The 487,587-nt window shown below is 42.0% G+C and overlaps 5 protein-coding genes, 1 long non-coding RNA gene and 1 other non-coding gene across 13 annotated transcripts; 2 read left to right on the top strand and 5 right to left on the bottom strand.

Moving 5' to 3' along the window:
- Positions 1-265: 265 nt before the first annotated feature.
- On the bottom strand, positions 266-9,949 carry ARPC5 (actin related protein 2/3 complex subunit 5). The gene is made up of 4 exons (XM_086343429.1): positions 9,530-9,949; positions 7,220-7,292; positions 4,770-4,946; positions 266-1,658 (listed from the first exon to the last, which is right to left on the bottom strand). Exons 1-4 carry the CDS (start codon positions 9,670-9,672, stop codon positions 1,596-1,598), a joined length of 456 nt encoding a protein of 151 aa, XP_086199555.1. The 5' UTR covers positions 9,673-9,949; the 3' UTR covers positions 266-1,595.
- Positions 9,950-10,086: 137 nt separating this feature from the next.
- On the top strand, positions 10,087-287,708 carry RGL1 (ral guanine nucleotide dissociation stimulator like 1). Of its 6 annotated transcripts, none has more exons than XM_086343419.1 (19): positions 10,087-10,542; positions 120,416-120,579; positions 158,880-158,990; positions 201,202-201,410; positions 217,399-217,476; positions 236,811-236,995; positions 241,320-241,444; positions 243,103-243,318; positions 246,998-247,101; positions 250,793-250,877; positions 257,946-258,035; positions 261,062-261,148; positions 262,862-262,894; positions 265,100-265,221; positions 268,231-268,320; positions 273,022-273,208; positions 276,984-277,238; positions 282,253-282,367; positions 285,249-287,708. In XM_086343419.1, the coding sequence occupies exons 2-19, from the start codon at positions 120,448-120,450 to the stop codon at positions 285,434-285,436; spliced, it is 2,412 nt and encodes an 803-aa protein (XP_086199545.1). In that variant the 5' UTR covers positions 10,087-10,542; positions 120,416-120,447; the 3' UTR covers positions 285,437-287,708. The 6 variants fall into 6 exon arrangements, with proteins under 6 accessions (XP_086199545.1, XP_086199549.1, XP_086199550.1 ...); XM_086343420.1 differs by lacking the exon at positions 10,087-10,542 and adding an exon at positions 90,609-90,733; XM_086343423.1 differs by lacking the exon at positions 201,202-201,410 and having other exon boundaries at positions 10,120-10,542.
- On the bottom strand, positions 20,637-29,474 carry APOBEC4 (apolipoprotein B mRNA editing enzyme catalytic polypeptide like 4). Its single transcript, XM_086343428.1, has 2 exons — positions 29,220-29,474; positions 20,637-23,178 (listed from the first exon to the last, which is right to left on the bottom strand). The coding sequence occupies exon 2, from the start codon at positions 23,146-23,148 to the stop codon at positions 22,039-22,041; it is 1,110 nt and encodes a 369-aa protein (XP_086199554.1). The 5' UTR covers positions 23,149-23,178; positions 29,220-29,474; the 3' UTR covers positions 20,637-22,038.
- Positions 139,440-145,079, bottom strand: LOC147356226 (uncharacterized). The gene is made up of 3 exons (XR_015142693.1): positions 144,719-145,079; positions 140,638-140,705; positions 139,440-140,524 (listed from the first exon to the last, which is right to left on the bottom strand). It is a non-coding gene; the product is annotated as an uncharacterized LOC147356226 (long non-coding RNA).
- LOC147356225 (U6 spliceosomal RNA) lies at positions 220,497-220,599 on the bottom strand. Its single transcript, XR_015143888.1, has one exon. It is a non-coding gene; the product is annotated as a U6 spliceosomal RNA (small nuclear RNA).
- A 7,891-nt stretch (positions 287,709-295,599) lies between the features above and the next one.
- On the bottom strand, positions 295,600-417,119 carry COLGALT2 (collagen beta(1-O)galactosyltransferase 2). Of its 2 annotated transcripts, none has more exons than XM_086343425.1 (12): positions 416,490-417,119; positions 343,559-343,669; positions 340,538-340,655; positions 338,501-338,635; positions 333,513-333,717; positions 326,810-326,929; positions 317,204-317,280; positions 313,657-313,763; positions 306,039-306,171; positions 305,706-305,833; positions 300,374-300,580; positions 295,600-298,509 (listed from the first exon to the last, which is right to left on the bottom strand). In XM_086343425.1, the coding sequence occupies exons 1-12, from the start codon at positions 416,750-416,752 to the stop codon at positions 298,233-298,235; spliced, it is 1,881 nt and encodes a 626-aa protein (XP_086199551.1). In that variant the 5' UTR covers positions 416,753-417,119; the 3' UTR covers positions 295,600-298,232. The 2 variants fall into 2 exon arrangements, with proteins under 2 accessions (XP_086199551.1, XP_086199552.1); XM_086343426.1 differs by having other exon boundaries at positions 340,355-340,655; positions 416,490-416,622.
- A 9,319-nt stretch (positions 417,120-426,438) lies between these two features.
- On the top strand, positions 426,439-455,927 carry TSEN15 (tRNA splicing endonuclease subunit 15). The gene is made up of 5 exons (XM_086343418.1): positions 426,439-426,576; positions 429,960-430,041; positions 430,311-430,446; positions 453,998-454,139; positions 454,674-455,927. Exons 1-5 carry the CDS (start codon positions 426,451-426,453, stop codon positions 454,692-454,694), a joined length of 507 nt encoding a protein of 168 aa, XP_086199544.1. The 5' UTR covers positions 426,439-426,450; the 3' UTR covers positions 454,695-455,927.
- Positions 455,928-487,587: the final 31,660 nt, after the last annotated feature.

Raw genomic sequence — 487,587 nt, 5'->3', positions numbered from 1 at the left:
ATGGCAACCCACTCCAGTGTTCTTGCCTGGAGAATCCCAGGGATGGGGGAGCCTGGTGGGCTGCTGTCCACTGGGTCGAACAGAGTCGGACAAGACTGAAGTGACTTAGCAGCAGCAGTTTCTCTACTATATTTGAATAAAGTAGTCATATAAACCTTCTATGCAAAATTAGTTCTTGTCAAAGAGTATAATAACCTGGTAGTAAAGAAGGAAATCCTTCCTCTTCATTAACTATGCCTTCATAAGTATTAAATTAAGACAAAAATAAATTATTCAACACTGACGATTTATTTTTTCAAGATTATCATTTTTACAAAACAGAACAAAAAGCAGGTATCAAAAACAGCAAAGAGTTTACAGAATTTCTACACCAGTTTTCACACAAGTCAGTGATTACAAAACTGGTGTCGGATGTAAATACTAGATACGTTGATTTCCCGCTTGGTCATAAGCATTCAGGTGGTTTGTTTTAGAGCTACTGAACAATAATAATTTTTCATAAGCACCGGTCATTTTTTGAGAACACATTTGGTTTGTCCAACAAAGTAAACACTTTTTGATGTGTGGTATTTTCTTTTTTTAAAAAAACACTGACCTAAAATACAGAATGTGTATGTATTTGGATCCGAACCAAATCCTTTGAGGTCCCAATTACCCTGAAGAACACTGAAGAAGACATTTATAGGACATATTAAATACTAGTTATACATCTCATGATGTTGAAGGCAGCTACCATCAGTCTGAAGAAAATGCCTCTTCATTCAGAGGCTGCCCCGAGTTTGCACTACATCATAGTTGCCACATCTTTTCTGATTTGGAGTAGTTTCCCCAAATAGGGTCATACTATTGGAAAACAAAGTTTACGCTCGTGCCAAACAGGCTCCGGCCTTTTATAGATACGTTTGTGTAGAGCAAAATCTGTTGCTCTGTACCCTGGGTGACCACACAGAAATTAAGGGCCACAATTACTGGATGCGGAGAGGAGGAAGCAGACTTAAACTCATATCATCTGGAGGGAAGCAGAAACAGAGCTGGACTTGGTCATGGTGTTCAGCCACCACTTGTTCCAGAAATGCATTTCGTTTAAATAAGGTAAGTTTGGTCCAGTTTTGCAATGTTAACAGCTGACAGTCTCTCAAACATTTTTCTTTTAAATATATATAGATCATTTCCTGGCTAGCAATGAGTTAAGAAACTGGCCTCCAATTCTGATCAAATTTCTCACTATTAGTCAAAGCCAAAAAACCCCTCCCCAAAAAACAAACAACAAACAAAGGAAAACCCAGCCAATAGGGGAACAATTGCACAATTGAAGCTGAGTGTAAATTATGCTATGTACAGACTGGTATCCACATCACTGAAATCATTCTGAGATCATGACACACTCTCGTTGAAATATTTCTTTTATCTTATCCCAATTTTCATTTAGGGAAAACTGATATGTATGTAATTTTCTTCTGTATAGATATGAAAGGAAGCAAGAAGGCAAAGCTGAGAGGAACAGATGCTACCCGTGGGGCAGCGGTGGCATTTGGTTGTTTTGGTCTTGGTACCAGCAACTCCCATCCCATGGGAGAAATCCAGTTCCCACCGGACTACACGGTTTTCCTTGCAGTCAAGACTCGAACGATGGACCCCACTCCTCCAGCAGCAAGCGCCTAAACACAAACCAAAATGTCAGTATTGACAGAATCGTAAAGGCTCAGTTCTCACACCAAGTAAAATACTCTTCTTCAAGGAAGAGCGTGTGCAGGAACTAATTTTGGATTCGCTAATTTTTTTAACAACTTTTCTCAAGCACCTATTATGGGCCAGGCACTGGGGACACAGTAACAGCAACAACCAAAAATCCTCCCGAGTGCCTGCTCTCAGGCACTCACATTCTACTGAGATGCTAGCTGATACTCTCGTGTGTTGTTCTCAAATAACAGTATGGTCTTCGAGATCTGCAGCATGATGTTCTTGCCGAAAACAGGTTAGGGCTGGGGTTAGGGTATAAATTTAAATATAACCATGAATTTAAATTTAGGACATTTCATTCTGCTCTTATTCTCAGCAGTGCCAGGAAGAAATTCAAACTGGGTTCGACCATACTAAGCTCCAGTTTAAAGCACTCAGAGTTTGTCAGATTTTTCTTTTCTCAAGCTAAGAAAATACTACTTAATAGCTAAGAACTTAGGAGCTTTGACATTACCTGGAAAAATTGGAAGTTGTGATTAAGTATTAGGAATCTGAAGCTCTGGTTTACTTGTGCTCAAAAACACTTACTAAAACACCTGTGTGTATTGGGTACTGCGCTAGAGGCTGGGGGTACCAATGTGAACAAACACATCAAGACAGGGAAGAGACAGACATATCCACAGGCTATTTAGAGCTATGCTCTGGGTGCTAGAAAAGCACAGAGGAGGGGCGTATACACACCCTGAGGGTGCAGAGGAAAGTGGAATGGTGAGCTTACGGCTTCCTCGAGAAAATGACACATCAGATGGATGAGGAGGTGACAGACTGACGTAAAAGGTAAGGAGGCTCGGGGGCAGAGTGAAAAGCATAAGCAAAGCTATAGAGTGGAATATTATGGTATGTCCAGCTCCCATAACACATTTCTATGCTTACTGCTACAGCATATGGGGAAGAACAACATGGAAGAGGAGGCTGGACCTGCGAATTTGGACTCAGTTCTGCAGGGGACTTACAAGGGTAGATTTGGACACTAGAGAGATCATTCTGCCAACTGGGTGGAGAACAGATTTGAGGGAGGAAAAACTGATAGCCCACAGACCATTTTAGGAAACCCTGGCAACAAACTGTGAGAGAGGCTGAGAACAGCTGCATTAGAGATGGTTGAGTGGATGATCTAAGAAGTATTTAGGAGATAAGGCTGGCAAAAACTGGTGACTATTAGGAAGAAAAGAAGACTTAACACATGCCTCAGTTCCCCATGTAAAAAAGGGAAGTAATTAGCATTCCTCCCTAGTATTTTCATGAGGATTAATTGAGTTAACATTCATAAAGTGCTTGGAATACAAGAAGTACTCAGTCAATGTTTGGTATGATCCCGAAACTATACTGAAACTAGGCTGATAGGTTTCAAAGCTGGCTCTTTCATCTGTAAACTGAGGACAATAAAGATATTTATATATCTCATAGGGTTGCTGTAAGGATCACGTGAAACAGAAACTAGAAGTGTAGTGTCTGTGCAAAGCAATTATACTTCAATTAAAAAAGAATACAGTGGCTGATGAACAGGAAGTATTCCATGAACAGGATGACTGTATGAATTATTCTCCAAATTGATACACCATAGAGTGACAGGGAACTATTCATAATTATGTTGGAAACAGGCATAAACTGGGGCTGTCTTGGGAAAAGTGAGTTATAATAATCCTAACCACAAAGGTTAGGATTTTTATTTGACAGTGTATGAAGAATGAAGTGACTTGATCCAGGTTAAACAGCAAGTTTTGTTACCTGTTCACACATTATAAGTGTTTTCACTCAGATATCCAGACAATAGATTCTAAAAAACAGAGTTTTTGGTAACTGTAAGATGTTAAGAGAATATACACCTTATCTGTGCTTGGTTTTATTCAAATATTATCAATATAATGTAAGAGCTGGGTATTAAAAATTACCTTACCAATTTTTCATCTAAAGCTAAAAATCCTCCATAGCCATTTTATTTGGGAGAGGAGGGGCTGGGGGGATGGATAGTGTACCAGCATCTGCTTATACTGCAAAGCAAAATGCATGAAAACAGAAAAAAAAAATTAAGAATTCTTGATCCTACTCCTGATTTCATTTTTTAAAACTGTGATAAAATATGTAACATAAAATTTGCCACATTAGCCATCTTTAAATATAAAATTCAGTGGCATTAATTACATTCAAATACTGTATAGCCATCACCACTATTTACAATACTTTCCCATCTCTCCAAACAGAAACTCTGTACCCATTACGCAATAACTCTCCAGTCTCCCTTCTCCCCAGGCACTGGTAATTTCTAATCCATTTTCTGTCTCTATGAATCTGCCTATTCTAGATATTTCATGTAAGTGGAATCACAGTATTTTGTGTCTTTTTGTATCTGGTTTATTTCACTTTGCATAATGTTTTCAAGGTTCATTCATGCTGTACCATGTATATAAACATTTTCTGGTCAAGTAATATTCCCTGTATGTCTGTGTCAGATGCTGTTCATCTGTTTGGGCATCCCTGATGGCTCAGTGGTAAAGAATCCACTTGCAATGCAGGAGATGTGGGCTAATACCCTGGAGGAGAAAATGGCAACGCACTCCAGTATTCTTGCCTGAAAAATCTGATGGAGAGGAGCCTGGTGGGCTATAGTCCATGGGGTTGCAAAGTCGGACACGAATGAGCAGGGTGACTGAGCATGCATGCGTGCACGTTCGTCTGTTCATGGGTGCTTGGCCTGAAAAATCTGATGGAGAGGAGCCTGGTGGGCTACAGTCCATGGGGTTGCAAAGTCGGACACGAATGAGCAGGGTGACTGAGCACGCATGCGTGCACGTTCGTCTGTTCATGGGTGCTTGGGTTTTCTACCTTTTGGCAGTTGTTAAAGAATTCAAATCAGCATCTCAAGATCAAGGCTAGTAAGCATAAATCTAAACTTTCATTTTCATGCATTTATTTGTAGTAACAACCAATGTATAACCAAAGAGTCAAAACAGGTATTTAGGCTAGAGGTTGTCAATGTTTTTTCCATCACAAAGGAACCAGTCATACAGACTGCATAATTCATGACTTACCTTTTCATGCCACTGCAATAACACAGCACTGCTATTGTCAGAGGGGCTCTCAAAGCCTTTATAAATATACTTCATTAGGAGATCCACACCATTCTTGTCCAGGGATTGAACTGCCTTTTCAATATCGTTAGCTTTAAAAGAGATGAGCACCTTCAAGACAATGCTGCCTGCGCGATCCTGAGGGTAAATAAATAAGATCATTCAGACTCATTTTTGTGTTGGGGAGTTTCAGTTTTTAGAAAGGCTGCACTGCGAATGTGACATTTGGGCAGAGATCTGAAGAAAGGAAGAGGAAACCTTGGGTGTATCTGAGGCAAATATTTCAGAAGAGAAAAGAGTAACTGCTGTTAGTGTGTGTTCAGTGTGCTCAAGGAACAGCAAGAAGATGAAGGGGGGCTGGAGCGGAGCGCAGGGCAGGAAGTCAGAGAGGCAGTCGGAAGACACAACACGTAAACCCTGCAGGCCCTTATGAGAACTCTGGCCTCCACTCACAGAAATGAGATGTTGGGAGGTTCTAAGAAGAGTGATGCAATTGGACTTACATTTTAACAGGACCAGTTGGCTGTCATACTGAAAATAAGCCCGGGGCAGCAGAAGTGGGGAGGGTGGGGAGAGCAGGAGACAGAAGAGTGGAGACCAGTTTGGAAGTTACTGCACCAAGACAGGCTGGTTTTGGCTAGCATGGTAGCAGCGGAGGTGGTCAGAAGTAGACAGATTCTTGATGTATTTGAAGGTACAGCTGAAAGGGTTTGCTTACAGATAGATGTAACAAATTACCAACTTATTAAATCAATACATTTCACTTAATAAAAAAAAAAAAAGACTCCAAAAAAGGAAACTGAATTATAGTTCTACCCTGAAGCATCCTTCAGAAATGTCATTAATAAATAAAAATTTAAGTTTCTAAAACTTATTTTCATTTCATATCTATAGTCAAGTGACTATAAACATTAGAGTGGTCTTCATTTATAATGATCTTTTTCTTTGATGAAAGACTGCTCCAACAGCAGTTACTTTTCACCCAGCAAGCCAAGTACAGGGAACACTTAATTTCCCCTTTCAACAATGTTTCTCTTTCTATTCAACACAAGTGATACCTTCCGCATTCCTGTCCCGCCATGATCTTACAGTATGCTTCTACCACCTGCTGCTGTCTTCAATTTAAAGACTATGCAATTATCCTGTTTAGAAAAATATCCTTGTATGGAGAGCTATAACCTCCCACCCACACGCTCTGATTAAAAAGAAAACACCCACAAAAAAGCAGAAGGTGGTAAAACTGAAATTTCAATGACATTACTCACTTTTAAAAACCAAAGAAATATTTCCTCTTATAAAAGATTATGTTGCCTAGATAATAGTTATGCATTTACCTAAGTTATTATTTACTAGTGTTTAACTAAGGAGATACTTGGGGCTCGTAGGATGCGTGAATGGCTATGGACAGTGGGGGTCAATGCTCTGGGTGTGGGATTATGGACGATTACATTTTTATTCCCCCTTATTTCTGACTTTTCTACAATAGTTAACAGAATTAAACATCAGAATTTAATCTGGGCTTTAAACAATTAAGTAAATAGGTTCTTAAGAATTACTGAAAGACGGTTAAGAGGCAATGTAATTTTACAACTTTTCTGAAAGGTAGTATGGCAATACCATATGTAGCCTTAAAAAATGTGCAGTCTAAAATCTAGCCATTCACTTCCAGAAATTTATTCAAAGGAAACAATTCAGACTTTACCAAGAATTGTTCATTTCAGTACTATTTATAACAGGAAAAAAAGTCAATAAATATATGATGAAAGGTTATCTATAACTAAACTGCAGGATTATCAATATACAGATGTTAAAAATTATAGAAATAAACTTATTACCAAGTAAAGCTGTTCATGTATGCTGCTATACAGATGAAAAGCAGTTTATAAAATTCCATTTTAATTAAAAGAAAAACTCATAGAAAAACTCTATAAGCATATAGCAACAACAAAAAGTAATAATTATCAATGGGTGTGGGATTACAATTACTTTTTTATTCCCCCACATTTCTGAGTTTTCAATAATATTTAACAGAATTAAATATTAGGATTTAATTTTATGAGAATGGTAGAATTTTAAAAAATCTTTCAAAAGCAAGTAGCATGTGTTTATTTTGTGAAAGTTTCACTTGTTCTTCAAGTCTTTGCTCAAATTCAACCTGAGTGGCCTCCTCTGCAAACACACAGATCTCTCGGTCATTAGAACTCAAGTCTACCTACCATGCAGTGTTATCACAACTCAATGTTGGAGCACTAATTTTTTATATAGGTTTTCCACTTATCAAACTACATTCTAAGCTCTTCTACGTCAAAGATGGCAAACAGTTAAGACATTTGCTGCTTGTGTGACACTTTGGAGGGTTCTGGTAAGAAGACTGAGATACCAGCAGAGATCGCGTGTCGTCTGTGACTCACCTTCACTGCCTGGCTCTTGGTATTGATGGGGGGGTTTTTCAGAGCTGCCTGTAGGGCAGCTGTCATGTTTCCTGTGATGGAGGTTAAGGGGATAGCAGCAAAGGGGAGCCCTCAGGAAAGCACTGTAACTCCCAGGAACCACTGGTTCTTAAGATTTGATGTTATGCATAGAAAGAAAAATTACTATGGTTGCTGCGTTCAATACTGGAAAATTCAACATGTTTGTTTCAAGGATGCCAATCAAAGATAAAATACTGAAAACGAAAGAGAGCATTAAATTTTTAAAAAATAAGGCAAAAACTGTTTCACCCTTGGCTCTAATTATTAACTGAGCACCTTAATAACCTTTCATTTTCCAGTAAAAGACATGTGCAAACATTATCCAGAGTGATATTTTAAAATATATATCAGAATTATTTAGGCCCCCAAATCAAACAGCCTGTCCGCCTATTCTTTGATTAGAATTATATTCTATATTAACTGAAATGCTGGTAGAAAAGTGCTGGCAGACTACTCTAGCAATCTGAATGATATACATTAGCAATCTCTCAATATTGATGATAAGAGGCATTACAGAAGATAAAATAATGACCTGTAGGTGGCAGCTTAATTTTTCTGTTTTTTAATATTTTTTCTCATATTTCATAAAGGTCATTCAAACTGCTTTAGGCCACATCTATTAAATTTAGTCTTGCTTTGAAAGCACCAGTGAGTTAGCAAGAATGAGGAACAGAAGGCCAATCACACTGTCAGAACGTACAGTCATTGCCCTAAAAGGAAAACCTCACAGAGTTCACTTGTTCCTCCATCTCTAGTGCCTGATCAGGGCTTGTCTCTTCTTGTTGAAACAAGAAGAGACAGCATCTTTATATTTCATGATGAATTGATTAAAGAGCAGATCCACTATACACATACAGCAGTACCATTGAGGAGTCATCACAGGTCACCTAAAAAAAGTTAGTCTCACAAAACATTATTTATGCATCACGAAGAATGTTTTTACACAGAATAATCTTCACCACTTATGTTCTAAAGAAAAAGGTCTGACTAAAAAAACTATGGTTGGTGGCGGGCTGTTATTTTCAAGGCTTAATGGACTTCTAGAGGAGCATGCCCTTTGCAGATTGGCTCACTTATGAGACCGCTCCCCTCCACCCCAAACACTTAAGTATTTTAAATAATGCAAAACAGCAACAGCTCATTGTGAGAGTCACGGAAATCAAAGAAACATCTGTATGTTGATAAATGTTTAGTGCTGTATTTTAGGTGCCTGTAAGACCAGCTGTGGCTGCTACCAAATATTTTCACTCATGTATTTTCCCATTTAATTTAATAGGCCACTGATGAGGAAAGTCTAAAGAGCCTTCCTAATCTTATGAATACACCCAAGAAGAATTAGAAATGAGTGAATTCAGTAATTGAGAATCTCTAAAACGACAGCCTTGGTTATTGCAACATTCACATTTTTCCGAAAAAAGATCTGATGCAAATACTCCCTCAAAGTTATGAATATTCAAATATGCAAAACCCAAACCAGGAACTGACAGCCTCATTTTAACTTAACGGAAACGATTCCAGCATTACAAAATGATTCGGTTTTGTACAAATGATTCACCTTTTCCTATGTTATTCTTTGGGGTTTATTTAAAATATTTCCAGGGATTCTCTACATGCATTTTCCGTCTAGCAGGTAAAACGCTTCCAGCTTCTTTCTGGGCAGTTTTGTACTCATTCCCTTTCCCCTGGTTAACCAACTCTGTGCAACCTGTATTTTGTCAAATCCCTTCCTCTTTAAAAAAAAAAAAAAAAAGGCGCCCACAGGCTTAAAAAGACAGAAGGGCCTCAATTCTGCAAGCCGCCCCATGTCTCCCGGCGTGAAATAACGCTGCCACAACAAAACCACCACCACAATAAAAACAAAATCACTGAAGAAAACTGCCCGCTCCTCCCGATCGGACGTGGGTGCTAATGAAAACCCGGTAAATACGATCTGAGAGGACCACTTAAGCGCCCTGCAGCTCCCCGACTGATCGGCACCAGAGCTGCGAGGGCGCGGCTGTCCCCGCCGGTCCCCGGGAGGCGAGAACTCCCGGCGCAACCTGAGGAATCGGGGGCGTGGACGGCGCGCGGAAGGCAAGTTTCCGAGGGCGGGACCTGGGGGTCTCGGGAGAAATGGAAGAGCCCTCCTGCCCACTCACGACAGGGAGCCCACGGATGCGGGGGTCCCCGCCCTCACGCCCTGCCCGCAGCGGGGTCCCGGAAGAGGGGCCGGGTCGGGTGGGGCTCGAAGGCCGGCGAACTGAAGGATATTGCCGCAGGCAGGAGTCCACCTCGCCCTCATCGGGCCCGGCCTGCCCGTCGCCCCCGTCTTCCTCGTCCACGAACTTGTTCTCGTCGTACTCATCCACGTCCACCTTCCGGAACCGGGCCGACGACACCGTGTTCTTCGACATCCCCGCTCCGGACCGGCGGCCGAGGCCTCCTCTAGACGCTGCCTCGACCTTAGCAAGCCCAGCCCCAGCTGGAAGCCGCAGACTGGCGCCTCCACTTCCCTCTTCCGCTCAGAGGCGTAGCCGGCAGCCGCGTCTCGGGTGGTTCTGGGCCTGCGCGCTGGCCGCGCTCCTTCCTCCTCAGGCTCGCGCCTTCCTCGACCCTCCTACGCCGCCCCCACGCGCCCCACAGCGGGGCGCGCCGGGGCGGTAGCGCGCTGGACGCAGCGCGCATGTGCGGACTCTCTGCGGGAAAGGGGCGGGGCGGGGCGACAGAGGCGTGGGCAGGAGGGGGCGGGGCAGGAGGGAGGGCCGAAAGCGGAGCCGCCGGCAGAGGTAAGAGGCGATTGGTCCTCCGGGTGCGTCACGTGATCCCTAGGGGGTTTCCATAGAAACGCTTCTCTGCGGTCCAGTCTTGGGAGGGGGGGGGTCTTAGGTTGGCGGCGATGGGCGCTGGGGGCAGGTGGCCTTGGCTTTGCTGCCGCCGCCGCCGTCAACAGCCTGTCATCGGGGTCCCGCTTAAGGTCCGGCTGGCACGGACTTACCCGTGAACTGGGATGGATTGGTTGCCGGACCAAGTCTCCTGCAGTTGGCAGGAGTATGGGGCGGAGTGATGCACGCCCAGTCGCTCAGCCTCGTTCGAATTGTCAGAGACCTCGCTTCGGACAGTGTACTCCCCGTGGCTTCGTTCCCGAGCCGGGAGGCCCCTTTCTCGGGTGTGGAACTACGCTGCGCGGCCAGCTTGAGGTCCCCAAGGACGGAGTCGAAAGGTCACATCTTATGTGTCAGTGCTGTGTAATGGCAAGCGACTGCACCTGCAGAACTCGAACCTAGGTATCATAAATTGGGGAGAAGCGAGAGGTTTGGGTCCGGTGGCAGGACTGGGATGAACCTGTGGAATTTGGGGTAGGGTCAGCCATTGACATCTTAAAATAAGTGGTTATTTGGAGTAAGAATGCTAGAAAAGGGTAGGGGCGAGTTACACTCTGGCTCTGAGGCGAAACAAAATGTGTAAGGATTAGTTGAAACCAGATCTTTAAGATTTATTTTTATGGCTTAAGATTTATATGATCCTCCTAGGCCAGATTTTTATTGTATTTGACACCCCCGTTTCTGCGAGCAAAGCTCTCACTGGGCAGGTAAGACCACTAAAGCACTAAATTTGAGGAAATGGTACTTGGGTGGTGTGTCTAACACTGAAGTACAAATATTTGCATAATAAAATTAATTTGGATATTTATCAGGTTTAGTTTAATTCCACCTCTACCGGAAGGCTGGCTGCTGCCCTGTTAAATACCTCAATCCTTGGTTTCCTGTGCTGTAATTGAAAATAGCACTAGGCTTAGAATCAGAAAACCTTGGCTTGAGTCTTGATTCTTCCTTTCACTCATAACCTATTGATTGAGGCAGGCCACTTAAAATTCTGAATGTCAAGTTCCTCATTGCTAAAGTGGGGCTAATAATGTGTACTTAACAATATTGTTCGGAGGGTTAAACACAAGAAAGTGTTTGAAACTTTAAAATTCTGCATCAATGCAAATTGCATGTTATCTGTACCATTGATTTTGGCACTAGTCTTATGAATTGCTTAATGATATATTGTGTTATATCTTGCCCCTGGAGGAGATAGAAAAATTCCGGAGGGCAGAGACTGTCTTATTTCTTTTCTTTTTTTTTGAATTGAAGTACAGTTGATTTACAGTGTTGTGTTAGTTTCTGGTGTAGCAAAGTGATTCAGTTATACATACATATTGTATCTTCCTTTACATCTGACATAAAACTAAGCATGCAGAAGGTACTCAATATATTCAGATACTCAATTATTCATTTCTGAATGAATAAACGTGAAAGGCAGTACAGTTTGAGGGTCACACAGAATAATGATTTATAAAGAAGAGGAAGAGAGATCTCAAAGTCAAACCTTTGTTGGACATATATACATATGTGTATATATAGCTGTATCTATATCAATTTGTATCTATATAGATATGTATGCAGAGATAGATAGACAGTTAGATGGTAGGTAGATACTTCCAGAATGGAATGCACCCCTTTTTCTTGGGAGGAAGAAGCAACACGGCATTTTCTTTTCCCAGTTAAATTACCCTCAATAAGATTATCATTAAGTGATAGAAGTGACATTTATTTAAATCACCACTCAATTTATGAGCCAATACACTGCTAAAAACTCCTTCAAGGGCTGTCTTAAGACAGCCAAGGAAAATTTTCTACCTGTTGGCAATATTTATTTTAAAAAGTCTTATACCAAAGTATCAGATTATTACTATGGTGAATGGCATTACATAACCTAGAATAAAGATTTTTTAAATGTTTTTTCTGAGTTTCAATCTTTGGTGACTTTAGTAAGAACTGAATAATATACTTGTTTAAATGTTAAGGATGGTTGTACTTTTTGTAAATCACGATTTTCTTTGAAGAGAAAATTGAACATTAGAAGCACATTTGAGAGCAAATGGAAACAAGAATTCAAGAACTAATACATCCCTTCTCTTCCATTTCTATTCTAAAGAAGTAGGGCTTATTTAAGAAATTTCTTTATTCTCTTTTTTTAGAACTGGGAAAGAACACCAGAGTGGAAATCAACTTAAGGGAATAGTGAGGGGAATTTTAAAACTCAAGTTGTTCAAGGGTATAATTGTTTTGAATTTTGCTCTTTGTGTTAAATGTGTTAAATATAATTAATTAGTTCTCAGTCACATAATGCATATTACATTTCAGATATAACCGTGTTAAAAATGTCCTTTTCCAGTGCGTATTTTTTGTCTCACAATGATAAATACCTAGTCTACTGTGGGTGCTCAACAGCTTTCTATCCAGTGAATTAATCTGACAAGTTAATTTTGGAATCATATTTAGAGGTTGAGATTTTTAATTCTCTTCCCACCTTCATTAGCTAATAGTTAACTCTATATAAAGCTTTAGAGAAATTTCTTTGTGTGTATATGAGTGTATGTAAAGAAACCAATCCTTCATAATCTTTTAATTGGAAAATACATTCTTCTATTTTCTTGCAAATCCCAAATTTTTATTGTTGATTGTGGCACTTAATTCATTTTAAGCAATATTATTTTTCCTACTTTAACTTTTCAAGTGAGTGCTTATTCCTGAAATAAAGGATCCATATGGTTGTAAGACATTTTATTTATTGTGCACATAGTCTGGTTTGGTTCAGTGCTAAAGTAATACTGAATCTGAATTTCCCCAAGATTAATGCTGCAATGGTAGTATATACCTCTTTCTGATTTTCTGTGACAAAGGATCTTTTTAGTTAGAAAGGATTTTGATAAAACTATCCAGTAACAGATCTCTCTTTTCAGATATTTTAAACCAAGTACTTTGCCTACTATGTGCTTCTTCCCCCCAGAAATGTCAATATTATTAATTTACAAACTAAAACATTGAATCCTGTACACTATTTTTTTAATTTGAAGTGGAAGGGAATTCAAAGTTAATCAAGTATGTTGAAAGTATTATAAATAGAAACTAAATAATTTTCAGTTCTGGTAATGATAGTTTAATACCACTGTTCTCTAGCAGCGTAATTATTACAATGTAAAAAGATTTTTAGCATGTTATCCTTAGATTATGTTATGTTTTAACACTTGTGCTTAATATATATCCAAATGAGCTTGTTCAGTGTTGAAATACCAACCTTCAAATCTTTAGGTTTTTGTGATTAATTTTAGCTTTACATAACCTTATGATTACACACTGAGGTAGAGTAGATAGGGTGAACTATTTTATGATAGGATTTTTATTCTTCAAAGATTAAAAACATTTTAAAATCTGTACTCTTGTCTCAGGCAAAAAGTTTAGTGCTAAATCAAAGATTAAACCTTGTTTGTTAAACATCCTTGTGAATGGGCCTTTTTCTGTTAACATTTTTTTTTTTTTACCTCTTTATGATAAAATAAAGGAAAGCTATCAGTTTTTTGCCTGGGGAATCTCATGGACAGAGGAGCCTGGCAGGCTATAGTCCATGGAGTTGCAAAGAGTCAAACACAACTGAAGTGACTGAGCATGCACATGGGTTTAAAAATTTACTTATTCTATATTCCTTCCCATTACTGAGGTCTCTTATTAATGCTATTGTTTTAAGTCCACATTTACTGTCACAATATAAATCATAGTATTTGAAGCAATCATAATTTACCTATTTTCCAATATTTATATTACTTTTATTTTTCTTATCTTATTATACTAGCTAGACTCTCAAAATCAGAGTTGAAAAACTGAATAGTAGGCTTCTTTGTTTCTATTTTCAATGGAAATGTCTTTGGCATTTCACCAGTTTTTATTTCCCATTTCTTTATGATTTTTAGGAATCACAGCTGAAATTATCAAATGCTTTTTTGAGGGATCTAATGGTAAAATCTTATAGGTTTTGTTCTTTTAATTTATGAATATGATTAATTGTATTTATATTTTTTTCTGTGTTAAATCATTCCTATTAGGTTGGTGCAAAAGTAATTGCAGTTTTTGCATTGTTGAAATTTGCCATTTGATATTAGAATACATTCTAAATAAATGTGATTATGTTATACATCATTTTAATGTGTGTTTCTCTCTGTGTTTTTTTGCTAATGACTTATTACTTGCTGTTTATTTTATATTTATTTTAGACTATGGAAATGATGTTAGACAAAAAGCAAATTTGAGCCATTTTCTTATTTAAGTTCAAAGTGGGTTGTAAAGCAGCAGAGACAACGTGCAACATCAACAATGCATTTGGCCCATGAACTGCTATGAACCCACAGGGCAGTGGTGGTTCAAGAAGTTTTGCAAAGGAGATGAGAGGCTTGAAGATGAGCATAGTGGCTGGGCATCAGAAGTTGACAGCAACCAACTGAGAGCATATCGAAGCTGATCCTCTTTCTACTACTTGAGAAGTTGCCAAAGAACTGAACCTTGATCATTCTACAGTCATTTGGCATTAGAAGCAAATTGGAAAGGTGAAAAAGCTTGATAGTGGGTGCCTCATGAGCTGACCGAAAGTCAAAAAAATCGTTTCGAAGTGTTGTCTTTTCTTATTCTACGCAACAACAGCAAATCATTTCTTGATCAGACTGTGACAGGCGACAAAAAGTGGATTTTATATGATAATCAGCAATGACTCAGTGGTTGGACTGAGAAGAAGCTCCAAAGCACTTTCCAGAGCCAAACTTGCAGCCAAAAAATGTAATGGTCACTATTTGGTGGTCTGCTGCTGGTCTGATCCACCAAAGCTTTCTGAATCCTGGCAAAACCATTACATTTGAAAAGTATGCTCAGCAAATTGATGAGTTGCACCGAAAACTGCAGTGCCTGCAGCTGGCACTGGTCAACAGAAAGGGCCCAGTTCTCCTCTTTGACAATGCCTGCACACATGTTGCACAACCAGCGCTTCAAAAGTTGGGCTGCGAAGTTTTGCCTCACCCGCCAGTCACCTGACCTCTTGCCAACAGATTACCACTTCTTCAAGCATCTTGACAACTTTGCAGGGAAAGTGCTTCCCCAACCAGCAGGAGGCAGAAAATGCCTTTCAAGAGTTCATCAAATCCTGAAGCACAGATTTTATGCTACGGGAATAAGCAAACTTATTTCTCATTGGCAAAAATATATTGATTGTAATGGTTCCTATTTTGATTAATAAAGATATGTTTGAGCCTAGTTATAATGATTTAAAATCCATGGTCTGAAACTGCCATTAAATTTGCACCAACCTAATATATTTCAAGAATAAACTATTTCATTACTGTTTTAATTACTTTTTAGATTTGATTTGTTTATATATATATTTTTTAACATGATTTAAGAGTCAACCAGTCCATTCTGAAGGAGATCAGCCCTGGGATTTCTTTGGAAGGAATGATGCTAAAGCTGAAACTCCAGTACTTTGGCCACCTCATGTGAAGAGTTGACTCGTTGGAAAAGACTCTGATGCTGGGAGGGATTGGGGGCAGGAGGAGAAAGGGATGACAGAGGATGAGATGGCTGGATGGCATCACTGACTCGATGGACGTGAGTCTGGGTGAACTCCGGGAGTTGGTGATGGACAGGGAGGCCTGGCATGCTGCGATTCATGGGGTCGCAAAGAGTCGGACACGACTGAGCGACTGATCTGATCTGATCTGATGTATAAGATTGGTCCACAGTTTTATTTCTTTGTTTTACCTTTATCCACTTTTGGTATTAGGATTAGTCTAGCTTTGTAAGGTGATTTGAGAAGATTTCACCATTTTTTCTGTGCTCTGGAATACTTTGAATAATAGAAAATTACCATACTGTTTTTTTTTCTTTGAAAGTTGTAGAATGTGCTTGCAAAATTATTTGGGCTTGCTCAGTTTTATGTTCTGTGGTTATTGACTTGTTTGGTTTTTATTTTCTTAGTAAATCATGCATTTCATCTAGATTGGCAATTTATTGGCAAGAAGTTCCACAAAATATTTTCATACAATTATTTTAATGTCTTCCATGACCACAGACATACTGCTTTTCTCATTGCTACTATTTACTATTTAAGCAAAATATTAAAATCAATCAGCATAGTTTTCTTTTCCTCCGAAACCTGATTGTCACAAATTCTAGTAACATATCTTTACTGTGTATAGAAAGTTGCTATCTCACACTTGGAGGGCTGATAAAATTTGAAAGATTCTACAATTTCTATCCCTTTCTACTGTCTATTCTTACTGTGTTAATATTTTATGAACAATAACAATGACTTAATGAGTATTTACTGTGTTTTAGACACCTGGTCAATAAGCTCTTTACTTATATTATTTAATCTAGGGCCAGGAGTTAGTGTTCCCATATTATAGATGAAGAAACTTAAGGCTCAGAGAGGTTTTGTAACTCAGCCAGTTATTTTCAGCTGCTGCTGCTGCTGCTAAGTCGCTTCAGTCGTGTTCGACTCTGTGCGACCCCAAAGACAGCGGCCTACCAGGTTCCTCTGTCTCTGGGATTCTCCAGGCAAGAATACTGGAGTGGGTTGCCATTTCCTTCTCCATATGCTCAGCTAGCAAGTGGAAGATAGATATGGGAATTAGGTATACTTTTAGTAAGTCTTAATTCTCAATTCTACTACTTACCTTTGTGCTAAAAATAAGGATATAGTTAAGTATCAAGAGTCTAAATAAACCCACACAGTAGCTTGAAATTAACTACTACAAATTGTGAGCTTTAAAAAACCTGTTATTATAATGAATTTTTTGAAAGATATTTGATTTTCAGATATTCCTGTGAGCCTTCAATAGCTTATCTCAGTATTTTGAGACTAGGCATAGAGACTATTACCTAATATTTTGTCTGTACAAGTACAAAAGATGATCTTTTTTTTTTTTGTATATGGAGAGATCAGTACATGTCAATTAGTAATTCCACTTAATTTTTTAAAAATTGTGGCAAAATACATATAACATACAATTTATCATCTTAACCATTTTCAAGTATACCGTAAAGTAGTATTAAGTGCATTCCTACTGTTATATAACCATCACTACTATCCATCTCCAGACCTCTTTTTATCTTGCAAAACTGAGACTCTTCTAAACAATATTTCTTCATTCCACCCTTTCTCTAGCCCCTGGCAACCATCCTCTTACTTTTTAAGGTGGTAAATTTGGTGACTCTAGGTATGCCACATAATTGGAATAATGCAGCGTTTTTCTTTTTGTGACTGGCTTATTTCACTTAGCTTGATGTCCTCAAGATTTCTTTATGTTGTAGTATGTATCAGAATAGCCTTCCTTTTTAAGGCTGAATAATATTACATTATATGTATACACCACACTTCATTCATTCATTCATCTGCTGGTGGACACTTGGGTTACTTCCACTTTTTAAAAAATATTTATGTATTTATTTTTGGTTGCACCAGGTCTTCGTTGCTGCGCTCAGGCTTTCTTTCGTTGCAGCAAGCAGGAGCTACCCTTCATCGCGGTGCATGGGCTTCTCGTGGTGGCTTCTCTTGTTGCAGAGCACAGGCTCTAGGCACACAGGCTTCAGTAATTGTGGCATATGGGCTTAGTTGTTCCGAGGCACGTGGAATCTTCCTAGACTGGGGATCCAACCTGTATGCCCTGAATTGACAGGTAGATTCTTATCCACTTTACCACCAGGGAAATCCTACTTCCACCTTTTGACTAATGTGACTAATGGTGCTTTGAATACATGTCATGTATTTTTTTTTGAGACCCATTTTTCAATTCTTTTGGGTTTATACCCAGAACTGAAATCATTAGATCGTATACACGCACACACACACATATGTATATATAAAACCAGTTCTACTTAATTCAAAAGGGTAATAAAGCAATGTTCCACAGCCTCAGGCCTTTAATTTGGTACATTCCTGAGAATCAAGGACATCCAATGTAAGGTAATCTCAGGACTTAACATCTGTTAAGAGGTCCTGGAGAACAAGGAATGAGGGTGAGGAGAATACCAAACTCTGGGGTCTAGAACCTACTGAAGTTCTCCACCTTAGCCCACCCAGCCTACCTAGCTCCCAGAGTCTAGAGGATGCTCATTGGTACACTAATTTGAGCAGGAAAGCCATAGGACCGGTACTAAATAGATACTGATTTTTCCAGCCTTTATGGTGCGTCCACATTGTTTTTATTTTGAGAGGCATTAAAGCATAGTGATTAAGAACATGGGTTCTGGAGCTGGATCTTCTAGGTTTGACTCTCAGCTCAACCTTTACTGTTTCAGCAATTACTTAAGCTTTCCTTGTCTGTAGAATAGGTACTATAATAATAACTACCTCATAGGATTATTGGGAAGATTAAATGAGTTAATAATTTAAGTATTTAGAAAAGTGCCTGACAGATAGCTCTCACCAAATGTTAAGTAGTAATAATATTATTTTTAATTAGTATAGGTTACCACGTGGCTTTCCTTAAAACCTTTGGAAATAAGATAAATAACATTCCATTCTGTAAGTTAAGCTTTTTGGACTGTATGCACTATGAATCAAGAAAAGATATCTAATAGCATTTTAAAGAGGTAATATTGCTCCCAGGCTAGCAGGATTAGATTGTAGCCTGATGAAATATTAACATCTATAGAACATCAATACTAGTTGTGATAAGAATATAGAGGTTTATGTTTTCTCTCATAGCCTTGACCCACCTAAAGTCTATCCATGGGGTAGATGTCCTTGTGCATATCCCATCATTTCATTCCAGGTGGCAGATGTCTGTCCCTGGCAAGCAAAGTCTGACAGCACTAAATATTTGAATCACATTATGAATTCCTCTAATCTACCTTCTGATTATAGTTTGGCTTCTCATGTAGCTTATATACATGGAGAGGCTATATAGGCTGCAAAGCTTGGATAGCTGGTTGCATATCCAGTTGTAAATCTCACTGGAAATCAATTAGCTTTCTGCTTTTATATGTAAATCTTGGAAGTTTTGTTAACCTAGGTTTGCCACTAATTTATAAATCCATTTTCTCTATAGTGACTGAGTACATGGTTGAGCCTGCAATGGTGAGACCCAAGCCCTCAACCATGTTAAATTCACGGAGGAAATGCTCCCCTCCCCTTCCTGTGCCGCCCCCACCCCCTCCAACCTGACTCTCATCAGTTTCTTGGGATCTACTCCCCTGCCTTTTTTAGATCACCACACCACTAGTTCCTTTAATTCATTGACTTGAATTTTCCTTATTGGGATTACCATAGATGGGGTGGCAGTTATAATTCTTTGCTATCACCTTTGCCAGTTTGCTGAGGAAAGGTGGAGCATTCTGATCTACTCTCCACAAATAAGAATCCATTGTGTGGTGAGCAGGAAGACTTGATCATCACACTGTAAAAGCTCACTGCATGGAGCTATTGCTGTGATATGTGCCCTCATAGAACAAAAATAGCTCACGGGGAACTTTAGAGCTAGCTCATGTCTCTTGTTTTACAGATGAGGAAATAGAGACTACTTGCCTAGGGTCTTATGTCTTTGTTGTTGTTGTTGTTCAGTCGCTAAATTGTGTCCAACTGTTTGTGACTCGATGGACTATAGCATGCCAGGCTTCCCTGTCCTTCACTATCTCCCTGAGTTTGCTCAAACTCATGTTCATTGAGTCAGTGATGCCATCCAACCATCTCATCCTTGGCCACCGCCTTCTCCTCTTGCCCTCAATCTTTCCCAGCAACAGGGTCTTTTCCAATGAATTGATTCTTTGCATCAGGTGGCCGAAGTATTAGAGCTTCAGCTTCAGTACCAGTCCTTCCAATGAATATTCGGTGGCTGATTTCCTTTGGAATTGACTGGTTTGATCTCCTTGCTGTCCAAGAGACTCTCCAGAGTCTCCCTTATGCAGTCTTAACAGTTCCTTGTCTAAAGCTTGACTCTTGGCCTGGACTCATGATCTGTCAGTAACATTCTTCTTTCTACCCCCCAGTCTTATCTAACCAGTACAAAAATTTAACTGTCGAGTGCTCCTTTCTTTTCTATGGCAGCATTTCCCCCTTTGTTACATACTGTGATAGCCAGGCTCACATTTGAAATACAAATCCATTATAGATTTCACTCTATGTTTCTAACTGGATCCTTTGTATCCTGACTGATGCTGTAGTCTTCTTGACCACTTTGGAGACAGATTTCATAGTAATTAATTGAATCTATTTTTTTTTTTTGGAGGATCCCATAAGGCAGGAAGATTCAGAGCTGGGTCCCCAGGTCCTTCAGACTTGCTGATGTTATTAGCTGAGTCACCTACCTGATCTATCTTTTTTATAATGATCAGAGCTCTTGAATTTCTCATATGCTGGGGTCTTTTTTATTTAAACTCTACATCCCAGACTGTAGACATATGTAAACTAATAATAAACTTCAACAGTACCTCTTTAAATAATAATTACTGTATACCCAAAATATAATTATATTCTAATAAGTCTATTAAAAATTTCAAGTTAACAGTACAAATTCCTTTTAAAATTTTGTGTTTATTTTAATTGCAATAGAGATTTCTTCTCTAAACATTTTTCTTTTCTTTCTCCCCTTAACTTCTACTTTCCCTTCCTCCTTCTGCATGGGGTATTATGTGCTTTAAGTTTTTTCTTCCAGTGGCAAAACTGTCTTACTAGCTTAGAATTAATTTTTACACATATTAAGAACATACTGAGTAGTAAGTTACAAATGAATGCACATTTTTCTTGTAATGCATTTCTAAGAGGGAAGTGAGGCAGCAAATATAATTAAACATAAACAAAGCACTTTAATGTACATGCTCAGAGGATTAGTCAAGGAGCACTTCTTAGAAGTGTGTTTGGAACAAGATTTTAAGAGAAGGGGTCAGAAAAGGGGAAGTAAAACAAATTATGCTTTGGGAAGCTATATTAGAAAAAGGGAGAATGGATCCTAACAACAAAAAAAAGATATTCATTGCAGTATGGCTAAGCAGTTGCTTGGCTGGAATGGAAAAGGAATGTTGGGGAGTGGTAATTGGTTAAGTTACTGAAGCGGAGATTCACGGACTTCCTCTCCACCTTTTGTCTGAATACTGTGCTAAACACTAAGGGAAAACCAAAGAGGAGAGACAGTGTATGACCTCCAGGAACTGATACTCTTGCTGATGCGACAGGGTGGCAGGAAGGTAGAGGAGGAACCTTGAAAGCCAGTAAGAGTGGCTTGGATTTTATGTGGTGTGTGATGGAAGGCCTTTTGGAGACTCTCATGTATTATCCCACCTTTATCATCTGCTCTGGAAAGAAAGATCAAACTGAGCAGGTGACTGGTTTCAAAAGTCAATTTTGGTAGCTATAGCTAATCAATTAGCAAAAGAACTTTTCTCCCCACAAACTATTTTGAACCGCTTTATATAAAAAAGGAAATGAGCTGCCGAAAATCTTCTGTCCACAGTTAACAATTAATGGAAAATCACTGGTTTGCTTTTGCAAGCAGCACTTAATGTCAGTAACTCAGGCTGTTTTCCAATTTTGCAGTAAATTTTTTATACCAAAACAAATTTAGGAAGCTAAAAGTCCATGGGCTTTTTTAGTGGAAAGATGATGTGGGTAGTGTAGAATAATGACATTTTCTTATCCACATCAGAATATTAGCAAGTTACTAATGGCTCCATTTTGATACTGTCACTTTCAAAGGAAAGGAGAGAGAACAAGTTGTTTATGGAAACATCTTGGATTATTTTAGAAATAATGTAGCCTTGTAATAGTCGAGATAATAAATAATTCATGTTTTGCTTTGAGTGTGTTGGTTTATCGCTGTCTTGAATCAGACCTGAGAGAGAAAGTTTCCAGATTTCTGCTGCCTATCAAAGTCCTCTGGTAGTAGTTTGGTCTCCTGACCAGTTGTCAGAATGCAAATTTTAGTTTTTTGCTTTCTTCTTCTTCTTCTTCTTTTCATCTGCTTCTTTGCTACTTGCAAACTGTCCTGTGATTTCTACTCTCTCCACTGGCATGCCAATGGGAGACTTTCTGAGATCACCGGTTTCCTGGAATGATATTTGAGGCACATTTAAATGCCTTATGATATTCCTGGGCTTATGTGGGCTTGGTCCTACATGGATTGGTGGTAGGTCTCTATAAGGCACCAGCACGAATACGACAGGAACCCTGGGGTCAAGGGTCAGATTGGGTTGCAGCTGTCCGCTTGTCAGTTGAAAAGACTGCCTGGGAAAGACACTGTTTAGGGGGTGGCCCTCCAAAGCTGCCTGAACTTTTATGTCCAGATTCTCTTCTGCCTGGAGAAGAACATCGGTGAAGTACGGTTTCACCCCCGTTATGGCATTGATTTCATGCGCGTTGTGCCTGTCCGCCAGAGCTCTCCCGGTTAAAATGGGCTGGAAAACACTTGCTCCCTGGACACCACTCACAAAGTTGCTGAGGAGAGAATACCATATCCCACCACTTATCGGGCTCAAAGTGACCTGTGGCCATAAACTGGCCAGGCTCCGGAGAGCTTCGCGGTTCCACGGCGAGGCAGGAAATTCAGCCTCTGTGTGATAGAGCTGAGAAAAGTAAACACTAAGAGTGATGTCTGGATACTTTGCCAGGAAGTTATACATTTTGCTGATGCAGCAGTGGTTAGCTTCATTGCACGGGGAGTTGCTGGAGTACAGAATAATATGCCGGATGCAGTCGTTATTGTGTATGGCCGAGTCAAAGTAACCGTTCACCTCAAATAACATTGATTCCGGGTGGGTATCATTCCCAGTGCAGCTGCTAGCATGACCCTTTTGCACCAGGCTTCCAGAAGAAGTTTTTAGCTCATAGAACGTGAGGTGTTTCGTTGGAGGATATGTTGGCCCATAAGGGAATCCAAAAATCTGATAAAATTCTGTGTAGGGAACTCTTGCTTCTTCACCTGTCCGAATATGGTAAGGACAATTAGAGCAATCGAGAGAGAAACTCAGCCAGTAATAAGGTTTTACTATCGTTCCGTGATTGGCCAAGTATTCCTCATATAAGGGCTCCATTGTTAGTTTTATTGTCTTCTAGCTGCAACCCTAAACAAAGAAGAGAAATGACATATAAAACCAGTGCAGGAAAAATGAAACACAGCGCTTTAATTTGCCGAGTCATATTTTTCTTTAGAGGAAGTAGCACAATAATCATGGTAACATCTTTTGACTCTAAAAGATAGTGATTTACTGTATACCCATAGTGAAAGTTCAAGATACTAATCCTGAGAATTAGACAAATGCTGGGGGAGGAGACAGAAGGGAAAGACACAAGAACATCTTTGTCTGTTTGATAGAATCTGAGGCAGAAGAACAAATGGGTTAACAGTGCAAGTTCTAGAAACAGATTGCCTTATTTCAAATCTGGGCTCTGCCGATTACCAGCTTTGTTACTTTTGGCAAGTTACAGAACATCTGGGAGCCACAGCTTCTTTTTTTTTTCTTTTTTTTTGTGAAATGAGGATAAGAATAGAACCTGCCTCGCAAGATTATCTTGTGGATTGAATGATGGAATAAATAAAAAATGCTTTATTATGTGCCTGATACATATTAAGTACTCAGTACATATTAGAGATGGCAAGAGTGAATGTCGACATTTTAGGAATCAGTGAACTAAAATGGACTGGAATGGGTGAATTTAGCTCAGATGATCATTATATCTACTACTAGAAATGGAGTAGCCATCATAGTCAACACAAGAGTCTGAAATGCAGTACTTGGATGCAATCTCAAAATGACAGAATGATTTCTGTTTGTTTCCAAGGCAAACCATTCAATAGCATGGTAATCCAAGTCTATGCCCCTACCAGTAATGCTGAAGAAGCTGAACAGTTCTATGAAGACCTACAACACCTTTTAAAACTAACACCCAAAAAAGATGTCCTTTCCATTATAGGGGACTGGAATGCAAAAGTTAGGAAGTCAAGAAACACCTGAAGTAACAGGCAAATTTGGCCTTGGAGTACAGAATGAAGAAGGGCAAAGGCTCATAGAGTTTTGCCAAGAGAACACACTGGTTATAGCAAACACCCTCTTCCAACAACACAAGAGAAGACTCTACATATGGACTTCACCAGATGGTCAACACCAAAATCAGATTGATTGTATTCTTTGCACCCAAAGTTGGAGAAGCTTTATACAGTCAGAAAATACAATACCAGGAGCTGGCTGTGGCTCAGATCATGACATCCTTATTGCAAAATTCAGACTTAAATTGAAGAAAGTAGGGAAAACCACGACCTTTCAGAAATCCCTTACGATTATACAGTGGAAGTGAGAAATAGATTTAAGGAACTAGATCATATAGAGTGCCTGAGGAACTATGGATAGAGGTTTGTGACATTGTACAGGAGACAGGGATCAAGACCATCCTGAAGAAAAAGAAATGCAAGAAAGCAAAATGGCTGTCTGAGGAGGCCTTACAAATAGCTGTGAAAAGAAGAGAAGCAAAAAGCAAAGGAGAAAAGGAACGATATACCCATCTGAATGCAGAGTTCCAAAGAACAGCAGTGGAAGATAAGACAGCCTTGTCAGCGATCAGTGCAAAGAAATAGAGGAAAACAACAGAATGGGAAAGACTAGAGATCTCTTCAAGAAGATTAGAGCTACCAAGGGAACATTTCATGCAAAGATGGGCTCAATAAAGTACAGAAATGGTATGGACCTAACAGAAGCAGAAGATATTAAGAAGAGGTGGCAAGAATACAAAGAAGAACTGTACAAAAAAATCTTCATGACCAAGATAATCACAAGGGTGTGATCACTCCACACTAGAGCCAGACATCCTGGAATGTGAAGTCAAGTGGGCCTTAGAAAGCATCACTATGAACAAAGCTAGTGGAGGTGATGGAATTCCAGTTGAGCTATTTCAAATCCTGAAAGATGATGCTGTGAAAGTGCTGCACTCAATATGCCAGCAAGTTTGGAAAACTCATCAGTGGCCACAGGACTGGAAAAGGTCAGTTTTCATTTCAGTCCCTAAGAAAGGCAATGCCAAAGAATGTTCAAACTACTGCACAATTGCAGTCATCTCACACGCTAGCAAAGTAATGCTCAAAATTCTCCAAGCAAGGCTTCAACAGTATGTGAACTGTGAACTTCCAGATGTTTAACCTGGTTTTCGAAAAGGCAGAGGAACCAGAGATCAAATTGCCAACATCCACTGGATCATCAAAAAAGCAAGGGAGTTCCAGAAAAACATCTACTTCTGCTTCACTGACGATGCCAAAGTCTTTGACTGTGTGGATCACAATAAACTGTGGAAAATTCTGAAAGAGATGGGAATACCAGACCACCTGACCTGCCTCTTGAGAAATCTGTATGCAGGTCAGGAAGCAACAGTTAGAACTGGACATGGAACAACAGACTGGTTCCAAATTGGGAAAGGAGTATGTCAAGGCTGTATATTGTCACCCCGCTTATTTAACTTACATGCAGAGTACTTCATGAGAAACGCTGGGCTGGAAGAAGCACAAGCTGGAATCAAGATTGCCGGGAGAAATATCAATAACCTCAGATATGCAGATGACACCACCCTTATGGCAGAAAGTGAAGAAGAACTAAAGAGTCTCTTGATGAAAGTGAAAGAGGAGAGTGAAAAAGTTGACTTAAAGCTCAACATTCAGAAAACTAAGATCATGGCATCCAGTCCTATCACTTCATGGGAAATAGATGGGGAAACAGTGGAAACAGTGGCAGACTTTATTTTCTGGGGCTCCAAAATCACTGCAGATGGTGACTGTAGCCATGAAATTAAAAGACGCTTACTCCTTGGAAGTAAAGTTATGACCAACCTAGACAGCATATTAAAAAGCAGAGACATTACTTTGTCAACAAAGGTCCATCTAGTCAAAGCTATGGTTTTTCCAGGAGTCGTGTATGGATGTGAGAGTTGGAAAGCTGAGTGCCGAAGAATTGATGCTTTTTGAACTGTGGTGTTGGAGAAGACTCTTGAGAGTCCCTTGGACTGCAAGGAGATCCAACCAGTCCATCCTAAAGGAGATCAGTCCTGAGTGTTTATATGTTGAAGCTGAAACTCCATTACTTTGGCCACCTGATGCGAAGAGCTGACTCATTGGAAAAGACCCTGATACTGGGAAAGATTGAAGGTGGGAGAAGAAGGGGATGACAGAGGGTGAGATGGTTGGATGGCATCACTGACTCAATGGAATCAGTTTTGGTAAACTCCAGGAGTTGGTGATGGACAGGGAGGCCTTGCGTGCTGCAGTCCATGGGGTCGAGAAGAGTTGGACACGACTGAGCGACTGAACTGAACTGAAGTGACATTTTAGCTCAGTAGTAATAGTATGAATCCCCCAGGTTGTATAGTTGGTTCTGATTTATTAGAGTCCAAAGACACAGCAAGGGTTTTACATTTTGTTCATAATATTGTTCTTCTTTGTTTCTTGCTGACTATGAAAGTATCTAATATACTGTATGGAGGTTTTGAGTGTGCTTGCATGTAAAATCACCTATTTCTTCAAATCATTGGCCATAAGTAGGAGGTGGTTATCCTTTGGCAGGGACTAAGACCTTGGGATCTATTTTATTTAGTGGTAGAGACTTCTTGGAGAAGGAATGCTTGAGTGTTCTATGGGCTGTGGACCCTAATTCATTGACATTTGAGAGTTTTATCTCCAGTAGGTGGGTCTTGTTAGAGCATTTTGGAAACTTTCCTGTTCTAGAGAGCAAATATGATCCTTCAGGATATTGCAAATAAATAATGTCGTGGATGTAAAGCCCTCAAAGTTGAAATTTTAAGTAATGATTTTTCCTTTACAAAAATATTCCTTCAGTATTATTGTTCTCAAGCAGCAACCAAGGGCATTATAACATAGAAACATTTTAAAGTAACTTTATTTTGCAACTATTATGTGTTTGTACAAAAGAAACTCTCCCAGTTTTATTATTAATATGCCCTTTGTCAGTTTAAGAAGTGAACATCAGTATCTCTTTATGGTTATGTTTTGTACCTTTTCATTCCTGGTGAAAACGTAGTACCTTTTTACATGCTTATTGATCTGTAGTATTTATTCTTCTGTGAAAGATGTATGATTCTTTACCACTTTTTGTTTGAGGTTTGTTTGCAGTAACTTATGTATCAAGAGCATTAGCTGTCATATTTTTTGTTAATATTTTACCTGCTTTATAGAGCCTTTTAATTATGCTGATGGTATTTTTAATTGAACCAAATTTTACATTTTATGTGGTCTAATTAATATTATGATTTTTTTTTTTTTACTATTGTATTTAGGAAAGACTTCTGCATCAAAGAGGAGTTTAAGGATTCCCCATAGTTTCTTCTACTATGTATGTTTTTTACATTTACCACTTTGTCCAGGCAGCAAAATAGATAAAGCAGAAAATTTGAAAAGGACAAACTGACCATTGCAACAAAGTTAATTTCTCACTTTTCGAAATTTATCACTTCAAAAGTGTTTATTCCAGCCTCTCCTATAGAAGCAGTCTGATCAACTTCTGTCTTCTCAACCCAGGTCCCCTCAGTCATTGCTGTATTTGAAACGGCCTGATCTCCAGGCCGAAACCTGCAGAGGTCCTTTACTAATCCCTTCCTGGGCAGAAAATACTTTAGGAGCATCCGTCCAGCTGTTGGTGGGATGTGACTTTACTCATGTCACCATTAGCCTAATGGCTGATGTCTCTGCACTGACTCTGGGCACCACATATGCATCAAATTCCAGATTTCTCCTGACCTCTGACACTTGGTCCATAGGATTAGGTGTTTGCCTCAGATGGCTCCTTAGTGCTATATTTTCCTGCTCCAAGGCTTCTTACACCGTGCGAAGGTTTTCCTTGGGATCCTGACTCTTCCCCTGATTAACCCTTGGCAATGGACCGATCACCTAGAACCTGACACCGTCTCCTGCTTGATCCTGAGCATTGTTTTCTCCTTGGGTCTGTGCCTCTCTCAGCCTTACACATGAGACTGGACCTAAGAATATCAAAACTTGCCAAAACCAAGCCCAAAGTCTCACTTTCTTTTGAATATTGTGCGCTGAGTGTGGTCTGCCGTTGGGTGGTACACCCGATATCCAGGTTATAACTCAAATTACAATGTCTACTCACCCACAGAAAATTTACGGATTGATTTGGCTAAAACGTTACGGAAGCAGTACCAAGAGGCCCTTTTCTGCCTTTACTTTTTTGGGGCGGAAGAGGGTATGGAGATCTGCGTATGTAATAATCCCAGAATTACCCTTCTGGTAAGGAGGAATCTTTGGGTTTTCAAGATAAAGGTGGTATGGAAAGTCCTGATTGCTTTTTTAAGCATCCTTCCTTTGCATCCCTCCGCTAGGCTATCTTAGCCACGAATGATGCATCATTACTGTCTTAAAGGGGATCTTGAAGACTAGTGGCTTTTATAGGTAATGATGGGAGTTTGGAGCCTCATTGTTGCTGATGGCTTTCAGGGCCAGCCAACCGTGGCTCCCTATTGGCACGTCTTCACTTTTTCAGAAGATCTTTAATCACCCTTATCTGAAGGGGAAGCAGGAAAGAATTCCCCCCGCTTTGAACTCTTACAGGATTTGTGGTTTATATCAGCCATTTGCTGCTGAGGACAGACTGTCTTGTGTTAACTTTTGGTATCTGGCCTTTCCTTTTCCCCTAACCAGCTTGAGACCTGCCCTGTTCAGCCCCTGGACTACCTCAGGAACCTTGATTGGTTCACAGGCCGAGTTGGCTAAGACTTGTTTCCCCACCATCCTGTGTCCCCATCCCCCAGTTCTCTTCCTTCTGCTTTGTCCGCACTTGAGAAATAAATGCATGCCGCCCTCAGCTGAGCAGATCTCCTGGCGGTAGGAAGTGGAGAGCTGCAGAACCCAGCTCCCGGTCTCCACTCCTTGTGAGTGGCCCCCTGGGCTACGGCTGTGGGAGGATAGCCTTCCTTAGTTTAACACCGATGATCCATACACGAGGACAGTCTGCTTTCCCTTCACTGAGCCAGGATTTAGTGAGTACTGGTAAAGCACAGTTTGCACCGGAGTAGTTGGAAAATGGAGTCTGCCCTTCCCAATCTGTGCGCAATCTGTTAGCAGCTAAAAACAAGTGTTAGCAGTTATAATTACCATCATTTTGTCTCCACGCTCGGATCACATTCCAGGTGTTCTAGGAGTTGGTCCGTTTCCTCTCTTTCCCCCTTCAAGTCTCATGCCCTGTTTCAAGTAGTCGTTTCAGAGGCCAACTGTGTTGTTAAGATTCACCTCCTGTATCGGTTCAGAACTCTTTTTGCAGTTTGCGTCCGTTAGTTCCTTTGAACTTGGCTGTCCTGAGTTAGAAAGACCTTGCCGAGGTGTGGCTGCGTCTAAAAACACTGTTGAATTGGTGCCATGGTAACGTTTGCAAAGTAGCTACTGCTAGGATACGGCTCTGACACTTATTACTTTATTTGCATTTCAAACCACCTGTTCCGAAGATGAAAATATACATGAATGCATATTCCATTCTGGATAAAAGCGTAATATCTTACTGTTTAAGTGAACATGCTGGGTTTTTTTCTCCTTCTGGCTGTGAGCATCAAATTCTGAGCTCAGAGCCTTTGTTCTGATCTAAAATAGGAGCCGGTCTTGGGATGTGGACAACGTCTGTTGGTTTCTTTACCTGTGGTGGTGCCAGAGCCCCTCCTTGGGAGGCTCTGCCTTCTGTGAGAGGGAGGCCCCTGCGAAGGGAGCAGAGACTTGACTTCCCCAAAGGGAGGCGCTTTCTACTAATAGCCCCGCTGCCCCTGGAGCAGGGAGGAGCTCTATACTTCTGTCAAACCTGGGTTACTACGTGCTAGCAGTTTCCCTCCTCTTACACATTCCCTGGGATACTCTTGCTATTGATACGTTTGTGGTCGCCTCCAGTGTTAAGACAAGCTTTGCCCCCTGGATCAGCTGCAAGAGCACCTCGTCCCTCTCCTTGCTTCCCCTCCACCCCCTCCATCTCCACACCGTCTCCTAGGACACTTTATGTGTTGACAGTCATGAGTCACTGTGCTCACTCTCATTATTCTCACAATCCTCTTCCTCAGCCCGCTTGAAGGACTGTGTGGTGATCACTGTTACGTATTTCCATTAGTTGCCACCCAAAGTCCTTCAGCATGTATCAGTTCAGTCGCTCAGTCATGTCCGACTCTTTGCGACCCCATGGACTGCAGCACGCCAGGCTTCCCTGTCTGTCACCAACTCCTGGAGTTTGCTCAAACTCATGTGCATTGAGTCGGTGATGCCATCCAACCATCTCATCCTCAGTTGTTCCCTTCTTCTTCAGCCTTCAGTCTTTCCCAGCATCAGGGTCTTTCCCTGTGAGTCAGTTCTTCATATTAGGTGACCAAAGCATGTATACTATGTTAAAATATATGTATGTATACACTGTGCTAAAAATAACTGTCAGGGATGATGGAAGCACCCAGAAGACTTCCTGCAGCAGCATCACCACCCAGTTTTGTTTTTTATGGTCAAGCTTCCAGTCTCCACAACAGCAACAGTCCTTTCCCTTCTTCTCCTCTTGAGAGCTCCTTCTAGCTTAAATATTTCATGTTGATTTTTGTGCCTTTTATGGGTCTCAAGCGTATTCATTGCCTCCTCAGCTAGCTAATTTTCAGTGAGAGTTTCTTTCGTTGATGCTTGTTCACTCTATTGAATCCCATTCCTTCCACATCATTGGCCACTGGTCTTGCCTTTGTGTCCCTACTTCCTGCCTCTATTTTCACCTCCTAACTCAATGAACTGGTAAATATAAAACCAAAAGTTGATCCTCTAAGTTTACCTTTTATTTGGTCTCAATAAATGATATTCCATTTAAAAATATTACCGTAAAAATGAGCCTCTATCCACTAGTATATTTATCAATTGCATTTTAGGGTAATTTGAGAAATAGGCAATCCCAATTAGGCAGTCAGTTTTTAAGACAGGTCTAGTGAGGTGTAACTGACAAATAAAATTGTGTATATTTAGTATATATAACTTGATCTTTTGATGTTCTTGTACATTGTGAAATAATCATAATAAAGAATATTAACATATCAGTCATCTCACATGTGTAAGCAGTGTTTGTCTTTCTGTATTTGGTTCATTTCTTTTAACATAATGCCCTCCAGATTCATCCATGTTCTGGCAGATGGCAGGGTTTCCTTTTTAAAGGCTGAATAATATTCCATTGCATGTATATACCACATTCTTTAACCATTCATTTGCCGATGGACATTTAGGTTATTTCCATATCATCACTGTTGTGATGATAATTCTGCAATGAATGTAAGGGAGTACAGGTATCGCTTTGAAATCCTGACTCTGATACTTTTGGATGAATATCCAGAGGTGGGATTGCTGGATCATGTGGTAGTTCTATTTTTAATTTTTTGAGGAACCACTGTACTGCCTTCTTATAATGGCTGTATCAGATTGCATTCCCTCCAACAGCAGATGATGTTTCTCTTTTCCCCATTTTCATCAACATTTGTTATCTTTTGCCATTTTGATAGCCATCCTAACAGGTGTGAGGTGATATCTCACTGTGGTTTTGATTTGCATTTCCATGATGATGAATAATGCTTGAGCACCTTTTCATATACGTGTTGATCATTTGTATGTCTTTTGAGAAAAGTCTCTTCAGGTCTTTTGCCCCCCCTCCTTTTTTTAAGTCAGAATGTTTTGTTTTAGTTTTTGCTGTCAAGTTGTATAAGTTCCGTATACATTTTGGACATTAATCCCTTATCAGATATGTTGTTTGCAAATATTTCTTGCCATCCTGTAGGTTGTTTTTTTACCCTTTTTCTTTTGTTGTGCTCCTGTTTGATACAGGTCCACTTGTCTATTTTTGATGCCTGCACTTTTGGTGTCACAAACATAAAATTATAGCCAAGATTAATGTCAAGAAGCTTTCCCCCTGTGTTTTCTTCTAGTAGTTTTACAGTTTAAGCTTTCACACGTAAGTCTTTAATCCATTGTGAGTTGATTTTTTGTTAATACGATGATACAAGTATCCAATTTTGTTCTTTTGCATGAATCACCATTTTTAAATTACAGTTTTTAAAATACCTGTTTGGAAAACTCTTAAAGGAGATTGACTTTGCAAAACTTCATTTAGATTGCACAGAATGACTTTTAAAACTGAATTTAATCACAGAGAAACAAAATCCTTGATCATTGGGTCTCTGCTCACAATTATTATTGCTGAGTTGAGATTTATAGGAAGGAAGGAGGGTTGTAGAAACATCTAGATTCCCAGATAGACTTCTTTCTTCTGTCTTTGTTAACTTGCAATGTTTCATCTTTAGTCAGATGAATTATGCTATGTGTTATCTATATAAAGTAATATGAAATTATGATGAAAATGCTTACAAAAGCTGAATTCTTCTACACTGATATATGTAATAATACACTTTACTTAGTTTAGTTGTAAACAAAGATTTGTTTCTAATCTGTATTCTGGCATCCTAGTTTGGGATATATCCAAGATGGCTTATGTGTTGCTAGCTGCTGCTTATAAGGTGACATTTTCTTTGGATGGCAAGAAGTAAAGTAATCTCTATTTTATTGCTAAAATATTTTACTTTAATTTGAATGTACTGTGCCCAATTAATTCATTGCTTTCATTGCAGTTTGGCTGACACTGAATAATAATGCCCACATTCATATAGCAGTACAGACTACTTAAAACTACTTTAAAAAGAAACTGAAGAAAAAGAGTAAGCTTGAAATAAATAAGAGCGGCGTATTCAGTGGATTTAATGAAGTTCAGTATAGAATTAGTTGGAAAGAGAGAAATGTTAGGGTTGAGAGGAAAGGGATATATATATATATATCCCATATATATGTTTGTACATATTTATACATACACATATATGGGTTTCCCTGGTGGCTCAGATGGTAAAGAACCTGTCTGCAATGCAGGAGACCCTGGTTCAGTCCCTGGGTTGGGAAGATCCCCTGGAGAAGGGAATGGCAACCCATTCCAGTATTCTTGCCTGGAGAATTCCATGGACAGAGGAGCCTCGCAGGCGATAGTCCACAGGGTCACAAAGAACTGGACTGACTCTTGCACGGAGCATCCCATGGATGGAGGAGCCTGGTGGACTGAGCTGTGGTCTACAGAGTCACAAAGAGCTGGACACCACTGAAGCGACTTAGCACACTGTAGCAAAGGATGAATCTTCTAGTTTGGGGTCGTGAGAAGAATGGCCACAGGGTGGCAGCACAGTCTAAAGAGCAGGAAACTTCCTGCTGGACCCGTGGTTACTTTGCTAAAACCACACTTTGTGTGCACGTGTCCCAACAGTTCCCCCCCCAACCCACCCCACCTTGTTGAAAACTTTTAATTTTATATTGGCATATAGTTGATTAATAATGTTGTGTTAGTTTCAGCTGTACAGCATAGTGTGTGTGCGCACGGGCCTAGTTGTGTCTGACTCTTTGCAACCCCATGGACTATATCCACTGTCTATGGGATTTTCCAGGCAAGAATACTGGAGTGGATTGCCGTTTCCTACTCCAGGGGTCTTCCTGACCCGGGGGTCAAATCAACACCTCCTGCATTGCAGGAGGATTCTTTATCGCTGAGCCACTGGGGAAGCCCATGTGCTACACAGTAGGTCCTTGTAAAACCACACTTTTTTTTCTCAGAATTCCTCCATGTTGCTTTCCCCATTATCCTAGATAAACATCAGCAAATGTTCAGAATCAAAGGTCACTCCTAAAACTTAAACTGAGGAAAAGTGCAGGATGAAGCACTAGCTTTACTCCTGGAGTCTGTAAGCTATTTTTGCCTAAGCTTTTGATGTCATATCCAAGATATTATTGCCAAGACTAATGTCATAAGCGTTTCCTTCTAGAGATTAAATTTAAGCATTATACTGGAGTGGGTAGCCTTTCCCTTCTCCAGGGGATCTTCCTAACCCAGAGGTTGAACCCAGGTCTCCCGCATTGCGGGTGGATTCTTTACCAGCTGAACCACCAGGGGGGCCCAAGAATACTGCAGTGGGGTAGCCTATCCCTCCTCAGGAGATCTTCCCAGTCCAGGTGGATTCTTTACCGACTAAGCTATCAGGGAAGCCCCTTTATTTACAGAGTCTATACAGAGACTCTAAAAAAGTTTCAAACTATCTGTGAGGAAGGTCCAACTTAAGTTACTAAATCATCATACACATAATTTTGTAAAATTTGATGAAAATTATTGTATTAAAAATGAACAAAAAACATTGAAATCAGAAGATTATTTTAAAAATAAGTAGTTCAACAGATATAACCAGATCAACAAATACAAATTTAAATGTTTTTAAAATAAATATAAACAGAACACTTGTCTCTTTTTGCTATTTTTGCCTGAGCTTGTGATGTCATATCCAAGAAATTATTGCCAAGACTAATATCATAAAGCTTTTCCTTCTAGAGATTTTATAGTTTCAGGCTTTAAATTTAAGTCTTTATAATCTATTTTGAAGATTTTGTATGTGTGTATGTGTATGGTTTAAGGGTCCAGTTTCATTGTTTTGCTTGTAGATATCCAGTTTTCCTAACATTATTTGTTGACGAGATTATCTCCTCCCTATTGTATAATCTTGGGCATGCTTGTCAAAGATCACTTTTTTTTTTTTTGGCCACCCCATGCGGCATGTGGAATCTTAGTTCCCTGACCAGGAATCGAACCTGTACCTCTTGAATTGGGAGTGCAAGTCTTAACCCCTAGACCATCAGGGAAGTCCCCAAGATCATTTGACTGTGTTTGCGTGATTTGTTTCTGGGCTTTCTAGTCTTTTCCATTGGTCTATGTGTCTATGTAAATATAAACAGAACAAACATCACACAGAATAAAAAGAAAAACAGAGTTACCAAAACTACATATGTTGTTTATTGAAAGCATATGTGTATATGATTAATGTATATAGATGGTTAATATAGAGATTGCTATTACTGTATCCTACAATTGTGTTAAAACATTTATGAAGGATACAGTGAATCTCTATATTCAACGTCCTATACATGTACATTTTATTTCCACTATGTATATCCATTTAAAAGGTTTTTACTATGACCAACTTGCTTCTTGCTTGCTACTTTATCCCATCTAGGTTGAACAGCTTGCTCAAACTTAATGTTTGTTTTAATAGCATCGTAATAGAGAAAGCCAGTTTCTAGAGGTATGCTAATAGGAATAGGGGAAGAGGTTTTAAAGCACTTTCACCACCTGAAGATACTCACTTTTTAAAAGAGTTAATTAATTAATTAATTTTATTTTTGGCTGTGCTGGGTCTTCATTGCTGGGTGGGCCCCTCTCTAGTTGGGGCGAGTGGGGCTGCTCTGTAGATATGTGCGTGGGCTTCTTACCCTGGTGGCTTCTCCTGCTGTGGAGCACGGGCTCTGGGGCGTGTGGGCTTCAGTAGCTGCAGCACATGGGCCAGTAGTTGTGCCCTCTGGGCTTTAGAGCACAGGCTCAACAGTTTTGATACATGGGCTTAGTTACTGCTCTGCGGCTTGTGGGATCTTCCTGGACCGGGATTGAACCCATGTCTCTTGCATTGGTAGGTGGATTCTTTCCCACTGAGCCACCAGTGAAGGTCTAAAGATATTCATTTTTAATGCTTTTTAAAAACAAAGCAAGTGATGTAATATTTTAAAAATTCACCGTCAATTCTTCATTAGTGGCCAGTTCCAACAATTTATCCTGTAAAAATGAAAAGTGAAAGTGTTATTTGCTCAGTCGTGTCTGACTCTTTTTGACCCCATGGACTGGAGCCTGTCAGGCTCTTCTGTCCTTGGGATTTCCCAGGCAAGAATACTGGGGTGGGTTGCCATTTCCTCCTCCAGGAAGTCTTCCTGACCCAGGGATCAATCCTAGGTCTCCTGCATTGCAGGCAGACTCTTTACCGTCCGAGCCACCAGGGAAGCCCTGTAAAATAATATTAAATTTAAACTATCTTTCAATGAATGGTTTCTGGTTCCATGAATTTCCTATGCATGGATCTTTTTTTAAATTTTATTTTATTTAATTTTACAATATTGTATTGGTTTTGCCATATATCAAAATGAATCTGCCACAGGTATACATGTGTTCCCCATCTTGAACCCTCCTCCCTCCCCATACCATCCCTCTGGGTCGTCCCAGTGCTCCAGCCCCAAGCATCCAGTATCGTGCATTGAACCTGAACTGGCGACTCATTTCATACATGATATTATACATGTTTCAATGCCATTCTCCCAAATCATCCCACCCTCTCCCTCTCCCACAGAGTCCAAAAGACTGTTCTATACATCAGTGTCTCTTTTGCTGTCTTGTATACAGGGTTATTGTTACCATCTTTCTAAATTCCATATATACTATGCATGGATCTTGATGGAGTATAAAAATTTTAAGCATTCTATCAGTTCCATCAGGTGTTTGGTAATCATTTTGAGCAGATGAGCAATAATTACCTGCTGCGTGGATAATAGTTGTTAAATTATGAAACATGACATAATCTGTGAAAACTGTCCTTTTATGCTTCTAATGTTTATTTTGACTTTTCAGTCATCTACTACTGGAAAATATGGTGTGTTGCTTCCTTGTTTGGAAATACTAAGATTATTAACTTGACAAATATATTTCAGAAAAATAGGCAAGTCTGGCTGTCTAATACATATCTTTACAAAACTGAGCCCAAACATGTTTCTTTTCTATTAGTAACTCTTGAGTTTCTTCAATGTGCAGACATTCTCTGCAGAACTTTCCCCTAGATAACCAGTGTACCTAGTATACCGTTGCAGTTGTTTGTGATCAGCTTCCATATTATCACATAAAGAGAATACTCTCAAATGGAATGCATTAGTTTTTATGTAATTCATAATTTTTATTGTATCACTAAACACATTGTTGAGTTTGGCTGACTTTTCATAGTAAGATTTTTTTTTGCAGTGCAATTTTTTATTTTACTGGAGGATAATTTCTTTACAGTGCTTCGGTGGTCTCTGCCGTACATCAGCTGGAAATCAGTTATAATTATATATCCCCTCCTCTTGAACCTCTTTCCCACCCGTATCCCATCCACTTAAGGTATCAGTGGGTGCCAGGCTGGGCTCCCTGTGTTATACAGCAGCTTCCATCTATTTCAGACTGTTTAACTAATGCTTAAAATAACATAGCTAATAATCGGTAAATCTGGGATTTGAGCACTCTAAAATTCTTCTTTATACCACAATCTCTCCATCATATCCTACTTTTTAGAGCAAAAAGAAAATAACCTCAATTTAATGACCTAGCCTTAAGATAGGGAAAAGTCATATTTCAAAAGTGAGACAATGATAAAGTCAACAAAGAGAAGAAAGTGTAGGAAGAGCATGTCATGAGAAAATGATAAGTATGTGTGGGAAAACAGCTGAAAATGTTTTTGGCAAGAGGAAATAAATTTTAAAAATCAGCTTTATTGAGGTGTAATTTACATATAATGCACCCATCTCAAGTGTACAGTTTTATGAGTTTTGACAAATGTATGTACTCATGTTACCATCATTACACTAAAAATGGAGAACATTTCCATCAGTCCCAAATTTCCTCCGTGTCCCTCCCTTCCCCATCAACCACCCTCCCGCATGGCTCTAGGGAAGTATCATCTCTTTGCCCTTACTATAGGCTAGATTTGTTTTTTCCAAAGTTTCACATAAAAGGACTCATGAAGTATGAACTATGGGCCTTTTGCTTATTCCTTAGCATGATGTTTTTGAGACTCACCCTCACAATTATGTATATCAGTAGTTTGTTCCTTTTTAATACCTAGTAATATTCCATTGTATAGATATACTATATAATTCACTTATCTGTTGATGAACATTTGTATTGTTTCTAGTTTTGGATGATTATGAAAAAAGTTTCTATGAACATTCATGTCCAAGTCTTCATGTGGATGTGTGCTTCCTTCTTTTGGACAAATACTTAAAAAGTAGAATTGCCAGGTTGTATGACAAATGCATCTCAAGTTTCTAAGAACTGCCAAACTGTTGTCCAGAGTGGTTTGTTATCTGATATTCCCACTGGCAACACATGAGCATTCCAGTTATGCCACATTCTTGCCAACACTAGATCTTGTCAGTGAAAGGAAATGTTTAACATATCAATTTAGAAAGACACGTTTCTTTTTTAAAAAGTATTTATTTGTTTATTTGGCTGTGTAAGGTCTTAGTGGTGGCTCACAGGATCTTTGTTGCATCGTGTGGAGCCTTTTATTGTGGCTCATGGGCTCTGGTGGAGGCACACACGCTCGAGAGCTCATGGGCTCGGTAGTCACAGTGCACATGCTGAGCTGCTCCACAGCACGTGGGATCTTAGTTCCCCGACCAGGGACTGAACCTGAGTCCCCTGCATTGCAAGGAGAATTATTAACCACTGGACTATCAGGGAAGTCCCGTAGAAAAACGAGTTTCTTTTAAGCTTGTCCTTGGATAAGAAGGGAATGAATAGTGGATGAGATTCTGTAGTACTTCTGTTTCTTCATCTGGATAGTTAATGCCCAACGAATTTCCAAGGGCACCATAATTAGCAAGAAATTTGATGCCACTGCTTCCATCTGCTGTTGTCCTGGTCTCTTCCAAATGAAGTCATTGATAGTGCTGAGCTCAGTTCAGTCTTCTCCCTCAATTAGGACAGAGTATGTGGCAGCTGAGAAAAAGTATTATGATCTTAGACTCAGTAGAAGATAAGGTGAGCTCTGAAAATGCTCCAAGCGGTTGCTGTTGAGAAACCTGTCGAGTCTAATTGTTGTTTCATTATCAATATACTTGTCTTTATAATATTGTTTTGATTGTTGTATAAGTTTCAGGTATATAGCATTGTAACTCGACATAGTGTATATACACTATGAAATGATCACTATCACAGGTCTATTTACTATCCATTACCATTCGCAGTTGACGTCTTTCACCCATTTCTTCCACCCCCCCAAGCTCCTTCCCCTCTGGTAACCACTAATCTGATCTCTAGTGGGCTAATCTTCTATCAGTAAAAGGCTCCACATGATGCAACAAAGATCCTGTATGCCACCACTAAGACCTTATACAGCCAAATAAACAAACAAATATTTTTTAAAAAAGAAACGTGTCTTTCTAAATTGATATGTTAAACATTTCCTTTCACTGACAGTATCAAGTGTTGGCAAGAATGTGGCATAACTGGAATGCTCATGTGTTGCCAGTGGGAATATCAGGTAACAAACCACTCTGGACAACAGTTTGGCAGTTCTTAGAAACTTGAGATGCATTTGTCATACAACCTGAGTTTGTTTTTATTTTATTTTGTTTGTTCATTTGTTTTGGGTTTTTGGGTTTCACATAGAATTGAAATCGTATTTGACTTATTTCACTTAGTATAATACCTTCAAGGTCCATTCATGTTGTCACAAGCGGCAGAATTTCATTCTTTTTTATGACTGAGTTATATTCTAATGTGTATATATGCTACATCTTCTTTATCCATTTATAGATATTTAGGTTGTTCCCATATCCTGGCTATTATATGTAAACCTACACTGAACATAGAGGTGCATATACCTTTTTGAATTAGCTTTTTGGTGCTCTTTAGATACCCAGAATGGAATGGCTGAGTTATATAATAGTTCTAGTTCTTTGAGGGACCTGCATACTGTTTTCCATGGTGGCCTCACCAATTTATAGTCCTACCAATACTGTAGGCTTCCCTTTTCTTCATATTCTCTCCAACACTTGCTATTCTTTGTCTTTTCAATAATAACCATTCTAACAGGTGTGAGACAATATCTCATTATGGCTTTGATTTGTTTTTTATAGGTAATTTATCTTTTCTTTGATAACTTTTAAAACACTTTCTTTGCCTTTCATATTTTATAGTTTCCAGTGTGATGTATTTAAGGTATAGGTTTAATTTTACTTATCCTGCTTGAAACTCAAATTTGCTAATTTTTGCTTCCCATTAATTCTGGAAAATAGCCATAATTTCATAAAAAATTTAATACATACTTTATTTGGAAATAGTTTCAAACTTAGAAAAAAGCTGCATAACTAAAGATAGTAACAAGGAGCTCTCCTAGACCTTTTATCCAGATTCACCTATTGTTAATGTTTACGTCATTTTACGTCATTTGCTTTGTGCTCCTTGGTATCGCTTTTGTTCTCTCTCTCCATCTCTGTCTCTCTCTGTATTGTTTGAAGTATTTTAGTTTGTTCATTATTTTTAAAAATATTCTTGTCTTCTCTTTTCTCTTCTTTTGGAACATGAATTAGGAACATGTTGATCTTATTATTTATCTGCATGATTCAGTTTGTCTGTTGTAATTCCAATCATTCATCTTTTAGTGCCACATTTTAGGTATTTTCTCCATAACAGCCACCTAGATCTCCACTTTTCTCTTTGTTGTTATCGTTTAGTCACTCAGTCATGGCTGACTCTTATTTTAATCCCACGGATTGTAGCCCACCACGCTCCTCTGTCTATGGGTTTTTCCAGGTTTAAGAATACTGGAGTGGGTTGCCATTTCCTTCTCCAGGAGATCTTCCTGACCCAGGAATCAACCCACAGATTCTGCACTGCAGGCAGATTCTTTCCCACTGAGCCACCAGGGAGGCCTTCCACTTTTCTCTACAGGTCTGTTAATCTGCTGTTTAACTCACTGATCGAGTTTCTAAAATCAATGAATGTATCCTTTCTAATTTTATTTTTTCCTTGTATTTTCCTCCATTATATATTTTTGGATTTTTCATCTTTAATTATTTTAATATTATATAGTCTATAACAAATAATTCTTTTATCTTTAAAGTTCTTGGGGCGTTAACTCTGTTTTTTGTTATTTCTGCCTGTTCTTGGTGGATTGTTCCTTTGGATGTTGTCAAATTTTGTTTTCTCAGTCATGCTTGGTGGGGATCCTGGGTGGCCCATGTTGAAGCTATATCTCTCCAGACAGTGGTTCTCAATCTTTGCTACTCACTGGGATCACCAAGTGAGCCTTTAAAATTAAGATGGCAGATTGGACCCCAGTCCAGTGAATGCAGATACTCTGAATGTGAGGCATCATTGTTTTTAAAGCTCCACAATCAAAGTTGAGAACCACTGCTTTGGACAGTGTTTGCTTTCCATTTTTACAGGAATTATAAATGTGTTTCCCAACCTTGATCACTTTAATTTCTCAGCTCTGGGTTCCTGAACACATAGGTTGAATAATTTTTTTTTAATGGTAGGAAGACATTTTTAATAAAGAATATCAGCATACCAGTTTGATTGTTTTGTTTTCTAATTTCATTGAAAAGTAACTGACAAATGTATATATTTGAAGTGTAAAAGGTGATGATTTTATGTATATATACATTGTAGAACAATTACACAAGATCAAGCTAATTAATATATCTATTGCTTCCTGTATTAAAGTTGACTCTTCTTTATTTCTTATGGTGAAAATGCTTAAGATCTGCTCTCAGCACCTTTCAAGCATGCAAGTATACAATAGCATATTATTAACTATAATCACCTTGCTGTACATTATTAGATCCTCAAGACTTATCTAATAACTGAAAGTTTGGCCCTTTGACCTGCATCTTCCCATTTGCTTCTCCTCCTAACTTGGTAATGTAACAGAGCAGGACAAGCACAGTCCTTAGCAGCCAGTCACTGCGATGCCTCATTAGTCAGGTACCCTGTTACTAGGCAACAAGTCTTGCTCAGCCATTGGTCAGTGCCTCGGTGGTCCCTGCCCACAAACAGCCAGTTGTCAATGAGCGACCATTAGTTGTCCTGCTCAGCTATTGGTCAGCACCACAGAAGGTCATGCCCACAAGTAACTGTCAATGAGGAACTAGTCCAGAAGCAATTCATCCAGCTGTCAGTGGTGTGGTGGTCATCAGGTGGAGAGTGAGGTAAGAGACAGATTTAGGACTTCTCTTGCGGGTCCTCCAAGAGAAGGAGGAGGGCCAGCCTTGTGCCAGTGGGTGAGCTGGAGGGCCCGGGGAACAGACTGGGGATTACGTCCTGTGGGGCTCCACAGCCCTCACTGACGCCCTCCATTAGCCTTGGTCCAGGCCTTGAGGCAGCGGGGAACCTCTCCCTCATATCTGTCTCTGTAACCTGATAGCAGTGGCTGTCTGTCTGGTAACAGTCTGTGAGACCTGGTCTTCCCTATTTGGGCGGCCACAGGAGACTGAGGGCCAGTTGGGTTGGATGCCTGGCTCCCTCAGGGATGACAGCTGGGCAGGGTGTGGGAGCCTGGCCCTGAAGTAGCTGCCAATTGAGATCTGCCTCCTCTTAACCAGGAACTGGGACCTTGGAGAGTGAAAGTTGTGCCTTGGGACCTTGCCCTTTCTTGTCAGGCAGAGAATAACTTTCGTTTGGTAGAGATTTACAGGAACATCGTTAACCTGACCATGTCCTGCCTGAAGAACAAAAGATCTGACACCAAGAAGTTTGCAACAACTAACCACCCTTGCTCCCTCACTTTTTGCTTTTAAAGGGGTTTGCTGACAACTTTCAGTAACTTGGGATTATTGGGGCATGAGCCACCCATCTCCTTGTTCAGTTCAGTTCAGTTGCTCAGTTGTGTCTGACTCTTTGTGACCCCATGAATCACAGCACACCAGGCCTCCCTGTCCACCACCAACTCCTGGAGTTCACTCAGACTCATGTCCATCGAGTCAGTGATGCCATCCAGCCATCTCATCCTCTGTCATCCCCTTCTCCTCCTGCCCCGAATCCCTCCCAGCATCAGAGTCTTTTCCAATGAGTCAACTCTTCCCATGAGGTGGCCAAAGTACTGGAGTTTAAGCTTTAGCATCATTCCTTCCAAAGAAATCCCAGGGTTGATCTCCTTCAGAATGGACTGGTTGGATCTCCTTGCAGTCCAAGGGACTCTCAAGAGTCTTCTCCAACACCACAGTTCAAAAGCATCAATTCTTCGGCACTCAGCTTTCTTCATAGTCCAACTCTCACATTCATACATGACCACTGGAAAAACCATAGCCTTGAGTAGAAGGACCTTTGTTGGCAAAGTAATGTCTCTGCTTTTGAATATGCTATCTGGGTTGGTCATAACTTTCCTTCCAAGGAGTAAGCATCTTTTAAGTTCATGGCTGCAGTCACCATCTGCAGTGATTTTGGAGCCCCCAAAAATAAAGTCTGACACTGTTTTAACTGTTTCCCCATCTATTTCCCATGAAGTGATGGGGCCAGATGCCATGATCTTCGTTTTCTGAATGTTGAGCTTTAAGCCAACTTTTTCACTCTCCTCTTTCACTTTCATCAAGAGGCTTTTGTGTTCCTCTTCACTTTCTGCCATAAGGGTGATGTCAACTGCATATCTGATGTTATTGGTATTTCTCCCAGCAATCTTGTTTTCAGCTTGTGCTTCTTCCAGCCCAGCGTTTCTCATGACGTACTCTGCATAGAAATTAAATAAGCAGGGTGACAATATACAGCCTTGACGTACTCCTTTTCGTATTTGGAACCAGTCTGTTGTTCCATGTCCAGTTCTAACTGTTGCTTCCTGACCTGCATACAGATTTCTCAAGAGGCAGGTCAGGTGGTCTGGTATTCCCATCTCTTTCAGAATTTTCCACAGTTTATTGTGATCCACACAGTCAAAGGCTTTGGCATAGTCAATAAAGCAGAAATAGATGTTTTTCTGGAACTCTCTTGCTTTTTCGATGATCCAGCAGATGTTGGCAATTTGATCTCTTGTTCCTCTGCCTTTTCTAAAACCAACTTGAACATCAGGAAGTTCACAGTTCACGTATTGCTGAAGCCTGGCTTGGAGAATTTTGAGCATTACTTTACTAGTGTGTGAGATGAGTGCAATTGTGCGGTAGTTTGAGCATTCTTTGGCATTGCCTTTCTTTGGGATTGGAATAACAACTGACGTTTTCCAGTCCTGTGGCCACTGCTGAGTTTTCCAAATTTGTTGGCATATTGAGTACAGCACTTCCACAGCATCATCTTTCAGGATTTGAAATAGCCCAACTCGAATTCCATCACCTCCACTAGCTTTGTTCGTAGTGATGCTTTCTAAGGCCCACTTGACTTCACATTCCAGGATGTCTGGCTCTAGGTCAGTGATCACACCATCGTGATTATCTGGGTCATGAAGATCTTTTTTGTACAGTTCTGTGTATTCTTGCCACCTCTTCTTAATATCTTCTGCTTCTGTTAGGTCTATACCATTTCTGTCCTTTATCGAGCCATCTTTGCATTAAATGTTCCCTTGGTATCTCTAATTTTCATGAAGAGATCTCTAGTCTTTCCCATTCTCTTGTTTTCCTCTATTTCTTTGCATTGATCACTGAGGAAGGCTTTCTTATCTCTTCTTGCTATTCTTTGTAACTCTGCGTTCAGATGCTTATATCTTTCCTTTTCTCCTTTGCTTTTCACTTCTCTTCTTTTCACAGCTATTTGTAAGGCCTCCCCAGACAGCCATTTTGCTTTTTTGCATTTGTTTTCCATGGGGATGGTCTTGATCCCTGTCTCCTGTACAATGTCATGAACCTCAGTCCATAATTCATCAGGCACTCTATCTATCAGATCTAGTCCCTTAAATCTATTTCTCACTTCCACTGTATAATCATAAGGGATTTGATTTAGGTCATACCTGAATGGTCTAGTGGTTTTCCCTACTTTCTTCAATTTAAGTCTGAATTTGGCAATAAGGAGTTCATGATCTGAGCCACAGTCAGCTCCTGGTCTTGTTTTTGCTGACTGTATAGAGCTTCTCCATCTTTGGCTGCAAAGAATATAATCAATCTGATTTTGGTGTTGACCATCTGGTGATGTCCATGTGTAGAGTCTTCTCTTGTGTTGTTGGAAGAGGGTGTTTGCTATGACCAGTGCATTTTCTTGACAAAACTCTATTAGTCTTTGCCCTGCTTCGTTCTGTATTCCAAGGCCAAATTTGCTTGTTACTCCAGGTGTTTCTTGACTTCTTGTATGAACTGTAACTTCATCTCCTTGTATGAACCTGTAATAAATCTCTCTGTTCCAAACTCTAATGTTTTAGTATTGATTGGCCTCACTGTGCATCAGGCACATGGATTTGCGATTTGCAATTCAGTAACAGTAGTTGCCATTTTATTCTGTTTCTATGAAATCAGGTTTGTTTTGTTTAGGTCCCACTTATAAGTAATACCATACAGTATTTGTTTTTCTCTGCTGTCTAGATGATTTCACCTAGCATAATGCCTTCCAAATTCATCCATGTTGTTGCAGATGGCAGGATTTCCTTTTTATCACTGAATTACTATTCCATTGTGTAGATATACCACATTTTCTTTATCCATTCATCTGTTGGTGGACGTTTAGGTGGTTTATATCTTGGGTGTTGTGAATAGTGCTACAGCGATCACAGGGATGCAGATTTCTCTTCCAGTCACTGATTTCATTTCCCTTGGCTATATACCTAGAAGTAGTATTGTTGGATCATATGGCAGTTCTATTTTTTATTTTTTGAGGAACCACTCTCCTGTTTTGATAGTGGTTGTGCCACCAATAGTGTGTAATGGTTCACTTTTCTCCACATTCTCACCAATTCTGGTTAACTTTTGTCTTTCTGGTAATTGCTATCAAAACAGATGTGAGATGATATCTCACTGTGGTTTTAATTCCCGTTTCCCTAATGACTAGTGATGTTGAACACCTTTTCATGTGCCTTTTGGCCATTTGGAAAAATGTCTATTCAGTCCTTTACCCATTTTTAGTTGTATTATTTGCTTTTTTCTGTCATTAAATGTGTGAGATCTTTATAGTACTTAGATATTAACCTTTTATCAGATATATGGTTTGCAAACATTTTTTGTCTTTCTGTAGGTTGCTATTTCAATTAATTGATTGTTGCTTTTGCTGTTCAGAAGCTTTTTAGTTTGATGTAGTCCCACTTGTTTATTTTTGGCTTTTGTGCTCTTGGTTTCTTACCCCCCAAAAATCATGGCAAAGATCAATGTCCCGGAGCTTTCCCTCTATGTTTCCTTGTAGGAGTTTTATGGTTTCAGGCTTTATTCATTTAAGTCTCTGATATTCTGTACTAACTATGAGTGGTGTAAGATGAGAGGGGTTCAGTCATTCTTTTGCATGTGAATATCCAGTTTTCTCAGCACTATTTGTTGAAGAGAATGCCGCCCTTCATGCCCTTACCATTATGTGTTCTTGGTGTCCTTTTCTAAGGATGTATGCATAGGTTTATTTCTGGGCTTCCTAATATGTGCCAATGCCACACTCTTTTGGTTACTGTAACTTTGTAGTATAGTTTGAAATCAGAATGTGTGATGTCTCCAGCTTTATTTGTTCAAAAGTTTGCTTTGGCTACTCAAGGTCTTTTGTGATTCCATACAAATTTTAGTATAGATTTTCTATTTCTGTGAAAAACACCAGTAGAATTTTGGTACGGATTGCATTGAATTCGTAGATGACTTTGGATGGTATAGACATTTTAACAATATTAATTCTTCCTATCCAAGAACACTGTTTCCAGTATTCATGTGTGTTTTCAATTTCTTTCATCAGTGTCTTATGGTTTTCAGTGTACAGATATTTTGCCTCTTTGGTTAAAGTTATTTGTAAGTATTTTGTTATTTTTGATGTTATTGTAAATGGAATTGCTTTTTAAATTTCCTTCAGATAGCTCATTTTTTATGTGTAGAAGCACAAATGATTTTTCTATGTTGGGTTTTAATCCTGCTACTTTGTTGATTTCATTTCTTAGTTGAAACAGGTTTTTTGGGTGGATTTAGCATTTTTAATATATAAGATCATCTCGTCTGCAAACAGGGATAATTTTACTTCTTAATTTCTAATTTGGATGCCTTTGGGTTATTTTTCTTATCTAATTGTGGCCATGACAGAGTAGTACTGTGTTGAAAAGAAGTGGTGAGAGTGGGCATACTTTATTTTTTTAATTTTTTCTTGACCTTAGAGAAAAGGCTTTTAACTTTTCACCATTGAGTAGGAAGTTAGCTGTGGGCTTGTCACATATGGCTTTTATTATGTTGGGGTGTATTCCGTTTATAACTAATTTGTTGAGAGTTTTATCATGAAAGAACAAGAATTTTGTCAAATACTTTTCCTGCATCTATTGAAATAAGCATAGGATTTTTACCCTTCAGTCAGTTCAGTTCCGTCACTCAGTCGTGTCTGACTCTTTGTGACCCCATGGACTGCAGCACACAAGGCTTCCCTGTCCATCACCAACTCCTGGAGCTTGTTCAAACTCATGTCCATTGAGTCACTGATGCCATCCAACCATCTCATCCTCTGTCATCTCCTCCTCCTGCCTTCAATCTTTCCCAACATCAGGGTCTTTTCTAGTGGGTCAGTTCTTCTCATCAGGTGGCCAAAGTATTGGAGTTTCAGCCTCAGCATCAGTTCTTCCAATGAATATTCAGGACTGATTTCCTTTAGGATTGACTGGTTGTATCTCCTTGCAGTCCAAGGGACTCTCAAGAGTCTTCTCCAACACCACAGTTCAAAAGCATCAATTCTTCGGCACTCAGCTTTCTTTACAGTCCAACTCTCACATCCACACATGACCACTGGAAAAACCAGGGCTTTGACTAGACAGACCTTTGTTCAGTTCAGTTCAGTTCAGTTCAGTCACTCAGTCATGTCCGACTCTTTGCAACCCCATGAATTGCAGCACGCCAGGCCTCCCTGTCCATCACCAACTCCTGGAGTTCACTCAAACTCACGTCCGTCGAGTCGGTGATGCCATCCAGCCATCTCATCCTCTGTTGTCCCCTTTTCCTCCTGCCCCCAATCCCTCCCAGCATCACAGTCTTTTCCAGTGAGTCATCTCTTCTCATAAAGTGGCCAAAGTACTGGAGTTTCAGCTTTAGCATCATTCCTTCCAAAGAACACCCAGGGCTGATCTCCTTTAAAATGGACTGGTTGGATCTCCTTGCAGTCCAAGGGACTCTCAAGAGTCTTAAGTTTAATACACTGTCTAGGTTTGTCACAGCTTTTCTTCCAAGGAGCAAGTGTCTTTTAATTTAATGGCTGCAGTCACTCTCTGCAGTGATTTTGGAAGCCAAAAAAATAAACTCTCTTAATTCTGTTAATATGGTTGTAGTGCATTTATTGATCTGCATGTGTTGAACCATCCTAGCATCCCAGGGGTAAATCCCACTTGATCATGATATATGATCCTTTTACTGTGTCCCTGAATTCAGTTGCTAGTATTTTGTTGAGAATATTCACATCTACATTCATCAGGGACCATGGCCTGTAACTTCCTTTTCTTGTAGCATCTTCACCTGACTTTAGTACCAGGATAATGCCAACATCCTAAAATGAGCTTGGAAGTGTTCCTTCCGTTCAGTTAGGTAATATAAAATTGATCCTTGTGTTTGGGGAGACTCTCCCTGGCCTAGGCATCTCTGCTGAGATAGACAGATTCCTTGTCATCTCTTTTTACTGAGAAAGGAGCTGTTTAAGGGCTTACAGAGATAAGCAGGGACTCTGATGCACTTTTTCATATTGAACAAAGCTGAATCTTCATCATCTACTTCCATATGACTGTGAAAACCCAAGCTTCCTACTTATTCATATCAACAAGTACTTTCTTGATAGACTAAATGTCAGTGCCAATATAACATATCCTCGTTTATGTTCTTCCCTGGAGGTCTGGGGAAATTTCTAGAATTTCCTCACTTCCCTGGACTCATATTTTATTCAACAGTTGTAGGTTTTGCATGTGAGTGTGTGTACTTAGATCACAACATTGCTGGAAATAGAAGTCTTGCCCTGTGAGTCTGTACTTCAGCGTCATGCCCTCCCTATCCTTGAATTCATTCTCCTGTTACCAGGTCTGCCTGAACCAAGTGTGAATTTGCTTTGTCTTTGAGCATCATTCATTGGGTTTGCAAGCATCTACCTGGCAGCCAAACTGCTGGAGCATGTATGCGTTTCTCTAGACTGTGCCTGGCCTAGTCTTGGCTTCATCTTGATCCAGTTGGTCTGTGTTGCCAAGATCCCATCGTGCTTTGAATTCCAGCCTACCTGAATCATGTCAACCTTTATTCTTTTTCTTCTGTTTCCAAGTCTCTGTCTTCATTGACTTGTCAAAGTTAAGTCGCTTTCAGTTTATTTCCTGGATTCGTCTTTCCACAAAGGGCTCTGTCTCTGATTTGAGAGTTTGTAGTGTGGTTTACAGCAATGTGGGAATGGGTCCAACTCAGGATTCGGGTTTTTAGGATGCCCAGATGGGCTTAGCAGAAAGCCTCTAACTTTCTACTTCATTTCAAAACCACTTAACCTGAGTGTGTAAATTTCAAAGACTTTCTATTACATGTTGGTAATATGTATACTTATAGTATTGAGAACAAATGCTGAATTACTCGTTTTGTCAGAAAGAGGAGTTTACAGTTAAGGATATCCTTTTGTTTACTTTTGTTTGCTTAATTCACAAGCAGCCATATCCCTGTATTACCAAGTGCAGCCAGCTGTGGCTGGATTGTGACTCTTGTGGTCCCTGCGCCCTTTTCCTCCGAGACCTTCTGAGGAAATCGATTTGGTGTAAAGCATCCACTGAGCTCTTGGTAGTATTGGATAGATCATTTGCCCCAGTTGGATTTCCTTATTTCTTTTAGGAAGTCCTGTGGAAACCTCTTACTCAGAGAACAACGCCTAGCCCTGTACCGATGGTGTTAGCATTCAATTATGAATGTGGCTCTAAGGTTTAAACAAAGTATCTGGTGATGAGAGAGCACTCTCTGCTAGTAATAACCCCATGTAATCGTGGGTTGTATGGTCAATGAAGTCTAATAGAATTTTTAATCTTTTGCACCTTTGGGGTTCACGTGACTGTCTTCCTTTCCATTGTTTTGTTCTTATGTAGATTTCTCTTCTTACTTTTTCTCTTTCCTTTCTTGGCAGCATCATCAAAAGGAGTTAGGAGGGTCTCCCAGAAGTGACCTTTGAAGATTGTTGCAGTGTGTATACCTGTCAGAAAGGATTGACCAAACCCTGCTGAGAGCTATTTTATACATCAAGTCCTGAGGCAGTCTCTGCTCTTCTCTTCCGATCTGGTCATCCAGAATGATCTGAAAGAAAACCAGGAGAGCTCATTATAGAGTCCAGAGTAATTTTCAGATGTAATTTTTCTTTTTTTTCTCAATGCAAGGCATTTAGGAATCTTGCACTCTTGGTGCAAGATTTTTTTGTTGGGATTGGGAAAGTTGGGTTTTAGACTTTTTTTTTGAGGGGGGGAGGTAAAATTCTTTAATTTACTTAGGAAACACTTAAATTCTATTTAGTTTTATTTTTCTTCTCCCTCTTTCTGTTCTCTCTCTCTCTCTTTTATTCTTTCTTCCCTTTGCCTTACTTCCTTACTGCCTCCCTCAGGGAAAGAAGAAGAACAAGGAGAAGGAGAAGGGGGAGGAGGAAAAGAAATGGAATAGAATAGAAAGTATCAGAGTGTATCACAAGTAGTAAAGTTTTCATGAAACTTTTGTCTTGATTGCATAATTTTTTAATTATATAATTAACTACATATCTGAACTAGATCTCAATGGCTAAAAAAGTTTGAAAGCTGATGAACAGAATGTGTGTTAAAAAAAAAAATAGAATGTATTTAACCTTTGTTCCCTATGATCATTGCATGGCTGAGCCACTCTCATGGCCTACCAAGTCTTTCTTAGCTAAGTATTTCTTATACTCATCCATGTGTATCTCACCCCATGTCTCTTTGCCATCTTTAATACGCCCTAATGTACCCAGTTTGTATAAAAAACATGCATGTGGAATCACAACAATGTCCTTAGACGTGCTCTGACTGAAACAGGAGCAAGCAGGACTGTCCATTGCCTGGTTCAGTGCATTTCAGCGCAGTCCGAGGTTATCTGAGCGCGGCACAAACCCAGAGGCCACCAGCTTTGGTGTCCATCCCTTCAGTTAGTGTAAATCTTAGGGTAAGCTAAACGGTAATCTTGAGCAAGTTATTTAACCTCTCTGTGACTCAGTTTCTTTTTCTTCCTACCTAATAAACTGTTGCCTAACCCAACACCACAGAGATTTTATGGAAATAAAGTTTTCATCTAGAAATGTTACAGTTTGGGCTCTTATGTTTATATCTATGATGTATTTCAAGTAAATTCTTATAAAAGATGTGAGGTAAAGTTCAAGGTTTTTTTTTAATATCTATTTATATTCGTGTTGACTTAGCATCCTGATGGCTGTTCCTTCCTGCACTGAACCTTGGCACCTTTGTTAGAGATCAGTGGCCATATATGTGTGGATCTGTTCCTGCACTTGATACTCTATTCAACTGCTGTCATTTAACAAGTATTACACTGCAGGTGTATTGTAAGCCTTAAAATCAGGAAGTACAAGTCCTCTGAATTTTCAGCTTTTTCAAGTTTACTTTGGCTCTTCTAGGTCCCTTGCATTTCTATATAAATTTGAGAATCAACTGATTATTGTCTATAAAAAAGTTGTGGGAACTTGCTTCCCTGGTGGCTCAGATGGTAAAGCGTCTGCCTGCAGTGCGGGAGACCCAGGTTCGATCCCTGGGTTGGGAACATCCCCTGGAGAAGGAAATGGCAACCCACTCCAGTACTCTTACCTGGAAAATTCCATGGACTGAGGAGCCTGGTAGGGTACAGTCCATGGGGTTGCAAAGAGTTGGACATGACTGAGCGACTTCACTTCTTCACTCAATCCACAGATAATTTGAGGGGGTGAGATTACTATTTTAAGAATATGTGACTCAGTTTCTTCACCTGCATCCTTATTATCTAGTCTGTGAAGTAGGATAATGATACTTCATATTTCTGTAAGTCTTAAAGGAGTCAGTATATGTAAAGGACTTAAGCCAGGTATATAGTAAGCACTTAGTGAACTAACATTCTTAACCCAATTACAGCAAATTGTTGATGTTTAACTTTTCCACAACTCAGATGTCCAGAGCTTTTGGCGTGTGCTATAAACAGTGTGACTGTGTGTCCTGGTTTGCCGAGGGCAGCCCCAATTTGCACCTGGTGTCTTAGTGCATAGTTAACAGTGACCCCTTTTACTCTTAAAAGTGGCCCAGGTAGAATCTCATGTCTGATTATTCCTAACTATCTATTTTTATAGTATGAATTAATATTTTCCCTAGTTACATGCCAGTCTATCATCATCTCTAAGTACTTGATTAATTTTGGATTTATGTTGAACACCTTACTCTTTTTTTCCATTGAAACTGCACCTCAGTTCTCTGCCCTCTACCCCTCTTTACTTTTCTGACAAGTGGCAGAACAGAGATTGGAACCACAGTGCACCTACCTACAAGGACTATGCTTTTTCTTCCGGGTGCAGTTACCTGGGTCTGATTTGGGCCATTGTTCTGTTCCATGAAGACCTTTTGGTTTCTGATTATGTCATTCCAAATATTTATTAGTCCCCTTAACTTTGTATTAGTCACACACTTTTAATTCATTCACACAAGTATTTAATGAATTCCCACAGGGTGCCAGGCCCTGTTCTAGGAGCCAGGGACGGAGCAAGGGGCCAGCTGACAAGTCCCTTCTCCTGGGGATGTGCCATACCGTAAAGGCTGCTTTGTGGCCCAATCCAGGTGAACTGGGGTTACCAGAACAGGACTGACCAGTCTAGAGACTGCTCAGGAGACACTTCCTTCTGTATTAAAACTATGTATCCAGCAAAACTAGCATTTGGCACTCATTTAGTAGATAATGAGTCTGTTTGTATTACCACTCAATTTGATTTTTTCTTCTTATCCAAAGGATAATATAAACCTACTGCCAAAGGCTTTTTCTTGCTGTGTAATATCTGTCGTATGTCCTAGATGTATTAGTCTGCTGTGAAAGAAGGAAATGGTGTTGTTTGGACTAACTCAATCTTAATGGTGGCCCCATGGTATTCTTTAAGTAACCACATGTTTTAATAGTCTGTTTAGAGTCCTGTTGTGTCTGCATAACTTGCATTCTCTGTCATTTTGAAAATTGGGACTCCCCTTCTTTCTGCTAGTTTCTTCCCTTGTTTGCTAAGATTCCTTACAGATGCTTGCTGTTGGCATAGTGATCTCACGCGCTAAGTTTTTCCATATCCTAGAATATAATATCGGAGAGGGCAATGGCACCCCACTCCAGTACTCTTGCCTGGAAAATCCCATGGACGGAGGAGCCTGGTGGGCTGCAGTCCATGGGGTCGCTAAAAGTCGGACACGACTGAGTGGCTTCACTTTCACTTTTCACTTTCATGCACTGGAGAAGGAAATGGCAACCCATGCCGGTGTTCTTGCCTGGAGAATCCCAGGAACGGGGGAGCCTGGTGGGTTGCCGTCTATGGGGTCACACAGAGTCGGACACCACTGAAGTGACTTAGCAGCAGCAGCAGAATATAATATGGCCAGGCCAGGAGACTTAAGCTTCTTTCCAGAAGCTCGATGCTCTTTTCTCTTAAAATCTTACTTATCATTGGTTTCTATTCTTGCTGTGAATACATTAATGAAATTCTTCACTGAAATTTAGACACTGTGACAGTTGCTGTTTATAAAGCCCTCATTATGTGCAAAGCACTATTGCAAGCATTTTACACACCTATCTCCCTTAGTCATATTGTATCACCATGACATAGGGACTATCTCCATTTGAGAGATGAGAAATACAGGGCCACATAGGGAGTGAGGTATAGAGCAGAAACTTGAACGCAGTCTGTCGTGTCAGGGTGACTGAAGAATCAGGTACTCTTAGGGCTAAAATTTGGACAGAGGTTCTTGATAAAATAGCCTTCTAAAATGGAAACTTTATATATACACTAATATATATAAAACAAATAACAAATAAGAACTTACTGCATAGCACAGGGTACTCTACTCTATAATGGCCTATATGGGAATAGAATCTAAAAAAGAGTGGATATGTGTATATGTATAACTGACTCACTTTGCCATACAGCAGAAACCAACACAACATTGTAATTAGCTATACTTCAATAAAAATTAATTAAAAGTAAGGTGGAAGCCTTTATTCTAATGTGATAAAATTGTCTGTAATTTATCATTTTGTTGTTGATTCATAGTCCTTATTTAGAATATTATTTTGCTTGCATAGAGATGAAGCTATTAAAGCAGATGTAGATGAGGTGGAACTTTGGGGGGAGGGGAGTAATAATTTGAGGAAGATCATCCAATTTATTTTCTTATAAAGCACACACAGTGTCTATTTGCTTGTTTTCATAAAAATGAAGTGAAGAACTGCCCTGCAGATGCCGGATTTGCCGGCACCACGGGTGCGGCCAAAAAAAAAAAAAAATGAAGTGAAGAGTATGCATAGCTGTCACATGGCCATCTAGGCAGTGAAACGTAGTTTGCTTTCTATGGATCAGATTGGGGCACCAAAGACCAAAGTGCTTTCTTTTAAATTATTTGTTTACTCTCTATAGATTCATGTTCTTTTCTGCCATGATACCATGATCAGTGAGTTAAATTTTCATTGGTTTATATCAGACTTATTTCCAGAAAGGATATAAGGTGATATCAGGGTCTATTGACATATTAGCGATATTAAAAATACAGATTTAATTTTCTGTATTACTGACGTTGTTTAGTTCCTAAGTCGTGTCTGACTCTTTGTGACCCTATGGACTGAAGCCCACCAGGCTCCTCTGTCCATGGGATTCCCCAGGCAAGAATACTGGAGTGGGTTGCCATTTCCTTCTCCAGGGGATCTTCCTGACCCAAGGATCTAACCTGCATCTCCTGCATTGGCAGACAGATTCTTTACCACTGAGCCACCAGGGAAGCCCTGTTACTGACATTTTCTATACTAAATAGTAGGCCCTGTGTAGATTGGGACCCACATCTCTTCTGTGCACTGACACATTATTACCTCTGAGCGCTCTTCGTGGCTTATGACCCACAGGAATGAACTGGTGAGTGGTAGTCTGCATGTCACCTTTAAGAGATTTTTAGTATCACTTGTATTACTTTTGTTGATGGTAAATTCAGAAGCTACTTTGTATCTCTTTGTAAAAGAGTAACTTTCTTAAGAAAAAAGAAAAGTTGTGATGTTTCAAAGGTCAAGATTACTTCCTAAGACTTTTGAGTTTTGAAAAGTTTTCTTATCTTGGTAAAAAGATCTAGTCCTGGCCCTGGCTGTTTATCTGAACCACAGAAGGAGTTGAGAGCGTTTGCAAGGGTGAGGCAAGAGCCTCCCACTGTCACCATCAGCCCTCCCTTTCATGCCCAGAATAGGCACGGACGTTGCAGGACTGGAACACTGGCCATACTGACACTTCAAGTTTTTAAGTGGAAAGACCAGGAGACTTCAGTCCCAAGGTGGACAGAAGAGCCTTTATACAAATATCCTGAGAACATCATAGAGGTGAAAGGCTAAACCCATAATTTGCTCCCTGCCCCTCCTGCTCTTAGCATGTTAGTGGCAAGTTGTTTTAGCAAAGCTGAAAACTTGAGTCTTTCCTTTGGAGAGCCTTATTTCTTTCCACTTAAACTATAATTATCATCTGAAAGTACACCAATATTTGATTTAAATATTTACATTTATAGTTATTTATATGAAGTTTTATATTTAAACCTCATCTGGAGAACTTGATTTAGAGTAATAGCAATTTGGGAAAGGTTTAGAGTAGAGAACATCCTAAATTGGCTAAAAGTGTTTTTTTTTTTCCCCCTCTTTGATATGTTTAACATTTCTTTAATTACTCCAGAACTTGAATGTTGTTAATAAGAGTCTTAAGTTTAGCCTAAAACCTGGAAAATCAACGGCCTGGTTATGAATCAGCAGTGCCATCTAGTGCTTACTACCTTGAATTATAGTCAGAAGTGCCAGCAAGGGATATGGGAGACCAAGAAATTCTGCTCTATGTTCAGTGATGGACATAGAATGTGAAAATTTCTCAGCTTGCTAAGACTTTAGGTTTATCTCATTAGAAGAGGTCTTCCTTTGAATTCAAACTAGCAGAGACTACAGTTTTCTTTAAGGCCCCCTTAGTGCTGAATTTTTAAAAACTTAGAGTGACATTACACTCAGACATGATTGAGTGACTGAACAATAGGAACAAAAGTGACTTTAAAATTGATTTTTTCTTTTACTAAATTTTTAAAATTAATTTTTTTTGGAGTATAGTTAATTACAGTGTTGTGTTAGTTTCTGCTGTACAGCAAAGTGAATCAGCTATATGTATACACATATCCCTCTTTTTTTTTTTTGGATTTCTTTCTCATTTGGGTTACCACAGAGTATTGAATCGAGTTCCCTGTGCTATATAATAGATTCTAATTAGTTATCCATTTTATACTTAGAATCCCTGGGATGGGGGAGCCTGGTGGGCTGCCGTCTATGGGGTTGCACAGAGTCGGATACGACTGAAGCGACTTAGCAGCAGCAGCAGCAGCAGTGTATATATGTCAATCCCAATCTCTCAATTCATTCCACCTTCTCCTCCCCCTTGGTATCTGTATGTTTCTTTCCTATGTCTGTGTCTCTCTTTCTGTTTAGCAAATAACTTCATCAGTGTAATTTTTCTAGATTTCACAAATAAGTAATATTATACAGCATTTGTTTTTCTATTTCTGACTTATTTTACTATGTATGACAATCTCTAGGTCCATCCACATCTTTGCGAATGGCATAGTTTTGTTGCTTTTTATGGTTAAGTAGTATACCATTATATATATGTACTGCATCTTCTTTATCCGTTCCTTTGTTGATGGACATTTAGGTTGCTTCCATGTCCTGGCTATTGTAAATAGTGCTGCAGTAAGCATTGAGGTGCATGCATCTTTCCGAATTATGTTTTTCTCTGGGTGTCTAGCTAAACCTAGCAGTTATAATTTTGTACATAATATATGAAATCTTTTCTGAATAGCAGCTCTCTAAGGTGTTCTAATAAAACCATGGATTATAGGTTAAGTTGAAAAAAATCTATAACATAAATAGGGTAAGCAGATAAGCAAAAGCATGGCAGGAATATAATCAAAATAATCTTGCTTCCTCCATAATTATTGTATGGTAGTACAGTAATTTTGTCTGCTACTTTAAAAAATGCTTTCCAATAGTTAACAAATACTAATGGGTTCAGTCAGAAGAAAGTACTTGTTCATTATTATGTTTATAATAGGTGAATGTTAGGGATCTTTTATATTTCCTGAATAATTATGTTTTAAGACCTTAGCACTTGTAAGAGTATTCATTTGATTCTTGTTTTGCTTTACCAGCACACATTAATTTACAGTTTAGCAAGAATTACCTTTGAGACCAGTTTTAACAGTCCTTTGGTAATCCCTGTTTTCTTATTAGAAGTGTCTCACATTGGAAGCTTTTTGAAAATAGCTCACGAGTTGCTATTTTTTCCCATTACTTGTATATGTCATACCAATGACTAAAATACGTGTTCATGATAAAATTTCAGGTATTAACCATGCTCTATAAACTCAACCCCTGGAAATATTCACTGTTAATAGCTTGGAGTACTATTTTCAATTGCTGTATTTTTAATTAAAATCTTTTCTCTTTCTGGTGGATCAGAGGTAGGGGCACCCTATTTCTACTTTGCTTGGTGGTACTTTCTTCTAGGGAATTTGCTGGCATTTTTTTCTGCTGAGGTAACTGGTGATTTATTACTACGGTCAGGATTTTTGTTCCTGGTTTTGGTGTTTCTACCTTTTAATGTCTTTCAATTTCTTAAGAGCTTGACAACATCATGTATTTGTTTAGTGCTGTGCAGATTTTTTTGGTCTGTTCAAAGGTATATCAACCCTGCATGAAAAGGTTGTAGAAAGGTTGAAGACTTTGCCCAAGTTGGCTAATGTGTGGCAAAGGCATAATTTGAATGCCTTCTGATTACTCATGTCCTGAGGTGAACTCATCTGGTCCTATAACTTTAAATACTGTCTGAATTCTGATGATTCTCAGATTTGTATTTCCAGCCCTGACTTCTCCCCTGAGATTCAGACTTGTATATCCAACTGCTCTCTCTTCCTCCTCACCCTTCCCTTACTTCTCTCCTCCCCCTTCCTGCTCCCCTTCCCCCTGCCTTCTCTACTTCCTCTTCCCGCCCCCCGCTTCTCCTCCTTCCTGTCCATTTTGATGATATCTCAAACTTGACTTCACAGTAAAGAGGATCCTTGCTGGCCCTAGGCCTATCTTGTTTCTCTCAAGGTCTTTTCCATCTTAGCTGATGGCATCTGCTGCTGCTGCTGCTGCTAAGTCGCTTCAGTCGTGCCCGACTGTGCGACCCCATAGACGGCAGCCCACCAGGCTCCCCCGTCCCTGGGATTCTCCAGGCAAGAACACTGGAGTGGGTTGCCATTTCCTTCTCTATCATTAGCCACTTATTTGCTCAAGCAAAATCTTGAAATAATCCTGTTTGTCTCTTTATCAAGCTTGGCATTGAAACTGAGCCGGACCTGTGGGGTTCCTGGGCATGGAAACCTATTGGTGTCCTTCAGTTCTTGTTTGTTAGGAACAGACTCCAGCTTCCATGACCTTCCCTGAGTTCCAAAGGGCAGGTCCAAACAGCTGCTAATCAGGGCAGAGAGGGGATGTGGAGACAAAGGAGGAGCAGTCAGGAAACAGTAGTGAACCTTGGGGCAGGGCCCTGGTTCCACCTTGCAAGATACGCATAACAACATCTTTGTGCCTTTAAACTCAAAAAACCCCCAACAAATGAAAAGCTTTAGTATTCTTCATTCCAGATTGAAGGAACCAGAGAAGCTCATCAAGAAAAAGGAGACCACTTGGGACCAGATTAAAGCGTGCAGGCCCTGCACACACCCTAATCTTATCAGCAACTCCACTCTCGAACCATTGCTATAAAACTCCTCACCCAAGTCTCCCAGGTGTGGACACACAGTTTTCAAGGGCAGGAGCCCACTGTGTTCCCCTTTGCCTGGCAAAGCAATAGAACTATTCTTTTCTACCTTCACCCCAAACTCTGTCTCTGAGATTCAATTTGGCACCAGAGTCCAGAGACCGAGTTCTTAGCATCAATATCAAATACATCAGTAAGTGCGAGATCTGGGCTTCCCAGGTGGCGCTAGTGGTGAAGAATCCGGCTGCCCATGCAGGAGACACAGGAGATGTGGACTCGATCCCTGGGTTGGGAAGATTCCCTGGAGGAGGGCATGGCAACCCACTCCAGTATTCTTGCCTGGAGCATCCTATGGTCGGCGGAGCCTGACCAGCTCCCTCCATAGGGTTGCAGAGTTGAGCACAACTGAAGCAACTTGGCATACAGGCAAACCTATTTTTTCATCAGCTTGCCTTTGTCTCTTTCCTAGGCTATCACAAGTCACTTGTTCCAACTGGTTTCCCTGCTTCCAGTCTGTTCTCCATTACCTTTTCCATTTTTTCACTGTGCCTAACAGTATAAGATTATTATTTGTTATGGATTTGTTGCCTGTCTCGCTTTCTCTAGACTGTAAGCATCACAAGGCAGAAACCTGTTTTGTTAACCACCGCATCTCCAAGGCCTAGAAAGAACGCTGCTGGCAATAGTGAATTTCATGTTGAATGAATGGGCAAATATGTCAATGAAAGGAAGAAATCTGGTGCTTTTCAGTGGTTGAGGATTCAGGAAAAATTACTCCTTTGCTAGTTTTATCAGGGCTTTTTGGTAAAGTGTTAAGAGACTTTAATACTGTGTTCTTGAGCTTTATATTAGAATCTTTTAATCTCAAATATTTGATTTCATTTGAGCCTTGGTGCATGCATCTTTTGCTCCCTGAGGTATCTGAGAGGTTTTCTGTGGAAACCTAAAAATGAAACCGATTATACTATTTTCTGGAAAAGGCCTGGCCGAATAAATGAAGGGGAAGAAACTATTGCTAGTTGAGAGAAGCACTCAGTTTGCCCTTCAATAGAGAATTAAAAGAGAAAAGAGAAAAGTGAATGCAGAGCATCTTTATTTGCTTTGGACTGCCCTTCTTCCAGTAAGGTTAACTTTGAATCAACAGGAAATTGAGTTGGGCTGATTAATACGTTTTTAAAGTTGGAAACTTAAAGGTCTAAAGATCCTGAAATGTTATATTAAGGAAAAAACAATGACTCTATTAAGAAATGCAAAGCAAAATGAGGAAAAGGTGGGGAGAGATTGATTGGTTATTCTATATTTGGTGTAATGGAAAATATTTTTTTGAAGCAGCAAGATCTGGGCTTTGATTCTAATCTTGCTGCTAGCTGGCCACATATACTTGGGCACATGGCTTCTGGAATCTAGGTTTGTTATCTCTGTTAGAGGTTTAGTATGATTATATGTGCTGAATCTTGGGAAAGAATTCTTAGAAGTAAAAGTATGATATAAATGAAATGCATTGGTATTATTTTTAATGCTAAAATACTTTAATTAAAGATATAATTATTAAGTATAAAGGGTACAAATTTTTAAAAACTTGTTTTTCCTTTTTTCCCCTTCCAGTTTTAGTGAGATATAATTGATACACCTGTGACTCAGTGGTAAAGAATCCACCTGCAATGCAGGAGATGCAATGCAGGAGACACAGATTTGATCTTGTTGGGTTGGGGACGTCCCCTGGAGAAGGAAGTGATAACCCACTCCAGTATTCTTGCCTGGAAAATCCTATGGACAGAGGATCCTGGTGGGCTACAGTCCATGGGGTTGCAGAAGAGTCAGGCACAACTTAGCGACTAAACAGGAACTGTGTAAGTTTAAGGTATACAGCAAATTATTGTTGCACACATCATCAAATTATTACCATAGAAGTTTAGTGAACATCCGTCATCTCATATGGATATAAAATTAAATAAAGAGAAAAAAGAAAAAAATCTTCCTTCTGATGAGAACTCTTAGGATTTGCTCTCTTAATAACTTTCATGTATAACATAAAACAATGTTAATTGTATTTATCATGTTATACCTCCCTAGTACTCATTTATCTTGTAACTTGTAAAAGGAGTTTGCACCTTTTGACGCCTTCATCCAGTGCCCACTCCAGCCCTCTCTACCTCCTCCACCTACCCCCCAACCCCCACCCCCTTCTAGTAATCACAGATATAATCTATTTAGCACGAGTTTGTTTGTTTTTGAGGTATAATTGACCTACAATGCTATCATTGCACAACATGACCACATAATAAGTTTAGCTATGATATGTCACCATAAAAATATTCCATGGTTGTTGGCTGTATTCCCCCACGCTGTATATTTCATCGCCATGACTCATTTATTTTGCAACTGGAAGTTTGTACCTCTTAATCTGCCTCATTGATTTCTTTCTTCCCTTTACTTTTTCCCCCTCTGGTGAGCCCTCTGTATCGATAGCTGTGTTTCTGTTTTGTTGTGTTTGTTCATTTGTTTTGCTTTTTAGATTCCACATATAAGTGAAATGATATGGTATTTATCTCTGTCTGAATTGTTTCACTTGGTGTAATATCCTCTAGGTCCATCTGCATTATTGCAAATGACAAGATTTAATTCTTTTTTATGGCTGAGTAATATTCCACTGCATAATATCTACCATATCTCCTTTATCCATTCATCTATGATAGCACTTGGGTTGCTTCCATTTTTTGGCTATTGTAAAAAGTTCTGCAATGAACTTAGGGGTCATATGTCTTTTTTAATCAGTGTTTTTGTTTCCTTAAGATAAATACTTAAGTTAGGAGCGGAATTGCTGGATCATATGGTAGTTCTGTTTTTTATTATTATTATCAGTATTTCACCCTTCTAGTATGATATCCAAGTTTTCTCTTGCTGTTTTCAGCTCTGGGGCCCTAGAACTCAAATGGCTATGAAGATGCCAAGATCTGGACTCAGGGTTTTCATGAAACAATTTAAAATCGTTTAAAATGATGTTTCTGGGAAATTTTTGCTTGCTTGTTTAACTGATTGTTTATGTGCATCTGAGATTAACAACAGCAACAACAAAAGCACATCTTATGTAGCACCATCAGTGAGGTGTTCTATCCTTATTATAAATTTCTGAGTATCCTCTAAGATATCAGCTATGCAGTGTTCTTTGGGTAGATCAGGGGAGAAAGAATGGAGGTTTTCATGTCTTTAAAAGCAATTATAGGCTCAGGTCTCTGAAAAAGTATTGTGCGCCAGGAATGGCACCTCTGCTACCGTTTAGTCTTGACTTAAAACTTTTTAAAGGCCAGACTGTTGATGCATTTGAATACTGTTAGTATCTATTTCTTAAATAAAATTAGCTTGACAGTGTTATTAATTTTTCTTCTTAAAAATGGCAGGAAAATGAGCTTGAAGCAGTATTATTGCGTGTGCTTAAGTGAGTCTCATTTCCAGATATCAGAAAGCATGTTTCTAAGTGTTTTGGAGAAAAGTAATTCTTTTCAGTCCAAGCAGATTGTTTTGTTTTAGAAATACTGAGGATGCAATATGTGAATCATATTTGGATTTTAAAACAGGATATTAAACTTCACAGTAAAAGTGATTCCATGGTTGTTAAAGCCCAGGGAGAGGTTTATAAAGCCAGCCGACAGAGAAACTGAACTCACTTGGAGAAGTGAATGATGCAGGAATGGAAATATTGAATAAATGACTTTAAAACCATTTTTAAATGTTCTTTTATCCCTTGAAGACAGACAGACCATTAAAATTAAAATGGTATTAAAACTTTTCTCTATAAAACTATGTAACCTAATAGTATGAATGTTGAGTCAGTCACATGTATTTTTTTCCAAATCCATAATTTGAATTGGATTTCCAAGTCCAAATTTCTGAGCTTATTTAGTATTTTGAAATTTGTATTTGCTAGGTATTGCACCTTAGTCAGTCTTTCAAAATAAATCCCCATTAAGTTCAAGTAAATAATCCTGAAGGTAAAGTGAGCTGGCCTTATTGAAATGTGAGTGAATGTGAAAATTGAGTTGACTGACTAAGGAAGTGAGGAGGGGATTAAAAAAGGCGTGTGATTTCCATGTGTTTGTCACTTTGCATTCGCTCTTAGTCTCCCGGGAGGCTTTTATCATTCTACCGCATCTGTTAAATCCATACTAATTCTTTCAACGTCCATTTCTAGCATCCTGTTCTCAGTGATGACTATATTAATAGCCTACTCCATTTCTCCTGCTGCCTGTGTGAACCTCTGTTACTGCATGTAGCATGCCATAAGTCATTTGCTTACATTTCCGTCATTTTTTTTGTATCTCCAGTGCCTTGCTTAGTGCCTGACACATACTACGAACTTAGTACATGTTCGCAATGTAGATTAAAACGAAGTGAACAACGTGGTGAGAAATAGCCCCTGAACCCTGCATAACCTAGATACTGTTCAAAAAGATGTGGCTCTTGGCCCTGTCCTTCTCCTTGGGCAGAGTAGTGGTGGTAGGACAGAGGCCACCTGAAGGATAAGCAGATAGGTGGGTTGATTTTTCAATAAATATTCATTGGGCTTCTGGCACTATTTCAGGTGCTTCAGGGGAAATTGCAGAGATGTAGGATACGTTGTAACTACTCTCAGGAGTTTACCAGTTAGCTTTAGAGGTATGGCTTACCTATGTGAATCATTTAGAAGGAAACTGAATGCTGAATTATAAGGAAGCCAGAAAAGGTAGAAAGTCTTGTGAGTTGGAAGAGCTGGGAAAGTTAGGGGAGACACAGGTTAATTTGAGCTCAGTAGTATTGACTGAAGGAGGGGCTTTGAGGTGTTGTCAAGCCTTGGGCCAGGGGAGAGCTGAATGGTTGACTTTGTGGGAGCGAGCTGGTGGAGGAGGGTTTACTCTGGGGACTACAGACCCTTTATACATCCATGGGTAGGCTTCAGAGGGGCTTTGAACCCCTGGAAAAATTTGCAAAATGTTGTTTTTATGTGTACAGGCAGTTTAACAGTTTAACAGTGGTAAGGTTCAGCTTTTAAAGATGTGGGTGTAGAATTTTTAAATAATGCTAAATTTTGTAATTTGCATTGGAAATGCATTTGAACAATTTGTATTTTTGTGAGGTCATAAAGAGAGGGGGAAGGGCTTCCATGGTGCCTCAGATGGTAAAGAATCTGCCTGCAATGTGGGAGACCTGGGTTCGATCCCTGGGTCGGGAAGATCCCCTGGAGGAGGGCATGGCAACCCAGCCCAGTTTTCTTGCCTGGAGAATCCCATGGACAGAGAGGAGCCTGGCAGACTACAGTCCATGGGGTCACAAAGAGTTGGACACGACTGAGTGACTAAGCATAGTACATAGCACAAAGAGAGGGGGAGAGGGAAGTATTCAGGAACAAGGAAGAGGATGGAGAGAGAGAGGAAGGAGATTTAGTCTAATGCTTGAAGAGGCAAAATAACAATATAGATGTTATTATTTATTTATGATATTTCCCTGAAAGTGTATCAGTATCTATGCATCATCTTTAGCTGATTATTAAAAGAAATCATCTAAGTAATGAAAGCTAAACTTCTGGGGCCAACACTGTATTTGAGAAGAATCAAATACTGAACTAAAAGTGAATGAAAATTTATACTGTTGTTGCCCAAATGAAAATATATGAAATTCAGAGGTAGACAATGTCATAAACTTGGTCAAGATTTTTTGGTTTTATTTGCCAGGGTCTTTAATCAGCTATTTTTTTCAAAAAGGTTATTCTATTTAACTTTTTCCCCAGTTATACTGGGAAATTATTGACACTTATCACTATAAATAAAAGGTATACAGCATGATGGTTTGATTTACATATATTGTGAAATGATTACCAAGTAGATTCATCTAACACCCATTTTCTCATACAGATACGTTAAAAAGAAAAGAAAAAAAACTCTCTTGTTATGGGAACTCAAGAATTACTCTATTAACAACTTGCCTAGATATCATACAGCAGCGTTAGCTCTATTCATTGTGGTGTTCATTACATCCCTAGTACTTACTTATCTTGTAGCTAGAAATTTGTGCTCTTTGACCACCTTCCTCTAATCCCCCTCTCCCAGGCTTTGTCTTTGATCTCTCTTTTATGAGTTTGTAGTTTTTTTTTTTTTTAAGATTTCACATATTAGTGAAAGTGAAACAATATAGCATCTGTCTTTCTCTGTCTGACTTGTTTTACAAGTGTACTGCCTTCAAGGTACATCCATGTCGTTGCATATGGTAAGATTTCCTCTTTTTTTTCTGGATGAATTATATATGTGTGTATGTATGTGTGTATATATGTATACATGTATAAATATATATACATATGTATACATATATACATATATATGTGTGTGTGGTACTATTTTTTCTCCATTCACACATTGATGGACACTTAGGTTGTTTCCGTGTCTTGGCTATTGTAAATAATGCTGCTATGAACACGGGATGCAGATTTCTTTTTGAGTTAGTGTTTTCATTTCCTTTGGATATATTCTCAGAAGTAGAATTGTTGGATCACTTGGTAGTTCAATTTAAAAAATTTTGAGGATCCTCCATACTATTTTCCATATTGGCTACACCAATTTACAATCCTATCAACAGTGCACAAGGGTTCCCTTTTCTCTGTATCCATGTCAGTATTTGTTATCTTTTGTCTTTCTGATGATGGCTATTCTGACAGGCATGAAATGATATCTCATTGTGGGTTTAATTTGTATTTCTCTAGTCACTACTGATGTTGAGCAGCTTTTCCTATATCTGTTGTTCTTTCATGTATCTGAAATGTCTTTTCAGGTCTGTTGAGGTCACCTCATCAGATGTATGGTTTACAAATATTTTTCCCATTCTATAGATTATCTTTGCACTTTGTTGATGATGTCTTTTTCTGTGCAGAAACTTTGTAGGTTGATATAGTTCCACTTATTTATTCTTGACTTTGTTGCTTGTACTTTAGGTGTCATATCCAAAAATTCATCACCAAGACCTATGTCAAGGAGTTTTATTTCTATGTTTTCTTCTAAGAGTTTCATGGTTTTAAGTCTTACATTAAAGGCTTTAATCCATTTTGAGTTAATTTTTGAGTGGTGTAAGTTATGGGCCCAGTTTCATTCTTTCCCTTGTGAATATTCTATTATTCCAGCACCATTTATTGAAGAGACAATCTTCTCTTGTCAAATGCTAGTTGATCACATATGTTTAGCTTTATTTCTGGGATACTGATTCAGTTCTTGAATTATTTATTCTGTTCTTTTCATCTATTTGTCTCTTTTTAAGCTAGTACCATACTGTTCTGATGACTATAGCTTTACAGTACAGTTTAAAATCAAGTATGGGTTTACAGTATAGCTTAAAATCAAGATATGTAATTTGTCTTGATTAGAGCCCCTAATCCTAATCCTCCTGATTTTTTTTCTTTTGGATAAAAAAGAATTTTCTTTGGCTATCTGAAGTCTTTGCGGTTCCATATAAATTTTAGGAGTGTTTTGTCTACTTGTATACAAAATGCCATTGAAATTTTGATAGGGATTGCGTTGAATCTACAGATGACTTTGATAGTATTGACATTTTAACAATATCAAACCAATTCATGCGCATGGGATACCTTTCCATTTATTTGTGTTTTTTTCAATTTCTTTTATCAATGTCTTATAGTTTTCAGTATAGAGATCTATCACCTCCTTAGTTAAGCTTATTCATGAATATTTTATTCTGTTTGATGCCATTGTCAATGGAATCTGTTCTCTTTTCTTCAGAAAATTTGTTGTTAATGAGTAGAAACTTATTTTTGCAAGTTAATTTTGTATTGCATTTAAACTTTTAAATTTAAGGATTTTTTTCTTAATGCAAAAATCTGCATTTCTTCATAAAAATTGAATATAATGAACCTGGTTACTTGCCATAGATAGAGATTCTTTTAATAGTTCAGTTCAGTTCAGTCACTCAGTCGTGTCCAACTCTTTGCCACCCCATGAATTGCAGCACGCCAGGCCTCCCTGTCCATCACCAACTCCCAGAGTTCACTCAAACTCATGTCCATTGAGTCGGTGATGCTATCCAGCCATCTCATCCTCTGTCATCCCCTTCTCCTCCTGCCCCCAATCCCTCCCAGCATCAGAGTCTTTTCCAGTGAATCAACTCTTCGCATCAGGTGGCCAAAGTACTGGAGTTTCAGCTTTAGCATCATTCCTTCCAAAGAACACCCAGGACCGATCTCCTTTAGAATGGACTGGTTGGATCTCCTTGCAGTCCAAGGGATTCTCAAGAGTCTTCTCCAACACCACAGTTCAAAAGCATCAATTCTTTGGTGCTCAGCTTTCTTCACAATTTAATAGTAGATGCTCAATATATAGAGAAAACATTGAGATTGGAGCTCTCTTTCAATTCTCTTTCAATTCAAGGTTAACATACTGACCATGTCAGGCACAGAAATGATGGATTTACACTTTGGGTTTAGTGAGCTTTTCACTATCAGAAACATGCTTTGAAATGATAGCTCTGTCATGTTACAAGTGTGAGTTAATGAGGAAGGAAAGAGGTGAAAAAAAATCTGTTCATTTGTTCTTTGGGTTATTCCCAAAAGAATTGCAGTGAAGAAGTGTTTCATAATTATTGGTTTATAGGATTGATAAGCGGAGAAGGCAATGGCACCCCACTCCAGTACTCTTGCCTGGAAAATCCCATGGATGGAGGAGCCTGGTGGGCTGCAGTCCATGGGGTTGCAAAAGAGTCAGACACAACTGAGCGATTTCACTTTCACTTTTCACTTTCATGCATTGGAGAAGGAAATGGCAACCCACTCCAGCATTCTTGCCTCGAGAATCCCAGGGACGGGGAGGCCTGGTGAGCTGCTGTCTATGGGGTCGCACAGAGTCAGACACGACTGAAGCGACTTAGCAGCAGGATTGATAAGAGGTTAGTAATTGAGGAACAAAGAAGCTATAAGTTTATGTAAATAAATAATGCAACAGGACATTTTTCTCTAGTTGTCATTACAAAATTAACTAATTTGAAAAAGATAGTGCTGTTGAGAGAGGAAATAGACATATAAATCTCAATTATATCTAAATCATCAGTAAGCCATATTTTTACATAGAATCAGTTTAATTGGAAGAGCTGAGCAATTTGATGATGCTAAGAACTTGATTCTGGAGAAGGCAGTGGCACCCAACTCCAAAACTCTTGCCTGGAGAATCCCAGGGTTGGGGGAGCCTTGTGGGCTGCCGTCTATGGGGTCGCACAGAGTCGGACACGACCGAAGCAACTTAGCAGCAGCAGCAGCAGCAACGGGAACTTGATTCAGATTTATAAATCTAAAAAATGCACAACTAATGTTAATTTAATAATGTTGGACTTTAATAGCCCTAAAGTATTAAGAAAGATATATAAATTAACAGATCATACAGTTTTATAAGCAATTGTTCAACCCATGAAGATTCAACATAAAGGGCCACTTCAGCAAATATTCAAAATGTACTATCATTTCTATTATAGTCTAAACCCATTAAAAAAGATCTAGTAATAATATATTTGTATATATATTATATATATTATATAATTGGAGAGGGAAATGGCAACCCACTCCAGTGTTCTTGCCTAGAGAATCCCAGAGACGGGGGAGCCTGGTGGGCTGCCGTCTATGGGGTCGCACAGAGTCGGACACGACTGAAGCGACTTAGCATAGCATAGCATAGCATATATATTATATATGATGTTAAAATAATAACATAGTATATATATATTTAATACTATATCATGTATTATGGATTATAATATAGTGATGTATAATATACTTTTGATTTCTTAATATCTTGTACTTTCAGAAAAGTTGTATATGTAATAGATGCATGGATGTGGACATTTCAGATAACTGTACAGCGAGCTGGGGATGTAGTAACTTCAGAACTTGCCTCTTGCTGGAGATCAGGTTGGATCAAGAAAGTGTATCCGTCTAATGGGCCACTTCCAGGCTTGGGGCTTGAAGGCTGGAAGTTGGCCCAGGTGAAATAATTAGAGTATCCCCAAGGACACAGTGTGCAGAGTGGATGCAGCCAGTGTCCAAGAAGGAGCAGCAGGTCAGAACTAGATAAACTATATACATTATCAGTTATGAATGTCAGGCTGATTAAGAGGAGGCATTCAAGAGGAGAATGAATGAAAGTTCACAGGAGAATGAGAGAAGGTCCGGGCCTTTGTGAGCAGGGGTGGGTTTTCTGGGCTGCCTTATCCCAGGTCGATGGAGGCTGGAATTAAAGATAGTTTCAAATGGTTCATCTTTTATGATTTCATGCTTATTAATATAACTTTACATTTTATTTTAAGTACATTTTAATATGAGTTAAAATAACTGCTGCAGCAAGATGCGCAACTTTCAAGTAATAAATAATAGCATTTCTAGTTTGGGAATGTGCAACAAAGAAAATATTAACGATCTATTTACAAAGAATGGGTCAGCGGTTGCTGGGTTAGGAGTCTGGGAAGTGTGTTACTGCAGAGGAATAGCACAGGAAGTTTCCTCATGATACTGTTCTGTATCCTGACAGTGGTGGTGTTTCAGCAGCCCCATCTATGTGTTACAATTCATACAACTGTACACCAAAAAAGCCCGCTTTACTGCATGATAATTAAAAAGAAAATGAAGCAAATCACAAAATGCTAATGGAGAAATCAAAAGATCTTTTCAGTATACAAGAGTCAAACGATGAAGCTCAGTACACCAAGATAGTCCTAGAAAGCCATGGAAGCAAGGTTCCTGAAAGTGTATGGTTTGCATGTTTCTTAGGTCTTTAGGTTGATGAAGGTTACTCATCAAAGTTGGAACATTGAAGCTGAAAATTATTTGACCCTCTAGGTTTTCTTTTATCTCTGTCTCTTTTAATAGACTGTCCTCCCTCGCTCCATCTCCTTTCTTTACTTCCTTCCTTCTTTCATCTCCTTCTTTCTTGAGTTAAACTCATGCTATCTGACATGGTAAAGAGGTGCCCCAGATTACATGGCAGAGAAGGAAATGGCAACCCATTCCAGTACTCTTTCCTGGGAGATTCCAGGACAGAGGAGCCTGGCCGGCTACAGTCTATGGGGTCACAAGAGCTGGACATGACTGAGCGACTGAACCAACTGCTGCAGAGGACATGAAAGTGATATGAAATGAAGTGGGCTGAGAAGCTGGTCTAGTTCTGCTCCAAACATCAGGGTGGCAGTTGGGCCAGGAACAAATCAAACTAGAAGTGCTGCTGCTCACCAGAATGCACCTGTGGTACCCAACCTGACCTCCTTAGTTCAGACAGTAATACGTGTTGTTCTGGAGCTGAGCATGTGGTTTGAGTTAGAATTGCTTCACACTCCACAAGTTGGCTGCAGCCCAGAACTGACCAGAGGGCCCTTGGAGCAGGTCTTAAGTTGATCTTGACCTGATAGTGTTCTTTGGGTTGGACCTCCCAGGATTACTCTTGGCCAAAGCTCTCTTTCTATCCCTTTGAAGTAATAAATTTGGTGTCTTGGGTCTGGAACAAATTGAAACCAGTCTTCTAGAATTTTGAAGGGCTATTGAGGCCAGGAACAGGACTACATGGGCTCTTTCCTCAGTATTATCTCTTTAACTTCTCATTTGCCTGGCAACTTGAGTTCTGATTTTCTGAATGGGTGTTCCTCTGGTCACTTGCCCAGGAAACAGCTCTGGATGAGGGACCATAGGAGAGTGTTTTATATCTCTTGGGAAGGGAAAGGTTAAATTTTGTTTCCAAGAGCACTGGCTGCATGAATTCTTGGACGCAGCCTTCCCCAGGAGAGTGCAGTGGGGGAAGTTTGGCAGGAGCGTATAGCTACACAGAGGAGGCAGGAGTGAGCTATTCGTGCCGACTGTTTACAACAGCTTCCGGAGTCTGCTAATACCAGACTGATGGAGTAAAAGATTAGTTGGAAATTCTCGACTTACAGTCTTTACATTAAACACTGGTAACCACTTTTTTTTCTCCACCTTTCCTCTTAAGTTATTCTGGATTTTAAAGTTCTAGTTATGAGATAAAGTCAACTGAAATTCTTGACATTTTCTAGCCTGAGTCACAGCCCTTGCTTAAGATTATTTCAACATAAAATTGTGTCTTTTAAGTAGTTTGAAAATATATGGTAGTACGTTGCTAGTAATAGATTTCTTGGAGCTGAATATTTTGGTACAGGATTTGTGATTTGAGTTTACCATCTGATTTATGTATTCTAGGGTCTTTTCATAATTCAGATTTGCCAATCTGGGTAGTTCTGGCACTGTGGGGGCTGTTGTGCCTGACTTAATTACATATTTAAATAGAAGGCTAGAGCTAAAGCTAAAAAAACAGATGGATTTGGAAGAGGAGATTGTCCTGTTTGGAGGTCAAGTGTAAAGCCAAAAAATCGCTGGAGCTGCTCTGACAGGGATTTCAGGAAAATAGGCTTGTAATATTTCCATTTCTCTCGGTTTGCAGTCTGGCGCCAAATGTAGTAAGATCAGCCCTTTTTCCAAAGGTCTTGATATTTCTGCAGTTGTTTTCAGAAAGTCTCAAAAATGAAAATCAAGGCACAGGATCTCAAATATCTGTACCCTAAACACCAAGGCTTTTGGATGATCTGGGAGGGAAAAGAGTCGATGCCATGGAAGTGAAGGTGTGGGGACACAGTGCGTGCGTGGAGGCTGCTCTTTCAGATGCGACATCGTGCTGATGGCCCCGAAAGCTGCAGAGTGTGTCGGCTCTGTAGCAAGCATGCTGGAGAGCCCTTTCAGAGTCTGCACATGATATGTGTACCTTCTGTTACTTTTGATCCTTTTTGTTCTATTCAGCGGAGTCAGCTAGGCCATCTTTCAAGGTCAGGAGACATTTCAAACTTTCTAATTGGGCCAGTTAGTCTAATGTTAGTATGTCACTTAACCTTCGTTACTGAGAAACTGTACTTAAAAGCATTTTTAGTGAATCCTTCCAGGGTTACCCGTTTTTGGCCTATAGAAACAGAAACTAGGGTTTAGAGAATTTATGTGATTTGTAAAAATCACATAAACAGACATAAGAACTATAGAAGAGTGTATTTTATATTATTAGCTGCCAACTTTCCAGTGGTTGAAGCTCTCCATACATGTAGGTGGTGTATCTAAGGAAGTTTGAAACAGTAGCAATGACCAATGTATTGTATCAGTGACTTATAAATATCTTTGGCAAATGAAACTTATGTAGAAACCCAGTATGTTAAGCTATAGGTTTTATTCTGTTAGCATGAATTTTTCTGAAGAGTTGAGTTTTCTAATAACTACTTTCAACTTAAAACTATAACAGACTATTATGAACACAAATACTTAAAATATGAATTTATGTAGTCACTTGGAGCCTCAGTAGCTGATATATTATTTTGTCTTATTGAGTTTCCAGCATTGAGAAAAATCTTTAAGAGTTAAATTCCTTCAAATGGATGTGATTTTCTAAACAGTTAAGAATAATTTTCAATCAGATTGATGTAAAAGCTTGAAAAATTATTAATAGGAAATTTTGATCCACTTCAAATCACTGTATAACTCTAACCTAAGGCAGACTCACTCTTTCCAGTCTCTCTTCAATCCAGTCCAAACCTATCTACTGAAGCTATACTTGTGAAGGTCCCTAGACCTCTGTATCGCCAAATCTATCCATAAATTCCTGGTGCTTGCCTTGTGGAACGCATCAGCTGTATTTGATAACCTGATCGCTCCCTCCACTCACCTTCCAGATCTGCAGTCTCCTGGGTTTCCTCCTACCTCACTGGCCACTTATCAGTTTTCTTTCTGCTCCCTCCTCTTTTCTGCCGTGTAGTTTTGTGTGTGCTGTCCAGGCTCCTCTGTCCATGGGACACTCCAGGCAAGAATATTGGAGTGGGTTGCCATGCCCTCTTCCAGGGATCTTCCTGACCCAGGGACTGAACCTGTGTCTTCTGTGCCTCCTGTGTTTTAGGTGGATTCTTTGTCCACTGAGCCACCTGGGGAGCCCGCCCTGTAGCTTAGAGACCCCTAACCAGCCTTTCCCAACAATGGTTTCTCATCTGAACCACACAACACAGCAAACAATGTGAAAGACTTTTTTCTCAGTTTTCTCAGCTAGTATTGTTCTAGATGCATAGAAGGGAAGTTAATTTGTTACGTACAGTAGGTGCCTTAGGGAATTGTCTTAAATTTTTCACAACCTCAGGTCAGAGGGTTTGCCAGGCTCAGTCTACACATGTTAGGTATCTGATCCATTTCCATGGCCTTAAATTCCATCTACATGTTGGTGACTCCCAAATTTGTACCTCCAGCCTAGACCTCTACCTAAACACTGAAGGACAGAGTCTTTGATCCAACATCTATTAAACATCTTGTCTTAAATATCTATTGATGAAAAAACTAATCAGTAGTCAATTCAAGAAAGAAATGGAAAATCGTATTTGCACCAACCTGAAAGAGGAGAGTGAAAAAGTTGGCTTAAAGCTCAACGTTCAGAAAACTAAGATCATGGCATCTGGTCCCATCACTTCATGGCAAACAAATGTGGAATCAGTGGCTGACTTTATTTTTTTGGGCTCCAAAATCACTGCAGGTGGTGACTACAGCCATGAAATTAAAAGACGCTTACTCTTTGGAAGGAAAGTTATGACCAACCTAGATAGCATATTCAAAAGCAGAGACATTGCTTTGCCAACAAAGGTCTGTCTAGTCAAGGCTATGGTTTTTCCTGTGGTCATGTATGGATGTGAGAGTTGGACTGTAAAGAAAGCTGAGCACAGAAGAATTGATGCTTTTGAACTGTGGTGCTGGAGAAGACTCTTGAGAGTCTCTTGGACTGCAAGGAGATCCAGCCAGTCCATCCTAAAGGAAATCAGTCCTGGGTGTGCATTGGAAGGACTGATGTTGAAGCTGAAACTCCAGTACTTTGGCCACCTGATGCGAAGAGCTGACTCATTTGGAAAGACCCTGATAGTGGGAAAGATTGAGGGCAGGAGAGAAGGGGACGACAGAGGATGAGATGGCTGGATGGCATCACTGACTCAATTGACATGAGTTTGGGTGGACTATGGGAGTTGGTGATGGACAGGGAGGCCTGGCGTGCTGCAGTCCATGGGGTCGCAAAGAGTCGGGCACAACTGAGTGACTAAACTGAACTGAATGGAGGGTTATAATCTGGGAGACAGTCTTTCAGAAAGCTCTGAGGACTGTTCCACCAGTTGGACATCAAAGCACAGTTATATATGTTTTTGAGACAAAGAGCTGTACGTCAAGGCAACATACTATTTACATAATCCAACAAGAGTAGCAGGGCCTTGTGACTCCCTACAGGATCAAGAAAGGAATGTTATCTCCTAAGGAGTTACCTTGCTGGTGCCAGGAGAAAACTGCCTCCCCCCACCCCAGCCCCCCCCCCCCCCCCCCGCCCTGGCAAGTAGGCATTCCAGTATCTTCTAAAAGAATATAGTTTATGTATAGTGTAGAAGCACAATGCACACTAAAACGGGAGTGGGTACTGGCTTAGATGGCAGAGAAACTTTTATGGTAAATTACTCTTGTCTTGCCTTAAAAATGATTTTACAGAACCTCAATTCAGAAGGGCTTCCAGACTCAGTCCACAGAGGTCAGGTATCATGACCTTAGATTCCATCTTCCTGTTGAGAAACTCCAAATTTATACCTCCAGCCTAGACCCTTACCTGAACGCAAGGTAGAGCGTTCTGTCCAACATCTATTTAATACCTTGCCTTTTTAAAAATTAAATACTTTCATTTGGCTGCACTGGGTCTTAGGTGTGGCACATGGGATCTTTCATTGTGGCATGGCGGTGATCTCGTTCCTTGACCAGGGATCAAACCCAGCCTCTCTGCACTGGGAATGCAGAGTAGTCTTAGCCACTGGGCCACCAGAGAAGTCCCTTAACACCTTGTCATAAATATCTAACTGACACCCCAAACTTAGCATGTCCAAACACAAAATCTCATTTTTCTCTCTAAAGCTAATCCATTTATAGTTATCATTTATCAGGCCCCAAATTTTAGTCATCCCTGAACTTCTTTCTGACTCTTCCACCTTCCAGCCAATCATTCTGCATATCCTCTTGTATCTTCCTTCCAACTACATTCCCAGTCTGACCAATTTGTCCAGCTTTTACTTCGGCTACCTGGACCTAAGCCACATCATGTCGCAAGAGCTGGAAATATTTCAGTAGTCTCCTGCCTGGTCTCCCTGCTTTTGCCATGAGATGGTTGGTGAGATGGTTGGATGGCATCATTGATTCAATGGACATGAGAACAAATAAAATAGTTTATTCTAAACATAGCAGCCAGAATGATCCTTGTGATGTCAGTCTTCTGCTCAGAACCCTGCAGATGCTTCCCCTTTAACTCATGCCAAAAAGTTAAAGACTTTTTAGTGGAGTACATGATCTGTATTGCTGCTTCCCTCAACTCTGCCCCAATCTTTTTGCTGTTCCTATAATATATTAGGCAACTTCCACCCTGGGGACACTTCCGTCTTTCTGGAAGGCTCTTCACCCCACCCCCTCTCATATCCTTGGCTTATTCTCTTGCTTCTTTCAAATCTTTGCTCAGATGACACCTTCCTGGTGAGGCCTTTCCTGACTAGTCTTTTAAAAGTTGTGAACCGCCTCATCACTCCCTATCCCTGTTTTATTGCTTTTTCCCTCACCATTGTGTTTACCACTTTATAATATTCTGTATGGTCTGTTTGTTTATTTTTATTGTCTAGTTACTCTACTAGTGTGTAGGCTCCTTGAAGGGAGGGATTTTATTTGTTCTGTCCATTGCTGTATGCTGAATGTCTTGAACAGAGTCTTCACAGAGTGGATGCTCAAGAAATGGTTGTTGAATGAATGATATGAATGATGGCGAGTGTTTAATGAGAAAATATATGGTATATGGAATTTTAATCACTCTAAATTCTCCTCAAAGTACACAAAACACTCCTTGGTGTTAAATAGAGCTTATTATGAGATGTTCAATAGTATTATTAAAAAATCTCAAACCTCAAAGCCATCTTTTAAATATATTCAGAGACTCAGAACAGTCACTGGTTTTGTATGTTGAGGCCAAAATTGAACTGTTAATTGCATGCTGATGCTTCATCTGCAGTCCTAAGCAACCATGCATTTCAACCCTGCATTGCCAAATGCATCTAATCAAGTATATGAAAAATATCAGCAAAAATTACAAGTATTCCTGTTTCATTCTCTCCTTTCTCCACTCCGCTCTGTGTTGTAGGGGGATTCTACTTGGGCATCTTTCCGGCTGGGTTGTGTCAGTAGGAAGCACTAGAGGATGATGTGGTGTACTCCCCCTTCCTCTCTGCTTCTTTGTCTGCACGGTTAGCATCCAATTCCACTGGGTCTGCAGCTTCCATCAAGTGGCTTGAGCCTAGGATTGCGCTGGAACCAGCTCACACTTGCTCGTGAGGGATGGTTTTGTTCATTTCCCATACCTCTGTGTTCAGCGATATCACATTGATGACTTAAGCTTTGGTGGGTGCATCCACACCTCAGATATTGCAACCTTTATTCCAATAGGACAGTGAAAGTGAAAAGTTGCTCAGTTGTGTCCAGCTCTTTGCGACCCCATGGACTGCAGGATCCTCTGTCCATGGAATTCTCCAGGCAAGACTACTGGGGCAAGAATACTGGAGTAGGTTGCCATTTTCTTTTCCAGGGGATCTTCTGGACCCAGGGATCGAACCTGTGTCTCCTGCATTGCAGGCAGATTCTTTACCATCTGAGCCACCAGGGAAGCCTCTTCCAACAGAGAGCTACGATAAACATTCACCAGCACATTTCTGTGGCCTCGTTGGGGGTGGGGGTGGGGCTCTGGTGGCAGCCCCTCCTCCTTTTTTTCCTCCAGTCTAGCAGTGGGCAACGTTCCAGCTGTTGCTGATCTCTAGATCACACTCTTCTGTAAGAAACTGTTTAGGACTCAGTTCCTTGATCACTTTTATAAGGAATTCCCTGCACTAAATTGCTCCCTTTGTAGAAAGAGGAAATTGTTTTCTTGTACTTGGACTGATAAAATATCTAGCATAACCATGTTAGGTTTGTGTGAACTCATAGAATCTTTGGCAGCAATACAAAACCAAAATGGTCTCCTCTGAAATACTTGTATGGATGCTTTGCTTCGGAACAGGAAAAGATTTGACATTCATACTCTCATTTAGTTGAATAGTAAAGATTTTAGCCTTCTTATTCATTACATATGTTGTGTGCCCATTTTTGGATACTGTGCACTGTGATATCTGGCCAATAGTACTGTTATTTCTGAGGCAAGGCAACCTGGTCCTCTAATACCTCACTTCTGGGTCAATAGCCCAGGATTATAGGGTTCATTGACTGTTTTTTCCTCACATATGCTGCTGTGATTTGCCCTGAATGATTTTTTTTAATGTATTCTTTTATATGGGTCATTTTAAAGTCTTTATTGAATTTGTTACAATGTTGCTTCTGTTGTTTGCTAAGTCGCGTCAGTCGTGTCCGACTCTGTGCGACCCCACAGACAGCAGCCCACCAGGCTCCCCCGTCCCTGGGATTCTCCAGGCAAGAACACTGGAGTGGGTTGCCATTTCCTTCTCCAATGCATGAAAGTGAAAAGTGAAAGTGAAGTCGCTCAGTCGTAGATCAGCATATTTTATTGTGAGTGGAGCAAGTAAAGAACTGCCATGGGGAAGTTACCCTGATTTTAGTATTATCATCTGCAGATTCTGCTCAAGAGTGACATAAACTGTGTTAGGTGGAACCTGGTTTTCCCTATCCAGGGGTCCTCCTCTCCCCAGCTGGAGCCATGGGATCTCATGTGTAGGCTTCCTCTGCTTCATCTCCCTCACTGCTGGTGGTCTGCCTCTGCTGTTAGCCCTGGTTTGAATGTTCGAGCATTTACTTTGTTCTCATGAGCAGTCACTGTACTCTGTTTTATAACTGACCTTATGACTGTCTTGATTCTTCCCTCTTGGTTCTCATTTATCTGCCCACTCATTTGTTCCTTCCTTGTTTTTACTTCTCCTGTTACCAGAGCCTAAGGATCTGCCCCAAATTCCAACCTGAAGTCTGGGTTCTACTGTCTGTTGACAGCCTCCTTGAAGCTTATGGTGTGCATTCCAGATCTTCTCAGGAGTGTATGCCAATTCTCTGCCATTATGTTGTGCCCACCTGTTGAGTCAGTACCAGTTCGTCTCCTCTGCCTTCACCACTACTGGCTGGACCATTATATGTCAGTTGGATGTGGTGCTTTGCCTGCCAGACTGAACCTCCTCCTGTTACATGGGATGATACCCGTTCTCCCAGTGGCTGTGACCAGACTAGTTCTACATTCTGACCCCTCCTCCCACTCCCATCCCTCACCTGCTCAGATCTGAACAGAGTAATAGGAAACTGCCCAGGTAGTTATGCCCCAGTGATAAAGCAGACTGCATCACTAATCACTGGCCTTTTTAATTATGAGGGGTGGCGATATGAGAAGAAAGGAATTGCAAGCCTCCTGTGGTGGCTTTGTCAAGTAGTACCACTGGGTCCAGCCCCTGAGAGAAGAAGCATGACCAGCAGTCAACTTTGCTGTATTACTTTGGGAGCATCTGGATAATACTGTTAACACAGGTCTCATATGAAGCCTTTCTATGTCTTTGGAAGGTGGACAGAAAGTTGGTTTTAAGAATCTTATAACAGATGGGGAAACTGAGATGTGGATTAATCAAATGTTACTCCTGAAATCACACAGGGATTTGTTGAACAGATTCTAGGTTTTGGTTTTGAGGACCACCAATCCACTAAACGAGGGGCTCCCAACCTTTTGACCAAGAAAGGATGAGTTTTTGTTCTCTGAAGCCTTAACATTACTTATACTAGAGCTGGTCCAGAACTGACCTTGGATCGCCTGGTTATTTGTGTGAACCCTCAGTTTTGAGGTGCTCACGATGAAGTTCATGAGAGAGTAGAAGGTGTGCTCCATCCTACTTTTCTTTCTCACCCCATGGCACGTGGTTGGAAGAAATGCAGTGACAGCAGGACTGGGTCTGATCTATCAGGGAGGAGGGACCTTAAGATCTGCCTTCATCTGTTGTCCAACCAAGTTTAGTAAATGGACACACAGCAGTGGGCGTAAGCTAGGGGACAGTTTCCTGCCCCCTCCACACTATTGCCTTCAATAATATTATGTTCTTGCTCTTTATTTTTTTTTCTAGAATCAGTGATAGTGGTAGGTGACTAGAAGGAAAACAAAATCCTTTTGCTTGTCTGAGTGCTGCTTATCTGGCTCTCTCTTGGTCCTTGCTGCACTCCATGTGACATGCTTACACAAGTCTTCTGTCTTGTGTGGGTTGCACTTCTGGCTCCTTCTGGAAGCCTTCCCCTGGAGACCTCTCTGCTTTAGTGTTCTTTGACTCCTCCCTGGGCTCCCGTTTCTGGAGGTCAACCCCACAACCTGTTAGGGAGTCAGCCGTTTTAGACAAGGTCCCCTCAAGATGTCTCGATTCTGGCTACCCGTTGTGATGCTCACTTGAATCCTAGGAAACTGCAGCATCTTCATATTGAGAGTGTGGCTTGCCGCCTATCCCCTGCACTCTGCTTTTGCCCATTGGCTCTAATCAGCCTCTACGATGGGGCGCGAGCCCAGGCTCTGTGTCTGCAGACACTCGGATTCCAGGGGACATCCATCAGTTTCTCCCATGAACTATCCCTGGAATCAGTTCAGTGACGATTTGTTAGTGGAGTCTGCAGTCACTCCCAGCCTCAGTGAGCAATTTTCTGGGAGTCCTCCGGCTATGCCCCCATCCGCCCTTGCACTTAATGGACGGTCGGGGTGTGTGTGGCAGTGACAGGGGAGCACCAGAGAGAGGAGTCAAGTGTTGTCCAGTCTTCCTGGGTCTCTCCGGCTCCCTCCTGTGGTTACTAAGGCTGAATGGTGAAAAGCTAGGGGCCCCTCAGGCTTCTTCTTGGCAAGACTTGGAACGGAATCCATTCCACATCCTATTATAATTATCTGGGGAATCCTGCTCTTTATTCAGTTGAACCCATGGTGCTCAGTGGATTCAACAACCATCTTTGCTGCCGGGTGCTATGGCAGGTATGTCATTAAGTGTCTCTCAAGTGCCCACCATGTTCCCGTAACTCTGGGAATCAGGGGGAGGGGAGGGAACAGTGGGAGGAGGCAGAAAAGAAACAGAGGCCATTCATAGTGGATATCTCTGATAGCAAATAGATGTACCATTCCAAATCACTTTATCTACCCAAGAACCGAATGGTTGGTCTCAGATGTGAACTGCTGTGTGGTCTGGTATACGTCTCTCGATTTTCCTGTCTGTCAAACCAGAGTAGAAGCATAGATTTACATGGCAGAGCTGTTCTGAGAATTAAAGTACCCAAAGGCATGTAATTAAAATGACCTTAAAGTAATTTTCAAATTTGAAGAGTTGTGGAAATGGGAAAAATACCAAGAGAGTCAGAGAGGGACTGTACTTGAACTGTCAGCCATTCCTGGGGCAGTGGTCATTTTTTGGCAGGAACTGGCCTGGGAGGGGCCTTGATAGACCCTGCACAGAGCTAGTTTAAGAAAGCCTAATTGACACATTAGTTATTATTTTATCTTTGTAAAGCTGTGGTGTGCGGCCTGGGACAGCAGGGAGGAGGCTGTGAGGTAGTTCCTTGACAGCCTGCCACTGTCAACTCTTTTGGGAGGAAGATGTCAGTGCCTCGAAGGACAGGCTTAGGTTGTAAGTGGTTCATTTTTAGTTCAGCTGCAATAACTCCTGCTGGTGGTATAATACTTTGATTTTGGAATTCTCCACATAGGGCTTAGTGACGGTGTATGTGTATGTGTGTGGGCATTTACCTGAACAGTTCCCATTCACTTACCTCATGATTACTGGTGGGTCACCTTCTTCATAGGATTCTGGGGGTTGTTACTACACAAATTTTGCTAGGATGACCTGGTTTTTGGACAAAGAAGTTAACACAGTAAGTCATATAATAACTTCCATGCCTCATATTGCAAGGGTTAATTGGTAGCAAGGGCAAGAATGTTCAAGCTACCATACAACTGTGCTCATTTCACATGCTAGCAAGGTTATGCTCAAAGTCCTTCAAGCTAGACTTCAGCAGTACGTGAACTGGGAGTTTCCAGATGTATAAGCTGGGTTTAGAAAAGGCAGATGAACCAGAGAACAAGTTGCTTGCATTCACTGGATCATGGAGAAAGCAAAGGAATTTTAGAAAAATAACTACTTTTGTTTCATTGACTATACTAAAGCCTTTGACTGTGTGAATCACAACAAACTGGAAAATTCTTAAAGAGATGGGAGTACCAGACCACATTACCTGTCCCCTGAGAAACCTGTATGCAGGTCAAGAAGCAACAGTTAGAACTGGACATGGAACAACAGACTGGTTCAGAATTGGGAAAGGAGTATGACAGGCTGTATATTGTCACCCTGCTTATTTAACTTACGAGCAGAGTACATCACGCAAAATCCTGAGTTGGATGAATCACAAGCTGGAGTCAAGATTGGCAGGAGAAATATCAACAACCTCAGATATGCCATTCTAATGGTAGAAAGTGAAGAGGAACTAAAGAGGCTCTTGATGATGGTGAAAGAAGAGAGTGAAAAAGCTGGCTTGAAACTCAGCATTAAAAAAACTAAGATCATGGCATCTGGTCCCATCACTTCATGGCAAACAAATAGAAGGGGAAAAAATGGAAGCAGTGACAGAGTTTATTTTCTTGGGCTCCCAAATTACTGTTGATGGTGACTGCAGTCATGAAATTAAAAGACACTTGCTTCTTGGAAGAAAAGCTATGACAAACCTAGACAGAGTATTAAAAAGCAGAGATATCACTTTGCCTACAAAGGTCCGTATAGTCAAAGCTGAGGTTTTTCCAGTAGTCATGTATGGATGGTTGAATGGCATCTCTGAATCAGTGGACGTGGTTTGAGCAAACTCCAGGAGATAATGAAGGACTAGGAAGCCCGGTGTGCTGCAGTTCATGGGGTCACAAAGAGTCAGACACGACTTAGTGATTAAACAACAACAAGGGCAATGAAGGATGGGATTCTGGTATGGACCTTCATCTCAATTCCTACAGTAGAATGAAGATGTAAAAATCAAGATTTTGGTTCTGCAACAAATATTTTGTGTCATTCTTGGAAGAGGAACAAATTGGGCCATCCCTGTTTAGCTTTAATTCTGCCACTATAAATTATGAAGATCCCAGGTTTCAAGCCTTAGAGATGTTTTCTCCTGTTTAACAAACCCGCCCGCTGTCAGTCCCAACTATCAGTTGGCACTGAATAGTCTGCAGTGCAGCCCTGACCTGTGTGGCCTTCCTCTGCCTTGGATAATTGGATACCAACGGAATAGATGGAGGTTTTTAAAAGAAACTTTATTGCTTTTTTTAAAATCTAAAAATGTAGTGCCCCATTTTTTTTACTCCCCCATTTAAAAATGACCTTTTATACTGAAATTCAAGGACAAGAGGTAAATTAGCCACTAGAATGTGATTTCCATGAATGCAAAGATTTTGCACATTTTATTCACACTGTGTCCTCAGGCCCTGGAACTGAGCCTGGTATATAGAAAGTTTCTCTCCTTGTAGTCCCATTCAGTAGGAATGGTCTTTTCTGGCTTCCTCTGTCTCCCCCTGACCTGCCAATCCAATCTGCCCTCATTGTGTTAGTCTCTTCGATTTGCACATTTCTTAACTCTTTTCTCTCATTCCCATTTCAACTGCCACTGTTTTACAGATGCTCATTTTACCCCTGCTATTTTAATAACTTCAAACTTGTTTCCCTGACACTAAGTTCCTCTGTTTCATCTGCGGCCACCAGATGAAATCTTTCAAAGGCTGCTCGCCAACACTAACTTTAACTTTTAACCTCCGCAGTGTGTCAGAAAATGCTCTTCCCCGTCTGGCCTCTGCGTATCAGCATATATCAGGCTTATCTTCTTCCTTCCACCCGCTCAGCTCTTCCACCACTTCTGATAACCTGCTTTTATCCAAATGTGTGATAAGTGCTAACTTCTGTAGCCTTACACACTTTGTGTAAAAGCCTATCTTCAGAATGAACCTTTTCCACCTCAGGCCACCTGGCACGGTCTTTTCTCAGCTTGGAACATGTCCCTCCATTTTGTTCTTTGGTCAGCTTAACCTGACCTTCTCATAGAAACCTCCAGTGTGCTTGCAGTTTAGTTGAGCTCCCCTGCTTTCACTCAAAAAGAGTCGTCTTCTCCTTCAAGGCACTTATCACAGTGGCAGTGATATTATGCATGTGATTATTCACTTAAAGACTAGGACAAGCCTGTTTACTATTGTGATTTCAGCATCTGTGGTTGCAGCTGAAAGAATGAATATAGATGAAATCACTCAGAGAGAATTTAGAGTAAGAAAAGACAGCCAAGACAGAACCCTGGGGAACAGCAGTGTTCAAGGAACTGGACATGAAAGCAGATCCCATGAAAAAGTCTGTGAGGGGGCACTGCAGAAGATTAGAGAACAGGGAAGAACAGTGTCATGGAAGCCAGTGATGAAGAAAATTTCATGAAAGATGAATGGGGAAGGGCCAAATGCTGCAAAAATTCACAAAAATAAATACGCAAAAGCATTAATTAGATTTGTTATCTGGAAAGTCATAGGAGATCGTAATGGAATAATTTTGATGGAGCGGTGGCACTGGAACCAGATTTCAGGGAGTCGACTTATGAGAGATGGAAAATGGAGTAAATGAAATGCATATTGTTGTTTTTAAAAGCTTTTCTCTGAATTGAAGGAGAAAGATTCATGGAGATCGTTAGAAGAAAATATAGAATTGAAAAGGGATTTAAAAAAATGCTTGTGAATTGCAGGAAGGAGTAAGTAAAGATGGATGAGTGGAATATATAAGCAAGAAATAGTAAACTTGGAGATGGAGAGTTTCACAGAGGTCATGGAGTGTTTTGAGCACATTTACAGAAATAAGCTTTGAATAAGAGGAGGAATGTCTTTGCTCATGAGGGTAGGGTATGCAATAAATGAATTAAAAAATTCGAAAGATTAGAGTAATATGCAAGTAGATGTGTTTGTAGGTTGGGAAGCAGATAAGATGCCAAGGGAATTATTGCACAGTGATTTCTGTGTTATGAAGGAAGGAGCAAGCTTAACCTTTCTTTTCTATAGAAAGATGATTAACACCATGATCAAGTGGAATTTATTCCAAGGGTACAAGAATGGCTCAACATCCACAAATCAATCAGTGTGACATACCACATCAACAATATTAATGTTAAAAAGAATATGATTATTTCAATAGATAGCAAAAAAACATTTGACAGAATTTAACATCCATTTATAATAAAAACTCTCAGCAAAATGGGCATAGAAGGAATGTAATCAAGGCCATATATAACAAGCCCACAGCTATTAATAATACCCTGTTCAATGGTGAAAAGCTGAAAATCTTTTCTGTAAGATCAGGAACAAGCAAAGATGCCCATCTTGCCACTTTTATTTAACATAGTAGTGGAAGTCTTGGCCTGAGCAATTAGGCAAGAAAAAGGAATAAAGAGGATCTAAAGACCCTGTATAATCAAAGAATCTTGAGAAAGAACAAAGCTTGGGTTATCATGCCCTTTGATTTCAAACTGTATCAAAAACCTATAGTAATCAAGACAGTATGGTAGTGGTATTAAATCAGGTGAATAGATCAATGGGACAGAATAGAGTCTAGAAATAAACCCAGACAATCTATGACGAAGGAACCAGGAATATATGATGGGGTAAGGACAATCTCTTCAATAAATGGTATTGAGAACACTGGACAGCTTCTTGCAAAATAATGACACTGGACCACTGTCTTACATCACACATAAAAAGTAACTCAAAAATGGGTTAAAGACTTGAATAGTAACCCAAAACTATAAAATTCCCAGAAGAAAACATAGGTAATAAGACATTGGTCTTGGTGATAATTTTTAAAATCTGAAACCAAAACGAAAGGCAACAAAAGCAAAATTAAACAAGTGGGACTACGTGAAACTATAAAGCTTCCAAACAGCAGAGGAAACCATCAATACCATGAAAAGGCAACCTACTAAGTGGGAGACAATATTTGCAAATCATGTATTTGGTAAAGACTTTTAATATCTGAAATACCAAAGCAATTAAATAGCAAAAAAAAAAAAGATTAAAAAATGGGCAGAGAATCTGAATAGACATTTTCCCAAAGAAGACATACTGATTGTCAGCAGGTACATGAGAAGATGCTCTCCACCATTAATCATCAGGGGAATCCAAGTCAAAACCACAGTGAGATATCACCTCACACTTTAGAAGGGCTGTTATGAAAAAGAAGGGTTGGCAAGGATGTGGAGAAAGGGAACCACTGTGCACTCTTGTTGGGGATGTAAATTGGTACAGCCACTATGGAAAACAGCATGGAGGTTCCACGGGCAAAAGCAGAACTACCGTATGATCCAGCAGTTCCACCTCTGGGTATTTGAAGAAAATGAAAACACTAACTTGAAAAGATATATACATTTTCATGTTCATTGTAGCATTATTTACAATAGCCAACATATGGAAACAACCCAAGTGTTCCTTGATGGATGAATATGTATTACTCAGCAATAAAAGAGAAGGAAATCTTACCATTTGCAACACCATGGATGGATCTTGAGGGCATTATGCTAAGAGAATAAGTCATACACAGAGAGAAATACCATATGATCTCACTAATATGTGGAATCTAAAAACAAAACAAAACCAAGCTCATGATACAGATAACAGCTTGGTGGTTGCCATAAGTGGGGGTTGGGGGTGGAAGAGGGTAAGGGGTTAGGGGTTAGGGTTAGGGTTAGGTGAAATTAAGGATCAAAAGCTACAAACTTCCAGTTGTGAAAGAAAGAAGCCATGGGGATGTAATGTACAGCATGGTGAGTAATACTGTATTGCATCTTTGACAGTTGTAAGAGAATATATCTTAGAAATTCTAATCACTAGAGAAAAAAATGTGTAACTGTGTGGTGATAGATGTTAACTAGACTTACTGTGATCAGTTTGCAGTATATACAAATATCAGATCATTATGATGTTGAAACTAATATAATGTTGTGTGTCAATTATAGTTGAGAAAAAGGAAGAAGGAAGGAAGGAAAGAAAAAGAAAGAAAGAGTTCATGAACCCAGAACGAACTTAGATTGCAGGGTTAGTTTTATTCCTGTTTTATCCAATCTCACATCCATTCTCCTTTGAGAGTTTATGGTTTCACTTGAAAGGATTGTGGATGTTGGAGAGTTGTACCCGTGAAAAGACAAACTTGGACTTGCAAAGTAAGTGCGATTAAGAACACAGTTTTGGCTGTTAAATGAATCTGGGTTTGGATTTTGGCCCTACCTCTATAACTTCTTATGTGACCTTGTACACCGTATTTAACCTTTCTAAGGCTTACAATTCAATGGACATGAATTTGAGCAAACTCTGGGAGACAGTGAAGGACAGGAAGTCCTGGCATGCTGCAGTTCATGGGGCCACAAAGAGTTGGACACAACTTAGCAACTGAACACCACCACCAACAAAGGTTTACTTTCCTTATCCTAAAAGTAGGAATACAGATACCTGTCTTGCAGATTCGTGAGAATTACATAGGGTAACATAGAGTCAATAATCAATAATGAGATTTTTAAATTAGAAACTTGACAAGGGTTTTGGCTCCTTCATGTTATCCACTTCTTTCCTTTTTTTCAGTTTTATATTTGGCTGCACTAGGTCTTGGTTGCTGCACACGGGCTTTCTCTAGTTGCAGTGAGTGGGGACGACTCTCCAGTTGTGGGGTGCGGGTTTCTCATTGTGGTGGCTTCTCTTGTTGCAGAGCATGGGCTCTAGGGTCAGCAGGCTTCAGAAGTTGCGGCACGTGGGCTCAGCAGTTGTGGTGCACAGGCTTAGTAGCTCCAAGGCATGTGGAACCTTCCCAGACCAGGGATGGAACCAGTGTCCCCTGTAGTGGCAGGCAGATTCACGAGGCAGTACTTCAGTATTTGTGGGAAACGGAGGATAGATAGACTCCATAATCATTAAGTTATATTGTGAACGGGCTTAGTTGTTTTCTCTCTAAAAAAGATTTCTCTCTGAGTTGGTCTGGATCCTGTACAGAACCTGTAACATATACCAAAGCATCTCAAAAAAGTCTCTAACCTGTCTAAAAATGCATTCCAAGTTCTAAGCAACTAGTGTTATAAAAAAAGAGTTTGTAAATTAACCTATGTGCAAGCGGGGACTAGTTGTATGGTAGTGATGGTATTGGTTTTGTTGAAGGATTGCGGGGCAAAGAGGACTGGGGAGAAGAATCTCAATCTCCAATAAAAATAAAGACGTAGCGTAGAATGTTTTTTCTTAACTATTGTGAGTCTTGAAGTTTGGAGGACTCTTATATTTTCTAGAAAGACATCCAGTGTCATAGGCAATCCTATGTTTGGTACCTTAGTGTGAAATTCATCTTTACATTTCAGAGAAGTGAAAACAAGTAAACAGAGCAGAGGTTATTTGGTCAGAAAAACTTCCCAAGAGCAGAAAACATTAGGTCATTGAATACTATCAAATGAAGTGCTGAAAAAAAAACTGCTTATTTCCTTAAAACTAGTTATTGTATTATTCAGATACAAATGACTTTTAGATTTCTTGACAGGTTTCATTATATTTTGGCAGTAAAGTACCAACTCCACGTTCATTTATTACATGTGCAAAGATTTTTTACAATTTCTTCAAATATTAGTTGATTTATATCATTTGATTTACAGGTGAGCAGTTGTATTTTTGGTCCCATCTTATGCTATATGGAATTACTATACAAATAATTGATTTAAAATATATAGTGTTTTTTTTCAAACAAAAACATTTACATACCTCTCACTCCCAGTCATGGAGGTTATTAGGATCCCTGCTTAATCTACCACTCAAAACAACTAGAAAGTTGGACAAAATATATGTTTTCAAACATCCGGCTATATAGGCAGCATGCTACTCTGATTTCTGAGAAGGAAAGCAAATGATGTGCATCCAGTGACTGTGGTGGTCTTCTCCTTCCAGGTTATTTCTGGACAAGGGTGCATGGAGTGAGAACAAAACAGAACCCTACATTTGATGAGTTGAGACGACAGAGGTTAGAATTTAGGTGGGTTGATGCAGATAGAATTTGTGAGACACAGACTATAGGAAGGGAAGGACTTATGCTAAGAAAGAGCTCCGGAAATGTGCATATGGGTTCCCTGGAGTCGTTGGTTGAATACAAATCTGCATAACTGTAGGGTGAGATTTCTGGCAAAAGAAGAGTTTTTCTGTACATGTAGATTGAACAATTCCTAGAGATCACATAGGACCAGGAATAATTTAAGTTTTTACCAGTCAGAGCAGAAAGACCCCATTCCACACATGGAACATTTAGTAGGAACCTAAAGACCTTGTAAGACTTGGAATCTTGTAAGACTTGGGTGTTAATGGTGGGGCTAAAATAGCCATAAAGGATAATCTAGACTCATAGCAAAAGGTTTAAAAATAAGCATCAAGCAAATGAAACTAATCTGCAAGAGACTTAATTTTCTGTCAGAGCAGTGGTCAACATTTTTAAAAGGAATTAAACAAAATCTAACTCTTAACAAAGAAAAATACAATATTTCAATTCAGTTCAGTTGCTCAGTTGTGTTCGATTCTTTGCAACCCCATGGACTGCAGCATGCCAGGCTTCCCTGTCCATCACCAACTCTCAGAGTTTACCCAAATTCATGTCCATCAAGTTGGTGATGGCATCCAACCATCCCATCCTCTGTCATCCCCTTCTTCTCCTGCTTTCAATCTTTCCCAGCATCAGGGTCTTTTCCAATGAATCAGTTCTTTGCAGCAGGTGGCCAAAGTATTGGAGTTTCAGCTTCAGCATCAGTCCTTACAATGAATATTCAGGACTGATTTCCTTTAAGATTGACTGGTTTGATCTCCTTGCAGTCCAAGAGACTCTCAAGAGTCTTCTCTAATACCACAGTTCAAAAGCATCAGTTCTTCAGCACTCAGCTTTCTTCATAGTCCAACTCTCACATGCATACATGACAACTGGAAAAACCATAGCTTTGACTAGATGGAACTTTGTTGGCACAGTAACATCTTTGCTTTTTAATATGCTGTCTAGGTTGGTCATAGCTTTTCTTCCAAGGAGCAAGTGTCTTTTAATTTCATGGCTGCAGTCATGATCTGCAGTGATTTTGGAGCCCCCCCAAAATAAAGTCTCTCTCTGTTTCCATTGTTTCCCCATCTATTTGTCATGAAGTGATGGGACTAGATGCCATGATCTTAGTTTTCTGAATACTGAGTTTTAAGCCAAACTTTTTCACTTTCCTCTTTCACTTTCATCAAGAGGCTCTTCACTTCTTCTTTGCCTTCTGCCACAAGGATGGTGTCATCTCCATATCTGAGGTTATTGATATTTCTCCTGTCAATTTTGATTCTAACTTATGCTTCATCCAGCCCAGCATTTTGCATGATGTACTCTGCATAGAAGTTAAATAAGCAGGGTGACAATATACAGCCTTGATGTACTCCCTTCATAATATTTGGCATCTGATAAAAAGTGACTGGACATGCAAAAAAGCAGGAAAATGTGATCTAAAGCCTGGAGAACAATCAGTCAACATGAACAAGCCCCCAAATGACAGAGGTTATAAAGCTAGTAGACAAAGACATGGAAACAGGTATTATAAATGCACTCAATACAATCAGTTATTGGGGCTTCTCTGGTGGCTCAGATGGTAAAAAATCCATCTACAATGCAAGAGACCTGGATTCGATCCCTGGGTTGGGAAGATCCCCTGGAGAAGGGAATGGCAATTCACTTCAGTATTCTTGCCTGGAAAATTCCATGGATAGAGGAGCTTGGCGGATTATACAGTCCATGGGGTCGCAGAATCGAACATGACTGAGCAACTTAACACAGCAATCAGTTATTAAATGGAAAATACAGACATGATGAGAAAAGGGAAATATAAAGAGAAAGTAAAGGGAACTTTTATCTGAAATGAAAAATTTGCTTGATAAAGGAATTAACAGCAGAATACTTGAAATAAAAAATAAAGTTGAAGATAAAGCAATATAACCTCTTGAAGGCATTGCAGTAAAACCTAACTGCAATGAAGCTTACACAGAGAGATTTTAAAAAGAACAGCAGGGAATTCCTTGACAGTCCAGTGGTTAGTACTCCATGCTTTCACTGCCATGGACCAGGGTTTGATCCCTGATTGGGGAAATAAGACCCCACAAGGTGTGTGGCCAAAGAATTTTTTTTTTAAATTAAAAAACAGACTTGTGGGGAACTAGCATATCGACTAACATGCAAACTGGAGTCTTTAGAAGAGAAAGAGAGAGAGGAAAAAAGAACAAAAATAATATATGAAAGCATAATGACCAAATATTTTCCAAATTTTATGAAAAATATCAACTAAGATCTGAGGGGGTCTATGAATACACAAAAGCAGGATACATACTAAGAAAGCTGCACCAAGGACCTCCTAATCAAACCACAGACAGCAACTGATTCTGAGGAAAGTCTTAAAAAGTAGATACAGGGGGGAGATGGCACATTATGTACAAAAGAACAAAAGAATTACGGCTGACTTTTCTTCAGAAACTTGCAAGTCAAAGATGGTAGTGTATCTTTTAAGTGTGGGGAAAAAGTAAGTTTGTCAATATAGAATTCTAGACCTTTCAAACATGAAATATACAATAAAAATTTTTTCAGACAAAGAAAACCTGTGGGATTTTGTGGCCGACAAACCGGAACTACAAGATGCGTAGTTCTTCAGGCAGAAGGAAAGTGATACCAGATGAAAATATGGATCTATACAAAGGAATGAAGAGCTCTAAAAATGGTAAATATGTGGATAGATATTAAGAACATTTTTATCATTTAAAAATTTCTTAAAACATAATTGATCACTTAAAGCAAAAACAATAAGAATATGTTGCGGGAATTTTAACGTGAAAAAGCAAACTGTGTGACAACATTAGCACAAAGAACGGGATAAGAGATAAAAGTACATTATTGCAATAGTCTTACATTACATATGAGATAGTATAGGATGTTATTTCAAGGTAAACATAAATAAGGATGCATATTGTAAACCCTAGATGAGCCTTGAAAAATAAAAATATAGCCAACAAACCAATAGAGGTGATAAAATAGAATTAAAAGACACTGAGCCAATCCAGAAGAAAGAAAACTGGAGGAAAACACAAAGAATAGATGAGACAAATAGCAAAATGATGGCAAAATGACAGATTTAAATAAAATCATATCATTAATTTCATCAAATATAAATGGTCTCAATTCTATAGTAAAAAATTAGACATTGTTAGGATAGTAAAGTGAAGTCGCTCGTGTCCAACTCTTTGTGACCCCATGGACTGTAGCCTACCAGGCTCCTCCGTCCATGGGATTTTCCAGGCAAGAATACTGGAGTGGGGTGCCATTTCCTTCTCCAGGGCATCTTCCCCACCCAGGGATTGAAACCCGGTCTCCTGCATTGTAGGCAGACGCTTTACTGTCTGAGCCACCAGGGAAGTCCTAGGATAGTAAAAACCCCTACTATATGTGATCTATAAGAATTATATTTAAGTATAAAGACACAAAAGGAAAAGGTTGGGAAAACATAAGGCTGTTTTAGCTATATTAGTTATCTAGAAAAAATAGGCTTCAGAATAAGAAATATTATGAAGGATTAACAGGGATATTTCACAATGATTAAAGGGATCAATTAATTAAGAAGGCATAATAATATTAAGTGTGTAAACACAGGATAACTGACTTCAAAATGCATGAAGAAACAGACAAATCTGCAAAGAGAAAAAACAAATCTATTATTATAGTTGCAGATATCAGCATGCCTTTTCATAATTGACAAATCAGTCAGAGAATAATGAGAGACATGGATTTTTAAACATTCTAAACAACTTGGACTAACTGACATTTATTGGACACTCCACTCAACAAATGCAAAATACACATTCTTTTCTAGTACACAAGGAACATTTACCAAGATAGACCATATGTCCAGCTGTTAAATAATTCTCTAGAAATTTAAAATGATTGAAATCATATGTAGTATGTCCTCTGATCACAAGGAATTAAATTAGAAATAAGTAATGGAAAAATATCTGAAAAATCCCCAAATGTTTGGAAATTAAGCAGCATACTTCTAAATAATACATGATTCAAAGAAGAAATCATATGGAAGTTAGAAAATATTTTGGACTAAATAAAAAGAAAATTGATATTATCGTGTAAAATCTGTGAAATGTAATAAAGGCAAATATATAGGTTTAAAAGCTTACATTCAGTTCAGTCACTCAGTTGTGTCTAACTCTTTGTGACCCCATGGACTGTAGCACACCAGGCCTCCCTGTCCATCACCAGCTCCCAGAGCTTACTCAAGCCATGTCCATCGAGTCGGTGATGCCATCCAACCATCTCATCCTCTGTCATCCCCTTCTCCCACCTTCAAAATTTCCTAGCATCAAGAGTCTTTTTCAATGAGTCAGTTCTTCATTGGTGGTCAAAGTATTGGAGGTGGCCAAAGTATTGGAGTTTCAGCTTCAGCATCAGTCCTTACAATGAATATTCAGGACTGATCTCCTTTAGGATGGACTGGTTGGATCTCCTTGCAGTCCAAGGGACTCTCAAGAGTCTTCTCCAACACCACAGTTCAAAAGCATCAGTTCTTCAGCACTCAGCTTTCTTCATAGTCCAACTCTCACATGCATACATGACTACTGGAAAAACCATAGCTTTGACTAGATGGACCTTTATCAGCAAAGTAATGTCTCTGCTATTTAATATGCTGTCTTTTTAATATGCTTGGTCATAGCTTTTCCGGAGAAGGCAATGGCAACCCACTCCAGTACTCTTGCCTGGAAAATCCCATGGACAGAGAAGCCTGGTAGGCTGCAGTCCATGGGGTTGTGAAGAGTTGGACACGACTGAGCGACTTCACTCTCACTTTTCACTTTCATGCATTGGAGAAGGAAATGGCAACCCACTTCATTGTTCTTGCCTGGAAAATCCCAGGGATGGCGGAGCCTGGTGGGCTGCTGTCTATGGGGTCACACAGAGTTGGACACGACTGAAGTGACTTAGCAACAGCAGCAGCAGCAGCATAGCTTTTCTTCCAAGGAGCAAGCGTCTTTTAATTTCATGGCTGAGGTCACCATCTGCAGTGATTTTGGAGCCCAAGAAAATAAAATCTCTCACTGTTTCCATTGTTTCCTCATCTATTTGCCATGAAGTGATGGGACTGGATGCCATGATCTTAGTTTTCCGAATGTTGAGTTTTAACCCAAAGTTTTCACTCTCCTCTTTCACTTTCAAGAGGCTCTTTAGTTCTTCTTTGCCTTCTGCCATAAGGGTGGTGTCATCTGCATATCTGAGGTTATTGATATTTCTCCCAGCAATCTTGATTCCAGCTTGTGCTTCATCCAGTCCAACATTTCTCATGATGTGTACTCTGCATATAAGCTAAATAAACAGGGTGACAATATACAGCCTTAACATACTCCTTTCCCAATTTGGAGCCAGTCTGTTGTTCCATGTCTGGTTCTAACTGTTGCTTCTTGACCTACATACAGATTTCTCAAGAGACAGGTCAGGTGGTTTGATATTCCCATCTCTTTAAGAACTTTCCACAATTTATTGTGATCCACACAGTCAAAGGCTTTGGCATAGTCAATAAAGCAGAAGTGGCATGCTGCTGTCCATGGGGTTGCAAAGAGTCAGACAGGACTGAGTGACTGAACTGAACTGACTGAGATGTTCTTCTGTCACTCTCTTGCTTTTTTGATGGTCCAATGGATGTTGGCAATTTGATTTCTGGTTCCTCTGCCTTTTCTAAATCCAGCTTGAACATCTGGAAGTCCACGGTTCACATATTGTTGAAGCCCGGCTTGGAGAATTTTGAACATTACTTTGCTGCTGCTGCTAAGTCGCTTCAGTCATGTCCGACTATGTGCGACCCCATAGACGGCAGCCCACCAGGCTCCCCTGTCCCTGGGATTCTCCAGGCAAGAACACTGGAGTGGGTTGCCATTGCCTTCTCCAATGCATGAAAGTGTGAGATGAGTGCAATTCTGCAGTAGTTTGAACATTCTTTGACATTGCCTTTTTTTGGGGTTGGAACGAAAACTGACCTTTTCCAGTCTTGTGGCCACTGCTGAGTTTTCAAAATTTGCTGGCATATTGAGTGCAGCACTTTCACAGCATCATTTTTTAGGATTTGAAATAGCTCCACTGGAATTCCATCACCTTCACTAGCTTTGTTCCTAATGATGCTTCCTAAGGCCCACTTGACTTCACATTCCAGGATGTCTGGCTCTAGGTGAGTGATCACACTACTGTGGTTTTCTGGGTCATGAAGATCTTTTTTGTATAGTTCTTCTGTGTGTTCTTAATATCTTACATTAGAAAAGGTTAAAACTCTATGACAAGTAATAATGTAAGCTTCTACCTTAAGCTAGAAACATAAGAACAAATTAAACACGTACTCAGTAGAAAACAAATAATGAATCAATGATGTAAAAAACAGAAAAAATAATGAACATCAATTAAAACAAAGGTGATTATTTGAAAAGATTAATATAATATTGGAAAAGACTGTGATGCTGGGAAAGATTGAGGGCAGGAGAAGAAGGGGTGACAGAGGATGAGATGGTTGAATGGCTTCATCGACTCAATGGACATGAGTTTGAGGAAACTCTGGGAGATAGTGAAGAGCAGGGAAGCCTGACATGCTGCAGTCTATTGGGTGGCAAAGAATTAGACATAACTTAATGACTGAACAACAATATTGATGAAGGAACCAAAAGGATATAAATATTACCAATATCAATAATGAAAAAGGAAATATCTCGAAGATCTTACACACATTATAAGGGTAACTAACAGAGTATTATAAACAACTTGATATTAATGAACTTGACAATCTGTATGAAATGGACAAACCCCTTGAAAGACAATAAAAATTATTTCAAAAATTGATAGAGAACCTGAATATCAATCAAAGACATTAATTCATAGTAAACTTCCTGCAGATAAACTTGTGCAGTGAGATGGTTTAAATGGTGAATTGTATGAAACATTCAAGGCAGAAATACCACCAACCCAACATAAACTCACTTTGAAAATATAGCAGAAGAAACACATCTAATTTTACAGGGAAGCAGTATCCTGATATTAAAGCCAGACAAGATATTATAAGAAAAGAAAGCCAAGACCAATATCCTTCATGAGCATGGGTCAAAACATTTTAGCAAAATATTAGCAAACCAAAAATGATACATATATAAAAAGCATAATACACTATGACTAAGTGGTATTTATTCCAGAACTAGAAGATTGATTAATATTAAAAATCAGTTAATGTAGTTAACTTTATTACAATGGAGGAAAAATACTATTTGGTCCTTTAATTGATGCAAGAAAAACATGTGAAAAAATTCAACATCTATCCATTATAATAATCTCCCAGAAAATGAAAAATTGAAGGGAACCTCCTCAATCTGATAGGCCAATGATTTCACATCTCTACAAATATACTAAAGTCACTAAATTATGTACTTTATATGGCTTAATTTTGTAGCATGTGAATTATATCTCAATAAAGCTATTTTAAAATATATCACTTAATGGTGAAACCTGAATCCTTTTTGCTCCAAGATTATGATGAGTACAGAACCAGTATGGACTTAACAGAAATAGAAGATATTAAGAAAAGGTGGCAAGAATACACAGAAGAGCTATACAAAAAAGATTTTCATGACTCAGATAACCATGATGGTGTTATCACTCACCTAGAGCCAGGCATCCTGGAATGTGAAGTTAAGTAGGTCTTAGAAAGGATCATTATGAACAAAACTAGTGGAGGTGATGGAATTCCAGCTGAGCTATTTCAAGTCCTAAAGTATGATGCTGTTAAAGTGCTGCATTCAATATGGCAGCAAATTTGGAAAACTCAGCAGTGGCCACAGGACTGGAAAAGGTCAGTTTTCATTCCAATCCAAAGAAAGGCAATACCAAACAATGCTCAAATTACTGCACAATTGTACTCATCTCGCATGCTAGCAAAGTAACACTCAAAATTCTCCAAGCCAGGCTTCAACAGTATGTGAACTGAGAACTTCTAGATGTTCAAACTCGATTTAGAAAAGGCAGAGGAACCAGAAATCAAGTTGCCAACATCTGTTGGATCATGGAATAAGCAAGAGAGTTCCAGAAAAACAGCTACTTCTGCTTTATTGACTACATGAAAAACTTTGACTGTGTGGATGACAACAAACTGTGGAAAATTCTTGAAAAGATGGGAATACCAGACCACCTTACCCACCTCCTGAGAAATGTGTGTGCAGATCAAGAAGAAACAGCTAGAACCGGACATGGAAAACGGACTGTTTCAAATTGGGAAAGGACTATGTCAAGGCTGTATATTGTCATCCTGTTTATTTAATTTACATGCAGAGTACACATCATGAGAAATGCTGGACTGGATGAAGCACAAGCTGGAATCAAGATTGCTGGGATAAATAACCTCAGATATGCAGATGACACCACCCTTATGGCAGAAAGTGAAGAGGAACTGAAGAGCCTCTTGATGAAAGTGAAAGAAGAGAATGAAAAAGTTGGGTTAAAACTCAACATTCAGAAAACTAAGATCATGGCATCTAGTCCCATTGCTTCATGGCAAATAGATGGGGAAGCAATGGAAACAGTGAGAGACTTTATTTTCTTGGGCTCCAAAATCACTGAAGATAGTGACTACAGCCAGGAAATTAAAAGACACTTGCTTCTTGGAAAAGCTGTGACCAACCTAGACAGCATATTAAAAAGCTGTTTTACCAGCAAAGTTCCGTCTAGTCAAAGCTATGGTTTTTCCAGTAGTCATGTATGGATGTGAGAGTTGAACCATAAAGAAAGCTGAGTGCTGAAGAACTGATGCTTTTGAACTGTGGTGTTGGAGAAGACTCTTGAGAGTCCCTTGGACTGCAAGGAGATCCAACCAGTCCATCCTAAAGGAGATCAGTCCTGAATGTTCATTGTAAGGACTGATGCTGAAGCTGAAACTCCAATACTTTTGCCACCTGATGCAAAGAACTGATTCATTGGAAAAGACCCTGATGCTGGGAAAGATTGAAAGCAGGAGGAGAAGGGGATGACAGAGGATGAGATGATTGGATGGCATCTCTGACTCGATGGACATGAGTTTGAGCAAGCTCTGGGAGTTGGTGATGGACAGGGAAGCCTGGCGTGCTGTAGTCCATGGGGCCACAAGGAGTCAGACACAACTGAGCAACTGAATTGAACTGAGCTAAGATGAGGATGTTTACTCTTTCCACTTACTCAACGGTCTAGTAGAAACTCTTACCAGTCAGTGCAATAAGGAAAAGAAATAAAAAGTTATCCAAATTAGCTATAAGTAAAACCACCTTTTTTTTTTCATAGATGACGTGATCAAACATGTTGCAAATCCTCACAAATCTACCAAAGGGGAAAAAAACCTGGTAGAACTAGTAAGTTATTTTAGTAAGACTTCAGGATACAAAAGTAATGTGTAAAAATCAATTGTATTTATTTGCATATTATTACTAATTTGTATATTAGCAATAAGCAAATAGAATAATAACTAAGACACCATTTGCAATAGCATCCCCAAACATAAAATACATGAAACCTCTACTATGAAAAATACAAATATTTTTATGAGAAATTAATGAACAAATGGATTGATTTACCTTGTTTAGAGCTTCCCTTGTGGCTCAACTTGTAAAGAATCTGCCTGCAATGCGGGAAACCTGGGTTTGGTACCTGGGTTGGAAAGATCCCCTGGAGAAGGGAACAGCTACCCAGTCCAGTATTCTGGCCTGGAGGATTCCATGGACTGTATAGTCCATGGGGTTGCAAAAGTTGGGCATGACTGACTGACTTTCAAAAGGAATCCACCTTGTTTATAGTTTGAAAGACTGAATATTGTTACAATTTCAACTCTCTCCAAATCTATTTCTAGAGTCAATGAAATCTCAGCATAATCAATATTGTTTTTGAGTCAATATTATTAAAATGTCACTTCTCTCTAAAATGATTTATAGATTCAATTAAATCCTAATAAAAATCCCAGAAGGCTTTCTTGTAGCAAATTTCAAGCTGATTCTAAAATTTATATGGATATCTAAGTGCCTGGAATGGCCAAAAAAATTTTGAAAAAGAAAAGTAAAGTTAGAAAACTTACTGATCTCAACATTTACCGTAAAGCTGTAGTAATCAAGACAGTGTGTACTGGCATAAGTTTAGACACATAGATCAATGAAACATAATAGAGAGTCCAAAAATAGGCCCACGTATGTAAGGTCAATTGATTTTCAATAAGGATGCCAGGGTAATTCAATATGGAAAGGATTACTTTTTCAACAAATGGTCTGGAACAACTTATCGACATAGAGAAAAAATGAACCTCAACCCTCTATCACACACTAAAATTAACATGAGATGGATCATAGCCCTAAATGCTAAAACTGTAAAGCTTTTAGAATAAATTTTGTAACCTTCAGGTAGAAAAAAATTTCTTAAGACACAAAAGCATGAATATAAAATGTTTGAATTGGGCTACGTTAGAATTTAAAGCTTCTGTTCATCATAATATACTAGTAAGCAGATGAAAATGCAAAGGCAAACCCCAGACTGGCAGAAAATATCAATATATATCTGACAAAGGATAGCTTTCCAGAATTTTTTTTTTTAAAAACCTCTTGTGACTCACTAGTAGAACCAATAAAAAGTCTGCACAAAAATGGACAAATCTGAACAAACTCTTCACCAAAGATGATAGACAGCCAATATATTCATGAAAAGATCTCCCCTGTCATTCACCATTAAGGACATGAAAATTAAAACCATCACATGATCTCACTACACATCCATTAGAACATTGAGGAGGTGTAGTTATAATGAGAGACAATATCAGCGGTTGGCACACGATGCTCCTGGCACTCTGGTACACTGCTGATGGGAATGTAAAATTTTACGGCCACTTTGGAAAAGAGTTTTGGCAGTTTCTCATACAGTAAAACATATATTTACCATATGATCAAGCAGTTCAGTCTTAGGTATTTATCCAAGAGAAATGAAGGCATATGTGCACGTACAGAATTGTTCGTGAATCTTTCTCTCACTTTTAATTGATGGAATCCAAACAGAACAACACAAATGCCTATCAACAGATGAATGTACAAGTGAAAGCTGTAACAATGGGATGCTATTCATTACAGTTAGTAAACTACTAAGACACGACAACACGGATCAGTCTCAAAACAAGTATAGTAAGTGAAAGAGGTCAGACACAAAGGTGGAGGTATTGTATGGCTCTCAGCGTAATGAAACTCTAGAAAAGAAAAAAAGTGTCCCATGTATTTACAGAAAGCAGATCCCTGGCCCCCTGAATACAGTGATGGGGTGAGATCAACTGGGGAGAAGACTGAGGCAATAACCTTTTGGAATGATGGCAATGCTCATTATTTTGATTTTAGTGTTGATAGCCTGAGTGAATACCTTTGTCTAAAGTCATTGAACGCACCCTTAAGGTGAGAAAAGTAAATTCTACCCCATTAAAATTGTCATCATGTGTAGTATTTGCTCTGTTTTTGAGGGCCAGGGTCTGGGACTCAGTGTAGGGAAGCTTCATAGGTGTTGACAGTTTCTCCATTGTATGAAGCCTTTTCTGTACTGGGTACCGTGTCAGGCATTCTTGTGCCAAAAGCATTTATATTAAAACTGTGATGGAACATAGTGGGTTGAGGGAAAAAATAAGAAATGAGGAAGGACAGGATATCTGTGAGTTGATTTAGTCAACAAATATTTACTGACCAACTTATATGTGCCAGCATGGCCTAGGTGGGGCTCCCCAGGTAGTTCAGTGGTAAAAAATCCACCTGCCAATGAAGGAGATGCAGGAGACACAGATTCAATATCTGGGTCAGGAAGATCCCCTGGAGGAGGAAATGGCAACCCACCCCAGTATTCTTGCCTGGAAAAATCCCATGGACAGGGCTCCAGTCCATGGGGTCACAAAGAGTCAGACATGACCGAGCAACTGAGCACGAACATGCATGTCCTAGGACCCAGCATATAAAGGTGACTATAAGTGGTCCTTGACCTGTAAGAACTCACAGTCTACCACAATGCAAACTAAAGTACAGTCTTATAAATGCTATAATAGAAATACAACCAACTTACATGGGATGAGCAATCAACTTCCCAATGGGTTTATCACCAGGAGGTGACATTTGCATTTGTTTTTTAAATTTAACCCCCAGTTCAGTTCAGTCGCTCAGTCGTGTCTGACTCTCTGCGACCCCATGAATCACAGCATGCCAGGCCTCCCTGTCCATCACCAACTCCCAGAGTTCACTCAAACTCATGTCCATCGAGTTGGTGATGCCATCCAGCTATCTCATCCTCTGTCATCTCCTTCTCCTCCTGCCCTCAATCCCTCCCAGCATCAGAGTCTTTTCCAATAAGTCAATTCTTCGCATGAGGTGGCCAAAGTACTGGAGTTTCAGCTTTAGAATCATTCCTTCCAAAGAAATCCCAGGGCTGATCTCCTTCAGAATGGACTGGTTGGATCTCCTTGCAGTCCAAGGGACTCTCAAGAGTCTTCTCCAACACCACAGTTCAAAGGCATCAATTCTTCGGTGCTCAGCCTTCTTCACAGTCCAACTTTCACATCCATACATGAACACGGGAAAAACCATAGCCTTGACTAGACGGACCTTTGTTGGCAAAGTAATGTCTCTGCTTTTTAATATGCTATCTAGGTTGGTCATAACTTTCCTTCCAAGGAGTAAGCGCCTTTTAATTTCATGGCTGCAATCACCATCTGCAGTGATTTTGGAGCCCCCCCAAAATAAAGTCTGATACTGTTTCCATTGTTTCCCCATCTATTCCCATGAAGTGATGGGACCAGATGCCATGATCTTCGTTTTCTGAATGTTGAGCTTTAAGTCAACTTTTTCACTCTCCTCTTTCACTTTCATCAAGAGGCTTTTTAGTTCTTCACTTTCTGCCATAAGGGTGGTGTCATCTGCATATCTGAGGTTATTGGTATTTCTCCCGGCAATCTTGATTCCAGCTTGTGCTTCCTCCAGCTCAGCGTTTCTCATGAAGTACTCTGCATAGAAGTTAAATAAGCAGGGTGACAATATACAGCCTTGACATACTTTTTTTCGTATTTGGAACCAGTCTGTTGTTCCATGTCCAGTTCTAACTGTTGCTTCCTGACCTGCATATAGGTTTCTCAAGAGGCAGGTCAGGTGGTCTGGTATTCCCATCTCTTTCAGAATTTTCCATAGTTTATTGTGATCCACACAGTCAAAGGCTTTGGCATAGTCAATAAAGCAGAAATAGATGTTTTTCTGGAACTTTCTTGCTTTTTCGATGATCCAGCAGATGTTGGCAATTTAATCTCCGGTTCCTCTGCCTTTTCTAAAACCACCTTGAACATCTGGAAGTTCACGGTTCATGTATTGCTGATGCCTGGTTTGGAGAATTTTGAGCATTACCTTACTAGCGTGTGAGATGAGTGCAATTGTGCGGTAGTTTGAGCATTCTTTGGCATTGCCTTTCTTTGGGATTGGAATGAAAACTGACCTTTTCCAGTGGCCTTTTCCTGTGGCCACTGCTGAGTTTTCCAAATTTGCTGGCATATTGAGTGCAGCACTTTCACAGCATCATCTTTCAGGATTTGAAATAGCTCAACTGGAATTCCATCACCTCCACTAGCTTTGTTCGTAGTGATGCTTCCTAAGGCCCACTTGACCTCACATTCCAGGATGTCTGGCTCTAGGTGAGTGATCATACCATCGTGATTATCTGGGTCATGAAGATCTTTTTTGTACAGTTCTTCTGTGTATTCTTGCCACCTCTTCTTAATATCTTCTGCTTCTGTTAGGTCCATAGCATTGCTGTCCTTTATTGAGCCCATCTTTGCATGAAATGTTCCCTTGGTATCTCTAATCTTCTTGAAGAGATCTCTAGTCTTTCCCATTCTGTTGTTTTCCTCTATTTCTTTGCATTGATCGCTGAAGAAGGCTTTCTTATCTCTTCTTGCTATTCTTTGGAACTCTGCATTCAGATGCTTATAATCTTTCCTTTTCTCCTTTGCTTTTCACTTCTCTTCTTTTCACAGCTATTTGTAAGGCCTCCCCAGACAGCCATTTTGCTTTTTTGCATTTGTTTTCCATGGGGATGGTCTTGATCCCTGTCTCCTGTACAATGTCACAAACCTCTGTCCATAGTTCATCAGGCACTCCGTCTATCAGATCTAGTCCCTTAAATCTATTTCTCACTTCCACTGTATAATCATAAGGGATTTGATTTAGGTCATACCTGAATGGTCTAGTGGTTTTCCCTACTTTCTTCACTTTAAGTCTGAATTTGGCAGTAAGGAGTTCATGATCTGAGCCACAGTCAGCTCCCGGTCTTGTTTTTGCTGACTGTATAGAGCTTCTCCATCTTTGGCTGCAAAAAATATAATCAATCTGATTTTGGTGTTGACCATCTGGTGCTGTCCATGTGTAGAGTCTTCTTGTGTTGTGGGAAGAGGGTGTTTGCTATGACCCGTGAGTTTTCTTGGCAAAACTCTATTAGTCTTTGCCCTGCTTCATTCTGTATTCCAAGGCCAAATTTGCCTGTTACTCCAGGTGTTTATGAAGAAGGCAATGGCACCCCACTCCAGTACTCTTGCCTGGAAAATCCCATGGGCGGAGGACCCTGGTAGGCTGCAGTCCATGGGGTCATGAAGAGTCGGACATGACTGAGCGACTTCACTTTCACTTTTCACTTTCATACATTGGAGAAGGAAATGGCAACCCACTCCAGTGTTCTTGCCTGGAGAATCCCAGGGATGGGGGAGCCTGGTGGGCTGCCGTCCACGGGGTTGCACAGAGTCAGACACGACTGAAGCGACTTTGCAGCAGCAGCAGCAACAGCAGCAGCAGCGGTCAGGTGTTTCTTGACTTCCTATTTTTGCATTCCAGTCCCCTGTAAATTAAAAGGACATCTTTTTTTGGGTGTTAGTTCTAAAAGGTCTTGTAGGTCTTCATAGTACCCTTCAACTTCAGCTTCTTCAGCATTACTGATTGGGGCATAGACCTGGATTACTGTGATATTGAATGTTTGGAAACGAACAGAGATCATTCTGTCATTTTTGAGATTGCTTCCAAGTACTGCATTTTGGACTCTTTTGTTGACCATGATGGCTACTCCATTTCTTCTAAGGGATTCCTGCCCACAGTAGTAGATATAATGGTCATCTGAGTTAAACTCACCCATTCTAGTCCATTTTAGTTCGCTGATTCCTAGAATGTTGACATTCACTCTTGCCATCTCCTGTTTGACCACTTCCAGTTTGCCTTGATTCATGGACCTGACATTCCAGGTTCCTATGCAGTATCGCTCTTTATAGCATCGGACCTTGCTTCTATCACCAGTCATATCCACAACTGGATATTGTTTTTGCTTTGGCTCCATCCCTTCATTCTTTCTGGATTTATTTCTCCACTGATCTCCAGTAGCATATTGGGCACCTACCGACCTGGGGAGTTCCTCTTTCAGTATCCTATCATTTTGCCTTTTCATACTGTTCATGGGGTTCTCAAGGCAAGAATACTGAAGTGGTTTGCCATTCCCTTCTCCAGTGGACCACATTCTGTCAGACCTCTCCACCATGACCCGTCCATCTTGGGTGGCCCCATACAGCATGTCTTAGTTTCATTGAGTTAGACAAGGCTGTGGTCTGTGTGATTAGATTGACTAGTTTTCTGTGATTATGGTTTCAGTGTGTCTGCCCTCTGATGCCCTCTCACAACACCTACCATCTTACTTGGGTTTCTCTTACCTTGGACGTGGGGTATCTCTTCACGGTTGGTCCAGAGAAGTGCAGCCATTGCTCCTTACCTTGGACAATGTGTATCTCCTCACTGCCGCCCCTCCTGACCTTGAACATGGAGTAGCTCCTCTTGGCCGTCCTGCGCCTGTGCAGCCACTGCTCCTTGGACATGGGGTTGCCACTGTGAGTCCGGGTGGACAGATGCAGATGTAACTAGAGGCTTCGTGGCGGCAGGATGCAGACAGCAGACGGGCCAGGTGTTCACGCCCCATCTCCAAGGACAGCTCCACTCACTGCCCGCCGGCCTGGCAGGGGCCGCTCCTGCATCCGTCGAGGCTGGTCTCATACTGTGCGCCCGTGTATACTGCAGGATAAACGGCCAGTGGTTAAGGTCAAATGCTTTGGAACCATACAGATATAGATGGGAATCCTGGCCCTGCTGCTTACTCCTTCCATTATGGCTCATTCACATAGTTATACAGCAGAAACCCACACAGCAAATCAACTATCCTCCAATTAAAAACAAATTTAAAAGGTAATAACAAAAACAGACTTACAGATATAGAGAACAGACTTGTGGTTGCCAAGGGAGAGGGGGGAGAGGAGGACTGGGAGTTTGGGATTAGCAGATGCAAACAATCACGTATAAGATGGATAAACAGCAAGGTTCTACTGCATAGCACAGGGGACTGTACACAGTATCCTGGGATAGGCCGTATGCAAAAGAGTATGAAAATGAATAACTATATGTATTACCGAGTCACCTGCTGTACAGCAAAAAATAAACAACATTATAAATCAATTATATGCCAATGAAATTTAAATAAAATAATGAAAACATGCAAATAAGTGAGAATCAAAGTAGGGGGCCATGAGGTGATGGTGCATATCGGGTGTGATAATTATAGTATCAGGCATGTATACGCTCCTGTAGGTGATTGGTGTTGTATTAGGGAGGGTGTAGCCTAAGCTGCTCTAACAGAGACAAAGAAAAGGTGAGGGGAAGAAGAGTATTTTGGGCAGGAGTTGTCCATACACAAAAGCATGAAAGCACTGTTGGAGAATGTGAGAAGTCCAGCCATGTGAGAGAGTTGGGGACTTGGAGCAGGGCAGAGGGGAATATATAACTTGTAGGTCAGGGTACAGTTGGACCATGATGTACGGTGTTAAGGACCTTGAACTCTATGTTGTAATGGTGCATTCTTATTGCAGGTTCCTAAGAAGGCCAGTGATCTCATTAGGAAGGCTAGTCTGGTGATGGTATGGAGGATGACTAGCAAGACTTAAGGGCAGAGAGTCTAGCAACTTGGTTATTGCAGTCATTCAGCCAAGAGATTGTGAAAGTATGTTTCAGGGTGGTGGCTGGCGCATAGACGGTTCTGGTCTGAGGTGTCTTTAAAGAAATAGTTGGTAGGACTTGGTGACTCCTTGAAGAAGGAGCTTAGTGACAGGGACCAGTTGAGGATGAGTCTGAGATTGCTAGCTTGGGTGTCTGGATGGATGGTGTTGAAATAAATCTCTAGACCCAAGATGGAGTCTCTCCTGCCTGGGGTGCCATGTCATCAAACCAAACGTTAGATAACTTTGCGTCTTTGTAAATGCTCTGCTTGAACAGAGGTGCAGTATAACTGTATTCAGTCATCGAGTCCCCAGACACTAAACACCAAGCTCACTCTGGGCTTTCTCACCCCAAACATGGCTGGCTATATTTTCTATTTGTCTCTTCCTTGTTTCTTATTCTTTATCCTGTAAAAGTTTCTTGCCTTCTGCCTTACTTTGCAGTTCTCTGAGATTTTCCACTCCCACGATGTATTAAAGTTTGTTTGTATCCCCTAAATGAAGTTTGTATCTTGCCATTAGTGGATACAGGAAACCCACGAGCAAGAGAAGGATTCTGTAGTGAGTTAAGAAGTATGAACAGTGGATGCTGTTTTTATGGAAAGCAGTTATTTTGAAAGTGTTTTGGTTGAATTTAAGGGGAGTGTCCTCCAGTACATTTATTTATCAATTGTATACATGCAGCATTATTCTAACATTTATGTGTATTATAAAACATAACAGATGAGATGAAATAAACATGTAAATTGAAGTTGTAATCTACAGTCTTGGGTACCAGGTCAGGGGTGTGCAATTCATTTTAGACCCACTGGGGTATAAGAGCCATTGTCAGGCTTGTTTGAAAGATTATGATCCTTCCTTTCTTCTCCCCCTTTCTTTCTGTTTTTTTTTTTTTTCCTGAAATAGGTATGCAAGTCATTACCCACTCTGAGCAATATTTGTAAAACTTTCTTTGCATCTGCAGTGCATTGCCCTAGAAGTTCCTCATAGTCTAAATGAAGCAGATTTAACTATTTTGACACAAACTTTTGCTATGTTACAAAGCATTTCCTCCCTAAAAACTGGATAAGACCAAGAGACAGAGGTTCTGGTAAAAGTCCCAAACTGGGCCTAGAGCATGGTCCTTGCCTGGTTTGTCCCAGCAGAGGACCAAGCGAGGACTTTTCGTCTCACCTCACTACCTCTTCTCCCTAAGATGATGGAGAAAAGGAGAGTGAGGGAATTTGGCTCAGTAGCTCAAACTAAGCACTGGGGACACTTACATTTAAGACTAATGTCACTGCCAAAGTGCTACTCAAAGGTATTGAAAGTCCTGCCTTTCTATTTCAAGTTCCTTTTTCGTCTGTGTGAGACCAGTCTGTTGCACATGGAAGGCGAGTGTTGCCAGATTCTAATTTGAAGAATAAAGAACTTATTTTTGACTAATTGGTCCAGTAGGAACTGGAGTAAACCTAAACAGCTCTGGAGGTCTGTGGCAAGGAAACAGAGAGGGGAGAGGGATTTAATCAGCCTTCACCTAGGCAGCCTATTGATAGACTTGGGCTTCCCTGGTGGCTCAGAGGTTAAAGCGTCTGCCTCCAATGCAGGAGACCCAAGTTCGATCCCTGGGTTGGGAAGATCCCCTGGAGAAGGAAATGGTAACCCACTCCAGTATTCTTGCCTGGAGAATCCCATGGATGGAGAAGCCTGGTAGGCTACAGTCGAGAAGCCTGGTAGGCTACAGTCCACGGGGTCGCAAAGAATCAGACACGACTGAGTGACTTCACTTCACTTAAGGTGACTTAATGTACTTATTTCCCAGGTAAGACTTTAAAATTATTGATACTTGGACCTGATTTCATGATATTTCATTCCCTGGATGATGTTGTACTTACAAAAGCAACTAGCCTGGAATTCCTTTTTAGGGCGCACAAGTGGATAAAAAATAAAACCCCACACTTTGTGTGCAGACTAAACTGGAGAAATGAAGTAGGTGTATAGAAGCTGTGACTCTAAGCCCACTAAAGCTGCACTAGCGTTTAAGTCATTTTTCAGCCCACGATGACGTTAGTAATCATTAAAAATCTCTGGTATCCCGAGTCACTGTCAGTTATAATCGAATTGGAGCAATGAGCCTGAGCTCTGCATTCACTTGAGCTATAAATCATAAACCCATCACCCTCCTGAGCAGAGGCAGAGAGAAATCAGTGAGTACCCTAATAAGGTCCATATGTCGTTGTAAAGAAAGTCTTAAAAAATAATTAGGCTTACAGATCACCATACTTTTGTAGCAAAAATGTACATATGTGACTAAGAAGTGAGAGAACTGACAACGTCAGTGTTTGGCTTCTGTTTTCTGCCATTTTTTAGAAAGAGTGGAATAATTGTTTACTTAGCTCTGGAAGGGCAGGCCTGGGAACGTTGTGACAGGCACCTGGGATTGGAGGGGAGCTGCCAGAGTGGGACATGAGGGGTGGTAGGAAGAAACAGGCTCTCAGCTTTGTAGATAAGGAAGCGCACATTTCAGATAACCCTCTTGGCTTCCTGTCTTCTACCTGAGTGCAAAGAGTTAGTGTTTCTCTTTGAACATTAACGTTACAAAGCCAATTAACATGGCCACAATTCTGTGAAAATTGTCATAGGCCATTGTTCAGTCGCTAAGTGGTGTCCGGCTCTTTGCAACCACATGGACTGCAGCATGCCAGGCTTCCCTGGTCTTCACTGTCTCTGGGAGTTTGTTCAAACTCATATGCCTTGAGTTGGTGATGCCATCCAACCATCTCATACCCTGTCGCCCCCTTCTCCTCCTGCCCTCAATCTTTCTCAGCTTCAGGGTCTTTTCCCAATGATTCAGCTCTTCCCATCACGTGACCAAAGGTTATTATAGTATGGAAAATGATGCTTTGCTCTCAATCAGACAGATCTGTTTTCAAATTCTGCTTTCTGACCTTGGGTGATTCACTTCACTTCTCTGAGCTTCAGTGAATAGGGGATTCATACTTGACTCACAGAGCTCTCAATGTAATGCCCTTCTATGTATCTATCTTCTAATGCTTAACCTATTGTTTTGAAATATAACTCTTTCTCTTCAAATTATTGTGAACTTCCCAGTGGTTCAGATTAAGAACGCTCAGCATGGAGCCGCTTAGAGGACACATGCTTATTTACCTTTATTTCTCCCTGCCTCACCCACACCTGGCACAATGAGTTGGCTAAATAATTAAAATGTCAGGGACTTCCCCATCCCTCCTGTGCATTGTATCTTGCGGGGTGAGGTTTAAGCAACTTAACTGTCATGTCCCTGGACATTTGCCATCTAGTGCAGTTAAGTCAGTTTGGCCCATGGACTCCCTTAGCTAAGAAGTCAGGGATGCTAAATTGAATATTGGCACAATTGCTCTTTGGACTAAGAGGTCTGAATCTGAGTCGGACTTTCATTCAGTCTCCACTTCGGTTTATTGGAAATGCCGAGGTCAAGCTGTGGCAATGAAAAGAATGGAGAAAGTGAAAAGTCCTGTAAAAAGCTGAAGCAGGAAAAAATAAAAGACAGATTAAAAAAAAAACAATTGCAACCCAGTTGGAATGAAATGGTGACCTAGTATGAAATAATCCTTCTTCCCCTCAGACAGATGCCTTGGTGGAGTTCCAAAACTAAAACTGAAACCTAGCTGAGTGTTCAAACCTGCATTCCTTCCACCCCTCATTTCTTGGTATCAAAGTTGAGACATTTCACGAGTTCTGCTACCACGAACTGTATGTGTGTGGGAAAGGGGCAGAGAAAATGGGCCAATTAGACTGCAGCCACATCTGTCAAAACTCTAACCCTTCACCTTAGTGAGAATATAACCTAGGATCAAACACAGAAGCCCTGCAGATGTACACAAGCCACGTGATGCAGCCTTTGGAAAGACTGTGATGGACGGCCGCTGCTTTCTGAAGGCCTAATGAGAAATCCAGGCTTGGCCCCGCTAGGAATCTTTGCAATCTTAAAGAAAAAAGTAGGTTCTAATTCAGTAACTATTTCATATATCCCAGCAAGATCCTCCCTCCAGACCGAGTCGAAAACATTCCTGACTCTGTTGCTATGCGAAGCAGTTTTCCAATACGTCTTGGAAACCTGTTTGAGATTTGAGAGTGGAATTTGGTTTTCAGTGGCCTCATTTAGGCTTGAGATCTTTTGGTTCACTCCAAAATAATGTGAGAGTTCTATTCTTCTTGGACTATGGAGGGTAAATTCTCATCTAAGATACATGTGAATGCAGGATGCATCCTCTATGACACACCCTTATATAACTGATATGAAAAGCAAAAAAAATAAATAAATAAAAACTGAAGAAATAAAAAAAGTTGGAGTGTCTTTATAAAAAAGTTCACTAAGAGACTCTGAGGGCTTCCCAGGTGGCACTAGTGGCAAAGAGCCCATCTGCCAGTGCAGGATAGGTCGGGCATGTTGCATCACAGGTGCAGGCCCAAGAAAGCTGAGAAGAAAGTAAAAAACGTGGGCACTGGTAGAAGTCATCCTAACACAGGGTACACAGGTCCTTCCCTCTCCCATGCTGGATGAATATTTGTTGTTGCTGTTCAGTCACTCAGTCGTGTCCGACTCTTTGCGACCCCATGGACTGCAGCACGCCAGGCCTCCCTGTCCTTCACCATCTCCTGGAGTTTGCTCAAATTCATGTCCGTTGAGTTGGTGATGCCATCCAACCATCACATCCTCTGTCGTCCCCTTCTCCTCCTGCCTTCAATATTTTCCAGCATCTTTTCTATTAAGTCAGCTCTTCACATCAGGTGGCCAAAGTATTGGCGCTTCAGTTTCAGCATCAGTTGCAGCATTGGGATGAATACTGAACCTGTTCATTTGGCCCTAGCCCCATTATGGGCGTTTGTTTCTATTTCACGGGACAAGATCAAGGAAGGAAGAAAATAGTTAGATGGAAATGAAGATGCTACTCTGAATATAAAGTCTAGCACTTAGTCTAGCGAATTGGTGTCTGGGGTATTCAGCAGGACTAACTGGATTTAATCATTGCTTTGTGAAACTAATCAGAGTGGGGCAAGGTTATCTGATCTAATGGAAGAAGGCTTGTAATTAAGAATACGTGTTATATGTAAAACTCATGGTGGCCTTTCTGCTTAGAGATTGAGAAGGAAGATAAGTATTGGTCTGGTGCCAACTCACTGTACATGCCTCTCCCAGAAGCGTTTTCTTGAAAGAGATTTCCCTCCATCGGGACCTGCCATTATCCTATGGTCTAGTGAAAGTGACTGTAATTAAATAGATTAGACTTCTGTTTTTGGTAAAGTAAAGATTGGGAACAGATCACTCTTTAACCTGAGATGTGGAAAGGCCAATCTATTTGGAAGTTAAATGATTTTTTGCATTAACTGATACACTCCATGGATTTCCTTTCCTGAATCTAACGTTTCAAAATTTAACATTCCTCCTGTGAGAGCTCTGTTCTGAATCTTTTCAAGAGCTGCGATTCCTGGGATTTCAGATTTTTCAGCATTTATATGGTGTTATTTTGTAAATGGGCTTCCTTTGTGGCTCAGCTGGTAAAGAATCCACCTGCAATATGGGAGACCTGTGTTCGATCCCTGGGTTGGGAAGATCCCCTGGAGAAGGAAAGGCTCCCCACTCCAGTATTCTGGCCTGGAGGATTCCATGGACTGAGTGGAGCATTGACTATTAAGGGGCAGCAGTAGTGTAGTTGGTGTTCCCAGGTAGCTTAGTGGTAAAGAATCCGCTTGCCAAGGCAGGAGACCCACGTTTGATCCCTAGGTCGGGAAGATCCCCTGGAGGAGGAAATGGCAATCCACTCCAGTATTCTTGCCTGGGATATCCCAGGAACAGAGGAGCCTGGCTGGTTGCAGACCACCGGCTTGCAAGAGTCAGACACCACAGAGCGACTGAACACCAACAGAGCAGCGTAGTGCAGTGGTGAGGATACAGCTCTGGGGTCAGGACGGCTTAGAGAAACTCCAAGACTAGTTCCTTCATCTCTCACGATCTGAGCTTCTCCGGAGTCTGGTCTGAGGATGAGCTGATGCTGATAAAGTGCAGACCCAGTGCCTGGCAGGGTGAATGCTGACTTCGGTGTGATAGTGGTGGTGGGGGGGCTTGTTAGCCCTGTTGTCGTTATTGTTGGGACTTAAAAGATAGCTCTGACATGAATCAGCTCAACTTTCTTCAACTTGAAGATAAAAATTAGCCCGGGACTGTTGAACTGGGTGATGCTCCCTTCATGGTTTTTGTATTTTGCCCTCATTCAGCCAGTTGAAGCTGGAGTCCACAGAACTGTGAAACATGGAGCCTGGGACAGTCACGTGACTTACAGTTTTATCTCATTTTCAGCTTTCAGGCGACATCATGGCTGAGCTTTTTATTGTTATAAAAATGCAGGCCATAAACAATTCAGTCCCTTAGATTTCTCTCTCTCCCCCCCTTGGAATGCTGGAGGGTTCTTTGTGATCTGAACCTCCCTTCTGTCTAGGTGTCCCTCCCTCCCCCACGTCTGTCTTTGCAGATTTGTTTCCAGACTGGCCGTGCTGAATGGGGACCAGGAAGGGAGCCCAGCTGCTTTCCTTGTGTTTTCTCTCCGTGCTGAGCAGGAATTGCTGAGCAAAGAGCAGCATTTCTCAAGGGAAGTTCATAAGGGTAGTACAAACTCGGTCTGGGTTTTCTTTCTTTTTTTTTTTTTTTTTTTGAATTATTATTAAAAACTTCTGCCAAATACTATCAGTGAGAGGGGAAAAGTGCAAAAAAATCTGAAATGCAGTTGAACCAGCCTTTAAAAAAAATATCAGTCTGAATGAAGAAGGAAGGCCTTGCACTTCTTTAATTTTCTGCATTTAACAAGAGACAGTTGCTTTCAGAGAAAGTCACTCCTGACTCCACAGACGATTGTGCAACTTTGCCCAGTATTCAGTGAGACGGTCCATAATTAAAATTCCTTTGGAAATGGTTGCCCAATGATTGACATTTGTCCCAAAATACATCGTAATGGTTAATGTGTAATCTTGGACTCCAGTGAATTTTTTTTTTATGGAAAGAAAAGAAAATGAGCTTTTTTTTTTTTAATATGATTGAGCTTTTTTTTTAAAAACAAGTTGAAGCAGCATAACAAATTTATGTCCAGTCTTGCTGTCAAAGAACTGGCAGTCCAGCAGGGGAGACCAACAGCAGGAGATTAAACTGAGGAAAGCAAAAGAAAGCAATATGCAGAATATAAGTGAGTTGCCTTATACAGACTAGAATGCTGTTAAGATTCCAAGGAAGAGATAATGAAGATCTGTTTATCTCCTAATACATGGGCATACACTGTCACTTCAAACACAAATAACTTTGAGGATTGCTATGAAATGTTTTGACATGCCCCCTTTCCCAGCCCTAGAGAGCTCTCCCTATGCCAGGGCTTCCTGGAGGCCTTTCCGTCTGATGTCTGTCTGTGCCCCAGTCTCTATTCCCCACAGAAATCCCTGATTCCAGACAGCTGCTGCTTTCTCTCTTTTCAAATGGCATAAGGCTGGTGAGACCACTGTGATGCACCCCCACAATTGGGAAGGCTGTATGTTAATACTTTCTTGTATCCCCCCAATTGGTAAATACCTCAATAGCAATCATGATTAGAAAAATCTACCACCAAGCCATCCTTAGATTTGGGTGCTAAGCATTGGTGAGCACCCCCAAACACCAGCTTTACAAAGCCTCAGTAAACTTAGAGTTGACTACATGACTGAAAATTTGGGGTTGTTCCCAGGTAGTCAAGATTCAGATGTTCTATCTGTCAATGCCAGGGGGCTCTTCACGCTCTTTTTGACTTCTGAATAGCGAATGCATACCTAATGTGGGAATAGTGACAACATGTGAATGACCTGCAGAAATCACAACTTTTCGCTGTTTTGTGTAGATCGCTCAGCTGTACTGGAAAAGCAATTCAATGCATATTAGTTTTGCTGTAAGCAGTCTCAGCAACCTTGTAGTCTGTCTATTCACTTTATTTTTATTTTATTTGGCTGCCTCGGTTTTCCGTTGCATCACGCGGGATCTTTCATTTGCTGTGCATGCACTCTCTAGTTGTGGCACGTAGCATCAGAAGTTGTGGCGCGCAGACTCCAGAGCACGTGGGTCAGGATCTTAGTTTCTAAGGATCTTAGTTTCCTGATCAGGGATCAACCTCATGTCCCCTGCATTGCAAAGCAGATTCTTAACCACTGGACCACGAGGGAAGTCTCTATCTATTTATTTTAAAGAGGAGGAAACTGAGGCTAAGGAGTGAAATTTTTGGTCAAGGTTCATGTAGAGAATTACTGTGGCTGCATGATTTGAACCCAGATCTCCTGACTGGAATTTCAGTGCTGTTTGTATGATGCTATTCTAGATCTCTGATTAAAACTAAGAGGCAGACTCTTATTGATAGATAAACTTTTTAGGTGGAAGAGTTGTAAACAGTGGGAGATAAAGATAAACTTGTCTTATCTGAACAGGACCTCAGCTCTTTAGGAAGGGGAATAAGGATGAGAGAAGGTAGGAGGAAAGACATGGAAGAAAGACAAGTGATCGTGGAAGAGACTGGAACAGGGCAAATGCCACACTTTTTCAAGATTAGAAGAAATTTGAGCTGAGTTAACAAATCAAAATTCTTCAGGGAGAAGTCAGAGTTTAAGTGTATAAAGGGAGTAAAACAGAAATACTGTATTATTGATATGAATGATGGAATCTGCAGGGGCAGAAGAAAAGCATGGCCCTAATAGGTAAAGACCAGAAACACCACACCATCCCAGTAAGGTGCTGAATATTAAACACTTTTTGTCCTTCCAAAAATATGTGAAGAGGAGAGGTGGGAGGAAAAAGATAATGATTTAGAGAGATCTCATACATTATTTACTATCATAGTAGGATGTCAAATAATGAAGTACTGATTGATTTATCAAACTCCAGCATAGGGATTAATAAAGTAAATATAGATTTCAGTAAACTTGTTCCCTAGCACTTACTTGAAACTCAGTGTTAAAAAAAAAAGATCGTGGTGTCTGGTCCCATCACTTCATGGCAAATAGAAGGGGGAAAATTGGAAGCAGTGAAAGATTTTATATTCTTGGTCTCCAAAATCATGCGGACAGTAAATGCAGCCATGAGATTAAAAGATGTTTGCTCCTTGAATGGAGAGCTATGACAAACCTAGATAGCCTGTTAAAAAGCAGACATATCACTGCTGACAAAGGTCCATATAGTCAAAGCTATGGTTTTCCCAGTAGTCAATGTGCCGATGTGACAGTTGGACCATAAAGATGGTTGAAAGGGAAGATTATGTGCTCAGTCATGTCCTACTCTTTGTGACCCCATGGACTGTAGACCGCCAAGCTCCTCTGTCCATGGGATTCTCCAGGCAAGAATACTGGAGTGGGTTGCCATTTCCTACTCCAAGGGATCTTCTTGACTCAGGAACTGAACCCATGTCTCTTGTGTCTCCCGCATTGGCAGGCAGATTGTTTACCACTAGTGCCACCTGGGAAGAGAACTGATGCTTTCCAACTGTGGTGCTGGACAAGATTCTTGAGAGTCCCTTGGACTGCAAGGAGATCAAACTAGTCAATTGTAAAGGAAATCAATCCCGAATGTTCATTAGAAGGACTGATGCTGAAACCAAAGCTCCAATACTTTGGCCACCTGATGCGAAGAGTCGACTTAACTGGAAAAGACCCTGATGCTAGGAAAAATTGAGGACAAGAGAAGGGGGCAGCAGAGGATGAGATGGTTAGATAACATCAATGGACATGAGTATGAGTAAACTCTGGGAGATAGTGAAGGACAGATGGGGAATCCTGGTGTGTTGCAGTCCATGGGGCTGCAAAGAGTTGGACACAGCTCAGTGACAGAACAACAGCAGCAGAGCATTCAACCAAGCTTAGAGTCATTCTGAGCAAAGGCTGTGTGTGACTGTATAGGTCATACCTATAAAGCCTGCCCTAGTCAGAAGTTAAGATGGGAGTAAAAAGGGGACTGCTGCTGCTGTTGCTGCTAAGTCGCTTCAGTCGTGTCGGACTCTGTGCAACCCCATAGACAGCAGCCCAACAGGCTCCCCTGTCCCTGGGATTCTCCAGGCAAGAACACTGGACTGGTTTGCCATTTCCTTCTCCAATGCATGAAAGTGAAACTCGAAAGTGAAATTGCTCAGTCTTATCCGACTCTTAGCGACCCCATGGACTGTAGCCCACAAGGCTCCTCCACTCATGGGATTTTCCAGGCAAGAGTACTGGAGTGGGTTGCCATTGCCTTCTTCAAAAAGGGGACAGAATGGTCTATTTTTTCATAGTTGCCCTCCCTCTATCTATTCCACTGTTAGCCATGATTCATCAGACGTGACCACCTCTCAAGGAACACTGTTGTGCCAATTGCCTAAGACAGTGACACTTCAACTCTAGTCCATGGGGAAGGGGCATGAGGTCTCATTCCACCAGTGAAGGGTAGGGGCCAGGGGCTGAAGCCCTTCTGAACTGACCTAGGAGAGAGTGCGTGAACAACTTTCTAGCAGTGACTTAATCTCTCTGAGTCAAATGTTTCATTGCTGTGAAATGGTGATGTTTACCCTGAGGCATTATTGTGTGGATTTGAGATACAGTAAGTCCCCAACATGTGAACGAGTTCTGTTCTGAGAATGCATTCGTTAAGTTCAATTTGTTTATAAGTCCAACAAGATTAGCCTAGGTAACCAACTAACACATTTAACACATTAGCTATATAGTATTGTACTGTAATAGGTTTATAATACATTTCACACAAATAATATATAAAAAGCAAGCACAAAAAGTAAAGAAAACATTTTTAATCTTATAGTATGGTACCTTGAAAAGTATAGACAGTACCAGCTACATCACCACGGCTTTTACACTTGCTTCTGGACATTCTGGACTTGAAAATAAAGTTACTGTACTACTGTTCTCTATAAAGTACATTCTTTGTACAGGAAAGTACACAAAAGCACAGATGCCTGCAGAGGATGCACGCACATGACAATTGGACATGTGAATGCAGGTTTGCATCTTTGCAAGTTCACAGCTTGAAGATTTGTATGTAGGGGACATACTGTAATTTGAAAAATGCCTAGCACAGTGACCGGGAGGCAATGAGAGTGCCAATCTGTGTTATTCATATGGTCGTTTTGTGTGTGTGAGCGAGGAAATATACTGAGCATGGTGGAAAGACCTCACGTCTCAGAGAGGGTGGAGGATCTCAGAGTGCTTGAAGAGCCTCATAAGAGCTGGCTGCTTCTCTGCACCCATCCTCAGTTCCCAAGTAACTTGGAATGGTTTAAAACTCAGAATTGCAGCTTCTTCCCAAACAGGGTAAGGGACGGTCTGTAGGAAGTCAGTATGCAATAGTCAGTTCAGTCTCCCATACGGAAAACTTGCCAACTTTCACCCACACTGTGGGGATGAGAAAACAGCTGTGGGCAGACAGTAGGGTGAGAGCCTTGGGGTCACTGGGCTATGTTACATCTCCAGATGTTCCATTGTGCCCCCTGAGATCCTGCAGTCTGTCTAGCTTATCCAGGTACCTTTCCATGATATACAAATGGTACAGCCACAAAACCATCTGATGTAGTTTTTCCACTTTGTTCTGATTTATTATTTGTTGTTTACAGTATTATCTCCAATAACAACAATGGAATTTCCTTCCTTACTAATTTGGCCTGTTTCCATTTTGCCTGTTTATTTTCATTTCCTTTTTTTGGAACTGAAACCCCACATGAATCTTCTTTGTTTATTCCCTTGCAGGTATGTGTCAGCATCATTTATGTCCATTCAGAAGAAATTTGCTTGTTAATTGTCAAGGTTCTGTTTCCTGGTTCCTATTGGGAGTGTATCGAGTGCTGCATGCTTCTAATTACTGCACGATGGTTTTAGTTAAGTGTTCCTCATCACTGCTCTCTGCCAGAATATTGCTTGCTCTCCATGGCTTACAGATGGAGCATGTGAGGCAGAAAAGTAACTTGGCTGTAGAAGACCCTTCTCTCGAACCTTCCGACCTATCACCCCTGCCCAGCTTATCAATGCCATTTCCATTTGCTTTTATTTTAAATTCAGTTTTTGACTGGAGGATAATTGCTTTACAATGTTGTGTGGGTTTCTGCTGATTTATGAATCAGTCATAATTATATATATATGTCTCCCCTCCCCCTTCAGCCTCCGTCGTCTCTGCCATCCCACCTTTCTAGGTCCTGGCAGGGCACAGGCTGGGCTCCCTGTGCTGCAGAGGAGCTTCCCGCTAGCCAGCTAGTTCACACATGATCGTGTGTCAATGCTGTTCTCTCGATTCGTCCCACTCTCTCCTTCCCCCACTGTGTCCACAGGTTCGTTCTCATCTGTGTCTCCGTTCCTTCCCTGCAAATAGCTTCATCAGTACTATTTTTCATTTGCTTTTATTTGGGCAGTAGGTTATGTGAGCTTAAGACCTGGTTTTTGCAGGCATGCTCAATTCCTTGAAGACATTTCCGAGAAAATGACTCTGTGGTAGCTAATGAGCAATTGCTGCTTGCAGAGTTGCTGCCTAGGGGTGCAGGATGAATGTTAGATTTAACTCTTTCTTATGAAGAGCTTACAGCCCACTAAGTCAACAGAAGTTAAAGAGAAGAGGTGACTTGACTCGTAATCTGTTAGTTGAATATATTAGATATGCTGCCTTAATTTTACTGGATTCTCATGATTTACTGAATTAATAAATCCATCAAACATAGATTTAGTACTTACTCTGTACATGACGTCATCTCTAGTGTTTAGATGCTTAAAAGACCAAAACGTAGAAATAGAATTGAAAGCAAATAATTTAAAGTGCTGTAAGTGACATGGTAGGATTCTGTCCAGAGCATATACAGAGAGATACAAAGGAGAAAGGGTCTTTATTCTCTTGGCATAGTGGGTGGAGGGGAGGTGACACAAACAAAGGCTGAAAGATCCGGGATGTTTTTGAGATCCGTAAGCACTTTATTCAGGGCTTCTCAGGTGGCTCAGTGGTTAAGAATCCGCCTGCCAATGCAGAAGACATGGGTTTGGTCCCTGGATCAGGAAGCTCCCCTGGAGTAGGATGGCAACTGACACCAGTACTCCTGCTTGGAGAATTCCATAAACAGAGGTGGTTGGCGGGCTACAGTCCAGTTCAGTTCAGTCGCTCAGTCGTGTCCGACTCTTTGCGACCCCATGAATCGCAGCACACCAGGCCTCCCTGTCCATCACCATCTCCCGGAGTTCACTCAAACTCACGTCCATCGAGTCGGTGATGCCATCCAGCCATCTCATCCTCTGTTGTCCCCTTCTCCTCCTGCCCCCAATCCCTCCCAGCGTCAGAGTCTTTTCCAATGAGTCAACTCTTCACAGGAGGTGGCCAAAGTACTGGAGTTTCAGCTTTAGCATCATTTCTTCCAAAGAACACCCAGGACTGATCTCCTTTAGAATGGACTGGTTAGATCTCCTTGCAGTCCAAGGGACTCTCAAGAGTCTTCTCCAACACCACAGTTCAAAAGCATCAATTCTTCGGCACTCAGCCTTCTTCACAGTCCAACTCTCACATCCATACATGACCACTGGAAAAACCATAGCCTTGACTAGATGGACCTTTGTTGGCAACGTAATGTCTCTGCATTTGAATATGCTATCTAGGTTGGTCATAACTTTTCTTCCAAGGAGCAAGTGTCTTTTAATTTCATGGCTGCAGTCACCATTTGCAGTGATTTTGGAGCCCCCCAAAATAAAGTCTGACACATTTCCACTGTTTCCCCATCTATTTCCCATGAAGTGATGGGACTAGATGCCATGATCCTCGTTTTCTGAATGTTGAGCTTTAAGTCAACTTTTTCGGTTGTAAAAGAGTCAGACGCCTGCAACCTCTTTATTTCCTTGGCTGTGCCTTAGTTGCAGCATGCAGGATCTTCATTGTCTCACGTGGGATCTTCCTGATTGTGACCCACAGGCTCAGCAGTTGCGGCACATGGCCTTAGTTGCTCTGTGGCATGTGGAATCTTCCAGGACCAAGGATCAAACTTGTGTCCCCTGCATTGCAAAGCAGGTTATTTACCACTGAGCCACCGGGAAAGTCCCTTTAAGCAGTTTAAACAACAGAGACAGTGTGGTTGAGGAGGCTGCTGGGCATGGTAGGAGGAAGAAGGTAGAGAAGTCTTGGATGCTGTGTTATAAAATTTGGACTTTAATCTCTGGGAAAAGATTTTGGTAGGTGGAACATCATTATCAGACTTGCTTTTTAGAACAATTACTCTCAGAAGGATGGGCTCGGGAATGTGAATAAAGGCAAGGAGATTTCTTAGGGCAGTGTGGTGCTGGGCAGGTATAATGTGATTCTGAACAAACCAGTGGCAGGTGGAAAGCTGTCAAGGAAATAGACTTTATAGAACTGGTGTCAATGTTTAAATATTGTCTCTAGAGTGACTGCTGATGAAACTGAGGCTCAAGAAGTTAACACAGCTAATAAATGTGAAAAGAGAACCTTCCTCTTTGCTTCTGCTGCAGTTTAGAAGCATGATTACTGTGGCATTTCACACACGGTGCTGTAAGACACTGTGTGGTGATTACTTGTTTACAACCCTTTCTGTCCGGAGACAGCAAACTTCTTAAGGTTAAGAACCAAACTGCGGAATTATTTGTGTCTGCCTCACATGGAGACTCGAACAAACAAGTATCTAATAGATGTTTAAAGAGTAAAACTCCTGACCCCAGAGCCAGTGCTTTTCCCACATGCCCCGCATGGCATGGAAATGCGAAAACATCTTTCAGGCTCGTTTTGAGTGCTCAGTTTGACTCCTTGCGACCCCATAGACTATAGCCCACCAGACCCCTTGTCCATGGGATTCTCTAGGCAAGATTACTGAAGTAGGTTGTCATTTCCTCTTTCAGGGGATCTTCCCAACCCAGGGCTAGAACCCTCCTCTCTTATCTCCTGCATTGGCAGGTGGATACTGAGCCACCTGGGAAGCCCAGGTGTGTCTTACATCCACCCATTTTCATGTCTTCTACTGAGGGACCAGAGCACAGTGACAAGCAGATAGAACAGGCGAAGGATGCTTTTTACTTTGCTTTAAAATTTTATCACTTTGTCCATTATCAAAATGCATCCCTTTCTCCAGAAGCCTGCATTAAAATGCCAATCATGAATAACTATAAAAAGTGTCCGTAAAATTTAGTGTCTATTATGATACTATTTTTGATGGTCTCACTATCCGCGAATCAGGCATGATAATTTGCTCTGCCATCTCATTGTTATGTAATGTTTTAACCTGGATTCCACTTTATTCTTCCACACAGATCCGTAATGCCTCCTGCCCGGCTCTTTCAAGATGGAGGAGAAGCCCTTGGGAGAGCCTGCATATGTGGTGTCTAAACTCAAACTTTCCACCAAGGTAGAAAGCACAGGACACTGGCTGGTGGAAGATCATGCTCGGATATGGGAAGTTTTAAAGACAGAGGAGGTGAGACAACGCTAAGCGACACAGTTGGTGCAATGATGGGTTTTCTTAGATTTGAGATGCTCATTCTTAGTGCAGCTTGGCAATTTTTTATTCAGGGGCCATAGGCACAACCACAGCTAGAGAATAAGAAGTCAGGCCTATGTTCCTTGGACATTAATAACTCCACAGCGATTCATTCAGCCAAGGGAGGTAGCCCTGACAGATAGGACTTAAAACATGCAAGTAGGCATTTGTCCTTGTAGACTCCTACCAAACATACATGGGAAATCAAATTGTGGTGAGAAAATTGATTCCTCAGGATTGACTAACACATGTGGAATTATATAAATTCATTCTTTGACAGCGTGAGATTAAGTATTAGTTAGGGCTCCTTGGTTGCAAGCAATAGGAATTGACTCTAATTTAAAGAAACTGGCAAATTATTGGAGGATATTGGGAGGTTCGCAGAACTGATGGGAATTTGGAGAACTATGTTTGGAAATAGGACAAGAACCAAGTCAGCAGAAACTAGTCAGAGCCCTACCCCTGGTATAACTTCCAAACTGGTCTCTCCTCTCTCATTCTCACATTTCTTTGCTCAAAATGCAAAACAATGGGAGAGGGGGCCTCACTTCCAAGCTTGGTCACATGTGTTTCTGTTGGTTATTCTGTTAAAAGGAAAATAATCTTTCACGAGCGGTCATTATATCAAGGCCTCACAGCACTTGCGGTGGGTGTCCAAATCTCTAATATCTGCATGTCGTCATGATCCCAATCCAAGAAAGTAGTAAAATAACTATAGTCTTAAATATGTGAGATCCAGATGAAGAAACTATAAATTCTTTCTATAGAAATACTAGCACAACAGAGTTTAGTTTTTTGTTTTTTAAAGCAGTAAAACTCTGCAGAAAGCTGTTTGAAGTCTCTGTGTGTGTCACTTAATAGGCTCAAGACTAGGATCAGAAAGGGAGGTGCTGAGGGCACAGAATTTAAGGAGGTGCCCACTCTCACGTTTATGTCCTGCACTTGCACAAACTTGGAAGTTAATCTGTCCTTGTATTTTGCATGCTAGGTGCCTTGCTTACTCACCCTAGTCCTGGCCCTGGCACCCAATTCTATTTGCTTTTCTCCTTCCCCAAAGGTAATCACTATCCTAAATTTGGAGTTTATCATCCTTATGCATATTTCAGGGCTTCCCAGGTGGCACTAGTGGTAAAGAACTTGGCTGCCACTGCAGGAGACACAAGGGACTTGGGTTCGATCCCTGGGTCGAGAAGATCCCCTGGAGGAGGGCATGGCAACCCACTCCAGTATTCTTGCCTGGATAATTCCATGGACAGAGGAGCCTGGCAGTCTACAGTCCATGGGTCGCAAAGAGTTGGACACGACTGAGTGACTGAGCATGCATGCAAAGTTGATACTAAAGAATGGGAACTAGGTGGGCGAACGGCATTAAATCAATCAATAATTGCAATGCAGTGTGATGAGTGTTGTATGTAATAAATACGTCCCTAGGCATTTTCAGAGCCTACAGCAGGGAACATTAATCCCCCATGGGTGTGAGTATGCTCATGGAAGTGTGGGTGTCAGGGAAAGAAAACTTCTCGGCGAAGAAGTAAGGCTTGAGTTCATTCTTAAAGGAAAAGTAGAAGTTAACCCAACATAAGGGATTTTAGAAGAGGAATCTGAGCAAATATTCCCAGAAGAGGGAAAATTGCGTAAAGGGCAGTATTATTAATAGAACGTCCTACAGTTGGGAGCGTCTGCAGCAGAAGAGAAATGGCAAGAGATGAAGCTGAGAAGCACCAAATAATGAAAAGACTTATACGCTTCACTCAGAAATTCAGGAATTGTCTTGTGGGCCTTGGGCAGTCAGTAAAGGGTTTTAGGCAGGGGTAGTGACACAGATTTGTTTTCTAGAAATCCTGCTCTGTCAGACATGTGAAGGATGGCCTGGAACACTTCAAAACCTTTTTCGGGCACTTTGATCTCCTTCTTCTCTGTATACACTCGGCTAGTCAGTGCTCAACTGGGAATTATTTGAGGGTATTGTTTTTTCATGATGGTGATTCTCTCTTTCAAGCTAGGCTGTCTGTCTTATAGACCATCTCCATTAGTTTTAATTAGACTTCACTTAGAAACCCTAAAGCACTCACATACTGCTGTACACAGTTGAAATAAATACCTGATGGTTGATTGATGAATCATTTTCATAGCAATTATGTGACCATGTGATCATGATTTCATAGTAACATGTTGTTTCTATAAAGGTTAACAGCAACCAAAATACTGCCATCTCTGGTACAAAGGTGATTTATTTCATTGGCCGTTGGGTCGTGGTCAGTGGTGGGGTTTTGTTTGTTTGTTTGGGTCTTTACTGATTGCAATTGCACTGACTCATTCATCACGCACTGCTTATCTGGGCTCAGTGTCTTGCATTTGTGAGGAGCCTGCCAAGATAAGCAATATTCTCTGTGGCTGTGAAACAGAGATGTTCTCTGTGTGAAATTCAACTAGTGAATGCCTGTATGGAGACTGGACATATGACCTCTCCCTCTCAATCCAGTTCTGGAATGGGGCCTCACATTGTAACATCACATTCTTGGAGGAAGAAATAGTATGTGTCATCATGCATAGTTTGGAGATTAAATCATTCTCATCTGAGAGACAGGAAGAGAGAGAATTAAAAAAAAAAGAGAGAGAGAGAGAAACTGGATGACTATTTGGACAAGCAGTGGGTGTGCATTTTATTCCTCTCTGAAGAGCCAGCTCTTTGCTGACCTTAAAGAATGTGGTTCAAAGATAGTGCTAGGCTTCTTCTTTGTGATTCTGAATGACTTTCTTTTTCTCTCTGCCGCAAACTTTAATATGAGGCAAAGGGATAGACGTGTCCTGCCTGGGAACTCATTAACATATAAACATGCTTTGAAATATTTTTACTGAGATCAACAGGGTAGACATTATCATCAGTAGTGAGAAATGGAATATTAAAACCAAATATTAATAATATTCAACTGGAGTCTATAAGGGAGGGAGAGAAAGTATCATTTATGAAGCACCTACTCTGTGTCAGAACTGTCCTTGGCACTTTTATATTCCGCAGTATATTCAGTTGTCACAACCATAGGGATATTTTTAACTAGGAGCTTACTTACTTATTATTCTTTTCTTTTTGGCTGCACTGGGTCTCCTTGCTGTGCCTGGGCTTTCTCTGGTTGCGGTGAGCAGGGTCCACTCTCATGTATGTATGGGCTTCTCACTGTGGTGGCTTCTCTCGTTGCTGAGCACGGGCTTAGTTGCCCTGAGGCATATGGAATCTTCCCGGACCCGGGATTGAACCGGTGTCCCCTGCACTGGCGGGTGGATTCTTCACCCCTGGACCAGGGAAGTCCCATAGGAATATTTTGCGTAAGGATTTTGAAGATTAGAAGTTAGGGCACATGCTCAAAGATACATAACTGGTAAGTGGCAGAGTAAGATTCAAACTCAAGCTTGTGTCTCTTCATTTATACCCTTATCTTCTCATGAAACTGTCTACCAAAATTATGTACATCACCCTGATTCTACATTTGGTTTCCCTTCTCAGACTTCATCTCATTCTGGTCAGGTCGGCATCTTCAGTGTAATAAATGGTTCCAGGCTTGCTCTCTGCCTGGCTCGGCAGTATCTCATGGGAATAAGCAACAACGTGCCCATCGAGTCATAACTTTATTTTATTCCTCGAAATGTTTTTCCCAGTGTGTGTGGCTGGGTTTCCATCTCAGTTTTCCCACATAGTATCACAACATCTCATGGAGACTGCACCCTGCCCTTAATTCCATTCCGTTTGAGTGAAGCCCTAAACCTCTGCTAAGTTTGTCCTAGCTCTTTTTTTCCCTGCATAACTGAATTCTGCTCCACATATTCCAAGCCATTGATAGGGGCCCAACTGTGTAAACAGTCTGATTGTTTGGAACCTGGGTATTTTCACCCATTCCCTGAATTGTTGTTGTGTCCTTGGACAGTAAGCCCACCAGAATCACCTCAAAGTTTCCCTCCGCCCTTGAGATGCTGTTCACCAAACAGTCTGCTATCACCACGGAACACAGACCTACCACTGGGGAAGTCTCTTCAGCTCCAATCTTCCCACCTTGTATCTTCTTATTTTTAACCCTTGGCTCTTGTTGCCAGAGCAAGGTGCATGCAAAGAGCTTAGAACAGTGCCTCGTACATAATAAGCAATAGATGTAGACTTTTCTTATTATTGAATGAATCAGTGAAGGACAGAGGAGTATAAAATGTCACACCCTATCAGCCTGCCAGTTTTACAGCAGTCACTTTTTGACCTCTGCCATCTGAATTCAGGATTGCTCCCACGTTCTGGAAGGCCCATACTCCAGGATTCCTTCAGTATTTTTTTTAAACAACTAGGGGATTTGAACTGGTAGACACAGCTGCCTGACTCCAATGAGACTGCCCCCACTGAGGTTCCTGTGGGTGATTTTCCCAGGAGGAAAATAATCAACCTCAACTAAACAGCACTGTGTTGATATATGCAAATGATTCTGGGCAGCGTCCACCCACTCAGCTCCTCCTTCTCAGCCCCGAGAGTGTGGGAGGGGCGACGGCAGTTGGCAGTGTGCTCCTCAGGGACGTCTTCCTGGAAAGGTGTGGGCGGGCTGGGTTCTCAACCTTCTGTTATCCTACCTGCTGACTTGGGTCAGGTGACCATTTGCAGGGGGAAAGGCCAGGGCCTTTTAGGAGGATAAAAGTGATAGGTAGAGAGCTTTCTCCAGTAAAACTCTGTTAGACATTTGCAACCACTTTAGCCTGTTCTCTTTGGCTCCGGGCTTCCCAGGTGGCGCTAGTGGTAAAGAATCCGCCTGCCAAGGCAGGAGATGCAGGTTCAATCCCTGGGTCAGGAAGATCCCTTGGAGGAGGAAATGGCAACCCATTGCAGTGTTCTTGCCTGGGAAATCCCAGGGACAGAAGAGCCTGGGTGGGCTGCAGCCCATGGGGTCGCAGAGTCTGACACGACTGAGCCTCCACAGGCCTTTGGCTCCCAGTCCTAGAACAAACCCTGCCTTCGCCATGTTAGATGTGAACACTTCTTTGTACCTTACTACAGAGAGTAAAGAAAACTCCAGGTGAATTTAGGAAGGGAGGGAGGGAGGAAAAAAAAGAGGGAGGGAAGGAGGAAGAAAGAAAAAGACCAGTTTCTTGAGGGCTTGGAAACCATTCCTTCATGGGGCTTGTGTTCATGTGAGTCTAAGATCCCAAGAAAAAGTGTGCGAAGCAGTTCTATTTCAGCTCGTTGTTTTCCAAAATGTGCTCACTGTAAACCTCAGGGTCCTTTTTTATTCGCTTGAAAACTCCATTATTGCCAGGACAAGCTTGGCATGAAGTAATAAAGAGGCAGGGGGTTGGGGGAGAGGAGCTCACAAACTGAAACAGTGCCCATGAAAGGGAAAGAATTGTCTTCTGTCCTTTAGGCTTATCTCCCCTTCGAGGGCACAAAATGAAGAAGAAACGGTATTTATTTAAATTTGTCCTTGGATTACAAATGTAGGCTATCTGGGGAGAAGCTGTACTGCTTCGCACAGCACTGAGTAGCTAGTCCAAAGGCCTGTCCTCTTTCAGGGGCCCAGGAGAGGAAATAGTGGAAAACTTTTACTATAAATTCTTCTCCTGTGACCCGACATTTGAGAAATTTACCTGCTTTACTTGGTGAGAAACCCTTGTCTAGGAATCTCAAGACACATTATAATCTTTTGTAATCTTTTTTTTTGGGGGGGGTGGGGCGTGGGGGGGTGGGCTGCACTGCCTGGATTGTGGGATCTTAGTTCAACCCCAAGCAGGGGTTGAACCTGGGCCCTCTGCAGTGAGAGTGCAGAATCCTAACCACTGGACCACCAGGGAACCCCCCTGGAACCTTTATAGATGGAGAAAATTTCAGAAAGGTAGAGATTTACAGGAGGTCGCTGGTAGGAAAAGGTTGTCGTTGTTTAATCACCAAATCACGTCTGACTCTGTGTGACCCCATGGACTGTAGACCGCCAGGCTCCTCTGACCATGGGGTTCTCCAGGCAAGAATACTGGAGTGGGTTGCCATTCCCTTCTCCAAGGAAAGGGTTAGCATGCTTTAAAAACTTGGACTCTGATAAGGGGATATTGGTGGCCCCAGTGCCTTTGCACATGACGTTCTAGTCTCTGTTTAGGGTGCCCTTCCTTCCCCTTTGCCCAGCTAACTCCTATTCATCCTTCAGACTCTGGAAGTTTCCCTTGACCTCTATAGTCTGTGTTATATGCCCTTGTCATTTTTTTTTCTTAATTTTCTAAAAAGTACTCTGTGTTTCCTTCATGTCCATTTATCACATTATATGGCAATCATTTATTTTATATTCTTTTCCAGTGTACTATGAGCTCCTAATCTGAGAAACTATGTCTGTTTTATTCAGAGTTATTTCACTACACTCTTGAGACATTTGTTGAATGAATAAATGAATGAACAAAGGAACGGACAGAAAACCAACTGTCTCACCTGTTGGTGCTTACTCTGAGAAGAGCACCCAAGTGACAGAACTTCTGGCAGTTAGTGGTGTTTCCTCTGCTGTCATGGAAGGATGGACCCAAGGCCCAGAACCATGTGATTGACTCTGTGGCTTGTACTTGCCAAGAATGGGAACCATTAGGATTTTACTGGATTTCTGAGAAATCAACGCCATATGTGTGTAGTAAAAGTACAGTGACAATGGAAGCAAGTAGCCTGATGAAAAGAGTCCTCAGTAAGCAAAATAACCTCTCCACCCACTCCTGGTTACCCTTATGGCCATATGGTGCTTACAGACTCAAAACATTCATTTTAAGTAGGTTGGATGCAGTGCAAGGACAAATCTGAATTGTTTCAAAGTAAAAATGTTGATCAAGGAAGCTAAAAATGGCAAAAAAAAGACTTGAAACACTGTGATGGAGGAATTGTGCTCTATCAAAGTGGGAGGTGAAGTTATGTTTAAGGAATCATGGAGGATAGTAGATATGGGAAAGCAAGAAAGAGCCAAGATTTCGATTGGGAGTCCAGAAGTTTTATAATTTATTAAGAGAAATCAAAACTGCTGACAATACAGTTACAAAGCCAGTGATTGCCAAACACCCCTGGACTTACTGGAAGAAATGGAGCAAGACCCTGGATACAAAGTATCCACACAGGGACAGGCTGTCCCTTTGGGGCAGGAAACACTGGGTCATTCATTTTCTGAAAGGCAGGGACCACAAGAAAGAATGTGCAGGGGCTTAAGTGAACCCTATGCTAGCTCAGACAGTAAAGACTCTGCCTGAAATGCAGGAAACCGAAGTTCCATTCCTGGGTCAGGAAGATCCCCTGGAGAAGGGGATGGCAACCCACTCCAGTATTCTTTCCTGGAGACTCCCGTGGACAGAGAAGCCTGGCGGGCTACAGTCCATGGGGTTGCAAACAATCAGACACAACTGAGTGACTTTCACTTTCTTTCGTGTGAACTACAGGGCCACACACGTGCTGACTGTTAAGCAGCCATAAGAATTTGAACTGAGAGCCAAGAAGATATATTAAGTCAAATTATTTACCCCTAAGTTTCATGTTTTTAATTGTTAAGACAGAAATATAGGACACTGTAGAAATCATAAGTGACAGCAAATTTTTATTTTATTATTTTTTAAAGTTTTTATTGGTGGATAGTTGATTTGCAGTGTTGTGTTACTTTCAGGTACAGTAAAGTGGTCAGCGATTTTTAAATATGACCCTTAAATATCTAGTCACCTTGCAAAGGTTTTCCCCACCACAACCACAACATTCCAGTCCTTGTAGGACCAAGGTAAATTTCCAGGGGCCATCTAATGTGAGCATAGCTTGTCATATGTCATCCTTAACCTTTGGCAGGGACAGGAAGGTAGTCTGTTCAGCCTTTTAATGCTATTTTCTCTTTGCCTAGATGGTTGCATGTTTCTTTTGCAGTGGAGAAACTTCCTTGGCATTATATCACCACTTAATTTATTCATAGCTGAATTACCCAAAATTCTTGTGAAAGCAGTGGCCTGGTTACCTTAATTTTCTGCTAGTTTATGAGATAACAGTACACAATCCATAGTAGACACTTAATTGACATTTTTTTAATGAATTGGATGAATAACATATGTGAAAATACATTCCCTGGGTCAAAAAGTGCAAATGCCTTCCAGGTATAGACAGGACTTGAGGATCTAGACAATAAAGGACAAAGCCCCAAGGATTTTGGATTTAGTTAGAACTTGGTTGGAACATGGTAGTAACATTTACTGGGTGTATTATCTTGGTCAGTAGTTAATCTTCTAAGTCTTAGTGTCTTCATCCATAAAGTGTGGATAATAATATTCACTTAGGATGGTTGAATATGCAATGTATATAAACCTAGGGCAGTGACTGGCACATAAGTGCTTAATAATATTGTTTCTGTTTCTCTCTCTCTAGTTAACTCAGGATTGATAACAAAATCATTGGAGTTTTGGCCCTTTGAAAGCAGTCTTGAATAGACTGGGATATATAAAACTGTTAACATTTGTCAATTCCAGATGGCAGTAATATGAACATGATTATATATTTGTATCTCTTGGCATCTTTTACAATTCTAAAAATTGAAAGTGTCAAAACAAAAAGGTTGAATAAAATGACAGCTATCTTAAAAAAAGAAAACATCTAAAATAAATTCATTCCTATCTTATTAAATATAAAATAGTGAATTGAGTCATTTACTCAATAGATATTTGTTGAGTAACTGCCATGTATAGGACTGATATAACCCCTGCCTCATGGAGCTTACAGTCTAGTGGGGAATATAGACTTTTTTTTTTCTCACAAAAGCACCATAGATGTGATCAAAGCAATTAAAACACAAGCTTGTAAAGCAGTACACGTGAGGCATATTTTAGCTAAATTTGGGAGGTGTGGAGAAGCTAAGAGTAATAAATGATGTGTAGGAGTAAGTGATTTTATACACATGAGACATGGAAATTGGATGAGTGGACCATTTCATTTTGGGGGTGGGGAAGGAAGTCCTTTGCAGGTGCAGAGGGAAAAGCATGTAAAAGGCATAGAGGGTGGGGGATAGGGGAATGAAGAGTAGTTCAGTGTGGGTGGAAGATAGGATTCAAGACAGAAAGTGATGGGGGTGATGAGGCTTGAAAGGAGGGCACGAGTCAGATCATGAGGATCTGTAAAAGTGTTGCGACTCCGGAGGAGAGTTTGTCCTCCAAACATCAAGACCCCCGCCTGACACTGTTGGTGGGGTCCCCATTTTTGTACTAATGCTGTTGATGCTTAGGTACTGATCATTCAGTACTTAAAAGATTGATGGGATGCTGTGTTTTCTGGGGGGCCTGAAATTATGTTGCTATTTTTAGTGGACAGAAACTGTACTCCTAGTGAGTGAAATAAGTATAGAAGATTTGTCTCCTATACATTTTCAACCTAAGAACTTTCATAGATGGCTTGAAGCTGTCCTGAGCGAAAGTACACCATTTCTGCCTGCCATCAACAGGAGATGGTTAGCAGTGACTCGTTTTAATGTCCTCCTGGACTGACAGTGAAACAGATGTGAAGATAGCCATTGGGAACCTGATTTATAAGTAGATGAGCTTTGTAACAAAAAGTTAGTTATAACATATTTTTCTTAGACTGCTGATGTCCTCTTGCATCAGATGAATTACGTTGTGTCCCTGATCTTGAGGTTAGCCAGAATTTTTGAAACTAATAAATGATTTTGCAACTTGGAAGATTTTTCTCTTAACAAAACTAATGGCATTTGTTCATTATCCTATGGAGCTAGGAAGAATGGAAGTTGGTTTGATAAATCTGGAACACAGTCGCACTGGGACAGAGATGAAGAAGGATGATTACCTTCTAATGACAGTCATCCACATGACCTGATCACATTCAGACACAGGACCGTTACACATGGTTTCATAATGGAAAGTAAATGGGCCAGACAATTCAGTATGCACAAACCAGCTGGTGACCTTGCCAGTGACTCCTCAGGGAGTGAGCTGATAGGAAAACTGATGATCTGAGATTGTGATTTGCCCAAAATTGCAGAATAATATCATTATACGCTAATTCCCAGCTCCATGCACTTGGTTTTTCACAGCTATTTAAGAGTCTCAAAGACTCTAAGCTTTGCAAAGTCTAGTTACATGATAAAGTTCTTGATGCTCTTATTTGGGAGCATACTTTTTTTAAGGTCTTCTCGTTTTTTCTTTTTCTTTTTTAATTGAGGTACAGTTGCTTTACAATGTTGTGTTAGTATCTGCTGTACAGTGAAGTGAGTCAGCTCTATGTAGGAGTATACTTTTTATTGTCCCTTGAATTCTTCATGAGAAAGTCTTCCCTTCCTTGAGCTCCCTGCCCTGAGTTGGGCTTTCCTTTCATTAGTTTGAGAGAATTGACCTTAAACTAGGGAGTGGGATGTTTGAGGGGGCAAATCACCTACTAGTTTGTTGTACGTGTCCAAGAAAAATCTTTAAGCTACACCTCTGGGTAGCACGTCACTTGATGGACGTGAGTCTGAGTGAACTCTCGGAGTTGGTGATGGACAGGGAGGCCTGGCGTGCTGCGATTCACGGGGTCACAAAGAGTCAGACACGACTGAGCGACTGAGCTGAACTGAACTGGGTAGCGCTTTTCTTTGCTCCGGTTGTGTTATTTTTCATAGTTAATGTGATCAGTAGTTCAAAGCAGGATCTATTTATTCTTGGCTCAGTTTCCACCTCTCTGGTTATGACTTTTAGATGTATATGCAGAATCTTGTTCTCAGAGGAAGATCTAAGAAGGCTCTGTTGTAAGTGTGGGTTAACCGCCATCAGGCACAGCTGGTGCAAATCAGCGTGATGCAGCAATAGCTTAGGGTTATTGGCAGAGCCTATGTTTAGAATTATATAGTAGAGAAGAAAAGGGGCTCTGTCTATAGGATAGAGAAGAAGGGAAAAGCTAGGGGAGGGAGAAGGGGGGATATAAAAGATAAACAGGAGAGGGAAGCCATGAAAAGAGTAGCAGTTTTCCCAGTGACCTCATAAACAAGTAGGGAGAGGAAACTATACACTGTGTACAGTTTTACTGAGTACAATGATGGTATATACCATCCTCCATGGTTTGCAGGGAATGCTGCTGCTGCTGCTGCTAAGTCGCTTCAGTCGTGTTCGACTCTGTGCGACCCCATAGACTAGCAGCCCACCAGGCTCCCCTGTCCCTGGGATTCTCCAGGCAAGAACACTGGAGTGGGTTGCCATTTCCTTCTCCAATGCATGAGAGTGAAAAGTGAAAGTGAAGTCGCTCAGTCGTGTCAGACTCTTAGCGACCCCATGGACTCCAGCCCACCAGGCTCCTCCATCCATGGGATTTGGGCACCTTATTTTATATTATGTTCCTGTCCTTTGTCAGGGTGGACAGAAAAACTATAAGGGAGCTCAACAGCCCATGGAGAACTGGGAGAGGTTCTTGAAAGAAGTTGGGAAGAATCCATGGTAAAACCACATGCCTCAGGTTTTGGATCAAGATTCACATGGTCCGGACTTCCCTGGTGGCACAGTGGATAAGAACCCTCCTGTCAATGCAGGGGACATGGTTCGATTCCTGCTCCAGGAAGACTCCACATGTCAAGGAGCAGCTAGAGCCCATGTGCCATGACTACTGGAGCCTGCCCGTTCTAGGGCTCGTGAGCCATAACTACAGAGCCCACATGCTACACCTACTGAAGCCTCCATGCCCAGAGCCCCTGCTCTGCAACAAGAGAAGCCCCTGCTCCCCGCAACTGGAGAAAGCCTGCACACAGCAACAAAGACACAGTGTAACCACAAAAGAAAAAAGGATTTATGTGGTCAGCATAAGTCTCTCTGAGTAGGGTGACATACTTGCTCAGGTCACTACAGACCTCCACAGATTTAGCTGTGTTCTTTTCTTGAGGCCTGGCTTCAGTGCTCCTTTGAAGACAAATGAGCAATGATAGATGGAGTAATTTCTGAACGAGAAGGTTCTGTCCTGTTCCAGCTCCCTACCCCCACCCCTGGCAGGATCCTACACCTGGCACCCTGGATCTGGGAGTCGCTGTAGACTCTTTTCTCAGTCTTTCAAGGGACAACTGTAGGTGACCTGAAGGAAAATAAAGAAAGCAAGATTCCCTCTTCCCCAGAGGACAGATTCCTACCATAAGGGAGCAGTGTAGCTGCCTGTTTTTCTGAGATCAGGGATTAAAAATGGTGAATTTTATTTGTAGTATTGCAATCTTCATGGCAAATAGACGGGGAAACAGTGACAGACTTTTTTGGGGGGCTCCAAAATCACTGCAGATGGTGACTGCAGCCATGAAATGAAAAGATGCTTGCTCCTTGGAAGAAAAGTTATGACCAACCTAGACAGCATGTTAAAAAGCAGAGACATTACTTTGCTAACGAAAGTCCATCTAGTCAAAGCTATGGTTTTTCCAGTAGTCATATATGGATGTGAGAGTTGGACTTTAAAGAAAGCTGAGAGCCAAAGAATTGATGCTTTTGAACTGTGGTGTTGGAGAAGACTTTTGAGAGTCCCTTGGACTGCAAGGAGATCCAACCAGTCCATCCTAAAGGAGATCAGTCCTGAGTGTTCATTGGAAGGACTGATATTGAAGCTGAAACTCCAATACTTTGGCTACCTGCTGTGAAGAACTGACTCATTAGAAAAGACCCTAATGCTGGGAAAGATTGAAGGCAGGAGGGGAAGGGGATGACAGAGGATAAGATGGTTGGATGGCATCACCAACTCAATGGAAATGAGTTTGAGTAAACTCTGGGAGTTGGCAATGGACAGAGAGGCCTGGCATGCTGCAGTCCATGGGGTCGCAAAGAGTTGGACACAACTGAGCGGCTGAACTGAACTGAATCTATTATTATCTTGAGATCAGAGAGCTTGCAGTTGTAGATGTGCTCAGATTTCAAGGTATGTAAGATGGCCCTCAATGTTAAATCTGGTTCAAGGTGAGAGTGTGAGATATGCATGTATTGATTTGACTGCATTGGGTCCTAGTGGTGGCTTGTGGGATCCTTGATCTTCATTGCAGTGTGTAGGATCTTCTGATTGTGGCACGTGGGATATATATATATATATATTTTTTTTTTTTTTCTTTTTCTTAGTTTCACCATGTGAGATCTTTAGTTGCAGCATGAGAACCATTAGTTGCAAAATGTAGGATCTAGTTCCCTGACCAGGGATCGAACCTGGGCCCCCTGCATTGGGAACGCAGAGTCTTAGCCACTGGACTACGAGGAAAGTCCCAGTTCTAGGTCTTCATCTGTGTTTCAGCTACTGGCACATGTGGTATTTCAGATATTGATTATGTTTGTGGATCGTGTTGGGAACTTCAGAAACAAGGAGCTAGATGTGTGAAGAAGGATAGATTGGAAATTCGTTTCTTTTTGTGAATGGTGGAAAAGCATAAGTGCTGGGTTCTGTGAACCAACTGAAAAAAAGAAGGTATTTTATCCTTAGTATATGGGTGAAGAACATATTGGTGAGGAAAGAACTAGAGCAATTAGAAGAAATACCAATTTATAAAAAAAGTAATTAGCATGAAAAAAGTTCAGATCAAATAATGACTGAAATGTTCAGTTTACTTTTTAATATAAAATATTTAAAGAGATATAAAGGGCATAGAGGGGTGCTCCAGTGGCTCAGTGGTAAAGAATCTGCCTGCAATGTAGGAGACACAGGAGACTTGGGTTTGATCTCTGGGTTGGGAAGATCCCCTGGAGGAGGGCATGGCAATCCACTGCAGTATTCTTGCTGGGAAAATCCCATGAACAGAGAAGCCTGGCAGGCTATGGTACATGGAGTCACAAAGAGTTGGACACAACTGAAGTGACTGAGTACCAAGGGCATAGAAGTTTATAAAACGCATCTTGATTTCAGTTTCCTCCCTAAGGGAATACCTGTAAGCAAGTAGAACATTCTGTATATACTAAGTGAAATAATTTTCTCAAAATATTTTAGTGGAAAAATAGGTTTATAGTATGATACCTTCTTCTTAAAGCAAAAGTGAGCTCTGTGAGTAAATAGCTATTTTCTTCCTGATGACCAGTCTGGCATTTGTGCAGATCTTTGAGGTCTGCTTGGTGTTATTTTTCCTGATTTCTTTGGAACAAATAACAGGTGATATAATTTTAATATTTTTGTTATACTTTGTGTCATTTTTCCAGAAGCATGGTGAATTTGAACTCAGACATCTGTTTTACTTTGGACCAGTCTCCCTTGTCATCAGGGGCATCCATTTTTGAAACAGATGTTTGGGTTGAGAGATACAGAATATGGTCATGAAACAGACCAAAGCTAACTGGCCCTCAGGGTAAATAAGCTCATGACTTTGGCCTTCTTAGCCCTATACTGTAACTAGCTGAAGTAACCTGGCTTGGGGGAAGTCTACTTCCCTGAAGACGCTCCAGCATTTAGAAATTATCCAATGAGGCTTATGATGATGCTGTCTACCTTCTTCGGCCCTGGTGATGAATAATTGGATGGGATGGCAGAAAGTAAAGAGGAACTAAAAAGCCTCTTGATGAAAGTGAAAGTGGAGAGTGGAAAAGTTGGCTTAAAGCTCAACATTCAGAAAACGAAGATCATGGCATCTGGTCCCACCACTTCATGGGAAATAGATGGGGAAACAGTGGAAACAGTGTCAGACTTTATTTTTTGGGGCTCCAAAATCACTGCAGATGGTGACTGCAGCCATGAAATTAAAAGACGCTTACTCCTTGGAAGGAAAGTTATGACCAACCTAGATAGCATATTCAAAAGCAGAGACATTACTTTGCCAACAAAGGTTCGTCTAGTCAAGGCTATGGTTTTTCCTGTGGTCACGTATGGATGTGAGAGTTGGACTATGAAGAAGGCTGAGCGCCGAAGAATTGATGCTTTTGAACTGTGGTGTTGGAGAAGACTCTTGAGAGTCCCTTGGACTGCAAGGAGATCTAACCATCCATTCAGAAGGAGATCAGCCCTGGGATTTCTTTAGAAGGAATGATGCTAAAGCTGAAACTCCAGTACTTTGGCCACCTCATGCAAAGAGTTGACTCATTGGAAAAGACTCTGATGCTGGGAGGGATTGGGGGCAGGAGGAGAAGGGGTCGACAGAGGATGAGATAGCTGGATGGCATCACTGACTCGATGGACATGAGTCTGGGTGAACTCCGGGAATCGGTGATGGACAGGGAGGCCTGGCGTGCTGTGATTCATGGGGTCACAGAGTCGGACACGACTGAGCGACTGAACTGAACTGACAAGAGGGGAACAGTCTATGCTTACCCTGGGACTGGTGGTCCATCAGGTAGAAAATCGTGTTCAAGTTATGCTTACTTTACAGGGTTTATATCTAGACCAACATCATAGATATTTTACTCAGATAAATAAGGACAATCTTGCTCTGTAACGAAAGCCATGGAAGGGGGTTTTGACCCATAGAAAGCCTCCATGTATATCACAACAAGAGTCAGGTGGCAAGTGAGCCTTTCAGTGCAGTGGACTCCATTGAGTTTCAGTCTTGTCTGTTATAACTCTGTCTGGGTAGTCAGTGGTATATGCCACAGCAGCCCAGACTATGGAGTGGATTAATGAAGCTGCGATTCTTCCCCAAGGCCAAGAACACAAAAGAATATGCTGTTCAATAGAAAGGGAGCTCTGGACGATGTGGGTCCTGTGAGGCTGGTTTACAAGCCTCCTACTTCAGTGTCTACTCTTTGTCAACATTCCCTGTGAACACCTCTCTCACCCTTCTGATTGGAGTGGGGAAGGGATGAGAATGTTCCTTCCAAGTCTTTCTAGGTAGCTGGGGCAACATTTTGGTCCCTCCTATTCTTGGGCAAGTGCTAGTTCCTCTTATCAAAGTCCCTTTTCCAAAGTGAAATAAGTGGAAAATTAAAATTCAATTAAAAACCCAGATGAGGCAATTCTTCTTCTTTCCACTTCCCCCTCCACCCTAATACACAGTAAACAGTTTTTGCAGAGGCCAGCTTCTCCCTCTCTGTGGACCAGAATACTTCCTCTTTAGCTGAGTTGGCTGAGGGCATTATCCATCTCTCGGCCAAGAGCCTTTTTTTTTTTTTCTTTGCTCTTTGGACACATACCCAAATTTTGTTGAAGATAGAAACTGTTTCAAATAATAGAATGTTTATTAGTATTTTTAATAATGGAGAGTACAAATAAGACGCCTACTCTGATTCCTGATCTGTCTCCCAAATGCCACCCTGCCCTGTTAAGCTGTTTCTCCAGCCCATCTCAGGTTCTTTACTCAACGTTTACCACAGCTAACTATTTCCCGAGATGATTTCCTGCACATGCCTGAATGTAATTATGTGCTCCTCTCCACATACGTATGTGTATTTGAACACATAAGGGATCACGCTATACACACTGTACTGTACTTGACTTTTTCCCCCTTAGTGAAGTGTTATGGAAATCTTTCCATATTGACACACGCGGATTCATCTCATTCTTTTAACTAATCCATTATATGGATATGCTATTTTTATTTAACCAGCCCCTCTACTGATGGATATTTTGATGTATTTGTAAAACCACGACAAAGTAATGCTTCAGTGACCATCCTCGGACATAATGTTTTGTTGAAGTGTTCCATGTATATCCACCGGGTAAATTCCTAGTGGTGACATTACTTGTTCAAAGGGGAAGTGTGTTTTTAATATTGATATTACCAAATGGTGCTTTAAAAAAGGTTAGGCCCATTTACACTCTCAAGATTTTACAAATCTATTTTGAGTAGAAAGAAAAATAATGTTTTCTCAGACTTGTGTAGCCAGTTTCTGTTTTTATTCTTAAAGTGCTTTCTGTGCCTTAGCTTCTGGAATCTGATACATAAATAAGTGATGCTCACAGCTCAGCTCCCTTGTCTGCTCTTCCCCTTGAGAATCTGTCACGCTCTAAAGCCAATCAATAGAATAATTCTTGTCCCAAGCCATTAAAGTTAATTTTCCACTTGTGTTGGGTCAGAAAAGGATGTGGGTTCTAACTACGAGGACTGTCCACCTTGTGAGGGTAGTCTGCCCACAGGGTACCTGCCACAAGGACACCAGGGCTCCAGTTCCAGGTAAAGCATCTAAAAGACAGGGCTTGACCATGTTATCTCAGGGCTTCCGCAGTAGCTCAGCTGGTAAAGAATCCACCTGCAATGCAGGAGACCCCAGTTTGATTCCTGGGTCAGAAAGATCCCCTGGAGAAGGGAAAGACTACCCACTCCAGTATTCTGGCCTGGAGAATTCCATGGACTGTATAGTCCATGGGGTGGCAAAGAGTCAGAGATGACTGAGCGACTTTCACTTTCACTTCATATTTTATCTCAACCCAGACACATGGAGTTTTGAGAGCTTCATCATCAACATCAAAGCCATCAAACTTGTGAGGCACTAGAGAATCTTCTTTGATGCTTCTAAAGGACACTCAGCACCAATAGCTTCATCAGGGGAAAGGAGTGCATTGCTCAGACACGGACGCAGGGAGGAATGACTAACCACTGGAAAGCCTTTGAAGCATTTTTACTCATTGTTAGATGCTTCTTCATAAAACCTGGCATTTTGATGTCTGTCTAGCATCTTAGGACTCCAGATCATTGGGCCTTCAGACCTCCTGGCCTGGGATTCAACACTATATATGTTTATAGTTGAACAGGAATATTAGACAGGAAAGCCACTCAGGTGTCTAATATTGCAGGATAAATACCAGTAGAGCAGACATTGTGGTTGGCAGATTCTAGTGATTTTTACTTGGTAATGTACTCTGCCTCCTGTACATAGATCTGGTGAGATAGTTCTCATGTTTTATGAAGACTCTGGAGTGCCTAAGAGGAAAGCGGGAAAACATGTGCAAAGTACTCGTGGCGCAATGTGCTTAACTCTCCCCCATCATACGGTGTCATAGACATTTGGCAAAACAGTCTCCATGTCCAGAATGTACTGCCACACAGGGAATAAGAGGCTGACTGTTATTCAGGGTGCAAGAAGTAACTTTGCCCATTTTAATAACAAACACAAACATTCACTCTTGGCAATCTAGGTTTCCTGCTTGTGCTGGTGGGAGGCTCTGTGTTTCTCGGGTCCACAAATTTCTTTCTATCCCTGGGGAAACCTGCTGTGCTGCCTTTTATCACACTTGTGGACCTAGTAGGTGCCAAGGAGAGACAGCAGGGATCTGAATTGGGTGGCTGAATTTCTTCCAAGTCTGCTTTAGGAACCATCAAGACTTAGGGTGGGGGAGTGGGGGCTCCCAGATGCATTTGGGGTTGAGGGGGAGATGCAAAGAGATAACTCTGAATAGAGAGGCTATATAGAATAATATTGTATTATTACTTAAGGGACTCTCAGAGAATTTCCTTAACGTCTATAGGGACAGGGGCCTGTATCCCCCATGTTTCAGGAATGATATTAAGGATGTTAAGCAGGCTCTTGTGGAGAATGCAATGGCACTCCACTCCAGTATTCTTGCCTGGAAAATCCCATGGACGGAGGAGCCTGGTGGGCTGCAGTCCATGGGGCCGCGAAGAGTTGGACACGACTGAGCAACTTCACTTTCCCTTTTCACTCATGCATTGGAGAAGGAAATGGCAAGCCACTCCAGTGTTCTTGCCTGGAGAATCCCAGGGACGGGGGAGCCTGGTGGGCTGCCATCTATGGGGTCACACAGAATCGGACATGGCTGAAGTGACTTAGCAGCAGCAGGAGCAGCAAGCAGACACTTGACCGTCACACTTGTTCAGTTATAATCCTTGATGGACTGTTACTCATTTTGCGAAATGGAGCCAAGTCCCTCTTTCCCTCCTTCCCTCTCCCCTAGCTATTTTGCTTTGCTAAGTAATCAGACATGGATCTTATACCCAAGCCATTTATTTATATTCTTGGGGAGATTAGACATTTGCAAGAAGGAAGAATGTAATAAAAGCCACACTGGAAATCCAGATAATGAACTGGAGGAGTTCAGAGGAGAGGGATGTCATTTCCAGTCAGGATGGGGAGGAGATTACAGATTGTCATGTTTGGAGGCTTAATATTTAGTAAGAATCCCTCAGGAAATGGGAATGGAATGGGAGAAAGCCCTTTCCGGCCTGAGTGGTTGGATGGAGTGAATCAGGGAGGTTAGTAAGTGGGGGGCATGAATGGCAAATGACGGGGAGATGATTTTGACTGGAGTAAAGGGTACACAAGCTTAGGGAGGAAGAAGTTTCAGTGGTGGGTAGATGGAAATTTGCAGGGCCTTGATGGTTAATTGTTACAGCTCAAAACATTGTTAGAAATGGCCGGGTTCACTGCCAAAGACAGAGCAAACTGGCAGAAGCTAGATCTGCCCAGGGGACTGGGGTAGGAGCTGTAGGGCAAGTCTAGGCTGCAAACGAGGTGTTGGAAGGGAGACTCAGAGGAATATGGCAGCAGACGACAAGGTGGTCACTCTACTTGCCTGGGTGAGTGGAGCTGGTGTTGGGAGGTGGCTGACAGATCTTGAGGCGGGGAGGTGCTGGCACTGGAAAATCTAGCACCAGGTGGACTTGAGAAATTTTGTTCAGGAGGGAGATTCAATAAGAAGGTCCGTCAGCAGTCAGCAGGCTCCAGCCGCTAAGCTCAGGTTCATGGGCAGACTTCCAAACTCTGGAAGGAGGAAAAAGTGGAATGGAGAGCGAAATGCAAGGCCCCCACCGCAGAGGGACCAGGCAGACTTCCAAGCCAGGAGTCAGACCTGGAACACAGGGGCCTGACTCTAAGGAGGGGCAGAAGTCTGATGCTCCATTCCAGAGCGCTGAGCTGAGGTCTTTTCATTCCTTCTGCATAAGGTTATGACTGGTCTTAGACACTGGGTCCGCAGGTGGGAGCCGAGAGGCCCATCATTGTGGATGGGAGGATGCGGATCTGGAGGAAAGGCAGTGTCGGCTGCTGGCGAAAGAGTCTAGGCTTTATCTGGTGGCTAAAGAGCAAAAATGTGGAAAAATTAAAACACGGGGATATCTTAAGTAGAGCTATATTTCAGGAAGATTCGTTTGATCCTAATGGGTCAAATGAACTAAAGTAAGTTCTCACCTGTGACAAATTTCTTCTTCTGAGTACTTCTCCCACGTGTTCACTTCTCTCCATACCTCTTTCTAGTACTGTGGGTTAAAGAAACTAGATTATTAAAATTAATTATTAATTTCATCTGTTCTTTTATTTTTTAAAGTGGCTCCTAGAAAAGTTAAAGTGCCCTAAGTGGCTCACACATATTTATATGGTGGCCGTGCTGCTCAAATCGTTTCTCCATACTGCAGTCAGATCTGTTTAAAATGTGACTCTTCTCATGTCGCTCTACTGTGTGATATCTTTTCATGGTTTCCACTGCTCCAGGATGAAGTCCAGATTCTTTCACGCGGCTCCCAGGCTGTTCGTAATCTGACTCTTACAGCATCTCAGCAGTGCCTTCAGGCTATCAAAGTATATTCAGTTGTATCTGTGAAATTACTTTCTTCTCATTGGCATCCATGCCTTTGTTCATGTCATTCCTTTTCCTGAACTAAGCATTCTCCCCCTAGATTCAGTTCAGTTCAGTCGCTCAGCCGTGTCCGACTCTTTGTAACCCCATGGACTACAGCACACCAGGCCTCCCTGTCCATCACTAACTCCCGGAGTTTACTCAAACTCATGTCCATTGAGTCTGTGATGCCATCCAATCATCTCATCCTCTGTCGTCCCCTTCTCCTCCCGCCTTCAATCTTTCCCAGCATCAGGGTCTTTTCCAATGAGTCAGTTCTTTGCATCAGGTGGCCAAAGTATTGGAGTTTCAGCATCAGTCCTTCCAATGAATATCCAGGACTGATCTGCTTTAGGATGGACTGGTTGGATCTCCTTGCAGTCCAAGGGACTCTCAAGAGTCTTTTCCAACACCGCAGTTCAAAAGCATCAATTCTTCAGTGCTCAGCTTTCTTTATGGTCCAACTCTCACATCCCTACATGACTACTGGAAAAACCATAGCTTTGGTTAGACGGACCTTTTTGGCAAAGTAATGTCTTTGCTTTTTAATATCCTATCTAGGCTGGTCATAACTTTTCTTCCAAGGAGTAAGCGTCTTTTAACTTCATGGCTGCAGTCACCATCTGCAGTGATTTTGGAGCCCCCCAAAATTAAGTCTGTCACTGTTTTCACTGTTTTCCCATCTATTTGCCATGAAATGATGGGACCAGATGCTATGATCTTAGTTTTCTGAATGTTGAATTTTAAGTCAACTTTTTCAGTCTCCTCTTTCACTTTCATCAAGAGGCTCTTTAGTTCTTCACTTTCTGCCATAAGGGTGGTGTCATCTGCATATCTGAGGTTATTGATATTTCTCCTGGCAATCTTGATTCCAGCTTGTGCTTCATCCAGTCCAGTGTTTCTCATGATGTACTCTGCATATAAGTTAAAATAAGCAGGGTGACAATATATAGCCTTGACGTATTCCTTTCCCAATTTGGAACCAGTCTGTTGTTCCATGTCCAGTTCTAACTGTTGCTTCTTGACCTGCATACACATTTCTCAGGAAGCAGGTCAAGTGGTCTGGTATTTCCATCTCTTGAATTTTCGGCAGTTTATTGTGATCCATACAGTCAAAGGCTTTGGCGTAATCAGTAAAGCAGATGTAGATGTTTTTCTGGCACTCTTGCTTTTTCGATGAACGAACAGATGTTGTCAATTTGATCTATGGTTCCTATGCCTTTTCTAAATCCAGATTGAACATCTGGAAGTTCATGGTTCTCGTACTGTTGAAAATGTTCATGCTTATTTTTGCTTCCCATTAAAGTCTCAGCTTTAGACATCCCTGACTTCTTAACTCTGGATTAAGAGCCTCTCGACGCTAGGGGTCTTACCTTGCCGCCGCCGCTGCTAAGTCACTTCAGTCGTGTCCCTCCAAAAAGCATTCCCGCGTTCTTTTTACAAGGTCCCGTATCCTGGTCTCTGTCCTTCCTAAGACAGTAAGTCCTCTGAGAGCAGGGGCTCTGTGTCGATCCCCATATCCTGGTCTCTGCCCTTCCTAAGACGGTAAGCCCTCTGAGAGCAGGGCTCTGTGTCGATCCCCATAACCTGGCCTCTCTCCTTCCTAAGACGGTAAGTCCTCTGAGAGCAGGGCTCTGTGTCGATCCCCATATCCTGGCCTCTGTCCTTCCTAAGACGGTAAGTCCTCTGAGAGCAGGGGCTCTGTGTCGATCCCCATATCCTGGCCTCTGTCCTTCCTAAGACGGTAAGTGCTCTGAGAGCAGGGCTCTGTGTCTATCTCCATATCCTGGCCTCTGTCCTTCCTAAGACGGTAAGTCCTCTGAGAGCAGGGGCTCTGTGTCAATCTCCATATCCTGTCCTCTGTCCTTCCTATGACGGTAAGTGCTCTGAGAGCAGGGCTCTGTGTCGATCCCCATATCCTGGCCTCTGTCCTTCCTAAGACGGTAAGTCCTCTGAGAGCAGGGCTCTATGTTGATCCCCGTATCCTGGTCTCTCTCCTTCCTAAGATGGTAAGCCCTCTGAGAGCAGGGCTCTGTGTCGATCCTCCAGTTTGCCCAGCAGTCAGCACAGTACTTGGAGCGTAATGGCTGCCTGCATGATCGTCTGAATGAATGAATGGGGCCGTTGTACCAGGTCTGAGGAACCCGAGCCAGGATAGGGGCCCCGGGCACGAAAAGGATAAAAAACTCATGAAAGAATCAGTGAGGACATAATTCTTGACAGCTGGCAACTGTGTGGATACACCTCTGATTACTAATGGGTATGGGAATGGCTACCCACTCTAATATTCTTGCCTGGAGAATTCCATGGACAGAGAAGCCTGGAGGGCTACAGTCCACAGGGTAGCAAAAGAGTCAGGCACGTCTGAGCAGCTAACACTTAAACTTTTTTTTTTTTTCATGAAGAACTAATGTACTTCATGAGGTGCCATAAGTCCTAAAAACATACAAACAAGAATGTAGACAAATGTTCTGGAAATAAAAATGTATTCTTTTGAAAGTGGCATGATATTTGGAGTCAAAAGACTTGGCTCTAAGCATTTATATTGTCTTTGCAGTCGTGACATTTCAGTTTCTTAAGTCATAAAATGGAGATAGTGATACCTCTACTTTTGGGAGTCGTGAGGATTAAGAGAACTAATGTGTGTAGAATCATTTCGTAAACTGCAAAATGACAGAAAGCGTTAGTGATTGCCAATCCAAAGATATTTATTTCTGTAAAAAGATGACAGTCATGCTGTAGTGACTAAATTATACATAATTCTGAGCTACGTCAGGGATGTAAATCTCAAACCACCAGAGCACAGAGGAACTTGGACAGCCTACACTGGTTGAAGTTACACCTTTCCATTCATATGACTTGAGGAATGAATGCTCTGGTGAGACAGTGAGCCAGAGGGGCGATGGGTGAGTGTGCATGTGTGGTGTGAGGGGGCTGGGTGGCCTCCTTCCCTCTGCCTGGTCTGGGATGGCCTCACATTTGACTGCAAGTTTGAAAGTGTTAGGCGTTCAATTGTGTCTGACTCTTTGCGATCCCATGGACTGTAGCCCGCCAGGCTCCTCTGTCCATGGAATTTCCCAGGCAAGAATACTGGAGTGGGTTGCCATTTCCTTCCCCAGGAAATTTTCCTGGCCCAGGAATCAAACCCAGGTCTCCTGCATTGCAGACGGACTTTTTACTGTCTGAGCCAGGGAAGTCAAGCTTGGGCTCACATTTTTGTTTTTTCAATCTGTCGAATCAATTACATATACATTTATACTCATCTTCCTGATACATTGCCCCTTTTAGCATTATGAAATGTCTCTTTCTCTTGTGGTGCTCTGTGCCTTGAAGTCTATGTTTTAAACTTTATTTATTTATTTTTGGCTCATGCCCAAAATCCTTCTGCTCAGACTTCTCTCTCCTCTTCTGCTCTGCTCCTCTCAAATCCTTCCCCTTCCACCTAGACATTCTGTTTGTCCTTCAAGTCTCCGTCAGGAGGCTCACAGCATTCACCATCTCTAAAGTTGCTTTTTCCTCCCTTGAAAGAGACCTCACTCTTCTCTCTCATTCCCCGGTCAGGGGTTGCACCAGCTCCGAGTATTCCCAAGGTGGACTTGCAAGAGGTCCTTCCAACCAGCCTGTATCCCCACTCCCCGCCAGGGACTGGACTCTCACCTGTTTGTGCTCAGATGGCTATTCCAAGCAGAACAAACTGTAACACTCGCATTCTGATTTGGAATTTGGAGTCTGTATGGTTTCCTGTTGTTTGTTGTTTAGTCGCTTCAGTCTTGTCTTTTTTGTGACCCTGTGGACTGTAGCCCACCAGGCTCCTCTGTCCTTGAGATTTTCCAGGCAAGAATACTGGAATGGGTTGTCATTTCCTCCTCCAGGGGATCTTCCCAACCCAGGGATAGAACCTGCATCTCCTGCATCGGCAGGTGGGTTCTTTACCACTGAGCCAGCAGGGAAGCCCAGAAGCTCACAGGCACACCATTTCCTCTTGCCTGCTGGCTTTGGTCATTCCCTTGTTTGCCTCCCTGACTTGAGACCTGGGACCAGGATGTGCAATTGGCACCTTACGCATAGCACGTGCTCTGTTAAACCCTTAAAATAGTTATTTATTTACCTGACCCTTTCCAGAGAATTATTTGAGGAATTATGGGATTATATAAAATAAAACAAAAGCATACTTAATGTTTCCAAGGGACATGTGTCCAGTTACTATATTGTGCTCAGCCATGTCTGACTCTTTGTGACCCCAAGGACTGTCGGCCACCAGGTTCCTCTGTCCATGGGATTTCCCGGGCAAGAATACTGGAGTGGGTTGCCGTTTCCTTTTCTAGGGGATCTTCCTGACTCGGGGATCTAACCCATGTCTCTAGTATGTTCTACTATTAAGCCAATTAGCGCTACTTCTTTTTTAGGAAAAATGTGTAGTTCCCTCATATTTGGCATGTTTGATGAACTAGGCCATGCCCAGGGTTCTATTTGATCTGTGACCCCTCTGAGTCCTGGCCCTTCCCCTGTTCTGCTCCCTCTGCCTGGATTGCTTGCTCCTCTTCCCTCATCCACTTCTTCTCCTACTTCTGAGTCCATCTCAGCTCTCCCAGCTCACTGTGGAGATCATTTTCTCCGGGAAGCAACCCCTGAAATCCTATGGGCTCAGCCTGTGTACTCCAACAGTATCCCTTCTCTCTGCACTTAGCGTCCTGTCATGTAGGTGATTTGTTCTGTTTCTCCCTCTAATCCATCAGTGCCAGGAGGCATTCACCAGGACTGTCTTGTTGAAAGTTATTTCTGCAGTGCCTAGCACAGTGCCTGCTTTGTAGTGAACATGCAAATATTCATTGCACAGGAGTTCATAAATGGGTAAAAGAATCCCTTTGAGAGCCCAGAACAATTTCAGAATCAGAGTACATGAGAATCAGTCTTAGAATATTATGATCTAGCCTTTGGCTAAGTGACTTTCTACTGATTTCTGTTCTATTTAACAGGTATATTAATTAGAATGTAGGTCTGGCTACTTGTAACAGAGCCAAATTCACAACAATTTAAACAAGAAAGACTTCTAATTCTCTCCCACAGAATAGTCCAGAGACAGGCTGTCCAGCACTGTGGTGATGGCAGCTGTGTTCTATGAGACGATAGTCAGAGTCGGGCTGCTTCTGTCTTGATCTGATCTCCACAACCCCAAGATGATGCGCTTTTGCATGGTTCATGGTCACAACAAAATCCTGGGCGGTCCAGTTTAGCCCTGGAATCCTGGGAACCTGGAACTGATTCTAAGACCCCCTGGACCCTCTTTGGACAGTTCGAGTCTGATACTGATTTCTAGGACTAATCACATTGAGGCATTTCCTACTGCTTGCCCATCCTTTGCAGGTGGCGAGGACCAAGGACTTAGTCTGAGTTGGGCATGTATGCCAGGAATGCCAGCTGGTCTTCATGCTAAGGTCATGAGCCTTCAGCCAAGGGTGGTGTGATTTTCTGAGGTGCAGGACACACTGACTTCACAGCAAGGCATCCTGACCAGCTACCAGAGAGGAATTCCTTTGAATAATGTTATATTATCTATTTGACTATAAGCAAATGTATATTACTTATTTTGTTCTAAGGTTGCCATATAACTTACAGTTGTACTGTCATTTCTTTACAGTGCCTTTCTGTTGAATTTATATTATTCTGGAGAGAAATCATGAGATTTTTATGATTAAGGTTCAAGACGAAGGCCAATCTACTCTATCAATTCTCTCATCCTATAATACATACACACTCAGTTCAGACACACACACACCTCACCCAAGACCCTACCTCCCACTGCATGCATCCCAAACTCCCCTTTTCCACAACACACACACACACACACACACACACGTACACGTACCCATTATCTCTGGATGGAAAGGGAAGAAAAACCAGGATAGGCAGCTGTCTAGAGCATCCGCTATTCTATCTAGAAGAAGTTGAATCAACCAAGGGTTATAACTCCTTCCCTCCTCCTGCCCTGAACTAAATACATTTTCATTCTATAGACCTCATTTCATGTCCTAGACAAAACAGGATAAGTTTGAGTTAGTACCAGTTGATTCTGCCAGTTTAACAGGAAAATAACAAGAACCAAAAAGCTGTCTAAAATTTGTTCCTGGCAAAGGCAGTGTTTGAGATATTTTCTGATTTTTAAAGACATCTAATTGATATATGGCTCACAAGTAACTCTCTAAAACAGTGAGATTTACTTTTCTTTGTGTCCTTGTGTCTTTCTGCGTGAGTAGTTACCATACTTGCAGCATTTGGGTTAATTATGATGGAAGTTAGATTTCCATCATATATGTTTTTCTTTTCTTTCCACCTTCTCCAAAGTTCTCCTTTAAGGCAGAAACTTTCCATTCTTGGTTTCATCCAAAAGACAAATATTTCTGGGAAAACACCACATTTAAGCTATTCAGCAATTCTGGTGTTATGTAACTGACCACACTAGGACTTTCAATTAACTTTGGTTATATTTTATTGAAGCGTGTCACAGACTAGAATAACTAGTGATAATTAAATTTAAAAAAATCTTTTGTATGTCTTTAAACAGGGAAAATCCTTTTCAAATGTGTGCAGCATCTTGTGATGATGACAGAAAGTAAATCTTTAGTCATTGAAGGATTCCAAAGTTCACTGCCTGTATTCCAAGATTGATTTTAGTGTGTTTGAGAAGTTTTAGTGGCAGTAGGCTTTCCTTTCAGGCTTAGTTTCCATAAAACCCGAGCTCTCCCGGTTCCGCTTCCCTCTCTCTCTAGTCTTCTGGTTACTTTTGTTGGTCATCTTCAGTTGTAGACGCATTTTGAGATTGTTTAGGAGGGAGAATTATGTGCGTTAGTGATTTCAAACAACTTCCTATATGTACTAACTTGCAACTCACTTTCTCCATTTCTAGTCTTTATCTTTCCTTCCCATCACTTCAATATCTCTATTTTCTTTCTCTCCATAACTGAACTGATCATATTTTAACCCACAGCAAAATGCCATTTTCTCTTTGTTTTCATGTCTCTACCACAATCTCAGTGTCCCACTCTTAAAAATTTGCAGATCTTTTTTTTTTCCCCCTCTTCATTTCCTTGCAACATGCTGCCTATCCTCAAGTTGCAACATTTGTTTTTCCAAAATGTCATTCAGACTCTATTTCAAAATCCTTGTCTTGTCTCAGCCTAGGTGTTGATTATTTGGCAAGTACATGACTGTAATAGCTTCCTACCCGATGACCCTACCACTCCACTTTCTTACCTCTAAGCCATCCTTTGGACAAGTATTAGAATCATCTTGTTCACACTCTTTAATAATTTCAATTTCCTCTTAAATCAAACCAGGAATTTCCACCAACCAACTTCTTTATTTAAACTTCATTTCCCTGGACTACATTAGCCACTTTTCTAAGCAATTATTATCCTCTGAAGCTTCTATTCTTCCTACTGGAAGACTTCCTTTTCTTCCTTCCAGTACATATTGCTTTTTTATTTTTTCCTTCAAAGCTAGTGGTAACACAGCCTTAATAAAAACTGTAATTATCTGGGAGTCCTTTAAGGGCACTCACCTCCTGGCCCCTTTTCTCAGCTTCCTCTTAGAGACACACTGCTCAGTACCCTGCTCTCTAAATCTGTACCTGCTGATCTGTGGTTTTGTAAAGTCATTTTTTATTTTTTCCCTTTATGTTCCTTTTCTGCTTCTAGAGTATAAGCAACCTTAAGGTAGAGTTAATATCTACGATTTATTTATGGTCAGTTCAGTTCACTCGCTCAGTAGTGTCTGACTCTTTGCGACCCCATAGACTGTAGCACGCCAGGCTTCCCTGTTCATCACCAACTCCCGGAGCTTGTTCAGACTTACGTCTATCGAGTCAGTGATGCCATCCAACCATCTCATCCTCTGTCATCCCCTTCTCCTGCCTTAAATCTTTCCCAGCATCAGAGTCTTTTCCAAGAGTCAGTTCTTCACATCAGGTGGCCAAAGTATTGGAGTTTCAGCTTCAGCATCAGTCCTTCCAATGAATATTCAGGACTGATCTCCTTTAGGATTGACTGGTTTGATCTCCTTACAGTCCAAGGGACTCTCAAGTGTCTTCTCCAATGCCACAGTTCAAAAGCATCAATTCTTCAGTGCTCAGCTTTCTTTATAGTCCAACTCTCACATCCACACATGACTACTGGAAAAACCATAGCTTTGACTAGACAGACCTTTGTTGGCAAAGTAATGTCTCTGCTCTTTAATATGCTGTCTAGGTTGGTCCTAGCTTTTCTTCCAAGGAGCAAGTGTCTTTTAATTTCATGGCTGCAGTCACCATCTGCAGTGATTTTGGAGCCCAAGAAAATTTATACTTATATTTATTTATATTAAATTTATATTTATTTACTCAGCAACAATGACTAAGCACTTGCTGAATTTATAGCATGAATTTATCTATGTATCTCTCTGTTAATAGGTCGAATAGTTATTTATTGAGCGTCTACCATGTGTTGGATACTGTGTGAGGTGCTGGAGTACAATGATGAGAAAACTGACATTACCTCTGCCTTCATAGAGTTTGGGGGAAATGGATATTTATCGAATAATCACACAATTTGATGAAAAATTACAAATGTGATAGAACTGCAAAGGGAAAAGCTGCCATGAGAGCACATAATAGGGTGATTTAGCCCAAGTGGGAGAGGAGAGGAAGGAGGAATGTCCCCCAAAGAGGGAATCACATGAGTAAAGGTTCTGTGATGGTGGGGAGCCAGGTATGGTCAAGACATTGAAAGAAGACTGGGGTGGGGGACTTCCCTGGTGGTCCAGTGGCTAATACTCCGTGCTTTTAATGCAGGAAGCCTGTGTTTTTTCCTGGTCAGGAAACTAGATCCCACATGCCACAGTGAAGACTGAGGATCCTGTGTGCTGCAACTAGGGCCTGGCACAGTCAAGTAAACAAACAAGAAAGAAAGACTGGGGTCGCTGAGCCCGGAGAGTGTATAGAAAGTGAAGTGGAAGAGGCCAGCCTGGGCAAGACTTTATGGAATATGAAAAGGATTTAGGTTTTTATTCTTAGCAATGGGGAGCTACTAGAGGGATTTAAAATAGGTAGCCAGTGGAAATTTGCTGTATGACTCAGGGAACTCAAACTGGGGATCTGTGACCATCTAGAGGAGTGGGATGAGGTGGGATGTGGGAGGGAGGTTCAAGAGGGACGGGATATATGTATACCTATGACCGATTCCTGTTGCTATATGGCAGAAAGCAACACAATATTGTAAAGCAATCATCTTTCAATTAAAAAGAAATAAATTGAGAAAAAATAAGAATAGGAGGTGATGGTATGGTGATTTGAAAAGATTCGTCTGATCCCTGCGTGGAGGTAGTTTGAGGTAGGAGAGGACACAAAGCTTAGTATTTTTCTGTGCCATATAGAGACTTGATGTTGCTCACTGACTAACCAGTCTGGTTCTTTGTATCATGAAGTTTTTGCTTCAATCTGCAAAATCTTGAGCGACTCAATCTATAGGTCTGATTTTTCATGTAGTCAGTCTCTTGTAGCTTTTGCAACTTATTGACTTGACACCATTATCACCATCAGCAACCCTAACTGAGTATTAACTATGGTGCCAGATACTGTGCCAAAGACTCATTTAATTCTCGCTCTGAGCCAACGAGGAAGGTGTTTATATCCCTGTTTTTTTACAGACTTAGGGATGAGACCTTGCCTCCGAGAGAACTGGATTGATTTGGACTCAAATCTAGGTGTCTCTGACTATGTGTTCTAGCAGCTTTATTTGGGTTTTCGGTACCACTTCAATATATTATGGGAAAAAAAGAGGTTCCTTTAGGCCTGAAACAAGATATAATTTGGCTCATTGCCCAGTAACTTCTTCCAGAATCTTGGTCAAAGCCCATCCTGGCATTAGGTCACCCATCTCCCATTTTGTAGAATGTTTTGTTACATATCACAGGGACCTGCCATTATGTCTGAGCTGATTGTTCTAAGTTTTGATCTTTTCAACCATGTGAACACATTTCTGGATGTCCTTTACAGAAATCTGTAATTAGATGAGCTTATAATGCTTATTAGCCCAACTTACAAAACAGTATTCCAGTAACCAACTTCCTCCTCAGGAAAGCTTCATCAACAATTAAGAATAACCACCCCCAACTGGTAAACTATTAGTTGAAAAGCATTTATCATCGTGGCCAGAGGAGTCTTCTGCCATTGGCCTGCCATCTGTCAAGTGCTATTTATGTTTCTTCTGTCTCCATTTTCTACCCCCTAAAGCAGCCCCTTCTTTGGGTGTAGTGGGTCCGTCTAAAATTGACTTGTAATTTGCTTGCCTAAATAAATAACTCCCTAATAACAGAGCACAGAAAAATTTTAACTCCTACCTCATAGTATGTCCGTGATAATTAGTAAAAATAACTTTGGGCTCTCAGAAAATAGTACAACTCTCTACTGCTTTGAGTGTTTGGAGGACTGGTCATCTTTAACTAAGCATGACCGGTTCCTTGCCTTTTGCAAAGCAAGGTTGAAAGTTCAAGCAAAGAGTCGGTAAATGGAGCAACCCCCTTTAGCAGAGCTAGAAACGACCATAGCAGGATGCCTGGCTGATGGTGGAAGGCTGAAGAAGGAAAGTTAATGAGCAACATAGCTTATAAGCCTGAAGACTAGGGGGAAGCATTTCATAGGGATGTTGAGAGGATTAAGTGGTTTACATTTGGACAAACCTTTGATATTGCTGGGGGAAGGAGTTAAGAAGAAGTAACAGATTTATTTGTTTATGTACCTCACCAAAAGTTTTTTTTAGGGACCTACAGATAGCTAAGCTTTCCAGGTGGCTCAGTGGTAAAGAATCCTACTGCCAATGCAGGAGTTGTGGGTTTGATCCCTGGGTCAGGAAGATCCTCTGGAGAAGGAAATGGCAACCCACTCCAGTATTCTTGCCTGGAGAATCAATAACACGGACAGAGCAGCCTGGCAGGCTACAGTCTATGGGGTCAAAAAGAGTCGGACACGACTGAGTGACTGAGCGTGCATGCATGGAATGCTAAAGGTATATATAGTTTGTGAATAAAATGGTGCAAAGTGGCTATTATCAGTTCCACTCAAAAGTGGGAAAAATTTTCAAGCTCATCTGTTTAGGTAAGGGCTTTTGGAAAGCAGAGGCAATATGCACTCAGCAGTCCTAATGTGTGGAAGGAGAATCGTGACCTCTGAGTTATTTAGCTTTTTTCACGTAGCTGTGTTATTATTACTGTTGCTGTCTTTGGACTGTTTTCCTCTATAGTTTCAACTGGGTGCAGGACATCACAGTCCAGCAGTGAGTTTGAGGACAAAGCCTTGGCCTTCCCATTTCTATCTTATGCTGATGTTGCATATTTAAGACAAGTTTTTGCCTACTTATCTCCAAGTACAATGTCTATTATACTCGCACTGCTCTGACTCTTCTGTCACACAGTACAGTCTATTACCTGAGCAGACATCTAAAGAACATGCAGATTGCAAACCAAATGCAGTAAATGAACACAGAATTACACTAAAGGGAAAGAGTGTGGGGGTAGGGAGAGAAGAAGATACGTTTTTATTCAAGGCCGCCTGTGTTCCAAAAGCACTCTCTCAGGTACTTTATTTAGCATAGTTTATTCTGTTAGCTACTTTACATAGGATAGTTTATTTAACAGTCACGATAGGCATGAAAGGAAATATGAGGACAAGGCTGTGAGTAGAGAAGGTCAAGCTCTAGGTTGAGATATAACAAGTGTCTCATCATTTACCTAGGCACATAAGTATTACTCCATGTCAACCTACATACATAACTATACTATCACAATTTTTATATTTTCACTTTTTTCTTGCAGCCAGAGATGTAGAGTAAAATCTAGAAAAGCATGATGTCATAGAAGCCAATGACTAAATAAATGAATGGAATATATAAACTCTGTATTTCCATTTCTTGATAGATTCTCTTAAAGAATCTGCACACAAGCTGCTTACGTTTGCTGTTACCAGTTCTCTATTTATTGGCCCTGAGCAAGAAAAAAAATTTTTTCTGTCTCTCATTTGGGGTTCTTCCGTACGTCTTCCCTTTTCCTGTCATATCCTAAGAATCTTCTATTGCTTCTGACTTCCAATGATCACCAAATATGGTGACATAAAACCATTCCTAGCAACATCCTACTGCTTTAAGAATAGATATTTTCTGATTTCCTTCCCTTCCCCTCAGCTAACAAATCTCAAGTGTATAGTTCCTGTTAACTATAAACATAATACTGTACAGTAGATCTCTAGCACTTTTTCATCACTGAAGAGCAACTCCTTATTTGCCCCTCCTCTAGCTCCTGGCAACCACCCTTCTACTGTCTGCTTCTACAACTTTGATTAATTGAGATACCGCATGTAAGTGCAATCTTGCAGTATTTGTCCTTCTGTGACTGGCTTATTTAACTTAGCATAATGGCGTCTAGGTTCATCTGTGTAGTTCAGTTCAGTCGCTCAGAAGTGTCCAACTCTTTGTGACCCCATGGACTGCAGCACACCAGGCTTCCCTGTCCATCACCAACTCCCAGAGCTTACTCAAACACATGTCCATTGAGTCGGTGATGCCATCCAACCATCTCATGCTGTGTTGTCCCCTTCTCCTCCTGCCCTCAATCTTTCCCAGCATCAGGAATGAGTCAGCTCTTTGCAGCAGGTGGCCAAAGTACTGGAGTTTCAGCTTCAGTATCAGTCCTTCCAGTGAGTATTCAGGACTGATTTCCTTTAGGATGGACTGGTTGGATCTCCTTGCAGTCCAAGGAGATCTGTGTAGTTTGGTATGACAAGATGTCCTTCTTTTTCAAGGCTGAATAATATTCTGTGGTCTGTATATATCACACCTTTATCCATTGATGCGCTGATGTACATTTACATTGTTTCCACATTTTGGCTATTATACACAGTGCTGCAATGAGTGTGGGAGCACTCAGGTCTCTCTAAGATCTTGATTTAAATTCTTTTGGATAAATACCCAGTAACAGAATCGCTGGATCGTATGGCAGTTTTATTCTTAATTTACTGAAGAACCTCCACATTGTTTTCTGTAATGGCTGTACCAATGGACTTTCTTACCAATAGTGTCCAAGGGTTACTTTTTCTCCAAATCCTGGTCAACATGTGTGGTTTTTCTTTCTTTTTTTTTTTAAGTAATGGCCATCCTAAGAGGTGTGAGGTGATATGATATCTTATTTGGTTTTGATTTGCATTTCCCTGATGATTAGTCATGATGAGCTTCTTTTCACAGAACTGTTGACCATTTGTACATCTTTGGAGAAATGTGTTTTTTAAAGTCCTTTGCCCATTTAAAAATTCAGTTATTCTGGGTCGTCCCAGTGCATCCAGTATCGTGCACTGGGACGACCCAGAGGGATGGTATGGGGAGGGAGGAGGGAGGAGGGTTCAGGATGGGGAGCACATGTATACCTGTGATGGATTCATTTTGATATTTGGCAAAACTAATACAATTATGTAAAGTTTAAAAATAAAATAAAATTAAAAAAAAATATATATATATATCTTGAAAAAAATAAAAATAAAAATTCAGTTATTCTTATTTTTGCCATTGAGTTATGGGAGTTCCTTATATATTATGGATATTAAGTCTTTATCAGATGTTGCTTGCTAACATTTCCTCTCATACCATAGGTGGAATTTTCACTCTGTTTCCTTTGCTGTGCAGAAGTGTTTTAGTTTGATGTAGTCTCACATGTCTATTTTTGATTTTGTTGCCTCTGGTTTTGGTGTCATATCCATGAAATCATTGCAAACACCAATGTTATGAAGCTTTCCCCTTATGTAGTCTTCTATGAATTTTATAGTTTCAGGTCTTCTGCCTAAGTCTTTAATTAATTTTGAGTTGATTTTTGTGTGTGATGTTAGACGTGTTTGGTTTCATTCTTTTGCATGTGCACATCCAGTTTTCCCAGCACTATTTGTTGAAACTTACCAGAACTAACAAATGAATCGAGTAAAGTCACAGGATATAAAATTAATATATGAAAATCAGTTGCATTTCTATACATTAATGATGAACAATCTGGAAATGAAATTAAGAAAACAGTCCCACTTAAAAAAGCATTGAAAAGAATAAAATGCCTAGGAATAAACTTAACCAAGGAGATGAAAGATGAACTGCTGATATCTTTTAAACAAAACTTGACCTGTTCTTTTAGAACTATATAAAGTCATAGGTAGATTAATCTAGTAAATAAATTCAAACTTAGTTATAAATGGCTTACTGATTTATCCTCCCCAGATACTGATTAGGAGTATTTTAACCCAAAAGTATGTAATAAGGTAATACTGGCTGAGCTGCCTGCAGGTGGAATATTTTAAAATAAATATTTAAAAATTGTAAACTGCAACACTTCATTGTTCTGTCTAGCAGAAAACCGGCCAGCCTTTTTTTGAGGATTAACATTTGGACAAAATCACGTACATGATTGGGTATAAATACAAGTAGTTATTCTTGGAAAATCTCTCTGAAATTATTTAGTGAGAAGACATCATTTTAGATTTCCGCACATTGCGTACGTACAACTTTTCAGTGAGTCTGGGAAAATGCAGTTTGGGAGGAAGTGCAATAATAATAAGGGAATGGAGCTTTTTTGATCATGCCCTAGATGAGTTGTATACATATTGCATTTAATCCTTTTTCAGACTCTATGAGGTAGATGTTCGTTCCATTTTGTTATTGTTCTGGTTTAGTCACTAAGTTGTGTCCAACTCTTTTGTGACCCCATGGACTGTAGCCCACCAGGCTCCTCTGTCCATGAGATTTCTCAGGTAAGCATTTTGGAGTGGGTTGCCATTTCCTCCTCCAGGGGATCTTCCCGACTCAGGGATCGAACCCATGTCTCCTGAATCAGCAGGCGGATTCTTTACCAGAGCCATCAGGGAAGCCTTTGTCCCATTTTACAGATGAGGAAATGAAAGCCCAGGGAAGTAGATCCCAAGTTCACTCTTAATGTGAAACCAGGATTTGAAGCTGCATCTGCTGGGAGCCTCTTTTCCCCTTACTCATCAGGTAGTCTGCCAGGGAGTTGGTGGAGAGGAGGCTGATGAGATCTGAAACTTGACTGGAGCCTTGTGAGTTATAAGCTGCCCTGTCCAAGAAGGCTTCCTGGGAGGGGCAAGTTTGAAGAAACTTCTTAATATCCCTGAACTAGAAAAATGTAAGGGGTCATCTCCAAAGTCACAGCCAAAGATCAGGTTAAAGTAGTTATGAAATTAATCTGATGGGTTGTTTAACTGTCCCCAGGTGTATCTTGTGTTCTTCAGGATCACTGAATGGGGTGGGCCTGGAATGGCTTAAGAGGCAGGTGGTAGGTCTTCCTCTGGACACTGGGGACACTCTATGCTGGTGGTCACTGAAAGGTCAAGTTTACATGCTTTCGTAAAAATAGAAATAATCAAAGCTTGATAAAAAGAGCATCCCTTCTGTCCAATAGTTTCTGGTTGTTTGTGGGGAACTTTGCTGAGTGACTTCGAGAAGTTCTGAAGTATCCAAAGATCTTTTTATTTTTCCTGGATGCACCCTCACTGTCATTTAGTTTTGCTTTCCTGGGAACACCAGTACACTGGATTCTCTAGCTTTTCAGTTCATAATATATTTATTATTAACCAAAGCCCAGCCTTATGCCTTAGCATGGCAATTAGTAAGAGGCCTTTCTTTTAAAAAAAATTTAAAGGCTATTAAATTCATTTAGGGGAGAACAGTATAAAAGACATGCGCTCTAAACTTTTTTTTTTGCAATTGGCATGGAATTCTGTCATGTGCCAATGTTTGATTATATTATCATCTGGAATTTCGCTGTTGATTTACTTTCTGTTAGGACGAAACTGCCTCCGGCAGTGTCCTCCGAATGGCTCTCTCCCCGAGGTTATCATCCCACTGTGTCCCTACAGTACAGACAACGCAACCCATGGTGACAACTCACAGACTCACGGAACTTCCCGGGCCGCCGGTGGCCCAATTTCCACGCTGTCAGTCTCAGCAGAACCCTCTCCTGCTTTGCCCCTTTCCCTCCCACAGTGGCCAGTTACAGTTGATGAGCCTTAAACTATGGGGGGTAGAAAGACGTCCAGAGCCATTTCCTGTTGGTGGTGTGCTGATTCAGGACAAGCGCAACCCTGAGGCGTGGGTTTTGGAACACCCTCTGACCAATTCTTTTTTTTTTTTTTTTTTGTCCTTATGAAAAACTTCCTGGCTTCTAGTACTGCCATTCTCACCGGGGTCGCCCTGATTGAATCTAAATTCCATAGGTAACAAGCAGATAAAAGACGTTTATCCGACCCCCTCCTCCCATTCCTGTTTGCACCTCTTCCTCCTTTATTTCTTTGAGCGAGGGAAGGAAAAACACGCTTAGATCCCCAATACCACACCCGGATCTTTTGAGGGCACCTGGTGGCCAATCAGGAAAACCTGATCCACTAGAAAGGGTGGCTGGCTGCCGATCGCATTCAGAGCTGGAGAAATCACGGCATGCTAACTTTATCCGCGGGATTTCAGAAAGGGAGAGTGTGCTCCCGAGCACAAACAGGAAAGCCTGACATCACGGAGCGGCGGGGTGGCGTGGGGAGGAGTCTGCGGCGCCCTCGTTCGCCGGCTCGCTCGCCGCGCTCCCTTTGTGGCCGAGTCGCGCGCACCGGCGGCGGCGGGCGCGTGTCTGTGCTCCGTGCGCGGCGGCCGCGCGGGGCCGGGGCTTGGAGGCGCCGCGGCGGAGACGCGCGGGGATCGCGTTCGCCTGGGAGCGGGGCGCATCATGCCGCGTCCACACACCGGAGAGAAAACTGAGAATGAAATTGCTTTGGCAAGCTAAAATGGTAACGAGAACTCTCTGCCTTCTCCCGACGCTGCTCTGGTGGGGAATCTTCTCCCGCTTTCTCTGGGCGGGTTTTGGACTCCTCGGAGTGAGCGGAGCCATCCGATCCCAGACTTTGGAGCTCGGAGCTTTCTCCCTCGGCTTTCTCCGCCTTCCTCTTTGCGTGTCTTCTGCCTTTAAACCATACTTATTTTTCTCAGCAGTTGCCTTTGGTGTATCTGGGCTGATGTATGTCAGCAAAGGAAAACTTTTCAGGCAAGAGGTCTGTGAGTCTGGGTGATCCGCGGAGCGCCTCTGAGTCCCAGCGGCTCTTTAAACACAAACTTCAAGTTTAGGGAAACCCAGGGGGTCGCTGCACACAGCCGATGTGTTGCTTTTTTCTGCACTTGCCAGGTTATTTGACGGAAATAAAAACTTTTTCCCTCCCGCTAACTTTCTGGGTTACCAAACAATAAGAGGAGAAAAAAGACATGCGAAGCATTTCGTTCCAAAGGAGCGAGCACTCAGCATTTTAAACACTTATTTGTGGCAGAGTTTAAAAAGCAGTTTGCTCCAAGAACGGAGCCACTTGTAAAGAGACAAACTCTTTCTGCCAGTGGATTCTTTTTCCTCTCATTTAAGGAGGAAAAGTGAACCAGGACTAAACTTCAGTTTCTTTAAGAAAGAAAAAAAAAAAGACTTTAAAAAGGTATTTAAGATACGTGAAGGAATCTAGGAAGAATAACTAAATGGAAAAGCCCTGGGCTCTTGATAGCATAGGAAAGAGCTGGGGGGCCAAGAAAATCTCAGTATTCCGTCTATCACAGTGTGTCTTATGTTGCTCCGATTGTAATGTTTATTTTGAACAGCCCGTCTTATGCCCTGAGTGCTGTTGTAAGCAGCGAAGCAGCAGGGATAGATTGTGGTTAGTGAAGAGGGAACAAACAAACAAACAAACAAACAACTTTTTCTGTTTCTTTGTCCTGTCTCCTGGCAGAGCTCGATTCAGGACTGGGGTGAAGAGGTAGAGGAAGGAGCTGTTTACCATGTCACCCTCAAAAGAGTCCAGATTCAACAGGCTGCCAATAAAGGAGCGAGATGGCTCGGGGTGAGTAAAGCTGGGGAGACTGTGAGCCTTGGACTTGCAGGGCCTCTTGTTCTGTGAATATCATTATTATTTAGCAGAGGCAGGTTTTTTTTTTTTTCCCCCTCCGTTTCTTCTCTTTGGGCCTTAAAAAGGAAACTGCCAATGACCAAGTGTTTGCACTAGCCATACCAGTCTGTTTTTGTACTTATTCTTTTCCAAAGCGTCTCCCTTAGGTTTGTCAATAATTCAGAACCTCTTAGAAACATCTTGAGGTATTTGGAAAATAGAGTGAGGGTGGAGTGGCAGAAAGTAACATAGAGTAACAGGACCAGAAGATAGCACCGAGTCAGACAAGAGCCGTTTTGCCCCGCTGGCATCCTTTCTCTCCGTCTCCCCCGCTTTTGATCCTGACAGCCCTTCTCCCACTCCTGTTCCTTTACCAAGTGCCCAGAATGCTCAGGGGTGCTGGTCCTCCAAATCGGCCTCCGATGGGGGATGGCGCATTTCCCATGGCTGCATCCTTTACACGGGATTTAGTGTCCACCACTTCATGTGTCTAGTGTGTGGAGGGATGGGGATTTGGAGAAACACTGCTTCCATAAACAACATCCCCCCCGACCCCGCCTCACTGCTGAGATTTTAAAGTATTGGGTGAGATCATGTGAGTTATCATTATCTCCTAATGGATCCTTCAGCATATCCCAACTAAAGGGGCTGTAGGAAGCCTGGGCAGACACCATTATGTGGAAGAACGAATGAGTTATTCATCTGGAGGTAGAAGGACTCCTCTGAGAACAATGAGAGGTGACAAATAAGCCTTGAGAAAGAAGATAGCGGTAAGCGAACAGAGGATGGAGTGTGGTTTCCCTGGGCCTTATTCTGGCCATACTCGGGCTTCACAGCTGATGGGCTTGAGAACAGTGAAGATTATGCACCAGCATCCAATCTCTACTGGCTTTGGGTTTCAGAAAATTCATTTTTTTTTTTTTTTTTTTCAGTTTGAGCAGCAGTCAAAGGTCAGGTGTGAAAGAGGACAGGAAACAAAACTGCCCAGGGCTTTAAGACCAGAGGCAGCATGTGACTTGTAATTCCTGGAGTTTAAGGCAGGATGGCCAGCAGCAATGATTTCCTCTTCCGTGGGTCTTCTGGGCTGCTGACACAGGAGTTCACTGCTTTGGGCTTCCCCAGCTGCTTCAAGTCAGGCTGCGTGTTTGGGGTTGAAGTACCACGCTCTAGGGCAGTCAGTTGTTGCATCTGCAGGTATGGCCTAGAAAGGTAGGAGCTTTTCCTTTGAAAGCCTGAGGTCTTCACTTATTAAGCAGGTACCTTACTCAGAATATGATTTTGAAATTAATCAGATGCATTACCAGCAGACCTGATAGGAAAAGCAGAACTAGAGTTCTGACAAGTCATCACTTTATTTTTGGTGGTTGCGTGTATTGCATTTTATTTAAATGCGGTACTGATGTGGTTTGGCCCGAGTATTTCAAAATGATTCACAAGCTTCTGAAGCAGCTGCCTTCAAAAGGGTCATTACATTTTCTGATGCCAGGTTGTTCCTCTCTTTATAATGAGACTGATGTTGCTTGGACAACAGCTTTAGTTTTTGGCCAAACGCAATAGCCGTGAATGAGTAAGTCAAGGGAAAATGGACAGGTTAACTCTGTAGGTCCCAAACACAATGAGGTATGGTTCATTTAGATGTCCCCAGTTATTTGGTAATTCTCACTGACCATTGTGCTCACGGGACTCCTCTTCTCTCCGCCTCCTCACAGACTCCTCACATTTATGCCCAGCTCAGAGTTGGTTCATCCTGGATTTAGCAGTAGAGCTGAAATACCAAGAGGGAAATATGTGAAAAGATTGCTTCTAGTTGATGGAGGGATTTGTCCCCTCCTCCCATTTCAACAAAGTATGATTTGCTGTGATCACCCCTCGTGCTCAGGAACCAGTTCTAGGAACCCTCCCACCCCAATCCCCCTTGTTTTCTTGTCTTCGGTGTCCTGTTGGGGAGCACTGTTTTTGTCCTTGGAAATTCCAGACTTAATTAAAAGTGACTCAACCAATTGAGCCATAGCAATTACAAAGCTTTTCTCTTTAGGCCTGTGAGTGGCTTCTCTATACTTGTTTTTCCAGTCACCCTTTCAGAATTCTTCAGAGCAACCAGTTTTATTTACTGACTTATTATTGACCTATAGCTGATGTGCACTCCGGTGTTAGTGGTCCCATATGCTACATGATGATTTGACATTTGCACACATTTATGAAATGATCACCATGATAATCCTAGTAAGCATTTGTCCCCATACAAAGTCACTGCGATGTTATCGACCGTATTCCTCACGTCAAAGCACCTGGGTTTATAGTGAACCAGAGACAGAGATGAGGTGAGCTCATGTCAAAATATGACAATGGTTCATGAGGAAAGGTGGAGTTGTGATTATCTCTTTCCACATGAGGAAACTAAAGTCCAGAGAAGTTAAATCACTTGCTGGGGTCACACAGCTAGGAAGTGGTAGAGGCTGGATTTGAACCCACATATTTAGTTCCTTGCTAAACAAGGAGCTGCCTGGGACCTGAAGGCTGCTTCCGTAGTAGTGGAAGAGGCATTGACTCGGAAGAGCAAGGGTGCTTAGAATATACTTTCCCCACGTATTACCTGGTTCAAGATGCAGGACATGCAGCTTTCTTTTCTTTATGCCTTGAGTGACAACTTGAGCTGCAAATCGAGGTGCTTGTTGTGAAGATGTGTTTCTTGTTGATAAGCTCTCCATCTTGGCTGTGTAAAGTGTGGGGCACCAAAGACGTGCGAGCTTATGTAGCACCTGAGGGTGGGTAGGACGCTCATTACAAGTCTGTAAGGCTAATTAGGAAAGCCTAAGTGACTGAGTGGGCTTCCCAGGAATCTGCCTGCCAATGCAGGAGACCCGGGTTCCATCCCTGGTCTGGGAAGATCCCCTGGAGAAGGAAATGGCAACCCACTCCAATATTCTTGGCTGGGAAATCCCATGTAGAGCCTGGCGGGCTACAGTCCACGGGGTCCCTAAAGAGGCTACAGCCCACGGGATCCCCAAAGATTTGGAGACAACTTAGCATCCGTACGATAACAACAAAGTGACTGAGTATAACTTTTGTAGTTTCTAGTACTCTGATCACAAAACAGAATTAAGATCCAATTTGGGAAGAATAACAAAAAACATTACACATCCTTAGATGTGAAGTATCATTCAATCCAAAACGTTGAGGACATTGTTTGTTTTGTTTGTGAAATTTTGTGTTCAGTTGATCTTTTGAAGTAACACCCTCTGTCTTCAGTTGTAAGTATACAGCCAGCTATGGCCCAGGCTGGATTTAGTGTATATGCAGCTGTGACTTCGCTCACTGACAGTGAAGTTAGGCTGGGCAACTTTGAAAAACCAAATATTATTGAAATACTGACTCAATTTTCTCTTTACAATAACATCTTAGCCTGGGATAATTTTACCCAGCTATAACCCTCAAAGAAAAATGGTTCTGATTATGTCAGAGAATCATAAAAATCTCAGGGCTGGAAGAGACATTAAAAATAATGTGTCCAACTGTTCGATTAAGCTTGTAGAAGAATTTCCAGTAATTTTTGGAAGAGCAAATGGTGAAAAGTTATTATTCTACTTTGGTCCCAGTGTTGTGGTCATACATTGAAAATGAAATGTAGAAACAATTTAGGAAAATATCAGTATTCTCTGGAAGCAGGAAATGTCCCATTTTAGGAGGACTATTCAAATGGACGGAGGAAAGGGGAAGGGCTTCAGTGTCCAGAGCCCATTTTGCTGTCTTCAGACTATGACAGGCTGAGGGTCCAGAGACATCTGTCAAACCCAAGGTTATCTCATAGTGGGGATATTTGTTTCACAGGCAGGATTGGAAGAGTGCGGTCACCTCTGCAAGGTCTGTGGGGAGTGGAATGGTTAGCAGATAGTCACATGGCTTTTCTCGGTTCTGGGCTTCTGTGGCCCGTGTGTGGGGCCCCAGTGCCTCCCTGCCCTTCGTCCCATGTTTATCTCCCACAGAGGCCCTTGTTGGGTTGAATTGAAATATTTGATAGCTGGGAGGCTGGTAAAGATAATGAAGTGGGACAGGAGAAACAGAATGCCTTTAGAAATAAAAGGAACTAGAACTCTGTTCTGGGTCCTCGTGGGTCGTGTGAGTGTAGCGGGAAGGTAAGCACGAGTCAGTCTGGGTGGAGACGCTGACCTCAACTTGAGTAGACTGTTGGGATTGAGTCTAGCTGGTGTTTCCGTGGCCCTGCTATCCACAATGCCTTTAAATGGCGTCCAGTTCTTTGAATTTTCAGCTCCCTTCACTTCTGGGAAGCTTCTCTGATCTCCCTGGCCTGGAGGAGGTACCCCTTCTGCGTGTTCCAGAAGCATTCTTTATCTCTCTGTCATTTATTTACCTCCCTCTGCTGTAACTGTTTGTTTGTATTTCCCATTAGACTCTTAAGCCCTGTGAAGTGGGAACTGTGACCATCTAGTTGGCAGAAACTCAGTATTTGTTGAATGAATGGATCAAGCTTCATGCCTTCTGGGGAGGCAGATATTATCTTGATAAATATGAAGGTATGGTTGCTCCTGACTTAAAACCAAATTAGCATGAAGATGTTAGCTTATAAAGAAGAGGGGTGCATGGGAGTGAGAAAAACTAATTAGCTATGATTACAGCTGTCTTACATCCTTTCTATAACAAAGCAGGGCCCAAACAAAGGTAGTGATTATTCATTTTAACCAAAAAAAAAAAAAAAATCATGGCAGTGAATTAACTTGCCTTTAAAAGCCCAGAGGTCCAGTTGTATTGAGTGCTGAAGAAAGAAAGGCGATGCACAAGTTAGAAAGTGTTGGCAAACATTACCATCATGTGTGGTCGTGTGGTTGGAGGGCTCAGGAGCAGGGTTTTGGAATTTTTAGGGGATAAGCCTAGAGAGGCCCTCAGTTTATAGTTCGTCATCCTTGTTTTCATCTAGGAAAACAGGCCCTTGGGTTGCCTTATTCTGGTATATCAGAATGTTTAATTTAAGCTTTAGAAAGTAAATTCCAAAATTTAGCAACCATCTGTAAAAGAACCAACTGGTATTTTTCATGTTGACCATGGGAACGTGTTTCTAAAATAATCCAATATTATGGCACGTGGCCTCCACCCATCAAGAAGATACGGTAAATTTCAGTTGCCTGAGCTATTGTTGTTACCTTGAGTGCTTTCACTGCTTTCAGAATCTTCTGGGGTCTGTGTAAGGAATATTTAGCACGTAAGCCAAGAATATCCATTTCAGTTCAGCAGTTCTGGGGACACTCAGTCAAGTTCAAGATACATGTCTGTCCCCAGCAAATACATAACAGTGTAATCATGAGGCTCATTAACTCCTGTGCTTACAGTATACGTGTGGCCTCAGCTGTGTCCGACTCTTTGTGACCCCTTGGACCATAGCCCGCCACGCTCCTCTGTGCATAGGATTATCCTGGTAAGAATACTGGAGTAGGTTGCCATTTCCTCCTCCAGAGGATCTTCCTGACCCAGGGATGAACCTGCGTCTCCTCCGTCTGCTGCATTGGCAGGCAGATTCGTGACCACTGTGCCACCTGGGAAGCCCCATAGTATATGTGCCGTAAAATTAATATTATAAACATATTTCATTCTTATTTCTGTCAAATTTTAAAGAAAAATTTCCTGGGGTTTTAAATTTAGCATGGAAAGACGAGGAGTAAAGTCAGTACTCCGCCTTTCCTCTTCAGCTCTTAGCTTGGATTCTCCGCTGCCCCATCCCACTTATTTTGGTTTCCTTTGTCCACAGCATGCATATCCTTGTATGTATCCCCTTTCTACATAATCAGAATCCTGTAGTGACGGACCTCTACACATTTTGCACTAAAATATGTAGTAATAGGCTAAAATAAGTAAAATGTTTAAATTTCTACCCACATAGGAAAGGAAAAAAAAAAAAAAAGATGTCTGTGAACAGAGCAAGGCAAATACTGGTGAAATGGGGGAAGATAGGGAGTCGCTTTGTTTCATGAGAGATGCTCAGCAGGCTCGTGTGTGGGTTGCTGATGAGTGTGGCTGTCCCCACAGAGTTGATCTGGAATCTGGAATCTGGGCAGTTTCTGGGTTGATTGCTAGTGAAACACCCACGGTGAACTCCCTCGCTGCCATTGCCGCTGTGCGTTTCTGTCATCTGCATTGGAGTCTGCTAACCTCCCCTTTCATAGGATCCATTGATTGACCAACAGCCTACTTTATGCCAGACACCCCGTTAAACCTTGGGAATCCAAAGTGATACAAGACATACCCCTTATTCTTCAGGAGATTTCAGGTCGTAGGGGAGACAGAAACGTAAGCTAATTACCATGTATTGTGCTCAGTGTGACCAGTGCTGTGTGAGACATCAGCGTTGGGTGTTAGGGGAGCCGAGAAGGGTGGTGTGTATATCAGGTGGGTGTGCGCACTCCTGGAAGGCTGCACGGAAGCAGGGTCCTTTTGTGGTGAATTTGATGGATGATTAGGAGTTAGGTGAGGATGTGGGGGGCACTGGAGGCAGGCATTCCAGCCAGAGAGCACAGTGTGGTAGAAAGCGTGGGGGCCAGAGATGAGAGCCCCTTGTGAGGCTCACCCTGGGGAAGAGGGAGGGGCGCCTGGGCGGGCAGTGATGGGCAAGGACCCCAGAGAGCAGGGCTGGAGCCAGGTCTGTGCTGAGCTGTGGAATTTGCTTGGTCCTGAGCACTGGGTTGTCATCACTGAAGGGCTTTTGGCAGAGTGGCTGGGTCAGATTTACATTTTAGAGAGATGACTGACAGCTGAGGGATGGATGCCAGGGGAAGGAGCTGGACTAGGGAAGGAGGCTGACGTGGTCATGAACTGAGGAAAAAGACAAGGACCTGGGTGAAACCGGGGCAGTGGAGCAAAGAGGGTGGGGTGTAGGGAGGACTGATGTTGAAGCTGAAACTCCAGTACTTTGGCCACCTGGTAAGAAGAGCCGATTCATTTGAAAAGACCCTGATGCTGGGAAAGATTGAAGGCAGGAGGAGAAGGGGATGACAGGGGATGAGATGGTTAGATGGCATCACCGACTCAATGGACATGAGTTTTTGAGTAAACTCCGGAAGTTGGTGATGGACAGGGAGGCCTGCTGTGCTGCAGTCCATGGGGTCGCAAAGAGTCGGACACGACTGAGCAACTGAACTGAAGTGTAGGGAGAGTGGTGGGAGTAGAGGCTGATGAGAGGAGGCCTGGCAGGCGTGGATCTTAGCCACCTGGGGTTCAGAGAGCAGGTCAGAAGCCTTCTGGCTTTCTAGGGTCAGCAGCACCTTCTTCTCATTGGATGAAATGTCCTGGGGACTTCAAGGCAGGCTTGCTCCATGTAAACACTAGCGAATGTCCTGTCGGCATGCCCTGAAGACCAGACCCAGGCGTGCCTGCTGTGTTCTGTCCAGAGACGTAGTCTCGGATCTGGCTTATGAATGAGGGGCAGCAGGCACTGCTTGTTTCTCAGATTCCAGAGTTCTTTGAAGAGCTTGTGGTTTCTGTGTTTTTTTTTTTTTCCTTCTAAAGTCTTCTGTTTCCTTACAAACTAAACAGATTGAATCTGTAGGCCACAGAGAGAGAATAAATATGGAACCCACAGGACTATGATTACAGAGTTGTATTTTAGACAACGGCAGTTAAAGTTATAATTGTGTTGTTAGAGACACAAGAAATTTTATGGTTAGGTGTTCTGGTCTCTTTCTTTCTCCCTGCTCGATGTCTTTAAACTCTTTCTATTTATTCTGGCTGTTGGCATGACCACTCTCAGAGGCTCAGTCTGATCGCTGATTCTACTCGTACAAAAGAAGAAATTTGGTAAGATCTAATGCTTCCTTTTGGGGCTTCCCTGGTGGCTCAGATTATAAAGGATCTGCCTGCAATGCAGGGGACCTGGGTTTGATCCCTGGGTAAGAAAGATCCCCTGGCGAAGGGAATGGCAACCCACTCCAGTATTCTTGCTTAGGAAATCCCATGGACAGAGGAGCCTGTTGGGCTACAGTCCATGGGGTCACAAAAGAGTTGAACATGACTGAGCGACTAAACAGTGCTTCCTTAGTTTTCCACCTACCACAGTCCTAATCTTTCTCTCTTATACACACACACAGACATGCACACACCATAAATTGAAATGTCTTTTGGTATTATATTTTTTTAGGATTTGGTGCATCTTTCTAATGTCATTTCATGACCTCTTCTATATAACTTCCTGGAGCTTCCCTGGTGGCTCAGAGGTTAAAGCGTCTGCCTGCAATGCAGGAGACCTGGGTTTGATCCCTGGGTCGGGAAGATCCCCTGGAGAAGGAAATGGCAACCCACTCCAGTATTCTTTGCCTGGAGAATCCCATGGACGGAGGAGCCTGGTGGGCTACAGTCCACGGGGTTGCAGAGTCGGACACGACTGAGCGACTTCACTTTTACTTTCTGTATAACTGATCAAAGCCTAACTTTGTCTCTTTTGCTTGGTTTCCCTTGTGCCATTATTGTGATTGATTAAGTTTCTTCTATTTAGGAACTGTCTTCAGTTTAAAAAGAATATAAATGAAAGGAGGAAGGAATAAAGGTAGGAAAAGATTACATTAGGTGGAAGACACCTCCTTGGATAAAATCCCATTAGTCTTGTGCAGAGAGAGAGAGGCGTGTCTTCTACTGCTGATCCTTTGGGCTTAACACTGTAGGAACACCTGCACCTTTTCACCACGGTGGCTGTGTACTGTGTTTCGATGAATGGGGTTTTTGCGTGGCTTGGTTCCTCAAAGCCATCTTTATATCATGCCGTGTAGGCCTGACTTCTGAGGATAATGACAGTGGTGGTTGGGAGTGAGATGGTGTGTTGCTGGGGGCTCCGTATATCCTTCCACCCTCACAGAATCATTACCCTACATTTTCTAGAGTTTAATTGCTTGTACCATCTGTGTTCCACTCATTTGCATTCATTTCCACACAGTTAATCTCTTCCCATGTACACTCCTCCAGACAGTCTTTATTTGCTCTTTTCAGCAAGGAATTGAGCAATTTAACTTTTCTCCCTTTGTTTCATTTCCTGCTGATTTTAATACCCATCCTCATCTTTTATAAAAGCAAAGCCAAGGCTGGATCCTTCCAGCTTCATCATTCTAAAGACAATTTGAAGGCCACAGACAAACTGTTTCTGCTAAAAGTAGAATGTCTTTGGTCAGTAAAGCCATCAGCTGAGGCTTTTGGCAACTCTCTTGGTAGCAACTGTTCTTTAGTCAGATGCTGTTCTCCTGCCCGTGACTTCTGTCACTGCTGGTGACAGAGCTAAAAATCTGTGGACGATTTCTAACAAAAGTGCATGTAATGGATGTAGGTAAAAATAATTGAAACTAGATTTGACATTGGCTGAAAATGAAATGCTTCATAGTCCTGGCTCTTCTAATTAAAGTTGCAGTCCTTGAAATTCTTTATGGAGATAACGGATCCTCCCAAATAGAAAATTCAGGAAATCGGAAGCATTTGGTTAGTTTGTGCAGCATAGGAAAACATTTGCTATCTTCTATCCAAATATTGACTCCTCCCAATAACACAACACGAGGAGCCTATCTGTGTTACACACGACTTAACCAGGAATGAACAGGGCCCAGAGCCATCAGGTCCTGGCTGGGGAATCAGCTCCGGGTTCTTTCACCCTGGCTTGGAGCCTTTGCAGGAGACGGCACCTCCTACTTGCTCTTTCTTTTCAGGGTTTTTTTCCCAGCAGGAGTGCCAGTTGAGGGAGGTAACTCATGCCCTGGTCATGAGTCTGTGCTCTGGAGCCAGACAGACTTGAATCCAGAGCTGGCCTCTTCCTGTGTGTGGCAACATGGGCTTGAGCTCTGAAGTTACTTCTCTCAGCCCAAGTTCTTCACCTGGAAAGGGAGGAAATCAGCAGTCCCCTCTGGACAGAATTACTGTGAGGAGGGAGTTGTGTAGGTAAGGTGCTTGGCACTGAGCCTCGGATAGGGTCTTCCCTTCCTCACTGAGCAGTGGGGCTCCCATGACGACCCCACTGTCTGGGAGCCCTTTTGAAAACCCCACCATGGAACCGTGTAGAGGCGTGAGTCCCCCTGATGCTTGCTGTTGTATGGAAATCAGACCGCTTGACTGAGACACAGTCTTAGAGACGCTTCGTGTCCCTGACATCCCTTTCTCGTTTTGCACATCTGGGAGGAAGGGCTGTGGCAGGCTTTAGTAATCCTTGTTTATTAGAAGTAACATGCATCATTGTGTTTTCTCTGCCTGGCTGCCTGTACGATGAAAGACAGTTATGGCCTGGGCTCCAGTATTTCGCATTTCAGATTCCTTCGGTTTTCCTCTGTAGTTAATTTGTCAGTGTTCTGATTTTTTATGCTTTAAAAATATTTTATGACTTAACAATGGGCTATATTCTGTCTTCTGCATTTGCTATTTCTGCCTGAAAAATGGGAAAGTAGGAAACGATTTTTTTTTTTAATCGCTTGGTAAACATGCTAATCATTCTTCATTGGACATAATGTGGTATGTGAGTAAGTTGTGGTTGCACAAGTTAGAATAAAGATTAAATTTCTCATTGGGCCACATATTGTGAAGTTAGCTAATGCAGTACTGGAGCCCCAGACTGGGAACGAACTAAATTTTTCCTGAGGTTGTGACTTTTAGAATGTCACACAACCGTATAAACCGTCGCTTTCCTGATCTGTGAAATGGAAATGCTCCTTCTGCCCTTGGGTTTTGTGAGGATCACATGAGTTAATGTATATATGCTAAGTCTCTTCAGTTGTGTCTGACTTGTGACCCTGTGGACTACAGCCTGCCAGGCTTCTCCGTCTATGGGATTCTCCAGGCAAGAATGCTGGAGTGGGTTGCCGTGCCCTCCTCCAGAGGGTCTTCCCAACCGAGGAACTGAACTACGTCTCTTACGCCTCCTGCGTTGGCGGGCGGGTTCTTAACCACTGGTGCCACCTGGGAAGCCCAATGTATATAAAAGTACTTTTAAATATGTAAATGATTATACAAATACCAAGGATATTCTTATTGTTACCTCAAGGCTGTTTATTTTCTTTTCCTCTCCTCATCACCTAAATGCTTAACAGGCATATGGTCTGTTGCCTTTCTTCCCTCATCCCAGAGGGAATCTTTTCTACATTTTTTTTTCTCCCATTTGCTAATAACCTAATGATATCTTTATGTTTAGCAAGTAGTAGTGTTTCCTCTGCCACAACCATTGTTACTGCTGGTACTGGTATTCTAGGTGCTTTGAAAGTGCAGACAAGGCTTCTCTCAATAGATTGGACGTGGAAACAAATACTCCAAACTCAAGATTCTGGACAAATGCAGTACATATCCTGCACATGAAAACCTTTCTCTTTCTTTTCTTATTTTCTCGCTAGTAGGATTTTGTTTGTTTTGAGGTAGTGGCTGTTGCTTTTCTCTCTCTCTCTCTGGGATACTTTTAATTTGTTGCAGAGAAGGACAGTAAAGTTCATATACCAAGGAATGGAAAGTGCTTCCAGCCTTTCAGAGCTGCTGGAAAGTTAACGCTTGCTTTGAGGCCAAATCCTGATGTGGGACTTGAACTCATGACCTAATAATGCCAGAGGCGAAATGTTGCCAACCAGCCCACACAGAAGATGCGGACATTTAAAATACTTCCTTTGAGTAGTCCCGTTGTTGCCTTCTGGGCTCTCTTCTCTCTTTCAGCCTTTTCTTGCGGCATTCCTGGCTTCCCTGTTAGGAATACAATTTTAGTTTTTAGATCTATTTTTTTCTCGCTGTCTTTCCATTTGCTTTTGACAGTCTCTTCCTTCTTGCTTTCCATTTCTCCTGGGTGAGTTCCTTGTTTTGTTCCTGTTCCTTCCTGTCCTTCCTCTGGACTAAAAATAGTCTCCAAGGTCCCTGGCTTCTTGCCCACAAACTTGACCTTCCTGCTATTCATCGAGGGTCCCCCGTGAGTGTCTTAAGATCCTTTACTATGCTCTCAAGATAATCAGACTCCTGCATCCATTCTCTGTTGCTTATGCCTCTTCTCAGCTGACTTATGGGGCTAACTGACCCTTGTCCCCAGGGCTGTAATTGAAAACTAAATCTCTTGTACAAAGATGCTGAATAAGCGATTTGCTCACGTTAAAGTGTTACTGACAGAGCCTGAATTCTCTCTGCATGTGCTGACTCTGTGGGTGGTACAGAAGAAGGCATCTCACACAGTGATTCGAGGTGCTTGTGTAATATCCTTCTCTGCGGAGCAATGGTGTCACAACCAGCTGAGCCCAGGAACCAGCGTTTTCATCTATCATGCTGCTTGTGGGTACCCCAGGGGGACCTGCTGCCACTTGACTCCCACAGAAGTATTTCTCAGGGAGCTAAAGTTGGTTAAAGTGTTTCTTCATGAACATTCCTTGGTCAGAATTGAAGGATTATGATATTCTTTACAAAGAGTGACTTTCTGTCCAGTGTTGACCTAGACAATCCACAAATGAGTGTGTCTGCTCTAGGGATAAAGGCTTGTAAAACTTTAGATGACTGGGCTGAAAAGTGCTGATCGTGGCAGCTCCGATCTCAGCACCCAGCCCTAACCTGAACTCCCTGTTTTGCTAAGAGTTAGAGCAGCAGGGCACGTGATACTTTTCTGTGTGGCAGATGAAGGCTTAAAAGGTTTCTTTCCATCTGTCTGTCCCTCCAACTCCTTACGTGGGTTATGTCGCTATGAAAAGAACTAGCCCTACTTTTTGTTGAGAATACAGAGCTGTAGATTTCATCAGCCATGTGAGGTCCACGTTTCTACGCAGCGCCGTCTTCCTCCTGACACTGCTGATGCCACTGTGTCAGCCTGCAGTGCTTTTCTGTTCACTGATTGACCAGTAAACGACTTATCTTTCAAGTCCCAGCTCAAATGCCATCTGTACTCTTCTCCTTTCTCCCTCTTCTAGATTAATTATCCTTTTATCTGGGTCTTTTTAGCACTTTACCAAAGCTCAATTACAGCACTTATCACACTGTATCCTTTTTTTGTTTCCAAATGTTTCTCTTTACCCTGTTCATTTGAGTACCTCAAGGGCAGAGGGTGGGACCATGTTTAATTAATCATCATATTCCCATCGCAGGGAACCGTGTCCGCGCCACAGTCAGTACCACTTAGTAAGCCTCTTACAAGTCGTTTGACCTAAACTCTAATAAAACATGTGTCTTCATGATCTTTTTTTTTTTGGCCATTTGATAATGATGTAAATCTCATTCTTTGAATTGAAAAGGAAAATATTGAATAGGTAAGCTAGATCTGATTTATATTTTATACTTCAACGAATGACACAAGAAAAAAAGAACAATGCTGATTTTGCCTTATTTCTGTCACCATTGCTTCTTCTACATATTTCGTGGTCTTATGAAATTGACTGAACTATTGTGGGGAACTCTATAGGTAGAATTACATGGTATTTAAAGTTAACCCACAAGGGCTTTCCTGGTAACTCAGATGGTAAAGAAACTGCCTGCAATGCAAGAGACCTGGGTTTGAGCCCTGGGTCGGGAAGATCCCCTGGAGAAAGGAATGACTATCCACTCCAGTGTTCTTGCCTGGAGAATTCCATGGACAAAGGAGCCTAGTGGGCTACACAGTCCATAGAGTTGCAGGGAGTTGGACATGACTGAGTGACTGAACACACACACACACCACACACACACACACACACACACACACCCCCACCCACCCACCCACCCACCCATCCACCCACCCATCCCACAGGCTTCTTGGTGACGTATAGGTTTGAGTCATGGGTCATGGATAAACCTCTGGGAACCCAGTTCTGCTTTGGATTCTAAAGTTATTTTACTTACATTGTATTTCTACTTACAATGTATTTTCCCATATTTTATTTAATCTCTTATCTGAGGGCTGCAATTTTTTTCAAGCTTGTATTAACCTGATATCAAACCACTTTGGCTTTTTTCCGTAGAACACATTTTTTGTAAAGGGATCTGACACCCTCCATGCTCATAGCCACGAGGGTTATGCAGGTAACGATAAAGCTGCTTCTCTGAGATTTGGGGGGCAGGCTTGTTGTGTGTGGCACTTTCTAGGGTGTGTGTCTCTTACCAGAATTCATTGACAAGAAGGGATTTAAAAGTAAGTCATGTAAATTATATTTCATCGTATAGCATGATAGTGTCTGAAGACTTCTCAGTTTTCATCAGTAAAACTCAGCTCTCTGCTCTCACCCAAGTTTCCTCTGCTCTGTGGTCTTACATTCCTAACTCTCACATTTCTACTTGGGGCAAAACGTAAAGCCTATGCTGGAAGTTTTCAGGAGTCCAGCTGTTGTTAAGTGTTTCCCTTTGGGCCATCCCAGTGCAGCTGGCTCTGCCAGGCTCAGGTTTTCTGGCTGCTCCCGGTCCTTCTTGCCTTTTATACAAGCAGGTTATCCTTACCTTTGTCTTTTTAATAGGGATTCAGTGGCCTGTATGTTTGCTTTGGAGCAGAAGGAAGAACCTTTTTAAAGCAATATTATTCTTGATAGAGTGATTCCACAACATGATCCATATTATTTTTACAAGAAGAGAAAAAAAAGATCACCCATAAATTTTACTGCAGTAACCCAGTCTTTAAACTTTCACTTTTTATCCTCTAGTCTTCAGTTCACAGGCACACATTTCAACATAGTTGCAGTCATACTATTTATTCAGCTTTTTTAATCAGCAAGATATGTTGTTTTTTTTTTTCCAGAACAGATTCTCTAAAAGTTACTTTCTGGTTTGAATCTTATGTGACATTTGTGCTATTTCGGATGTCACAGACAAAAGAATGCATTTGGACTTTGAGGAGTTTCAGAGTGATAGTGCTTATTACTGGTGAACAAGCCGCCTGTCTGTTCTTCTTCCTTGTGAAATCTCCCATCTGTTATCAGAGCTTTCACGAGGAGCCTGTGAGCACGGTGTGAGATGAGGACGTGTGAGCAACTGAGCCGTGCAGTTCAGCAGGCGTGGACGGCTCACCTCCTTTCTGCTACGGGGCACCATCGTGGGCCCTGCTGCCTTGGGCGGGGGGTGGCGTGTGTGGCACCAGAACTCTTAGGGCAGCACTGTTCAGTGTGGAAGCCGCTAGCCTCAGGTACCTGTACAGGCCATGGAGTTTTCCAGGCTAGAATACCGGAGTGGGTAGCCTTTCCCTTCTCCAGGGGATCTTCCCAACCTAGGGATCGAACCCAGGTCTCCTGCATTGCAGGTGGATTCTTTACCAGCTGAGCCACCAGGGAAGCCCAAGAATACTGGAGTGGGTAGCCTTTCCCTTCTCCAGGGGATCTTCCCAACCCAGGGATCGAACCCAGGTCTCCTGCATTGCAGGTGGATTCTTTACCAGCTGAGCCACCAGAGAAGCCCCCTGTGCCTGTGGAGCACGTGAAATGTGACTAGTCTGAAGTGTTCTCTGCCTGCAAAGTCCACATCAGATTTCATTTGATGAACATACTGTAAAAGAACTCAGTCATTTTCTATAGCGGTCATATGTTGAAATGATAGTGTTTTGATGTAATGGGTTACATAATATACACCGTAAAAATGAATTTCACCTGTTTCTATTTACCTTTTTTTTTAATGTGGCTACTAGCAACTTTAGAACTGTAAATTGTAGCTGGCACTGTCTTTCTATTGAACAGTGTTTTTCTAGGGCTTTGGTTTCAGAATGCAGGGTGTAGTCTATGAGTGTTTTGAAGTCAGTTTAGTGGGTCAAAAATCAGTATTCTAAAATGAGAACAGAATGACATAAAAATATTAGAATAGCATTGTTGTGAAACTTGTTTTGAATATGTACGTGTAGGTACTGAGTCATGTGTAAGGGCATCTTTCCTTTTTACTTTGAATCATGGCTAAAAAGTTTGAAGCTCATTGTCCTAGTGGGGTCCAGCTTACTATAGCAGGTCACCAGGAGGCCTGGCCTGCCTTGTAAGAGGGCAGGTTGCTATGAGCAACACCATATAGATTTTAGATCTGGTTGGTGGCAGCTCTTCCAGAATAATTCAAGGAAAGCAGACCCAGCAGGAGGTGGACCTGAGTGTGGTTGCACCTCAGGGGACCCCCAGAGTGAAGGGTGAACTAAGAATGATTCCAGTTCTGTCGACTGGCGTCTGGTCCTGTGTTCTGAGCACTAACATGTCCCTGGAGCCCCGGAGTGACTTTCATCTGATGAATTGTTTCTTGAAGATGTCTTCAGAATTGCCTTATGGGTGGAGTTACTTTCTAAGAAGCAGGGTGGTTTCTTAAGGACCTTGGAGCCAGGCTGTGTTAGACAAGGGATCTCTTTGACCTTTAGATCCTCCACCCACCATGTCCTGTTGAAATCAGAAGAGGCTGTACTCTCCTGTAGCCTCACACCATCCTCTTCCCTCTTCACGGAGAGAAGTCCTGTCCTTACAGTATGCAAGATGCACAGTCACCAGGACTGTGTCTTGGGCTGGGTTCTAAATAAAGGACACTTAAAGCCATAGGGACAAGAGGGAGAAAAGGCTCCAAATGCGATTACTTGGGCCTTGTGTTTATTCTGACAGTTGTAAAAATTCTTTGGGGCTGACCCATTTTTCCTTTCTTAATTAAAAAAAAAAAAATCTGGCAGGCAAGAGGAAGAAATGTAAAACATGTGACTAATACTTCAGCTTTTTCTCCTGGAGCCAGATTCTTTAAAATTATACCTTAGATATGCTTGATGTTTTGAAAACGATTGCCCACAAAAGCCACCAAACATTTGTTTCTGAAACTTGTAGGCTTAGATGGCATTCATTTTCAGTAAAGAGTCCAAAAGCACAATATTTAGGAGTTACTGAACTGAAATCTTTGGAGATTTCGCTCTGGTGAATCAGATTACCCCAGGAACTGGCAGAGGGCCAGGCAGCCTTTCGCCTCTTGCTTGAGTATTTCCAGCCCTGTTGGTAGTTACCCAGAGTCTGTGAGGGAGTTAGACTAAACGACCTCCAAGATCCCTCGTAGATGGAAAGTATATGATCGCAGTGCGGTGACGTACTGAATTGGCAAGCAGGAGCTGTGTGTGTGTGGACCTCCTATTGTTCTGTAGCCATCACAAATAGTTCATCCTTTCATTCCTTCACTGGTTCACTCAAACTTGAGCCCCTACTATGTGCCTGGTATTGTTCTTGGTCTCTCTAGGAAGCTCATGGAATTTTCAAGCACTTGTCACAGTAGATTTGAAGGTCTCTGAAGTTCAGTTCCAATCTCTCTCGTGTTATTTCCTGTGTCTCACCTTTACACACACCACGCTTAACTTTACTAGGCTACATTCCTTTCTAGGGCCTTCCCCCCGTACCCCCAACTCCAACTTCATTGTTGACTCTATCTGAAATGCCCTCTTTTTCCCTAATCTCCTGTTCAAATCCCAGCCATTGCTCAGATTCCAACTCACATGCCATTCCTTCCACAAATCCACTTTGGTTTCCCCAGTAGTGGTAAGTTATCCTTTTCTGAGTTCTGTAGCACTTTGTACTGATCTTGTGATACCACATGTAATCATATCAGGTTGAACAGTATGAGATAACCCTATTAGTCAGTTAAAAATGGTTGAATATTGCCATGTAAAATGGCAATTATATGGTTCTTTTTAATATTAGGAGTGTTCATGTATGGAACTTAAATTAGATCTCTTTACACATGTACTATACTCATGATTCATGTTTAGCTAAGATTCCTTGGTCTTTTTATTTTTTGTAATATTAAACTAAATCACGTTTGACTTGGAGAGGAGATTTTTAAAACTGTTTTAAGTTAATTGATTGATTTATTAGTTTTGTTTGCACTGGGTCTTTGTTGCTACACTCATGCTTTTTTTCTAATTGCCTTGTGTGGGGGCTACTCTTTGATTCAGTGTGAGGGCTTCTTACTGCAGTGGCTTCTCTTGTTGCAGAGCATGGGCTCTCCGGCTCGGGCTTCAGTATTTGTGGGTCGAGAGCTTTAGGGTGTAGGCTCAGTAGTTGTGGCACACGGGCTTAGTCGTACCACGGCATGTGGGATCTCCCCGGACCAGTGATCGAACATGTGTCCCCTTCATTGGTAGGTGGATTCTTAACCACTGGATCACCCGGGAAGTCCCAAGAGTTGATTTAAAAAATATCTAATTGTAGAAAATATTTATTTTTATTAAATGTAATTTTGTTAGACTTTTAGCTGATATTTCCCAGTTTTTATGTTTTAATTTTTTTAAACAGCAGGTTTATTTATTTTTCTTTTCTTTTAAACTTGTTTGGCCATGCCATGCAGCCTGTGAGATCTGAGTTCCCTGACCAGGGACTGAATCTGTACCCCCTGCAATGGAAGCGCAGTCTTAACAACTGGAGAGCCTGGGAAGTCCCATATGTCCAGTTTTTTTTTTAATTAAAATTCTGATTCTGTAAATCATAGTTATCTGGCCTTCCCTGATGGCACAGTGGTAAAGAATCTACCTGTTAGTGCCGGGGACACTAGAGATTCAGGTTCGATCCCTCGGTTGGGAAGACCCCTTGGAGTAGGAAAATGGCAACCCATTCCAGTATTCTTGCCTGGAGAATCCCATGGACAGAGGAGCCTGGCAGTCACAAAGAGTTGGACGTGACTGAGCACACAAGTAATTATCCACTTCATTTGTTACAATGATTTAATCAACATATCCAAAGACAGAACTTTTGTTATATAACTAGAGACATTCCTCACTCTTAGCTGTGTGTAGTGTGCTCAGTCAAGTCCGACTCTTTGCAACCATATGGACCGTAGCCCGCCAGGCTCCTCTGTCCATGGGATTTTCCAGGCAAGCATACTGGAGTGGGTTTCCCTTTCCTACTCCAGGAAATCTTCCTGATACAGGGATTGAATCCGAGTCTCTGCGTCTCCTGCATTGGCAGGCACTGTGTCACCTGGGAAGCCCGCTCCTAGCAGTGCTAATTGACATTGCTTCACAGTCAGCATTCCCTGACTGATTGGAATACAGATCTAACCAGTTCTACAGCTGTTCAACTCGTTGGGCTCCATCATATCCATAAAGAGCTAAGGAGAGAGCTGGTGGGATGGTTTTTTGAATCTGTGGGCATCTTGTTTGTAGCATTCCTTTTTTCTTGCCTTGGGTCAGAATAGGGTGGAAAGTTAGTTTGGTCTGATTTTGTTTTTCTCAGTGATTTCAGGAGAAGGCAATGGCACCCCACTCCAGTACTCTTGCCTGGAAAATCCCATGGACGGAGAAGCCTGGTGGGCTGCAGTCCATGTGGTCGCAAAGAGTCGGACACAACAAGCGACTTCACTTTCACGCATTGGAGAAGGAAGTGGCAACCCACTCCAGTGTTCTTGCCTGGAAAATCCCAGGGACGGGGGAGCCTGGTGGGCTGCCGTCTATGGGGTCGCACAGAGTCGGACACGACTGCAGCGACTTAGCAGCAGCAGCAGTGATTTCGTGTGAGCGCCGAGTGGTCATTGCTCACATCCCATGTGGGATGTTGGCAACAGTGGTTGGTAGGCAGATCAGTTCTTTGTTTCTGGTCCACCTTAAATTCTCTCTGAAAAGCGGTGTTTTCTTGTTGCCAGGCTTCAGACACTTCTATCTTTCTCTGCCTCTGTGAGGATTCCATTCATCAATATTATGATCACATCTGCTGTTCTTTCAGTGCTCTTCAGGCTGTTTATCTGGCTCTGGAGACATGAAGTCTCTTAAAGGGCTAAGTGCTTTCTTAGTATCGCCTTCTCTATCCTGGGCTCTAGTTTCCTCTTCATCATTTTGGTCCTGCCCTTTTTCCAGTTAGGAGACCATTTTCCTTGATAGTGAAGATGGGAAGTGAAGTAGTTCTCTTTTCTGTCTCTTATCAGTTAAAATTACCCCACCTATCAGCAATGAACTGCTCCTTCCTCATTTTACCCCTCAGAGAGCTGAAGAATGCCCGTCAACTTGACCTTCACGTTTTCCTAAGACTCCGTTCCTTACGACTGCTGACTTTCATGTCGCCCTGCTTTTAGCAAAGTATAGAGCCTCCATTATGTGGCCTTCTTTTTGTCTCTAATAATTTGGGAAACCTGTAAAGCCTCTTTGATTTCTTTAAATTTTTATTTCACATTTGGAATATTTGTTCTACTGTTTCAGGAAGGTGGACACTGAGAGCAGGCTCTTATCTAACATTTGGAAATGAGTTGTCTGAGGAGACATACATGCTGACAAAGCAAGAGACTGTATTGGGAAGGGGCACCTGGGTGGAGAGCAGGAGGGTAAGGGAGCCCAGGAGAACTGCTCTGCCCATGGCTTGCAGACCAAGGTTTTATGGTGATGGGGTCAGTTTCCGGGTTATCTCTGGCCAATTATTCTGACTCATTCTCTGTCACTCTCTTCTACTTCTGCCTTCGGTCTTTCCCAGCATCAGGCTCTTTTCCAGTGAGTTGGCTCTTCTCATTAGATGGCCAAAGTATTGGAGCTTCAGCATCAGTCCTTCCAATGAGTATTTGGAGTTGATTTCCTTTTAGATTGACTGGTTTGATCTCATTGCGGTCCAGGGGACTCTCGAGAGTCTTCTCCAGCACCACAGTTTGAAAGCATCAATTCTTGGCTGAGTGACGCTCGTGCCACCAGGAAGGCAGTAAACAGCCTTGTCATGCTCCTTTCTCAGTCCTGAACCAGTCCTGTTGCATCGGAGCTTCTAACTGTTGCTTCTTGACCATGCAGGTTTCTCAGGAGAAGTGTAAGATGGTCTGGTATTCCCATCTCCTTAAGAGTTCTCCAGTTTGTCATGATCCACACAGTCACAGGCGTTAGTGTAGTCAGTGAAACAGAGGTAGATGCTTTTCTGGAATTCCCTTGCTTCCTCTATGATCCAGTGAATGTTGACAATTTGATCTCTGGTTCCTGTGCCTCTTCTAAACCCAGCTTGGACATCTGGAAGTTCTCCATTCACGTAATGTTGAAGCCTAGCATGCAGGATTTTGAGCATAACCTTACTAGCATGGGAGATGACTGCAATTGTCCAGTGGTTTGAACATTCTTTAGTACTGCCCTTCTTGAGAATTGGGATGAGGATTGACATTTCCAGTCCAGTGGCCACTGCGAGAAAAGGTTTATAAACTGAAGCTTTAATACTTTGGCCACCTGATACGAAGAGCCGACTCATTGCAAAAGACCCGGATGCTGGGAAAGATTGAAGGGAAGAGGAAAAGGGGATGACAGAGGATGAGATGGTTGGATGGCATCATGGCTTCAATAGACATGAGTTTGAGCAGACTCTGGGAGATGGTGAAGGAGAGGGAAGCCTGGCCTGCTGCAGTCCATGGGATCTCAAAGAGTTGGACACGGCTAAGTGACTGAACAACAACAACTTTAAAGAAGGTTGTTTTCCTAATGTTTGGAGTTCTGTCTGACACCTGTAGGAGAACAGAGTCACTTTCTCCCAAGATTCCTATAAACCCCGCAGCAGTCACTGTTCATCAGTGATCACAATTACTTCTGGAGTGTTGTTTTCATTTCCTCCTGTCAGCAGAGCAGATAAATACCTAGAAAAAAGCTTCAGTATCTGTTGGCGACCACAGTGAAAAGAGGCATCAAAGATGAATCTAAGGTTGTTGGTGAAGTTGAACTAGGAGAATTAATGATGTCATTAGGAGAAATAGGATTTGGGGAAGGAGAGCTCCTTTGTGGCTGATAAAACAGTGCTATCATGATCATTTCAATCTCAGACATAGCACGCTGGAGGAGTTTTCCAATCAGAAGAGATTTGGGGTTAGAGAAATACATTTGGGTCTCATTCACACATAGGTGACTGAAGCAGTGAGAGCAGAACCACATGGGAAGCAGAAAATGGGTGAGGACCAGGCTTGCTGCTGCTGCTGCTGAGTCACTTGAGTCGTGTCTGACTCTGTGCAGCCCCATAGACGGCAGCCCACCAGGCTCCCCCATCCCCGGGATTCTCCAGGCAAGAACACTAGAGTGGGTTGCCATTTCCTTCTCCAATGCATGAAAGTGAAAAGTGAAAGTGAAGTCGCTCAGTCGTGTCCGACTCTTCGCAACCTCATGGACTGCAGCCCACCAGGCTCCTCCGTCCATGGGATTTTCCAGGCAAGAGTACTGGAGTGGGCTGCCATTGCCTTCTCCAGAGGACCAGGCTTGAGTAAGGTCATATTCAGCAGACAAGAAGGCAGAGACCAGTTGGTGTAGAGGTCATAAAAAGTGTAGTTAGACAGGTAAGAGGGAGAAACAGGCTAGTTCATCATCACAGAATACAAGGGAGGCCAAAGTTTTAACTTAGAAGCCAAAGTTTTAACTTAAGAGGCTTATGTGAAAGGGCTTTGCAAGTGGCTCAGAAGTAAAGAATCCGCAGGAGACCCGGGAGACATGGGTTTGCTCGGTCAGGAAGATCCACTGGAGGAGGAAATTGCATTCCACTCCAGTATTCTTACATGGGAAATTCCGTGGACAGAGGAGCCCGGCAGGCTATAGTCTATGGAGGTCCCAAAGAGTCAGACATGGCTGAGTGACTAAGTATGCACGCACGTACTCTAGAAAATAAGCAGAATAACACTCCCTCACTTTTGGTTATTTCAACTTTCCAGAGCATACTTAAAAAGTGAAAGGTATTGAAAAAATTCTCAGAGTAGCCCAAATATCTCTCACTCCATAGGAAAGAGCATCATCTTTAATACCATGTTAATTCCTAATATGTAACAGAATAGGTTATTCACGTATAGTGATATGGTTTTCTTTTACAGTTGAAAAGATGTGGCAAATTTGAAGGGATTGGGGCTTTCGGAGGCAGACACGTTCGTAACAACCAAAATGGACGAACCAGTGGAAGGCTATGTTCAAATGTCACTGTCCAGTGAGGCCTTCCCTAACCACTTGTTTAAATTGCAAGCTTCTCTCACCCTGGAACTCCCCCACTTTAGCTTCACTCTCCTTGTCACTTAACCACTGTCTAACATACTGTTTGTTTATAATTGATTGATTATGTGAGTTCCAAGAGGGTGTGGGTTTTGGTCTTCTCCTTCCACCACCACTGTCTTCCCAGAGCCTAGCAGGGCCTTGCAGAGAGAAGACACAATGAGTATTTATTTATTGAATAAATGAATGAGAGAAAGTGATGGTTAGATACCAGGCATTGAACTATGTGGGATCATTTAGTTTTGGAATAAGCACTGCTCTCTGTCAGTGTTTCTGGGGGTGCATATACTATCCCTTGTAGCATCGGTGGGCTCACGGAGCTATGAATGAAAGTTTAAATCATGCTTAGTATATTCTTTTTCTGAAGGCAAAAAACCAGAGACATTTCCATCAAGTTAATAAAACTTTTAGAATGTCGGTGTTTCAAAGATCTCTCACTGAGAAAACAACTCTTTTTATGTTGAACATAAAATTTCCCCATGAAGGATTGCTATTACGTGATTTAAATGTACTGGTTTGTTAAAATTTTGATTTTTTTCCCCCCTTGACCTCATTCATACCCTGAACAGTTTCCTTCCAGGTCTATTGGAAGGAAATGTTAAAGGTATTGCCTCCTTCCTTTCCAGTCTCAGAGTCCTCTGACCAGAAGGCATGGAGTTAGTTAGATGTGGGACTACAGAGAAGTATGTGACGGCTAGACTTTGTTGGTGTTTAGTCTCTAAGTTGTGTCCAGCTCTTTTGTGACCTCATGGACTGTAGCCCACTAGGCTCTTCTGTCCATGGGATTTCCCAGACAAGAATACTGGAGTGGGTTGCCATTTCCTTTCCCAGGGGATCTTCCCTACCCAGGGATTGAACCTGCATCTCCTGCGTTGGCAGGCATATTTACTACTATGCCACCTGGGAAGCCTAGAATTAAAAATGACTAAATTAGAAACGCTCACGGATTTTGCTTCCACACTGACTCCTACTGCTTTATTATATGATACTGGTAGCCTGTTTGTGTCTCTCATGTCTTTTTGGCAAAATGAATCAGTAAAGTTGGCCTCGTGTATCTGTGGGTTCCCTGTCTGCAGATTCAACTAACTGTGGATGTTAAGATATTGGGGTGGGGGGGAAACTTAAGAAAGTACCAGAAACCAAAACTTGAATTTGCCGCTTCAGCAAGTATTTACATAGTATTTGCACTGTATTACAACTGTATTAAATACAACTGTATTTAAATAGTATTTGCCTTGTATTAACTATTGTATGTGATCGAAAGATGATTTAAATATACAGAATGTATGTGGGTAATGTGTAGACACTACCATATCTTATGTAAGGAACTTGAACGTCCATGGATTTTGTCATTCAGGGAACCAATCCCCCATAGGTACCGAGGGATGCCTGCATTTATTTCTATGTGCTAGATGTTTATCAGAATACATATATATATTTGGAAGAAGCTATTGTGTTGTCCAAAAAGTTTGTTAGGATTTTCTGTAACATGTTATGGAAAAACCCAATGAACTTTTTTGACCAACCCAATACACTTCTCTGCAATTAAGACAGTGCTGCAAAGCATAGCTCTTCAGTTCAGGCCACCTTCTTCTATACACATTTTACATTTTCCCCAGGTACCTTCTGCTTCTTCCAGAAGCATATTTTTTTCTTATTCCCCTCTTTCATGATTTACTTTGGATGCAACAGCTGGCTACACTGTGTCCATGGCTTAGTATAATTTAAGTTTTTTAATCTTACAAGTTATAGAAGTGACTGAGGAGAGCTTTTTAAAGTGATGGGAAGTCCCCTCACTTTAATTAGAGTGCCCAAGCAGAATGGAGTTATGTAATAGGTATTCATGCAGCTTCATTCATTACATAACATAATGGTCACTCACAACCAGATACTTAAATCACATTCAGAACCATTGTGTCCCCTTGGAGAGACAGTGGTTTCTTTGTTTGTACCAAATAAGCAGCCAGTGATTATTAGCTTAGCTATTAAGTTAAATCACATTCCTGGAAAGGGGAATGTTGCAGTTTTTTTTTTTTTTTTTTTTTAAATAGGGAGAGGAGAACGAATTTTTGAAAATCCAGACATACAATTACTACTGGCAATGTGACCATTACACCTCTTTGACAAGAGAAGTTTATGTTTTGTTTGATTAAGTCAGTTTTAATTTCCTAGAGCCCTGTAACCTCTACTCTCTTAATTTGAAGCCTAAATATTTGTGTGCAAATAGTTTTGGTGACATGGAGCAGCTATGTCCTAATTTGCCTGTGATGGTGTCTTTTCCCTCCCAATACCCCACAGGGGGAATTTTGACTTGCTGTTGAGCACAGGACTTGAGAGTTAGTGATTCATTCATAGAACCTGATGTGGAGTTCGCTGTCACTATTTGACGTGTGTGGAGTGAGGCAGAGGGTGGCACATGGGGGACCTTCAAAGAGCAAATGGACGTCCGAGCTGCTGGAGCCGTTGTGGCACTGCTTTTTGAACATAGCTTTGGAGTCTGAAGGGTCTGGGCTGGACTCTGTCCTCTGTCAGTTACTATGAATGGGACTGGGTCAGCAGTTACTTAGCCCTTGAGCCTTTAGTGTCCTCATCTATAAACTGGGCTTATTGTGAGAATCAAATGAGGTTGTGTATATCCAAGAGCTTTGAATATTAGGGCCACACAAAAGATAGCATTATTCCCAGTCTGAACTTGTCCAGTCAGAATTGAACTTGTGTAGTAACACTGATTAACCTATGTGTTCATGTCCTCTGATCTCCTTCAGTCAGGAACAAATCAAAGTAAGTGTGTGTTCCTTCTCTGAATAAAACTAATATCAATTGATGACTATGGAAAAAGAATAAAATTGATCCCTTCAATTAAGGGAGAAAGGGGGCTAGAGTGGTGAGTGGTCCCACTAAAATTTTAGAAGAGGAAACTGATGCCCAAGTAAAAGCAGGTGATTTTACTTCAGTCCTGGTTTATTTCATTTGATGATCACTGGACGTTCTTGGCATTATTGCTGTGCTTCTTAATCATTAATGGTTATCATAATAATCTAGGACTAACTGCAGATTCCCCAGTTACAGGGGTTTGCCCGTGGAAGGCTGGAGTTTGGGCTCATGAATCTGCTTTGGACTGGTACCTCAAGTGACTCCGAAGCAGGTGGATCATGATCTATATTATGAGAAACCTTTGGCAAAAAAAGCAAAAAACCTTTGCCTTTTCTGGTCGTCTTTTAATTGAATCCTTCTCCTCGTGGCTCAGCTAGTAAAGAATTCGCCTGCCATGTGGGAGACCTGGGTTGGATCCTGGGTTGGGTAAATCCCCTGAAGAAGGGAAAGGCTACCCACTCCAGTTTTCTAGGCCTGGAGAATTCCGTGGACTGTATAGTCCATGGGATTGCAAAGAGTCAGACATGACTGAGCGACTTTCACTTCACTTCATTCTTCTTGTAGCTCCATGCTGTATTTGATCATGGTGTACCTCCCTGCTTAAAATCTTTTAATGGTTTCCCATTGATAGTAGGTTCAAGATCAATATTGTCCTCCTGGCTAACTGCGTCTCTTGCCACTGTCCTCCGGCTCCTTCTCTTTGGCCACATCAGCTTCTCTGTCTCCTCCACGGTGCAGGTTTCCTCCTCCTTTGGGGCATTGGCATGCAGTTTCCTCACCTGAAATGTTCTCTCTCTCACCCTTTGCCTGGTGAACACCTTCTGATCACTCTGATCTCTTGTTTCCTTGTTGAAACTTCCCCTGATCACCAGGGTGGAATCTGATCTTGCCATATGTCCTTTTCACACCTTTCTATGGAGAGCAGTGATCTCTGTTGGCATTAGGTCATTCGCTGTTAAATTATCTATTTAATATTTGTCTTGGCTTCATGTGTTTTGTGTTCACTTCTATATCTGCAGTATCTTGTAAGATGGTACCTTGAATTTCGTAAGAGCTCACTAAATATTCTGCAATAAATAAATGAACAAAAGTAGGATTCATGGTAAAGATGCACTGCTTTAGACCTCCACTGAAGAAGGTTTAATGACTGGAGTTGCATGTTAGCCGTGTTATAAAGTGGAAAGCACCCTTAGCATTCTAGAATACAGCGTTAGAGCACTTGTTTCAGTAATAAACACTATTAATTCAGAGACCTCAAACAGTATTCTTGGTGTTTAAAGCTTAGAACCTGGCATGGGAGAAAGAGGAGGTTAAAAGGCTGCAAACAAAATCCTTACTTACTTTATAGCATGTCTTTCGTGCAGAAAGGATTGGAAGCTTCATGGTAGTCTAACACCTCATAAGTAAACTTGCAATGTATTTACACTTACATTATGTAGCTGCTTGATTAGCTTGTGTATTCATTTCCTCAGATACTCCTACTTGGAGTTGTAAGAAGTCAAAACAAGAGCATATTCCCACTCTTTGTTTTCAAAGCAAGCAATTGGTTCGGTGGCATTTACATCTGGTGGAACAATGAGGGCAGTGTCAATCTCAGAGAATGAGAGATCCTTGTTATGTGTACTTGGATTCAGCATCTCAATCTTGATGGGAAAAGAATTCTGGAGGAAAAAACCCCATGACTGCAGTAATTTCTGTAATCATGATAGCCAAGTATGGAATTAATTGGGGTTCAAAAAAAGCCAATATAGTCATGTTGAGAAATTCACTTCAGGTTTTAACCACTGTGAAGACATAGAATCAGTTAACTTTGTTTACCTAAGATGTTTAGTTCTGAGGACAGAGTTTTGCAATCTTTAGGTAATCTATGAAGTTTAGTCAGCCTTTCATTCAGATTTTTAAATAAGTTGCCATTTAATTACAGCATTAATTTGTTTTTCACTCATTACGACAAACATTTACTAAGCACTTGCTGTGTGTTAGACATTATTCTATACCCCAGGGATATAGTAGTGAACAAGACCGATAAGAGCTCTGCTGCTACAGAATTTATAGGCAGCAAACATGCAAACAGTTCAGGGCTATAAAACATTTAACGTAGATAACATGATTTGGCCTGGTGAGGAAAGATGGGTCATGTGACCTCAGACGGATGGTACAGCAGTTTATCTGAGGAGATACCACCTGATCAAAAGCAGTGAATGACGGGGAAGGACCCACCATGAGATGATCAGGCTGAGCACCATTAGCATGATAGGTAGAAGGAGCAAATGCGAAAAATCACTAGGTATGAATGAGCTTGCTGTGTTTAAAGAATTGAAAGAAGACTGGTGTGGCTGGGGCTTAGAGAGGGAAGGAGACGGTTTTGGTGGTGAGGTCAAGGGAGTAGGCAGGAAGGGCCCTGTGGGCCATGGTGGAGTCTGCATATTATTCTAGGAGTCATGGGAAGCCAGTGGGAGGCTTTAAGCAGGGGAGTGACACGATCTGATTTGTGTCTTTAAAAGATTGCTGGGATTGCCATAAGAACAATTTAAAGAGGTATTTACTTTAGCAGTTCAGCTCAAAGGTGATGACCAAACATTGTATGCTTTAATTGTATATGGATAGGCTCTTCTTGTGTATATATACAGCCTTTTTTTTTTTTTAATTTGACTGAATTTAGAATAATCAAGAAAAAGATTACTTAGGAACATAATGTCATTGGATAGATTCGTTAGATAAAGAACTCATTTTTATCTTAAAACCATGTATTTAATATTCTTGAAGTGCTTATTGATGTGTCTATAAGCTAATTTCTGGAGATATAAATACGAATATGCCTTTAACGAATTTATGGTCTAGTGGAGGATACCTATAAGTAAACAGATGCTTACAACATACTATGAAAAGTGTGTTTGGCTGTTATGAATGAAGCTGCTATGAATGTTTCTGTCCATGCTTTCTAGCAGACATAATACTCATATCTTGTAGGAATGGAATTGCTGAGTCAAAGGATAGGCATGTTTAGCTTTGGCAGAGACTTGGGACTTTATTCTGAAACTAGGATTTGTACTTTAGAAAGATGATTTTTAGCAACACTAGTCTTAGTCTAAGTTGCTTCAGTTGTGTCTGTCTCTTTGCAATCCTATGAACTGTAGCCCACCAGACTCCTCTGTCCGTGAAATTTTCCAGGCAAGAATACTACAGTGGGTTGACATTTCCTTCTCCAGGGGATCTTCCTGACCCAGGAATTGAACCTGAGTCTCTCAGGTCTCCTGCATTGGCAGGTGGGTTCTTTACCACTAGCGCCACCTGGGAAGCAAGACTAGAGGCAAGTGAAACCAGTTAAGTGCTTGTTACACATACCCAGTTAAGAAATGAGATCTAAATTAAGTAAGACAGTGAAGATGGGGGAGAAGAATAGAATGGAGACATATTTAGGGAATGGGACACACTGGATTTCAGAGGTGAAGGGGGAGATAAGTTGGGAATAAAGATAATTTGTAGGTTTATGACCTGGATCATTAACAGTCAGAAGCTAGAGAAGAGTTGAGATTTTAGAGGAGTAAAAAGAGAGTTTCTTTTTGGATACATTGAGTTACAGTTCCAGGTGAACACATGGTAACTGGAAATTCAGGTCTAGAATTTAGAAGGGAAGTTAAAGTAAGAACTGGAGATAAAGATTTGGGAGTTAGTATACTATTTGTTAGTTCTAGAAGGTCTTGTAGGTCTTCATGTGTCTTTGTGTTAGTTGCTCAGCTGTGTCCAACTCTTTGGGACACCATGAACTGTAGTTCACTAGGCTCCCCTGTCCATGGAATTCTCTGGGCAAGAATACTGGATTGGGTTGCCATCTCCTTCTCCGGGGATCTTCCCAACCCAGGAATCGAGCCCGTGTCTCCTGCACTGGCAGGTGGATTCTTTACTACTGAGCTACCAGGGAAGTCCCTCAAGTGTATTTAGGAAATAACAAAACAATCAAATTAGGAAGAGTTATTCTAGCTCACTGCTGACATAAACAGAGGGCACTAACAAGTATTTGAAAATTAATTTGACCTGGAACCAGAAACGGAATCTAGTTCCATGCCTTCCTTATGGTTGAAGCTCAGACTTGCAAGAGACTTTTATTCCCATTAGTTCTGAAATTCTTTCTTTAGGGCCACTGCTTATTTATCTGGCATTTATTTAATCTATTAAATATTCACTAGCATTAAGCTCTACACATCCTTTCCTTCCATGCCACTGAATTGAAAAATTCACATTCATATTATAACCTCTACTGTTAAGTTTTTAGAGTATAGTCCTTGATTTCTTTCATGGATTCCCTTAGCCTCTCCTTTGGGTTCTTTGCATAACGGGAGCTCCTTTAATAACCTTTTTTAACTGACTGACCTCAAGAGTGAGTCATGAGCAATGGGAATGATGTTTTCTTTACCACCAACATGCCTATTTTTTTACATATATTTTTGACACATTAAAATCTAGTGGACAAAATGCTTCCATTGTCGAAAGTTTCTGTTTGCTTAGGGAAACTGGATCTGTGTTTTTGCCAGGTATTTGTTCTTTCTATCCTCTGCCCTCTCCTCTATATATTTGTAACAATACTATATATTTGTATTAAGTGTCAGTATTTACAAAACTGCCACTTTGTTTGGCTATACCGCATAATCAATCATATTGTCATTTTGCTTTTGTTTCCTCTCTTTCTAAAAATATAAGGAGAGTGTTTCATGACTAGATAGATTTATAAGCCTAGCAGGTAGGAAAATTAATAATCTGGAAATCAGATTATTAATGAATACTCCTCCCTCCCCCCTGGGATCCTACACTGTCACTTCTCATGCAACTTACTGACCTTGTTCTCCTGGCTTGTTTTGAGCCCTTGAATAAAGTCCTTCATCTTTATTAGACTTAATTTACTTATTTAAGAGACTATAATAATGAGGGGGGAGTTTTGTTTTCCTCCAAAGAGGGTGTTTAACATAAAAACACTTTTTTTGGTCATCTTTAGGTGTCAAAGATTTCAGTCAATGTCAGATAATATCAAGAATATCTGATGCAGTTAAGACCTAATTTTGGTGAAAGTAATTGGGGTAGGGGAAGGAAAGTGAAAACAAAAGGATTTTCAGTTCAGTTCAGTTGCTCAGTCGTGTCCGACTCTTTGTGACCCCATGAATCGCAGCACGCCAGGCCTCCCTGTCCATCACCAACTCCCGGAGTTCACTGAGACTCATGTCCATCGAGTCAGTGATGCCATCCAGCCATCTCATCCTCTGTCGTCCCCTTCTCCTCCTGCCCCCAATCCCTCCCAGCATCAGAGTCTTTTCCAATGACTCAACTCTTCCCATGAGGTGGCCAAAGTACTGGAGTTTCAGCTTTAGCATCATTCCTTCCAAAGAAATCCCAGGGCTGATCTTCTTCAGAATGGACTGGTTGGATCTCCTTGCAGTCCAAGGGACTCTCAAGAGTCTTCTCCAACACCACAGTTCAAAAGCATCAATTCTTCGGCCCTCAGCTTTCTTCACAGTCCAACTCTCACATCCATACATGACCACTGGAAAAACTGTAGACTTAGTATTATATATAAGTTGATGCAAAAGTAATTGCTGTTTTGCATTGTTGAACTTTGCCATTTGATATTGGAACACATTCTTAAATAAATGTAGTTATGTTATATATCATTTTAATGTGCATTTCTTTCTTTATGTTTTGCAATAATGAATTATTACTTGCTGTTTATATGTATTTTAGACTGTGGAAATGATGTTAGACAAAAAGCAGATTTGAGCGATTTTCTTATTTGAATTCAGAATAAGTCATAAAGCACCAGAGACAACTTCAACATCAACAACACATTTGGCCCAGAAACTGCTAATGAATGCACAGTGCAGTGGTGGTTCAAGAAGTTTTGTAAAGGAGACAAGAGCCTTGAGGATGAGGAGTTCAGTGACCAGCCGTCAGAAGTTCACAATGACCAACTGAGAGTGTCATCGAAGCTGATCCTCGTACAGCTACATGAGAAGTTGTCCAAGAACTCACCATTGACCATTCTGTCCTTCTTTGGCCTTAGAAGCAAATTGAAAAAGTGAAAAAGCTCGATAAGTGAATGCCTGATGAACTGATCCCAAATCAAAAAAATTATTGTTTTGAAGTGTTCTTTTCTCTTTTTCTACACAACAACAATGAACCGTTTCTCGATCGGACTGTGATGTGCGACGGAAAGTGAATTTTATATAACCAGCGATGACCAGTTCAGTGATTGGACCAAGAAGAAGCTCCAAAGCACTTCCCAAAGCTAAACTTGCACCAAAAAAAAGGATTATGGTCACTGTTTGGTGGTCTAATGCTAGTCTCATCCACTACAGCTTTCTGAATCCTGGCGAAACCATTATGTCTGAGAAGTACGCTCAGCAAATTGATGAGATGCTCTGAAAATGGCAATGCCTGCAGCTGGCATTGGTCAACAGAAAGGGCCCAGTTCTTTTCCACAACAATGCTTGACTGCACATCACATAACCAGGGCCTCAAAAGTTGAATGAATTGAGCTACAAAGTTTTGCCTTATCCACCATATTCACCTGACCTCTGGTCAAGCATCTCGACTACTTTTGGAAGGGAAAATGCTTCCACAATCAGCAGGACACAGAAGATGCTTTCCAAGAGTTTGTTGAATCCCAAAGCATGGGTTTTTTTTTTTTTTTTCTTTGCATAGGAATAAGCTAACTTATTTCTCACTGGCAAAAATGTATTGATTGTAATGGTTCCTATTTTGATTAATAAAGTTGTGAGCCTAGTTATAATAATTTAAAATTCAGGGTCTGAAACTGCAATTATTTTGCACCAACCTATATAGGTGGTGTTGGTGGTAAAGAGCCCAGTGCCAGTGCAGGAGACATAAGAGACTCAGGTTTGATCCCTGAGTTGGGAAGATACCCTGGAGGAGGACATGGCAACCCACTCCAGTATTCTTGGAGGATCCCAACGAACGAAGAGCCTGGTGGACTATAGTCCATAGGGTCGCACAGAGTCAGACATGACTGAGTGACTTAGCACAGCACAGCACACAGCATAAAAGATTTTATCTATAGAGTCCTGAATAGTTCTTGTAACCATTCAACACACCTTCAGCTCCGTTTTCTAATTTTATTTCTCACAACAGTCCTATGAAGTATGGAGATTCTGGGCTATTTAGTGACCTTGCTGCTGCTGCTGCTAAGTCGATTCAGTCGTGTCGGACTCTGTGTGACCCCATAGATGGCAGCCCATCAGGCTCCACCATCCCTGGGATTCCCCAGGCAAGAACACTGGAGTGGGTTGCCATTTCCTTCTCCAATGCATGGAAGTGAAAAGTGAAAGGGAAGTCGCTCAGTCGTGTCCAACTCTTAGCGACCCCATGGACTGTGGCCCACCAGGTTCCATGGGATTTTCCAGGCAAGAGTACTGGAGTGGGGTGCCATTGCCTTCTCCGATTTAGTGACCTTAGGTGTACAAATAAGGAGACTGTATCCATAATACTGTGTCACTTTACATGTTAATGCAGCACTCTATAACAGAAAGACATGCATGCTAAATCACTTCAGTCATGTCCCATTCTTTGCAACCCCATGTACCACAGCACACCAGGCTCCTCTGTCCATGGGATTCTCCAGGCAAGAATACTGGAGTGGGTTGCTGTGTCCTCCTCCAGGGGAGCTTTCCAAACTAGGGATCGAACCCATGTTTCTTACATGTCCTGCTTTGTCAGGCAGGACCTTTACCACTAACACCAACTGGGAAGCCCAATAGAAAGACAGGGCTGGTTTTATATCTGGACTCTGTCAATTATGCAGATTGGCTCATTAAAGTTGGATGAGTCATCCCAGTGCACCAGCCCTGAGCACCCTGTCTCATGCATTGGACCTGGACTGGAGATCTGTTTCACATATGATAATATACATGTTTCAATGCTATTCTCTCAGACTGGGATGACCCAGAGGGATGGGATGGGGAGGAAGGTGAGTGGGGGGTTCAGGATGGGGAACACATGTAAACCCATGGCTGATTCATGTCAATGTATGGCAAAAACCACTACAGTATTGTGAAGTAATTAGCCTCCAATTAAAATAAATAAATTAAAAAAAAATAAAGTTGGATGAGACCCCTCACTTCTCCAAACCTCAGGATCCTCAAGTCAGGATCCTTAGAGTCGGACATGACTGAGTGGCTAACAGTAAGTTAGGAGATTCCTTAATGCGATCCACAGAAGGAGAATTAAATTAATGACTAAGGTGGGAAATGTCAGGCAGCTGCCACCTTCTGCTCCCCCAGAGACTGGTAAAGGAACACTTTATATCTCACCAGGAGACGAAGCACCGTGGAACTGTCCGTGGGATTTATGGCGGTCTGGGAAAGCTTCTGGGCTGTGAGGAAGTGTTTCCATTCAGAGCAGGCTTCATTCACAGGGAATATTGGGTCACACAGAAGCTCACTACCCCCTGCTGACCTTTTCAGACAGAGCTTGGCCGGACTGCACAGAAACAATGAATTCCAGAAGGCCAGGGCCCCTGTTAACCTGTGACCTCAGAATAGGAGGGCCTTGGACATCTGAGGTCTGAAAGGGAGAGGAAGGAGTTGTGAATTTTGCAGGTTCACTCTGGACACAAAATCCGGTGTGACGATCTGTGATGTAATTTGGCACATGCTGGAGTGACTATTTTAGTTCAAACCTCCCTCCCTGCTGTAACTCTAATTCCTTGAACTTCTCAAAACAGCATGTAATTTCTTTACTTTGCAAAGTCTTTGACCAAGACATTGAAGCTTTAAGTTATTGCCTTAGGTCCCAAAGTAAATTGGCCGCAGAGATAAAAATAGAAGCCAGGTTAACTCACAACCTCTTCATTAGCATTCTGAGCTTCAGGCAGCAAAGTAGTGTGTAAAAGTGAAAATATTTTATTTGAAAAATGTAGTCAGCACACTCCCTTGAATCCACTTAATTTTTGAATCTGTACTGGAGTGGGTTGCCATTTCCTTCTCCAGGGGCTCTTCCCAACCCGGGGATCGAATCCAAGTCTCCCACGTTGCAGGCAAATGGTTTACCCAATGAGCACCAGGGAAGCCCATCTGCCTCCTTAAAGACTCCTTAAATCCTTAAAGGAAGACATCAGTGGGTGTTTGCGTCAGAGAAGATCCAGTCTGTTATGGGTTAACACCATGTGGAAGAGATTCACAGCCAGGAGGATGACCATTTTTTATGGGGATGGAAAACACAACTTCCTGTTTCCTCTCAGAGAGTTCCTGGACTCTATGGGGTGATCTAGGAAACCCCGTGGAGACAGGATGGCGGAACGGGCTGAGATTTCTGTCGGATGAAACACTGGTCCTTGTTTGTTATTACAGCTCTCAGCGTTTTCCTGAGGATGCAGCATACTCATCGTAGAAATCTGACCACATTCTAACATGTGGCTTCAAGTGAAGTCAACTCTTGGGGATCTTGTAGTTTTGTTTGAGGGCATATTAATTTGTCAGTTGCATACTCCTCCACCTCTCTCCCTTCACATTTCTGCTTTTTTCTTAGTTCAGAGGTGTAATTTTCTGTCTTCTATGAGGTCAGCCTCGATTGGAGTGGTCACAGAAAGACAAAAATGTTCCACCGGTGTGAAGTCTCTCCTGAATTTACCGTTGGCATAATCTGAGAGGGAGTCCTAGGTAGTGGTGCGCTGATAAATCACCTCTTCAGACTCAGAGCCCTGACTTGGAGCCAGTTCGCCAGTTTCCATGGTGTAGCCGTTTCCACCATGGCCAGATTCACAATACCAACATGATGTCATGGAACATGGGACTGAGGAATGTGTACGATCCGCTCCTGCAAGCGGGACAGGCTGGCTCCAGCACGCTGCTGGCTAGACCTCGGTAGGTTTGTGTAATTAGATGGAAGGTGCATGTGTTGGCATATGTAAGTCTGGCAGTGGTTTTTCCTCTGGGTTATCTGCCCAGAAGTGCTGCCACAGATCAGGTGAGTGTAAACTTGCCCATGTGCAGGTGCTTCTTTTAGTCACGCACATCTTTGCTCTTGGAACCCTCTTAATTTGAGTGTTCTTCCAGAGGCCATCCTCCACTTTCGATTCTTTTTGTTCTACACACTGCCTGGAGAGTGAAGCTGGTTTAATTGTTGTAACTCTTCGTTGTTGTTGTTCAGTCACTAAGTAGTGTCTGACTCTTTGCGACCCCACGGACTGCAGCATGGCAGGCTTCCCTGTCCTTTACCATCTCTCAGAGTTTCCTCAAACTCATGTCCATTGAGTCACTGATGGCATCCAACCATCTTGTCCTCTGTTGTCCCCTTCTCCTCTTGCCTCCATTTTTTTTCAGCATCAGGGTCTTTTCTAATGAGTAGACTCTTTACATCAAGTGGCCAAAGTATTGGAGCTTCAGCTTCAGCATCAGTCCTTCCAATGAATATTCAGGGTTGATTTCCTGTGGGATTGACTAATTTGATCTTGCAGTTCAAGGGACTCCCAGGAGTCTTCTCCAGTACCACAATTTGATAGCATCAATTCTTAGGCTCTCAACCTTCTTTATGGTCCAACTCTCACATCCATACATGGATGGATGGAAAAACAATAGCTTTTACTGTACAGACCTTTGTTGGCAAAGTGATGTCTCTGCTTTTTAATACGCTGTCTGGGTTTTTCATAGCTTTCCTTCCAAGGAGCAAGCACCTTTTAATTTTGTGGCTGCAGTCATAGCTCTTACATATTTCCGTCTTAGACCTCCTTACCCAGCTCTTGGATTCTGACTGCCTGTTGGACTGTATACCATTGGAAAATCTCAACAATACTTCAGATTTTACATTTATTTTTTTTCTTTTTTGGCCACAGCACACGGCATGCAGGATCTTAGTTCCCCAACCAGGGATCGAACCTATACCCCCTGCAGTGGGAGCAGTGTGTCAACCACTGGTCCACCAGGAAATTCCCAAGTTTTATATTTCTAAAGTGGAGTTCAGAAGACTGGCTTCCCCTTCTCAGTTTTCTTTCTTGTGGGTGGTATCCTTTTCTTTCCAGTCACTTTCAGATGTTGCCTCTACACGCAGTCCCTCTTGGTTCTTGCATGCTATTTGCCTGTCTCCCCACCGTTTTACTTGTGTTGCATTGTAATGGTTTCTCTGTGTCCATTTTCTCCATCATATTGAACATTCTGGGTGTTAGAACTGCCTGCTGTTTGCCTTTGTATCTCTGCTGTCTTGCACAGTGCCTGACATGTAGTACCATTTATTCAATATGTGGCTGAATAAGTAGATGAATAAATGAGAAATCTATTCTGTACCCTTTGTATGTATATGGCATAGAGTTGCCAGACTTAGGAACTAAAAAAGTACAGGATACGGGGTTAGTTTGGAAATTCAGATAAACAACAAATACTTTTTTCAGTATGTTGTTGCTGCTGTTCAGTTGCCAAGTTGTGTCTGACTCTCTGCATGAGTAGGTCCTAAATACTCCAGGTAACATTTATGTTCAAAAATTATTCAATTATTTATTATTTTTTTCTAAAATTAAAGTTTAGCTGGGCATTCTGGCAACCCTAACCTAGCCAAAAAAAAAAAAAAAAGGTCAGCTGACACCCAGAACAGAAGTTCACGCAACACAGAGCTCACACTGGGCTTGCTGTCACCTGCCGTAGGGTTTTGTATGAACTCTGCCTTACATCTCTGATTGTCCTATGTGTAAATGGGTCACTTTACTCAGAGGCACTGGGCTGCTCCATAACGTGCCTTATGCCATTACATACACATAGTTTTCCTTTGCGTGGCAAGGACATTTAATCTCTGCATGTTTAGGCAATGTGGACAAACGATCTGAGTTTGTGAGTCATCTTACGATATTTCCTATGCTGTGGTGGTTTCTTATTGTTTCTGGGTAGTGGTTTCAGGGCATTTGAATAGGGGATATAAAACGGACCCTTGGTGTTCTGAGATGCATGTACAGAGAGGAACATGCTATTAAAGTTCTGTAAAACCTTGGCTCTGGGTTTTAGATTTTCTTAGGGAGTTATGACTGGAAGAGTTCTCACTATTTACATTACTGCTCGTGCCAGGATGCCCGAGAACTGATGTACTAAAGATTAAGCATGGCTTGGAGAAAGACTTAATACTGTCTCCAGTTTAATGAGGTTGTTTACTTAACACATTCCCTGTTAAAGTATCAGATGACTAAAAGATTATTTTGATTGAAGGGATTTCTTTTTTTAAATTAAAAACACCCAAGTTGTGAACAGTTTATGTTTTAGAAGGCAAAAGAGTATATTTTCAATGACTGGAAACACAGTTGAAATATGGCATGTTTCATCTCTCACATTCTTTCTCCTGTCCCCCTAATATCAAAATTGGTAATTATAGAAATTCCATGGCTAGGACAGTTGGGCAGGGTTTTAGATATTTACCCCATAGGAGTCAGGCATATTCTCTGAGGAAATGCTGAATTCTAATGGCAGACGGATTGGCCAGAAAACAATCATGAAACATTTTTGTGGCCTCAGTATCGTGATCTTGTCAGTAAAGCGATGGTCTCTGATTAAATCCAGATTGGGCTGTTTCCTGTCAGCGTGCTAACCCAGAGGGCAGGCTCAGCCCTCCATGTCTTGCTCTCTAAGTCTGAGTTATTAAACACTTGTCTGCCAAGACTTTGCTCACTGCCTCTCCCCACTATTCTTTTAAACTAGAATTTGAAGATGTTGAGTTATCACAAACAAAAACAGACCCTAAAGTCTCTTAAAAGGGTCATGTCGCTATTAAACATTTTAGCTTTTCCAGTCTGCCCATAGGTGTAGGATATTTTTGTGTGTTTCACTTTTGTATAACTTTATTTCAATTCCAGTAACAAGCAGATAATTACAAAATTTTTATTTCATAAAAATGTACTTTATTTGCTCTTGTGCGCATGCTCAGTTGTGTCTGACTCTTAGCAAACTCGTGGACTGTAGCCCGCCAGGCTCCTCTGTCCCTGGAGTCTTCCAGGCAAGGATACTGGAGTGGGTTGCCGTTTCCTCCTCCAGGGGACCTTCCCGACCCAGAGATTGAACTTGTGTCCTCTGCTTTGGCAGGCATATTCTTTTACCACTGTGCCACTTGGGAAGCCTGTACTTAATTTGAATATAGGTAAATTAAAACTCATCTTCAAAAATCTGGCCTTCCCCTTGCTAGCGAAGAGATATTAGTGTACTTAGTAAACATTCAGAAAATAATATTAAGCAAGTGCTCTGACGCTGACATGTATTGTTATTTTTTGTGAGAACGACTTTAGGCATCAGAGTAATTCTTGTACTTCATTTTATGCTATTGCCGTTGATGCTCATTTGTTGCAATTAGAGAATAACTCTTAAAATCTAAATATTCAAAATATTCTGTTAGCTATTCCGTTAGCTCAGTCGTGGTTCTTCCTAATGTACAGATGCAAACACTGAGGAACAGAAACCATTAAAGGCATTTATGGCGATCAGGCCTGTGTGTTGAGATTTTCTTCAGAGAAGAAGGAGCAAAGGGAAGCGACTGGGTTAATGAGTAACATGAATCCATTTCCAAGCGAGAGCATTGGCTTCCTGCCAAATCTGCTTTCTGGCAGGAAAAGGGACCCACTTCATCAGGGTCTTTGACAAGCATTTTTCTCTGTGTTTGAATTTTTGGCCACATCACTGCTTAGGGAAAAATTAGTTCTCTTAAACAGTTACTACTTTTAATAGGAAAAGATTTAGCTTTAAAGTGGAGTTTGCATTGTAAAATAGGTGTCATCAAATTACAAAATTTATTGATAAGGGAACCCTGACATTGTCTGTCACAAGGTAAGGAAGCTTGATTTAGAATTAGAGCTTGAATATCCGTAGAAACTGAAAAGCCATTCCTTTTAATGTTGTTATTGTTAACATTTGCCCTTGAAGTATATTTTTTAACTTCTGCTTTTTAAGTGATAATTATCTTGATCAGATCTTTTGAGGTGACAAAGTAAAAAAACACAAAATATTCCTAAATTTTAGTGGTATTAAGAAAGAGATCAAAGGAATATAGATGTTTGAAGGTAAAAGTTAATTTTATAATATCTTGGTTTTTTTTTTTAAGTGAAAAGTGGCAAATGTGAATTAAGTTTCAACTGCATCACAGTGACTTAATAAGCTAACATTTTCCAAAATACGTTAATCCTAATGTTCTGCAGGGTGCTCTGAGACCAAAGGGGAGTCCACTAGGAAATGTCAGATACCATATCCTTCTTTGGAGTTTCATAGCATGTTAGCACATTAAATACTGTGTGTAAGAAATTCTATGGAAAAGAAATATATTCAGCTTTGTTTAACTCCATAGTTCCCAAATTTGAATGCAGGATGTTTTGTTTTGAAACTAGTATTTTACAGCACACATTTAGGCCAACACTGTACCAAATAATTAAAAATGTAATTAGACATTGAAACCATATATCTTCTTCATTGATTGTTTCTAGTTAAAGTTAACTGAAGCTCTTGGAAGACAGATGGATATTATCAGGCCTGTTCTCAAATTGCTCATAGAGTGATAATGAATAATTATAAGGCCATGATCTGAGTCCATTTGGTAGTTTTGCCTGAATCAGAGCCCTTTCCTTTGTAAACTAAAAGTATCTTTCGAAAAATAAAGAAATCAAGGCACCCCCCGCATATGCTGGAGTCTTATGATTAATTCCTGCTGGCAGTTAGCCATGATGACATTAAGCTGTTCTAAGCCCTTTCTAAAAGTGATGGCCTTTACTTTGGTTTTGCGGAAAGCAATTCTTGCCTGCTAATTTCCTTCCAGTGGTTTAACTTTTGGCAGGACAGGTGAAGAAATAGCAAACATGTGACTTTGTAAGCACAATGTCATCATTTAGAGATTTCAGTTCTCTCTTTTTTGCTCGCCTTTAATTGTCACGTGTCTGGTTATTTCAACTTAAGAAAATCTGATAGAAACAATTCACACTTAAAATTGAGAGACATTGGGTGGCGATTGTCTGCGTCACTTAGAATGCTTCTATGCTTTGGAACAAGTTTCTTTCTATAGGTCATCTTCCCCTGTGCCTATGAAGGGCAGGTTGAACTCTGAAAATTGCATCATTATATAATTTGTTCAGCACAGATTTATTGTGGACTATAAGGCACACTCGGATTTTTCTTCAGTTTATTTCTCTTCCCCTATACTCAGTTTTAAAGCTTTACAGATTTTATCACTAATCAGTTTTTATGTATTATGGTTTATGTCTTCAGGGGGCAATTATACCTACCAATACTATTCACAGTCACTTCATTCGCATGTGGTAGCTACTTTTCACAGGGAAATATTTTCTCTTTGTTGTTGTTGTTCAGTCACCAACTGGGGTCCAACTTTTTGAGACCCCATGGACTGCTGCATGCCAGGCTTCCCTGTCCCTCACCATCTCCCAGAGTTTGCCCAAGTTCGTGTCCATTGAATCGGTGGTGCCATCCAACCGTCTCATCCTCTGTCACCCTCTTCTCTCTTGACCTCAATCTTTCCCAGAATCAGGGTATTTTCTAGTGAGTCAGCTGTTCGCATCAAGTGGCCAAAATGTTGGAGCTTCATCTTCAGCGTCAGTCCTTTCAATGAGCATTCAGGGTTGATTTCCTTTAGGATTGACTGGTTTGATCTCCTTGCTGTCCAAGGGACTCTCAGGAGTCTTCTCCAGTACCACAGTTCAAAAGCATTGATTCTTCAGCTCTCTGTCTTCTTTGTGGTCCGGCTCTCATATCCTTACACGACCACCGTACTGTACATTGCTGGTCTCCAAAAGGCAGGGGTCATGCAGCGGCCTACCGTTTCTATTACTCATCCAAGATTAGCTGAGGCCTGCTTGGTAAAACTGCTGCTTAGCCAACTTTGTTGATTAATGATGATATTGAATGCGTTTCGCCCTCCATGGACCAAAGAACATCACATGGTCAGATTTCCCTAGATGTCTGTGGAGAACATACTCCTCCCATGGCTGATTTTTTTTTTTTTTCCTCCAAACTATCAACATAATGTCATCTGGCTCACACAAATCTAAAAATTTAATAAGCAGCTCTCCAGAGTCAGTAGGATCAGTGCCAGCACCCCATTGTAGGCGCTGTCTTTGAGAATGAGTTTGAAAGCTTAACTGTGGAACAGTGTAAAGGGAATGATTGATAACATTTGCTCAACTCGATCCTGGAGTCATAGAAAACATTCTTGACAGAATATGCCAGCAGCATAGTTCTTGATAGGGAAGTGAGCAGAAGCAAATGATGAAGTAATCCCTCTGCTAGTGGGATCACAAGCAGGGGCCACCCCGGTACCCCGACCACCAACCCACGCTGCTGCACTCACTCAGGTGAGAGGAGTGAAGTCGGCCTTCCCTGACTGGTAGGGAAGTTAAGAGCAGGGGAAAGCATGACGGGCCACGCTTCATCCAGTTCAGTGTTTTCACTCTTACTTTAGGGAGTCGTTTCTCCTGATCATAATCTTGAGTTTATCGTACAGGTCGAAGGGGACCAGCTGCCTCCGGGACACACAGTCAGTCAGTATGAGACGTGTAAGATCAGGACCATAAAAGCTGGCACCTTAGAGAAGCTCGTGGAGAACCTGCTGACGGCTTTTGGGGACAATGACTTTACATATATCAGCATCTTCCTGTCAACATACAGAGGCTTTGCCTCCACTAAAGAAGTGCTGGAGCTGCTGCTGGACAGGTAAGAATCTGAAGCGGTGGTGCGAGGTGACAGAAATGTCAGGCTGTTTGCAGAGTGAAGGCATGAAGTTCTTTTTCTTTTGAAAAAATTTTAATTGGAGGATAATTACTTGATGGCCTCTGCCATACATCAGCATGAATCGACCATAGGCATATGTGTGCCCCCTCTCCTGAACCCCCTCCCACCACGCTCCCCACCCCATCCCTCCAGGCTGTCACAGAGCACTGGCTTTGAGTGCCTGCATCATACATCAGCTTCCCACTGGCTGGCTGTTTTACATATGGTAATATATATGTTTCAGTGCTGTTCTCTTAAATCATCCCACCCTCTCCTTCTCCCATTGTGTCCAAAAGTCCTCCCCAATTAAGTAGATAGCAGACATGAATATTTTAAAAATAGAAGTAATTCATGTATATAGTGAAAAGTTCAAACAATAAAGAAAATTCTGAAAAAAAAGGTAAAAAATAAAATGTAAAACTTTCTGTTTACCTAAGTCCCTTTCCCAGGCCCATTCTTCCTAGGTAATAACTGTAAACTATTCCTTTTGTATTATTCTCAAGCTTTTCTGGGTGTATATAAATGTATGTTTATATATTTGTATTTATATATGATATTTATAAATATTTATAGTGTGAATAGAACCACAGTACACAGTGTATTCTGCAGCTTTCTTTTTTTACTTATCTATATCTTGGAGATTTTTTTTTTACTCAGTAAAGTCTAACATTTATAAAGAGTTTTGAACAGTGGCTGGGATATTGAAAGCTCAAGAAATAAGTTATTGTTATTAAAGTCAGCACATGTAGGTAGATACTGTATTCTTTTTAGTGACTTTACGGTATTTATTGGATAGAATGTTCTGTGTGTGTGCAAGTATTAACACTTGTCTGAGAATTCTATAGGATAATTTCACAGAAGAGTGACTGATGGGTCAAAATATATAAGCATTAAAAAATATATATATTTATCTTTATTTCTTTGGTTGCACTGGGTCTTAGTAGGCTTCCCTGGTGGTCAGATGGTAGAGAATCTGCCTGTAATGCAGGAGACTCAGGTTTGATCCCTGGGTTGGGAAGATCCCCTGGAGAAAGGAATGGCAACCTACTCCAGTATTCTTGCCTAGGAAATCCCATAGACAGAGGAGCCTTAGTAAGGCACTCCAGATCTTTAATCTTCATTGCACCATGCAAGATCTTTTTTAGTTGTAGCATGTGAGATCTAGTTCCCTGACAGGGATTGAATCCAGGCCCCAAGCATTGGCAGCCTGGAGTCTTAGCCACTGGACCACCAGGGAAGTCCCCCAAATATATAAGCACTTTGAAATGTGAATGATGTTGCTAGATTGCCCTTCAGAAAGTTGTGCCAACCACTCTCCTGTCCACAGAGAAGGAGGGTCCCTTTGCTTTCCCTGTAGTCTGGCCAGCTGTGAGTAGCGTTTTCATCTCCATCATTGAAACCATCTCTACTGTCATCTGTCTGTTGAAAAGGAGCTCATTGTTTTTATATTTATGTTTCTTAACATTTATGAGTGAGGTTTAGCATGTCTTGAAATACTTATTGGTCATTTGTGGGTTTTTTTGTGAACTCGTATTTTCATATCTTTTATTTTGGATTATTGTTACCTAATTATTGATCATATAATTATAACTCTTTGTCTAATAACAAAGTTAGGTTTCTTAAAATGTGTGCGTGTATATATATATATATGTGTGTGTGTGTGTGTGTATATATATATATTCTTTTTTTGTCCGAGCTGCACAGCATGTGAGATCTTAGTTCCCCAACCAGGGATCATACCCATGCCTCCTGCACTGGAAGCTTAGAGTCTTAACCACTGGACCACTAGGGAGGCCCCCACATTTTTTGCTTATATTTGTTGGAAATATATTTTTTCTAATTTGTTGTTTACAAATATTCTTTTTTATGAACACATTAAAAATTCTTTTTATGCAGTCATTTATCAGTCTTAAGGCCTTTAATAATCTAATTCTGTTATGATGTGAATAAGGTATTGATAACAGTTTTTCTCAAGATATTTTCTTCCTAGATACACCTAGAGTGAAATCACTCGGATCAATGGATGTTCTTATGTTTACATTCAGGAAACATCCACAGAATGTCTTAACTGGATCAGTGCATTAATAAAGCCTAGACAGCTTTGGACTTCGACGTCAGTGGGAAGTTCTGTAGGTTTTTTTTTTACAGAGCAGTAATTAAAATATTAAGCGTGGTGTATAAACCTGTGGGATTAGTGAGTCATTTCTTTCATAGTCTCATAGTTGTTAGCCTCACACCTATAAATAGAACCTGAAGAATTATATGCATTTTCTTTCCTCTGTTCTGTATTTTTAAAGAGGATGCAGTGTGCTAACTGTTGGCAGGCAGTATGAGGAAACAGGTCAACACATCAGAAACTCCTACAAGTTTTCTTTGGAACTGGTAACCTCCTCTGCTTATGGGGTAACTCCACTGATAATAGACCGCAGATGTCTATCATCTGTGAAGGGGCGTGCACATGAATTCCAGCTGCTCATCATAAATAGTGGACAAACACACAGGAACTAGAGTGTTTAGTCTATGACTCATGTACATCCAGCTTTTATGTGATGATTTTTAAAAATCTTCTGTTTGTTTTCCTATTATAGTGGGTAGACATTTTTGGATTGTTAAAATATTATGACAGTTGTTAAATAACAGAATCAACATGACTTGAAATTATATTTAATTCAAACTACCATTTAAGGTATAACTGAATGAAGAGTTAAGATCTATCTTGAACCATTTAGGTGGGCCAAGGCTTGACTTTGAATTTAATCTCATAGTCAGATCCTTTGATTCTGACATGAGTGGAATCAACACATACTGAAATGTTTTTAAAATACCCCGTGCTCTGCAAGACACCATATGGACGAAGCAGAAATAGGAGACTTGGTAAGTTCTCACCCTTGTGATGAATTTACTGTGAAGCTGCTGGTGTTTAACCTCCAGGGCCCCTCACTGGGAGTACCCTCTACATAATTGATATTCACAATTTTATATTCTTTTTCTTAGAGAAAGCCCCTCAAATGACATAAGGTAGCCCTGAAAAACATGGATCCACCTTGACAACTTAATATTTTACCGCAAAAGATAATTACACTTAGAAAACAAGTAGACAACTGCTTAAGATGGTATAAAAATGAAACTCTAACACTTTCTACAGAAGTTCAGAGAAACATATCCTACTTATTTTGCTTCCTCCGCAGACTTTGGATTTGTCCATATATATACAAACTTCACGAATATTTCTTCCTCACTCTATTTCCTACTCACTCATATCCTATGGCCAAATGTCAATCTCTGATTTTAACCAAAATGCAGATTCTGTGAAACATTGGGATCTTAAATTGGTTGTTGGGGATTTTAACATCTGTAATTTGGAGGTAAGCAACTAAGTTGCATAAATTTACCTTTTCTGAAGATAAGCTGGATAAACTGTTTTCTTATTAGTAAATTGTGGTCAACTTGTTTATGGGTCTCTGGTGGTCTGCTTTGTTTTTTCTAAAAATGATTTCTCCTGGATTCTTAATAGCAGATTACTTATCCTTTGTGAAATTAACACTGAGAAGTTATTATAGGATGTGCTAATCCTAACCAGTCCAGAACGGATTGAAGGCAGATGCTGCGGTATTTATTTCCCTCCAGAGAAAAGCATATTTGAAACCAAACTTTGATTTTTCTTAAGACTTCCAATCATGTGGCTTTTATCATTTGGAACTGTTTGCTTTCTGTGATTTAAAAATATTTGTGATAGTTTTTCTGTTTCATTCTACTAATATGAGCCTTTGTAATTGACCAGTGGAAAGTGGTTTGCAGTCGTATATGGCTAATTCCCTGTGTGTCTTATCGCTTCCTTAGGGGTGATCAGCAGTTAACAAGAAATTCTGTTTTCTGTACTTCTCACTGTGGCTAAGAGTTAATTCTAAGGCTCATTGGCTTTCTTTTAACCTAAGAAAGTTTTTGAGTGTGATTTAGCTGTTTGTGTTTGGGCTCTGTGGCGCAGATGGTAAAGATTCTTCTTTGAGTGCAGGAGACATGGGTTCAGTTCCTGGATTGGGAAGATCCCCTGGAGGAGGGCATGGCAACCCACTCTAGTACTCTTGCCTGGAGAATCCCATGGACAGAGGAGCCTAGTGGACAGAGCCCGTGGGCTCACAAAGAGTCGCACACGACTGAGCGACTAATGCGTTTACTTTCACTTCAACTTTAAACATACATTTCACTTAAAAATATGTTCTCTTCCCACTGTACCATTTAAAAAAGTAAGTTAAATACTACTGAAAACACCCCACCTCAAATTTAGGGAGAAACCTACTTCAGCTAGTGATCCTCACTGAGAACCATGAAAGGTCTATACAGACATCTAGATTTTTCTTCAAACAGCTGTCACACTTGCTACTTTTAGGTTCTTTCTTGGTCATTCTTTCTTTCTCTGATATCAGAAATGAGCAGACTGCTAAGGACCAGAGAAATGGGGTGAATTAGATCTCCAGAAACTTTTGCTAAGCCACTAATGGCACTTAGGTCACAGTGAGAAAGGATTGAGTAATAATCTGAATTGCCTCTTCATTTTGAGTGAATTCTCCCAGTGGGGGACTTCTGGAGGATAAAGGTTGAATGGCTTCAACCTTTGAATGGCCATCCCATAAACACTATGCTTTTAAGACCAATCTGACTTGGGTTTGCTGGCTTAGGTCACTAGAGAGGAGACTAATTCAGTGGGTCTTTGAACTTATTTCTTCTTCCCATGTTTGATTGCCATGCATTTTCAGACTATCTTATTTAGTTCATTGATTGTTACCTGCATGTATATAATGAGAAAATTGAGGCTCAGAAACTTTCAGTCAGTAAGAAGCAGAGCTGGAATAAAAACCTATCTCTTTCTGACTTGGAAGCGCTTTCCAAGCATACCAGATCACCTTATATGTCATTTGAAAATGTTAATGTCATTTCTAAAGAAAGGGATGATTTGGCTATCTAGCTCTTATCCTTTTCTCTATTATCTCAGTTGATTTTCCTTAGAAATTGCATTTCCTGAGGGATACTTCCTTCACACAGTTGTGAGCAGCTCAGTTGAACATCCATGCTCCTTTTCATTCATCCACTGAAATGAGGTTTATCAGTTTTAATATCTACCGTGTACTGTGCAAGGAGCTGTGCATATAATGGTAGACAACCAGTCATGACTCCTGTCTTCTTCATGTTTAATGGCTGAGAGTAACTTAAATAAGCATACACATAAATGTGTATAATTAAATTAAAATCGATACTGTCCTTGGGAGGTAAGAGCTAGGTTCTATGACAGAGACAGTAAGAGAGGATGGAATGGGAGAGGAGGGTGTTATCAAAACAAAACTTGATGTTAGCCCGTGATATTATGTCGTTAGATAGGTCATGGGGTGTCAGAGTCCCTACTGATAGGGACCGTGTATCTGGAGTATTTCTGTTTGATGTACTCAGCGAAACCCCCTGACCTGAATCTACTACTTCCCAAAGATAACTCTTCTTGGAGGGTAGGGGTATAGCAAGTGCAGCAGCTCGGGAGGACTTATGCAAATATGTCACTACTATGGGGATAGTAATCTTAAATCCATACTTTATGACACATGGAGTAGTCACACCTTCCTCTGTAAAAGCTGATGCACCGACAACCAGCAAGAATGGAGCTGTGCAACCAAAGAAACCAGTTCCTCCACAGCAGAGAGAAAGCGATCAAGTATAAGACTTGAAAACATTGCATTTATTTCCGTAGATTTCATCAGAAGTGCCACCACATAGGTTTCCCTTTCATTTCTTTTCATGCTTAGATGGTACCATTTACATGTGGAATCTAAAATGAACCTGTATGCAAAACAGAAACATACTCATGGACATAGAGATCAGACTGTGGTTGCCCCAGGGGAGGAAGAGGGATCACAACTGGGAGTTTGGGGTTGGTAGATGCAAACGATTACATTTAGAATGGATAGACAGCAAGGTCCCACCGTATAGCACAGGGAACTATATCCGGTCTCCTGGGCTTAACCATAAAGTGGAAAAGAATATTTTAAAAAATGTGTATATGTGTAAACCTGAGTCACTTTGCTATGCAGCAGAGACTGGCACAATGTTGTAAATCAACTATACTTCAGTTAAAAAAAATAGACTATTTTCAGAGAAGGTTTAGGTTCACAGCAGAATTAAGTGGGAAGTACAGAGACTTCCCGTATATCTTTTGCACCCATGCATGCCCCTACTATCAACATTCTCCACTAGAAGAGTACACTTATTACAACCACTGACATATTGTGTGTGCTTATTTGCTCAGTCGTGTCCAACTCTTTGCAACACCACGGACTATAGCCCGCCAGGCTCCTCTGTGCATGGGGATTCTCCAGGCAAGAATACAGGAGTGGGTTGCCATGCCCTCCTCCAAGGGATCTTCCCAACCCAGGGATCAAACCCAGGTCTTCCATACTGCAGGTGGATTCTTTGCCATCTGAGCCGCCAGAGAAGCCCCATTGACACATTATTATCCCCCAAAGTCCATAGTTTACATTAGAATTCAGTCTTGGTGTTGTACATTTTATGGATTTGGACAAATGTATAATGATACGTATCCATCATCATGGTATCACACAGAATAGTTTTGCTGCCTTAAAGAATCCTCTGTGGTCTGTCTGTTCATTGTTCCCTCCCCCAATCCCTATCAGTCACTGATCTTTTTACTATCTCTGTATGTATGTGTATGTGCTCAGTCGTGGCCAAGTCTTTGCGACCCCACGGACGGTCCCTGCAACCCCAGGCTCTTCTGTCCATGGAAATTTCCAGGCAAGAATACTGGAGCGAGTTGCCATTTCCTTCTCCAGGGGCTCTTCCTGACCCGGGGGTCAAACCTGCATCTCTTATATATGCTGCATTGGCAGGCACGATCTTTACCAGTAGTGCCAACTGTGGTCTTTGCCCTTCTCAGAATGTCGTATTGTTGGAGTCACACAGTGTGTGGCCTTTTCAGATTTGCTTCTTTCACTTAGTAACGCACAATTAAGGGTCCTTTATGTTTTTTCATAGCTTGATAGCTCATTTCTTTTTAGTGCTGAACAACATTCCACTATCTGATTGGACCTATAGTTTAATTACCCACTCCGTGATGCTGGGAAAGATTGAAGGCAGGAAGAGAAGGGAGCAACAGAGAACGACATGATTGGATGGCATCGTCGACCCAATGGACCTGAATTTGAGCAAACTCTGGGAGATAGTGAAGGACAGGGAAGCCTAGCGTGCTGCAGTCCACGGGGTCGCAAAGAGTTGGACATGACTGAGTGACTGAACAACAGCAACCCTTACTGAAGAACATCTTGGCTGCATCTTAGTTGTGGCAATTCTGCGTAAAGGTGCTATAAACACCCATGTGCAGGTTTTTGTGTAGACGTAAGTTTTCAGCTCCTTTAGGTAAATACCAGGGAGCAAGAATTTTGCATCATATGGGAAATGTATACTTAGCTTTGTAAGAAGCCATTAAACTGTTTTCCAGAGTTTCTGCACCATTTTGTGTTCTCATGAGCAGTGAACGAGAATTCCTGTTGCTCCACATCCTTGAGAGCATTCGGGTTGTCAGTATTTTGGATTTTGGCCATTCTAATAGGTGTGTAATGGTGTCTCACTGCAGTTTTACTTTGTAGTTCCCTACTGGCAAATGACAGTGAACATTTTTTCATATTTGGACTTGTCATCTGTGTATCTTCGTTGGTAAGGTGTCTTTTCAGGTCTTTTGCCCATTTTTAAAATTCTGTTGTTTGCTTTCTTATTGTTGAATTTTAAGAGTTCTTTGTGTATTTTGAATAACAATACTTTATCAGATGGGGCTTTTGCAAATATTTTCTTTTAAGTCTGTGGTTTGTCTTCTCATTCTCTTGATACCATCTTTTGCAGAGCAGAGGTTTTTAATTTTAATGAAGTCTAGTTTATCACATTTTTTTCATGATTTGTGACTTTGGTCTTATATCTGAAAGATCATTATCATACCCCAGGTCATCTAGGTTTTCTCATATGTTTTTTTTCTAGAAGTTTAATAGTTTTATGTTTTACATTTAGGTCTATGATCTATTTCGAGTTAATTTTTTGACATGTGTAAGGTGTTTGTCTAGATTCGTTGTTTTGCACATCAGTGTCTGGTTGTTCCATCACCCATCATTTTCTGAAAAGACTACGTTTCCTCCACTGTATTGCCTTAGCTCCTTTGTCAAAGACCAATTGACTGTATTTGTGCAGGTGTATTTCTGAACTTTGTCTTCAGTTGATCTATTTGTCTATGTTTTCATTTATACCCCACTGTCTTGATTACTGTAGCATTATAGCAAGTCTTGAAGTCAGATAGCATCTGCCCTCTGACTTTGTTCTTCTTCAGAATTGAGTTGGCTATTCTGTAGTTCTTTTCCATGTCCATATAAACTTTAGAATCAGTGTGTCAAAATCCACAAAATAACTTGCTGGGAGTTTGATTGTCATTGCACCGAACCTACAGATGGGGTTGGGAAGAACCGTCTTGACAATATTGAGTCTTCCTATGAACATGGAGTCTCTCTCCCATTATATAGTAGTTCTTTGATATCTTTCATCAGAGTTTCATAGTTTTCCTTATATAGACCATGTATATATATTTTGAATTTATACCTAAATATTTTAATTTTGTGGGAGTACTGATGTAAAAAGAGTATGTTTTTAATTTCAAATTTCACTCGTTTATTACTGGCATATAGAAAAGTGATTGATTTAAAAAAATTTCATTTATGAGTTTGCTGGATCTTTGTTGCTGTGCTCGGTCGGGCTCTCTCTGGTTGTGGTGAGCAGGGGCTTCTCTTCGTTGCGGTGCACGGGCTTCTCACTGTGGTGGCTTCTCTTGTTGCGGAACACAGGCGCTAGGCACATGGGCTGAGCCACAGCCTGGCACTGAGTTGTTAATAATGTATTAATTCGTCATAAACCTAAGGAAACTCCTGACTTGTAAACAGATTCTGTGGTTGTCAGGGTGCTGCCTACTCCTTGCTCCCAGTCCTAACCTGTTTCTTTGGGCAAACTTCCAACCTTCCTTGTAGCCGTGGTGGCTGTAGCGTGCTAACAAGACAGATCTGCAGCTGATGGTTTAGAACTGTTACCAACCACAGGTGGAAGGAGGAGGCACTGAGGAGCCACCGGGCCCTCTGGGGGCAGTGAACGGGCCAGAGAAGAGAAATGGGCGGCCAGGCCTTGGAATGGAAAAACCCCAAGAAACCTGATGGCAAGGGCGCGACGGCCATCAGACTTGAGAAACGACTTGATGTGTGAATGAAAATCAAGTTCTAGCAAGAGACACCTTTTCGTTTTCTTCCCCTGGCTGAATAGGGATTATAAAGTCTTTGATTTTTTTTTTCTTGGTCTCCCATTCAGACAATTGTGGGTCAGGGCTGGAGGTGAAGATGTTATTGTCAAGAAGAATTTTTGCAGTGTTTCTTAACTGTCAAGTGGAACAGAAATACCAAGTTCTTTGCGCTGTTAATGATGCCTTAAGTCTCAGGGACTAACATGAAGATACGGTGGTGAATCGAAGGACGGTGGAGGGCCCTTCACAGCAAAGACCCAGAGGGGAGGACTGAGGCTCTTTCTGGGTCTTCTGGCTTTTTCTAATCATGGGGAAAGTTTACCTCAAGAACCGCACCTCGTGTGTGAACGCACGCTGCCTGGTTCCCTGTCCAGCGCCACTGGCCTCTTCCAAGAACAAGTTTTTACCTTGTTGCCTCTGACCTTTGTCTTCTCCTTGAATAACTGGCTTCATGATGGTAACAAGACCCTTCCAAGGTAGGCTTGGTGGCCGTGACCCAGTAGTCAGGCCACGCTTGAGTGGAGAGGTGTCCACTGTGGAGGATATTATTCAGGGTGATTAGAAACATCCCCCCCAGCTGCTCTGTGGTGCAGAGTCCACAGCCTTCACCGAGGCCTCACTTGGTGTTCCTGACATCTGCAGGCTATTTCTCCGTGTCATTATCCTGACTCAAGGTCAGCTTCTGAATATTTTCCTCATACCTGACCTGTGTTCTTATGGGTCAGTTAAAGAAAAAAATGCCTCAGATGTTCCCAGGCTGGGCTTGATGAGAAAAGCAAAGGCCCCCAGAGGTCCCTGAATCAGTGGCTTCCTGTGCGGTCTCCCCTGCCCTGACTTCCTCCTCTCTGCTCTCTCATCGTCCCTAGTAAGTGGCTTCTGCCCTCTCTTGCCCTCCCCTCCCACTCTTTTATTCGTGATAGTCGAGGGCATGATTTAATTCACTTAGCCAGTGGTTAGTGAGTGTCCCCCAAGCGCAGGCTGTTCTCCAGGCTCAGGGCAGGTACCACTAAGTGATATGAAAGGTGAAATCAAATCCCTGACCGTGGCCGGCTTGGCCCTCGGGGTCTGCCCCCGCCTCCTCCACGCTCACCTCCTTCTCTGTTTCTGCTTCATCTCTTTGCTCCCGTCTCACTGGCCTTCTGGATGGTTCTCAAGCACTTTGTCCTGCCACTGCCCCAGGGCATTTGCGTAGCCTCTCTCCTCCTCTTGGAAGGCTCCGTTCCTGGAGATCTCGGTGGCCTGCTCCCTGACCCTTGAAAGATTTTAGGTCATTGTCATGTTCGCGTGGGGCCTGCCCTGGACTCTAGGAAGCTGCCACCTCAGGCTCTCCAGTCATGTCTGAGCGCCTTTAGCTGCTTTTTTTTCCCCCCTCCATTGCACTTTTCACCATCTGACTATTCTATATTCACTAATCACTAGTTTATTGTTTATCTCCCCCTCCCCCACCATGAAAACAGGGGCTGGGGTTAGTTCACTGCTGTATCCTCAATGCCCAGAATAGTACCCAAACATAAGCTTTAATAAATAATGAGGACTAAATGAGTGGAAAAAAAAGAATGATTAAGTGAAAAATCCAAGAATTTATCACTCGGTGGAGGGACACATAAAATAAATAAAATAACTGTGGTTTGTGTGATAGGGTGGTGGCTCAGAGGCTGGGCTCTGGAGACTGACTGTCAAGGTTCATGTCCTTGCTTTACTGATTAGCTGTATCTTCGAGGGCAAATGGCTTAAGCTCTCTGGGCCTTATTTTCTCATTCATTAAATAGGAAGAAGAAGAATTCTATCATATAGGATTATGTGCTTAGTCGCTCAGTTGAGTCCGACTCTTTGTGACCCCATGGACTCTAGCCTGCCAGGCTCCTCTGTCCATGGAGATTCTCCAAGCCAGAACACTGGAGTGAGTTGCCATGCCCTCCTCCAGGGAATCTTCCCAACCCAGGGATTGAACCCAGGTCTCCCGCATTGCAGGTGGATTCTTTACTGTCTGAGCCACCAGGGAAGCCCCATATAGGATAAGCGTGAGATAATCCATCCATCCAAATGAAACAATCCATGTAATGTGCTTAGCACAGTGCCTGGCCTATAGTGAGCTCTCAGGAATTATTAACTGCTATAATCAAGGGATCACTTGCCATAATCAAGTGGAGCCTGAAATGTTCTTCAGGATTATCCCCATCCTGGTCTGATGTTGCTGAGACTCTTCTGTTAGGGAGTAGAGGTTAGAAAGCTGCCCCCCATCCCCCCACCAGAAGGGCTGTCCCGGGGTTAACTTTATTTTAAGATTTCTCTGAACTACAGGTGTCCCTGGTCCTCCTTTCAAACACATATTAAACATTTTTTTTCTGCCCAGATAGGCTCCAAACAATACATCCATTCCCCTTGAAAATAACTGTTTCCTGTTTAAATATTAGCAACCAGTTAAGCATGAGTTTTTTTTCTTTTCTTTTTCTAGTCATTTCTAGGTAACAGTAAATAATTTATACTTTTGAAGACATTCACAATTCTTTCTTTTGCCTTGTGACTATAGAGAAAACCATGTCAGAAGTTATCCTGATAATTTGTATTTTAATTTAAGTGTTTTGAATTACCATTTAAAGAAGGGCAGTTTCTCAATGGTAAGCCTTCTTAAGAAGTTGGACTTTGATCTTAAATCCTAGGGAGGTTTTGCAGAAATTGGAGGTGACATTGTTGACAGGTTTGTCTGTAGCTACTCATTAATTAAACACACACACACATACACACTCTTTATTTACTCCCCTGGAGTAAATGAATTGAACTTGACTTTGGTTTTTGATGGGAAGCTATGAGAGGGTCCAGGAAACATCAAAGAAACACTCTTAATCTCATAAAACTAACTCTTAACTCTCAAATGACCTAGCTTGAACATTAAAAAGATCTTATTTCCAATGCTGGTCTAGTTTCTTTTCTGTAAGATTTAATTCTCCTTAATGATAAGAAAAGTGCAGCGGCAAATAATTATCCCCTCCCCAGTCCGTTAAATTCCAGTGGGTTGTAGGCTTTTAAATTTATCTTGCTTCTAAAGGTCTCCTCTGTAAATGGTATATATACATTATTTTGCATTTTATACTGTTTATGCCTTCAAGATATCAACTTTAAGATCTTATTTACTTCCTTTGCATTTTAATTTTAGATTTTTTTGTAATGATCCCAGCTATCGTAAAGCTTTTGCCTGGAAAATCCCATGGATGGAGGAGCCTGGTAGGCTGCAGTCCATGGGGTCGCTAAGAGTTGGACACGACTGAGCGACTTCACTTTCACTTTTTACTTTCATGCATTGGAGAAGGAAATGGCAGCCCACTCCAGTGTTCTTGCCTGGAGAATCCCAGGGACAGGGGAACCTGGTGGGCTGCCGCCTGTGGGGTCGCACAGAGTCGGACACGACTGAAGCGATTTAGCAGCAGCAGCAGATTGTTAGAAATGAAGGCACAGACAGGTTAAGACATGGATATAAGTAAAAAGTCACATGATGCCTTTATAGAGACAAATTTGAACCTAGTTGGCTGTTAGGAAGTTCATTTTCATGTCTGCTTAGGGAACCTTGCTAGAAATAGTCATCAACATTCCTATTGGTGCTAGGCACTGTTTTAAGCTCTAAAGAGACAGAAGTCCTGCTCTTATGGGGTTTATGTTCTAATGGACAGTTAACGTAACAACTATATTAATTGTACAGTATGCTGGAAGGTATTAAAGGCTGTGGGAGAGAATGAAGCAGTGGTGTTAGTGTTTCATTTTCATAGGATGGTCAGGGAAGGCCTCACTGGTAAAGTGACGTTGGAGTAAAGGCCTGCAGGAGCCCAGGGAGTGTGCCATTGGAGTGGGCCTGGGAAGCACTTGACAGCACGTGTGGAGATTCTGAGGCAGGAGGATGCTTGATGTGGGGAAGAGCCAGTGAGGTCAAAGGAGACTGAGTGAGTGCAGGAAATGTGGTCAGAGATACCACATTATCTGTGGCAGGTCACTTAGGGCCTTGGGAGACAGGTAAGACATGGACCTTTTCTCAGTGGGGAAGAGTGGAAGCCGGGGGAGGCTTTTGAGCCGAGCAGTGGCATGGACAGCATCACTTGGCAGAAGCCAGGAGAGGAGTTAAATGGTTGTTGCATTGATCTCAGCCAAAGATGGCGACAGTGTGAGCCAGAGTGGAAGTGATGAGAAGTGCTAGGATTCAGGGTATGTTATAAAGGCAGAACTGAGAGTGTTTCTGGTGGGTTGGGCAGAGAAGAGTTAGGTAGGGATGCTGCAGCCTTTGAGCCCAAATACCTGGACCATGTGTGCCAACACGCACGAGGCTTGTTATTGATGCTTCTTACTGTCTGGTCTCCGAGTTTTTACCAGCCAATCATGCTGGTCCCAATTATGAGCCTCTAGATTCTCTGCTGGCGAGGAAGAGTATCTGAGTGGTCTTCTGAGCAGATGGTACCAGGTTCGCTAAAGAAAGAGAACTTCACTCACTCACCATTGTCAGTTGCTTAGTCCATGACACTATCTGATGTACCTGTGGCACCATCTGGGAACAGAACTGTGATGGGTGTTCATGTTATCCCAACCATCCTTTCAGTTCTGGGTCTGCAAACTGTAGAGAAAGAGCAGCTGAGTATGAGACGCTTAAGTAAAGACATGGGATGGGAAGGTCAGGGGATTTTTAATATAAACATCATCTCTGGAAAGGATATCAAGAACTAGAGAATGTGTGTCTTTCCCTTGTAAAGTCTTTTCTCCCCTTTTATTTCTGTCTCTCAGAGATTCTAGTTGGTGCATTGTTTCCAGGATAACCAGAAAGAGAATTAACAAAGGAACACAGAATGTGACGAAAACAAAATCCCACATTTAGTCACTGAGGGCTGGCAGGCAAGAGTTGATGGGTCACTCTGGTCAGAGGGGTGGCGTGGCACGGTGGCCCCCCATTTCCCTGCACTCGTCTCGTATTTCCTGCTTAAATAAACCACAGAGTCTGTTGTGAGGGAACATGAGGACAGGGTTCACTATGATGGTGGCCAAAGAGAGAGAGCCAAGAAATCCCACTCTGTTTATTTACTAGGAACCTTCCCCAGCCCTGCCTTGCTCACGGGGGGCCTGCATTAGTCTTAATCTGCCTGGTTCTTATCTCAGGGAAAGCAAAGGGTAGCCCTGGAAGCCTCTAAATAGCAGGTGTAGAATGAAGAGGAACAGGGAGGGCGGAGGCCAGTGGAAAATATCTTTGGGAGGCCAAGAAGTCCATAAGGCTGATGAGCTCGAGAAAGGAGCAGGTGGAAGGGAGGCAGGGGGAGGCTAAAGCCTAAGGGCGTACACTGGAACCTCCCGGGATAGGGCAGTGGGGAGACCAGATGGACTGGCATTCGGTCAAACCAGATGGCGGGCTTTTATGTTTTAAAGGACTTGTAAATCCTCAGAACAAGGAACCATAAGGGTCCTGGGGCCCTTAATCCCATTAGTAGAAGACAAAAATGTGCTCTTTAAAAATGTAAACCCTGCCAGTTTTAGAATTTCTGTTACCAAAACTTTGGGACAGATTGCCAGCTTGTGAAACTCCAAGGAATCTCTGAATGCTCCACTGATGGGAAGAGAAACTGCAGAAATAGTCTAGGTGTTCTAAGTGAATAACATAGGCTACTCCTTAAGAATTTGAAGTGAATTTACTAAATGTATATTCTGAGCCAAATGAAACATGGTATTTCTATATGAAATAGACTTGCATTACCTATGGAGTTGGAAGGACACCTAACAGTGTAACTAGGACTGATCAATTATTGAGCAAGTTTTGAGTCTGTAATGAGAGAGATTTTATTTTATTTTTTTTTAATGAGAGGGATTTTAAAGTTTAAGCACCGGTTGCTTTGTGCCCCTATGTCCCCCTCCCCCAGTGGCTGGGGAAGCCTAGACCAGCCTCACTGTATACACTGCTGCTCTCATGGTTGTTGAGACATGAGGATTCTGTTCTGCAGTCCTTGTCTCTATCTCAGCCTAACCTGAGGGTTCAGAATCATTCCCGTAATGCTTCTTCAATAGAACTTATCCTCAAGGAGACCAGACTCATAAGCAGAGCATGGAGTGATCAGCTTGTGCTCACATGTGGTGCAGGCATGAAGGCTGAGCAAGCAAAGCCACATGTTCCTTCAGTGGATACACAGAGGGGCAGAGGTGAGGGGTTGATGCTCCAGAACTCAGGAGGAATCTCCGATCTGTGCCTCATGTAATGACTGATTCTCCTGCTAAGGGGAAAAGCCCAAGTTCATCTAAAATAGTCAAAGAAATGTTGAGTAGTTGAGAATGTTTGAGAAAGTTGTAAGTAGTGTGATTCATCATTAAATCACTTTTCTGTAGGAGTAAAATAATGTGTGTGTATATATGCATGCAGATACAAATTCTGCACATATATATATGGAAAAGGTATATATACACATATATACACATTAAATAAATATAAAAAATACAGTATCATTTTTGGATGCTATTTCACAAGTGTTACTTTCCTTAAATACTCCTGAAAAGTGTAACTGTTACCTTGTAATTGAGATGGAATAGAATTGCTTTCCAGCACTACCAGCTGTGTGTTTTGTTTACATATTTGTGTGTTTGTTTTTATCTGTAAAGGTATGGGAACCTGACAAGCCCAAACTGTGAAGAAGATGGAGGTCAAAGTTCATCAGAGTCCAAGACCGTGATCAGGAAGTGAGTGTGCCTCTCCTCTGCATTACAAGCTCTCTGTCAGGACTTATTATCTTTAAAGACTATAATTTAGTAGAGTTTTAAAATTCTTTTGGAATGTTGTCATGCTTTTTTTCCATAATGCATAAAGTCATAGAATTATTTTTTGACCATCTAAAATGATATTCATTTATTCATCCAGTAAAAATGTATTGATCACCCACTGTTTGCCAGACCCTGTGCTAAGGGATGCAGCTATAACAAAATAAGTAAGTCCCAGCTCTTACGAAGGTTATGTTTTAGTAGAGAGAGAGAGAATCCACACAGAAATGAATGAAGTAGGGCAAGAGGGCTAGATTCCAATGGAGTTTGAGTCACATAGGGTGTCAGAAAAGGGCTTTCTTGTCTGATCCAGACACGTTGGAGCAGAAACCTGAATATGGTGCAGACAGGGCCTTGTGATTGTCTGGAAAGGGAGACTATGGAAGAGGCCCTGTGGCGGGAACAATGTTCAAGAAAAAGTAGAGAGGTGGATGAGGCTGCCGCCACATGAAGGAAGTGGCAAGTGCTGGGGCAGGACATCCGGAGGGTCGCGGGGCCCCTTGTCACATGTGGACTTGAGGGCCTGGGGAAGCATGTTGAATTTTATTCTAAGGAATATAAGAAAGACTTATAAGGTTTTAGAAGCATAGTGCTGTGGCCTGCCTTATATTTAAAAGACCTACTCTGGCTCTGTGTGGAAAATAGACCATGACACTGGGGACGGGGCAAGAGTGGCAGGGAGGAGCCTGGGTAGGACCCTTTCATGGGCTCAGGCAAGGGGTGATGGCAGCACGGGCTTGAGTAATAACAGCAGTCGTCCTTGTCGTGGGAGTAACAACGGGTAGTAGTAACCGCCTCTGCAGAGCTCTCAAAGGTGTTGCTGACAGGATGTACAGATGCAGAGGATGCGGCATGTGAGACAGAGGAGGCACGGACACCTCCACGGGTTGTGTGTGAGGCCTGATAGACCAGCGCCCTGGCTTCATGAGACAAGAAAGTCTGGCGGGAAGAGCTGGCTTGGAGGGGAGCTTGTGTCAATAATTTCATCTTAGATGTGTTGATTTTGAGGTAATTGGGTGAGTCTAATTTCCAGGGAGAAGTCTGGACTGGTAGACATTTGGGCATCCTTAGTTTATACATGGCGTTTCAAGCTATGGGGCCGGATATGACCTCGTGGAGATGAAGGGTAGATAGAGAGGGGAAAAGTCCAAAGACTGAGCCTTGGTTCCTTCCAGTTAGGAAAGTGGAGGGTCCAGCAGAGGAGACTGGAAAGGAACAGGCATGGGCATGGAGAAGAAAGAAGCTGTGTTCCAGAAGATAAGTACAAAAGGGCTTTCAGAGGGAGAGTGACCAACTGTGTCTAATGCTGCCCAGACATCAAGTGAGAGGGGTCTGGGAAGCGGCTCCTGCTTCTACCCCACTTTGGTCTTTGGCACCCTTGACAAGCGCCGTTTTGGTGAATGGAGATGTGGGTCAAGACAGGATAGAAGGGGAGGAAGTGGGGAGGGAAGGTCTACTAACTCCTCTTGGGAGTTTTGTTGTAAAGGGGAACAGAAAAATGGGGTGGAGGAAGAGGGCAAGGCATGGTCTTTTTGTTTTGTGTTTGTTTACAAAGAGAGTTTATGCCGATGAGAATGATCTGGCAGCCACTGAAGAAAAATCCATGATGCAGGGTTACAGGCTGCTGAAGAAATGAGCTTCTTGAATTGTTATTGTTGTGCTTAGTCGCTCAGTTGTGTCTGACTCTTTGTGACCCCATGGACTCTAGCCCACCAGGCTCCTCTGTCCATGGGGATTCTCCAGGCGAGAATACTGGAAAGGGTTGCCATGCCCTCCTCCAGGGGATCCTCCCAACCCAGGGATCGAACCCAGGTCTCCCGCATTACAGGCAGATTCTTTACCAGCTGAGCCACCAGGGTTCTTGAGTAGGTGGCTATATGCCAGGGTGCTGAAATCACTCATGGTTTCATTTTAGGATCAAAAGACCAGGGAGGTAATCCGATGGAATTTTTAATTCCTCAGAGGGTTGGATGATGGACTCCTTTCTCTATGAGCCAGGGATGGAAAGATGAGAAAACTGGGTATTCTTTTAACTTTTGAGTTAGGTTTCAGGTAGTTTCTTAATTTTATTGGTTGGGCCATAACCTTCCAGAAAACCAAACACACCAGTGTAGGTGTTTGAATGCTGAGTGCAGGGTGTGGTGAGTAGAATTAATACCTTATTCCTAGAAGGCTTGGGGATGCTTCTTGGAAGAGGTGACTTTTTTTTTTTAATATTTATTTTTGGCTGTGCTGGGTCTTTGTTGCTGCACGCAGGTGTTCTCTAGTTGCAGTGAGTGGAGGCTCCTCTCTAGCTGAGGCACATGGCTTCTTACTGTGGTGGCTTCTCTTGTTAGGAACATGGGGTCTAGAGCATGGGCTCAGCAGTTGTGGTGCATGGGCTTAGTTGCCCCACAGTAGGTGAGATCTTCCCGGACCAGGGATTGAACCAGTGTCGCTTGCCTTGCAAGGCGGATTCTTAACCACTGGACCATCAAAGAAGCCTGAAGAGATGACATCTGAAGCAGGCTTTGAAGGAGGGGGAGGGTTTGGATGGTAGAGCCATTTAGGAAGAGGGGACAGTGGGACCAAATCAGGGCAGTGTTGTATACATGACATTTGGGGGAGCAACACATTTGGCTGCTTCACTGTGTACATGTTGGGTGAGGGTAGTTAAGCTGAAGCTATCATGAAAGGGTTGAACTTCTCACTAGAGAGTTTGGACCTTACCTGGTTAAGTGGGCAGTCAGCCCTAAAGTTTGTGCAGGAGGGAAGCAGTATAATCAGATAGGTAGGTTGAGGGGATGGATTAGGCTCACAATTTTTTTTTTTTTTCTTCTTGTATTTCTTTTTTTTTTTAAATTAATTAACTTTTTATTGAAGGATAATTGCTTTACAGAATTTTGTTGTTTCCTGTCAAATCTCAACATGAATCAGCCATAGATATACATATATCCCCTCTCAGAAATATGGAATGCTTCATGAATTTGCGTGTCGTCCTTGGCAGGGGCCATGCTAATCTCTGTATCATTCCAATTTTAGCGTCTGTGCTGCCGAAGCAAGCACTCCTCTCGTATTTCTTTATTGTGTCATTGCTGGGCCCAGTCCAAAAGCCGCTGCCTAGCCCTAAATCCTTCATGACCACGTGCTCTCCGCTTCTCATCCACACATATTTCCCTGTTCACTGATATGCATGGCAGACTCTTATTAGATTCAATGGTTAGTCCCACGTGAGACTTAACAGCCTTCTTACTCAAAGTGTGGTCCATGGACCAGCCATCTCAGCATCGCCCGAGAACTTGTTAGGAATGCGGAATCTCAGGCCTCGCCCCAGATCTAGATGAAAATCTATTCTAACAAGATCCTCAAGTGATTTCTACGTCTTTTATGAAAGTTTGAGGATTGCAGGATTAGAGGGGTTTTGTTACTGTTAATTTTGGTTGACCATGAAAACCTATGAAAATAACAATTTTTAAAAAAGGAATGTTTTTATAATGAGTGCTTTAAAATATACGTGAAAGAAGAGATACTGTACAAATTGAGTGGCTAGCTTATCAGATGTAACCTTGACCTGTGACCAGATTCAGAAATAAGCATGTTGTTATCTATGTATTTTGGAATTGCGTCATGTCTAGAGCTACCGTTTAACTAGCCACCTGAATGCTCTGAGGAGAGTAACAATATGAAAAATATCCAGAGCTTTTCTGTTTCCCAATGGGTGTTTTGAGATGAAATAGGCTTCTGGGAAGTAGCAGTTAAAGAAAATTGATTTGTACCCTGAATGTGAAGAGTCATGCTCAGGCTTTTAAAGGCCTATTATAAACCTTCATTTGGGATTCATTGTACACCAGGAACAGTAACCGTGGGTGAGACTCCAGGATAAGCTGTTTTAAAGGGCTTTACAGTTTAGGCATATGAGACCTTAACAAAGAGCTTTCACAGAGAGCTCCCCTGAGGGGTCCATCATCCGGGGACAGTGGTCTTTTCCTAAAGCCTCACAGTGAGTTGGTAGAAAGTGCTTGACCCTCTTCCTCAGTCTGAGTTGCCTTTTAAAAAAAGTACGCCTGACGAAAATATGCCACTTTTTCATATAATGGGTCGCTCTGTCCTGCAAATACGGAATGTGAAAATCCCTTCTCTCTGCTGACCTCTTTCTTCTTTCCGTTTCCCTTTCTTCTGTGTGTCTTCTTGCTCCCTGCCCTCTACCGCCCCCCGCCCGTCCACCACGTCTCCTTTCATTATTTTTCATCTCACTTCAGCATCATCTTTTTGTTCTGTTTTTCACATGCTACCCGTCTGATCATTTCTATAACTCGATAAGCTCCCTGCTTTGTCTTCCTGGGACGAATTCAGAGAAGCAGCTTCTCGGTTCCACTTGTAACACATGGAAAGTTCCTTGATGATTTCAGAGCTGCGGCAGCTGACTTGTAGCAGTGACTGAAGATGTCCCAGTGGCTGATTGATGTGCGGGAGATATAGCTGTGTGGCAGTTCTCAGTGGGGGAGTGTTGCCCCCAGAGGACATTTGGCAATATCTGGAAAATTTGGGGTTGTCTCAACTTGGTGGGGAGATGCTCTGGCCTCTAGTGGGCAAAGGCCGGGACTATTTCAAAACACGCTGCCATGCACAAGACGCCCCCTTTCCCCTCTACAGCAAAGAATTACCCGACCCTAAATATCAGTATTGCCTAGATAAGAGACCCTGCTGCACAGCAAGGAGGCTGTAGTCCTCAATAAAAACTGTCTTTATTTATGGATATCTAAATATATATAAAAATAATACCACACTTGTCTGGAAATTTACTTATTCATGTCCCTTCTTTTTCTTTTTTTTAAAAAGTATGCAATAATCTGTGCTACTTTTTATTTTTATTTTGGTCACATGGCATGTGGGATCTTAGTTCCCTGATGAGGGATCGAACCCGTGCCACTTGTGTTGAAAGTATGCAGTCTTAATTACTGGGCCACCGGGGCCCTCATGTCTCTTATAATTGGGTGAATCCAGTGCCGAGGAGGTTGTGGAGCCAGCCTCATGGCAGGTGACAGGCCCCGGGGAACGAGTCCTCATCCGTCACTGTCACCTGCCACCCATTTGACCTATTCATTCACCTCTCTCAGTTTAGTCTCTTTACCTAAAAAACGAGTGCTCTGAGATTCTTTCAAGTTTAATGATGCCTAGAACCCCCACCTCCACCCCTCCAGGCTCCTCTGCCCAGGGGATTCCCCAGGCAAGAATACTGGAGTGGGTTGCCAGTTCCTCCTCCAGGATCTTCCCAACCCAGGGATTGAACCCAGGTCTCCTGCATTGCAGGCAGATTCCTTACCACCTGAGCCACCAGGGAAGCCCAGGATAAAATTTATATAGTTTTCTTTTCATCTTCTTAAAAATGAAAATGAGCTCCAGTCCAAGTTCGATGCACTCAAAGCTGGTGCCCTGAGACAACCCTGAGGAATGGGATGGGGAGGGAGGTGGGAGGGGGTTCAGGATGGGGGACACATGTATACCCATGGCTGATTCATGTCAGTGTATGGCAAAAACCACCACAATATTGTAATTAACCTCCAATTAAATTAATTTAAAAAAATGAAAATGAACATCAGAAACAGAGATAAGATCCAGATATTATATTGATTGAGTGAGAGGTGCCCTTGACTGCTTGTTTCTGTTGGAAAGACTATGTAACTTGTTTTGATAAAAATAGAAAAGAAAAAATAGACCGCTTCTTTGATTTGCTTGTTATTAATTGTGATATCAGAACCACTTGCTACAATCATGCATAAAGAGATGGGCTAAAAAGCATTGTGTTGTGGGGTCAGGCAAGGAGCAGCAAAATGCCCATTGTTTTCCTTTGCTGTGAATCTGTGTTCTTGTGATTTCAGGTGGGAAACAGACGGCAGGAATTCAGTGACACTCTAAGAAGTAAACATCCTGTTTTAGGACAGATGCCTTCAGTTTTGCAGTCCAAGGGTGAGGGTTGGGGGGTGGAGGTGGGGAATCACTACTGGGCTTAAATATGAGAAGGGAAATGCTCAGCTATTGTTTGGTTTTTCGGTTTTTAATGTAAAGCATAGAGCAAGGCTTACGTTTGATACAGGTTCCCAAATCCCAAGATAACAGTCTTTCCTGTATTTCTGAATATGGATGGATCTAATCAACCTTTCAAAGGTTTGAAAGAACTTAAAAGAAGGCAAAATGTGGAAATGCAGATGAAACGGTCAAGATGAAAGATTGGTGTCTAGTGTCTTGGACCACAAGTGGCTAGTATTCTTCAGGAATTTCAAAAAGTATCTGAATGCGCTGTGACTCCTAATCCTGAGTGTGCCCGGCTTAGGCTTTGTGCAATAAACCTTCTAAGTTATCTGGCTAAAATGAGAGTTCCTTCAGTCGCAAGGAATTCAACTTCCAGGGCTTTTAGATGCTAGAATCTTTGCACACGGGGATTTCTGATGTTAGTACTAGAACGATATAAATAAGAAGTCATACTGTGTTTATTTCTATAATCCTTAAACTTGCCACTGTTTGGGAATCGGGAAACTCACTTCCTATGACAGAAGAAAACACGTCTGCCTACATTCTCCTTCCTGCTGACATTTTTCATGGTGAAATGTTATCTCTTAAGAATAATATATAAAATCTGAACCAGATGGAAAAAGGAGGCTTTCCTTAGTGCAGATTTATTATAGTCATTGAATTCAGAAGTGAGATTATGAAGAAGTAATACTAACCATATAGAGCCTTGACACCATGAGTCTTCATTTTCCAAAATGTGTTTGAGATTAGAATATCATACATACACATGCATAACTTTATTTAAAGAGGTTTAAAACTCTCTCTTCAGGAATCTTACTTTTTTTTATTCCTTTTTAAAATGACTACTGTAATTAATGTTGAAATAGTTTTCTGTTTTGTTTTCTTTAATTGACTCTCATCACTTCCCTCTTGGAATGCCATGTTTTGCTTCCTAAAACTCTGTACCACAGCAGTGGTTTAAATGGTTGAAATCATTCTACTTTCGTCTCCACACATTCAGATATGATTGTCATTCATGTAATCGTCTCCCAGAAGTTGTAAATAGTCACACCAGATTATAGTTACTGGTAAAGATTTTAGTTACATATAAGTAGTAGCAATCTAAGATATTGGAAATTAAAGAAAAGAGAGATGAGTTAAAGGAAGATGGCTGTGATTCTTTTACTATCTGGGAAACTTTGTAGTGAAAAGTATTACAAAATCTTCCCATTGAGTTTGCAATCAACATTCCATCAAATTCAACTAACCTAACAGGGCAATTAAAATCAATCTGAGTAATGGTAACAAAAATGGGGCAAAGGAAGAGGGGTAAAGAACAGAGCAAAAATAAGATTGAAAATTCCAATCTTGTAAGAATTAAAGACTATCATGTGAAATTAATATTTTTTAAGAGTAAAACTAAAGAAGAAATGGAGGTGCAGTACATCAGAAAGAAGAGCACAGTATTATCTTTAAAACATCCATCCTAGACTAAGAAAAATAGAAATGATAGTTTTAGAAGTCCCTGAAATCCTCAATCAGAACTGTGTGTTTAAGGGAAGAGTGTAGGCTCCCAAGCAGAAGTTATTAATGCTTTTCTGCCAGTGGGGGAATGAAACAACGTTAATCATCATTGACTCAGAAAGAAGAAAAATTGGCTGCCTGAGAAAACACCTAAGGTTCTCTACATGTCAGAGAAAGGTAAACAGACATGACAACCAGACTCTGTCACTTCGTCACCCTGCAGGCTCAGGGATGATGGAAGTGATGACACCACAGCCACCGCCTGGCCAGTGCCACCGCCTGGCCACTGCCACCGGCTACAGTTTGAGCTGTGCTTACGTTAATGCAGAGCTATCCGCATTTTGTATTTTCTTTTACTATTACAGACATGCTGTGAGATATTGTCCTGATTTTATAGGTGTGTAAACTGAAGTTTCAGAACAGTGAGGCACTTTGATTAAGATCAAGCAGCTAGTTAATGACACATCTGTTATTTGATCTCAGATCCAGCTGAGATCCAGGACCTGGGTTTCTCACCATTTTGCTGTCGGGGCTGCTGCTTCTAAAAGAGTGTTTGAATCTCTGGTGTGCGTGAATCCTGACCAGTCCTCCCCCTCCCACACATTACGTTTGTCTGTGTCGCAGTGAAAGGGCTATAGACAGAAGTACACGAGGAGCTAGGGTGTAGCATCACCATCGGGACAAATGCTTTAGCTTGTTAGCATTCTGAGATTGTACAGTTTGGGATTATTTCCTCGTTTGGCTTGGCTTTATTATTCAGTAAACACCCTGAGCAAGGGCCGCAAACAGCTGTTAGAAATGTGGAAGTTAGGCTTGTTTCCTGGGGAAGGAGATGGTTTGCAGGATGTGAGGAAAGAAGAAGGACTCAATCTGAGTGCCTGTTTCCTGTTCTCGGTGCCTCGTAGCATCTGTCATCCCCAACGGAAACTCCATTCTAATGGTGAAAAGTGTAGAAGGCCTCAGCAAGTTTTTTCATTAGAGGCCTATTTATAGCCTAAAAACTCTGGTCTCAGACTGTGAGCAATCAGAGAATAATGAGTTACTGAGGTCCCTGAAAAATAATTTTTGGTGAGCGGCTCTATCTCTTTCTAATAATAATGGCCAGAATTCATTGGCTGCTTCGTAGGAATAGTTCCTGTGTTAAGTACTCTGTATCCTTTCAGATCCTCCCAGTAGCTCCATATGTTGTTCCTATTTGACAGATGAGGAGTCTGAGACATAGAGAGACTGAGGAACATGTCCGGGGTCATACAATAAATGAGTGAGACAGGGATTTAACCCAGGCCTTAACCTCCGTACGGTGTGGCCCCTACTTCCTTCCCTGTGATATGAATGAGACTATTTCTCTTAAGTACTTAGGTTGGACCCTCCTGTTCATCTCCGCTCCCCACCGCCCCTGCCCCTTTGGACATCTTAAATAAGATTTAAACAGTTTTAGATTTATATGAAATTGAGCTGATAATACAGAGTTCCCATATACCCTCCTCACAGTTCCCCTTGTTATTAACTTCTTGCATGAGTATACACATTTGTTATAAACATTGAACCAATGCATTGTTAATGAAAGTTCATAGTCTAGTTTCAGTTCCTTGTTTTTCTTTTTACCTAATGGCCCAATTCTATTCCAAGACCATCCAGGACACCACATTACCTGCAATTGGGATATCTCCCTGGGTTCCTATCAACTGTGACAATTTTTGACTTTTCTTGTTTTTGGTGACCTTGATAGACTGGAGGCGTACTGGTCAGGTATATTTTAGGATAGCCCTTGATTGTGCTTCCCGGGTGGTACAGTGGTAAAGAATCTGCCTGCCAATGCAAGAGACACAAGAGACACAGGTTCTATCCCTGGGTTGTGAAGATCCCCTGGAGAAGGGAATGGCACCCCACTCCAGCGTTCCTGCCTGGGAAATCCCATAGATGGAGGAACCCGGTGGGTTACAGTCCAAAGAGGGGTCACACAAACACAACGGAGCATGCATACACATGGCACCTCTTTATGAGAATTTTTCTTGTAATTAACATTTTCCCTCATAGTTAGACTGAATTTATGAGGTTTTGAGAGAAATATCACAGGATAAAATATCATTCTCATTACATACTATCAGCGTGATTTATGTTTGATGTTGTTCTTGCTCATCTGGATGAAGTAGTTATTTTTCAGGTGAAAAGTGAAAGTGAAGTCGCTCAGTTGTGTCCAACTCTTTGCGACCCCATGGACTGTAGCCCGCCAGGCTCCTCCGTCCATGGGATTCTCCAGGCAAGAGTACTGGAGTGGGTTGCCATTTCCTTCTCCAGGGGATCTTCCCAACCCAGGGATCGAACCCAGGTCTCCTGCATTGCAGGCAGATGCTTTAACCTCAAATGTCTTTTTCTTCCCCCTTCCTTTCCATTCTGTGTCGGCTGGAAAGAAGGCATTATGCACAGTCCTTTTGCTTTGCTCCCCTCTTTTAGGGTGAAGTATTTACCCACCTTATTTGGAAAACTTCTGCATGGGAGATTTGTCTCCTCCGTTTTTTAATTTGAACTTCCCTGGTAGCTCAGTTGGTAAAGAACCCACCTGCAATGCAAGAAACCCCAATTTGATTCCTGGGTCGGGAAGATCTTCTGGAGAAGGGATAGGCTACCTACTCCAGTATTCTTGGGCTTTTCCTGGTGGCTCAGCTGGTAAAGAATCTGCCTGCAATGCAGGAGACCTGGGTTAGATCCCTGGGTTGGGAAGATCCCCTGGAGGAGGGATAGGCTACCTACTCCAGTATTCTTGGGCTTCCTTGGAGGCTCAGCTGGTAAAGAATCTGCCTGCAGTGTGGGAGACCTGAGTTCGATTTCTGGGTTGGGAGGATCCCCTGGAGGAGGGCATGGCAACCCACTCCAGTATTCTTGCCTGGAGAATTCTACTTCTCCGTAGTCTACGGGGTTGCAAAGAGTTGGGCACAATTGAGTGACTTTTCGCTTTATTAATTTATTCACTCTTTGTTTACATCGGTATAGACTCAGACAGAATTGAGTGACTTTCACTTTATTTATTCAGTCTTTTGGGTACACCAGTATAGACTTGTGGATATTCATTTATACTGTGGGATACAACACAGTGCTACTTTATGTATTTTGTTGCTCGGGTTGTTTCAGCTTTGATCATCGGGAGCTCTTCTGTTTGACTCCTGTGTCACTTTCACACGCCCCTCGTATTGTGTTTGTCTGAGCCCATCTTGTAAGATGTTCTAGACTCAGCTTGTATATTTCCCATCCCAGTCTTAGAATCAGCCGTTTCGTCAAGGAGACCTGTTTTATTTTTTATTGGAGAATGACACCAGAAACCAAGCTCTGGGTCTGAGGTGTGCTCATTGCTCCTGGGGTGTCATTTCTTTAGGCCCACTCAGCTGACATGGCTAGGAAATACAGGTGTATATTAATTATGTGACTGTATGTGTCTGTACGTATCTTTATGTCTAACCATCAATATATGATGTTAAACATGAATTCTTCCTGATGTCTTCAGCTCTAATCCTTACCACATGGACCATTCTAGCGCTCTCTCCCGGCTTATTTGTAAGTTTCCTCTCCAGCAGTGAGAAAGCTGGCTTCTACCCTCTTTCCGTTTACTTATTCAGTTCCAGTGTATGTGTATAGCACTGTCAGAGTCATTAACTCACACCCCTGAAGAAAACGACTTCTCAGCTAGAACCCAGTGATTCTGTGCAGCTCCTTTTGCCTTTAGTCCTTGATCTTACAGACTGCAATTCTTCTTTTTTAAAATAATAAGAATAGCTCATGGTTTTGATCACTCACTCTGCCCTAGGGACTGTTCTGAGTCCTTCATATGTATTATCTCTTATAGGCCTCGCACCAACTCTGTGAGGAGGGATCTGTTATTACATCTGCTTTACAGATGAGGAAGCTGAGGCATAAAGAGGTTAGGTTAGTCTAACCAGCCAGTGGGTCAGTCTGACTTCTGGAGAATGTGTTTAGCCGTATTGGCTATACTGCTCACGAAATATAGGTGTTTAGGAGACGTCTGCGCTTTGTCTGACGGAGTGCAGTCAGTGACCTACTGAGGAAGGTTTGGTGACATAGGGGTAAGTCTCTGCACAGCAGTTCTCTCCAGTTTCTGCAGATTTGTCTTCAGATGCCAGGGCCTGTACGTGTAGTTTGGGAAGGAAAGACAGGTGTGTAAACACTTGGTTTTGAGCTCATCTCCTCCTACTCTTGGCCCTTTCCCACCCATATTTACTCTCTGTATCCTTCCTGTCACAATCCTTTTCTTCCTCCTCCTTGCCCTGGAGCTTTTTCTCTGCTTTAACTGCCCCGTGGCCCCTCGCCGGCTTCTCCGCCCTGTACTGCCTTCGGTGCTTAGCCCTGACTCTGTCTTTGTTTACGTTTGTTTCCCCAGTCTCTCTCAAGTTCTCTTTTACTTTCCCTCCAAGGGTTCTAATCCCTACTCACTACTGGTACCAAAATGTACAATGAAAAATGTATAAGAAAGCATTGCAAGATTACCTTGGTGAGTCCAAATGTTTTTCGATCCTTTATGTGCTTTTTCAGGCAAAAATGGGGGGGGGGACAAAAAACAAAACCTCTCTGCACCTTCCTTTGTTCTTTGTCATCAGGAAAACCATCTAGCTAGGGGTCTCAGAGGCAGACTCTAACTGGCAGCCTTCCCGGAAACAGAAGAAAACTGTTTTGTGGCCGGGAGAGCCAGGTGGGAGGGTCTAGCTCAGGGTCAGTGTCAAGGTTACTTGGCTTTCGTTCCCTGGAGGGCAGAGTGCATAGGCTCCCACCCGAAGGGGCTGGCAATGTCCCATGCTCCACTGCTTCAAAGGCCACCCTCGGCATGGATCTTTTTACCTTTTTGTTACCTATGTTAGGGAAAGATCAAATCCTTGGAGAATATCCTAAAATAGAAGAGTGTTTTGCTGCTTTTAAAAAATGTTTCCATGTCTTATTTTCTGCTGATGATTAAGTAACAATAAATTATTATCTCACATAGATTTCTAGGGAGAGAAAGCAGCTCTAAATGGACAGTTATTTTTTTTGTCATAATAATCCTATTTCTTGGCTTGGAAGTTTCATATCATGGGAGCAATGACTTCATGCCTAGAAGTTTTTTTTTCATTAAACTTTTTGCCAATTCTAGAGTATTTTATTACCTGTGGGATTTTTAAATGATTTAATGCATTTACCTTAAAATCCCCATATGCGTTAAAAATCTGTGGTTTGAGCGTAATAGCAGCCTAATGCTCACCTCAGTCAGCCTTCTTATTCTGCATTGCATACCTGAAGGTCCCTGAGAGTGATTAGAAGTTTTGTACTGTTTCCTTACACCTCTCACCTAAGACATTTGTCCAGTGTCTTCCAGTCAAATATTATTAAGTGTGATTTCTATTTGGCTAAGAAATTGAATGAGTGTAGCAAATCTCATCATGCTCCATTTCTCCCCTTTCCTTGTTCTTTAAACAGACCTTCCTTATGACTCTTATAAGTGTTTTGCATTTTCCTCAGGACCTTTAGCCTGAGGAATAGCCTATGCTATTACCCCAGAGCCTTCACCCTGCTAATCCTCCCTATCCTTAAGGTCTTTTAACATCATTTACTCAGGAAGACACTCCCTGGAGCCCTGACCAGGTTCATCTTCTCTGAAGGTAAATGCCCTCGACTCCCCTATTGTGACATTCATTACATGAATAGTTTTTGTGAATATGGAAAATAAAGGGTACTCGACAGATATTAGTTGGATTAATGAATTCATTTTCCCGAGGGAAATTTTTACTTTTATTAGAAGTAAAAGTCTTAGAAGCTGCCTCCAGGCCTGGGCATGACTTCCTACCCTGCAGACCATTGTAGGTTGGAAAAAGTTCACATACTACAAGGATTTGCTTCTTGCCAAGAATGCCTAAGGGAGAGAAAGCGATCCTGGTTGTCTGCTCTGCCATCAGATTTGGATCCCTCCCACCCCCAACACCATCCTTCTTAATCAGACACACACTTTCCCTTGGGCCTGAGGAACTTTGCTCTGTATCCTACCAAGACTACTTTGGAAAAGAAAGTCTTGTGCTAGCTTTTGTCTTTACTGAGTTTAGGTCATGTCATAGTCTTTCCATTTGGCTTCAGAAGTTGCCTCTTCAGTCTTCACAGATCATTTAAGAAGCATGTCTTGTAGAGCAGTGGTCCCTAACCTTTTTGGCACCAGGAACCAGTTTTGTGGAAAACAATTTCTCCCTGACCAGGGGAGGAGGGGGATGGTTTTGGTATAATTCAAGCCTGTTACATTTATTGTGCCGTCTACTTCTATTGTTACTACATCAGCTCCCCCTCAGATCATCAGGCGTGAGATCCCAGAGGTCGAGGAACCGTGTTTTAGATTGTGTTATGCGTTATGTTCCTGAATTGGTCTGTCCTGAGGAGGATGCCTCAGGGGTGTGTGTGTGTGTGAGGATGCCTCAGGGGTGTGTGTGTGTGTGTGTGTGTGTGTGTGTGTGAGGATGCCTCAGGGGTGTGTGTGTGATGATGCCTCAGGGGTGTGTGTGTGTGTGTGTGAGGATGCCTCAGGTGTGTGTGTGTGTGTGAGGATGCCTCATGGGTGTGTGTGTGTGTGTGTGTGAGAGGATGCCTCAGGGGTGTGTGTGCGCACATGTGTGTGGTAGTTGCTCACAGTGATTCTTTCAGCAAACCTGGAGCCACAAGTGTTGTAGACATATGGTTTGTGTCCCGTGTCACACTTTCTGTCTTATGTGGCAACTTTTTTGAGTTCTTTCCATGAGCACTGATTGATTTTCATTGAGCCATACCTCTCTTAATCCCTCCCTTTTGTGATTTATGGCTATTAGTCTTACGACTGCTAACAGTCATGTTTCTCTCCAGATATCTCAATATCCGTATTGGCATTATGTCATTTGAAACTCAGCCGATCAGTGTCAGGTCGATGATGGCAGGTGTTACTGTCTCTCCTCCAGGTAAGGGTCAGTGGAGCTAAGTGACGGGTCCAGCTCCCATTGTTCATGGTGGCACAGTGAGGATGGGAACCAGGTTTTTCTTCTTGAATCTCATATTCTGTGTACAGAGCCAAGTAGCTTCTCTAGCTTAATTGTTACACCTTTCCTGTAAGTTTTTGATTTTTAACCAGGTCTTCTCTTTATTATTAAGGTTCTCTACATCTTTCCAACTAACCAGTTCTGGTTAGAATGCACATTAGATCTTAGGAGTGGAGCCAGGAAAAGTAAGGAGGAAAAGCCATTGGCCAGTAACCCTGTGGTCTCTGTCATGATATTGTGACGTTGCGTTCCTTTTTGAAATTTTCAAAGTTTCACATTTTATCTGCTTCTAAGTCTGTCAAGAACAGAACGTTTCTTCCCAGGACTGGTGAACATAAGGGTACTATGATCTTTGGCTCACGTGCAGGCCTGTCCAGAAAGCCCGCCTCCCCAGGATGCTGATAAACGCTCTGCTGATAGGAGGGCAGGGGTCTGCCTTGTGTTGTGCTGCGCTGTCTGTGTCTTCCTCTTCTTCCTCCGCCTTCATTTCTCATCTGTGTGAAAATGCTTTTTCTAGCTGATTCAGTATCTGGGTTGGTAGTGAACTTTCAAAGCCTTCTTGGGCTAAACTATGGGAAGGGTACTGTCACAAAAGGTGAAATGAATAGATTACCAGAGTTAGTAGAAAATACCCGTCCGAGAAGGATGAAATGTACATCTAAAGAAGTCCAGTATGGATTAGGGTCCCTCTTGAAAACTCGCCCAGACTTTCCGGGGCTACAACTTGCCATGGGAGTAAGTTCTAGACAATATGCCCTATAGGAATACACAAGTATACAGGCATGTAAACAAGGATTTGCACTTTTTTTAGTTGTAATTGTGAGAACCTAACAATAACTTTGACATGTGGATCACAACACACTGTGGAAAATTCTTCAAGAGATAGGAATACCAGACCTCCTTACCTGCCTCCTGAGAAATCTGTATGCAGGTCAGGAAGCAACTGTTCGAACTGGACATGAAACAATGGATTGCTTCCAAATTGGGAAAGGAGTACATCAAGGCTGTATATTGTCACCTTGCTTATTTAACTTATATGCAGAGTACATCATGTGAAATTCTGGGCTGGATGAAGCCCAAGCTGGAATCAAGATTGTCAGGAGAAATATCAGTAACCTCAGATATGCAGATGACACCACCCTTATGGCAGAAAGCAAAGAGGAACTGAAGAGCCTCTTAATGTAAGTGAAAGAGGAGAGTGAAAAAGTTGGCTTACAGCTCAACATTCAGAAAACTAAGATCATGGCATCCAGGCCCATCACTTCATGGCAAATATAGAAACAAAGGAAATAATGACAGACTTTATTTTTGGGGGCTCCAAAATCACTGCAGATGGTGACTGCAGCCATGAAATTAAAAGATGCTTGCTCCTTGGAAGAAAAACTATGAACAACCTAGAAGTTACTTTGCCGACAAAAGTCCGTCTAGTCAAAGCTATGGTTTTTCCAGTAGTCATGTATGGATGTGAGAGTTGGACCATAAAGAAAGCTGAAAGCCAAAGAATTGATGCTTTTGAACTGTGGTTTTGGGGAAAACTCTTGAGAGTCCCATGAACTGCAAGGAGATCCAACCAGTCCATCCTAAAGGAAATCAGTCCTGAATATTCATTGGAAGGACTGATGCTGAAGCTGAAACTCCAATACTTTGGCCACCTGATGCGAAGAACTGACTTATTGGAAAAGATCTGATGCTGGGAAAGATTGAAGGCAAGAGGAGAAGGGGAAAACAGAGGATGAGATGGTTGGATGGTATCACTGACCAGTGGACATGAGTTGGTGATGGACAGGGAGGCCTGGTGTGCTGCAGTCCATGGGGTTGCAAAGAGTCAGACACTACTGAGCTACTGAACTGAACATTAACTACCTGTGCACTAGTAGAATACCTATATTAATTATGGCATGTGCATGCAGTGGACACTGTAACCCTGAGAAACAGTGAGAGCTGGAGGCAGTGGATAGAGAGGTGTGTGTATGTATGTGTATATATGTGTATATATATATATACACACACACACACATACATTTTGTGGGAAAAAATCCATGATTCATACATATTTCATCTATTTAAATATATGTATACGTATCCATAGAAAAGCCTAGAAGGATATACTCCAAACTATTAACATAAAGTCATAAGAATAGGATAGAATTAGGATGAAGGGGAGTAGATATTGTTGTTTTAGTTTATACACATTAGTAATATTTTTTCAATAAGTAATCAGTCTTGTAACTTTAACAATTACGATGGGTAAAGAGTTAATGCAATATTGATATCTTTAATGTCTGTCTTTTACTGAAATTTTGCATTTCTGCCTGGCTTTTAGGTTATGGACCTCTGAGGGGTCATGAGGCTCACTGAGTTGCTGGTCTCACTCTTGGTTGGATGCTGTTTTTGGTTTCTAATTGTGTGAATGTGGATTATCTGTTTTTCATCAGTATCATTGAAAGAGTATTTTCTCACTGACATATCAAAGAATAGTGAGTTGTAGTACTAATTCAGTTAAATCGCCCTTCTTTTGACAAGTGCAGAACTGTTCTGTGAGAGTCAGTATAAAAGACACAAGCATCAGGTTTTCCTAGATTCCAGCTGTTACCCCACCTATGTGCCTACCCCAGCTCTGGGCTCATTGCTTATCAGCAAAGAAGGGAAATTATTCATAGAAAAAGTCATCTTCCTTATAAAAATGAAATATTAGAATGCTGCTTCATCATTTTCTTCTTTATATTTGGTTTTGGAGAAGAAAGGAGAAATAACGTGTGCTGTGTGTGGGCTTAAAAAAATTGAAGTCTGTCACTCATGGCGGGGAGTAGTTAGGGCTTCAGCATATGAATTCGGAGGGACTCAGCGTTCATACATAACATAATGTATTGATAACAAGTAAACCAAACATGGAAGGTTCACTGGCTAACAGCTCATTAATTTCATTTTACTTGTGCTTTCAATTAGCCCCAGATGCCAGATTAATTTCTTCTAGCTTTTTGCAAGGGAATGAAACTTTTGTTTTTCTTTTTAATTCGATCTGGACTAAAGATTTAGAAAATATTGAATTATTTCTAATGTTTGAAATACCAACTTTAATGGTTCTCTGCCATTTATTTTTTCTGTTACTATGTGATTATAGTCTTCATGTCCCTTTTAGTAAAACAGTGGTCTCCACAGCAGTGAAAAGAACTAATTTGTTTTTCTTCTGGGTTTGTACTTCAGTTCCAAAAGTTACGCATTAAATTGTCTTCAGTTGCATTTATGCCTTGATCGTCATCCAGGTCTCTACTATGAAATTGAGACTTGTGAAATTTAGGCACACCTGTGAAAGCCCAGCCTGTGGTTTCATATATATGGAGCATAATGGCTTTTAGTTTCTTTACTGTTTGTTGACTAAGCAAGCAATTTGAAGTATAATTAGATGATAATTTTGAATTTGGAAAAAACCCCTACCCCTACCTCAGGGAATTCCCTGTAGCTCACATGGTAAAGAATCTGCTGTGATGCAGGAGACCAGGGTTCGATCCCTGGGTTGGGAAGATCTACTGGAGAAGGGAATGGCAATCCACTCCAGTATTCTTGCCTGGAGAATTCCATGGACAGAGAAACCTGGTGGGCAACAGTCCATGGGGTCACAAAGAGTTGGACACGACTGAAGCGACTTAGCACACACAAGTGATTTCATAGTCACCAGGTCATTTCATCTTCACCTACCTTGAGAATGTTATTGTTGTTTGAATCAATTGTGTCTGACTCTTTGCGACCCCATGGACTGTAGCCCGCCAGGTTCCTCTGTCCACGGGATTTCCCAGGCAAGAATACTGGAGTGGTTGCCATTTCCTCCTCCAGGGGATCTTCCTGACCCAGGAATCAAACCTGCGTCTCCTGCGTTGGCAGGTGGATTCTTTACCACTGGCCACCTGGGAAACCCCTTTAAAGAGAATAATCTCGTGTAATTAGTAATACGTCTGGATGACTCTCTTTTTGTGCCGTGGTCCTTAGGTGGACTGCGCTGAGCCACCAGAGGAAGTCCCCTTCGTAATGAATGGCCTTGCTCACAAGTATTTCTCCTTTACCATGTCCTTTACCTCACTCTGCTACTCACACTGTTTCTCCTGCTTGAAACACGTTGTCTCTGGTCACTTTAAAAGTGAAAGGATAATGTTGTGAGGGCATTTTTGGTGCTTTGCCGAAGCCGTGGTGATCTTTGTAAAATTAAATTTACACATTTATCTTTCCTAAACCTGAGGCCTTCCTTTCATCATATTTCTGGCCTACTGACAGTCAGTTATTTCCTAAAATGTTAGCACAGTAGATCTTGTGGTCTCTGACTTGAGTGAATCCAGAATTGGAAACACATAATCTTGTTGTATACACAGGATTACTTTGAAGTTGCTTCAGGACTCACTCAATATTCTCCTGCGTGTCTTTTTTTTTTTTTTGCCCCATATTTGTTTTTCCAAATTTATGGTCCTGTTTTTTTTTTTTTTTTTTTTTAAACTTGCCTATCTTTTCCCCTGCTCCCCAACCATCACTTAAAATAATGAAAGGTAGTCAGGCTATTTTCAAGTGCTTTAACTTCACTGACACTGGTGGAAGCTTTTAGGTGAACTATCCTATGGTCAGCGGCCCACGTTTTCCTGGGGCCTAGCCGGGGCGGGCTCTGGAGGCCAGGGCTGGCGTCGAGCCTCCACAGCCGGTGGGGTGCAATGACTCTCTGCTTCTCTTTCTCAGCGCTATCGCATCCATCCTGAGGGCCTGGCTTGACCAGTGTGCAGAGGACTTCCGAGAGCCGCCTGGCTTCCCCTGCTTACAGAAACTGCTGGATTATCTCAAGCAGATGATGCCAGGCTCTGACCCAGAGAGAAGAGCACAGAATCTTCTTGAGCAGTTTCACAAGCAAGAAGTAGAAGCTGACAGTGAGTACTCATTTGATTCCAGGGCAGAAGCTAGATCCTGATCCTGCACACCTCCCACGACGAGGAAATGCTCTTCCTCTACTTGTTGGGTTGGAGGCCTTGGTTTCCCTCAGGACAAGCTGACCAGGGATTGGTGGCCCATGTAAAATTCTTAAGGTTATTGAAGTCCCAGTTATAGACTGTATAGATCTGGAGAATGGAATCCCTCTGGAGAAGGGAATGGCAACCCACTCCAGTATTCTTGCCTGGAGAATTCCATGAACGGAGGAGCCTGGTGGGGCTACAAGTCCATGGAGTCACAAAATGTCAGGCACAACCGAGTGGCTAACACTATAGAGCTTTAGAACAGAGAAGGGGGTATTCAAGACCACCTAGTCTGACTCCCTCATTTTATGGCTGAGGAAACAGCGACTCCGGGAGGCGAAGTGATTTCCCAGGGTTCCTTTTAGTACCATACAGAGGACGATCTCCTTGATGATCTTTTGCCTTTCGTTGTCATTGCACAGCATGCTCAACTTGAATTTGTTCTTCATTATCTGCCTGATCGGTTCCTCCTCCTGTCAAATGAAAACTCGTCACAGACAACCACCCCCATTCAGCAGGCAGGGAATTAAATCCAGTCCTGCCCCTGCCCTCACAAAAGCTTGGGAAGCTCAGAAAAGATGTTTCCCCTTCAGCTGGAAATATCCCTGCTCTCTGTCCCCTGCCTGAGGCAGATCTCACATCTCCAGTAGACTCTCCCAAAGGAAGTCTCTGTGGCTGTTTTTTTCCTATCTGAGGAACTGACTGCCTATTTTCAAGGACAGAGCAAAGGCCACCACTGCAGGTTCTGGGCTGCTTGGAACCGTCAAGCTTTGAAGAAAGTCAGAAAGAGGCTAGGACAGGCTTCCAAGCGGTGACGGTTTGTCCCCTCACTGGCTGCCTGGCGATGGTTGCCATGGCGGCTGACCCACTTGGAGCTTCTGACAGGCATTTCCCTGAAGTGACACCTAATTTCCTCAGTGAGGGAAAGGAAGCGGTTCCTCAACACCGATAAGGGAAGCTGCCTCAGTGCCAAGGAAAACAACCTTAAAATTCCAAACAGGACCTGTTGACTTTTTTTTTATGGACAGGGGACCAGGGAGGGGGAAAATGTCGTTGCATCATTGGAAGCTGACTGCCAAGTCCTCTGTATCTCAGATGACTTCATCTGCTGGGAATGTTTGAATACCAGGGGCACCCCTCCAGCTGTAGGGGCTCTGCTCCCCTCAGGACCTCCCCTCCTGCCTTCGTGCAGGGGTGGATACTCCATTAGCGCCCAGCTTTCCCCATGGGGGCTGCCCCTGGCTCCTGGCCTAATTGGGGAACTGGTGGGACCAGTGGTTCGTTGTTTGTAACAGGCACTGGAAGGCCAGCTCCTTTGGCAGGCCGAGGCAGGGGAGAGCGAGTTTGCCTGACTTTAGAAAGGCTTTTAGGCAATCCCAGGAGTGAATTTTTAATCAAGAACTCTCTCTGTGTTTATTAAGTACAGGAATCATTACTGAAAAAGAGTTTTAGGAGCTTGGTTCCCATATACTTCATTTTACCCTATTTCATGCCGGCAAAAAAGCAAACAGACTCTCCTCCATGTTTTTCAAAAGTGAAAATTTTGCCTCAGGTTGTTGCCTGCTTACCCCTGGAAAAGAGTCAGAAGCAGAAACAGTGAGAGCGTGGAGGAGACCCCAGAGAGAAAGGACCATGTAACCTTCAGGCTCAGCAGCGTAGATCCAGGGCATGCAACAGGCCACTTTGAGTGCTGGATGAATGAGAAAATCACGCCTTAGCACATATCCTTGCCAGCCTCTGCATTGCCGAGCAGCGAGGATAGATTTGTATCCACTGGTAGATTTGTATCAAGAGGATTGAGAGGCCCATTCTGAACCTTTGGGATTTCAGATGTCTTATTCCTCCACCCAGTGAGAGAGGGCCAGAGTTGTGTGGAGGAAAAGTGGTGAAATCATGGGGTGTTAGCTCTCTTTAGCTCATGCCTGTTTGTATCCCAGCCTTCAGGGGCAGGCAGAGGTCCCCTCCTGCTTCCCTGCCTACCCGCCCCCCCGCCCCCGACCCTTGTCTAACCAGCCTCTTCACAGTGGTACCTTTAACTCCAGGGTGAGGCAGCCAGCGTTAAATCCTCTTGTTGTTTAGTCGCTCAGTCGTGTCTGACTCTTTTGCAACCCCATGGACTGTATAGCCTGCCAGGCTCCTCTGTCCATGGGATTTCCCATGCAAGAGTGCTGAAGTGGGTTGCCATTTCTTTCTTCAGGAGATCTTCTCAACTTGTGGGATCAGACCCATGTCTCCTGCATTGCAGGCAGACTCTTTACCGCTTGATTCACCATACCTGTCATCAAAGTTGGCAGTTTCCCATGTGGTGCTCTGAGAGGGGCAGTGATGCAGGGTCCACTGAGCACCCCCTCACCCCTAGGAAACTAAGTGAAAGTGTTAGTCGCTCAGTCGTGTCTGACTCTTTGCGACCCTGTGGACTGTAGCCCGCCAGGCTCCTCTGTCCATGGGATTTCCCAGGCAAGAGTACTGGAGTGGGTTGCCACCCCCTCTTCCAGGGGATCTTCCGAATCAGGGATTGAACCCGGGTCTACCTCACTGCAGGCAGATTCTTTACCATCTGAGCCACCAGGGAAGCACAGGAAACTAAGAAAAGACCACCCCAATTTGATCCAAGATGTCTAAAGTCTTTTATTCTGCAAAGGCTTGCATTGTAAACATCCTGGGGGAGTAGTAACACCCTGATTTAAACGTCTGCTGAGATATGTGTATGCAACTAGACTTTTCCTAATGAGAATAGATCTGCCAGGCAGGAAAACAGGGAATATGGTTGGGAAGCAATCCAGGAATTGGGGAAAGTTTTCAGGATGGGAGGCTAGAGGCTCAAGGTAAACTTCTTCCAATTGCATAGTCTTTCACAGTAGAGACCCTCAGTCCTGCTCCATGTGCTGACTGCTTATGCTTTTGGAGTCCTGCTGCTAAGTCTGCTGCTAAGTCGTGTCCGACTCTGTGCGACCCCATAGACGGCAGCCCACCAGGCTCCCCCGTCCCTGGGATTCTCCAGGCAAGAATACTGGAGTGGGTTGCCATTTCCTTCTCCTTTGGAGTCCTAGGTAGTGATTTTTTTTTTTTTTTTCGCTTCTTCAGTCTGTGTCCTATTAATTTGTAATTGATGATCTTATGTCTAATAAGGCTCAGGTGAATTTAGTTTAAGGCTATTTTACTGCTTCATGCATCCTTTATTTTTTATTGGAGGATAATCGCTTTACAATGTTGCGTTCATTTCTGCTGTACATCAGTATGAATCAGCTATATGTGTACATATAACACCTCCCTCTGGAGCCTCCCTACCGCCCCCACCATCCCACCCCTCTCTAGGTCCTCACAGAGCCCCGAGCTGAGCTCCCTGTGTTAGACTGCAGCTTCCCACAAGCTATTTTACATGTGGTAGCGTATATCCGTCAGGGCCTCTCTTTCAATCTGTCCCACTCTCTCCTTACCCCACTCTGTCCACACACCTGTCTGCATCTCTATTCCATTACTCAACAATAAAAAGGAGCGAAACTGAGTCAGTTGTAGTGAGGTGGATGAACCTAGAGTGAAGTCAGAAAGAGAGAAGCAAATGTCATATATTAATGCATATACATGAAATCTAGAAAAAATGGTACTGATAAACCTATTTGCAGGGCAGTAATAGAGATGCAAGCATAGAGAACAGATATACGTACTTAATTTTAGGTAGAAGTTGAAAGCTACTCCTAAAGTTCTGAGAATTCTGAGGACTTCTTGAGAGTTCTGAGGACTTCGTCAGTATTTCTGACACCAGAATGGCTTATTCTACTCCCCAAAGCCTGGCTTGCCTTCATTCCCTTTCCTTCCAGGCTTCTGATAATTACTGGCCCAGTAATTAAGAAATGCATAGATGGGGTTTAGGAAATAGTTGGATTAATGCTTGAGCTGGTCAGAGGGATTTGAGGGTGCCTAAATTGAGAGGGGGACCCCTGAATGTAGCCCCGCTTTGCTTTTCCTAGCCTTTGTCCAACTTTGTGCTTGATTAAAGATCCTGTGGTTTGTCAAAGTGACAACGTGGGGCCTCTGGACTCAGTAAAGCCTCTAGGGACAAGCCGCGAGAGGGAAGACCTTCATTTCACTCATTTATTATGCTTGCTGTTCTCTCCCTGTAAGTTTTCTCAGGGTCAGCCCTCTTCTTCCTAAATTAAATAAGTCTATTTTGACTCTATAAAGAAGGTCATATACAGCAGCACCAAACTACTGATTATTTTTTTCCCCCACCTGTGAACAGATGGGTTTCCCAACAGCATCTCCTTCAGCCTGGAAGAAGAGGAGGAACTGGAGGGCGGCGGGTCTGCAGAGTTCACATGCTTCTCAGAAGATCTCGTGGCTGAGCAGCTGACCTACATGGACGCAGTACGTCTTCTCTTTGTGCCTTTGACGTGCTTCTGCTTAAAACGTGGGCAGTGACAGGACTGATTGGTGGCCCCTGGGAGGGCAGTAGGGTCATGTGAGTTAAGTCTTTTCAAATCCCCAAGAGAGGCTGTGCCAGTAAATGCAGAGGGAAGATGTGATTTGAATCCATCATCTGAATAATTTAGGCCTCAGCTCTTCTTACAATTCTGGGTGAAGGTGCTTTTCACTCAGCGCTCCACACCCAGAGGGAAAGAAGAATTCTAATCCTAGGGAAACAAAATCTATCCTGTTCCATGGGTGTTTCTCTCCCTTTAGACTCATACATATTTCAAGATCTGAACTGTTTATTTGGAGGATTGTAAAGGGGTCAAAGTATAAATTAGGACAAAATAAATTCCCTGAATCCACATGCGACTCTATCTGGCAGCTCATTTCCACATGTGCTTCCTGGTCTTTTGAAGTCTGAGTATTTTTGTTAGCTGTACATATTTGGTTTCATTAGTCACATTTCATAGCTCAGTGTTAGCTGGTTAAAGAAAAGAGGGCCATTATCAAGGATCACAGTGGTTTCAGCTCTTCCACACTTACTACTTTGGAGGAAGCAGCATAGAAAGCTGCTGTGAGTTTCCATCTATTTAGCATGCAAATAGACTCTCAGAAGTAAATCAGATGGTCTTTATAAAGCCAATCCTGGCACATTTGCTTTTACACAAACCCTCTCACATCTTGTATTGAATTGTTGTACAAATGAGAATCAGATCAGTTCAACAAATTTGTTGTTGTTTCAAAAACCAGTAGTGTAAGAGAACTACGGAAAACTTCATTGGCTATGACTTTTAGGCAAAGACCTGGAAGAGAAAAAAGTGAAAGTAAAAGTTGCTCAGCTGTGTCGGATTCTTTGCAGCCCCATGGACTATGAATTCTCCAGGCCAGAATACTGGACTGGGTAGCCTTTCCCTTCTCCAGGGGATCTTCCCAACCTAGGGATCGAATCCAGGTCTCCCGCATTGCAGGTGGATTCTTTACCAGCTGAGCCACAAGGAAAGCCCAAGAATACTGGAGTGGATATCCTTCTCCAATGGATCTTCCCAACCCAAAGACCTGGGAACCAGGCTTCAGATCCCTCTTTCCTCCTTTTCCTGTGTGACACTGAATAGTTTTTCCTTTTGTTTGTTTCTTGCTGTCTTCACTTGAAACAATGGGAAATAGTGAACTTGATGAGTGTCACTCCTGTGAGTCATTTTTCAGGTGACCATTCATATTCATTATACACAGTTCATGATTGTGAGTGTCCAGAATGTACCATGGATATGATTTTGAAGTCAAAGTAATCTTAACCACTTCTTGGTCAGAAGTAGATTTTCACCTGGATTTTCTTCCAAGACAGAAAAGCCCAAATGTTTCTGGTCATTTAAATTTTCTGTTGGTCATCGTGTTCCATGTGTTCAGTTGAACAGATTTAGAAAGAACATGCGGGCTTTTCTGATCAGTTAATATATTAATTATTTACTTTTGTCTGTTGAAATGGACACCATGAGGCAGATCAAGTAGAAATGGGCAATTTGTCCATTCACAAAGTACCAAGTTACAAAAGATGACATGCTTTGCCCGATGAAATGTGTGTATTGTCCTTAAAGTCAATTCCTCTCTTGTTCCAGCAACTGTTTAAGAAAGTCGTGCCTCACCACTGCCTGGGCTGCATTTGGTCTCGAAGGGATAAGAAGGAGAACAAACACTTGGCCCCTACGATCCGTGCCACCATCTCTCAGTTTAATACCCTCACCAAATGTGTGGTCAGCACCATCCTGGGGGGCAAAGAACTCAAGACTCAGCAGAGAGCCAAGATCATCGAGAAGTGGATTAACATTGCTCACGTAATTGTCTTTTTTAAAATATCCTTTGGGCTTAGCAGATATGGGAGGCCATGCCATCATGCTGATGTTCCCACCTGGTTGAAAGGCAGTATGTGAGGGCCCATTGGGTTTTTGTTGTTCTTATCGTGGTCCTTCCAAAGTAAGGGAAAAAGTTGCCTTTCTTAACATGGGAGTTTATTTTCCTCTTTAAAAAAATGGGTCCCTTGCTCACTTCCTGCTGCTTATGGGCCCCCAATACTGCTGCTGCTTCAGGATGAAACAGAATGTCTGCTTTTTCACAGACTGTTGGTTCTGCCCTGTGTTCAGTACATATAAACTGGTGATCTCAGTGTCAGATAGACTGCTCTTCAATGCAGAAAGATTACTCCACCCCCTTCCAGGACCTGGACGCAGTCTATCTTCTGCAAGCTTGAAGAGCCAGTACCTTCTCAGGATCTCACATCCCTTTTCTAAAGGACTGAAATATACAGATTCCATATTAATCAAGGACTTTTCTGACAGCCTTGCATCTGAAGTTGGAGGGACAGAGTCTATTCCTGTGGCTGAATTGCATTCTGCTGGGTGTCAGTCCAGTGTGCCGGATCAGCTGCATCCATGTCACATGACTTTGACCTTCATTTATCCGCATCTTATTTCCTGATTGAGAAAAGGTGAACAATAGTCAGTCAGTCAGTCACCACGTATTTCATGAGCCCATAAATGCTTCTGACCTGCAGTATTCTGTACGTTGAGGACATAGATAGGCTAAACACAGTTAATTTGGTCCTACAGGAGCCTATAGTCAAACAAGGAAGCTAAGAGACACTGGAGTCATCTCAGCCTAGAAGTGGAGTCATATGACATAAGTGCTGCAGAAGTGGGGGAGGGAGAAATCCGTCCTGGCTGGGGTGATCCAGGCAGGTTTTCATGGACAGGATGATACTTGAATTTAGCTTTGAATAACTGATAGTATTGGGGGTATTTGAAGATTGGGGAAGATTTATTTATTTATTTTTGTCTAGGCAGAAGAAACTACATCAGCAAGAGCTATGTAATTAACAACAATTTTGACAAATAATTTTTATGCAAATGTCCTCTGTTTTGGGCTATATGGGGTCAACTCTAACCAAAACACATTTTGTTTTCTACCCCATTATTTATTTTTCTCATTGAGCCCCTATCTGTGGGCATAAGACTTAAACTTTTACATTCTCTCTCTGTCTCTTTTGTTTCACATTCCCTTTTGTGGTCTTTGATTAAACAGCAGAGCCGTAATTGTGCCAAAGAGTTTCCTTTATTTTGAGTCTGTAGGTGGTCTGATACTACAGACTTTTTAGTATATGGAAAAATGCTATACGGAAGAAACAAATGTTTTACACAACTTAGACTTCTCTTATTCTGAATTGAGCTTATTTATCAGCAAGTAAGAGCCACAAAGGAAGTCCTGATAGAGTACGATAGAATATAAAATTTCTGTCTTCTTAGACTGATAGGAAAAAATATTTTTTTGGCCACAAATGCCAAAAGAAAATGTATTCAATTTAATGTATTCAACTGCTTCTAAAATCTGTGGTAAGCATATAGCATCTGTATACATGGCAGGGTGGCTCAAACAGTGACCTTGGTCCAAATTAAATACCAATTGTGCATTTATGTGATGGTAAGAAGTACAAGTTGTATAATTTCAGGTATATTCCAAATGCCGTAGCACGTGCTTAAAAGCCAGCGGTCTTTAACTCTTTGTGATGCACGAAACTGTGTCCCTTGAAATTGTGTAGGTGACTTAATAAAATAATAAGACTCACAGGTGTTTTCCAATAAAAATTTATTTTACTTTTCCTGAATTAATCATAGCCATTTTCTATTGAGAGGATGTTTGAAAAATGATACTTTTACATGCAGAAAATATTTCTGACCTAATATGACTGTTTTGTTGGAGTGGCCTTACTGCTACATTTTTGCATCAGATCTCCTCAAAGATCACTCCTTTTTTAGCAGTGGGGCCAGATGCCTCTTGTATTCCTTTAAACCCTTAGCTTAAGCCTCTTTCTGAATAATGTGTTCCATATGTTTATTACAATTTGCATGAAATAGCTGGGCCCGAGTTCTTTTATTTATTTCAAGTTTCCTGATTTTTAGAACATAACTTTTGGATTCTGAACCTTTCTTGAACCATGTTCTCATGGGCTTGGTTTCCAGACTGTAATTCAGTGCTCTTGCTCTCTCTCTTTTACTCGCTCTCTTTTTAAATAAAAAGAAAGCATTGAGGCATTTCAAAAGAGTGGGCATGACTTTTGTAAAGAGCTTTGGCATTTACTTTTAAGAAAATCTTGGGGGGATGGGTTGTTGGTTTGGCATAGTAATTTTTTTTTAGTTCTTTCTTTTTTTTTTTTTTTTTTAAAGCTTTTTATTTTGTATTGGGGTATACCCGGTTAACAATATTGTGATAGTTTCAGGTGGACAGCAAAGGGACTCAGCCATACATATACATGTATCCATTCTCCCCCAAATGCCCCTCCTATCCAGGCTTGGCATAGTAATTTTAAGCAGCCAGATGTGGGCGTGCTAAGTTAAAGAATGCCATTTTCCCTTCACAGTCAGGACTAGCGTGACTTCGTGAAATGTTCTTTTAAGCAGTATGCATTTATGCCCAGCCACTCTGGGACCTCTTGCCTCAGATGTTCCGCATGAAGCCAAACCCATGGTCACGCGGCATACTCAGTCGTCGACAGTGGAAGTTTTACATTCCCACATGCCTGCGGATGAAACACCTCCTTGGATACAAGGCACATTCGCCCCCCGCCACCAGGGCTTCCTCCTTCCCCGTCCTGGCTGTGAAGGGGACCCTCTCTCCCCCTGACTGTTTTGCTCTGCCTGCCATTCATTCAGCAGGATTTTGACTCCAAGGTCGCTGCCTGCTGATGCTACAGCCTCTGAATGGTAGCTTAAGTTTCAGGCTCTGGGAGGCTTTCTCCTTCTTCAGAAAATGACATCCAGAATGTTTCCTGTTCGCTTTCTATTTTGTTTTAAAATGCTGCCAAAATGAATTTTCTTTTAAAAGCCCAAGTTATTTTGGAAACATTGTAAGTACCAAGGTGTTTCTGAATGTTTATGATTGAGGCACAAGCCAATTGGAGCTCAAATGAATGTGTATAAAAATATTCCCTCTTGGCTAAGGACATAAGAGCCAAAGTTCAACTTGTGGTGAGTTTTTACTGCCAAGTTGTGTACCCCTTTCCAGACAAGGTTTGGTCATGAGATGTGTGATAGCATCTGACCTTGAAGCGGCTGCAACCTGGTTCGCTTTGTGGGTCTAAAGGTTACGGTCATCTTTCATGTGTATTTTTAGGGCATCTGTATGCTTTCAGCAGAAGAAAGTTTGCTTTCTCTAGCACAGCTCTGTAGGCTGACTGCCATTCGTGTTTTTACTGGGAAAGCTGGAAACTATAAAACTGTAACAACAACGCAAAAAAATATATTAAAGGGAGAAAAACAAGCATTCTGTGCCAAAATCTATAAAGTGTTTCGGTGACTGGGGTGGGAGTATAAGGAGCCACTTTTTGATGTTCAGTATTTGTACAGCTGCCTATTTAGTGGTAAGAATTCATAGCAGCTGTGATACTTCTGAAACAGGAAACCACCAACTCACTGTATTATTGATATTTAAATGCCTTGTATGTTTTAATCACTCTCTGTACAGGAATGTAGAATCCTGAAGAATTTCTCCTCCTTGAGGGCCATCGTTTCGGCGCTGCAGTCCAATTCCATCTATCGTTTAAAAAAGACTTGGGCTGCGGTCCCAAAGTAAGTTCCCAAGTGTCTGCTCTACTTTCTTTGGCTGGGCTGATTAGCTGCTGCATCAGTGGTGTGGGTCCCTCTACCTTCAAAGTGCATATTATATAACAAGAGAAACATCGTTGAAAGCCTCTGTGTGTTCCAGGCAGGGTGTGTTTTACACATCATCATTAATGAGCTTTGAGGCAGGGCTGCTGCAGAAATTAACCTCACTCTTGAAGGGTGCCAAAGCCAAGATGGTCGGCTTTGGGGGTGATTTTAAGGATGTGCATGTCATCTGGGCTTGGAAGGATCAGCTCACCGAGAAGTGAAGTTACAGCAACTCGCCTTTACTTCCGGTTATTTGTTCAGTCACATTCCTTCAAAGCCCTAAGCCGTTCCAAGCTGTGAGGGATAATGTGTGCACGGAGGACATTAGTTCTTGCTGTTCAGCATGAATCCATTTAGTTAGTTTTGCTTCCGCCTATGACAAGCTATCTTAGTGTTGTTAAAACCCCCCCAAGTATTCCTTCCTAGGAACCTGACTGAAAATGATTAACCTCCCACGTTCTGTATTGGATTTTTCTTCATATTTCTTGCTGTAACCTTTGGAAGGGTGAACAATTGAACGTCCTTATCGTTTCACCATTGCTCTTGTCCCTTGTCCAGAGCTTCACTGGACTCTGCCTTTCACGAAGGTGGGAAGGGGAATAAGGATGCAGTTCTGGTCCCCCGTGAATACAGATTGAGAGGCTGGGGAGTGTGTCATGACTACAGACCAGGCCAGTTACTTTCTCCTTCCATTTGTACTAATCGCACAGTCATTCCATAACAGGCAAAAATGCCTAAATTGTTTATAAACTGCAAAAATGCCTGCACTGTACGCAGCACAGTCCGCGCTGTATGTGGCAGAGTCAGTTCCAGTCGGGAGAGGGGCCAGCTGGCTCCCAGGCAGGCCTGCCTTGTGGGCTTAGTAGGTTCTGTCCTTAGAGCAGAAGGTCTCAGTACTCAGTTTCATCAGCTCACTCAGGGTTGATCAAGCCTTAAGTGTTAGTCAATCAGTCATGTCCGACTCTGTGTGACCCCATGGACTGTAGCCCACCAGGCTCTTCTCTCCTTGGGATTTCCCAGTCAGGAATACTGGAGTGGGAAGCCATTCCCTTCTCTAGGGGTCTTCCTGACCCAGGGGTTGAACCCAGGTCTCTTGCATTGAAGGCAGATTCTTTACCATCTGAGCCACCAGGGAAGCCCTAAGCCTTAAGGGACTGACCCTACCCCAACTCTCTAGAGACCCAGATTGGTAAACCAGAGTTTCATAGATTTATGCTGAAAAAGGAGTGCCAGAGTATTCAAGCTACTGATAAGCTCACATCTCCATCAGAGGAAAGGCGGCTTAGGGGAAGTCACGTTATTTGTTACATAACTCTTAGAAGCAGGTGATCTTAAAGCCTGGTGTTACAGATCTACAGATACCCTGCCACTTGGTCTCCAGCACTCACATGCTCTGTTATCTGTCAGGAGAAAAAGTGGAGATGGGACTTTTCAAAGTCCAGTGCAATTTTCTTGATTACCACTCTTCTCTTGGGTTCTTCTCCCCTTCATTCGTTTGGATGATCAAAGTGACACTCTGTGCGATAGATTAGTTGATTGGAATCCTCTGCACAAGAGTCTTATGAAAGATATGGACCATATGAAATCAATAGATGGTAGGCCCAGGTGAAATATGATGGGGAAATCAGACGCATACAGAGTCCCCATCCTCAGCACCCCAACCTCCCCCTTCCCCTCATCACTGCTCCCCACTTGTGGTATCAGAAACAAAGGGATGGTCTGGGGCTAAAATGCAGCCTTGTCCCACTTTTAGCCTTCTCTTTTAGGCAGTGAAAGGTAATCTATCTTTCCTTGGTGGTGGATAAGTAGAATACTGTGGAAGTCACTTAGCCAGCCAAAGGTTTCTTCCACAGCACATTTGAGGCTAAAACACAAGATAAAAAATGACTGGACTCATTTCTTAATCTCCTTGGTTATCATCAGAGAAGGCCCATCCTTCCAGCTGGTTTCTGTATTGAAGAAATACCGCAGAACAAACCTCCAAGCCCCATTGTGTACAGTATGGGCATCTGGTTTATTTCTTCATTGGTTGGTGGGTTCATGTTTTAGCAGGAATGCTGCAGAAGTATCACAGTTCCTGAGAGAAGTCACCTTCGTATCAGCTTTATATAGTTTCTATCGCGAAATTAAAGGAACAGGGTTAAGATGTTTTATTCGGTTATTACTTTTCCAGTAGCCCTTTACTTTAATAGCTTTCAGTGGACAGAGAAGACATCTATTTACTTCTCTTTATTTCAGCCCACATGTAATTAAGTTCTTAACGATTTTTTCCAAAATATTAATAGCTTTAATGGTTTTCTTTATTCTAAGAGTAATATTACCCTCATTGTAAAACACATAAATTCTTTTTTTTTTAATTGGAGAATAATTGCTTTACAATGTTGTGTTGGTTTCTGCTGTAGAGCAACATGAGTCAATCATATATATATATATATATATATATATATATATATATCTCCCTCCTTCTTGAGCCTCCCTGTCCCTTCCTACCCATCTAGGTCATCACACAGCACCGGGAGGGGCTCCCTGTGTGATACAGCAGCTTTCCGCTAGTTCTGTTTTATACATGGTAGTGTATATATGTCAGTGCTACATTCTCAATTTGTTCTACCCTCTCCTTACCCAGCTGTGTCCACTCGGCTGTTCACATAAATTCTTAATAATGGCTTTCTCAACCCACTCCAGTACTCTTGCCTGGAGAATCCCATGGACGGAGGAGCCTGGTAGGCTGCAGTCCATGGGGTCGCGAAGAGTCGGACACGACTGAGCGACTTCACTTTCACTTTTCACTTTCATGCATTGGAGAAGGAAATGGCAACCCACTCCAGTGTTCTTGCCTGGAGAATCCCAGGGATGGGGGTAACCGTAGTGGGCTGCCGTCTATGGGGTCACACAGAGTCGGACACGACTGAAGTGACTTAGCAGCAGCAGCAGCAGCAGCATGATAATGAAAGTGTTGAGTGTATAATGACATTGGCTCTGTTAATTCTTTAGAATTATTGCCTTCAGAATCATCCACTCAGGAAGCCTGGAGGGGTGGAGAGAAAAGCTTGAGGCCTGTGGAGACATGCTGTATTAGGGAGGGGCTGGGAAGGAGTAGGTGCTTTACGTGTGTGATCATGCAAGGGGGCTGTCAGCCTTTCACTGTGCAGATAAGAAAACTGAAGCTCAGAAAGTTGAGCAGCTTGTCTAACATCACTTAGGGTGTGAGTGGCAGAGTTGGGATCAGAACCCAGCCCCTCTGACTCCAGAGCCCCTCCTGACTGCACTGTCCATTCTGACTCTGAGAGAAAGAGCACTGGCCTGTGAGTAAGGAAATCGGGGTTCTATGCTGCAGCTCTCAGCAGTTAGCAGCAGAAGCTTGGGCAAATCCCTGACCCTGACATCTTCATCTCTCAAATGAGGAGACTGGCCAAGACGAGTTCTCTAGTCCTGTGGGGCTGTGGGCATGTTGCTAAGAGGACTTTTTTTAAACTTGCTGAAGAGAACTTGTCCCAATTATACAATGTAATACCCCCTGTGTAGCCAGAGGTCCTCAGGAAAGACCATCCAAAGGTGTTAAGCTTTTTCTAATCTTCATTTGTTAATTTTTTCTCCATCCCTTTTCTAGGGACCGAATGCTGATGTTTGAAGAGCTTTCAGATATCTTCTCAGACCATAATAACCATCTGACCAGCCGGGAGCTACTGATGAAGGTGAGGATGTGGGGTTGCACTGTGCTCTGGACTTTACTCAAAGGAACAAGAGAAGTTTGAGGGCTCTTTGGCTGCCTGCGGTCCCTTGAGAGAGCCTAAAGGGACTGAAACGCAGGTCTTTGGGTTTTTATGCCAAATCAAAGAAGCCTGGGGCTGAGAAAATTCAAAGTCCTGTTCCTTGGCTTCACTGGGATACAACCAGATTGTGAAACTTGGCGTTGCTGCCTGCCTGTAGCCCCTGAACAAGCCGCCCTGCAAACACCGAGTGTTGGCAATTAGGTAGGGGAGAGAGAGGGCCTGGAATATCCTTCTCAGCAAAACATCTTCTAAAAGGGCAGGGGCCAAGCCTGCAATTCCACATCCTTTATTTGCACTAAGTTGCGCAACCTGTCCGTCAGCAGTGTTTATTGAACACCAGATGAGTGCTGGCTGCTGAACAGCAGGCTAGGTAAAGCTGTAGCTCAGCTCATTTTCTTTCTCTAGATATTTGATGAGTGCCTAATATTTGTAAAGCATTTGACTGGCCTCTGGGAGTATGAAGAAGACTAACACAGACTGTTTTCAGGAACTTACCTTCTAGTGGGTAGATGTAGACATTAAATAAGAATGAATAGTCAAAGAAAGGGACGAACGATAGGTTGTGAGCAGTCATGAGAGGGGAGCAGAGAGTATTTTCACAGCCTTTCTGTAGAGTCCACCCTCCTCATTTTGCAGCTAATCAAGACTCAGAGAGGTAAGGATACCCCTGAAGTCCCACACCTGGAGGTAGTGGAGCTAGAATGTGAATCCAACCTGGTGAGACCCTAAAGCTGCTGCTTTCATCACTTAAGCATAAAACTGTTTCTTTGGACCACTTGGGAGTAGGAGGCAGGGGAGGTCAGGTGAAACTTCAGAGAGAGGGAAGTGGTCTTTCATTTAATATTGATTATGCATTCATCATGTGCCCAAAGCAATCTCTGATCTTAAGGAGATTACAGTCTCATGGGAGAGGGTGGTAAAGTGGGCAGTTATTAAAAAAAGAAAACATTACCCTTTTGCCCTGAACTGGGCAATTAGAGGATCCTTATATAGTACTATATTTAGTCTACTGATCTCATAGAATTGTTTTGAAGATTTACTGAAATCACGTATTTGAAAGCACTGCAGCTGTCCGTCATTTGTAGCATTTGGCAAGCTATCTACATGTGAAACCAAAGTATGCATGACAAATGAAAAGTGTAGGCTATAGATGTAAGCTTCGCATAGACACTTGGAGTAGGAATGAGAGTCTAGTGGGGGTAGGTTTATTTAGAAAAGGCCTCAGTGATAACTGTCGGGTTAGTTCTTCCTATAAAGGCATCTGTTATGATCTTCCTGTCTGTTCTTCTCCTAAGTCCTACTCTTCCTCCATGTCTCCATGAAGACTACATTTCTGCTCAACACACTCAGGTCTGATTAGGCCCCTTTCTGTGTGCTCCGGAAGCCCGTCATTCCTCTTGTCCTAGCTCTCACCATGTGCCTCGTTAAACTTGTCTGTGAATGTCACCTGTCTCCCTGCTGGCCTGTACGCCTCTTGCAGGCAGGGGCTTTTCCGCTGTTATCTCTCTAACACACTGGGCATGTCACAAGTGTTCAGAAACAATGTTGGACTGCACGCATTGACGGGCCTTCTTATTCACACGAGTTTAACCACTTGCCCACTGTTAGCCCTGCTTGGCATAGACAGTGTGTGCAGGGCAGGGTGGCTGGTGTCTCTGGATTTGGCCCACCTGATGAACCGCACACTAAACCAGGCCTGGCTTGCTGAGGTCATGCTCCTCCCTGCTTCACATCCCCCTGGATTTGCAGACTTTAAATGGAAACTCATCTGGCTGGAAGGAGATGGCTTAGTCGTCTCCCTGTCAGTAATACAAAGCTAGACTTAGTGGAGCCACACAGTCAAATCCCAATAGCTCTGAGTCATCTTTCCAAAGTAGATATATTGAATACTGTGCAGCTCATTGCCCGGTGGCCCTCTTCTGGCTGAAACTGTAGAAGCAGAGCTACATCTAGACGTTAAAGGTCCCATAAACCTTTCTGAAATGTAGAAGTTTACCTCGGTGCTCTAAGTTAAATTTCTTGTACATGGCTGGAATCCCAAAGAAATGAAAAACTTGGCTATGAATTCATGTGGTCTGTGCATTATCATTAATGATAGTGGAATGTTTTGGGCAGGTCATATGTCTATGTGGGTCCCTTTCCAGTCATCTTTGTTTATTATTCTTCATATGATGCATATCATTCTGGATGTTAATTCTCAGCACAGTTGTAATAAAATGAAATCAAGATACTTAGGTTTTCAGAAGAACCATGCCTGGTCTCTGTTTTTAATATGCTGGACTTAAACTGATTTGTGGGAGGGTAATCTTAGTTTTGAATGACCTTTCTTCTGCTTCTGGGCAGATGTAAGGTGCTACTTCTATAATACTATGGCTGAAACAACATCCTAATTAGCAAAAATCGATAGTTTTCCTTTTAATTGTTGGAGACAAATGTTTTTATTTTACTCAGAGATTGTTTTAAACCTGTTACTCTTACGATTTCTGAATCTTGGATCATTCCAAGCAGCTTATCTATGGAGTCCACACGTTTCAGTATGACAGGAAAGCAGAACACTACCAAATCTTCTTCGTTTCTGGGACTCTTACTAAGAACTCTCCTGGGTTGAATTGCTCGAAACAAATGCTAGGCCCAGGCAGGCATTTGGCTCTGGTAGAGATGTCTGTTTAATGACTGAGGTCAGAGTTGGGGTAGAAGACTATAGGGCTGGGAAGGCCTATTTCACATAATTACTATTAACTGATGAACTGTCATTTAACCAGGAGTGGAAGTGACAAATAGATTTAAGGGACTAGATCTGATAGACAGAGTACCTGATGAACTATGGACGGAGGTTCATGACATTGTACAGGAGACAGGGATCAAGACCATCCCCAAGGGAAAAAAATGCAAAAAAGCAAAATGGCTATCTGAGGAGGCCCTACAAATAGCTGTGAAAAGAGGAGAAGCGAAAAGCAAAGGAGAAAAGGAAAGATGTACCCATTTGAATGCAGGGTTCCAAAGAATAGCAAGGAGAGATAAGAAAGCCTTCCACAGTGATCAGTGCAAAGAAATAGAGGAAAATAATAGAATGGGAAAGAGTAAAGATCTCTTCAAGATGATTAGAGATACCAGGGGAGCATTTCATGCAAAGATGGGCTCGATAAAGGACAGAAATGGTATGGAACTAACAGAAGCAGTAGATATTAAGAAGAGGTGGCAAGAATATACAAGAACTGTACAAAAAAGATCTTCATGACCCATATAATCATGATGTGTGATCACTCATCTAGAGCCAGACATCCTGCAATGTAAAGTCAAGTGGGCCTTAGGAAGCATCATTACGAACAAAGTTAGTGGACGTGATGGAATTCCAGTGGAGCTATTTGAAATCCTGAAAGATGATGCTGTGAAAGTGCTGCTCTCAATATGCCAGCAAATTTGGAGCACTCAGCAGTGGCCACAAGACTGGAAAAGGTCAGTTTTCATTCCAATTCCAAAGAAAGGCAATGCCAAAGAATGCTCAAACTACTGCACAATTGCACTCATCTCAGACACTAGTAAAGTAATTCTCAAAATTTTCCAAGCCAGGCTTTAGTAATATGTGAACCATGAACTTCCAGATGTTCAGACTGGTTTTAGAAAAGGCAGAGGAACCAGAGATCAAATTGCCAACATCCACTGGATCATCAAAAAAGCAAGAGACATCTATTTCTGCTTTATTGACTATGCCAAAGCCTTTGACTGTGTGGATCACAATAAACTGTGGAAAATTCTGAAAGAGATGGGAATACCAGACCACCTGACCTGCCTCTTGAGAAATCTGTATGCAGGTCAGAAAGCAACAGTTAGAACTGGACATGAAACAACAGACTGGTTCCAAATCGGGAAAGGAGTACGTCAAGGCTGTATATTGTCACCCTGCTTATTTAACTTATATGCAGAGTACATCATGAGAAACTCTGGGCTGGATGAAGCACAAGCCAAAATCAAGATTGCTGGGAGAAATATCAATAACCTCAGATATGCAGTTGACACCACCCTTATGGCAGAAAGTGAAGAAGAACTAAAGAGCCTCTTGAAAGTGAAAGAGGAGGGTGAAAAAGTTGGCTTCAAGCTCAACATTCAGAAAACTAAGATCATGGCATCTGGTTCAATCACTTCATGGCAAATAAATGGAGACACAGTGCAAACAGTGGCTGACTTTATTTTTGGGGGGCTCCAAAATCACTGCAGATGGTGATTGCAGCCATGAAATTAAAAGATGCTTACTCCTTGGAAGGAAAGTTATGACCAACCTAGACAGCATATTAAAAAGCAGAGATGTTACTTTGCCATCAAAGGTCCATCTAGTCAAGGCTCCGGTTTTTCTAGTAGTCATGTATGGATGTGAGAGTTGGACTATAAAGAAAGCTGGGTGCCAAATAATGGGTGCTTTTGAAGTGTGTTGTTGGAGAAGACTCTTGAGAGTCCCTTGGACTGCAAGGAGATCCAACCAGTCCATTCTGAAGGAGATCAGTACTAAGTGTTCATTGGAAGGACTGATGTTGAAGCTGAAACTCCAATACTTTGGCCACCTGATGCGAAGAGCTGACTCATTTTAAAAGACCCTGATGCTGGGAAAGATTGTGAGTAGGAGGAGAAGATGGAGAAGGAAATGGAACCAACTCCAGTGTTCTTGCCTGGAGAATCCCAGGGACGGGGGAGCCTGGTGGGCTGCCATCTATGGGGTCGCACAGAGTCGGACACAACTGAAGCGACTTAGCAGCAGCAGCAGCAGCAGCAGGTGGAGAAGATGATGACAGAGGATGAGATGGTTGGATGGCATCACTGACTCAATGGATTTGAGTTTGGGTAAACTCTAGGAGTTGGTGATGGACAGAAAGGCCTGGCATGCTGCGGTCATGGAGTTGCAAAGAGTCAGACACGACTGAGCTACTGAACTGAATTGATGGAGAGGGGTCCACTGCTTATGTAGCACCCAATAGAAGAGGCCCCTTGAGGCCCAGGAACAGGATGGATGAGAGCAGCTGTCTTCTGCCAAAGATGGTGATAGGCAGTGAGACTCATCTGCCGAAGATGGTGATAGGCAGTGAGAGAAATTTGTGCTAGAGAGAGAAGGACAGAGAGGGGATGAAACAAGAGGAGAATGGAAGGTTGACGGAGGGCAAGATTTGGAATTCTTCCAAGCATGGTGATAATGGAGATCATGGGATAGGATGGTATATCCAGATACCTGAGTAGAGCAAAAAATAAGATGACTTTGTCAGAAAGAAGAAGCATCATCAAGAGAGTAGAAGCAGGAGTAGGAAAAGGAGGCAGAGGAGAGATCCAGAGAGATGCAGTCACAGTGCCCGTGAAGAGTCTTGCGAAGTTTCAAGGGATTGGTGTCGTGAGCCTTGCAGGACAGGGTTAGGGCCGAGGCAGAACACTGACATGGTGGGATGTGACACACAGTGGATTTCTGTTGACACCTCATCTGGAATAGCTGGCATTACTCATCAGTCTTTTTAGTTAGCTAGCCAGGAGTGGAGCCTCACTCTCCTGAAGTCGGGCGATCAGCAAATCTTCCAGCTCCCGGCCCCAGATCTTTCTCCTCCCCGCAAGGAGGTCATCCTCAGTGCTCTTTTAAGCTCCTTCCTAGTTATGTGATTCTCAGCAGCCTCTTAGCTTTTCAGAAATCCTTCTCAAGAATTTTAATGCACCTGCAGTACTGTCCATACATTACACGTCTGTCAGTGATTAAGCAACTGGAAGGGAACCAGGAGGGCCTATTCCCCAAAGAGATGGATATTTGCATTCAAAAGTCAGGAAGAATTGATTTCTCACTCCAAGCAGATTCTCAAGAATTTGAGAGGACTCACAATCACCGAGCAGAGGAAGTGGCACATTTTAGGACACTTTCATTCATCCCCCAGCAAAAACTATAAACAGGAGATCGTTAAACAATACCTCTTCTTATTGTCATTTGTAATAGGGAGACTGACAGTCGCTAAGGAGTCACTATGGGTTCTGTCCCTAGGGATGTACCTGGACCCAGGTAAAGGCGGGTGAATGATATAGGATACTGATGCCTCACTGTTACCGGAAAGGCCAGGTCACTGGAAAAGGTCCCCTTGTAGTCGGACAGTAGCGAAAGGTCGCATGCTCTGGTTATATGATAAACCCAGGGAAAGCTGACTGACTGAGGGAGACCAGTGTGGAGTCTGGCGCTCCTGAATTGTGAAATCTGCCTCCCATTCATGCAGTTCCTGGAAAATGAGAACTTAACAAGACCCCAAAACCCACAAAACCCAAAGCACTTTATGTTCAGTCAGCAAACTGGAGATTAGTCATTATGTGGAAGAGTTTGTTATTACAACAGATGGGAGGAAAGAAAGGGTCGCCATCTGTCCCCAGGCGCTGGGAGGAAGGAATTGATTTTGTAGGAGTTCCAAACCTAAGAGGCAACTTGGAAGGAAAGGCTGAGGGATAGAAGGGGGAAAAACATGTATGAGGGTCTGGCTTTCATAGATCAGCACGGGACTTCCTCAGAGAACTTCCGGTACCAAAGTTTCATTTAGCTAAGAAATACCACAGAAATAGTCTTTTTCTTTCACAGGGTGCTGGCGCACGCCTTTCAGACCAATTTCAAGAAATCACAAAAAGTACAGAGGAAGAGATGTTTGTTTCCAGACATGTGATTACTTGCAGTGAAATTCGGGATGTGTAAAAATTGTCTCCATTTCTGGGAATTCCCTGCCTTATATTCATGATTGATTTTATAAAATTGATTGGGGGCTCTTCTTGCAAACTAGGGGGAAACAGGATAAGACAAGGCCACCAGGCCCTCTCAAGAACAGACCGCTTGCCACGGGTCAGCCAGGTGTTTTCGTGAGGCGGTCCGGCGCCTGCTGGAGGCCTCTTCATTTCACACGGTGTCCACGTAGTGCCCCAGAAGCTAGGCGCCCCTTCCCTCTTTCCAGCACCTTCCTCCATCTCTGTCCTCTGTTGTGTGCGTCTGTTTCTTAGGAAGGAACCTCGAAATTTGCAAACCTGGACAGCAGCGTGAAAGAGAACCAGAAGCGGACCCAGAGGCGGCTTCAGCTCCAGAAGGACATGGTATGGAAAGCCTTGGGTCTCCCCGAGGGCCAGCCAGGGAGCCACCCCATGTGGGTGGCAGGGCTCCCGCTTGGCACCAGAACCTTCCGTCTGCGGGGTGCCCCTGCTCCCAAAAAAGTTCTCGTGCTCTTTACCTCATCTGTCCTCTGCAGCCCTGGGAGGTATCAAGGCAAGCTCTTCTCACTCCCACTTGACCCAGCAGGAAATAGTTTGGTCCAAGAGTCCCAGATCGCGTTTGTTTTCTGGAAATTTTTTTTTTTTTTTTCTGGAAGTGAGGGAAAGTCTGTGGCAGGTAGGCTTCTGTCCCTTATACTGTGTTATTTTATCCACTTCTGTACTTATCCACTTCTGTACTTAGGAGCTTGAGACCTGAGACCTCCTGCAATGCCTACTGTAATCAGCTTTTTTTTTTTCTCTCTTTTGGCCACGCTACACAGCACACGGGATCTTAGTTCCCTGATCAGGGATCGAGCTCGTGGCCCCTGCATTGGAAGCACAGAGTCTTAACCACTGGACCCCAGGGAAGTCTCAACTGTTTTCAAAGTCCCAACTTTGAACACACAGTAGCTCCAGGACCTGGTTGTTGGAGAAAGAGAATGTCAGCTCCCAGAACTTGGTCCTTGTACTCAGAGATCTTTTCATTTGTTCCAAACCCTCTAGTCATTTTCTGGATCTCCTCACTGACACACGTACTAACCAAATCTTTCTAGTTTTTTGGTATTCAAAGGAGCATCGTACCTCCTTCCTTAAGACTAAAAGATAACTATTGACATCACTGGCTTTATTTTTAAAACTCTCCTAACTTTGAGCATAGAAGGGGAAAACCAGAGAGACCAGATTGGAGACTGACAAACTCTAAATATTTTCATCCCTGCTTGAAGAAGACTTTTCTTCTTCTTTGAAAGCCTGATCATAAATCAGAAATGTTGTTTTTGAGTGATGGGCCTCTTCTGTAACATAAAGCCTGTAGAATATTCACAGCACTTCAAACATTTTTGGTGGTTCAAAGACAAGTTAAAAATAGCTGTTAAGAGAGAGATTATTTTGGTTCAGGATGAGACCTTGTACACATAATAGGGAAGGACAAACTGCAGCTGACAGTGAGCTCTTGAAGGACAAAACCTGCCTTGGTGTGAGCCTTGCGAAGCAGCCCTGACCAAGGAAACAGCCGGCCACATGCACATCAGGCCGCCTGGTTTCACCCTGGTGAAGGCTTTGTGTTCTTGCTAGAATTTCCGTAAGTGCCTTAATGGGCTTTAGGACAAGGTGCGTCCATGGAAGCCCCCTTTTATTTTCTCTTCAAAATAGTGCCTTGGTGGCCTTGTGGAGGATAGAAATTATTTCCAAGGAGATTTGGTGTAATTAATTTAGTACGTATATACCTGGAGAAGGGAATGGCTACTCACTCCAGTATTCTTGCCTAGAGAATTCCATGGACAGAGGAGCCTGATGGGCTACAGTCCATGGGATGGCAAAGAGTCGGACACAGCTGAGTGACTAACACTTTCACAATTTCATATACCTGCAGTGGAATTGCTTCTACCTTTATTTTCGAGGGAATTTTTTTTTTTTCAGTTGGAGGATAATTGTTTCCAGCTATGCACACACATACCTCTCCTCCCTCTCAAGCCTCCCTCACACCCCACATCCCACCCCTCTAGAGCTTCCCAGCTGGGCTCCCTGTGCTCCAGAGCAGCTTCCCAGCAGCCATCTGTTCTGCACATGGCAGCGTATGTATGTCAGTGCTGCTCTCTCAGTCTGTCCCACCCTCTTCTTCCCTGCTGTGTCCACAGCTCCGTTCTCCACGTCTGAGTCTCTCTTCCTGCCCTGCAAATAGGTTCATCGGTACCATTGTCCAGATCTCATACGTATGCGTTAATATACGATACTTGTTTTTCTCCTTCTGACTTACTTTACTCGTATGACAGACTCTAGGTTCATCCGCATCACCACACATTTAAATAAACTTTTAATTTTAGAAGTTAGAGAGAAGTTCCAGATAATACATAGAGTTTCTCCGCACCCCTCACCCTTCCACTACCACCCCAGTTAACATCTGTAACCGTGGCACACCTGGCAATACTAGGATGTCGACATGGGCATCCTGCTGCTCACTGAAAGCCAGACTTGACTTGGATTCACCAGTTTCCCACCGGCATCATCTTTCTGTCCCAGGATCTAATCCAGGGTGCCCCACGGCATGTAGTTGTCAGCCTGGTCCCCTCTGCTCTGTGACGGTTTCTGAGTCTTCCTCTTTAGGAAGACTGTTCCAGTGTCCTGAGAATGTCCTGCAGCCAGGGGTGTCTGTTGTTTTCCTAGTGATTAGACTGAGGTTAAGGGTCTGGAGAGGAGTATCACAGATGTGAAGTGTCTTCTCATCCTATCAAGGAATAAATGGCATCAGTGTGACATGGATGTCACTGGTGATTTTAGCCTTCATCACCTGGGTAAGGTAGAGTTTGGCAAGTTTTCTAGTTTAAAGGTACTGTTTTCCCCTTTCCCTCCTGTTTTCTTCAGAACCGAGTCACCAAGCCACTTTATAGTGATACCACAGCTTCCTGTGGGCACACTCCCGCAGTGGGCTGCAGCCACCCCTCTGCCTGGTGAGGCCGTCCTTCCCAGGGCTGTTCTGAACCACCGGGGGTGTCCACACACTGTGAGAGAGAACAGAGGTCCCTCTGACCTTGTGTCGGCAATGTACGAACCTCAATCCACCTGAAGCATCTCCTGCCTTCAAGGCTTGGTTTTCATGACTTCGAAAGTTACCTTGGTGATGAAATTCCCAGTCAATTCATAAAGGAATTTAAAATTTTTCATTCATAGAGGTTAGCACTAGTGGCCTTAAGAGAGGCCTTCAGTGGTTCTTAATTACTCTCCAAATGCTGTCGAGGCTCACCTGGCCATTGAGAGATTGCTGCCTCCATCTGCAAATGGGCTCCCTGCAGACTGCAGCAGACACAGCTTTTGGTCCGTGTGGACCAGACTTTCAGTAACGCAGAGACGGTTTTCTTGTGCTTGCTCTTCAGGGTGTGATGCAGGGGACTGTGCCCTACCTGGGCACCTTCCTGACTGACCTCACCATGCTAGACACTGCCCTCCAGGACTACATCGAGGTGAGTTCCGGGCCGGTGGTGCAGGTGGATCTGTAGCCTTCCCATTGGTTGCCCAAGAGAGAAATACACTTTTGTTCACATCAAGTGGGGCTTCCCAGCTGGTGCAGAGGGTAAAGAATCCGCCTGCAACGCAGGAGATGTGGGTTCAATCCCTGGGTCAAGAAGATGCCCTGGAGAAGGGAATGGCAACCCAATCCAATATTCTTGCTGGGAAAACCCCATGACAGAGGAGCCTGGCAGGCTATGGTCCACGTGGTAGCAAAGAGTCAGACATGACTGAGCGACTGAGTGCATGCGCGCGCACACACACACACACACACACCAACTGAGGGCTCTTCATGAACATGGCATTGTGCTAGATGCCATGAGTTATACAGAGATGAGTGACTCCAGCAGTGCCTCACAATCTCGTGGAAGGTGTATTTCAAAGCAGACAGTGATGGATGGAAATAGTAAGAACTCAAACAGAAATGAAGTGGGAGAAGAGGGGAAGCCTCAATTGATTCCTTAGGCACAGAGGTCATGGCATCCATTATGAAGGACTGGGCTGGAACATTGTCAGTGTTTTATCAAAAGGGAAGTCACTTCTATGTAACATCATTATCAAAGTTAAGTTTCAATTCTCCAGCCCTGCCGGCTTCTAGTCTCAGTGGGCTGAATTTAACTTTTCGATCATTGGTCATTCCGATGATTTTAAAAGTTAAAAGTCAAATCCTGCCCAGTGTTGGGTAGGACTTTGGCAGGTGGAGCTGAGGGAATAATATGCCCCCACGTTCTACCTGTTGGGATAGGAAGTCAGTCAAATTCATGGGTTTTCAGATATCCTTTTTTGATTCATATTATTACCTTCCCTCTCTCTCTTTTTCTCAAAATGGGAAATGAAGTGAAGCCTAGAAAAACCAGCTGCTTGTTAGTAACAGTAATAGAATATTACATAGAGAAGAGATTTGATATTTGAAATGAAACTTAAGGATTTCTCATGTATTTCTTTATCTCACGTTCCTGGTTATCACGTGCAGTCAGCCGGCATTTTACTCCATCATAGTTAGGAGTAGCAGTTATCTTGCAAATTCCCACCTCCAAGTTCATTGTAGATGTTGTGGACGTGCTTACCCAGAGAGCAGTGCTCTATATCTATTCACATCCTCTGCCTCAGGAAACACGATCAGGGTTGGGGAATTTGGGGGGGAGTGACCAATGCTTTAAAAGTTAAGTTCAGCCTATGAGACTAGGAGCTGGGGGGCTGGAGAACTGAAACTTAACTTTGGTGATGAGGTTATATAGAAGTGACTTCCCTTTTGATAACACATTGACACTTTGGTTTCCAGTATGAGTCAATGACCATCTGTTTTTGTTGCTTTCGGTCAAGAAAAAAAAAAAAAAAATGTGTGCTGGAACATTTACCCAAGCTTTTGTCTTTACTGGCTCTGCGAGTATATTTGGATTCTGTGTTGTAAGTCCTTTGTCATGACTGTTTCAGTTCGTTTCAGGCATTGTAAGAGAAGGCTGTCCGCCTATATCTTATCCTATGATAAAGAAATATTTTTCTTTAAGCAAATGATGCTTCTCTTCTTCCAAAGTAGCCATGATTACTGTCATGAATAATTGTGACTTTATTGTCCCTTTGATCTATTTTAACAAAAACCTAGAACAAAGAGGGTTATGTTTCAAAATAGCTTGGTTTGTCATTCTTTTCAAAAAAATTTCTTTCAGGGTGGACTGATAAACTTTGAGAAGAGGAGAAGGGTAAGTAGAAGTCTTGGCTGTGGTTTTCCATTTTACTTCATTTGGGCTTAAAAAAAAAGAGAAGTGGAGACTTAAGTTTTTTGTTGAGGCAGGAAAAAAATAACACATATTGAAAATGTATCATATAGCATTGTACTTGGCACACTCTTATGCGTTATTGCCCCAGAGCCCTCGTGAGGCAGGTTTTATCATTCTCAGTTCAAGGGTGAAGAAACCAGGACTCCGATGAAGTAACTTGACCAGAGTCGCCTGGTGGCATAGCCAGGGTTCACATCCTGTCCTGTTCCTCCTGAGCCCACATTTCTTCCTTTACCCCCTCATCATTATCTTCTTTACAATCAGCCTCAGCAATAACAGGTTTATCCCATTAAGAAGAAAGTGTTTCATAAGAGTATATGATGTAGAAGGGTTACTAAAGATGGTTAACTCTGGTAGGCCTATTATAGAGAGGAAAGGAAATGGTCTTCATTGTTACATGTGGATAATTATTCTCTTCCTTTCCTATCAGCATAGGAAGGGGCGTTCAACATCACTTTGAATTTTTCTGTGGAAAGTAGAATAGTTCTGTACAGAGAGATAAAACAGAGCTTTGAAAATTTGCTATGGTTTTAGTGTTAAAATGGTATATTTAAATAACCCCAAGGAAAATAATAGTATTACCCCATGGAACTCTCGTTGTTCTTTAGTTATTCATTCATTCTTTCATCCCACAAACGTTTCTTGCAGACCTAACACTGGATGGGAAAGTGGGATAGGTTTAGGGATTGCATCAGGAAAAGCCCAGAGCTCCCTGCCCTCGTGAAGTTACAGTAAAGGAAGTAGGTAGGCAAACAGGCAGTTACCATGCAACCTGATAAGGGCTTATGAGCAAAAGTAGTGGGTATTAAAGGAGCATATAGGAGGGGCATTTGTCCCCAACTTGTGGGGTCAGAGAAACTTCCAGGAGTAAATGACATTGCAGTTAAAACCAAAGTTTCAGGAGCTAAGCAGGCTGAACTCATAAGTAACAAGAGACAAACACCGCCTGAGACAAATGCAAGTCTTCTGTCCCTGGTAGCATATGATGATGAATGCGTCTTGCGGATGCTGAGGCCAAGGTGGGAGGTTACTGCATGGGAAATCCACACCTACGGAATCTGCCAGTTGTTGAACTGCCTCTGTCCTGTAACCATCCAAACCAATTCAATTACTGCCTCCACAGTTACCCATCTTTGTCCTTTCTCTTCAGAATAACCCTAGAGGGAAATCTCTTTCATTTTAAGACTAGCATGTTAAACTTTTGAAAAGTTTGAGTATAAAACCTAAAGCTAAAATTTATACTCATTGCTGACTTTAAAAAAATCTTTATTGAAACATCTAAAGAAGGATAAATAATTTTGGACATAACTGTACACTTGCTTCTCTTATGAGCTTTAAAAGACTGAGTTAAATGATTTACTACAGTAGTAAAACCCCAAGAATTCAGGAAATCTAAACATTCAAGTTTATGAGGTTCTGGATTATTTAGATATTCAACCCTAGCAAAACTTACTTATCGAGGGCATAAGGGTTGAAGAAGATAGGAATGGAGAACTTGGGAGCTTCCTGACTCAGAGTAATTTTTTTTCTTTTATATTGTAGAAAGTAGAATTTTAAAATACATTTTAGAAGGATTCATCCTTAAAAAAAAGTTTTCTGTCCCAAGAATGGAAATGGAAAAGAGAAATAGAAAGCCACTATGACTTCAGGTCATACCTAGTATGGGTCACCTTGGGAACTTGTTTTATTCGTGTAAAAGGCTTTTTCAAAAAGAAAGGGTACAAAGCATAGACAAAAGCCAGTGAGTCAGAATTCAAATGTGTGAGTTATTCAGCTGTTTTATTTCTAAGGCAGGCAGTTCTTTATAAGCTTCCTCGATGATTTTGTCCATTGTTTATCCACCGCCGTATGTTTTCATGTAGAGAAGATGTGTATCTCATTGGCTTTTTAGTTCACTCTTTGGTGCTCTGATGGATTCCCTGGTGGCTCAGATGGTAAAGAGTCTGCCTGCAGTGTGGGAGACCTGGGTTTGATCATTGGGTCAGGAAGATCCCCTGGAGAAGGAAATGGCAACCCACTCCAGTATTCTTGCCTGGAAAATCCCATGGATGGAGAACGGTGGGGAGTCCATAGGATCACAAAGAGTCCAACACGACTGAGCGACTTCACTTTTACTTTCTGCTTCAGGAATTTGAAGTGATTGCCCAGATCAAGCTCCTACAGTCTGCCTGCAACAGCTACTGCATGAGCCCAGATCCAAAGTTCATCCAGTGGTTCCAGAGGCAGCAGCTCCTGACCGAGGAGGAGAGGTGGGCAGACCCATCGTCCTTCGGGTGGAGCTGCAGTGTTGGTCAGAGGAATACCGCATCTGGTCACTCACTTGGCCATTTATTCAACAGCTCTTTAGCGAGCAGCAACTAGGCTTTCAAAGGATAATAGTGTAGCAGAAAAAACTGAACTGCCAGCATCAGAAAATGTGCTTTCAGATTCTTGTGCTGTACCATTCATTTATCTTTGTTACCTTGAACAAGTCACGTATTCTTCCTGATCTTCAGGATGCTCTTCTGTAAGATGTCTGTTTGAGAGGATTAAATGTAATCTTCTTGGAGACAGCATCATTGCCATCACTATTGGTCACTATTGGTAATTGGTACTAGCTTTGAGGGAGTGTTCAAGGGGGCAGGAGAAACAGACTCATGAAGAGTTGAAATAACAACAGTGGGTAATCAAAGTGCTGCAGGACCCACAGGCAGGAATAGTTCACTTGGCCAAGGATGGGGGAAATGGGGAAGAGCTCATAAAGGCACTAACATCTGGGCTAGGCTGTGGAGGAAAGAAAAGATTTCGCCAGGAGAACTGGAGGAGAACATTCCAGACAGAAGAATGTGAGCAAAGGTCAGGTGCCCTGACAAGCTTGACATTTGGAAGAATGGTTAGAACACTGGCGTGTCTGATTCATGAGTGGACGGGTTTCAAAACAGAGGTTGATGAGCCTGGAGAGTACACTCACTGCAGTGCCTTGAATGTTGGCCCGTCAGAGGTGTGTAGCTTTACCCTATAGTTCAGAGGATTAGAGTTCACAGGCCTTATCCAGCCTACCAGCTGTTTTCACATACTTAAACGGCTGAAAAAGAAACAGCAGAAGAGGACTATCGTGTCATGGGATAGTTATTTGAAATCGAAATTTTAGTATCCATTGATAAAGTTATAAGGGCTTCCCGGGTGGCTAAGTGGTAAAGAATCCTCCTGCCAATGCAGGAGACACAGGACATGTGGGTTCGATCCCTGGGTTGTGAAAATCTCCTGGAGGAGGAAATGTCAACCCACACTCATATTCTTGCCAGGGAAATCCCATGGACAGAGGGGCCTGGTGGGCTACAGTCCATGGGGTCACAAAAGAGCTACAGTCCATGGGGTCACAAAAGAGTCGGACACGACTGAGTGACTGAGCACACACACAATAAAGTTGTATTGGAACACAGCCCATTCATTTCCCTCTTGTTTATGGTTGCTTTCATGCTTTCAAGGCAGAACTGAATAGCTGCAACAGTTACCACACGGCCTGCAAAGCCTAAAATCCTTAATATCTCGTCCTGTACAGAACACATTTTCTGACCTCTGCTGTAGAACAGGGGATTTCCTTGAAAGTTTCTCATCAGGGAAGGTGAAGTTGACTGAAAAACAAGTATTTTGCCAATGAGGAAATTGAGGTTTAGAGAAGGGCTGTAATTTGCCAGTGATAGACTTTAGATTCAAAGTCAGGTCTTCCTGACTTTACAACCTAAGCTCTGAAGGTGGTTGCACAGTGTTATGTCGATCCTGTAAACTCCATAAGCCTGCTTCCTCATTTGAAATGCAGATGTTTTCTGAGGTCCTTGGTAATGGAATGGATTGGTCCTGTTACATTAAAACCTTTGATTAAAAGAAAAAAAAAAGCTCTTTGATTCGGAGTACACGTCAATTAATGAAGGTTTTGTTTTTGCTATGTATTGGATAGAAAACAAAAAAGTTACTGCCTCTTTCTACGTTTTCTGGTCTGATGATCAGTATATATGAACTTCCTCTCTATGCATCAAATTCATATATGGAACATTCACACCATGGCCAGTGATTTGAATCAGAAAGTTCAGGGTCAGAATATCAGCTGTGAAACTGACTTATTAATGATTAAAGGAATCTTGTTAAACATATCCTATTTTTTTTTCCTTGCAATTTGTAAAAGCCCTGTGTCTAAAGTTAGTATTTGAATAATGCCTATATCAATGAATACTTCTGCTTGACCAACTACCTGGATACATCTTTAGGTTTAAAAAAGTACACAATATTAGCAACTTATCAAGCTAATATTTACCACTTACCTTCTTCACCTGAACTTCCCAGGCAGCACTAGTGGTAAAGAACCCACCTGTCAATGCAGGAGACGTAAGAGGACACAGGTTTGACCCCTGGGTTGGGAAGATCCCCTGGAGGAGGGCACAGCAACCCACTCCAGTATTCTTCCATGGAGAATTCCATGGACAGAGGACCCTGGCAGACTATGGTCCATAGGGTTGCAAGAGTTGGACATGACTGAAGTGATTTAGCATGCATGCACGCTTCTTCACCTACCTAGAACCAAGTACATCTCCTAACTAAAGCTACAAGCTTTCATAAGAGACATTTCAAGGCAGACCTACATTCTTCTTGTGCTTATGGAAGTTATATCTGCCTGGAATATAGATGTCTGAATCTGGAGTATTTTTAATTTGGGATGTTTTGGCAATTAGAAATGATATTTATATATTTTTATCAATAATATAACTACCTATGTCTATTTATTGAAGATTAGATCATTTACAAATGTCTCTTTCATTTCCTGTAGATAAACAGTAAGTTGAGTATATATATACACACACACACACGTGTGTGGGCATACTCACACAGACACACAAAGTAATGGGAGGTAGCTGGTAATGGGAGAAGTAATAGGAGAAGAAATGATTCTTTCCCTGGCCCAACCATAGGCTGAAAACAATCAGGGAAACAAAAGGAGTCAGCTTTGATACAGCCAGAACCAGCAAATCCATGTGTTTTGAGTCATGCAGAACTAAACAGTCTCAACCTATATACCAGTGGGGGTTTGATGGGAGGAGGCATATATGTCAATTTGTAAAATCTGGTTAAGTCAGTACCCTCTGACCTTTGTCATAGAACAACATAGTCCATATCTTGACTTTGAACAGTCAGAGCCTTCCTCTCAAAGGAAGCCAGTGAATCGTGTGGATTTAAATCTGTTCACTTCCCAAGCTCTGTCCTCACAGGCTCCCCTCTCTCCCCAGCTACGCCCTGTCCTGTGAGATCGAAGCGGCTGCTGATGCCAGCGCCACATCACCCAAGCCTCGGAAGAGCATGGTGAAGAGGCTTAGCCTGTGAGTGCCACCCTGGGGTCCTGGGGCCCAAGAGGGTCCCATCAGAGTGGGAGAGGGGGAGGGTATTCAACAAAGTTCCCCTGAGCCCATTCACTCATTTGTTAAATCGTTAACCTGTCCGTCCCGACTTCAGTACATTTCCTAGATCCATTCTTCCCCACTGTTCTCTCTGGCCTGAACCACCATTATCCCCTGCCTGGACCACCATCATCCCCTGCCTGGACCACACTCCTGCAAGATCCTTACTGACTTCTGGCCCCACCCTTGCTCCAACAGTTCTATTTTCCACCCAGTAGTCTGGTAGTGTGTTCAAATGTACCCCGGATTGTATCACTTCCTTGCTGTAAAATGTCTACTGGTCTTGTTTTAAGGTAGCGCCCGAATTGCTTATCCTGTTTCACTAGGCCCAGCGTGATCTTCCCCAGTCTTCTTGCCACCTTTCTCTGTCTGGAATCCCCCTTGTTCACCACGATCCAGCCCCGCTCATCCCCCAGCCCTCATTTAACCTCCCCAGGCTCCGTGCACACTAGACGCACCAGGTATTTGCACTAGATATCCCCATGACCTGACACACGTTCTCTCCAGACTCGCTCCTTCAGATGTTGGCACAAGCATTACCTCCTTAGAGAGCATCTTGTCTAATGTTGCCATCTGCCCTGATCACTCCCAGCCATGCCCGTTGTCTCCTCCAGTGGAATGTAAGCCACTGAGAGCAGGAACCTTATCCGTTGTGTTCATGGCTGTTTGTCCAGCTCAGGGCCAGGTGTAGCTAACTTAACAACACCTGTCTCCCTCTCATCACAATCCAAAGTCTTCACAGTGGCTCTCAAGCCCCTTCAGGACCTAAAGTGTCATCCCAACCCTGTCCACGTGTCTTGCCCCTGCCTGTCCTCACCTTCCCCCTCTCTGTGCACTGTAGCCCCCCTGCCCCCATGCTGCCCTGAGCTCACTAAGCACACTCATTTTCATTTGCTGTTTCTTCTGCTTAGAACACTGTTCCCCAGATAGCCAAATGGCTCAGTCCCTCACTTACTCCACATCTTTGTTGAAATGAGCCTTCCCTGACCACCTTATATAAAACTGTAACCTGTCCACGTTACCTGCCCTTGGTACCTTCTCTCACCCTCACCCACTTTGAATTTCTCCACTGCATTTACCTCCAGTTGACATGCCGTATTTGGATGTATCTGTTTATTAAATGGAAGGCAAACTCTATGACGGCAGACATTTATGTCTGTTTTTGGTTCATTGTTAACCCCAGAAATTGGTGTCCCATACATAGTAGGTGAACAATACATATTTATTGAATGAACAGATTGAGTCATGTGCCAACACTGTTATGAGAACAATGCATGTATTTCTCATCTGATGCATAAAATAACCTACTGCTGCTAAGTCGCTTCAGTCGTGTCCGACTCTGTGCAACTCCATAGACGGCAGCCCACCAGGCTCCCCTGTCCCTGGGATTCCCCAGGCAAGAACATTGGAGTGGGTTGCCATTTCCTTCTCCAATGCATGAAAGTGAAAAGTCAAAGTGAAGTTGCTCAGTCGTGCCCAACTGTTAGCGGCCTCATGGACTGCAGCCTACCAGGCTCCTCCCTCCATGGGATTTTGCAGGCAAGAGTACTGGAGTGGGGTGCTATTACCTTCTCCGAAAATAACCTACTAGGTTCTACTATTATGCCAACTTCTTTTTGGCGGTGCCACGAGGCATGTAGAATTTTAGTTCCCTAACCAGGGATGGAACCTGCACCCACTGCATTGGGAGCATGGCGTCTTAACCACTGGACTGCCAGGGAAGTCCTGATAACCAGTTTTATAAACTGGGAAAATAAGGCACAGGCAGGGTGAATAGTATGCCAATTATTGTCGGATCTGGGCTCAAATCCAAGATTTGGCTCTAGAGCCAGGGGATCCTTTAACTGTCTATCTAGTGGAGAAATACCTTCTGGGGGAAGAGGAGAAGGACATAGGAAATAGGAAGTAAGAAGTGGAGGAGAGGAGAAGATGAGGGAAGGAAAGAAGAAAAGGAAGAAAGAGTGAGGGGGAAGGAAGGGAAGGAAGAGAGCCGTCAGTATAATTAGACCCTGTGCTTTGAATGTGGCAAATTTTATGGAAGAGTCTTAAGAGAACCTAGTCTGTCTTGAAGTTGAGCCCATAGACATTAAACTCTGATAGACCTTAGACTAGTGAATCTAATGACGGCTAGAGAGACAAGTTCAAGGAAGCAAGGATTATCATTTGATTAACACATTTGTTCTTCCCTTCTGAAGGTGTATACCTGTGTCTGGTCCTTTCACTGACACAGTCTGCGTTGGCCAGGAGTTTCGCGCTTCCCCCCACAAAGCCCCAGTAGTTCTTGGAGGTCCAAGAAAGGAAGCGACATGAAAAATGGGTCAAGAGATGGTGGGATGGAGTTAAGACAGAGCAAAGATACGCTTTTTAGGTCTTGGAATTTAAGCTTCTAATTCCTTAAATTATTTAATAAAAAAATCAAGCCTATCCTCATTGTTTTTACTCTTGTTATTTTCCATAGAATATGTTAGTCGCTCAGTAGTGTCCAACTCTTTGTGACTGCATGGACTGTAGCCCAACAGGCTCCTCTGTCCATGGGATTTCCCAGGCAAGAATACTGGAGTGGGTAGCCATTCCCTTCTCCAGGAGACCTTCCTGACATAGTCAGTGCTTATTTGGGTTTGGACCCATTTGCTCGTTTCTTTACATCCCATTCCTTCTTGCATCTTATGCCTTCCTTCCTGTTGTTGATTAATGGTAAATAGTCATTGTCTGAAAAAGTCTTTGTTTTGCCCTCACTCTTGGAGTCATACGGTTTAGAATTTCAAGCTATTATTTCATATCTTCTGACCTCTGTTGTTGCTCTTGAGATGTCTGGTGTGTGTTTAATTTTTGTTTTTGTGTATTATGCCCCGTGCCCTGTTGCTTTTAAGAATCTCTTTTGTCTTTAACACACCACTGTGCAGGCTAAGTGAGGATTTCGTCTTACTGATCCTATTCAGGGTGTTCTTCCTGGATCTGAGGATTCCTGTGGTCCATTAGTTCTGGAATCTCTTCAGACCCTTCAGATACGGTGTCTTTTCCGTTCCATCATTTGTCTTCTTCTGGGACTCTCCTTACAGACATTGCAGGCATTCCTTCCATTCTCTGTGTCTTTTAACCGCTTTTGTTATTCATGTCTTTGTATTTTGATGCTGATCTCTGAGGATTTTCTTCAGACCTGTCATCTAGTTGGCAGTTTTTCTTTTCAGTGTTTGGTTAATCCTTCCACTGAGTTTTTAGATTTAAATCACTACCTTTTTGTCACAGTGCCTTGCTCTTAACCACTGTTTCAGCTTCTTCTCATATGTTTTTAATGTTTTTCAACGTATTTGTTTTATAGCTTGACTCGTGGTAGACACTCAAATGATTGAATGAATGAATGATTAGTTTGTTTCTGACAGTTTTTATCATCTAAAGTTCTCAGGAGTCTAGACTTGCTGTTTTGGGACTTCCCTGGTGATCCAGTGGTTAAGACTTCACCTTCCAATGCATGGGCTGTGGGTTTGATCCCTGGTCAAGGAGCTAGGATCCCACATGCCTTGAGACCAAAAAAAAAAGATCATCTAGACTTCCTGTTTGTTATGCTTCTCTCTTTGGATAGGTTATTTTCTTGTGTGTATATTGTGAGTTCATCTTTATCAGGGAATTCTCTGAAACCTAAGTTGAAGATTTATTCCTTCAGAAAGGTTTTTTTTTTTTTTAATGCTAGTTTCTTCAGAAGGATCACTGGCTGGAGAGTTCCTAGTTCTTAGATTAGCTAAGTAGCAAATCTGAATGAGGTGCTGGCTAAAATCACATATGATTTAGGGGAGAGATTTTTCTCCTACCTAAGCTCAGGCCAACAGATAAATTTTCCTGGATAGGAAGATTTTTTTTTTTAGCCCATCTTTTTACTAAGGGTATAGATAGCCCATTGAGGATCCTGGCTCTGTATAAAGGATGTCAGTACTAACTCTCTACCTTACATAAACAGAAGCCCTCATCTTTGGACCCTGTGTATGTGTCAGAACCCATGTGCTGAGTTTGCCAAGGTTGGCACCTCCCACTCCCCATCCAGAGCAGCTGCAGAGTTAGCTTGCATATTTTGGTTTTCAGTTCCCTTTTTGTTTCTAGCCTGCAGGGATTTTCCTTACTGTCTTGTAAGCCCAACTTTGAGAAGAATTTGTAATGCTTCTCATCTAGTTGTTTAATGATGAAGGGGTTTAGGTTATTGTAGTTCACGGGATTGTTGGAGAAGAAATCTTCCTGCTTGGTTTCTTGTCCAGCACAGGGCCAGCCTTCTTTTTTAGCCTCTTGGAGTTCATTTTATGGTGGGAAGTGACAGGAGTATGGCCACAGTACTTTGATCCTGCCAAAGTGGTCCAGGAACTCTCAAAAAATGGAGAACCATTGACCCAGGAAGACCTCAGATTAATAAGGTCCTTCCTCCAGCTAGGCAATGTGTCTCCTTTGAGGTTAGAAATAACCTATTGGGACAAGATGTTTACTGCAATCTATTAGAAACTGGGTAAAAAATCTTTTCCTAATAATGACAGGGCACACAAAACTGAGAAGACATCAAGGACTTATTAACACAAAGTACTTGCTTAATCGTGGGTTCCAGATTTTTACGAGCCTGAACGCCTGGCATTATGCTTTCTGCAGACTGTTTCTGGGGTCGGACATTGTCACCAGTAGCGCCCCCACCAAAGAGCAGCCCAAGTCCGCTACCAGCGGGAGCTCTGGTGAGAGCATGGACTCCGTCAGCGTGTCATCCTGCGAGTCCAACCACTCAGAGGTGGAGGAAGGCTCCATCACTCCCATGGACACACCCGACGAGCCTCAAAAAAAGGTACATCCTTAACCCTTTTCCATAATTCCCGATGCGGGCATCTGACCTAGCGTTTGCCACATGAGGAATGTCTGTTTTCTGGTTGATCTCGCTAGAGGATTTTGCAAGTCATATTTTGAACCAGGTGTTATAAGCAGAGTTCAGTCCAGGGACTCGTCCCTTATTATAGAAAGTGTCCAGAAGTGATAAGGCTGTTGGTTCCTTCATCGAGCCTTTGAAACATCATTCCACACTCACATCCAGAGGCAGCTGAAGGACTGTGACTTGTAACGTGAGCTACCCTTTATTTGGGAGATGGAGAATTGTCTTCGAAGGAGCGAAAAGTCAAGAGCCAGAGATGTGTCAGTTTCTTGGTGTCATACCTGGTCTCAGCCACGCGTGTCCCATAGTAATGCTGCGGAGAAAACCACTCCAGACTCGGTGCCCTCAAGCAACAGCCATTTGTTCTCTGTCCTGCATTTGCAGGTTGGTTGGTTTGGCTTGGGCTTGGTCATGATTTGGTCCAGGTCTTCTCTACCTGCCTCTTTTGGTTTTTGGAGTCACCCAGGGCCTGCTCTTAGCGTGCTAAATTGGATGAGCAACAGGGCATTGCATGTGCCTAACAAGCCTCTGCACGGGCTCTATCTACCAATTTATTTTCCAAAGCAAAGTTGTGTGGCCCAATCCCACATAAATAAATGAGGTGGGGAACTATACTCCACTTCCAGTGGGAGGAAGTGTGGAGTCACAGGGCATGGAAGCAGGGGAGGGTGAGGAATGGTTAACAAGGATACAATCTGCCGTGGCCCCCAAAAGGGAGAGTGATGAGAGGTGATAAAGGAGTTCTCAGGGAGAGTCTTCATGTCTGTGGCTGTAGAAATCAGTGAAAAGAAAACAAAAAGTCCACGTGCATCTCCTATACACACCTGCTTCAGTCTGTTGATCAAGGAGATTGGATGAGAGATGTCAGCTTTGACGTGACTAGAACTTGCACCCTTTGGGAGAGGATCTTGCCTGGCTAGACTTGCTGTGTAAGTGTCTACTGGCCCCTTAACTTTTGCTGAGGCCAGTGAGGTGGAGTGTTGGTCGCAGTCTCTTCATTTTGGTTAGATTTGCCATTCCGTAAGGGGGCGTGTGCGCTGCTTCACACTGTGGTACAAGCACCAGCAGCAAACTGGAAGCCCTCAGATGACCTTGTCACTGAAGTAGTCAATCCAGGAAGGGCTTATTAGGCCTGAGATGACTCAGATGCTGCCCCAGTGGGATTTCTCACTTTCCTGTTTTAAAACCTGGAGACACATCTTTAATGCTCCAAATATTGAAGGAAAGCTCTGCAAACACCCACGGACTGGCTGTTCTCTCAGGCATGTCTCCCTAACCAGGGATGGAATCATTCTTCATGACTTGACATTCAGCACTGAATCTGTCAGAAATCTGGGGTGAAGCGTCATCACTCACCTTGTGGCAGGTTCTCGGGCTTTGTAGGCCCCGTTTCCGATGGACTTGGATGATGGACGTTGTGCAGCAGTGACAGCTATTGCCCCCATTGCTGTGGGGTTTCTCCCTGTGCAGGAAGGACATCTGTTGGTGCCGTGGACGTACCCACAGGTCCTGGTCATCCCTTTGAAACTGTGCAGAAGCCCGGCGTGTGTCCTGTGCACCCCCCTTGCCGTGTTCTTTTTGTCTCCTCCCTTACACGCTGGCTCTTTATAATTTCTTGCACAAGTCATGAATTTTAATTCTTTGGCTGAACCTTTCTCAGAGTCACAGATTTCTCTAGGTTTAAAAATGAGTAATTGAATTGGATGCCAAGTAATTGCTGGGCTGCAGAACTCCAGGGTGTTAACGGGAAAGGCCTCAGTTCTGCTCAGGGCTCGGCTGGCCCCGGAGACCTCCGTGGCTCCTCCCTACCCTGAGGTCCGGCAGCCCTCCACACCCTGCCTTTCCCTTTGGCTACGCTGTGAGGTTGCTCTTTTGTAAAGTGTAATTTGCATTCCTTTTTTCTTGGTTCCCCTGATTATGATTTCTAAACATTCGCTTCACATTTGCTCCACATTACTTAGATTCCCAGGAAGAATTTGGGCTCATGAGGTGGTCTGTTTAATGGTGATATAACCCAGGCATCTTCAAGGCTGTATCTTGAATATAAATATCTTTAAAATCATGAAAAATCTAACAAAGGAAAAAAAATTCACGTGGAGGAAAGGGAAGGGAGAAGAACTGAACCAGTTATTGGAAAACGGACCCTCTTCGCTACTGTGTGGTACACCTGCAAGCAAAGTCAGGCTGTTAAATTATTCACCACCAGTTAGTCCTTGAATTGAGCCACTAAGGTAATTCACTTGGGAAGCTAAGGGAAAAAAAGTAAGCCATATTATGATAGAGCTTCAGTTAGACTTCTGCATACCAGAGTTGTCACATCAGCTGACTGGCTCTAATTAAACTAATGATGCAGTTGAATTTAATATACGTTATGCAATAGGAAAAAGTTCATAGGAAATAAAATAGAGTAGACTTCATTTTACTTGGAGGCCAGATAATCAGAAAACTAAATTTCTGTACTTTGTTTCCATGGGAGGGTAGGTTGGTGTAAAAGAAATTAGTAAGTTTTCTATTTTTTAAATGACCTCCAGATTATCTTATTGGATTAATGTGGTATACTTTAGCTTAACTCATTGAGAAATTATTTGTAATTTTCTATAATAAGAATTGATATTTTAAATGATTCAATTAGTGATTTTTTTTTATTGGGGGGGAACACCACCTAATGAGTTGGGGACATCCTCTTTCTTTGGTAATTGATGTTGCACATATAAGAACTCTGTCATGAAGCAGAAAAACACATTAACTCTAGTGTATCATTCCTTAATTATTCTTGATATGCAACATGAAAATGTGTACAGTTGGTTCTAGAAACAAATGTGGTTAAGGGTAGGCTGTGTTCCCTCAGGCAAGTCACTCTGTTTCTCTGAATCAATTTCTCTCATATTTATAATGCCCTGAATTTTATTCTTGAGATAAGATACCCGAAATCTCATCACAGACCTCAGTGCTGAGCATCCCTGAGTCTGGCGTACTGTGTTCCTTCACCACCTTATCATGGACTGTGGACGGGGCCTCGGTTATGCCCTTGCTACGTGAACCTGGCCGTGGGAGCCAGGAAACTTGAGCCATGTCCTAATGGTGCTGTCAACACCTGTGGCCTCAGGTTCCTCAGCAGCAGAAAGAGAGTGGGATCAGGCGATCTCCAGGGCCCTTTCCAGGGCTAATGTTCCATGCAGAGCTGGATAATCTGTGGTCCTTATCTTAGAAACGTCTAAAAATACAAGCCATTTCTCTCCTGCTTTGAAAGCCAATGATGAAGCAGAATCACAGTAGAAATGATCTCTGTGGGCAGGTCAAATATTCTTCTTGCTCCAGGCAGGCGATGGGGCTTTCCTCCTGCTCTGTTATCTTCCAGCTTCCTTTGGGAGTCTATGTTGCCTGTAGTTTCTGGTATCTGCTGCCATCTGCTGGTTAACCTCCTTCAGAGCAGTTAAAAGCTTCTCAGGAAATGAGAGGACCTCCTTCGCTCCCCAGATGCAGAGTGATTCTGCCCTGGTTTCTGAATCATTGACAGGCCTCTGCCATGGGAGTGCTTCCATCAGAGATGAGACGCATGTGTGCTGTGGGCTGTCGTAGAGCAAATAACTGAAGTTTATTAGTCTCGACATTGACCTCTGCTTTGCAACTTAGCGCACTGTTGGCCAAGGTTCTAACAGTTTGGTTTCCTTTTGGGGTGTGTTTACTCTTCCAGCTCTCCGAGTCCTCCTCCTCCTGTTCCTCCATCCACTCCATGGACACAACTTCCTCAGGGATGTCATCCTTGATGAACCCCCTCTCCTCCCCTCCGTCCTGCAACAACAACCCGAAAATCCACAAGCGCTCTGTCTCTGTGACATCCATTACCTCGACAGTGCTGCCGCCCGTTTACAACCAGCAGAACGAAGACACCTGCATAATCCGCATCAGCATAGAGGACAACAATGGCAACATGTACAAAAGCATCATGGTAAGGCTCTCAGACCACCACCCCGGGTACTCACCTGCCGTGTCAGCGTGCGCACGTGCATTCGTGCCAAATGGACATGTGCCACTGAATCAATGCCAGAGTCTCCCCGGATATAGGCTAATAGCACGTTCTTTAAACTTTGTATTTTATATCGAAGCATATAGCCAGTTAACAATGTTGTAACAGTTTCAGGTGGACAGCAAAGCGACGATTCAGTTATACATACACATGTATCTATTCTTTTTCAAATTCCTTTCCCATTTAGGTTGTTACAGAATACTGAGCAGAGTTCTATGTGCTGTACAGTAGGTCCTTGTTGGTTATTCATTTGACATATAGCGGTGTGTACATGTTCCTCCCAAACTCCCTAACTATCCCTTTCCCCCACCCTCCCCCACTAGTAACCATAAGTTCCTTCTCTAAGTCTGTGAGTCTGTTTTGTAAATAAGATCATTTGTATCATTTCTTTTTAGATTCTGCATATAAGGGATATCATATGATATTTCTCTTTGTTTGACTTGCTTCACTCAGCATGACACTCTCTAGGCCCATCGATGTTGCTACAAATGGCATTGTTTGATTCTTTTTAATGTCTACATTGTATATATGTACCACATCTTCCTTATCCATTCCTCGGTCAGTGGCCAGGTTGCTTCCACATCTTGGCTTATATAGACTAATAACATATTTATATAAAAATGTGCATATCAGCAGTGTGTATAAGATACAATTTTTTATGTCTTAAAAGTTGCTAAGCCTTATTCATCCAAGTCATTGTCACCTTCTTCAAAACTCTCAATTGGGGTGACTACCTAAATGTATCCCAGGGAGGACGCAACTGCTGCACAGCTCGTTGGAAGTCTTCCCAGGGACTTACGTGTCCACATGTCTAACTGGATTGCCATGCATCCTCAGCAATGTCCTTGGTGGTAGCAGTTTTCTCCTCTAGTCACTTGGAGTCACATACAGTATAAGTGGATGATCAAGCTGGACGTATTGTTTGTGTCCACGAGGAACTATGCTTACAAAAAAGTGAGACTGGCCTTTTTGAGCTTCTTGTAAAAAGTGTGTGTTTCTGAGCAAAGTCCCTAAAATGTGTTTTAAATAATGGCGGTCTTTTTGGATCACAAACCATGCCTCTCCTGGTATTAACCTTGGGTATGTAAGGTCTGGTGTGTTTATTACGAGAGCAGACTCCTTATCTTAAAGGGCATCATGTATTGACAAGCAGACTCTCTACTCCTGAAACTGATACAATACTATCATTCAAATGAAAGAAAAGCAGACTCCCTGTAGTAGAATCACACCGACTCCCTGTAGTAGAATCACACCGACTCCCTGTAGTAGAATCAATCACACCGACTCCTGTGTCTCTCCCCAGCTTCATCACTTGCCTTCTTTGAGGACACACTGACTACTTACAAGCTCAGCTCTGAATATGATGTAAATGATCTGGAGGCACTGTCTGTGAACATGTAAAAAAAAGCCTTACTAAAGCATTCACTGAATCAACAAAATGTTTCATGACCATTAGTTGAGTACCTGTCACGGGACCAGGCTTTGGGAGTAGGGAGACGAATGATACATTTCTGTCTTTGAGGAATTTATAACCAAAAAGGAGATTGTAAAGCATTTTTCAAAACATATTGAATATTCTAATAGAGGTGCGATCAGATTTTCCCAGGGCCTACGGGCCCCACGAAGGCATTTGCGTTAATCCTGCAGGCAGTCGAGTCTTATCGAAGGCTTTTATGTAGCAGTCAGATTTGCTCTTTAGAGAAGTAACTGGCATTGTGGAGACCTTGTGCTGGAACACAGGCGGGCAGATTAGAGATGAGGGAGCAAATTAGAAGCTGCTATCATATTCCACGTAGAAGGTGATAAGGGTTTGAACAATGGTCATGTGGCTGGAGATGATACAGATTTTTGAAAGTTTTTGTAAGTTAGAATTTTAGGATCTATCCGTTAAGTTATCAACTTTTTGGTTCCTTTTGTGGGGGAGTGGAAGAGGAAGGATTAAGGTGGCTGGATGGTGGTGGTCCCGTCAAGTGCCATATAACTGCTGGAGGAGGAGGTCTGGGAGCACTTACACTGGAGGCCACTGCAGGACATCCAGATGGCGCGGCCTTCCTGGTACATGGTCAGAAACACAGGTTGGTGCAAGGCCGGTGCTGGGTCGAACACTAGGGGTCGTCCAGCCCCATGGGGTGGACGTGGTCTTGCAGGGGAGGAGGGAAGGCTGAGACGGAACCCGCGTGGTGGTGACAGAGGGGCTGATAAAGGAGTGTGGGGGCGGAAGGGGAGCCGCCAGGCAGCCAAGGTCATCGGTGTTACTGTTGTATTTTCAGGGTAGTTTATTCACATGGCTTCTCTCACATGCCGTCCAGGGAAGTAAGTGCCAGCTGTGTAACCACAGTGTCTTGGCACTGAAAGGAGCTGAGAACTGAACACCTGGACACAGTCAACGTGGATGAGTCTCTCAAACACCCTGTTGAGCCAGAGAAATCAGATATACTGCATCCTGCATCCTGCAAGGGATCTGATCTTTCAAAAACAGGCCTGGCTTGGGGCATTAGAAAACTAACCTCAGGGAAGGGCACAGGGAATGTTTTGAGTTCCTATATAAGGTGTGCGAAGGAGACATCCAGGCACCATTCAGTATTGTAACCACCAGCCATGTTTGGCAGGTGAGGGTTTGAAATGGGCAGAGGCCAAATTGAGATATGCTATGAGTGTGAAATGCACCCAGATTTTGAAGACTTGGTACAAAAAAAAGGAATGAGGATGTAAAATATCTTATTAACAATTTCGTATTGATTATATGCTGATATAATATTTTGGGTATGTTGGGTTAAATAAAATATTAAAATTAATTCCCCTTTTGAAAAAAATTCAAATGTAGCCACTAGATATTTAAAATTACAAATGAGGCTCGTATACTATGTATCTACGGGACACTGCTGGTTTAGTATATCAGCATAGGGCTGAACTCAGTGCTATCTGTGATGATCTGTTCTCCTGTAGCTTTTATGATACAAAGTAACAAACCCTCAAGGAAAGCCTTTGTCCATCCCATCCCTATGGACACACCTGAGGAGGTTTAAGATAAAGAAAATAAAGGGTAGCCTGGCTTTCTCTTTAAGTAGGTTCAAAGTTGACAGCTGAACCTAACATTAACCATGAAAGTGAAAAATAAAAGTGTTAGTTGCTCAGTCATGTCTGATGCTTTGAGACCCCATGGACTGTAGCCCACCAGGCTCCTCTGTCCATGGAATTCTCTAGGCAAGAATACTGGAGCAGGTCGCCATTCCCTTCTCCAGGGCTTCCTCCAGGCCCAGGGATTGAACCAAGGGCTCCTGCATTGCAGGCAGATTCTTTAATAAGGATGTGCCAGATGTTTTGGTGATACACACTTTAGCAGGGTCTTTGTCACTTACAGGGACCCCATTGTAATGCCCAATGTAATTGTTATTTATTGTATCACAAATACAGCTGCTTCTCCAGACCAGAGAGGGGCCCATGGGCCCAACATCCTCGGCCTCACAATGACAGTTTCTTGGAGGAAATCAGACTTCTTCTCTTTTTGGCTCTCTCTCCTCGTGCCTCCTGGGGAGAGCAGCTTTTATTTCTAAGTAAGAAAAATCTGTGTTTTCTCTTGCTTTCTTTCAAATGTAAAGAAATCAGCCAAGGGATAATACAAAAAGTCACCTCTCCCTTCTCCTGTTTCTCTGAGCACCCTGTAAACAGCTGAGTGATGGGCAGAGATGAAGAGGAGACTTGGGCTGAGAGGAGCTTTTACTTGTACTTCGGAAAAATGTTAGATTTATTGTTTATAAACACTCAGAAGCTAATTTTTAATTGAAGCAAAGTTTACATACAATTACATAGATCTGAAGTGTTCTAGTCTTTGGATTTTTATAAGTATAATATATATATATTTATTTAACTACCATATGTGTGTGTATATATATGTTTATATATATATGTATGTAACCACCATATACCTATATATATGTAGCTGTCATATATATGTATTTATCTGTGTAACCACTATACAATGTATATATATGGTTATATATATGTATATGTAACCACCACTGCAAGCTATTTCTAACATTTTTCATCCACTCATCCCTTCTTCATTCCCGAATTCCCTTATGCCCCTCCAATCCTGCTTTAAGCTTAGCTGAATATGAGTTTAGCTAAAGTTAGCCTTCTGACCCCACAGGTTAGCTTGGCCTGTTTGGTGCGAACAGCCTCCCGTGGCATGTTGTCTTCCGTGTCTCCTTCCTCTGGCTGTCCGTGACGGGTGTGGGATTCATCACGTTGTAGCGTGTGCTTTGTGGGATTCATCACGTTGCGTGTTTCAGTTCCCTTTAGCGCTTACGTCATGCTCTGTCATGAACACACAGCACTATCTTTATCCTCCTCTGTTCTCCTGTCGATGGAGATGCAAGATGTTTTCAGTTTGGGGCTGTCATGACCAAATCTGCTGTGACAGTTTGTACAGAAGGCCTTTTGAGGACACACTCATTCTGCCAGTAAATATCTAGAGGTGGGCTCCCCGGGTTGTGGGGTCACTTGTGCTTTTTGCAACGCTCAGTGTGTGGAACCGTGGCCATTTCTAACCCACAGGTTGTCCCCGGTGCTCCACAGGTGAGGGTAAGCTTGGCACAGGACTGAAAACGCTGTGCGTTCCCCACAATCCCCTCATACACTTTCTTCCATTGGAACCTCCGCTGGAAGTGGCAAGGCACCCCGGGCTGTCTCTCCTGTTTGAGTGGGGGAAGACACTGCGGCTCTGCGAGAGGAGCTGATGGAAAGAGTTGATGACCTGTCTTCTGAGGGTAGAGCCGGGACTGGAATCCAGGAGGGCTGGCTCGTGGGCCTTGCTCATTTCGCTGGGCCGTTTCTCCTGGGAAGGCACAAGACAGCAAGAAGAGGCAGGTCAGGAAAACTCTTCCAGGAAACACAGAGTTAAATGCTTTACACACCCTTTCATTTGGCTTTCCAGTTGACGAGCCAGGATAAAACTCCTGCCGTGATCCAGAGGGCGATGTTGAAGCACAATCTGGACTCGGACCCGGCTGAGGAGTACGAGCTAGTGCAGGTCATCTCGGAGGACAAAGGTAGGCACATGTCCTCTTCAAACCAGGTCGCCTCCGTGTGAGACGACTCTACGTGGGTACAGTGCCTGTTTTAAATGGAACCAAGTTGGGGGGGGTGGGTATTTTTATTTACTTTCTTATATAATTAATTTTTTGTTAATTGTCATTGGAGTAGAGTTGCTTTACAATGTTGTGCTAGTTTCTGCTCTACAGCAAAGTGATCAGCTATATGTATACCTATATCCTCTCTTTTCCAAGTGGGGGTTTTGAATTGCCCAAGAGTGGAGTTGTGTGGGGAACCATGCCGTCACCTCACTTGTTAATTCTCTCAGGCCAGCCCCCAAACAAACCTTGTTTTTTCTGCAGTTTTGCTAAGCATGCCTCCCGCCCATTCTCTGTAAATTTCTTGTCAAGCATTCTTGTAGGAGGACTTCCCTCCCTGTGTGGGGTGGGGGTAGGTGGAGCCTGTCTGGTCTTTGCCAGTGGCCATCTACCTCCATTATCCAATCATGCGTGTCCAGGTTGTATGTGAACCTGAAATGTAGCAGTTCCTGCAATGACTTCTCATTGTTTCAGTTAACCATTTATGAGAATTCAGCCTTCAGTTGCTCTTTACTCACTTGATCTTCAAGTAGCAAAAGCTTCTGATGCCAGGAGTGTAGAAGGTTCTTGACCTAACGCTTATTGAAGCAAAGAACCGGTGAATATGAAATGCAGCAGTTTGCCGAAGAATCCGTTAATTAAAGAAATCTCCTTCATGGAAACTCTGGGCAGATAATCCCCCTGAATGTATCAGTTTGTTAATTTGCATTGGGGTTGTCTTTGTTGAGAGGGCTTCCCTGGTGGCTCAGACGGTAAAGTGTCTGCCTACAGTGTGAGAGCCCTGGGTTCGATCCCTGGGTCAGGAAGATCCCCTGGAGAAGGAAACGGCAACCCACTCCAGTACTCTTGCCTGGAAAATCCCATGGACAGAGGAGCCTGGTAGGCTACAGTCCATGGGGTCGCAAAGAGTCGGACACGACTGAGCGACTTCACTTTCTTTCTTTCTTTCTTTGTTGAGAGGAGGAGGCAAGCTGGTAGGTGACTTGTCTATGCCACGGCACATCCGAGAAAGTGACTCGACCAGAATAAGTCTGCTTTCCAAGTGCAGAAGGAACAGCCAGTATGTTGACTGAGGCCAACCCTGTTTGCTGACTGACCCAACACACTGACCAACGCAGGTGTCTCGTTGTGGGACTGTTCCCCAACAAGCATTCCCCCTGTAAAGGAAAAGAAAGAAACTTCACAAGGTGGGGATTCGCAAAGGGAGCAGCTACTCGTACCCCATTTACCCAAAAAATCACCCAGGGCTGTCATCTCGGGCCCAGACAAGAGTGGGCCAAATTCGAATAATAACCTTTTCCAAGCAATGAAAAGCCACAGCCTCAGAAAAAACTGTTTTCCCACTGTCTCTTGGAAGTTTTCTCATTTATCCAGCTGAGCCCAAGGTTGTAGGGCAAACCTTTCTCAGTTATATCTTTTAGTGTAGTTACTGTTAAAAACCTAAGCCTACAAAGTGGTCTCTTGGGTTTTAACACCCACATCGCCCCCAAGCCAATGCAAGGTGAGACCTGGTGGGTCTGAAGATCCAGGAGTCCCGAAGCACAGCTGGGGCCTGGCTGCATTCAGCACTGGGTGGTGGCGGGTGGGCGGCCTGACCTCTCTGGGCCTTGGTCTGTAATTAGTTAAATGGAGACAGTACCCTACTGGCCCCTCATGCATCATGGGGAGATGGTGACAGGAAATAATGTACCCGAAAGAGATACAGTACAGATATATATATATATAGCTGTGAGGTAAGTTGTTACTGACCTCAGGAATATGTGGGCAAGAGACTGGGGACACTTTCAGGGAATTATCCTTTATGGAACATTTGTGCAAAATGTAGCAGAGTCCCTTGGAACCTGATCGCATCAGTCTTGGCGGTGGAATCTCCGTGTTTCACGTTAACGTTAGTTTGACTTACTCCAGTTCTGCAATCACAGACCTCGCCTGGCTGCCTCCCTTACTCCACTGCTACAAAGCTGGTTTTGCACACTTTACCTCTTTAATTCCCTCTTGATTTTTAAAGATATCCCTTACCCCTGAGTGCTAAAGAGTGTATACCTTCTTTTTAAAGTAAAGATGAATTTAAATCACTTTGCTCGATAACTTCATATTATACTTGAAACAGTCCTTGTTCAGAAATTACAGTTATCTAGTTGGGACTCATTGAAATAGACAGTTGTTTAAGTTTTAACAGATATAGCCTATCTTGTCTGGTTTCCCTTTAACATTAAAATGCAAGCCCTTAATGAAGCAAGCTGTCAAATGGTATAAAATACCGACTTGGTTTGGGATTAATTTAAAAATGTTCTGAAGATCCAAGTAAAGATTTCTGGAAAGTGCTGTAGATTTTCTGCCTTTTTCTCCATGTCATCGGATTCACTTAGTCTCTGAGAAAAATTTCATATTGGGTAGAAAATGAACCACGGAAGGCTGGAAACCCCGGGCTCTGCTGCTAGTCCTGCCATTGACTAGCTGTGCACACAGGAATGTCTCTTAACTCCTCCAGGCTTCCGTTTCCTATTCTACGTCCCTCCAGCTAAAACATCCCACATTTGAGCATTTTGTTCACAGCTTGAATTTCCAAGATTGAATTCACACTTAAATGTTTTAAATTGAGATTGGGAAATGGTTGGAACCAATTTGGTGTGACTGAGTGATGGTCATTATCCAGCTCTGCTCACATTCCAGGAACAAATGGCTATAATTCCAGCCATGAATCTGGGCAAAATTTCCATCTGCCATGGTCAGCACTGGGCTGACCTGCACAAGCTGACCACCTTCTCTTCCCTCATCTCTCTCATTTTTTTTTTTTTAGAACTTGTGATCCCAGACTCGGCAAATGTCTTCTATGCCATGAACAGCCAAGTGAACTTTGACTTCATCTTACGCAAAAAGAACTCTGTGGAAGAGCAAGTAAAACTGCGTAGCCGGACCAGCCTGACGTTGCCCAGGACAGCTAAACGGGGCTGCTGGAGCAACAGACACAGCAAAATCACCCTCTGAAGGCAGAGACCCAGGCTCCTCACTTGCCAAGGGCAGGGTGGGGCTGAGAATAGGCCATCGTGATCACAGCTACCACTCAGTGTTAGAGGGTCGTTGGTGAAGTGGACTGAGGTTTGTTGAGCAACTCTGGTGTGCAGGGCACTACGATGGGCATCGTGGGGAAATCGGAGATGAGCTTGACACAGAAAGGATGACGGATTCACTGATTCTCTTTGACCTGAGATTGAAATGCAAAATTATCTGCATTTATAAATCTATATGTATGTACACATATGTGGTATGTGTGTGTGTATATATATAAATATGAGGGACTTATGGGATATTCTGGACTACGGGAAAACAAATTTGCACAATGGCCTGGGAAGTCGAGGTCACTTTTTACAGGGAAACAAGGAACTGAGCACCTCGTCTCACACCTCCCAAGTAAATGGAATCAACCCGAGGATTACAGAGTGTCCTTTGTGCCAGTATTATAAGAAGTCCAAACTGTTTTTATAAAGGGAGAGGATTACTTTCTCAATCAAGTGCCACCAGAAAAGAACCACTGCAGAGGTGGGAACTGCCACAGGCTGAATGAAAGGCCACGTCAGACAGGGTTTGGATGAGCCAGTGGCTTTGACCTCTGCTTGCATTGGCCAATGCATCGGCTACCCCAGGGAGGGCGAGGAGCAGCTTCGGAGGTCCCTCTGAGCCACTGACCCAGCCGTCATGACGCCTCTGGAGGCAGTGCAAGCCCATTTTGATTTCTGGTAACTGCATCGTGTGTCTCCCACCCCCTAAAGAACATATCACAAGCATTTCTTGCACACGTAGCCATGTTCTTTGGTAACGTATCAGCCAGAAAAGAAAGCTCAGAATGATGCTGACTCACTTGGACTCTGATCTGTCTCAGAATGCCACTGCTTCACTGTTTCTTTCTGATTGCCTTCTGCATGTGAAACTGTGCGTCTGCAGTGTTCTGCCATCTGGATCGTAGTACCTCTATGTATTAATGTGCAATTTGTTCCTCAGGTGTAGAAATTCCTACTGCGGTTGACTATGTCTGATCATTTTGAGACCTGTGAAAGATTTCTCAACAGCCGTCGTTCTGTGAATAGCCCCCTGCAGATGTTCCCAGCTGAGAGTAGTGTCCTGTTTTTACTAACTTCTACAACCTTCCTGTGCCTAGTCATGGGGACAGAGATGGGGCTTTGCGTACTATCCAGACCATTTCTAGCGAGGTACACACATTCTTCCAGATGGAGTCAGTAACTTGCCCTTTCAGGTTCCCACACTGTATCCCAGTGTCAGTGTTCGTGACACTTTTGTCTCCAGTATCTCCATCGTCCTCTCCCTTCCAAATCTGAGCTGTGCTGGGGTTTGAGCTATAAAGCCATAATATGTGGGATGTTGACATGTATAAGAAGCACTTTCAGAATGTTGTCCTTTTTAAGAAAAAAAAATTCTCAAAATACCAGTTTTTATTCCAAAAATAAAGAACAGACCCAAATAAGAAGTGCAGATTGTAATGTAGAGCTTTTTCTTTCTTTTCTTCACCACCCCCCCAACACTCCCCAACCCCCCCCCCACTCCCCACCCCCCTGTCCTGTAAAGAAAGACAGCTCCCAAAGGTTATGTGTGACTCATGTTCTGTAAATAGTCATATGAACTCTTCAAGAAACACCAGGGAAAATCTAGAGATTTGTGCCCTTGGACCAAAGAATGAGAATGAGCCAGGGAGGCCTCAGATTTCCTGTAGGTCTTCCTAGGTCAGACTGTACATTGTAAAGACTGACTGGTTTCAACTAGTTGAAAAGCTTTTTTTTTTTTTTTCTATTTGCAAGGCATGTCTGATTTGTGCTTCTGTGCTTGGAGGAGGGATGGCCAGGGTGCTAGACATCATGGAGACTGAGGGAAATGTATCCTCAGCCTGAATTTCTTGGCTTGAAGGTCAAAAAAAAAAAAAAAAAATGTAGGATGGTCAGCCTGGTTTAGAGTGCAGCTACCAAGACTTACAAGTTATGCCCATGTGCTCGCCTTGTGTATTTATACTGTATATGTAGAGTCTAGATTTATATACTGCAATGTAATATATATATATATTCCTTTTATAAAAGACAATGGAAGTTACAAGTAGATAAAACATAGCTTCATTTATTTAATGCCACTTTAAATGTCTTAAATCTGTTTCCTGGTGGACTGCCGGGTAATGCTTTTAGCTGCTGACATGCTTGTCTTTCTGCCTCTCCATCATCTGTTTACCTTTTGGTTAATAAACTGATTTGGGACTTGGTTGGCATGTGCTGCTGGACTCAAAGGGATTGTATCTGGAGTGTTAACCTGGTGGATCTGGGTTTCAGATGTGTCAGTAAGCATTTTGGGAGCCCACTCTGGTCCAGCTCGAGGGAGCAGAGGGAAAGCCAGTGGCCCAGTTAGGAGGGGTCCTCGCCATTGTCAAGCATCATTTGCGTTCAGAGGCAAGAATGACATCTTAGGAAATCGCTGTCAGATGTGACGGCTTGCTGGAGGGCATCCTTAGGGGTAGTTTGGCTGGGGACCCTGTATAAAATCAAACTTAGGGTCCAAGGTAGGACTTTGCCTTCTTTCCAGCAGCCTTTCCTGAGTCTCCAGTTGCTACCATCGGCACAGTTCTTGAAACCATCCTTGGTGCTCCAGAAGCCGGGAGGGCCTCTGTGGAGGGAAGAAGGAAGGTCTTCCCAAAATTCAGTCAGACCTAGGCAAGCTTCATTCAATAAATGCTCATCGGCATTCCATCATATCATTCCCCAAGAAAGGGATTCCTAAATAGATCCAGATTATCGAGTTTTCTGGGGCCCTGTGGGATATAGGAGAAAGTCAAGTAGGAGTTATAATAATTGATAATATGGGCAGGAAAAAGGGGGCTGTTTCTGGCACTAGGTGACTCTATTGTCAAGATTATCTGAGAAAATGGTTCCCTTGTTTTGTCTCCCTCCAGAAGCAGCTTGGTGACATTTTGCCTGAAGGAATAATGTCTTAAAATTTCCTTCTTTGGAGTCTTTTCAAATTTGCTGTGTGGCACAGGATCATTAGGAAGTATGCAGTCTTGCTTCATGTCCTGATTTCAGTGGTCTGGAGAAGTTTCCCCAATGCCAACCCTCTTTTTCTATAGAGCTGTTGCAATGGCCCCAATTACCACCTGTACCCACAGTTCCACTCTGAGAAGTTATTTCCATTGTGTTGTGCATGGCTATTTCCCCTAGGATCTCTGTTAAAATGAAATAACTTCTGGAAGGGATGGCTAGGCGAGGCTAAAGTAACAAAGTATGAAATCTCAGTAACTTAGGGTAGTTTAGTTTTCAACATGTCATAGGTATTGCAAATCGGGCAACTCTGCTTAGTGGCTCCAGGATCCAGGCAGCTTCCATCTTGCAACTTAGTTCCATGGTCAAATTTTTTTCCTTCAAAATCACAGCGATGGTGGAGAGAACTCACAGCCGTTCCAGACTGCCTTACTTCAAAGGGACCGTGTCACTTCCATTCACAGTCCATTGGCCAGTCAATGGCCCCAGTCTAAGTGCAGGGGAGGTAGGAAGATGGAGGAGGACACTTGGAGTAGATGAGCATTTCCATCTCTGCCCAAAGGAGTGCTGTCTTTTCACTAGGGTACATGGCTTTGTTCATTATCCACAGTCACCAAAAAGTGTTTGGAGGAGATGGCAGCGAGGACTTGAGATGGGGGCTGCACAGAGCCAAGAAGGGTTAAAGAAAGAGGTGCTCAGAGGAAGAAAAAATATTAATACAAGAGTAATTTAATTTTGTTTAGAATTAGCCTTACAGAATTTATTTTTAACATGTGGTCACCACCAATTTTCATGCTTCTAATGTGGTCCCTACTCTGACTAAACTAGGAGCTCCTTTACAGATGTAGTTGTATGTCAAATCTTTTTTATTTTAATCTAGGAAATTTAAAATGTTGACATATAAACTGTGAAATCAAATAGAAGCCAGGCAAATTTAATTAGACTCTGAATTAGAAAACCACCATTTGGTGTGGTTTCTCAGTGTCTCTGCCTAGAAAACTGTGTGGAAGTAATTCACTTATTTAACAGTCTGAGGTATTTAACATTTTCTTAAGACTTGGAAGGCATCGTACAAATCATACAGTCAACGCCCTCATATTACAGATCCCCGGGGCCGAGGCTCAGAGCAGTTAAGTCACGTTCCAGAGGCTAGGGGCAGGGCTCTGAATGACCAGACTCCACTCTGTGGGTATCAGATGGGGCAGGGCTATCCTGACATATTCCCCAGAGCCTCCTGGAGCTGGAGGGAATGCCTGGGGTCTGCTGGCTCCATACCCAGCCTTCCAACCATGTGAAGTTCCACAAGCTGCCTTGGTTAGATGGGCATCTGGTTGGTTCTTTCAAGTCTCCAAGGAGAGACCTGCAGCTGGTCAGCTTTTATCCTGAGCATCATTCCATCTCACAGAAGGGGAAACAGGGCTATAAGATTACATTGCAAGTTAGCTCCCGCCTGGGATCCACGATGCACCCACAGAGTGGGTGAAAAGCACCAACTGAATGAGGCGTTAAAGGAGTGGACACCAGTGATCAGGACCGAGTACTCTATCACAGGCTTCTCAGAAGAAATCATGTTTAATCCTACCATTGTTTCCTCCCAACAACAAAATGTTGTTGAGAGAAAAATTTTGCACTGTAGTCACAATCTCTCACAATGGTATCAAGTTGAAGAAAGAAAAAAGGATGATTGAAACTGTTTCTAGATTGCTCCAGTTATTGAAAATAATACCAAGGCATCAGTTCAAAAGGGGAGAAGCATTCTAAATGAGACTGACTGCTGCCTTGCCTCCAGATGTTGATTTCTGATCCTCATTTATACAACATCTGATATCCAAGCCTCAGAGAATTGGCCTGATCAGCTGAAAAAAATTCAGTATATGAGATTTACTAGGTGGGAAGTAAACATTGGAGTTGCAAGCTTCTATGTGTGTGAGATAAAGAGTTGGGGGGAGAGAGGGCAAGAAAGCAAGAGATCGAAACATTAGACATTAATGAGAAAACAAGAAATGAGGCAGACTCTCTCCCCAGAAGCTTTGCACGCATGCAGTTTGGTGTGGGTGGGATCTCACTGCCTGGCTGACTCCCAGGCCACTTAGTATTTTATCCTCAGCAAGTCTGTTAGCTATTGCCTCATCTACAAAGTGGGGATGGAAGATAGTTTCTACCTCTTGAGGTTCATACTATTAAATTACACAGTGCTCATAAAGCACTTCTCTCTGGCGCTGACTGCGAGAGTTCACTGCTGGTATTCCTGGGAAGCCGCCTTGCCCAATGAGCAGCCACGTGGGGCACACGTGACACTCAGAGGTGGGCCCGCAGATGCCTGAATGGCACCCTGGGAAAATTGAGCCTGCCGCTGCTTTGGGGGAAAGACTGACTCATGGAGTTGGAGGGCAGCCAGGGGGCTCCTGCAGCCTGTTCCACAGCCCTGCTCCAAAAAGGCTGGGGGAGAGGGGCGTGTGGGCCCAGCCTTGCCCACAGCGCCTCCTGGTGGGGCTGCAGCGGCACAGGGACCCTTGCTGGACAGGCTGGAAAGGGAGCCGCTGGCCCCGGGGAAGCAGCCCTGAGCTGGAGCGTTCCCCTCCCCGAGCCTACAGTGACTTCCATCAGGGCGCCCCCAGCCCCACATTCTTGGCTTTCCTCTGAGGTCAGGGAGGGACCATTCTCTCACCGGAAGCTGAGTCCCGCCCCCTCCCATTCCTTTCTCCTCCCTCCTGTCTCCACCTGAACCTGGATCTTTCCCTGCAGGATGGGGCTGTCTGCTGTGACCCTCCCTCTGTCCAGGGATGACTCACATGCAGGACAGTGAGTTGTTGCTGTTCCATAAGCATCAGGGGTCCCAGGCATCCCACCTGTTCCTTTGCAGGCTGTCCAGCTCACCGCCACCTCACCTCTGCAGCATTGTGGCTGGATGGCAAGGATTAGAGAGTCATTTTAAGGGCCAGGGTCGCCACTTCCATTCCAAGCCTCTTTTCTACTATTTTGCCCCTCTGGTTCCCTGCCCTCACCACGAACCCCCACCTTCCTGGCCTGTGTGCTGGCCTTACTTCTCCACCAACAATGGGCGTGAGTCTGTTTTCTTATCCCCTCGGCCTTGCCCCTTTCTCCTGGATTCGAACCCCTGTGCTGTGCCCTGCCTCTTTTCTCTCCTAATACCCTAAGCCTGCATTCCTCTTCTGTCCCCTCCCTGCTCATGCTGTGGGCATGGTTCCTCCTAATGTCCGTTCTGAACAGTAATATCCCCTTCAAGTCTTCACGATTCATGCTGGCATTTTACAAAGTAGTTAAAACCCTTCAGACAATACCATCAACACACACATCTCAACTCCTATGTTAAGGGCTTCCCCAAACTGTCGGTTCCCTTTGGGAGAGGACACTTTGTTACGAGCTATTTTCTAAGGTCTCCGAAGAACGAGAAGAGAGGGCTGTCCAGGGCACTGAAAATCACATTCCCCCATGAGCAAGAGCCCAGACTCATTCCCCTAGAAGAGGAAGCACCGGAGGAGTCTCGTCTGGACCAGCAGGGCCACGAAGCTGATGTTCAGACCATGGAGATTTGGTCAAAGTGCCCATTACAGAGAAACCAAGCTGAAGAAATGCCAGGGAGGGGCAGAAAAATAAACACAGTGAATTAAAAATAGAAAACCAGTTCTCAGAGATGATTCTTCATTCTTTCCATCCTTTTTGAGGACATGCAAGAAGGTGGCTTTGAGCTGTGAGCTGCCTGCCTAGTGTGGCAGAATGATCTTAAACTAAGATCATCTCTGTGCCAATACACCTATGGGTATAAGGCCATTCTAGGCAAATTCACAGACCAGAAAGGAAGCCAGTTTCCGGCCCAACAACAAATTTTAATGGAGCCATTCCACCCCTTGCCTTGGAATCTCATTCAGTATTTAGTAACACTGTCAAATATTCCCGAAAGCACACCTAGACTATTCTCGCTGCAATTCAAGCCGTTTCCTCATTCCAGGCACATGATAAGGTACCGTTTCCTCCTCCTGCCAGGAAGCCTGCACGAGCCTCTAGCCCAGCCTTACCCACAAGGGGGCAGACACCAGAAGCGAGAAAGATCCAGTCCTACAGCATGTGAAACTGAGTCTAAAAAACACAAGTTAGAACCTATCCTGAGACCCGCAGGCCCCTGGCTTTTGAGGGACAAGAGGGGAGTGTACTGCTGGGTCACATAGGATATCCCATACAGAGGGCCGCTTCACCAAGTTTGAGAAGCATGACTGACCTTCCACATACATAAAAATACAAAAAAGTTTAGACAAAATGAGACAACAGAGGAATATGTTCCAGACAGAGGAACAAGATAAAACCCCAGAAGAAGAACTAAGGGTGTTCAGTTCAGTCACTCAGTTGTATCCGACACTTTGCAACCCCATGAACTGCAACCTCCCTGAGAATGAGTTCAGAGTAATGATTGTAAAGATGATCCAAGAACTCAGGAAAAGAATGGATGCACGGAGCAAAAAGTTTTAAGTTTTTAACAAAGAATTAGAAAAAATAAAGAATAACCAGAGTTGAAGATACAATAACTGAAATGAAAAATTCACTAGAAGCAATCAATAGCAGAATAAATGAAGCAGAAGAATGGATAAATGAACAGAAGACAGAGTGGTGGAAATCACTGCCATAGAACAAAGAAAAAAGAATGAAAAGAAAGAAGGACAGTCAAAGAGACCTCTGGGACAACATCAAGTACACCAACATTCACATCATACGGGTTCCAGAAGAAGAGAGAGAAAGGGCCTGAGAAGATATTTGAAGAGATAATAGCTAAAAACCTCCCTGACATGGAAAAGGAAACTATTGGAAAAGATACCATGCTACGTGGCAAACCAGAGGTCATAGGGAAGAACAGAAGTGTCTCCAGGGGACAGTGATTCCTAAGCAAAATATCATAAAAGACACTCTGCCCCGTTCACTTGCAGTGCTGAGCAATCGAGTGTTCTCTTTACTACAGCTTGAAACCTTTACCCCAGAACATCATGGAGCGTCCCTTTCATCTACAGATCTTCACATCACCTATTCTGGCAAAGTTCATTTTGTAAAACTGTGGGCATTCTTGAAAGCTAGAGGAAAATATACTGTGTGTATGCCAAGGGATGCTTTTAACTTGCTATTTAAACAAGCCCTAATAATGAGGAACAATTAATAGCTACATTTCCCTGCCTAACTCTCAGAAAGAAGTGGCTAAAATGAGGCCATTCATATAGAAAATGCCAAATCTTGGTAGTTGGGAGGGATAAATTAGGAGTTTGGGATTAATATATACACACTACTCTATAGAAAATAGATAACCAGAAAAGGGACCTATTGTGTAGAATAGGGAACTATATTCAATACCTTATAAAGAAAAGAATGAAAGAGAAAGAAAAAAAATACATATATGTATAACTGAATCACTTTCCTGTACACTTGAAACTAACACAGCATTGTAAATCAACTACATTTCAATAAAAAAAAAACTCTTAAAAATTAAAAAAAGAGAAGGCACAATTTCTAGGTAATCTGTTGTTAACACATTGTACTAAAACCCACCATCATTATTTCTCTTTTCCAAGCAAGCAAAAACAAAGCCAAAAACAATGTATTGGTCACCACTGACCAGACTCTTCAGCCTTGTTTCAGCAGTGCCTCCTTGACTCAGGGCCACCATCAGCCTGGTCACAGGGGAGTCCCTCCCATGACCACTGCTCACTTCTCATGTCTCCCCGCCCTCTGACACATTTAATCAGAGCACCTCTAGGGGAGGGAGGTTCTCTCTGAAATAACAAACACCACCACCAAACATAAAACTCGGGTGAAACGGTTATTTCCAAGGCTGCCTCTGCTGTGCTTTCCAACTGTACCACCCATAACATGCTATCTTATCAAATGACCGGCCTCACTTTCACTCTGCCTTTGTCATCAGTTAAATCTTCGGTGAATTAACTTGTCAGTCATAGAGATCACTTACTTGGAAAGAATGTCTCAAAAGCCCAATGTAGAAGCCTCTTGGGAAGACTCATCTTTATTTTACAGCTGCTAATTAGATGGATTTGTTCCAACTAGAAGTGAAAAGATTCCCAAGCGTGTAGCTGAATGGAAATTTTGTTTCAGACACCAACCTTTGACTGGAAGTCTCGGCATTGTCTGTCAGGAGACAAACCAAACGTAGAATTCCCCCAGAAACAACGGCCTCTGCATTCACGAGGACGGCCCAGCGTGGAGGGGTAGCTGCCGTGCCTTGCCATCATCAGTGGGTCTCAGGACTGTTACCTGTCAACAACTCCAGCACATAGCTGACTCTTCCATCCTGCCCCGCTCCCCAGCACTCCCGTGGAGGCCCCTTGCCAGCCCCACACCATCACAGTGCCTGAAAGCATCCCCACCCTCTGCGCCCAACTCTCCTCCCTCTCCTAAACTCTCATTCATGCTCCCAAACCCAACACTATGGTCACATTCCCAGCAAAGCTGGTCCCTCAACGGGCCCCCTTGACGGTCCCCCTCCTCGGCACAACCAGGTTCCGTGGGTTCTACAGTCACCTTTGTTTCAGCCTCTGAAAGACAACCATCCGGCTATACACGGCAGCTCTCCTGGACCACGGACCCCGCAGCAGTAGGCACCTTTCCCAGATCTCTGAGGATCTCAGCACCCAGCACAGGGCCTGAAACAAGGTCATGCTCACACTGGATTCTGAGGTCCGGGGGTGGGGGTGGGGGGGGGTGCGTGGAGCTTGACCTGAAATTCAAAGGAGTCACTGGGTCCAACATGGGTTCTCCCGTTTTTGCCCCAAGATAAAGCTCCTTGGCCTGGGACAGGCATCTCAGTATCTTCTGATGAACAGGCTGATCAACAGCACAGAAATGCAAGATGAGTTCTCCCTCATCATCCTCTCACTGGGGGCTCCTGTTTCTCTGTACCTTTGAATGCTCTCTGGCTTACCCACCTCTTCAGCAGTCTAAAACACTCCCCCAACTGGCCGGGAAGGCTGGTGACTATTCTCTCTTCTTTGCCACAGCAAAGTGATGATTATCTCTGGCCTCCGACATCCTTGGGCCAGTGCAAACCTGGAAATCCCAGCAGTGGGGGCTGTTGACCAGCGCTGGAGGAACCAATGAACAGTCACAGGGTTGCACATTGTTTTTTAATTTGTTTCACAGCAAGCTCTAGAAGGCAAGTCATTTACCACTTCCCCACCCTGAAACAACAGAGCATGACAGACAGTAGTGGAGGCTGGGATGCCAGCTCTTGCTTCCCAGATCCTGCAGCAGGCCCCGGTGAACAAAGCAAGGCCCGGGCAGTGTGTCCTCTGCAGATGGTAGACACTCAGTCCACGCTCAGCAGCACCAGCACCGCTGAAGTCAAGGTTGTCCATCCAGAAGATTCCACCTTGCATCGCAAAATCCAGAGAGGGTTTAACTTCCAGAAGCAGACAGCAGGTGCCATGGCTGGAGGCAAAGTCCTCTGACACTGCCAAGGTCAAATGTCTTGACTTAAGACTAGGCTAGACGGGAGAGAGGAAGAGTAATGAGGTCAAGGAATCCCTTTTTTTTTTTTTTTTTAAAGAAATGCTGGGTCTGCAGTTCACAATGTTCACAACAAAAGAACATTGCTTGGGATTCTAGACCTGAGTGAAGAGAAACAAAGGCTGGGCTGACAAAGCCAGAACTTTATTCACAGTAGAACAGTCCTAAGCTAAAATTCTAGAATTTATCAACAATGTCTTTTAAGAATGAGAATGCATAAACCCACCAGACCAGCTGACAGGGAAAAAGAAAATACACCAATGTTCTCTATTAAACAAAACCACACAAAAATTAATTCAATCTGCCTCCATTTCCACTCCTAATACCTCAGCCACCTCCCACCCTCTTTATAAAAAAAAAAAAAACAAAAACATAAAATTCATGCACACTTGCACGCACTCAAATATTCAAGCAAAATACAAAATACCCAAGGAAAGCTTAGGAATCACCTAAGTGTTTTTCATTAGCTCCCCAGATGCTCTGTTTTTCTAGACAAAGAATCAAGTTCAGACTGCCATATCTAAGCAGTAAAAATCAGTCAGCTGAGATCCCCCTCCTCTGTCTCCTGGCTCACTGGTCAATGCAGAAGAACCAACCATATGTCAAGAGGGAAGGCCAAGGCTGGCGTTCTGTGGGGGGAAGCTGCCTGATTGTCCTACAGCCAGGGGCCTTCATGGGGAGCAGTCAGCAGTACCCTCATGGGTACACTCAGCAAGGCCGCCCTGGGGCTCTGTTCCCAAGCATGAAGCTCGGAGTCCAACACCCAGGACACGGGGAGAGGAGCCGGTGTGGACAGGATGCTTGGGGCGGGGATTTCTGGAGACTGAGTTTTACTGCTTGTGGGCACGAGAACAGATACCTGAAGCAAACCATCATGAGATATCACAGACGGCAGCACTGGAAGAGATGATGTAGTCCAACTCTGCATTTTACATAAAATCCATTTATGGAGAAAGCAGAGAGGTGGTCTGCCCAGGACTGTGACCCTAAGAGCTTCCCTGGGTGTTGGCCTATGTCAGTTGATCAGTTCATTGTTTCTAGCCAAGGTCTCTCACCTGAAGTGGAGAATCATTTGTTTATAGGTTAGACTCTCCCATTCAACAGGCCTGGGAAATGCAGAAAAACCAGGTTCTGGAACCAATAAGTCTACACTGACCACTTCTCAGGAGTGATGAAAGCCTGATGCATCTGTTTCTCTGCCTTATCCTGCAGACTCTCCCCCAACCCCCAACATTTTGTAAAAATAAATAATTCAAAATAGAATGAAAATCCCAGGCAAGGACAGTTGCTGGCCTGAACATGTGCTCTGTCTCTCACAGACCCATGAACCTCAAGCCTGCAATTCACTCCCAGGCTCAGGAGGGATGGGAGAGTCTGACCTGCTGGGGCAGCACATGAACCCCTGGGACAGCAATTACAGACCAGCCCTGGCCCCTTATATATTAAATTTATCTTCATAAATAGAGCATCCCAACTCAAGTGACCATAATAAAGAAAGCCAAAGCTTGAGTGTTTTCTTCAAATAGCTACACACACCCTCAAATATCTATGAAACTATACTCAATATGTCCACATGGCAAACTGGACAGCTCTTTATGAGAGCTTCAGTTGTCACGATAGTCAAAGGCCAAGTCTCAGACAGACCCAAATACCCATCCCTGTTGGATAACGGAGACTAAGATGCAAAGCTCACTTTGCAATAAGGCTCATGACAAATACCTTTAAAGAAAAAGCCCGATTAATTTGATTTCTAAATTATTTGATTCCTGCCCTCCCACCCCCCACCACCAAACTTGGAACATACTCAAGTTTTCAAGGTCACATCTACGACATAAAACGGGCCCACTAGACCACTAGATATGGTCCAGTTGGGTAGGCTGCCGGGCCTACCCATTTATTGATGTGACAGCGTTGGTGACCACCTTTCCCTTGAGTGAGCATCTCTGAGCTATGCTGTTCAACCTTAATGTGGGAACCGGTATCATGGGTAATGAACTAAAGGACAAGGTGTCTGGGTTGAAGTTCATCCTAATGGTGGCCAGAAAGCCTATCTTCTAGCCATCCTAGGAGATTTGGGTTTAGTTTCCCTATTCTCTTCCCTGTTAAAAATATATCAATTTTGATCAATCACATTAGACCGCTTTGGTTAGGTCACTGTAACCATTAAAAGAAACTGGAGCAAACAGATGGTTGGCCCATTAGGAAAACCAAAGTGTAGTAAGCCCTCCATGGAGCCTTCATAGCTCATCTCTGGAAGGTGCAGTGTCCAGGGAGGCTGGTGGTGGCAGGGCCTCTGTGTTCTTTGCGTTGCGATGGATGCGACTTTGCTTCCGGGACTTCCAGGCGTGTGTCCTGTCCCAGTCAGTGGCCACCGTCTCATTGTCCCAGATGGTCGAGGTCTCCGTGTCACTCAGATACCCCGGCTGGCCTGTGTAGTGCGTGGGGTAGATGAGCAAGGGTTCTGCAGAGAAGGCTTTCAAGTCCCTGGATTCGTAATGCTCCATGTATTCAGCACTGAAAACAAGAGGCAGACAGGTGGGTGAGGGGGCAGGGCACTCACAGAACAGGGGAAAAGGGTCTTGCTTGTTACCTCCTAAATTCTCATGGATTTGATTATTTTTTTAAATTGTGTCTTTGTGGAAAACTTTAGCCTACAAACACAACAGATTTTTTTCTTAAGGCTTTCAGATGATTTAAACAAATACACAAAGAAAAAGGTCAGGGTATTTCTGTTAAATTTAGACGGTGGTTTGGTCACTAAGTCATGTCCAACACTTGAGGCCCCATGGACTAAAGCCTGCCAGGCTCCTCTGTCCATGGGATTTCCCAGACAAGAATAATGGAGCGGGTTGCCATTTCCTTCTCCAGGGGATCTTCCTGACCCAGGAATCGAACCCAGGTCTCCTGCATTGCAGGCAGATTCTTTACTGACTAAGCTACAAGGGAAGATCCAAATTTAGATAGAGTAGCTTAAAAATGAATTTCAGGTCTTATTCTAAAAATTAAGGTTTAAGCTCTGTTGGGCCACAATAATAAATAAAGTGATCACTTTGTAGAAAATGCTTTGATCCTGGATCAGTGAATGAGATGGCTGGGAGCTGGAGTGAAGGTGTGAGTGATGTGGTGTAGGCTTGGAGGCACACCAGCTTGGTGTTGCAGCCCAGCAGCCTGTGAGTGTAAATAAAGGGACAAGGAGCCCTCCCTCCCAGGGCTCCTCTGCCGATTACATGAGGTGACGTCTGCTCAGCAGCTAGGTTTCAATTTCCTTTCTGTTAAGAGGGTGATGGTTGACCTCCATGTTTCTGTCGGGTAGCAGAGATAAAAATCAGTCTCTGACACATCCATTTTTACTGAGGACAGGAGACAAAATGGGCAAGATGCAGGACAAGAACATCGAACTGCTACATAGAAGACCATCTAGGGAGGAGATCACCCAGCAACGAGAGAAGGAGCCAAGGTTAGAACCTGGTCTGCTCCATTAACGAATTTCGGAAGCATCGATCAAGCAGGTAGCATGGGTAGAATTTGGACTAGACTCTAAGGACACAGAGATAAAGATGGTCCCTGCCTCAGAGGCTCACAGGTTACTGGGGAGACTGATACATAAACCCATCATTTACCATGTTCTTGATACAGCACTAGGTCATACTGAACTCCAGGCTATGGCAACTCTGAGCATCACACTGTCTTCTGTGGACGCCCAGCTCAGAGGCCATCTCCACTCTCCCCGAGCCTCTAACACATCTCTGTGATCGTACGTATCACAATATATCACAATGAGTGTTAATGAGTCTGGGTGCCTGACTAGCTTGTGAGTCACTGCCTGGCCAACAGTATACACAATGGACTAAGAAACGAACTGAAAAATTTGAGGTGCTTAGGAAGATGACCTTCACCTTGAGGTGTACAGGTTTATGGAAGTAAGAAAATCAAAGACGAGAGGACCGAGCATAGTATGTGCAGTTAAGCTGCTGCTGCTGCTGCTGCTGCTGCTAAGTCGCTCAGTCGTGTCCAACTCTGTGCGACCCCATAGATGGCAGCCCACCAGGCTCCTCCGTCCCTGGGATTCTCCAGGCAAGAACACTTGAGTGGGTTGCCATTTCCTTCTCCAATGCATGAAAGTGAAAAAATAAAGTGAAGTTGCTCAGTCGTGTCTGACTCCTAGCGGGTATTAAAGAGGACTCCTATGCAAGACTCACCATTTCTGCCTTATATCCCCTGTTTGTAAAAGGAGATAATCACTCGAGTTGGCCTGTCTTTGTCATGACTATGGAAAGATCATTTAGGAAAGGAGTACCCCTTTAAAAAACACCAAGTATTACCCAAAACCAAGTAGCATAATGCTCAAGGGACAGGTAGGCAGTTCAGGGCAACTCACACAGGATGCTTGTTGTACATGATTGGCAGAAACTCATCCACTGGGAGCATCTTCCCAAAAGGATCTGCTCCAACCAGCTTCTGTGCTCCTTCCAGAGAGATGACGTAGCCGAGGGTCCAGTAGGAATAGTCAGCTTCAACCAGATTTACCACGTTGGGCACAGATTTCTCTGGTTCTTTTACTTGCATCCTCTTCCTACCAATATAACTAGAAGGAAACAGGGGGGGGAGAAAATTCCAATTTGAGTATTAAACATCCATAAGAATGGAGCACAGCTTTGCAGACACTTTTGAAAGCTTGGACCAACTGTGTCTTATTTAAATGTATCACACAACAGGGCACAGCACATCAATCATGGTTGTCACCATCTTCCATCAATTTCAGGCCATTTCTGTGGTTCCACTTATCAAGAGCCCAGCTATCCTTGCCTAGAAGGCTGTTAAGGCCTGAAAGTTGAAATGAAGAGATTAAAAGATCTTTCAGAAGTTGGAGACAAGATGGTGGAGTAGAAGGTGAGCTCACCTCCTCTCACAAAAACACCAATATCACAACTAACTGCTGGATGACTATCGACAAAAAAGACCAGAACCCACCACCAAAGATATTCTACCCCCAAATACAAGGAAGTCACAACGAGATGGAAGGAGGGCACATTCGTGATAGCATCAAATCCTGTACCCACCAGGTGGATGACTCACAAGGGGGAAAATAATTATTTCTCATAAGTTCTCCCACAGGGGTGAGAGTTCTGAAGCACATGTCAGGCTCCCCAGTCTGGGGGTCTGCCATCAAGAGGAGGACTCCCTCGGAGCACTCAGCTTTCAAGGCCAGGACGCTTGATTGCAGGAGCTCCACAGGAATGGGGGAAACAGAAACTCCACTCCCGGAGGGTACACACACAGTCTCGTGCACAGCAGGACCTGGGCAAAAGCAGTGACTGCAGAGGAGTGCGGGACAAAGCTGCCTGATGGTCTGGGAGTGTCTCCTGGCGGGGTGGGGGAGTGGCTATGACTCACTGTGGGGGCCAGGACACTGGGGGCAGACGTACAAGGGAATACTCACCAGTGTGAGCAAGTGAGTATAAATATTATTAAAGAATAGCATTTAAAGGAAGAAAAACATGATCATCTCAATATAGGCAGAAAAAAACTTTGACAAAATTCAGCACCCATTTTTTTTTTTTAAACAAAACTCTCCAGAAAGCAGGCACAGAGGAGACCTACCTCAACATAATAAAGGCCAAATATGACAAACCTAGCATCATTCTCAAAGGTGAAAAGCTGAGAGCATTTCCTCTAAGATCAGGAACAAGACAAGGATGCTCACTCTCACCACTTCTATTCAACACAGTTTCAGAAGTCCTCCACAGTGATCAGAGAAGAAAAAGAAATAAAGGGAACTCAAATTAGAAAAGAATTTAAACTGTCCACTGCTGCAAATGGGATGATACCATACATAAGAAATCCTAAAGACACTACCAAAAACCACTAGAACTCATCAATGAATTTGGTAAAGTTGTAGGATACAAAATTTTTCAAGTCTTTTTACTTAAAAAACTAAAACTAGAACTGCCATATGATCTAGCAACCCCACTCCTGAGCATATACCCAGAGAAAACCATAATGTGAAAAGACACATACATCCAGTATTCAGAGCAGCACTATTTATAAAAGCCAGGACACGGAAGTAACCTAAATTTCCATCAACAGAGAAATGGATAAAGAAGATGTGGTACATATACACAACAGAACATTACTCAGCCATAAAAAAGAATGAAATAATACTATTTGTAGAATCATGGATGAACTTAAAGATTATCATACTAAGTGAATTAAGTCAGACAGAGAGACAACTATCATATGATATCACTAACATCTGAAAAAATCTGAAAAAATGATGCACACAAACTTATTTACAAAATATGTCACAGACTTAGATAACAAACTTAATAGTTACCAAAAGGATAAGGGGTGTGTGTCGGGGGGGGGGGATAAATTAGGAGGTTGGGATTAGCACATACACACTATTATGTACACAACAGATAATCAACATAGACCTACTATATAGCACAGGGGAACTATATTCAAGATATTTTGTAATAACCTATATGGGAAAAGAATCTCAAGTATAAATGAATCACTTTGCTATACACCTGAAACTAACAACATCGTAAATCAACTATGCTCCAATATTAAAAAAAAAATCTTTTAAAAATTTCATGACGAAAAGCAGATTTTTTTCCGATCATTTCCCAAAGGTAGTGTAGGATTTTCAGCTGTGTTTATAGAGGTTGGAAGGGGACAACAAAGACCAGATGTGAGAATCCCAACTTTGCTTTCAAGTCCCTAGAGCTTCAGTCTGGGGACTTGATATTTTCTGCACAGCTCTCCAAATGCTGGTGGTAAACACAAGAAAGAAAATGCTTTGGAAAAGATACAGTCCAAAGTGAAAGACCTAGGAACCCAAGAGTAGCTCAAGAGGTTTCCTCTGGGAAAGAATGGATGGCACCACTTGCACAGTTTGCTTTCCCTCACCCATCTCTGCCCATGCTTCCTCCCGGGTTCTGTCCTCCAGGAACTACTTCTGCAACGCAGGATGTACCCTCAACTATTCTCCCCATCCCCAGTCTACCCATGGATCTGCGATCCATTACTTCTGTCTGGAGCCTGGTTGCTTCTGCTTGCCTGGGCCAAGTTGAGGAGATCTGGCTTTCTGCCTGTCAGAAAAAGCTGAATTCCTCTATTTTGCTCTAAAAACCATCTCTTTCAATATTTAAGCTATCCTCTTTGTTGAAACATCCTAGGATATATAGAATAAGTCTGTGTTCATCTTCAGTTCTTCTGGAGATAAATATAGTCACCTCTCAACCACAGCCTCTTAAAAGCAAAGAGCCTGAATTTCTCTCATGTATCAAGTGAAAGAGAAAATCCTATTGAACGCCTGAATTGTGACCAGAGTGACTGAGGAACTAAGCTTATACTTAATTTGTTATACTAAATGTAAACTGTAATTTTAAAATTGACTTTGTGTAAAATATTTTTTCTCTTATTCGAAATGTATTATTTTGGTAGGGCTACAGTTTACTTCAACAGTTGAAAATTTAGCATATGGACTGAGGTGTATTGTATGCATTAAATACATACTGGATTTTGAAGACTGAATGAAAAAAGAATATAGACTAATTCATTAATAGTTTTAAAATACTGATTATATGTTAAAATAATATTTGGATATGTTAGATTAAATAAAATGTATTATTAAAGTTAATTTCGCCTATTTTTATCTTTTTAATATGATTACTAGAAAATTTTAAATGATGGCTTCCCAGATGGTGCAGTGGTAAAGAAGTCACCTGCCCATTCAGGAGGCACAAGAGATACAGACTTGATCCCTGGGTTGGAAAGATCCTCTGGAAGAGGAAATGGCAACCCACTCCAGTGTTCTTGCGTGGAAAATCCCATGGACAGAGGAGCCTGGTGGGCTACAGTCCATGGGGTAGCAAAGAATCAGATATGACTGAGCACACACAGAAAATTTTAAATGATATGTCTCACATATTTCTATTGGACACGCTGCCCTAGATGATTTCAATGGCTTGTTCTATTTTTCCCTGCTTACTATTTTCTTTTTCTGGAGAAATTTAATATTGCTGTCACAGACAGCCTATATGCTTTCATATTTTGAGTTTAAGTACATTTGCTTTATTCATTTTATAAAGTGAGATGTGAAAAATTGGAAACAGCTATAATTCTTTGTGATTAGATAATAGATTTCAATGGAACACTTGCCCTTGATCAGTCACGGAAATTTAGAAAACATCTCCCCAGCTCCATCCCCCATATCCTTATCAGAACAATAACTCTTCTTCCTTGGATCCATTGGTACGCTTTCCTAAGAAATGCATCAACCAAACCACAAGTGAACAAGGATGTATGTCAACTCTAAGCCTTAGACTCCCCAAGGCCAGTCCTCTGATTCCAAGGCTTAAGTGAAAGCTGCCTTTGTACATGTCACATAAGCATGAAATAGCTTTCAAGCTCCATGCCTGTGGGGCCTTAACTGCAGGCTGCAGGACCACAGACTCAGAAAGCCTGAGGTGCGAGAACTCCTAGAGGATTTTAGGGACAATGATCAGAAGAGACAGTGCAGAATCTCATCACATGACTGAGACCCGACAGGAGCCAATCTCTTTATTACATAGTGCTGGGTCTAATTCCCACGGTTACGTGAGCCATTACTAGGTTTCCTCTGAGCTCAGAACGGTACATTTTCTAAGAGAACAAGTATTCCACCCGAGTGCATAGTTAAGTTTCCCTCCGAGGATGGGAGGAACGGGGACAGCTTGTGGGCTGCAGCTGCTAAAGGAACAGCCTCTGATCTGATGAAATTGCCTTTGACACACAGATGGGAAGTAAATATGACGCTTGGGAATTTTCTGCCTCATTGGAGAGAAGTAAAAAGTGTCATCTCATTGTAAAAACAAAATGAGAGAGAGCGAGCGCTCAGTTCCCAGAGAGAGAGCACACACTCAGTTCCCAGAGGTAGCAGGCAACGAGCATTAACTAAATGTCAGTTCAGAGCCAGGACTCCCTTGGTGAGTCTGGTTTTCCTAAGACAGCCTCTGACTCTCCAAACCCAGCTGTCAGTGTTCTCCCTATTTGTACAGCTCCCCTCCCCAACAGATGCTCTCCCACTGACCTTCCAACCCCCTCTCCCCTCCCCCCACACACACCATCAGAGACTGCAGAGGAAACCCATCCTCCAGTGAGCTGATGCTCAAGTGTGACACAGGACCCTTGCCCTGGCACGGGTCCTCCCTGGAGATGCTCTATACACCACGCTGCTTCATGGGTGGGTTTCTGCTGTGTTCTCAGGTAAATGCTGATACTGAAAACCCCAGAACTACAGGCAGATTCCAAGTCTCAAAGAAAGTCCCATACTTTCTCACCCTGAAGAACATATAGATGCAAAAGTGAAAGTGTTAGTCACTCATTCATGTCTGACTCTTTGCAACCCTGCCAGGCTCCTCTGTCCATGGGATTCTCCAGGCAAGAATACTGGAGTGGGTGGGTAGCCATTCCCTTCCCCAAGGGATCTTCCCAATCGAGGGATCAAACCCAGATCTCCTGCATTGCAGGTGGGATCTTTACCATCTGAGCCACCAGAGAAGCCCCCAGACCAGTGGGTATCCCCTACCTACTTCTTGTTGCTGGAGAGAAAGCCAGGTAAGTGGAAGCTTGAGCCCCACCTCCTGTGAGTTGGGGCTCTTGGTGCTGAAAGAACTGAAAGAGTTCTCAGTACTCTTAGAAAAGCCTGTCGTCTTGTCACTCACATCAGCTCCCAATCCAGCTGAACTCGATCAATGTCATCCATCAGCTTCATCAGCTTCTTTTTAAATTGATGTTCAAAACGCACGTCGTCCTCAATAACAAGAGTCTTCTCCAGCTCCCGATCAATTACCTGCAAAGGTCAGGGGGAAGATACCCGATGAAAAGTTGATACTTATTTATCTAACCAAAATAGGTATTAAAAAGTCAAAAGTATAGTAGCACAACACATAATAGCTCATAACTGGAATCTCGGTGAAGGTTCATCAACAGTAAAATGGTCCCACTCTCCTCCCTTCTCATTACAGAACTGCACATCTGAATGAAGCATTATTCACCTCTTTCCAGACAGAGTAGTGGCTAAGGAAGCAGCCGATTTCACCCCTGGTTAGAGGCCTGGAGGAGTAGGGATCTCGATATCCAGGCAGCATTTCAATATTCAGGGCCTTCAGCTGGCTTGTGTTGAGTGCCCTGTAAGATAGAACACGCCCCTAAATTAACACATTGAGAGGTCCCCACTGCAGAAGCCAGGAGGGAGAGGTCTGTGTATTCCCCACACTGAGCAGGCTCCTTAGAAGCTCCTCAGGGTTAGTGTGTTGTAGCATTATGAGCTTTGTGAAGACAAGATGCGGTCTTATATTTTACGTATCCCTCACAACACCCAATGTAGTTCTAAGTATCATCAGTTTTTTGGCACCTTTGAAAAAGTATTTTCCTAATGAAGGAGAGTGGCTAATAGAAACATTAAATATTATTAAACACTGGAAGGAATGAGGACAGGAAAGAATCATAAGAGGAATTGTACACGTGTACATCTTTCCTTTGGAGTTAAAAATTAAAATGCAGAGAGAGTCATGTAAGCAAGAGAAGTGACTCACTACAAACAAAGTATTCTCAGTAAGATTAATAGTTGATTCTCATCTGAAACCATGGAGGCCAGAAGGTTGACAAATTCAAAGTGCCAACTCAGAGAGACTCAACCGAGAATGCTGTATCCAGTCAAGCTAGACCTCACAAATGGAAAAACCAGGATGTCCCAGATAAACAAAAACGGCGTCACTAGTAGATCTGCTCTACGACAAATGCTAAAGGGAATCCCTCAGGCTAACATGAAAGGAAACTAGAGAATAACTCAGATCCACATAAAGAAATGAAAGCATTGGTAAATGGAAGTGCAGGTGTTTGCGTGCATGCTAAGTCACATCAGTTGTGTTTGGCTCTTCGTGACCCGATGGACTGCAGCCTGCCAGGCTCTTCTGTCCACGAGATTCTTCAGGCAAGAATACTGGAGTGGGTTGCCATGCCCTCCTCCAGGGGATCTTCCCGACCCAGGGACTGAACCAGTGTTTCTTATGTCTCTTGCATTATCAGGCAGGTTCTTTACCACTAGCGCCACCTGGGATAGGTAAATATAAATAGTGTAAGTATCCTTTTGTTCATAACTTTTTCCCTTATCTGATTTAAATTATAGCTGCATAAAGCAGTAAGAGCAAATAATGTATAAAGAGCATATAAAGAAATAATTAGTGTGACCATAGAACAAAGGAAGGGGAAGGAATAAAGCTATATAGCTGTTAAGTTTTTCCTTAGTATTGAAGTTGGTATTTTTTTATTGAGATATAATTGACATATAACATTAGTTTCAGGTGTACAATATAAGGATTCAATATTTTGTACTTTAACATCTTAATTCCTTTGTTTATATTTCAGTATATTTTTAGTTATTAGTGATTGCCCTAGGGATTATAATTAACATCTTAATTTATAGCCATCAAGTTCATATTAATAGTAGGGTCCTAGAAGAAAACAAGGGGATAAGACTCCTTGACTGCTTTAGTGATGATTTCTTGGATTTGACACTGAAATTAAAGGCAACAACAGCGAAATACACATTCTTCAACTGTATGTGCAGCATTCTCTAAGAAAGACCACATGTTAGACTATATAGACCATAAATAAAGCCTCAGTACATTTTAAATGGTTGAATTCATACAAAGTATGTTCTATAACCACAATGAAATTAAAAATTGATAGGAAACTTGGAAAATTTACAAATATGTGAAATTAAATAATATACTCCTTGATAGCCAATGAGTCAAAGAAATCACAGAGGAAATGAGAAAATATTTTGAGACAAATGAAAATGAAAACAGCGTACCAAGCCTTACGAGATGCACCTAATGCAGTACTTAGAGGGCAAGTTACAGGTACAAATGTCTATGTTTAAAAAAGAGAATCTTAAATAATCTGCTTTTCCATTTTGAGAAACTGGAAAAAGAACAAACTAAATGCAAAGCAAGCAGAAAGAAGGAAATGAATGAAACAGAGAATAGAAAAACTGACAAAAACAAGACCAAAAGTTGGTTCTTTGGAAAAGAACAAAACTGATAACACTTTTAGGCAAATAAAAAGAGTAGACTCAATTATTAAAAATTAAGAATGAAAGAGGGAGCAATCCCTACTGGTCTTGTGGAAATAAAGAGGATTACAAGAAAATACTATGAACAATTATACATCAACAAATTAGATAATCTAGATACAACGGGCACATTGCTCAAAAGAAACAAACCAACTCAAGAAATAGAAATTCTGAATACCTGTAACAGTTAAAGAGGCTGAATTTGTAAAGATAAAAAAAAAAAGTTCCAAAACATGGTCCAGGACCAGATAGCTTCAGTAAAGAGTTCAGAATTCTGCCAAACATTTAAAGAATTAACACAAATCTTTCAAACCCTTACCAAAAATTCAAGAGGGTGCAATTCCCAACTTATTCTATAAAGTATTATCCTGATACACAACCAGAAAAACATCACAAGAAGATGAGAGACCAATATCCCCTAAGATAAATAGAAAAATCCCCAATAAAATACTAGGGAACAGAATCCAGCATCAGAGAAGAGGGATTATACATCATGACCAAATGGGATTTATCCCAGGATTGTAAGGTTCATTTAACACATGGAAAAAAAAAAAGTGACACATCATTATTAAAGATGAAAATTCCACGATCATCTAAACAGACATAAAACTTGACAAAAATCCTACTGTATATGAATTAACTATTTATATTCCCCCAAGTTCACATGTTGATAGGGAGGTGGAGCTGTAGATCCTAAGGTAGAACTTTCGTAAATGAGATTAGTGCCCTTATAAGAAAGCAAGAGCTTGCTTTCTCCCCTCTCCTTGCTCTCTGCCATAGGAGAGTACAGCAAGAGGACAGAGATCATGCTGAGTTGCTAAGTTGGGTCTGACTCTGTGACCCCGTGGACTGTAGCCTACCAGGCTCCTCACTCCATGGGATTTCCCAGACAAGAATACTGGAGTGGGTTGCCATTTCCTTCTCCAGGGGATCCTCCTGACCCAGGGATCGAACCTGCAGCTCCTGCATTGGCAGGCGGATTCTTTTACCACTGGGCCACCAAGGAAGCCCACAGGAAGAGGATCGCCATCTACAAAGCAGGATGAGCTCTCTCACCATAATCTAGCCATGCTGGCACCCTTCTCTGGAACTTCCCGGCCTCTGGAACTTTGACAAATGTTTATTTGAGCCACTTGGTCTGCGGTCATTTATTATAGCAGCAAACAAACTAAGACACCATCACCCTTTCAAGATAGAAACACTCAACCCAATCAAGGCCACCTGTGAAAACTCCAGAGCCAATTATCCTATTTAATGGTGAAGGACTAAATGTTTCTCCTTAATAACAGGAACAAGCCAAGCCTATCCACTCTTATCATTTCTTTTTTTTTTTTTTGTAACTTTTGTTCTTCATTATGAAAATTTTTAAATGTCCATCTTAACAAAGATAAAAGTAAGTTCTTAATGAAGTTTTATAAAGTAGATTACAGTAAATTATTTTAAGGAAAACAGTTACCACCCAAAGACCATGAGCATAATTTGATACACAAGCCTGCAATCTTGTTTTCAAAATGTACACTAATGTGTTCCTATTTTTTTTTAATACATCAGTGTCTCTTTTCCTGTCTCATATACACGGTTATTGTTACCATCTTTCTAAATTCCATATATATGCGTTAGTATACTGTATTGGTGTTTTTCTTTCTGGCTTACTTCACTCTGTATAACAGGCTCCAGTTTCATCCACCTCATTAGAACCGATTCAAATGTATTCTTTTTAATGGCTGAGTAATACTCCATTGTGTATATGTACCACAGCTTTCTTATCCATTCATCTGCTGATGGACATCTAGGTTGCTTCCATGTCCTGGCTATTATAAACAGAGCTGCGATGAACATTGGGGTACACGTGTCTCTTTCAATTCTGGTTTCCTCAGTGTGTATGCCCAGCAGTGGGATTGCTGGGTCATAAGGCAGCTCTATTTCCAGTTTTTTAAGGAATCTCCACACTGTTCTCCATAGTGGCTGTACTAGTTTGCATTCCCACCAACAGTGTAAGAGGGTTCCCTTTTCTCCACACCCTCTCCAGCATTTATTATTTGTAGACTTTTGGATCGCAGCCATTCTGACTGATGTGAAATGGTACCTCATAGTGGTTTTGATTTGCATTTCTCTGATAATGAGTGATGTTGAGCATCTTTTCATGTGTTTGTTAGCCATCTGTATGTCTTCTTTGGAGAAATGTCTATTTAGTTCTTTGGCCCATTTTTTGATTGGGTCATTTATTTTTCTGGAGTTGAGCTGTAGGAGTTGCTTATATATTTTTGAGATTAGTTGTTTGTCAGTTGCTTCATTTGCTATTATTTTCTCCCATTCTGAAGGCTGTCTTTTCACCTTGCTTATAATTTCCTTTGTTGTGCAGAAGCTTTTAAGTTTAATTAGATCCCATTTGTTTATTTTTGCTTTTATTTCCAATATTCTGGGAGGTGGGTCATAGAGGATCCTGCTGTGATGTATGTCGGAGAGTGTTTTGCCTATGTTCTCCTCTAGGAGTTTTATAGTTTCTGTCTTACGTTTAGATCTTTAATCCATTTTGAGTTTATTTTTGTGTATGGTGTTAGAAAGTGTTCTAGTTTCATTCTTTTACAAGTGGTTGACCAGTTTTCCCAGCACCACTTGTTAAAGAGATTGTCTTTAATTCATTGTATATTCTTGCCTCCTTTGTCTACTCTTATCATTTCTATCCAACATTGTACTTGAGGATTTAGCCAAGGATTACCCCCATGACTTTTTGTTCCTCATCCTTATTCAACAACATCTTGGTGCTCATGGGAGTTTCCTCAGCCTCTGGCTGGCTCAAAAACTGTTGGATTGCACCTTCCAGGACTGCAAACCTTGTAATTTAGCCAACCTTGAAACCAAAGAAAGAACCCAGAGACAGTGACAGATACGTTAATGATTTATTGGATAGGGGGATCTTACAAGTCTAAAGCCAAAGATCCCGGAGCATGTCACTCTCTTGTGTACAACAGACAAAAGGCCAGACACGGCAGCAGTCTTCACTACTTGGGTGAGAAGGAGGCTACCATTTATAGGGGGCATTAACATCACATTGGCTCATCAGTTACCAAGGAAACCAGTGACTGTGGCAGGGGCAAGCACGTAGGCAGTTACTGATTAAGCCCTATAATTAAGAGGGTTGGATAGTTATGTGAGTGAAGCAAGGACTGGTCAAGTAGGAGATGTACAGAGAACAAGAGAGAAGTCATCTTGAATGGCCTGATCATACTTACACACAAACACATTATTAGAACTAATACGTGAGTTCAGCAAGGTTGTAGGAACAAGATCAATATACAAAAATCAACTATTTCTATGCGCTTAGCAATCTGCAATATAAAAATGAAATGAACAATTCCACTTATCATAGTACCAAAAAGAGTAAAATACTTGAGAATAAATTTAACAATATTAATGCAAGATGTGCAAGTTAAAATTATAAAATATCAATCCAAGAATTAAAGATCTAAATAAATGGAAAGATATTCATGATCATGAATCGGAAGACTTCATATTACAAACAGAGAAGTACTTCTCTCAACTGACCTACAGAGTCAATGCAATTTCTATCAAGACCCAAACTTTTTTGTGGAAAATGGTATGCTAATGCTAAAATTTATACAGAAATCCAAGAGACCTAGAATGGCCTAAACAATCTTGAAAAAGAATAACTAAGTTGAAGGACTTCCTTACACATAAGAAGCTACTATGGGAAATAAGGATTGGCATACACATCAATGGAACAGAATTGAGAATCCAGCAATAAACCTTTCTATTTAATTAATTTTTTACAAGGTTGCTAAGACAATTCAGTAAAGGAAAGAATAATCTTTTAGCAAATGGTGCAGAGACAAATAGATAACTTTGTACAAAAGAATGAGTTGGAAACAAAGAATGAATTGGACCCTTGCCTCACATTATATAAAAACTAACTCAAAATAAATCAAAGATCTAATAATGTGTAAGAGATACATATAAAACATAAAACTATGAAACTCTTAGAAGAAAAGACAGAACCAAGTCTTTATGGCTTTAGATTTGGTAATGGATTCTTAGATATGACACCAAAATCACAATCAACAACAAAAATATAAACTGGACGTCATCAAATTAATGTCTGTGTTTCAATGGACACCATCATGAGAGTGAAAAGACAGCTCATAAAATGGGAAAAAATATTTGCAATTTATACATCTGATAAGAGACCTGTATGCAGAGCACATAAAGAACTCTCACAGCTCAGCTACTTTTCCTTCGTCCATGTGGTCTATGAAGGAGATTGGGGTTATTAGAGGTATTTGAGACTGTGGTTCCCAAATTCTAGTACATCCAAGAATAGGGTTGCCAGATTTAGCAAGTAAAACACAAAAATATCCAGTCAAATTTATATTTTAGATAAACAGTCATTTTTTAGTACAAGACCCATGCAATGTTTGGGACAAATTGAACTAGGTGTCCTCTATTCTACGTGGCAACCTTACCCAGGAATCACTTTGAGGTTTCTTAAGTGCCGATTCCCAGCCCAGCCCTACACAGATCATCATTTAGCGGCTCTGGGACTTAGGAAGCTGCCCTCTTAACCAGCCCCTGGGGACTGTGACATGGGTGTCCAGGCCACACTTTGAGAAACACTGACGAGATTCTCTAAAAGAGTCATAAAAACTTCCACAAGAGCTTCTAGCCATACTCCTTAGAGTCATTCATATTCCAAATTTATATATAACATGGAATAGGAGGTTTTGCAAATATCCCTAGTGGCTCAGACAGTAAAGAGTTTGCCTGCAATGTGGGAGAGCAGGGTTCACTCTCTGGGTACGGAAGATCCTCTGGAAAAGGGAATGGCTACCCACTCCAGTATTCTTGCCTGGAGAATTCCATGGACAGAGGAGCCTGGCGGGCTACAGTCCATGGGATCACAAAAAGTAAGACACGACTGCTAACATACTCCTTGAAATAATAGAGTGTTAAAGGGCAAAGCAAAACAAAATAACAACATCAATAACAAAAACTCTTGAAGGACTCCAAACAGATACTGTATGTAAGTTTCCTGCCATGTTCCTGGAAAAAGTGATCAGCCCACGCAGACTGTGGCAAGCACCTCGCGCAACAGGACACACAGACTGTTAGGCATTTTCTCCACTTATTTTCTTCAGGTCAAGTCACACAAGGTAAGATGCTTTGCTCTAAATCAGGTTCTGAATGCAACTCTGAACGCATTCCTTCCAAGGCACTACAGGGCTGGCAACCACCACGACCATTGCAAGAACCCCCAGAGACAATGGAAAATCACACCCAGGGCAAGCATAGTGAAGACCAGAGAGCACAGGATGATGAGTGGATTTCTGCTCTGCTCAGTGAAATTAACATATATAAACTTCTATGAGTCATAAAGTTTTCCCAAAATAGGCTGCACTGTGAAAGCATGTCTATCTCGCAATGACTGAAGATTCCGCCCACTGGGACTAAACCTCAGTTGGAGAGGGAGCATATCCACTCCAGCCACAGCGGCAAGGGTTTGAGGAGAAAACTCAACTCACTTTCCATCCACAGCCTCCACAATCTTGACCTCAATCTCCTGTTCATACAGGGTGCGTAACATCCGGTCTCGCCTGTCCTTTCTGCGCTTGAGGTTTATCATGAAAATCTAATACAAGAAGAAAAAAGGAAAAGAAATACAGATTACTCAGTTTTTATTTTAGGCTGTTGAAAAGCAAAGGAAGTATAAGGAACAAAGCTTTAGTTAGAATAAGGAGTGGAAAGGTTAGGGGAAGTGGTGAAGATTTATTTGTATTTCATATCGGGTCAAAAAGCTATTCTTCAGGAGGCCAAAGGTGAATTAAACCCAAAACATATGAGACCAAGGGGAAGGAAGAAGTTTGGCAAGTGGTTGGATTTATCAAGACCTAAGTCTGCTAAGTGTTTCGTTGGTCCAATTCCTACACCTCAGTTTCCTCATCTGTAAAATGGAAGTCATACTGGTCCTATCACCTGGGAACAAAATATTAGCTATTCTTGTAATTTACATCCTCTGTAGAAAAGTTTAAAGTCATTCCAAGAGTAAGAAAAATCTAGTCTTAACAAATTCCTCTTATTACTATGAGTTCCAAATCGAATTATTAAGGTCTTAATTTTCATAGCTTCTTTACCAGACCTCTTCAACTGTCTTTGACTTTTTCTGAAACAAGTAAAGAAAAAAGGACTCTGCTCTTGGGATTAGTCCTTTAGGGAGAGTCATTAATTTCCATATTACATGGATCTGACGGAAGTCTTATAAGAAGACATGTACTGATCCATGAAGTCCCCAAAGTGTGCATTCAGATTGTTCCCCATGAGGGCTGGGTCTTCCTGCAGCTCCTCACAGTAGCCTTGAAATTCCTGATGACTGCACCGAACACACACCTATCATGAGTGCTACTGGGAGTTACACAGATAAGGAGGCTGGTCTGATTATTCCCAGATTTAAGGAGCCACAAAAGAACCCAAAGCCTCATGAAAGTTGTTACAGGTAATGAAGTACTTTAATAAGGTCCTTTTCTGCAAGCAGTAATAAACTCACTTTGTACATTAAACTAGTCCTGAGAGAGAGGGAGACTTCAGTTGCCAGCGAGAAATACTGAATAGCATGGGAAAGGAGGAGCCTGCAGGAAAAAGTTGGACAATACTGGCTTCATCCTAAAGACCCATCTAGATGACTTTGAGGAAGACATCTAATGTTATGGGGTCCAGTTCCCTTGTTTGTAAAAAGAGGGAGTAGAGTAATCTTATCCTTCAAGGCCAATACAGATTAAATTGTCTATAATATGTGGTTTGTGATAAAGTTTGCATTATGTCTAGAATAAAGAAGAAGTCATGTCATATAAGCAGGCTGGAGTTTTGACTTTACTGAGGGTTAAGCCATGGTTCACACAATCATTCTGAATGGAGTATCAAAATGTTATACATTTTACCAGATCAAAAGCTGAATTAAGTAAAATTTCAACTCTTCAATATTTTATAAAAATATTCTCACTTCCATCCACTTATACAGCTCAAGGAAAAGAACGGATGGGGAGCAAGATGTCTTCTTTGAAAAAATCATCCATCTGAATCAGAACAAAGTGGATTAGGTATATTATGATTTTATTACCTCCACTATTTAACTGTGCAATTCTTTAAAAAAAAAAACAATTTCTGTGGTAACTCTATTTGCCCTGTTACTTGGGATTTTATAACAACGAGTTGTGTTCATTTATATGTCGTTTTCTTCCTGTTTAGAATCCTACTGTGATGGGAACACGTTCCATCTCCTGATTTTAAGGCTATGGGAAGGAATGGGCATTTCCTCATGTGTGCACATGGAGCTACCTGAGGTCACGCCAGGAGAGCAAAATGAAACAAAAAACTAACAGAAATACAACAAAAAGTCCCCTCAGACCCAAGACCTCTAGTCTGGGAAGACTTTGGTAAATAATAATCCCATCCGGGGTCCTGCCAGGACAAGTGCAATAAAAACTGCAGCTCTGAAGGGAAAACACAGACGGCTTGCTCATATTAGTGAATAGTAAACAGACAAAAAGCCACCCAGCCAAATGCAGCCCAGACACCCCAACAAGGTCACAGAGTACAGGGAAGGTTGAAAAAGCCCTGAAATCCCCTTTTCTACTATCCTATCTCTGTTCCAGAGAGATGACTGCCAGGGCTCAGGAGAGCAGAGTTCCCGTGTCTGTATCTCCATAGAGTTGGCCTTCTTCAGAAGGCTTCTAAAAGTGACCCAGTCCTTGCAAATGGAAGACCAGAGCTAGAAGATCCTACTTTTGTCCCATGGTATTTGCTCTGATTTGATCCTCATTGGAATGTGTTTATGAAGGGAAAAATGAATATACATAAAGACCCTTGGGTTCTTTTACCTGGAGACATGAGAGTTAGTGAAAGCTGCAGAAAAGGAGAGCTGTAAGTAATATGTGGAAGCCAGTTCAGTATCTGGGGTGGGCCAATATTTCTGAAGCCCTGACTTTATAAAACTATCTACACTTTAATTCTTCTCTACTTTAGTCTAATTCATCTCTATTACACTTAAAACCATCTAATCTCATCTTGCCCTCTGAAGAAATAGCATGATAGTTTCTAACTCCTTTCCAATTAATATTCATGAAATACTCCTTTCCATTTCTGAAATCTGCCAACAAATAGATTTCATAGACTAACCCCCAACTTCCAGTTCCAGCAGGAATTTAAGATGGCTGTACTTTGGAGACCCATATGACATAGTATAGGGAGATAAACAAGGCATTTTCTTTCAGTGAATCAGTGGCAAGGAGCATAGAGCACAAAGTTTGGCTTATAACATATCGCAGATTCATGGAAAAGTTCCATCGTAGATTGTGGATTCCCAAGGCACTGTCCCAGCCTCCAGATCATCAAGTTCCTGAACATGGATCAGCAGTTATGTGACATGAGGGACCCATGAAGGATTCAGTGATTTTGGAGTCACAATTCTGGTTCTGCTGAGCATATCACTAAGACAGGCATCTTGTTACATTTCTGCTCAATCGTTATACAATTGTAGTGTAATAATAAATATAGCCCTTGGAGCATTATTATGAAGTTCTTGCCTGCTACAAAAACAAATTTTAGAATGGGTTTCTTTTTTCTCTTTTCCTTTGTCCTCTAAACCCTGCCCTCTAATTTTTCCCATGGAAGAAGAGCAAAGAGAAAAAAAAGCAAAGAATGTTCCAGAATGGTTTCCACTTACTCAGAATAAAGTTAAAGTCCTCTAATACCTAAAACATATATCTTCTTTACCCTACCCTTGAATCTTGATAAAACATGGCAATATCTGCTCTTAGAAAATATGACTTTCATGCCTAATTAGTAACATCTTTCTGACTCAATGATCAATTCACTTTCCCATAATGTTCCTTTTTAAAGATAAGTGAATAACGCACAACAAAAACTGAGAACTTTTTCCAAGTTTGTTTTCGGCAGCCAAGCTGCTCTGGCTGACTCAGACATGTGCCCAGGCTTGTTGTTCTGATATAAACATACAAACACGACGTGCACATGTGCACACATACAGGTGCACACAGACACAGACACCTTGCCTACCTCATCAAATCCCATCTTGTCTGGATATTTAGGGACAACTGAGACAAACTGGGAAGGTTCCATTGGAGGACCGTCAACTGGAAGACACAAGAAACATGCAGAGTGCTTTGTTAGTGAGAGTTGCAGAGAACAGCATCCCATTCGCAGCCTGACCTCTGGAAACACAACCTGCATGGTCAGGGTAGGGAATAACTTCTCAGTAGTTTTCCAGAGTTAAGTGGCTACACAAGAACCCCAGTGGTCACTGTGCTGGTTTTGAGAGCACTTGTTTTTATGCAGATTGCAACATGTGCTCCATTTCCCTTAAGACCTATTTTTAAGAATATATGGAGGATAGTTTTAAAGATTTTTATTGGGGTGTAGCCGATTAACAACGTTGTAATAGTTTCAGGTGGACAGCAAAGAGACTCAGCCATACATGTACATGTATCCATTCTTCCCCCAAATCCCCTCCCATACAGCCTGCCATATAACATTGAGCAGAGTACCATGTGCCATACGGTAGGTCCATGTTGGTTATCCATTTTAAATAGAGCAGTGCGTACATGTCCATTCCAAACTTGGAAGGACATTCAGGGTAATGATTAAGGGTGAAGGCTCTTGGAGTCAGATGATCTGGGTCTAAACTTTGGTCTGTGAAGGTCTGGAGCAGATAGGTGACCTCTCTAAGTTTCTTTCTTTCTTTGCATGTAAAATCAGGATAATAAAAGTGCATATCTTGGAGTGTTAGAAAATTTAAATGAGACCTACATGCAAAGCACTAACCACAGTAAATCAACACAGTAAATGCTCAGTAACTCCCAGTTACTACTCATAGTGGCCCATGATGAAAGAACTCAGAAATAGGCTAGACTTTTTCTAATGAATGCTTTTTTTTCTATACATTTAAAATTGTAAAACTCTGGGACTACTTTTTTTTTCTTCCATCCAGGCAAGTTTAGCTATAGGTACTCAAAAGATCCTTTATTTTAACATGAACAGGCTCCTCTGTCTATGGAATTCTCCAGACAAGAATATTAGAGTGGGTTGCCATTTCCTTCTCCAGGGGATCTCCCAGACCCAGAGATGGAACTCATGTCTCCTGTATTGCAGACGGATTCTTTATCATCTGAGCCACCAGGGAAGCCCCTAATACACACCTCCAAGGGTCAGGCCACATCCCAGAACTTGGTACAGGGCTTACAATGAAGTTTTCAGATGGGACGAGTGTCACATCTCAAGTGATAAAAGTTTTCTTTATTTCATATTTCCGAAAAGCTTTATTTAGAAAAGCTTATATATATGTTTTAAAGGTTAGAAATAATATTGATTAAAGACCCCAAGAAGATCTTGAAGATTTTTGGTATGCATAAAGTCAAAGTACTCAACTTGGTTTTCCTTGAAGACGTAATACAAGGAAAATGCTACATGAGAGCAGGTAAACGGGTTATTGTTGATGGCCATTGCTACTGTCTATCAATATCCATTCCCCTCTATTTCAGGTATATGAAAGGGGCTTTTTCACCTTGAAGTTAGTCATGGCCATATGAGTTGCTGCTATTCAGATCTACAAACTCTCCTCCCATGCTCCCTACTCAGTCCCACCACAATGATCTTAGTAGCCAATGTTGATATGGAGAAGGCAAAAATTTGAAGCAGCCTAGAATGGGGTCGCACAGAGTCGGATACGACTGAAGCGACTTAGCAGCAGCAGCAGAATGAGATGCCAGAGAAGGCAATGGCAACCCACTTCAGTGTTCTTGCCTGGAGAACCCCAGAGACAGGGAAGCCTGGTGGATTGCCATCTCTGGGGTCGCACAGAGTCGGATACGACTGAAGCGACTTAGCAGCAGCAACAGCAGAATGAGGTGCCAACACGTGGAAATGAGATTTCAGCATTCTCTATGAGATATCCCAGCATAACTTCAGCTGTCCTGATTGAGATGCTGTCCAAAGAATATTTTTTGTTTCACTCACCCTTTATTGGGATATTAAAGAGAAACCATGATATCCAGTTTCTCTTATGATCAAGTCATGTGAAACTGTAGAAACTAGTGAAACAGATTTCCTAAGCCAAACACAGGAGATGATCTTATTATTTCAAACCTGACCCTCACCATCACATTTCTATGAGTAAACAGTGAGTGTGTTTCTGTTTCCATTAGCAGCCCAGAACATTTTGGTTCTTCCTGCTCCACCCAACTCTGTTAATTTTTTTTAAAATCAACAAATGTTGATTGCAGGGTCACCATGTACAGGGTTAGGTTTTACAAGCAAAAAATCTTAACATACCAACTCCTTCCCGTTCATGTTGTTTGAGGAGCTGTCTAGCCCTCCCTCCCTGGGCCTTAGACTTGAGAGGAGGGTAAATTTTGGTCTCCCTGTTGGTCTCTATTGGTCTCCATTTGGGTGCCTGGCTTTAACGTTTCAGCTGAAGAGTCTGCTTTTAGCCACTTTGCTTCCATCAAACATGGGTAGTCATTGTGTGCATAGGACAAGTATCCCCCCAAAAGCCACAAGTGGCTGGTCCTGAAAGCCACTATTGAACAGAAATATGAGACACAGGTCTGGGTTTTGTAGCTGAAGGTAGAGTTAAGCCACAGGGACAAACAGGAGATGATATTAATTAGACCTAAAAGGTGACTATGTGGGGAGAAGAGATGCCTCTTTGCTGTCATCAGACATCCCAGCTTCTGTTCTGGGTCATTTCTGACTCCATTAACCACAGTTGATTCAGTCCCTCATTGAATCCCTCCCTATACACGTCCTCAGTGTACTGCCACCAGGTGGGATGTGCCTCATTGGTGCCTGAATTGTTTCCAGATCTAGGAATAACAATAATAGCTATTGGTATAGCGATCTTATTACCCACTGCACTCTGGGCTACACTCTTGATATATATATTCCCATTTATTTAATCTTCACAACATGTCCCACAGGCCAGGTCCCTATTTTTACAGATAGGCAAACAAAGGCTTAAATAACATGCCTAAGGTCACAGAGCTGATAGAGCTGGTATTTGACCCTAGTCAGACCTAGGTCCTGCACATGAACCCTTAACTCCCACTCTACCCTGCCCCCAAAGCTAGACCTTGATAGCCACTGGCCTCAAGTTGGCCTTGGGCAATGGGGCTGAGCTCGCAGAAGCTCAGTTGGTAAGACCTTGCTCCTGGGTGACCACCACGTGTTGCTCTTTCTGTCATCTACACCGGAACAAACTCCACCCAAAGAACAGAGCACCAGCCCAGTCATGCCCAGAAAAACATTTGCAAGATTGTGCTAGGACCAAATCCTAACACTTCTTCATAGTTTCTCCTGGACTTCTTCCATGGCTGCAGCCACCCCCCTAGCTCAGGTCCTCACTCACATGTCTGGGCTGTTTTAACACCTTTCAAATGGCAACCCACTCCAGTAGTCTTGCCTGGAAAATCCCATGGATGGAGGAGCCTGGTAGGCTGCAGTCCATGGGGTCGCGAAGAGTCGGACATGACTGAGCGACTTCACTTTCACTTTCCACTTTCATGCATTGGAGAAGGAAATGGCAACCCACTCCAGTGTTCTTGCCTGGGGAATCCCAGAGATGGGGGAGTCTGGTGGGCTGCCGTATCTGGGGTCGCACAGAGTCGGACACGACTGAAGCGACTTAACAGCAACAGCAACAGCAAACACTTGTATGCTCTTTGTCTTGCTCGTTACAACTCATTATGCACACTGTGGCCACAACAATCTTCTTCCTTAGGCACTTCTCTGTTCTTGACCACACAGTCACGCTTGGCATTTAGGTGCTTTACAATTTGTAAAGTGATTTGTTAAGGATTTCCCTGTAGCTCAAACAGTATAGAATCTGCCTGTGATGCAGGAGACCAGGGTTTGATCCCTGGGTCGGGAAGATCTTCTGGGGAAGGGAATGGCAATCCACTTCAGTATTCTTGCCTGGAGAATTCCATGGACAGGGAAGCCTGGTGGGCTACAGTCCATGGGGTCGCAAAGAGTTGGACACGACTGAAGCAACTAACACACACAAGTGATTTCCTAGTCACCAGGTCATTTTATCTTCACTTTTACTGGGGGCAGGGTGTGCTGTTTGGGGCTTCCCGTTGGCTAGTGGTAAAGAACCTGCCTGTCAATGCAGGAGATGTAAGAGACTCAGGTTTGATCCCAGGGTTGGGAAGATCCTCTGGAGGAGGGCATGGCAACCTACTCCAGTATTCTTGCCTGGAGAATCCCAAGGACAGAGGAGCCTGGTGGGTTTCAGTCCATAGGGTCGCAAAGGGTCAGACACAACTGAGCAACTGAGCGTCCATGCTTGTACTCTTTGTCTTGATGTAAAAACTGAGATCAGGACTCCCAGACAGAATCTTGCCCGAGTTCAAATAGTGAGTGACTGGCAGAGCTGGAACTCAGTTTTTAGATCTTTTAACTTCAGATGCAATATTTTAAACAATCTTTACATGACGTTCTGTTGCCTCAAAATGTCATTACTGAGAAGAGGCACCTAAGCTAGCCCATTGCTTCATGCTGATTTGTCCAACCAATCTTCTCATGCCTCACAACCTGTTTTCTACTATCCCCTTGACAAGATTGAGCCTCTGGTCATACGTCCCTGAATTTTCTATCCAACTCCCACTGTACTAAATGAGCAAGTACATGATGGTGATGGTCAGTGCCTTTAGAAGTGTTAGCTGTTGTTTTTATACACTGTCTCCACACAATCCAAACTCTTCTACTCTGATCTCTAGAAACTCCAGTCTGAAATTCATAAACTCCCTGATATCTTAAGTCCCTTCACTTTTTCTGAATGTCTCTTTGCCTTTTTGTTTTGACCAAGACTTGGCTTTCCTTTGAGGTCACTGCCTCCCTTTCAGCTGTTAGTGTGAAAGCTGATTTTCCTCATGTCCTCCAACTCACTCCAACCGATTTCTCTTTTATTCTTCAAAAACCCCAGCTTCTCTGAAGCCTGTTGCAGGGCTCTGTACCTCCTATTCATGCTCCCTCAGCCACCGGCTCCCAGTCTCACTACCCCGCCACCACTCTTAGAAACAGCATCCACATGGTGATCCAAAAACCAACAATCCAGCACCAGCGATCATTCTTCCAGTGGCCCACCACATTGTCTGCATCCATCACACCCTTTTTGTTGTCACTCCCATCTGTACCCAACCTAGATTTCACGGTCTACAGCTCTAACCATCCCTTGGAAGGACCCTTCATTCTCTTCCACTGATCTTGCTTGGTAAAACTCCAATCCTGGTTAAACCCAACTGTTCTCTTCCCACCAAGAACACTGAAGAGAGAAATTCACACTGTTGTGTTGACTGAGTGACTTCAAAATTACAACCACAGATGTCAAATTGGCGCTCGATACTGCCAAATGATGCAATTATGCTGCCACAGTAAACTTACTTTCCCACTCTCTGAGAGGTCTATTTTATGCCTTGTCCTCTCTCCTGAAATCCTCAACACTCTCTTGAGCTGATGACTGGATCACATATGTAACGGAGAAAATGTTTAAAGCCCAGTTAGACCCATCTTTCCCTTCCACATCAAGCCCAGCTGCCTCTCTGCCTACATACCCTGCCTTCCCGTAGCTACAGTATCCCTGTTCTATCTAGAACTTGTTTTCTCAAGGGCCTTAAATATCTTCTTTTCTACATCATTAAATTCTCACTATGTTTTGGACTTTTCTCATTAGTATTCTCATTCTCATTAACAAACAAGTTAAAATCTGATCCTAAAAAAAAAAAAAAAAAACTTAAAAGACAAAACACAATGAAACAAAACAGCCTCTTCCCTTGATTTTTCACTCTTTTACAGACACTACCCTATTTCTCTATCTCCCATGCCAACAAGAGTCCACTTTCTCATCTCCCCATGGCTCTCTCTTCAGCCCACTCCAATGACTTTTGTCCTCATTTTATTGAAGTAGTCCTTATCAAGGTCATCACAGATCTCTATCTGAGAGAACCAGTGATCAGTTCCCTATCCTCATTTTACTTGACTTCTCAAAAGCAGCTGGTTCCTTCTTGAAACACTGGCTGTGTGTCTCCCCGCCCCCGCCGGGATCTGTCCTCCACCCTGTCCTCTTCCTCCTCTATGCTCTCCAGCCAAGCAAGTTCACACTGTTCCATGGCTTCCAATGTCTTTTTAATGCTGATGACTCTCAAGTGTCTGTTTCCAACTGGAGTCTCTTTCCTGAAGTCTAGACTCACATATTCAAGTGTCTCCTAATCTCTCCATTCAGATGTCTAATATATATCTTAAGCTTACATGGCCACAACTTCCCTTCCAAGTCTTTCCCCATAAAGCCTCTCCAATTTCACTAAACCGTACACTAGGCCAGACTCCTGGAGTTGTCTTTGATTCCTTTCTTTCCTTCATGGGCTGCATCCAGCTCTCTGTAAGTCCTGTTGGCTCTACCCTCAAAATATATTCCAAATCCACCTGCTTGTCATCACCTCCCGGCTACAGTTTGCATTCCAACCACCATTATTTCTCACCAGGAGAGATGTACTGGTCCCTTTACATGCCAGTATCCACACCACAGCATGAATGATTTATCTAAATACATAAACCACATCATGTCACTCTCCCTCCCCCATCCACATGGAATCCTATTACTCTTAGAATAAAAACCTGAATCCCTTACTGTGGCCACAGGCTGTGCATGGTCTAGAGAGGGTCGAGGACAGATTCCAGGAACCAGAGCAAGGGGATGGTTTGGGGATGATTCAAGAGCATTATATTGATTGTGCACTTTATTTCTATTACTATTATGTCAGCCCCACTGCAGATCATCGGGCATTAAATACTGGAGGCTGGCAACTCCTGCTGTGGAGGAAAAGAAGAGAGGGCTCTGGCCAGCCTCTCTGAGCTGACATCTACTTGGAGTCAAGACTGACAGTCATGCGATGGGGCTGATAAGGGAAGGCACATTACCAAGCATTGAATGGAGTCCCAGTAACAGGAACACTCTCAGTCTTATGGGGTTGATGTCTATTCTTTTATGTGCTCCTCTCAACCCTGCAAAGTCAGTGTTCTTATCCTTACTCCACAGATAAAGGAACTAAAGCTTTGAGAGGTTGTTCTCTCTGCCTACATGACAGCCTGAGTTCAAGTCTGTGAATCTAACTTCATGTTCAGAGCACTTTGCGACACAGGTTTTATTCATTTGCTCATTGTTTCATTGTCTGGTCATGCATTCAGCAAATATTTGTCCGTTACCAATTATATATCAAGGACTGTGCTAGGTGTTTGAGATAGAAGGCAATAAGATACTGCCCTTGGCCTCTGGGTCTAGAACATAGAGAAGAGGCAGGCATACTGAAATTAAAGAAATTCACAAAAGAAATTCCTGAGGGCTGGTTCTAGAAATACTATGCTAGTGAACCAACTGATGATTCAAATCTCATTCCCTCTATGAATACTGGTTCCCCGCCCTCAACACACACATTATCTCTATTATTCTCTGTACTTATAGAAAATAGTAGTGAGCTCTTCTTTCTTTCTGCAAACTCAGGGATATTGAGACTAGGAAAGACCAAATGGCTTGCAAATGATCATGTGCATCAGCAGCAAAGGCTGTACTGTGGGGGTGCTTTGCTCCCCATTCCAAGTATAGTCTATGGTCATGCTTTGCTCATTACCACCAATATGACCTGCTATACTGGGCTGACTGATGTTTTGCAAACACAGTCCTGTGTGAATACAGTAGGAGACCTTGCTATTTAAAGGGATCTTCTGATGAGTCTTTATTATTATTATTGTCCTTCTTACCTTCTGGTCCTAACTATGTTTCTTAAAAGAAACATTTCTGTTCTTCTCTGTGTCCTTGATTTTTAATTACTTCTCAAACACTTTAAATTCTGAGCCAGCCTTTTCTGAAACCATCCTTTTTATGGAAATTAGCTGAAAAAACTCATTGGACTCTTTTTCAGTCCTTATCCTACTTGAACTTCCTTCTATATCTCATGTTCCTGTTTTCTTAAAATTCTATGATATCACATTATCTTGTTGATGAATTCCCCACTTAACATCTTTAGACTTGATAGAACTTAAGTGTCAGATTCATCGCTCCATCTATCCACTGGGCAGTTCGTTCATTTATTCAACAAAGATTTGCTGGGTGCCTCCTAGGCAGCAGGGGATGGGTTATGTCTTGAGACTAACATGAAACAATGAATTTATTGCCTGGGGGTGAGCAGCAGGAAACAGATATTCACAGGCCACTCAAGGTTTTAAAATGAACTCATGATTTTTCTTTGTAAATGTCTTCTTAAATCTACATGTGTTTAACATTCCTACAGTCATTCCAGACACTCAAGTCAGAACTTAGAAGTTTCCCTCAGTCCCTCTTCTGCTCATCCACAAACCTTTGGCTAAGTCTTTTCAAGTCTATGTCATAAGGTTCATCTCTACTCTCACTGCTCCTGCCCTAGCTCAGATCCTCACCACCTTCTGCCTAGTTTACCATGTAATATCCAAAATGATCTCTTCACCTCTGACCGGAGACCAGCATCCAGTGCCCTAGGCTGCAGCCATACTTCTCTTACCAAGAGAGTGACCTTTCTAAATCCAGATTTTAACCTGACCTTTCACTGCTAAAATCTCTTTAAAAGCTCCCTTCCCTTCAGGAAAAGTCCAGAGGTCTTTCTAACTGAGCTCCTGCCCACCTTCCAGCCCTGCTTTCCACTGTGCCTCCCCAGTCACACCCACTGCCCACATACCCACCTCCTACACGCTAGTGATGAATAACAGAGTTTCCCAGCTACGGAGTGAAGATTCAATTATGCAAATGTTCCCTCCTCTGCATAGCCATTTCCAAGATTCTCCCCTAGGCAGAGTATATTTGTTACTTTCTCTTTTAAACACCACTGCACATTATACATAATAATTAGTGTAGCCCCTGATTATCAAGCATTTACCAGTTCTGACATCATGCCAGACCCAGAGGCAATATGATACAGTGTTTAAGAACCTGAGTTTTGGAGATAGCAATATGGGCTCAAATCCCAATCTGTCATTTATTTAGCAGAATGATCTAGAGTAAGATACTTATGTGCTTTGCACCCCAATTTCTTCATCTTTAATAGGATAATAAAACCCCTTTCATTGAGTATTATAAGGATTAATGAGACAAAGTACAAAAAATGTTTAGCATGATATCTGCTACATCATAAGCTATTATTAAGTTGAAGTTGTAATTACTGTTTTTGTTAATATACTTTTTATATATATCATGGGGAATTGGCACCCAAATCCTAGATGTTTTACCTTCATTTCACAACTAAGAAGGTTAGATTACTTGCCTAAAGTCATATACTTAGAAAGCAGCAAAATAAGAGTTTAAATCCATACCACAAAACACCATTGTAGCCATTATAACATGGTATGAAATGGATTTACTGTGTACCCAGATCTCCACCTGGATGGGAAGCTCCCAGGGGGCAAAGACACATTTCCATATTTGTATTTCACATAAGGAGAAGTTTGAAATGAATGGACAAATGAACAGCTATGTTTCAGCCAAGGCAGACTATGAGAGTTCAGTCCTGGGAGAGCAGAGAAGTGGCTGATAGGGACACGGGGGCAACAGAACACGAGCCGCTACCACCAGCCTGGGTCACTCACTCATCGCTTCTGTCTGCACATGGATGAGGTTCTCGACGTCCTCCTCCAGGGTCTGATGGGGCTTCAGGGGGATGGGCAGGTAGCCGTAGTGCTCTCGGTTGCAGAGGTACATCTGGATGCCTGCGGACACAAGAGAGGGACAAAAACGGCCAATCAGAAAACACTCGTCTGGGGCTTCCCTGGTGGCTCAGGGGAAAAGAATCCACCTGCCAGTGCAGGAGACACAGGTTTGATCCCTGGGTGGGGAAGATCCTACATGCCATGGAACAACCAAGTCTGTGCACCACAATTACTGAGCCCATGCTCTAGAGCCTGGGTGCCGCAACTACTGAAGCCCGCATGCCCTAGAGCCTGTGCTCTGCAACGAGAGAAGCCACCACAAGAACAAGCCTGCACACTGCAAAGAAGAGCAGACCCCACTCGCCACGATTACAGAAAAGCCCGAGCAGCAGTGAAGATCCAGCACAGCCAAAAATAAACAAATAAACAAAATTCAAAAAAAGAAAGTACACTTCTTCATTTTACGATGACCACTAACGAAAAAGAGACCAGACTGTTTGGCACTGAAATTGAACAAGTAGTTGTTTCAGGCAGGGTATGTAGACCTCAAAAATGCTCCTTTATTAAGAAAGTATAACACAGTATTGGAGGCAAAATAAAAAACCTGGGCCACTCTTCAGCTCAGAGGAAATTGATATTTTCTCTCTGAAGAGAAAGCATCCTCGTGGCCTGGAAGGAACACTAAAGGCACAAAGGGATCAAAAAGGAGGCAAGGAATTCCTGTTCCAGAGAACAGAATGGAACACTATAATCCACCTACAGGAAATAAAGAGAAGACGAGGAATAAAAGCCACATTTGATATGAAAGCAAACAGGAAAATCCCGTAAGGCTGACAGATTATTAAAGCTAACTCTAGGCATATGCAGAACAAAAAATAAAAAACAAAGGAAACTTAAAATTTTCCATGAGTCTCCATGGCTTGATTTCTTCTCTTAGCCCACATGGACTTGGAGTTGACCAACTGACATGAAACTTCTATAAAAGAGTCAGAAAGGGACAAAAGGAAGCCTGCATTTCAAGACCTGGTAAGAAGCTGTAGTATGACAATACCAGAGTCATGGCACAGCCCTCTCGTTTTCAACACCCGTCTTCGCTGCCCCAGCTGGCTAACTCCAAGAGTTACACAGAATCTTGGTTCAACCAGGGAGCTGGGGATATTGGAATCAAAAGGGCCTCAGAGAGATCCAGCAACTGGCAGTCCTGACAAATGAAAAGATTGCTTAAGTAAATAGATGAACCTGCCAAGCTCTGGTGCATGTGTCCAAGCTTCCGATTTGTTAATTTCTATAATCACCTATGCTTTCCAGACAGAGAATTACCTGCATAGAGACTTCTCTGTTTTGTGCAGATGACATTTCCTCCAGTCAGCTACATCACCTGTCAAACCAGGTGAGGCCGTCTCGTAGCATTAGCAGGGAAGAACAAAAAAACAAAAGAGTCTTTCTCCTCCCCGTGACTGAACCTGGTTCCCATCAAGGCTGGACCAGTAAGCACTGTCACTTCTCTTGCCTTCACCAGGAGAACTCACTAGTGCTACTGTTTGCTGACATAAATGCTTCTGAGGAACTTCAAACTCAAATGGACCCATGTGCAAAGTGGTGATGAATTCAGGAAACAGAGGGAAATGATTTAATGTTTAGGTTGCCTCTCGACCCTAATTAGGGAAATAATTTTACCATTCAACTTTCCAAAGCTTCGGTTATAAAGGAGAGATGGGACCTAGCCAAGCTATCCATCAAATGTGAGGAGACAAGAAAGGCAGTTTCAGACACGCAGGGTCATAGATATTTACTTGCCATCACACTTTCTCAGACAGTGGCTGGATGATGTGGAAGAAGGAGAAGAAAGGGGAGTAGGGGGAGGAAGGAGGAGGAGGATTATAAAAAAAAAAAAGAAGATGACAACGCAGGACATAGTGAACAGAAGAGTCAATAAGAGAAGAGGAGATGGTCGCAGGTCCACGACTGTGGCTCCTCTCAGACTGGAGGACACCAGGGAGCTCCAGGAGAATCCCCCCAACACACACACAAAGAACATCTGCTGAAATCTGACTGCTCTGAGAGGAGATCTAGATGATTAGGGATTCGTTTGGGGTTGTATTAGCAATAATAATCGGAGAAGGCAATGGCACCCCACTCCAGTACTCTTGCCTGGAAAATCCCATGGACGGAGGAACCTGGTGGGCTGCAGTCCATGGGGTCGCTAAGAGTCAGACACGACTGAGCGACTTCACTTTCACTTTTCACTTTCATGCATTGGAGAAGGAAATGGCAACCCACTCCAGTGTTCTTGCCTGGAGAATCTCAGGGACAGAGGAGCCTGGTGGGCTGCCGCCTATGGGGTCGCACAGAGTTGGACACAACTGAAGCGACTTAGCAGCAACAGCAGCGATAATAAAACTAAGCAAATATAAAAGGCAATTGTTAAGTTATATATGAAAGGAAAACTACCCACAGTCTATAAATGGAATTTGGTTTCCATGATTATAAGAACAAAAACACTGATCATTGCTCTATCAGTACCACATAACTATCAAGAGAACGGGGTCGGACTTCCCTGATGGTCCAGTGGTTGAGAGTCCACCTGGCAATGTGGGGGACATGAGTTCAATCCATAATCCAGGAATATCCCACATGCCATGGGGCAACTAATCCCATGTGCCATAACTACTGAGCCTGCACCCTAGAGCCCAAGCTCCAAAGAGAAGCCACGGCGATGAGAAGTCTGCACACAGCGACTAGAGAGTAGTCCTCAGCTCGCCGCAACTAGAGCAAGCCCATGTGCAGCAACAAAGACCCAGCACAGCCAAAAATAAAGTAAGCAGTAGTAATAAAAAGAGGACGGGTGATGGGAAGAATGTTTTTGCATGGAGGGGGCAGCGGGAGGGGACAGAACTAACTCCTCTTCAGTAGTAGTCAGTTTGCATGCATACCCAGTCATGTCTGGCTCTTTGCGACCCCATGGACTGGAGCCTGCCAGGCTCCTCTGTCCATGGAATTTTCTAGGCAAGAATACTGGAGTGAGTTTCTGCTTTCTACTCCAGGGGATCTTCCTGACCCATGGATTGAACCCATGTCTCCTGTGTCTCCTGCATTAGCAGGCAATTTTTTTTTACCACTGCGTCACCTGGGAAGCCCAGTAGAGGCAATAGGTACGGCCTAAAGCAAAACCAGAAATTTGAGAAGTAGCATTAAGGGAGCTCCCTGGTGGTCCAGTGGTTAGGACACTGGGGTCTCATCTCACTGCTGAGGGCCTGGGTTCAATCCTTGGTCAGGGCAACTAAGATTCCACAAGCCATGCGGCACAGCCCTGAACCCCAGAAACTTCATTATAAGCATGCTATTTAGAAACCTGGATGTGACTCTTAAGAGTGAAAAATGCTGGGTCTTCTAAAAGGGGGAAATGGCACAGGATGGTGACTGCTAATGTTATAATAAACCAAGGGGGACTATTTGAACTTGATGTGACTATGTGACTGGATAGTTGGATAAGAATATAAAAATTTGAAAAGGAAATGTGCTGATAATTGCATAAAATCTATAAAAGAATCTGGTATTCTCAGTGAAAGCTAATTCTGGGGCAAACAACTTTCTTTCTAAAAAAGAATGGTGAAGGATACTATATATTGAAGGCCTGTACTTCTCTTAGGAAGGTGGAAAACATTTTCTTGCTCTCATATAGTACATTAACATTGCAAGATTGATCTACCTACCTTTATCCTTGGTGATGGAAACTCAAGAGTCTGAGAACCTGTGCTCTGCCCAAGATCACCGCGTAAGTCATTAGTGCTAAACCTCTGTCCCTAAAAAGCCAATGCCAAGTATCTCTCCACCTGCCCAGGGTCTGGAAGCCGAGTCTCAGAACCAGTGGTCACTCTGGACTGCCACCCCTGCACACAGGAGGCCCTTTTGCTCACTACCCGTGATGTGCAGGAGCAGCTCTGCCTGCCCGTCACCCGCATCTCTTGCCTCTCTGACTCACAGCAGACATACGGTGGATGATTGGCTGGCGCCAAAGATGGTTAGTGTGGCCACAAGACACAGCCCAGCTCACTGGCCACAGCGGGAGGTGAACTCCTGACCCTGGCTTCATAGGATCCACAGAGCCTTGCCCATGACCCCTGTGCTCTCTTCTTGGGCTGGATGAGCAACCACAGCCCAGCACCCTTGGATTGCTCCTCTCATTCATCACCCACGTGTGGCAATGTCTGGAGTCGAAGGTGAAAGATTAAGGTTCAAGGTTTGTGGTTAGATGGTCCTGCCTGGGACATGTGGACCTTCTCTTTCCTTCTGGGTATTTACAAAATGATACTCCAATGGATGATCCACAGCTGGGGAGCTTCATAAGAGTGAGAACAAAAGAATATAAATCATCTTTCATCTTATTCTTTCAAGAGAGAAGGGAAGTGTTTTGCTTTGAAATTAAGAAGGAAAGAGCTTAGAAACACTCCATGGGCTGTGCAGGACTTGAGGCTCATTTAAGTCTCATCTAAAAATACTCCAAGCTAAGTAAAAGTGCTACCTTAGAACCACATGACTGTCAGGAAAGCTCTGTCATTCTCCCAAATGACAGCCATTCTTTCTTGTCTTGACTCCTGCCCTGTTCACAGTTTATGCCACTAATCTGAGCCTCAGCTTTCACTGCTTCATAACTATTACTTATGTTTCCACGTGTAAAGATCTTACCTCCCTAGCTGTCACAGAGCCTAACACAATGCTGGGTACAGCAGGAAAGCCTAGACCACTGATCCTCTCCCCTTGCTTCCCTGCCTCGCCTCTCCCCACCTGAATCACCCAACGGCTCTGCACCTCTGCATCTGCTTTCAATGTCCTGGGCAGGCCCGCGGGAATCTGACCAATAAAGCATGGAATCCAAGGGAACAGCCCAAGCAAGGGGCATAGCTGAAAAACTCCTATCCAGCCTGTGTCATTCTTCCAGCTCCAAATCCAAATCTTGGTTTAAAAGATATATCATAATAATTTAGTGCCTGGGTCACAATAATGCCTCGTGCAATGTTTATCAAGGAGGCCTTTGTTAGGCACGGATCATTATTGTAATTGTTAATAGCTCACTTTCTTGAAACATCCTTATTTCGAGCTCTTAAGCCAAGGCAATGGCACAAGCTGAAGGATTGGGAAGGCCTTGAGTTTGCTTCCATCCTGGAGAAATCAGAGCCAATTGCAGACCATGTGGAAAGAAGCAGTTACCATTAACCTTGACACAAGGATTTGCACAAAACCCTCCAATCTACATGAGGATAAGGACCTTGCTTTTGCCCTGACACAGTCCTAAAAAGTGTCTATACCTGGCCAGAGAGTCTAAATGGCTCTAGCAGGCAAGGGGAAAAAAGCCAGCATTCCACATTTCCACCAAATATTCTCATTTCTACTAAATTTACAACTGATGAGTGGACACGTATGGCGTCTAGGATGGCCTGATGTGAGCTGTAACTTGAATCTATATTAATATTCTCACCTGCCAGCAACCTGCCTCAGTCACCTGCGGTCTGTAGATGATCCCATCCACCTTGACTGTATGGCCACATGAATTTATACACCATTCTTCTGGTTTCTAAACTCACAGTTGCAAGTGGTTAAGTGACACAGTTCTGGCTCATTGATAATGGGAGCTGCCCTCTGTCAGGAAGATCTGAATGATCCTCAGAAAGCTTTGCTTTCGGGATATCATGTATCTTTGTGCTGACCTGCTTTAGTGAACTATATCCTCTCTGATTGCTTGTGCAAGTGACACAGGGTAATAACTTATTTTCCTACTGACTTGTCTTCCTCAAAAGTCTACAAGGGTTTATGAAACAGTTAAGTCTGGCTTTGTTTTTCCTTCCATGAGGACTGTGGCAGAGACAGCTAGCTGCCTCCCAAAATCTGTCTTCTCCTTCTTATAGAGAGAGAACTGGGGCTCTAGATTGCACAGAATAAAGACAATATTCTGAGCCTCCCTTACAGCTAGGAGTTGTCTTATGACTAAATCTGGCTACTGGGCTATGCAAGGTAGTGATGTGTTCAACTCCTAGATGGTACCCTCTAAGGACAGGAGAGTGCCCTCCCCTCTCTGGTTTTCACCTGATGACTGAAATATTACATCCATAATGATGAGGCATCTCGGATCATATTATTAAGGGGTTAATACTTCACAGAGAGTGGAGAAACAATAGAGAAGGAGCCTGGGTCTCTGAAAACTTTGTGGAACACAGTCACTGTACTAGCTCACTTATTTGAAAAGAAATAAACCACCATTTTTGAAGTCTGGGTCTTTCCAGTGTGGTTCTGGACCTCTGTCACAGTTTTCTAATTAATAAAAGGACTTCTTTAATGAGCAGAGAATGCAATAGCACCATCAAGAGCCAATCACTTGCCTCTGGCCATGGTCACCACATTTTTTTAAAAAGAGAGACTGGATTCTTGGGTAGGGGCCAGCTCTGGCTTCTGGTCATTGGTGCTCATAGAGACAGCAACCCAGAGGGTGCTGGTATGGTTACTGCAGATAACTGAGTGCCTCTAACACTACCTCAGTAGGAAGCCCATCTCCTTACTTAGAGTGTTTTATTATAAAACGCACAAAACAAAGGAGCTGGTCATTTGCAGCATCTCCACGGTGGCAATACAACATGCATACAAACAGTACCTGCTTGCCTGCTGGAGAAGGCAAAGACGATGATGTCATCAAAGGTCCAGGTGTAGTCCTGGTGCGGGGGATAGAACATCAGCTTGTCAGAGGCTTCCTTCCTGAGGTCAATTAGGAATGTGGAGTGAACCATGGGGACCGGAAAGCAGCCCAACCTCTTCCATTCTCTAATCTGAAGATAGTCCGGGGTTCGTTTATAGAAGCCCTGGAAAGAGCAGATGGGTGGGTTATTTTCTCTGATCTGAGGGCTTCCCCTTTCCCAACCTTCCACTAAATGGACTCCTAATGAACACCAGTACCAATCCTGGAGCAAAGCCACCTTCTCCTTTATCTTGGCCTAAGAATGTCCAACTGAGCTTAAGAAATGCTGCTTACATTTAAAAAAAAATCCTAAAAGGGTCTTGTTATCAGAAACAGTTTTGGTTTCAGCACATCTCTTCATTTAACAGATTCACATAACAGCTTTCACGTACGACGTCACTGAATATGTATATGACGTCATTGAATATATGTATACGAAGTGTGAGCAGTCAGAGGTGGTTGAGCAGAGCAGTGGAAAGCAGATGTTCTGGGATTTGGCTGCCTGAGTTCAAGTCCTGCCTCAGCTGCTTACTGCATGAAGGTGTTGGTCAGGCCACTCAGCCTTACTGTGTCTATTTCCTCATTGTGAAATAGGAATGATGGCACTATCTACTCCATGGGGTTCTCTGTCAAGTAAGGAAAAACCTGAAAAATGCTTAGAATAGTGCCCAGCACCAAGAAAGCATTGATAAATAATGGCTGTTATTAAAATTACATTACACTGGCTGATTTTTAAAATTTTTAATTCGAATATAATTGCTTTACAATGATGTATTGGTTTCTGTTGTACAACAACATGAATCAGCTAGAAGTTGTGTGTTAGTCACTCAGTAGTGTCCAACTCTTTGTGACACCATGGACTGTAGCTGGCCAAGGTCCTCAGTCCATGGAGTTTTCCAGACAAGAATACTGGAGTGGGTTGCCATTTCCTTCTCCAGGGTGAATCAGCTATATGTATACATATATCGCCTCCCTCTTGAGCCTCCCTCCCACCCCCCAGGCCACCCCTCCAGGTCATCACAGAGCACAGAGCTGAGCTCCCTGTGTTATACAGCAGCTTCCCACTAGCCATCTGTTTTACACATGGTAGAGTATATATGTGGAGAAGGCAATGGCACCCCACTCCAGTCCTCTTGCCTGGAAAATCCCATGGACGGAGGAACCTGGGAGGCTGCAGTCCACGGGATCCCTAAGAATCTGACACGACTGAGCGACTTCACTTTCACTTTTCACTTTCATGCATTGGAGAAGGAAATGGCAACCCACTCCAGTGTTCTTGCCTGGAGAATCCCAGGGACGGGGGAGCCTGGTGGGCTGCCGTCTATGCGGTCTCACAGAGTCGGACGACTGAAGTGACTTAGCAGCAGCAGCAGCAGCGTATATGTATCAATGCTACTCTCCCAATTTGCACCCCCATTCCTTCCCACCATGTCCACAAGTCTGTTCTTGACATCTGTGTCTCTGTTTCCGCCTTGCAAATAGGTTCATCAGGAAAATTTTTCCAGATCCCATATATATGCAATACTGAGTGTTAATATATGGTATTTGTTTTCCTCTTTCTGACTTATTGTTTAGTTGCGAAGTCATGTCCAACTCTTTTGCAACCCTATGGACTGCAGCCCACCAGGCTCCTTTGTCCATGAGATCTCCCAGGCAAGAATACTGGAACGAGTCACCATTCCCTTCTCCAGGGGATCTTCCCAACCCAGGGAGCAAACCAGTGTCTCCTGCACTGCAGGTAGATTCTTTACAGCTGAGCCACCAGGGAAGCCCTCCTTTCTGACTTACTTCACTCTGTATTTTTAACTAAACATGCAGTACTTAAACATATTAATGGGGCCTTCTTCCAATGCAATTATTTATTCACTATTCTGGTGGACCTGCCACTGCTACATGTTTTAGGGGGGATTCCTCTTTGAAAGTTCCGTCTGGGCAAGTACACAGGACAACCAATGCCCTTACTCTGTGGTTCTGAACACACTGGTTTGGAGTAACCCAGCTTGCTTTCCCTCCAAGCTCAACTGTTCATTCAACAAACATCTCCTGAATGCCTACTGCAATCCAAGCTGTGTGAGATGCTGGAGACACAGCAGTAAATTGACAGTCCCAGCTTTAGCCCACATGGGTGCAGAATCCACTGGAGCTTTATACTCCAGTGGCACCAAGTCTGTAACTTGACTATTGCCAAAGCTCAAATCCATTCCAGAGAGGATGAAGATGTGTCTCAAAATATACTTTAAAGCATGTGGAAACTTGGAAAGGCATTTTAAAATACATTTTAGGCAACAGCAGGCTCATGGAACAAGTGTAAGACTTCACAGGGCCAGGACTCTGAAGGGCACGATACCCAGCAGTTGTACAAGTTCTCGCATATTCCTTAATCAGTCACATTACTTTGGGGTCACATTTCCTGCAGTGGTGTCACTACCCACACGGTAGGCACTGCAGCCTCTTCTCCAGCATTTCTTTTAGTCTCCAGACTAGTGTTCTAGTCTAGCTAATGCTCACACTGACCATGTGATAAAGTACAAGGGGATCACAAAAGAAGCCTCAGAAGATATGTGATTCATCATCATCTAGCTGATTGATCTTACTCCATGCTTCACCTCTTCGAGCCTAAGTTTCTCCTCCTGAAAAGATGGGGTAAAAACTGGTCTGTTGATCTCCCAGGGTTGTAGAAGGGATCACATGTGATCCAGTCTATGAAGATACCTTGGAAACTGTAATGCAGTAGATGAAGGATTATTATTCCCGCGATTTTTTATTAGCCTTTAACAAAGATTACTTTACATATTTCAGCTTACTAGTATTCTTCCAAGGGATAGAAGAATTTTTCCAAGGGATAAAGGGAAAACTGGTTCTTTAGAGGAACTGCCTAGGAACACACACCAAATGCAAAGTTCTAGACTACTTAGGAACAATATTCTCAGACTGAGGAGCTTGGAAAATTCATGAGGATGAATCACAGAATACCCTGGGGACAGGGAGGAAGGAAGCAGAGAAAGAAGGAGAGAAAGAGACCTCATATGCTTCCTGCAGAGAGGTGGAGGCAACAGATGCGTCTCTTTTTCCACATAAACTGAATATTGTTGGTAATCATTCCTACTTAGTGGCCAGACATAACCAAGGTCATGTTTTGAATGTGTTTAAAGGCACTGGACATCAAGGCTTGACTTAAGCTTATGAAGTCACTGGCTGTTTCTGTTCCTGCCCTCGCAGAAGCCTGACTGAGGATGACAGAAAGCCAGAAACAGACATAAATAAGAATTGCCCCCAAATTGCTTAGATTTTACTTTTACCGTGCAAAGTAAGTGAGCTTTTAATATTAAAGCAAGTAAGACAACAGAAACCGGAAGGCCACAGTTGTGAGGATAATCCACTCTCGATGCTGGTAGCAGTGCCTGACTCATTCAAAACACCCTAGAGTGATGCTGCCATGTTAAGTGCTGCACATTATTAACTGAGACTGTATGAACTTAAATTTAATATAATATCTTCTCCTCAAGGAACTGATTGGCTTTTATAAATATGAACTTAATGCGTCCCTAAAAGAGATGTGGATACCATACATTCAAAATCCCTTGGAACTGCAGGAAATATTTGTTAACAAAAGAGCAATGCCCACTCCAGTTGTGTGCAAGAGCCATGGATTTAAATTTTCAGGGAGTTTGCAAGCCAGTTTTTATGTTGATAGTTTAAAATCTGTAAGAACAAAAATCATGCTAACACCCACCATTCTAAGTAAACCACGAACAGCAAGCTTTGCATGCACTTAGTAATTATATCAAGTGACCGCACTTCAGTTGACTTAACCTTCCCCTCAGCTTAAACAACATTTGCAAGGTGGGAGTACTGACACCGTGAAAACCAGCAAATGCTGCCAATCAGGGGTTTTCCCTACAGACAGCCACCACCAAGTATTTACCAGCACACCACTGGCCTCTTTCTTCATCCAAAACCAAACCAAATATAAAACAGGGACTGAAAATTTAGCTCTTTGAGCATGAGAACACATCTAACATACACTTTTTCCCTTAGAGCATCTTTAGCCTACATTGATATATATTACATTGATCAGTTTATCTCTCTTAATTTATTAACTAAAGAATCAGAAATACAACCAGCCATAAACATTCACTGCAACACCTCTCTAGACTTTGAAGATTTTTACAATAGAAAAGAGAGATGATGGAAATAACTTAAATTTTGTAAAAACATCTACCACAGTAGTTCCAATTATTCGATTTCTTTGGAAATAAATTTGGCAACATATCAAGGGTCATTAAAATGTTTAATACTCTTTAACTCACTAATTTCACTTCTTAGAAGCTGTCCCAAGGAAATAATACTAAATATGAAAAATTTTATGTTAATCATGATGGTTATTATAATAGTTAAAAGTTGTAAATAAATGTTCTTAAACTAAAAGAAAGGCTAAGTAAATTGCATAATAGCCACTTGATGATATAGTTAAAACATGTAATCTGTTATCTATGATGTTAGAATGGGAGCAATTAACATGATGTTTTTTAAAAAACTTTTTTTCTATTTCCAGTTTTTTACAGTGTTCGCATGTGAGTTTTAATGACCAAAAATATTTAATTTTTTGAAAATCTCTGAATCAGGGAGAAGAAAAGTACAAATCCCAGTAAGCTTTATTGGTTAATTTAAAGCTTCTAATCCTAAACTCATTAGAATAATGTCCTCACAATTCATTAATACAGAAGAGCTCTTTGGGTTCTGGTATTGGACATGGATTTACCTCCTTTCCTGAAAACCCTTGCTCTAGTAACACAATGACATGCGTGTTTCAAGGGAGAAAATCAGAAAAGATTCACGGGGCTACTGCTGACAGGTGGCTGCCTTGTTAAAATTCATAACCTTAATTTGTTAACCAACACACTTGCCTGAGGTGTGATTCCGCACCAGAAATTAGAGTACAAGCCCCGAGACTCCAGCATGGGGGCCACAATGGTTTTGTTTTCTGCCATCAGTAGATTGAGGGTCTGTGGATTAGTCAGGAAGTTGTCAACATCTATGAACTAGGAAAAGAAAAGGACAACATCAGATGAAAAGGTACTTTTCAGTAATGGGTATAAGAGTAACCTAATACTTGACAAAGGATCATGGAAACTTGCCCATGACATACAGAACCAGCTCTCCATGTTTTACTTATGGAAACCCCTTAGGGCTGGATAGCTTTCATTTAGGGAAAATGCATCCAGTCTAACTTCCACATGTTTAGCTCTGCATAAGGCACCAAGCAATGAATTGGTGTTATCGCTGGGCAAATACTAGACTGGAACTCAAGCTACACCTTGGTAAGTATAAAATATGAATGGGTCTCAAGCCCTTAAAAGATTCATTTGCATTTATTGCATGCTTATTCTAAGTACAAATGAACAGACCTATTTAGGTTGTCTATAGTAATGTCAAACTGGCCCCAAATGAATCCATCAATGCTCTCTTAATGCTACAATTAGATTTTTTTGTTTAAAGTATATTACTTACTAGTGAAGCTATTTCCCATTCTCATCAGAAATCTGTGTTAACACATTCATTTACAGGGACAGCATAGCAGTTTCTATTATATAAAATAATCACACTGAGCTGTGCACTTAAAAAATTAAGACGGTAGAGTTTATGTTATGTATACTTCCCACACATACAGAAAGTAAAACCTCAGAAGCTTTCATTCTTTTGATAGTCGGTCTCTTTACTCAAAATTTTGTGGCTCAGCACTTGTACACTTCAAAGACATTTAGACAGCTATGCAATGTTAAATATCAGCACAACTGGACTCTTCTATGAAATTATTTGTATTGAAAATGGGTGTGTGATAAACTATTGGGCTGATTTCTGTTGTGACTGCGAGGCTGAGGATGGTCAAAAGTGTTCCCTTTAGGAGTCAGAGAGCAGACGTCCATTAGTTTTATGAAACATCACTGGCTTTGTTTCGTTGGTGGTATTTCTAGTGTTGCACTGAAAAAGGTTTGCCAAAAGAATTCAATGGATTTGTGGGGATGCACACAGAGGAAGAACTTGGTTGCCATAAACTTGTGGAGAAAGAAGACTGTCCGTTTTCAAATGAGAACAGGGACTGCGGCTCCTTACTGCTCAGGGACCTGTCCTTTCCAACGGAGACCCAGGTTCCTGGAGGACAAGGATGGGACAGAACATGGATTCCTAATCGTCAAGGCCAGCATGTTTCTGGACCACTCTGCAAGTTCTAAGGAAAGTAATGGGGCCTCTTTATGGAGAGAAATTCACCAGGAGGGTCCAGCATAATTAGGAGCAACTAGGAAACCAAGCAAGAGGCGCCGGTCCTCAGACATTCAGGAGCCAAAAGGAACAGCATTTCAGGGCTGTTAATTTGACTATTTAAAAGTAATTAATTTCTCATATCCCCGAAACTCTTCTAAAGAGTTTTTCTTTAAAAAAAAAATTTTTTTTTTAATGTATTTATTTGGCTGTGCCGGGTCTTAGCTGTGGCGTGTGGATCTTCGATCTTTGTTGCGGCATACAGCCGCGCAGGCTCTTTAGTGAGATCTAGTTGACCCTCATGCTGCAGCGATCAAACCCGGGACTCCTGCATTGAGAGCTTAGTCTTAGCACCTGGGCCACCAGGGAAGTCCCGAGAAGTTAAGACCTTTACTGTTGCTTTACCCACAGCATTCCCTCTGAACTAAAAAGATTTAGGGTTTTTCATGTTTACTACAATAAAGAGATAGAACAATTCAGGAGCTTATTTGCTTACTCACTAAAAATGCATATGAGGAACGGGTCTGAGATGAAATCCAGGTCTCACGATATTAAGTTCTCCAGATTTTTTCTTGTGCCTTTATTAGAACACTGAGGAGGAGAGGCCTAAAAGCGGTCATTTTGATAGCTGCTCTGGACACATTCTAGATAATAGTTGTCAAGAAATTAAACATCTGTTTTACCAGAATGTAGTCTGACCATTTTTCCCTCGCAGTTCGAAGGGCTGCCTGCCGTAGTTTCATCACGTGGGCAAAACGGGAGGCAGGCCAGTGCTTTGGTCCAATTTCATCAGGGTAAGACCTATAATAATAATAATAATAATAATTATGATGATGATGGCTAATAATTATTGAATGCGTATATATTGCAGGCACTACATACTAATCCATTTTATCTTCCAGTAGTAGCCCTAGGAAGTCGATACTATTATGGTTATCATTATCCCCTTATTACATACAAGAAATTGGAGCAAGGAGAGATTAAGTAATTTTCTGCTTCCCATACACAGGAATCTTTATACAAAACACTAGGCTGGCGAAAAAGTTTGTTTGGGTTTTTCTGTACATCTTATGGAAAGACCTGAATGAACTCTTGGGCTGACCCAATATTTCAGTTCTCATTAGAATTCACTATTTTTATGATGAAGTGCTACCACTCTCCCCTCTTTACAGCCGAAGAAATTGGTCAGAGTGGTTAAGTCATTTGCTTAACATTATGCCATTAATAAGGGGTATAGCCAGAATTTGAATCTAGGAATAACCCCAAAGCTCATGTTCCTAGACACTGTCTCATACATTCAGCCATCAGATACATTTGAAAATGTTACAGCATCAAATTAGGAGCTTTCTGGGAAAAACAAAGGTTTATTTTCTGTGGTCAAGTGTCAGTAAAGGACTCTACAGAGTCCAATATGTTGATCTCCCCCAGACGGAGTGAGATCACGGAGCAAATACATAATGCTGGAAGGTCTCTCAACACCCACAAGGCTGCCAGGACTCATCCACGGCCATGGAGGCAGCCGGGTTGGCTCACCCTTGAGAACCTTTCTGAAAGCTCCCACCTGGTACGGACATTGATAAAGTCACAGGGGCCCCAAACTGGCCACCACTTCAAGTTCTTGTAGCTGCACACTGGCAGGACATCTGCCTCAGTAAAAGAGAAACCACAAAAATGAGACCATAACCATACAAACAAGATGAATAAAACTGTTTATTACACAGGAAGTTTCTGAAATGTTTTCCCCAATCATTTATACAAAACTCAGTGGAATTCCTGTCTTTTTTTTTTTCTGAATATGTTGCCCCTAAAAATACCTTCTTTGATATTTCTCACACTGACCTTGGCATACAATATATTTAGTAAAAATCTGGCTATGGAGAAAATTACCAGGATTTGGGAGAGGTACATAGAGTTTTTCTGGGCCACTCTAACTGGGCCAAATTCCATTATAAGTAACTCCAAAAAAGTGTTCAGAATCTTTTACAGTGTCCACATTTGATTGTTAAGGTTTGCTCCATCTATAGACCATATGCTGAGATTGAGACCTAGATGTAGATACATATATATGTACATGTAATAAAAAATATTATACAGTGAGAGACTAGAAGAACAAATTTTGTTCTGGAACAGCATTTATTATTTCTATAATACATATTCAATTTCCAATAAATGACTTTTCCTGGGAAAAATTTCAGCAGCTCAATTCATCCCACTTCTACAGTTCCTTAATCTAGAACTATAGTAGCCTGGGGAACATTTAGAGTATTAAGTTTGAAATATATTTATTCATATTCTCATTCACTCATTTGTTTATTCAACAAGCATAAATTTAGTGCTTACAGGAACATAGCACTGAGTGAAACATAAAGTATTTGTACATTTTAGCCCCTGTATAAAAAATAAAATAACTTAGAAAAAAATGCATGAATTAGATAGTCAATGTTCATTAAGTTTATTGTTGTGCCAAACAAGATGATACAGGAAATAAGCAATACAAGTGTTGAGAGAAGGTAGACATTTGTAATTGGAATGATTAGCCACAGCTTTTGGTAGCAGGTAGAATTTGGGATAAAGGTTATCACAAAGAAGGGAAGGAAAGCCCGGGGTTGAAAATAAAAGGAACATCTGGATAAGGCAGTTTTCTTTTAGGAAATACTGGTATAAAGATATGGATATTTTAAAAATATTTATGAAATATTTCAAATCAGGTATTTGAACTTCATTCTGTAGGCAGTAGAGAGTCACTGAAGTTTTTTCAACAAAGAAATGAAAGGCCATCGTTAATATTTTAGGTAGATTGATTTGACAGTGTGGTATATAGTATCATTTTGAAGATAAAGCAACTAAGAAGTCGCTGCAGTAGGGTCTTCCCTGTGATTCAATGATTAAGACTCTGCACTGCCAGTGCAGGGGCGCAGGTTCAATCCCTGGTCCCGGAACTAGAATCCTGCATGCTGTGCAGCGCAGCCAAAAAAAAAAAGATTGCTAGGGTAAAGACTGGAAATAATGTAAATGTCAATCAGTAGGAGGATGGTTAAATAATTATGGTTCACCCATCAGTGGATACTCTGCAGTCACAAAAATAATGAGACACTCTTTAACTCTTGCTATGGCTCAGAGGTTAAAGCATCTGCCTGCAATGTGGGAGACCTGGGTTCGATCCTTGGGTTGGGAAGATCCCCTGAAGAAGGAAATGGCAACCCACTCCAGTATTCTTGCCTGGAGAATCCCATGGACGGACGAGCCTGGTAGGGCTACAGTCCACGGGGTCGCAAAGAGTCGGACACGACTGAGCAGGCAACTTAACTTATGGTACAATTACCAAGTTATGATGGGTTCAAAAGCAAGGTAAATATAAGAAGAATACAAGCTTTTCACTATGATCCCTCAAGTATAAAAGGTTAATACTCAAAGTATGAATAAGTAATATCAATATTTTAAAACATACACTACTGTGTTAATTTACTTGAGAACTAATGAGGGTCTGAACTTGGCTGGTAGCTGCATGAGCAAAGAGGAAAAGAAATACAAAGATCTGTCAAAGAAAGAAATAGCAGGTCTTTGTAACTTACTATCAGTTACAGAGACAAAAGACAATGAAAAATCACATGTGCCTCTAAGATTAGAAACCTAAGTGACTGGAAAACTGATTACGGCGGGGGAAGGGTAGACAACGAGTTGACAGAATGTTCTCTGCTACTCACTCAGGTTCGTCCATAGGCCTCCACTCCACATAGTGATAGGCTTTCTGTACATTTTTCAGCCACTCCCTGAGTATTTCTGTTGTATTATCCACATTGTGGTCAGTGGCCGCCCTGCATGAGAGAAAGCACCACACAGTTCCGTTATTATGTCATCCAAAGACCGAGGAAGGAAGCCAAAGGGCTCCAGATAAACGAAAGGAGAACAGCCAGTTCTAGACACTGTGCATATGAAAATGACTCCCTCGTGTTCCAATCTAGACAATTTCTGAAGCGAAAGAGATGGCTTTCAACCATCTCTGTGTCATTAGATCCCTAAGCAGGACTTGGCCAATAGTAAAAGCGATCTAAAAAACAGTATATGTGTAAAATGAATGGGTTAGTTAACTAATACTTTTGGAAAGTTTTCCATTTGTTTTAATTTTTAGGTGTCCGATTTTTAGGTATCTACCTTTTAACTTCATAAGAGCAACTCTCAATTTAAGCAATAATTCAGTTGCATTTTCAAGTCCCACAGAATGTTTAACCAGTGCTGCTTTAGTCACACACACGCAACAGAGGGGAAAATCACAATGACAGTTTTCAGTATAAAATTCAAAGCCCAAGGTATCTCCACGTATTTATTCTGGATAACTCCACCATCGCTGTCACAAGATAGAATACCTTCAGAAGTCTACAATGTATGTAAACTTGTTTCTGCTCTATCTTGAAAGTTTAACAAACTGATTCACTGAAAAAGGAGTTTAAGTCATTTATTAAAACATAAATGTTTTCAAACAGTGTCACAAAGCAAACACATGCTGTGTATACTATAATGTATCTAAGACAAAGTTATTCAGAACACCCCAAAATGAACAGATATGCCAGTCAACTGGAAAAGAAAGAAGGAAAGCATGGGTTGTAATCTTGACATCAAATAAGGCAGAATTCAGGCCAAAATTATTAAACATAACAAGGCAAAATTGTAATTATAATAATAATGCTAAATAATGTCATTCACATTGATATAATAAATGTGCATATCCACATACCTATATATAGTACAGGGGTTGGCAAACTTTTCTTTAAAAGCCAGACAGTGACTATTTTAGGCTTGTAGGCTATATACTGTCTGTTGTAACTACTTAACTGTCATTGTAGCAGTGAAGCAGTCATTCATAACACATGCATGAATGAGCATTATTGTGCTCCAGTAAAGATTTGTTTATGAAAGTAGGCAACAGGCCTACAGGCTGTGGTTTGCCAACCCCTATACAGCAGAAAGTACAGAAAGGTAAAGCAAGCACCAATAATAAGAGGTGTTAATATACTACTTTCAGTTAAAGAAAGTACGAAGTGGAGAAAGTAAATATGTAAAGAATCTATCAGATCAGATCAGATCAGTTGCTCAGTCGTGTCCGACTCTGCGACCCCATGAATTGCAGCACGCTATGGAACACAACAATAGAGATTCCACTTTTTTCTCAAGTGCACATGAAACATTCACAAAAATTGACCAACAATTACACGATGAAGAAAGCTTTACAAAATTGGAATAATATTTATCGCATTCTCTGATCACATCATAAAGTAAAAAATTAGTAATAAAACCTCCAAAATTCCATCAAAAACTCTCTATTAAACAACTATTAAGTGAAAGAAGAAACACAAATCAACTTTAGAACTTCTAAAGATAAATAATAAAAACACTAGAGATCAGAACTGAGGGATACAATTAAAGCAGTGGTCAGAGAAAATTCAGTTTTTTATCCTTAAATCAATAAAAATTAATGAGTTAAACTCCTACTCCAAAAGCTAGAGAAAGAGCAACAAAACAAACAGGCATAAAGATGAAAGTAGAAAGTCATGAGGTAGAAAACAGAGAAAAAGCAGAATTAATAAACAAAAGAAATGTTACTTTAAGTAAAAAAATCAACAAAAGACAATCACTAGTTAATATAACCCAGACAACACAAAAATTAAAAATAAGAAAAGACAAAGATGAAGGGAATATGACTGACATGAAAGAATTTTTTTTAAAAATCATATGCAATTAATTCATATAACTCAATACAAAATAAATTTGAAAACTAGATATAATAGAAGATGTCCTAGCAAGATGCATGTTAGCAAAATTGATTCCAGTTGAAACATAAAACTTAAACAGAACAGTTTTCTTGGAAGAAATAAAGAAAGAAACAAAAAAAACCCCACTAGACCCAGGTGGTTTCATAGGGAAATTCTACCAGATATCTTAAGAGTATGTGTGCGTGTGTGCACACTCAGCCATGTTCAACTCTGCGACCCATGGACTGCAGCTTGCCAGGCTCCTCTGTCCATAGGATTCCCAGGCAAGAATACCGGAGTGGGTTGCCATTTCTTCCTGGGGATCTTCCCAACTCAGGAATTGAACCCGCATCTCCTTCGTCTCCTGCATTGGCAGGCGGATTCTTTACCACTGAGCCATCTGGAAAGCCCATCTTAACATTAGCTACCTCCATAGTTACGTGGCTTGTTCCAAGTCCTTTTAATAATGCAAGTGCGACAGTGATAACTAAACCTGATAAAGACACAACTACAGAACAGTTATCTTTCAATGAATATGCTGCAAAAATCCTAAAGCATTAGTGAAAATTCAACACTAATCCTGATTTTTTAAAACCACACTGAATAAAATTAAAACAGGATGGAAGGGAGGAAGGAAGGAAGAAATGGAGGAACAATGGGAAAGAAACAGTCATGGGAAAATAGAGGTATCTGAGACACTTAAGTGAGTAAAAATATACTCTCACTTATACTTTATTGGCAATTTATACTTTATTGGCAATTCAGCAGTTCCTATTGGGGAGGGAAAGCTGTTGGCATTATCAGCAGTGGTGGTTCCCTGGGAGCATGGCGTTGACAAGAGCAAATGAAGAGATGTGAACAGTGGTCACTTCTTCCATTTACAGCAATTCAGTACATAGAATTTTGTTAAACCCAATCTATAATGGTTTTTATTCTTCTTACTTGAGCTTTTGGGGGTCACGGCTCCTCCAAAAGTAACAAGTGAAATCTCTAAGAGAGGACGAGAAATCTTTAAGAGAAATAATGTTCAAGAGAAAAAACACACTGTTAAGCAAAGCATAGTGAAAGGCCATGTTACACAGGGAATAAATTTCTGTAAAACACCAAGTAACATGATGATATGTAGCTCATGTCACAAGGTATAGGAAAATGAAGGAAAGAGGGATATGACTAATATTTGAAAATCTTATTTCATAAAATGGATATTTGAATGAAAACTGTCCTTATTTAAAACATTATTCAAAAAATAGGGGATCAGGAGGTGATGCCAATGGCCGATTCAATCTACTTTCAAGTCTTTTTTGGAAATCAGATTAGAATCATCTCCTTTCTTTGAAACAAGATGTAGGAGGGAGAGACCCACAGACCCACCTGGACATTCTATTTTCTGGAGGGAAGAGAGGTGATGTGTGTAGCTGATAGTGTTGGGGGACACTAGGTGAGCATGTTAGGACAGAGGTGGGGGAATACAAGCAGGTGGGAAAAGGGGCCAGGAAGCAACGTGGGAGGGAGACACGGACCCCATCCAGCTTGCAGCTGTGCCGAGAAGTACAGCATATAAGCAAAAACCACATCCACAGTCACACACAGCCACAGCCACCAAAGCCCAGCACGACGTCCGGCATCATAGCCCGGAAGGGCACCAGGATTGTCAACCCACTCATCTCACGGTATGGAGCACGTGTAGAGCAAGTCCTGAAACTGAGAACCTACTCTAATGCATATTCTTCTTCACGCAAAGTATTATGGGTAAGAGTAAGTTAAAACAAAACCAACCCCAAAAATCTTGACTGCAGTGCGAGCCAAAAGTTTTAGGAATTCCATATTATTCCCAAATGCCTTACGGTGTAGGCAACTTCAGACAGCGTCTACTTCTTTCCTTGACTGTTGCTTCTGCATTACATGGGGCTGACGTTCTCTTCGCCCTTCCTACTCCTTGCTGCATTTTCTCCTAATTATTTTAACAAAGGTCTCATTATATGAAATTTACTTTCCTGGTGTACAGACTAAACAACTCCAAACTCTGCCTAAGTATCCACTACTGCCAAACATCCTGAGAAATTAGCTGTGTGGAATCTGCAGAGACAGATGTGTCTAATTAAAAGTAGAGGCAGAGACTTTGAATACTCTCCTGATTACGTTTTAAATATTTCCTATACGGTTACTTCCCCCCATTGTTCAGATTCTCTTTGTTCTCAGGCTTCCGAGGAAATGAGCAAGTCCTCCCACTGTGGTTGCAGGTCCATCCACACCCGCCTTTGATGCCCACAGCCAGTCTCCTGCCTTGTCCCACAGGAAAAACAGGGGCCGGGTCCAGGCCACTGAGGAGGGCTTGCAGTCCGCCCCCTCAAGAACACCACCCTGCTCCTCCACTCCCCTGGCGAAAGCAAATAAACAGAAATCCAGGCAGACACTTCTAACTGCTGCTTTTTAATCCCTCTGATGAAAATGTGTTTCCGTTCGAATACATAATCATGAAAGCATGCAGGCACTGGTGTCTTCAGAGGGTTGGAGAGAGAGAGACAGAGCAAAGGCCCAGATGCAAGCTCCCTGAGGAAACGTGAGGCCTGGGTTAAAGGTTCTGCTTTCAGAGCCCTGTAGAAAATGTAACGGTGCAGTGCCTGACCCGTCCTACAGCTCCACCAGCTGCAGGACACACAAAAATCTGCAGCTGGACGGATTTCTCCATCAAGGACACAAAGCGTGCAGGAGAAGCCAAGGCTTTCTCTCAAACCCACAGCTCTTTCCAGTCCCATGGAAGATGAGTCTGCCATCTACTCCCAAAGAGATCAAGAAAAGCACGCGAAGAGATAACGGACATCGCTAGAGGATTCCTTGAAGAAAGCAAGGAATGATGTGAAGATACCCCTGGAGAGGTGACCGACAAAGTGAAGCAGCGATTAGTGATTTCACCAGTCAGACTGGAGCACCACTGTTTACGAAGCACAAACAGGTACTGGCTGGAACACCAGGCTCCTGGGACGCGAAGCCTGTTCAATCTTGGCCTCAATTCTCCCAACCAGAGTAGAGAGTCACATTAAATCATCTTAAATCATCTCTCCGGCTCCCAATGACATAGCAAGGAGAGCTCAGCTCTTGAGCTGTGCCAATCCTCATGTAATTAATTGTCTTTGAAGGCCTCATGGGAGAGCGACCTGGAGTTCCAGGAGTACTGGAACCTCCCTCCTCCACCTTCAGGAGAACCGTGGCCCTGATACTCCTGTGATGCTCGAGGTTGGTCCCCTCTCTGTCCATTAGTCTTTGCTGGCTTTCTTTAGAGCTGGTGGCACCTGAAATGCACGAGCTGGCAGATACAGGGGCAACATCCATCCACATGGCTTCGGGAGGGAGTCTAGGTCACATCTCACCATCAAGCTGCATGTCCGCTTCCTCTCTGCTTCTGCTTCTAGTTCCTCTTGCCTCTTCCTCTTCCCTACCTGTGCGTGTCAGCAAAGGCCCATGAGTCTTGGATTCAAAGTCAGATTAGGACAGCAGTAAACATATGCTGCAGGCTTCCCAGGTGGCTCAGTGGTAAAGAATCCACCTGCCAATGCAGGAAATGTAAGAGACATGGGTTTGATCCCTGGGTCAGGAAGATTCCCTAGAGGAGGGCATGGCAGTGCACTCCAGTATTCTTGCCTGGAGAATCCCATGGACAGAGGAGCCTGGCGGGCTACAGCCCAAAGGGTCACAAAGAGTCGGACATGATTGAGCAACTTGGTACGCACGCACGCTCATACTGCAAATTCAGTCAAAAGCATGTACAGGGCTTTTCTTGGCTGATGAAGTCCCCAGGCCAGCAGGTGCATGGTCACTGTTACAGGGGAAAGCAAGAGCCTCTGCAGCAGACCAGCAGATAAACAAGTCTTCAGAGTGACCAAGCTTTCCTATTTGGCTGCGGCCAAAAATAAAACTGAAGTTTCTTTGGCGACGTCTAAACACACTGACTTTCCTCCTTGTTTTAGAAGGTCAGTTTTCATTCCTCAGTCTTGGCTCCTAAACAAGTAGCCAATTTGAAATAATTGCAACTGGCTCATTTCTTTTTATAAGAACTACTGAGGTTGTGAGAGCTAAACTCACGTTACTAAGTGAAGGGCCACTGGAGCCAAATTAAAGATGCAGACTGGACCACTCTGCAAGAGGAACACGGACACTGAGGACCTGGCACTCCTGATCACCCCCCTCTGCACTGACCCTCAGGGAATGTTCTTAGCTTGCCTGCCACCCCAGAAAGTCTAGACTTCCAGTGCTACAGAGCAACAGGCCTGCAGTCAGTGGGGCAGGAGGAAGGCAATGCTGTGCAGCGACTGATCTTCGCTGTCCTGGAACCTGCAAGGGGCTCAAGGGAGCTGTGATGGAATGAACAACAAAGTTAGTCACCACCTGGACCATTCGCCATGACTAGCGAGCTGGCAAAAAATGAATTTTCCAACTTGAGACTTCAAAATCTGAATTGCCCTCTTAACTGCCTCATGTTTTCATCCAGCAAGGAAGACTCATCGGTGTAGAAAATAAAGAGCTCCACCTACGAATAAAATTTCACTTTTAGAAGCAACTAGTGAAATTCATTTTCAAGAAAGGGCATGTTATCAGTCCCACCACCTCTGTCTCTGCTCTCAGGGACAGGCTCACCAGCTGCTGTCCTTCAAAGGTGGGAAGAGACATGCTTGGCCACTTGGCAAAATACAATGGATTCTTGCCTCCTGGCTACTGTGTAGTGTTGTTTAAAAAACTAGACTCTGTCTGCTGGGTGGACTAGCTGTGACTATGTTTCCTATCAGGATACAGATATGAACTGGAAGCTGGGAATTTCTTCCAACAAAAGTCTTCTCCTGCTGCTGCTGCGTCACTTCAGTCGTGTCCGACTCTGTGTGACCCCAGAGACGGCAGCCCACCAGTCTCTCCTGTCCCTGGGATTCTCCAGGCAAGAACACTGGAGTCGGTTGCCATTTCCTTCTCCAAGATCCTACCAAATCAGTTAGTAGCAATGCTTCCTAATGAACTAACAAATCAGGGAAACTCACTTCTCATGAAACCCTCCTCATCAACAAATAAATATTTCTATTTTCTTGATGTCCTTCCTCAGTATGAACCATTCAGTCTCAGAAACAATCATAGGTGTTACATCTAAAGACTGCGTAAGAGTGATGTAAAAAGTCATGCTAATTCTGGAAATGGAATCAACCAAGTAATCAATTGCACTCCTAAAGAGCAAGGAGGCATGGTTAAAATTCACAGATTGACCAGGTAATGGTGAATTCAAAAGCCCATTATCATTTTAATAAAACCAGGACGAACTTAATTAGACATATTACAAATAGACCATTTCTTGATACTTTCGATCGTGAGCTAGATTTTCCTCTCTTAGTGTTAAGAACCCCTCACCCCCGTATGTCACACACTGTCCCATTTTGAGCTTCATGTTTAGCTAAGATAGACATTCTTTTTATTTCTCCATGTTAGGGCTTCCCTGGTAGCTCAGCTGGTAAAGAATCCACCTGCAATGTAGGAAACCCCAGTTCGATATCTGGGTTGGCAAGCTCCCCTGGAAAAGGGATATGCTGTCCACTCCAGTATTCTTGTCTGGAGAATCCCCGTGGACAGAAGAGCCTGGGGGGCCTTAGTCCATGGGGTCACAAAGAGTCGGACATGACTGAACAACTAAGCACACACACGTAGATGAGAAGGCTGAGGATGAGAGGTTATGTCTTGCTGAAGCCATATAAATGGTGGGGGTTAGAGTCTGAACTTTTCCTTCAGACCTTTTGATACCCCTCCCAACACCAGCTCACACACCCCACCACACACACCCACAGACAGTGATGCCCACCTGTTAAACTGGAAGGAATTCTCTGCCTGATCAAGCAGATTAATCAATGTGAACATCTCAACATGAAAGGATGACAGGAAATAAAACAAGAAAAATGGGAAGATTCATTAGTTCCACATAAGCTTTGTCGAAGTTCCCTTTGGCATAATTTTCCTGGGAGCCAAAAACCTTGGCATTTCATGAAAGCATCAGTGACAACATCTGAGACAAGATAAATATGTCTCTCATTTGTCTAAGTACCCTTTTTCCTGTTTTTCTTCTTTCTCCTTTGTTTATTCTTCTTCCCACTCCTTTTCACCCACTCTTTCTTTCCTCTTTTCCTTGCTGGATTTTCCAATTCTATTAAGTTTTCTTAATTTGTGGCTATGCCCTGAAGAAATGGAGTTACTAGTGAAATGTTCTTCAATGGGTCAAAAACTAAAGTTCTGATACTAGAGAGAAGATACCACCCTATCCAGGGACACACTCCCCAGGAGCCCTGAACCTCCCGCCCCAGACCTGTAGCCACACGTCAATTCCCTGCCCATACTCCCGACATCACAGCTGCTCTTGCACTGCTCCTGCCTTTCTCCATTACCTGAGCCTCTTCCCTGTGGACAGGACTATTCCAGCACCTAATAGAGCTCACCATGTAAAGCAGGCACTAATCATCAGTTTAATGAATGAATAAATGAGCAATTTCAGGAAGATGTTCCCCAGTCCAACCCAAATGCCTACAAAGGCTGAGCACAGATTACATACAGGAGTGAGATGGGCCCTGTCTGGGGGCGTGAAAGGAGAACTGTAAGGCAGAGATACACGCAGACGCCCTCCGATTGCTGCCATGCTAGAATGTGTGCCCAGAAATGCTAGACTTTCCTAAGAAAAGCCAGATATTCAGGTTTAGAGATAAAAGCCTGTTTTAACCGGTTAGGCTGAAATGCCATAAATATATTCCAGCATGGCAGGCGCTCTGTGGAAACCAGGGACCCAACACAAAGACCACATTATCTCAGCCTTTAGTAACCACTGCCCAGCCATCTGCACGTGCTCAGGGCACATATTTCAGTAATTAAATATTTCAGGCATGGTTGGGAGGATAGCAGTAATATCACTGACCTGCTTCCACATACTCAGAAAGCATCTTCAGGGACAAAGAAAGACTGACATGCACAGGTTGGGTAAGGTCTAAATTATTCTCTCAGTCAGTCTAATAGCAATAGAGTCACTATTAGAAAAAAGAAAAAACAAGGAAACTTAGCGTAAGCACACAGGTATACTTGCACAAACGCCATCTATAACATCTCTTCCCCGAGCAACTAAGGCATATTTAGTCCTGCTCCTATTTGTAAATAATAGCTTTACTGAGCTGTAATTCACACACCTAGTATCACCCTTTGAGAGTATATAATGCAGTGGTTTTTAGTGTGTCCATAGCGCTATGTAACCATTACTATGATCAAATTTCAGAACATTTTCATTACCCCAAAAGAAGCCTTGTACCCATTAGCAGCTGCTTCTCATCATCCCCTGTCTCTAGCCCCTGGTCACCACTCATCTACTTTCTGTCTCTATGGATTTGCATTTTCTGGAGACTGCATAGAAATGGAATCATTCAACTGTGGCCTTCTGGTGTCTGACTTCTTTCTTGAGCATGATGTTTTCAAAGTCCATCCATATTGTAGCATGTATCAGTACTTCATCCCTTTTCATGGCTGAACATGTTGTAGCATGTATCAGTACTTCATCCCTTTTCATGGCTGAACAGTATTCACTGTGTGGATAGACCACATTTTGTTCATCAATTGACCAGTTAATGGAGGTTTGCTGTTTCACTTTTTAGCTATTACGAACAATGCTATGAACTTTCATGTACAAGTTTTTGTATGAACATGTATTTTCATTTCCCTTGGGATTGTTGCCCAAATTTTGATTATTATGGAAAGTGAAGAAAATAGATTTTATTCTCTCGCATTTTTGGAGAATCCACTATGTTCTGGGCACTAAGCTGGACATTTCCTATCTCTATCTCTAACTTTTACTGTAATTCTCAAGGTAGGTATATCCTCATTTTACAGGGTGAGGAGCCTGAGATTAGACACTCTCTCCCAAAGCTTGCTCTCTTTTCACTTCCACTTCATCACTGATAAGTATTTTTCTTAAATTCTGAAACCCTCAGTTTTCTGTTCCAATGCAACAAATAGAGACCCTTTACTCTGCTATGTGAATGTCCTGACTGTAAATGACAGGAACAGATGCAACCCAAGAACATGGCGCAGTCACCAGCATGCAAGGAGGGCCAGTTCTCAGCCAAGGAGCTAGGAGAGGCTGTTGATGTAAACTGTCAGTCCTCAGCCCTGGTGGGGAAATGCCCTGGCCAAACACAGAGCCATTAAACATCGCGTCATGAGGAGCTGGAGCCAGGGTGACCACAGAGAAAGTCCCAGCCCAAGGACTGGGTGGGCTCAACAAAGCACAGTGGGAGATCTCAGCATCAGTATCCAGTCTCCGTGTGAAGAGGAACACTGGCTGATCTGGGCAAAACATGTAAAGGAAAGGTGGGCATTTGAGTGGAAGGTCACAAGGACGCTGAAAGAAGCGGCCGTGTTCTGTACAGAAAGGTTTACTTTGATTCATTTCTAGAAACAACTGCAGTTGAAAACAACAGTAAATATTTCAGTCACCCAGTGAGCCGGAGTTACTTGCCAGATTATATAACCAACCACATCCTTAACCAAATATAAAAGTATCAAGTCAGAAGACATGGCTCTTCTGCCAGTTAGCTCTCTCATCTTTATGAATTTACTTGAGCTCTAATTTTTCCACCTGTAAAATGGAATAATAACACCTGCTGTTCATACCTAACAGTGGGTTATTGGGAAGAGACAACAGCACCTGGAGTTTTCAATAGCTTATTTTGAAATCTGGCCTCTCCCTCACCATCCCCAACACACACACACACACACACACACACACACACACACACACTCAAATAAGAAAGTGAAAGTGATAGTTGTTCAGTCGTGTCCAACTCTTTGCAACCTCATGGACCATAGTCTGCCAGGCTCCTCTGTCCACAGGATTCTCTAGGCAAGAATACTGGAGTGAGTTGCCATTCCCGTCTCCAGGGAATCTTCCCAACCCAGGGACTGAACCTGGGCCTCTGGCATTGTAGGCAGATTCTTTACCATTTGAGGCAACAAGGAAGCTCCAAATAAGAAATAAGACAGCCTATTCAACAGGCTGTTAAGATGCATGATAAAATTCAACACTGGCATTTAAGTTAAAGAAACCAGAATTACCACAGTCTACTATTTTTTAACAATCAAAAAGCTCACTGCAAGGCAAGTGCAGAGAAAAAGAGAGTGAGCCTGGCAGTCAGGCAAGAAAAGGGAAATTTATTAGAGGGCAAAGATAGGGTGACTGCCTCTTAAGGAGAACTAGCAGTCTCTCTTTCTGACAGGGTCCTTCTTATAAGCCACCGATGAAAAATTCTCTGAAGGGATGGTTAATTTTTAGCCTATAGTTGAGTCCTGTGGTCACGTAGCTGGAGGTCTGGAATCTGGTGGTCTCGAAGCTTTGAGAAGACAGATGCCAGTGAGAAAACAGAATGCCACTTGGGCAATTTGGTCAGTCTCACGGGTCACTGTGATTTTATTCTTTGTTTTCCAGGTCGACATAATGAGCCATCTTATTAGTGAGACCCCATGTGGGCCCTATCGGTCACATGCCCATTTAAACACAGAAAAAAGCAAAGAACAGTGTGGCAAAGACTGCTAATTGCCTCAGTATCAGTTTTTCCTCTTCTTCCCCAGTAATAGAATTTTTAGCTGAGCTCAAGACCATCAATTTGAGATGAAGATTTTAAGTACCGTGACGGCAGGTCATTTGTTTGTTCCGGTCACTGCTCTGTGCCTAGCATTTCTGAGAGGGCTGGCACGGAGTAGGTGCACAACAAATATTTGTTGAATGATTCGTTTCCCATTAAACTTCCAATAAGGAATGTAAAAACACCTGTATAATGCTCTCAGTACAACAGACACCTATGTATCTCCTAAGCACCTCCTCTGTGCCAACAATGCAGCATGTGCTGGAAAACAAGACAGTTTAATGAAAAACAGGTGTGCAGATGGTTTCTGACTGAACAATGGCGCAATTTTATGATGGTGCTAAGGTGGCTCAGAGGTTAAAACATCTGCCTCCAATACAGGAGACCCGGGTTTCATCCCTGGGTCGGGAAGATCCCCTGGAGAAGGAAATGGTAACCCACTCCAGTATTCTTGCCTGGAGAATCCCATGGACAGAGAAGCCTGGTAAACTACAGTCCATGGGGTCGCAAAGAGTGTGACACGACTGAGCAACTTCACTTTCACTTTAAAGCATTTCCCATTCCATAGAAACCATACTTCAAATTCTGAATTTTTAGTTTTTTTAAAGAACCTCCATACTGTTCTCCATACAGGCTATACCAATTTACATTCCCATCAACAATGCAAGAGGGATCCCTTTTCTCCACATCCTCTCCAGCATTTATTGTTTGTAGATTTTTCTGATGATGGCCGTTCTGACTGGTGTGAGGTGATACCTCATTGCAGTTTTGATCTGCATTTCCCTAAGAATGAGCGGTGTTGAGTATCTTTTCATGTGTTGATCTCTTCCTGGGTTGGTGATAAGCTGTAAAATACTCTCTGGTGGTTATGGGCAGGGTCAGCAGCTGCAGCTCCCAATAAGCCATGGGATCAGGAAGGTAAACACTGACAGCCATTCTATACAGAGACATGCTTTTCACTTTCAGTACAGCATTCAATAAGTTACACGTGGCGGTGGTGGTTTAGTCACTAAGTCGTGTCTGACTCTTGCGACCCCATGGACTGTAGCCTGCTAGGCTTCTCTGTCTGTGGGGTTCTCCAGGCAAGAATATTGCAGTGGGTTGCCATTTCCTTCTTCAGGGGATCTTCCTGACCCAGGAATTGAACCCGGGTCTCCCATGTTGCAGGCAGATTCTTTACCGACTGAGCTACAAGGGAAGCTTTCAAAATTTTATTATCATGTAGGTTTTATGTTAGAAGATTTTGCCCAACTGTAGGTTCATATAGGTGTTCTGGGCATGTTGAAGGTAGGCTGGGCTCAGCCACAATGGTAGGTTAAGTGTATTAACTGCATTTTCAACTTCCAATATTTGCAATTTACAGTAAGTTTACTGGGATGTAATCCCAACATAAATCAGGGATGATATGTACAAATAAATAACTGTAACTGGGCATGACATCTGCAGTGGTGGATGGATGGCAACGTCTCCAAGTGCCAGAGAGGAGAACGTGGCTGGTAAGCTGTGGGAGGAGGCAAAGGATGAGAAGCCTGAACAGGCATTTGAAGAATGAGCAGGTATCTAGAGGGAGGTGGAAGGTAGACAGAACATTCCAGATGGAGGGACAGTACATGTGGAGGCAGAGAGGTATGAAACAGTATGATATGTTTGTAACTTTGGTCTAGGAGTTACAGATCAAAGGAGTGAGATGGCTGCTGAAGGTTAAGGACAACATACAGCTGTCCCTCGGGAAGGGGATAAGCATAGGAAGCAGTGAAGATGTGTGTCCCACTTCCCTGGGTCCTCAGCATCTTCCCCTGCTGGAAAAGATAAGCTGATGAATAATTATCTGAAATAATATATTTTGCTTGATTGTGACAGGTATTGCCTTTAGCAAGAGTCTATTCTTTGAATTCCTCAAAGGAAATGCTGAAAATACATCCAACTGCTGGTTCACTTTATTCCATTTTCATGCACAGGATGGCTGCCACACATGATGGGTTTTCTGGGAAGGAGTGATTTCTAACATTCTGACCCATTTTCTTCATAAATTCATTTATACTTCTTAGACCACATTTACAAATTTTCTCACTCAAAATCTGCCTTCTGCATAATAAATAAACAGATGTGCTTCTTGAATGACTAAAAGAATGAATAAGTGTTCACATAAATTGATGACAAAATAAAAGCCTCGTTTCTGTATCTGCATGTCTATCATGCAAGCAAAAGAAACAGCAAATAGAATAACATGAAACTCATATTAACCATTTTGATTTTTTCAAAAGCTTTCAACCTTTTTCCTATTGAAACAGTTAGGCTAGAAACATGAACAGACAGGAAGTGTCTGATTTGCCAGTTGACTTCAAGGCTGTTTTTTTCCCACAGAGTCACCCAGAATGAGAACTTGGCTCCTGCTGATAAAAACTTTCTGCCCAGACCATTGCTAGTACCCAATACCTGTTGTCTTGGTTCCAGGAATAACATACCCGGTCAGCTCAGGGGAGAGAGAGGAAATATTTGCCTTGAATTTACCTGCTTTGCAAAGTTGTAAGTCTGGCCTCCCCACATGGCTTATTTGGGGTTTCTTTCCAGGGGGTGGGAGAGGGCAAGAGGCAGGGACTACCGTTTGGCAGGTGCTGGATCCACATTCATAATCTATATTCACTCATGCAAACTGAAGAGTACCAAGACACATTTTTGAGGCATTTCAAGTTACTTTACTCTTATTTCTGGTGTCAGAGGCAAACAGGAGGCTATTCTGATGGTATTTTTTCCAATCTCTTTTATGGAAAACTACTGTCGGAGGGAAGGAACACTCTGTGCTCATAACATTTCCAGGATCCATATGGCTTTTAACACAAATGCATGGGGCCTCAATGAGTCCCTGCTACCTTTATTACTCATTACACTTCTGCAGGGAAGGGGCCTACCTCAGCTGAGTGCTCACTACCACTCAGGCCCTGAACTAGAACCCATTTTACAGATCAGGAAAATCAGGTCCAGGAAGGGACATACCATGCCCCAAGTCTCAAAAGCATAAGAGAGCCAAAGTCAGACAACAGGACTCAGATGATTGTCTGTCCACACCTAAGTCTTATTTTGAAATTGTACTTGGAGTGACGTTTAAAACAGAAGGAAATATTTTACAAAAGGCAGAGGGTATATTGTAGCTTTGTCTTCAAAGTACTAGATGTATCAATAGACACCATGTGATTAGTCAAATGGCTGCAGCCGCGGGACATTTACATCATTTTAGAGCCCCCAGGGGTCACTGCACCTCTTATCTTCAGGCCTTAGGAACAAACATATCCAACCAAGTGCTCATAATTTTGAATAAAGCCTTGAAGAGCAAGTGACACTTAAAAATGATTGCTTTCTTTAATGCTTCTCAAAACTTTATGCTAACTTGATTATCTTCTCTCTAATGGAGAGGCTTAAGGATCTTTGCCTTTCTTATGAATGGAGACACTGGATTTAAGGAGACACAAACATTTTTTTTAAACTTTAATTGGTTATAATTTATTACTCCTTTAATATAGCATTGGATTTGATTTGTTAGTATTTTATATAGCTACATAATCCCTTACCTAAAACCCTTTGGGTGAAATGTGTTTGCAATTTATATCTTATTAGACTTGAGGAAGGTACTCTGATGCATATACTGTGAATGTTATGTAATAATCCCAGTGGAGTCTGGAGAAGTACCCTGTAATCAAACACATTAATATTTAGCAGCCAAACATAAGAACGCAAAACTAAGTCAAATAAATAAATGCTAGAAATAGTCTCAGGTCAAGAATAGCGGTAAAGAATCTGAGGTCAGATTTTCTGTCTTGGGATGGATTCTTCAGCAGTGGGCCTCCAGACAAGGGGTGAGGATGATGGATTAGGAAGTGTTCCCAGGAAAAACACTTCCCAGGATAAGTGTGAGCAGAAAGAGAAGAATGCCAGTGATGTCCTATGGAGGGTGACCTTGGCTCCATGTCTCACAGGGGTTCTGGGAACCAGGACTCTTGAGCTGTCCCCATGGGACAAGGGAACTGCACCCCATAGTCAGCAGTGTGCCCCGAATGGATGAGAGTCAGAACAAAGGGAATGGAGTTTGGATAGCACTGGCCGGCACCACCAAATGAATTAAAAACCAACCAACCAACCAACCAACCAAACAAACAAACAAAAAAACAGGTTTCAGAGCTTTTTCATGTTCAGAATTCTAGATTAGAAATTGTGGATTTGTATTCAGTTTCGGTCTCAGTGTCCCCAAGTGGGGCTGTTTTGTTGTTTCCCATCTTGGTAGCTGAGTCTTTCCAGTTGCTTAAAATGCACAGGGAAACCTCCGGTATTCTGGGCCATGGAGTAGCTTATAAGGCACCAGAACCGTTGGTTCTATAAAGGTTATTCAGAACGAGCCTGGAAGCCAACCATCACGCCACAGGTTTGGGAGGTAAATTTTGACAAATAGTGAAATTTAAAAATAAGGGTTATTGATTTAGTCAGACTAGTTCTTGACTGTATATTTCCCTGAAAAACAATGCCTTTCATTGTGATTTGGATTCCTGGTGTCATTTCACAGAGCAGTCTCTCATATTTTTTGTAACACACCATCAATGCAGTTACTTTTCTCTTCTCCTTTACACTGAGTTAAGTTAAAGCAGAGATTTTTGTCTAATTCATCATGGGACACAAGCTTTTTAAAAGCCTGCCCCAAATTTCATCTGGTGACTTTGGAAAGCAGGATAAAAATCCCAGATTTTAGGCTTCCAAGACCTTCCCTGACTTTTCCACATGGGTCAGATCCCTGGGTTGTGAGTTCTTTTGGTACCATATACCTCTTATTTCTAGTGCTTATCAGAGTTGCAATTTTATATGTATTTCTATGGTATTAATTTATTTCTCATGTCTGGTCTATACAGAGACGTGTCTGTCTTTCCCCATCCTTATATTGTCAAGCCCGGGACAGCACGTGACATCCGCACTGAGTAAAGTGATGCTCACTGAATAACTGAATTCGATCCTCACCCTCAGTTTTAATCACTAAACATGTAAAATGTGGACACTTTACCTGGAAAAATGAATCACACAATCAGACAAGACTGGGGAAATGTCTTTTGGAGCACTTCCGTTCTGCTTTCCTTATCCTTATCCGGAAAGTCTCACTCTCAAGCGGGCCCTGGAAACAGGTTGGAGTCAGATGCTATTTGGTACTGGGCTTTGAAAAGCTCTGAAGGAGTCCAATAGCCTGTCCAGGAGGAAGTGGGGGAATGTCGTCCATTACTTTGAAGGCAGTCCCTGGAGACATTTAACCAGGGCAGAGTTCAAGCAAATGGAATTGTGGTCATGGTAAATATGGCAACAGGTGAGTCATTCTTCCCGGCTTTCATTAGGGTGTGTCCCTTAAACCAAATTACAAAACCAGCAAAAGGACTTGGCACCCACTGTCATAAACAGAGTTCAGATCCAGTCAATTCAGGGAGAAAGCTTCAACTTCCCTTTTGACCTAAAAGAGGGTGCAATGGCTTTCCCAGGGCCAAGGAGCCCAACAGTAGCTCTCACCGCCCTTCCTTACCCAGCCTCAGGTCAGGGCAGGTCTAAGGCAAGCTTCAGTCTTTAGTTGCTGCGATGTTCTCTTGGAGGCATCATGGGAAGGGAGCCAACAAAGTCCAATGTTCAAAAGTTCACTTCCCCCAGAATCTTCTGATCAATTTTTCGGTTCAATGTTTCTGTAAATTACCTCACTGTCACTGGTGAAACTTTCATTCCTACAGAGTTGATAGAGAAAGACTTAGGCATCACTAGAGCCAGATTTTAACTCACTGACCCTAGTTTCTTCAGCAGAGGATCAGAGCATAGCCTGAGAAGAACCACATTTTTTTCTGGACTCATGCGAAGAGTTGATTCATTGGAAAAGACCCTGATGCTGGGAGGGATTGGGGGCAGGAGGAGAAGGGGACGACAGAGGATGAGATGGCTGGATGGCATCACTGACTCGATGGACGTGAGTCTGAGTGAACTCCGGGAGTTGGTGATGGACAGGGAGGTCTGGCGTGCTGCAACTCATGGGGTCACAAAGAGTCGGACACGACTGAGCGACTGATCTGATCTGATCTGATTTGTACACAGACATAACAGCAGCCTTTAGGTGCAAGGCAGCATTCAAGATGAGGATGTGGTAAAATGAAGCACATGTATTTTTTCATTAATTCTCACAGCATTCTAGGAAATACATCTCCCCACTTTCTGGATGAGAAAAGTCACAAAGCTAGTAAATTATGAACCCAGGACTCAAGTCTAGTTAACCCGGAAGTTAAAAGTGAATTTTCAAAAGCAATGGATGAAGAGATTTCCTTGTGGTAACATCTCAGGGGTAGGAATAACAAAATACCTAGCATAAAATCAAGAATTTTATATTTGTTCAGGTTTTAAAAAATAGAAAATAAAGTCAAGTATATCTGACTATACTATCCACAGACAGATCCCATCCCATACAGTAGGCTGTGTATTGATTGAAGTGGCTTCTGGAATCCTTCAGCTATTTAATTCTGACTAAATTATGTACTACCTATATGCCATTGTTTCATCTGTATTGTTATAAAAACTATGAAACACCACGCTGAAAGAGTAAACCTAACAGAAAGAAGCGAAACGAGAAATAGTACTGATATATATCTTCAACAGTTATATTTTTGAATATATAAAATTTCCAAACTTACATAGCAAGACATTGTAATTATAAGTAGCTCATCAATAAAAGAAATATAAACTGTAATCCAGTAAAATGCATTTGGTTCTGATTCAGTGGGGGAAAAAACACCTTCCAAATATAAAAAAAATCTTAAAGAAATCTAATGTATTTGCAAAAATGATTTGTGGACCTCAACTCTATAATGAACAATTCCAAATATATATAGTTATATCTGAAGAGAGATGAAAAAAAAATCTTAAAACCTTAACAAAACAGAACACAATGAACTCAGAAAAAGAAGTACTGACTTGTCCTAGTGAGGAAGTGGAAGGGGTGGCGAGAAGGGCAGGAGGAATCCCCGAGCATCCTCTTCAGAATCTGAGCACCCTGAGCCTAGAGGGAGCACTCTGAGCAAGTGCTCAAAGGCTCCGTGTATCACTGCCATGCTGCCAGCTGGTGCGTAGGGTTGTTTTTTTTCTTTTATTCTTTTGTTTATTTATTTTTTTGGTTTGTCTATTTATGGCTTCCTTGGTGGTTCAGATGGTAAAGAATCTGCCTACAACTCAGGACACCTGGGTTCGATCACTGAATTGGGAAGATCCCTTGGAGAAGGGAATGGCAACCCACTGCAGTATTCTTGCCTGGAGAATCCCATGGACAGAGGAGCCTGCAGGGCTACAGTCCATGGGGTCACACAGAGTTGGACATGACTGAGCAACTAACACTTTCACTTATTTATTTATTTGGTTTGACTTTTTTGGTTTGTTTTTCTAAAGAAACCCTTTGGACTTTCCTCACAGTTGTGTTGCTGTTAATACCTCAGTTTAGTTATTTGTTGTTGTTGCTTAGTCACTAAGTCATGCCCGACTCTTTGCGACCCCATGGACTGTAGTTCAGCTGGCTCCTCTATCCATGGGGATTCTCCAGGCAAGAATACTGGAGTAAATTGCCATTCCCTTCTCCCGGGGATCTTCCCAACCCAAGGATTGAACCCAGGTCTCCTGTGTTCCAGGAAGATTCTTTACCATCTGAGCCACCAGGGAAGCCCATAAATAGTCAAACCAAAATAAATAAATAAACAAAAGAAAAGAATTAAAAAAAAACAACCACACACCAGCCTCCTGAGAAATCTGTATGCAGGTCAAGAAGCAACAGTTAGAAATGAACATGGAACAACAGATTGGTTCCAAATCGGGAAGGTGTATGTCAAGGCTGTATATTGTCACTCTGCTTATTTAACTTATATGCAGAGTACATCACAAGAAATGCCAGGCTGGATGAAGCACAAGCTGGAATCAAGATTTCCGGGAGAAATATCAACAACCTCAGATATGCAGATGACACCACCCTTATGGCAGAAATCGAAGAACTAAGGAGCCTCTTGATGAAGGTAAAAAAGGAGACTGAAAAAGCTGGCTTAAAACTCAACATTCAAAATACTAAGATCACTGTATCCAGTCCCATCACTTCATGGCAAATAGATGGGGAAACAACCAAAATAGTGACAGACTTTATTTTCCTGGGCTCCAACATCACTGCAAATGGTGACTGCAGCCATAAAATTTAAGGATGTTTGCTCCTTGGAAGAAAAGCTATGACAAACCTACACAGCATATTTAAAAAGCAGAGACATTAACTTTGCTGATAAAGGTCAGTATAGTCAAAGCTATGGTTTTTCCAGTAGTCATGTGTGGATGTGAGAGTTGGACCATAAAGATGGCTGGACGCCAAAGAATTGATGCTTTTGAACTGTGATGTTGGAGAAGACTCTTGAGAGTCCCTTTGGACTGTGAGGAGGTCAAACCAGTCAATTCTAAAGGAAATCAATTCTGAATACTCATTGGAAGGACTGATGCTGAAGCTGAAGCTCCAGTACTTTGGCTACCTGATTCAAAGAACCGACTCATTAGAAAAGATCCTGATGCTGGGAAAGGTTGAGGGCGGGAGGAGAAGGAAACGACAGAGGATGAGATGGTTGGATGGCATCACCATCTCAATGGATATGAGTTTGAACAAGCTCTAGGAGATGTGAAGGATAGGGAAGTCTGGTATGCTGCAATCCATGGGGTGGTGAAGAGTTGGACACAACTGAGTGACTGAACAACAACAAATTACCTGAATACATTTAAGTGCACTGTTTTCATTTATACTCTTAACTGTACTTTTATGGGGTTTTCTAATTTGCCATCTTTCCTTAATATCTTTACCACTCTTACATTTTTTTCTTTAAAAAGTATAGCCCTTTTATTAATTTTTATTCTTATTTCTTGTCCTTAATCTTCAATCCCAACTACAATACATGTATATGTGTTTTGCTCGTTTAGCTATCTGCTATCTAATGAAACTAATGTTAGCTTTCTTTTATTAATATTTTAAATCTCAGAGTATTCTTTGCAGCCCTGTCCTAACTAGCTGGACATTCCAATTCCTAATACAGTGCTGGCCCATGGAAGACATATGTGAGCCCTTCAGGCAAAGGAAAGAAAACCTACCTGAGGAACAGAATGCAGGAAATTTAAGATGATAATGTTTAGAAGCCACTAGAAGCTAAGTCCATCTAATGATAAAGTGATTTAAAGGTATAGAGAGTGACTGGGTTTCAATGTTCAGTAAAGAAATCCCCAAAATCAGGACTGACGAGGCAAGTGGAAAGAAAACTATGAAGATGCAATAAGGAGACTGACCTCAAACCACAGACTCTGGAGCTCTGAGAAAGGAACGATATTTTCTGCCAAGTTCTCTCTCCTTAGACAAAAATAAATGTTTTGACTTTCCTGCAGGCTCACTGAATTCTTCACCTTGTGAACAAAGACTAGCCTGCCTGGAGGCCAGGACCTCTCAGCTGATGTGCTGCTTATCTGCCCTGAAACCTCAGGGCACCAGTATTTTTTAAACACAGACAAGGATGTTAATTGGAGAAGACTGCAGCTCTCTCTAAAGTGAGAATACCTGTGGAGAGAAACTGGAGGATGGGTTAGGACACACAGCATGTATCTGAGATCCTGAAGAAGCAAATACATTCAGGTTGAAAGACATGATCTAGCCGAAATATGCCAGCAAAGCCATCTGAACCTGGGCTTCTGTTTGTTGGGAGATTTTTTATTATTGCTTCAATCTCCTTACTAGTAATCATCAATTCAGATTTTCTGTATCTTCATGATTCAGTCTTGGAAGATTGTACGTTTCTAGGAATTTATCCATTTCTTCTAGGTTGTCTAATTTGTTGGCGTGTAATTGTTCATAGTAGTTTCTTATGATCCTTTTGTGGTATCTCTTGTAACATCTCTTTCATACTGATTTTGAGTTCTTTTTTTCATGGTGTGTCTGGCTGAAGGTTTGTTGATTTTGCTTATCTCTGCAAAGAGCCAGCTTAGTTTCTTTGATCTTTTCTATTGCTTTTAAATTCTCTATTTTGATAATTTCCCCTCCGATCTTTATTATTTCCTTCCCTCTACTACTTTTGGACTTCATTCGTTCTCCTTTTTCTAATTTCTTTGGGTGTAGAGTTAGACTGTTTATTTGAAATTGTTTTTGCTTCTTGAGGTAAGCATGTATTACTATGAAAGTTCCTCTTAGAATTGCTTTTGCTGCATCCCATAGATTTTGCTGTGTTACAGACCACAAAACAAAACAAAACCCTCATCAGTCTTAGCGATGATTTTGTGGATTTGACTCCAAAGGCAAGGGAAACAGAAGCAAAAACAAATGGAACCACATCAAATGTAAAAACTTCTGCATTGCAAAGGTAACCATCATCAAAATGAAAAGGGACCTACTAGAAGAAGATATTTGCAAATCATTTATCTGACAGGTGGTTAATATTCAAAATATGTAAAGAACTCATACAACCAGACAACAACAACAACAACAAACCAAACAGTCCAATAAAAAATGGGCAGAGGATCTGGACAGACATTAAAAAAAAAAAAAATTATATATATATATATATACACACAGATGTCCAACAGGCACATAAAAAGATATTCATTATCACAAACTGTTAAGAAAATGCAAATGAAAACCGCAAGACATTACCTCACACTCGTCAGAATAGCTGTTATCGAAAAAACAAGAAACAAAGTTGAGGCAGGTGTGAAGAAACGGGAACCCTCATACACTGTTGATGGGAATGTAAATTGGGGCAGCTACTATGGAAAACTCAAAAAATTAATAATATAATTCCCATATGATCCAGCTATTCTGCTTTTGGTTACTTATCCAAAGAGCACAAAAACGTTAATTTGAAAAGATATATGCACCCCTATGTTCACTGCAGCATTATTTACAATAGTCAAGGTACAGGTACGACCTGAGGGTCCGTCAATGGGAGAACAGATGAAGATGTGTTATATATATATATACAGTGGCATACTACTCAACTCTATAAAAGAATGAAATCCTGCCATCTGTCAACATGGTTGGACCTTGAGGATATAAGACTAGGTGAAACAAGTTCAATGGAGAAAGAAAAATACCATGTGATTTCACTCATATATGGAATCTTAAAAACAAAATAAACAAAGAAACTCACAGATACAGAGTTCGGATCAGCAGTTATCATAGGTGAAGGGCACTGGGGAGTGAGCTAAATGGGCAAATGCTGGTGGCAGTGATCACTTTGTAGTATATACACATGTTGAGCTATAATGCTATATACCTGAAACATATACATATTAAGGAGAATATGCACTCAGAGGCCACTAGCACTCAGGTAATCAAGATAGTAAGTACTTAAGCTTTTTATATTGTTGAGCTTTATCTTCTTGAAAGAATCTTAATAATACAGTGCCTGAGTCACGAAGGGAGACAACACATATTCAGTTAATGAATGGATGAACAAGCAAGTACATGAAAAAATGAATTTATGGCATGGAAATGGTGAACTGCAGAAATATTTCTATAGAACAAGAGACTTGGATCTGGCTTCAGCCAACTTCATGTGGAATTTCAAGTTCAGTTCAGTTCAGTCGCTCAGTTGTGTCTGACTCTTTGCGACCCCATGAATCGCAGCACGCCAGGCCTCCCTGTCCATCACCAACTCCCGGAGTTCACTCAGACTCACGTCCATCGAGTCAGTGATTCCATCCAGCCATCTCATCCTCTGTCGTCCCCTTCTCCTCCTGCCCCCAATCCCTCCCAGCATCAGAGTCTTTTCCAATGAGTCAACTCTTCCCATGAAGTGGCCAAAGTACTGGAGTTTAAGCTTCAGCATCATTCCTTCCAAAGAAATCCCAGGACTGATCTTCAGAATGGTCTGGTTGGATCTCCTTGCAGTCCAAGGGACTCTCAAGAGTCTTCTCCAACACCACAGTTCAAAAGCATCAATTCTTCAGTGCTCAGCCTTCTTCACAGTCCAACTCTCACATCCATACATGACCACAGGAAAAACCATAGCCTTGACTAGCTGGACCTTTGTTGGTAAAGTAATGTCCCTGCTTTTGAATATGCTATCTAGATTGGTCATAACTTTCCTTCCAAGGAGTAAGCATCTTTTAATTTCATGGCTGCAGTCACCATCTGCAGTGATTTTGGAACCCAGAAAAATAAAGTCTGACACTGTTTCCACTGTTTCCCCATCTATTTCCCATGAAGTGATGGGACCGGATCCCATGATCTTTGTTTTCTGAATGTTGAGGTTTAAGCCAACTTTTTCACTCTCTTCTTTCACTTTCATCAAGAGGCTTTTTAGTTTCTCTTCACTTTCTGCCATAAGGGTGGTGTCATCTGCATATCTGAGGTTATTGATATTTCTCCCGGCAATCTTGATTCCAGCTTGTGTTTCTTCCAGCCCAGCGTTTCTCATGATGTACTTTGCATAGAAGTTAAATAAGCAGGGTGACAATATACAGCCTTGACGTACTCCTTTTCCTATTTGGAACCAGTCTGTTGTTCCATGTCCAGTTCTAACTGTTGCTTCCTGACCTGCATATAGGTTTCTCAAGAGGCAGGTCAGGTGGTCTGGTATTCCCATCTCTTGAAGAATTTTCCACAGTTTATTGTGATCCACACAGTCAAAGGCTTTGGCATAGTCAATAAAGCAGAAATAGATGTTTTTCTGGAACTCTCTTGCTTTTTCGATGATCCAGCAGATGTTGGCAATTTGATCTCTGGTTCCTCTGCCTTTTCTAAAAACCAGCTTGAACATCTGAAAGTTTACGGTTCTCGTATTGCTGAAGCCTGGCTTGGAGAATTTTGAGCATTACTTTACTAGTGTGTGAGATGAGTGCAACTGTGCAGTAGCTTGAGCATTCTTTGGCATTGCCTTTCTTTGGGATTGGAATGAAAACTGACCTTTTCCAGTCCTGTGGCCACTGCTGAGTTTTCCAAATTTGCTGGCATATTGAGTGCAGCACTTTCACAGAATCATCTTTCAGGATTTGAAATAGCTCCACTGGAATTCCATCACCTCCACTAGCTTTGTTCATAGTGATGCTTTCTAAGACCCACTTGACTTCCCATTCCAGGATGTCTGGCTCTAGGTGAGTGATCACACCATCGTGATTATCTTGGTCATGAAGATCTTTTTTGTACAGTTCTTCTGTGTATTCCTGCCACCTCTTCTTAATATCTACTGCTTCTGTTAGGTCCATACCATTTCTGTCCTTTATCAAGCCCATCTTTGCATGAAATGTTCCCTCGGTATCTCTAATTTTCTTGAAGAGATCTCTAGTCTTTCCCATTCTGTTGTCTTCCTCTGTATCTTTGCATTGGTCGCCGAAGAAGGCTTTCTTATCTCTTCTTGCTATTTTTTGGAACTCTGCATTCAGATGCTCATATCTTTCCTTTTCTCCTTTGCTTTTCGCTTCTCTTCTTTTCACAGCTATTTGTAAGGCCTCCCCAGACAGCCATTTTGCTTTTTTGCATTTCTTTTCCATGGGGATGGTCTTGATCCCTGTCTCCTGTACAATGTCACGAACCTCATTCCTTAGTTCATCAGGCACTCTATCAGATCTAGTCCCTTAATTCTATTTCTCACTTCCACTGTATAATCATAAGGGATTTGATTTAGGTCATACCTGAATGGTCTAGTGGTTTTCCCTACTTTCTTCAATTTAAGTCTGAATTTGGCAATAAGGAGTTCATGGTCTGAGCCACAGTCAGCTCCTGGTCTTGTTTTTGTTGACTGTATAGAGCTTCTCCATCTTTGGCTGCAAAGAATATAATCAATCAGATTTTTGTGTTGAGCATCTGGTGATGTCCATGTGTAGAGTCTTCTCTTGTGTTGTTGGAAGAGGGTGTTTTCTATGACCAGTGCCTTTTCTTGGCAAAACTCTATTAGCCTTTCCCCTGCTTCATTCTGTATTCCAAGGCCAAATCTTCCTGTTACTCCAGGTGTTTCTTGACTTCCTATTTTGCATTCCAGTCCTCTATAATGAAAAGGACATCTTTTTTGGGTGTTAGTTCTAAAAGGTCTTGGAGGTCTTCATAGAACCGTTCAACTTCAGCTTCTTCAGCATTACTGATTGGGGCATAGACTTGGATTACTGTGATACTGAATGGTTTGCCTTGGAAACCAACAGAGATCGTTCTGTCGTTTTTGAGATTGCATCCAAGTACTGTATTTCGGACTCTTTTGCTGACCATGATGGCTACTCCATTTCTTCTAAGGGATTCCTTCCCACAATAGTAGATATAATGGTCATCTGAGTTAAATTCACCCATTCCAGTCCATTTTAGTTCGCTGATTTATATCTTTGTTTTCTGTAGAATTAACAGACGTGTTATGAACATAAATATAAAATAAAGTTTCATTGGAAAGCATTATATAAAGCTAAGAAATGACTGTTATATTTCTTATTGCAAATTACATCACACAGAAGTGAATACAACACATGCTTAAAAGAGTAGTAAATGCACCTACGTGCCCCCTTCCTTGCTTAAGGGGTATTAAGAAGCATTATCAATACCTTTGAAGTAACCTATATGCCTTTCCTAGTCACTCCTCCTACATCTCAACCAGTAATCTTTAGTCTGAATTTCTGGTTATTAATTCCCTTGCTTTTCTTTATTTTCTTTATATTAATAGCTTTACCACAAATGTATATAACCCTAAACAAAGAATACTGAAGTTTGGACTATATTTAAACTTTATATAATTAGACACACACTATATGTGTTTTGTATGGCCTTATCATTGACTTTAAAATTCATGCATGTTGATGCTTATACCCCTAATTAATTCATTGTTAGTGCTGTAACTCAGTGATCTACTGACTGTCAATGCACACTTAGGATGTTTCCAGATTTTTGCTGTTAGAACCATGTGCTATATGACCTTTGTAATGTGTATCCTCTGATATGCATGAACAATAGTGTGTTTAGGAGTGGAATTGCTGGGTCAGAGTTCTGAGAATGTTCACTTTTATTCACATGTATGTTCACATTTCCTCCCAATGAGGAAATGCCATATTGTTTTCTAAGTAGTTGCACAAATCCACTTTCCTCCCTTCAGCAGTATATGTAAGCTCCTGTTACACACTCAGCAATATTTGGTATTGTCAGGCTTTAAAATTTTGACTAACCTGGCAGGTAAGAAATGATATTTAATTGTAGCATGTATCTACATTTTCTTTATTACTGATCAGGTAGTATTATGTTTCATATACTTGAGATCATTCATACTTCCATTTTGTGTATACCTGTTCATATTTTTTGCCCTTATTTCTAGTGGGTTCTTTGATTATTCTTATTTATTTATAGGAATTATTTGTTTATTCTCAATACTATAACTCTGTCCATTGTAAAAATAATTTCCCATTATTTTTAGGTGTTTTTTGATTTAAAAAAGGCCACCCTCACCTCAACTAGTTCTTCTGCTTTAGGAATGACATATGTATTCTTGGTATTCTTTGCGATTTCAGATAAACTTTATAATCAGCTTCTCAAGCTCAGCTGGTAAAGAATCTGCCTGCAACACAGGAGACCTGGGTTCCATCCTGGGGTTGGAAAGATCCCCTGGCAACCCACTCTAGTATTCTTGCCTGGAAAATCCCCATGGACAGAGGAACCTGGCAGGCTACAGTTCGTGGGGTCTCAAAGAGTTGGACATGAGTGAGAGACGAAGCAGACAAGGTTCATGAGAAATCCTCCTGGGATTTTCACTAGAAAGAATTGCATTAAATCTATATAGATCAGCTTGTAGAGAATATCCTTATTGAGTTTTCCTATGTACAAACATCTCTTGCTCCACATTTGTTTAAGTCTTTTTCGGTGTTTTTTAATAAAGTTTTAGAATTTCTTTATAAAAGTGTTTTTTGTTACCTATTTTTGTTAGATTTGTTCCTCTGTATCTTACATTTTTGGTTGCTGTTATAAATAATATCTTTTCTTAAATATATTTTCCATTAGTTGGTGGTACATAATTCAGTTGACTTTTGTATGTGGACTTTGCTAAATTTTTCTATAAGTTCTCATAACTTACCTGAAAATTCTATTAGGTTTTCTATGCAGTCATATTATCTTGGAATGATGATGTTTATTTCTTCCTTTTTAATCCTTAGCCTTTTATTTCTTCTTCTACTCACATTACCGAGGTCAGAATCTCCAGAATAATGCTAAATTAAAGTGATGATACTGGTACCTTTGTCTCATTTCTAATTTTAAAGGGAATGCTTTAGCGTTTCAACATCAAATATCATGGTTGCAACAGTTGGCTTTGGTGTTTGGTTTTTCTTTTTGCTTTATTTTGGTTTATGGGTATCATTCACTGGGTTGAGAAATTTTTTTGCCTTCCTAGATGGTGAAATATCATAAAATGTTTTCTGCATCTATTGAAATGAACATATAGCTTTTCTCCATTAATATGTTATTATGATAAGATACATTTACAGATTTTTCTTGTGTTGAAATAATTTTCCATTCTTGGTGTAAACCCAACTTAGACATGACAAAAATATCTCTTTGACATTGCTGGATTCAGTTTGCTAGCGCTTTGCCTAGAATTTTTACATCTGTGAACATGGTTAAGATCTGCCAGTATCTTCACTGTCTGTATTGCCCTTCTGAGGTTTTGGTATTCAGTTATGACTTCATAAAACAAGCTGGAAAGTACCTGCTGTTTATCTAGTAACTCAAAGAGTATACAGAATGTTGGAATTATCTGTTCATTAAATTGCTGGTAGAACTAATCTTGAAGAATCTTCCAGGCTTAATGGTTTCTTTGCAGAAACATTTTAAAGCTACTGACTAAATTTCTTTAATGGTATACAAACATAGAGGATTTTTCTTTCTTTGTGAATCAGATTGCTGCATTTTCCCTAAGAACTTTTAATATTTTACCTAATTTCTCACACTTGTTAGTATAAATTACAGTATTTTGTACCTTTGCTCTTACCATTAGTTTTAGTATTATTTATATATCCTCTTTTTCACTTCTTCTACTGTTTTCATGATCAGTCTTATCAGATTTTATTGATTTTTGAAATTCTTTTTGTTGTTGTGTAGTGGCTCAGTCATGTCCAACTCTTTGCAACCCCATAGAATGCAGCATACCCGGCTTTCCTGTCCCTCACTGTGTCCCAGAGGATAATTGTATATTGGATTTATTGGTTCTTTTTTTCACTGTATCTTCAGTTTTTATCTTATTAATTTCTATATAATTTGTATTGCTTTGTTCCTTCATTTCTTGTAGGGTTTAATCTATTTTTTCCCCTAGTGACTGAATTTCACTGCTTGGCTTATTTAGTAATATTCAACCTTAAATGCCTTCCAGATTTTCATTATTATTTCTTCCTTGCCCTTTGAGTTATTTATAATTGTGATTTTTGCTTTCAAAATACATGGCAATTTTTGACTTATTTTTTTGTTGATATCTGTCTATTTGTGCTATAATCTGAGAATGCCCAATATAAGAGTGTCTGTGTAATACCATTCTGTTAAATGTTTTGACGCTTGCCTTTAGCCTATATTGGATTTAATTTTTGCAATCATCCTATGTGTGCTTGAGGAAGAATATCCATTCTGCAGCTACACTAGGTTTTTTTCTATTTTTCCTCTCCTGACTTATTTTAGGATGAGATATTTTCCTCTTATTTCATTAATTTCTCCTCCATCGGTTATTAGTTATCATTGGAATACACGCATCTAACTTAACAAACTCCTAATTGAGCAACACTTTCACTCTCTGCAAACCAACACAAGGACCTTAGAATGATCTAACTGCAGTCACATCACATCCCAAACTAAATGTTATTGCTCTACTATGCTAAGTGGCTTCAGTCACGTACAACTCTGTGCAACCCTATGGACCAGGCTCCTCTGTTCATGGGATTCTCTAGGCAAAAATACTGGAGGGGGGTTGCCATTTTCTCCTCCAGAAGATCTTTCTGACCCAGGGATCAACCCCTCATCTCTTATGTCTCCTGCATTTGCAGGTGGGTTCTTTACCACTAGCGCCACCTGGAAAGCCATTTATGGTAATTTAGTTCTGGCAGAGGAACCAGAGATCAAATTGCCAACATCTGTTGAATCACTGAAAAAGCAAGACAGTTCCAGAAAAACATCAACTTCTGCTTTATTCACTATACCAAAGCCTTTGACTGTGTGGATCACAACAAACTGTGGAAAATTCTGAAAGAGATGGGAATACCAGACCACCTGACCTGCCTCTTGAGAAATCTGTATGTAGGTCAGGAAGCAACAGTTTTGGACATGGAAAAACAGACTGGTTCCAAATCAGGAAAGGAGTACGTCAAGGCTGTATATTGTCACCCTGCTTATTTAACTTAAATGCGGAGTACATCATGAGAAATGCTGGGTTGGATGAAGCATAAGCTGGAATCAAGATTGCTGGGAGAAATATCAATAACCTCAGATATAGAGCAGAGAAGGTAATGGCACCCCACTCCAGTACTCTTGCCTGGAAAATCCCATGGACAGAGGAGCCTGGTAGGCTGCAGCCCATGGGGTCACTATGAGTCAGACACGACTGAGCGAATTCACTTTCACTTTTCACTTTCATGCACTGGAGAAGGAAATGGCAACCCATTCCAATGTTCTTGCCTGGAGAATCCCAGGGACGGGGGAGCCTGGTGGGCTGCTGTCTATGGGGTCGCACAGAGTCGGACATGACTGAAGCGACTTAGCAGCAGCAGCAGCGGCAGCAGATATAGGATGACACCACCCTTATGGCAGAAAGCAAAGAGGAACTAAAGAGCCTCTTAATGAAAGTGAGAGGAGAGTGAAAAAGGTGGCTTAAAATTCAACATTCAGAAAATGAAGATCATGGCATCTGGTCCCATCATTTCATGGCAAATAGATAGGGAAACAGTGACAGACTTTATTTTGGGGGGCTCCAAAATCACTGCAGATGATGACTGCAGCCATGAAATTAAAAGATACTTGTTCCTTGGAAGAAAAGTTATGACTGACCTAGATAGCATATTAAAAAGCAGAGACATTACTTTGCCAACAAAGGTCCATCTAGTCAAGGCTATGGTTTTTCCAGTGGTCATGTATGGATGTGAGAGTTGGACTGTCAAGAAAGCTGAGCGCCGAAGAATTGATGCTTTTGAACTGTGGTGTTGGAGAAGACTCTTGAGAGTCCCTTGGACTGCAAGGAGGTCCAACAAGTCCATTCTGAAGGAGATCAGCCCTGAATATTCATTGGAAGGACTGATGCTGAAGCTGAAACTCCAATACTTTGGCCACCTGATGCAAAGAGCCGCCTCATTGAAAAAGACCCTGATGCTGGGAAAGATTGAAGGCAGGAGGAGAAGGGGATGACAGAGGATGAGATGGTTGGATGGCATCACCGACTCAATGGACAAGAGTTTGAGCAAGCTTCAGGAGATGGTGAAGGATAGAGAAGCCTGACACGCTGTAATCCATGGAGTTGGACACGGCTGTGTGACTGAACAACAACAACCACTTTATGAGGTCAATAATTTGTTAAAATTCACCCACATATTTAACATTTTCCTTGCTGTCTATCGCTTTCTGTATCTTAAATCTTCTGTCTGGTATCATTTTCCTTCTTCCTTAAATACAAGCATTTAGATATTTCTTTAGTAGGTATCTGCTTATAGAAAATTCTCTCAGTTTTAGTCTGCAAATGCCTTCACTGACTCTTCTTGTTGAAAGGAAGTTTTGCTAGCTAATGAATTTTAGGAAGTCAGCTTTACTTCAGCATTTTAAAGACATTCTGGCTTTGATTGCACTCTTGAAAACTCAGCTATAGTATGTTGCTCCGTTTTAGTGATTTATCTGTTCTCTCTGTTGTTTCTAAGGTCTCAGCTTTCTTAAAAAAAAATACATTTTGCAGTTTATGATGTATCATGCTGTGAATTTCTTTTTACTTATCCTGCTTGGGATTCATTGGAGTCCACATCTGAAAACTGGTGTCTTTTACAGATTCTCAAAAATTCTCAGCCATGTTCTATCCAAAGATTGCCTCTCCTCTATTCTCTTTAAGATCTACTCCTGAATTCCAACAAGCATATATTTTCTCATCCTTTCCTCCACATGTCTAAACCTCTGTTTCATAGTTTTCATCTTTTTGACTTTCTATGTTGAATTCAGGATAAATCTTCAACTCTATTTTTCCAGTTTATGAATTTTCTATTATACTATACTTGGTCTTCATTTCTAAACTAAAGCATCATAATTTTTTCATTTCTAGAAATGGCTTATATATCCCTATTTCACATTTTCATATATACAGAGAAGCACATTTTTTCCAAAGCACTTTCATTACAGGCCAATTCAATTCACGTTATTTTTAAAACTATTACTGAACTTAGTATATGAATCTATTTGTTATGAGGAAAGTGAGTTGGAATCACATAGAAATATTCTGTCTCATTTATAAAACCCCATGAAAAAGTTGGCTTAAAGCTCAACATTCAGAAAACGAAGATCATGGCATCCAGTCCCATCACTTCATGGGAAATAGATGGGGAAACAGTGGAAACAGTGACAGACTTTATTTTTCTGGGCTCCAAAATCACTACAGATGGTGACTGCAGCCATGAAATTAAAAGACGCTTACTCCTTGGAAGGAAAGTTATGACCAACCTAGATAACATATTCAAAAGCAGAGACATTACTTTGCCAACAAAGATCCGTCTAGTCAAGGCTATGGTTTTTCCTGTGGTCATGTATGGATGTGAGAGTTGGACTGTGAAGAAGGCTGAGCGCCGAAGAATTGATGCTTTTGAACTGTGGTGTTGGAGAAGACTCTTGAGAGTCCCTTGGACTGCAAGGAGATCCAACCAGACCATTCTGAAGGAGATCAGCCCTGGGATTTCTTTGGAAGGAATGATGCTAAAGCTGAAACTCCAGTACTTTGGCCACCTCATGCAAAGAGTTGACTCATTGGAAAAGACTCTGATGCTGGGAGGGATTGGGGGCAGGAGGAGAAGGGGACGGCAGAGGATGAGATGGCTGGATGGCATCACTGACTCGATGGACGTGAATCTGAGTGAACTCCGGGAGTTGGTGATGGACAGGGAGGCCTGGCGTGCTGCGATTCATGGGGTTGCAAAGAGTCGGACACGACTGAGCGACCGATCTGATCTGATCTGATCTGATGAAACATTCTGCTCTAGAGCCTTCTTGCCCCTGAATCTCAAAGTCATTACCTAAATCTTTTTAGGTCAAGTCAGAAGTCTAAACCCTTAGTGATAGTTGGGAATATCCCACAAGCCTGCAAGTTTGAGCTTTATGCTTCCCTGGTACAAAACCTCATTTATAAGGTTCCTTCAGCTGGAGCTTTTGAATGACAAAGTTTAAACTCTCTAGTTATACTACCCCATGCTCCTTTTTTCCTCCTCCTTCTCACTCCCTTTTGAAGACCACGATTTTCCCATTTCGCTGCTGCAGGAAGCACGCCCTCCTCCACCAGGGTTTTGGGATGGAAGCCCAGTGCTCACTGCCTACTGGTCCCAGGCTCCACGGGTGGCGCTCCTCCCACCAGCCCGTGTTTGAGAAGGCGAACCCAACAGCACAGTGTCCACCGGGCCTGGCAGTCAGGCGACTGCCCTGCAGGCTGCGAGGAGGAACCTGGGTTGGACTCCAGGCCTGCAAATAAACTCGTGGCCATCTGCATTCCCTTTCATGACTCAGCCGTTCCTCATGAAAGGATTCACTGTGTGTGAGGAGAAGGAGGCTAGACGATCTGGAAGAAGGCACAGCAGAGGAAACTGCGGAGATGATGAAGTCACTTAAGTCAAGGTGCGAGGGCAGCTGTTAGAGGCTGCTGCTGCTTTGCAGTGACAGGAAGAGAGTGTTCCATTTAAAGAATTCATGAGACAGTTCATCTTTGTGTACGCAATGAAACACCACATAACAAAACAGGACCAAAGCACCTTACTGGGGTCACAGAGGCAGTAACATAGAACAGGCTGAGTAAATGTTGAGTTTGTAACTGGAAGTCCCATTTTAGTTTGGAATAGCAGGAAAAAAGACTTAGGTCTGGATTCTCCTTCCACACTTTCTATTTTGGGGACCACAGGCAAGTGTCTTACCATTTCTAAACTTCAGTTCCCTTATTTCAATAATGGGAATAATAATAATTGTCTCCACGAAAATCAGAGATGATACATATAAGGAAATGATAGAGAAATTGCTAGTTACCTCCTGATATCAATTCTCCCCTTCTTTCCTGGTCATAAGAACTATGATTTCATCTGGGCATACCCCTACATTGAGAAAAGGATACACTCCCACAAGTCACATGCCTAGGGATGCATAAGATTGGGTTAAATATATATATATATGACAATGATAATATACACTGATATATAAGAAGTATTGAATATGATTCTCATGAAGCGCTCTTAAAAGAAGGGAAGTCGGTGGCTTTTGTTCCTTCTTACTGCCTGGAACTTGGATGAGATGGCCAGCAACCATTTAGGACTAGGAAGAAAAAAGATAAATTTGTCTTTAATTCAAATCAAAAGAGAGATTCAGAGTGAAGAGTTGGAAGAACACTAGGTTTCTAAAGGTACTATTGAATCACCATATTTGCCTTGGGTTCTTTATTTCCAAATTCCCTTATGGGTGAAAAGGATTTTCCCATGTGTTTAAGTCAATATTATTTTGAGTTTCTGTATTAAATTACACTCAACAAAAACATATTCTGATGCAAAAAATTATGTAGTTTGTCGACCAACATTAAAATTTCACATTTTTAACCCACCAGTCCTACTTTTAAAAATATATCCTATAAATGTACTGAGATATGTACACAAAAAATACAAACAAACATATGTATTACAAAGAAAATCTATTGCATCACTGCAGTATCAAAAGACTGGAAACAAACTACATGTTCAACTGTAGGTGACCGGTTAAGCAAATGATTTGTATTCAAGTGGTGTACATTACTGTGCAGCTGTTAGCTTGGGAGATCTATATGGAATAATCTTCAAATGGAGTAAATTCCCATTTAGAGGAGAAAAAAGAATATATATTATGTTTTCCAAAGATAGCTGCAGCAATATCTCCCATCTCATGACATGACTGTGACAGTCCTCCCATCAAGATACAGGGCCTAATTTTCCTCCTCTTAAATCTGGACAGCAGAAGTGACCCTTTGTGACTTCCAGGGCCAAGTCAGAAAGGTGAGGCCTTTCTCTTTGTCAACCAGAAGACTCACACCCAGAGCCAAAGTCCCCATGTAGAGGCCACCATGCTGCGAGGGAACCATGAGCAGATGCTGTGCTCAGTGGTCTCAGTCTTCAGCGCCACCCTGTCCAGGGACCAGACTCTTGAATGAATAAGCCTTCAGATGATTGCAGTCACCTACCCATCAAGTCTTTTGAGCTGAGGATCCAGGTGTCATGGAGCAGAGGGAAGTCATCCCTGCTGTGCCCTTTCTGGATTTCTGAATCACAGAGTTGGAAAGCACAGCAAAATTGTTGTCTTTTTATCACGAAGCTTGGAATGGCTTGATGCACAGTAATAGCATGTTTTTTCCTGTATAAAAATTTTCAGGAAGACGACACACAAAAGCCATTAACCTTGACTGTTTCTGAAGAGTGAGACGGGGATCTAGCGTGGTGAAAAGACTTAGGTTTCACTCTATGCTTTTTCTTATCATTGCAAATTTTCTTTTATCATGTGCATGTATTATTGCACCTTTCAAGTTTGTATAAAAAAGAACATTTATTACGAAGATATGTGATACCAGAAGTAAGCAGGTCTGCCAGCTCCTACCAGCAACAGGACTTGAAAAAACCCTAATCTCCATTTAGAACATTCACTAAAAAGTCCAAAGAAGATGAAGATAATATTACAGGCATTCCAGTTTCTAAAATTAGGTGACATGTTGCCAACTTTAATAGAATCTCACAATGATACAGTCCTATCACTCTTTTTCCACAAGTTATTAATAAAAAAAATTCCCCCCATCTAGCCTAGTGCCTAGGATCTAAAATGGCACTATTTTAATCCAGATTAAGGTGCATGTTGAACACAACTTTCACTGCACATCTTCCAAACAGCAACTCCTTTCCCATCTAACCACAGGAGGCACTGGGCAGTCGGATGAGAACTTAAGATCTAAAAGGTAGTCAGTCCTTCTTCTCCAGTCATTGCAGGGAAGTGTGCATTCTGAGAACTCATACAAGTGCCCTGAAATCTGGTAATGACAGAAGAAAGCCAACCTTACCCATCCACTTTGCTGAACTGCAAAGTTAAGGGAGAAAATGGGATGCAACTAGTAATTCAGAGGGCCTATTCCAAACGACACCAGGAAATAGAAATCATAAACCAAAACAACCGAAGGACTTCTCTGTGTTCTACAACAACTTCCTTAGGCATTTTAAAGTGTCCTCCTGCATCTTTAAATTTATAAAACCCTTTTAGGTGGAGTTGTAGCAAGAAACAAGCAGTTCTCTATAAAAATTACTCAGCAATTAAAGAACATACATGATACAGAATTTTCTAATTCCGTGATTTCTAAATAGGAAAAATGGATGACTTGCAAATGTCCTGAGGGACAGACTGGGCCTCTGTTGACATTTAGAGATTAGTGTTCTGGGAGTTTTTATAGAAAAATCATTTTCCTTTGCTCTATTACAAAACAATTTTAGTACACAGCAACAGGAAGCCAAGCCCCCAGGAGGAGGTGGGGTGGGTGGGAGTTGTCCACTGTGACTGGGATCAGTGGTTAGTCCGGGGACTGACCCTGAATGTCTTTAAAAGACTTCCTCATATAAGGCATGCGTGTGCGTGCTAACTCGCTTCAGTCGTGTCTGGCTCTGTGCGACCCGATGGACTGTAGCCTGCCAGGCTTCTCCGTCCATGGGACTCTCCAGCAAGAATACTCCAGTGGGTTGCCATGCCCTTCTCCAGGGGATCTTCCCGACCCAGGAATCGAATCCGCATCTCTTACGTCTTCTGCATAGGTAGGCAGGTTCTTTATGAAAATCATTGGGAATAATTACTATTTTACACCCAAAGGAAGCTGTTTTTTCTACAAACGAGAAGGTAATTCCCATGTTGAGACAGGGAGCCACCTGAAAACAGAGGGCCTGATGGAATGCTGCTGGAAAGTGCGAGCAGGTGCTCGGCGCCCCCTTTGCCTGTAACCAGGGTGGACCTACAGCAAAACAGAGTAGCACGAAGTAGGGGCTCCGGAAACACTTTCTGAATGAATGAATGAATGAATATCAAGGAAGCCCCAGACTTCTTCAAGCTTCCCTGAAGTCACAAACCCATCAACGATAACTGTCAAGCCTTATTGACACTTGATCCTTCACCTTTCCACCAGGACCTCTAGCTCCTGCAGAGCTCCCCCGACCCCGTCACCCCATGGGAGCTGGTCGTCTTTCTCTCTCCTAGCTGGTCATTTGTCACTGCCCAGGTATAGGACTTCTTTGCTGGTGGCCAAACGACCAGGAGTGACATACTCAGAATTTCTACTCAGCTGCCCATCCTGCCTAGAACTAGTTTGATGACTAGTTTTTTTTTATCGGAGTGTAATTGCTTCACAATGTTGTGTTAGTTTCTGCTGTACAACAAGGCAAAACAGCCATAATTATACATATGTCCCCTCCCTCTTGGACTTTCCTCCCACACCCCCATCCCCATCCCACCTCTCTAAGTCATCACAGCACAACTGGCTAAGCTCCCTGTGCTATATAGCAGCTTCCCACTAGCTAGCTATTTCACAAATGGTAGCCTGTGTATGTCAATGTTACTCTCTCAATTCGTCCCAACCTCCCTGAGTGGGATAACTTTTCTATGGGAAGCTTTCTCAGCATCCGGTACAGTACCCCCTACACTCTGCCTGGCCATCTCTGCCCCACACAGCCTGTGTGTGCCGTGCAGATCTGATCCCTGTGTGTTGATACAACTTGAATTACTTCCCAGGAGGCTCCAGGTGTGAATCATCAGCTCTCTCCTGCCCCAGGCCTATAGTCATAGACAGAATGTTTGTGTTCCCCCCAAATTCATATATTGACATCCTAACCGCCAGTGTCAGAGTGTAAAAATTCTAAGTGATAAGGAAAATGCATATTTCAGTGTATCTGGCAGTTTTTCTTTCTTTCTCTGTAATACACAAAAGTCATGGTGTATCCTAGATTTGACAAAATACCACATCTTAAAATAACAGGAACTGAAGCAATTATTAATATAATTCATACTTGCAACAAATCATGTGACTTTAAGTCTTTCCTTCCTAATATGCTGTCACTCTTTGAAGAAGACTAAGAACAGAAGCTCATCCACTTGGGATGGTGGCTACTCTGAGAACCAAGACCACAGCTCCATTTGGTGTGGAGTCAGGTCCACAGCGCCACAGACTCCCAGGTTCTTCCTACAAATATGTTGGAAACAGCACCACTCTGCTAATCTTTTCTGCTTTAATCTCTCCTTTACCAAAGTTAGCTCATTCTTCCCCCAAAATCTCTGAGAACTACTGAAGCAGAATATATACCCAGATCCATTTTATCTAACAAATACTCAGCACCTGCTATTGCCAGGTCCCAGGCTCCACCCTGAAGACACCTTGGCGCACAGAGAATGCTTCCTGCTAATGAGGAACTTAAAAATCTACTGAGGCAAACTACCAACTTCAAAAGGAAAAAATCACCATACAGTGGAGACACTGGACACACATTAACCCAGTGATCAACTTTATCACCAGAAAGGAGCAGACAGACATCAGCCTCCAGATGGATCCTGAAGAAATCTGCCTAATGCAGTATTTCAGCCCAAATGCCTAAACAGAAGTGAATCGTGAGGAAGCATCAGAGAAACCAGACTGAGGGATATCTTATAAATGGCTGGCCTGTATAATATTTTAAAGGTCGGGGACATGAAAGATACGGAAAGGCTGGCATTAAATATTTACTCAGATTAAAGGAGATGAAAGGGATGGAATGCAATGCAAGAAATGATCCTGGGCAGGAGTCTGCTGTTGAAAAGAAGGAGGAAAGAAAATTCTGTAAAAGTCATTATTAAAGCAATTAAGGAAATGGAAATATAGACTGTAGATTCAGGTAGCATTGTATCAATGTTAAACTTCTGAATTTGATATCTGAACTGCTGCCAATACGTAAGAAAATATTCTTGTTCCTAGGAAAAATACACTGAATCATGAGGCATGCAAGCTATCTCAAATACATAGAGAAAGAGAATGACTGCAAATATAAAGGATCTGTATACAAGAATGTTCTGTATTATTCTTGCAACTTTCCTGTAATGCTTTAAATTATTTCAAAATAAAAATTAAAAAACTGATAATCCACATGAAAGTCTTTTGTATATGCTTGTAAAGTTGTCACACAATAAAAAAGAACTCTATTCTTAGTTGTCACACGATGCAGCAATCCCACTCCTGGGCATATATCCAGAAAAGACTATAATTCAAAAAGACACATGCATATCAATGTTTATAACAGCACTATTCACAATAGCCAAGACATGGGAAGAACCTAAAACCTGGTGGTTGAGTTGTTAAGAATCTGCTTGCCAATACAGGGACCTCGGGCTCAATCCCTGGTACAGGAAGATTCCACGTGCCATGCTGCAGAGCAGCTAAACCCACCCACTGCAACCCCCGAGCCTGCACATCTAGAGCCGTGCCCCGCAACAAGAGAAGCCAGCACAATGAGAAGCCCACGCACCCCAACAAAGAGTAGCACCCACTCGCTGCAACTAGAGAAGGCCTGCCTGCAGCAACAAATGCCCAGCATAGCCAGATAAATAAATACATATATAAATATATATTCTTTAAAGTCCATTGACAAATGAATGGATAAGGAAGATGCAGTACAAATATATCATGGAATACTTCTCAACTATAAAAAAGGAATGAAATAATGCCATTTGCAGCAACACGATTGGGCCTAGAGATTATCATACTAGGTGGAGTAAATTAGCAAGAGAAAGACAAATGCCATATGCTATCACTTATACATGGAATCTAAAATGCACCAGAGATGAGTTTATCTACAAAACAGACATGGCTGCCAAAAAGGAGAGGGAGTGGGAGAGGAATGGACTGGGAGTTTGGGATTAGCAGACACAAGCTATTAAATGTAGGATGGATATCCAACAACTACTGGATAGCCACAGGGAACTATATTCAATATTCTGTGATAAACCATAATGGAAAAGAATATGAAAAAGAATGTATGACATGTATATACAAACTGAATCACTCTGCTGTTCAGCAGAAATTAACACAACATTGTAAATCAACTATATTTGAATAATTTTTTTTTTTTTTAAAAGAACTCTATTCCTAAACTTAAAAAAAAAAAAAAAATCCAGTGAGAAGTATAGACAAGTAAGCTTGCAAACCTTGGGGTCTGGAGTTCTAACACATTAATCTTGAGAAATGACCCCAATGAAGTCAAGATCCGAGAGGGAGTTGTCAGCATTAAACATGATTAACTAAATGTGAATTAAGAGCAAAAGAAATTCCCCCCTGTTTCAACATTCCTGAAATTACATTTTATTAAGAGATTGGCATTTTCCTAATCAACATAATTCCCTCAAATCCGTTTTGGAAATAGGTGAAGTATAAGTAAATTAACAGATGTATGATTCTTATCTTGGTCTCTTTCTCAGCCACATGCATTGCATTAGCCAATTATTTCAAAAACATCTAACCAAACTAAAAATGGCAACTCTTCAATCTGCTTGTCTTACACTCTGCTCTCCATTATGAAACCCCCTTCCTTTCTCTAAAGATCAAAACATCAGTTTTTTAGTTTCTTTCAGATTTTAAATGGAAACTGATGAGTAGATCATCTTGGGGATTATATTCAAGCTGTCAATGGAAGATGACACGGCATTTTTTCCAATCTCCCAACATCCAGAGCACTGGTGGTGACAATCCAAAAAGTCAATATAGTTAAAAAAACCAAAAAGATTTTGGCTTAAATTTAAAATTTGTGTTTATTACAGTATTTTAAAATATGACTTCTCTCCCTGCTTTCTGGACATAATTTATGTTCATTCCACTCTTGCCCATATTCTCTAGTTCACAAGAACAGTAGTTATTGTAGACAGAAAGGAAAATGACAGGGCAACTAAAAATTTAAGCTTAGAGTTGCCAAACGCTCTGCTTTTGACCAACTGCTGGAGGAAAGAACTTCAAGATTCCTTTGGAGTTGGGCCTGTCTTTGCTCTAAAAGTGCTGGCCACCTGTCACAGAGGCACCCGCAGAAGTTGTGGCCTGATTTTGGGCAGTTGAAACAAAGGATAATCAGCTTCCAGGAGATGAATTGCAACTGCCAAGCAGGGAGCCAGTGGTACCCTACAGCCAGGGGAAGCAAAGACAACAGACCAGCGGGGAGGAAGTCTGGTTTTAATTTTCCGTGGCACCATGCAGCAGCTCAGGGAAGGGCCACAAATTGGGAGAAGGCCACGGCTTGACATATAATCACCAGTGGCAGCAGACCTACCGAGGCAGCCGGTGGTGACCCAAGGGCTACTGCAGCCTTTTCAAGAAACAACTCAGAACTGGTCAGAACAATACCATCTATATTTCACTTCCCTTCTTACTGCACGTCCCCACCTAGAGCTGAACACAGAGACACTGTGAACCCTTCCAAGCGAATGTTTGCTACGCAAGTGTTGACCACATGGTTTGTTTTGAGAGCCTATTTAACTGAAAGCTGGAATCTGGGCCAGAAAAGCTTTCATTTTGGCACCCTTCTCCAACATAGCTTCCCTGATGGCTTAACTGGGAAAGAGAAATTATCCAGAAAGAAACAGCAGAGTGGAGACCATTCTGCTATTCACCATCTCCTCTTTCCAACCTCCAGTGACCTTTGAAGCTGTCTGATGCTGTCTGACCCAGCCAGCCTCCGTCTCTACTAGCAGCTCTGATTTAAGATGCCAGCCGGTACGTGCAAAACCAACTTCCTCATTCCAATGGGCTGTCATGAGTTTTGATCCATGGTCAGAGACCACTCTAATTAGTAATCCAAGGTGTCACAATCTTACACTTCCCTTTATTGCCCAGTGTAATTATGTAGTTAGGATCCTTACGAGGTTCTCTTGCCTCACTTTTAGAGTGTGTAAACCCTATGTGTAAAATCCATGCGTCAGGCACAAGCAGGCGGCATTCTGATCTATTAGTTGATGTGCTCCCAGACTGTCACATAAACCAATAATAAAGATGACCTGACCACTCTGGTTTGGCAGGAAATGCAAACTGAACAAAATCCCCCCACTTACACTGGCTGGCGGCACAGAATCTGCCTGCCTGCAGTGCAGGGGCCACAGATTCAACCCCGGGTCGGGAAGATCGGGAAGATCCCCTGGAGGAGGAAATGGCAACCCACTGCAGTGCTCTTGACTGGGAAATCCCATGGTCAGAGGAGCCTGGAGAGCTGGGGTCAATAAGATTGAAAAGAGTTGGACACGACTGAGCAACTGAGCACACACACACACACACAGGCTTTTATTATAAAACACTTCATTATAATATACTGTAATCTCCAAGAAGGCTATAAGAGAAGGAGAAAGGCAGAAAAACAATGGTATTTCTTTGTCCTTCCTCATGCCTGCTGAGGATATATTTCTCAGATCCTGCTTCCCCAAAAAGAATGAAAAATAGAATAAAAAAGAAAAGAAGGAGAGCAGAGATCCCCTCAAACTTCTCCTGAATCCAGTCCATCACGCCCACAGCGTACAGCATTTCTGCTGCCTCCTGCTTTAGGATGGTGAGTACAAGTGTTTCTTGTTTTTGTTTGTTTGTTTTTGTTGCACTGGATCTTCCTTGTGGCACAAGGGGTTCTTGAGATGCGCAGGCTTCTCTAGTTGAGGCGCGTAGGCTTAGTGGCCCTGTGACTTGTGAGGTCTTAGTTCCCCAACCAGGGATCGAACCTGTGTCCCCTGCATCGGAAGGCAGACTCTTAACCACTGGACCATCAGGGAAGTCCCACAAGTGATTTTTTTAATCCACTATTCTTACAAGCATTTTTGTGCAGACGTCTTTATAAGTGTTTGAAAATATCACAAAACGTTATCTGCTAATACAAACATAGAAAAAGAATCTGCTTCATCAGAGATTTTAGTAGTCATTAAATCGAAAGGAGACTGTGTGTGTGGCATCTAGGGTTATTAGAGGAGAAAAATGAAAACACCATCATGGATACATTTCAAAATTCTTTTCTTAAAAGAGAGAAAAGATTGAGTCTAATTTACGTAATGAAGGGGATTACTCTTTAAAACAATGAATCACTGTTTTAACAGAATATAGTATCATGACCGAAAAACTATGTTTTCAGTGTGGATGTAGGATTCAAAGAAATGTGAAATTCACCCTCACTGTGTACTTCAAAATGCACTCCATTTCCATCATCAAATAAGCAAAATAAGAGACAGGATCCTACAAAAGAGAAGTCTAATTCCCCTGCTTCTGGGAAAAGAAGAATAAAACCTCAGTTCGGGTCCCAACTTTGTAACCAGACAAGGCCCAAAGGAACTGGGAGGAAACGCCTAGTTATCTTTGGGGGCCTCAGTATTATAATAAAACATAAATAAAGTCAATATTGACGAAAGAATCTATTAAAATAACTTATTTACTCTTTGCTGAATATTTATTAAGCGCCTTCCCGCTAGGCACCTCCATGCCAGAAACCGAGGATACAATCAGAAGACAGGCCCTGTTAGCAAAGAGGTCATTAAAAACCTTTACAATGGACTTCCCTGGTGGCCTAGTGGTTAAGAATCCACCTTCCAGTGCAGGGTATTTGGTTCAATCCCTGGTTGGGGAGTGAAGATCCCACGTGCTGCAGGGCCCTAAGCCTGCATACCACAACTAAGAGCTGGTGCAGCCAAAAATACCAAAAATAAATATTAAAAGGAGAAACCTGTACAAGAAAGCTCTGGAAGGCACATGAAACCATACCACAGAGGTCTTGCCCAGATCACAGCCCCTGGGAGACCCTACTGGAAGGTGGTAAGGGCTGTTATAAGCCTTGAAAAATAGGCAAGTAAGGGTGGACAGGAGGCAGTCTGCATCCAGCAAAGTGCATTAACAAAGACCCAGAAATCAGAGGGAGTTGTGGTTCCCTGGAAGGCAGCTCAACAAGATCACAGAGTGAGACATAAAGCAGAGGTGAGGATGAATGCAGCTGGAGAAACTAGCAGAAGCCCTGTATCTTGACGGGCTTGGTGGGCTGTTTTGAGATATATAGACTTTACCCTCAAAGGCCACTGGAAGTCAGAAGTAGCATAGCCTGCTTTCATTTAAAGAAAGAGCATACAGCTTACAGTGTGGGTCATGGATTGTTGGGGGTTGAGACTGAGGGCAGAGCAATCCATTAGGAGATGTGAGAGGGCAGTGACTTGAGCTAAGGACATGACAGAGAGGCTAGGAAAAAGCAAAAAAAAAAAAAAACTACGGAGGATTAAGAAGCAGAGTGTGACAGAATTTAACTAACTTGATGTGAATGGTAGCAGAGAGGTCCATGTTTCTGTTGTGAGCAAATGATGCATAGCAGGAGGCACGTGGGAGATGGAGCTGTATGAGAAGGTAGTGAGTTCAGTGTGAGATTTACAAATTAGAGGAATCTATGGACCATCCCCATGAAGATGACCAGGGGGATATCAGTTGTAGAGATCTGGAAAAACGATCAGGCACAGAATTAAGAGTTGGGGGGACAGGCAACCCACCCCAGTACTCTTGCCTGGAAAATCCCATGGATGGAGGAGCCTGGTGGGCTGCAGTCCATGAGGTCACTGAGAGTCGGACACGACTAAGCGACTTCACTTTCACTTTTCACTTTGATGCACTGGAGAAGGAAATGGCAACCTACTCCAGTGTTCTTGCCTGGAGAATCCCAGGGACGGAGGAGCCTGGTGGGCTACCGTCTATGGGGTCACGCAGAGTTGGACACGACTGAAGCAACTTAGCAGGAGCAGCAGCAGCAACACACATATGGTAACCAAAGCTACAGGAATGGACAAGACCACTTAGAATGAGGTTGTCCATTGAGAAAAAGGTCCAATCTAGATTCCCTGGGTAACACCACTTTTGAGGAATATGAGGTGAGAAAGAAGTAAGCCAAAGAGAAGACAACAAGTAAGAAGAAAATTAGGAGAGAGGAATTATGGATCCAAGAGAAGACACTGCTATAAAAAAGGAAAGTGTGGTCCACATGATGGGATGCAGCAAAAAGATCACTGTAGAGAAGTTGTCCAAGTGCCACTGGATTTAATAATAACTGTATTGTTGGTGATCTTGGCAAGGAAACTTTGAATGGAGAGGAGGTAGTGAAAGCAGATTACAGAAACCAGAGGAATGAATGCAGGTGAGAATGCAAAAGTGGCAAATTAGACCATTCTCTCAAAAAACTTGAGGGTTCTAAGTCCTTGAGGACTTGACACTATTGTATCCCCAGGTCTAATACACAACAAGCGAGAAATAAATATTCACTGAATTAATGTTAAGGGGAAGGAGATGAGACAAAAGGCTACTGGGAGGATAAAGTCAAGGAGGAGGATGGAATCCAGAGCAGAAATTGAGACATTTACTTTAGGAAGATTAAATATCTCTTCTCTCAAGATAGGATTAAAGGAGACAAGAAAATTGAAACCACTGTCATTTCCAGGTGGTGCTAGTGGTAACGAACCTGCCTGCCAATGCAGGAGACATAGAGATGCAGGTTCGATCCCTGGGTTGGGAAGATAACCTGGAGGAGGAAATAGAACCCACTCCAGTGTTCTTGCCTGGAGAATCCCATGGACAGAGGAGTTTGGCAGACTATAGTCCATAGGGTCACAAAGAGCTGGACACAACTGAAGTGACTTAACACATACGCACATCATCAAATGGCTTCCACTTTCTTGACGAATTCAGAAGCAAGGTGATGTGCTAAAAATGTTAGTGGAGATGATGAGTGAGTAGGTTTAGGAAAGTGGAGAGAAGGACAAAAACCAACTGGGAAACAGAAGGATCCACTGAGCCCACTTGAGTGTGGAGAGCTCAACTCATGTGGCAAAATTAGCATGAGCGGGTGTTGGAGGGATAAGTAGAGAATGACCATGACCCCAAAGTAGAGACTGCAGGAAGACGGATCTGGGATTGGGCTTTTTCTAAGTGAGTAAAACAAAAAGACAAGGGCATCTGAGGTATTTGCAACTGGGCCAAACTAGAAGGAACTGAGGATGTAAGGGGCAAGTGGGACCAATGAGGCCTTACTGAGGACAAAGGTCAGATTGTAGAGGGTGTGGCAGAGGGAGAGTTGAAGCCTCCTTATGGGGGGAAAGTGTGAGTCACTCAGCTGTGCCCGAATCTTTGTGAACACATGGACTGTAGCCCGCCAGGCTCCTCTGTCCATGGACTTCTCTAGGCAAAAACACTGGAGTGGGTTGCCATTCCCTTCTCTAGGGGATCTTCCTGACCCAGGGATCAAAGCGAGGTCTCATGTGTCGCAGGCAGATTCTTTACTGTCTTAGCTACCAAGGAACCCCTATGTAAGGTAAACATCTCTAATCCTGGTGCTTTTCTAAATGGCCATTAACATGGGGCCATAACCAACCTCTGCAACTTTGTCTCATTCACCCTCCAAGCTCTCAGAACACTCCCTTGTTCCTGAACCTCCTAGGCCTCTTTTGTGATTGCTGGCTTTCCAGAGGGTAGACAGAGGCAGTATTTTACTCACTTTCAGAGCAAAATTCTTACCATTAGAAAGATTATCCACAACATCGGTAAATGAAGAGAGAAAAGTATACCTCCATATCTTCTCATTTGGTGAAATGCAGAGTTTTTGTGCATTTTCCCTGCGTAGGTACATGTAGAACACTCTTAGTTCCGAAATCCACACAGCAAATCCCCAGCTCTGGGCCATGAACTAATATTGAAAATTAGAAAAGAAGCTGCAGAAGGAGCCATGTGGCTGATGTGAAGAAGTGAGGCTTCAGTGGCAGATACAAGCCACAGTGTTCATAGGGCACCTCCTGAGCAAGTAGAGGATTCAGTAAATTACACTCAAAAATATACAAGCAACTCCTACAGCTCAACTCCAGAAAAATAAATGACCCAATCAAAAAATGGGCCAAAGAACTAAATAGACATTTCTCCAAAGAAGACATACAGATGGCTAACAAACACATGAAAAGATGCTCAACACCACTCATTATCAGAGAAATGCAAATCAAAACCACTATGAGGTACCATTTCACACCAGTCAGAATGGCTGCGATCCAAAAGTCTACAAATAATAAATGCTGGAGAGGGTGTGGAGAAAAGGGAACCCTCTTACACTGTTGGTAGGAATGCAAACTAGTACAGCCACTATGGAGAACAGTGTGGAGATTCCTTAAAAAACTGGAAATAGAACTGCCTTATGATCCAGCAATCCCACTGCTGGGCATACACACTGAGGAAACCAGAAGGGAAAGAGACACGTGTACCCCAATGTTCATCGCAGCACTGTTTATAATAGCCAGGACATGGAAGCAACCTAGATGCCCATCAGCAGATGAATGGATAAGAAAGCTGTGGTACCTATACACAATGGAGTATTACTCAGCCATTAAAAAGAATACATTTGAATCAGTTCTAATGAGGTGGATGAAACTGGAGCCTATTATACAGAGTGAAGTAAGCCAGAAAGAAAAACACCAATACAGTATACTAACGCATATATATGGAATTTAGAAAGATGGTAACAATAACCCTGTGTACGAGACAGCAAAAGAGACAGTGATGTATAGAACAGTCTTATGGACACTGTGGGAGAGGGAGAGGGTGGGAAGATTTGAGAGAATGGCACTGAAACATGGAAAATATCATGTATGAAATGAGATGCCAGTCCAGGTTCGATGCACGATACTGGATGCTTGGGGCTAGTGCACTGGGACGACCCAGAGGGATGGTATGGGGAGGGAAGAGGGTTCAGGATGGGGAACACATGTATACCTGTGGTGGATTCATTTTGATATTTGGCAAAACTAATACAATTATGTAAAGTTTAAAAATTAAATAAAAATTAAAAAAAATAAAGAAAAAAAATAAACAGCTATTTATGTAAAGCTGTGAAATAGCCTGAGTCCCAACAGCAGATGTCATAGATATGCATGAAAGTCAAACAGAAATTCTAACTCATTACAATTTTTGACAGCATATTAACTGTAGTGAATATGCAGAAGATTTTAAAATGTCAGAAGTGATGCTATGAAAATGAATGCTTACTCAAAATCTCGAACTGTCACAGGTGACTTTATTTACAGGCACATGGTGATTTCTGAGGCCATATGCAGTTAATAAAATGTGACAAAATGGGTTCTTTATGGACTAAGTGACCCTTAGTTACTACTACTTAGAGTCAAAATGATTTAAAATTTTCCACCATGACTATAAATTATCAGTCACTAAAATTTTTATCATTCCCTGAATTACACCAAAGATCCAGGAGCAAATAATACAGCAAGCCTGGAGTAGGGTGAGTTGTGCTGGAAATTGCCCCGCAGTGTGGCAAAGCAGACAGACAGAATGTTTTCAAAGCATTTCACTAGGGACATGAATGTGGGTGTGGAAATACTATTTATAACTCTGAATTTGGGGATTTTTTTTTTTCAGTAGTGAAATTTCAGTGTTAAATAAGGATAAATTTCATTAATTCAGAAAGCCCTAATATGAAATTTAATTGAAAGAACAGCTAGTTTGTGAGATAATCAAAGGAAAAACAAGGTTCGCAGGGACTATTTGTACAATTTCAGTGGCAGAGAGGTACAAAAAGGCAGGAGCTGGGTTTGAAGTCTCAGGGCTTGGGCAGGACTGAATCAAGGTTCTGTGGGGCTTGAAGCTTATATAAGTTTGGGGAATCCACTTTAAAAAAAAAGGAATACAAGATTCCAAATGTAAAATTAAGTATGGAAGTGAATATTTATTTAGAACGAGAAAATTACTATATAAATAATTGTAACAAATAATAATACATTTGTTTTATAATTGTCATTATAACAAATTTTCAAAGGCTGAGAAATGCCACAGACATCCAAAATCCAGAAAAATACTTCTGATATACCTGACATACTTCTATAAACTAACTTTCTTGAATTTGTGTTAAAATGGCTATCATCAAAAAGTCTACAAATAATAAATGATAGAGGAGGTGTGGAGAAAAGGAGAAAAGGGTATCTTCTTACACTGTGGAGAAAAGGGAACCTTCTTACACTGTAGGTGAGAATGTAAATTGGTGCAGTCACTATGGAGAACAGTATGAAGGTTCCATAAAAAACTAAAAATAAGAGTCACAATATGATCCTGCAATCCCACTCCTGGGCATATATCCAGAGAAGACTCTAATTTGAAAAGATACGTGCATCCCAATGTTCATAGCAGCACTATTTACAAATAATCTAAATGTCCACTGACAGATGAATGGATAAAGAAGATGCGATGTGTGTATATATATACATATACATATATATACACACACACACACACAATGGAGTAATACTCTACCATAAAAAAAGAATGAAATAATGCCATTTGCAGCAACATGGAAGGACCTAGAGATGATCATACTAAGTGAAGTAAGTCAAAGACAAATATCGTATGATATTGCTTATATGTGCAACCTGAAAATGCAAATTAACTTATTACAAAATAGAAATAGAGCCACAGATATAGAAAACAAACTTATGGTTACCAAAGGAGAAAGGATGGGATGGATGAATTAGGAGTTTGGGATTAATACGTACACACCACTAAAATAGATAACCAGCAAGGACCTGCTGTATAGCACAGGGAACTATATTCAATATTTTGTCATAACCTATAAGGAAAAATAATCTGAAAAAGAACATATATACTAAGTATATAGATAAGAATAGACATATGTGTGTGTGTGTATACACACACTGAATCACTGTGCTGCACCCCTGAAACTAACGCAACATTGTAAGTCAACTGTGTATGTGTGTGCTAAGTCGCTTCAGTCATGTCTGACCCTTTATGACCCTGTGGACTGTTGCCCACCAGGCTCCTCTGTCTATGGGATTCTCCAGGCAAGAGTACTGGAGTGGGTTTCCATGCCTTCCTCCAGGGGATCTTCCTGACCCAGGGACAGAACCCACATCTTTCATGCCTCCTGCATTGTCAGGCAGGTTTTTTAAAACTAGCGCCACCTTTCTATTATTAACAGTGTAGAAAGCTTTCTAATTATTTCACTGAGCTGCTGATGGTTTTGAGCGTCATTTCAAACGGATCCGCCAGACTTTGTGAGGCCAGGATGCCTTCTGTCTGCCACAACACAAGCTGAGGTGTTGCAAGGCAGAAAAGTTGCATGTACTCAGACACACTGCCTCTGGTTGTGATCTCCAGAGAGCAATTCTGATATACTCTGTTCCATGTAACTCCCATTGAAAAGAAGAAAAGCGTCCAATAGTTTTACAATTATATTCAATTGTAGTCACTGTATTATCAAGTATGTTTCTGATAGAAGAGAAGTTTAGTTTTGACCAGGAATTAATGAGAGAAATAAATCAGCAGTTTAAAATTTGTCATGCCTGATGACTGCAAGTATTTTCCAGAGGTAAGTATCAATCATTGTTTCTCCTCTGCACCTCACTTACTTCTGAGATCAGCTACACAGCAGAGTCTTTGGTCCATTATCTGGGTATTAAGTGGACTACAGAGTAATAAACTACATACAGAAGTGACCACGAACTATCCCACTATCCCCAAACTAAGTGCACCCCCCTTAACTCGATTCCAGATAACCCCCTGCCATTCTATCACGGCCTGAAACACGGGGAAGAAGGACGGACAGCAAGTTGCCTCAGTGGTCCTTGCACCACTGCTGGTGAAATATTTTCCCTTTGCACATTTCACCCAAGCAGATGAGAACATATTGCAATGGTGCCCTGCAGGGGGACTGAAACTTAAGCCTGCTCAACTTCCACGTCAGTCTGCCTCTGACCAGAGTCAGGTCACTGCTCTGCCACTAAGCCCATGGCTCTGGAAAAACCTTAATTTGTCTCAACTTCAGTTTCCCCTCTGTCAGATGACGCTGCCGCTAACAGTAAGTATTTCATGGGTTGTTGTGAGCTCTGAATGAGTTAACTCACGGAAAGTGTTACCGTAATACTCAGCGCACCGTAAGTATGTAATAAACATTAGCTCTCAGCATTAAGTAAAGGGTAAAATACTGCAGGGCACCATATAAGATAATGGGCTTTCCAGGTGGCACTAGTGGTAAAGAACCCACCTGCCAGTGCTGGAGATGCTAGAGACGTGATTCCAGCCCTGGAAGATCCCCTGGAGGAGGGCATGGCAACCCAATCCAGTATCCTGCCTGGAGAATCCTACGGACAGAGGAGCCTGGAGGGCTGTGGTCCATAGGGTTTCAAAGACTCGGACATGACTGAAGTGACTTAGCATGCAAGCATATAAGATAATAAATGTGTGCTTAGAAAACTTATTCATATATCAACAATAAAGACAGTAAGCAGACACAAGCACCATATATTAATTTTAAATGATTTCTCTAAGGATAGCAATAGCATCACCCTAAATCACCATGTGTATTTGAAAACAATGAAGCTATTTTTAAAAAATACATTTGGGAGATTTAATTTGTACAAAACAAATGCCTCTTCTTCCCATCTCATTATCGTTGAACTGGAGGATGGGTGATTTGTTCCACTACAATATTACAGGGACAAGAAGGATGTTGCTTTTCTGGTATGAATTATTCTAAGTGATGTGTTATATTTCCTTTCCTAGGAAGCATATAAAGAATTCCATTCCCAGAAATCAAGGTTTCAAAACATCTTCAGAAGCAAAGTAAACAAAACGGAAAACAAACTTGAACAATGATTTCATTCATAGGAAACTTCTCATTGCTAATAACATCAAGGAAGAGTATAAACCTTTCAGACTACACACATTCTTCATTTTACCTTCAAAATCTAGTTATTCAATAAAGTATACATAGAATTACTGTACAGATTTTCTAAGTGAAAAAGCATAAGCTATTTTAAAGCCCAGTTTGACATAGAGGCCCCTATAAAACCAAATATGTGACCTTTCAAAGTCATAAGTTAATATGCTGGAAGATGCTCCAGACAGCAAGGATCAGAATAAATTGAGAAGAAAGAAATATTTTCTGCCAGTAGCAAGCATCAAGAGTGCCAAATGTAGGGGACATAGGGAAGCTTTTGAAAAACAGAAAAGATCTTTGTGGAATCATATATCTACTTAAAGCAAACCAGATGATAATCATTACTTATTAGAGATTAAATTTTGAACCATCTTAAATTTGAACACGTGAATTTGAATGGCTCAAGTCCCTTCTCACAGTCCCCATAAATGTGCCTCTCTCTTCTGAAATAAATAAATCATTGCTCTCTGCTCTGCTGTTTGGCTTCATAATATCAACTCACTTCATGGTTGCACTGTATGGAAGGCGGAAGAAACATCATTGACTTAAGAAGCTAGATCTTAAGGGGTGACAGGCAGCACTTGTGAGGACTCAGGTATGAGACAGAAAAATCCTGGCAGTTATCTTATTTTTCATGAAGAAACCAGAGCTGAGCTTTGCCAAGCAGACAGCTATGAGCTCACCGGTCTGAAATAATTACTCATTGAGACTTTTCCCCAGGACAGAACTAATGGGTTTATGCAGAAAACATAACTCGAATATTGATTTACAGAGTTTTTTCTTTTTAAATCAGTAATCAGTAGCCTTTGCCTGTAGTTAAGCCTAACAAAGTTCTCGGGTACACTGACTGATAAAGTAGGAAATTAAAAAGGAAATCAATGTTCAACTAAAACAAATTGTTTTAAACTCACATTCTTTATGTCTAGTGGTCTCGTTTCTGTTTTAGGAGATGAAGAAATCAAAGCCTCAAACAACTGAAATGGATGAAAGCATTTTTAAGGAGTTGAATATTCCACAACTGCAACTCGGAAATTAAGCACAAACTGAAGCACACCCAAAACAAATTGCTCTGTTTAGCCTAGAGCTGACCTGAGCAATGTTCTTTGTAATCAAGGCAAGATGTGCTGTGATGTTAACAGAGGGGCCAAGGACATCAAAAGTGGATTGTATTCAAATGATTTCCGTATCTTTACGGAGCAGAATATAAACACCGATCTGCAGTTTTTCAAAATTGTGTTTCATGCCTCAAGAAAACAAGTTCAAGTACTGCGAAGAGTGTGTGTGCATGCGCTCAGTCACTCAGTCATGTCCAACTCTGGGGCCCATGGAATACAGCCTGCCAGGCTTCTCAGTCCCGGGATTTTCTAGGCAAGAATACTGGAGTGGGTTGCCATTCAAAGTGTATGTACCTAAAATTCAGTAAGGCATGCTCTGAAGCATCCTTTCTTCTTTTTTAAGATGTAATTATTTATTTGGCTATGGTGGGTCTTTATTGCTGCATGCAGGCTTTCTCTAGTTGCAGGGGTCAGGGACCACTCTCCAGTTGTGGTGCTCGGGCTGTAGAGCGCAGTTTCAGTAGTTCTGGGGCACGGGCTTAGCTGCTCCACAGCATGTGGGATCTTCCCAGACCAGGGATTGAACCTGTGTCTCCTGCACTGACAGGTGGATTCTTAACCACTGGACCACCAGGGAAGCCCAGCACTTTCTTTCAACACTCCTACTCTGTGGTTTAAATAAGAGATCTATGCAGAACCGACAATGTCCAGCACTCTCTTGTTTTTTAGATTCTTTGCTGGATGTGTAGAATGTCTTCACTTCTTATTTGGGTTTTATGTTGTGTTTAGTTTTATTATGTCATTTTAAAACAAAGCACTTTTTAAGAATACTGCCCCCTGAATCCTATCAGTAATGGCATTGCCATTGATGACAATACAGAAAGATGCAAAAAAGTCTTTTGAGAACATTTCACTGTGTAATCAAGTTGTGTACATGCGGTGCATGCTAAGTCACTTCAGTCGTGTCTGACTCTGTGTGGCCCTGTGGACTGTAGCCCACCAGGCTCCTTTGTCGGCGGAATTCTCCAGGCAAGAATATTGGAGTGGGTTGCCATGCCCTCCTCCAGGGGATCTTCCCAACCCAGGGATCGAACCCACATCTCCTGTGGCTCCTGCACTGCAGGCGGATTCTTTACCACCCACCCACCGGGGAAGCTCAATCAGGACGTAGGGGGTGCTAAAGTAGCGAATTTGCTGACATAATACTCAAAGGTTAACGACACATACTTATTTCCCAACTGGCGAGGGTTTAACTGTATGTCACAGAGGTTGATACACACATGGTTGGATAGCATGAACATGAACTTGGGCAAACTCCGGGAGATAGTGAGGGACAGTGAGGCCTGGCATGTCACAGTCCATATGGTTGCAAAGAGTCGGACATGATTTAGAGACTGAACAACATATAGGTGTTGTTATACTATTGTTGGGGACTTCCCTGGTGGCTCAGACTGTAAAAGCATCTGCCTACAACGCAGGAGACCTAGGTTCGATCCCTGGGTCGGGAAGATCCCCTGGAGAAGGAAATGGCAACCCACTCCAGTATTCTTGCCTGGGAAATCCCATGGACAGAGGAGCCTGGTGGGTCCATGGGGTGGCAAAGTACTATTGTTATACTATTGTGGATGATACTGAAAACTGACCATATTTTTCCCCAAAAGAAGAATGGAATGCTGGTTAGACAGCTAATCTGACAAATGTCCAAAACAGATCAACCGATCAACCTTCTTTTCCTCCAACAAGCATAACCTTTCTCTGATTTAGGAACCTGATTGGCTCCCCTTTTCTTCTCCAGTCCTACCCTCCCTTGATAAGGTGGTTCATTCTCATATTCAGGGCTTGGCTCAAATAGCACCCCCTCAAAAAGCCCCTCTCTGACCACCTCATATATGAAGCACTCTCCTGCCCAATGACTTCATCCATACCCTAATATTCTGTTTTGCTTTCTCCTTAACACATCTTTTCAAAGCATCTGGTTTGTTGTTGTTGTTGTTTATCATTGCTCTCCCCTAGTATAGGCTCCATGGACACAGGGTCTATTTCTGCACACAGAGCATCTCAAAAAATGACAAAGCTGATGTTCTTAGACTTGTAGGTCAGGTGTTTAGGACATTTGCACTTGGAATTTATCATGGTCTTATAAACAGATGTCACCCAAAAGCTGGACTGGGCTGAAAAATTGACTACCTGGAGGATCCTTCACATGGCAGCACGCCTTAATTCCTCTCCACGTGGATCTCTCCTTGGGACCACTTTAATGTCCTCATGGCACAGGGGCAGCCCTCAGGGCAAGCAATCCACATGACAATAGCAAAAATTGCAACGCCTTTTATGATCTGACCTCTAAAGTCACATACTCACACTTCCACCATTCCACTGGCCATGGGAGACAGCATGGGAGGAGGCTGGTGTCAACCACAAACTGGCACTTGACAAGAGCATCTGCCAGCGACTGAGCGACAAAAACTCGGGCATTTGCCATCTGCCTCTGCAGAGACTGAACCCTGTTCTGCTGCAGCTGACAAACTTCATCACCTGCTGAGGGGAATTCAGTGTAGAGAATGAGGCACTCTGTGCTCCAGGGAAACTGGTGGGACAGGTCTGTATACAGTTAGATATTTTCTGGATTCATGACCCTAATGCTTGCATCCCTTCATAATTAGAAAAGCTCCTTGTGACTAGTAGAAAACCTTCAGTAAAGTAAGTGCTTGATTGCACTGAACTCCCCCTTCACCAAAATCTTATATATTGACCTTGCCCCACTACCTCTTTGGAGCAGTGTCTCAGAGCTGTCTGAGATGCTGTTTCCTGGGCTGCAGTCCTCATTTTCCCTCCAAATAAAACGTCACTCGCAACTCACACATGGTATATCTTTTTATTAGACACTGGAAAGTAGTGAGCGCCAGGAATGAGGCATGGATCATGGGGAATCACCATGGAGGTCGGTCACCACACTGCTGGTTACAGTCAGTTCACTATTGAAACAGCAGGCCTTTAAGGTAAGGCAAGCACATATCCATCCATCTCATATTTGTACATATGACTTCAATATTTGTGTGTGTGTGTGCCTGCTCAGTCGTGACCCCATGGAGTGTAGCCCACCAAGTTCCTCCATCCATGGGATTTTCCAGGCAAGAACAATGGAGTGGGTTGCCATTTCCTTTTCCAGGGGATCTTCCCAACCCAGGGAGAGAACCTGCATTTCCTTGTCTTCCTGCACTGGCAGCGGATTCCTTACTTAAAACACTTTAAAAGAAATAAAATTTTCTACTTTTCTATGGAGCCTGGAAAAAATACTTGAATTTCTTCCTAGTGAAAGAATTAGATGTAAAGAATCATAAAATGACTACTGTTGTCTCTTTCATTTTCCGTTTAACAATAGGTTGCTGGTTCTGTTTTAGTATCTACTTAGCTGGGGATGTGCAGCACTCACGCTCTTTGAAGTGTAGAAGTGAGATTAAAGGCTAAGTTCAAACTGAACCGGGAGTTCACACAGTATTTGAAGCAGGTCCCCAGACAGGATCTGCAGCCCATGTGTCTTTTGAGACAATGATATATGCAATTCTTACACCAAAAATTACCTCACTTGTTACCAGTTGATTTTTCAGGGGTCTGGAAACCACAGTATATTATTTTACCACCCAGGGTGAAATTAACAACAGACTATAGCCATGTGTAACCTTGATCTTCTCAGGGATCAAGGCCAAGGAAGGTAAATATAGTTGTGTGTGTGTGTTTTTTTTTATCTTGCTGAAAACAAGAATTACCTGTCTGGATTTTTAAAATTCATAATAATTTTTCACAAGGTGATGTGAAGAATAGCTTCTCCTAATTATTTCAGATAAGACTCTTGCATTTTTAATATTGCTAATTCTATATGAATAAACTGATCAATCAATAAATTAACCAAAACTACCTCGAAAAATGCTACTTAAAAAAAAAAAAATGAAAAGCAAAGGATTGGGAAAGAGAAAATGGAGCCAAATCCATGATGTTAATAAGAGTAGTGAGTAAAAGTAGCAAGATTTAACTAGAATGAGAACCCCAAAAATCTGCTATGGAGAAATGATTTCAGAAGGTAAAACATAGACGATGTTTTTTTTCATCAGTAAAAGTAGCAAGATTTAACTAGAATGAGAACCCCAAAAATCTGCTATGGAGAAATGATTTCAGAAGGTAAAACATAGACGATGTTTTTTTCATCTGCTGTCCCTTTTGACATCCAAAAGATAGAGCATTCTTTTGAGAGAGACTATTTGCTTTCTAGCTCAAAGTTATAGAATGTCACTGCGACTTGTTATCTAAAACTTGACAGCTGATACACAGATTCGGGGGTGGGAGTAGTCACTCAGTTGTGTCCAACTCTTTGCAACCCCATGGACTGTAGCCCACTAGGCTCCCCTGTCCATGGAATTCTCCAGGCAAGAATACTAGAGTGAGTTGTCATTCCCTTCTCCAGGGGATCTTCCCGACCCAGGGATCAAATCCGGGTCTCCTAAATTGCGGGCAGATTCTTTACCATCTGAGCCACAAAACCACACAAATTAGGGGAAGCCACACCAAATGTCAGATACCCAGTTACAGAGAAGAGAGGAAAAACTTCAAACTCCACTTCACTTCAGGGCAGAAACTGACCCTTAAGTCACATTTACTTCATATTAGAAGAAAAACTCCCTAGCACATTTTATGCTACCATGCATGGACCCCAGTGTAACAAAGGCATCCTAGAAAATTCTTTCTCCAGAAACTCAAAACAGCTGGTGCTAGATGGTTGAGAATGCAGGCAGCTAGCTAAAAGCTTGAGAGTATCAGCGGAGTAGCCAAGATCAGAGAGCTAAGAGAGGCAGCCAGAGAGCAGGGCTTTCTCAAGATCATTCTGGTTCAGCAGACGGACTCCTTTTTTACTCAGTTCAAAAAAGGAAGAGTTTCATTTTAGACTGAATCCCAGGAATGTAAGTCCAAGAGTCACCAATGAGAGTTCTCTCTGGAAAAGAAAACTGTTGCCTTCCTGATTTGATCTTTCTACAGCCCAGGCATGAAAAACCAACCTCTGCTTCTGTGTTAAAGCATCGGCAAGGGTAGTCACAGCTCCAACCAGCTCCACGTTACAAGGACCTTTCACAGGCACTCATGCCTCTGGTCTCTGGAGGTGTCATCAGAGACCGATCTTCAGCATCTCGACAATAAATGACACCGCTGTGAAGTAAAGCCTCTCTCTGGGGAGGCGCTGTCACTTCAGTGCAATAGCCCATTAGCCTGGGGACACTTGCCTTCTACTGCCAGGTTCTGCTAACCCCAAAGCGCACACACAAGCTAATTCCCTTACACGGTAGACCGAGCAAAAGACACAGGCCTACACACTGACCGGCGGCTTCTGCAAAGAACAAACATGTATATTGTTTCCCATCACAATGGCAAATGCCAAACTCCTACTTCTGCCTTTTCAAAGAAAAAAAAAAAAAAAAAAGGGTGAGGGGGAAGGAGGACATCTTCTAAGGAAAACCTGCACTTACTTGTTTTGCACGCATGAGGAAAGTCAGTATACACACTCATGCCACAACTATTTCACCCCAGATGTCCACGGCAATGGTTTCCCCAGCTTTCAGATCTGGAACTATCTCTTCTGACATAATTCTCTGGGTTCTTTTTCTTCTCAGCACAGCCCTTCTTTCAGCTCTTGTTGTTCATGAAAGAGATGGCATTTTCTTTCAGGATAAAGGTTATACTAGTCAAGGTTCTCCAGGGAAATGGAATCAACAGATAGCTGGAGAGTCAGAGAGAGAAAGAAGTGGAGGGTAGGGGGAGACAAAATACATATAATATGTACCTCTATATAATATATTTGCTATATAATATATTTACTGTTGTGGGGGGATATCTTAAGGAACTGGCTCATGCTGTCATGGATATTGGCAAGTTCAAAATTTGTAGGGTAGGCCAGCAGGCTGGAGACTCAGGGAAGAGCCAGTGTTGCAGTTCAGGTCCAGAGGCAATCTGATGGCACATTTCCTTCTTGCTGGAGGAGGTCAGTCTTTTGTGTTGTTCATGCCTTCAACTGATGAAATGAGGCCCACCAACATTATGGAAGGCTTTACTCGAAGGCCACTGATTTAAATATAAATCTCAGCTAAAAACACCCTCAAGAAACATCCAGAATAATGCCTGATCACATATACAGGCACCACTGACACATAAAATTAACCATCCCAAAGGGCAAAAAATATTTATAATTTGTTATAGATACGAACCATCAGTCTATTCAGCAATGATATGAGACAAGGCTAAGTCAAAAGTACTGAAAAGTTATATCTAAGTACAAATTTTTTTAAAGGCCCAAAAAGCATCTTAAATAATGTGGTGACAGACTAAGTTGTTTTATTTTTCATGGTATCAGTTGGGGAACTACAAATTCATAGCATGCTGTGGCTAGAACGGTCTTTAAAAACCAGCCTACCTGGCACTGGGCATAGATGAAGAGACCAAGGCAAGGTGGAGAATTCAATAAAATCTGAGAATGGGGTGGTGCATGGCACAGTTGATGCAAAAGTGCAAACAGCTAAGAAACCAGATAAAACTCACACTGGAATGCCTTATGTGGAATGTTTCTGAGATCAAAATCACACTCCACTGTCTAAATATACAACTTCTGGGCAACACCAAGATAGAGAGAGAAAGACAGCTGAGCAGGGTGCAGGATGATTGGACCAAGCTGATCTGTTATCAAAAGCTGGCCTCTGTGTATCCAAAAGACAGGCCATCCAGGCACGGATAACTAAGAGTTCAGTTACTGCCTTTATTTTGATAAGCTCCATGGGAAAATGAGGCTTTGGCCACCACCATGCCAACATCAGCAAAGACTGGCTAGTGGATCTGTGGTTTCTATGCTTCCCAGAGGGACCCTTAATAATCTGTCTCTCATGGGGTGGGGGTGGGGGTGAGATTCAGCAAATATTAGTGAGTTACTCTCCTTTCCTCCTCAGATAGATGCCAGCAGTGGGTCCCTTTAGTTCACGAGCATTTGCACAGGCCTTGAAAACAAATTATTAAGATTCAGCACCATTATCAAAGGGGCCTTGGCAGAACCTAATCTCTGGGAGACAGCAAACTGGCCCAGAAGTGGGGCAGTGACCTTCAGTCATCTGCTGACCTTGCTGCAATCTGATGCCTAAGAAACGGGGATTCAGTGCATCTTTGATGCCCAGTCAAGGCTTTGAAGCTGTGTCAAGACCGCAGGACAAAGGCAGCACTGTTTATGCAAATCTAGAAACAAAAGAAGCTAGACTCCAGAGCCATTAAAAGTAACATCAGAAATGCAATACCCAGGGGTGATTAGAGGCCCTGCACCAGTGTGAAACAGAATGCCTGAAAGTGAGGCTGGGCAGCACACCAAAACACACACTGGGAAGGAATCCTGAGTGGCCGCAGCCTGCCTGAATGTGCTTGAGGCCTTGGTGCCCGCAGTTCCTTAGCCAAGGGGCAGCCTCTGTGTGCCGCAGGAAGGAAGCCGGGCCACCACCGCTCCCCACCTGGGGCACGCAGGCCCGTCCTGATAAGTTCCAACGTGTGCTCTCAAGGCCAGCCCTCTTGCTGCCACGTCCCCTTGGCAGTTCAGTCATCATGTGGCACAGGCCTTCTGCAGGAGACAACACTTTCAGGGAACACCTTTGGGCACTGTACCCAACAGGGTGAACACCGGTGGTAAAGAACCCGCCTGCCAATGCAGGAGACGTAAGAGGCGACGGCTCAGTCCCTGGGTCAGGGAGATCCCCTGGAAGAGGACACGGCAACTCACTCCAGTATTCTTGCCTGGATGATCTCAGGGACAGAGGATCTTGGCGGGGCTATAGTCCACAGGATGGCAAAGAGTTGGACACAACTGAAGCAACTTTCACACACACAACAGTGTGAAATAAAAATGAGCTTCTGAGAAAACTTAAGACTTTTTTTTTAGGCCACCCCCCAAAAGATCTAAAATTCAGCTGAGGGTCCAGGAAACATCAATCGTGCAGTGTCACATTTCATGAAAATTCTTTAGATTTCGTTACTTCCATGAAGGGGCTTCCCAGGTGGCTCAGTAATAAAGAATACATCTGCCAATGCAGGAGACGAAAGAGACACAGGTTCGATCCCTGGGTCGGGAAGATCCCCGGGAGGAGGGCATGGCAACCCACTCCAGTATTCTTCCCTGGAGAAACCCATGAACAGAGGAGCCTGTTGGGCTACATTCCATAGAGTCACAGTCAGACAGAACTGAGTGACTGAGCACTTCCATGAAGGGACTACTGATGTCAGATCAGGAAGGGATCCCGGAGAACAACTGTCTCATCCAGGGATTCTTACGTTTGGCCACACAGTCCCATCCTCTGGGAAGTTTTCAAAATATGTCACTTGCCCTGATCCTATTGCAGAGATTCAGACCTAACTGATGCCTAGGTGGGGCCTAGGTATCAGTATTTTTTTTCTATATTTTAATCAAATGATTCTAATAAGCAGCCACATTTTAAAGCCACATTTCTGGCACCTCTCTCTTTTGTTACGGAGGAGAAACTGAGGTCCAGAGAGAATAAGGGCTTGTTCAAAGTGACACAAGTGAACAGCACCTCCCTGTCCCCTCACAGAAGTGAAGTGAAAGTCGCTCAGTCGTGTCCGACTCTTTGCAGCCCCATGGACTACACAGTCCATGGAAGTCTCCAGGCCAGGATACTGGAGTGGGTAGCCGTTCCCTTCTTCAGGGGATCTTCCCAACTCAGGGATGGAGCCCAGGCCTTCCACATTGCAGGCAGATTCTTTACAAGCTGAGCCACCAAGGAAACCCACAAGGCAACATAAATTAGAAAATGAGGACATTTGCACACTGCAGGGGGCAGGGGAAATGGACGAGGCTGCTTTGGGCTGGAGGCCGCGGTCCTGGAGACCCCCAGTGCACTTGGCCTCACCTTCCTTCGCAGGTGATCATGATCTTCTTGGCGGGAGACACTGAGCTGTGGAATGCAGCTCACATTTCAGAGAAGGGGAAGGACTTGGAAAGAAAATGGGACACATACACTTGAAGACATTTACAGTGTTACCTAAAGGACACGATAAAACAAGGGTGTAAACACTATGAGACTTAGCAACTGAGTTGTGATCGTCCCCAGAGAGGGCTGCCTGTGGGTGAGGTTGTAATACGCTACTATACCAACCCTGAACATACCATTGTGCAGCAGTGACAAACTCAGAAAAGCCTTTGGTACAGTGGACTCGAATAGCGTGAATCTCCAAAAAGCTCTATTTTGGTTTCATAACCAGTGCAGACACCAGGTTAGGGACTTGGTAATATCATAATATTAAGGCTGAACTTCAACTCAACTGGGCTTCCCTGGTGGCTCAGGCGGTAAAGAAGTTGCCTGCAATGCAGGTGATCTGGGTTCAGTCTCTGGGTCGGGAAGATTCCCTGGAGAAGGGTGTGGCAATCCACTTCAGCATTCTTGCCTGGGAAATCGCATGGACAGAGGAAACTTTTAGGCTATAGTCCACGGGGTTGCAAAGAGTCAGACACAACTAGAGGACTAACACTTTTCACTTTTCAACTAAGCTTATTTAATAGACTGTTTATTCTTTTCACACATGACAGGAGGAGTTTTAATGGCATGCCAAAGAGAAAATCAAAGGCAAGAAAATTAAATACCAGCACAAAAGAAACAAGATAAGGGGATATGGATCCTGAAGTGGGTCACATGATTACCACTCAGTAGAAAGAAATGCACTGGTTTGATTTCCCTCTAGACTATTAAGAGATGTTCATTAGTAGATAGCTTTTCTTCTATAAACCTAAATACTTCATGAGCTCATGATGTGAGATAACTGAGCAAATAAGAGGGTTGGAGGGAGTGTCATTTTACATCAGGCCCCAATGCAAGGCTCTTCATATAATGGGCAATCTGAGGCACTCCCTTAAATTAAAAAAATTTTTTTTAAATAGCCACTATTGGAAGGAGGGAGGACATATGTGCTTGACTCCATAAAAAATACAAATGATGCTGCCTGGCAGAGCCTCTTCTTCATAATCTTGTACATTACAATTTCTCTTAATAAGAAAGCCCCTTGGCCGTCTTGATTGCTTAAGCATCTGGAACCTGGGGTTTAGAAGATTCCAGCGAGTGCCAACTTTCCAAGCTTTGAAAATCCCAGGGCCTGTACTTTGGATGCATATACAGTCCCTCCATGAGGGCCCCCTATTCTTCACAGGGCCTTCTAGGCACTCATCTCCCACAGTTCCCAGACCCAGAGGTGCATATAAATTACTCGTGCACATGTTTAAGATATAGGTTCCAGGCCTGAGGCTGGGAAAGATTGAGGGCAAGAGGAGAAGAGGGTAACAGAGGATGAGATGGTTGGATGGCATCACTGACTCAATGGACATGAGTTTGAGCAAGCTCCAGGAGCTTGTGAAGGACAGGTGTGCTGCAGTTTATGAAATCGCAAAGAGTTGGACGCAACTTGGCGACTGAACACAGCATCTAACAAGATTGAGGAAAGGCAGAGGGGAGACTTGCGATTTTCTAAAATATTTTAGCATCCTGGCTGTTCTGAGCCTTACAGGCCAACTCTACAAAATCTATCTGAAATGCAAGACACGGTCTGACTGTCTGAATGCCCTTCCACCCCACCTGCTTCCAGCAGAGGGAATGCAGCCCTGGAAGAACTGCATATAAGCTTACTGTTTGGTGGTGCAGCGATGACATGAAAAATCCTGATTCCACTTGGCAGCAACTTTCCACTATCTTGGCGGGTCTCAGCCATAATCACTGTGGTGTGTGGAGCTTGGACAAATTATGGGGCTGGCTGGAAACCAAGAGACGAAAAAGCAGTCCAGCAGTCCAGCAAGGGACTCTGTGTTGGAAACGCCATGGCTCCAAATGTCCATGACCATATTTCTCACGGAGAGCCCAGAAATTTAAGTTCCAGTGTTGGAAATTGCTGGAAACCCTGCCTTTCCCAAGACCCTGAAAAGTGGCAATTTCTCACCCAATATGACTTTTACGGAGAATGTCAATCAACACACAACCACACATTCCTCTTTCTCACAGAATCATTTCTTCCCCTGTAAGAACAGGAAAGTTGGACATGGTTCACTGCCCTCCCCACCTCCAAAATGTATACAATTGCTCTCAGAAAGCAAAGCAACTGGACAGTAAGAGTTCTATTCTTTACTGTTTAAAATGTAGGCACTTTGGGCTACCTCCATGGTTTTCCTGGGCTTGACAGCTAACTTAGTCTATCTGGGCTGCTCTAACTAAATACTACAGACTGGGTAGCTCATATACAACAGACATTTATTTCTCATAGTTCTGGAAGCTGGACGTTCAAGACGAGGACGGCAGCATGGTCGGGTTCTGGTGAAGGCCGTCTTCAGGGCTGTAGACTTCCTGTGGTATCCTCACGTGGTAGAAGAGAGGAGGGAGCTCTCTGGAGACCCTGTATGACAGCACTAATCCCATTCTTGCTTCACCCCCCATAACTGAAGCACCCCCCAAAAATCCCTACCGCCTAACACAGTCATCTCTAGGGGTTAGGGTTTCAACATATGAACTTTGTGGTCCATCCGGGAGTTGGTGATGGACAGGGAGGCCTGGCATGCTGTGATTCATGGAGTCGCAAAGAGTCGGACATGACTGAGTGACTGAACTGAACTGAACTGAACAGATGTTCAGATCATGGCAACAGCCAAAATGGGGAAAACTCCATTTAAGGAACTTCCTCTCTCTAGCCTGATATGTCCCTCAATAGACTTTGAAATAATCCAACCTAGGAGGTGAGAAGAATGCTTCCAACATAGCCCATTCATCCCTTAAACTAAGTACTCAGGAGACTGCTTCATCAGGGCAGCCTGCCCCCCACCCCCGGCCACAGCCTTCTGCCGTCTTCTTAGGGGTGTGCAGCCTAGGATCATTACTTATGCTATCATTTATATTTTTTGAAGTGTACATCTTCTAAGTGGTTTTGAAACATTAATCAAAAATGTTGGGGCAAAGGAGATTACTTTGCGTTATGTTTGCCGAGGAACAAAATCTCATCAGCTAACCCAGTTAAGTCAGGGGGGAGGCATCAGCTTGCTGAACCTGACAAACAACTAAAATAATTACAATTACTGCCTCACTTAAATGAGATGTGTTATAAAATCATAAATTTAGCCTTGGCAGGATGTCGTGAAGCCATTATGGGAAGTCTGAGTCTGACAGGATTTCTGTACAGTGCTCCTAGAGAGGAAAAGAAATGCCCTCCAGCCAAATCTAAGGTTTAATTCATGCAAGAGACTTGGCTAATATCACCGGCCACAAATGCTCTGTTTTCATGGCTCTGAATGGCAGCAAGTTCCAGGGAATTAATTACAGCCACTCCTATTTATATTCTGCATGGCTTTTCAATTACCACCTATAACGAGATGCTTTTTTACCTTTATGAACATTCACACACAGCATTCCAACCATGGGAATGGAGAGCCGAGGGAAAAGTAATGCAATTCTGATCATTTCACCGCTAGGTCACTCGCTGGCAGCTTGCCAAGCCTTCTGGCTCTAGAAAGCACTCACTACTTGAGCCCTAGGGATCCTGAGAAGCCTGAGCAGAGAGCAGCGGTCACCCCCCAATTGCCTACAGGGGTCAGGCAAACCACATTCGAGAGTCAGACGGCAGGAGCCAATCGCAAGTGCATACAGCGTGGGCCTGATGGCAACATGACTGCCTGGACAAAGTCCAGGGGACAGGGGCTAGCCAGCCCCACAGTTGTTGCTGTGTACAATTTTCAGGGGGATTCTCCAGTGGTCCAGTGGTTAGGACTCTGCAATTCCACTGCAGGGGGCACAGGTTCGAACCCTGGTCAGGGAACTAGGATCCTGCACGCCATGTGGTGCAGCCAGAAAAATAAAAATATAAAAAACAAATTTAAAAAGTTAAATAAAAGAGAAACAATCAGGAAAGAAAATGCTTGAAAAAATTAAGTGTTAGTCGCTCAAATGTGTCCGATTCTTGCAATCCAGTGGACTGTAGCCCACCAGGCTCCTCTGTCCGTGGGATTCCCCAGGCAAGAATACAGGAGTGGATTGCCATTTCCTTCTCCAGGGGATCTTCTCAACCCAGGGATTGAACCCGGGTCTCCCACATTTCAGGCAGATTCTTTACCATCTGAGCCACCTATGAGGACTCTAACAGATTTAACTTAAAAAAAAAATCAGCAATTTGATATGCTGAGAACATGAATGCAATTAAATGAACAAGTCACTCCTTTGAGAATAAAAATGTCAAGACATATACAGTATACACATTTTATAAGTCCTGATGAATAATAGCCATGATTTAAACACTTACAGTGCAACCTCTTCATGGTAACTGGTAACCTCAGATGGCAACTGGTGAATAGAACTAACAACCGGGCTATGGGCTGATCATTTTCTCTCAAACTTTAACTCGACTGTATATTGTTACATGATTTGAAGAAATGTGCAGAACTGAGCCTTATAATAGTTCTACTATCCTCTCTAGATAAGCCTTATAATGGACCTACTATAGTGTGTCTTAGACTTGAAGATAGTGCCTCACAATCATAGGACCCATGAGGACGTGTAAGTCCTGGGAAAAGGACTGAGGCACAACCAATAGCCTTTCTGATTACAAAGCTTTCATTGTTCATTCCTCTGACCACCAAGACAGTCAAGGGAGAGGGACACAGGGAGCGTGCTTATATACCTGGAGTCGCAAAGAAACTCAGCAATAGAATCATAGGGAGAACTGAGTTGAAGACAGATACGTGAAACCAAACTCTGCTTAGAAAAACTGCATGCTCCTTTAAACCAGGAGCAATACTGGTTATAAACCACTCAGCATTATAAAATACTCAACCACTGAGCAACAAAGGGTTTAAAAATCTAGAAATCTGTTATTGCACCCCAACACTTATTCATTATATAATATACTGGGGGAGCATCCCTTAACTATCCTGTGCTTTGGTTTCTGCACCTGTGGAAGTCAACTAATAAAACAGATCCAGGACAATTTAGGCATCATTTTAACTCTGTAAGCAATTTGTCTGAACTCGAGCAAAAGGATAGGTGACTTCAGTTTTTACCCAAAGGAAACATGTAATTCTGAGGTCCAATCCTGTTTTGAAATTGTAGGATGGGAGGAGGATTCATAGTTTTCTCCAACTATTTGGAAGAAAGTTGAGTTTATGTGTCAATCAAATCCAAGACCACTAATTAAAAAGGCTGAAAAGCTGACCCTCCGTCTTACCAAAAATGCTGCCATCACCATGCATATGAATAATGCTGTCGTATTCATTTGTCACTAAAAATCCTTGATAAATTGTTCTGTTGCTAAATAGCTGAGATCCTGGGAAGTGACTTGTATATTTATGTCCAACACATATATTTCGTCTCGTTCTATTCCTATAAAATCTACCAACACAGAACAGAGTTTAGTAACTATAAAGTGCCTAAGCTAACTGATGAAATTAACAAGACAGCGGAAGGGAGCCACTGAGTCCTTGTGTCACTCAAGCAGAAGGGGCCGTTCTTCTTTGAAAGAAACGCTGGCATTCTTATCTTTATAAGTTGGGTCAACTGACAGAAGCAAAAACTAGAACTAATTGGTCCTTTCTTGATCTTAAACAGACCATCTGTACTCAGTCTGAGACATCAACTGCCTGAATTGCATCCTGGCTCCACCATGCACTAGTCTTGTGAGCCCAGACAAGTTTTTTAAATTCTCTGTGCCTCAGTCTCCTCCTGCCTAAAGTGAAGACAGTAATGACACTTCTCACCTGGGCTTGCTGTCAGGAGTAAATCAGTTATCATACCAAAGGGTTTAGAACAGCCCTTCCATAAATGTTCATTTCCATTATGCTGATAATTTTTGTTGTAAGGAAGGAAATACATAGAGCTTGAACATATTTTTTTCTTTAAGTTTTTCATTTTAAAATTTTAAAGAAAAGAGAAAGGAAGAGAAATATAATGGCAATGAGACCTAAAGGAAAAGACATATAGGAAATAGCAACTACTATCTATTTAGTAGCATATGTGCAAAAAATTATATTACATTATCTCATTTGCTTATTACAATAACTCTTTGCAAACATGCTAAATTGCTTAAATCAAGTCCGACTCTTTGTGACCCTATGGACAGTAGCCAGCCAGGTTCCTCCGTCCATGGGATTCTCCAGGCAAGAATACTGGAGTGGGTAGGCATTCCCTTCTCCAGGGGATCTTTCCAACCCAGGGACTGAACACTTGTTGCCTGCATCTCTGGCATTACCAGGTGGGTTCTTTACCACTAGTGCCACCAGGGAAGCCCAGTAACTCTTTGAGGTATGTATAATTATTAGTCATTTCCAGATGAGGCAGCTAGGCTTAGAGCTGCACTGATGCGCCCATGAGCATACAGGAGATTTGAGCCCTAGTCTATCTGACTTTAATTTTCATACTCTCCCCTCCAAACTAAACTACCAGGCTTGGAGGACAAAGAGGGGAGGAGGCAAGGGTAAGGTGGGGAAAATAAAATAATGGATAGAAGTGGACTCCAGTACCATATATGTTTTCAGCCATGAGCTGAAACTTCCATCTAGAAGTAAAACAAAAACACTTAATGTCAAGATGGTAATGATAAAATATGACATCATTCTCTCTGCTGATGCAAACTAGCATTAGTAGTAGTTTGGAACATTTTATAAACCACACTTATATTTGTATATCAAGTTAAACATTCAACAAAATGCTACTGGTTGGGCATTAAAATGTAGATATAAATCCAAGCTAATCCCCAAACACTGCACAGATAAAACTGTGAAAACATCAGGCTCAGCACCCTGAACAAGTAGAGTTTGTCACTGTCAGTGTTCATGTCAACAGAAACATCTCTTTATTTAAAAGCCATATGATGGTTTCCAAGTTAGCATACATATTACTTTTCAAAACTCTACCAAATGAAATGCCCAAATTGTTCTGTAATTACACGATGGTCACTGCCTTGTGACTGCACAGACTGTGAATCCCAACTGCCTTCCCACAGGGAGCAGCAGGCTCTCCAAAACACAAGCTAATGTATCTTTTGGGTCCAATGTCTTTCCTTGGGCCCAGCTCCATTTTTCATCATCATATTACTGGGCACTGTCCCCCTTAATCATAGGTTTGGGACAGGGGGGATGAGGTCAGCCTTCCCTGTACTGCTAAGGCCACTATTCATGGCTCCACTGAATAGAAGAGAACCCACTCAAGTGCAATGCCGCAGGTCACAATGCCGACCAGTTCCCTTCATCTCAGCAGCACAGGTTTTAATTAGAACACAAGGATTATCTTAGTTCCTTATCACACAATTGTGATAGCTGAACAAAAACGGTTTGGTGGGGTTTTGAGATCAGACAGGTAAATAATGTGACAAGTTCTCCCTTTTGCTGGTACAAAGTATCTCTAAAATATAAACTTTCTTTAACTCAGTTGAATACAAATAAACTTGATGCTGAGATAACTGCACTCATCCTCTGAAGAGGTTTTCAGGTCAATTTTTTGGTACTCAGTGCAGATCTGGTCCAGAACTTTAGCTGAGGGAAAAACATCACACTACTGGGAAATCTGAATGTGATCATTGAACCAGGCTCTTAATTACTCATACAGGTAAGAAATCTCATCAGATACTCCTCCCGCCATTGTTAACGGTAAGCAGAAGAAGAGTGAGTCTGCATAGAGTTACTAAAATAAGATGAAATCGAAGCTGGCAACCCCGTCCCTACACTCAACATGGTTCTGTTTTATAAAGTTCTGGCCATTTTTGACACTGCCTATTTTTGACATCAGCATGTGTTGGCTCTGCAGAGTGGATACTAGTCAATTTGCCGTCTCAGAATGTTGAGTAGAGTGTGGGACTGGAGTAAGTAAGTGGTAGAAGCACCTCAAAGCTGCAGCATCCTAAACCGAGTTACTGCCTCTCCTGGAGGGTTATAACCCATCACCTTCCCAGTCAAATAATCTTCTAGTGCTAGTCGTGAAGTCAGCAGCTCCAGAGTACAATGCAATGGGTTTGGAGATTTGCAAAACTTAGACCCGCCACTCACTTTATCTCCCCTGACAGGAAGCTCTGGTTAATGTCCCAGTGCCTTTTTCTGGAACCCTTCTTCCTTCCCAGGTGTTTTGTGGATTCCTATTTGTCCTTCAAAACTGAACTCAAACTGTCAACTATCCTAAAAAAACCAACCTTCCATGACCACACGACTGCCCTAATCTGATTTAGAACTCTTTTGTCACCCTTCCAGTAGCTACAAATGCCACTCAGATCACCTTACACGGCCGAGTTAAAAAAAAACAAACCATACTTATCTATGAGGAGCCACATCTTATTCAACCTTTTCCCTCCTGAACAGGGCGTAATGCCTGGTTCTCACAAAAGCAGGTGATTAGGAGCCCAAACTTACATGCTTGCACAACCTCTTTGTCCCTCGGTTTTCTCATCTGTAAAAAGGTATAATAATAAGACATGCCTGATGGGGTTATTGTGGAAATGAAACCAGAAAATGAATTGTAAAGTGCTTAGAAGAACTGTGAGCTCTTATTATTAAATATCTGTGAAATTAACAAGCCAATATAATCTTTACTAAGTTAGTTACTTTAGACACAATATCTTCTATGAAATGGAGATAATCTTATTTCTCCATAGAATGGTAGCAAACGTCAAAGGAGATAACACAGCTGGTACTTTGAAAGCTGTAAAGGACTACTTAAAAACTGGCATTTTATTATTTTTACTTAATAAATTATACAACACTCTAAGCCAGAACTCAAAGAAGAGTCTTCAGTGGCTGGCTAATGCAGGGGTTGCCCAAGGCCTTACCCAAGCTGTGGGTTTCTTCCTTAACTTTCCAACATTGACCATAAAGGTACAGTCCCATAAACCACGAACAAGGGTAAGGGAAAAGAGATCCCTAAGGTCTATGCAGAACTGGAATGCTCTTTATCTAAAGAGAACACCAACATCCATAGAATCTGGAACATCCAGGGAACTGAGGATGTACAATCACTGCTCAATGATTATGATCATATCATACAATCTATGGAATTCAAGAGCCAGAAAAAATTTCTGAAATCACTTATTCTAATTCCCTTATTTTACTGATGAGGAAACATATCTGTGACTCCCAAGCAACTGGCCCCAAACCAAGGTCAAGCTAGTAACAAACAAAACAAGTCTCTTAATATGTAGCTTATAGGTTTATATACATTTTGCTTATGTTGTGTTCCCTTTATCTTTTTGGAGGTGGTCTTTAGAAACAAACTAGGGTTAAAATTCCCATTTTAATCATTTATTAATTCAGTGAGTGAGTTACTAAACTGATCCAAGTCTCAGTTTCTTTGTTGTAAAATAAGAATCATAGTATCTCTCTTTTTTTTATTTTATTTTTAAACTTTACAATATTGTATTGGTTTTGCCATATATTGAAATGAATCCGCCACAGGTATCTCTTAAAAGTTTGCATGCGTGTGTGCTCAGTCACTCAGTTGTGTCTGACACCCTGCGCCAACCCCACAGACTGCAGCCCTCCAGGCTCCTCTGTTTGTGGAATTTTCCAGGCAAGAATACTAGAGTGGGTTGCCAATTCCTACTCCAGGGGATCTTCCTAACCCAGGGATTGAACCTGCATCTCTTGCATCTCCTGTACTCCCAGGTGGATTCTTTACCACTGTGCCAAGTTTACTATATGATAAAAGGGGTAATGTCTGTACATTGGATAGCAAAACCTGTGCCTCATACTCACTTCTGCACTCACTCATTTCCTAGTAACTATTGGGATGTTCTTCAAAATTAAACAATGCATAAAGACAGGCCATACTGTAAAGCATCTCTTTTGAAGAAAGCATCTGAGAACTGACACTTGCAAAATTTTATTTTGGTACTGAAATGGTTAAAAAAAAATCATCTGGTTTAAAACCTGGCTGCACCAATGTTCCCACTTTCCACATAACATGCCCTCCTGCGTGGCGGCCGGCACGTATAACGGGGTATATAGTAAGGCAGTGTATAGCACAGTGAGGTACTATATCTCATGTTTGCTTTCTCACCTCTGCACTTTGCCCACCAGGTACCCTTAGGCTGCCAGTTTCAGCTACTGCTTTATCCTTTCTTCTCCCTTTCTGCCCCACCAAGGCTTTAAGGATATCTCGTCTGTGGACAGCTCCCTTCATCAACACAAGACAGAAATCGTTCCCCAGTGACCAGGGCTCTATCTTCCTCGGGAGACCAAAGGCCTCTTGTCCATGTATCTGGTGGCTTATCTCCTCTGGTCAGGGTCCACCTCTTCCTCCACAGGCCCCTGAGCGGCTCACCTGGCCACCAAATTCTCACCCTCCGATACCTGCTTTTATACAAAGATGTGGGGACAGGACCAATTTCTAAAGTTGAGATGGGCAGCCACCCCCACTGATGCCCTGACCCTCCCCGCAGCAAGCACCGGGACCAGGCCCGGGTCTCTATTCTAAGAGCATCAAATCTTAGCTGTTTGCCTTCCTGAGGCTGCTCAGTCCCCAGGACGCAGTACTCCAAGGCACCCGGCGATGTTTGCATCTGCGGCCGCTTTGGGCCCAGGCAGGATGCGGGGACGGGACAGCTTGGAGCGCTCAGACGAGAGAGCATCCACGGTGGTGGCGTGGTTAGAACGCAGCGGGCTCCACCTAGCCTTAATCTCTGGATCCTGACCCCCCTCTCTCCTTTCCCCTCACACCCGGGGAGAACCCGGAGCCACTTTTCCAGCCTCTGAGATGAAAGCCTGGCACCTGGAAGCCAGGGCGGCGCACCCCAGCCACTCCGGAGTCCCCCGTTGCCAGCCGCAGTGACGGACCACGTCGCGTCCCAAGGAGCTGGCGGCGACGACGGGCACCTTTATTCCCTCACTCCCGGACGAAGAATGAGAGGTGAGGAAAAAAGGAATCTTCGCGAGTGCAAAGGCGGAGAAGCTAGCACTTTCGCGGCGTCTCCCCAGCCCTATCTGGGAGAGGCACGAGGTCACCCCATTCGTACTGTCCCCGGGGGAGCTCCGTGCGGGCTGCTTATCCCCAGGAGCACCCGTGGCGCACACAGACGCGCGCGTCCTTCCCGACCGCAACCGCTGATCCGGCCAGGACCCGGGCAGGCAGCGAGGGGTGTGCGCACCATGTCCCCCGCGCGTCCTGAGCTGCCCCCCGACCCCCCGGCCCGGCGCGGCCGGCTCACCAGATGGCCATCCTGCTCTTGGGGTAGTCCAGGCGCTCCAGGCAGCCGAGGAAGTGAGGCAGCGTGTGCGCAGCGTTGCGCGCGAGGACGACCACGAGCACCGTGGGTCTCTGCAGGGGCGACTCGGGGAAAACCACCGCCTCCTCTTCGTCGTCCTCGGAGTCCGCCTCGGCGGCGAAGCGCGCCCGGCAGCCGCCGCGCATCAGAGCCCAGGAGAGGAGCAGCAGCGCCCAGGCCAGGGGGGCGGCGGGGCGCGCGGCCATGTTCCGGACCGTGGCGGGCGGCGGGACGACCCGGCGCGGATGCCCGAGGCCGGCGGCGAGGGGCGGAGGGGAGGCGGCTGGCGCGCGCGCACTGGCACGGCCTCGGCCGCCGGGACCCTCCCGCTGCAGCCGCCGCCGCACCGCCCAGGCCCCGCCGCGGGCGCTCCGGAGTACCTGCGGCCGCCGGCGCTCGCCTGGGCTCCGGCTCGCAGACAGTGGTGTCGGTGCGGCTGTTTGTCCCGAGTCCGGCGGAAAGTTCCTCTAGTTCAGGTTCAGCTTGTACTGAGGTCTGTGGCTTTCCCCAGGGCTGTGAGGTGTGGCCGTGTCTGCCAATGGGCGTGTGAATGAGTGTGTGTGTGTATGTGCGCGCGCGCGCGCGAGCGAGCGTGTGTACATAACGGTACAACTCCAAGAAAATTTATTCTGCTTTTGCAAACCGCAGTCTAAAGTCCTTCACAGTGATGCAATGTATCCAGTTTTTCATAATGCACCTATTGACTAAATGGGTAGACTTCTAAAATGGAAAGTCACCCAGTGATTCATTACTATGATAAACAGGTTTTTTTTTTTTTTTTTAACTTCCACGAAGGCAGAATATTTGTATTTCTTCACCCTCAAGTGCTCTTTAAATTCATTTTTGACTGAGTAGTCTCCCCAATAAGATCTAGCTGGAAGACCTGAAGAATTTTAGAGCCAGATCGAACTCTTCAAATGAAAGGAAAGCTCTTCATGGGGCATGTCCTCTACCTGACAACTCAGGGTCCTGAACTTCCTGAAAGGGTGGCAGGTTAAGGACCAGATTCACTTCAGATGGTTTTCTTTTTCCTTAATGACCCAAACTGATAAATTGTAACAGGGAAAATCATACATGCTGGAAGAGAAGGGAGAATAAGGAAGAAAGAAGGAAGGGTAGAAGAAGAACGCAATTAGCAGGTAAAGTGAAAACGCTAGGAAATATACCGTCAAAGGATATTTAATTTGAACACAATGGAGGAAAGCTAGTAAAGAAGTTCTTTACTAATTTCTTTTTTGTGTGGAATTCTTTTTTTGAAGTTCTTTGTGTGTGGAAGTTGGAGCTAAATTTTTGTCTCACATGTGTCACTTATTTGTGTGACCTTGGAGACTTGACCTCTCTGGACATCAATTTCTTCCTATGTAAAAGCCTTTTAAGTTCCTGCCTTATTTTCTCATTCAACAACCGTTTATGAAATTACTAAATGTCAATCATTCGGGTGCTGAGTGTTTGAATCCTTCTTCTCCAGAGAAAGGGGCAGAAGGTGGTGAATCCTTCTCCAGAGAAAGGGGCAGAAGGTGTCCTGCCCTTTTTATCTGGCTGGGTCAAAGTTGGAGGAGGGAGTCTTGGCTGAATCAACAGGGCTAGTTTTTCCTGCACCAAAATACCTTTTGGGGGGCTTCCTAGGTGGCTCAGTAGTTAAGAATCTACCTGCTGATCTTGCCAATTGCAGGAGGCATGGGTTCAATCCTGGGTAGAGAAGATCTCCTGGAGAAGGAAATGGCAACCCACTCCAGTATTCTTACGTGGGGAATCCCATGGACAGAAGAGCTTGGTGTGCTACACGCCATGGGGTTGCAGAGTAGGACATGACTGAGCATGCACACACATTGTTTTTGTCACTACTTGGATTTTTTTATTCCCTTGTCTTCAGTTCAGTTCAGTCGCTCAGTCATGTCTGACTCTTTGCGACCCCATGAATTGCAGCACGCCAGGCCTCCCTGTCCATCACCAACTCCCGGAGTTCACTCAAACTCACGTCCATCGAGTCAGTGATGCCATCCAGCCATCTCATCCTCTGTCATCCCCTTCTCCTCCTGCCCTCAATCCCTCCTAGCATCAGAGTCTTTTCCAATGAGTGTCTTAGCCAACCTAAAATCCTACAACATAAACATTCATTCAAAGTGACAAGTGTGCCAATTTTAACACTAAAACACTTGAGATAAGAATATTAGGCAATAGCTTTGGTATTCCTACATTTGTGTGAATTAAATGAGTTTCTAACCTCAATAGCTAAACTGAGGTGCACTATAAGAAGCTTTGATGAAGGGAACAGAATGGGATCCATATATGGAGCATGGCACCCTTTATGACAAAGCAAGTTCTGTGGATTTCTGATACGTGCTTGAGGACTCCAAGTCCAAGTAGGGAAAGGATATGGAGGGTAGCGTGAGAAAAAGAGCAGTGGCCGAAATGGGAAGGGATAAAATTAAACTGTGCCACTTTCAAAGTTTTGTCTAAGCTCTGGCCTGTATCCAAGCACTATATAATAGTTACCATAGAAAAATGTTTTTCAATTCCAAACACATTTATACAAATTTAAAATGCATTCCTTTTATCTCATTTAAAAAGACTAGATATGTTTCTCAAATTGTCTTCACTTATTTGTTTCAACATTTTCTCAGTGCCTGCTGTGCCAAGGCATGGGTGCTGGAAATGCATGGATAATTAAGGTATATTGCATGAATGAATAAATACCACAAACTGGTAGGAAAAGAGGATAAGGAAGGGAAGTGAGGATGGTTAGGAAATGCCTCATTAGAGAAATGCCTTTGAACCAAGTATTGAAAAATGAGGGGCATATTTTAGGAAAGTGATAGAGGGTTGGGAGAGGTTAGACTTTCAGGCTGATGGAACTATACAAGCAAAAGAATGAGAGAACACAGAGCTTGGGGAATGGAGATGAGAAGAGCAAGACTGGAGGGCAGGGCAGGAAGGGGGAAGAGAGAAAGCTGGATTATTCTATGACTTTCATATAATTGTATGTTAACCTTTTACAGAAAAGCTAAAAACTTTGTTAAAATGGAAAAAATGAGCTAAATATCTGATGTATAGTTGGCTTACACAGTGCTTTCAAATGTCATATTGAATATATGATATTGAATGGTGACAACCATATGGCAGAGTTGCAGGCTCCAGATGATTAAAGCCTCAAAAGCAAAATTTTACTTTAAATATACAGATTTTCAAGCTCAGTAATTTTGAATTTATATGGTTAAATATCTTATTTTAAACTGATAAAAACCATTCTATTTTATAAACATATAAAAACATATTAAGGGCATATAAAAGCCTATCGTTCTTCCCAGGTGGTGCTAGTGGTAAAGAAGCCACCTGCCTATGCAGGAGACATAAGAGACGTGGGTCTGATCCCTGTGTCGGGAAGATCCCCTGGAGGAGGAAATGGCAACCCACTCCAGTATCCTTGCTTGGAGAACTCCATGGACAGAGGAGCCTGGTGGGCTACAGTCTGTGGGGTCGCAAAGAGTTGGACACGACTGAGTGACTAACACACACACACACACACACACAACTTAATATCAAAGAAAAAAAACCAACCTGGTTAAAAAATGGGCAGAAGACCTGAATAGACATTTTTCATAAAAAGACATACAAATGGCCAATAGGCACATGAAAAGATACTCAACGTTGCTAATTATCAGAGAAGTGAAAATCAAAATCACAAAGAGATATCATCTCACACCTGTCAGCATGGCTATCAAAAAGTCTGCAAATTACAAATATTGGTGAGGATGTGGAGAAAAGGGAACCCTAGTACATTGTTTGTGGGAATGTAAATTGGTATAGCCATTGTGGAAAACAGTATGGAGGTTTCTCAAAAAACTAAGAACTACCAGATGATGAAGCAACCCGACTCCAGGGTATATATTTGAAGAAAATGAAAACACTAATTCAAAAACATACATTTACTCCAATATTCACAGCAGCATTATTTACAATAGATATATGAAAGCAATATAAGCATGCGTCCACAGATGAATGAATAAAGGAGATGTGGTATGTATATATACAATGGAATATTACTCAGCCATATAGAAGATAATAATTTGCCATTTGCAATAACATGGATGGACCTGGAGAGTATTATGCTTAGTGAAATAAACCAGACAGAGAAAGACAAATATTGTATGTTGTCACTTATATGTGGAATATAAATGAACATAACAAAATGGAAACAGACTCACAGATAAAGAAAACTAACTATAGATTACCAGTGGGGAGAGGGAAGGGGGGAGGGCAAGATAGGGATATGAGATTAAGAGGCTCAAACTACTATGTATAAAATAAATAAGATACAAGTATATATTGTACACGGAGCAGGCAATGGCACCCCACTCCAGTACTGTTGCCTGGAAAATCCCATGGATGGCGGAGCCTGGTAGGCTTCAGTCCATGGGGTCACTAAGAGTCGCACACGACTGAGTGACTTCCCTTTCACTTTTCACTTTGGAGAAGGAAACGGCAACCCACTCCAGTGTTCTTGCCTGGAGAATCCCAGGGATGGGGGAGCCTGGTGGGCTGCTGTCTATGGGGTCGCACAGAGTCGGACACGACTGAAGCAACTTAGCAGGAGCAGCAGCATATATTGTATAGAACAAGGAAATATATCCATTATTTTATAATAATTTTAAATGGAGCATAATGTATAAAAATATTGAATCACTATATTGTACATCTGAAACTAATATAAAATTGTAAATCAGCTATAATTTAAAGAGGGACAAAAAGAAGAAATTAGACTTTATGGTGCAATTAGCAATCCAATTTTTCTTTATACCTACGTGTGTATATGTGTACATACATATGCCGCTAAGTCGCTTCAGTCATGTCCGACTCTGTGCGACCCTATAGACGGCAGCCCACCAGGCTCCACCGTCCCTGGATTCTCCAGGCAAGAACACTGGAGTGGGTCGCCATTTCCTTCTCCAATGCATGAAAGTAAAAAGTGAAAGTGAAGTCGCTCAGTCGTGTCCTACTCTTAGTGACCCCATGGACTGAAGCCTACTAGGTTCCTCCATCCATGGGATTTTCCAGGAAAGAGTACTGAAGTAGGGTGCCATTGCCTTCTACATACATATACATATACACATATTCACTGCCTCAACTCTGCATTACATCTGTAATGTAATCTCTGTCCGTATGTGCGTGACTTGCTACTTGATTCCATTGGTTTATTTATCTACCTTTGTAGAAATATCACATACTCTTAATTATAGACCTTTATAAAAAGTTCTCTCAGTTTGTTCATCAGAAGGGTCTTGGTTATTTTTGGCCCTTTGGGCTGCCGTCTATGGGGTCCCGCAGAGTCAGACACTACTGAAGTGACTTAGCAGCAGCAGCATGCTAACATTTTGGAATCAGTTTATCAAGTATTAGACAAACCCCTATTGAGACTGTGATTGAAATAGCTAGAACTTACAGATCAGTATTGTAAAGTTGGCAATTTCCTCCAAACTGATCTATAAATGTTATCAAAGCTCATTAGAGAAGACCTAAATTAATGGACAGACATACTTCTCTGATGAGCTTCAGTAACATTTATTATGTTCTCCATAAAGGGTTTGCTCATCTGTATTCTAGGTACCTTATTTTTGTTGTTGTTTATGTAAGCAGCATTTTTTAAAATTAAATATACTATAGCCTGATTCTTAAAATGGGGAATTTAGATTGCATTCTTAAATTTATGAGAAATGGAGAGAAGATATTTTGATTATTCTAAATTCTATATGTATGAGGTTCTTCAAACATATTCATGCACATGAGTAGTAAAATATCATAGTATCCTAAATATTTTACTAAAAGTATAAACATCTTAACTATTCTCTGTGAAACACAGAGAATGGGAAATTACATGCTTTGTGTACAAAAAAGGAACAAGATACATATGAACATTCTTACAAGCAATGAATTAAAGCTGATCCAGAATGCTAGCCTACATTTTTAAGCTTGAGATCACTATCGTACATAACACTGTGTAAAAACGTTTTCTTTTTAACACATTAAACATTCACATCACAATCCAAAGTTCGTTTTTCCTCTGGAGACTCTAACTGAATTAATGTCTCGGCCTGGACTTTATAGACTTTTTTGCGGGAATAAAATGGTCTGTCTCAGATATCAAGATGGGAAATCAGTAGAGCAAGTGCCAGATTACATGGAATTTGATATCACCCAGTATACTCAGGAAGAATTTTATTTGTTGTTACTTATCTAGCTTTTTTCCTAACCACTTTGGTTCTCTGATATATTAAACCATGGGAACATTTATAAAAGGAGAAATTCTTCAGTCTATGAGAAGTTGAAACTCTAACCTGTTTTTGGGTGTATTTTACTCTGGATTACCACACTAGACATTGTTCACTTCAGTTCAGTTCAGTTCAGTCACTCAGTCGTGTCCGACTCTTTTCGACCCCATCGTCTGCAGCACTCCAGGCTCCTCTGTCCAGCACCAACTCCCGGAACCTACTCAAACTCATGTCCATCGCATTGATGATGCCATCCAACCATCTCATTCTCTATCGTCCCCTTCTCCTACCAGGCTGTTTAGGTAGTCCCAAATCTTTTGTTTTCTTTCTTAGCTACTCCAAATCACCAAGATTTATTTATAAATAAGTTTCCATTGCTTAGTATGGAAGCCAAGGGACAATCTATTTTTATTCTTCAACTCTCTGTAATAAACAATGACATTAAAAGTCAGAAACATTTAATATTCATGCTTAAATAGATCATATTTTTTCTAAGCAACAGAACTTCATTTATTTGCCAAAGGCTAGCATTAGCCTGTTGCTTTTTTTTTTCTTTTTTCAGTTGAAATATCTTTCTGTATACTTTTGGGATTTTCCAACCTCTCTGCCCCATACATCTTTTTTTTCTTCCCCTTAAGTTGAAAATCTCCCCCTGAAGATGTCTGGACCTGTTCACCTAGTACCTAGTTCCATTGGATCTCCTTATTTATAAAATTTCCCCCTTCATCATATGAGCAACAGAATGCTCCTAAATGCTTCTAAATTCCATCATGTGAACTGATTGGGATCTTTAGACCTCTACTTACTTGAATTACTGTCAATGAACCTACTGCTGCTGCTGCTAATTCACATCAGTCGTGTCTGACTCTGTGCGACCCCATAGACGGCAGCCCACCAGGCTCCCCGGTCCCTGGGATTCTCCAGGCAAGAATACTGGAGTGGGTTGCCATTGCCTTCTCCCAAGGAACCTACTAATTTCAGAGTTATTTGCTTCTTTAGGGCTTAGAAGCTGTTTGAAGCAGAGAAGACAATGGCACCCCACTCCAGTACTCTTGCTTGGAAAATCCCATGGATGGAGGAGCCTGGTAGGCTGCAGTCCATGGGGTCACTAAAAGTCAGACATGACTGAGTAACTTCACTTTCACTTTTCACTTTTCACTTTCATGCATTGGAGGAGGAAATGGCAACCCACTCCAGTGTTCTTGCCTGGAGAATCCCAGGGACAGGGGAGCCTGGTGGGCTGCCGTCTATAGGGTCGCACAGAGTCAGACACGACTGAAGCAACTTAGCAGCAGCAGTAGCAGCAGGGCAATTTATGAATCTTCATGTGTGGTTTCACATCACAGGATACACTTCTCTCTATACATAATGCATTTTTTAATGCATTCAGGCTTTTTATCTGGCTTTCAAGTTTGACTTCAGCATGGACTTCACTGTGTCTATATTACCTGGTGATCATTTAGTGTTCTGTACCTGTAAATTTCTTTCATCAAACTTGGGGAATTATTAACTTCTTCATTTTTTTCTATTCCATTCTCTTTCTTTTCTCCTTTTAGTATTTCATTTACATATATGTTGGATTATCTGATATTACGTAGCAGTTCTCTGAGCTCTGTTTATTTTTTTAAAAAATCATCTTCTCTTTGTTGTTCACTTTGGATGATGTCTCGGATGATTGCTTCAATTCATTTATTTTTTCCTCTGTAATTTCCATCTGGCTGTTAAATCCACCCAGTGAATTTTGTATTTCTGAAATTTTAATTTTTAGCTTCAGAATTTCTATTTGATCCTTTTTTTCATTTTCTCTGGTGAGGTTTGTTTGTTTGTTTGTCTCCTGAGAGTTTTATTCACTGAAAACATGTTGTGTTTTACTTCACTGAGAATAGTTATAATAGTTACTTTAAAGTTTTCATCTGTCAATCTCAACATCTGATTCATCTCAGGGTCAGATTCCAGAAAATGTGACCCACTTTCTTGATTTTCATATGTCACTAATTTTGAATTGTATCTTGGACTTTATGAATGATGAACTGTGGATGTTCTGGATTGCATTATTTTGCTATGATGAGTATTATTTTCTTTGCATTAGCAGGTGATTCTCTTGACTAAATTTAAACCATAAACTCTCTTTCTTGGGGGACAACTTTAGTCTCAGTTCAGATCTTTTGTTTTTAACTGAACTGCTGGGATTTTGTTTCAGGTGGTTCAGGATCTGTTCAGAGATGAAAGCAGAGTTAGGGGATCCTCTCTCTCTGGCTCCTACCCTTTGGGGATTTCTTGATGTCTTCAGCTTTCAAAGTTTCCTGGCTTCACTTTTTTGCTTCTCCAGATAAGAAAAACAGAGTTTTCCCGCATATGCCCCTGCTGCTGAAGAACCTGCCTCCCAGACTGTTCTTTATTGTTGTTCTTCAGTCGCTAAGTCCTGTCGGACCCTTTGCAACCCAACGGACTGCAGCACACCGGGCTTCCCTGTCCTCCACTATCTCCCAGAGTTTGCTCAAACTCATGTCCATTGTGTTGGTGATGCTATCTAACCAACTCATCCTCTGCCGCCCTCTTCTCCTTTTGCCTTCAATCCTTCCCAGCATCCGGGTCTTTTCCAGTGAGTTGGCTCTTCTGCATTCAGCTCAAGCTAAGTCCAAGAAAAGGGAAACCTTCCTTGTGGTGCTTCATTGCCCTCCAAGCAAGCTTGCCCTCCTGACTAGGATCAGGGTGCTTCTGTTTGCATTCCAGAGTATTCTGGAATACCTATTTTTGTATTATGTCCTTTTAGGTATTTGTCCTAATATCTATTTTCTATTTTTGTATTATGTCCAATTTTTATAGATGTTTTATTCTGGGGTATAGCCTCAGTCTGTCATATTTGGAAGCAGAAGTTCTATCCCTGTCTGGCACTTTGACTCTTGAGAGTCATCTCTTGCCTTGGTTAATTAAGGCAATACCTCCTAAGCAGTCCCTGCTTCCACCCTTGACCCCTAAGATCTAGTCTCAGCACTTCAGGCAGAGGGACGCAGAAAACATAAGGGGAACTTCTAGCGTACCCCTATTTCACTCACAGTAAATCCATAAATGCTTAAAATGTCCTACACGTCCTGTCTGAAACTGCTCAGCCTTGACTTCCACGTCACATGCTTATGCTGGTTTGCATCCTACTTTTCTAACCACTTGTGTTTACATTCAACAACTCGTGTTTACTCTTGTTCCTCTACTCCTAAACGGTTCGTTCACCCTAAAAATGTGGTTCTTGAAATTCCGGTCTCTCTCCTTTCCTCTTTCTTTGGAGATCTCATCCACTTCCACACTTTGAGCTGACACGTCAGGGCAAAGAGGCCTTAAGGAGCCCCCATTTTCTCAATAGAGTTGTAAACGGCGCTGATGTAAGGAGAATTAAGAGCTTCTGATCCTTCTCCACGCTAGCATCCACCCAGATCTGAATAAGCTCGGACGGAAACGGGAGGGCGTTCGCTCAGGTTAAAGTTATGCTGTCTGAAGGTGGGGCTGATTCTCCCAGCACCTGAGCTCTCCCGCGCCGGCGCAACACACGACGCGGAGGCGGAACCCAGACGCGAGAGTCTCAGCTTCTGGCCGGGCGCGGAGAGCACGGCGCGGTGCACCACGGGCGCGCCGCACGGCCGGGCATGGAGGAGCGCGGCGAGTCCCAGCCGACCGCGGGCTGCGGCGATGTGCTCCCGGGCGACGATCGCGGCGGCGGCAGCGCCCACCCGTGGGCCCCCGAGGACGCCTGGATGGGCACGCACCCTAAGGTCAGCAGGCGCGAGAGGAGCGGGGCGCCTTGTCCAGGCCTGTACCCAAGGCGGGACCCCCGGGCCGTGCTCCTCCTTGGGTTCTTGACTTCCCACCCAATGGGATCGCAGAGTTTCCCTCGAACCTCACGGAAAGGGGATTCTTTTTGCTCATGGCCCGCTGCAGGCAACATTGTTTTTGTTTGTTTCAACGAGTTAAACTATTGTTCTGACACCGCCCCCTCCCGCCTCGCCTCCCTCGAACCGTTCTTAACTGGAGGGAACATCGTTAACTATATAGCCTCTGGAGCCAGATTGCAGCCGCACCATTAATCCGAGTTTTGCTGTTTAGGGCCGTTCTTGGAGATGGTCTCATTTAATCCTCATAGTAAACAAGCGGAACAGTTTGTGGGCCTTGAGTAAGCTGTAGTAGTCTACTATGGTCAAGGTTTTAGGCACAGTCCTCGTTTGCCTCTGTTGGCAAATTGCTGCCTTTTACCAGCTACGGCCCAAGCAATGAATGGACAGTGAATGGATATGAGTTTTGCAGGAATCTCAGGGAGTAAGTACTTTGGTCTAGTTGTTTGAATAGAATCGCATTCTTCTGCTGGAGAGCAGTATTTCATAGATAATCATCTACAAACATCCCAGAAAAGGAAAAATTTGAAGATCTTTTCATCTTCTCTTGCTTGATTTTATCCTTCTGCTCTGATCCCCTTACACCCTCTCAGGGTTAGGAAAAACAAACGATAACATGGAGATATTATTCAGTGCCATCAAAGAACCAAAATATGGAGAAGGAGCATGGTGGTCAGGAGCGTGAATTCAGACTGCCTGAGTTTGCATCCTGGTTCTGTCATCAGCTTTGTGACTTTTCTTTTTATTTGGGGGGGGGGGGCGGGAAAAAATGTTTTATCTCATTGTTCCTCAGTTTTCTCTTCTGTAAAATGGAGATAAGAATAGTACTAACCTTATCGGGTTGTTAGAGGATTAAGTCAGTTAATATTAGTAAAGCACAACGTACAGTAGCCACTACCTAAATATTTAAAGTAAAACACCAGTAATAAGTTTTAAAAGCTACTTCTAGATTTGATGTTACTATTTAATTTTCATACTTGCAGGGTTTTTTTTTTTTTTCTTTAAAGTCAAACGCTCTATAGGCTCGAACCATCAAATCTTTTCTTTTGGTTTTTCTTCTTGAAGGATCTAATTGATCTTAAAAAAAAGAAAAGACATTAATTGTTTGATTTTCAGTTCATTCAGTTTGAAAATTACTTCAGTTCAGTTGCTCAGTCGTGTCTGACTCTTTGCGACCCCATGAATGGCAGCACACCAGGCCTCCCTGTCCATCACCAACTCCCAGAGTTTACCCAAACTCATGTGCATCGAGTTGGAGATGCCATCCAGCCATCTCATCCCCTGTCATCCCCTTCTCCTCCTGCCCCCAATCCCTCCCAGCATCAGGGTCTTTTCCAGTGAATCAGCTCTTCACATGAGGTGGCCAAAGTATTAGGAGTTTCAGCTTCAGCTTCAGCAACACCCAGGTCTGATCTCCTTTAGAATGGACTGGTTGGATCTCCTTGCAGTCCAAGGGACTCTCAAGAGTCTTCTCCAACACCACAGTTCAAAAGCATCAATTCTTTGGCGCTCAGCTTTCTTCACAGACAACTCTCACATCCATACATGATCACTGGAAGAACCATAGCCTTGACTAGACGGACTTTGTTGGCAAAGTAATGTCTCTGCTTTTGAATATGCTATCTAGGTTGGTCATAACTTTCCTTCCAAGGAGTAAGCATCTTTTAATTTCATGGCTGCAGTCACCATTGGCAGTGATTTTGGAGCCCCCCAAAATAAAGTCTGTCACTGTTTCCACTGTTTCCCCATCTATTTCCCATGAAGTGATGGGACCAGATGCCATGATCTTCGTTTTCTGAATGTTGAGCTTTAAGCCAACTATTTCACTCTCCTCTTTCACTTTCATCAAGAGACTTTTTAGTTCCTCTTCACTTTCTGCCATAAGGGTGGTGTCATCTGCATATCTGAGGTTATTGATATTTCTCCTGGCAATCTTGATTCCAGCTTGTGCTTCCAGCCCAGCGTTTCTCATGATGTACTCTGCGTAGAAGTTAAATAAGCAGGGTGACAATATACAGCCTTGACGTACTCCTTTTCCTATTTGGAACCAGTCTGTTGTTCCATGTCCAGTTCTAACTGTTGCTTCCTGACCTGCACATAGGTTTCTCAGGAGGCAGGTCAGGTGGTCTGGTATTCCCATCTCTTTCAGAATTTTCCACCGTTTGTTCTGATCCACACAGTCAAAGGCTTTGGCATAGTCAACTTAGGTCAATCCAATAACATAGGATCAGATTTATCATCCTTAAAGACCACTTTGGTTATGTAATTCTCATATTTAGAGAATTTGCCGAAGGGTAAAATTCACACTTTTACCCTGGCCATCAAGACCTCGGCCGTGGTCCCCGGTTGCCTTTTCGGTGTCATTTCCAAACTCATTTGAGGTTGAGGAGGACAGTTAGTAGCACTCCTCTTTTCCTGCATCTGTACACACTTTGGTGGATGCTGGTGCAAAGTGTGACTTTAGTACACCCAGGTGGGTCTGCAGATGCCTCACCTCTGCATTGACCCTGCTCCCCACCTACCTAGTCATTGACAGAGCTGGAATACCTCAGGCTTCTGCAGGGGCAGGCCCTGAAGAGTGTTCACTCTGTGCTGACCAACAAGTCTGAAAGCTGCAGCAGCTTCCTTGATCCTTTCTTTGAAACTCAACAGTTAATGAATTCCCTACTCTTGAGTGAGCAGGGGTGGGGAGAGAGGCCAGGACTGCGCTTCCAGCACAGCTTCTCCACCGGCAAATGAGACCGGGGAATCAGAGGCTCCCACTAACCTGCCCTGACAAAAGTCCTGTTAAGATGTCTCTACTCCTGGCAGGTAGGTTTCTTTCTAGGCCCTTGAGCCCATGTTGCTTATTTCCACTTTCATGTGATTACTCACACTGTCACTCTTTCTCTGTTTATTCAACTCATACATGTCCTTCAGGGCCCAGCTTGCATCCCACTTCTGCCAGGAAACGTTCACCAACCAAGCCACCTGAGCTCAGCTGCTTTGACCTGTTGTGTCATGTTTTGGTTTTCGTTTTCCATTCACTTGGTTTTTAGTCACTTACTGTAATGCACTATTATTTATCTGCAATTGCAAGTGTGTATGTGTTTACCCTAGCAATCCATAAGTTTTTTTAAGAGATAGGGATCAGGGCTTGATTGCCAAGTAACTCCCACTATACCTTTAAGAGAGTCTTATACATTATCTATTGACTAGTTGTTAATTGAAAGCAAATGCTAAGAGATTCTTCCTTCTCTCTTTGACAATTACATTTTGATTTTCAGTATTTAGAAATGATGGAATTAGATATAGGAGATGCCACCCAAGTTTATATAGCGTTCTTGGTTTACCTGGACCTCATGGAGAGTAAGTAATTTGTTTATTATTGGGGCTACGGTGGGGGAGTGAGGAGTTGGGTCGGGATATAGTGTTTATGCATTTGCTGTTAATTTTGTCAGTGTTGTGATTTCTTTATTCATTAACACTGGGAATTATGAGTAACAGAAAATACTAGAAAGATAAAGGGACATAGCATTATAAGTGATGTTTGCTCAGCTGAGTATTAGGTAGATGTTTAGACCTTTTATCTTTTATTTTTGATAAATATTGTTGTCCATTCGATGATACACTTTCAGGTAAAAGCTGGCATGAAGTAAACTGTGTGGGACTACCAGATCTCCAGCTCATCTGCCTTCTTGGTACTGAGATAGAAGGAGAAGGGTTACAGACTGTGGTACCTACACCCATCAGTGCTTCCCTCAGCCATAACAGGTGGGCAGCTGATTTTGATTTTTGTTTAGCAGGTTAGCTCCTTTCCTGCATAAAGCGCTGCTGCTGCTGCTGCTAAGTCACTTCAGTCGTGTCCAACTCTGCGTGACCTCATAGACGGCAGCCCACCAGGCTCCCCCGTCCCTGGGATTCTCCAGGCAAGAACGCTGCGGTGGGTTGCCATTTCCTTCTCCAGTACATGAAAGTGAAGTCACTCAGTCGTGTCCGACTCTTCGCCACCCCATGGACTACAGCCTACCAGGCTCCTCCGTCCGTGGGATTTTCCAGGCAAGAGTACTGGAGTAGGTTGCCATTGCCTTCTCCGGCATAAAGTACTAGAAATCCTTAAATTAGAGGTAGTAATATATTTTAAAGGCTTCCCTGGTAGATCAAGGGTAAAGTATCTGCCTGCAACACAGGAGACACGGGTTCCATCCCTGGGTCAGGAAGATCCTCTGGAGAAGGAAATGGCAACCCACTCCATTATTCTTGCCTAGAAAATCCCATGGACAGAGAGAATCCTGGTAGGCTACAGTCCGTGGGGTCATAAGGAGTCGGACATGACTTAGTGACTAAACAACAGCAACAGTATATTTTAAAAGGAATTTGGGGTATAGGAATCATGGCTTTATTCTTGGTTATTTGAGAACTAAGTTAAATATGAGTGTTGAACAAGTGTTTGTTTACTGTAAAATGTTACTGTATTTTTCATGCTCGTTGGGAGTGGTTTCATTTTAGATATTTTTAACTTTATAAAAAGGCATGTCATCTTTTGAGGCTTGCTTTATATTGTTAAGGTTATATTATGGTGTCTTTTGGCTGGGAGGGTGGGCTGCTGTACAGCATTCCATCGTGTGATTATACCTTAGTTTTCACATCTCTCCTGATGATGGAGTGTTGCTCATGTTTGACTTTAGGGGATAGTTTCAAACTATTTTCCAAAGTGGTTGCCTCAGTTTACTTTCCCCTGCATAGTAAATAAGATCTTTGGAAGCTATATGGTCTCTGACATTTAGTATTCTCTGACTTTTAAATTTCTGTCAGTTGAATGGCTTGTCTAATTGTGGTCTTAGTTTGCAGGTCTCTGATATTGAACATTTATTTATATATTTATTATTTCCTCTCTTGAAAATTGCATTTTCACATCCTTTACCTATTGGATTATTTGTAGTTTCCTCATTGACTCCTAGGAGTTCTTTATATATTCTTGATAGTAATCCTTTTGGTTGTGTTTCCCAGCTTTAAAAATCTGTCTTTCAGGTATCTTTTGATGAATAACAGTTTTTAATTTGAATATAATCATATTTATTAATTTTAATAATCAATATCTGTATCGAATATAAGAGCTATTTCCTAAGTAAAGATTTAAAAGAAGTTCACCTGTATTTTCACTAAGTTTTGAAGTTGCCTTTTTTAATGTTATGAGAGGAAGGCTAGGGACCCTGTTTTCAGTTGGATGACCATTTTTCTCTGCGTCCAATTGCTGAATATTCCCTCCTTTCCTTATTATCTCACTACCATCTTTGTGCAGCTATGCTTTGATTTGTTTCTGGCCTCTCTTTATACTCTATTAGTCAGTATATTTACTCTTATGCCAGTACCAGGTTTTCCCAATTGCTTGCTTTGTAAGAACACCTGGTATCCTGTTAAAAGTCTCCTTTTCTGTTTTTCTTCCTTAGAAGCTGTGGCAGGCAGCTTCTAAGATGGCTTTTTGTAATCCAGCCTTCTGATGGTCACACTTGTGTAATTCCCTTCCCTGGAGTTTGGGCTGGAATCAGTGACTTGCTTTTTTGTTGGGGAATGGGTGTTGTGCACTGAGCAGCTTGTGGGATCTTAGTTCCCCAACCACGATCAAACCCAGGTCCTCGGCAGTGAAAGCATAGAGTCCTAACCCTTGGAGCACCAGGGAATTCCCAGTGACTTAATGTTAATAAATAAAACTTGGCAAAAATGATGAGATGTTACTTCTAAGATCAGATTATAGAAGATGTAAGGCTATTTGGAGTCTTTTGTGTTTCCATACAAATTTGAAAATTTTTTGTTCTAGTTCTGTGAAAAGTTGTTGTTGTTCAGTTGCTGAGTCATATCCAATTTTTGTGACCCCGTGGACTACAGCTTGCCAGGCCCCCTGTCCTTCACTATCCCCCAGAGTTTATTCAGACTTATTTCTATTGAGTTGGTGATGCTATCTAACCATCTCAGCTTCTGCCGCCCCCTTCTTTTGCTTTCACTCTTGGCCAGCATCAGGATCTTTTCCAATGTAAAAAATACTCTTGATAATCTGATAGAGATTGCACTAAATCTATAAATTGCCTTGGATCATATGGTCATTTTAATAGTATTGATTTTTCCTATCCAAGGACATGGTATATTTTTCTTTCTGTCTGTGTCATTTTCGATTTCTTTCATCAGTGTCTTATAGTTTTCAGAGTACAGGTCTTTTGCCTCCTTAGGTAGGTAGGTTTATCCCTTGGTATTCTATTCTTTTTGATGCAATGGTAAATCTTGAGAAAGAAAAATGGAGCGATTCTTGAGTAAATCTTGTGAAATGGAGTAAATCTTAAAAAAGAAGAATGGAGCTGGAGGAATCATGTTCCATGACTTCAGAATATACTACAAAGCTATAGAAATCAAAACAGTATGGTAGTGGCACAAAAGCAGACATGTAGATCAATGGAACAGAGTAGAGAGCCTAGAAATAAACCCACACACTTATGGTCAATTAATCTGCCAAAAAGAAGGCAAGAATATACAATGGAGGAAAGATAATCTCTTTATTAAGTAGTGTTGGGAAAACTGGACAGCTGTATCTATTAATAAAAGAAAGAAATTAGAACATTCTCTAACACTATATACAAAAATAAATTTAAGATGAATTAAAGACCTATGTGTATTATAAAACTCCCAGAAGAAATACATACAGGCCATAATAAATCACAGCACTAGTTTTTGGATCTGTCTCATAGGGTAATGGAAACAAAGGCAAAAATAAGTAAATGGGACCTAATTAAACTTAACTTTTACATAGCAAAGGAAACCATAAACAAAATGAAAAGACAGCCTATGGAATAAGAGAAAATATTTGTAAGTGTTCAACTGACAAGAGCATATCTATCTATGTGTGTGTGTGTGTATATACACACATATATACATGTGTGTCCAGTCTCTTCAGTCATGTCTGACTCTTTGCAACCCAAAGACTTGAGCCCGCCAGGCTCATCTGTCTGTGGGATTCTCCAGGCAAGAATACTGGAGTGAGTTGCCATGCCCTCGTCCAGGGGATCTTCCCGACCCAGGAACTGAATGCAGTTTCTCCTGTGTCTCCTGCATTGCAGGTGGATTCTTTACCACTGAGCCACTGGGAAAGCCTAACACGCACGCACGCACACACACACACACACACACACACACACACACACACATGCTGTATACCTGAAACATTGTAAATCAATGATACTTTGGGGAAAAAAAACAGTGGCTTCTCTTGGGCACTCTCTCTCTGACTTGTTTGTTCTGAGGTAAGCCAGCTGTGCTGTGAACTGTCCTAGAGAAGGGCTGAACATTGAGGAGTGAAAGTAACGAGTAATGGAGCCAAGTTTCTTGCGAGATGGGGAGGGGAGGATTCAGGAGACAAGTTAAAGAGATTAATCCTGAGCTGGAAGAGGAGCACCTGAACCTCTGAGGCTATGGGGCAGGTAGAAAGGACAGATAAAGACATAGGTGTATTTGAGTGGGTATATAAGTAGGGAAGAGGGCTTGGAGCTGTTGTTCAGTCACTGAGTCATGTCCAACTCTTTGTGACCCTATGAACTGCAGCATGCCAGGCTCCTCTGTCCTCCAGTATCTCCCAGAGTTTGCTCAGATTCATGTCCATTGAGTCAGTGATGCTATCTAACCATCTCATCCTCTGCTGCCCTCTTCTCCTTTGCCTTCAGTTTTTCTCGGCGTCAGGGTCTTTTCTAGTAAGTCAGCTCTTCGCATCATGTGGCCAAAGTACTGGAGCTTCAGCTTTAGCATCAGTCCTTCCAGTGAATATTCAGGGTTGGTTTTCTTTAGGATTGATTGGTTTGATCTCTTTGCAGTCCAGGGGATTCTCAAGAGTCCAGAATCATAATTCGAAAGGGAAGAAGGCAGAGCACCTTAAATTCCAACATGAAGCACTTTGATGAATATCTGCTTTTTTCCTAATTCTCTATGAATGCATAGAGAATTAATACATATTGATTTAGGAGAAAGACCGTGGACTAAAGCCAGAAGACCTGGATTCTGGTCTTGGTGCAGATTTTTGTTTGATGATTGGAGACACACAATTCTTGAGTTTCACTTTGTCTTTTATTGAAGGTTACAAGTTATCAGTAGATAATATATGAGATCCCTTCCAAATCAAAGCTACCATAATTGGTTATTTTTTTCATTGTGTGTATTCCATAAAATTATATTAAGCTAATTTTTAGATTTCTATTAAATATTTTTGATATGTGTGATTTGTTATGAGAATTATCTTTTGATATTTCAGGCTATTTATACTATTCTTTGAGAGGCTTCTTACTGTGAGATTTTTCTGTGTGTTTTGAGAATCAGTACACAACAATTTAACTAGCTTTATTTCCAATAATGCTTCTATCTAAGAGACATAATAATTCACTCCTTCAGATTCTCCCTTTGTGTCTTTAAATTGCTGTAACAATGTCATCCTAGCTAGTATTATTGTTATATTATTTATTTGGACAAGGAACTATCATTTAGAATTAACATATATTTAATCCTAAAAAAGAAAATGAATATAGTCTGTTTGAATCAAAATCATTTCATAAATCTAGAACTATAAATTTGCCTGATTAATTTCTAGTTTTTCCCTAATTGTGATTATTGCTTTTCTAGCTTTTTAAGCTTGTTTTCTTCTTTAAGTAGAATTAGTTGGAAGGTTAAATTAGTAATCCATTTTTGCACTCTTGTGCAAATGAAGCAGAGAGCTTAGTCTGTGTGTCTTATTTTTATATAAATATTCATGATTATATTAGGCAGTGGAATGATAATATAGAAAATGGCACAAATGGGACCCAATACACATTGGATTTATTATGCCTTCTATGGCATAAAATGTTCTCAACTCAAAGAATGCAAATAACCTTTTAAGAAATAAAGATTTGTGTGTTTGATTTCATTCCTCAGTTTTTAACAGGAGTGATATTTTTAGGTAATAGGCAAACTTTAATCTATTTTTACTCCCATGTGTACTTTCTATATAAAATGTTACATATAGAACAGTAATGGTGCAGTTTCAGACATTTGTGGTTAATGTAGGAATTTTCCTTCATTAGTAACACAAAGAAAATTATTGACTTTGAATCTCTGGCCGCCTTGTATAGGGAGGAATTTCATTAAGTCCTAAAAGTATTTGGGTAGGAATTTATGAAGCTAACTCACCTTAAAAAAAATGCATTTTTTTTAAATTTAAGAGAATAAACAGCTCTTTATTTGATAATAAACCATCTATAAAAATAAATCACTGGGTTCACTTTAAAAATTATTATTGTCAGATAATATTGCTTGGACTTTTTAGTCTTTACCTAGCAAATATTTATTGACTGTTATGTCAGGAGGTGGTCTGTGTTAGAGATACTGTGCTGATCAAGACAGCCTATTTCTTTTTTGAGGCATAATTGATATGCAACATAGTATTAGCCTCAGGTGTACAACATAATGATTTGATATTTGCATATATTGCAAAATAATTACCACAATAAATCTAGTTAAGATTTGTCACTGTATATAATTAGAGTTTTTTTTTTTCTTGTGATATGAACCCTTAAGATCTACTTTCTTAGCCACTTTCAAATAATGCAGTATGGTATTATTAACTATAGTCACCATGCTGTACACTGCATACCCATGACTTATTTATTTTACAACTGAACGTTTATACTTTTTAACTCTTTTCACCTGTTTTACCCACTGCCTCTGGCAACCTCCGATCTGTTTTCTGTGTCTATGAACTTGGGTGTGGGTGTGCAATTCCGCATATGCATGTGACCATATGGTATTTAAGACCTTCTCTTGAAAGTAATGTTCTAGCTCTAATTGTTGGCTTGGAAAATAAATTTTATTTCATTTTTTGGTAATTGTTAGATGAGATCTAGGAAAAAAAGTTGTCCTTTGTTCAGAAGTTTAATTAACAGTAATTTGGGACCACCTCCACTTAATTTATTGTTAGGTAATTGAATAACAGGTCTTCCCTATTGGCTCAGTGTTAAAGAATCCACCTGCAATGCAAGAGACATGGGTTTGATCCCTGGGTCAGGAAGATCCCCTGGAGAAGGAAATAGCAACCCTCTCCAGTACTTTTGCCTGGGAAATCCCATCGACAGAGGAGCCTGGTGGCCTGCAGTCCATGAGGTCACAAAAGAATCAGACACAACTTAGCAACTAAACGGCAACAACAAATTGAAAAACAGGAGTAGTGGAGTACTGATCAACACTTTACTTAAGGTTGTATCAGGACCCAGAAGGATGTGAAAAGCCTCCTGAAAGTGCAAGAGACCATGTGTTAGCAAGACAAGTGGAAGTAGTGACTGCCTACCTATTATGGAATCTGGTTCAGAGTAGGTGCTTAATGGCATGGGCTAAGGCCGTTAATGAACAAATGAATGTCTAGAACTCATGGGAAAAGAGGGATGGGTGGGAAACGAGGGAGGAAGTGTTACATACATCTTCAAGGACATCACTGTTTATACTTTTTGCTGTTACAAATTATACTGTAATGAATATCCATGGAAGTATATCCTAGTTCTCATGTATGAGAGTCTCTCTAAGGTAGAAATCTGGAGGTGAAATGGCTGGGACATACAGCATTTACATCTTCTTCTTTACTGCTTATTAGTAATCTGCTCTCCAGAAGGTTATCAGTGCATAGTCCCACTGACAATATAGAAGTTTCCATAGACTAGGAGAAGAGATTTACTGATGTATAGCTGACAAAGATTCAATCAGAATATGTAAATAACTTGTGTGACTCGAGGGAAAAAGCAATCCAGATGAAAAATATGGGCAAAGAATATGAACAGCAGTTCACAGAAGAGGAATTAATCAGGGAAATACAGATGTAAGATGTGCTTGTTCATGTTTTAGCTTAATGATGCAGAAGCTTTTCAGACAGTTTATGATGTTAAATTTGACAGAAGGTAGATCTGGGAGGATGTTTGAACAGGCCTACAGCTAGCTCATGACTGACTTGCTTTGGAGCGAATTAGAAAAAAGGGACTCCCTTGGACATACAGAAAAAGTCTTCACCAGGATTCAGGTTTGGCCAGCTCCATCAACCAGATTTCAGACACCCTTGTACCTGGCACCTTTGTGCAAGGCACAGTCTGTACAATATACATGATTCCCTACCCCCGAAGCATGTCTGTTGAGTCCTAGGTTTCCAGAAGGAGCTCTTAAAAATTGCTGCTATGTGGATGGTGTTGTGGAAGGACTTTATGCAGGGGAATGATGCAGTAGCTTATTCCATGTGGTTATAAGAATATTTTGCATTGGTAGAGAATGTTACAGAATTTCAGAGAACCTTCACTTGTTTCATTAGCTCTAGAACCCTTAGTGGTATAGAGTTCTTCTTTTATCCAAATTTCATATATAAAAAGCTGAGATTAAAAAGATGTTTTTATTTATGCTCTACTGTTTCCAAAGATAATAAAGGATTCAATGAGTTGCACCAGGATCTCCTAGTAGATAACAAAGTCTCATAGCTATCATTCTTCTTACTTTGCTGGTGACTTTAAAATCTTTTATTGGAGAATAAAACCAGATACAGAAAGCAGCACAGTATAAATGCATGGGCTGAGTTACAAAGAGAACATTTTGACCACTTGTAACCACCACCTAGTCAAGAAATAAAACCTTTCCAGCCATCTCAGAACTCCTTCAGTGTGCCCTGTCCTAAGCATAACCTTTGCCTTTCGCATTATTCTTACTTTTAGGATAATAACTTTTATTTTGGTATACTACTGTATGGTGTACTCGTGGTGCATTTTAATGTTTCCCTGTCCTCTGTATTTTCTGCAAATTGGCAGCTGGAATCAGGGCTTTGATTATTGTCATATTAATAAGACCACTATAGCTGGTGGTCTGTTCTTTTATCAGGAGGCATGTAATGCCCTTTTATTTTTTTATATACATTTTAAAATCAATTTCTACAAATAAAGCAGTTCCTTATTTGTATCTCATAAATTTTGCCCATTAAAAAATGGTTTTGGTTATATCCTGTAAAACTCTGTTAATCTGCAGTAGAGATCAACAAGCTATCCATAAAGCTCTAGATAGTAAATATTTTGAGATTTGCTGGCTGTTTGGTCTCTGTTGCAACTCCTTAGCTCTGTCACGTTAGGGGGAAGGCAGCCCTAGACAAATATATAAACAGATGGGTGTGGCTGTGTTCTTATAACTTTATTTAGAATAACAGAGGGCATCCAGATTGATCCATAGACTAGTGGTTTACCAACTCCTAATGTGTGGGTTCTGCCTCTGTCCTCTTTTCTCACAATTCTTCTGTTAAAGAACCTAGGCTGTTTGACATACATACTCTCCCATAGTATGGGTTTGTCGATTACTCACTCATGGTGCATTTCAGCATGTTTCCCTGTCCTCTGTATTTTCTGCAAATTGGCAGCTGAAACCAGCAGCTTGGTTAGATGCAATTGGATCCCATTAGTAAGACTCTAGCTGGCAGTCCATTCTTTCATCAGGAGACATGTAATGTCTGGTTTCCTCTCTGTGTGATCTTAGTAGCTACTGATGTTTAATGCCTAGCTGTGACTGGTGGTTTTAGCCTGTGTTTTAACTTTTATTTAACCTTTGTTGTTGTCCTGACCCATGATTCTAGCCCACTTTCCTTGACCTGCAGTATAGATATACTAGAGCTTTAGTTTATACATTGTTCCCAGGGCCTCTTTGTATTGACTCCTCACTTTGACTCTCACCCAGGAAAGCATAGTAGAATGTGAGTAGGTGAGAATGGCGATATATTATGGGGAATATTAATTTTACATTAAAATATAGCCTGCCGACTTTAAAGCTTTGTTGTTAGAAATAAATTACCACACACTTGTACAATCAACCTGAGCACACCAGCTGTAAATCATTATCCTAGACTGTGTTGCTTAGCTGCTTGATTGTGGTGTTTTTTTTCTTGTAAATGTTCTGTATCTTCACAAACTTAAAATGGCATTTTTATTACTAGGGAATTTGGGTAGTATACAAAGCCCAGGAGCCGGAGGAGTTGGCAGTTGCCCTGGGTACAATTACATGTTATCCATAAAGGGTACAATGTAGCCAAGGCTTGTTAGCTGTTGCCTTTACTGAAGTCCCAAGTTTTAAAATCTGTTGTTTGTAATACTGGACCACACTCTGTTCATAGTTAATTAAACTTAATTAAGAACTATTTCCCCAGTGATAATAATCTCACCGTAGTCCTTAAAACTATGGTAGTAACTATCTTGCAGCTTGACTACTGAGTGAGAGAGTGGCATATATATTTGAAAAGCTTATTCTTTCCATTATTTATTTTATGGTGTATATGTTTTGGTTGGCCAAAAAGTTAATTCAGGTTTTTTCAATAACATTTAATGGAAAGCCCCCATTGAACTTTTTGGCCAACCAAATTATTTGGTGACTCCTTAAAAGGTAACAGTTCTAGGCAACATATAATGTTATATCTGTCAGTTTCTCAGAATGCCCAGACAGTTTTTGTTTCCATTTCCTACTCATTTTCCCAGAGTTGGCCCCTGTTGGTTTTGTGTATGTAGTTTCTGGCAAGAATACAGACAGATTCCATCACAGACCAAATGTGTGTTTGAATAGCAGTGAGTTAATGCAGTGCTTTGAGCAAAAGTACAGTCTGTGCTCATTGTTTTCTCTAAAGCAATTAATACATAAAATTTGTGTGTGTGTCCCCAGTCCTGTCCAATTCTTTGTGGCCCCGTGGACCACAGGTTCCTCTGTCCATGGAATTTTCCAGTCAAGAATACTGGAGTGGGTTGCCATTTCCTACTCTAGGGTATCTTCCCAACCCAGGGATAGAACATGCGTTTCTTTCTCTTTTTTCCCCCCAAACTTTAAGCTTTTTATTTTGTATTGGAGTATAGCCAATTAACAATGCTGTGGTAGTTTCAGATGAACAGGAAAGGCACTCAGCCCTACATATACATGTATCCATTCTCCCCCAGTCATGACTCTCATCCAGGCTGGCACATAACATTAAGTAGAGTTCCATGTGCTATACAATATTGGGCTTTCCTGGTGGCTCAGGTGGTAAAGAATCCGCCTGCAATGCGGAAGACCTGGGTTCGCTCCCTGGGTCAGGAAGATCCCCTGGAGGGGGGCATGGCAACCCACTCCAGTATTCTTGCCATCCTGACATTGATATTTGTTGAATGTCCCTAAATGAATGAAGTCTATTACAACAAAATTAAGGTAGTTTTATAGTCTTCTGTAATAGTACTAGTATTATGGGTAGTTGTATATGGGAAAATACTTCCTTAAGAAACTTAGACAAGGACCCATAGCAAATTGTGAGGGGAAAAAAATATTTTTGTGTTTTTTTAGCTGTCAGTTTTATTTTTCCTGGTAGTACTTACGTCATCTTCCAATTTCCATATCAATTTAGTTTCTTCAGTAAAACATGAGAGATGTGCTGAAAATTCAAACCCCATTTGCCATATTTTAACCTTATCTGTTTATATATATATGTTTTTTAAATAAGCCAAGCAGAGAATTTTTTTTAAATAGCCAAGCAGAGTGTTTTTTACAATTATGAGATCCAGGGGCAGTTCTCTTTTGTTACAAAGGGCTGTATAGTTCCTTGCTTAGTAATACCAATGCATCATTCATCCTTTTAAACCTGACTAAATTATAAATGACTCTCTTGTCTCAGTGCCAGGGAAGGATAGTGGATAGCTTATGTGAGGATGGAACCTCTCTGATGACCGTTTTATCCCTCCACTTCCGCAAATTAGTGGCGTTTCTTTTGATGTTTGGTGATTGATAACCTCTCTAAAATGGGTACCTTCTACCAGCTTATCTGAAAGGCAGTTTTTCCAAATGTTCTCTTTCTTAGCATCTTCCTGTCTGAACATCACTCTGGAAATTTAGAAAAAAAAAAGCCTTTAACATTTCATATACCAGATTGGTCATCTGCTAGTTCAGCAGCCATAAGGCTAAAAGTCTAATAACTTTTGTCATTTGATTTGATCAGAACTCTTTTGGCGAGATCTTTATATAGTTTATGCTTTAAGAGAAGTGAAAAAATTCATTACACATAGAAATGAGTGTCAGAGCCAAAGTTAGACTAGAAATCCTGTGCATTTTAATCTGATGCTCAGCTTATTAAACCATATCAACCTGTTTCCTGCAATGTTGTTGTCAAGGTTTTCAGTGTTTCAAAAGAATACATTCTTCCTAACTGCAGTTCTTTTTACTTTGTCGGAGTTAATGTAGCTTTTAAATATCGTTTTTAAGGCCTGTAAAGAGTAATTTTTCTTTTTTTAAAAGACATAATTATTTTAAAAATATTTTATTAGCTGTTTATGTGTTCTCACAGCAGTAACCCAAATAATAAAAATGGACCAGTTGTTTATTTTTAAATTCATTGTACCCAGTGTTTTTTTGAGGAAAGAGGAAAAAACCCATATTTTAAAACAAAGATGTGTAGGAAAAATTAAAATTTTATTTATTCTTCTTATACTAAAATAGTATAACTTTCAGTAAAAAATTTTATGAATATCCATAATTATATGTTCTCTTGAAGCATTAAATATGAATATAAATGAATTTTAATGGAATTATAGACCATCTAGAGTCAAAGAAGCATCTTTTTGAGGGGTTGCGTATTGCTGCCTCATATTTTAGGTTGCTTGTTCATTTATTAGGCATCTGTTGTGTGCTGGGTTACCTTTTTGGTTTGTTTATGATTTCCTTTGCTGTGGAAAAACTTTAGAGAATTAGCCTGTGGTTACCAGAGGGGAAGTGTTGTGAGGCGGGATGGTCAGGGAGTTTGGGATTGACATGTACATACTGCTATACTTGGAATATAGCAATTGGATAACCAACAAGGACCTACTGTAAGCATGGGAAACTCTGCTTGATATTATGTAACAACCTAAATGGAAAAAGAATTTGAAAAAGAATCAGTTCAGTTCAGTCGCTCAGTTGTGTCCCACTCTTTGCGACCCCATAAATCGCAGCACGCCAGGCCTCCCTGTCCATCACCAACTCCTGGAGTTCACTCAAACTCACGTCCATCGAGTCAGTGATGCCATCCAGCCATCTCATCCTCTGTCATCCCCTTGTCCGCCTGCCCCCAACTCCCCCCAGCATCAGAGTCTTTTCCAATGAGTCAACTCTTCCCGTGAGGTGGCCAAAGTATTGAAGTTTCAGCTTTAGCATCATTCCTTCCAAAGAAATCCCAGGGCTGATCTTCAGAATGGACTGGTTGGATCTCCTTGCAGTCCAAGGGACTCTCAGGAGTCTTCTCCAACACCACAGTTCAAAAGCATCAATTCTTCAGCGCTCAGCCTTCTTCACAGTCCAATTCTCACATCCATACATGACCACTGGAAAAACCATAGCCTCGACTAGACGGACCTTTTTTGGCAAAGTAATGTCTCTGCTTTTGAATATGCTGTCTAGGTTGGTCATAACTTTCCTTCCAAGGAGTAAGCTAATTTCATGGCTGCAGTCACCGTCTGCAGTGATTTTGGAGCCCAGAAAAATAAAGTCTGACACTGTTTCCACTGTTTCCCCATCTATTTCCCATGAAGTGATGGGACCAGATGCCATGATCTTTGTTTTCTGAATGTTGAGCTTTAAGCCAACTTTTTCACTCTCCACTTTCACCTTCATCAAGAGGCTTTGTAGTTCCTCTTCACTTTCTGCCAGAAGGGTGGTGTCATCTGCATATCTGAGGTTATTGATATTTCTCCCGGCAATCTTGATTCCAGCCTGTGCTTCTTCCAGCCCAGCATTTCTCATGATGTACTCTGCATAGAAGTTAAATAAGCAGGATGACAATATACAGCCTTGACGTACTCCTTTTCCTATTTGGAACCAGTCTGTTGTTCTATGTCCAGTTCTAACTGTTGCTTCCTGACCTGCATACAGATTTCTCAAGAGGCAGGTCAGGTGGTCTGGTATTCCCATCTCTTTCAGAATTTTCCACAGTTTATTGTGCTCCACACAGTCAAAGGCTTTGGCATAGTCAATAAAGCAGAAATAGATGTTTTTCTGGAACTCTCTTGCTTTTTCAAAGATCCAGCGGATGTTGGCAATTTGATCTCTGGTTCCTCTGCCTTTTCTAAAACCAGCTTGAACATCAGGAAGTTCACGGTTCACATATTGCTGAAGTAGAATAGATGCATGTTAAAAAAAAAAAAAACTCTTTATTTGCCTTCTTTCATTAATGGCAACACTATGCATTCTGAAGCTCAGGCCAGAAACCTTGCAGATAGTTATCGCTTTGTATCTGTCTGTACTTTATCTTTTAGAACAATTTTAAATTTACAGAAAACTTGAATGGATAGTACAGAGGTTTCCCACTGAAGTTTCAGTCCAGCACAGTGTTTATTAGTTATTATTGTCTTGCTTTAGTATGGTACATTTGTTATAATTAATGAACCAATATTGGTAAAGGCTATGGTTTTTCCTGTGGTCATGTATGGATGTGAGAGTTGGACTGTGAAGAAGGCTGAGAGCTGAAGAATTGATGCTTTTGAACTGTGGTGTTGGAGAAGACTCCTGAGAGTCCCTTGGACTGCAAGGAGATCCAACCAGTCCATTCTGAAGGAGATCAGCCCTAGGATTTCTTTGGAAGGAATGATGCTAAAGCTGAAACTCCAGTACTTTGGCCACCTCATGCGAAGAGTTGACTCATTGGAAAAGACTCTGATGCTGGGAGGTATTGGGGGCAGGCGGAGAAGGGGACGACAGAGGATGAGATGGCTGGATGGCATCACTGACTCCATGGACATGAGTCTGAGTGAACTCCAGGAGTTGGTGATGGACAAGGAGGCCTGGCGTGCTGCAATTCATGGGGTCGCAAAGAGTCGGACACGACTGAGCGACTGATCTGATCTGATCTGATCTGAAGGTCCATAGTTTTACAATAAGGTTCACTCTTTTTATTGTACAGGTCTACTGGTTTTAACAAATCATAATGTCACATATCCACCGTTATATACAATAGTTTTATTGCCCTAAAAATCCTGTGTGCTGCATATAGTCATCCCTTTGCCCCCACTCTGAACTGCTGGATGCCACTGAACTTTTAACTCTCTCTGTAGATTTGCCTTTTTCAGAATGGTGCATAGTTGAGAGTTTTGATTAGGATTGTGCTTAATTTATAGATCACAATGGAAGAATTGGCATCTTAATAATATTGAATCTTCCTATCCAAGGATATGGACTATTTCTCCATTTATTTAGATCTCCTGTGATTTCTTTCATCAGGGTTTTATAGTTTTCCTTAAACAGATCCTGTGTATATTTTTCTTAGTTTACACCTAAAGTATTTAACTTTTTGGGTACTAACGTAAATGGCATTGTGTTTTTCATTTGAAATTCCACTTGTTCATTGCTGGTATATAGGAAAGCAACTGACTTTCATATGTTAACCTTGCTATATAATCTCTGATTAGTTTTAATCCACCCAGTTCTCAGACCTCCAAATTAATTTGTTAACAAATTCTGTCACTTCTCCCTTAGAAGTTTATCTAAAATCTGACCATCTCTCACCTCTTTTGCTATACCATATCACGCTGGTGCAAGCTACTAATGTCTCACCCTCGGTACTGTTGCAACCTACGAAGTGGCCCTCTTTTATTACCACATTTATTGCTACCCAGGGTATTATGTATTATTTACTTTCTTCTTTCTCCCACTTCCTTGATGGAAACAGGAACATTGTTCTGTTCATTGCTATTAATACTTCCCCTGTGCCTAACCTAGTACCTGATATCTGGTGTTAGATAGGTATTTGTTGGCTGAGTGAGGGAGATGACTCAATTTCTGCAAAAGAAAGTTGCTGAATAATATCTTTTCTATAGAACTAGAGTGTCTACAAAATTCATCTGTTGGCAAGATTTTCCCACACTTTACACGGTATCTGAAACTGTCTACATCTGAGGAGAGAACAGTCACGGATCTGGAGAGTCCCTCTGCTGATGCTATGAATAGGCTCCTTACCTTTTAGTTAAATTGTTTTTCATCCATATCTTCACCGCTCAACACGCCCTTCTTTTGCCTAAGTGCCTTGGAAGAAGGACTTATAGTAATGGTGGAGTAAAGGGTTAATAGAACTAACAGTTCCTCCTTTAGAACATTTTTAAAGATGTTCTTGGTTATAAGATTTAATTCTGAAGTGCTACATATTTTTTGAAGGATACTCCATTATCATTTCCCTGTAAAAAATGTTTCTTCTCTCCAAAAGTATATACTCTTTATTACAAATTCATTAAGTGATCATTATTTTATATGAGGCCTGAAGTCTGGTAACTCGTGAAGTGGCTTCTGGCGTTTCTCTGCCTGCATATCAGGATGTGTGTCCTCATTCGACCTCTGCTGGAAATCTGCTGGTGAAACCACCCATTCTGGCAGCTTCTTTCAACTAGCATAGCATTTTTTTTTCCCTCTTACCCTCAAGGAAAAAACAAAAAACAAACTTGCAATTTATTTTAGCAGAATGACTTCCCACTGGGGCAAATAGCCACACAGGCACTTAATTGTTGAGTAAACCCCCCTGAGACTGTAGCTGCCTTGATTTTTTATGAGGAAGGCATTGGCATGGTCCCTTAGCGGGTGGTCTGTTATTCTTGAAACTTTGAGGATTGAGCCTGTGGATGAGTAAGGCCCCGTGGGCACCAATTTAATCTTGCATTGTGTTTCAGAGTTGCATTATGGTGTGTCCTTTCAATATATCATAATGAGGCAGATCAGGGAGTTAATGTCTTTTATCAATGTAACTAAAGCATGTATCAATTTGGCCACATTGAAGAGGACTGAAGAACTTATTGCCTTCTGTGGGGTGAAATTAATAATTTTAACCCATGATGCATTAAGATTGAAGTTAAAATTAATGTTGTCTTCAACTTTTTTGCCCTTTGTGCAAATCTCCAGAGATTACTTCGTCTCTATTGTAGGGTTCTTAACCAAAAAAAACTATATATATATATATATATATATATATATGCTAAGATTTATCAAAAGAATTTAAATAGCTTGGAGAAATGGCAGTAGCCAAATAATGTTCTCTGTGTGTTTGCCTCAGATACATTCTCAAGTTAACTTTGTTAAACTTCAGAATCACTGTTTTCAGTATGCTGAGCTCCTCTCTAAACAGTTATAAGAAAGAAAAACCTGTTACAAACATCAAATTCTGTTATTGTTGATCAACAACTGTGATACTGATTTGTCTCTTTCTTAGGTGGGATTTTTCCCTTAAAATGTAATGAACTCAAAAACCTGAAGATCTTATTGTTAATACATAGATTATGTTTTACATATGTGAATTTCTATCAGATATGAACTATAAAGAGTTTTATTATCTAAATTATTATTTTAGATCTGTCTGATGTAACATCTCTACAATATCTTTCCAAAGAACTGAGCTTTTAAAAAATATGCATATAAGGAGTCTTTGTTCTGTGGTTTCTAAATTAAGATTTCAAACTATGAGCTTGTTAGAGGTTAAATGAGACTATAGTATTTTAGTGATGCTTCATTATCCTCAGCATCTTTACAATCATGTATGATTTTTAAAATAGAACTTTGAAACCTGTTGTTGGTGTCATATTGAGAAAGCACAGTCTATTGACTCAAAGGCAAAGTAAACATCTTTAGGAGTTTATTAGTACCCCATAAAGGGAACAAAAACACAGATCTCAAATAGACAAAGATGATGGCATTACCTTAAACATGAGTTAAAAATTGCCATTGACTAAAAGAGATCCTGAACAAGAATCTTTGTGAGACTTCCCAAGAGTGCTTTGAGTAACAGAGGCAGAGAAATGATTTAATTCTGTTATTACTGAGAAAATTCATTGGTAATCCGCACCGCCCCCCCCGCCCCCCTGCTTCCATGGAGGATAGACAGAGCTGTGAGATGGGAACTTCCATTTCATTTTTGACAGTGATTCCCCTCAACTCTGAAGACAATACCCCCTTTACAACTCTGAGCTAATTTTCAAATGTGAGGGTTTCCCACATGGGTGTTTTGAGTAAGTCTGAAAATGTTTTGCTATTTATATCAAAGAACTCTGGAAACAAATATGAATGAGATGGAAATTTCTATCCTAAATTTCAGTATTTGAGCTAGAATTCCCACGCAGTTTACATTAGGGGAAAAAATCACATGCATGCACACACACATACACATACACCTTTTTGATTTAAATCATGTTATATTGGGAGAAAAAGAAAATAGGTAAAAGTTGTCTTAAGTTGTTTTTTTTTTTTCCCCTTCCATCTGTGTCCCATCTTCGTCATACCCTGCTTAGGGATATTTAAAGAAACTTATTTGTAAGTTATGTATATTGCTGTGGCTTCAGAGTATTACTCTCCATCAGTGCTGTGTAATAACACTACTGATTAGTATTTATGGTTGTTTCATTTAAATATCTCTTTATAAAGTAAACCTCTGATATGAGCAGTAAGCTAGCTAATTGTCATACCATTCAACATAGGTGGAGATTGTTTTTTAAGAGGAAGGTAGTGATTATCATATTACGTCCCAGTTTTCAAAGAAGGAAATCTGGTATAGATAGTTGATAAAAATACTGTATTCAGTGACTACCAGTCAATTTGTAAAGCCTTTTCATGTATGCCACCCCATTGATTATTACAGTAATCCTATTTGTAGACATCGAGGTATACTATCTTCAGATTATAGCACTATTTGTTAAAAAGACTTTCTTCATTGAATTGCCTTTGTACCTTTATCACAAATCAACAGATCAGACTTATAGCGTATTAAGAAGTAATACAGATTATAATATTAACACAAAGGATGGGGCTGTAAAGAAGCAAGGAAATGACATCAGAGAGCAACTTGAAGAAATATTAATACCAGAAATATTAAATATGTAGGTTAATATATTTTGTTTCCTTTTTCCTCATAACTTTTTAAAAGATATAAGATTGTATAAAGTAATAATATAACATTGTACTGAGTTTATAGTATATAGGCATAATATGGAGAAGGCAATGGCACCCCACTCCAGTACTTTTGCCTGGAAAATCCCATGGATGGAGGAGCCTGGTAGGCTGCAGTCCATGGGGTCGCTAAGAGTCAGACATGACTGAGCGACTTCACTTTCACTTTTCACTTTCATGCTTTGGAGAAGGAAATGGCAACCCACTCCTGTGTTTTTGCCTGGAGAATCCCAGGGATGGGGGAGCCTGGTAGGCTGCCATCTATGGGGTTGCACAGAGTCGGACACGACTGAAGCGACTTAGCAGCAGCAGCGGGCATAATATATATGACAATAATAACACAAAGGAGGCAGAAAGGAATGAAATTATATTGGAGTTTCTATATTTGTTTTAGAATTGGATTAGAATTAATCTGAGTAAATTGTGATAAATTAAGGTGCATATAGTGTGATCTCTAGAACCACCACCAAGAAACTCAAAAAAATACAGCTGACCCTTGAACAATGCAGGGGTTAGGGATGCCAATCCTCTGCATAGTTGGAAATCTGAGTATAACTTTATAGTTGACCCTCTGTGTCTGCAGTTCTGTATCCACAGATTCAATAAACCAGGGATCATAGTACTATAGTATTGAATATATATTTATTGAAAAAAAAAATCCACAGATAAGTAGACCTGCACAGTTCAAATCTGTATTGTTCAGGGGTCAACTGTATAGTTAAAAAAAAAAAAAAAACCCACAAGGTAATCAAAGTAGTACTCTAGAAAATATCAATACAAAAGAAGGAGGTAAAGGAGGAACAGAGGGACAAAAAAAGACATGTGATATACAGAAAGTGAGAGTGAAAATCACTCAGTCGTGTCCAACTCTTTGTGACCGCGTGGACTATACAGTCCGTGGAATTCTCCAGGCCAGAGTACTGGAGTGGCTAGCTGTTCCTTTCTCCAGGGGATCTTCCCAACCCAGGGATTGAACCCAGGTCTTCCTCACTGCAGGTGGATTCTTTACCAGCTGAGCCACCCAAAACAAATAGCAAAATAGCATATGTAAATCCAACAATATTAGTTTTATTTTAAATGTGAATGGATTAAACTTTCCAATCAAAGGACATAAATTATAAGACTGAATATAAAAACAAGATCCATCTACATACTCTCTGTAAGAGAGACATTTTACATTCAGAGACAATTTTGGGAAAGTCTGAACTATTTCAATGGCACCCCACTCCAGTACTCTTGCCTGGAAAATCCCATGGATGGAGGAGCCTGGTGGGCTGCAGTCCATGGGGTCGCTAAGAGTCCGACACGACTGAGCGACTTCACTTTCACTTTTCACTTTCATGCATTGGAGAAGGAAATCGCAGCCCACTCCAGTGTTCTTGCCTGGAGAATCTCAGGGATGGGGGAGCCTGGTGGGCTGCCGTCTATGGGGTCGCACAGAGTCGGACACGACTGAAGCGACTTAGCAGCAGCAGCAGCTGTAGTCTAAATGTGTCCCCTGTGTTTCATATGGTGAAATCCTTAGCCCAGAAGATGATGGTATTAGGAGGTGAGATCTTTGGAGGTGCTTAAGCAATCAATGATGGTAGAACCCTCCTAAATGGAATTAGTGCCTTTAAAGAAGACCTCACAGAGATCTCTTATCCCTTTCACCATGTGAAGATGCAGTAAGAGGCTTCTGGCTGTGAACCAGGAAGAGGACCTCCACCTGAAAGAGACGATGCTGGTGCCTTGATCTTGGACTTTTCAACTTTCAGAACCCTGAGAAATAAACTTCTGTTGTGTATAAGCTGTGGTATTTTGTTATAGCAGCCTGAACAGAGTAAGATACACACTATTCTCTCCTCATTTTCTTTCTGTAATTTACACGTATGTTAGACTGATACTGCACTAAAGGCCTCTGATGTTTTATTTAAAGAAAAAAAAATGTTCTCCTTGTATTATACTTCAATTAAGTTTTTTGTGACCTGTTTTTAGGTTCATTAAATTCTTTCTTCTGTTGTGTCTAATCTGTCATTGAGCCTAGTCAATAATTGAGAAAATGTGTTTTTAGATTCTAGAATGTTCATTTTCTTTAGAATTTTCATTCTTTTGCTTAAATTTTTCATCTTATCATTCATTTTGTCTGTGTTTTTAATCAATACCATAATATTTATTGTAGTTATTTTAGAATCTTAAATCCAGCATCTAAGTTTTTCAACAGCCTTAGTTTTCTGATGGTCTTCTTGTATTGATTTTTTACTGTTGATTATTAGATATATTTTCCACCTTCTTCACATAGCTTTGAGTTTTTCATGGGATGCTGGCCATTGTGTATGAAGAAGAGACTGAGGTTGACAGACTGATGTGGATGCTACCTACCTGCCCCCCACCACTCTGCCCCCCAAAGAGCTCATCCTTTCCTCTCTTTGGCAGGTAGAGGCAGGGTCTTATTTATTCATTCAGATCAGAAGTCAAGAGGAATCGTGGCTGGGTTGCAGCTTTATAGTGTTCTGTTCTGGTTTCAAATGTCTTGAGAATGGAATCAGGCCTCTCTCTTCAGCAGAGCCTAGTGATTAGGGCTTGCCTGTCATTTTCTAGCCCCTTCCCCAGCTTTTCATGCTGCTGCTTAAACACAGCAGAAGTCCCATGAGTAAGAATTGGTGAACTGGAGGGACTAATGTCCCTCAAGATTCCAATCCACCACACCAGTTCAAGTGTGGCTTTTAGATGTTGTGCTGTTTTCTCCTTGTCCCAGTGAAGTCACTTTCATATGACTGGCTCACTCCTCCAGCCACAGTGACCAGACTTAGCAGTTGCCCTTGAGGGGTAGAAGTGGCTGTGTCTTGGTCTCTAGTTTACCCAGGAAGGGCTCATTTCTCATTGGAATTTAGCTCCTTTATACCCCTTTGTGTTTACCTCTCTTTTGTGGCATTAAAGAAAAATGGTATGTTTTTAAGCAAATGAGGTCTTTTCTCTTTATTATCATAGGAATGGTGGTCTTTTGAGATCTTCTATATCCTAATTAGAAGTGAAATCTCCTTCTGCTCTGACTTTTGAATATGTAATATTGAAAAAAAGGAACACTGCCTTGGTGATCATATCTTACAATTTTTATTCTTAACTTTTTCCATAGTGTAGAGTAGGGGTCAACAAACCTTTTCTTAAAGGATCAGGTAGTAAGTATGTTTGTCTTCATGGGCACAGTGGCAAAATCAAGGCTATTACGTAGGTACTTATATGACCATTCAAAATGTACCATTTGAAGATATAAAGATCATTCTTAGCTCATGGGCTATAGAAAAACAGGTGTCCAGAGTTTGCCAGGCCCTGGTGTAGAGACAAATGATAAAGCAATTTGAATGTTATGATGACACGTAAGAGACGTGGGTTTGAACCCTGGGTTGGAAAGATCCCCTGGAGGAGGGCATGGCAACCCACTCCAGTATTCTTGCCTGGAGGATCTCATGGACAGAGGTGCTTAACAGGCTATAGTCCATAGGGTCGCAGAGTCGGACACAACTGAAGCAACTTAGCATGCGTGCCCATTAAACAAAAAGCAAGCAAATGTCAGATATTTTGAAGAAATTACTACAGATACTTGGAAGCATTCTACTACATACTATTAACAATTTTTTTTCTTAGAACGCTCTGACACTCAAAATTGGTACAAGCCAGTGGAAACAGACACTTAGGTGTGTAAATAGGAGGTAGTGATTACAGTAATGAAAGTTTGCACAAGGTGTCTCTAGGATTGGGGAAAGAAGATGATGCTTTGCTGACTCTTGAAAAGGAATTAAGATTTTTTTTCAGGCAAAAATTTTATTTATCCAATAATACCAGTATTACCATGCTATTGAATTAACTCTCTCAAGGTCATCTTAGAAATGGTTTGACTATGAGGTTTGACAAACTTAGAAACTCATTCTCTCCTTATGTGATTATATACTTGTGAATATTAAATGATAGGTAGTAGGTAAGCAGCCTTTTGTATCTGTTTTAAGAAACCAGTTATCACTCTGTAACATATTATGCAGTGACTAAATGGTAGTTTAGCAAGAACAATTCAGTTTCAGCTTTCCCAGAGGTTTATTGCTGTTTTAAATCACTTTTAAAATCTTGTCTTCTCCACAGGTTTTTAAAAAAGTATTATAATTACTGTAAGAAGACTATTTCAAAGCAGAGACTTCTTTTTAGATGCTTTATAAATTAAAGAGCTGGTAGGATGGGTGAAGAGTCACCACAAGAATTTTTACTTAGAGTTGGCAGTAGAATTTAAGGGGACAAATTAGACTTTTGCTAAAGAGAGTATAGTGTTATTTATGTATTCAGTTGTAGCATGTTAATATGCTAGTAAATCTTTTTCCAATTCCAGAAAATTGGTTAGCTTAATGAAAAACACAACTGATCATTTTTTATTTGCCCTTTTAAGAAGTCTCCCCTGGAGTTTACATTTTCCTCAATTACTGAACACAGGTTTTGTTAGGTAGGTAATAAGGATTTTTAGTTCATGGTAAGCAAAAGCTAACAGTGCTTTGAAGATCTTGATATTGGATTTAGTAGACTATTTTCCACAGCAAGCAAACCAAAATCCTTCATAACATTGATACTTGACATATAATTTTATAAAAATATTTTTTCTCTCTGTATTTTTCTTTTTGCTTTTATTAAGTATCAGAATACATGAAAGCCACAGAAATATCTGTATTCATATCCAATAATTCTGATACTTGGAAAGACCCAGCAGAATTATTTAAAAAGAAACTACTACCTGCAGAAAGATGCTTATCACAGTTTATCTTTATTAGCACCATCTTCCTCACACACACAGAAAAGACCTGAAAGAACATTACAGCAATAGGGGAATGATTGGCTACATTGTGAATCAATAGAATATTATATAACCTTATAAAGATTGTAATTTTGAGCACCATGTAGAAATATGGGGAAATATGTATTATAATCTATTTAAAAAAAAAAACAAAACCCTGAATACCAGTTGTTTTGCTTTAAGATACCAAGTTGGAAACTTGGAAGATGAGTAATGAAAATTTTTGGCCAGTTTAGAAGCACTAAATGCTGTTAGTGTCCCTTTCTGAAGGTTCCCTAGATACAGTTTTGATTCTCTTAGGTTTAATGATTGGGAGAGATAAGTGAATACAAAAGAGGAGAACTGAAAATCAGTAGATAATGCTTATTTGTGGGATTTTCTGTATAAAAAGGTAACTTAAATGTTTATATTTGAGCCTTCAGACATTTCCTGAGTCAACGTTATGGATATAGTGTTATTGTGTACCTTGTCTCCAAGATTTTACAGTATTTGACCTTCTTATTAACTGAGTGACTGTGAATCCTAAACGTGATATGACTCTGTTTTCAGGATAAGGGAAATCTTGAAGGCATCGCGAAAATTGCAAGGTGATCCCGACTTGCCCACGTCATTTACTTTGGCCATAGTGGAGTCCGACTCTACCATAGTCTACTACAAACTCACTGATGGATTTATGCTGCCGGATCCTCAGGTCAGTTTGGAGGCGACTATCAGTAAAACAGTGAAAAAAGAAGAAAATTATGACATGATTTTAAGTGTGAATCAATGCATTCACAGAACCATTGCTTCTTTTGCAATATGAAAATTCAAGGGAAAAAGGACTTGATGTCTCATACCTCAGAAAACTAGCTATGTTCTGTTCAAAGTAACATGTTCTTAGTTGTTTTCACAAAAAATTATTTAACTTTCTCACTCTACAGAAAATTTTATAGTTTCCAAGAGTCCTTCGTGAAGTCATGACGCATTTAATTATTTGATGAGTAACTGGGGTGGAATATAAAGGCTTGTAATAGTTTTGACCAAAAGAACATTTAAGGAAATGTTAAATTGGTTGGCATTTTGACAGAAATTATTTAATACATAAATGTGTTTTATATGTTTCTTTACATACATTGTTAGCATAATTGAGATAATCACAATAAATATCTTTCAAGTTTTGCTTTAAGTTACATTATCTTTTGGGGAAAAGGTCCATCCTGATCTTTTTCCTTTTTTTATGTTGCAGAATATTTCCCTTAGAAGATGACACCTATACTTCCTGATGCTTACTTTGTTCACACAAGACTGGATTAAGAACCATCAGCCTGGTTCATCTTGTATCTCAGAGATAGTCAGGGCTGACTTAGCTGGTCCCATCCCAGAAGTTTTCTTTCTTGAAGAATAAAACTTTCCCGTATAGAAGAATTTATTTTGTTAAAAAAATAGATAGTTGCTCTAGAACTTTCTCACCTGGAGACAGTTTGATTATAGTCATATGCAAGTTTATGCCTATGGCATGTTCAGAAGAATAGGACATTCTTGAGACCACCATTTTTTTCCCTTACTCAACTCTCTCTGTGCCTTTTGGTCACTACAGCTAGTCTGCAGAAATGGAGAATTTACTTTAGCCTGCTTTTTCATCCCCAGTAGAATGTGTCCTTTTGATTGGTTTTCATGGTACAATTAATGTTAGTTCCTTCTTTGGTTAACTTTAAATCAAAATTTAAAATATGCTCATCCAGAGTATAAAATTGCATATCTAGATTAATAGGGACCAGAGAAGTGTTACCTACAAGAGCACTGGGCCTTTTTTTTTTTTTTCCCATTCTTACTACTGCCATCATATTGTATCAGAGCTAGACTGTTGTAGGAGAGATATTAATAGTAGCGGACAGTGTGAACCTTAAAAACATCTTTCTTCAGTAGACCTAGTTTTTCTACTTCTTCTTAATTAATTGTTGCAAAGAAAGGTATTTTAAAAGTTAAGGCAAGAGTCAGAAAAATTTTTCTGGAAAGTGCCAGAAAGGAACTATTTTAGGTTTTTCAGGCCATATAGATTTTCTCACAACTTCTCAACTATCCTGTTTGTAGAATAAAAATAACTGTAGATAGTATGTAAATGAATGGATATGCCTGTATTCCAATAAAACTTTATTTACAAATGTCTGGACATAGTTTGCCAACACCTGGTCTGGGGAAATAGTCAATAAACATACAAAGGTAATGAATGGTGTGTTATGTACCCATTAAAAATTAGAAATGAGTATACTGTAAAACATGAGAAAATGCTTAGTAAAAAGAAAAAAGCAAGATACAAAAGTGTATGAATGGGTATGATTATGGCTGTAAATAACACACCAAGTAGAGGACAAAATAAATTCCTAACTGTGGTTATAATAGGAGGGCAGGGCAGTAAATGGATGGCTTTGTCTTTCTTTAAGATTTTAGTTTTTCTTTGTTGGTATTACTTTTATAATAAAAATGTTTTAAAGTAAAAAAATGTATCCTGAGATCTATATTTGTTATTTATTTTTATATACTAATGTTACCACAAACTTAGCAGCTTAAAAATACAACACATTTAATATCTCAGAATTGGGTCCTTTGTAAGGCTGCCGTCACGGCCATAGTCTCATCTGAGGCTGTATTGGGGAAAGGTCTCCTTCCTCACTCATGTGGTTGGTAGCAGCTTTCTATTTCCTGTGGGCCATGTACTGAGGACCTCAGTTTAGTGTGCTGTCGGCAAGAGGCCACCCTGTTTGTTGCATGAGCCTTGCCAGCATAACTGGTTGTTTGCTCAAAGCCAGTGACAAGGAGAGTCGGCAGGGTGGACCTTGCAGTCTTACATAATGTAGTCATGTGTGTCCTGTCACCTTTGCCATTTTCTATGGGTTAGAAGCAAACCAGGGCTTATTACACTAGAAAACAGCAGGAACAAGAATGGAAACATGGCCAAAAGAAGGAAAATTGTTTAAAGCATCTTTCTTGAGCCATAGTTCCTGACTCCTTCCTTTGGTGTTATTTGAATTTGACTTTTCTTTTTGATGGAAGGTCTTGGTAACTCCTTCAGGCTCCTCTGCTTCCCCAGAAGGCCTGAAGATCCACCAATTCAGAACAAAGTGTGTTTCTGTGACCCCAGGTGGAAATTTGCAGACTTATCGGTTCTTAGGGTCTCTGCCATTTGACTCCTTCTGAGGCTTTTCATTGCAGTGTTAAAAAACAGTGTATTTTCAGAAAGATAAGTAAGACTAAGTGAACATTAAATTTATGTGTCAGGCCTGGTGACCGGTGGGCCCCTAGGTAACTACAAGATCAGAAGTGCCTTGGGGTTGACTGTGAAAGGAGCTTTCTGTGAGAAAGCTCCAAATCTAGGTCTCAATCTCCCTGTATGTTCTGCACCGTTTACTCCTTTTTTGTAATGTTCCCTAAGTCGCTCTGTCCCAGGACAGCCATATACCTGCTCGTATGAACAATGGTCCAGAACAGTTTGAAAATGGAGACAACTCAGCTCTGTTGGTCTCATTTTAGTGAAAAATAGGTAAACTGATTTCTTTTGTATGATCGAGTAATTAACCTTTTATTAGATAATTGCATTTACATCTACTTCTCTTGTTAGACAATGGGCTCTTTAAGAACAGAACAAAGAACTGTGTCCTTAAAATTTTTTAAATTAAATTATAGTTGATTTGCAATATTAGTTTCAGATATATAACATACTGATTCAATATTTTTATAGATTCTACCCCATTTAAAGTTACTACAGCACAGTGGTCTATTTCCCTGTGCTGGACAGTGTATCCTTGTTGCTTGTTTATTTTACACATGGTAGTTTGTGTCTCTTAATCCCCTACCCAGGTTTTGCCCCTCCCTCTGCCTCCTCCCTACTGGTAACCTCTAATTCATTCTCTGTATCTCTGAGTCTGTTTCTCTTGTTAATATTCACTAGTTTGTTTTATTTTTAGATTCCACATATAAGTGATAACAAACCATGTTTCTTTTTAAAATACATCTGTATATCTCATCACCTTTCACAAACTGGCATATACTGAGCACTCAATAAATATTTCGTGAATAAATGAATGCTAATTGTAGACTTGTTTAGTTGTATAATGGTTTACTTTTAGCCAGAAGGCAAACTAAAATGATCAATTTGGACACCAGAGGGCACTGCTAAATAAGCACAAAATTTTCAGAGTTTAGAAATGAATTAACTTGAGAAGTGGTACTCCTGAAAATTTATTTTCAATCGATGGAAATAAATAAAAATATAAATAATTTTTATGTGCTCACACCTTCCCCCCACTTTTTGCTTCTGGTATGACTCCAAAATTACACTCTCTACTGACATTAAATTTGTGACTTGATTCATGTGTTATTGGAAATATAAATCTATATTTAAAAATAAAAGCTTGTTTGGGGCAAGAGTGGGTGGGTGGCTGTTTTTTTTTTTCCTAGAATATGGTTTTGTTCATATTTGTTTGCCATGATGCATTTCATTTTTTCCATGCAGAAGCCTAATATATTAAATAAAATTTTCAAGAGCAGATGAGGTAGCAAGAGATACCAGCTCTAAAACACTCACTGAACTGGCTAACTCCTGGTGGTGAGAGATGTAAATTGCTACTGTTAAACCTATAAACTTGTCCACTAAAGGGACCTCCTCTCTAGATGGGAGCAGGATGGAGAAAAGGGTGTGTGAAGGTTTCCCTCTAGTACTGTCTTTGCCTTTGTTTTTTGGGGTCCCTCCTCAGTGCACGTTCTGTGCTGAGACGGCTCACAACACTGAGTGATCTAGGTCCTGTGACTCCAGACTGAACTTACTTTGCTTCCTTACCTGGGCTGTCTAGGACAATGCGGTCTTAAACACTGCATATCCTCATGAAGAACAGAGGGTGGAGGCACTTAGGAATTCTAAGCTACAACTAGAATAGAATAGTCATCCACAAAGTTCATGGAATCTGCAGTTTTTAAAAAAGCTGAAACAGCTTCACACTTTTATATGCCTGGAACCAAGTGACTTAATCAAAACTTCATGGTGTTTCATCTTCTCTCTCCGAGCGTTTCAGTTCTGAATTCCTCACTGAGGTCACTTTTTCCATTGCAGCCCCAGCAGGAGGGCTTTCACTGCGGCAGCACCGTGGTTCCTGCCAAAGTTTATAGTTCTTCTAGACAGAAGCTCTTTATCCATCTGCAGTATGTTACCTTGACTGTTTACATGTGCGGAATAATGTCGTATTCTCTGAACAATTAGTACAATTTTCCCTCCTTCCAGACCAAGAGCTGTCCATTCCTTACCACCCCCACTCCTACAGCTAATCCCCTTAATGATCTTTGAATAAGAGCTTACTCAGGTTCACAAAGGAAGAAGATGGGAAAATCACATGACTTATTGGATGGGTCTACTTTAAAAATGTTTAGATGATTCTGGAAGATAAACCATTTTAACTAAAACAAAGATTGGCTTTTTAGATTTCAGGATACTAATTGGAGGTAGTATTAGGGAGGTATTTAATTTAAAGTTTATTAATTTATTAACATTTAATTTATCTTCAGACATTAACTGGACTTCTCTGTGCTTAGATGATTATGGTAGGTGCTGAGGTAACAAAGATTAGTGAGATATGACCTGTGCTCTTAAGGAGCGCAGATAGCATATTACAACTCTCCTGGCCAAAACTCTGAAGAGTGTTTCCAGTGTGAGTGAGGAATACCTATCATACAGCATATTAAATATGAAGTTTATGCAGTTTACTTAATGGTGAAGGAGTTCCACAACTGAACAGTTTTCAGAAAATCATCGCATGTTTATTATTTGTCCCAAATGACTGAACACTGGACAAGATACAGAGAAACATTACCTAGGGCACCTCTCAAAGACTTTTTGTCTGACTTACAAGGAGAAAAATCTTTGTGTACAGATAATTTGAGAATGTTACAAGGCAGTTATTGCATATAAATGCTAAACAATAATTATAGTCTTTTATTCACTACCATTAGTCTGTCTTTCCAGAGACTTCCCTGGTGGCGCAGAGGGTAAAAGCATCTGCCTACAATGCGGGAGACCTGGGTTCGATCCCTGGGTTGGGAAGATCCCCTGGAGAAGGAAATGGCAACCCACTCCAGTATTCTTGCCTGGAAAATCCCATGGACAGAGGAGCCTGGCAGGCTACGGTCCATGGGGTTGAAAAGAGTTGGACACGACTAAGCCATTTCACTTCACTTCATTCACTACTGAGAGCTTCAGTACTGTTTATTTTGATTCTCACAGCAGAGCTGATGTTATTTACTTGCTGTGCTGTGCTAAGTTGCTTCTGTCGTGTCTGACTCTTTGAGATCTTACAGACTGTAGCCCTCCAGTCTCCTCTGTCCATGAGATGCTCCGGGCATGAATACTGGAGTGGGTTGCCATGCCCTCCTCCAGGGCATCTTCCTGACCCAGGGATTGAACCCATGTTTCTTACATCTCCTGCTTTGGCAAGTGGGTTCTTTACCACTAGCGCCACCTGGGAAGCCCCGTTTACTTGCTTTTATTACTTTATGTGTAAAAGTATATGCATGTATATGTATAAAGTAATAAAAGCTAGATGATGCTTTTATTGTTGGATGGTATCACCGACTCAATGGACATGAGTTTGAGCAAGCTCCTGGAGTTGATGATGGACAGGGAGGCCTGGCATGCTGGAGTCCATGGGGTTGCAAAGAGTCGGACACAACTGAGCTGAATAACTATCTATTGAACTAAATAGATGCATTGGCAATGTATTGATAAAGTTTTATCCAAAAGAATAAATACATTCATGTCCATGCTTTTATATAGGCAAACCTAAAACAATATTTAAGGTTAAATGAGAAAGAACTCAGAAAGGTTCTTTGCTTGTTGGATCTAAATTTTGTGCTGGGACAAAGAGTAGACTCGGGGAACTTCTAAATGATGTTTTCACCCTCAATGAGGAAGGGTCTGGCACCCTAGATATCCCCCAGATATGCTTGCTACTGCTTGAAATGCTACCATAATTCTATTCTTGATCATGAAGCTTTGATCCAATTTGACAAGCCTTTTTGCAGGACCCCATCAGATCAGATCAGATCAGTCGCTCAGTCATGTCCCACTCTTTGCGACCCCATGAATCGCAGCACGCCAGGCCTCCCTGTCCATCACCAACTCCCGGAGTTCACTCAGACTCACGTCCATCGAGTCAGTGATGCCATCCAGCCATCTCATCCTCTGTCGTCCCCTTCTCCTCCTGCCCCCAATCTCTCCCAGCATCAGAGTCTTTTCCAATGAGTCAACTCTTCGCATGAGGTGGCCAAAGTACTGGAGTTTCAGCTTTAGCATCATTCCTTCCAAAGAAATCCCAGGGCTGATCTTCAGAATGGACTGGTTGGATCTCCTTGCAGTCCAAGGGACTCTCAAGAGTCTTCTCCAACACCACAGTTCAAAGCATCAATTCTTCGGCACTCAGCCTTCTTCACAGTCCAACTCTCACATCCATACATGACCACAGGAAAAACATAGCCTTGACTAGACGGACCTTTTTTGGCAAAGTAATGTCTCTGCTTTTGAATATGCTGGCTAGGTTGGTCATAACTTTCCTTCCAAGGAGTAAGCGTCTTTTAATTTCATGGCTGCAGTCACCATCTGCAGTGATTTTGGAGCCCAGAAAAATAAAGTCTGTCACTGTTTCCACTGTTTCCCCGTCTATTTCCCATGAAGTGGTGGTACCGGATGCCATGATCTTCATTTTCTGAATGTTGAGCTTTAAGCCAACTTTTTCACTCTCCACTTTCACTTTCATCAAGAGGCAAGGCCCAATGCTAAGATTCTGGGGAACTATAAGCCCAATTATTTTATTATTAGAATCAACAGATAAAGTTAATCAATTGAACTTTCGTATGAATTTCTAAATGTTTAATTTCTATACTTACCTTATTACAGACCAGAGATATTTTGTGGATAGATTTCTGTATTTGGAACACACTTTGAGTAGCATGTGTTAGAGGTCCTGGTAGTTCAGCTGGCAAAGAATCTGCCTGCAATGCAGGAGACCCTGGTTTGATTTCTGGGTTGGGAAGATACCCTGGTGCAGGAGTAGGCTACCCACTCCAGTATTCTTGTCTGGAGAATCCGCATGGCCAGAGGAGCCAGGCGGGCTACAGTCCATTGGGTCACAATGAGTTGGACACGACTGAGCGACTAATACTTATTGCAGACCAGAGCTGTTTTGTGAATTGACTTCTGTTTATGGACCACACTTTGAGTAGCTCGTGTTAGAACTCGGATGAGAAGTGATGGGCTACAACAGTAGCCCAGGTATGTCAGGATGGACAAGATTCTGATGCTGCTCGTTCACAACCTTGGAAATTTCCCAGGTGAAATATGAAGCTAGCTCTTGTAGCAAGGGCAAGCAGAGACTGAAGAAACAAGCCACCTAGATGGGTATGTGGCAGTTTTAATAAGCAAGGAAACTTACATATAAGGCTGATCTTGGGCAGCTATAAGACAGGCAGATCTCTGCACCCACCCTCCAGAATGTTAAAAGTTTATATTCCAGTCCTTAACTGGATTCAGCCATGTATTCAGTCCAGATGGTCTCAACAACACATTACTATCTCAAGGCTGCATCCTTCAAATTGCTCGCACTGTGGGAACGATGGGCAGAGCATACCTTCGAAGGACAGGGAAAGGGTCAGGAGCAATTCTTCAATTGCTCTGGTCCAGCTTGTGGGTCAACTAGGGGTCATGTGCTCTTAATAACCATTTCTAACAGGTTCAGTTACAACCAGTGAATTAGTTAAATCAATGTTTATTTCTTGCTCACATTACTAATCTCCTGTATGTAGATGTGGCATCCTTACTCTGGGAATCTGGTCCACAGAGCCTCCCACAGCTGAAATGTTGGTTTCAATGACAGGAAGAAGGAAGTACTATAGTGTCATGTATTGCAATGAATACTCCCAGGAGAACTTCCCTGATGGTCCAGTGGTTAAGAATCCTGTTTCCAATGCAAGGGACGCAGGTTCAATCCCTGGTCTGGGAAGATTCCACATGCCAAGGAACTATTTAGCCCATGTGCCCTAGAGACTGTGCTCCCCAACAAGAGAAGCCACAGCAGGTGAGAAGCCAGTGAACCACAACTAGAGTAGGCCCTGCTCCCCACAACTGGAGAAACCCCGAGTGCAACAAGGAAGACGGTGCAGCCAAAAATAAATAAAAATTAAAAAGCAAAAACGAAACTTCCAGGAGTAAACATGTGTCATCCCTGCCTACGTTTTATTGGCCAAAGCAAGTCACGTGGTTGACCATGATCAACCTCAAGAAGGAGGGGAAGGGCATGTCCACTGTGTTCCTGTACTGAGGACAGGGGATAATCAGAGAAGAGCACTCCCAGGTAATGAAAAGGGGAGGAGAGGTAGCAAGGAGACAAATCTAACAACTCGTTAGCTGTCAAGAGTGGAGAAGGAAAAGAAGTTGAACCTCAAACTATTCTGAGTCCCTTTCCTTGCATGTGACTGTTTCAGGTTGCAATGGAGAGATAGTGAGAGGACTTTACAAGAGGGACACAGAGGTGGGAAAAGGGCTGATCTACAGGCTTTGGGAGAGAGGAGAGTTTGGAAGACAAATTTTCCCCTACTTTTGTACTCAGGTTCTGGATTTAACATCTGAGCTCAGAAGGGAGATCTTTTATGGAACAGAAACCCAGGATCACTGTAGACCTTACTCTTCTCCCTCGTCTGGTGTATTGTGGGCTATTACACAGACTATGTTGTCTGGTCTTTACTTCCTAATGGTGCGGGGGTGAGGGGAAGTATTTGTGCCTGTAGTTTAGGGGAATGAGTTGAACCCTGCAAGAGTATTTCTGAAGGATGCTGGTTAAATATGGATGCCTGGGTAGGGGTGGGTTTGTGAGGAAACAGGGCTTTCTTTTGGGGGGTGGGTCATTATCTAGTGGGATCACAAACCTGGGGTATTCACGTAGGTCTAGGAAGCTTTCCGAGGGTAGTATTAGCTTGGGCTAGGGAGAGAAAGCTGGGGATAGACACCAGTCCTCGGGGAGTCCCATCAGTCCCCGCTGGATTGGCTGAGCTGAGCATCGCCTTGCAGCACCCCTGTTCCACCTGTCAGCGCTGTGTCCACCTAACCCCCGGACACGAGCTCTCTCAGTACTCTCTCAGAACTCTTGGGCACTTGGAAAAATATGTGGCTCTGACCCTGGACTCCCCAGCATGTGGGGACAAGTGCAGGCCATGTTGGGTCCCCTCCATCTAGATACACTTTCCTGCTGGACTTTCTTCTCTGCTGTCTCAGTAAAATTCTGGACAATTAGAATACAAAAGTTCTTCAGATTTGTGGTTGCCAAGGGAGAGGTGGGGGGTGGGGAATGGATCTGGAGTTTGAGATTAGCAGATGCAAACTATAGAGCATGGATAAATGACAAGGCCGTGCTGTATAGCACAAGGAACTATATCCAATATCCCATGATAAGCCATAATGGAACAGCATGTGTATGTAGAACAGAATCATGTTGCTGTACAGTAGAAATGAACACATTGTAAATCAACTATACTTCAATAAAATCTTTTGAAAAAAGATAATAAATAAAATGCTGGGTGAATGACCATAAGGGTCTGGGGTCTGTGAGGTTTCACCTGAGCCTGGAGGCAGCAGCAGGTGGTTGGCGGAGGGTCGGGGGGACGCGGCCCTGCTGTCCACAGATTCTCATCGTGGAGAGAGGACTCCGGCTGGGTTGCCTGTTGTCTCTCCTCTGCAGCAGGAATGCAGCCCGACGAGGTCAGGGCGGGGCACGCAGCAGGAGCTTCTGCTCGGTGACCCATTCAAGCGTCTGCCTCTTCTGCTTTTGCTCTCGCCTCTCCCCATCACCAGTTGTGCTTCCTCTAGTTTTATCTTACTTTAGGCATAGGAAAATACTATCTATTTTTCTTCCAAATATATTGTTTTTGCCAAGATTTCAGGTTTTGAAAACTCAAAAGGCAAGAAGTTGCCTCTTTTGTTTTGTAGTATAATCCTATCCCCGAGGCAGTGCGCCAAGAAAGCCTGTGTGGGGAAAGGTTCACAGGTAACGGAAACTACAGAGAAGGGAAAACATTTCAGTTAATACATCAAAATATTATTCTGCTACAAATGCAAACAGAAAGTGTTAATTATCATTAACATGCATATTTATGCTCACAAGAACTATTTGATTTCTTGGTATATATCATATCTTACCAATCAGACTCTACCCTACCTATTGGTAAAACAGTACTTGACACAGAGTAAGAGCTCAATAAATGCTTTATTTGATTACCTTCAAACGTTCATAAATGGACTACTCCTTACTCAGTCCTGTCCCTGCCATTCTAAGGGACAAAGCTGCCTCTCTACCCTGTCAGCCCTGTGTAGAAAGGGGAGCCCTGTGTTCCTTGGGCCACATGAAAGATGCCACCCGCTCTTCTAAATGTGCTAATGCTATAACATCCATTATATTTTGATCTTTGCCTCAGTGGTTTTAAGGAATCAAGACAGAGGTTTCTAAACAAAATTTATCCACAAATATTTTATTACATATTCTTTTCTATGCTAAACTTGTACATTTTAATTTATCCAACAGTTTTTTTGGGGGGTGTAGACATGTAAATATTGCTAAATTTGGAAACTCTACTTAGAAATGGCAATTCCCTACTCAAAATTATTAAATTATGGTGATGATACTTCTGTTGATGATTGCAGATGGGACAGTGTGGTTTTACAAATGGGAGAAAAATTGTTCACCTCTTCTTCCATCTCGTGTGAGAGCATTAGAAAACTCGGTTGCTGTAAATGTAATCACATAGGAGTGAGTACCTTTCCTGGACTATAGGTTCTCACCCCAATCCTTTAGGTTTAAATGAATATAATTCACCCACGTTGGTAATTACTGTTCCACTTCTATAAAGTGAAGGAGTTGGTGCAGACAATCTGAGCTCCATTCTGTCTTAAATGTTGGTCCATCTGTAACTGAGAGATCTTGCTGGGACTTCCCTTGGCAGTCCAGTGGTTAGGACTCTGAGCTTCCACTACAGGGGGCACAGGTTTGATCCCTGGTCAGGGAACTAAGATCCCACAAGCTGTGTGGTGCAGGAAAAAAGATCTTGCTGTATAGATCTTCCTTCTCATCAGCACTTTCATTTCTCTCTTCCCATGTTCATCGTCATATTAAAAAAAAAAATTCTTCCAATCGTGAGTTTTGATAATCAACCGTTTGAAATGCGCTCATGTACTCTTGAATTTTTGAAGCTCAGGAGGCCTGAAAGACAGAGTTTTGACTTCAGACCATCCAGAGTGACATGAGAGAGGCAGGTAATCTCTTGGAGCCTCAGTTTCACATCTGTCAAATGATGGACAAAATATGTTTACAAAATATGTAAAATGATGGACAAAATATAAACTTAGCTCAGCACAGCATAAAAGCACATTGAAAAATTCCCTCTAAATAGAAGCTGGAATGTTCTTCTAGGTTGTATTTTCCTTGCAAGATGAAATGATTGTGTGGGGAAAGGCAAAGCCTGGCACATGATAAGCTATCCGTGTCTCCTTCTTTTGCAGTCTCTAAGCCCTTTTCATTGATGAGCAAGTTGCCACCTCGAGAGGGAATACATTATAATCAGCTGAGAGCCAGGCCTCCAAGTGGGCCCTAGATGCACACTCAGGTAGGAAGAGGACACAGGAGGACACTAAAGATAAACTTGGCCCCTTGACAATTTTATCAGGCCTAACCCTGCGGCTGCTGTTGCTGCTGCTACTGCTGTTGGTGATGATGATGATTCTGATAAAATGTTTTGGTCCCATTTGGGGGAACCCTTTGAACTCAGATAAATTGCACAGGAATGAGACAGCTACCAGCTATGTAGTTGGCAGTTCACATCAAGTAAGGGAAATTTCCACTGCAGAGAAGCTGTACTGGGATAATTCACTGGGATTGAAAACAACCCGGTTAAACTTAGCTCAGCACAGCATAAAAGCACATTGAAAAATTCCCTCTAAATAGAAGCTGGAATGTTCAGGGTGGGTTTAAGTCATGGGACCTGGCATGCAGCCTTCTGTTGATGGTAGGGATTGGGCCTCTTCTTGAAAAAATGAATAAGTAAAGAAACATGATATAATGACTAACAAATTGTATTTGCAGAGCCTGCTTACATTAGTGTGGGGGACGTAGGGACTTTATTTTGTTTTTCTTTGTGTCCCCAGAGCTTAGAACAGTGCCTGACACATAGTGGGTGTTGCCTAAATATTTGTGAAAGGAAGTAAGCAAATGAATACATATAATGTTGAGTGGTGATAAATGTTCTGAAGAAAGTAAAGCAGGGTGTGAGGATAGAGTGCCACAGGAATATACCTCTAGTAAAAGAGGTCAGGAATGCTTTTCTCTGCAGATAACATTGGAGCTGAGACCAGAAGACAGTGAGGGAATGAGTCTTGCAAGGATTAGTCGTACAAGGATTAGCCTTGTGAACAAAGGAAGCTGCAAGTACAAATGTCTTGAGAACATAATGGGATCTTAGATTCTGTATTTCAACAAGGTTTCAAGCAGTGCTGATGCAGCTGGTCCACAGACCACACTTTGAGTAGCAAAGGTTTGGTCTAGAACCTGAACATGGAGTCTGTAGTTGATATGAGGAGGTCAAGGAACTGAGAGGCAAGATCACTGCATGAGAAAAAGATGAAAAGCTGCCTATGCAAAATAATATTATTATGTAAAATGGGTATTAAAAATATCAGTGGTATTTTCCTCAGTGAAAATACTATCCCATTCCTCAGTGAAAATAAATCCCATTTCAGGTGATTTAAATTCCCTTCTTTTTATTTAGATTGTTCCAAAATTTCCACTGCGTGTATCAGAAGAAAACTTTATTTAAGAAATCACTCTGACTGCCAGTGGTTAGAACCTAGAGGGATGGGGTGGGTAAGATTGCACTTAGATAGACATTTGGAATATTTTGTGTAAGAGATTGAACTAGGTTGGTTACACAAATGATATAGAAGAAGAAGGAATGTGAAAAAGATAACGTTGGGGTGTGCCACACAGGCCTGGACTGTGCAGGCCTGCAAACCTGATGCTTGCCCAGCCTTATGACCAAAGAGACAACCCAGAGTCAATGACAGAGACATCAGTGGTGTAATGGATGGGGGAGCTTATATATCTGAAGCCAGGTCCTGGAGCAGCCTCCTCCCCCAGCTCCACAGCACAGGGTAGGCAGAACATGACAGCAGTCTTCACTGATGGTGGGGGAGGGGAGATTACCAGTTAAAGGGGAGCTGAGTTTGTTTCATCATTGTCAGGGACACCAGAAGAGGGGTGTCCTCCTGACTACTCCTTTGATAAACTATCAGGGTGGCGATAGCTCTGATCTAAAGATTTGAACAGCTGGGGCCAGGGGCAAGTACTCAGGCATTTACTGATTAGGCTCTGTGATGTAGAGGGAAGCTCAGTCAGGTGAGTAGGGTGTAGGTGAGGCAAGGATGGGTTGGGTGGGGATGTACAAAGAGCAGCCATCTTGGAAACAGCCATTGAGCAACTTCATCTTACACACGGTGAGGAGGTGGTTTGTTCTTTTCATTAATTGCTTGGATGTAGAAAATAGTCAGAAGAGATGAGGTCAGGAGAGAGAGAAGCTAGAATGAATCCAAGGTTTCTGGTTTAGCTGATTGAAAGGATATAAAAAGGAAAAACTGGACACAGGACATATTTTATCCCAGGAGGATGGTAAGGGAAGATTACAGATGTAGATTTGGAAAAGCTTTGATTGAGGTAATTGTGGAGACAGAGGTGGAGAGAGCTGTGGACAGTTGGATGGGTGGATCTGGAGCTTAGCAGAGAAAACTAACAGCAAGTAGAATCGTCACAGAGCTTCATCCATATACCACCACCGGGAAACACTGTGGAAAGTTCCAGTCTTCTCGGTTGCTTACTCTGGAAGCATAATAAGCTGAAGAGGAAGGAGCAGAGAGCCCCTTCAGAAACAGGCCTAGGGGTGCCTGTTTCCTGGCCCAATGACCCGGTCACTTGAGAACAAGAGAGATGCCACAGGAGCCACGCTGAGTGAGCATTGTAGAGGGGCAGGAACCCCTCAGCCTGAATATTGTACTGTCTCTTTGAGGGGGAGGAGGAGAAGGAAAGTGTTGGATAAGATATCAAGTTAACAATCCCTGTCTGGAGCGTGGTTGTTTATCTCGGACATCGTCTCCACCTCTGATCCTGACAGTGCAGTGTGTCCAGCCACTTCTTTCCATCACTAGATGAATGCCTTGATGCCAGGGTTGAAACACAAAATACTTACAAGGTAGGCAATGAGAGGAGCCAAGCCAGTGCGAGAGTGATACATTTGGCCAAAGGAAGCGGTTGCCTCTCAGCTCCCGGACTTTTTTGTGAGGTGGCAACATGGGCCTGGTTGCCAGATATTCTTATTTTTTGTGTGTGTGTGAATTTTTTGGTGTGGTTTTGACACTTTTAAATGTTGGGTAAATTATATTTAAAAACCAAAAACCAAATAAAACATGTCTGCAGGCTTTAACCAACCCCTAGTCTGCCAGCAGTTGTCATTAGTCTGAATGCCTTATTTATGTCCTTCTATATCATGCTTAATTGTGTTTTTCTATTTATGTTTCCTATTGTGACCACTAGCTTTGTGTGGGTTGCTTTTATGTGTTTGCTTTTTTGTTTTTATTTTCTAAAAGAAAGTATAATGGGTCAGACCCTATATATTTATGAATCTTATTTCTGGAAACTGAACAGAACTGTGTGAGGTACTGAAACCCTTCAGGCTTTCAGGGACCTAAAACAACAGACCACACAGAAAACAGCATATTCCTCTGGCAGATTCGAGCCTCACAATTGAGGTGGGAGAGAAATAGCCAAGATGCACTTGGCCACATCTTGGTGACGACTCTTCTAATAACCTCACAGATTATTTAAAGTAGACCCTGTATTAGCAGTAGAATAAAACATCAAAGTCATTTCATGAAGGTAGAAATTCTCATGATGAAAAAACACTCTTTCCAGTGCTCAAGGCTGTAAATATATATAAGTTTAAATTGAATGAGGAATGAGATAAGAGAAAAAACAGGAAGAAAACTAATGAGGGAAAATAGAGAAATACATGGGATAAAATGAGTGTAATGTACATTACCCGTGGATATTATGGAGCCATATGTCTTAGATTTATAGAAGAGAAGCACAGTTTCTCTCATCATATTCCGCATTCCCCTTCTTTCTTTCTTATCCTACAGGGCAGAGTTGCTACAGATTCTAGGACACGGGACCATGTTTGCCAGTAGGTGCATTAAAAGATCCTGGACTATTCATAAAAGGATTATGGACAAGGTCCACATGAAGAATTGCATATAAATGTTCATAGCAGCTTTATTCATAATAGCCAAAACTGGAAACAGTTTAAATGTCCATCAGTAAGTAACTGGATACTCAGCAGCAAAAAGGAACAAACTGCTGGTATACATACATACATGTAGGCTTCCCTGGTGGCTCAAATGGTACAGATTTTGTCTGCCAATTCAGGAGACCCAGACTCAATCCTTGTGTCAGGAAGGTCGCCTGGAGGAGGGCATGGCAACCCACTCCAGTATTCTTTCCTGGAGAATTCCATGGACAGAAGAGCCTGGTGGGTTACAGTTCATGGGATCACAAAAGAGTCAGATATGACGGAGCAACTAACACTTTCATGATTCCTAAAACATTCTGTTAAACAAGAGAAGTCAAAGAGTTCATACTATATGATTCAATTCCTATGAAACTCTAGAAGAGGCAAATCTAACGTATAAGGGACAGAAAACCGACCACTGGTTGCTTGGGGCTTCTGGTAGTGAAAAGTGAAAGTGAAAGTCGCTCAGTCATGTCCGACTCTTTGCAACTCCATGAACTGTAGACTGCCAGGCTCCTCTGTCTGTTGAATTCTCCAGGCCATAATACTGGAGTGGGTAGCCGTTCCCTTCTCCAGGGGATCTTCCCAACCCAGGGATCAAACCCAGGTCTCCCGTATTGCAGGTGGATTCTTTACCGTCTGAGCCACCAGGGAAGCCTGGTGCTTCTGAGAGGGGGCATGGAATACAAAAGAGCATGAAGGAATTTTCAGGAGGGATGGATTATATCTTGATATTTGCAGTGGTTACGTGTATGATTATAATTTCAAAACTCACCACACTTACACTTCAAATTAGGTATATATTATTTTATGTAAATTACACCTCCATACAGTTGATTTAAAGCTAAGGTCTTGAATAAAGATTGCATCTCTGGTGCTCTCCTGTACCTCTTCACCTGTGCTGCAGAAGCAGTTGTTAAATCTAGCTCTCCTTTCTGCTTCCTTGTGGCCTGAAGGAGGGGAAACTCAGGCCCTTCCAGCTTAGGACACATCCAGCTAGCCTTCTGCTCACATTCTGCATCGTGAAGCTTCATCTGTTTGGGTTTTTGTCTCTATTTATGGCAGGTGCGTGCGTGCATGTTCAGTTGCTTCAGTCACGTCTGACTCTTTATGACCCCATGTACTGTAGCCTGCTGTCCATGGAATTTTCCAGGCAAGAATACTGGAGTGAGTTGCCATTTTTCTCCTCCAGAGGATCTTCCCGACCTAGGGGTCAAACCCACATGTCTTGCATCTCCTGCATTGGCAGGTGGGTTCTTTACCACTAGCACCACCTGGGAAGCTGTTATGGCAGGTGAGGTGTGGTGAAATCTTGAAGTTGACTTTGGACTTTTGGGGAGAAAAACTGTTCCCTTTCTAAGCCTTCAGAGTCACACAGGTGCCCCGGCCCAGCTTACAGAGGCCCTGCACTGGGGTAAGAGCCTAGATTTAGCTGAGACTGGAACCCTTAACTTTGCTTTCTTTTACCATTGTTCTGTAGGTACACAGCTCCTTCAGGGATGTTTTGGAGAAAGACAGCTGAGGTTTAGGACTTGATTTTGGTAATCCTAAAACTCTTGGATAAATACTATCTAAACATCATAATTATTTATAAAATAAGTCTTTCTTAGGTATCCTATGCTCATTCAGGCCTCAATGCCTTTGTACGAATCATTGCTACAAGCAGGAACGTCATTCTCCAGCCTGAATACGTCTCTGACTTGTCAGATACTTATTTTTCAAGAATATAGCTTGAGTCATTGTCCCTAATCTTTCCCACCCACCAGTCCAAAAGCAGGTTATTTCTTGCTCGATGGTACAAAGGAGGAGAAAGCGGCTTGAGTGTCATACAAACCTGAGTTCAAATCTTGACCTGCCACTTAGGTTAAAGTTATTTAACATCTGAGTCCCAGTATGTGTATACATACATATACATATATGTATATTTACATATATGTAGTCACTGAGTGGCTCAGAGGCTAAAGCGTCTGCCTGCAATGCAGGAGACCTAAGTTCGATCCCTGGGTCAGGAAGATCCCCTGGAGAAGGAAATGGCAACCCACTCCAGTATTCTTGCCTGGAGAATCCCATGGACGGAGGAACCTGGTGGGCTACAGTCCACGGGGTCGCAAAGAGTCGGACACGGCTGAGTGACTTACTTCACTTCATACATATTTGTGTGTTTTTTTCAATTCTAAAATGGCGATAATTCCTACATTTTAACTGTTCTTTAGATCAATAAATTGATTGATAGATTAGGTAGATGGTATGAAATAAAGTACATGATTTGCCAAATGAAGATGCATAAAATATTCTAGCAATTTTTAGACACTGGTGGCAGAAACACCAGGCTGTTCTTACATCTGGGTGTGGACACATGGCCTGGAAACAATGAAATTTGAGTGCTGTGTGTCACTCCTGGGACATGGATTTTAGAAGAGGGTATCTCTTCTCCATCTCTTTTTCCCCTTTCCGCTAGCTGGAGGCAGAAGACAAAGGGACTCTAGGAGATGGTGGGACCACAAGCTAGATGGAGCCACAAGTCCTTAAATCACTACCTGGAGCAAAGCCGTCTCTCACTCAGCAACATCTGTATTGGATTATATAAGGAAGAAACAAGCTTAATTTTTACTGGGTCCATGAGACTCTGGGGATTATATATTATGGCAGCATGTGTTAATTACTCTTGTGAATTTAGGAATGGGCACTTTGAAGTGAGGCTGAATGTAAGAAAAACCTAAAATACGTTGCATCAGCTCAGCAGTTGGAGGGTGGGTGGCACAGGCACTGGTGTGGAAGTCTGGGAAGCTGGAGACCAGTGGAGGTGATGGCAAAGCATTTGGTAAATCTGTTGCTACTAATAATTTAAAAGGCAGGCCAAGTGCCTGATAAGCCTTTGTCTCCAAGGGAGAGGATGCTTATCACTTACTGCATTTAACAAGGTATAACAAGACAGAGACCTCAGATAAGAACTGGTTTGTGTATGAGAGCAGAAATGAAAGGGAGCAGATGGAGTCCAGAAATTTGTTGCTTAATAGGACTGGAAGAGAGAAAGCTACTCTTTGGCTCCAATTAGTAGAAGATACAACTGGAAAAAGACTTTGAGCAAGAGATGCATTAAAAAACCTCAATTTAATAGATGCCCTGCTAGCTTCTATCAGTTCAGTTCAGTTCAGTTGCTCAGTCCTGTCTGACTCTTTGCTGGTTAGTGTTGGCCTCCCTGTCCATCACCAACTCCTGGAGTCCACCCAAACCCATGTCCATCGAGTCAATGATGCCATCCAACCATCTCATCCTCTGTCGTCCCCTTCTCCTCCTGCCCTCAATCTTTCCCAGCATCAGGGTCTTTTCCAATGAGTCAGATCTTTGCATCAGGTGGCCAAAGTATTGGAGTTTCAGCTTCAGCATCCATCCTTCCAATGAACACCTAGGACTGATCTCCTTTAGGATGGACTTGTTGGATCTCCTTGCAGTCCAAGGGACTCTCAAGAGTCTTCTCCAACACCACAGTTCAAAAGCATCAATTCTTCGGTGCTCAGCTTTCTTTATAGTCCAACTCTCACATCCATCTATGACTACTGGAAAAACCATAGCCTTGACTAGACTGACCTTTGCTGGCAAAGTAATGTCTCTGTTTTTAATATGCTGTCTAGATTGGTCATAACTTTCCTTCCAAGGGGTAAGTATCTTTTAATTTCATGGCTGCAATCACCATCTGCAGTGATTTTGGAGCCCAGAAAAATAAAGTCTGACAGTTTCCACTGTTTCCCCATATATTTTCTATGAAGTGATGGGACCAGATGCCATGATCTTAGTTTTCTGAATGTTGAGATTTAAGCCAACTTTTTCACTCTCCTCTTTCACTTTCATCAAGAGGCTCTTTGGTTCTTCTTCACTTTCTCCCATAAGGGTGGTGTCATCTGTATATCTGAGGTTATTGATATTTCTCCCGGCAATCTTGATTCCAGCTTGTGTTTCTTCCAGTCCAGCGTTTCACATGATGTACTCTGCATAGAAGTTAAATAAGCAGGGTGACAATATATAGCCTTGAAGTACTCCTTTTCTTATTTGGAACCAGTCTGTTGTTCCATGTCCAGTTCTAACTGTTGCTTCCTGACCTGCTTATAGGTTTCTTAAGAGGCAGGTCAGGTTGTCTGGTATTCCCATATCTTTCAGAATTTTCCACAGTTTATTGTGATCCACACAGTCAAAGGCTCTGGCATAGTCAATAAAGCAGAAATAGATGTTTTTCTGGAACTCTTTTGCTTATTCTATGATCCAGCGGATGTTGGCAATTTGATCTGTGGTTCCTCTGCCTTTTCTAAAACCAGCTTGAACATCTGGAAGTTCATGGTTCACATATTGCTGAAGCCTGGCTTAGAGAATTTTAAGCATTACTTTATTAGCCTGTGAGATGAGTGCAGTTGTGCAGTAGTTTGAGCATTCTTTGGCATTGCCTTTCTTTGGGATTGGAATGAAAACTGACCTTTTCTAGTCCTGTGGCCACTGCTGAGTTTTCCAAATTTGCTGGCATATTGAGTGCAGCACTTTCACAGCGTCATCTTTTAGGATTTGAAATAGCTCCACTGGAATTCCATCACCTCCACTAGCTTTGTTCGTAGTGATGCTTCCTAAGGCCCACTTGACTTCACATTTCAGGATGTCTGGCTCTAAGTAAGTGATCTCACCATCGTGATTATCTAGGTTGAAAATCTTTTTTGTACAGTTCTTCTGTGTATTCTTGCCACCTCTTCTTAATACCTTCTGCTTCTGTTAGGTCCCTACCATTTCTGTACTTTATTGAGCCTATCTTTGCCTGAAATGTTCCCTTGGTATCTCTAATTTTCTTGAAGAGATCTCTAGTCTTTCCCATTCTATTGTTTTCCTCTATTTCTTTGCATTTATCACCAAGGAAGGCTTTCTTATCTCTCCTTGCTATTCTTTAGAACTCTGCGTTCAGATGGGTATATCTTTCCTTTTCTCTTTTGCTTTTCGCTTCCCTTCTTTTCACAGCTATTTGTAAGGCCTCCTCGGACAGCCATTTTGGTTTTTGGCATTTCTTTTTCTTGGGGATGGTCATGATTCCTATCTCCTGTACCATGTCACATACCTCCATTCATAGTTCATCAGGCACTCTGTCTATCAGATCTAGGCCCTTAAATCTATTTCTCACTTCCACTGTATACTCATAAGGGATTTGATTTAGGTCATACCTGAATGGTCTAGTGGTTTTCCCTACTTTCTTCAATTTAAGTCTGAATTTGGCAATAAGGACGTCATGATCTGAGCCACAGTCAGCTCCTGGTCTTGTTTTTGCTAACTGTATAGAGCTTCTCCATCTTTGGCTACAAAGAATATAATCAATCTGATTTCGGTGTTGACCATCTGGTGATGTCAATGTGTAGAGTCTTCTCTTGTGTTGTTGGAAGAGGGTGTTTGCTATGACCAGTGCCTTTTCTTGGCAGAACTCTATTAGCCTTTGCCCTGCTTCATTCTGTACTCCAAGGCCAAATTTGCCTGTTACTTCAGGTGTTTCTTGACTTCCTACTTTTGCATTCCAGTCCCCTATAATGAAAAGGACATCTTTTTTGGATGTTAGTTCTAGAAGGTCTTGTAGGTCTTCATAGAACTGTGCAACTTCAGCTTCTCCAGTGTTACTGGTCGGGGCATAGACTTGGATTACCATGATATTGAATGGTTTGCCTTGGAAACGAACAGAGATCATTCTATCATTTTTGAGATTGCATCCAAGTACTGCATTTCGGACTCTTTTGTTGACCATGATGGCTACTCCATTTCTTCTAAGGGATTCCTGCCCACAGTAGTATATATAATGGTCATCTGAGTTAAATTCACCCATTCCAGTCCATCTTAGTCCACTGATTCTTAGAGTGTCAACATTCACTCTTGCCATCTCCTGTCTGACCATTTCCAATTTGCCTTGATTCATGGACCTGACATTCCAGGTTCCTATGCAATATTGCTCTTTACAGCATTGGACCTTGCTTCTATCACCAGTCACGTCCACAGCTGGGTATTCTTTTTGCTTTGGCTCCATCTCTTCATTCTTTCTGGAGTTATTTCTCCACTGATCTCCAGTAGCATACTGGGCACCTACCGACCTGGGGAGTTCCTCTTTCAGTGTCCTATCTTTTTGCCTTTTTATACTGTTCGTGGGGTTCTCAAGGCAAGAACACTGAAGTGGTTTGCCATTCCCTTCTCCAGTGGACCACATTCTGTCAGACCTCTCCACCATGCTAGCTTCTATAGAGGCTACAAAATAACTAGGGACTGTTATTTACCCTCAAAGAGTGTGCAGTTTATTAAAAAGGATAATAAACTGTTAATAAACAGTTTATTAAAAAGGATAAAGCATATATAAATAACTGTAGTAGACACAGTTAATCATGGGATTACCTGTGGCTATAAATAATGGGGCCTTCTCACATGATGCTAGTGATAAAGAACCCACCTTCCAATGCAGGAGACATGAGAGATGTGGGTTCGATCCATGGATTGGGAAGATTCCTTGGAGAAGAGTATGGCAGACCACGCCAGTATTCTTGCCTGGAGATTGCCACGGACAGAGGAGCCTGGTGGGCTACACAGTCCGTGACATTGTAAAGAGACACGACTGAAGCAATTTGGCATGCGTGCATAAATAATGAAGGAATTACAACCTTCTGGGGCAAGGGGTTCTCTGAGAGAAGGGGCTCTCAAGGGGGCTGGGAAGCATGGACTTTGGTTACCCTTCAAGCCCTCAGACCCACGAATGAATGAACTTTGGTCATCTTTCATACTCTTCTTCCCCTTTTTAAAATACCAGAGTTCAGGTTTGGTCTGTGGAGTTGCAGCTGATACCCAGGGCCCTGAGCGACCCCTCCATCCAGCCCGTGACTTCCCTATTGAATTTTTCCCTGACTTCACAAGTAGTTCAGGCTGAGACCTGCTGAGGTTCCTCCTTAGGGACTCAGTTCTGCAAAGAGAGACGAAGACCCTGCTTGCCCTCCCGAGTCCTCAGCTGCCCTGGGGCTATGAGGCGTTCCAGCCTGTAAAGCACTGTGTGCTTGCAGAGGTTGCTTGTTTTTATTGTCTCTTGTTTTTTTTAAAAAAATAATCATCTTTGGGCAAAGAATAAGACCTTGCAAGTTCTTAGTGTTTCCTGGCATGAGCCTAGTACCCTTTTAGCTTGTTTTTATTGCCTCTTTGGCTGCCTGCACAGAGCACTTATCTAAATATAGAATGGTACACTGCTATGGACAGGACTGGAGTAAGATAACATTTTCTTTCCAATCAATTCCCTTGCATCTTCTAGTGAACGCTGGGTACTGTTCTCTGCTCAGAGTGGCAAGAGTAGGCAGCAAAAAAGAAATGATATTGAGTGGAGCTTTCCAAAGTAGAAGTTACTCGCTGCAAGGCCTTCTGAAGTAGCAAGGTCAGGGTAATTGGTGCTCTGGGCTCTCTCTCCCGTGACCTTGGGCGAACCATACAATGCTGGTTGGTGGCACCCAGCTGTCCTTTGGCAGCAGGGTGGTGTAGTAGAAGGGGCGCAGGCTGCAGCAGACCCAGACTGGATCTGCTGCCAGTTCCTATTTTAAGGGTGACCTTGGGTAAGTTACTTAATCTGTCTCTTAGGGCTCTTATAGGGTTAGATGAGATGAATATATGTAAACTACCCAATACATTTTCAAGAAATAGCAGGTATTATTTTTTGTAGGCTACTATTTTATAGGACCACTGTTTCAAATGTGACTATATTTTAAATTTTGTTTCTGGAGCAATTATGTCAGTCAGTCAGTCAGTTCAGTCGCTCAGTCGTGTCCAACTCTTTGCGGCCCCATGAATCGCAGCACGCCAGGCCTCCCTGTCCATCACCAACTCCCGGAGTTCACCCAGACTCACGTCCATCGAGTCAGTGATGCCATCCAGCCATCTCATCCTCTGTTGTCCCCTTCTCCTCCTGCCCTCAATCCCTCCCAGCATCAGAGCCTTTTCCAATGAGTCAACTCTTCGCACGAGGTGGCCAAAGTACTGGAGTTTCAGCTTTAGCATCATTCCTTCCAAAGAAATCCCAGGGCTGATCTCCTTCAGAATGGACTGGTTGGATCTCTTTGCAGTCCAAGTGACTCTCAAGAGTCTTCTCCAACACCACAGTTCAAGAGCATCAATTCTTTGGCGCTCAGCCTTCTTCACAGTCCAACTCTCACATCCATACATGACCACAGGAAAAACCATAGCCTTGACTAGACGGACCTTTGCTGGCAAAGTAATGTCTCTGCTTTTTAATATGCTATCTAGGTTGGACATAACTTTCCTTCCAAGGAGTAAGCGTCTTTTAATTTCATGGCTGCGGTCACCATCTGCAGTGATTTTGGAGCCCAGAAAAATTAAGTCTGACACTGTTTCCACTGTTTTCCCATCTATTTCCCATGAAGTGGTGGGACTGGATGCCATGATCTTCGTTTTCTGAACGTTGAGCTTTAAGCCAACTTTTTCACTCTCCACTTTCACTTTCATCAAGAGGCTTTTTAGTTCCTCTTCCCTTTCTGCCATAAGGGTGGTGTCATCTGTATATCTGAGGTTATTGATATTTCTCCCGGCAATCTTGATTCCAGCTTGTGTTTCTTCCAGTCCAGCGTTTCACATGATGTACTCTGCATGTAAATTAAATAAGCAGGATGACAATATACAGCCTTAACGTACTCCTTTTCCTATTTGGAACCAGTCTGTTGTTCCATGTCCAGTTCTAACTGTTGCTTCCTGACCTGCATACAGATTTCTCAAGAGGCAGGTCAGGTGGTCTGGTATTCCCATCTCTTTCAGAATTTTCCACAGTTTGTGGTGATCCACACAGTCAAAGGCTTTGGCATAGTCAATAAAGCAGAAATAGATGTTTTTCTGGAACTCTCTTGTTTTTTCCATGATCCAGCGGATGTTGGCAATTTGATCTTTGGTTCCTCTGCCTTTTCTAAAACCAGCTTGAACATCTGGAAGTTCACGGTTCTCATATTGCTGAAGCCTGGCTTGGAGAATTATGATCATTACTTTACTAGCATGTGAGATGAGTGCAATTGTGTGGTAGTTTGAGCATTCTTTTGCCTTTCTTTGGGATTGAAATGAAAACTGACCTTTTCTAGTCCTGTGGCCACTGCTGAGTTTTCCAAATTTGCTGGCATATTGAGTGCAGCACTTTTACAGCATCATCTTTCAGGATATGAAATAGCTCCACTGGAATTCCATCACCTCCACTAGCTTTGTTCATAGTGATGCTTTCTAAGGCCCACTTGACTTCACATTCCAGGATATCTGGCTGTAGGTCATTGATCACACCATCGTGATTATCTTGGTCGTGAAGATCTTTTTTGTACAGATCTTCTGTGTATTCTTGCCACCTCTTCTTGATATCTTCTGCTTCTGTTAGGTCCATACCATGTCTGTCCTTTATCGAGCCCATCTTTGCATGAAATATTCCCTTGGTATCTCTAATTTTCTTGAAGAGATCTCTAGCAATTATGTAAATTTATTTTTTATAATAACAAAAAGCAGCTCTCACCCACCATATCTCTATATGAATCAGATACAAGCCTCTTACTCCCTTCATTCATTCTGGTGAAAGGATTTCATTGCTGGGGGCAGCACTGTGTAGTGATTAGAGCAGAGGCTTTGGCATGCGTCTTTGGGGCTCACATCCTAGGCTGTGATCTTGAGCAAGTTTCTTGATTTCTGGGATGCAGTCCTTTATCTGCAGTTCCAAAAATGAAGCTTTTTATGAACTTTATCCCACTTAGTATAAATCTTCCTAATTTTGATGTAGAAATATTGTGACTGAGTCCAGGGAACTCCTGAAAATTCTGAGGGGTTCTAGGATATATGTTCATATGCCATACATTCATATGCTGAATTCTGAATTCAAAGCTTATCTGGCTCCAAGAGTTTTGGTAAGGGAGCCTTGACACACTCTCATAAGGCTATTTTGAGCCACATTAACTTCATGTAAGCCTCTTAGACAGCAAGATCAAACCAGTCAATCCTACAGGAAATCAACCCTGAATATTCCCTGGAAGGATTGATGCTGAAGCTGAAGCTTTGACCACCTGATGTAAAGAGCTGACTCATTGGAAAAGACCGTGGTGCTGGGAAAGATTGAGGCCAGGAGGAGAAGGGGATGACAGAGGGTGAGGTGTTTGGATGGGATCACTGACTCAATGGATTGAGTTTGAGCAAGCTCTGGGAGATGGTGAAGGACGAGGAAGCCTGGTGTGTTGCCATCCAGGGGGTCTCAAAGAGTCAGACACAACTTAGCTACTGAACAATAAGCCTCTTGGAATGCTATTGACTATTATTGTCATCTTTGGAAACAATACTTTGAGGAAGTTATTATCTCATTTTATAGATGAGGAAAACACAAAAGCATTAAGTAGCTAGCTAGCTCACACGTGGTAGACCTAGAATCAATCCAGATAAGACATTTCCAACACCAGATCCCATGCATCCTTCTGAAACAGATTTATTCCCAGTGTCTTGGGCTTCCCTGATAGCTCAGTTGGTAAAGAATCCGCCTGCAATGCAAGAGACCTGGTTTGATTCTTGGGTTGGGAAGATCCTCTGGAGAAGGGAAAGGCTACCCACTCCAGTATTCTGGCCTGGAGAATTCCATGAACTGTATAAGTTCATGGGGTTGCAAAGAGTTGGACACGACTGAGTGACTTTCACTTTCACTTCACTTTCTTGTACTGGCCTTGGCAGAATTAATTCCAATTAAGATCCTACTCAGAGAAGTTAGAAAACACCTTCAGCCGGGGCTGCCCTTTACAAACATCTCCCCAGGGAGACTGGCTCTGATGTGGGCTTCCCAACCTCTTCCCATGGCCGTGCAGAGGGAAGAGTGGGGTGCTGGCAAGACTCCCCACAGGAGGCTGCCAAAGACGTGGCATGATGAGAGAGTGCAACGTGCACGCTGTCCGGCCATTTCTTGATGGAACACCCTGTCTCCTTTTGGGTCCTCCAGAAGCTGACACTGAGAAAAGGATTTCAGTGCAAGTGGTTGATTTGTGAAGCACAGGAAACATCAGAAAAGAAGGGGAAGCAGCCAATAAGAGGTACATTATTATCCATTTTCCACTGTGAGTCACTGAAAACCCACAGGGAAATGTGAGGTCATAGGATAAAACCCATGCCTCAGACTGATCCTCCCCAAGGGCTGAGAGAGCTGAGGTATTTATACTCCATCCCTGGAGAGTCATTGGTGGAGGGTGACTCCCTGGGATGTCCTTGGCCCGCAGCCAGAAGCAGCATGGCCTTCCTCATTCTGGAACATGAGGTCCAGGAGATAGGAGCGGAGCACTGACAGGGGCTGGTACACACCCTCTCGCCCAGTTCTGCGTAGGAGCAGGAATAGCCTCATTTGTGGAAAGCCCAGGATGGATGATGTCTCACTCACTGTGGGCTTGATATCCATTGACAGACTTACCCACCCTCAAAAACATTCCCACCATACTGCCTGCTTGGTGCCTGAAATCTGTGCTGTAGTCACCAGTCTCCAGAGACCACCAATAATATGTCAGGACATTACTCAGGAGAAGGAAAAAATGCACTATGACCTTTCCTTTCCTAGCCAGAACCCAGGGGAAAGGGACTCAGAACAGAGATGTTTTAATGGAAGAAATATCAAGAAATTTCCGGATGAGGTGAGGATCAGGGAAGAATAATGAGGGGTGAGTCACCGCCACTGAAGACCCTGGATATTCTGGGGTGCCAGCTGCCGGACTGGAGGTGGACATGGAAGAGGCAGCCTCTGGGAAGGGTGGCACCAATGGGCAACTCACAAGGGTGTCTTAGAGAAGAAAAGGGTCCAGTGCTTAAGACTTCACCTTCCAATGCAGGGGGTACAGGTTTGATCCTTGGTCAGGGAACAAAGATCCCACATGCCTCATGGCCAAAAACCACAAAAACTATAAAATAACAGAAGCAATATTGTAACTAACTCAATAAAGACTTTAAAAATGGTTCTCACACACAAAAAATCTTTTTTTATTTAAAAATTAAAAAAAGAAAGGATTCAATCCAAAGAGACATTTCCTGTTTCCTGGTTTTATCCAGATCAGGGGGTTGGGAAAAGAAGACTTCCTTCACTGCTGCTGGACTCTGAGCTCTTGGATGGTAGCGACCACGTCTTCTCGTCTTTATATTCAGAGCTCAGCACAGTGACCAGTGACTCATCTAAATGAACTCATCTTTCTTTTTTTAAGAAATATTTTATTTTGAAGTATATTTTCTTTTTATCCTCTCTATACCTGGACCTGTGACACCCCCATGAGTGCAGGGAAAGCAGTGTTTTGGAATATACCCCAGTGTGGACTCTCCTGGTCTTTGTGTTCATGTAGTTGAACCACCAGACTTTTCACATACTTTATATTCTCCGATCAGGCGGTGATCTGCTGGACACAAAATTCTAACGTCTTCTTCAGGCTCTGCAGCACAGGAGGGCGTGTCTGGTCTTTCCTTTGGCTTAGCTTCTTGCTCTCCTGAATTCAGTGAATTCAACGCTCTGCTCTTGTTGCCAGCTGCCAGTTCCTCTCTGACTTTTCTACTAGCTACCCTACGTTCATACCCATGAGCTCCCTGTGTTTCCACTTCTCCTATTAAAATAGCAACACCAACAACTTGTGGGCAGTGAAATTTTGGACAAATTATTTTACCCTGAGTTTACTCAGCAGCAAAATGTAGAGACTGCCCTGAACTTGTGGTGGGGACCCAGTGAGGTTACTATGAACTGAACTGTGTTCTAGCAAAGTTCATGTGTTGAAGCTCTAGTCCCCAGTGTGTCTGTATTTGGAGCTGGAGGCCCCATAAGGAGGTAATCAGGTTAAAGTGAGGTCATAGGGGGAGGCCTTAATTCAATAGGACTAATGCAGGAGGAGAAGGGGACGACAGAGGATGAGTGGCTGGATGGCATCACCGACTCGATAGACGTGAGTCTGAGTGAACTCCGGGAGTTGGTGATGGACAGAGAGGCCTGGCGTGCTGCGATTCATGGGATCGCAAAGAGTCAGACACGACTGAGCGACTGAACTGAACTGAACTGAATGTCCCTATCAGAAGAGGAGGAGACACCAGAGATCTTTCACTCTCTCTCTCATCTTGTGTGCCTGGAAGAAAAGGTATGTAAGAACACAGTGAAAAATACCCTCCGCGAGCCAGGAGGAGAGGCCTCAGCAAAAGCCAAATTTTCTGGCACCTTGATCTTGGGCTTCTAGCTTTCAGAACTGTGAGAAGATTAATCTCTGTTGTGTAAGTTCCCCAGGCTTTAGATTTAGTTATGGATGCTCTAGAAAACCAATACAGAGGTAATTCACATCAAGGGCTTTGCCACAGTAGCTGACACAAGGTGGAGATTCGTCAAGTGTAGCAATTGCTACTACTATTGCTTGTAATAAAATACCCACCTTTCTAGGAGAGAACGATAATTCTAGAAACCCTGTACCAAACAGTCGCAAATTCACTTTAAGCTTCTGATGAGAGATTGAGGACATCAGAAAGAAGGCAAACCACACTCGCTGAAATTTTCCAATCCTATTTTTGTGTCTCGGTCATAATGATTTGTGTCAAATAACATGACTGCGTCTTTCCTCTGAGGAACTTAATGTGCTGATGCCAACTACTTATCCATCAGGCCAATGTTTGCATCGAGGATGAGCGAATAGGATGTCTTAGATGGCTGGGTGCCTGAGACCAGGACTGTGCGCAGGGGAGCCCTAATGAAATATGATCATCACATTTGTTCCACTCTATCTGTAGTTTAGACTGTGCAGTCTGGAAGCGGGCCAGACTGGCCCATTTTAGGAATTGCAGGGTTGAGCTTACAGTACAAGACAGATTTTCCCTTCACTTGGCCTTGACTAATGGCTGTTCCAGTTCTTTTAGAAGAAGCACAGTTAACTCTGACTCACAGACACATCAGGGAGAGGGACCTCCCAAAACTCCATTCTCTCCCCCAGATTCTGAGGTTCTGGTTTCATGAAGCTGTTTACATTCCTCAGGACACCTCCATCAGACCCTTTAAAGTAGACTTCTGGGCTTCGGCCCTCCACTGGACAGAATGCTGAGGGGGCAGAAGAGGCCTCTTGCACGCATGTGTGCTAACTCACTTCAGTCATGTCCAACTCTGTGCGACCCTGTGGACTGCAGCCCACCAGGATCCTCTCTCCATGGGATTCTCCAGGCAAGAATGCTGGATTGTGTTGCCATGCCCTCCTCTGCGGCCATGTGTTAGTGACAATTTCTCTGCTCTCCCACTAAACTGGAGCCCTTTGAAGGCAGGGTCTATATCTCTTTTGCCTTAGCATCCCCACTGACTTCAAGAGGGCCTATGGACTGTAGCCTGCCAGGCTCCTCTGTCCACCAGATTCTCCAGGCAAGAATACTAGAGTGGGTTGCCATGACCTCCTCCAGGGGATCTTCCATACCCAGGAATCGAACTTGCATCTCCTGCATTGGCAGGTGGGTTCTTTACCACTTAGCACCGCCTGGGAATCCCCTAAGACGTTTCTTAAGAAACTGCAGCTCTTTTTGTCTTCATTTTTAACCCAAATGAATGCATTAGAGATGGTTCTAAAATCTATGTGGGAAAAAAGAACCATCTGAGATCAGAGTCATTGGTCAGAGTTCTAAGTGGTGTGGAAAGAGAAGAAAATATGCTGAGTCCTGATAAATGGGAAGAGGATTATATTGGCTTAATTGAAACCAGTTAAAGGAGTTCTTTTTTTTCTGTTCCTTTCTCAAATTTGTCTTTAAATCAGAATTGCCTGGTGTCCCCTGAGCCTACATAAGGCACAGCTCAGATTTCTATTGTTCTTTCCTGTTGCTGCCTCTCCACTGATCCTGGCTTCACAGGGAAGGATGTTGTAGCCTATAGGATCCCTTTATTCCTCTGTCACAGATGGATGAAGTGCTCCAACACGAATCACTAAGCTTATCTCTTTTTGTATCTCCCATATGCTAAGGATTTGCCCTCTGATTCAATATCATTAAATACAAACATTTACTCAATACTCACTCCTGCACCAGGCCCTCTTGAAGTCAATAGGGATGCTAAGGCAAATGAGATACAGACCCTGCCTTCAAAGGGCTCCAGTTTAGTGGGAGAGCAGAGAAATAGTCACACACATGGCTGCGGAGGAGGACAGAGCATGGAGAAAGGCTCTGAAGGGAGTACCAAGGGATACAGAGGTGACCTTCCAGGAGGGAAAAAAGAAGAGAAGCCCCTTAGCAGGAAGGAAAATGTAACGGGGAAAAAGAAGCAGCCAGCTGATTGTTTTTGAAAGAATCAGTCTTTTTGATGTATGGCCAAAGGCAGCTAAAGATGTTGGTGTAGGTTGCAGACAGCTTAAGCTTGGGTACCAGGAAGTAGCCTCAGTTGGTGAAAGCCTGAGTGGAAGAAACTTTCTCACACAGAGCAGCACTGTGTAATCATCTGGCACTGAATGGAAGGAAGGAAAGAAGGGAGGAAGGACAGGAATCACCTTATATGCTTGGGAATATATTATATATAAATGGATCTATCTGTCTCCATTTGATAATCCCTACTCCTCTTCTCAGGAGGAGCTAAGAGATTGGTCCATTAGAATCTTTGTTTAGATTTCATAGGATACAATGAATAACCACCAAATTCATTGATTCCCTTATTTCTCAGAATATGAAGGAATGAATTTACCCTGTACAAAACCTGTGAAATTTTGTTGACTTTAAGAAAAGCAATGATAATATGATGTCTTTTACTATGTAGGGTGATATTAAGATGGATAAAATTAAGTATGAATTATTATATAGTTTGAACACGATAGTTAATTAAACATGTTGGTGGCCAAAATCTGTTATGTGCTGTGCTTAATTGCCCAGTTGTATCGGACTGTTTGCGACCCTATGGACCGTAGCCCACCAGGCTCTTCTGTCTATGGGAATTCTCCAGGCAAGAATACTGGAGTCAGTTGCCATGCCTTCCTCCAGGGGATCTTCCTAACCCAGGGAGTAAATCCAGGTCTCCCGCATTGCAGGAAGATTCTTTACCATCTGAGCCACCAGGGAAGCCCCAAAATCTGTTATAAATGAGTTGGAATTCTATTCAGGTTGTATCGTTCTAAAAAAAGGTATCCAGAAAGGTGCCCTAGCATATACCTGTACGCAAGTCTAAAGCACAATTTAAGGATTGCTGTAAGCTTTTCACGTGAATTGAGGCCAGTGGCGAAACCTGTACAGTGGCCATTTGGGACAGAAGCAGAAGCAGGGGAAGCAGGAGGTCTTCCTGAGAACACCCACAACCCCTCTAGAGTTTTCTAGCTACATTCTCTTATTTTCTAGCTACATCCCCTAGTTTTCTCCCATTAACTCCTTGGGCTTAACTAATAAAGTTTGATTTTGACTTTATCTGCTTACCTTTTTTAAAACCACATCTATAGACACAAATTGTAGTGGTAAGGAAATTGACTCAAACTTGCTCAGTCCAGACATCAGATGACTGAAGTCATGTCTTAGTCATCTCTGAACCCTGAGTACCCAGAGTAGATGCTCAATATGTTCACTGTATACATTATCAGGCTTCCTTGATCCACCTATCTTTACCACTAAGAAGCCTAGGTCTTCAACAAATATGTATTAATTACCTGCTCCTTGCCAGGTGATGCATCAGGCACTAGATTTATAAGAGTGAGCAAGAGGGACATGACCTTGTCTTCGTGGAACTTGTGGCCCTTAAAGAGAGACAGCAGTTATCAAGAATTACAAGAAATTAAGATAACATCACAGTATGGGAAGCTGGGTGCTAAACGGGTCAGTACCAGTGGGACCACATCTGTTGGGGAGGTGGATCAAACAATGTTTCCTGGTAAAAGTGATTCAGAGCAAGTTAGTCAGAGTTCTCAGTTCTCCTAGGATTTATAATCTATTTAGAGAAATAAAACTGTCATGCATACAAAAGTAAGAAACAGAATGATGTAAGATACTCTAGACTCAGTATTAGATCATGGATTATAGATGATAGAAAGGATGAGATCAGGGGGCAAAAGTAGGCATGGACATATTCAGGAGAAAGGTGCTCTTGCCTGTCCTTGAAAGAGGGGTGGCACAGTAGACAGGAATTAGGGGAGAAAAGGCTCAGATGAGAATTGCACACAATTCGGCAGGTGAGGCCTAGATGAAAGAGAGAGGCTGAATTAGGCAAGGCCTGGAAAGTCAGAAAGAAATAGAAGTACAGTAAGCACAGTTGTATTTTAGTTATGATTTTTCATAAGGTGATAAAAGCTTCTGTCAAGTCCTAGTCTGGGTTAGGTGCTAGGACAGAAATGTTTAACAACAGGTCTACAAGCCATCCTCTTTCTTTACCAGGAAGAAGCACATGGGAAAGGCAACTCAATCAAATCTTCATGTGAACACGTTAATGATAGACATCCGAGTAAACAAAGTTAATCATATTTGTTAGCTGCAGGGTCCTTGTCTATGGCATGCTCTTATAAAGAGAAACCTGATCTGTCTGGGTTGCTCATTTGTTACAAACCTAGAATCTAAGGATGCTTTGAGCATGGCTTCTGGGAAAAAGTAAAGTAAGTTAGGTAACTATTTGAGTATAAATATGAAGGTACTTCCCAATGACTCTTTTCTGTATAGGTAATGTGGCCACACATATAGCTCAAAGGTTTTCTGTGTTCATCTGGGTAAGAGAATACCTTGATGTGTCATAAAAGGGCCTGGAGGGCTGCTGTAGCCTTCAGATCACT

This window comes from Bos grunniens, chromosome 16, assembly GCF_055505025.1.
Source record: "Bos grunniens cultivar Pamir isolate PY7600 chromosome 16, Bosgru_T2T1.0, whole genome shotgun sequence".
Classification (NCBI taxonomy): Eukaryota; Metazoa; Chordata; class Mammalia; order Artiodactyla; family Bovidae; genus Bos; species Bos grunniens.
This window is presented reverse-complemented; position numbering and strand designations above follow the sequence as displayed.

Coding starts and splice junctions, on each gene's coding strand:
- COLGALT2 (XM_086343425.1), bottom strand. CDS start 416,752: ATGGCCGCGCGCCCCGCCGCCCCCCTGGCCTGGGCGCTGCTGCTCCTC. Junction 343,670..416,489: donor AAGAGCAGGATGGCCATCTG/GTGAGCCGGCCG, acceptor TCTCTCATGCAG/GGCGGCCACTGACCACAATG. Junction 317,281..326,809: donor TGTGCAGACAGAAGCGATGA/GTGAGTGACCCA, acceptor TGTGTCTTCCAG/TTGACGGTCCTCCAATGGAA.
- ARPC5 (XM_086343429.1), bottom strand. CDS start 9,672: ATGTCGAAGAACACGGTGTCGTCGGCCCGGTTCCGGAAGGTGGACGTG. Junction 7,293..9,529: donor GTGGACTCCTGCCTGCGGCA/ATATCCTTCAGT, acceptor AACCTCCATCAC/AGGAAACATGACAGCTGCCC. Junction 4,947..7,219: donor CCAAGAGCCAGGCAGTGAAG/GTGAGTCACAGA, acceptor ATTTACCCTCAG/GATCGCGCAGGCAGCATTGT.
- TSEN15 (XM_086343418.1), top strand. CDS start 426,451: ATGGAGGAGCGCGGCGAGTCCCAGCCGACCGCGGGCTGCGGCGATGTG. Junction 430,447..453,997: donor GCTTCCCTCAGCCATAACAG/GTGGGCAGCTGA, acceptor CTCTGTTTTCAG/GATAAGGGAAATCTTGAAGG. Junction 454,140..454,673: donor TTATGCTGCCGGATCCTCAG/GTCAGTTTGGAG, acceptor TTTATGTTGCAG/AATATTTCCCTTAGAAGATG.
- APOBEC4 (XM_086343428.1), bottom strand. CDS start 23,148: ATGGAGCCCTTATATGAGGAATACTTGGCCAATCACGGAACGATAGTA.
- RGL1 (XM_086343419.1), top strand. CDS start 120,448: ATGGAGGAGAAGCCCTTGGGAGAGCCTGCATATGTGGTGTCTAAACTC. Junction 120,580..158,879: donor AAGTTTTAAAGACAGAGGAG/GTGAGACAACGC, acceptor GTCTCCTGGCAG/AGCTCGATTCAGGACTGGGG. Junction 282,368..285,248: donor GGTCATCTCGGAGGACAAAG/GTAGGCACATGT, acceptor TTTTTTTTTTAG/AACTTGTGATCCCAGACTCG.